Source organism: Echeneis naucrates, chromosome 24 (assembly GCF_900963305.1).
Source record: "Echeneis naucrates chromosome 24, fEcheNa1.1, whole genome shotgun sequence".
NCBI classification, from domain to species: Eukaryota; Metazoa; Chordata; class Actinopteri; order Carangiformes; family Echeneidae; genus Echeneis; species Echeneis naucrates.
In genome coordinates, this window is record NC_042534.1 from 5,577,108 (window position 1) to 6,096,788 (window position 519,681).

At 41.2% G+C, this 519,681-nt stretch overlaps 26 protein-coding genes across 57 annotated transcripts; 14 read left to right on the forward strand and 12 right to left on the reverse strand.

The window, feature by feature from the left end:
- The first annotated feature begins 3,175 nt into the window (after window positions 1-3,175).
- On the forward strand, window positions 3,176-6,491 carry dcph1 (damage control phosphatase 1). The gene is made up of 5 exons (XM_029496643.1): window positions 3,176-3,467; window positions 3,748-3,853; window positions 3,963-4,204; window positions 4,530-4,695; window positions 4,888-6,491. The coding sequence occupies exons 1-5, from the start codon at window positions 3,409-3,411 to the stop codon at window positions 5,662-5,664; spliced, it is 1,350 nt and encodes a 449-aa protein (XP_029352503.1). The 5' UTR covers window positions 3,176-3,408; the 3' UTR covers window positions 5,665-6,491.
- A 754-nt stretch (window positions 6,492-7,245) lies between these two features.
- esr1 (estrogen receptor 1) lies at window positions 7,246-16,046 on the forward strand. Of its 2 annotated transcripts, none has more exons than XM_029495798.1 (9): window positions 7,246-8,111; window positions 8,488-9,119; window positions 10,038-10,252; window positions 10,931-11,047; window positions 11,614-11,795; window positions 11,903-12,056; window positions 13,487-13,625; window positions 14,413-14,546; window positions 15,101-15,288. In XM_029495798.1, exons 2-9 carry the CDS (start codon window positions 8,683-8,685, stop codon window positions 15,286-15,288), a joined length of 1,566 nt encoding a protein of 521 aa, XP_029351658.1. In that variant the 5' UTR covers window positions 7,246-8,111; window positions 8,488-8,682. The 2 variants fall into 2 exon arrangements, with proteins under 2 accessions (XP_029351658.1, XP_029351656.1); XM_029495796.1 differs by lacking the exon at window positions 7,246-8,111 and adding an exon at window positions 15,743-16,046 and having other exon boundaries at window positions 8,683-9,119; window positions 15,101-15,284.
- A 1,292-nt stretch (window positions 16,047-17,338) lies between these two features.
- syne1a (spectrin repeat containing, nuclear envelope 1a) lies at window positions 17,339-133,086 on the reverse strand. Its single transcript, XM_029497094.1, has 143 exons — window positions 133,036-133,086; window positions 119,978-120,039; window positions 115,270-115,365; window positions 114,553-114,636; window positions 112,370-112,462; window positions 110,910-111,088; window positions 110,561-110,757; window positions 109,739-109,917; window positions 107,923-108,030; window positions 107,373-107,510; window positions 107,019-107,183; window positions 106,672-106,784; window positions 106,302-106,470; window positions 105,992-106,088; window positions 104,589-104,794; window positions 103,964-104,128; window positions 103,713-103,865; window positions 103,027-103,170; window positions 102,709-102,885; window positions 102,311-102,469; window positions 102,027-102,191; window positions 101,740-101,874; window positions 101,311-101,472; window positions 100,990-101,198; window positions 100,789-100,897; window positions 100,519-100,683; window positions 100,256-100,423; window positions 99,809-99,973; window positions 99,402-99,542; window positions 99,154-99,314; window positions 98,557-98,713; window positions 97,792-98,019; window positions 97,041-97,228; window positions 95,299-95,452; window positions 94,519-95,174; window positions 93,883-94,062; window positions 93,475-93,628; window positions 93,127-93,285; window positions 92,309-92,491; window positions 92,090-92,191; window positions 91,675-91,878; window positions 90,813-91,020; window positions 89,495-89,607; window positions 88,970-89,175; window positions 88,708-88,869; window positions 88,342-88,621; window positions 88,024-88,196; window positions 86,388-86,697; window positions 86,115-86,279; window positions 84,362-84,721; window positions 82,780-82,916; window positions 80,048-80,225; window positions 77,587-77,769; window positions 77,204-77,347; window positions 75,749-75,904; window positions 74,602-74,766; window positions 74,002-74,174; window positions 73,655-73,808; window positions 73,303-73,446; window positions 72,641-72,805; window positions 72,143-72,460; window positions 71,297-71,452; window positions 69,507-69,677; window positions 65,955-66,281; window positions 65,364-65,516; window positions 64,990-65,157; window positions 64,077-64,253; window positions 62,879-63,025; window positions 62,543-62,668; window positions 62,252-62,428; window positions 61,736-62,001; window positions 61,473-61,629; window positions 60,956-61,354; window positions 59,167-60,771; window positions 58,248-58,585; window positions 57,926-58,070; window positions 57,417-57,635; window positions 55,922-56,208; window positions 55,519-55,684; window positions 55,245-55,400; window positions 54,873-55,025; window positions 54,394-54,576; window positions 54,142-54,279; window positions 53,644-53,829; window positions 52,819-52,941; window positions 52,502-52,684; window positions 51,744-51,887; window positions 49,419-49,649; window positions 47,303-47,452; window positions 46,093-46,239; window positions 45,589-45,750; window positions 44,953-45,147; window positions 44,644-44,817; window positions 42,582-42,779; window positions 41,536-41,667; window positions 41,246-41,346; window positions 40,951-41,101; window positions 40,701-40,829; window positions 40,420-40,593; window positions 39,961-40,176; window positions 39,723-39,824; window positions 39,509-39,628; window positions 39,183-39,383; window positions 38,884-39,057; window positions 38,578-38,709; window positions 38,245-38,441; window positions 37,920-38,052; window positions 37,607-37,789; window positions 37,339-37,488; window positions 37,081-37,257; window positions 36,820-36,975; window positions 36,584-36,739; window positions 36,311-36,481; window positions 36,043-36,176; window positions 35,738-35,942; window positions 35,406-35,588; window positions 35,121-35,267; window positions 34,884-35,038; window positions 34,574-34,721; window positions 34,392-34,486; window positions 34,071-34,305; window positions 33,501-33,695; window positions 32,352-32,477; window positions 31,171-31,326; window positions 30,510-30,668; window positions 30,106-30,272; window positions 27,459-27,621; window positions 26,760-26,947; window positions 26,364-26,514; window positions 25,660-25,842; window positions 25,430-25,567; window positions 24,948-25,139; window positions 24,247-24,565; window positions 23,365-23,498; window positions 23,109-23,235; window positions 22,810-23,021; window positions 22,071-22,277; window positions 21,758-21,886; window positions 21,353-21,424; window positions 21,170-21,307; window positions 20,969-21,058; window positions 20,334-20,392; window positions 17,339-18,759 (listed from the first exon to the last, which is right to left on the reverse strand). Exons 1-143 carry the CDS (start codon window positions 133,049-133,051, stop codon window positions 18,480-18,482), a joined length of 26,088 nt encoding a protein of 8,695 aa, XP_029352954.1. The 5' UTR covers window positions 133,052-133,086; the 3' UTR covers window positions 17,339-18,479.
- Window positions 133,087-137,486: 4,400 nt separating this feature from the next.
- On the forward strand, window positions 137,487-140,298 carry myct1a (myc target 1a). The gene is made up of 2 exons (XM_029496749.1): window positions 137,487-137,782; window positions 138,782-140,298. The coding sequence occupies exons 1-2, from the start codon at window positions 137,728-137,730 to the stop codon at window positions 139,327-139,329; spliced, it is 603 nt and encodes a 200-aa protein (XP_029352609.1). The 5' UTR covers window positions 137,487-137,727; the 3' UTR covers window positions 139,330-140,298.
- A 1,162-nt stretch (window positions 140,299-141,460) lies between these two features.
- Window positions 141,461-147,953, forward strand: serac1 (serine active site containing 1). Its single transcript, XM_029496498.1, has 17 exons — window positions 141,461-141,552; window positions 141,997-142,094; window positions 142,207-142,243; window positions 142,546-142,688; window positions 143,069-143,158; window positions 143,681-143,812; window positions 143,900-144,021; window positions 144,143-144,271; window positions 144,385-144,498; window positions 144,911-145,073; window positions 145,355-145,505; window positions 145,606-145,747; window positions 145,979-146,079; window positions 146,395-146,492; window positions 146,630-146,812; window positions 146,899-147,042; window positions 147,139-147,953. The coding sequence occupies exons 2-17, from the start codon at window positions 142,004-142,006 to the stop codon at window positions 147,273-147,275; spliced, it is 1,977 nt and encodes a 658-aa protein (XP_029352358.1). The 5' UTR covers window positions 141,461-141,552; window positions 141,997-142,003; the 3' UTR covers window positions 147,276-147,953.
- A 420-nt stretch (window positions 147,954-148,373) lies between these two features.
- Window positions 148,374-149,675, forward strand: gtf2h5 (general transcription factor IIH, polypeptide 5). 2 transcript variants are annotated; one of them, XM_029496702.1, is made up of 3 exons: window positions 148,374-148,426; window positions 148,804-148,887; window positions 149,119-149,675. In XM_029496702.1, the coding sequence occupies exons 2-3, from the start codon at window positions 148,853-148,855 to the stop codon at window positions 149,297-149,299; spliced, it is 216 nt and encodes a 71-aa protein (XP_029352562.1). In that variant the 5' UTR covers window positions 148,374-148,426; window positions 148,804-148,852; the 3' UTR covers window positions 149,300-149,675. The 2 variants fall into 2 exon arrangements, with proteins under 2 accessions (XP_029352562.1, XP_029352563.1); XM_029496703.1 differs by having other exon boundaries at window positions 148,381-148,422.
- A 1,537-nt stretch (window positions 149,676-151,212) lies between these two features.
- Window positions 151,213-152,541, forward strand: dynlt1b (dynein light chain Tctex-type 1b). Of its 2 annotated transcripts, XM_029496954.1 has the most exons (5): window positions 151,213-151,265; window positions 151,425-151,466; window positions 151,766-151,889; window positions 151,991-152,068; window positions 152,338-152,541. In XM_029496954.1, exons 1-5 carry the CDS (start codon window positions 151,239-151,241, stop codon window positions 152,406-152,408), a joined length of 342 nt encoding a protein of 113 aa, XP_029352814.1. In that variant the 5' UTR covers window positions 151,213-151,238; the 3' UTR covers window positions 152,409-152,541. The 2 variants fall into 2 exon arrangements, with proteins under 2 accessions (XP_029352814.1, XP_029352815.1); XM_029496955.1 differs by lacking the exon at window positions 151,425-151,466 and having other exon boundaries at window positions 151,239-151,265.
- Window positions 152,542-152,543: 2 nt separating this feature from the next.
- On the reverse strand, window positions 152,544-158,815 carry tmem181 (transmembrane protein 181). Of its 2 annotated transcripts, none has more exons than XM_029496090.1 (17): window positions 158,650-158,815; window positions 157,169-157,272; window positions 156,812-156,879; window positions 156,591-156,681; window positions 156,368-156,486; window positions 156,047-156,163; window positions 155,839-155,919; window positions 155,604-155,703; window positions 155,291-155,421; window positions 155,100-155,191; window positions 154,955-155,012; window positions 154,705-154,807; window positions 154,574-154,625; window positions 154,388-154,470; window positions 154,178-154,267; window positions 154,013-154,079; window positions 152,544-153,831 (listed from the first exon to the last, which is right to left on the reverse strand). In XM_029496090.1, exons 1-17 carry the CDS (start codon window positions 158,781-158,783, stop codon window positions 153,750-153,752), a joined length of 1,572 nt encoding a protein of 523 aa, XP_029351950.1. In that variant the 5' UTR covers window positions 158,784-158,815; the 3' UTR covers window positions 152,544-153,749. The 2 variants fall into 2 exon arrangements, with proteins under 2 accessions (XP_029351950.1, XP_029351951.1); XM_029496091.1 differs by lacking the exon at window positions 158,650-158,815 and adding an exon at window positions 157,517-157,643.
- A 1,338-nt stretch (window positions 158,816-160,153) lies between these two features.
- Window positions 160,154-182,670, reverse strand: tulp4a (TUB like protein 4a). The gene is given in 17 exon segments (XM_029496813.1): window positions 160,154-162,381; window positions 162,501-164,669; window positions 164,672-164,716; window positions 164,748-164,961; window positions 165,550-166,015; window positions 166,127-166,220; window positions 166,504-166,648; window positions 166,933-167,077; window positions 167,501-167,735; window positions 167,938-168,162; window positions 168,298-168,464; window positions 168,545-168,652; window positions 170,962-171,142; window positions 171,583-171,744; window positions 172,469-172,597; window positions 180,398-181,327; window positions 182,613-182,670. Coding segments are annotated over 16 exon segments (4,854 nt in total). The 5' UTR covers window positions 180,650-181,327; window positions 182,613-182,670; the 3' UTR covers window positions 160,154-162,264.
- Window positions 182,671-183,637: 967 nt separating this feature from the next.
- Window positions 183,638-185,540, forward strand: mrps10 (mitochondrial ribosomal protein S10). Its single transcript, XM_029496847.1, has 7 exons — window positions 183,638-183,714; window positions 183,900-183,952; window positions 184,195-184,264; window positions 184,398-184,537; window positions 184,616-184,724; window positions 184,936-185,025; window positions 185,146-185,540. Exons 1-7 carry the CDS (start codon window positions 183,643-183,645, stop codon window positions 185,224-185,226), a joined length of 615 nt encoding a protein of 204 aa, XP_029352707.1. The 5' UTR covers window positions 183,638-183,642; the 3' UTR covers window positions 185,227-185,540.
- Window positions 185,541-185,698: 158 nt separating this feature from the next.
- LOC115038273 (cleavage and polyadenylation specificity factor subunit 6) lies at window positions 185,699-193,705 on the reverse strand. Of its 7 annotated transcripts, none has more exons than XR_003840496.1 (6): window positions 191,958-193,698; window positions 190,500-190,649; window positions 190,058-190,195; window positions 189,706-189,831; window positions 186,786-189,106; window positions 185,699-185,950 (listed from the first exon to the last, which is right to left on the reverse strand). XR_003840496.1 is itself a non-coding variant. In XM_029497137.1 (6 exons), the coding sequence occupies exons 2-6, from the start codon at window positions 192,044-192,046 to the stop codon at window positions 189,016-189,018; spliced, it is 594 nt and encodes a 197-aa protein (XP_029352997.1). In that variant the 5' UTR covers window positions 193,634-193,705; the 3' UTR covers window positions 185,699-189,015. The 7 variants fall into 7 exon arrangements, 6 of the variants coding, with proteins under 6 accessions (XP_029352997.1, XP_029352996.1, XP_029352995.1 ...); XM_029497137.1 differs by having other exon boundaries at window positions 185,699-189,106; window positions 191,958-192,046; window positions 193,634-193,705; XM_029497136.1 differs by having other exon boundaries at window positions 185,699-189,106; window positions 191,958-192,046; window positions 193,526-193,698.
- An 809-nt stretch (window positions 193,706-194,514) lies between these two features.
- On the reverse strand, window positions 194,515-194,949 carry msgn1 (mesogenin 1). The gene has a single exon (XM_029496973.1). It carries the CDS (start codon window positions 194,944-194,946, stop codon window positions 194,515-194,517), a length of 432 nt encoding a protein of 143 aa, XP_029352833.1. The 5' UTR covers window positions 194,947-194,949.
- Window positions 194,950-195,268: 319 nt separating this feature from the next.
- On the reverse strand, window positions 195,269-202,472 carry gen1 (GEN1 Holliday junction 5' flap endonuclease). The gene is made up of 16 exons (XM_029497095.1): window positions 202,232-202,472; window positions 201,938-202,136; window positions 201,686-201,862; window positions 200,931-201,041; window positions 200,771-200,844; window positions 200,599-200,684; window positions 200,075-200,225; window positions 199,613-199,649; window positions 199,430-199,510; window positions 199,222-199,352; window positions 199,073-199,134; window positions 198,088-198,225; window positions 197,392-197,549; window positions 197,059-197,292; window positions 196,677-196,947; window positions 195,269-195,408 (listed from the first exon to the last, which is right to left on the reverse strand). The coding sequence occupies exons 1-16, from the start codon at window positions 202,390-202,392 to the stop codon at window positions 195,269-195,271; spliced, it is 2,211 nt and encodes a 736-aa protein (XP_029352955.1). The 5' UTR covers window positions 202,393-202,472.
- A 403-nt stretch (window positions 202,473-202,875) lies between these two features.
- Window positions 202,876-205,649, forward strand: ppil6 (peptidylprolyl isomerase (cyclophilin)-like 6). Its single transcript, XM_029496862.1, has 8 exons — window positions 202,876-202,953; window positions 203,026-203,121; window positions 203,377-203,565; window positions 203,831-203,893; window positions 204,050-204,197; window positions 204,931-204,990; window positions 205,084-205,219; window positions 205,309-205,649. Exons 1-8 carry the CDS (start codon window positions 202,876-202,878, stop codon window positions 205,418-205,420), a joined length of 882 nt encoding a protein of 293 aa, XP_029352722.1. The 3' UTR covers window positions 205,421-205,649.
- A 429-nt stretch (window positions 205,650-206,078) lies between these two features.
- On the forward strand, window positions 206,079-216,458 carry cd164 (CD164 molecule, sialomucin). 2 transcript variants are annotated; one of them, XM_029496801.1, is made up of 6 exons: window positions 206,079-206,292; window positions 206,963-207,034; window positions 211,496-211,567; window positions 211,836-211,952; window positions 212,385-212,438; window positions 212,540-216,458. In XM_029496801.1, the coding sequence occupies exons 1-6, from the start codon at window positions 206,223-206,225 to the stop codon at window positions 212,713-212,715; spliced, it is 561 nt and encodes a 186-aa protein (XP_029352661.1). In that variant the 5' UTR covers window positions 206,079-206,222; the 3' UTR covers window positions 212,716-216,458. The 2 variants fall into 2 exon arrangements, with proteins under 2 accessions (XP_029352661.1, XP_029352662.1); XM_029496802.1 differs by lacking the exon at window positions 211,836-211,952.
- A 2,826-nt stretch (window positions 216,459-219,284) lies between these two features.
- On the reverse strand, window positions 219,285-223,285 carry cep57l1 (centrosomal protein 57, like 1). Of its 2 annotated transcripts, none has more exons than XM_029496664.1 (11): window positions 223,119-223,285; window positions 221,965-222,127; window positions 221,663-221,851; window positions 221,427-221,548; window positions 221,122-221,235; window positions 220,954-221,031; window positions 220,707-220,793; window positions 220,527-220,586; window positions 220,144-220,400; window positions 219,910-220,054; window positions 219,285-219,727 (listed from the first exon to the last, which is right to left on the reverse strand). In XM_029496664.1, the coding sequence occupies exons 1-11, from the start codon at window positions 223,137-223,139 to the stop codon at window positions 219,521-219,523; spliced, it is 1,443 nt and encodes a 480-aa protein (XP_029352524.1). In that variant the 5' UTR covers window positions 223,140-223,285; the 3' UTR covers window positions 219,285-219,520. The 2 variants fall into 2 exon arrangements, with proteins under 2 accessions (XP_029352524.1, XP_029352523.1); XM_029496663.1 differs by having other exon boundaries at window positions 220,527-220,601.
- Window positions 223,286-224,564: 1,279 nt separating this feature from the next.
- sesn1 (sestrin 1) lies at window positions 224,565-267,412 on the forward strand. 2 transcript variants are annotated; one of them, XM_029496416.1, is made up of 10 exons: window positions 224,565-224,661; window positions 225,902-226,221; window positions 265,214-265,279; window positions 265,391-265,591; window positions 265,676-265,858; window positions 266,133-266,369; window positions 266,465-266,719; window positions 266,800-266,990; window positions 267,082-267,226; window positions 267,326-267,412. In XM_029496416.1, exons 2-10 carry the CDS (start codon window positions 225,913-225,915, stop codon window positions 267,410-267,412), a joined length of 1,674 nt encoding a protein of 557 aa, XP_029352276.1. In that variant the 5' UTR covers window positions 224,565-224,661; window positions 225,902-225,912. The 2 variants fall into 2 exon arrangements, with proteins under 2 accessions (XP_029352276.1, XP_029352277.1); XM_029496417.1 differs by lacking the exons at window positions 224,565-224,661; window positions 225,902-226,221 and adding an exon at window positions 264,389-264,482 and having other exon boundaries at window positions 266,133-266,375.
- A 2,725-nt stretch (window positions 267,413-270,137) lies between these two features.
- armc2 (armadillo repeat containing 2) lies at window positions 270,138-287,474 on the reverse strand. 2 transcript variants are annotated; one of them, XM_029496414.1, is made up of 18 exons: window positions 287,417-287,474; window positions 286,021-286,324; window positions 285,852-285,924; window positions 285,418-285,583; window positions 284,685-284,811; window positions 282,005-282,066; window positions 281,209-281,316; window positions 280,073-280,257; window positions 279,843-279,945; window positions 279,517-279,731; window positions 278,810-278,955; window positions 276,773-276,872; window positions 274,521-274,851; window positions 272,849-272,971; window positions 272,636-272,749; window positions 272,145-272,277; window positions 271,452-271,606; window positions 270,138-271,144 (listed from the first exon to the last, which is right to left on the reverse strand). In XM_029496414.1, exons 2-18 carry the CDS (start codon window positions 286,236-286,238, stop codon window positions 270,996-270,998), a joined length of 2,508 nt encoding a protein of 835 aa, XP_029352274.1. In that variant the 5' UTR covers window positions 286,239-286,324; window positions 287,417-287,474; the 3' UTR covers window positions 270,138-270,995. The 2 variants fall into 2 exon arrangements, with proteins under 2 accessions (XP_029352274.1, XP_029352275.1); XM_029496415.1 differs by lacking the exon at window positions 287,417-287,474 and having other exon boundaries at window positions 286,021-286,360.
- Window positions 287,475-302,064: 14,590 nt separating this feature from the next.
- Window positions 302,065-340,282, reverse strand: foxo3b (forkhead box O3b). Of its 4 annotated transcripts, none has more exons than XM_029495778.1 (4): window positions 340,047-340,282; window positions 339,059-339,716; window positions 305,666-307,143; window positions 302,065-305,451 (listed from the first exon to the last, which is right to left on the reverse strand). In XM_029495778.1, exons 2-3 carry the CDS (start codon window positions 339,614-339,616, stop codon window positions 305,695-305,697), a joined length of 2,007 nt encoding a protein of 668 aa, XP_029351638.1. In that variant the 5' UTR covers window positions 339,617-339,716; window positions 340,047-340,282; the 3' UTR covers window positions 302,065-305,451; window positions 305,666-305,694. The 4 variants fall into 4 exon arrangements, with proteins under 4 accessions (XP_029351638.1, XP_029351636.1, XP_029351637.1 ...); XM_029495776.1 differs by having other exon boundaries at window positions 339,059-339,771; XM_029495777.1 differs by having other exon boundaries at window positions 339,059-339,771; window positions 339,927-340,282.
- Window positions 340,283-343,193: 2,911 nt separating this feature from the next.
- Window positions 343,194-366,748, reverse strand: afg1lb (AFG1 like ATPase b). The gene is made up of 13 exons (XM_029496337.1): window positions 366,655-366,748; window positions 366,212-366,504; window positions 362,896-362,947; window positions 362,691-362,792; window positions 362,311-362,438; window positions 358,612-358,711; window positions 355,711-355,769; window positions 348,512-348,594; window positions 347,593-347,663; window positions 347,263-347,363; window positions 346,192-346,332; window positions 345,492-345,599; window positions 343,194-345,102 (listed from the first exon to the last, which is right to left on the reverse strand). The coding sequence occupies exons 1-13, from the start codon at window positions 366,746-366,748 to the stop codon at window positions 344,956-344,958; spliced, it is 1,479 nt and encodes a 492-aa protein (XP_029352197.1). The 3' UTR covers window positions 343,194-344,955.
- A 677-nt stretch (window positions 366,749-367,425) lies between these two features.
- On the forward strand, window positions 367,426-378,244 carry snx3 (sorting nexin 3). 5 transcript variants are annotated; one of them, XM_029496402.1, is made up of 4 exons: window positions 367,426-367,612; window positions 374,793-374,888; window positions 375,043-375,167; window positions 377,383-378,244. In XM_029496402.1, the coding sequence occupies exons 1-4, from the start codon at window positions 367,451-367,453 to the stop codon at window positions 377,486-377,488; spliced, it is 489 nt and encodes a 162-aa protein (XP_029352262.1). In that variant the 5' UTR covers window positions 367,426-367,450; the 3' UTR covers window positions 377,489-378,244. The 5 variants fall into 5 exon arrangements, with proteins under 5 accessions (XP_029352262.1, XP_029352264.1, XP_029352263.1 ...); XM_029496404.1 differs by having other exon boundaries at window positions 374,820-374,888; XM_029496403.1 differs by having other exon boundaries at window positions 367,426-367,600.
- Window positions 378,245-380,040: 1,796 nt separating this feature from the next.
- On the reverse strand, window positions 380,041-386,993 carry nr2e1 (nuclear receptor subfamily 2, group E, member 1). Of its 2 annotated transcripts, none has more exons than XM_029496715.1 (9): window positions 386,969-386,993; window positions 384,049-384,194; window positions 383,219-383,306; window positions 382,638-382,873; window positions 382,019-382,165; window positions 381,615-381,711; window positions 381,374-381,523; window positions 381,172-381,277; window positions 380,041-380,203 (listed from the first exon to the last, which is right to left on the reverse strand). In XM_029496715.1, the coding sequence occupies exons 1-9, from the start codon at window positions 386,991-386,993 to the stop codon at window positions 380,041-380,043; spliced, it is 1,158 nt and encodes a 385-aa protein (XP_029352575.1). The 2 variants fall into 2 exon arrangements, with proteins under 2 accessions (XP_029352575.1, XP_029352574.1); XM_029496714.1 differs by having other exon boundaries at window positions 386,936-386,993.
- Window positions 386,994-400,398: 13,405 nt separating this feature from the next.
- Window positions 400,399-410,640, forward strand: ostm1 (osteoclastogenesis associated transmembrane protein 1). Of its 3 annotated transcripts, none has more exons than XM_029496694.1 (7): window positions 400,399-400,769; window positions 401,319-401,433; window positions 402,136-402,233; window positions 402,335-402,445; window positions 403,222-403,387; window positions 403,908-403,974; window positions 410,561-410,640. In XM_029496694.1, exons 1-6 carry the CDS (start codon window positions 400,464-400,466, stop codon window positions 403,961-403,963), a joined length of 852 nt encoding a protein of 283 aa, XP_029352554.1. In that variant the 5' UTR covers window positions 400,399-400,463; the 3' UTR covers window positions 403,964-403,974; window positions 410,561-410,640. The 3 variants fall into 3 exon arrangements, with proteins under 3 accessions (XP_029352554.1, XP_029352553.1, XP_029352552.1); XM_029496693.1 differs by lacking the exon at window positions 410,561-410,640 and adding an exon at window positions 404,622-404,999; XM_029496692.1 differs by lacking the exon at window positions 410,561-410,640 and having other exon boundaries at window positions 403,908-404,307.
- drc1 (dynein regulatory complex subunit 1 homolog (Chlamydomonas)) lies at window positions 404,489-416,870 on the forward strand. 2 transcript variants are annotated; one of them, XM_029496690.1, is made up of 17 exons: window positions 404,489-404,736; window positions 405,617-410,674; window positions 410,884-410,956; window positions 411,208-411,332; window positions 411,462-411,645; window positions 411,743-411,880; window positions 412,181-412,267; window positions 412,356-412,478; window positions 412,666-412,793; window positions 412,875-413,009; window positions 413,120-413,432; window positions 413,678-413,767; window positions 413,915-414,034; window positions 414,134-414,243; window positions 414,333-414,473; window positions 414,568-414,670; window positions 415,168-416,870. In XM_029496690.1, exons 2-17 carry the CDS (start codon window positions 410,298-410,300, stop codon window positions 415,195-415,197), a joined length of 2,277 nt encoding a protein of 758 aa, XP_029352550.1. In that variant the 5' UTR covers window positions 404,489-404,736; window positions 405,617-410,297; the 3' UTR covers window positions 415,198-416,870. The 2 variants fall into 2 exon arrangements, with proteins under 2 accessions (XP_029352550.1, XP_029352551.1); XM_029496691.1 differs by lacking the exon at window positions 414,568-414,670.
- Window positions 416,871-417,356: 486 nt separating this feature from the next.
- otofa (otoferlin a) lies at window positions 417,357-470,723 on the reverse strand. 7 transcript variants are annotated; one of them, XM_029496684.1, is made up of 47 exons: window positions 470,418-470,723; window positions 464,630-464,688; window positions 455,278-455,366; window positions 449,160-449,259; window positions 446,677-446,876; window positions 438,852-438,925; window positions 438,258-438,384; window positions 437,881-437,935; window positions 437,225-437,356; window positions 436,023-436,085; window positions 435,624-435,708; window positions 435,287-435,446; window positions 434,833-435,019; window positions 433,926-434,112; window positions 433,512-433,735; window positions 432,909-433,017; window positions 432,595-432,778; window positions 432,349-432,469; window positions 431,672-431,772; window positions 431,235-431,325; window positions 430,694-430,810; window positions 430,390-430,542; window positions 429,812-430,004; window positions 429,325-429,449; window positions 429,098-429,232; window positions 428,239-428,400; window positions 427,473-427,592; window positions 427,225-427,386; window positions 426,948-427,110; window positions 426,344-426,510; window positions 426,104-426,133; window positions 425,844-425,981; window positions 425,673-425,748; window positions 424,595-424,710; window positions 424,378-424,512; window positions 424,167-424,304; window positions 423,951-424,078; window positions 423,687-423,857; window positions 423,299-423,459; window positions 422,986-423,128; window positions 422,811-422,899; window positions 422,473-422,571; window positions 422,166-422,264; window positions 420,200-420,441; window positions 419,903-420,081; window positions 419,372-419,472; window positions 417,357-417,584 (listed from the first exon to the last, which is right to left on the reverse strand). In XM_029496684.1, the coding sequence occupies exons 1-47, from the start codon at window positions 470,497-470,499 to the stop codon at window positions 417,404-417,406; spliced, it is 6,153 nt and encodes a 2,050-aa protein (XP_029352544.1). In that variant the 5' UTR covers window positions 470,500-470,723; the 3' UTR covers window positions 417,357-417,403. The 7 variants fall into 7 exon arrangements, with proteins under 7 accessions (XP_029352544.1, XP_029352545.1, XP_029352543.1 ...); XM_029496685.1 differs by having other exon boundaries at window positions 417,358-417,584; window positions 424,595-424,740; window positions 426,344-426,414; XM_029496683.1 differs by having other exon boundaries at window positions 417,358-417,584; window positions 424,595-424,740.
- A 2,875-nt stretch (window positions 470,724-473,598) lies between these two features.
- fndc1 (fibronectin type III domain containing 1) lies at window positions 473,599-505,706 on the forward strand. The gene is made up of 21 exons (XM_029497009.1): window positions 473,599-473,730; window positions 479,419-479,613; window positions 480,953-481,021; window positions 484,414-484,665; window positions 484,902-485,000; window positions 485,156-485,273; window positions 485,380-485,567; window positions 486,149-486,256; window positions 486,358-486,546; window positions 486,636-489,311; window positions 489,443-489,552; window positions 490,130-490,241; window positions 490,359-490,694; window positions 492,429-492,608; window positions 495,713-495,949; window positions 498,836-498,944; window positions 501,764-501,843; window positions 502,159-502,188; window positions 503,299-503,460; window positions 503,621-503,743; window positions 504,938-505,706. The coding sequence occupies exons 1-21, from the start codon at window positions 473,658-473,660 to the stop codon at window positions 505,051-505,053; spliced, it is 5,562 nt and encodes a 1,853-aa protein (XP_029352869.1). The 5' UTR covers window positions 473,599-473,657; the 3' UTR covers window positions 505,054-505,706.
- Window positions 505,707-519,681: the final 13,975 nt, after the last annotated feature.

Here is a 519,681-nt window from a genome sequence, read left to right on the forward strand (position 1 = left end):
GGCCGAGAAATAAACAAATTGATACATTATTAATAAGCTGTTGTCCTGTTCGACGCTCACTGAGCACGTTTACGCTTTTTGTTGGTGCCTCAAAGTTTAAATGAAGATTTTAATACTAACTAGATTTAATAAAACGAGGCTCTTTAGCTGTAACAACATGGATATGTCCACCGGGAATTAAGATGAATATAGTTATAAACCGAATTGGTTTTTATTATTAATTTCTAACTTAGTAACGTTATTATGTGACACAAACACACAAAACTAAATACCCCAAAATAGGCTCATATGTGACCCCAATAAACTACTATATATTTATATATGACTGCATTTTGGTATTAAAATTAGTCTGACTTGGATGTTTTTTCCTTGCCTTTGAGACCACGTTTTCAATGATGTGATGTGAAATCCACATTAAGTGATAAAACAGGGGAAGAAATTAATGTTCTAAAGTTCACTGCACAGAGTTTTCGTGAACTTTAAATTTAAGAAGATACATGATTGTGTTTCAACTTGTTTTTAATTAAGAGGACAATTTTGATTCTTCCTTGACTTTTATCTTAAGCCTGTTTCTGGAAGCCGGATTTGAGTTATCACTGGTAAATACTTAGAGGTGGTGGTCAATGTAAATGAGATTATAATGTATTGTTTTCATGTCATCTGCTGATAGGGTACCCTTAAATGATTTGTTTGTTTGTGAAGCTTGTAGATAATTATCTTTTAAAAAGAGTTCAAATAATGGTGGACTGCTAACTGTTGACAATACCTCTATGAAAACAAACTTACTTTTCTGCTGTAAGCATGCTAACTTGGGTTCACAGTTACATACCACACCCAAGCCATGTCTGGCCTGCTTGAACCTTCTGGTGTGTTACAAACCTCCTGGAGCTTGAATAACCTTTAATAACCCAGTCACACCAAGTGCAAACACATTTTCTCTGACTCACTTCTTCTGTGTCGTTGAAGTAATTATTCCAGATTGTTGTAGGCCCTTAATTTGCTTGTAACTTAGAACTGTTATTTTTAGATCTAAATCAGCTGGGAATTGACATACTCAGATGTCTTTGGGAATTTTTTTTTATTTTTTTTTTTATTTTTTTTGATTGCACAGACACATTGCCTGTGTAGAGTTACACGAAGGACCTCTTCACAGGTGCACTTTGGAGTCATGTCAATAGTTTGTCATCAGTGAATAGGTGAATGGTGTCCAAGTTTAAACACCACATTTTCTAGACCTGTCACTGCACAGTTGCATTTCAGCCTTAGGACAGGGAATCCAAAGAAGGGCCGCACTAAACAAGTTGTCGCTTTCTGAAAATGCTTCTTCGGCAGGCAGAGAATGGGAGGAGAGTCTGTAAAAGGAGACGGAAAACATGGGAGGGGACAGAAATGTCTATGAGACAGGGCCTGGGGACTTAAAAGACTGTGTCCAGTCAACAAACAACAGAACTAGATCTGATCCTGTCCTCTACAATGCTGAAACCAATTAACTAATAAAAAAAACCCAGGGCCAGTGGGAGAACAAAATGTTTCACAAACAAAACATTGATTGGGACTAGTGGTAGAGCAACAGTGTAGTGTAATGACAGCAAAACAAAAGCATGTTTACTTTCCTGAAAGGCACACAGCAGGGGTTTATTGAAATAAGCAGATAGCGCTTGCTGTTTTTTTATCATTAAAATCAATCAATGCATTCTCGTCAATAGATTTGTGTGATAATGGCTCTACTGTTGACAAAAACGCACTCCAGTCTGCCGCCTTTGTTGATGTCTTAAATTATTGTTGTTGTTGTTGTTGTTGTTGTTGTTTTTTTAAATCTTATTACTTGTTCAGCTTATTCAACGAGATAAAGGCTGGTTCACATGATTAAACTGATTCTTCCTGTAGCGATGCATTTTATAAGAAGCAGCACAGAAGCATTAAAAAAAAAACAAAAAACCCAACAACCCCCCCCCCCCCCAAAAAAAAAAACTAAAAAAAAAAACTAAAAAAAAAAAAAATTAAATAAATAAATAAAAGATTTGTGTCTGATTTGGCCGGACCTGACGTCAGGGGATATTTTCGAGAGCAACCTCACAGACAACAAATGAAACGGTCCCTGAGCCAGCTGTTGCATGAGACACCTGTTTAAACAGGGCCTTTAACGTTAACCGCCGCCCTCCCCCACCCCGGTCAGGGCCTGTTTTGAAACCGGAGTGGTGAGTCAATCCTCTCTCGGTTTGGAAAAACAGATCCGGCCGGCAGGCTGGGGCCCGGCGGGGGGATGGGAGGCCGGCGGTGGATGAACACCGGAGGTGGACGCAGCTGGACTCCCACTCCGGAGGACTCCACATCCTGACGACGGCCCGTCGGGTTCCCATAGTGACCGGGGCTGATCCGGGGATGAGGGGGGGGGGGGGGGGGGGGGGGAGGGAAAAAACAAAACACTACCAGATTTAGCGGAACTATTAAGCGTATTTTTTCCAGCCTAGTAATAATCGGTGCTGCAGCCAATCAATTGGTCATGTTCTTCAAAGGGAGAATCAAGAGGCCGCCCCCCCCCAGCCCGGTCTGTGCTGTCCTTTTACGGGGAAGGCCTACTTGAAATGCCGGCCCGTTTTAAACTGATGTTTTCCTTTTAGGCATTCATTTATAAACTGATCAACAGAACTGCATTTAACCTCAGCTTGTGCGTTTCACACAATTTGACCGTCCTGAAGAGCATCATATTAAATTGTAATATGTGTTATATGGTATATTAAATTATTATATAACTACCCCCACACCATAAATACAAATATAGTGACTATGTTTATAATTAAATATGAGTCAACATAGAGTTAAATTTCCTCACAACACCCCCCCCCCTTTTCGCGCCAAAAAGCCTTGTGGGGATGGGGGTTGGGTTGGGTGGGGGGGGGCAAGGGTTGATAGGGCAAATCAATGTTTCCATGGCGACCGTCGCTCTAGACAACGAGGGATGCTTGGGGAGCTGTAGTCAATGCGCATGCCCGGCGCAATGCAGCAGTCTGTGGTCCACCACAGAGGACCTACTCTTTAACCCTTTCACTGTCAGAAAATTAAAGTCGGGCTAACGCGGAGAAAACGGCATTTTTCAACATAGTTCCGTAAACCAGATGCCATCGCTGCAGTATACATGCTGGCCTCTGGATGATAGCATCGTGTCCTGAATAAAATGTTCTACAGCGAACCAGGGAAGACACGAAAACCTATGAAATATTTGTCTGCAGAAACGGAGAAAGTTGCGCTTGATGCTGTCAGTTACACTGCGCCACAGTAACAGAAAAATAAAGTTTTTTTTTCCGCCACCATCATCAGGCCCCAAAACAGACCCTCCTGCACTTTGCTGCTGTTCCGGAAACTGTGTCGATAAAGTTTTAACTCGGACTGTCCGTCAGCGCTACAAACATGGCGGCCGAGCTAGCTGTGCACAGACTTCCTCCTCCGCTGTCTGCCAAAGTGGTTGGGTATGTTCACATCTCAGTCAACTGCTTTATCTCCTCGTTAACACGTTTGTTAAGATACAACGCTGTGTACATACGTGTGTGTGTGTATATAACCGTTGTCTTCAAACTAGCTGTAGCATTAGCTCGATGCTAACAGGCTCATTAAACTTAAAAGCACACATTCGTTAACGGCTGTTTGCAATTAGCATTTTATTTTCTGTTGAAATGTTTTCGGAGTAATTTAGCTGATTCACCGGTGCACGCACCTGCTCGTGTTTACATGATTACATATTCTCTGCAGGTCGTTTGCTTATTTGACTGTAAAAGACAGATTGCCGACCATCCTGACTAAAGTTATAGACACAATTCACCGCAACAAAAACAAGTTCTTTGAAGAATATGGAGAGGTAAGAATGATTTTCAATCCAGTACAACCCCCAGTTTCTTTATTCTATTACTTCTGAGGAGGCGCTTGTAGTGATTTGAATTTGATCTTGTGTCTCTCATTTCATGCAGGAGGGCATCCAGGCAGAGAAGCAAACAATATCTCTGCTGTCTAAGCTGAGGAATGAGCTGCAAACTGATAAACCAGTACTAGCCCTGACAGATGGCCTGCCAGACACAGAGTCCTGGAACCAGTACCTGCAGAGACACCAGGGATCGGAGGGAGACCAGGAGTCTGTCAGCTGGTTTAAGTCTACGTGGCTTTATGTGGAGTGCTACATGTATCGTAGGATACAGGAGGCCCTCTGGCTCAAGTGAGAGGCAGTTTATATCTTTTTAAAGGGATCTGTTGCTGCCCCAGTCCATACTTTTGACTATACTTAGTCAAAGTATAGTCTGCAAAGTCATGGTACTTTTAGATCAGGCAAATAATCAAGATCTACTTTCACTCACCTCCGTCCTGAAGTGATTATTGGAACATCTGTCATAGTAATTTCTTTATATTGTTACTTAACACTGCGAAATTAAGTGACATCATAATCCTTACCATAAGAATTCTTAAAGTGTTTGTTGCCAAGCCTTAGAATAACTTAATTTAAGCTTCCTCCAGTCATAATCTTATATCTGTTTTTGTTGCAGCCCTCCCATCAGTGACTATGATGTCTTCAGTGAAGGAAAGACTCAGAGCTTTTTTGAGTCTCAGCAGGCTGTAATTACTTTATGTACACACTTGGAGAACATAAAGGAAAGAATGCAAGAGCTGTCAAAGAATCAATTACTTGAGCATTTCAACAAACTACTGCAGGTCAGTATCTTCAATACCCTCTTTAGTGAGTTTAAATGTGTAATGCCCCAGAATTATGGTGTATTATTAAGTGAAGTATGTAGAATGTGACACTCTAAAGCACAATTTTAAGTAAAGTAAATATGTTTGACAGCTATGTCTTTCAAAATGATAATGACTGGGCACTCATGTTTAGTATTTGACTCTTCCTAGGTTTCTCTGTGGGGGAATAAATGTGACCTGTCCATCTCTGCTGGTCAGGATAACTCACAGAAGATTAGTCCAATAGATTCCCTCAGAAGCCTTCAGCCTTTCATCTTGGTGGATGACTCTAACATGGTATGGTCAACTCTTATTTCGGCCCAGACACTAGGACAGTCAGGGAAAATCACAACAGGAAGAGTGGACATTGTACTAGACAATGCTGGCTTTGAGTTGGTCACTGACTTAGTCCTAGCAGATTTCCTGATCTCATCTGGCCTCACACGTGAGATCCATTTTCACGGCAAATCCTTCCCATGGTTTGTCTCTGACGTCACAGCTAAGGATTTTCATTGGACCATCCGGCAAACAATGGCAGCCAATCATAAGTGGATGTCCAAGAGTGGTTTTGAGTGGCAGAATTACATGAAGGAGGGTGTGTGGTCCTATCATGACCATCCTTTCTGGACACAGCCCCATGAATTCTGTGACATGGCAACAGATGCTCCTGACCTGTATGCAACCCTGCAGGGAGCAGATCTTGTGCTGTTTAAAGGTGATCTGAACTACAGGAAGCTGACTGGGGACAGGGACTGGAACCACATGGTGGGTTTTGATTGTGCACTTCGAGGTTTTGGGCCTACGCCACTGTGTAGCCTGAGGACTCTAAAGGCCAACGTTCAGGTCGGTCTGCAGCCAGGCCAAGGAGAAAAGCTCACCTCCCAAGATCCAGACTGGATGACCAGTGGCAAGTATGCTATCATTCAGTTCCACAGCACAAAGTCATAGAGATGTGCATTGATAAGAAGTATCACACAGAAGATACCTTTAAGCCATAAGACCATTAAATTATAAGAATTTGTTAAATGCTTCCTCGTTCTCAGTCAGCACTTTGTCATCTTTGATACAGAAATGCACGGCAACAGAAATATAAACTTTTTTTTCATATTTCTTGTACTGTAAATGTTAGCACTTTTGAATCTAAATGTTTACTCATGATTTCATTAGATGTTTATGGTGATAAACTAATCCTCAGTGGTAACAAATCAAGGTTTCATTTTTAAATTATCAATAACTTGTGTGTTGTGCACAATGTATTAAGTCACAATGTTTACAGTCTAATGTAGATGCTGTTAACAATTATTGAGTTGAAACTGAGTAAGAATTGGGCACGAATCGCAATCTAAGAGCAGCTTCTCTTTAGGCTTTGCATGTACATGAGGAGAGTGATGAATGATGTAATTTACAGATAGTTTTGCTTTAATAGCGCTCAGGTTGTTTTGCAATTTCTCTCAATGTCATTGATATGCATGTATCAAAACATGCTGACAGCTATTGAAATTTGATAGAGCATCATGTTCAGTTAAAAAGCAAACTGTTATTGGGGTCGACTGTTATTGTGCCATTCTAACAACAACGGTGACCACATTAACTTGTTCTGCTTTAAATGGAAACCCCTACATCAGTATCTTGATTAGATAGAAATGATTCCTCTGTGCGCGTTATTTCATCTAAAACCTCTGTTTCAGTACTTATGTGGTGTTAACTGGCTTCTTCTCAGTACTGGTGGAAGTTTGAGTCATGAGTTTAATGATTTAATAAAGAACTGTACCGTGTGTGATCTTTTTTTTTTCCCTCAGTTTTATATCACAGGCATGAGAAATATAACATTGAGGCAATAATTTTCAACATTTTTTCTTAAACTCCTAAAAAGGGGCCTTTTAATCTAGGGGAAACATCCAGGAGGTTTATTCTCAGTCTACATTATATTGCAACAGTATTTTATTTATATTACATATTTAATATGTAGACAAATATAAAGATTGGCATCTGCACACACTAAGACAACCATTAGTTCCACTAAATGGAGTGGCAGTTTACGTTGATAGTAGTTACCTGTTGACCTTTCATATGCTTGGGGTCAGGTTAGACCCAGAAAAACAGCCAACAAAACAGCTGGAAATGTTCCAACATGTGTGTTATAATTCTCAATGAGCTGGTGAAATTGAATGGAATCATTCAGGCTACTGACATGCTTTGTGATCTGTTACGAAAATGAAGTCAATTACTGCAAGATGCGTCCTATTTTAGGTGATTTAGCAGTTTCATTTGTCAATCTTCATTTTCCTTTTTTCCTCATATAACTCTTCGTTTTATTCCAGGGGAAATGCAAAAAGAATATATATATATATATATATATCGTCATCATCAGGGCTACTTGTTTTCCACTTGACCTGACATGTCCTGAAAATTGTGCTGTTTACTCAAGAAAGATGTTGCGCAGAAGAGGGAAAATGAAGCTTCCATGCCAAGTTTTTTTTTTTTTTTTTTTTTTTGCGGTGGTTGTCAGTAGTTCTGTGATCATGTTAATGGAGATGGTTCTTTTTGTGTTCACTATGCACCTTAGCTCAAAGTATCAAAGACTCAATTTAATTTTTTTTGTTTGCCATGAGATACTATGAAAATTCAAGAACTTTTTAAATAGGTGTGAACATTTAGATAGATAGATTTTTATCCACATTTGTGCGAAATGGTTCCAATGTCCAATTGCTATTAATATGTGATGATAATCCCCGCATGTACTTTGTTATTCGAAGCAATTCAACTCACAAGGTTGTTTTTTTTACCTTGAAGCCTGAGCCCAAAACATACAAGGACTAAAAAGATCCCTGAAAATTACAAATGTGGAACTTGCTGGGGGAAAAAAAAAAGAGAAAGCATCGATTCCCTAAAACTTTATTTGCATAAATGCTCAGTCCCTTTGGTTGTTTGTATGTGGATGTTCTATTTCATCTTGACCTGATAAAGTAATAATTAACTGGTCCATATAGAGGTTCTCTGATCATCCTCATTTTTATGAAACACCAGCATTATTATTTGTCAATTTCTTTGTAAGCTTAAAAAAGAGAAATTTATGTTCCATAAGCTCTGTGTAAAATAAGTCCCCTTGTTTTGGATTCATTGTGAAATTATTGGCTGTCACAATGAGATTTGACCTCCTGGTCTGTTTGCTGTGTTAGGGTGACCTGGCACTTAAACACGTGATTATCGATTTGTCTGCATCTTTAATTTGTTTATCCTTTTTGAAACCTGTCCACTGTTCCCATTGTGTCCAATGAGCCCAGCCAGACGTCTTGAGTGTCAGAGACATGAGAAAAGCAAGCAGGAAAGGAGAGAGGGGACTCAAACCGTCCTAGTGTCTCACAACGGATATGAGGGTCGTCCATGTGTAACAGGTGAGTATGCAGAAAATAACTTCCTTTTTAGTCCTTCTGTTTGCAGTAATTTGATTTGGTATTGAGTTCTAGGTGTGTCCAAGAAGATGAGTGTGCAGTCTGATCAGCTCAACAAATTACAAATATTTGGAGAAGTTTATAAACAGCTTCCATTTTTTTTTCTCCACAATATCATCCATAACCAGTAACAGCTTTTCACGTTAGGACAAAGGGGAAGAAAGGAAAAAAAGAATATAGAGAGCTGTGGGAAGTTACCCCTCGTAAGGCTGTATTACAGGAAAAGAAGGGAAAGCTCTGTTGTCCCCCCCCCCCCAAAAAAAAAAAAAACAACCTGTTGGAGGCTGGGAGGAGTCTTTATTTTTTCTTCTTTTTGCAGCTTGGTGGGCGTGCGCTTGAGGCAGACGGAAAGGAGACTGGAAGAGGACTCTTGAAGTTATCTGACAGGCTTTATTGGAAAAAAGGAAAGACAGAGTGAGGAAAGAGGGGGAGCGACACTCATCTTCACTCCCCCCTCTCAGCAAATGGGAGAGCAAGTCTAAATCATGTTGCTTATCAGAGCTGTGGTGCTGTGATGTTGATCAGGCAGAGCCCAGCACAGAACAGACAGCCCTGTGGACCAGCACTCAGATCAAGGATTGGTCAAGCCTTGTCAAAGCTGGAGACCATCTCCTCTCCAAGCCTCTCGCCTCCACCGTGTGCCCCCCTCAGTGACATGTACCCTGAAGAGAGTCGCGGTTCTGAAGGGATAGCAACTGTGGACTTCCTGGAAGGAGCGTACGATTATGCCGCCCCCACCCCTGCTCCAACTCCTCTCTACTGCCACTCCACCACTGGCTTCTACTCTGCTCCTCTGGATGCTCACGGGCCACCCCCTGATGGCAGTCTTCAGTCTTTGGACAACGGGCCTACCAGTCCTCTTGTGTTTGTGCCCTCCAGTCCCCGACTCAGCCCCATAACGCACCCCCCCAGCAACCACTATTTGGAAACCACCTCAACACCCGTCTACAGGTGAGGGGATAGTTTCTTTGTCACCACAGTATGATGTGTGTCGGTTGTGTGTATCGAATCGACATGTTTGAATCATATTTTTATTTAATAGAATAATTAAATAAAATTGATTGTTTGGCTATCATCTCAACAGTGCTGCACCTGATTATTTGGTCAGTTTGTTTGGTGATAATGTAACTGATATGAGCAGTGCAGTCAAAATATCAGCTCTTAAGTTATTTTTTTAGTACAGCACAGTCTGATTTCTCTGTGCATGCACACTATGTTCAAATACAAATTAAAGTGAGATTCATTAAGGACTTTTTCTTTCTTAACAATAAATATGAAATATTTCTAAATATTTAAAATATTTGCTATTTTTTTTTATTCTATTACCTTTATTCTGTTTCCTGTGTAACTAGATTTCATATATTTAACTCATGAATTATGGTATTTATATCATTTTAGTAATCAAAATGCAAACAAATCATAATTATATAACAGCGTTGTTTTTTACACTCTTGCTTTATACAAAACATTGCCATTATCTCTATAGTAAGGATCAAGCTTTGCCCTGGTTTCTAATTCCAGAGATTAAGGACTTTGTCAAGGACCTTGAGAAAGGAACAATACGTAAGAAAAACAGAAGTACAGATTGTTTCCTGGCTCAGGTGGAAAATAGCACTCTGCTCTTGTCTCAGCCACTGTTAAATTTAAAGTCTTTGTGGTGAGAGGCAGAATTGATCTGTACTTTATGTTGACAAACTTTTTTTGAGAAGAGACATCTATAGCCTTTATTTCTGCACAAACTGTCCACCTGTATTTTAAACAAGATACCTTTTTTTTTTTAGGTCATTGTAGTGGCATGAGCTGGCTTAATTGTTATTTGTTTTTTTTAATAAGTTATTTTTCTTGGCTGATATCCATGCTGTGTTATAGGTCCAGTCAGCAGTCAGTATCCACAGAGGATCATTGTGGCAGCAGTGACAAGTCATACAGTGTGGGGGAGCCAGATGCTGGTCCTGGGCCTGCGGTGTATGAGATGGCTAAAGAGACGCGCTTCTGTGCTGTATGCAGTGACTATGCCTCTGGATATCACTATGGGGTGTGGTCCTGTGAGGGCTGCAAGGCCTTCTTCAAGAGGAGCATCCAGGGTAAAGTGTCTGCCTATGTTGTTTGTAACCAGTGGGCTTAAATCTGGTAAAGTGTTACATGTTTGTCTCACTCTGTCATGATTTAGTTTACATTTCATCATCTAATTTCATCCAAAATTTCCTAAAGCTTTAGTAATGAATTTTAGTCATCACAGCAAAGTGATCTTCAAAATGAATCATCTGGAAAATATCTGTAATAATGGGAATTAGAAATTTTGATGACCAGGCATGATGATTTAGAGTGAAACTTGTTTTGTAGGCTCTTAGTGCTGAAGTGAACTGCAGATAAGCGCAACATAGAGATAAGCCTTCAGACTGGAGTTTGGACTCTGCCATATAAAAGTGGATAGGAGGGCACTTAAATGTCATGAACTGTGATGTAAAACGTTGAGCCCTGAGAGCCATACATCTAACTGTACAACCTCCATGTTCCAGCAAAGCTTTGTCTATTGTCAGTGACTTAGTCATGTTGAAATGCTGCCTTGCAATGAAAGAGTAGTCCTGAAGAAATCAATGGGCTCCATGGCAATGACAAAGCCAAGATGCCACATAAAAATGTTCTCCATCTCAAATTCATTTAAAATGGGAATAGAGTGCTCCTGGCTAATAAATAAGCTAAATCTGAACTGAACACTGTAGAGAAAGACTTGAATTAATAGATTTTTTTTTCCATTTCAGGTCACAATGACTATATGTGCCCAGCAACCAATCAGTGCACTATTGACAGGAATCGGAGGAAGAGCTGCCAGGCCTGCCGTCTTAGGAAGTGTTATGAAGTTGGCATGATGAAAGGAGGTAGGTAGAAACACCAGCAAAGAGGTTATTTTTGTGATTTGAAGCAATTAATTAGTATATTGTGTGTTTGTGATCCACCACTAAATTTGGTTGTGTTCTTATTGGTTGTACTTGTTTCCTTTTTGAGTAAATCATGAAAGAAGTCCTTCATCTCTGGAACATTTTATTTTTGCTGATAGTTTTTTGTCAGGAAAATAAACTTCAGCTTTTATTTTTTAAACTAAGTTCTAAACTAATTACCATCCATAAATCACGACTGGTTTCAGAGAGAAATTGGCCCATGCTGGTGGAAGCAGATAAACTTGAGCCTAACTTTAACATGACCTTGAAATTATTTCCTCTTAAGGAGTATAAGTACTGATTAGCACACACCCACGTTTTTGTTTTCATACTTCTTGAATCACATAGGCATCCATACAAGCACTGCTGGTTTTATGGAAAAAACAGGATATAGAGGAGTGAGTGGTTTTGAGAGAAAAGCCAGAGGAATGAAAGTTTGGGAGGTTGTATGTGATCATGCTGTCTGTGCACGTTAGTTTGTAATAAGCCTTTGCTGTTGCAATAAGGTATGCGTAAAGATCGTGGCCGTGCTTTACGGCCTGACAAACGGCGTGGTGGGACAAGTGACAGAGAAAAGATCTCTAAGGACCTGGAGCACAGAACGGCACCTCTCCGGGAGGGCAGGAAACATGGCAACGGCAGCATGAGAGGAGGGAAATCATCAGCCAGCGGCATGCCGCCTGACCAGGTGTTGACATTATTTTTGAAATACCCTTTTGATATGAAAGTGGCCCTACACAGACCAAATTTCTCAGTGGTTGAGAATTGTTTGTTGTATATCTGCTGCTTCTCTAGGTGCTTCTCCTGCTCCAGGGTGCCGAGCCCCCGATACTGTGCTCCCGTCAGAAACTGAGCCGACCCTACACTGAGGTCACTATGATGACCCTGCTCACCAACATGGCTGACAAGGAGCTGGTCCACATGATCGCCTGGGCGAAGAAGCTTCCAGGTACTGCTTAGAGGAAAATCTTCTTGATCCTTTTTCATCCTCCTAAGGTACTTGCTAACGTAGTTTAATTTCCTGCAGTGTGTTTTTAAGATGCATTTTTATCAGATTTTAATGAAATTGCATCCGAACCAGGTGAAACTATCTAAACCCATCGCAGGATGTGCTTACTGGTTAAAATAAGACTAATCTGATCTGATCTGTGTTTTGGTGCTTTACCAAGTAACATTTGCACTACATGCAGCATGTGAGGGAAAGAAAGTACTATAAGATATTATAATAATGATGATAACTAGTCAGCAACTGAATAGAAAAATGCACAAATGAGTAAGTGTGAGGTCGAATTGTCAGCCCTCTTGAACAGTACGCAGCAGGTCCTGAACACTCTCTGCTCTGGTAGCTAATATTATATATATATCTACCCTATGAGTTACTATGAATACAGGAAAAAATGCAGTCATTCCTAATCATCATCAGCTCTGAATGGCTGTAATATCCTTCAGTATGATTTAATCTTTTGTGGTTATGGCCGATAATTGATGGGAAACTAGAGGATAGTCTGAAATGTCCAAACAGTTGGCTCCAGGCGAGCTCATGTCTGTTTTGGAGAGATATTTAGGAATGCTTTCCCTGCAAGAAGATCGATGTGGGCAGCTGCAAAATGTGAGTCAGGTCTGCTGGAGCATCATGACATTTATGACATGTCTCAACTAAATGAAGAGATGTATTCAAAGCTTAGAAACAGTGTCTTCCTTAAACATTCAGATGTTCAGATGTCATGTGTAACAAGGTGCAGGCTGTTGATTGTTGTCTGTTTGACTGCTCGGGCAACAGCAAGGTGATGGGAGACCTTTATCGTAGATGCACACATTGGCACCCACCCACACATACAAATGCAGAGCCATTATAGTGATTACAGTCATCATCTTTGAGAGGATTGTTTAGCCAATCTGCTGGCACCCCATAGAGCATAAATGCTGTATAAGACACATCGCACTTTTACACACACGTACACACACACACACACACACACTTACTTACTTACAAAAACCCTGACAGGCCTTCTAAGTGAGTAAATCCTGATTTTGAGGTATTATAACCGTGTGTGTCACTAAAAGCCTGAAGGCACACAGTTTTAATTGCGAAGGGTCCCAAACAGGGTCTGTAGGGGGACAATGGGAGCGAATTGGCTGTAATTACATATGAATTGAAACAGCTGAGTACCAATGATAAGGCTTCGTATGACAGCGGAGAGATTGCAGATGGTTTTGTTTAGCTGTATTTCTCTGTCAGAAAACAAGAGCTTGCATATTGTTGTATTTACGAGTTGGGTGAAGAGCCACAGAAATGGCTGAGCTCTGGGACCATGTTGCCTCCATACCGCGGCCCTTTCTCTGCTTTTTTTTGAACACTTCGTATGTGTCATTTTCCAGGTTTCCTGCAGCTCTCCCTTCATGACCAGGTGCAGCTGCTGGAGAGCTCGTGGTTGGAGGTGCTGATGATCGGGCTCATCTGGAGGTCCATCCACTACCCAGGAAAGCTCATCTTTGCACAGGATCTCATACTGGACAGGTAGAGAGGAATATTCCCTTACTTCTCTGTGACATGCACCTTCTTTAGTTTTGTGTCCCTCTCCTCACTTTTCCTCCTATTTCTCCATCTATCTCTCACTCTCAAACAGATGTTAAGAGTGATACATCAGCATTGTAGATTCTCCTTTTCACACCTTGCCAGCCTTTGTGCCATCCCGACACATCCTTCATACAGCGAAAGACTAATTACATGCTCCCCATGGAGAGGAGAGCAGCCTCTCCCTAGAACCCAAAATACCCCATAATCATTACGGTGCTGAGCCGCCAAGCAGGACAGATTTAATCAAAGCTTCAATGCAAGGAATGATGGAAAAAGGAGAACAACAGAGAGAGATGATGGTGAAGGAGACAGAGATGCAGGGAGACAGAGCTGTTTTCGGTTTTGCAGGCACAGCCTGTTCCCTCCAATTCCTCCCCTGGTCAAAGTAAACAAGCTTGCCATACTACACTATCTACCTCAGAGGGAGAGGGATGGGAGGCTCATGCAGACAGACAGAGCTCTTAACATCTGATATGCCTGATGGTCCCATTTGATACTGTGAAGCGTGGTCCCCATGTGAGTGTCCTCACCGATTGGACATGACTTAAATGCTGTTGGTCACGATGGAAAAATTCCATCTTGTGCTCTAACCGCTGGAAATGATCCGTCTTTCCATCACTTGTTGCTGTTTATCTGTCCATTTTAGATTTAGATTTAAATTCTTTTCATTAATGTGTGTTTTAAATACTAAAGAATTCATCATGTTTTCTCTCACTCTGGCCTCCAGGAATGAAGGCGACTGTGTTGAGGGCATGGCTGAGATCTTCGACATGCTGCTGGCCACTGCTTCCCGCTTCCGCATGCTCAAACTCAAACCTGAGGAGTTCGTCTGTCTTAAAGCTATCATCTTGCTCAACTCTGGTGAGGAAATGTGTGTCTGTATTCACAGCGTCAACCACTTTCTTGTGAAACAGTTTCTGAGGAAAATTAGATGAAACTTAGCATCCAGAAATACAGACAGTGGGCAGCATTTATCTTTTTATTTGTATGCACATCACTCCACAGATTTCTGCTTCTGTTCCGCTGAACACATTTTGCCCCGCTTTAAACTAAACCCACAGAGGTGTAGCTCTGAGTGCTGGTCAGGCTCATCAGGTTAGGAGTGCTCAGGAAAGGGTTGCAGTGTCAATATACCAATAACAGTTTCCATGACAACATGAGAAAGGTCAGAGGGCTTTATTTGTCCTAGAGATTGAGATGTACGAGAAACTGAGTCACCTGAAATACCAATGTGATGACGTTACTGGTACAGCTGCTTGAGCTGCGTGGACTTTCCATTACTGTGTGGATAATAATTTCCTGCTCGTGTGTGTGTGTGTCTGTCTGTCAGACCGTTTTTTTTCAAATAAAAGTAGCCTGTTTGTGTTTGGCAGTTTTGACAAGCATCTGTATGTGTTCACTTCTTCCTTTTTTAGGTTCCTTCTCTTTCTGCACCGGCACAATGCAGGCTCTACACAACAGCACGGCAGTACAGGACATGCTGGACACCATCACTGACACCCTCATACATCATATCAGCCGATCAGGATGCCCTGTTCAGCAGCAGTCGAGACGCCAGGCCCAGCTACTCCTCTTGCTCTCCCAAATCAGGCACATGAGGTGAAATTAAATCAGAAGAGGTCTTTTACTTTAAATCAATCATCCTGCTGTGATTTCTTAAGGAGGTAGCACCAACTATTGATTGGTTGACAGCCACAAATGAGTGGCTGTCAAGTGCTTAAAAGATAATTCTGGTGATATTCTGTGTTTCATTATTGTCAAAAAATCCTATGCAAGGGCCAAATCCAAGGTGAATTAAACTCTCCTATCTTTCTGAGTTTCATTTTGTCAGAAAGAGGCAGAACAGTGAAGGCTGAAAGGATTAGGAGTGCGTTTGCTCTCTTCTGACTGTAAAAAAATAGAATAACACTGTTTAAATTGTGCTTTAATTGGAGCTGCTAAAGCTGCTAAAGAAACTGATTAGGGATAAAACTGAGAGGTGCACAAGCAGACTGAAGCATCGCTCATTATTAAGCCACTCCAACTCCTCATCTCTCTTCTGTTAATGCTCCCTGCAGTAACAAAGGCATGGAGCACCTCTACAGCATGAAGTGCAAGAACAAAGTGCCTCTGTACGACCTGCTGCTGGAGATGCTGGATGCTCACCGCCTCCACAACCCCACAAGACCGACGCAGTCCTGGTTCCAGACTGGCGCAGAGCCCTCCATCACCAGCAACAGCAATAACACCAATGGCGGCTCCTCGTCAGCTGGGCCCAGCTCAGCACCCAGAGGCAGCCACGAGGGCCTGAGCAGAGCCCAGACAGGTCCAGCAGTCCTGCAGTATGGAGGAGCGCTGTCCGACTGCACACACGTCGTATGAGACCGAGCGGAAGTACATCTGAAGGTCATGTCGTTTGTATGAATGATGTTTGAAGTGCAGAATGAAAGTTTGGGAGCAAAAGATAGCAGCTGTATTGAAATTCACTTTATGAGATAATTATTTATAAACTTAAGTGATTTAGTGAGATGTTTTCCTTGCAAAGGTTCGATTTACTGCAGTCTGATCTTCAGTGCTGTTAATCTCGTATGCAGGTTATCTGTGATTTTGACCCCGTCTCTACCAGCTTTACTTCACCGCTTATTATTTCCAAAATGGCACTCTCTTACTGATGGTGATTTCAAATGATGAGCAGCTAATTTTTCTTTTATTTGCCTTGACCAAAGTGCACTTCCTGTTGGTTTTAATAGACTAATGGGCATTATTTTTACTTTTACATGTAAAGGAAGATCAAACCAACCCATTTTAAGAGGTTAACTGAGGTGCCATTTATTTACATCAGTGAGACTAAATATCAGTTACAGTGTCTCAGCACGTGCAATTTCAAACTTTGTATTTGGGAGAAAAAAAATCTGTAAATGTTGAAATAACATTTTTAACAGCTGTTCAACAGCAGCTGTTGACTTTTGAAATCTTACATATTTAAATTCCACAATGCTGATCATATAATGAAGGAAGACAAGTTTTTTTGGAGAGTTTTATGGGATAGTCACCTGATACAGCTTTTTGTGTACAGTGAGTTTATTATCTATGCTTACAATCTGAATGTTTTTGTTTTGTGTGTGTGCATGTGCATGTGTGTGAGATGAAGAAGTTGAAAGTATCCATTAACGGCTGCAATGTGATTTGATGCATAGGTATATGTAAAAACTGTTACCAGTTACTGTTCATCCACTAATTCAGTGATTTCATTGAGTTTGACTGGATTTAGACCCCCAGAGTCAGAGTGATGTCGTTAAACATCTTGTTTCAGGTTGGCTAACAGTCCAAAACTTAAGTATTCAACTTTCAGCTCTCGGATCTTTCTTCGGGTTTTTTCACTCCCGTCGCTCTCGCGTGCCGGTCGACTTCATCTAAACTCTTCTGATCTGTGAACACGATCACAGTTCAGATGCTACAATCAGGTTAGTGAAAGTTTAGTGAAATTAGGTGTCCGTGACTTTCTTCATTTGTCTTGTTTACTCTGTGCCACTTAATCGGTTTTGGCCACTTCAGTGTAAATCCAGTCAAACCTCATTTGTTTATTGTGCATGCAAATAATAATAATAATAAAAAGAAATAAATTGGGAAAAGATTGCTCATCACTGTTTCACCTGAGTTTATATTCCAAATGAGCACACAGAAGTCATTATTTCATGTTTTTATTATTTGCAAAGAGGGTATTCTTCATGAAGGTGGCATTAGCAAACTGTACATACATAAATAACCATTTTCATATTTCATTTTTTACAGATTCTGTTTCAACACTGCAGTGATTCTGATGGCTCATCACTGCAGAATAATTCGTGCAGTTATTACAAAGCACACTATTTATATAATGTTACAGCCATCCACTAAAACACTACCAGTGATTGTTTGGCTTTCTTAAAAGCTGGGGACTTTCAAGTGCATGCACAAACAGAAAGATAAAAAAATATCTGACGGTATTCAAAGGCATTTCAGCTATACTATACAAATCAGTTGAAGTTTTTTAAACGAGAGCTCATATCTTGGCTCCAATTGATTAAATACTTAAATTAAAGACAGGAATACAAGCCTTGGCTTTTGGGGATAGAAGTCGGCCATCGTGGCTGGACGGCTTCAGTGCAGTACCTTCGACAGTGCTCATGTTAGTGCTATATGTTCAGATTTTAGTCACTTCAAGACTTCGTTTCAAAAATCAAGCGGTTTCTTTTGAAAAACACAATGCTACATCCTCCGGTTGAGTTTTGTTTCTGTGCTTTCAGAGAGAAACTCTTCACTTCAAAGACTGAATGATTGCTACTCAAACTGCACGTCTACTCTACTTGTAACGGGTACAACATCCCACACTGGTGGTGCTTTAGCTCCAGCAATACTAAGAGTCTATGAACTGATAGAACACTAAATAAATAGTAGCAGCACTGAATGGACAAAAAGCACGGTCGACTTTGGCTCCCAACATAGAGTATATAAATAGTGCTTTGTTTTCATTGATTTCACTGGTTTCTTCAGAAACCTTAAAAAATAATATATACATTTAAGTTAAAACAATGAAACATTTGGATTGGGAGGTGGGGGCTCTCCAAATCAGGGTGCGTTCAGCCTGGAGGTTTAGGGTTTAAAGGGTTAAGGTGATTTCAAGAGAGCGGATGTGCAATGTTAGTGAGGGACGTCTTCATATCACCTCTGAATCACTTCATAATGTGTGAGTCTGTAGCTTTAGGGCACAGGGTGAAGAGGAAACATTCACAGGAGTCAGTGGAGTCCTTGGCAAAGCAGCAGATGTTCAGCTCCTCATATGGGCGGAGGTCCGTTGGTGTAGCGCAGCATTGGATGGAAGGAGCGAGCAAAGTTGTTGGCGTGGTGGCAGCTGTAGTCCTCCTCAGTCATGGGCACCAGACAGGCCAGGCCGATGAGGAGCAGGAGGAGCAGCTGGACGGGGAGTGCAGCCCTGAGGACTCGCAGCAGGAAGGATTGGCCCTTCGACGAGGAGGAGGACGTTGATGTGGAGACGATGTCCGGAAGGTCAGAACGGGAGGAAACGCAGCCAGCGGCGCCTGGTGATCTGCTCCGGCTACAGGAAGACACGGACACGAGTTAAACAGAGCCGAGGAACAACACAAGCTCGGTAGTATTTGCAAGTCATAGTTTGTTTGTGAAAACTAAAAATTGTGGTTTCTGCATTTATCAATCCTTTCCTCAGTGCTCCAACATCCCAGGCCTAAATCAGAAATGTACGATGACTAAAAACTATTTCTGCTCGATCAAAAGTTTTTTTTTTTTTGTGACATTTGGGATTTAGGGAGCCAAGATGAACATTTCACTGTTAGAATTTAGACCAAATGATTCACTGAAAAGGAGAATAAAGTAAATCCAGGAATTCTGATTAAGTAGTTCAAAACAAACATGTTTGCAAATACTATTTTACCATTGGTGAGGATAAATAATTAACAGGAAGAAAAGCAAAAACAGAAGAATGCGGCAAATAGACGGAGATCCAGCAGGAGAGACACAAAGTGGAACACAGACAAAAGGTGTACAGGAGACCTGCATAAACACAAACAGCCACAAACACACACAAAAAACTGAACAGCTAGTGTTTGTAAGTAGCCAGCTGTCTCATTTGGGGGGGGTTCCTCTGGATTTAGAGCCGAGTGTGTGAGAGTTCAATGCCACGTCTCATTCCTCACAAAAGCCAAATGCCTCTCTGGAGATTTCCACTGTTAAAGCCAAGACTGCAGCGGGGAACAGCTTGTTCTTACTGCGACTCATCCTCACACAGGATGAAAGAGGGTCAGGCGCACACGCCAACACCCTGCAGTCGCTCACTCTGCAGCCAGTTTCATTCAGTCCTGCTGCATCCTACAACAGCTGCTGTGAACGTGTATGAGCAACATGTGCACATCATGTGCGAGGAAATATTTTCTTCCGTCGCATTTCAGTTTCCACTGACCAAGAGAATGCAAAAACACTTTCTCATACAAAAGGATCCTATCGGGAAAAACAAAAACATTATTTCTGCTAAACACACTCAGGGCAAGACTACGTCAGGCCTGCATATTACTGTTGGCACTTAATGGAGATCACAGAAAGTCAGAGTGGGTGAGATTAGAGGTCTGCAAGAAGAAACAAAGGAAAGAAAGTGGGCGTTAAGGTAGAAGGAAGAGCTGCAGGAGTTTATGCATCTCATCCTGCTTTACAGCTATGAAGAGAATGAAACAGGAAGGAGGCATGAAAAGGAAAAACAGCTGAAGGAAGCAGGGGCCACTGGGACTCACAGTGCCATCTAGTGGGCGAGGAGAACATTACAAAGTCACTGAGGAAGGAGAAGCAAAATGTGTGACAAGGCAGTATTTCATGATGCCATTCAAAAAGCAGCAGGGCAAAGAGAAGCAGGGAAATCAACATTTAAAGGAGAAAGGGAGCGGCCTGAAGTAGGCGATTCCCCTCTCGTTTAAGAGAGGTAACACGGCCTCTAGAGGGAGGATCATGGAACGCAGGGTTTGAGCCTTAACACTCCATTTGATGGTCTAATGATTGTCATTCATTGATTTTTCTCATGAGTTCAATTAATAAAAATCTAATTTATTGAAGCGTGGCTTTGGTTCCATCATCATCCCATATTTCTAGAGTCCAGGAGAAAGGTACCTGTGGCGCGGGCCGCTTTCAGGGTGTCCTGGGTGGGCCTGACTACTTTTGCCTCGGGGCTGTATCACGTAATGAGCAGGGAGGGGTAAAAGAAAGAAAAGAATGTTTCAGTCAAGGGCAAATAAAGACCAAGCCTCAGATGAGAGAAAAAACTAATAACATAAAAAAGAGCCATAACATTGCTAGAGAAAGAATCATCAACAACCAAAGAGCAGCAAAATAATCAATGTGGGTGATTGATTTTCAGAACCAAGAAATCTGGCTTCTCAAGACTGAACCCTCCCAAATCACATAAAACAAAACTGCTCAACTGTAATTCACAATAAAACTTAGTGATGAACTTAGAGAAGAGTTTTATCATGTGAAACGAAAAGCCAGCTTTTCTTGTACACTTAGCAGATCAACATGGTGGGGGGGTAAGGATGGGGTGGGGGCAGCAACAAGTCTCTTCATGTACAGAGCTGTTGCGGGGGGGTTGTGTTGTTAAAATGAAGGGATAGAGTGGGATTATCAAAGAGACACCATCTCTTTGGGACTGAGGTTGGAGGTGATGCTAATTTGCTGTCTCTTATGAAGCAGAGATGTTTGCCCCCCCCCCCCCCCCAACTACTGAATATTATCAGGGAAAACATTACCAATCGCTTGCGACTTTCAGCGGTCACCTCTGACACAGGAGCAGCTAATCCACAGATTTCTGCTCTGCCGAGAGACAACGGCAGACACCCCTGCAAAATAAAACAACGGTAATGATCATATTTTGGTCTGGCTCCTAATGGAGGAGATGATTTTATCATTTCAAAATGAACTCATTCCTTTTTCATCCAGCGTTGCCTGACCTGTGTGCCCATGGCCTCCTGTCTCCTCTCCAGCTCCTCCAGGTCTGAGCTGACCTCCCTCAGGAGCAGCCTCAGTCTGTTCCAGATCACGTGCACCTTCTCCTGGGCCTCCAAACACTCGCTGCCCTGAGCTGAGATCTGCTCTGAGGTCTGTGACGGCAGAGCCTGAGCCTTCGTGTTGACCAGTAGTTGAGCTGAGAGCTCCTGAAGGGACGAAACCTTCTGCTGTGAATCCAGCAGCTCACGTTTGATTTGCTGCAAGACAATACAGAGAAAAGTTTTCAGTTTTCTTATTTATATATTTCTAACTCATTTTACTAAGATTGTTTCTTCTTCTGACTTTGTTCCACTTGTCCTATTTTAGTTCTCTTTATGGAGCGCTGAGTGTCAAATGATTAAATATTTCCCGATCATTTGACAGTTTAGGTTGTAGATGGAGAGGTAAGAATATCAGCAACAACATATTTATATTGTTCTCCTTCGCTCTTGAATCTCAGTAGTTGCCAAAGTTTTAGGTAACAGTCATCAATATGAAACTGAGATGACGAAAAATCACTCAGATACAAATCAGGCAGCAGACAGACATACAGTCAGTGTTTTGTGATGAGCTCGTAACGTTTCACGATCCACTTTGGGAGGGATGGGCACCACCTCGTTCCTCCTGCGGTCGATGTTCTCTAACCACAGCAACAGGCCGTGGCTCATCTCATGAAACTCCTGGAAACAAGCAGACTACATGTTACAGATTACAGACAAGCTATTTATTTTTGGAATCATTGAGGATGGAAGGAGATGAAAGACCAAGATAAAATACAACATAAAATCAGGTCCCTCATTTATGTTGCAATACATGTGTCCATTAATTTTTGCACTTGAGTGAAGTTGTGTGTCATTTTTGTACCTGGCACTGCATCAGCGCCCCCTGCAGCTCCTCCCTCCAGTCCTCCAGTGAGGCACCGAGCCGGTCCCAGCGTGAGTTCATCTCTTTCAGCGCGTCTCTTAACTCCCAGGCCTCCTCGGAGTCAGGCTCTGATTGGAGGAAGTCTGCGCTGCTCAGGTTAATGGACAAAACCTCTGACTTGTGGGCATCCATCCCCTTCTGCAGCTCCTGAGAGCACGAGTCAGTAGACAACAGATAAGTACAGTGAGCCAGAGCAGACCTTACGGAGCCACTACACAGTGGAGGCTGAGAATGAATGAGGATGAGAAGGGGCCAACAGATAAAATGGAGGACGATTTGGCCGAGGGGGTCTAGACACATTAGACACATTAGTCTGGGGTCTAGTGTCGGTTTCAGAAGGGTGTATTTATAGATTAATGATATCGTATTTAATGCATCGCTGGCAGCAGCAGCTGGACTACTGTTATGTTGTGTTAGTGTCTATTTGAGTGTTTAAAGTTGAGCAGAGGGACAGAAATGTTTGCTTTATGCACGTGAAGGGAATAAAAACAGGCCAGTGGTGTGAAAATACTGCAGAGAAACTGGGCTATTTATTATACAGGGAGAGATACACACAAGATAACAAAATGACTGCCAAAACAACTGAGAAGATATTCAGTTGATTAGATGCATGTCGATGGATTTTGGAGCAGGACCAGTTCTTGTCTGTCAAAAAAGTGAAGACATGCTGTGCACTGACCTTGAGCTTCTTGATTCTCTGCTGGATGGTGTGTATATCTGTGCTCAGATCAAGCCCTCGCAGCTGACTGAGTTCAGCCTCAGACTGACCCAGCCAGGCCCTCATGGTCTGCAGATCTGTGATCAGCTGCTGCCACTGCTGCAGGTTCTGTTTGTCTCTGTGTTTCTCACTCAGAGACTGAGCCTGGATCAGCTCCCAGCGCTCGATCACACCTAGAATCAGAAGCAACACATCCAGTTAACACAGTTAAAGGAAGAGGTTATCTGGTGTGTGTGTGTGTGTGTGTGTGTGTCACTGACCTGAACTCTGAGTGTCTGTGCTGGTGGGGTTGGTGAGCCCTGGCATGTCATCATCATCTTCAGTCAGCTCTCCCTCTGTTCTCTTCACAGCGTCTATGCTGCCTCGACACTCTCCCATCAGACGCATCTGAAATGAGTTATGAGTTTAGAGAGAATTGAAAAAAACAAAAAAACAAAACAACTCTTTGAGAAGATAAGCATTTCATGATGTATTTTTCGCTAAAGGCAGCAAATGCTGAAAAACAGGAGGACTCACATAGCCCATGTAGGTGGAGTCGATGTCGGGGCTGGAGCGGTTGGCACTGGCCTCTCTCTGCTGGAGGTGATATCGTCCTGCATCCAGAGCCTGATCCAGCTGCCTCAGACTGGCCTCCAGCTGACCTGGTTCACCTGCGCAGAGACCACAACAGGATCAGCAAAACTACAGGAGGAGGTTTATGATAAAGTCTTTGTTAGCAGGCAGTTGGTGGGGGCGTAGTGACATGCATTAGTTGGAAGTGCAATGTCCCAAAGAGAGAGAACACAGAAGTCAAAACGATGATATTAGCTGCGACATGAAGGACAATCCAATTTAATAAAATTAATGACAATAATAAATATGCAACAGTTAAAGTTGGCATTTAGTCAGCAAGACCTCAGCATGCAGTGGTGTCATCTTTGTAACGAGGTATACAAAGACTTTGTACGTGGTGAGACATGCAGGTTTAATGATGATGTTAAAGTCTTTAGCTGTAGTTCATGCCATGCTCTCCCTTCATCAGCACCACAGAGCTGCTGTTGCCTACCAGAGGTTGATTTCAGTGTGCTCTCAGTCAGTTTTATATAGGCCTCTGGGCTCTCTGGGATAACTACATCTGTGAAAAGAGGCATATCACATATTCTAACTGAAGGCAATGTCTCTTATCTATATAGACTCATCTCAGTCCTTTTTGGATTTTATTTATTATCTTTGTTGACTTATATGTTTTACTATTGCATAAAAAACAATTACAATTACCAGAGAACCAGTGTAACACTTTGCTCTATTTTGCCTATAATAAGTACAAAATGACAACACTTCATTTATTTTACTTCAAGTTTTACAGATGCAATCTGCATGTATACATTAGTTCAAGCACAGTCCCTAAAACTGACTAACCTGATAGTACGGTGGCATCCGTCCTCAGATACTCATCTTCCTCCTCCTGTTCCCTGCTCCTTTCCCCATGGACTCGTCCTGCAGGGCTCTCCAGACCTCTGCTGAGATCGTAGTCATGGTCCCACTCTAATGGGATGGAGTCCACACTGGCTGGAGTGTCCCGTCCTGAGCGGTCGGCACGGATGAGGGCTGCTGTACCTGATGCTTGACGGCTGGATGTCCGGGGCAGAGACGAGTTGCTCCACTGCAGCTCAGCGAGGTCGCCGCCTTCCTCCATGTCGAGCTCTCTGTCTGAGCCATCGAGCTCATCGTCAGCCAGCTGTCGGGAGGCGAGAAAGAGAAGAAATGGAAGTTCAGACACAGCAAAGATTCTCAAAACAAAATGTAAGAGGTGTGAAAGAAGTGTGTGGGTTGTAAGACAAGACGAGGTTAAGCGTGTGCTGTACTGACTGTTACCACGCTAATATAAAGAGTGTGTATTTTGTTCCTTAGCAGCTGTCAATGTGAAACTATGTCGCACATGTTTTCACAATGTCATGGGAGGTGAAGGAGGAGAGCTGCAGTGTTCATTTGTAATATGTTCCCCGAGTCAACTATCCACTCAGCTCTCACTTGCAGGGAATCACAAACAGAAGGGAATCACATGGTCAGTAAATCCACGTTACATCTTAATGCTGTGGCATCAATGAGTGTGTACTCACAGGCAGACGTGTGAGTTTCTTGTAATATCTGTCAACACGCCCAAAGACTTCCTGGTAGTATCTCTGCAGCTCCTCCAGCTCCTCCTCAATGACGGCTGCATCCAGGGGCTCACTCTTCTCAATCAGAGCTTCACCCTGCCTGAACACCAGCTCGATCTTCCCAGTGTTGAGATAGATCTCCTGCTGGAACGCCTAAAAAAACAAAACAAAACAAAAACCCCACGCAGATGTTATGGCCAACTGCTGGATAATTAAATGACAAAATTCAGCCTCCAACATGTTTTTTGTCTTCTTCAATTCACAGTGACAAGCGAATAATATCAGGGATTCTTTTTTGTTCATACGGTGGCAAATACAACATTAGAATTATCTGAGACTTTGTACTGAAACATGCAGTTTCCATTTTAAACTGTAATACAGACTGTGTCATGTATCACACTGGGATACTGTGCTGTGTAAAAACCAAACTCCACCCATCTCACCCTGAGCTGTTTAATCTTGGCCTGCACATCACACTCAGAGAAGTGCTCTATGTTGGTGAGCTGCAGGTCCATCTCGGTCAGCCACACCAGGATACTGTCTCGTGCCGTCTCAAACTCTTCTCTCTGGCTGATGAAGTGCTGGAGGCACACAGTTAGAAAAATCACCTCTGATTAGCTTTTCAGAGTTAATTCCAGCTGGTTGATCAGGCAAACATCTGATGTGACCGTACCCTGAGTCTGCGCAGGATGGCAGCCACCCTCTTTTGCAGGTTGTCCCATCGCTTGTTACCATCATGCACCATTTCTCTGAGACGGCAGGAGGAGTCAGTGCGGTTCTCACGGGCCAGGCGGCGGTACTGTTTGTTGATGAGCTCCAGCTGAGTAAGACACTCCTGCACCTGCCGCTGGAAGGCCTGCAATATAAAAAAACAAAACACAACAAAACATGTAAACTATAGCTTGTGTAAGACACTTCTCTGCCCACATGTGTTGTGAAATTCTTGTCTTCAATGTTTTCATTATTCATACATATAGAACAACACTACAGTTGATCCTTGGAAAAATTTGAGAGCTTGTGTTTATCTGAATGAACTTTTCTATCAGACACAGGCAGTCAGACAGTGAGGTGGTGGGAATGTGCACGTGCACAGTGAAGGAGTGCAGCAGCTGAGCAGGATGGTGCAGACAAGTTTCAGAAACATGACACTTCTCTCGTTCCCCTCATTTCCTCGAACCCGGCAGCGATTTCTTACATATAGAAATGTATTTTGCTCACATGGCGCAAACAGAATGTTTTTATATCTACCATGCTCACATGATGATGTTACCTCGCTGACACACTTTGCTGGCAATTTAAATATATACAGAGAAATAACACTGCATCAGCAGCGGTGTGTCACTCCACATTCTGTTGATAAAAATGAAATAAACACACCTCAAACTTTTTCAGCTCCTCTTTAGCCACAGTATAAAGAACTCCAGAGGAGTTTGGTAGAGCTGCTGTCCTTTCTGAAGTTTTCAGCCAGTCCTCAAATCTGGAATAATCATCCAGAAACTTCTGCCACAACCTCCACGTCTCCTCAATCCTGAAGAAAAAAAAAAACAAAAACGTAATGGTGTTTCCTTAAATATCCACAGTGCTGAGACAGCAACTACACCTGTATACATTAGCATCTAAAACACCAATTGAAGGCAAACCTACCCACATGTTGACTGTAAGCTCTTAGTTAGTTACAAATTAACAAAAACACAAAAAGCAGCATGCACTCACAATGTCTGAATTTTATGTGTGTACAGTATATTGGACTGAGCTTATCCATGAGACACTGACTTGAGTCGCCTCTCCATGGACATGGCACAGATGTTCCTCCAGCGTCTGTCCAGCCCTCTGGTGGCCTGTTGGATGGAGTCACACTCTGTCTCTGTAGAACAGGCATCACAGTCGTGGAGCAGGACTTCACACAGGTTCAACACAGACGCAACACCTGTGCTGTGTTTCTCTATGTCCCTCTGCAGCTCCTACAGATAAAAAAAAATAATACCTTGATCACAATAGACTCTTTATATTAAAACTGGATTTTACATAAGCCTCTGTTGTTTTAACTCACAGAGGATGAAATGTCATGCCCTCTACTACTGTGACACAAATGCCTCCCAACAATATGCAGGTGGTCTAGTATTTGCCTAGTAAACTAAATGCTTGTGTTCAGTAAAGAATGAAATCCAAACTTAGAGAAAAGTCTTGGCAGCAGGAGGTAAGCTGATACCTAATGTATGGTAACAAGCAGCAGAGATATTTGCATGAGTCATGCTATGAATTCCTCATGTGCTTCAGTGTCACTGCTTTTTCATCAACAATGGTCAATGTGCTTGTTTGTACAGCTGAGCGAGCTGCCAGGATGTTGTTTCCAAATATATCATGTGATGCAAATTTCTGATGGTCTGATGGTTATCACTGCATTTCTTGTAAGTTGCTCATTTTCTTTCTCTTTGTTGTAGCCCAGCACTGCTGGTGTGTGATTCCACTTGCCTGCTGCTGGCTGAGCTTCCTCTGAATCTCCTGGTTGTCACAGGTGTCGTAGACAATGGGCCTGGACAGCTCGGTCTCAATGTGAGCCAGCCAAGATCGCAGGCTGCTCATGTTTTTATCCAACTGCTGCACCGCTACCAGCGTCTCCCTCAGCTTCTTCACCCTGTTAGACAAACAAAGTCAGGGTCAACAGGAAACACGATCTCAGCTTCTTAAACAACTTGCACCTTACAAACTATAAAACACGATAAAACAAACAGCATAGCTGGTAAATCAAATAAAACAAAGACAAAATAAAGGCCAGCTGATATTAGTGTTAAAGTTAACGAAATGCATTACATAAATGCATGAAACATTTATTTTTTCCCCCAGAAAACTGACAAAAAACATTGCCAATCTGTGATCTGATTGGAGATTTGGTTGCACGAATACAACCTAGTTTCCATCCATTCAGTGGACAAAGTTACTCTGGGCCATACTCAGCGAAACAGAGCAGAAAAATAACACGAGCAATGGAAATTTTATTTCTGATCTCTACAGATATTTTTGTTTGGAATTGATGAAAACCTTTTTTGACCCTGAGACAACAACTGCAAGCCCCTTTGGGTCTGCAAACATTGGGCATTTTCCAACTCTGACCAGCGCAATTTATAGTATGTGAGTCATGTTTAACTTTGCCAGCATCGAGCTCTGACGACAGTTTGCCCAGCGAGCTTAACATTCAACGCCTCACCCTGCAAAACAATGCCGGCTCTCTGACTATCAGACCTGATCAGTATTAAGGCGACAGCTGTTATTGCATTAATGAATTACTGCAGACACATTTAGCAGGTTCACTTCACCGTGTCCTCAGCTATAGCATTAGAAGCTCCATCATATCAGTTGCACACCACATCTAATGTGTTTTACAAGTTACCATGTCAATTAAAAAATGATGCCATACTCTCACTAGCATTAACACTATTGTCTAAACTGGCTGAGTTGTCTGAAATTGATGGGTTAAAACAACACTGCACCAAGAAATCAATCCCCTTGGAAAAACAACTTCAGCATAAATTCCCAAGTTTGTCCTGCCTGTTGACATCGCAGTCGCAGTCTGGCAGATCCTCCTCACTCGAGCATCCTGCCATATCATCAGTCCCTAAATCCAAAACCATGGGGGTGCTGAATTTCCAAAGACAATGCTAACGTCTGGGATCTGTACGGTGTCAATCCAAACACTCCTCTCTTTCGTCTGCGAGCTCCACATGGGACTTTCTCTAGACTGACTGTCTGTTCAGAGGGGGAGGGCCAGCAGGTAGTGGTAGGGTGGCACAACTGTGACTTATCAACTGTTGCACTCCCAGGGTATAAAAAGAGAACTCCAAGCAGGCGTGGGCTTGTGTGTGTGTGTGTGTGTGTGTGTGTGTGAGAGAGAGTGTGACTGCCTGAGTGACAAGTGCCGCTGTTTCTAAAAAGAGACTTGCAGTCAGAGGCATGTGCTGCAGAGCTGGCCTGTGTTGGAATATCAGACACACACACACAGACACACACACAGACACACACACACACACACACACACACACACACACACACACACACACACACACACACACTGTGGATAGAAGCAAATGCTGCAGGCTCCATGCATCTGAGCAAAACTTGGTGGACAGTGCTGAAAGTTGAAGAAAAGTTTCCCAATAAAACATCTTTGCACAAGAAGGGAAATAGACCATAGTTTCCTCAGAAAATAAAAAGTCCCCGAGTTCTTCCACAAGATAAATATTATGAAAAAAAATGATAAATTATGAGGTTTTCCGCTTCCTGAGACAGCTGCAAAGTGTCTGTCCTTGTTATTTTAGTTATGGGTGGACATAGAGACAAAGGGAGTGCAGCTGTTTGCATGAGGTCAGACATTGTCCTCTCTCTTCCCTCCTCCAGGACATTCCCAGAGGGCACCCGCCAGAGAAAAGTCTGAAGGGGGAGGGGAGGTGAACGCAGTCGTCAAAGTTGGGGTCATGACAAAACATACAAAGAGAGTTTTCCTACATTAAATGAACATATGGGAAAATGCCTACGTTTTTAAATGGTCTACAGCAGTGTCAAAGTGAACTTTAGATTTGCCTCGGTCAGTAGAAACTGGTTTCATGTCTGGCAAGCTGAAAAGTCCAGAGAGCCAAAACACGGAAGGGCACAGAAGGGAAGTGATGAGAAATTTGATCTCTCTGTTTGGCTTTCAGCTCCACAAAGAAGAAGCCCCGCGGACAACATTAAGGAGCTGAGGAAACAAATTTAGGTCAAAACAGGCCTTGACTAATATAGAACCCTCTCCAGTAGTAGTTTGTAGGGTCAACTGTAAACTTATTACTTAATACTATTCAGTCAGTTTAAGCAATTAAAAAATAAAGGTGAAAAGCACGAGATGTTGAAGATCCTATATTTTTCTTTTAGTGTGAGCACAATTCAACAGAGACCAAACTAAAGCTTAACTACATGCTGGTCTTTAATTGTTTAGCAGAGTTTTCTTTCAAACAGCCCTTCTGTTAATCAATATTTGGGGGAAATTTCTTGTTTCCAGGTTGCCAGAAAGATTCCTTTGTCTTCACATTGAAAACACAAACGTTACCATCAAACAATGCCCCTGTTCACAAGAGTTTTGTGCACCCACCTGGCAGCAATGAGATCCAGCAGGTGTTGCCAGCGCTCGCTGACTTTGTTGAGTTTGTGCTGGATCTCGGCTGCCTTGCTGTCTTGGCTGGCCCTGGACAGGCGCTCACCCATAACCTGCAGCTGCTGCTTGTTCTCCTGAGCTACACCGATCTCTTCCTGGTAGTCCTGGCAGGGAAAGACCACGCAGGTGTCAGTGTGGTGTTTAGTGTGAGCGTGTGTTTGCTTTTTGTAGTATTGCTTGTTCAGCGTGTACACCATGTATGTAAATCAATCAGTGCATGAAAGGACCTAACAATCCGCACTTAAATCAGCTCTTTTTTACTCTACACATTTATTTTATTCATTCATTTCTACATGTGCATTTCATATACTTTGTTTTTTCTTAAGCCACTGTGAAATCACCTTGTGCAGTTTTTCAATCATCTCTTCGATGCTGATGTCTCCATTTTGTGAGACCTTGCTCTCCATCTGTGTGAGCCACTCGCACAGCTCCTTGTTCTTCTCATTGAACACAGCCCACTCGTTCAACTTCTCACTCACCTGCTGCTTGCGTAAAGAAAGCTGTGGGGAGGACGGGGCAATGAGATTGTTGGAAAGAGAACAAGTGAAAAAGCGTGAGAGTGAGAATTTAACATTTAAAATTGGCAAAAGTTTGAAGGAAAGAATATAAGAGGCAGAAGATAAAGAAATAAAAATAATTAGAAATTTTATGCAATAGCATATTGTCAAACTGACTAGGACAAACTAAAATACAAAAACCTAATTAATTACAGTTTTCAATTCCCTCTAAAATGTGCCTGATATGTTAAATATGGATGTGGAAAATTATTCATAGCTACTAGCAGCAATGTAGCTGTTAGCTTTGTCTTGCTTCAGGGGACGGGAAGTGAATGAGTATTCACACAACATAGATATTTCTTTTTATCTTAGATATCCTCTGCTCAGAGCACAGCCCAGCCAAATCCACCAGAGGCAGGAGACAAAAATACTGAGAGTGCGCTGAGTGAAATAAAATAACATTAGCACCCACAAAAATAATATGTATTGAGCACTGTGTTCAGACCTGGTGGGAAACCTCCTCCCACTGGCGCTCTAACAGCTGCAGGCGTTCCTGTAAGACAGTGATGTCATCTGCACTGACCACGCCCTCCAAGGAGTCCCTCAGTAGGAACAAGGAAGTGAGGTCATCCGTCCAGCCCTCCACACTGCTCTCCAACTCCTGCATCCAGGACAGAATGATATGATGCCATGAAAAGAAATGATGTGATGTGATAACACAATGCTGTGAATGCTAACCACTCTGTGCCTGGCCTGTCACAGCGTTTCTCCCCTCATTTACAACCACACACCACAGCTCAGACTAAAGCTCAGCTGCAGCTGCTGCAGCCACAGAAACTGTGAAAAAACAGCAAACACTGGATATTACAGAAATTCTTCTCCGACAAAGACACACAATTTCTTCTAAACGCCAGAATTACAATCAGTTGTCAGCATCAAAACAAAAGTGACAAATGACATACGTACATAAAAAGCTGCATTAAAGGATATGGCTTCAGGATTAGATAACAGAGGCAGCTAACCTTGTATGTCCTCTTCCTCCGTCACTGTGACGGTTTTGCTGCGCTGACAGGACCTGGAGAATGTCTCCATTACGCAACACACACAAAAGAAAACGCACGCATGCACACACACACATATACACCCACATACATAAACCCCCACATCAAGCAGGGATGCTGTCTCTCTCTTTCCTGCTCACTCTCATGCGCACGCAGCATATCTCCCAACCCCCTCTCTCTGCTCAGCTGATACTAACAACGTGCAGCTACTGAGGCCTTCTCCTGTCAGGAGCTGGGGACATGTCAGGCATGATGTATGACTGCATACAATGTCCGGAAGGGATCATAATGTGACTTTGAAAATAACAGTATCAATGCTCGTTCAAATCCTGGCAATCTGTCTGTCTTAGCCATGCTGGTGATTTTTACACTGCTTTAAAATAATATAGTAAATAAAAGTGGCAGGAGAGTAAAATTAATAAACATCATTGTGGCGATTTCATAAAGCTTGAAGACATATGCTTCCTCAGAGGCACAAATAAATGAAAATAAAACAAACAAGGTCACACAGCTTTTTGGTTTTTGTTGAGTGCTGCTGTGTGTCTGTTTATCTATGCATCCCCGTGGCCCAATGAAAAGGACAGAGGGAGGACAAATGTGTGTGTGTGCATTATGTTCTCTTTACCTTGCATCTGATTTGCTCTGAGTGTAGCTCATCATGGTGGTCAGGCAGCGGCACAGACAGCTTCCTCTTGAAGGCCCTCAGCTTCTCCAGCGATGCATCTATGCCCTTCTCACAACGGTCCCAGTTCTAAACACACACACACACAGTAAAAATGAGCCTGAGATCATAAAACCCAAACCTGTAAGCACTGAAACACACACTCAGACAGCAGATAATTTCAGACTCAGAGAAGTTGCGATTCATTCTTCCAGAGCCGGTGAGAATGAGCTGTAGAATTATAAACTGAATTACATATCTCTACAAACGCGCGCACACTATCAAAGGCTGCAATCAGGCCACATCAATTACCCTGTCAACCCCGAACACCTCAAACAACGCAGCACAGAGTGATGCAGCAAAAATCCAGCAACCAAAGAGGAGAATTAATACGACTCTCCTAATAACAAAGGAGAGGTTCAGCTCCAAAGGGTACGGATTACTGCTATTTTTAGAGTCTGAACAGCAGCCCACTGCAGGGCAAAACAGAGCAATATTTGGTAAGAAGTGCAGCAGCCAAGGAGCATACTTGAAGCAAGAGTCATGGTAAAAGAACACAGGACAGGAGCAGAATAGAAACTGTTCTCTGAGTAGAAATTAAGGATGAAGGTCACTAACAATGGAGGAGAACATGATTAGGAAAACAAGGAGAGAGCCATCATGGACAAAAATGTTTAATCCTTGGATGAATCTTTTGAAGTCTGTCCCTGTAAATTAGACCTCACAAGGCTGAAATCAGTATTTCACTGCATTATTATTATTGTTCATTTGAACCCTTTTGTAAATATATATATATACAGTGCAATCAGTGCAAGGAAATCCATCTCCATCTCCATTCTTGACTTCTTTTAAGGGCTTAACATGTAATGCTGCATAATTCATGTGGTAACCTGCATTCAAAGTGCAGCATGACTGGCTGCGCTCATTAAGAGCTCAGATGGGCCAATGCCCTCCAGCACGCTTCATATACACCTTAACAATGCAGCATTTTAGAGGGAGGGTTTGGCCTCCAAGAAAGACACTGCTCAAAGGTTAGAGATGTCCCATATCATTTAGTCATTTAGAAATATGAACGAAGCTTTACTATTCTTCCAGCTGTATTTGAGGTCTGACCTTGAGTAAGCTGTGCAGCTCCCTCTTTTGCTGGTCCAGGCGGTGGTGGGCGTGTCTCCACCTCTCCTGAATCTCCATCAGCTCCGTCTGCAGAGTGGACTCAGCCTTGGCGTCAGCTGACAGCAGCAGACTCCTTCCAGCCTCCACAGTGAGGATGTAGCCTCCCTGCTGCCGCTGGAGAACTCGCTCCCTTAACTGGAGGAGTACAGGCATAGACAAATGGTGGCAGAGGGGGTACAGGTTAACTAAGGGAGTCTACAGTTGGAGAGAGGGTGGGGTTCATTATTACAGGGTTAAGGTTTGTTAAAGCATACTGACGCTCTGCAGTATTGAAATGAGAATTAAATACTACGAGAAAACTTTTTTTTTCCCAGGGTGAGGAGGTGTGGACTGAAAGCACTTCGGCATTCCACCTGCCATATACAGTACATCAAACTAATTTTAATTAGAATAATATGTGGCTGATATAAGAGAATATAAATATTTTAGATCAACTAATTTCAGGAAAGATTAGAAATAAAAAATTGGAATCAGATGATGTGTGAAGTATTCTATAGCATTGCAATGCACCTGTATCTGGTCCAGCAGGTTCCTGGCCTGCTGCAGGGCCACAGGTTCTCCTTGCTGATGGATATCTGGATCATGAGTCACCTCCTGCAGCCATCGCAGCAGCTTCTCTGCCATCTCCCTGTAGTTCTGCCACTGGTGGACCAGACTATCAATAATGCCTCTTTGTTGTTGAGCCCTTCTCACTACACACTGCCACTGATTGCTCAGCAAGGCCAGCTTCAAACTGAAGTCATCTCTGTTGGTGGGACAAGAGTGAGGATCCGTGTTTTAATGAGACAGGTCAAAATATGAAACAGGTTTGTGAGTGTATTATGTGTTTACCTGTCATCCACTTGTCCCTGGTCCAACATATGGTGGCCATCACCGATGATGGAGTATAAAATCTGTTGCCTGCTAAACATCTCTGCCTGGAACAACTACAAGTACACAAACACATATTATGGCCAACACTTCACATACAAGGACTGCAATTAGGGGACATGCATGTTTAATGCCTCTCTGACCTCATGGTCTCTCTGCTGCTCCAGCAGACTCTGGTAGTTGCCAGAGATCTCAGCAGCCAACTTCTGTTCGGTCTGAGACAGGAAGTCCATCCAGGCCTCACACTTCTGGAGGAAGCTCTGCTGCTGGAGCAACACTGCCTGCAGTTTACTGGGGTGGGATAAAGGAGATCACCCAGAACACAAAGAACATGAACGTTTGGGATAAGACAAAGTGCTTATAACAACAATTGAAGTGACAAAATGTTTTAACGTCCTGTTGAACACATGGTGTTACACAGCTCCTACCAACAAACATGAAGAGTTTAGGTACCTGAATCTCTCAGTGAGGTGAGCACAGTGAGTGGCCCAGGCTCTGTTGAGACTCTGTAGCTGTTTAACATCTTTGTCACTGACTGGTAGTCTATACACCAACTCATTTACCCTCTCCAGGTCTGGAGACAGACTGCTCAACTTCAGCAGGTGAACCTGTTAATACATAATCAGACATTTTCAGAAGGACAGTGGTCAAAGTGTTGCTGAAAGCAACATGACAGAAGCATCTTTGTACCTTCAGTTTTTCCATACGTATCTGGACCGCATTGGACTCTGGTGAGCCGACCGAGTCAGACTCCTTCAGCACTTCCTCAGCCTTCTCAGCCTCACTGATTAATGTGTTTAGCTGCTCTCTGAAACTGTCACAGGCCTGGGATCCAGACTACAGACAGACAGAGATAAGATGATGAGTGATGATATTGTTGAATTATATCGCCGCTTTCTTATGTGGGGAATATGTGGAAAGCAGTAATAGTGTGATTGTTTCTCTGCCTGTGCTGAACCATCCCATCTATCTTACCTGAAATGCTTCGTGCTGCCTGTGCAAGGCGTGCTCCAGTGTTGACAGACGATGTGTAAGTGACAGGTGGTCTGACTGGAGCGCCGCAGAGGAGGAAGCGTCGACTTGGCTCCTCAGTTGTTCTCCTAAAGCCTGCAGCTGCTGGAGGGACTGCTGCACTAAAGACTGGTCACCTAGGCACGCCTGCAACAGAGAGGTGAGTTTAAAGCACAGCCACTGAATGTCGGTGCAGACATTTTAAACCACAAATATGGTATTAGGAAAAAATAACACAAAATACTGATACAACTATACACAATAAGACAAGATTAAGTTGTCCCATCTCTACTCACATTGCAGTTCTTTATCCAGATGAGGCTTTCCTCCTCTGAGATCTCTCTGTCAGTGGCACTCTTCAGCAGCCGGTCAGCATGTTCCTCCTGTTTCTGAACTTCAGTTACACACTGGGCATATGATGCCTTGTAGTGTTGCCAAAGCCCCAGCAAGGCCTTACTGTTCCTCTGCTGCTCTGAGATCTGCTCGAGTAGGCGGTTCCATCTACATCACGGTCACATTTAGAGCTCATGTTTGCATTCAGTTCTTGTTATAGATTATAGTTGCAGTTTGGGTTGAAGTGTCTAGGTTTTGTTGTTCCTACCTGATGTTGACTTCGCGGAGAGCTCTGTTGAGTGTTTCAGCAACAGAGGGGTGGCACTCTGTGAGTAGCTGGTGTGTGACTGAGCCAAATTTCCTCAGACTGCTCTCCTGTTTATCCATCTCCTCCTGCAGGTTCTTAAAAACACAGCCATCGACTAAAAATTTATTCCTGACTTTTTCAGTGTTGCTCAGTGACTTTATGCATCAGATGTTAAACATTTTTTTTCCAAATTTTAAATTGTAAAGAGTTTTGTTTTTTCTGTTCTTACCTCCAGACTCTCCACCTGCTGCTGCACTGCTTCTAAAGATCCGTTAAGGAGGCACAGCCTGGACACAGAGTACCTCCCCTCCATCAGATAACCATTGATCTCCTCTGAGGCCCGCCGATACAGCGTCCACTGCTCCAGCACTGACCGGAGGCTGACCTTCATCTGACTTATCTGAGAAAAATGTCGGGAGACAAAATGTCTAAGTGCCTTAAAACGAAATGCAAAGCAAAATTCAGGTAACAACCATGAGGATCAATGATCCAAGAAGCTCACCATGTGGTCCAAATGAGCCCAGGACTGGTTCAGGCCTTTGAGGGTCTCCTTGACGACGGAGCAAGCTGCTCCTTTCTTGTCCTGAATGAGAGCGTTTCCTCGTTCCTCTGCTTTCTCTAGGTCCTTCTCTTTTTCCTTCACTAACTCTTCCAACTCCTGTGAGAGTTTATTTTAAAAAATTATGGGACAAAAGTTTTAAAAATGTGTTACCATTCAGAGCATTGCTGTAGCCCTACCTGACAGTCTTTAAGTGCATTCTGCACTGATGCTACATCCTCTATCCTGTGTCTCTTCTTCAGTTTTTCCTCCTGTAGCGTGAGCCAAGTCTTCAGGGCCTGGACTCCATTTTCATGCTCCAACCAACCTTCCAAAAGTCCTTCCAATAGCTGAATCTAAAACACAGATGATCCGAATAATTTCACACTTCTGAAAATGGTGACAAAGAAGCAGGAGAAGGAGCAATCATTCTAAATTTTGATTTGTAACTGTTACATTACCTTTTCAGCAATGAGCCCCTGCAAAATCTGCCATCTTTTGTTCATAGCCCCCAGCTTCTCAGCAAAGTCTGTTTTGTCACTGCGCTTTCCCTCCACATCCTGACTACTGATCTGGAGCACGGACTGGTTCACAAAGTCCACCGTCAGCTGCTTACAGGTCAGGTCAATGCGGAAACCCTGTGAAACACAAATGACACATTATGAGACCGATGAGGAAGACAAAAGGCTGTTCATAACCTTCTTGATGTAGTTTTGTACCTTATACTTCTGCAAGAATGTCTGGACCACTTCAGAGCCGACAGCTCCCATGATCTTATCCTGGTCTTCATCTATGATGTTCTCCATGAGAGAGATCCAGCTCATCAGCTCTGTGATGGCGTGCCGTGATGCAAGCTTCTCCATCTGCAACTGAGGGCACAAACAACCAAAATACAGCATTGTTGTCATCAGTGAAAATTTTTACAAAAATCTCTCCAAAGAAAGAAAAAAAAAAAAAAAAAAAAGAGAGAGACTACTGTTCTCAAACCTGGTGTAGCTTCTCCTGTACAACAGGAATTCGAGTCAGCAGCTCAGCCCACTGAGTGTCAATCTGGCCCAGTGCAGTCCTCAGACCAGCTGTATCAACTCTCTTCAATCGCAGCAGCTGGTTTCCTGTGCTTAGTACAGATGAGCGCAGGGATGACTTAGCATCCACCTCCTTGGAAAACTCCTATCAAACACAGAAGTTTAAGACGTTAATTTCATTCAAACGTACATCATTTATATTTATTGGAATACTGCATAGTATGTTTATTAGCTCATTGGTGCAACTTTACTAATAATGCAACAAACAAACTTACCAGGAAAGCATGAAGGTGGTCTCTGACGGTCTCCAGCTCCTGGGGCACAGTTACTGATTGTGTGGTCCAGAACTCGAGCCGGTTCAGAGCTGACTGCAACCAGTTGCTCAGCTCTACTGACTCACTCTGGTACCTGAAATTTATGATATTTAAATTTAGTTATGTCATATTCTTAAAATGTAATCTCTAAAGTATTCAGCATTTCAGTATAACAAACAGGATCAAAGCAGTTTTGCTGCCTTAGTAATATCCACAAATCTGATTCAAGATTTGGTTCCTGACACTGAGAAATCAAATCAGACTCAGACTACTGCAAGGACCTGACCTGCTCCAGTGTTTTAGTGTGGAGTCAAGGCGGTGAAGCTCCTTGTTGACTTTGGTAGTGGAGGAGAGCCAGTGCTCTCCCAGTTGGGTCAGCTGATTCTCTAAGTCTGAACAGCCAACAGACAGAAAAAGCCTCTTGCCCTCCTCCAGAACCTGGTAGAGCTGGGGCTGATGCTCTGTCAGGCTGGCTTTCAGATGCTAAGAGGACAAAGAAAAAGAGAATCGCAAAACTGATCAATTAAAATATTGAATATGACTGCCAAGTTGCGTATTTTAGGGTAAGTCAGATGACAGCTTGATACTGCATGGATAAATTTTACATAAAGGTGTTTACCTGGTGGAGGCTGATCCTTTCAGCAAGTCTCTCTTCTGTCTCCTCTACCAGACCTACAGTTGGGATGCTACACTCCACAGCCTCCAGCTGTCTACACAGAGCCTGGTAGTCCTCCACAAGCCTGCTCCATGACTGTGAGAGAGAGGATGAAGGATAAAGTGTGTTATTTCCTCTGTTCCCACCAGGTGTTAGAGTTTACGTTCTGATTATATTAGCTATTCTTTTATGTGTTGTATTTCAGTTACACTTGATGATTTAACTAATGATAGCGCCTTCTCTCTATCCTTCTGTTAATCAGTAACTCACCTCCAGGATGCCTTCCAGCTCCACACCCCTCCTGTGGGCCTGTTTGAGCACACTGTGGGCTAAAGCCATGGTCTCCTCCATGGCCTGGCTTTCCCTCTGTCCCACCAGACCAGACACTTTGCTGTAAAATGTTTGCGTGAGGATCATATGGCATTCCAGACCCTGAAAAAATTCCTAGCAGAGTTGGACGACATGTTTGAAACAGTGTTAGAGAGGATACAGATCATTTCCCTCTGATCGAATAATAGCATTTCACTTTGGTGATTAAATATACTGCTCAATAGTGCCACCCTACTTACCTTGTGTTTGTCCAATAACATTTGGACCTCTATAACAGAGACCACTGTCATCTTCTGGTCAGCAGCCATCTTGTCCTGAGCAGTGTCCACCAGGTCTGTAAGGTCATGAAGAGCAGCTTCATACTGAGCCTTGAGAGACAAGCCGTGGTTCAGGCTGCTACGTCTAGAGCCAACCATCAGCATCAGCTCCTCGTATGCATCCTACAAAAAATGTGCCATCATGTATAATGCAGGCAGGTTTTGACTCCAGAGAAATCATGCACGCCACTGATTATGACCACATTGTCAGAGAAGAAAAAATAGCTCAGAGGTAGAAGTATTATTACTTGTAGTTTGAGTAGTTCCTGATTTGAGATTTGTTCAGTTTGGAGACCTTCTGCTCTGCTCTTCAGCTCAGCCACTCTCTGCTCAAAATCCTTCAGACTGTCTTCCACTTCTGATAATGCCTACATGGGAGCAGAAAATTCAGTAAAATACCTTGTGAGAAGACATTTCAAGCTTCATAATTACACTTTTAGTGTATTCTGTTCAGTATGATACCTCTATCTGTTTGGATGCAGGTCTGTCAGCAGTTCCAGCCATCTTCTGCAGCAACTGGTGTTTAGTTTCACCCAGAGCTATGAAGAGCATCCTCAGTTCATTCTTGTTAGGATGACAAGAGCAATGATAAGAGGTTAAAAAAATTCTGACAATGATGCAGCCCCATTATGTGCAAGCTACTCCACATCTTAAGTTTAAATAAAATCAGACTGGTGGCGCAGCAGTTTAGTCTCCACACCTGGAAAGCTGAGTGTTCCTGCAGCTTGTCCCGCATGCTGTCGCAGTGCTGCTCCAAGGTGGAGTCCAACAGGCCCATCCTTTCCTGCAGGCCCTCCAGAGTGTCCTCCATCAGACCTTGCTCTTCACCTCCACAGATTCGACCTGCTCCTCCACTCAACAGATCTCTGCACTGGTTCACCTCCCTGGTCATCTCTTTCAGTTGTTTATTTAGACCCTGAACAGAGAAGTTCATGCCAGTAAGGTAAGTATATTCTGTCTGGGACTTTTATTATATTCACTGCTTTTGAATTGTGTCTCTGTTAGTAGTGTTACTACCGTACAAGTTAAGTTCATTCAGCAAAATTGCAAGTACTGGCAACAGATATGGTTTATTATATAATCGATCACTTTCTGTTGTGATGTACATGTTTATTTATCTGTAAGAGCAAACTACACAGATGTGTTTGTGTCCTCTCACCTCAAGATTCGCCAGCTGTGTCTCTGTATCATCAGATAACAATACAGGACCAGTTAGCAGCTGATTCTCAGCAGCATCCAGCCAGGAGGAGGCTGCTGAAACTGCAGCATACAAGTCATGCTGGACTGTAACGCCTCCTAAAGGCACTGCTGGTTTACTGTCACCACATGCTGCCTGTGAAGAAGAACAAACATTCATTCAGCGCTCTGAGCTGTCAGTAAACAATGACACAGAGGTGCTATATACAATATAAACAAAGGCAGATTCAACAAATGTCTCACCTCTTGGGCAATTCTTTCCAGAGTCTGACTACAGGCCTCAAACAAAGCTCTGGGAGAGGGAGAGTCCCGACTGCCAGACTCAGCTCTAAACACCATACTGGGACTGGACAGACGGGACCGGTGGATGACCTGTGCAACATAGTTGCATAAACGTGAAAAAAATAAATAAAAATAAATAGTAAACAATATATATCAATCTTAGACAGAAAATCAGAAATTCATAAATCTATAGTGTGCATGGGATTTGTACCGGACTAAGTTGGTCCTGTTCCAGGGAGTTGAGGGAGAGCTGCAGCTTTGTGCTCTGATCTTTATTGAGGTTTTCCCAACGTTGTCTCAGCTGTTCCAGAGGAGACAATGTGTCTGTCTCCAGCAAAACACCCCCTGGGATGGACATCTCACTGTGGGATGGAGAGGGACATGTCATAACTGAACATATGCTGCCCCTGGATAATTATTTCACCACCAAGTTCCAATGTAATAAAGTACTTTATACAGCTTGTGAAAGGGACAGCAGAGTAAGGAAGAAGAGTGAAGAAATGTACCTGTCCCCATTGGGAGTGGTCTGGTGGCTGAGCAACTCTTCCCCAACACTTGCTACAGACTTGAGGAGCTTTCTCTGTTCAGCTACTTGCACCTGCAGCTCCTAGAAAATATAAGACATGTATTACACAATTGCAATTGATTTAATCATCTAGCAAAATGTTTGTTCTGCTTGGCTGTTATGTGAATTAAACTGATTTAGTTCAAATTACAGAAATATGGTACTGCAGACAATGAAAAGCAGAGCAGTTAATAATTCGAAAAAGCACATCAATTTTCAGCATGCTCTCACTCTTTGTCGAAGCAGATTGTCGTGATGCTGTTGTGTGCGTGTTGAACGGGCCTGTGAGAGCCAATCCTGGACGTTTGGACTCTGGGACAGAGATGAGTCAGGCTCGCTGTCCTCTTGTTCCAGCAATGACCCCTGAAGGAAAGACAGAGGTACATATGATGTTCAAAAGTCATTAAAGAAAGAAAAGGAAGGGATTTTTGTTTTTGTTTCTGGGGAAGGGATGATGAAGTTGTGTGTGACAGTGTGAAGAAAGGAGAAGGGAACATGGCAGCAGTTTTCTCTAAGTTTGGTGCACACATTAACTATGTCTATCTTATAGTGTACAGCTGGCAAATAAGTAACTACAGAATCAGGTTATCTTGTTCCTTTCTTACGTAGAGTTCAGCTCACATTGGGCAAGGGCGGGGGACACCCTGGACAGGTCACCAGTCCATCACAGGGCCAACACACAGAGACAAACAACCACTCGCACTCACTCAGACCTACGGACAATTTAGTCACCAATTACCCTAAACTGTCTTTGGATGGAGGGAGGAAACCGGAGTACCCGGAGGAACATGCCCCCCAGGCCTGGGAACTGAACACACAACTTTCTCGTTGTGGGGCAACAGGGCTAACCACTATGCTGCCGTGCTACCTTAATACATTTTATTTTTTTGCAAATTGGACATAAAGCACAAACCAAAAAGGACAAAATGCTGTGTCATCAGAAACACACCTGGTGCAGTACATTTACTGCTAGCATGTGATGAGGTAGCACCCTTTTGTCTGGTCTCTAAGGGCCCATTGTGAGACACACAAGCTCTTGTTGTCCTATGCTGGAAAACACTGGACTTTTATGTAGGAGCATGCCATGACCTTTAGTGTTTGCATAATGCTACCATTGATGCTGTGACCAATGCAGCAAAATGCAGAACAGCACAATAGAAATTGCAGGAGAATGGACGAAGGAAAAGCTGTGTTTGAGGGGAACAGAAGACCCAAAAGTGAAGAGGACACGAACATGGATGGTGAACAAACAAAATAAACAAGGCCCCTGGCCTCACCTGAATGTCAACCTGTTTGTCCTGCAGCATCTGCTGTAACTCCAGCAGGCTGTCTTTGAGGGAGCGCAGTTTGAGGGTGAGCTGCTCTGCCTCTCCCTTGGTCTCAGCTCGGCCTCGGCCCTCCAACAACAAACTCTCACTGTGGACGGACAGCTCTGACAGATACGACACCTTCTGCTCTATCTCAAACAGCATGTTCTGGAGAAACAGGAGCACAATTCAAGCTTTTTATTTCACAGCCGAGATTTTACAATTTATAGTTTAATTTTCAGTAAAAAAAACTGCTGGATAAAATCTCATAATCATAACTGTAAACTGCCTGACCTCATATAACAAGATAAAAATATCTACTAGAATGACTTTAAGTTTGTCTACACTGTTAGACAGCAATTATAATTGCAACTGATTCTACATACAAGACTGCTTTGTGCATTTCAGTGTTTTTTAAGTGGTTAGGATCGACCAAAGAGCTTAAACAATGCATTTTAACTGCACACAAATGTGTTATCACGCCATGTGAGGTGGAAGCAATTACCATTTCAAACTTCAGCTGGTTTCATTGTGTTTACTGTACACATGCTGCATTCTTTAGTAGTGTACTTATCCCCTCCCTGTTTCACTCCTCCAAAGACCCACTTACTATTTCATCAGTTCTCATACTCTTTTTAAAGCAAACGCTAAGCCTTTCAATCATTTCCCACAGACTTCACAGACTCTCCTTCTGCATTTCTTTAGAGTGCAAAAAAAAGGGCCTTCCCTTTCCTTGTCCAGACTGTGTGTGAAAAGTGTTTTGGTTGTATGGGCGTGGAAAAGGCTGGGATTAAGAGTGTAGCCCCTTTACTCATTCAGGGCTTCGAGAGCTCGCAGAGCAACAATACAGAGAGCCTTATAAAACTCCTCTGCTATTCAGAGTTGTCACTGTTGTCTGGTGGAAAAGTGGAAAGATTCTAACTTAAATTAAAAATGTCTCTCTTTCTGTTCGGCCCAGGATCAAAGACACAACATTAGGAAGGGTGGAGTTTACAGTACATGATTTGATTAAGTGTTGACTGACTGTGTTCATGAGCCCTTGCTTTTCTTATTCTTTACATTCTTGACTGCTTGAACAGCAACGTTTCTCTAAATCCTGTCCAATCTTTATCCTCATATCATTTCTTACATCTTGCCCTTTCCTGTGAGTGTGTACTATGATAATCTTTGCCTGCAGACACTTTTTACCCTGTGAAAATGAGGATCCAAAAGCATTGAACCCTAGACCTGAGCTCAGTCTGAGCCATATGTGAGCTATAATCGGCTTAGTGTCTCCCAGCTGCTAGAAACACAGACTTAAAACACTCTTTTTCTATACTTGAACACAAGAACTAGTATTATTTCTGGAGTCAGGCCAATTATAACGTTTCACAGGGTGAATAGGTGAACAATTTACACAGAAACCTGGTTTTAGCAGTTTTAGTCATCTGTAACAGATTGATGAATATTTCAAACTGTAGAATGCTGCATAATACATTGATCATAAACATATAAACCTTTGTCAGTGGCAGACCTGAATATTTCAGTAAACAGTAATTTGTGTCCAAATTTCTAACTTCAAAGATCTGAATAAATTATTCACATCAACAAATGATTGTAGCTCAGTGACCACTGCCTTTGAGCTCTGGGTCCTGATTTCCCCACGGATTAAGATGATATCATAGAGATATCATAGAGATGCTTTGTGTTGTGTTGTTTTTTGTTTGTGTTGTTTGAGGACTTGGATGATGACAATGAAGCAACCAGATACTTTTGTTTAGCCTGTGATAGCTCACTCTTGATAAAGAAATGGACAGGATGAACAGACCTTCATGTTGAGCCTGCTGCAATAGTGGGAACTAGAAAGTTTTCCTTCACTTATGTCAGTTGAGGCTTAGAAAAACTTTGAAAAAACAAACAAACCCCAGGTATGAAAGAAACAACAAGCACACCTATTCACCATGAGCATTTTCATCTCTTGGAATCTAAACAACTCAAGGTCTGTTTCAACCTCTCAGTCCAACCTTTGTTGAAAAAAAAAAGACAGTGTTACCTGACAGTCAATGAGCTGCTCCTCCATATCCATGTCTTCACTTTGAGGCTGAAGTGCAGAGCTAAGAGTGGCACGAGTGCTGAGCAGCCAGTGGTCGAGCTCCTCAGCTTCACTGTGGTAACGCTGCAGCGCCTGTTCCTGTCGCTGCTCCTCAAGCTGCTCACTGAGTCTCTCCTGCAAAGGTCAATGTGAAATACTGGATATCACAAGTATCACAGGCATTCTCATTAACTTTTGTTCACAAGTTATTGAGGAGAATTTTTGAGAGGTAACATTGAAAATGAGCTGTTTTAGTGGGCTGGCACCAACCTCCAGCAGCTGCCGTTTCCCTGAAGCCTTCATTCGAATGGTGGCCATCCTCTCTCCCAGGACAGTAAGAGTAGACTGGAGCGCTAATTGGTCAGCAGCCTCCCCATCACTGTCACTGTCTGCTAGCTCCTCTGAGAAACATGTCTGCAACTCACCAATCTCATCCTGCAGCATCAGGATCTCATCCATCAAAGCCTGGACAAACAAAAGGTTAGAGGTGAAATAAAGAGGGGAAAAATGGAAACTTGAAGGAGAGGACGAGGATGCTGGAAAGAAAACGGGGAATAGAGGGTTTGTCCAAACTGCCTGACAGCATTGGTACAAAAAGGAGCTGTGGTGGCCATCGCTGAGGAGTTGGCATAGCAACGGAGAACAGTGCCATGCAGTCTGTGCAACTATTGCACAGGCTGGTGCAATATTAGACCCTTCAATCATTCTCTAATCTCCCTGAGCAGGCTCATATCTTATCTTTTTTGCCTTTCAACCAGAGATGTCGCCTGTCTGCCTTACAATTTACATTTCACACGTACACAAGTTGACTTGACCAAAGACTGCCTCTCCTGTCTTTCTCACCCACGCACATAAACCCAACATAGAAACATATCCTGACTTCTGTCCGGCCTCTCCCTCTCTCACCTGGTGCGCAGCCATCTGGCTCTCTGGGCTCTTGTTGGGCTCCAGGCCCTCATTCAGTGCCCCTTCAATGGACTCCATTTTGGTGGAAATGGACTGGAGGGACTCCTGGTAGTGCTGCTGTCGTTCCAGAGCTTCATACAGACTTTTCTGCTTCTCGCTGATCTGTGACAGGAGAGGAGGGGTGGGAAGGAAAGCCAGAAAGAAAGGAGGGAGCGCTTAGATAGCCTGCTGGAGCATTGCTTGTGCTGTGGTGCCACAAATACACCCCCTGATTTTGGTACAGTCCACAATAGATCCTCAAAACACAAGATTTCCTTCAAACTGAGTTGTTACTTGTGTTTGTGAGATTTAAAACATTGACAGCAGACTTTAAAAACAGATGGATGCCTGTCTTAACGAGAAATTAAAAATATGGATCGTTTCAATAAAAAGATATACTTTTTGGAACAAGTCTTATTTTACATTCCATTCAATTAATTCATTTTAGTTGAGGATGCGATGTACCACGTTCTTAAGTGTTTCCCAGGACCTCTGCAGGTCATCCAGGTTAGCGGCGCTGCTCTCCATGGATGGGTCGTACAGCTCCTGGAGGGGCGCTCGGCTCAGGGCGCCTCGACCCTGTAAGGTGGATTTCATTAGTTTACAAATGTAGTCACAGAATTGATATTTTTCCACAGTATCTTTCATGAGGAGGTGCGTTAGTTCTGGTATATCCTAATGTCTTAAAACATACTATGAAAAATGAAATTGACCTGGAATATTTGAAGGTCAGACATACATAGAATACATCGTACACAGTACGTACTGTATCTCTGTATGTACATAGTACAAACAGACAATAAAGGATTTGTCCAAACTGTCTGACTACCTCATCTGTTTTAATTGAAATCCACATGGTTTATAGATAACGCAGTTGAAGGTAACAGTACTTGAAAGAGCACACGAGCTGAAACACTTTCACCGAACCAGTATGGACCAAAATTTTAAAGTAGGATGCCCCCCTTTGTGGATATTTTCACAGCATTGACTGGTTATAGTCCCATGAGATTAGTTCAAACAGTCCCCCAAGATATTTCCCTTCTAGCGCTTTCCAGCTGCCCCACACTCTGCCTTTGACCTTTTAGATTTTTGTCAGTAAGTCTCACTGACACATGACAAGACAGAAGAACTGTATTTAGATTTCACAGTAGCTACACAGTTGCTGTTTCTCCCAGGACAGAGCCGTGCTGTTTGACTGCTTCGTTATTCTAGGTAACAGATTAAGCAAAAGCTCCTTTGTACTCCCTTAACTGTGTTCAGATAATCAGACACTCTCATTCTGATATCAGCAAAAGCGCAAGTGGCAAACAAATTTGTCTGCAGCAAAGTAAATCTGCAAATATAATGCTGAGAAAGAGGGAAAGCAGGTGCAGCAAAGCCACTCAAATATCCAGTGTGTTGATCGGAGTGATGACTGGGAGGTCAGGCTTTAGTGGTGGGATTGGGTGGCAAAATGATCATGTCCATCTTTACAAGCGATTTAGCTACACATTCAGTCTTAAAATTTGACACTTTTTAAGTCTGAATATATGGCAGATGGTGAGTTTGGGATTTTGCTTTTTGCAGTATTTGGGACCCTTAGGAACAACATGTGCAATGGACATTAATGTGGTGGTAGGATGGGTAAGGTGACGCTGAAGGGTCTGGGGAGCTAGAAAGGTTGGGAGGGGAGCATTTGCAGTACCTGGTTAAGAGGAGCATCAGCATTAGCCCCTGGGGAGGGGGAGCGGCAGGCAGGGGGAGAGGAGACCTCGCTGTTGGTGCCCTCCTCCCCTGACTCCTCCGTCACAGGGGAGAGGAGTGTGTGGCAGCGGCCGGCTGTCATCTGACCACGCATATACATAAGCCACATCAAACATACACATCAAAGAAGCGGAGGGGAAAAAAAAGGAGGAGGGACGCCAAAAAGAAAAGAGGCAGAGAAGAGGAGGGAGGAGACAGACAGAGAAAAATGAAGAGAGCATAAAAATTAATCGGGGAGTGCAGGTTAGGCAGATTACATAGAGCACACTACTGATTGATTAGATAGTGAGTAACCAAATAATGCAGAGAGGAGACCCATTAGATCACATTACTATTGACAGAAAACACTGCAACCGCAGCCTGCACACTGCTGCCATAGCACAGCATTAAGGAGACATAATCAGCGTAGCTTTGCTCTGTGCTAGAGGACACTGAAACACTGAATGAGTGCGCCAACCTAGATTTTTTACACGATTCATCAGTGGAAAGGAATGGGTACTACCGGGAAGTTAAAAGTTAAAATCACACATACAGAAAGGACACACACACCCACAATGATTGCTCACACCACGTACAACCTAATGCATACTGTAGTCGCAGTTTCATAACCACAGTCATTTCCTTTCCATCACAGACACATTTTCTAAGTAAGGGAAGGCATTATCCATGTCACACACAACTTTTCTAAGATATGTAAGCCATGCTGTACCCAGAATATATTTCTTTAAGAAACAGTCATTAGAGATGTGCTCTGATAAGCAAAATATGTAAAAAATTACATTGCAGTATGTTCCAGGTGAAAAAGAAACACTACATCAGCAAAAGAAAGAGGAAGAGGTCTAATGGAAATCCCCAGGAGTATGAAGCTCAAGCTTATACAGAGTTTAACTAAAGCAAGGCATGGCTAACATAGAGAGGGACTCAGTTACAGCAGAGCAGCCGTCATAGTAATAGCACAGTTGTCTGTGTGCCTGCATGCTTCAGCAGAGAGGCTCAGCTGAAATGTGAGCCAAACCCTACTGGGCTCATTTTTGGCAGTTAATGCAGATCTTGGCTGACTGACTTTGGACCTTGTGACATTTGGAGGACTTTTTAGCAGACTTTATGATGCAATGCAATGCAACAAAGAGCATAAACACACCAGCATGTGTGGAAACTTTTCCATTGTAAGGTTAGAGACTGAGCAGTGACTGGGCCAGCTATGCTAGAAAAAACCCCAAACAGAACAAATCAAGGATATCAGCAATCTATTTACGCCACACTAACACAATAGTATCATGCACACACAAACATACACATGCAGTAATATCCTGTTTCCTGGCCCAACTGAACAACTGAACAACTGGGGAAGGAACAGATGACATCTGATTCAGACAGAGAACCACAAAGAGGGAGAAAAGAAACTTGTGTGCAAAACACTGAAGAAAAATGAACAATCAAGCTGATGATGGTATACTGTGGTTACAGGCAGACAGATTCAGGCTAATATGAAGCAAAATGAAGTGACATAGCACAATGTCAGCGCTGTGATGCGCAGGAGGAGAGTGCCAGAATAGTAACACTTTAGGTGAAGTGAAGATGAGGGGAAAAAGCTTGCTATTTTTCTTTGGTACAAAAGTCAGAAGGTGAAGCAGAGAAAATAAATAATTATAGACAGAAAAATCTTTTTTCACCTGGAATTTGCATCCTGTATCCCAAACTAACCACAATGCCATTCTTGCAAACCTCTTATTGGAGAATTTTGACTTAGTTTTAATTATGTAACTTTGTGCATGGCTACAGCAGGATTAAGTGCAGCTGTCATAACTGAGATCTTCACAACTCCACCACTGATTAAGAATAACTGCCAACTTCACTAATGAGCTGTACACAAGCGCCTAGAAACCAAAATATGACCAGCGGGTCCTTTGTGTTTTACTTGGAGCACTAATAGTCTGGACTGAAAAAATAGAAGCTACACATTTCACATGCACATTCAAATATGGGTAATTCCAGCACATTGCTATGCAGTGCTTGTGTTTGTGTCCAAAAAAAGTTTTTCCACTCACCATGACAACAGAAGGGTGAGCTGGGAGCTGCTTGGTGGCAGCGGTGGCGGCAGCTGCCACGGCACTGGGCAGCTCCTCATCACTCAGCTCATCCATGCCATCTGATAGGCCATCCACCTCGTTGACCGTCAGCAGCATGGTGGCGTGCTTGGCCTTGACTGTCAGCATCTTACACTTGGAGTGGAGTGAGGCAATCTGCTCCTGGTAGCCACGGATCTTCTGGGCCAGTTCCTGTCAAAACATCCCCCCCCAAACAGAAAACACCACCGCCCCCCAGGGTCAGGAGAGTGTGGTTCAGTCCACAATGGAAGATCAATAGTTCCTGGTTAAACAAGATCCTCAGAAAAGGGGGAGGCTGAGTTAGTCACGCATTGAATGTGTTGCCCGTGTGAGAGGAGTAAGTGGAGTGGACGCATTCTCTTCTCTCCCTGGTCTCTCTCGCTCTTGGCTCACAATATGTAAGCGCAGAAAGAGAATAGCACTGCCTTTCTCCCTCTCTTTTTTCTCAGTCTCTCGCTCTGAAATATCTGAGAGCCAATCAGAGTAGAACAGAGGCGGATGACTCAGATCAGTGGTGAAGCCGGCAGACGGGATGTTTGGTTGAGAGACAGAGAAACCCTTGCAGAAATAGTTCAAAATCCCTCAGACACTCCCTCTCCTACACATACACAAATGGGGAGGAATAACAGGAAGTGATCTCACTGCCTGCAACCCCCCCTTCCTCTGCTTGCAGCTTCCCTCCTCCACCAATCCTCGGACAGATTCTTCTCAACAAAAGAGAGCTGCAGGGAGAGAGGGTGTGTTTTTGGGGCAAGAATGACATAGATGGTATCAAATTACAGCTTTGGTATGAGCTGGCAGGCTGGGGGTCAGATTCTCTTTCCCTCCTCCTCCTTCTACTCACTCTGTCTCGCAGATGGCCAATGCACTGATAATCAGGTCATGTGACTAACTGGGCCAGTGGAGTTGCGGCTATCTGTTCGGCTTAGAGATCAAACTCAGACATGAAGACAACCATGCCAAGTCACTCTGCTATGAAGGAAAGATTGCAGTAACAAGGAAATTGTTTCCTGTCAAGTGCTGGAGGTAAATGCAGTCCACTACGGCCACCTTTTCCACAGATTAATGTTAAAATCTGATAAAATGTGTGATTCCTGTGGGAGGATTTGCTCTGTTTACCTGCAGGTTTTTGAGCCCGCTTCTAAATCTTTCTCTCTCCACATAGAAGATCAAACACACACTTAGTCAGCAGAATAAACGTGCAACAGAAAGCACAGATCCTAAATGACTCAGATAAAAAAACCCTCTAATCAAACTGGAATCTGTGCAGATAATGTTTACATGCATCATCAGATAAAGGAGGAATGTGCAGCAGTTGGAGTTGTTGAGTCTCACAACAATATTCTCCCTCAACTGTGCAGCAGGACTGTTTTGATAACGCAATAAGGGGAATAAATGAGAGATCTACATTGAAATAACCAAAAAAGATAAAAGTCAAAGTGAAAGTATACTGAATTTATGCTTTCAACTATTCTAACAGCTGAATGACTAAATGATTAAAGCAAAGTATGACTCAGTCATCATGACTGCCCACAGCTACTTCAATATATACTGAATGTATTTCCTAATCATCAGATTTTATGCTATTTTACACTCTTACAAGTAGAGGAAGTTACTCATGTTGTCAATTCTCACTCTCAGAACTCTGATGGTGAGTAAGATGACCTAATTTGCCAAGTCATTTAGGATGTAATAATCATATCATTTCTTATGTTTAGGGGCCTTTAAGGGAAAGGAAAATTTCAGTACTGCAATCCTGCAGAAAGTCCTAAAGAAACACTAGTCAGTTTAATATTCTGGTTTGCTCACCTACAATCTAAATTGTAGATGAGCCTTGTAGCTTTGCTTTGCTCTTATTCCATGATCTATTTTGTCATGATGAATAGAGGATTTTCTCCACACAATCCAGACCCAAGGAATAAATCCTTAAATGTTCTCCATGGGCAAAAGTGCATTTGTTTGTGCTTCAGGAAACAGTTTGGGGAGGGCATTTTCTTTCTTCTCAGTTTCCTGTTTCAACACAACAAAGCTGGATCAATATTTAAACGGTGCTCCAAATTTGAGCTTACGGGATATGATTAGTTTGTAAAGCAAACATCTTTGGGACAAACAATATTTATAGCGGGATGGCAGAAAATCCCTCGAGTCTGGTTCAGAAGTCTTGTGGAGAGTGAGGGCTGTTGTAGCAGCTTGTCAGTGCCGATAGTTTACATGTTAAAAATCACATACTGTATCACTGCAATGGTAAAGTGTCCACATACACACCTCATGGTGTTGTATTTGAGCCTGAAGTTCCTGGATGTTGTTGGTGGAGACTGGCCGGTCCTGAATGATGCGATGGGCTTCTTCTATTAATCTCTGGAGATTTTTCACTTCCTGTTCATACTGCTCATACTGCACCACTGCCTCCTGGCAAAGAGGACATATAACAAGACAAGGCTAGGCAAGGCTTTTTTGGTTTTTGTGGTTAAGATAGGAAAAAACACTAAGAGTCTATCTCAAATGTAGGCCGAAGCCAGAACACACACGCACACACATATTCATTTAAATCTTTCAGGAAAATTTTTGTGTTTGTCTTCCAGATAGCCTCTGGTCTGCTGATTCTTCCTCTAGTAGCTTATGTTCACTATAATGGGTTTAAAAGAAAATCGAGGATAATGTTGGTCTGATGGGGGCTAAAAGAAAACCAAGACATTCCTGAGGCGGCTTGTTGGGACACTCCAGCAGGATTCAGAGAGTGCACTCCAGCAAGTGACAGCGTAAAACAACTGTTCTCACAGAGGAACTAATGATAACCCTTCTCTGCACAGCTCAACTACTCAGAGGGAGCAGAGTCTTTGACAGATAATGCAGCATTATTGGACAACACCAAAAAAAATCATGTAATTCAAAGACCTATTACTTTGCTTTCATCATGTTCATTAATAGAGCCACAGGATGATAGTTCTCCACTCAGTTGTTTAAATTAAGGTTGACTTCACATATGCCAATAACTCATTTGTAACATGAGGACTGTGCTCTACCTGCAGGATATTGCACTGCTGGATGGTGGTATGCTGAAGTTGGCTGGCCTCTTGCTGCAGAGACTGAGCTGTACGACAGATTGGCAGACTGGCCACTACCTCCTCTGGTAGCCGGAGGGCGCTCTGACACTGTTGTACCGCCACCACCTGCTGCTTGAAGCCCTCCATTTCCACCAACAAACGCTTAAGAGGGAATAAAAGTGGGATGTTATGAGTGAAGCAGAATTATTGGCTAGGTGATGAAGTGGTGTTGTGATGTGATAAAGTTATTTGTTGATGTCCCAATGCAACTGAAGCCATGCACTGTGTGTGTTTACCTGTCTTTGTGTGAGCTGCTCTCTTAGGCTGAGCCTGTTCAGGTCAGGGGAAGCAAGAGTCACCTGAATCTGGTCTACAGTTGCATGAAGGCTCTTCACTTCTGCCTCCAGGCGCGACATGTCCTGAAGATAGACACAAACAGATAAAACAAATCAAAGGAAGGCACATGCAAGAGTGGCAGCAGCTTAGCCTGTATATATTATAAAAATACAATGTACAGGAAGTCATATACCTTTACAAAAACTATTAGTTCTAATATGGGCCTGCTTCCTATGATAGATATTCTTTCATTCCCTCTGAGATCTGAATAAAAGGCTATGTGCGCCTTTAAAACAAAGCTCCTCATCTTTTCATTGACAAATCATTGATATATGTCATGTGAAAGAAAATTACATAATTACTACAAATAAAATTTGAGACTGAGAAAAATAATTTAAACAGGATGCAGGAGGAAATGTAAACAGATTTACAATTTACTCTGTTACAGGCAACAGTCAGCATCAAACTGTCATCTGGGTATCAGCTGTAAGGCAATCAGTTTAGTATGATAAATGCACGAATGAAAACAGTTCACTGCACTATGATGGTGTAATGAATCATCAGTGACCATAAGGGGGCACTGTTGGTTGTGGTTACAGGGAATTTGACACTGAATGTTTGTCCACCTCCACGCACTGGGAGAGAATTCATGAAATTAATAAGAAATTGTGGGTCTTGAAATTCAAAATCAATGATAATTTGGTAACAGCGCCAAATACACTGTCGGTGAAGTGATTTTAATGTCTAATTCCTGTCGCAATCGCCTGAAGGGACGGGTGGTTTACCTTTGCTGCATCTTGCAGACTCTGGAGCCGAGTCTTGGCAGTTTGCTGCAGCTCCTCTGTAAGTCTGCTGAGGTGTTTAACCTGCTGGCTCCACCCCTCCATCTGCAACACCTCCCCCAGCTGCCCCTCCCTCTCCCCCATGGCCTCCAAATCACCATGGAGACCACGACACTCCCGCAGCAACGCCTGTCACCATAGGAACATAAATTACAAATCAAAGAGAGGAACCTTTTTTTTTTTTTTTTATATCAAACAATTATACCAATTAAGTCTGGCCAACACAGTGCACAGCACATGACATTTCGCAGGAAATCAAACAAGTGTGTAAGTTTAATTAGCTGCAAATTTGTGTGGTATCTTCATATTTAAAAGGCTAATGAGATTTTTATTTTTCCAAAAATCAAAGATAAACTGCATCTGGATCCAAGTTTTATGAAGAGGACGACAGCAGTTTTGAAGCTGGTCACGCTCCCTGTGTTCTGGCTCATTAAGACTCACCTGATGTGCTCGAATTTGCTCCTGCAGCTGGGAAGCAGAACTCCAGATGATGTTAGCAGTGACCAGAGTTTCAGCCTTTTCTGCCCAGCCCAAAATGAACGCCCTCATGCCTTGATATTCCCCCACCTGTCTTTCTGCCTGCTCACAAGTAAAACACAAAGACCAGAAGACCAAAAGAATTAGTGTCTTAAGAATATCAATGAAATAAACCATACAATATATCGACATTGGTAAACTGAATGGATATCTCACCCTCTTCAGTCTATTGGCTCTGTCCTGGACTTGCTGTGTTGTGTGCCTCTGTACCTCTGTCAGTCTGGCCACAGCATCGCCCAGTTGCTTACACAGCAGAGGGTTCTGCTCACCAAACTCCTGTACTGCTACTCCCAACTCTGCCAGAGAGCGACAGCAGGATTCACACTCTTCACAAAGAGCCTGCAGAGGAGGGTAAAATATTGAGACAATGAGAGATGAAAGGAGACGTGAAGAAAGGGGAAAAATAAGACAGCTTTGTGGTGCTAGAGATGGGCATGGGAGTGATGGGAGGGAAGGCTCCCTCTCAGACTCCCATCTGGGATACGCCTCTCTAAAGTGGGTCACTTTTCATGGTGCAATTCAGTTCATGCCATTCCGACTCTAACACACTCATTAACCTCAAAGTCTGCAAAATGGATAGCCAAATTAACGGGGGTTAATTGCTTGTTAATTAGTCAGCCTGTCTGGTTGATTACTTTGGTCTCTTCTTTGGCCTCCTCCAGGTCGGCACTCTTGTCTTCCAGTTTCAGAGCAATGGTCTTCAACTTTGTTTCAATGTCTTGGAGTCGGGCATTGAAATCCTCTTTCACGTCTCTGGTCTGCTGCACCTCCCTTTCCCTCGCCTGGACCTAAAGTAATGGACAGAAACACGCACATTTCCCTTTACAGTCCAACATAAGCCTTTAATATGACTGAATGTTGTGGAAAGAGGAGGGACCACAGCGTAGCACTACACATATGGCAAAGTGCCATTTACACATAGTGTTTGATTACAAACCTACTCAAGTCCTACTGTATGTAACAGTCCTAATTAGTTAATGACACGATCTGTAGCCAAGAGAGGTCACCTGGTCCTCAGCAGAGCCCAAAGCTAGAGCCACCTCAGCCAGCTGCATGCTGAGCTCGGATGGTAGGCCAGCCTGGAGGTCCTGGTACTTAGACTGCTGTAGCTCTGTCATGCGCTCCACACTCTGACGTCTACTGATCACCTCACCATGTGCAGTCTAAAACACAGAAAGAAACATCAGATAAAGTGCGAATCATAGTCCTTTATGTTATATGACACGATAATACAATACATTTTAGATTTTCTTGTGTTTGTGTTCATATCTCGCAACCAACCTCTAGCTCCTGAAGCAGTGAATCCAGGTCTGCAGTTGGACTCAGAAGTAAGCCCCGAGTGTCTTGGATCCACCCTTTAACCAACCCGAGCTCCTTTTCAACCTCTTCTCTTTCTCTTAACTCCTGCTGTACTTGAGCCCTGCTCGCCCGCACCCGCAGCACAAGACTAGAGAAAGTAGAGCAGCAACAATTTACATAAAAACATTTCAGTCCTTCTCCTTCATATAAGTGACTTGTTCACAGAAAAAAGACATTGTTAATCAAAGTTTAGAAAATAACAGTGCAGCAAACTAAACAAAAAACAAATAAATCTATAAAATAAAATAGAAAAACTTGTTGATATTTATGATTCTCTCATTCAGATCCAGATATGAACGTCAGGTTGCAGCGCCGGGTCACTCACCTGTCATATTGCTCCTGCATGTTTCTGATCTCTTTTAAGCACGGCGTCTCCTCATGTCCATTCTCTATCTTTTTCTCCATCACCTCCTTCTCCTCCTCTTCTCCTCTCAGGCTGCAGGTGTGTTGCCTTAGCAGGGCAAGTATGGACTGCTCCCTCTCCACCTCCTGGCTGAAGGAGTCATGGTACTCCAGGAGGCTCTGAAGTGCCGTCCGAGTGGCGGCTTTCTCAACAGTGCTGTCTGGGACACGACTGTGGAGGTCTTTGGACACTGAGCGCACCTTCTCCATCTGGGGGCAAGAGAAGTGTGTGTGCAAGGATACGGGTTCAGATATTGCAGCAGTTTTAGGTATATATGTGTTGAGTGAGTGGGTTACTTTGTGGAGTTTGAGGAGCAAAATCCATTTTGTTTGTTTTGTATGGTACATGTATAGGTGATTGATGGCATACAGATTACTGTTCCAGTATCACATTGCTTCAGTTGACAACAGCTGATGGCAGTATAAAGCAGAAAGTGTGTGTTTTATGAGGAAATTACAGCCTTTGATGTATTTTTTACGCCCCCAAAATACATTTAGTGAGACAGACCTTCTGTCAATTTGAGATAAATCCACAGAGCATTTTTACGTTTGACAGCTTCTTTTCCATTTAACTGAAAGGTGCAGTTTGAATATCATTTTCCTGTTAAAAAAACATCATGCCATGTGTTCACAGAGCCTTAGTTTCTGCGGAGAACAACGGTCACTAATCAGCTTGATGAAAGCGGTGATTCTAAAAATGGTTGCTGGGAAACAAAAGGATTAAAGGGATAATTTGCTTCTTAAGTTTTTTTTACAGCTTGTCAATTTTTATGTCATATACAGTTATCCAGAAATTCCTCAATTAAAACAATACGAAAGCAAACATTTACTTGTTCCCTTGTTTCATGTTGCTTTTTTCTAACTAAGTGATTCCCATAGTATACACTGTTCTCAGTGAGAGTCAGAGCCCAACACCATTTGAGTCCAAAGACTCAAGTGCAAAGAATGACATCATGTTCAGTTGAACAAAGGGGGCCTTAGAAAACCAGTGGACAGCAGGAATGTGCCACATATGAGGAAGTGACCATTTCTTACAGTCTGACCTCATTTCCTTTTTTGGAATAGAGCTTTGTGAGAAGTCTTGGGAACTGACGGTGTTCACAGTCGAAATAGGTCGGAAGGCGGGAAAATGTTTCACATGACACAGTGTTTTGGCAGAAGGAAACAACTGGCCTGACGCCTGGAGTTACATCACAGCACACCAACTAAAACTCAGCTGCTGCCGAGTTTGACCCAAATCTGCAGAGGCAAGAATAATTTGGTAGAATTTTGTCTTCTTTGGCTATACATGCCAATGAGGACGAACAGCTTCAGCAGAAAGTGACTGCATGAAGTGGAGTGCCGCCGACATGTTTGACCAGTTGACGACGCAGAAACGTACTGATGTGCGCACACAAATCCACATTATAATCTCTTACCTTCTCTGTGAAGTTCCTCCACTCCCTGGCAGTATCTTCCAGCGCCCTCTCCTGAGCTCGGGCCACACTGCGTAACCTGGTCCACCGTTGCCATAGTGATGACACGCAGTGGCTGGTGACTCCTTTGCTGGACTCAGAGATGATCTGCTCCAACTCTGTCACATTTTCTTTCAAAGCATTTAGAGGCAACTCTAGCAGGTCGATGTGAGCCACCAGAGACTGCAGACAAAGGATGACACAGGATGACATGATGCAGAAGTAATTTCATAAACAAATTGTTTCAAAGGAACCAAAACTCTACTCATAAAATTTCAACCTCTCACACAAGCAACAGGGAATAATGTATAATTAGCTTTTTAAATATTAATGTGCATCTGCTGCCATGACAAGAACAAATGTTTGGAATTTAGTATAACAGGGAGACGGCACATGCACATTAGACAATTTCTATAAATATCTAATAACCTTTAACTACAGTATCAATGTTCACTGAGTGTACCGTAGCCCACCTTGTATCTCTGACATTTTTCTTCTGCTTGCTGGATACTTGTAGCTTTAGCTGTGGTGAACATGGCCATTTTACTCTCTGCATCATTCATTTGTTCAACCAGTGTCTCTCTCTCATGGGAGAAGGAGCTCCATAGTGCTGTGCACCTGAGAAATACACAAATTACAAACCATAACTGAGTGAAATAATAAATAATAATAAAACATGCATAATAAACTTGTAAAAATACATATCATACATTTTGATGAAAATGTAGAACATAGACTACACAAACATTTACATACATACATTGGACATATGACTACGAATACATTACAACACACCTCTGCCAGACATCTCTATAAGCAACTAGCTGATGTTTGACTTCTGTGTTTCTCATCTCCATTGCATTAACTTTGTCTCTGAGTTTGCTCATCACTCCTGTTTCCACAAAATCCACCAACAGAGGATCCAAAGCCCTCAGCTCTTCTAAACCAGCTGTGAAGCTCTTCTCCTGGACTGAAATCTCTTCCACTTCCCGCACACAGTCCGTCTGATTCTCGAGCTCCACCCCCAAGCTGGCCTTCTGGAGCAAGACCTCAGTAGAGTCCAGCCATTTTTGCATGGACTGCAGAGATAAATTGTGCCTCTGGATGAGGGACAGAGCTTCATCCAGAGCAAGCTAGAATGTGAAGAAGGGGACTTTATTAGCTTTCATTTTTGTGACTTTTAAAATTTTGTTTCTTTCCTCAGATATGATTAAAAATGCATGCCTGAATCACAACCACAGTACGTACCTAGGATACTATACATGCTAATGTACAAAAATTTCCTGTTCCCATCTCTTACAATGTCAAAGGTCAAAATCGTCTACAGTGGGGAGTAATTTTGATATTTTTCCTCTATAAAACTTTAAAGGTTAGAAAAGGCTACATCATTCTAACTTTTACTTACTAATCTGCATAATGGAACTGTATTTAAGCACATTTAATCCTCAACAGTTATAACTTATTCAGATTTCAGGGAATCCTTAAAACTCTTAAATGCTTTAGCTTCACTAAGCCTATTAATATTGATCGCATAATATTGATGGGAATATAATATTCAGTAGGTCTGAGTCATGAATGATGGATCAGGTTCCAGATAAATTGAGTTGAGGATGTTAACTTGGCTGAGGCTGTAATTTCCATTATTTGAAAAAACAAAACAAAGCGGTATAAAATGTCCCGATGGTTATATTTTCTGAATAATCAGCACACATACCTGCTTAGTGCTAATTCCATCTCGAACTTCAGCTCCCAGCTTTGTCAGCTCCTGTAGTCTCTCTTCAATGTGGACGGGAACAGTTTCTTTTCTGCTGTCATACCTTTGATTTTCTCTGCTCCCCAAAGCATCTGCTATCCTTAATCTAGTTCTCAGTTCCTCTTCCATTATTTTCAGCTTCTGCACTTCCTCACGTACCCTCTCACCTTTGAGCTCTGAAAAGGTCAAAGGCTTCTTCAATTTGTCTGTGACAGTCCTCAGCCACTGCAACGTTTCCTCAGTCCATCTTAAGAAATCTGCATTTTTTGAGGCTTCCATTTCACTTTCATCAACAAAACATTTTACTTCAATCCGCAAAGATTGCAACGACTCTTGCTGCAATGTTGCTTCTCGAAAGGCAGCAGGCTCAAACTTCAGACCCAGACCTTCAGGTTGATGCTTACATTCTTCAGTCTGAGCGCTCACTCCATCCAGTGTTTCTAGCAATGAATAAATGCTTGTGATTTTATCTATGGCACCAATGTCTTTGTCTGACTTCAGCCTAGCTAGCTCCTCCTTGACAGACTTTAACTCTGAGTCTAAATTGGTTAATACTCTGTTGTGTTCAAGTAAAGTTTCTAAACAATTATCTAAGTGTTTAACTTTCTGGCAATTTCTTCTCTTCAGCGTGTTGTGGAGACTGACTAATTGCTGTGTCTCTTCAGCTCTGTATTGCTGACCTCTACTGAGGAATCCCTGATTTTTTCCATACAGTTCTCTCACAGCAGGGCTAATATGGAACAAACTTTCGTTAATAGTTCTGTATTCGTTAATTAGACAAACAACTTCCTCCTCCTTAATACTGATAGTCTGCTTCTCCAGATTGTCAAACTGCTCCTGAAGCTCCTCCAGTGCATTGCGAGTGATATCAAAGAAAGTGCTGAACTCTTTCCTTTCTAGGATGATTTGTTGGACTCTGTCTTTTTTCTCTTTGGCTAGAGCTAAGATGGCATTGTACTGCTGAGGCAGAGCATTAAGCCTCTCATCTAGGTAGCAATGGTCAATCTCATTCAGAGTACGGAGGATCTCCTGGCCTATTCTTTGGACAATAAGAAGGAGGTTCTCATATTCTGAAGCTTGTTCCAGGACATTTTGAAAGTTGGACAGTTGAGTTTGCATTTCTACATTTTCATCAACGGCGCTTAAATTGATTTCAGGGAAGGTGATGGCATCTGCCCGTCTCAACCATTGGCAAGTCTTGTCCAGGTCAACCTGAAAGTACTTCCTAGAGGTTAGGGCTTTCTCTAGGTCTGTGAAATGCTGAGTGGTCCTCTGGAGTGCAGTTTCAAAGACCGACTGGAGCTCCTCAAGCCTTGCCAGGGTTTCTGCTCTTTCTTTGTCAGTGGCATCTTTCTCCAGCTCACGCCCTTGTACCCAGAGAGATGCCAACTCCCTCTGGTAAGCTCGTAATCCACGCTGGACACCTTGACATGCAGCAACCTGTTTGGCTAGGTCCTCAGGAAGAAGAGCTATGTGGTCATCTATCATTGCCTTCCTCTCCTGTTGCTGTACCCAAGACAATGCTCTCCCCAATCCTTGTAAGAACTGCGTCCTCTCTGTGAAGGCCTAAAAAAGAAGAATAAAACAACTGATATTTATTTGCAAATATGTAACTGCCTGAAAAAATGATTATAAATACTTAGAAATATAAATATTTTCATTTGAAATGAATCGCTTTCAAGATTTGCTCTGGGTGACAGTGTGAGCAACGTAGTTCCTTCAGAGCTTAATTTTAGCTGCATATGTTTACCTTACTGAGGTACTTCCTCCTTTGGGCCACCCGAGCACCCAGAGCTTCCACCTCAGTCTGGGCTTGATCAACAAGCCCTTGAAGGCATCGCTTCTCACTCAGCCCCAGCCTGGAGGCCACAGCCTGAGCTTCATTCACCGCCTGACCCAACAGCTGCTGACGGGCCTCAAGTTCCACACACACACTCAGATGGTCAAACAGGAAACTCTGGGCCAGATCAGGGGGTGGGCTGGTTTTGAGCGCAGAGGTAAGTGCAGGTCGCTGCTCCTCCACCCACTCCTGGGCATCCCTCAGTTGGGTTTCTACTCGAGCCAGATCCTCCAGTGTCTGAGCAGAATCTTGGATCTTCTGCTGAATCAGGCCCTCCAGCTGAGCCCAACGCTGCTCCAGGTGACCCACCTAGTCGGAAGGAGAACATAATATAAACCTGGACAAAGTGCTTACACTCTATGTTATTATAAATTCACAATTCATGAATAGATATTAACATAGAAGAACTATGGGGATGGAGCTGCACCTGTTGCTTGACTAACTCTTTGTCCAGCAAGCTGAGGCAAGGCAGAATAGCTTGTCTTTGGTCTCTTAGGTCTTCCAGAGTTGCTCTCTGCTCCTCCAGGTCACTGAATAGCTTCCTCAGGGCCTCTAGATGCTCACTTGTGCTTTCTGTGTCAGCCCTACGTGCAGATATTGGTTAGGAACACCAGTTTCCAAAATTTATGTTCAAAACATACAAATAAAATATAAGGTATGCATCACATCCTACACAGAAAACATTAATACCTGGCAAGGTAGTCCCATTCCCTGGATACTTGGTGGAAGAGTTCCTCCACAGCAACTACGCTCTCTTGGTACTCTCCACTTCGTTGCATGTCCTCCCCCCTCTGAGCCTCGAGCTCTTCTGCCCGTTGGCCCAGGTCCATCCAACTTCTCCTAAGTCTCCTTATCTCCTCCAGAGCAGGAGACACTTGCCCATTTGTCAGTCTACCAATGGCTTCATTCAAATGGGTTACCTCAGACTGTTTCTCCTTTATCTGCTGGAGAAATTCCTGCAGGAAATAAAAAATGTATTTACAATTAATTTATTGAGTATTCTAAACTGTCTAGACAATTACATTTAGAATTTTTTTAATTATTAAATAAACAGTGTGAAACAAACAAACAAACAAAAAATAAATAAATACATTTTATATATATATATATATATATATATATATATATATACATACATATATATATATATATGTATGTATATATATATATATATATATATATATATGTGTGCACATCAACACAGACCTGTGCCTTGTCCAGCTGGTTTTGTGCAATTTTGGGCTCAAGCTCTGCAGGTCTCCTAATAAGGTTCTGAAGTTGCTGCTCTGTCTCTCTCATTTGGACCTCCAGAGCTGCCTTCTGCTCCGTGATGTCCCTCCAGCTATCTGCTACCTCTTCACAAAGCAGCATACGCTCCTCATTCTTGATACAAAATGAAAGTATTTTGTATGTGACTGTTAGGTTTTTCAAAACCAACAACTTACCACTGCAAGTGCAAACACAAACAGTGCTACTGCCTCTTATTAGTCAACTGACCTGCAGTTTGACTTGCTGTATAGCTGCGGCAGTCTCTCTGACTCTCGGCTCTGACAGGTCACAAGTTGAGCACACAAGTTGCAGATAAGTGCTGGCCTGTTCCTGGAGAGTTCGCTCCTGTTTCACCTGCCAAAAAAATGTCTGTTGTTGATCACAATATTTTCACAAAGGACAATCTGAAAAACTACACATACTTTGCCATGTTTGGTCCCAATCTGAACACATTGTCACACTGTCTGTGAAATTGTGACATGACAGCCATGTAGTTCAACACTATTGTAACGTGAAGGATGATGATACCAAACTTGTCCATGGACCTTGGTGAGGCTAACTGACCTGCTGTAGCGCCTCCTCTAGGCTTAGAGACGGATGTGCAGCAGGCTCGGGCTCTTCTGAAACGGCAGTCAGCCAGGTCTGGCACTGCTGAAGTGTATCTTGGAGACTCACATGTCTCTGTAACTCATGATCCAAACTCTGATACACCTGTAAGACACAGCGAGATACATACATGCTAGGCTATAGCATGTGTCCAAGAAATGCTACCGTAGGTAGAGATCACTGCTTCACTATGCAAATTTTCAGTCATTGTCACAACACAAAGATAAATTAAATAATAAGCCCTGAACAGCAAAGCAGTGATGCAGTGACATATTTGACAGGTGTTGAATGTGGAGGCGTCCACACCCTCCAGGGGGGAGTGAAACAGCAAGGTCTGATTGACAGTGTTAATATGAGAGCCCGAAAAAAGGGAAAAGGGGCGCATGTATTGGCAAACTGCCCAAAGTGTTTGGCAAAGGCTAGAAGGTTGGCATGGTGGCAAGTGGCAGGCAGGATATTAAAGCTGCGTTGGGCTGGGACACAGTTGGCAGCCATCGTAACACTGGAGGCACAGTTGTAGAGAAGCCAGCAGTGTATTGGTAAAGTGTGGCTGGATCACACAATGCCAGATTGGATGTGCAAGTGGTGGTGGAGGTGGTGTCTTGGGAGGTGAGCTATGATGACAGAGTAGGGGTTGCCAAAATGACAGAGTGTGGCTAGATTAGAGGGCTCGCCAGATCTACTGAATAGTGGCGTGTGACCACTTTTGGCTCAGGCATGAAAAAGTGAAGTTGACAGGGGATATGTGGAGATTAATATGGGGAGATTGAGTTAGTGATTTTGGCTGGTGGGGTTTATCTGAGTATGGCTGCTGTTGAGCTTCACTTTGGCAGCCTTAATTGGTTGTGCCCTCTACACTGGCAGTAAAGGGCTGTCTTGAGAGACGGGTTTAAGTGTCAGAATGGGTTAGGATTAAGTGGATGCCTGGGCTGTTGGAATATTAACAGCCCTAATATGTAAACCATGTGAGTCTCTGCATGCATGCACAGTTATATACAAATCCATGGACGCGTGTGCAAATATGGCGTACTGAGTGCACTAATACATCTAGGCCTTGCATTAAAAATGTGTAATAACCACTTCACTACTTCAAACACAGACTAGATGTCTTTCTTAAACCCCCATCCTTCACTCCTCTCTCCTCCTCCTCACTCACTCTCTGCGCTGTGCTACAGATGGCAGAATAGCTGTCTCTGGTGCCTTGCTGGTGAGCCTGGACCTGCTGTTTCAGCCTGCTCTGCACACGGTCACTACAGCCTTGTACCAGGTGGTCTCCACGCTCCTTTAGGGCTGCCAAACGATCCTCAAAGCCTGCTATTTCTTCCATGATGGCCTGGGGAGGACAAAGTAACCAAAAACAATCATGTTAGAGTGAGTCTCCATGGATGAAATATACTGAAATGATATGCCTTATTTCAGAAAGAGTCTGCCCACTGGTCAATGACACAGGAGGTCACAACAGTAAGGCATCACACTGGGAGGTTACCCAGGATATTAAACAGGCCTGAAGAGGTGAAAGAAGATGAAATTTGCCGTGAACAGCTGTTTTATGAGTTAGAAGTCAGCTCTTGTGGATTTATAAGCTCAAAGTCAGCCAGAGACTAATCAGAAATTACTTGGAGACACGATTTTCTTCCAAAGCTTAATTGTAATATTTTTAGAAAATAGTAAATGGATCATTATATGAAATTATTTAACAGCAAAAACCTTGCTGTTAATCAACAAGGACAATTATTTGTGTGGCTTCTGTGCCACACGTTTGTTTTGATTAATTATTTACCCTCTATGCTAACATGCCAACATAATCCTAATGAAGAAATGTACATTAGCAAGTAGTTTAAATATTCTTCAGCAGCCAAACCGTTACCACTAATTAAAAACTCCTGCCAATACTGTGCAATTTCAACTCGCCAGGATAGTGTTTTCTTTCCTTAGCAACAAATACTACAATCTCCTCCAAAAACATGCCTATGTCACTGTAATAAGGATACATTTGATTGAATTATTTTAGCACCACAATTAAATGTTTGGAGAAAAAAAAAAAAAAATCAACTAATGGGTTTTGTCACCTTGTGCCTGGCCAGCTGTTGAGTAGCTGCTTCCAGGCTGCCGCCCACAGTGGGATCAGGAGTCACCATTCTGCTGGACATCTGGAGCAGCCAGCGCTCCACCTCCTGGAGTTCATTGTGGTAAGTTTCCTGTTCCTTCACCTGGCGTTCCAGATTCTCCACATGAGTCTGGATCATTCGAGCACATACAGACAAAATGTACTGATTATTTCAGCCTTTGTGTTAATGTTGTCTAATACATGCACCTAACTGGCACAACATACTTACATAAATAAAAAATCCTTCTAGATAAATTCACCTCCAAAGTCACATGGAAAAATTCTTATTCACATATTACATGTTTTGATTACTTTCAACTGAGCACAGGTCCTCACCATGGCTCTTTTAGAGAGTTCACTGTAGTCTTTTTGAAGTCTGCTCATTTTGTCTCTGATGGAGGGGTAGTGGACAGAAGCCAGCAGAGCGTCTCCCTTTTCCACCACAGACCTGACAGATCCATCGTGGGACTGAACCACCTGGAGCAGAGCCTGAGCACACAAACAGACAACATGAATCTTTTGTCTCTAGTCTAAAATTCACCCTTGGTACATGTAAATATGTGAAGTTACTATGTTCAATGTCATCAGTATTTAAATTTTTTTATAGTGATGGATTGTACTACACTGTCAGACATTTTCCAAGAATTTATTAATGTCAAAGTAAAGGTGTAACTCTGGAAAATGGTCAGCAGTTATGTAAAGTATATTCAGCTCTAGTCTTAATGGTCTAAGCCATCTAACATCTCTCATGTGTGCCATTAAACTAATAATCCTCAGGAAGGTCATGCTTCCATTTGAACGCATCCATGTGAAAAATTACTGAATTCTGCATTAATGAAGTGCCCTGTAGGGTATAATAATTATAATTTCAATTTAAATATTGTAGTGTCGGATAAAAAAGACTGAGAAAAATACATAGTTGTGCACCTTATATTTAGCCAGCTGTGCTCTCCGTTGGTATAGTTCAGCCTTGGGCTCCACCGGGGTGCTGAGCAAAGCTCTGGTCTCCACCAACCACTGGGCCTGAGCCTTGTACCGGTCCTGGAACTCCTTAGCTAAAAGCACTGCCCGCTCTAGAAAGCTGTGCTCCTGCCTCAGTCCACCTGCAAGCTCCTCCAGCTGGGCAAGACGAGCCTCTACCTCTCCTCCCAAACTCTCAGCTCCAACTTCATCCAGGAAGCCTGCCGCCTGCTCTGCCCGCTCCCTCAGAGATTTCAGAAAACTGTGGCCATGTTGGAGCTCGGACTGGAGAGTCTTTAAAGAAAGAGTGAAAGAAAGAACACAAATTCTGTAACTATAACTCAGCATGGGTTGGGATATAGTCCTTTGATTTGTTTTTACTACCACTGCTGAATTAAATTAAAAAAAAAAAGGAAAAATGCTTTCTGTGCTGAAATTGCATCAAAATTACAATATATATAGTCTATAATAAGAAAATCATACTATCACAGTTGCCATGACTTTGAGGTTAGCGTTCAAGCACATCGGTATCAATGCTTTCTTTGTCCTTCATCTTCAATGCTGCCCCAGACACCCAGACCAGTCTGGCAGTGTGTTTGAAAGGCTTTGAAACCATCAGGTAGGCTGACACCTGCGTGGTGAGATGTGGAGAAGACTGGGAGGTCATGTTGTGGAGAAACCACACTGAATAATATGAAAGAAGAAGCCAATTATAAGGAACCTTAACAGGCGGCAGTAGCCATGGGGGTTTCCAGGGCAACCACAACACACACTGCACACACATACAGACCTCCACTCAATGGGACATCATCTAGCTTTCATCATCAGTCTATTATTGCTTGAGTAGGGAGTAGCTTCATACTACACCCAGCCCAGATCTTCAGCTAATGCTGTTTACAAGAATTGTGTCTCCCTGCACATATCCGTGTTTACTATTCAGGCTCCAGACATCTTCATGAGTCCAGTAACAACGCCAACGTTCATGCTTTATGACCTTAAAAGTAGACACTCACTGTATAACAATTCCTTACAATTGTGTGTGGTGAGTACACAAGCTAAAACAAGAAAGGCTGTGATGAGCTGTAGATTCAGCTCAATAGGACTCCTGATCTCCACTTCATATTGAAACATTGGTTCTTCACACCTCATACTTGACCCATAGGTGTTGTATTAAATTTGTAAGGTAAGTAAATAGTCCTCCAGAATCCGATTTGGCCCATCTTATGCTTATTAGGTCCAAAACTATTTTGTTATTCCAACCTTTGAAAAGTCCAGATTTCTCCATGGGCACGGGTCCAATTAGCATGAAGATAAAAATAACAACTTTGGCTAAATTTTGCAATTGATAGAGGGATTGAAACCTGCTTAATATCACATCACTAAAATTTACTAAACTGGCTGCTAGTCTAGCTGCTATTATTGCTAGACAATGCAATAATCTGTAATACATACGTTAGTGCAGCGTGGCAATTATCATATCTGAGGTCCTGAACATATTGTGCCCTTTATTGTGTGAACGGTCTTGTACCATGACAACCCCAATTATCCTTGTCAGGTGCATTGTGCACCAACTGTAAATGATGCACACTAGTGATACTATTTCTTATTCTGTATGAGTTCTCTTACTCCATTATTTACTGTAATATATCTACTGAAGAGCTGTCAGCCACGTTTAATCATTACCATTTTCTTATAACAGAGTCCATTTCTAAGGTGACCCTGCGAGCAATTTATTAACCATGCTGTCACTGGCTCTTAATCTTTAATGTACCAACTGAAAAAAAACATGAAATGACACGGAATTGTACAAGCAGTGCAGAAATAAGTCCTAACATGGACCAATTTCTCTTCACCTTTTGACACAAACACTGACTGTGTGCATTTGAAAAGTGACTTTGGGTAGAAATGTCCTTGAATGTTTATGAAAAATCTGAACAGAGGAAGGGAGGGGTTGCTTAATTAGGAGACAGCCCTTTGTTTATTTTTGCATTGTTTACAATTTTTCCTTGAGCTAATGATGTAGGAGCAATCTAGGTGAAAAAAAAAAAAAAAAAAAAAAAAAAAAAGGTGTATGAATGAATATATATAACTGATATATTTGAGAAAAAAACAATAAAACTATATTTTCTGGATAAAGACAAAATGAGAAAATGTAAATGTAGTTAATTTTTATTAGTCAAAAAAAATTATCATTATTCAGATCAAAAGGACAAATTTTCTTCTAAAAACAGTGTATCTGCTAAAAAATAATTAAATATCTAAGTAAAGTCATTATTTCTGACTTACAAGGCTAAACAGTGTTGTCCAAATTAAGTTTTTACATCTACAACTCAGTGCTAAATGAGGCGCAAGTCCAACTAATGGTCCAGGACAAAACTATTGACAACTGGACTTTTAGTCAATGTATAATCATCTCACTTTGGGGGAATGACTAAATGATGGAGCACTTGTGAGCTATCTGCAGTGCTCGATGGACACATGCAGTGCAGCATGTCTTCGGTCCCCATGCAGAGACAGAGCATCAATCCCAGAGAGGGATTACTGCAAAGCCCAGACCAGATGATCTATTGAAAACTTCTATGTGTTTGGTTGTTAATGTATTCATGAGTATGTGTGTGAGGAAGACAAAGACAAACGAGATGTAGTTATAAAAAAAATAGGGAAAAAATTGTGTGAAGTCACAGAGGATTTATTGGTTTGGGAGTTTGCTTGTTAGTTAGTACTTTGGATGGTTTTTACAGCATGAAATGAGTGTTAGAGGAGCGAAGTGTGTGTGTGTGTGTGTGTGTGTGTGAGATGTGAAGCGGTAAGGGCACTGCATCAATTACAGCGTCTGTGCCAGCGGGCTCTGACACCGGCGCTTCTTCATCCTCTGCTTCACAGTAGGAGGTCTCTCCTTGCTACTATGCTTCCTCTAAAGCAGCACTTGCTTTGTCTTCATAAAGAGCTGATCGATACACATACTCACCCAATCCTCTACACACTCAATATGAACTATTCCAAATAAACATTTACAATGATTTTTTTTTTTTTTTTTGTACTGAAGTCTGTTCCAGCACAGCTTCTTCCTGATAATGTCCATTGACACAAAAAGCACTAAGAGAGACAGTTCCTTTCTGGCATCTCAGTAGGTTTCTTCACGTTTAGAGCAGTATTTGAATATTAAAGGTAAACTGTTATTCAGATAGTTCATGCATATTTCACTGGCCAAGAATATTGTGGCTGTATAACTGACGCTACAAGCAGATACCATATGTTGCTTGGCAGAAAAATACATTGCGAATGGACACTTTTGCTAGCTTTCATATTGGCCTGAGATGGGTTTGTGTTCAACTTCTCCCTTCTAAACTGAAGGTGTGCTAACTCTGCATTTTATCATGGTAATACTTGGCACCTGCATTGAATTGTTGGAACCTGTTCAGGAATGCCTATTAAAAGCTGTATTGCACTTTGTATCCAAATGCCTGACGAGCAAATTGAATTTTTGCAGTGTGTGTAGAATGTAATGTAGAGCAATACCTCTAATTTTTTCATCTTCTTCTCCATGGCGACCCGGTCTAGAGGCTCAGAAGTATCCATTAAAGCTGCAAAGCTTTTCTGAGTCGAGCTGAGCCAGTCTGTAAATGACATGCAAAGAGTTTCTGCCTCTTCAATACTTTTCACCTCCTCCTGCAGCTGCTTGATGGTGTCCTGAAAAAAAGATCAGATAAATATTCAGAGGAGAAGTTGAATGAAATTGGGATTTTCAAGATTAATATTCATATATGGCATTTATGCTGACAAAAGATGTTTTAGTAATATTAATAAGATTTTTTTTTTCCAATTGCCTATTATATGTGGCTTCAACTGGGCAAATACATAGAGATAAAATAGTGTGGAGTAACAGAATGAAGTAATTCTTGTCCATCATATTAACATGGTATTTCCTAGTATGTAACATTAAAGTTAACAACTTCACAACTACTTCACAATAATAGCTGTTTTCGGGTTTCTGAGGTCATAGCTGTTGTTAAGTTAGGGCAACATGGTGTGTAACGTTTAGTTTTCAGGCCTGAGATGTTTCCTAGCAGTCTAACACTGGCCACTGAGGTTCAAAATCTCTCTGATCAGCCATCAACAAAGAAAATATCTGTTTTCCCCTTAGTGTTTCATCTTCTGAGTGTCAATAGCTTTACAACAAGGTGAAGAGGGGCTTTATGTTTTTCACGCATTATCCACTTGACTGAAATTTTGAGTCAGTACCACCAGAGGATGGGGAGGGATGCTTGCAGCTTTGACACATTATTCACTCAACTTGCAAATCCTGTGGTGAGAACCTCCAATTAGCTGATAGTGCTGAGTGCACACCTTTTTGACAAGACAGGGGCCATATGGCCCCCACTTCACACAGCATAATTATTGACATCCATGGTAAGTGAGGGATGTTCTTGTCTGCATGCATGTGTGTCGGAATGACTTAAGTATATGCATGCCTGAGTAAATTTTGAGAGAGGGAGGAAGAGGTTTGGGGATAACAGAGACAGAGAAACAAAGTAAGGTAGTGACAAGGAGATACACAGTCAGATGTGTTACTGAAGGTGTAAAAATCAATGCAGTGCGGGCAAACCTTTTCCACTACTGGTGCTGGGTGTGAGATTGCCTTCTGTAGCGGTTAATTACAGCCCAACACCAGACCAGAGAGGCCCCATTGATTTTCCTTTAGTCCCCCCCAGAGGAGCAGACAAATAGAGAGGCTATTTCTGAGTATATGGAGCAACACCGGCTGGGCTCACAGGCATAAGTCCAAAAGCTACTTCAATGGGGTGCTACAGAAGAAAGGTTCAAACTTGCACAGGAGTAAATTCCTTGGTGAGAGAGTATAACAATGCGTGAAAAGCCCACTGCAGGCAAAGATGCCAATGGCAATACACACCACTTCATATTACTCTTCATATACTCTTCTGTTTTGGTACAAAGTATCCACAGGCATAAGAACCAATGATTTTTGTTTTTTAGTATAAGGTGAAATACCAAGCCATTGTCTCGCTCATTGTTACCACAAATTTGCCTACTTTCTCCAATATGACTGACACAGATATTAAACTGTATGTGTTTTTAAAATGTCTTTTAAAAAGAAGGGGTCAGTTAGGTTTTATGATGCTATTATGAAACCTATGTTTCACAATGCTATTCAAGTTGACAGATCACAGAAAATCTCACAAGATGCATAAAAAAAAAAAAAAAAAAAAAAAAACGAAGTCTAAGTGACAAGATAGTGTAAATATAGAGCTATGACTCCATGAACCATTCAACATCTGACGATGTTTTACCTGAATGTTGAGCAGCAGAGAATGGTAGCGGGCAGTGAGCTGTGTGGCAGTGACACTAACACAACTACTGATGTAAGTTTCCTCCAGAACCTGCTGAGCCAGAGAAGAGAGGCCATCGACTTCCCCCTGTCGAGCAAGAACTGCCTCAAGACAGCCCTGGTCATTAAAGACATGGAGATGTGCATTAATTATCATACCTCAATTAATTACAGCGGGGGAAAAAAAAGTCTTATGAATGTCAAAAAAGGGTGGAGAAAAAAAAATAAAAATAAAATCAACATTAAATCTCGGTCACATCGTAACACTTTGGGCCAAATGTTTGTGTTTGTATGCAGGGAATGAAAATACAGAGACTGCTTGACATCCTGACACTGGCAGGAAGTCTGCTCCAGAGGGAGGAGACCTGGCAGGGAAATACTCTCTGCAATGCTGTTTTCCTTCAAGCACATGCTGTGAATGGAGTGGATACATGAGTGTGTGTTGTAGTGTTGAGCCCCAGGATACCACATAGCTTTCATTTTCAAGGAAAGAATATTATTTTCATTGGATATTGTTGTGGTTGAGTTTTGATTAATTTTACCAGTAGGTAGGCTTGTCTTGATGAGACTGTCACTTAAAAAGTACATCTAAGTCAAATATAGCACGAGAATGGTGGATAGGATTCATTTAAAGCCACTTGAATTTAGTTAAAAGTTATATAGTGGAGCCCTTTGCTGTTTGGGCCTAAAAATTTGCAACAACAAAGAGAGCGATCTGTCAGTTTTATTGAGGATAAAACATTTTTAGAGGGCCATATTTCATATGAACTTAAAGCCCTTTTGCAGAAGCCATGCCCCTCTCTCTGACCTGGAGTTTCTTCAGCTGAGTCTCCTTGTTTGCTCTGTTTGACCTCCGATGTCGTCTGATGTTTGCCACCTTCTCCATCTCCTCCAGCCACTGAGCCAAGCTCAGGAACCGCTGAACCATCTGCCTCAGTCTGGTCAGTGTGGAGCTCAGCTGGGACTGAGTCTCTTCCAGTCGACACTGGTAGGCACCCCACTCTCTCTGAGCGGTGTCCAGGGCTCGGTCCTCGATCTGTGGTATACCCCAAGGAATTACTCTCTCTCTGCTAGTGAGCACAGAGGAGAGTAAAGACTGGCCATTTGAGCAGCGATCCTGCAGAAGCTAAGGATATAAAAGAAGAAACAATTAAACTGAGGACTCTAAAGAAGTTCAGTTTCCAAAAAGACCAAGTATTAAAAATGAATACACAAGAATGCCCAATAAATTGAAAAAGCTCTACCTTACATTGTACATTCATGAAAATATGAATTAATTATATTCAAAGCTCCACAGTATTACTACCTGTAGCTTTTGCAGTGTCTTCTCTAGTGTATCCACGTTTCCCTCTGGATGAGATAAGGAAGCCAGAGTGGCCTGTTCCTGCTCGAACCAGTCCTCAAACACATGTAATCCCCTTTGATATTCCTGATGGACCAGCACTAATCCCTTGGCTTTACTGACTGCATTCTGAAAAACAACAGGTAGGATACATTTCTGGAGTGTACTCAATAATAAAAGAGCACAAGACAGCTTGTTGTCAAATGCAATGATTCTGATTAGAATATGGCACTCAAAGAAAGTCACAGAAACAGGAAAAAAAAATGATGTCTCACCTTCCAAAATTACAACATTAATTAATGCCCAGAGGTGTTTTGAAAAACATTATAATATCACAGTGGAGTTAATGTTTAATTATCAATATATAATTTTATCCAATTAGGCATTCTCTGTTAAAATTTGTCATATTTACCACAAACATTTTTGACTCTTGTAAAGACACTATGACCTTGATCTTTGACCACCGAAATGTCAGTTCATCCTTGAGTCCAAGACACGGATGGATGGAAAACCCAAAAAACATAATGCCTCTGGCCCCGGCTGTTGCAGGAGTGCAGGCATATCCCCCATTCATTATTCAAATGCCTGCAGAGGAAGAAATGAAACCGTATGTTGTGGGTAAGTACCTTGGCCTTTTCTTTGAGGGTGTTGTATCTACACTGCAGCTGCTGCACCTCCTGCTGGGTAGTGTAGTGTTCAGCCATATTGGACCCCTTTGTTGCAATGGTCTCCAGAGGACTGCTGTGACTTAATACTTCTTCATAGAGAAGCTGGAATGAAATAAGAACACATGCACACACTCATTGTAGTTTATTTCACTCCTCTTGGTGTGTGCCAAGAAAAAAAAAAAAAGAAAAGAAAAGCTGAAGAAACATGGCAACTGTGCTGTAAGATAGTGTGAGTCTTTAGGAATATAAATAATAGGAACAGTGATTAATATCAAATATACCAAAAGATATGATTTGTGAAAAATGATACCTTGGTCTTTCCTAGGTTGGCCGTCTTGTCTCTCATCTCAGAGTACTGTCTGTCTGAGCAGCTCAGTGTCTCCTCCACGCGATCCATCCACAACACAAACTGACCCACGTCCTCCTGATAGCTGGTCCATTGTGACAGAGCTCCCTCCAGTTGACTGAAAATCGAAATCATGGCATTAACATGCAGGCAACAAACAGATCTAAAGAAAGACACGTGCAGCCTACATGAGCAAACCTAAATCTAATTGTTCCTTTAGCCTTTCAACTGGGTGAAATCCATCAAGTGAAACTAGACAGCTACCATCCTCTATCAACTGTCTGACAGATGGACCGAGTAACAATCACAACCTTTTACACTGAATGGAGGCAGAGAGCAGGGAATCCCATGAGTCCTTGAGGTCCTGGATCTGTTTGCGAATCACTGGGACGCCCTCAGCCGAAGTGTTTCTCTGGACAGCTTCTCCGCGTGTCAGTAGCATCTTTAGTTGGATCTCCCTCTCCTGACGGGCAGCCAGTAAAGCCTGCAAACAAAGAAATGCCTCATGGTTCCGCTATGCTTACATCTTTACTTGATTATCAGCATCAGTCTATAGTACAGAGATCTTTTTGGGCTGACATTTGAATCGTTCGTCTGTGTTACTGCTCTGGCTCTGCCCACGTTGATGCTGCACTGGCCTGGTCACACTACACAAAGAAACAAATTTACAGATAACACACTATGCTGACCTTCACTATCCAGAACAAGAATGTGAGCTTTATAGCCAGTTATTCCTAATCATTTAAAAATGTAATAAAAATACAAGTTCCTTTAATGTGCCACCAGATTTCCCTCCTGAGGTACTAGAGCAGCACCAAGACCTGCTTTTGAATCATCGGTGTCCTTGGCTAAATAGTTGAAAATTGTGGATTATTCTCTTGAGGTTGCACACCCATCTTCTCCCTCCTTACTTCTAGCTGCAGCATCCGGTCCTCCAGCACACCCTTGTCAGTGGTCGTGGAGATGCAGGTGTTGAGGATCCTCTGAGCTTCACACACCCAGTCCTGCAGCTCTTTAAGACCCTGAGAGAAGAGGCGGTGTTCCCCTACGATACGGTCAATCCTGGAGGCTTTGTCCTTTAAAAATAAGAACAGCACTGTAAACACACTCTTCAAGTTTTACATCAGTTATGAGAAACAGATTTGAAGCATTGTAAAAATTAAGATCACAATTTCCCGTTCCTGGTATATAAAAACAATGTTGTCACATTGTCTGCTTGTATTTGAAATTGCTGAATTCTTGTTTCTCCTCACAAGTGTCCCTGGAGACTTTCCCACCCTCACAAATTACTGTCAAATCCTTTTTTTTCCTGTCATCCCTCGTACATCACCAGCATCTGTGTAACTGTTGGGTGGAGTTAGGCTGAGCTGCAATAACAATCTACAAAGAGCACTTTTAAATGATTTTATTCCTGTTTCCATGTCTGGCCGGGAAGAAGTCCTAAAAATAACGCTCCACTAGTTAACCGGCAAAGTAAATAACTCCCATTCATCATTGTTGGGACACACTCACTGTCCTGAGAGAGGAGAATGGTGCTTTGCAGGCAGTGTAATATTTTGTTCCACTCTGTGTCAAATTAATCATTAGAGTATGACTAATCTAACGGGAGCTTCAAAAAGGTCAGATTCCCATTCACACATTTCAGCTCTGGCATTTCAGAAGTGCTTCATTGCACAAAGGCACGTGCAACAAACTTGGTCCTCTTTATGTTGATGAGACTGCCGCCATGAAGACCTTTTTGAGGTGAGGGGTTGATTACTGCACTCGGGTAATTTACTCTGGATACACAGACATGCTTGGATGTCACATTTTCACCTGAAGAAAGCCGTACAGCAACTGTAGCTTATATGCAACTGGGGTATAATGCATGATACAACAGATTACAAAGAACAACATTAAGCGGTATTGGTTGAATAGAAGGATGCATGGATTTCACCTCAAACAATACACAAATCAAGCAAGGCACATATCAGCTTGCTGCAGCCTTTCTCAGACAGAGACACTGATAAGTAGACAAGGAAAGGGATGCACAGGGGGACAAAGTGGGAGCAGTTTTACCTTGGTTAGGTTGCTGAGGGCGAGGTACTGTGCTGACAGTTGGGACACACGGTGGACGAAGCCCTTGCCAGCTGCTTGTCCCTCCCATAGACGGTGAGCTCTGTCCCTCAGTCTGCCCAGCTCTGCCTCTCGACTGGCAATCTCTTCCAGTACATACTGGGCCAGTATGAAGCAGGAGGAGATGGAAAAGTAAAGATGAAAGAGCAGTAGGATGTGAGGAAGCACAGGTGGAGGCGAAGGGTTAAAAGTGAAAGATTGGAAAGGATGGTTGCGCGTGAGCGCCATGAAATTTTAAGTCAAAGTGGAGACAGAAGTCAAAGCGGAGACAGAAGAGAAAAGGGTGAAAGGCACGGAGGAGGGATATAGGATTGGGTTAACATGACAAGAACAGACACGAAAAATACATGGATAAAGACAAGGGAAAAGAACAATAAGAAAAGAGCATCAGAAGCACTTCTCTTGATGTTCATTTTTAAATAGAAATATTCAGTTAGACACGACAGCACAGCACAGTGGAGTGGAAACATGCCTGATGATAAATAAATGTGAAGGTAGGGGGTTGTAAGTGAAAAGGCAAAGAGGATTTTGCCAACACAGGTTCAGACACTGAAACCGGCATGAAGCCTGCATGTATTGTACTTCAGGTGCTCAGGGAAGAAATGTAATTGCTAGCAGGGCCAGACAAAAGGCAACCAGGAGAAGTGCTACGGCAGGCGACAAGAGTAAATACAAAAATAGAAGCAACGATAAGGACGGCGCTTTGAGATGGGCTTGATACATTTTTTTCTCTTCTGTCGTTTTTATCTTTTTAACGCTCTGTGCCTCTCTTCTTTTTTGTCCCTGCCAGACATGGCGGAGGCTGTTATCGCATCCTGAAAAGGGCCCTTTAGCCACGCAGTGTTTCAGCTGTGACAGAAGGAGAATTAATTAGATTTCTGGACTTTTCCTCTGACTATTGTGTCAAGACGCTGCTCTATTTTGATCCTGTGGTGCTCAACAAATGTAATTAGGTCCTTCTCTTTTCCCAGCTGATTTTAGATTGTACTTTAGGGATCCATATCTGATAGAGAGCTACGACTATTTAGTGTCCTTGGAAAATCTACTTAAAATTCAATTTATGGTGTAGTGCCTGGGTTTGTTTGAGTGAAGAGAGGAAATGAGAGAATGTCGACGGTAACAGCTGGGGAGAGAGCCGTAAAAAGCTCCCTCTCAGTATGATATAATATAATTAAAAGTCTTAAATATGTATGTATTGCAAAGCATATTGCTTAAGGAGGGCTATATTAAACTGTAAAATTAAGGAGATAGCCTCATGAATAACCACAATAATCAGTTGAGAATGCCATTTTATGAGAGCTGTGAGGTTTGGCTGTAAGGGATACTATGAGGAATCAGATATGTGCAGGTTATATAACCACAGACAGGGCATAATCATAACTCCCAGCTCCAACATACCTGCAGTTTGCTGAGCTCCTTTTTCTTAGCTGGAAGGTCATGCAGTCGAGCGCTGCTCTCCTGAACTCTGACCTCGGTGCTGTTGAGCCAGTCCTGGAGAGGCTCAGCACTGGCCTCAAACTCTGTCATCTGAGACTGCAGGTTCTATAAATATGATAATAACTTTTCAATACAACTGGAAAAGTTGTTTTTATGCATAACATAACCTTTAATTGCTACTAGAAAGGTGGAGAGCAGGACATCTAATACAAACTACCACATGCACTATATCCAAATACATTCATTTAAACATCCAAAGCACAGACACCTCTCTGAAATCCACATTGGAATTTTTTGGAGCAGACCTTGGGAAGCACCCTCCAAACAAAGGGAATGTTACCAACCTTGAGTGCATCTTCCCTCATCTGCAGGTTATTCATCAGGCTCTTCCAGTCCTCTCTCGCATTTGCCACCTTGGCCTTGATCCCCTCCACTCTGTCTCTGGACACCACAGCCATCAGCAGCTCCCCACTGGCTCCTACTGTACTCAGCCTGGCCTGGCCATGCTCCCTGTCACTCAAAAACTCCTATGGGGATACACAGACAAAGGCACTGAGACTATTTAGCACAAACACATACACAATGGGAGGAGGGTGGGGGGTGGACTTAATGACAACCTCAAACTTCTTTTTGTCTTCCACTTCTGATGCAATGGCTGATGGGTAACTGAAATTTGTATGGCCACAGACACAGTTTTTTTTTTTTTTTACATTATTCGAGTCTCATTTTACTCCGTCAAATGCAGTAATTAGATCCAGTCATTACTAATTCCATAAGCGTGGGCAGAAGAGGGAGGGGGCGGTGGGTTGACCCCGGGAGGCAATCACAGATAAGGAAAGGCAGCGATCTTGAAATATGTTGGTTTTTTACGTAGCTCCTCCATACCCACCCACAAAATACATACACACACCCCTCCCTCAGCGGTGAGCTGATGACAGTAGCGCAGCAGGGACTACTCCACCATCTGTGCAGTCAGCACATCACTTACACACTCACAGCTACAGCCCCCTCACTCTCTCACACAGACACACACACACACACACACACACACACACACACACACACACACACACACACACACACACACACACACACACACACACACACACACACACACACACACACTAACACACACACACACTCTTACGTGTTAGTATAGACAGTGTGTCTTTCTATGCCCATTTTCATCTCTTCTGTTTTTACTTTCTCTGTTCATTCACTGTCTTTTTCACACTTGCTACCATTTTCCCCCTGCCAGTGTAACTCTATACCACCAATTAAGTGTGACACAATGGATGCCCCCCCTGCCCCTCCTGGAGGTCAGCCATGTGGAAACATTGTTCCACATTCCTCACCAAGTCAATAATAAATAAAACATAACCCCCTCTGTATTTCTGTGTCCTTTGCTGCCATGGACTCATATTCATCCTCCAAGCTAAAGTAGAAAGCTCTGAACAATCGTCCCCAAAAACTCCCAACATCCTTTTAGCATTGTGATCTGGAGCTTTGCAGTGACCATGTGAGATTGATTAATCTAAAGTACCATCGATGAACTAAAGGTATTATCTTAAAATGAAGTTTTATCACAATAAAGTCCTCAGATTACAGATTAGCTCAAAGGAATAGTGACCAGCAAGGTGAGGTGTCTGAGAGATAATTAACTGTCTGGTGCATGGACATGGGGACGTCTACCTTAGACGACAAGCACCTGACTCTTAGCCAAAGCCCTGGGGTGCTCTAAAGAGGCTGCCAGACTTGTACACCTGCCAGATTCCCAGAGAAGGACTTCTCCAAAAGGGAGACACATGATATTTTGGAGAGAATGGCAGAGACCCTGCTGTGGACCTTTCTCTTGTCCCTTTTGGCCATGCGCCCACTTCTAGATTATCCATCCAACGACAGGTCCCATCACTTAAACATGCCCACCACAGGACACTCAACAGTGGGCATGTCAATACAGACATCCCTTTGAGCGATTTCCCACAGAAAGCAGACTTATTGAACTATCACACTGGCTCCCTTGTAGCAGTTTCTTTGGTGATATCAATCTTCAACGTTTTTGACAAACGCATATAAATAACAAAGCAAGATAGCGTGCACCCAAGCTCAGGCAGAAGAAAACAAATAGACTTTCTTGACTGTAAGATGCTTTCTGGTATAAGTCTTTCAGCAGGCTAAAAACTCTGCATTATGTAAGTGGATAAATTACACTCTTTTACTCCACTATTATCAGCTACTCACTCTGAACTGTCCTTGCTTCAGTGGAGCTGAATAATGATCACTACTAAAAGGACTGCATGGCCCAGTTGGGTGGTGGTTTTCAGACATGGAATTATGAGCAACTATTATTAGTCATCCTACAATCACTTCAGCAACAGAAAGCAAGTTATTAAAGATGGTGGTCTTTTTCAAAGAAATGATTAAATCAGCTTGCCATGACATGAAAAAAATTAAAACATATAAATAAATAAATAAATCCTACTATTTCCTATCCCTGTCTAATATCAAAAGAATCTGATTAAATCTGTATGTTTGCTGTTCTGTGCCTGGTATGTCTGTCCTGGGAACACACTGGTGCGGAGGAGGTGATGCATTTTACATCTGCAGCAATAAACAGAAACAAAACCTGTAATAGCTGAATGGGGTCAACACAGTGTAACTTTGGAGTGGCATCTGCAATGTGTAGTGCAAAAATTATCTCTGTAAAAACTGCACAGGACCAACATTTTATAGCACCAATGCATTAATAACATCCTAAGAATTTCACAGGTTTTCCATAAGAGCTAAATCATCAATATCTCTTACATGAATCCTCTGCAGAGCAGTGGAGGCCTCTGTGACACTCTGCGGCACATCAAAGCATTTGGCGGTGCTGATTTTGGCGTTAACCAACCACTGCTGGAAATCTCTCAGGGCTGTGCGGAACCTCTGCTCCAACAAGCGTTCCTTGTTTTGACACTCTCTGGATGCACGAAGACTGAGACTAACAGGACAAGAGAAAATGACAGATTTAACTTGTTGTCTACAGGTTTAAATGAACAAAGAAAATTGGAATTAAAACTAAAGGCAGCTTTCGCTGTCTACCCCTCATGTGCCAAGCAAAACAAATAGGATACATGAGCAGATGCTCACTGTACAAACCTGCCTCGCATTACAGAGGAGGAGGAGAAAGGAAAGCCTGGGAGATGACCACGAGTGAGAAACAGGCAGGTGGAGAAATGAGAGAAGTGGGTGAAGTGGAAGGAATGAGCGCTGAAGCAGGGAGGGAGGGGGGATGGTGTTAAGGGGTACTGCATAGGAGGGGGTTGAGAGGCAACATATGAGTGTGGCATGAGTTTACACGGGTGACACGATGGAGAGAATGAGGAATGACAGGGTGATGCTGTAAGAAAAAGGATGCAATCGAAGTGCTGTGGCAGAGATACAGTATGTGAGAGGGAAGCCACATTGAAGGGAGCTGATTTATTAAAGGCAAACCTTGACATTTGGAATTTAGTGGGCTGAATTCCAAATATCTTATCACATCCTGAGACAGGAGTAATATCAGTTATTTGAAACAAAAGGAGGAGATTTTCTACATAAAAGGATTTGAACATACATGTTAAATAAAATTGAAATCTTCAATGTTAAACTCTGTCTTCAACGATCAAATAAATAAAGTAAATAAAGACAGTAAAGAGGTAAAGCCATGACCCCTTCAGTACAACACGTTTGTTACAGGTCCCATTTTCAAGTCAGTGACGGGTATTGAATACAAAAATGCCACATATATCAACTGTAGTATACACACATTTTGGGAAGGTTCAAGGTTAAAGTCAGCATTGGCAAACATTAATTTCAGGTCAGAGGCAGGACTAAACTTGTGTCTCCTGTGTAAAAGTTATGCACAATAGCCATGAAAATCCTAATTCCACAAACAAAACTGGTAGTTTACAGCATGCATACTTTTAATATGCATAAAAGTAAATTTTTGGTGGAAAAAAGATGACAGAAGGGAAACAAGGTGCATAGTTTATTTAAGCAGGAGAGACCGTCCAAAAGGAGGCATGAAAAAGAAAGTAAAAGTGCAGACAACACTGTAGCACACCTCAACACCCACTTTAATAGACACAGACATGCACACAAACCCCTTTGAGTCTTAATGATGTGATGAGGGCTTTAAAAGGGTAACACAGTCGGGATAGCATGCGTGTGGAAGAAGCACTTTTTTCTGCTGTGACAGACAAAATCTGGTGTGGTCCGTGAAAGGAGGAGGGGGGCGTTATTGCCTTTTACTCCTCTATCTCCACTCCCATGGCTCTTTTTTTCACTGTCTCTTTCTTTGCTCTTCTTTCTGCAGTGCTTAATGTAGGACAGGTGCAAAGAGCAGGCAGGCCAAGTCCATTACAGAATAAACAGCCAAGAGAATGAGGAAGGGTGCTGTTTTTGCCAATCAGCAGCCAAGGACAATTACTTGCCACCAAAGCATCCCAAACAAGGTGACCTAAACCACAAAAAAACTATAAACTAAATTATTATTATCCATGCAAACTAAGCAGAAAATGTGTTTTACTGCAGAGCTCCATTCTTGTATATATGTGTTAAATTTGTATGGCTGCTTTCTTTTAGTATGTAGTTGTCCTTTTGGAAAGGCAATGTATTCACAAATAAACAACAAATGGATTCAAAAGGAGGCAGTTAGAAGTCAGTAAATAGACTAGCACATTCAGCATATGAGCATGAGGAAAAAAGAACATCCAAATGTATGTGATTTCTCTCAAACTCACACTCAGCCTTGCATAATATTAAATCCAAGATGGACACAAACCACAGTGAGGTGAAGATGGTTAAATGTCGCTTAGCAACTGGTGGCTCTGGTGCACTCTGTCACCTTTCACCTTCATCTGGCTGACATAAATCACAACATGTTGTGTAAGATGATCACTGACAAACACAAATATGCCAACACACTCTAGTGATCTTATAATAGTGAGTGCTAACCGAGTTGTGCTTTGGGAGAGCTCAACCCTCTTGCAGTGTTATGGAATGAATGAACGGGTCATGCACTGTCTAGTTTTGTCCATTAAATGTAATATTATTATATGCAAGAAGCCTTCCTCAGTGAGTTAATAACAGGACAGTGCTACATGATTAAAATCTTTATCTCAGGATTATTACAGACAAATTCAATATGATGCTAGGATACAACAAATTCTGTCAAAATCGTATTCTAATCAAATTAAAACTCAAATAAATTTTCCAGTTATGCAAAACAGCTATGTTGCACAGTTGTGCATTTCATTAAGACTAAATTCTTTTGGGTGTGAAAAAACTTTCATGTAATTTGATAGCTGATAACTACAGCTGCAGCTAATTACAGAGATGTGTACAGCAATAAGATGCCAAGATCATCCCATCATTATAAAAATCAAAACAATAAAAGATAACACCGAATTACTGCCCATCCTTAGTCAATAAATATCAGTTTAATTTTTAAACTAATGGAGAGACACAACACAAACGTACTCTGTTCGCTGAAGCAGAAAGATTCCTCTCACCTGTTGTGCTGTTTGATAACTGCTGTGACCCGGTCTGATTGTGAACCCAAGTCTCTGGAGTAGCGCACCAAGTCGTTCAGTTGGCCTTTCAACTTCTCTGCCATTGGCTCTGCGCTCTGCAAGCCCTCCAGTATATCCTAAAAAACACAAACACCAGCTGGATCAGTGAGTCTGCATGTGTCTGTGTGGGTGTCAAGAAGAGACAAACACCCAACGGATCTGCATGACACCCTCCAATAAGAGCATTCAAATTCCTATTCACACTCTGGCTCGATTCTTTTTCTCACATCCCCACACACACACGCTCCAACACATACTCACACTGCTGCTTGTACAATAGCATTTCTGTTCTTGGCGGAGTGTGGCAGGAAGGAGCTGTGGACAACGTTCTCCCGCTCTCCTGAGCATGCCTCACATTCTGCCCTCACACGGTCATGAAATCCTGTCCCATGAAATATGTACAAGCTCTCTCTCTCTATCTCGCTCTCTCTGACGTATGACCAATAAACAATCCTCCCTCCCTCCCTCCCTCTTCTCTGTCCTCCACTCTCCCTCTTCTTCTTCCCTCCCTCCTCACATCGTTTTACTACTTTCTCTTCCTCTCTCTCTCCTCTTTCTCTCCTCTTTCTCTCCACCCCCCCCCACTCCTTGCACTTATTCCCACTTACACATTTTTTCTCCTTCTCACTCTCTCACGCTCTCTCTCGGTGGAATTTAGCTGTCAGCCCTCACAGATGCAGGATTGGTTCAAACACACAGAAATGGGCGCGTAACGCAAACAAGGCTGGACACAGGAAACTGGAGACTGGAGGAGGAGAGAGAGAAGTAGAGGAAGGCGGGGGGACTCCTCCTCTGTTCTCTGACAGCCCCAAATTGAAGAAAACCAGAGAAAGGCATGGCTGAAGAAGCCTGGGAAGGCGTATGATGGTGAACATGCCAGCATAGCCATGACAATATAGAGAAAATGTCACACTGTAAGCATCCTGTGAAGGTTAGAAACAGAGCACTGGGTGGGGAGGGGGCAAGGAGCAGGAGCATCTAAGGAACTACCCCTACAGCCAAGAAAGACATCACTGTACACTTCAGTTCAAACAAGTAGGAAGGAAATGAAAAATGACAAATAAAACAAAAGGAGGAGGGGCAGGGAGAACAGAAGGGGGGGTGGGACAATGAGGGGAAATGATGGGATTGTGGCTGTCACTCCTTCGTCATCCCAGTAAAGCTGATTTACAAACTAATCTGTTTTTAGGATTTACAAATAGAATGGATAATTACTGACAGAGGAAGCATAGCTGAATGCAGAGGATATGTCTGCACAGTGTGCGTGTGTGTGTGTATGTGTACACGTGTGTATGTGCATACTGAGTTTGTGTGTCTGTGAGTCCTTTCCATTGAACAATACTAATCATCTTTTCTAAAATTAACAGTGGCCCCTGTCAGCTTTAACACATCACAATTCAACAACCCAAATCCAAGCTGAACCAAGATTTGTTTTCTTTTTTAAATGAACTATTGTCACCAGATAAATGGTGAATAATTTAGACACTATGCTGCGACTTATTGAAATCCCATTTTACTGCACCTTAGCCAACTGCCATCCCTCCACTGCTTCCTCGCCATTGCTCCGCCCTTCAGCTTTAATCAGCTCCTGGCTCCACCTCCTCAGATGTCCGTCCAGCTCCTTCAGTTCATCCTCTAGCTGAGCTGTCAGACGGTTATATTCCTCCTCAGAAGCTGCAGCCGCTGCAAGGGCCCCCTCCAGGCCATCCCTGGCCCTCAGAGCGGCCCCTTCCCACTGCTCCAGAGCCTGTGATAGCGCCCCCAGCTGTCGGTCCATGGCCTCACACCCTCCCGCCGCTGTGTGCTCCGCCGTGGTTGCTGCACTCCGACGTACCCGGCTCAAGCGCTCTCGGCCCTCCAGTAGTCGACACTCCACACGCTCCTGAAATGATAGGGAGGGCCGAGGGACAAAGTTGCTACGGTAACTGTGGCTACGGAAACTGCAACCTCCAGATGTGTAGCTCATTCTATTTAAAGCTGTCCACATATTTTTTTCTCATATGTCTCTGCTCTGTCACTTTCTATATTTATATGAAGTTTTTCATTGTACTCCAGTGATGTTCTGACATCCTGTATTTTCATTTGCTTTATCCGTTTTCTCTCAATATTACCAATATCATCCTCATCTCATCATTTCTATCCTTCTAAGCCTCCATCTCTCATTCTGTGGGTAGCACTTGGAAGAGAGAGGAAGTCAAAAGCAAACACTTATGTGATGTGATAATGGTGAGCTCATAGGGGGATTTACAATAGGAAAAAGATGGCATCTCATCTTTTAGTGTGTGTGATTTCATATGACCATTAACCTTGAAACTATAAATAGGAGATGAAAATGGTGCCTACAGCTTGTGTATACAACAAATAAAATGTCCACCTTTCCAATGCTTCACACAGCTTAACAAACGCACAATTATAATGTGACCATCAGGGCCCATGTGTGAACTTTATATGCAAATTAATATCTCCTCACATGTTTTTTCTCCTCTGTAAGAGCAGAATTACTGAACAGGGAAAAGCTTAGGCATTAATTCCACTGCTCCTCTTTCTTAATTTATTTATTTTACACAGTCTAAAACACCAATGTATTGGCAGTAAAAATGTGCCTGAGAGATTGAGATACTTGGCTCTGATGTGGAAGAGAAACTAGGAACCAATTTCGATTCCCAATATTGTTTGCCCTCCTTCATAGCAGGGGTCCATTAAGATTAGATATGTTCAGATAATTCAGCAATCAGTTACCCTAGCAACAGATAATAAGTATTAAACCTTAAGATTGGGTGTAGATTCAGATACACCACACTTCCCTGAGGCATGATGATGGCATGCACTCTTAATGGTGGTAAATCAACACATTGCTTACTGTTACAATTACAGCAAAGAAATATACATTAAAAAAAAAAATAAAAAAAAAAAATCATGCCATCTTTGAATAATAGATTTGAATTATCATTCTAATATATTCTCATATTGTCCAGTGCTCATGAATACTGTGTAGAGATAATACTATGTCAAGGTATTTAGTGGCTCCTAAAAATGTCACTATAATGACACCAGCAGGATTGGAAAATCCAGCACTGCCCTAACTACGAATATCTCTATCTTATGCCTTAGAAAAGGCACTTAAGAGCCGTCACTTGCTTGACATTATTACATATGGTCTGTCAATATGTTCATCACTAGTCCATTTTTCAGGAAGATATTGTGAATTTGAAGGATGTACTGCATTAAATAGATTAAGGCTAATAATTCAGTCTGAGATCAAGACCCTCACTTACCCTGACTTCTGACAGTTTCTTTTTGATAGAGTTTGAATCTCCTGATGTATCAGACCAGTGCTGTAGCTCCTCTCCCACAGTCATTAGCCAGTCAGTGAGCTCCCTTACAGCCTCCAGGTATACTTGGTGCTCCAACACTACAGCCTGTGCAAGACGCACTCTCTCCTGCAAAATCAACACAAGCGGCATGCTCGTTTTATAGTAACTACTGTTAAATGTTTTAGCAATCTAAAAGTTGTTTCTTTATGATATGTCCAGTAAAATCTTCTGTACCTCCACCATAGCTGTAAGGTCATCAAACTGCCCCTGCAGCTGGGTACGAGCCCCATGATTAAAGCTGGCATCACCGGTCTTTTTGAAAAGCTCTCTGGCTTTTTCTTCCAGACTGGACAGTGCCACCTGGTGGTCTTCTAGGTCAGCCAGCAGGGCTCTAAGTCTCTCCAGCTGAGAAGCCTTTTCTCTGGGCCCGGGCTGTGGGGTAAGTGGGGCACACACCTCCCGCTCCACAGCCTCCATCCAGCAGCGCAGTTGGGCAGCACTGTCCAAATATCCTCCCCACTGTGTCACAGTCCACTCCAGTCGACTTAAAGGAAGAGAATGAGCACATGGGAAATACATTTGGGATAAACACAAATAATAATAAAATACTTAATAATTTATATTTAACATAACTATAGTAGTTAGCGTATAAGAAGGTCATGGGCTCGATTCCTGGGCCTGGGGCCTCTCTGTGTGGGGTTTGCATGCTCTCCCTGTGCTTGCGGGGGTACTTCCAGGTACTTTTCCTCCCGCCGTCCAAAGACATCATGTTTGGGTTAACTGGTGACTCTACATTGTCTGTGGGTCTGAGTGTGAGTGGTTGTTTGTCTCTGTGTGTTGGCCCTGTGATGGATTGGTGACCTGTCCAGGGTGCACCCCGCCCTCACCCAATGTGAGCTGGGATGTGCTCCAGCACTACCCGGAAATGGATAAGCGGTAGAAGATGGATGAATGAATCATGTGAATTGATATGCTTTATTTCTTATAAATGTAGACTATGTGTATCTTTGAACTCAGATATTCTTAGTCTTTCTCAATACAAAGTATGTTTCAGACCCAGATATGGCCAGGAAGCATAAATGGGCAGTAATGCAGGATTATTGCCTTCATCCCCTTTTATTGGGGGGTTCAAACACACCCAGACACAGAAACACACCCATGATTTTCTTTGCCATCTGTTCGCCCCGCATGTACAAATAATGCCAGTTATACACACTCACGCACACATGCATGCATGCCTCCATTTCACCTGCTACCCCTCACCTCCTGTTATCCTTTTCTCCTTCAAATACAAACACACCCCATGTGTGACCCACTGTTTGCCATCCACTATTTAGCCTCTAATGAGATCAATTTTTTCTTGGAGTGGGCATAATTGCTCAATTATACACACACACACACACACACACACACACACACACACACACACACACACACACACACACACACACACACATACACACACACACACACAATGCTGCATGTGCATGCTGTTATGCATCCACATACACAGAGGAGGACCCACTAAATCAGATACATCAGTCAGAGTTCCAAAATGAGACAAATATATCTCATTATGTAATTAACCTAATGGTAATTTATTGCACGTAGACATCAATCTATGAAGATGAAAATGACCATCATGTTCCAAGAGAGGACTTTTTAGAACAACAGTAAATAGCGTCAATGTCAAGGGGTAAAATGTCTTCAGGCACAATTGAGAAATGTACAAATGAAATACACCAGCATATGCAATTCTTCAATTAAATACTGACAGGTAGGACCACTTCTTGAAAATGATGGTATCTATGGCTATGGGCCCGAGCTAGTAAATTATATTTTAGGTGATAATTCAAGGTGAACAGTCTACCTGTGGCAGCTCATGGCAGTCACAAGCAGCGTGGCCCATGCATCCTCCACTTCCTGAAGCTGAGAGCGGACCATGTCCTGTCCAGCAGCCCCATAGCTGCGCAGGGCCAATTCACCCTTACCCATCGCCATATTCAGTTTGACCTCCCCCTCCCCCTTCAAAAGCAGGATATCCTGTGCAAACAGAGCAGGGTCACATTGGACTGGGTTGAGACATCAGAATTGTAAACAATTAGCAATTTCACAGCTTCCGCTATAGACTGAAATAGAAGCTATACAGAATTGTATCTGCATAAAAACACACCCCCTCGCTCCTCACCTGCACAGTCTCCAGCCTCTGCTCTAGCTGCTCTTTGGTCCCCATTGTGCTGTCTACTGTCCCCAGTCTCTCCTGTATTTCCTCCAGCCATGTCCAAACACCCTGGAGCGTCTCTCCAAAGGCCTGACTTTCCTGGCAGCCTCGTAGTCTCTCCCTGGCTGCCTTCAGCAGGGCTTGGTGCTCCATCTGGAGCTGGCCTGTCACTCTGACCTCTCCTCCAGATCCCCGACCTGCTTCAGACAGAGACTGGGCCTCCTGGCAGACGCGTTCAATAGAATCCCTATAAAAAAGAGTGATAAGTTGGTCCAAAAATTTTACAGCTAAGCCATCTATGATTTAGGTTCCCACACACCCACATATAAATACCTTCTTGTTAAAAGTTCTTTATGGAGGTTTTCCATCCTTTCGAGTACTTCTGTGGTGTCAGGGGCTCCTTGCTGGCTCTCTGTGCCAAGAACAGGCTCGCTTTTGAGACTGAGCTCCATCTGCTTCAGCCAGTCTCTTATACCCTCCACAGACTCAACAAAACTGTGAGGGCAGAAAATAGGGAAGTAGAGAAATTCTCAGGTTATTGAAATTCCTTTACATAAATACCAGACATGACAAGAAAAAGTAAGTGAGCGCTTACTTTTTCAGTATGCCAATACTCTCCTCCAGGTCTTGCTGGTTCTGTGAACAGCTGTCCAGGTAGTTTGTCCACTCTCTCTGACAGGAGGAGAGATGTTCTTGGACCTGTGTTATTCCAGCTCTGGGTAGGTGGAGTTGGAGCCTCTCTGCCTCCTCACAAATCTTCGAGAGACGTTTCTCTCCCTCTGATGTCAGCTCAACTGACACCTGTGGGTGTTGGACAAAAGGAACATTATATTGAAACTTGACAAAACCCTTCATTTAAGATTTACAGCAAAATTTGCAGAAGCAAAGCATCATTAATGATGTATTAATTTATGTTTTGACAATGCCTATATTTTGAAAGAAAATATGAGACTAGGATAAATATATATACATTAATCTTAAACGTAAATGATATATAATTATATTTATCCATCAGTGTTAAACGACTGTGGTGCCACAAAGTCTGGTACTGGCTAAGGAATTATTACACACATTAATGCGGCAACTACATCCAATAAATAAGAGAATGAGATGACTTTACCTTTAACCTTTGCAACTTGGCCTCAAGAATGACAACATCTCCTGTTTGGCTTGAACACTCTTTCAGCTCCAGCTTAAGATCTGCAAGCCAGGAGTGCAAGTCTTGGACGAGCTCTGTTTTGAAGAGGAGAAAGTTGAGAAAGAAAACTTGCTTAAAAAAAAATTAAAAGATTGAAGGTGAACCAAATGTAGATGAAGTGGAAGTGTAGATGTGTGGAAGCAGATGGGAATGTGTGGGAGTGTCCATGCTGCTCAGCACCAGGTTGCCCTGGCAACAAGCCCAAAACGACTCCCTCGAGAACAGATGTGACGAGAGCCACATTACTCTCCGAGGCACAGGTGTGTGTCTGAGCAATGAGAGCGCAAAGGTGTACCAGACAGCGTGTGTCAATGGAGTGTGGGCTGTGGTGGGCGGATTGAGTGGGCTCTGGGGAATAATGTAGGATAATCAACACTAAATCTGTTGCAACACTAAAATGAACAAATGACATTGCAACATTTGGTTGTGCAGTGTTTCAATGGGTCATTACGAGATATCAAGTGTTATTAAAATTCCTGTATCTCCTCATCAGAAATCATGTTATGGTGACTACATCAGCGTTATAACTGCTACATAGATCACTGTAGATTTGAGATTGGGCGATAAAGAAAAACAAAGCCATTGGGTATCTTGAAAGCTCAACACAAGTTCTTTCAGCTACAATATAGTTTTTGGTAGATCATGGTTATTAATAGGGTTATGAATAAAAGGCCCATAAGAAAATGGTTTAAAGCCGCACGTATAATCTCGTTAAAGTTCGCACAAAACACCCAAATAGTAATCAGTCTTAGAAGATGTTAATATAAATTGATATTTGAATCACACACAGATTATTGGGGAGATGATATTTAGACAAAATAGTCCTGCATTCCAAAGAGAATTTGGCTGTTGCTGTTTTTTTTTGTCCGTACGCAAAAGAATTCTTATTCAAATCATCTTTGGGAGATCTAAGGGGAGAAATTACGTGAATCCCTGTTCTTTTGTGGCTCTATCTTGGACAAAACTGGATAGCATCCTTGAAACTCACATTTTTTTAACTTTTTGATTGAAGTACCTGAATAATCTGGATAAACAGGAGAGGAAAGAATACTATTATTAAAATGTGTACCAGTTGCTATTCCTCTTTTTTTCCTTTTTGTGCTCATCCTGCAGCTGAATGAAGGTTTTAATTTTGTTGATGTAATTTTTGGTTATTCTTGGCTTCAATGTTAAAAGAAGATAGACGTATAACAGACTATTAGGTAAAATCTTGACAAAACTGATCCATCATATTTCTTACCATTAAAGTGAAGCTGTAGCCCATCCTGCAGGTTGCCTCTGGTCTTGGCACAGCGCTGAGCAACAGCCTCTGTTCGCTTGGCAATGGAGGTGAGGTCGGTGGAAAGGCTTGACAGCTCCTGGGAGGGATGTGACCTGCACAAGGCAGTCAGGGCATCTCTAGCCGAGTCCATGTCTGCCCTCTGCTGCTGCACAACGCTCTGCAGGTCCTTTAAATGGAAAGCAGTGATAAATAACAACCTATGACTTCATCATTACGATACGATACGATCTTGCAGAAACAGGCTTGACAAATTAATCATAATATACATTTCTGCAATGATTTTGTGGCATCTGTCGAGAGAATCAGCACCAATAGCAGTTTACCTTGATGGACAACTTCTAATATTGATATAATGGTGGTAGAGGGGAGGATGCATTCATTTGCATTTTCATCAGCTGGTTTTCTTTGGCTGTAGTTAGAAATTGTGCTGCATTTTGATTGAAGTGATGGAAGAAGTTTTCCTCCAGGGATCAGCACAGTATCATCAAATAAATTCTCGTCATTGTCATCCTACTCAGGTAGAGTCTTCTATGTTATGTTTGTTATGTCATGTTTTGTTTATTCTGTTTTGGCTTTAAATATGTTCCAGTTTATTGCTTCGTTTAATGGCTCTATAAAAATAAAATTAAAAGGGCAGCAATTCCAATAATTAGAGCATTAATGGTTGAACATTGTATTGCTATGTTAATCTGTCCTTATATAGGGCACGGTTAGAAGTAATCTTAAACAGCAGGAATAACAATAGAAATATTAACAAATATCAGAAGTGGGTTATGTTTCTTAAAAAAATTGTGATAAATGATCAACAATAGTATCATACCTTGACTGTGCTAATATCTTCATGGGAAGTAGCTTCAGTGAGGTCGGACAAAGATCCCTCAACTGCCTCCAGCCGCTCAGCCATCTGGGACATAAGGTCCTCAAGTCGCTGCTTTTGGAAAGTGAAGTAGGTCATAGTATGCTTGGCCTGGTTGTATACCTCCTGAGCATGAGCCATTTTCTTCCTCAGGTCTGACTCCAGTACCTGGTTCAATAAAAACATTCATGTACGTTATACGGCTACAGCAGATATCATTTAATACAGTCAAATATAACAAACATTTGACCACTAGCCTCCAAAAATCACTGCGTTACATCACATCCTCAGTGAAACACAAGTCTTGCTCTAAGGGACATGATATAAAACATCCTGTTGCTATAACAGTTTCAGCAGATTTCTCATGTACTGTACTCACCTGCATCTGTATTGGGGTTTCCTGCAGTTTGGCTCTTTCTTTCAGCTCCATCACTCGCTCCTGAAGGTTATCCAGCCTCTGCTCCCTCGTTTCAACCTCAACCTACATAATAAAGTGCAGCACGATTTCAATTACAACACAAGTGCTATGAGCTCCCTCTAATAATTAAACCACCATTATCTGTCATTCACTCTTTTATCTAGACCAGCACACTCTGACCTGAAAGGTGGTAAGCTGGGCCTCTGTCTTCTCCTTGTCGCTGAGATTGGTGACACTATCTGTGAGGTCAGCAATAGAGGTGGCGGCCCACTGGTTGATGTCCTGCTCTGTGGACTTGAGGTCGTCCCACAGGGTCACACAGTACCCAAGTCTCTCTGTGTTGGTTTGTATTCTCTCTGAGAGCTGAAGGAAAAGAGACCAGCAGTCAGTTTAGTACAGGACAGAAATCATCTCCATTAACAGGAGACAAGGGATTTCTCGCTGTCTTTGTTTTTAGTTTTTTCTCTGTCTCCCTGTAACAAGGGATGATTTGGTGTACTGGGAGATGGGAAAAAAAATAGACTTAATTGGTTTGACAGATGTGAGGTTGAGAAGTGAGTGAGAGAGAGAGAAAGAGACAGAAAGGCAGATAACGTGTCTAGACTTGTTTATATTTCTGTCTCATTTGTGACAGCCGAGCGTCCAACTAAATCCCCTAAGAGGAGAAAATTGAAGGAAAAGGAAAAACAGACAGAAGTAAATATCATTAAAACAGCTTGGCAGAGCTATACTCTATATATCACATTTGAGTTGTTTTTATTTATAGTCATAGTAAATAACATAATAAATCCTTTCATAATTGACAAAATTCACGGAGCTCCATGTTTCAGGATGAGCACAATTCATTCATATCACAATACTTAAAAAGGATCATTTCGTAATTTCTAACCAAGAAGGGGATTGTATCAACTATGTGTCAAATGAAAACAGCTAGTGCCTTTAAGTTCTACAGTCAAGACCACGTTGCTGAAACAAGTGCATGGCTAAAAATATGTCACCTGCAGCCACTGGTAACGTAAGGCCTCCATGTCTCTATGGATGGAGCGTGTATCAGAGTTGGGAATCTTCTCCAGCTCTCTCTGTAGGTCTTCACCAGTGCTGATGAGCTGGTCCATGTCTTCCTGTTTTTCCCTCAGCTCAGTTTGGACAGTCTCATGCTGGAGGGACAGAGAAGAGGGCAGAAGGAATGACAACAGGCCACCACTGGAGGGAGAGATACTGTACAAAAACCACAAGGTTTTTCTAAGGAAGCTCTGTGTCTGAGAGTTTATATATATATTCATATGTACACACATCTGAGAAGAAAAAAAATCCATACATTTCTCAAAGAAATAAACTATCCTCACCCGTGTTAAAGTCCGTTTGGCCTCCTCAGCATTATGATTATGGTCAGGGAGATTGCGAGCAACACTGTGAGCATTCTCCAAAACAGTGCTCAGGATAGACTTCAGGTTGTGAAAGTGACGGAGAAGATCTATCACAACGCCACATTGTTCTTGCCTGCAAAGGAAAAAAAGACCAAAGCTTTTATTTGTGAACATTAGCTGATTAAAACCTGACAGGTTTTAATCGCAGCCCTGAAGAAGCAGTTACATTTTCATGTTGAAACTGTAAGAGAAACATTAAAAAAAAAAAATAAAAAAAAAATCCATCCCTCTATAAGCTCTGGTCTGCAGTACAAAAGAGAAATCCATGGAAGGATTTTGACTGAGTTGAATTAATCCAAATCCCTTTCTGTCAGCTCCCCTCCTTACCGACTGGCAAACAGAGTCCTGAGGTTCTCCCAGGCTGTCTGCACAAGGGATACCTCCCTGAGAGCCTCCCCAGCCAGCTCACTGTCTCTCTGGGCCAGCTGGCTTCCCTTCTCCTCTAACCACTGTTTAGAGTGCTGCAGGGACAAGAGCTCATCCTCCAGCTGGACGAAGAAACGCAGCCTTGGAGAAGCAGATGCAGGAAAAAACAATGGGGATCACTAGTTCAATTCCAACACAATAGAAGCTTATTTTTTCAGGACATCAGATTTAAATGGGTTTGTCAATCTACAGTTTGGCTTCATTCATTTACAGTATGTTCTTAAGGAGTTTGGCCTGCAGTGTGTTTCAGAGGATATGCCTGAACATAACTGTGTGTTTAACAATGTGGTTTGGAGAACAAAGCTGGCATTGGAGGAGAGGTTTAAAAGAGCAGGTGAAGAAAACTATAGCTTTGTGAGCATTGAAAAACGTTTTTCAGATCTGTATGTTTCTTGCTGATGTTCTTATCAAAGGACAGAAGAGTCTCATCTCAGAGAAATAACACACCTTTTAGCACAAAAAGTTTCCATTTGAATGATACTTCTGTTAATTGTGGAGGTCGTACATTATATGACTATTTATCCTGGATACTCATACCTGTTTTGAAAGGCTTGTACAGAGCTCTCTCTGGCCTCCTCTTGACTCACTTCATCCTCCAGTTTCTTCATATTCTTCATCACCTCCCCTCTCCTCTCTCTGAAAGAGCTCCACAAAGCACCTAAGGCATCTGCTTCACTCTGCCTCCATCCAATGCCCCTCTGTACTTCCTCCAAGGCCATTGTAAGGGCCACTGCCTGTCCTCTGCAAGACAGTCTTCCCTGAGGATGGTCGGGGTCTCTTGAGCCCCCCCACTCTTCTCCACACAGGTGCAGGTGTGCCTTGCTCAGCTGTCCGTCTAACCCTACTGCTTCAGCCTCGAGCCGGGCCACATCTTTTGCCACTTCCCCTATTCCATAATGTAGCTCTTCGGCTTTGGAGCGGTCCCAGCTCCCCCTTCCCTCCACAGCCTCATGAAGGCGGTGCACAGCCTTAGCTGCTGTTTGGTGCTTCTCAAGGAAAGTCTGTAACGCAGTCAGGCACTCTTTACGGAGCAGCAGGAGACGCTGAGATTCTTTGAGGGGTTGTAGGCAGTCCTCCTTCCAGCCCTGGAACTGCTGCTGGGCCTCAGAGGTGGAACAGTGAAGGAGAGAGGACTCTCTTTCATTGAGTGTCTCTTTTAATGATGCATATGTCTGTAATTGCTCCTCATGTTCCTGCAACAACACAGTTTCCTTTGAAAAATTTGTATGTGATCTACTGGCAATCAATATAGGCTGTAACTGCTCCGACATAAACAAACTATAAAGGACAACACATTTTTTTTAATTGATTACTCACTTTTAGCTTAGTAATTACAGACTCAAGATCAGCAATATCCACCTGAGAGGAGCTTCTCAACACAGACAGAAAGCTTTCACTCCTTTGCGTCAGAGTCAGCAGCACCTGATCAAACAACTCCAGCTGTGACAACTGTGACTCCAGTAACGCAAACCTAAAGGATATGACAATGATTAGTGTTTTGAAGGTAACATTTATCATACATTTAAATGACTTGGGAGAAATTAGCTGTTGGAAAATGCATACCCATGCAGATGCATGCAGATGTAAATAATTTGGATAACAATGTATAAAAGCATAATTGCCTGTTTGATATGCTGCCCTTTACAGAAGTGAATCGCTCCTGTAGCTGTGTGAGAGTATCACTGAGCTCTTGGATATGAGCATCAGGCGTTGTGGGATACAGACACAACCCAAGATTCACAAGACCCTGGAGGAGAACCTCATAGGACTGTGTCTCCTTCTGCATTTCCTGAACAGGGGAATATATATTTAAACATTTATGCAAAGGTAAAAGGAAAACATATAGAAGTGGTAAACCTAGAACTCAAACTTCTAATACACATTATTAGGGGAAAAAGAACTTTCTATGCAATACAAAACGTGAAGTAAACAAAGTAAAGTAAAGAAAAAGTAAAAGTAAAATTACTTACCTGTATATTTTGTAGTTCATTCCTAAGTTTTACTTTGTTTGCAGAGAGCAGTCCAGTGTCTGGACAGCAAACAGACTCACACCTGTCCAGCCAAGCTTTCATGGACGAAATCTCCTTTTCAAATCTGTGGAGCCAAAGATAATATATTCAAATCACAGACAAATTACGCAGCACCATCCTTAAATGCTGGTTTAACAGCAGATAGCAACCAGTAAGAAGCCTATGATCTTAAAGTACACAAGGAGCCATACTGTCTGAGAATTTATTTTTATTTTTAAATCAGACCATAGATCAGTATCAGTGACCGGGTCAAAATGGGTCAACCGTATCTCTCCAAAGCACCCAGCTACAAGTAATCCCTCTTATATACACATGCAGGGGAGGAGATGTGATCGACTACAGAGCCACACACACACAGGCACACCAACACACACAAATACAGTGGAGGTGTTGCTGCAGAAACACAATTCATCAAAAAAAAAAAAAAAAAGGGTCTTCAACGTGTTAAACAGTTACCAGTGACTATATTTTTCCCTCATAAATAGTGGAAAATAAGAAGAAATAATTGCTCCAGTGCGGGCTATTGTGTGAACAAAGAAAAAGATCATAAAAGCATATTATTAGAACTGAAATTCACAGCCTGGCAGAAGGATGAGCTGTGTTGTAGATGTCATCTTGCCGTACTGATTTAGAGTAAGATCATGGAATAATTTAGGCAATAAAAGAGGAAATTGGCTTTCAGCAGGGGGATTCAGCAGAAAAACACACATGCACAATAAAAGGATAAGCATCAGTGTTTACACAATCTAAATAAACTTTGGGACTAAAGTGGATAAGGGAAACAGTCAGCAAAAGAAACAATTAGTGCATGTTCCAAACTGCATTTCCAAATTCAATCATATTTCCTATGCTGGTTTAAAGCAGAAAATAAAAACAGCTGAAATACTCAACCACACCACCTCCAGGTGCTGAAGAGCTATATACACACCAGAACAATGTTATCCACCCACTCAAGCTCATGATGAATAAATAGATGCATAAAGAAAAAAAACAAAAAAACAACACATTTTCAGTTAGTATCTATTGTACCTTTGCCACAGTGCTAAAAGGCTCTCCAAAGTAGATTGCTTTTCTGCAGCCTTCCCCAGAAATTCGCCCTGTTGCTTCTGGAGGTTAGCCACCTCTTCCTCCAGCTGGGTGCCCTCCCCAAGCCTCCTCATGGCCGAACACAGAGCCATCAGCCTGGGCTTCAGATGCTCAACAGCCTGGCAGACCTCCTGAAAAAAAAATGGAAATGGATTTGGTCATTTTCTCAACATTGGATGTTGAACCGCAATGGCACGAGAGTAAACTCTTGTAGCAGGAGCTATGCTGGAAAGGCAACCGCTTTGTGCCACAGTGCTTCATTACAGAAAATATGGTCAAATTGTTGATTTAACAACCAATCAAAAACAAAACAATTCCATCAGACTCATTAAATTCTTCTTACATTCTATGATTAAAATTTCCAAAAAACTAAATTGCACATTGGCTTGTACTGGTGTTATTGTAGGATAAGCATTTTTTATGTCCATGTCTCACCATGTGATTCTGAAAGATTCTGTAGATCTCGGATGATGATGAACAGTATGCGATTGGACAGTCAAGCTTCTCTTTAACATCACTCATTGTTTTCTTGAGCTGACAATGACACAAACTTATTATTATGTATTAGCTATTCAAAAGACACACTTTCTACATCAAAGATTTAAAGATGGATAAAGTGTTATCCTGTTCTTAAGAATTGTTGCTTGTAATCAATTAACATTTTTTGCTTGTTTAATAGCTCATCACTGAATACCTGCTCAAGGTTTTCATTGTATCTCTGCCTGTATGAGGCGCTCTGATTGAGCTGCCCTCCCAGCTGCTCAACTCTCCCTTTCAGCTCTTCCCAGTAGCGCCTCATCTGGGTGAGTCGTGCCCGGATCCGTCCAGCCTCTCCAGGGGTCACAAGACTTGACAAGGCTTCACAGTCTGCTTCCATGTGGACCAGGGCTGCCCCTCTCTCCTGTAAACCCTTCGCCACCTCCTGTAGGGATGAAACAATAATAAAATAAATATAAGCAAGAAAAGTTGGGAGAGTGACATAAAAAAAAAAAAAAAAGAAGAAGAGAAAAACAAAAAACAGATAGAGACATTGGATGTTTCAGGATGGTGCAAACTCCCCTTACTCCAATTGTTTCCCCAAATTTTCTCCAGACTTCAGACTACAACATTAACAAGACTATGGCCTGGCTGGGCAGATTATATTTTCTTTAATGATCAATTTATTTTCTATAGCCTCATTTTCTTGCCAGCACTAACCCAATTTCCGCCTTGCGTTAGATTAAAATTTCATTTAATTCCATTTTAAGCTTAATAACCCTGAAGGCAACACTGATACTTCACACCACGGACAGAAGGCCAGAAGGCAACATTGACTCGTTTCACTTTTAGCTACAAAAAATGAGGATGATACAAATTTGTTTTTAATATCAGAGGAATTGAGAAACTGTAACTGCAGTGAGCTGTTACTGTTTGGGTGGTGACATATTACAGAATAAAATGCTGAATAGACATGACACACCTCCACTCTGATGATGTTTTTCTCCAAAGGATCTGTGGAAGAGGTGATGCTGATGGCCTCAAGCTCCTTCTCTTTCTCAGTGATCCAAGAGGAAAAGGTCTCTGATTCATGACTGAAGCGCTCCCACCATAGACACATCATCTCCAGCTGTACCACACTGAAAGACACATGATTAGAAAAGGCACATTTGTCAAGTGTATGATATATATGTTTAGGTCATACAATAAGATTGAGAACAAACAATCACATGCTGATATATGTTTGTTAACAGCAGATCAAACAGCAGAGAGACCTCATGACAGTAATATATAATCTTTCCATTTAATATTTTAAGCTTTTTTACTATCTTCTGCTACCTGAATTAAAATGGCTTCAGTCAAATAGCAGCCATACAAACTGACAGTATATTAAAATACAGTATAAAGCTTGAAATACCAACTATACAACATGACATCAATTTGAACTTAGTGGATTCTTCAGAAAAACAGTTACAAACCTTCATCTCATTTACCACATTCCTTGTGATTTCCTTAAAATTTCCATTTTATCTTATTTTTTAATCTTTCTTTTCATGAATTTCATCATTATTCTCCTTACTTCTTGTTGAGCTGGTCTTGGAATTGCGTAACCACTTCTCTGGTGGACTGAGCCTGCTGAAGAAGAAGAGTCTGATTCTTTGGACTCAGCTGAATATCAGCCGATCTCTCCAACAGGAGATCTGCTCGCACACAGCATTCCTCAAACCTTATTAGCAGTTCCTACAAACAGAAGAGAAGGCAATATTTTGTATAAGCAAATTATATTCAAAAATTATATATAGAATATGCATGAACACACACAGACACCTTATTGTGCCCCAGTTCAGTCCTCAGGCTGTCCAGGTTGTTGAAAATAGGTTCTTTGTGTAGCTCGATGTTGGTATTGCTGATAAACATCCAAACAGTTTCCCTCTCTTTTTCAAAATTCTGCCAGGAGCTCAGGGTGGCCTTGAGTTGACCAAGAAATTGCAGAAAAATACCCATGGGTTAAGTGTAGTGCAGACAACACAATCTAATGTGACTGTAACAAACCTCCATCCTTAATTTAACTGTGCTCTATCCCACTAGATTATCCAGGAAAGCTTATTTATTTGCATTCACGACATATTTTAAATAACCTAATATAAGAATTTTATGTGTTTATGTGTTTTTTGTCTTGAAAATTAACTTGACAATGACACCCACAAATGCAAGCATGAGTACACTCAGCCTACCTGTAGGTTGTGTTCCTTTGCCTCTAATTTTTGTGCAACCTCCTGGAAAGCTCCCTCTAGTTCCTGCAGACTCTGACTGAGCTCCTCCCCTTTCTGCAGCTGGCGGCAGTGAGACACCAGGAGCTCTGCCTCTTTCATTTTAGCATGCAGGCGCTTTAGGTGGTGCTATAAAACACACACACACAGACAGAAAACACAATGTATTATTTGAATTATTAATTTCCCAAATATATATATATATATATATATATATATATATATATATATATATATATACACATATATATATATATATATATATATATATATATATATATACATATATATGTGCAAAATTAAATGTTCAATACAAAGCTTAATGAGATGTAATTATCACACATTTTAATTTGCCTACTTTGAATTTTTAAAAATGTTTGCATGTGTTCACTTTCCCATGTCTACACACACCTGGTGAATTAAATAAAGTTGTTTGGCCTCCTCCAGGTCTTCAGCATCAAGGATCCTACTGATTTGCTCCTCAGCCTCACTTCGTGCTATCTGAACCTCCTCCAGAGTTGCATGCACCTCCTCCCTCAGCTCCTCATACTGGAACATGGCAGAGCCCTCTTCATCCCACTGTGAATGAAGATGGCAGAGTATCACACAGATGGATTTCATTGAGAAAATGCATCAATACATAGATGTTTAAAGCCAAGAAAATCTTGAAATACCTGACATAGTGAAGAAAAGAGTGCCCGCAAGTCAGTTGAGAGTTTGGCCAAGGCTGTTCTTTGTCTCTGGACCTCCAGATCAGAGCTAACCTCAGACAGCCTGACAAGGTGGCTTTTAAGCCACAACAAGCTCTCCTCACGGGCATCTACTGCACCCTGAAGGGCCTGAAAATAGTTGAAGCACAAAACGAGAAGAAAGGTTTAGTCAAGTTGAACTGCACTGAATCATAACTCTGTGCTCACTGCAGCAAACACAGTTCATTTTCTCACCTGAACAGCAGCATTCACTTGCTCCTGATGGCTGGAATTTCTTGCAGTCTCTCTCAAGAGCCTCAGCTGCCTCCTCTGAGATGAGACCCAATCAGAAAGTTCACAGAACCTAAAAAGAGGAACAACTACTTTAAACCCCCTTCTGTGAAAGACAAGTAAGACTTAAAGATATTGGAGATGCTGTGAGAAGTCGATCTTTACCTTTCATTCCACTCTTTCCATTTATCAGGGTTCTGCTCCAGTTTAAAGTGGGTGCTCCTAATTTGCTCTGTAACCTCCTCTACAGCCCTTTTGGTGGACTCAAGTGTTCGATAAGCCGGGTCATTGTCAGGCAACTTATTACACAGATCCTCCATGTTCCTAATTCTCTTCTCACACAAAGTCAGAGGTTTGCGTTCCCTGAAGAACATCTGCAGATAAGAAGGAGAAAAATGTTGAAACCTGAGAGGCTCCAGAACGATAATGTCTCTCTCTCTCTCTCTGATTAATCTGTTTGAAGTTTCTGCAAAATCCGTGGCTCACTCTGTGTTCTTTGATCACTCGCTCACTGGTGCAGGTGCCAGACAGGGCTCGCATTTCTCTGTCCAGCTCTGCTCTGCAGTCTTGTAGGATCACAGCCACCCGATTTTGCTCTACCTCCACCTTCAGGTGGAGCAGGTGAGGCGGTGCTTCACTCTGGATGTCCTGTGGAAAAGACAGAAAAGATACAGAACATAAGAGACATGGTAGATAAGACATGCTGCATAGTTTACAGGGGAAACTGTCAGGGATAAAGTATCCCCTGGAGAGACTATGAGTAAATACTGAGAGGGTTGCATTTTAATCTAACTAGTACAGGTTAATTGGAAACAGGGCCAAAAGTCCTTGTGGTTAAGTTAATGAAGTATTGGCTATATGCCTCAAGAGATGTGAAGTAATTAGTGAAAGTGTTAAATCATTGTGACCCCTGACCTTCCAATGTTTGTGGAGCCTGCGGACAGTTTCTTGCAGTCCTTGTTGTTCTTCTTGTGGCAGGATGTCAGTCAGCTCATCACAGGCTTTCAAGAACACACTGAGCACTCGCTGATCCAGTTGGCTGAAGAAATCCTTCATTACAGAAAGAGGGAAGTGAGAGAAGCAAGAGACCAAATGAAATATAAGAGGCTTTTATATTATGGCCCTTCCACTACTCCCTTAAAATCCTGGTTTAGGTAAATGTGTGATAGCTCTACAGCAAAAAATTACAATTTTAAACTTACAGAATGTTTCTTTAGAAGTTCCTCAGCATCTCCAGTCTCCCTCAGGCAGCCCTGAGCTTTTTTCAGCACCCTCTCCAGCTCTTGCCGTGATTCCTCAAACCTCCTCCTAAGGCAGTTGTTGGCCTCCTCCTGCCTTCTCCATTCCCCAACCTCCTTCAGCAAAGCCTGAAAGGAGGTTAAGTAGGCTGTATGATTGTATAATCACATTATTTGTTTGACTTGAAGCAATGGAATAACGAGACACATAAGCACAATTAGTGAGAGACACGTCAGTGTATAATCACCTGTGCTGAGGCCTGAATTTCAGCCACTCTCTTTTGCAGCAGTGACAAGTCAAAGTTTCGGAGCACCTTACTGACAGAGAGTGTCTTCTGCAAGGTGTGGTGGTTCCTCTCAATCACGGACAGACAGCGTTTACAGCTTTGCTGCTGGTTTAATAAATCCTGAAGACATTGTAGAAACATCACTTTGTAGATTTTCTTCTTTAAAACAAATAAGTTGTAAAGGCAAATTATTATTATTTTAATGAGCAAAAAAGGGATAGTGAAGGGGATAGAACATCCTCATTCCTTGGATTTCTACTCACAAGTCACCTTTGCTAAATGGTGGCCAAAACTACAAAAATAGTTTTCAGTGAAAGGTTTTAAGATGGGTTAAGTCCTGTGACTGATCTGTACTTTACCTGCCACTTTTGTTTGTGCTGGGTCTGCATCTGTGATTCTGGGTCTCTGGCAGCAGAAGTGATGCGACTGGCCCGCTCCAGGGCTTGGTAAAAAGCAGTGATGTGTTTCTCCATCTCCTCCAACAGTGGCAGGAGAACATGACACTCCCTCACTAGGGAAGGACATCGTTCTCTCACCTGGAGACGAATAAGACGCACTATTAAACACTGTATGAGGATATATAAAAAAAGTCTTAGTAAACAGATGAGTTGCTTTCAGTGAAAGACTGAGATGGAATTCATACGACTCCTCGTGTTCTGACCTCCAATGCTTCCTACCTTACTCAGCTGACTTTTAGCTGTTGCCACAGTTGCAATGACCCTTGCACCCTCATCTTGTGGTGCATCTTTAGCAAGGAGCTGAGCATTGCGGGCAGCCAACTTGTATTGTGTCTCCATGGCAACAACCTTTTGCTTGGTATTCTGAGATGAGACCAGAAAACAAGGGGTCAATGTCAAACTGAATTCAGTGTCATCAAAGCTGCTTTTGGTAAAAGAAACTATATGCCACAGATTAATTTGGTCTGTACTTCTGGCTTCAATGCAGATATGATATAAAGCTTGCATAAAGTTTGATTTGACTCTATTGGTCAAGGAACTTGTGTGTTCATTTGTAAGTGAAAGAAAATGGAATTATAGAATTTTAAATGTATCCTGATTACCATTGTTAATTTACATAGTTGTAAATTAATTATCTTATTGGAGCCTTAAATCCTGCTGGTGAGTCCTATCTGGTAAGCGAAGAACTAATCTGATAAATACATGGATGCATTGCTATCAAGCTTGCGTGTCAATAGTGTCAGAAATGAAATGTTTAATGGAGTTAGATTATAAAAAATAGCATCTATTCAGAAAAAAAAAATTGAGATGAGCAACTATCATGGATATTAAGTGTATATTCTCCAGTGCTTGTACCAGTCGTCATCTATTGGACTGACCTAATTAAAGTAATTTGTTTTCCTCACCTCCACATCCTGCAGAAAGCCTCTAACATTGAGAAAAGACACTTGAACAGGAGCATTGAGCTTTGCCTCAGCTGTATCCAACAGCTCTTTCAGCGCTGAAACAGCCCTCAAGTGGTCTTGTCTCCACTTCTCCAACTCATCTGCTCTGGCATACTGCAAAAAGAAAGATAATAAGGAGTCATATTTCTCAAAACAAATATAATCTGATCCATTTTTGTTTTTTGTTAAGACATTTATTTCTATGTTGTTACTTGTTTGACTTTGAGGAAAAGGTCTCTCCATCGTCCATTCAATAGAAGTAGCTGCTGCTTGAGATCAAGTGACACAGTCTCATCACATGTTTCTATAAGAAAATTCCCAGCATCGTTCATGTTTGCATGCTGATCCATCCAGTGGCTGAGATTCCTGAAAAACTCCTAGAAGACGGGTAACAGACCCATTAAACAGATTAAAAAAAAAAAAAAAAAAAGACAAAAAGAAATTAAGGGAAACAAAGAACAGACTGTCACAGAAAGAAACACAGACAGCTAATCAAAAAAGAAACAAAGGAGGAGATTGAAAGAAAGGACAATAAAAAAACTGGGGTAATTAGCTGTCTAATCCTTGGTGGGGATGTGAATCTAAGGTAACCATGGCAATGTAAGAACTGGAAAACCCTGAGTGCCTTGTTTTAAGTCAAGGAGATCATTTGATACATGAGTGGAGACTGTTAATAGAATTCCACTCAAAAATAGATGCTGATGGTTCTCAGGCATCTAAGACGTTTGAGTCTATCAAATAAAAGTTTGTACGAGGGGGCTCTTCATCTGTGTAAAGAAGAAAATCACTTTGAGCTTATTAAGGGCTTTCCTGCAGTATTAAGAGTCACACTCATACCCGTTTAGTGTTTTCAGACTGGCTTAGGGCTCCCTCTGCATCCTCCAGCCAGGCCTGTAAGGAGGCCACAGTGGAGCTATACCTCTCCCAGTTGGACAGCACTTCCTCCAGCATGCTCCTCACACTGCGCACTTCCATGGACAGACTCCTCCACTGAGTCACCACATCCCGCATAAACCTGCGCACCCCCATCTCACCTTCATCAACTGGAGGAGAGACAGTAAAACAATAACCACTGCTAGACCAATTACTGCTGCTTCTGTTATTAGTACACCAGTAACATTTGAGACACTGAGTACATTTGGAAGAAAAAACACATCATCTTACCTACAATTAAAAGAATTCATTCATAAAAAGTATATCACACTGTTGTTATTGCTTTGCAACAGTTACTATAAGCTTACAACTGGTTCTCTGCTTGTGTTACACTTTTAGTATTTACAGATACTATTATAAAATTGTCACTTGTGACCAATGCTTGACAAAAGTCCCATAGCATTGGTCTAAAGCTCTGGACAGATGGTACACATACACTATTCACAGAAAGAGCAGATGAAGAGTACATTGGGGCTGATGGGGCTGCAAGTTTCCACAGTTACATCCTTGACCCCAAACACGCATGTGTGTTTAATTCCCTTAATTTCAATTACCCAGTCTCAGAAGTAGCTTATTATAAATTGCCACATTTCAAACGGACATCGATCACCTTGTTTGATGCCTCAAATTTTTAGATATGTTACATATATCAATATTAAATATATGAATATTTCCTTTCCTCCTGCTCTTCCTCAGTTTCCTGTTACCTGAAACTGAGCCTCTAGATACACCCAAATGATATTTCACGAAGTAATTCAGAGTCCCTGGTGCTAAATAACAGCAGGGTCCAAGCATGTGTGGTTGGGGGGGGGGGGGGGTGGGACCTCACTTGTCTGTTCTGCATACCCTAAAGCAGCACAACCCTGAAACCAACAAGCTAGCTCAGTTTGTGCCCAGAGACATTCAGAAGTAGAGCAGCCCCTAACTAGCAAATGGGGTCGTATTCCCCACTGAGAGCTTGGAGTGAAGGAACCTCATTTAGCTGTAGCCTGCAGACTCTCCCCTTCTACGGGGCTGTAAAACCTGACAAGGGCAGACTGAGCAGCTGGAAGAGAAAGCCTCACTGGTTACAGAGCTGTTGATAGTGGAAAATTTTTCATTATTATGTATATTAAAGGTATAGGTAATCTTCCAGAACTATGTCCTTTCTTTTATTGATGGTACATTAAGTAATACTTATTATTTTTGGCATATCACCAACTCTTAAGTGCAATTATTGAACAGATAAGCAACAAGAATTTGTAAATGTGTTAGCTGTAATGATGGTAATTCTGTAATTGTATACTCTAAACATGAAATCTACTCACCTGAGCTGTCAGCATTCACATAGACCTCAGCAGACTGTTTCAGGGTCTGGAATAATACCTCGAAATTTTCAAAGAAATGTTGTTTCTCCACAAATGACTGGTAAAAACAGAGATGAATAGGGACACCGTTTTGAAATGTGAAGGGACAATAATGACAGCAACATCACAATACAGCAACAAACAATAACATATACTACAAGTTCAGCATCTCAGGATCTTTCCATACATTTCTAAATGTTCTACATAATTCTTAAGGGAAGATTCATATTTCAGCATGACATGTAAAGAGTGCATCAAAGCCTGAGCTTACAAAATAGTCGCAGAGCATCATTTCCACAGACTCTTGTCGACCATATTTGATGATCCATGATTTGAGCTTAGTCTCAGCAAGAGTGAGGAAGGCCTGCATGTGGTGTTTGTTCTCCAAGAACTCCATCTTAGCCAGATGTATGTTGGAGGATGTAGAAATGAAGTTCATCCTAAAAAAAAAATAAATAAATAAATAAATTATCACACCTCCAGCTTGACCACTACATAGCAATCATGCCAAGCAAGGCCATACTTTCGATAATGCATCCCTCACATTAAACACCACTGCTTTTCTAAAAAAAAAAAACATAAAAATAGAACAATAGCTAAACTACAGTTTTTCTAGACTTTTAAGTTAGTGTCTTTCCCACCTCTCAGCCATGTCTTGGAGTTGGTCTGGGGGAACAGGAACTCCATCAACACTTCTGTCTTTGTGGATCTTCTGAAATATTTGCTGGTGGCTTTCCAGGCTCTTCAACACATCCTGCACAGCGTAAAGTCACACAGCATATGAACACAAAAAAACAAACAAATACTCACGAAAAACACCTGTGTTTTCTTATTAGAAGGTACTAGAGCTACTCATGCTGGTGAACATACTTTCAATCATAATATTAACCAAACAGTCTGGTGCCTCGCTATCCAACACCTTCATGCACTTAAAGATTTGCATATCTGTTTGGTGATTTGAATCCTCACTGTACAAGTCCATGCAAACCTTGTGCTGCTCCAGAGCTCTGTGGACAGCGTTAGCTGTAATGTCATGTGCTTGCTGGATAATGATCTCTTGTCGTAGGGCTCCTTCAGCCTCATGCAGCCACGTGCCTACAATGTTCAGAGGAGTTGGAAGGGACCTGTCCAGCTGCAGATGCCAGTCCAGGAGCTGTCACACAGGAAACCATTGTGGAGACAACAGAGAAGCACTATGAGCAGATTTACGCTAATCACATGCTGACAAACTAATTGTAAACCACTGTGTGTTTTTTTTTTTTTTTTTTTTTTTTTATATGGCTAATTTGGGAGACAAGAAAGATCTAAGTCAGACAGGTATGATGCATCCTTCTTCTCTCACCCTGTTGGAGACCCTGTCCCAGGCTTGTTTGACCAGAGCTTGATCCACAGTCAGCATCCCATCTCTCTGCATGGACTGCAAAGCTCCTTCCACCTGCTTCCTTCTCATCTCCATCTGGACTTGTAGACTCTTAAACAACTGAAAACACATGTAAAATGAAAGCCGCTCACAATCGACAGACCTCAATCTCTTGTGAAATATATGCAAAATATTCAAGTTACAGTATAGCAAGTGCTCACTCAGGGGTCACATATTCTGCCCACTGGTATCTAGTCAGACGCTCATGAAAATTTGTGGCTAATTGCCTCTGAATGTTGTCTCTCCTTCTAGCTTCTTCTGAATAATGTGCAAAGAAAATTAGAATTTCCCACATGCTGTGGAATATAGAATATATCCTGAGGCTAGGTAAAATAAGCCAGATTGACTGAAAATATGATGGCTGCTGTCTGATCCCCACAGCGTACGGGCACTGATGAAGATAATAATAAGAGCGTCTGTGCCCATGTGCCCAGTTTAAACTGAACACACACCCAGACACACAGACACTGACCTGGTACTGTTGTGCGAGATTGCCCTTCGTCTCCTGAGCCTGTAATGCATCTCTCTCCAGCTGGTCCAGCCACATTTTGAGCTCCCTCAGGCTCTTTCGCTGCTCTCTCTAGGAGGTGGGGACAGAGGAGGGGTGATGGGGTGAAGGAAGCATGTGAAGATGGACATTGAATTGCAAAGAAGAAATAGAAAATAAATCCAATGCAACGGGGTCATATGGGAGAAAGGGGGGGAGGTGGGGAGAAGATGGCGAGCAACATTAACCAGAGATATGTTTGAGGGATTGATGAAAGGATGGAGAGAGAAAAGAGGTGAAAGACGGGCCAGAGCATCTACTGTTAAACATGTATTTCCCTAATCCCTTGTGTCTCCCAGCAAGACAAAATGTCAAAAACCCACGGCTGCCAAAAACACTAAACTTAAACAGGCCAGTGTGTAAGACCCCCTACTAACATTCATTGGATTTTAAGTAACCATGACGATAATACCATGCCACTCAAAAGCTTGTGTTGTAGATTCAGTTTCAGCACTGCTCAGTATGTCCAGGAAACGTAAACTTTATTCTCTCTGACAGCCCGAAAGAAAAGTTCATTTGAAAGGATTATTGTCTTGGCATATTGCAGTCACCTATTTTGCAAATAAATGTATATATATTTAATGCTTCAGTTGTAGTTTATTGGATCAAGTCAAACAATTTTTTTTTCTTTTTTTTTTATATGTGAAGTTGTCCAATTAATATGCTTTCAGTAGGACATTTACGACATACATTAGCGCATTAATAAGAACTGTCAACAAAGAACAAAGCAGCTGCAGAACACAACAACCACAAAAAGCCTAATCAGCACTTTAGAACAACAAAACACAGCAACTGGTTAGTATAGCTTTACAGCAAACCACAGCTACTGACCCTGTTAACCTTAAAAACAGGCAACCTCAATTCACAAGCTTTCCATCAAATACGCTGTATCAATGCACAGTGGCAATGCCAGAGGCTTTCATTGTCATGCTAATGGAACCAGGAGCCATAGCACTGGGTGGTATGGTTAATAAATGGTAATATCACATCTTATTATACTGGACTTCCTTTTGTTATCACGGCTCAGGAAGCCTGCAGCAGCAATATCACATCAGGTAAGATAAAGAGCCGGTATTAACATATAGGCTCTATATTGACATGAAAAAACATTGTTTAATCTCAGCCATACAGTGTACAGTAGAGAGCCATACTGTAATTCAATTTGAAGAGCCTCAAAAATAAGCAATAATCAAATTTATATGGAAACCATGAATGTGCATGGATTCCTAATTGCATTGAGTTGCGGAAAATGATGGAAAACCTGCCCCCTGGGATGTTAAGTTACTATATAACCTACCTCTAACATTTCCTCTATATCACGAGGAGCAAGGCCACGCTGTTGGACAGAGGCCAGCAAAACAACCACAGGAAAGTAGTCACGACACAAAAACACCAGAAAGAGAAAGACAAGGAGACATACCAAAAGAGAGATGTGCAAAAAGAAAAGACATAAAACAAGCAACACATTGCCAAACCGCTGTCACATGACACGTTTGTTTTAACCCGCTTTGAGTGACAGAAGGTGGAAGCTACGACTTCAGAAAACATTAAGCGAAGCTTCAATTCAGGAAATTTGCTTCCATGTAATTGCTCTGACTTTTACTATGTTGGAGGATGAAGGTCGCCTCCACATCTTGCATTTAAATAGGTTGAAACAATCAACAAACAATATTTAACACCTGGCTATTCACACATCACATCAACACTAACTATGCAGAGACAAAATACTTTCTATATGTACGAAATGAAAGAGAAAGAGAAAAGACAATGAATGGCTCAGACTCAGAAATATCTGACAGCTGGTTACCTCTTCTTCTGTCTGTCCGTCTGAGTCACACGGCTTTCGGTCAGGATGATGCTTCAGAAACTGGGCTACGTACGTCATAATGGATTTCTCATCTGGTTTGTCAACATCGACATCTGAGGAGGAAAGGAATAAAATGAACATAATGGGTCTAGTCTAAGTCAACAGTTCCTCTCGAGGAGTAACAAAAAATAAGGGACCTAACAAGATAATTACTGACCAACATCTATTGAGGAACAGAGAACTGGCACCTCAAATGAAAATAACCTCCAGCATTTCAGATGTGCAGCTAAGTTCCGTTTGAATGTTCCATGCTGAATCACCCAGCCTAAATGGACCTTAATTACACCGATGTCAAGATTGATTTGTCAGAGTTCATTCTGAAGGGCAGGCATGAAGGGGCACAGATGGTGTTTAGTAGCCACACTGAAGTGCACATCTGATGCTGTGATAGGCAGCCGTGATAGTAGCTACTGAGTTAAGTAGCATGTGGGCTCAGTTATCTCCCATTATTCGAGGAACAGAAAAGGTCAATTTGCTTTCTATTTAATGTATGTGTAGAGTCAAGTTATTTCACATTATTTTAGTGTGGAACACAAAAGTCACTTTGTGAGCTTAAATAAGAAAAAAAAAAAAGTAAAACAACTGCAAGGGATTGTGAAATTAGTTTGAGCTATGTGGTTGGTTGATATCTGATCTAAGACCTTCAATGCAGTTTCCATCAACGTGATGAAGAGATCTCTAGGAAATTTTGTTTACCTTCTGGGTCAAGAAGCTGTGGAATACCCAACTCAGTCTCAGCCAGTAAAAAGGCTTCCTGTAGATTTTCACGGTTGGGCCTTCTCCAAACACGTTCCATGTCAACTAGATTGGGCCGGAGGGAATGGATGACTGCAAAGAATGCTAAACCTGTGCGCCAACTGGGGCCGAAGTCCTTCACCTCAAGCCCTATTCGTCTAGAAAAGAGAGATGATCAAAAAGTCAGAGCAGACAAAAAGTTACCTACGATCCAGGAGCTTTCCCATCACACACTGCTGCTGGTGATACAATAAAAAACAGCGCATTTTGTTTTTGCTTAGACACTTGATGGCAAAGGTGTGCCACATACTTGGTGGCCGTCTGCTGAATCCATCTCAGTAATGCCTTTCTGGCTCCACCTTGAGGTGGGGGGGGTTTCCTTTTGACAGGTGGGCTGGTGGTCTCAGTGCTGCTGGTAGAACTGTCCAGTGAGGAGGTGCTGCTGGAAATGCCCTGAAGTGCTGGTAGGCTACTAGTTAACTCCTCAATCTGCAGGGAACAGAAGTCCAGTCAACAGTAACTTATTTACCCCCAAATTCACAACACAACGCTGCTAACAATAACAGGATGCTGAATAAGGAGAGCAAGGTGCTTTAAATTTTATTTATTTTTTTTCTAATGCTTGCATTTTATTTGATGTGCCAAAAAACAAAGAAAGTGCTTCAAATCTGCTTTGTCCACACAGCGTGTATTACGTGTATTACTTGTTTAGTCACTAAGGTCATGCAGCAGTGAACAGCTCCACAAGGGTCTGATGAATAACTGTGTTTCTGTGGCCCATCTGATTGAAACTTTCAATCTGTTGCACTGTAACAGTGGAGTCACAGTGCAGTAGTCCATGGTGGAGGACAAACCTACATCATTGTAGCGTGCTGAAGGTTCAGCGAAAAACAAGATTTTCACCAGCTTCAACTGCCAACTATTGATGAGGACTTGGCAACTAAATCTACTGTGGTCATTTTTGAGTTAGTGTATTTACATTATATATCTTTTATTTGATTGTTGTGCGCTTATAAGCAGCAAGAAACATTGCATTCTTCTGTATCTTTGATAATTTAGCATTGAAATTCAACTGACAAACAATTAAATATTAATCATCACCATGCCTCCATAATATCAGCCAAGTGTGGAGAAATAATCAAAATATGTGCATCTCTTGGGACAACAGTCGCAAAATGTATTATTAGATTTCAGCCCAGCCAGCTGGGCAGTTGTTGAAGATTTATGTGTCTGCAGCCATAATCAACCTCTCAGTTTCTTCTCTGGACTGCCAGCAAACCGCGGCTGCTCACAACTCAGAAAATCCATAAACATCAACGTGAAGTTAAATACATCAATATGTCAGGAAGTGAATACGTCTACTTTGCAGAGTTGTACATTTCCTTTATTTAATATCCTTATGTTTGCTGAAATAGCAGGCGCACATGTACTGCTTGGAAAATGTCGTAACGTGATGAAACTCTTGTTGATCCATGAATGCCTGAGGTAGCGACTGCTCATTTGCAGCGTGAATGCTTGTAAGATTGATTTCATTTTGTCTCAAAACACATTTTAGATAATATGTCTTAGCTTTTTTTGCAATCTAGAAAAATAGATCAAGATTTTTTTATGTCCAGTACAGGACTTTTAAATGTATTTTCCCTACAATCAGTAATCACCAGTTTGTTTACTGTTACAGCCCACATTTTTTTAAAACATACTATATTATGTACATGGCATTTGTTAAACTATCTCATGGTCCTGATGTAGATTATCTGGAGACAGTGTTACCTGAAAATACAGTATAATTGTCCACACCAAACCCAGTACAATCGATGGTCGTCCATCAACGATATCTGTGGAGTTGATGTTGACTAGTTTGATCTGTTAAAACACAACATCCAATTTTTTAATATTTAAATAACTGTACCAAGTCATTCCAGATTGCAGTCACTCCTAGGTTATCCGCTTATGCTTCACTGTAATCTCATACATATGGATTAAGAACACACAATTTCCCTCAATCTGGTTATTCGGGCTCGTACATATGTTTGCACAAAATGAACAATACACAGTATGGACATAATCCTCATGCAGATAATCCTGACTTTATCTATACTATGTCCTGGAGAAAAACTATGAATACTGACCGGAGATCCTCTGTAGGCAGACTGGAAGGCACGAAAAAGCGAAGAAAGTGAGAAGGAGGAGTGGAGAGAAAAAGAGAGTTTATAAGTACTGCTGATGCATTTGATTGAAGGGGTATGCCTCATTGACTGTGAGATGGCAGATAGTGTAGCATCTCTAAGGTGAGATAACTTGAGTGGTTGGCTGAGTGGAGAGATCTATCGCCACTACACAGGCAACGGGGATTATATCCAACAGAGATAGACGGACAGAGAACTTGATACCAAAAGGGAGAGAGGAGCCAGAAGAGGGAGAGGCAGAGGGCTGTATCTTGTGATATGATGGAGTATTCTACATTATCACACAGAGGGTTATATTACTGAGCACAACAGGTCATCATATGGTAATACATGGCACTTTGTATAGGTGAAAAAGCATGGCAGAAGAGATTGGGGGCAGGTGAGGGCAGCACAGGGAATGTGGAATAGAGACTGATAAGAATATATGGTGTCATATTAGAAAACACAGTATGTTTTAATGACAACTGAACACATTGATGTGAGGTAGGAAGAGCTAAAAAAATGTGTTTTGTGTTTTGACCACACAAATGTGTGCATACACATATGGAAAATGAACACAGCTAACTGTAGTGTGGAGATTGTGTTGGTACAGACAATCTGTTCAATGGGCATTAATACATATCAGTCAACTTACTTAAAACTGAAACAATTCTGATTTGCCAGTGGTTTAAATGCCTTAGCAAGGAAAAATGCTGAACATTTTCTGCTCTCAGTTTCGTGTATGCAAGGATTTATTGTGTGTCTTTGTTTCAGTGTCACATTAATATCTTTAGGATTCGGGCTGTAGAGCAAACAATCTGAAGAGATCACCTTCGGCTGTGAGAAATTATGATGATTCACTTTATCTTCTCTCTTATCTTAGCCTTGAGAAAAAAATAAAAGGATTTACATGATAGTGAAATAAGTGTTTGTTGCCCCCCGTCATGGCATTACAGCAGAGGATTTGAAACACTCAGTTATGCACATTCAATGGTACAACTCTTTACAAATATGATTCATTCAATGGTAAACATCATTATACCACCACAGACTTAACCTTTTCTATGAAACAGACTAAAGAGAGAAATATACACCAGAGACGAAAAAAATCATGCCTCCAAAGCGAAATGTAAATATGACTTTGACTTACATGACACAGAATATTTACATTTCATTTTCCAGACAGTGTTTTACACCATCACATACATGCAGACATATGCTACAGGGTGCCCAATGGCATCTCATCTCCAGACTGCAGATTACTGGTGTAGGATTTACAGTTTTAACCCTGTCACACCCGAGGAAAGGAAATCAATGTCCCTGCAGACAAGCTCATACTTATGATTTTATTTATGTATATCCACGTGATGGGTGAAGCTTTAAGTATGTTTTACTCATCACAGTGGGGCAGTAGATGTAGTTAAATGATTATTTCCAAAATCCCACTGAGCTATGAAGTTTGGCCGTATTTCTCAAGGTTGAGAGAGGAGATAAAATGAAATTATGATTTAAACGGTGGTTTGTGTGTAACATACATTTTGTGTGTGTGTAAAAATCATAAAAAAAAATTATTTACTCAAAATCTTTCAAGACTGAGTGCACTGGTATCAGGGGAATAGTGTGATATAGAAAAGTGGGGAGAGCGCAAGCAAGGAGGAAGGAGAAACAGGTCACACAAGGTCAGAACTCAATGTTTGTGCCCACAAGGCAGCAGCTGAGCAGAGAGAGCTCCAGAGGGGCAAGACACAGAGGGGAAAAAAACATGAAAAGAAGGGGCTGAACTCTTACCTTTCTACCCTCAAGGAAGTGGAGAGCTGTACCGATGTTGGCGACCCAGTGGATCCTCTTTAGCTTCTTGCTCTGCTCACACGGCTGGAAGGTAAAAAGAGAACAAGGGAGATGGAGAGACGGGACGAGGGAGAAACAGATAGTGTGGATAAAATTAAAGTGCTCTGCGGATAGTAGTATCTTAGATTACTTGCAAGCATTAAATATAGCTAATTCAAACTATAGTGAAGACACTAAAAAAATAACCATATGAGTAATGAGAAAGACAAAGGTCCAATCATGTGAGACATGTTAGACTGCAAAGAGCTAGATCAATAGGACATAGGCAACTAAGACCTTAGGCAATATTGGCCGAGTAAAATCCTGAAGCTGTGTGTGTCTTTGTCTGTGTTGTGTGTGTTTGCAAACTCTCATCTGTCTGTGTTAATCTGGGCTTTCCTATTCAATTCAAACATCCTAATACAATTCGATCGGCAAGCAAGCATTTCCATGTTAATTAAGGCTTATTTCAAAGGCCCTGTATTTGGTCTGCAGCTATTAAAAAAAAAAAATTCTGAAAATTCTGATAGTGGCATTATTGAAACAATCAAAAAAAGCACATGGTACACTTTGTTAAATCAAGTCAATGTGGGAAAGTAAACATTTAATCCAACAAAATCAGAGGATATGACATGTTTGAAGTGTGCAGCCAGCTCCCATGTTGTAGAGACGACTCACCAGTTTCTGTCCAGAGAGGACTTCCAGCAGAGCCAGCAGCATCACACCATCCTTAATGTCCTCAAACAGGTCTGTTACCACCAGAGGGGGGACACGCTAAGTGGGAAAACAAACAGACAAATAAGGACTTATTTTTCATTTCATTTTAAGATGTAAATAAAGCTCAATATAAAAGATGTCTACAGCAGGTACATTTACAAATTCATTCGGTTTTGATAAAAAAATTTGGAGAGAGACATTCCTACAAATGAACCTAGCGGTTTGCTTTAGCAAGAGCAGTTATGTAAATTTGTACATCTATTCATTCATTTTCTACTGCTTATCTGCTTCTGGGTCATCAGGTGTGCTGGAGCCAGTCCCAGTTCACACTGGGCAAGGGCGGGGTACACCCTGGACAGGTCACCAGTGCATCACAGGGCCAGCACACACACAGACAGAGACCAACAACCACTCACACTCACACTACGGACGATTCAGAGTCACAGATTAACCCAAACATATCGTCTCTGGACGGTGGGAGGAAATCGGAGTACCCAGAGGAAATCTGCACAGGGAGATCATGCAAACTCCGCGCATATATGCCCCAGGCCCAGGAACTGAACCTGCAACCTTCTTGTTATGAGACAATAACACTAACCACTATGCCGCCATTTTGCCCTGTAAATTCATATATTTACATAAATATTGCATGCCATTTACTCAGACAAAGCTTTCTCAATTTTCCGGGAATGCAAAGCTCTAGGATTTAAATCTTAATTGCTCTTGCAATGTACATGAAACTGTGACGGAATAACATTTTTTCCCCACACATTACCCTGTTCTAAGTAGGCCCATTGACTAAATAAACCCGAATACAATAAATATGTTACACCATAAGACATTAATTTAAACTTGTGAAACATGGATAAAGGAAATCCTCATAAAAATGTACTCGAGGTCCCAAAAGAGTTTGGCGGTATCGTGTATTGCTGACAGCTAGAGCCAGCCATAAGCAGAGACTCAGCAGGCTCTGAATGGGGTCCTCAAATCCTAAAATATGCTGATGATTTCAAACTGTATCCTTCTCACTGACTTCATCCATGACCTGACACAGACTTCCAGACTCAGGAAATCCACATATCTGTTTCGCGACGACGCCACATCAAGGATTTCTCTTAAAGTACAGTCACATGCTGGGGCTAAGAAGAGGTTTAGAGGGGGGGGCATTCAGACGAGCGAGCCTTTCACAGGGAGATTAGCAGAAAGTGGGGAGAGGGAGAAAGCAAGAAGAGAGGAAAGGCGCAAACTATGATGTGTGCATGCGTTGCTCTGTCTTAGTATGTGAAAGTGCACTATTTGTGTGTGTGTGTGTGTGTGTGTGTCTGGTGAGAGTGAAAAATGAACAACCCCCAACAACGTGGATGTGAGAGAGGGCTACAGTTGAGTGGCAGCAAGAAAAATGATAGAAGGCAGAGAAAGAAGGGACACTAACCTCACGTCTTTCAAAATTAATTAGTGAATATAGTAGCTCTTCTCACTAATTCCTCTTCTAATGCCATTTCATTGCTTTGAATATTCGAAGATTCAGACAGCACTTGTACTCATGAAATGACAATAAAAACACTTACAAAGACGCCATCAAAGGGATAAATTATACCCCAAGTTAATTGAAGTTAAATTTTGCAATTTGTTCATTATAATCTCAAAGCTAATGAGGAATTTTTTTACTAATTACAAAATAAGAAACTAATATCCATTTCCTCTGTTCAGTCATATGAGCTGAAAAAAATAAATAAATAAATCAAGGGCTTAATGAGCTAATTACTTATGAGTGTCTGGACCATAATTGATTGTGAGCAAAGGAGTTTTGGGATGTCCGTCTGTCTGTTCTCTCATTTTATTCTCTTGGTACACTTGACTCAGAGGATTCCAAAGGATCAACAGCAGAACAAACAGAATAAGTGGTTTCATTTTGATATACATTACATCCAGTTTGAAAGACAACAGATTCAAGATGCTTATTGTCCAAATATTTTGACATTGAAGTTATTCTTAATTATTTCAGCATCAAATCAACAATTCATGTTACTTTAACTTTTGATGACAGAAACTTATGGCACAGGATGAGTATGTCTTTAAAATACCTTTAAAGGATGTGTGAAAGAAAGACAACAAAAGATAAATGAGCTGCAACTGTCATTGACACAAATAGTGGTGAAATATGCCTTTATATTGAAACTACAACGTAAAAGGTATGTAAATATTGCTATATATGGACTATATGTCGAATATATCTAGCGTTAAAAAGAAAATGATAATGGTATCATGTTTAGCAGGTATAATGTTAAACATAAATCTTAAAAAATCTGAAAAACATCCTAACAGGCAAAGAACATGGCCAATTAAATGCTGGGTATTAATTTAGCGTTTGCTGGAGCAGATCATCTACTGAATACACCTCTTCCCCACCACAAAGATAGAGAGGAAGGAGGAGGGAGCAGGGAAATAAACACGAAAAGAGGAATCTTCACTTTACTGCTGCTGTAATCTCTAAGAACACTTGGTTCACTGATTACTGTACTAAAGCTGTTTGCCTGGAAAGCGCCTGAGAGACGATGGGGCCTCTGCTGCTCACACCATCCACTTTGTAATTAATCTTTAACCTTCTCAGAAAGGATTTGTCAAAATGGAAACTTGGGGTCCGCTCACCCGACTTGTCACACCACTGCTGGGTGCAACTTGAAAGCCTGATGTGTACTTGAAGACATAACTGTGCATTTCTAAGGAAATGACAGAGGCAAGTAATAGTGAAATAAATATGACTAATTGAAAATTTAAAGTTGCCCTCTTAAAATGAAAGAAACAACCTGCAAAAAGCATTGCCTTTCTGCTCTCTTACAGTGTATATGCTTGGTTTCTAACTGGTGACTTAATCTGGTGAACCTCTCCATGTAATGAGAGCCATTAATCTTCTGTATAAATTACCAGCTCCAATTCATTCTCTCTCATAGACAGTCTTTTTCAGAGCTCATAAGACTTCTTTTGTTATACCTGTGGAGTAGAAAAGTAAGGGGGTGGGTATTAACAGTGAAAGGAAACCTTTTGCCGTGTCTCAACTCACCTAACGATTAATCACATACCTTTAGGCACTGTATTAAGGACCTATGATAACTGGAGTGGCCTAATCATTTGCATAGCCAAGGGCATGATCCATCCCTGTGAGAGCCAACCAACTGTTAAAAGCTTATTCCCTCTCTCTGTCTGCTTCACTCACATAGTGTTTTTTCCTTGTGTGTCTTTTAAATGTTTTTTTGTAGTGAGTAAAAGTGTGAAAATGGCCCCCCAAGATGCATTTTTTAAAATCTGTATGGAGCTTCCAAAAAATGTGCCTCCTCATTACAATTGACTTTTGCCATTTTTTCATCACAAAGATCTCCACCATGACAACTCAGACATTTTTGAGGATGAATTTTGTCCAATCAGTGTCACTATGGCAACGTCAGGCATCAGGTGAAAGGGTAAGCAGTTTGATCCTCTAGGTAGGGGTAGACACATGGGGGAACAAACTTGGTTATATTTTCCAGTCAAACTGTAATGGTATCACAAAGGTATTGATTAGTAAAATTGTTTAGCTAAATAGAATTTTAATGAACTTATGAGGCTCTTTTGAAATCTGTTCGTGTTTTTGCTGCACCAAATGGTTGATAATGTGGATTGTGATGGTGAGGCTCTCTCTCCTTGGTATGCATCAGAATCATCATTCTCTTTCCCAAAACCAACAACAATGACCATAAAATAGTGAAAAGAGAAATCTATTGTGTCAGAATGACTTGATAAATAAACTATGTGCTTATCTTAGACCTTATTAAAAATTCAAGGAATTTAAATATTGGGCTGGGTGTTATTTTCTGCTGGCACAGTCCTGAGACGTGATATCTAATATTACGTCAAGGTTTAGTCCCTTCAGAGTGCTTTTCAAATGAATTTTCTGCTCCACGTCACTGTGGTTCAAGGCCTCCACAGCTGTCCTAATCAAATAGGAAACCTTGAGGAGCGTTGCAGATTGAAATAACATTTAATTGTGTTGCACCGTGTCATATTTGCCTTGTCCACCCATTCTTGACACACTATTCAAGCAGTAATGGGTTAAATTGGACAGCCTAATGTGGTATAATACAATAATTACACGCATATGATGGCTCAACAACACGCGGCTGCATCAAGTGAAATTTTTTGTTGAAATCGTAGATATATTGTTGTAAAACAACTGAAGGCAAGTCTTAAACTAAAAATTCTTATCCTGACCAATCTAAATGGGCCCACATTGAGATACAGTGCTTACAGGTTAATATGACTTAAATGACAGTAGCTTGCAGGAAAAAAAGATTCACCGCGTATCAAATTCTGTAATGTGAAAGTGATAATTAGAGTGAGAGAAAATCCCTGCTACGAGCTATATGAGATGGGTTGAATAAGAAGGAAAATGAAAGGCATGCAAGCAAGAATGAGAGCGTGTGTGTGGTCAGCTGGTGCAGCGAGTCCCATGACCAGCTCTGCAGTGTGAGCAAATATCACAGCAAGTGCATGGAGTATAGGAAGGTAAAAGGATTTGAAGTGGAAAAGCAATGAGATGGGGAAGTTTTCAATCCACAAACAGCAGCACCAGTGTTTGTCTAACGGGACAACACAATGCTGGCAGTAGCAGTGGGAATCAACCAGACTCTCTTACCTTTGCCAAGTGGGAATTGATCCATTTTGTGAATGTCCTCTTCTGCACTGCCTCCTGCTCATCTGTAAATCAGAGCCCAGAGCATCACTATCAGACACATGCAATAATAAACGAAGAGCAGATTAAAAAAAACAAGCTGCCCATTGTCTATTGTTCTGAGAGCTGATTGGGTTTCCAGAGCTGGATGAGGACACTATCTAACTTTGGTGTTTCTGAGTGCAATCACATGTACTCACACCTTACACTGATGTAGTAAGAGAAAGTATTTGACATTTAAAGATGGCATTTTCACTGGCTGGACTCCAAGTGTATACAGAAAAACCTGCTCTCAAAAATGCTCTTTAGATGACAAGAGGGCGGTGGATCTTTTCTGCCACGACATGTACCCCTTCTGTGATCTATCTAAGAGGCTTTTATTCCTTTCTGATTGCCATTCAGGCCATGAACCTGTGGCTAAAATACTGTTCGGTGCAATGATCATGCCACATAAAGCCACCCTTAGCCTAAGTGTACTGATTTACCTACATATGGAGAATGACATTGTCTGTGATGTCGACAGCAATAAAGCCCATTTAACAAACACACGATCAATTGCATCAATGTTCACCTAAAAAGCCACTCAAGTTAAATGAAAAGAATCCATAAATCAAGCCCTGTTTCTCATATGTGCTTATGCAAACATTTATACAAGTAAACACTTACACAAATATTATGGTGATATATTACAAGTGAATGTTCTGCAGGCTTTTTGGGACCAACTAATGCATCGCTGCTGTAATCGATCATTTCATTGTTGCCTCTGCAATAAAAACTGGGACTTCAGCCATATTAACAAATTCATGTGCAGCTGTCACACATATCCCATTATAATATACACAACACAGATGTATAGTCTAGCTGGGACTTTAAGGAGCCTAACATGTACAGTGATTGGCACATGTGACAACATTTTTTCTGTCCTGTCTGCATCACAGAGCAATATCCTTGAGATAAGCATGTTATCAGTGAGAGAGGACGTCTAACACAGTACTTTCCTCTGCCTTAATGAAATATGCTGACGCTTTGATTACACTCAAGTTGGTTAGTGTGTCACTGGGTACTCTGGGCAGATGAACACTCAGGGATGTGTGTGTGTGTGTGTGTATCAGAGAGGTGTGCGTGGGGAGGGGTGTGGGGGATTGATTCATACATAATGCAGATATATTCACACATAGTCATACGTGCTACTGAGCTCTTCTTCCTTCTATGAATTAATCTTTTGATTGGGTCCAGAAGTAATCAAATATTGATGGGTGGTAATATTGGATGAGAATGAGAAAGAGTTAGCTCCCTGTGTCCTACAGCAGGAATGCGTGTGACAGAGTGTCTGCATGTACGTGGTACACCAGCCTCTCAGTCTCAGGGACGAGGTGACTTTGAACTCAGCGCACACACAGTCGCACTTTGGCGCACACATGCAAGCCTCACATTCTTTCAATATCACAAAGGGATACAGATGTCCTCAGCAACCAAGCGTTGGAGCAGCATTTTAACACACTTGATTACCTGCTAGTGTTGGCCTGCATCATCATTAGTTTCATCTATAGCCCCTGAGTTCCCATTTAAGTCCCTCCCACAGTGAAGATGACCTTAATGGAATACCATTCAAATATAGTTTGTTGTCTCAGAGGCTCTTTCCCCTTACAAATTGTGAAAAGACTGCAGAAAAGAAAGGAAGGACATGCACAAACTTAATAAAAGCAAGCAGCGATGCAATTGTTCTAACCCATTCTCAGCTTTGCTCAAACATGATAGATGATTTGACAATAAAAATCCACAAAAATATCATCTGCAGTAAGGCAGCACGGGACACAGGTAGCCAGAATGCAGCAAGCAGGGTGTCAAAATACAGACAGGCACACTGCCACGGGGTCAGACAGGGAGATAAGGAATCAAACATTTTGACAGTCTGCCTGCTGACGCATGCAGGGAGCTGCTACTTCTCTGCTTGGTATGTTAGCTTCACCTGCCGTAGAGCAAAGAGCTCGGTGACCTCAACATACATACAGTCAGACAGACAGACACACACACACACACTGTTCCAAGGTGGAAACACCCCCTTTAACTGTTTCCCTTACAACACACCACACCCACAGTCCAAAAAAATCTTCCTTGCAGGGAAGTCTTGAAGGAAATTGCACCAGAAAAGGCACACTCTCACATACAGGCACGTAGAGTGCATACTGCAGTGCCATGCTAATTGACTAATTGACACACACACACATACCATCACAGTCCACACATGCAAAATGACAAACACATTGTCTACTTTCCTTCTTTTTCTCTTTCCCATTATAGCAGGGGACACACAGCCATGCAAATGCACTGTGCCACTTACCGCGGAGATAGTGGTACAACCCTGTTACCAGGTTGAGGGATGTGTTCCTTTTTGGGGAGGCTTCGCCCCCTCCTCGTTGTGCCATCTTGTACCCCTGACTACGCCTCGATTCCCGCCTGTTTTCATGGGGACGTAGAGAGGACATCCACGGCAATACCTAGTAGAGGCTACACTTGCCCTTGCTCCTGCCCTTGCTGCCTCTTCCCCTCTTTTGGGGAGCTGTCTTTAAATCGCCCCCTGGAGCTCCCGAGATGACAGTGGTGGAACTGTTGCTCTGGGGCAAAGCACGGATGAAGGTTTTACCCTCCTGTTGTCCTCTTGCCTCTTAGGTTTTGCTGTCCGCTGTTCTGTCCTGCAGTAACGGGCTGCAGAGTCAGTCAGACTCAGTGTTTTTTCCTGCCTGTTAAGCAGCTTGGGAGTGTGATGCAAAGACTGCTTGTGTGTGTGTGTGTGTGTGTGTGTGTGTGAGTGAGAGAGAGAGAGAGCAGTGCAGTGCCGACTTGCCTCAGCATCAATCTTGCTTCGTCCTTTTCTCCTGCTCTCTTTTCCTCTCACACACTCTCTCCCTCTGTCTTTCCCTCCCACGTTCTCTCTCTCTTTCTCTCTCAATTTCTCACTGTAGGCTGCGAGAACAATCCACTTCCCTCCACTGGCCAGCCAATCAGAGTGCGTGGGAATGAATGATGTCACAGCAGCGCTGTCCTGATGCGAAGAGAGAGAAGTGAGTGCTGGTGGGTGGGTTGAAGGGGACCGTTTAGCAGGTTAGGAGGGGAGGAAAGTGGTAGCTCTACTCTCCCAGCATCATGCACACACGCTCAGCCACAACATCAGGACAGACATGCAGGAATTCCCTTCGTGTCCCTGGTAGTCCAATACCCCTCCTTCCTCTGTCTCTCATCCACACAGAAACCATGCAGTGTTCTGAGGCTTGAAGCTTTCTACTCTATAGAGCCTGCAGGGGAGCAGACTATCTCTGGCAGTCATCCTGTCTGATCTGCTGCTGTATTCTTTTCAAAAAGGTTCCTCTTTCATCTCAACTGGTCTCATAAGCTACATCTGTGTGTTTGCTTTCTCCAGGGGTGGGAGCTCTGAGTATAACAGAATACATGGAGGAGAAAACTATATCTGAGCTGAGGATTGAATGTCATGCAGCATGGGACATACACGGTATCTGCAGTAAGAGCTGGCTTTAAGACTCTAGAAGAAAGACAACAGTGTTAGTTGTTTTTAACCAATCTTCATTTAGATACTGTGCTACTGCATATAAAACTTTACCGTCAAATCAGCCCCCCCCCCCCCAAAAAAAAAAAACCCCAACATATAATCATTTAACTTTTATTCATCTCAAATCTAAATAGACTCTCAGTCGCTGTTATTAAGAATCAAACCTGAATTATTTGGCCAATATTGCCCCAATCCCTTCCGCTGCTAACATTACAGAAGATACTTGTGTTCCAGCACAGCCTACTTTTCCCTTTCTGCATTATATCTGAATTTCCGTCTGAGCTATGCTCTCTTTTATTCAGTCCGTCCATTTTCCCGTATTTTTCCCGATCATTTTCTCTAACACTCACACATAAACACACAAATATCCAGGCAGTAAAGCTCTGGCAATATTAAAAGCACTAGGCTCTTCTTTGAAACCATATACAGAGAGTTTCCTGGTAGGCAATATTCATGCAGAATAGCGTGTTAGGTCTTATATCAGCCTTAAAGATGAAAGGAGCATTCATCATTTGTGTGATTTTCTCTTTTGTTCTTTGGGGTCCCCCCCATAAGTGATTTTAATTATGAAAGTCATCAATAACCAATGGCAGCTGTCATCCGCTATCTGTCTGCTGATAATGACACTGCTGCCACTCCTCCCTTTAGCAGCCCTGAAACTGGCCGTTATAGAGCCATCATTAGTCCATTTTCTGGACCCACCTTTGAAACTAGCATCTGTCAGCATCCGTTTTACATTTCTGTATATGCAGCATGGTTACTGTGAATGTGGGTGAGTGTGTGTACATGTGTGCAGTTATTGTAGCTAGACTGACTAGACTGGAGGAGTTCAAACTAATATTCATGAAATCTTCACTGAATGCACTCTAAACTAAAAAAAACATTTTTGTATGACTGATGAACGCTAAAGCCAGGGAGGCAGTCACATTGCACCAAAATTGTTTGGTCTCTTACAGCCAGACAAAAATCTATTGTTCTTTAGCATACTGCTGTTTGTGCAGCAAAAACTTAGCCCACACATGAAAATGGTAAATGGTGCAAGTAATGGAAGAAACCCTATTGACTGTTGAAGACACTTTTTTTCTGCTTTCTGCCACATAAAATGTGTCCAGTAAATTATTTCAGCAGAGCTACACTTCAAGTCAAAGGTGAACAATATTTAAGGTGCTGAACTTGTCAGTGATTATGGATTTATACTGTAAGGAAGGAAGCAATAGAAAATAAATAAATAAATAATAAAGGTGGAAATCCAAATCCAGATCATTAAACAACAACATTTTTGTGGATACATTTCAATAGTTCTTCAACTTAGCAGGAGCACATCACACAGTGAGAAAGGCTGAACCTCCCTGGAGAGCTAAACTATTTAGAAAAACAACCCCGGGACAAAATCAAAACAAGATGGTGAGGGACTTATTAGGCTTCACCATGGGAGTTGAAAGAAATGGAGGGCAAGCAGGTGCATGCATGCACTCTCTCACACACACACACACACACACACACACACACACACACACACACACACAACACAATAAGCTGAATGGAGACAACTGTTTCCACGTTTACTCTATGTGTGAGAACAGAACAACAGACTCCTTTAGGCAGCAGACTTCAGGAGTGTTCCAGTCTGTCCAAGAGAGAAAGGAGGGGGTTGGAGGGTTAAAACAGACTGAACCTCAGCTGGTCTGGATCCCTAATGGAGCTCCTGGCAGCCCCACAAACTACTCGATCCCTTTCTGAGGTTGTGGAGGTTGGACGTGGGTCAGCAGCTAACGCTCACACAGGTATGTCTGCGGGGTGCAAGGCTTCGTGAGGAGAGGAGGAACAGCCTGTTTTCTGCCATTAAAGGAAAAACAAACAGCCTCCTGGAGGGTGGAGTAACGCTGCTTCTTCTCATATCATAATTTATTCACCCTAAGGATATTTGGGTTTGCTTTCTGAGCAGCCAAGACGCCTTGTTCAGTCTTGTGAGTAGAGTGAGGAGGCACAATGCCACCTAGTGGATAAGAAACTTCAAGTATGTATGCAAATTCACTTTTTAAATGTCTGGTCTGCAGAAATACTGTACAGAGACTGGCCAAGACAAGACAGGACATGTCAGCACAGTAAAAATGTGAAAATTGGCCCTCTTCTGTACTTCACCATCTCCAATCTCCCTTAATTTATTAATGACTTCACAACTCAGCAGTGATTATAGTTGACCAGATAGAAGCTGACACTTCTCCCACCAACCAGACAAGGTTACACACTCTGCTGCTGTGTATTAATTTAGTAATGCATTAATTAAATTATGTCATCTCAACATTATTCAGGCTGGTGCCTATCTTAATTCGAAGAACAGTGTCGTACCCTGCTGGTATGAACTGCTGAAGGGAGAGTAAGAGGCAGCACTGATATCATGTTGGGATACAGGAGTGTTGTTTTTTTTTTTTAGGTTATTCAACCATAATGCATCTTCTGCAGCAGTAGGACATTAATGGAACATGCCTGTTAAAGCTATCATGCACTAAATGGATGGCTTTGTCGTGTGCGACAGAGGTACCCTGTAATTGCACCATACGCACACGCACACATACAAAAACATTTCACAAGCATGCAGCCAACGCACACACTGACACACCAAGTGATTTTGGTGGCTTTTTTTGTCCCTCTTCTCCTCCCAATGGCTTCCTTCCACTTCCTGAATCGAGATCCTCTTTCAACCCAACAATTTCTAATTTAAAAAACCCTTCTCTGCACTTCCACAGGCGTGCTTTAGCTGTAATACTCAATAACACCCTCTATCACACCCTCAGCATCTCCATTCTCCCATCACACAGCCATTCAGCCTCTCCATTCGCCATCCCACTTCATTTACACCACATTTTTACCAGTCTCAACATAAGTGCTGAGACGGAAGTCCAAATGCCAGCCCATTAGCATAGCTAATTACATTTCAGTAATAATGACACCATATTAAAGAGTGTAAGAAGGGGGAACAAGTCAAAGTGATTATCAAAACAGCCTCTTTCCTCTTTCAAGCACCATCACTCTCTTTTCAGTAGCAGATGTGCACAGAAGGTACTTTGTCGTTGACAAAAATGTCCAAATATCACAGTGTTCATTAGAGTCAGGCCACTGATACAGTAATTTCAGCACCTGCAGAATTGGCACACACGCATGTGCACATGCACGTGTGAGCGCACGCGCGCACACACACACACACACACACACACTAAGCTATGAGGCAGATGAGAATACCAATTATTTAAAAGGTTAAACATGGGTATTTATGATTTTGTAGTAAAAATAAAAAAATATTGTAAATTTTACTCATTTTATTAATTTCTGACTTAGCTACTGGACTTAGGAACTCAAACACTAACTCAAATACTCAAATAATCAAATACATTTTACTGTTCTGCATTTCAGATGGGGAAAAACAAACATTCAGCCCAGTAAAACCTGACTTTAACACCACAAACACAGAGAATGGATGTGCAGTTAATACAAAACATCGATTCCACTAGAGTGACGGTGGGTCATATCAAAACACAAGTGTTCAGTTCCACTAAGAATTAGAAAATTCAATTTGGCTTTGAAAACATTTTTTTTTTTTTGCTTGAGCTTTCTCTGCTGCTCTCTCTCTCTCGAGTGTGTGTGTATGATGATTTAGTGTGTGTGCCCACGTGATAATGGGAGTGCAGGAGTGGGTCAGACAGTCTAAGCTCCTTATCCAGGTTCAGTTGCCCACCACACATCACAGGGACGAGTAAAGTGAAAGGACTGGCGTCAGCACACTAAATAAATCACTGTGGCCAGAGCAGCAAATTCAGTTATAAGTCTCATCTTTGCTGTGAAATAAAAACAGGAGCTGGAACAGAGCCAGAATCATCCACAAAATCCTGTCACACACAACCACTTGAGTCTATTTATGCTTATCCAGCTGGGACCATTTTCTGTTTTACTGAAAATGAATATAATAACAATTCTCTTGCAGCTAGCAGATGAAAACCTTTTGTTTTATTCATCAACCACCTGTCCAGTTAGCAATGTCGCTCTGCAAAGGCATTATTAATTTCCTTGACATTTCAAAAATATCACCTGAACGCTCAGGCTTTCTTCTTTGAGCTTTCTTAAATTATTAAAGGACGGGGTTATGCTGTTTCAGGTGGCAGGTTGTGCCTGGAGCAGGAAGCCTTAGAGTGAGAAAGCACCATGGGGGACAACATAACAGGAAATAGCATTTCATAGATATGGCACATCCATTGCTTTGACTTTTATTGAGGGTAAATAAAAAGGGGTGATGGCCATCCTCCTTCAGGGATATTCATAACACAGTAATTGAATCTAGGAAGAATAAACAATGACATAAAACTGCTGTAAAAATGCCTGATTTTTTTCATTGATATGTAGAAGATGACTGAGCTTTTCTAAACAGGATAATAAAAATGAGCCAAGGAAGATTGTGTGTACTTTTAATGTTCTTTTTTTAGAGCGATGGATAATTTGAAAATATCAACTTCTGTGGTAGGCCCAGCCCATCTGGCACTGCGAGCAGATAAAAAAAATAAAAATAAAATAAACAAAAAAACGGAATTACCTATTTCACTTCTAATTTAGGTATGCTGAAATCATTATGTTATCTGTCCAGCTGACCTCTCAGAGTTTAGGGCATCACAACGTGACCTCTATTCAGGACCTACACCTAACCTTTGAGTGCTAAATGAGCTGCCAGAGGCAGAATTTTCCACCATCCAATCACACAGTGGCAGGTGAAAAAAGCAGACAGGGGAGTCTGTGGGCGAAAGATAAGCAAATGCATTCTCACTCAAACTATTATAAACAGAGTCTGAATGTGTCTTGGGGTCAAAAGCTCAGGTGTTTGTATTTTTATCTTTGGAGACATTGTTCGATACATCCATCAAAACTATCTGATACCCAATTCTGACAGAATGCACCAGAGATAGCGGAGAAAAACTGAAGGAACTGTGTCATGAAATCAGGTGTAATTGTGCCCTTTGTGAATGTAATGGTCCATACGGGGCCAATGGGACCTTGCACTGCAAAATCCTGTGAAGACACCTTTCATTATAGCTATGAATATTGTTTGTGCAGCCAGTCTCATTAAATGCTTTTTGTGTTGTGTAACATTTCAGGCAATTTTCCTGGTGAAGATCACCTATATCAACAGAATTGTCAAAAAAAGAGGGATAACTCTTTTGTACTTATCATAAATATAGACTTGTGTCTGTGTGTGACTTATACTTGCTTTTCCTGAGGTGTATTTAGATACTGTGACCTTCATGAAGGTGCGATCTTTCAAAGAGGGTTCAGATTATCTCACACCTTGCCCACAGTCCATATTGTTTGGTTGGGTTCCCCAGTGACCTAATCTTGTGATGTGTCACTCAACCCCTCACTGAATGTCAGGTGAAGAGAGATTATAATCTGATCTGCAACAGAAGCTGTCACTGACAAAGTAGCACGGACTGAACACATCTATGACTGAACTGAGCACATCTATTAGTGCCGGAACACACACACACACTATTTTATCAAACATGATGTTCTGTTAGAAGCTGACCCAGGCATGGCCAATAAACCCACAGGGTGAAAAAGGCCTGTGCTGGCTGTCATGCGACCGCCACTATGGCAACGAGTTATAATCACAATCTGGGAAAATAAGGAGAAGAAGCAGCAGAATAAAAAACAACTCACACTGCATCTCTATGACACACCGACTTCATGTTAATGGCTTGGTGGCCTTGAAGACTTGCTCTGGGTCTCTTTAACCACTCTGCTAAACTGACTCCCAGTGGCGTGATGGCAGGCAAAAAAAAGGATGCATCACAGCTATTTTTAACACTCAGTGTTTGTTTCCGTGTCTGTGTGTGAGTGTGGGCATATGCATGTGTGAAGCCGGGGTATCCAGAGCTGCAGACGATAAATGGTGGTGTCAGAACTAAACAGGAGGCTGGCATGGCTCAAGGTGACCGTCTGCTTCGGCCTTCCTTGGCTGCGGCCGAACCACAATGTCGCCCCTGGCAACAGGATGTCACCCTGGCCCTGTGCCAACCTGAGGATCTGTGCCAGTCCCACTAGCAATCAGGAGCTTAAAAACTGGTGTGTGGGCTTCCTCTGTTTCTCCGCCCGTTGCCCACTCTCATTTTCTTGCTTTTCCTGCTGCTTCTCTCCTCTCTATCTCGTCCAACCAGCGCTCTCAGTGTAGCACTCATGTCTTCCAGACATGCTGACCTTGCCCTACAGCTTCTCTTTCTCAACTTTCCTTTCTGCTCAGCATCTTCCTTAACCAAAATAACATTATCAGGGGATTATAAAATGAAATTGCACTGCATATTTCCATAAATGCAGTCACTCTGCTTTGCGCTCCATACCCAACAAAGCCTGGACCAACTGAGAGACTCAATGTGTGGCTATCTCTATCTGCATCATCTGATCAAAAACATATTTTCAGTAAAAGATTATACCCAGCCTATACACATAATACTCAAGCAGGTGTTCCCACAATGAAATTTAGCACACTTTTCCAATTGATAAGCCAGCAGATGCTAAAATATTCGGTGTAGGTGAATGCATGCATCTGCCGCCCACAATGGAGAAAACAGGTGAAAAACTGAAATAGTAAAAACAGTGCATCGATATTCTCATTAATGAGAGACAACAAACAAGCAAATTCCGCAACATATGGAGGAGTTCAGGCTGGGAGGTGTTCAAAGCGGCCTCGCTGTTCTGTGCCATATGGTGTCACTAATTGCTCTTTTTTCACTGCGACAGAGAGGTACACCAAAAGAGATGGTTGAAAGGACAAAAACACAGTCCCAAAACTGGGGCAAAACTTCTGATTGCTCTGATGTTGCATTGAGCAGCTACTAACAGCTTCCAAATTGAGCCTGAAGGGAGTGAAGTTTATTTCATGCTGTCTGGTGATTTGTGGAACGTGGCTAATTTGAGAAAGTTGTTTTCACTTGTGAGGAGTAGGAAAATATGTTAATCTAATCAGGCTTTAAAAGACATACCAATGGTAATAGATTGCATATATTTATCTAACAAGTGGCAAGAAAGTTTATTGAAACCAAATCCCCCCCCCCCAAAAAGTGAACATTAACAGATACACACCAATTTATGAACAATTACCACACTGAAGAGGGGTGATTATTGCAGTCCTCAGAAATGAAGAGGAAGTCGCCCTGATCAAATGCAACATTCGTTAAATTTAGAGCTGTTGTTTGGGACCAAGTTTGTGTCTTCCTAGACAAACACTGCTGATATCAAAGAAAAGAAACGGTTATGTTACGTTACACTTCTGCTATGAGCCATTTCATGTTCAGACCAATGAAAACAACAAATGTTCCTCTTTGATTCTTACAAAAGTGTCTTGATGATATCATCACAGGTTCAGCTCTCATCTCCCATGAGATGGACATCAACCAGGAATCAGGCATCAAGTAAAATGTCCCATTAAATTAGTTCCCATGCTCTCCTTGTCAATACACTAATGCGATCATGAACTCACAGGAGAAGATACACAGCACAAAGAGTGAGGGCTGAAAAAAAAATTTAAATAAAATTAATGTCCAACCGATTCCATTCACACCACAGCAGCATGCCAGACTTTACGTACGTTATAATGCAACTCAAGGCTAAAAGCAGAGGCCACCCCATGAAATTCAGCCTCCATAAACACTGTCCATGTGGCCATGTTGGGGCCACATGTGGCTATGCTAAAGCCACATAGTCCCCACAAATCCCCTATCCATCTGTATAGATAACCATGGCAACAAGGCAGGTTTTGTCTGAGATGCCGTGAGACAACAATACAGCAACTGTTCACAGATAAAGGTTTCAGCAGACACACCCCCAACCGCTGGCTCAGTCAGGAATATTTTTGGAAAAAGCCACATTTGGAGCAAAACTGTGGGGATACAGCTCGTTCTTTGGCCTTAGGCCATCAAATATGACTCGTGAATAAAGCTACAAGCAGCAGACATGTGGTGGCATATTCTCTCACATGGCTTTTTAGTTTGCAAAGATATCAATAAACACCAAAGTTCTCTGGTGTACATAAATATTATGCAGCTTCCCAAAACAATGGCAGAGGACGCTACAGCCTAAGATAGAATAGATTTAATTCTCCTTGAATATGTATCTGCATCAACCCGTCTTCACGGTGGAGAGACAGCTTAGGGGGCTGCTTCTAAAATTAGATCAATGACACCACAATCGGGATTCAGTGTGTGCACCCACACCTGCACAGATTGATGCAGAGGAGCCACGTGGCTGGTGATGCTGCTCTCAGCTTTCACAGGAACTGCCACCTCAGAGGCCAAACAGGGAGCAGCCATATTGGATCTTAGTTCTGGTGTCACCTGACTTTCCTGCTACTTTGCAAGTGTCATTAACCTGATCCTGTCAGTATGGACACGTAGATGGCCTGTTTTACAGTGAGGCTTTGTGAAATAGTTATAATACCAACACAAAACACTTTCATTATTTGACATCTGGGAAGGGAAAACTTTGATTAATTGCTGATATCTACTGTAAATACCATAGGAAATTGAAAGAAAAGTTATAGCAGGACTGAGATAAGATAAGAAAGCCAGAAATGCTTGTTTGTATGTACCAAAGGTAGGAAAGAATAAACATTGTGTAGCATCTGTTTAAGTTAGCTGTGTAACTTGTCCTAGTGTTTAAGCCATTAATCATATGTGCTGTGGGCTGAGAATATGATTGACCGGCAATACAGCAGAGTTAAGAGTGAGGAATAGACTTCATCCTGTCAGCTCCTCTGAGGATTAGCTTTGCTTAGCTTTGTCTCCTTCCCTGTCTCCCAGCAGACAAAAATACATACAGACATACATATTCACATATGTGTGCACATACACGCCTGTGAACACAAACACTGCAAATATGCGCACATTAGCACAGACAGTATGTGAATATGAAAACCATGCAATAATCAATCTTTCACACACTGGCTTAACTTAAATTCATTTGCTTTCGGTGTCTCAGTTGTAATGGCATCAAACTTGCCTACTGCATAATTCTATGCACGGACTACTAGCAACATCAATATCTGCTCTCTATGAAGGGGGGAAAAAAGCCACTGAAAGTAAAGCAAACTAAAGCATTGAAAGCAACTAAATGTCAGACAAAGCATAATTGATAACCTAAAAATTTCCAGTGAACTTGAGAGCTGCTTGACATTGCAAAGCCCATTCAGTTTTGTCCTTCTCATACCGTTCACAAGCTGCGCAAACTTGAACTTCAACACTACAGTCATTACACTTACAGGGTCATGAACAGAAAGGAGAACGTGCGCTTGAGGAATTTTACAGTAACAGTGAGCGTACTTAGCTCACACTGTTTTGCTGTGTCATGCAAAAGGCCAGGTCACCTCTAAAAACACTGCAAACCAAGCTGGAGCAGAGTGAGTGAGTAAGCATTCTACACCTACCTTGCAGCTTCTGCATCACATTGGTAATATCCCTTGTACAATGTCCGTATCGCTGCGGTGATGCCATGCTGTTGTCTTGAGGTCACCAAAGTCACGTCCCTACTCCTGTGCATCACCTTGGCAGAGCTCTCATGCACTGATGTGGACTCAGGATTGGACTGCAGCAGGCTGGTATCTTCACACTGACTGCAGGATATCAGGAGTGAAACATGCCCATGTTGCTCTGCTTCTCCTCTCATGTCATCCCTGTTGCAGTAGCAGTCTGCAATCCTCAGACTCAGTGTAGCTCCTCCTCCGATGATGATGTAAGTGCACAGGGTATATCTATGAGAGTGAGTGTGTGTGTGTATTGAACATCTCAGAGGTCCCCTCCCTTGCCTGAGCCTTTTACTTCTGCAGCCAGGACAGTTCACAGCTTCCTTGCCTGCATGCGCTGCCACCTGCTGTCCAATCAAAATCAATAGCTTTTCCATCTCATTGAGACATTTAGTTCAGTGGTTGGCCAGGTATCTTCTCATGCCTGCTAGAGTAAGAGGTGTGTATGTGTGTGGAGGAGGCGAGAGAAGGTGTTTGTGTGAAAGTCAGAGAGAGAGAGAGAGAGAGAGAGAGAGAGAGAGAGAGAGAGAGAGAGATCAAATGAGGGGAAAAACAGATTTAGCTGCAGAACCTGTGACAACAACAAATCATCATGCTTACTTGAAGTTAATTTTTAAAAAGGCCTCTTTCAGCCACATAAAAGGAAAAATCCACCCTAAAGCAGGATTTGCATTGCAAGTCACATGAACTGATGTTCAAGATGTGTCACTATGTAGACTCATCTTGTGAGCTACCATTTTTAATAGCATTACAATTTGTTGTTTCTCAATTTTAAGTCACTGTATCACTAGTGTATTTGAACAGCTATCTTTGTTGACCCATCAGTTAATTATCATTAAAAATGATAACAAGATTATTGTATTTTCATTCCATCTTCTGTCTTCAGGGAAAAAAACATCTAACTATTCCTCATCAAAAGATCTGTGCTCATCTGCCCTCACTGACAAGCTGTTGATTTGTATAATTGGATTAATTAGAACTAACTAAAGATAACTAAGTGTTAACATTTTCTATGTAGTCATCCTTGGTGTTCTGTGGGCCCTTGGGGGTGCCCCATTGTTCACTGCTCATAGCTGCTCCAGGATTAGTGTGCATCTCTGCTGCTAAGGTTAAAGAGGAATTTGCACTTGTTAACAAACTTCGCTCTGCACAATACCTGAAGAAATAAGTTGAAATTTTAACCATGCTCGATCGCTCCTTAAAATAACTGGAATTATTCTATTCATGAAATGCCTTCAAAATTTGGAGTTAGAAATAAAAACAGTGACATAAGCAAAAACAAACCAGTGCCAATAAGACATGTCTCTGAAACACAATTCAAGATATAGCTACTCCACAGCGGATCAATGCCACTCTTTGTAATGCAGGAGGGAGGTGTGATGAACCACTCGGCTCTGAGCACTTATCGCAATGTGTAATCCCATTAGACAAGTCCTTTCATCATCATCTCAGGAGAGCTCTTAAAGGAGCTGAAAGGGGAGCTGTGCTGCTCTGGTCACAGTGTCATTCAATAAAGTTAGAGACTGTTGAAGAATGGGAATGAAAATATAAATGTTGATAAATGATATCTGACTGCAGATCCACAGCAAAATTTTGGTATCTAATACTGAAAGTTAAGATGTTTGGTTGTCCAGATTTCTAGTTTTCTGTATCATCAAGACACCTTTTTGAAAATCTGCTGCGTACTGTGATTAAGGTAATGACTGAAATTTTAGTAATTGTTGAACTGTGAAGCCTCTCAATGGAAAACTAATGGAACGATGTTGGATATATCCTTTACCAAAGTTTCTACTTAGTAAATTCGATTGACCAAAAAAAAAAAAAAGATGTTGGCTAAAACTAAATTCCATAAACCTAGTACAACCCACTGAGTATCATGAAAATCAGTATTTCATCCCCATAAATGTACATTTAAATTGTCGCCGTTTGGCAGAGAGCTTTCACTGAAACATTGTGAGATTTACTTGGATCGGCTGGCTCCTCTGCAGCACTGACAGACTGCTGATTCCCACATTTTTATGCAGCTCTGCTCGGGGTGACCTCTACAGTTCAGAACCCCTCAGGACCAAACGCATTCAGCAACAGAGGGACGAGACATTGCTGCAACTGCAATGAGCAGAGAGCAGAGACAAAGCACATGGGTCAATAGGAGATCTTCCTATAGGAGCCAGTCCTCTCTCCACTGAAATCTGTTTGCTTATCTAATCATTGCACAGGCAGAGAGCTGGGACCAAGACCGCCGGTGCAGTAATCTCTTATGTACCTAGTCAGCAGTTTTCCAAAATCTCATTATAAAGTTTGCTGTCAACCTGCATGTCAATATCAACATAATGCCAAGGAGAAAAATAGTATGCCTGCAACACTACTTTATGCAGGCTACAGTAAAATTATACCTCTAAATGGGCTATTTAATCTTGTGCTGACTCAGAGTCTCCCTTAAACAGAGGGGACAAATCATTAAAGGTCAATAAATTATACTTGCATCTGCAGCTCCCTGTATAGCCCAATGTTATGAGACATCAGAAAAGATGTCTCCTCTTTTGAGGTTGCATTTTCACAAGTCTTGCAAACCCTAATTGTGCAAATTGAGTGCCTTCCCTCATAGCAAACAATAAACTAAATGAAGTGCACATGATAATGTGATTGTGATGTCAAAACTGTCTGTTTTATGCTGGATTATAATGTAGTCAGAATATAATGTATGAGGCAACTGCATGTTTAATGGACGGGCAGGGATTGGACCTGCACATGATGAGGTGTCATGTGAAGTTCTACAGGACTATTACTCCCTCTACTGGTAAAGGAGAGATACAACATAATGAAGACTGTTGCTCCCTGATGCTTGATATTTTCTTCTAACACACCCTCCCTACATCCAACATCCAAACATTTCTAATAAGAGAGAAAACATACCTTATTTATCTCCACGCCCCCTCCCTCGTTAACATCTTAGTATATACAAAACTGTCAAAGTGTGAAAATTTGAAACTGATCCCTGTTTTATGTTAAGATTGAGCAACAATAAAGTATATACTTTATCACTGCTTGTATTCTTGTTTTTGCCATTTCATCCACACAGCTAATGTCTTTGTTAAAGTAACGACATCTCTTCGACAAAGCCATGAACTTAAAGTATACAGCACAAAGACTTTCTCATTTTCCTATAAACAGAACTGTTGTTACCCACCACTTACACTAAAGGAGGACACAATGGCATTGCATGCTATTTTGTGATGTTAAGGGTGTTTGCTTGTTATTTTGGACGGGTTTTACAGAAGGGCCAACAATTAAAGGAAGTTCAACCTTTGGTCTGGTTTTTCTATTTCTCTTTAACAGTGAATGAGAGTAGTCAGCATCTTAATATAATACAGCCAAAAGATTTATCTGAAAATCTAATATTTTTGTCATAGGTTGACTCATTGAGGTCCCGATTAGGGTGAAGGGCGGTTTATAATAAAGTTTCTAAATGAAATGCAAAGCAAATAGTGCCAATCAGCTGGTCTACATTAAGATAAAAGCCAGTGAGACTCCTCGCATCTTTCTTTCTAACCATACTGATGACATGGCAGATTTGACTTTGAGTGTATTAAAACAATGCTGAGTGCTGGATCAAAAAAGAGCAACATAAGAGTTTAATTTTCATTCATTCTATCCTGATTTGTCATGGAGAGGGGAAAAGTTTGCCTTTCTATGCTGTGTTTCTTATCAAACTACAATGTTTTTAATGGATCTCTCCAACTAAGAAAGGACAAAATGTCCAATGAATGCACTGCTGACCTGGCAGACACTGTGGAAAGACTGAGCTTACTAACAAATATGCTGCAAATCAAGACAGGCAGTATCCACATACTCAAAAATTCTCCAGAGTTGCATATTTTTTTACATCATTACAACTGAGTATTAAAAGCACTTAAAGTGTTCCCACCATAATTTCTAGCTGTGGTTTTGCTTTCAACACCCAGTTCAAAGCCAAGACTGTGAGTGCTGGGGCAGCTATCGACAACACTGTCGTCGTGGTCTTTGTAGAGGAAGGAAAAATACGGCAGATTGAAATATTTATCATCTATGAGAGGAAACAAAAATATCAGTAAGTGTGGTAGACTTTCCTGTGGTGAAAGCTGAAGATCTGAGCCTTACAGAGCAGGGGTGTGACTTTTTTACATTAATCAACCTGAAGGAAATGATGGGAGAGGAAATTATTATAGAAACAACCCAGTCCCCCCACCTCCAGGATCTCTGTCCTGGATAGATAAGCCACTCCTGTTGCTAATTTCAAGCAGAAAAGCAGGAAACGTGACAGTGGAGTTTTCCGCTTCCATAAACAAGACGACTGCCAGAGTTAGTCGTCAGTCCTGTGTGCCTCTGGGCTGAGTCTCCCCTCTGAGGGAGGAAGATATACTGTCAGAGAAAGTGAGCGAGGGACGAAAGAGGGAGAAAGTGAGGGAACAGGAAAGAGGGGAGACTGAAAGACAGGAAAACCCATCAGAAGAAAGGAAAGACGAGTGAGACCTGACAGAGGAAGAGGAGACAGGAGAAGAAGAGTAAAATAAAGACTTAGTGGAGACACTCTTCTTCTCTAACAGCACAGATAAAGACATGGCCGAGAACAACACAAATCTCTTTTTGGAAATACTTCAGTCTTTTGATGCTGGTGAGTTGGGTTTTTTATTTTTTTTTGTTTGTTTGTTTTGTTTTTTTCCCCATTTCCCCTTTCATTTAGCTGGCCTTGGCTTCTTCATGTGGTTTCTCTGATTAGCAATGTTGTTCCCACAGGAATTTACGTTTTAATCGACCCTGGAATAGATTTAGTATGTGAGCCTGGTTCTTTTCTGAATTAAACAAATTTGAATATGCAAAGAAAACTGTTACAGCTTGTAAAAACGTTCTAAATCTCCCCCTATAAATCCAAAAGCACTGTTATATTTTTGTAGTGGGTTTTTTTTTCGTCCAGTTTTCCCAAATGTAATTTCCAGATGACTTTTGACCAGTGTCTCCTTACCCTTTCCATAAGTCTTAGCAAGAATGCTTTGGAAATATGGGCTTGTGGCAAAGTTCAGTCATTTTAACTTTTAACTATAATGAAAGGAAATTGATTTGTTTTCCCTGGCAGAGGTCCAGCTGGACTGGTCTTGGGCGCTGTATTCTCTCTCCTCTCTCAAGCGTGCTTATGTTGGCAAAACTGCTTCCAAGGCAAGAAGCAATGAGCTAAAGTCAGTGCCTTTTTGTGGGAAAGGAATCAAATTTTTAGTTGTTTGTTTTCTCCAAAGGACTCGCGTTGGTAAACATAAAAGATGAATTCCTGTTATTATTTTGTCAAGCTGCACCATCTTGGACATCCTCCATTTGTTACAAACAGATGGTTTTTGTAATCTCAGTTGTTGGTAAGGCCATAGACTGTAATTAAAATTCCTTCCATTCCAAGGGGATGACAAAAAAGACTATTAAAGATAAAGTGAATTTATATTAATTTCATGGACAAAACAATTTTTAGCTCTTGTCCCCTAGAATGTCCGTGAAGAGCAAAAAGGTTAATAATATGGAAGAGTTAAAAACAAAACATGTAATAACCAGGGCTTTGAATGATGCTTGGAAAGTTTTGATAAAAGTTACAAACTGCTGGCCATAAATGTGTGTGTTTCTCTCTTCACAGCCCCTCTGATCATAGCTTTTTGTGTGTCCGTGGCTGTGGGTCTGGTTTTAGGGGCCCTGGTTTACGTTATTTTGACTTGGATGTCCCGACGCAGAGCAGGCTCTGCCAATATCACTCGGCGCCCACCTCGGCGATCACGCACCTCTCCCCGCCATCGTCCAGGCTTTAACCGCAACAGCAGCTACGACCGTCGCAGCAACAACAGTTTGGTCAGTGCTGCTTTCAGCTTCCACCGACAGACTTCCTCCCCTGATCACATAGATCAATTGGGGCACAAACCCAGCTTCAGGGCCTCTACCTTCCACCCTCTTCTTCAGTGCAGCCAAATTGCAAGGGAGGCAGAGGAGGGAAGTCAGACCACACTGCCTCGTACACCAACTCTGAGCACAATGTCTGGATCAGCACAAACTGCAGCCCAGCCAGGTGGTACCCCATCCAGACCCGAGTCCTTTTGGGGGAACAATGGACTGAGGGGGTTTCTTGCCACACAGACTCCACCTCCAGCTTATGAGAGCATTATTAGAGCCTATCAGGAAACATGTACTTGATAGGAGAGAGCGAAGAATGGTAACACCAACTGATTGAGCCCTGACTTGTTGAAGGGTTTTCAGATGACATTGGACTTAAGCTTTACTGATATACATGACCAAGCGCTCCTGGTGGAGTGAAGAAGGAAGTCAAGGTCAATTTTGTGTCCTGCTTGACACAATAACACAAAACAACAGCCAGCGTGTCGTGGTTAGTTCATATATAAAATGGTGCTGACAAAAGCATACTTGGCTTTCATCAGTCAGTACTGAATTAAGAGAAATACTGTCATTTTACACCTCCAACAATGTGGCAAACACAAAGACTGATGACAAAAGAAAAATACTCTTCTTAAAAAAATGATTAGTCTGTATTTAATGGTGATTGACACTAATGTATGCTTGCACAGAATATTCTTTGTTTAATTTAGACAAAGAAACAATCTACAAATACACACTGCTGGCTGGGCATTGACAAAGCAAGGCAAGACTTCTGCTTTGTTTCTGCAGATCATTTAATAACTATGCAAAAGAAGAAAGGATTGTGTGCGTGTACCCCAAAGCAGACGAGTGTTTGTGTGTTAACTCATAATGAATTAATTGTAGCTGTGTCATTAATGTATCTATGCAAAACCTAGAGGAGACAGCCTAAAACTCATTTGATGTTTTAATTGCTGCCTCACACGTTTTTGTTTTGACTTTTTTTTTTTTTTTTAACAGAGCTGTGGTTTGTGGGTTTGGCATTCAAAGTAATTGAGAGTCTGTGTGTGTGTGTATACACGTGTGTGCATGTGTTTGTGTGTGTGTGTTTACATGTTCAGTATGTGTGAGCATGAGACAGAGAGAAAATAAAAGAGTATTAGGTGCAGAATGTTTTTGTACGTTATGTATGCCTGAATGTGATTTACTGGATTCTACTCATAAGTTAATGTAATAAAAAGCAAGGATCAAACACATGCCAATTAAGTTTTCCATACAAACCGTGTAGGGTGTTTGTAGTATACACAAAGTGGTGCCTTGATTTTGTATATGGCAACACAGAGACAATAATAACCTTGTGCTTCACTCTATTACTGTTTTCTGGTTACAATTAGAAAAACTACTTAAAAAAAGAAGTACCTAAATGAACGCAATTTAGGACAACACCCCCACAAGCTGAAGCTGATTTGTCATTACTGCCAGCATGAATGCCTGCTTCTACATCATAACCTTTATAATAGTCACAACAGTCACACGCATTATGCAGTTACTGCTGGAATTAATATTTATTATTTTAAGTTGCACTGACAGTTTTAATGCTGCTGCTCTTGACCTTTTCAGAGATGTCTGATATTTGTGTTTGTCATGTGCCCATTCAAATGTAAATTTTGCTACATGGGCAGAAATTCTGTCCAAATCTTCTATAAACTCAGGCTCACGTTGACGCCTTGCTGTAGGAAGGCTCTGGGGTTCTTCACACACAGAAAGGCACACACATTATACAGCCACTGCAATTAATAACTTGATTTTAAAAACATTTGGAGTTTTAAACACTGAACATACTCAATCCAGTCTTGGATGTCAATATAAAGCTCCATAACTGCACAATGCAATGGAAGCACCATGGAGTCCATCCCGACCAACATGCCTGGTTTAGTGACTCACACAATATACAATAAATTATGCCCCCGCCACAGACAGTGTCCATATATGTAGACTCAGTAAGTGAGAGCAACAACATGAGAAACTTTCTTTTCTAACCACTCCAGTGATCCTAGTAAAACTATTACATAACTACAAATATATGAGGTTGAAGTTATTTTTTTTTTTTACTATCCTTTAAAGAGGTAAATTACAGTCTAATCTATTACAAACTTCAAATCGACTGATGTTATTGAGTCCAGATGACCAATGACCCCAGTCTCCAGTTGGGGTCATTGGTCGTCTGCAGTAAAAGTTTGGGAGGTGATTAACGCCAATAAGTCCTGAGCCCTTAAGCCTCAGAGGACCAAAAGGTAGAGCCGGTCCCTTCAAAGGACACATCACAGATACTTCTATTTCTGTTATGAACTCAACACAATAATCGTCTTAATGATAATTTTAAAACACAAATTTTTTTTTTTTTTTTGCTCCTTTCGCGTGGGTTGCAATTGATGACGTATTATTTGTGAGACGGGTTTACGCCGTGTTGTTGTGGTGACCAGGCACTGCGGAGGACTAAAACATCAACACTGTCAAACTTTTACACGTCAGTCGACAAACAAGGTAAATATCACAGTTTAATATGACACTTAACCTGCACGAAAGGGTAAACTTGGTCACATCGGCAGCTTAGACTCGGTGAACTCAGGAAGTAACGCGTTAGCTGTAAGCTAATTCTTCACCGGGTTTTATGTTCAATGTTTAATTTAGCTTCGGCTGTGGTGTATATATGGTTTACCAACCCAGCAGGGCTGGGTGTCATTTAAAATGATACTGGAGGATGGGGTTAGACTCACTGTCCGTGTTGGCTGATCTGAGTTAACGGCAGCTAAATAACCTGATACCGGTCTTCAGTGATCTGTCTCTAGGTGGGCAGATGTTCGTGTTTGCTCATTGGTGTCTTGTTGGGTCGGTGCAGTTTTGTACCAAGTAACCCTGGTGTAGACACTTTGTTTTAAATTAGCTTTAGCAAACGTGCAAACATTACACTTGGGGTTTGCCCTGCAGGAGGAGGATGTCTGCTGCAGCTCTACGTCTGCTCCGCCGGAGGCTGAGCACGGCAGGGCGCCCTGGGGTGAAGAGGGTGCTCCAGTGGAAAGATCTTAGTGAGTCAATGGAGCTGAGTTCATCTACATGTCCCCTAAGACTTAACCTGTATTGATCTGTGTAAACTGCTTTCAATCCTGGGTTAACAGAGTTATTTCTGCTGACATCTAGGGAAGGTTGCTAAAGTCACAGGCGCAGTTGTCTTTGGGTAAGTTACAGCTATTACATGTGGATTCAATTTCAACCCCCCTGAGCCTGTTTCTGCCCCTTAAAGTAGGTTTTTCCTTGCCACTGTCACCAAGTGTTTGCTCATCAGGGGGATCTGTTGGTTATAAAGAATTTGGTCTAGACCTGCTCTATATGTAAAGTTCCTTGATGTAACTTTGTTATGATTTGGCGCCATATAAAAAAAAATCTGATTTGATTTAAATCCTTTACTCCCTACTGGCTAAGTCTTTTATGAGTGAAATATCAATGCTGTACCTGAGCTTATCCACTATCTTTCGACAGGGGTTGTCTTTTTATTACATACGAGGTTGTGGCCTTGGACAGGGCTGTGACTGTCGACACCAGTGCAATTTTTCAAGAGAAGTACAAGTCTTACATTTACCTTAGAGGAACACCCTCAGATGAAAAGGAGAATCTTACTGCAGGTAATGAATTTAGCTTGTGGAGACTTCAATACTTTATGAAATATAAAAATACAGGACTGAGCTGATATTTAGTTCCGAATTATTTTTGTCACATCCAGATGCCCAATGATATCTGTGATCATTACATCCTGGTGTCTCTTTCTTTCCGCCCTGTCTAACTTTCCTTCCTGTATATGTGGCTCAGTCTGCTGCCTGATCTCACTTCCACTTGTCAAAGTTCACTTATTTAATGGAACAGTCACAAAGCAACCACCTGTATACTCAGATACAAACAAGCAGACATTAAAAACTAATGGTCTGTTATCTTGGTCATGTAAATATTATTCTGATTTTGTGTAAGGTTGTGGTAGTTACACCCCCCCACTGTGTCTGTGTCCCAGGGCTTACAAACAAAGCAAGGAGGGAACTTCATAAAGCAGCACGGAGGTTGCTGGAAATATCCTCTAGGCTTTTACTGCAATCCCTGGACGGTAAGAAACTTAAAACCAGTTTATGTGGAAATCAAGCTTTGAATCTAAAAAGCAGAAGTTTCTCCTAATAAGAGCACAGAGGTTTATGCCCAGAAAACTAAAATGTCCCTGTTATTTATGTAGTGTGAAGAAGTAGAAAGGAAACACCTGACTTGTGCGTGCACATCCTGTTTTTGAATGTCACATAGTATTTCTTTCAACTGACTGAAATGTACAGGATTTTGAATGTTTTGTTCCTCCTATGTTAACTCTATCAATGATTTACTCCTAAAATAACATATCAAGGAGATTTCTAATGAATTCATTTTTGACCCTTTAAAAATGAACAGCTGCCAATCTGGTGACACAAGGTTTACAACCGCAAGGTTTGTGGCTTCAACAATCTGAAGGTGGTAGTGTAGAACCTGATAGTCATTGTAGGCAGAATTTAAGTGTAATTTCAGAGCGTCCTTGGGATATTTGCAGTGTTCTTTGGCCATTAAATGTTCAGCTAATCACTTTGCTCTATATCTGACTGTTTAGAGCACTTCAGCCATGTTGATGCAGACCCCCACGAGGTGGCATTATGGGTGCTGCTGAAGAGGACACAGTCAGCCAATAAAGCCATCAGACTCCAGGCTGTCCAGGAGCTTGCAGATAATCTACACTGGCATGGTAAAATATGCTAAAAGAGTTGCATACCATGTTAAATGAATGTACAACAAGTGAGGAGGGATTATGCCACACATGTCTATATTACAGACTACCAGTACCAGACAGCAGCCCAAGTTATAGATCAGCGAACAGCAGTAGGCATGGCCCGGACTCCTCAGGTAGACCTGCGATTCTTCCTGCCCCCACCTGTGATGCCTTATCTGGAAGATGTATGTATCTCAGTGATTTAGATTATATATTAATTCATATTTTGCCTAAACTTTACTTAATACATGTACCATATTTAAAATGCAATCTAATCACATATGGTGTTCACAACTGTTTTCAAAGGGTTTGTCAGCAGAGGATGGGCTGAGGCAGCTGTTGGCATCTCTGCCTCTGTCTGAGGTGGACAAATGTGTTCAGTACTTCACATCGCTGGCCCTCAGAGAAAGCACTCAGTCCATGGCAGCACAACGGGTAATTATGGCAAATGTTTAAATACATTAAGTTTGTCTTAAGTCATCAGGAAGCTTTATGAAGTTCAAATCTCTGAATGTTGTCACTAACACCCATGCTGTCCATTGTTGCAGGGTGGTCTTTGGTGTTTTGGTGGCAATGGGCTGCCCTACGCCCAGAGTCTCACCTCTGTCCCCTCAGAGAAGGTGGAGTCCTTCTGTCTACAAGCACTGGTACAGCACTCAAAGGTAACTATGTCTACTGTGTATTTAAATGTAGATTGGTCTCGAGAATTTTTTCAATTCCTTTTAAAACTGACCACAAGCATAAAATAAACACATAACTCATCTGCCCGCCACAATTTCAAACTAATCCACATAAAAATGAATTCAAAATGTAGAGAACTATTTGTATTTAGAGTAATTTGTATATTTAGTTTTGACACTTAGTACACCCGAAACCCAGTATCTTATGTGCAATTAAATTGATTTTTGAGTAGAATCAACTATTGCTTCATTGTCACATCATTTTAATCTGGTCCATATAGGTGAACAGTCATCTCAGTAGGTCAGATAAGCTTGTGTGGAGAATGTGGTGGATACTGACGGTAAAGTGAATGAGTGTTCTGAACTTACAGAAACGTGCATTTCTTGTCTGCAGGTTCAGAGCCACTGTGATCACATTGTTGCCAACGGTGGCCTTCAGCTCCTCCAAAGGGTTTATCAGCTCCGTAGAGACTCCCTGAAGATTCAGAGGAACATCATTCGAATCATAGGAAACCTGGCTCTCAATGAAAGTGTTCACCAGGCTATAGTACAGTCTGGTAAGTCAATAAGTCATCAATAGTTTATAAAGGATTCTGTCTGTGTGTAATTTTGACTAGGAGGATAGAGGATGTTTTTAAATGTTGTCATCAAACTTTATTTCAACCTAGACATGGTTTACAGTATTGATATTTGTTGACACCCGTTTGTATATATGAGTTTCAGGTTTACATTTTTGCTGTAATACTTTGTTCCAATTTCAACAACAGATTATAATCAATCCAATGTGTGTATGTATTCATTTATTTTCATTTCGTCCTTACCTATGTAACACCTTTAGGCTGGGTATTGGTCCTGGCTGAGATGATGCAGTCTCCTCATGTCATGCAGGCGTCTCATGCAGCTCGTGCTCTTGCTAACCTAGATAGGGAGACAGTGAAAGAGAAATACCAGGACGGTATCTACATCCTCCATCCACAAACACGTGGCAAGTAGGAGAACAATTGAATCCTCTTGCAAAATAACTTTTATTATTAGTTTGATCCTGTTTTACATTTCAACTAACATCTTTCATAATGTTTTTATTTCCAGCCAGCAAATCAAAGCAGATGTGCTTTTCATCCATGGGATTCTAGGGGCAGCATTTAAAACATGGAGGCAGAAGGACCGCAACATGTTAGAGGAAGAGAAGGAGGGAGAAAGTAGCGAGGACTACACAGAGTGCTGGCCAAAGGTAAATCCACCAAATTTCACCCAACTCCTCGTGTTTTCCTAGCAGAAATGAAATTAAATCAAATTAATAACATATGATCAACTACGGGTTGTTCTTTCTGGCTGTAGGTGACACGCAGTTCTGTTTGTTTTGCTCAATGAATGCACAAACAGAAATTTCAACTAAACACAAGGAAATGAATCATCTCTCACTGTTGTTCCTCTCTGTTCTTGTGCGCTGTTTTATTGACAGTCGTGGTTGGCTGCCGACTGTCCAAATCTGAGAGTACTATCAGTAGAGTATGACAGTCACCTCAGTGACTGGATGGCCAAGTGTCCTGCTGAGAATCAGAGGTGAAGAATCTGTCTTTTTTTGTCTACTGGTGTGAAACTATAGAATGTTGAGATACATGTATGTTGTTGTAGCTTAATAAGCTAAAACTGTTAGAATGTTGGATACAATGTGCAAAATATTACAGGTTGGTTGTGTAAAGCAAAATGTAATCTTTTCAATAACAGATTAAATTAATTCCTAATTAAATTAAATTAATTAAATTAAAGCGCTGCTGTACGATCTCAAATGTTCCAGTATTCTCCATACACTATTCCAACAAGCTATCAGTGAGCAGTGAACACTGATAGCTTAATTTGTTGCTTGTATCTCTTCAGGAAATCCTTGGCCTACAGAAGTCAAGAGCTGCTTATGAAATTAAAGCTGGCAGGGGTTGGGGAACGACCTTTGATCTTGGTAGCCCACAGTATGGGAGGTACTTTTTGACTGTTCCCCCCCCAAGTATGACAGAGCAAGTTGCTTGGTCTTATTTCACACATGTACCCCCAGGAAATTGCACTTCTGATTTAAAAAGGTCATCTTTCTACCTTTAATCTCTGATTTTTCTGCCAGGATTACTTGTAAAGAAAATGCTACTTGATGCCTCAGAGGACCCAGACATGCAAGGACTGATAAAAAACACCAAGGGCATTGTGTTCTACAGTGTTCCTCACCATGGCACTGCTATGGCTGAGTACTCAGTCAATGTCAGATATCTCCTTTTTCCATCGATAGAAGTTAGAGAACTTTGTAAAGGTAAGTGAACAAAATTAATTCTAACTATTTTTTTTATTTTTATTTCTGTGTTTGGTATATATTGAGAGTTGTCCTTTTGTTTCAAGACTCACCAGCACTGCGTAACCTGAATGAGAACTTCTTGAACATGGCCAAAGAAAAGGAATTCAAGGTCCTCAGCTTTGCAGAGAGGCTTCCCACAAATATTGGTCCCATGATTAAGATACTCGTAGTTCCATCACACTCGGCAAGTACGTAGCACTCATATACATGTATGTCTATTTGTGATATATGTGTTATATTGTTCCTGTAGCTCTTACCTTAAGGCTGCTATGATTTGGTTTCAGATCTTGGCATCGGTGAGCTCATTGAGGTGGATGTAGATCATCTCAACATCTGCAAACCAGAAAAGAAAGACTCATTCTTGTACAAACGGAGCCTCCAGTTCATCCAGGAAGCTCTGCAGAGCTACATCAGCCATTGACTGAAATATATATGTAGACAAAGACTCAAAACAATTACAACCTGCTGTAAACCTGAAATGAGTTCGAAGACTGTCACCTACCCAAGTCAAATGGAAACCTAACTGCCTCTATTTGTTGCAAACTTATATTAATGGGCACTCAATTGGAAATAGTATAATTAGGGTCATTAAATCTATTTTAACCACTATTTTTGAATAATTTTATGTTGTCATTCTCCAAGATTGATCTCAGTCAGATGGATTTAAAGATCTCTTGTATGTTGTTTACAACTAAATTTAGATAATTAATTTTAGATTTTCTGATTTTTTTATCTAAACTATAGCAGTTTAACTTGGCACATGGTGTATAATACGCATGCTGTATCTACCTAAAGATGCACTCAGAAGTTATTGTCACTTGTGCTCGATACATTTTAACCAGAGATTTTAAGATTTTATTTTTATATTTATATTTTAAACCACAGTATGACAGTCATTGCATGCCAAAAGATATTCCTACCTAAGCCTTACCTCAAGTGGACTTGTATTAGTATTAGTTCAAGTTGCTTTATTTATTATTAAGAGACTAATGAAGCATTTGGTCTGGTTTTTGGCTTCCATACTGTCCAAACTGCTGCTAGAAATGCTAACAATGAATAAATGCATACAGATGGAGGCTTTATTTGACTTTTCTCTAAACTGTCTTGCAATGCATCATTTTCACCTCAACGTTTTACACATATTATCATCTTAATGTATTTCTTTGATAATATTAATGGTATCATGTGGAGCTGTATGCACATGCATATATAGTGACAGATTATAGTATACAAATTGAATTAACTCACCGTCACGTTCAAGAAACCGGTTGGACACAACATTTGCAGACATGCACATTGGATTAATCATGTTACTGAAAGTACTAAAACTGCTTTTTTGTCGTTCTGAAGTGATGTTACGTATCTCGGAAGTATTATTTGAAGATTCTGCTGTCTTTCCACGGCAGTTTCCGACTGAAACGCTGACTGAACATAAACATTTACGTATAAACACGCAGGTGCAGAAATCTGAGGATATTTCGGTTTTTTAAGTCACGTGTGCGTGTTGGTGAAGATTGTCCCTCGACCCTCTCCGTACACTGCTCCTCCGTGAACCGATCGGCTAACAGGCCTGTCCGTCTCTCCCTTTTTTTATGAATTCAACTAAATGTGACCAGTGATGCAAATTATTACTGACACGTTGCTGTTCAGTATTTGAAAGTGATAGTTTTGAGCAAAATACGTCCAGGTTACGTATTTAAAGACGTAACGTAAGCGCTAACTAGCTAGTCATGCTAACACAACAACACAGTTCCTTAGATATTAACAAACTGTCCCTTGTTTTCTGAAGCAACATTAGTAAAATAGTCTAATCGAAAAAACGCACACGTCATTTGTTTTCCTTTTTATCCTCCTTTTATCCAGTGGAGATGCACACCGAGCAATGCAGCAAACGCTAATATTAACTGCTTAAAGCTGCTCAAATTCAAGTTTTGTTTATTTGGCTGCAGGTTTGGAGCATTTCAGTTTAGCTTCACTGTTTTTTCTGCACCTGTCAGTATGGTCAACGTACACAAAGGAGTCCTCGTTGAATGGTAAGGATTAAATCCTGTTCGCGCAGAAACGATGAGCCTCTACTGATGCTAAAGTGTTATACAGAATAATATAACCAATATGATCTAATATCATATTAGATCTCAACATATTAGTAATATGATTTCTGCAATATCTCAACATATTAGTAATATGTTGAGTCTGCAATTCCGCAAATTTGTGATTAATGTAATACTTAACGTGTCAATTTTCTTCTTGTTGCCCCGAAACAGTGATCCTGCCATGAAACAGTTCCTCCTCTACCTGGATGAAACAATGGCCTTAGGAAAGAAGTTCATCCTGAAGGACCTGGATGACACACACGTCTTCATCCTTGCAGAGGTGGTTCAAACCCTTCAGGAAAGAGTTGGCGAGTTAATGGACCAGAATTCATTCCCCATCACACAGAAATAACAAAGATTCGTCTATTGGTGGACATTGGACTGACTTATTTTACTAATGAACACTGCAGTGTTTTAAATGATGGCTGAAATTGAATATCTTTTTGTTTGTTTGGAGGTTTTTATGTGAAAAGGCTGTATGGTGTCATGGTTGCTTATTTTGTGCCACCCTTAGTATCCTTTATGATGAAAATTAAAGCGTTACAAAGGTGAGCAGAGTTTAAGAATTTGATTTGATTTTTGGTTGGTACAAGATTTCATTCGCTTTGTTCTTAGTTGTGATTTTGTTCAGGTGGCACTCCAACAAACTATCAGATGCAGGACTCTTGTTTGTCACTTGATCTAAAACTGTAGAAAAAATTTAAAAAAATAAATCTAATTTGCAGCCATGTGAGAGACTTGGACCATGTAACAGCCGTGCAATGTGCAACAAAAATAACGGAGTTCTATAGGAGAGGCTATTTTTATGCTGACATACTGTTTGAGTTAGGGGCAAATATTCATTTGCTGTAAACTGGCACCTTCCATAATCTTTCAAAACACATTTCAACTAAAAATATATACAATATGTGAAAACTTCTGGAATTCATCAAAGAACACTTTTGCACAAAGGCCGACAAATATTATTTACATTTAACCTCGAAGTTAAGGGTTAGGGTTAGCTTGTTAAGCTGAATCACACTGCAACAACTCTTTGATTGTTGTAGCTAACAGCTAATCACGTGATCTGCTATTGGCCAATTAACGAGCACGACGCAGAGGTACATTAAACTCATTAAAGCATCATGGTGGTTTGTTTCCTCTGTGACATTATGAAGTTAAAGTTCTGGATAACAACATGGGACAGTGGGGTTTCGTTTATGATGGCCCATGTTCAAAATACACGATTTACCGTCGAGAGGTTACAGGAATATTGATCATTTGAGATGGCTCTCCCTGGTGACGGAGCAGGAGTCGTTCTCAAAATAAAGGTTTTGATATGGAAAAGGTTTCATTCCCCTAAGTTGCTGTCAAAAATTTTTTTAAACATCAAAATGTGAGAAAAATCACATCCTGTTAAAACGTAACCTTAGCACAAATTAGAGAATCAGCTTTTTTACTTTAGCGTTAACGCAAATACTGAACAGCGCTTCTCGATGCAAACACACTAAATCCACATTCACCTTTGCCCTAGCTAATTAGCCTAGCTTAGCACGCGCCCTTTTATGCCGGCCAAAATAACGGTAGACCTTGAATTTAAATTGAAGTAAAAAAAAAAATAAATAAAAAATAGCAAACATGTCTAATGAATGATAAAAACACCACCAACAACAACACACACACACACAGTAGGGGAGCTAATTCATAGAAGTGTTAGCCTACCCCCACAACATGGAGGACTGACGGGAACGGTTTGGTTCACCTGAAGGTTCCGCCATTAAATTAAAATAGCCAGCACATTATCTCTGCACCATCACATACTCTATCCAGTGGAAGTAAATGATATTCAGACATGCTCACATTTTGTGCAGTCCTCTTTGAGTCTTTTCTCGTTAGCTTACCTGCCGTTTGTAGCCTGCGGTTAGTCGCAGCAGTTCACTGTGGGGAACACGCACCACTGGTTACTAACAGATTTGGGCAGAATTAGTATTTTTTTTTTGTTTGTTTGTTTGTTTTTTTTTTGCCCAGCAATTCAATATGTTGGATAATTTCGATAATTTTTTTCTCATGCTTAGACAACAAAAGTAGATATTTGCCGTCTGACGACAGTTATAGTTTTGTGGCCCAGTCAGATTTTTTTTTTTCATTATTAGTTACCTTTCTGCCAAAATATTATTTGTAAGATATAATATAAAGTAAAATAAAATTTGAGTCCAATTGGTCCATTAAGACTAGACCTTTATTCTGAAAATGTGTGAGCGGAAGTCCTCCTGCTCAGTTTCCCGGTGTTGTTTATCGTCGACGCAGTGATCATGGATGAGTACCAAATAGAAGAGGAGGTGGGTTGGATCCGTTAACTTATCTTTTATTCTCCACCAACAGCTAAGTATTTTCCTAAAATCGTAACTCGGGTAAATGGGTCGACAGAAAGCAGACGGTTAGCATCCACGTCGGATTGAATTGCACTGCTAGCTTAAACTGCTGTTTCCATTTTTCAGACTGCGTTCGTCGTTGAAGAAGTGAGCAAAATAATCAAAGAGGTAATGATCATGGCTTTTTAATTTACCCGCAAAGTTTGTGTTTTTGACGGCTGCTGACTTTGTCGTTGCTAAGGACAACTCAAACGGTTGCTGAGCAACAACCAACACGCCGTGTTTTTTTTTTTTTTTGTTTTTTTTTTTTCTTTCTGCTTCTAAAATGACGTCACGCTGTTTATTCAAATTAAGTAACCAAATTAAATAGCAAAGCAAACACCATTTAAAAATGTATTAAATGGCCTACAGTTGCCATTAGATGACGGCTTGTTCTTAATTGAACACAACTGAAACTGTCCGTGCAGTCGGTGGAGGCGGCCATCGGGGGAAGTGCCTACCAGCAGAGCAGGGTGAACCAGTGGACCGCCGGCATAGTGGAGCAGACCCTCGGCCAGCTGAGCAAGCTGGGAAAGCCTTTCAAATATATCGGTGTGTGTGCTGCTGCCTCGGCAATGACACGCTGACGGTTCTTGTGCTCTGAAGCTGGTGTTAAAAGACTTTTTTTTTTTTTTTTTTGTGCTTTCCTATAGTCACCTGCATCATCATGCAGAAAAATGGAGCAGGTCTGCAGACAGCCAGCGCCTGCTTCTGGGACAACACTACTGATGGTAAAAACAAAAAACATCACACACACAGAATTTAGAATTGGAATAAAGCGTCACAAACCAGGATCATTGTCTGTTCTCCATTAGTGAACCAAACCATGTTGCTCTTCAGTGCTTTTTCAGTCATTACTCAGATGACAGCTGCAGGGCCACACTGGTTCCAATGAACCAAGTGAACGAATGATGCGTTCCTTTTACCGAACTTCCCCTCACTATTGTCTGTGTGTGTAAATGTAGTTGTCAATTCATTCGTTTTCTGTTTCACCCAACAGACAGCTGTGCGGTGAGATGGGAGAACAAGTCCATGTACTGCATCGTGAGTGTTTTTGGGCTCGGAATCTGAACGTTCTCCAATGTATGTCATGTTTAAAGTGAACATGATTTTGTATTTTTGATAACCTATGGCCATGTTTGGCCTTTGTTGAGTGTATTTATCTGTTGTATATTTTGTGTTTAAAAACAACTGATGGAGCCAATACCATGCTTCATATATTTTGCTTTATTTACAAGTGACATGACAGTGCTACACGTACAATTTTTATCTCACAAAGCAACACAAAAAAATGCAAGAGCATTTGACCAGCAATCTACATAAGTCACATTCACACCGAAACAATCAATCATACATCTCAAGTCAAAAACATTTACAACTTTGAGACCACAGCCCATTTAGAAAACACGAATGTAAAGACAAGGCACCATCTTGATTGGGAAAAAAAAATGATATTGTTTGTAAAGAACAGAGATGTGTCTGTTTCAGTTGATTCTGTCCATAAGCTCCAGTTTCATAAAAAAAAGGAAAGGGCAGAAAGTCAATGGAGCAAAATTACAGAGAAAAAACATTGAATTGAAATTGTATGCTCTGCAAAAGGCAAAATGTATTTGGCCGATAATAACTACAGTACATGCTGGGACATTAAATGTTACAAATAATAGATCAAAAGACCATTAACATAACCTTATGTAAAATCCATGCACCCAAGTCATCAGATCATACAACATCAAATGTCACCACTTTTCAGCAAAATAAATAAAAAGTGCAATTACAAAGCTGCTTTCCAAGAAAGTGATGGGTAAGGATTTGTCCACAGAAACACTCTTATGGCACTTAAACTCTCGATTCATAAATCAATCATGTCAGTGCTGGTCAGTCACAGGATCTCTTTAAGGTTCCACTGCAGCTGCTGCAACGCAAACTTTTGTGGTACCAGTACGATGTTACTCACCAGTTCTTATTCTCAGACAGTCTGAGAGCAGAAAGGAATGGTAAAACAATTCAGTAGTATAGAGACATAAAAAAAATGATTTCACACGCGCACAAAAAAAAGATCACAATATTAGCACTTTTCCCATTCATTTGATGAAATGCTGGCTATTAGAGAAAAAAAGTTCACAAACTGGTAAAGGTTCTACTGATTTACATCAGTTTTTCTGCTATTTTCAAAGAGACTGCAAAAACAAAGGAGCAGAAAAGTCTGAGTGGCTCTATGCCCCAACTTTCAGTAAAAGGATAATACATTCAGTAGACATGGAATTCATCTTTTTAAAAATATATTTATGTACACATACAGTATCATACCATAGTATCAATCCAAATACCATTACACATTATACACATGATAGTTTGTGTTAATGTATTCTTAGTTTCCAACAGGGATGCAGAACAGGAGCAGTCAAAGATCCATCAGTCACTGTCACTCTCATCTTGGTACTTAGTGGTTGCTTTTATGGCACGTCCATTTTGTAAAGGCATATCCTCATAGTCACTTTTTTGCCAGGACAAAGAAACATCAGTGGGTTTAGTTACACTCACTCTACTTGCCAAGCCGTAAAGAGTAATAAATCACAACAGGCATTAACTAATTTATATAAAGTGTGCTGATGTTTGATTTCGACTTTTGATTCCTCACAACATATTAAAATTACACAAGTGCCCGATACACTTACCCATATATCACTTCATCGTCTGAGTCATTTAGCATTGAGAAAGCAGGATTGTCCTTTAACTGGGAGTCTGGGAAAAAACAGACAAAAACAGGTGCATTTTTTAGTTCTTTCTCACCTGCAAGAGAGAAGATGAGGAAAGAGTAGAAGCCGTGTTGTAGTACTTACCATAAAGGGCATTTTTGGAGGGGGAATACACAAATGCTAATGTGTACAAGTAAAAGTTGAGTAGCCCATAGAAAGATAAAAATTCAGCTGGTATGTCTGGAGTTAAAGAATACCAACCTTTCAATGAAGACACTTATCTATTATGTCTCTGGTATATTTGGAGTTAAATTGTGGTAAAAAATAAAAAGACAGGTTAAATATGAAGGATATAGTTTTGGTAATGAGTGGACAATTCAACTGCAAAATTGTCCTGAAGGGCCTTGGCACCAAACCTCAGGTAGAGAATGACCATGCTGGAGGACAAAAAGTACAAGAACAACCAGATTGGATTAATCATAACTTTAGAAATCTCAACGCAAAAAAAGTTGTTTGTTTTTTTCTTTTCTATTTACACACCTTATAACAAGCACCACAAGTGTCAGGGCTGTCAAAAACTTCAGCCGGAGATCTGATAATGAAAGCACACTAATGTTAGCAGAAAATGTTTAGTTGAGTTGAGGAAGACAGGTGTGATCTTAGTGTTGTACCTGAGTAAGGCATGTTCTTGAGTTCAGAGCAAGCTCTGACAATCAGGAAAATCAGATAGAGGACGTAGAGGGCAACCACAATCAGGAAGAAGACCTTCATACCCTGGAAAAATGATTTTATGGGTTTATGATTTTCCAGGTAACAACTTCAACCGTCTTGTTCTCTATGCTTTTTCCTTTCTCCAACTTTGACTCAAGATTTGTGATCATTACATTGAATGATCCAACAAATTAGAAGTAGCAGGCTCACCTGAAAGTTTACTATATCCACATTATATAGATAAGTGGGATCCTGAAGTTCATTGACCCTGCAAATTCAAAGAGGGAATCTTTTCAGTACTGATGGGGTTTACACTTTAAATCAGGCTGACTGCAGCCTGTGTGCTAAGACTTACGTTTGCCAAATGCCCAATGTAACTGCTGAGAGCCATAGAAGACCTACGATGATCATCTTTGGCAGGTAGAACGTCAGGCACTTCCTTTCACCCTGTAGAAACACAACACATATGAAATCACATAAATAATATTCATAATCAGATGAAACATGGGGAAAAAAAATCAAGTGGGAAAATAGTACTTTACTTACCTGAACCCTGATGCCATGGTAGACACAGAGCCAGAAAAGAAGCAGAGCACACAGGAACAGAGCCTGAAAGAAGGCATCCAGCGTCCCTGGAAACCAGCTGTTTACCAGGAATGACAACGGGAAGAACGGATCTGAACAGAAAAAGCAACCAAACAAACATGGGACAGGTGTAATATTTGCAGCTTAAACCCAGTTTTCTTGTTCTGTCAATTAAAATTCCACTGTACTGCTGTAGTAGTTCAAAGAACAAAAGGTGACAAAAAACTGTATGATGATTTAATTAAAGACAAAATTGAACTTTCTGAAAACTCACCGTTGTAGAGTAGCAACAAAGGCAAAAGGATAGACATCCACTTTTGCTCTATGCCCCAGTCTCTCATAGAAAATTTCCTCAAGGAATGGGCAAATATACACTAAAACATAAAGAGAAAAGGTCCTACATTCTAGAAAAGCCAGTGTCAGTTTCCTTGTCAACATTTAGTCATTACATTGGCATTTGCAAAATTATTTAGATGGAGACCTAAAGTGTCTGGTTTCAGTGCTCCTACCGTCACTATGAAGGTCAACACCACAAAGATGAAGCGGAACCAGATTTCTACTTGTGAGAAAGTGGAATTGTAGGTTTTCCACTAAGAAGAAGGGACACAAAAACAATGAACACTGAAACACTGAAAATAAAATCCAATGCAACAACAAGGTACTACAGACTTTGATTTATGAAACCAAAGAAAAATCCTGCCAGAGTTTCTCACTTACCACAAACTTGACCTTGATTTCATATGTGATATTTTCAAGGCCGTTGAACTTGACTGTAGCCTGATACTGAGTGTAGTTCAGATAGCCCAGATGGAGCACAATGATCTCGTCACATTTCTGAGAGGAAATAATGAACAATGCATTAATGTCAGTTCAGCCAAGAATCCAGATATACAGACATGTAATGACTTTGCACAGAGAGGACTTATACGTCACAGACTTACACTGCTATACTGGCTAATGCTAACCTGACTAAATGATGAAAAACAACCCAGTATGATTTGAGAGTGAAAGAAGTGGTTGGGTCGGATTGACACTTACAGTCCTGCAGTGTAGTGTTCGTGATTTCTGGTGCACTTTGTTGATGTGTGCCACACTGGCGTCCTGCATCACTCCCTTGAAATCAACATTAATCTCAAAAGGCTGCTGGAAGTCTCCCACTGACACAGACAGCAGTAAGAACGTGTCATTAACCAGCCACATACATTGACAACATATTAAACTATAAAGCTGTAGTCATCTGTAGCTCATCGTGTGGTCTCACCATTGCTGTTTTCAACTTGCATCACACAGGTGAGCCATAACTGCTGGTTGTAAGTAGTGAGCGGAGGCGAAACTAGATTGAAGGGTCCAGTCTGAAAACATGAAAAATGACATCAGCAATACCTTAATTATGATAAACGATGATTATATTAAGTTCCTTTCATTAAAAGCGTAGAAGAAGACAGACATGGCACAATCTATTGCTCCTCAGAAATGGCTTACCTTCATTGAGGCATTTTTTGCAGGTAACTGATCACCACTGTGTTCTTGCTCAGTGATAATCTGAGGACCTAATGATATTAAGAAGACAAACATTTTTCACAACTCGTGTTGAAAAAAATTGATTCTTCAAACTTCTCCTTTCTTTATTTTTCTAACATTAATTAGATATTGAAGTTTGTTTGTTTTTTTTTTAAAGGGATCCTTGAAGTGAACCAGCATGAATGTTTTTACGCCTCCATGTCTGTATATGGCAGAAAAGGTTTGGACTGCAGCAGAGTGAGGCTGAAAATCAGCTCATGTGTGTCAGCCACTCTCTAATGAGAAATGATTTCAGTCAGTGATGTTTTCTTAACTTACCTGCAATGCCAATGAAGACAGTGAGGCCGAAGCAGACCAGGAACACCACAAAGACCAAAACAAAATGTCTCTTGGACAGGGTGTAGAGCCGCATTGGGGCCAGTCTGTCACAGGAAGACACACACGAAATAAACACCAGCAGTACAATAAGTCCAACCAAATATTACAAATAAACTGGGGTGGGAATATTTGCTTTGGTTTAATGTTGTCGGCTTCCAGCCGGATATGTCAACACTGTTAGCTTCCGTGCTACTTCCACTAGCAGTAACAGGGCAGAACGGGGTTTTAACGCCTCTCCTCTCCCCTGACACATGTCCAGTGTATCCGCTGGACAAACCGCACACTCACGGCTCCATTTCAGCCGGTCTGAAGCGTCGGGGGGTGAGAAAAGCCGTGAATGTTTCTCAGGTAGTCCACATCCGTGTTCGCTCGGCGGCTGACGTGTTTTAGCTTGCGACAACTGGAGTGCAACGTCATCGAGTGGGCGGGGCCCAGTCGGCCACGTGGTGCCGGCAAGGAGGAAAGGGAACGTGATAAGGTGGCGGGAGCAGGAGGGAGGAGAGAGGACGCATCCTCCTCCCCTCCGCTTAGGCTGCGAAACTGACTCACGACCATCTGCTGTGTGCAGTCAAGATAACTTTACCACTGAGCCTGCTTTAAAATGCTGAGATCGGTTGTCTGGGGGTAATGTGGAAATTTGATCGATGTTCTTTCAATGCATAACTAAGTCTTGAAGACGTAAATCTATATATATATATATAAACATTAACATACAGTCTACGACAGCACATATAAAACACCTTTAAAGTGCAAAGCATGGCGCCAGCGCTGAAGGACACCAACTGTGTTTGTGATCATTCGTGTGTTTTTGTGCTGGTTGTGTGTCCCTGGTTATTTAAAGTGTACTCTTTGGTCATCCTTAGGGTCGTTTTGTGTTCCTGACCAAACACCTGGGCTGTGTTTTGCTTCGTAATATCTCCATCACTGACGTTAATGCGTCCCAAGGCTGAACGTCTTTTATAAGAGAAGAAGTTTGGCGCATGCGTGGTCCCCGCTGACTTAATTCCCAGTGAGCGATCTCCGACGTGTCATTCAGCACAGGGCCTAATTGTAATAGAGGAATGTGGACCCCTCCATTAGATGTAATGAAGCCCACTTGTTGCCTTTCAGAGGGATTATCAGGCCTCTGCCTTTGTTGTTTTGTTTTGTTTTTTGCTTGTTTATTTTCTCGTGTTTTGAGACTCTTTTGAAAAATGCGGGGAAAATTCTGAATAAACGTTTATATGGATTCACCGTTTTCCAGTTTTCGCTATTTTCTGCTGTTAGTCAATCGTCCTCCAGGTTGATGAATACTGTGAATCAACACAAGTATAAACCAATAAACCTGTACGGTTCCTCGCAGACCTGAGCGAAATTACAACGAAACACAAAGCTGTTACATTTTGGGAATTTATTCATGTAAAGTGTCACGGAGGACCCACCTGTAAAAGCGATCATCTCTGTAGGGAGTCAGATCCTCCTTCAGCTCGGTAACAGCCTCTTGGATCTTCCTGCAGAAATATTTCAGCTCGCTGTACAGAGGGTTTTCCAATCCGGACGTGTAGTCTGTTCCCATGATTAACACACCGAGCCGTCCGGCGGATAAAAATGGCGACGGGAGGGGAAAACAACCGCGGCCTTTAGAGAACAGCCCGCCGATGAGCCGGGATTGTCACGTCGTTAAATTGAAAGTGCAGCCGATGCTGTTTTGTTTGTGTCGGTTCAAAGGCAGAAAAAACAAAAAACAAAAGAAAACTGTAAAATAAAAGGCTGGAGCACACCGGAGCGGGAGTCACGTGATCAGCGTTCAGCACCACGGACAGAGGCAGACAGCGGCGTTAAAGACACAACACCGACGGACCCGACATTAACCACACAACATTTTCTGAGTTAATACAAGACAATAGGACAACACACATGAAACACAAGGAATTTTAATCATGAGGCAGTAAGTCGTTAATCAGTGTTTTATTTAAATTACTGGCCTGAATGAAGCCACATCGTTGGTAAACTTTTTTATACTTATGACTCCTACGTGTTAAACTACAAAGGCGATGACTTTTGAAATGTTTTCTCAGCAAACTATTTTGATCATATCACAGTAGAAAAACAGACGAGAAAAAACAGAGGAGCCACAATAAAACTGTGGCTCAACAGCTGGCATCTCTGAATTCATCAAACATAATGGATACACTCAGGAGACAATGGCCTGCTTATTTTTTTCGGAAACAATGACGTTTTATTCAAAAGATGCGTGACATATACAATTATAAAATAATTTACATGGCATGCCTTACTATCCATTCACTATAAACGTTCAGTCACCAAATCAGACTCAAGATTTTTTTCAAGTGTTTTTGTCATTTAAGTCTACATCTACAAATACAAAGCACATGTCTCTTCTAAAGAAAAGCCAAATCCTACAATATCTACAACAGGTCGTCTCATAAAATCAGTTTAACGTGAATCCTTAACTAAGTCCAGAGGCAATTCTGAACAGAAACTCAGTGACTGACACTTGTGAACTCGCGCGAATGACGTGTGTATGTGTAAGAAGCCATGACCCCCCACACACGTTTGAAGAGAATAGATTTAACACTGATGGGATTGGTAGACTGCACAGTTGAACACAGACACACCTTGACTTGACAGTTACACTCTACATAACTAGTCTACCAGCTACACTAAACTGGGCACTGACTCATTCACATCTTTTCCATCCAATGCAAACTTCACAAAACACAGATATTTCGCCCCTTCCCAACCCAACCCCACCCCACCCCACATTCTAATCCCACAATTTTAGCTACACTTGTAACAAACTTTTATCAACACAAAAAATGTTCAGAAAACTCCACAATATACAGTATGTATAGATTCTACATCTCCTGCAGGAAATAATCTCATAAATAAAATATACAGACCAGCAACTAAAGGAACGGTATCAAACTGTGGTCAAAAGTGATGACAAAGGTTTTGTTTTGTTTTTTTTTTTCCAAGAAAATATTGCACATCAAACACAAAAGGTGGATATTTTCTTTATGCCATGCTCATGTTCTTCTAATTTTTTTTTTTTTTCTTTTTTTTTTTTTTTTTATTAGGGTCAGTCTGGACTTTTTTTTTCCCCATCCTCGTCTTCACAACCTTCCTCTGACAAACATGCATCTCTGTGATTTGGACAAATCACACTAACCTATATAATAATCTCATAAAATCAGAGACCAAACCAGAGCTGGACCAAAGTTCATAGCTTAGGTATTAAGTAACACTTCCCTCTAGGACCATTTTTCCTAACCTTAGTTTTAGCAGATAGATATTTTGGCACAAATGTTTGTGGTAACCATAATTACGTAAACCTATTGTTATTAAGCCTGAACATTACTGCCCTTTTGGAGACTTTGGCTCTGATCTCATTCACATAAAACCCCTTACAGCTAGCAATGTGCCTAATCCAGCCCATACTCCTATCAGATGGCCCGGCTGTGTCCGTAGTTTAACATGAACACAAGCTTCACTGCCTGAAAGAAAAATGATAATAAACCAGCTTTTCAGTGATTTCAGTGTCAGCTTACTTAATGAACAGATTTCAATAGCTTCATCCTTCATTGGAGTTCTGACTTCAAAGATTCAGTGACAATGATTTCAGCTTAACTGTTAACTTTTTGTGGTTGTAGCTGTTGAGTTAAACAGTACTACAGCTTTGCTCCACACCTGCACACCTGAAGTAACACTTAAAACACAGTGAAAACAGGTGGAAACAGACATCTGTCAATCACCCTAGTCTCTCTTTACAACATTTACAGGACTGATACATATTTACACAACTTTTGAAGAGTATGAAATGGCATAGGTGACATATACAAAAATATTTCCTGTACCTTGCTTAACATGTTTAATGTGGTCTTTAAGAGCAGGGAACAGCCCCAACTACATACTCACTTCACAGAAGTGACAGCAGGTGACAAATCACTTCATGCCACAGGTTAAGTTGTTCAATCTAGGCCTTGGTGACGTCTTTGTGCCCATGTCACAATATGTAGATATTTACCTACGTACAGGATATGTTAGTCAAAACTGTTCTTTACATTGCTCCCACTCAATATTTAAATTCAGTCATCAGTCTCCCAAATAAAGTAAGTAAGTTGAAATCCATGTTGACAGGGTACGGAGATTGTATATGACAAACAATGATAATGTTAAAATTCATATCTGAATAGACAAACAACAAAATACACATATAAATTAATCCATGTAGCAAGGAACATTTCTTTTTCCTTCAAAGTCCCAGAAAACCATGTGGAAAAGATGCAGTTCACCTCCTATATTAACTCCTTGACCTTCCCATGTTTAACAGTGACACACCTTTCACAACAGTGAAGAGTGTGAACTCCTAGTAGTGCTCCTAATGCGTACGCCTATGCCTCAATTCCAGCTAAAATGCACTGAGCAGAAGGAATGGCAGAGAGCAAAATCAAAAAGTCCCTCCTACCCTCCACATGTCAGGTCATTTAGTAACATTCTAAAAGCAAAAGCAGTAATAATGAAGTGGTAACCGTTTCACTGAAGTTTTGTACAGCAATGGATTTTAGTGCCCAGTAGTACCTGTGCGCTCTGGGGAAAAAATATCTTTGATCTCCAGAATATGGTTTTCAAGTATTACTGCTGCCTCGGTTGAAAACTGCACTTTAACAATTCACCTCCCAGTCAACAAATCAAATATCATGTCTATAAGCTTCTTCTCATTAAAGCAGCATTTATTTGCATGATGATCACCAAAGCTCAGCTCTTTGGCCTTACATGCATTGCAAGGTGCCACTGACTTCCCGACTGAGTAATTCTGAGGGCATCCTTGGCAAACGCAGCCAATGCTTATTGCACCATTTCTAGTGGCAGCATTGAGTAGTGCAGCATGATTGTATCTCTTCCTGTGACGAGGGCTTATTTTACACTTCTTTCCAAACGTATAGTTTACTAATCTCAAATGAAACAACTGTGCCCCTTCGACAGATTGCATTTATATCCCAGCTATAACTCAGGGTAAGTAGAGATGGGACATCTCATTTGAGGCGTTGAGTAACATTGGCTAAAGCCACTGCAAAGGCCTGAACAGCAGAGAATGGATACTGGAAGTCCAGGATGTAGGCGTTGCCATCAATCCTACCAAACTGCATAACCTGTATGAAAACACAAAAAATAAATAAATAAATAAATTAGCACAGACTACAGGCAAAAAGATACTATGGGTGACATCCTGTCCTTGAGCATACTGCATTTCAAATCAATCAGTTGTTACCTGTCTGCCCTCCAGTTCAATTTGGAAGTTTTTGGCAGACTCTTGTGTGACACGTCCACCAAAATCCAGCTGGTAAACCTGCGTAGCTTCATTCCATAGTGGCTGCTTGTTGGCCATGACATACACAAAGCCCTGGCTGCCCAGCCCTCTGTCCTCCTTCTCATTGGCTTTTCGACATTTGATCTCGTCCAGTTCACTGGCGGCCCTCAGGTTCCTCTTACTTTTCCAGCCCTTTTTACCACTCTGGCACTGATTGAGAAGTTCATCCCCACTGATGAACAGCTCAGGCTCACTTTCTGAGCTGTCTTGGAACTCACTGTTGGCAGTGGTCTTACTCAGCTTCTTGGCCTTCAACTGCTGCTCTTTCTGTCCCTTCAGCTTCTTCTTGTCCCTTCCTCCGAGCCGTGGACTTGAGATGAGGGAGTTGAAATCCCCCAGAGCTCTGCCCTCCTTTTTCGACTTGTTGCCTTCAGCCAACGGTGGCACATTGGCTTCATCAGTCCGACCATCTGGCCGCTTCCGATTTTTTTTGCTGAATTTCTCTGACCTCTGTGGCACAGGGCTCTCAGTCAAAGAGAGCACTTCCTGAAAACCTTCCCCAGCCTCTGCCATGGCTTCTTGTAATCCTCCATGGCTCTGCAGTTCTGCTGGTGGTGGTGGTGGCGGGGGCGGCGGAGGAGGAGGAGGGGGAGGAGGAGAGAGGACGTTTTTGTCAATTGTCATGTGGGATACTTTGGGTGGGAGTGGCACTGCAGGACTGGGCATCGGTGGGCAAGAGTTATAGGTACCCCAAGGCGTGTGCAGGGCGATTGGAGGGATGGGAAGCCCAGAACAAGTGCTTCCTCCTGGATACATGGGTGGAAGCGGGCAGCAAGCTAGGTTTGCCAGGTTTGCAGGGTAACCTGGTGGTAAAACAAGGGTTGCATCCTGCTGTGAGAAGGGTACAGGTGCCACCACCTCCTTTGGGGAGGAGCAGGGGTGTGGTGACCCTGGGATTGGCTGGAGCTGGGCTCCAGAATATGCTGTTGCTGCAGGGTACTGGAGAGAGATTTGGTAGCCTGCAGCCGCTGCAGCAGCTTGAAATGATGCAGCACTGGGGCTGGTGGGAGACTTTGGAGAAAGAACAAAAGGCAGCCTAGAAACATCCAGGTGCTGAGCTGGGCTAAGAATAAGTGGATGTGGTTTGTGGGGTCCGGGGGGGCCAGTGGGGTTCAATGTTGCTGTCCGTTCCTGAGGAACCCACACCTCCTCTGTCGCAGCTGGGTCCCACTGATAAGGGGGAGGGCGTTTGACAACCAGCCCTGATGCATCATTTCCTCCTAGTGCCAGATGCCTCAGTGTCTGATTAAGTGTTTCATCCTCAGTAAATGCTGAATTAACATAATCAGCCCTGTCTCTGTTACTTCCTCCTCCTGCTGCAGTCCCTGATCCTTCAAGAGAGCCAAGCAGGTTGTAAGAGGACTGGGAGGCCAGAGGAGTAGCACTGTTGGAGTGAACAATAACTGTGCTGTGTGGTGCCCCGTTCCTGGGTGGAAAATCTTGCCTAATGATAGTTCCTCCTGCTATTCCATTGGCACTCCCAGGGGCAGTACCTCCAACACTGGATCCACTGCTACACTGACTGCAGGTGTATAAGGCTGTTGGCACCCTCTGCTGGATTGAGGTTGCTAGTGCACTATTTTTGGCCTTGGGAGGCAGTGGTCGAGGCGGTTCCAGCATCTGGGAAACTTTGAGAGCAGCCTCTCGGCTGTTTCTCCTGAGAGTGGCATGGATCAGACTGCTGTCAAGCCTCTGTCCAGGATTCCTGCCAACAGCACTGTTCTGGTTGGCTGTGTCAGGGTATGGGGGTGGATCTCCGCTGGGTATGGAATAACGAGGTGCTGTGAGCCTGTTGAGAGTGGCAGAGGTATAGGGCTGTTGAATCTTCTTGTCAGATGAGGATGATGAAGAGGTGACCCTGAGAGTGGCAGAACTGCCAGGTCCTTGGAGTGAGTACACATTCTGATTACAGACAAGGCGCGTTCGTGGACGACATACTTCTTCCACATTCCCACTGCTGTCAAATGTTGTTATCCTTTCATAACCCAGTGGCGTAGGGTACTGCGCTTGTTGCTGACCTGAAGGATAAAGAGGAAACTCTCCCTTCTTCAGAAAAAGGTCACTAGGGGGAGGGGTCCCACTGGTTGCCCCTCCTGTTCCAGAGGCAGCACTGGAGGCTGCAGCAGAAGCTGATCCTGAGGCAGCAGCAGCTGCTGCAGCGGCCACTGCAGCAGCCACTGTTCCTGGGTAGGGAGGCGGAGGGTTCATCTTGCTGAGCTCTAGAGGGGCACTGAACACCACCGTATCACCTTCAGCTAGCTGTGGCGTCGGCCGAGTGGTTTTGATTTTCAGCAGATGCTCATGTTCACTCCCGGCTGATCTCTCAACCACTAAGTCAGCAGGTGGATGCGGAATCTGGATCTGTAGCGCCCCTGGCTGGAGTTGGTGTATAGCTGCACCTGAAGGCTGTCCTGATGACATAGAGGGAGCAGGGATTTGAATCTGAAGTTGCTGTTGAAGTTGATGGTGGTGGTGGTGTTGTTGTTGTTGTTGCTGCTGCTGCTGCTGCTGCTGCTGCTGCTGCTGTTGTTGTTGTTGTTGTAGTATCTGGTGCTGAGGCTGTGATTGCTGTTGATGATGTATTTGTTGCTGTTGCTGTAGTTGTTGCTGAATTTGTTGATGCTGCTGTAACTGTAGTTGTTGCTGAATTTGTTGATGCTGCTGCTGCTGTAGTTGTTGCTGTTGCTGGAGCTGCTGCTGGAGCTGCAGCTGGAGCTGCTGTTGATGCTGATGCTGCTGCTGCTGCTGCTGCATGTGTTGAAGCTGTTGCTGAAGCTGCTGCTGTTGTAAGTGTTGGTGCTGGAGAATCTGCTGCTGTTGTTGAAGTTGATGTTGCTGATGAAGCTGTTGTTGGTGATGCTGAATTTGCGGTGGGTGGTGCTGCAGCTGTTGATGCTGCTGTTGCTGTTGTTGATGGTGATTTGGTTGTTGTTGCGATGGATGATGAGAAGGTGGAGGTCCCACCATTAGGCGACCCATTTCAAGCCCCCCGAATATGACCTGCCCAGGACTAGAATACCTGGTGGGAACTGTGTACTGGGCTGTCAGGATGGTGTCCTGACTTTGGTCTGACCCACTGGCTGCTGCTCCAGCTGGGGTTGTTGAGGGATTTGTTAAGACGTCCAATTGAACATTTTGATTTGCTAAGAGCGACTGGACCAGACCAATGCTTTGAGCTGGGGACATGGCCTGGGCAGGACTGTGAATCGGGGCAATAGGGATGTTGACAGTGCAGGGAGGGTTGTCATCGGCACCACCAGCAGGACCTGTGACAGGCAGGTCATCTTCATCCTCGCTGAAGACATTTGGGCTGAAGACAGGCAGATTTATGTAGTCCATGGAGATCTTGCGCACCTCTGGCAGGTAGATGGTCATCTGTCTGGGCTGCAGATGGAGGAGGCTCGTCTTATAGATGACTGAGGGCAAAGGGGCAGGGAAAAATGAGAAAATACAAGATAAATACAAATTATATTCACGAGTCACAAAATTTAATTTACCAGAAAAAAATAAAGAGTTGGCTTGGTTACCTGCACCCAAATTGGTTGGTAAAAATGTGGCCAAACCCACAATCTTGAACTTTGTTCCCCAAATATTGGATGTGACCTGAGCAAGGTAGTTTTGCTGCAAGACAAGAGTCTGATTATTTTCTATAAACATATAGAAAATGAACGCATTTTAGAGTGCATCATTAGACAATATTAGTAACGAAAGCAACTGATAAGCAACTGACACCCTGCCTCCAAGACCATTCCCATCTATCCTGGACAAACATGTACCTGAATCCATCGGTGACAGCACTAGAGCAAAAGTGGAACGGACTCTTCACTGGCATCCCACCTAACCAACACTGCCAAGGGATTCAGTTACTTGAGAAAGTAATTTGGGTCCAAGACTTGACTGTTACCTGAGTGATGTCATCTAGAGGAAATTCCCTCCGTGTTAGACTGGGTGAACCAATAGAGGGTTTCCGTATGGGTAACCTTGGTGACCTGGAGATCTCCTGTGTAGCACGGGACAGTTTGGGCGATTTTCTGGGATCAATGTTGATCCTGTTGGTAAAGGGACAAACTAAGTCTCTACAGAGAAGGTAGCAAATAAAAAAGAAAGTTTAGGCATGCAATCAAAGAAAAAACTAACGTAGATCATTCCATTAAAATACTCCATTGATTTAAAGGGTTAAAAAGGAAACTTAAGATTTAAAAATTCATCAGTAAGGGTACAACATTGTTTTGGACGGAGAGACTGCTGTTTGTAATTAGGTTAAAAAAAATCCATTAAATAATATTAGTCATTGATGACATGCTGGTCACAAACAGGGCAAATGTCTGGCTACCTGGGCAATTTGGGGGATTTGCTGCCCCTGGATATCTTTGGAGATTTCTTGCCGATCCAGTCATCACTCAGCTCAATGTCACTGGAATCTGAGCAGTTACAGCTGTCGATCATTGCAGATATCAAACTGTTGCCATATATTTCCTCTGAGTGGGAAAAAATAGGACATAAGAAGAAGAGAATGGAGTTACTTTTGAGGACATAGTTTATCAATGTGTAGTTCTCAACATAAACTTTGTTTGATTCACTAGTCGTCACATACAACACCATCACTGCTTCTGGCACTGTGATCAACAAATCACAGATCAACAAATATAAGATGCTCCTTAAAAAAACTGGCATATATTATAATAAAGCTGCCATTGTTTCAGTAGCTTTCAATTCTTTTCTATTCCCAGATTTGTAAGGAATTTTTGGACCACTCCTGCTCTCGTTTAGGTCAAGTTAATTATTTGATGGGCATTAAGGTTAGGTTCATCAAATTACCAAATTTACTAAATCAGAAAATTAGTTTTTGCTAAGTTAACACATTTTTTTAGGTTGCTAATATGAAGGAAGGTCAGTTTCACCTGTTTTCCCATCTGTCTTGGGGTCCATTATGACAAATTCTGGACGCAGTTTGCTTATTCTTCTGCCCTTGAGGATGGGCACCAGTCCTCCTAGATATTCCAGGTACAGAGTGTAGCAGGGTCCCCCGACCTCAGGGTTATCCTCTGTACGTTTCATGGTGCAGTGCAGACGTTCGTTCCCAGCTGTTGGGTAGCTAACAAAATCACGCATGTTGTTGGGATCTGGGATGGGGGGCTGGAGGAAGAAGCATGAGGTTATCGTCAGAAACAAATTTTACATTTCACTGTCAATTTGCACAGAGGATGCTCATCTTAGTCTTATCTCACATCATCTCAGTGACATTGATGACACTGGGTATAATAATTTTCCTGGAAGCTTGTTACTTCTATTTCTATAGTTTTAATGTCTCAAACAACCTCCTTCCTTGTGTGGCTACCTTGATGGTGGGGATGAATGCGGCAGTGACGTAAGAAGAGAGGCGGGAAGGCATGGTGAGCTTGGCAACATCTTTTTCCTCCTTCACTGCTGTGGCAATGCCCTGCTGGCAAAGGAGCTGCAGGCTGGCAACGCGGTGCTCCACTCGCACAACGTAAAGCGCGGGGCCACATGCCAAGAACAGTCTGGAGTCACGGTGGCCCCAGCACAGCGTGGTGATCGGACGCTACAGAATAATACATTAGAGGTATATTAGAGGGTGCACTGCATACTTTCACAAGGTTGATGTCAAGTTATCTGAATACAGCACTATAGATTAGAGGACTTGATAACCAGGTTTAGTTCTGTTAGAGATCGTCACCTGTGCTGGTGTGTCCAGTGTGTAGATGTGTTCACCCTGAACATTGTAGAATTTGACAATGGCATTCCTGGTAGAAGGAGGACAGGATGGGTCAGCGGAGAGAAGTGCCCTCTCCATCCCTGCCACTGCCAGGAGGTCACCCTGTGAGCACCACTGGACCACTACATCTACAGAGGACAAGGCAATATAATTTCTAATTGGTAGAAAAAAATAAAGAAACTAAGTATACATTAACACATCCACATACCTTTAAGACCAGTGCGAATGAGAGTGGGAGAGAGGTCGTCATAGTTGTTCATCAGGCTGATGTCACCGGAGGTGAAGCTGACTGTCAGCAGTGGCTTCTGGCTGTGCACTGAGAAGAGACATAGGACAACACAGACCGACATCTTAGGCACGAAATGTAGGAGAAACATGTACAGCACCAGCAGCACAACAGACGTCATTTGCAAATGGCTCCTCTCCATTCCTTTACGTACACATTTTTTTCAAGTAAAAATGCCAAATACTGCCGAGTTCCAGCTCGTCAGTCATGAACATTTGTTGAATTGCATTTGTTATGGGGGTGCCTCCTGACAACAATCCCTACACTTTCTATTCAAACATCAATGACTATTCATTTAGATAGTCCTGCAATGAGCCAAATACTGATCAAAATAAAATATCCACATATCTGTTTTGTTCTCATTGTAACAGTTACTACTTCCTTAGGCTAATTAGCTTACAGTGGGTGCCACATTAAATCATATAGGATGCTGCTGTAAATGTAGAGTGTTGTATTGTGCTTTACAGTAATAATAGGTCATCATCATATGTCATGACAGAGACCAGCCAGCAGAGGAAGAGGTGGTCTGGTGTTTCAGTCAGGCTGTCAATATGAGAGATAATTTCTATCATGTCCGATCTATTACTATTGACTGGTTTAATTAGTGAGTTAGAGTGCAATCAGTGTTACAGCTAAGGCAAGCACTTTTCAGCTTGAGCACTTGGCCCACAGTGATGAGAGGAAAAAAAAACAGAGAGACACAAACTCATAGCTCTCAACAACAAAAAATAAAGATTAAGAGAATAGTTTAAAACAAGGTTGTTACATGGGCTGGTGTAGACAGTGAAAACAGCAAGAGGGTGGGGAAAGCTAACCATGTGCATGTCTTCCATGGCTCCTATCTCAGTATGATAGATGCACACCAGACAATCATGCATTTGCATTATAATCCCCAGATATACTCCCAGATTCACTTTTGACTGTTCCTTCTTAATTCTGTTAGACCATTAACAAAAATATATCAATATCCAAATCCAATTCAATTCCAAAAATAAGTTAATTAGAAGGGAATGTACAGGTGACAAGCAACTTTTTTCCCCCATATTTTCTTCTTTACGTTGTGGATGTAGTCTGCAGTCTGCTGAGGCCAAACAGGTCCTAATGCCAAAGATAGTACGCAGTCCACTCTGGCATCAGGGTCAAGTACCAGCGTTATACCCTGGACATAGCAGGCAATCTTTTTTTATGAGAGTCCAGAGGGTTTTTAAAGACGGTGCGATTGAGAATAGTCAGAAGAGATTAAAACATAAATTCAACAAAAGACCCCACCCCCTCCACTCCCCAGTGCCATTGATGCACACATTATACTGTGACAGCTGCTACTGTTATGGCAACCTCTGCACTATAAAGAGCAAACACAAGATCCAGTGGCAATGTCTGGAGAGCTGTTTTTCATTGTGCTCCCCTTTCACCTCCCACCCTCCATCTTTCATCACTGCCGCCTACTCACCTTCCATTTCACACTGTAGCTCTAATGCATCTCTCGCCCTGTGCTTTCACAAGTGGTAGCAAAGGCAAAGAGACTTGAATTATCCCCTTCCCGCTTCTTAGGCTTCATCAAACAGCTTACCTTATTTGGTGTGCCTGTGAGATAGGCATCACAAATTACATACATTTCTATCTATAAGCTTCATTGAAGCTTATACAGTAGATAGATAGCTACACACACACACACACACACACACACACACACACACAGATTAAACACCCAACAAAACAGTTTTCACTGGCAAATGGCTGCAGGTATCACGATGAGAAATTCATACGGTTGAATTAGTTATTGTACTGAAGACACAGTTGAACATGCTTGATGAACTGATGATTTTCTTTTCATTACTTTTTAATTTATCATTTCTTATTTCTCCTTTCTACCTCATTCACACATTGATGTTGATCTAATGCATTGATTAAGGATTCAGGCACAGTTTATGTTATACAACTGCTCCAGAATCTTAAAAATAGATGTGTATACCAGAGGGACTAAGGATACTAATGATAATGTAATGCTGGCTATAATTTGTGTCCCCACCTGGTTCATTACTGAGAATATGTTCCCCTTCCAATTGGACAAAGAACATGGGAAAGAATTGATGGAGCAATAAAGATGGAGAAAAAGAGGGGGAGCTCACAGATGGACCCACATCTGCTATCTTGTACATCGAGACTGAAAAAGAAACGACTGGACTACCACACCCAATATGAAAAGCAACATAAACTGAGTGGGCTCAAACTAGGGATGTTGTATCATATGATAAGTGTCTCAATCTCTAAGGCACCAGGAGGCACCTGTAGAAACTGACTAATAGTCTCCTAGTAGAATCAAAACCTGAGCAGCAAACCTTGAGGTGGGGAGTAGTCATCAGTATCTGTGTCACTCTCACTGCTGTCCTCCACCAGGAAACTGGGGTAGTTCCACGACATGCTGACAATGCCGTCCGATTCATGCAGCAGTATGTGGGCCAGCATGCGTCCATGGCAGTCCATCACTATCACCTGTCCGTCTGCAGTACCAAACAACACCTGGGACAGAAAGAGTGAATGGTAATTGGGCAGGAGGAGGAAATTGTGAGAAAATGGACTCAAAGTTCAAAGACCATAAAGACAGAAAACCAAAGATGGAAATTGAGTCAAGAAAAATGCACATTGCAAGAAAAACAACTTGGAGAATGGACATAAATGGCCTGAGGGTGAAAAACCAATCTGAAAGACCAATCTGAACTGACCATGTAATAGCAAGACAAAAACCAAAACTGCAACACATTCAAGACATAGATACTTGCTGTATCTAATTTTCCTCAGGGTCTGTCTCTGTTTTCTGAATGACAAGTCAGCATACTAAAAGTGGCAAAATGCAAATCTAAAACTTCTATATTAGTGTTTAAAGGATGCCAAAGGGTGTGGGGTGAAGTCAGGGGGCACACAATAACTCTGGGGGGTATATGTATGTATATGCCTGTTACCTGTTGATCATCAGGTGTCCAGATACCACAGGTAATCTGGCTTTCCAGGTTGATCTCAGAGGACCAGTGTCTCTGTCCGCTGACTGATCCCACCAGGACAAAGCCATCACGGTAAGAGATGAGAGCCTGAGTGCCATCGTGGGACCAGGTGAAGTCGCTTACCTATAGGAAAGAAGACAATTGAAAAAAAAAAAAAATTAGATGATAGATAACTATGCTAATTAAAATTAATAGTAGTTACCAGGTACATCTGCCTTTGTATAAATCTGAGCTGCTATATACCATATAGTAGGGTCTGATGTTAATTTTAACAAAATTCCATTATTCCAATAGTGAGACAATTGTTAAAAAAATATTTTGATAGTTGATTGATTCTTTAACACATTCTTGGACAGCTAAGATGGCAACTTCTACTCTTGGGAGCGATTTTGGGAATTCATGACAAACTGGTCTGTATCCATTATAGCCCTGTGCTCTCACTTTAAGAGCTCCAAAGATGAAGACAGCAGTTTCAGAACAGAACAGCAGCTTGTAGGAGCCACTAGTGAGACATTTACGCTTTTCATGATTTTTTTTCTCTGAAATGAATAGTTTTATTCCAGTGTTGCCAAAGATCAGCAAATTGATGAAGCCTAGACATCTTACATTTCCTTTAACAACTTATTCTAAATGTTAGTAGCAAATGGCTAAGTCAGTCATCATATTTTGGGGATGTGCAAGATTACTACTTATTTGGTGCATCTGCTGCTGGTGTGTTTTGCTCCTATTACTGTTGTACAATGCATTTCTGATGACTATTTATATTCGTAAGATAATTTTGCTTTCCATAGGCTGCAAAGTAGATTACTAATGATTTAGAAGATGTGTCTGTGTAATTTTATCCCACCTGAGCACCACGATCATTGACCAGCTCAACAGACCAGCGGCCTTCATACTGGATCCAAACAAAGATCCCTCCATCTGTATCACAGGTGGCCAGTTTCTGGAAGGGCTCATTCCACCGCACCAACACCACCTTAAAGACACAAAAAAAATAAAAAATAAATAAAAGGGGGAAAATATTCTGTGCTCTGCATCCTCATTGCAGCCAATGTTTCTGCGTCTTGCAGGGTCTGCTAGTCAAATATTTTCAGATTATAATGTAAATTATATGCCAGATTGTGTTGTGTGGAGTATGGCAAAGAATATCTGCCCTCTTGTAACACACAGATAATGTTAGACATACAAATTAACACCCTTGACCAAGACACTCAACTCTCAACTGCAGACTTAGTGTAGACTGCACTAAATGAGAACATCAGATGAATGCCTAAACTGCAGGAAGCAAAATCCAACTTCCCACATTTCAGTGATCTAAATTTAGCATTAAACCAGATGAAAATATATGACAAAGTGGGTTAACCTCATTTTGAAAAAGCCACAAAGGAGCTGCTAATATCTTGAATATTAAAGACAATGAGATTCCATTATTCACTTTTTCAAACGGAAATTTTCTGTGTTTTTCCTGGTTTGTAATTTGATTTTAGTGGGTAGTTATTTGTGTGTTTGTCTTTTTTTTTGTTGAAGGCAATAGGTTTGCTCAGAAGTAAAATTTAGAGATTGCTGAAAGGGAAATCTCTACATTTACCAAGAAAATATAAGTCTCCTTATTTGCTTTCTTTGCATTTGTTTCTATGTGTAATGGTGTATCTACCATACATGAAATGTTACAATAAACTCTACAACCGCTAACTGCAGTCAGATGTACGGGTTTCTAAGTTTGCTCTGACATCTGTGGATAAAGAGACGGATCAACATTAGGGTTGGTGTTGTGTTGACCACTGGTAGAGAGCAATATAGATCAAACTTCCTTCGTCAGTGTAAGCCATCTTAAAAGGCACCCTTACAACTCCATCCATCCCCCTTTCCTCTTTGTCTTTATCTGTCTGGTCTTCGGTAGCGTGACTCAGCCTATTCCCAGAGGAATAATCCTAAGCAGGGAGCAGCTCTGCTCTCACTGAGTGAAGCACGTGGGCTGTGCACACTCAAACACACAACACAGGGCAGGTTTTAGCGGGGCTTACACTCTCTGAGTTAAAGTCCAACAGATCAGTGGTTGAGAGTTGGATAAACCAGCTAGTCTTGTCCCTTTTCCCCAAAGATCATCCTCCCCTCACCCCCTGCAGGATCTGCAAGATCCAGCAGAACAGGTGGCATAAAATGTGGGTCTATGCAACAATTTTATTTTCCTCACAAGTATACACGCACAACTGGATTCAAAATATATTTCTAGTCAGTATTAACAATTTCAGTGTTGTGTAGTTTTGGAGGTATACTGCTAGACTAGAATAATGAGTTCCTCCGCGAATGTCAGAAAAATTTATTTCCTTTTTAAATAAAATATTATACTACGCTGATTACGCGCCATGAATGAAGAGCAGTGGTGCTATATTATAATCAATCATTGTTTAAATCAACAAACTGACAGCAAATTCAGCAGGTCACTGAGTAGACACATCGTTTCAATATTACAGTAAATACTTGCAATGTTGTTTAGTTAATGATTACAATGGTGAGAGAAATTCCAGGTTTTTGTTCAAATGGGTGCATTTGCTAATGTTACATCAAGATGGTCCAAATGAAGCATAAAGGAAAAATTTTTAATTTTTTACCAAAACAACTTTCTGTGCAGTAATAATATCAATGCAGTAAGTCTAGTGACCAATGACACGCACAGTGCAATTCCCCATTGATCACTGTCTGATAGTGACAGTTTTATCCTTTGTGAGCACAAAGAGATCTGTCTCACATAAACATGTTTGTATGAAAACAGTATGTGCAGACCTGAAGTGTACCAAGAACACAGTGGTATTCTTTGCTCTCCTGTGTCTGCTCCCTCAGCAATAAGGTGTCCTGTGAGTCAGATTTACTGTGTTTTCACTCCACTCCCAGTGGTATAAATCCTAATGTAGCTGTATATGTGAGTCTCAGCTGGCGAGCTGCAGAATGAGCGACACAGTTAGGCCTGGCCTGGTATGGGTTTGCAGCTAAGGTTTCTATGTGACTGAGCTGGCCATATTCACAGACCATTAAATGCCGTGCACTGAACACAGAAGTGCACTGATAGGCTTCAGCCAAAGTACTGTCAAAGATAACAAATTTTAATCTACAAGGATCTCATTGGGGGAATCGGTGTTATTACACCATCAATGCAACGCCTACAACCTCGGGAGAAAAAAGCTGATTTTACAGGCATTATTATACAATATCATTCAGGTCCATCTGGTGTATACGCGAGGCTTAGATTACATAGACACTTCAGTCTACATTTTAACATCATTTATAGACTATGCACAGCTAACAAAGGCCGGCCAAAAAGAACAATATAAAAGATTTTGGCACAGGGTTTACACACCATGTCTTATATGTGAGCACACTTATCTGTAGCCCTATAAACGTGAGAATAATCTGCGTGAGTGTGTAAATTTAACTCGGTGTGGAGATTAGTGTGGGTCAGTGAGACATCCTGTGAGGTGGACACCTGAGATGATTGTGATCTGGGAGATCAGACATCACATGGAGACAAGCGGAAGAAGCATAAAATGCCACAAGACAGTGAGAGGCCAATGAGCTCATTGGTAAAACAGTGCCAACTCACACCTGCTAAAAGAGGAAGAGTGGACATGTTTCCAATCCCTTTAATTCTGCCCTTGGGCTACAACATGCCCATTGATAACTTTTGCTTGAAAAGTTGGCACTGTCTTCACTCCTGCGGTGCCACACTGTTGTCACTGCAGCTTTAGTTGCTTGCTGGGACACAGACACTGAGAGCTGAGCTGAACCCACCAACTCTGAGGAGAATAAATCAAATCTGGGACAGTTTCGGGTTGCACTGTAGTCAGCAGAAGTAAAAGGACAATGTGGCAATGCATTGTCACTGTGGTGCAATTGTGACCTCATAGGTCCATGGCAATGCTAGTATCTTTCATGGAAGACTTTTTTTTTTTTTTTTTTTTTTTTTTGCAATATTACTAATAAGCAGACTGCAAAGGGAGTGCCAATACTCAATTGCTGATTGTTTTTGCTCATATCATACATGCAGACTACACACTGATTGCCTGCAAGATGAAAGTGAATTGTACCTGTAGTGCCATGAGCGTTTAACAAAGAAATTATTCTTAAAAAAATAAATAAATAAATAAATAAAAAAGCAAGGTTTCCTCAGGTTCCCCTACAACTTGCATGAGAGAAAGAAGTATGGAATCCATTAATTAGATGTGTTGCATAACGAGATAAACAGTCACTCCAGTCTGCCAAGTTGAAGAGTCATTTTGCATTTCTTGGATATGTTTCTATATGCTTCATTGATCGGAACGTCAGTGCAATGATGATGAGCAGGGAAATGTGCAAGTTTGTGTAAGGTCAATACTGCATAGCATAAGGTACACAGTGCTGAAAGATAGAGAACAGAAGAGCAGAGTAAAACCAATAGAACCCAACTACGCAGATATATCTGTCTGATCCCTGCCAATAAACAATATTAACAGGAAAAAGAAACAAAGAGCAGTCTCCCTTTTGAAAAATATTTTCTGATCAGACAAGTACACCTGGATCTGAGGAGGCAGTCGCGTTCAGGTGTTATGCAACATATCCTCTCAAAGGATGGATTAGCACACTAAAGCCATTTCCACTAAGCACATTTGGTGAGACTATTTTAATGCAATGGAGGGAGTCATATGGTTCTCAGACCTGATAAGGGCCTCTGATGTCAAGAATTCAGATAAGGAGCAAGCAGAAGAAAATACACAAAAAAAGGTTGATGTGTAACAACAAGGTTTTGACACGCTAAGGCGAAAAATACAAAATTGTGATAGGGACATCGCCTTGGGAAACAGATAAGTGTCTGGATGCACTTGGTGGGATGGATGTGGAGTTGAAAACTATGAAACCAAAGTGGAGCACAGTCAATTAAGGTGATCACAAACTTTCTTTGGCTTGTAGTGCAGGAGAAATTTTGCTGTGCTTCGTCTGTCTTGCAGTCCATAATAGTCCTCCCTAGTTCTCCCTGCCAGTTTTAAAGAGATGCTCAGGTTTAAGATCTGTGCAAATTTTTGCATGTCCCCCTTACCAGAGAGATACATTTGTTTATGAGGCTTTGCCAGGAAACAAGTCACACAGCACAACTAAAATTTGAGAGGCAGAGGAGAGAGAGAGAGGAAAAAAGGAGTTATTTACTCAGTCTGATCTACTGGAATCAGTGGCATCAGTAGAAGTATTCATAAACCTCATGAAGTTTAAAAGTCAAGCATTTTCAAAATACCACAGCCAAAAACTGAAGGAAAAACCAAATAATATTATAAGTCTTGAATGCCTGAATATTACTCAAAACAGTCTTATTGCATTGTTGTTGTAATAGTATTAGGCTAAGGGATATCTGATTAGATATAATTCAGGGCTCAAATCGGAAAGCCACAGTAGCTGCACTGTGAGTTCAACATACATGATGAAATGCTAAACACAAGCTGGTTCCCTGGGGTCGCACACTCTGTTGGATTAGGGCCTTAGGTGTGTTGCTTTTATCCTTAGCAAGAGTCTGGATCTGGCCTCTTAGGGAAAACCAACAAGTATGACTATTGCCCTTGGGAAAGAATCCACCTATTAGACTTATGGGAATGGCAGCAAGGTTTGTATAAGGTAACTATAAAAACTGTTGTTTACAGACACACAAAAAAATTGTCTCATCCATCATAATAAAAGTTTTCAGTAACAGCAACTCACAAGCACAATGACATTTGACTTGAGTGTTTATTTTTACAACAACGAAACTGAAAATATCTTCCCTCTTGTCACTTAATGTTCTAATTTCTAGGTGGGGGAGGAGGGGCTTTACTGTGTGTTCTGATTGCAAGCAACTTTTACTTACTGCAGCAAACACAACCAGAGGAAATGATTTTGTCCATTTTAAGGGTTAAATAATATCCAAAATAGATTGTTACATATAGCATAAGAAAAATTAACTATTTCAGTTGAACATATGTCTACATATGCCACTATAACACATTGTCTGTATGTGCATATAATCCCACAGCGGTGGAACTTTCTCTGGAAATGAAAGTGATAAAGCATAAAGCAGATAAAGCATTTGTCTGTGGTTTTACCACAAATAGCACAGCTAGTGATGCCATACTGACAACTTTCCTGATACCTCTGCTCCAGCCAACTTGGTGGCAGTCATTGTTAAGCCTGTCTCAGATGTTCAGCTCTCATGGACTGAATGAATGGACTCTGAGTGACTAGCTGCTTACAACCACAAAGCAGTGGTTTGTCAAAAGAAGCATTGATCTATTCTGATGCACATGTCAGAGGGAGTATTTTGGCGCATCAGAAGTATAGAGACATAAAAAGACTTAAAACTCACAGCTTTTATCTATTTTTAATTTTGTTTTAAGTGTGATGCAAACTACACACCTCAGGCAAGAGGTCAGAATCTTTGTTTAAACATAAAAATAGTATCTGAACATTTCATTTTTTTCAAGTTTAAAATATTGATCAAATAATAATGATTAATAAAAACAGAAAACTTAATCACTTCTTTGAGACTAAACTAAATTAAGTTATTATTAAGTCAGTTTATATTTAGCCCAGATTAATACCAAAATTTCAGATTAATTTATGATGGACTTGACTTTATGCATACACCAATTAGTACATGAATACTATCTTTTTCAGAAATGTAGCTATATGGTAACTGTAATATGCTGACAATACACCATCGATCTGAGCATTTCTCTGAAGCAATCAAGCATCATGAAAAACACAAAGCATTGAATTCAAAGTAGAGTGACAGTCACAGTGAAAAGATGGCGGTGGGAGACAGAACAAAAGATCATGGCACCACACACATGCACTTTGTTCCCTTTGAAGCTGTTATCTTGTAATTATCTCTATCCCTGGCTGAAGAGGAATTAGACACAGAGGAGGACAAACCTTTATCAGAGATGTATCACAGGCCTTGAAAAATCTTTTCATTATCTGAATATCATGAGAGCTTTCAAAGGAGACTCGGCACAACATAACAATGTAAAATTCCAAGTACTTTATAGTGCCATCGGGGCCAACCGTTTTAGCGTGGGGTAAATGCAAATGTTTATTAAAAAAAAAAAAAAAACTCAAACCCTTCTCCCAGGTAGGGGTAGTACCACACTCTACAAGAATACCACTGTCTACTTACCCACTCTTTTCTTAACAGATGTCTGATTGCTTAAGAGCCACCCTGTACTTTATTATATTGCCTGTATTGGGTGAATTCCAAAAGACATATCCCTTCAGACACTCACTCACATTAGAATCATGGGACACTCAAGTCTATACATCAAAAGCAATAATGGCCAAAAGGATACTGGCATGAGTATTGATCTTGGCAGAAGTCGACGGCTTCAGAATAATTTTATGTTGCATTTTCTTGTGTGTGCTCATTCATGACATGACTTGTGCTCCTCATCACAACAAAGTGTTCAATGACAACACTGACATTCAAAGGACAGCACCATTAGAGGAAATGACTGCCTCTCTACTGCTGAGTAGACAGCTTTTGAAGACATGGTAAAGTTATATAAATGCCATGACATGGATAAGGTTGGCTTGATGAGAGCTTTTCCATGATTTAACCACATTACAATAACTTGACAGCACTAGAGAGTATATACCAAGCTCTTGACTTTTATTTTCCTCAGTTTTGGACCATACAACAAACAGTATTTTGCCCTCTCCTCGTCATACATACGTCACCCAGAAGCTCTTTTGAGGTCTGAGGTCATAATGATATAAAATATTAAAATGTAGGAGATGCTGAGTTAAGTTTAGCAACGTGAAAACGTGACTAAAATTAAATGCATGTGTAAAATGAGGGTATGTTAGAGTTGTGTAAGTTTTCACCTCATCTAAACTGCATGGACTAGAGCAAAAAGGTACATTTCAGCACTTGGATCATATTCAAGCGGGCAGAGTTAAATGACATTTCTGCACTTCAGTCACTCTCCGTAGGGATTCATCCACTCTCCCCTCAGCTGCCTTGTGGAATGCTGACACAGCACCTTGCTCCATCTGACCAAGAGTTACGCCCACTCAAAGAAATAGCACAACCTGTGTACAATCTTCAATTTTGCCAGCACTACTCTATACTGACTTTGGAGGATATTGTCATGTTAGCAATAAGAGTAATACCAGGGAGTGGTGCACTTCATTGTTTTGACTGATGTGCAGCGGAGCGATCTAATACAAGGATGTCAAACCATCAGCAACTGAGAGGATGCAAGTTTTACTTTCACATGAATACAAAGTAGATTTCATAGATTACTCTTGTTTTAGTAAATCACATGGAACTGTTTGTTGTAGACAAAGTCCAAACACTGAGTCTAAAATGGCACAGGGTTTGGGTTATTTCAGCTTAAGCGAAGTGTCTTTTAAGCAAGCCACATTAAACACTCATTGATAGATGCCAGCCCCTAAGCAAGTGCAGAACCTAGCAGTTTCCAGGACATCAAAGGTAAGCACCTTTTAATCTACTTCAACATATCGTAACTACATTACAGACATTCTGATTTTGCTTAATTAATGCTTCTTTAATATTAAGGGGGGATCAGAAATAGCATTTCCTCTTTTTTTAGTTCTCTCACCAATCTCAATACCTTCGCTGAAACTGGCGAATAATGGTTGGTTTGGTTATTTTTTTAATTGAAATTAATAACATGTCAAGAACAATTTGTTCTTGATATGTCCTCTACTTCACAACCGTTTTTGATTGATCTTCTGGTTAACTTCTCGTTATCCCTCTTACCTCACTGTTGTGTCCTCTGAGGTTGAAGTTTACTCTCTGCGGAGTGGGCCGGTCCCGTCTACAGTGGCTGGATGTGAATGTGACCCCGACAACTCCTCGGCCATTCCCGGTAGCAAGCCAACCCTCCTCGTAGTAGCGCTTCCTGCACACCGGCTTCTCCTTCTCACTTTTGGGCACCCGGCCCTTCCAAGACAGGCACAGGATGTTTGAGTCGCTACAGAGGACAGGGCCATGCTCCACAGCGGCAAACATCCCTGCAGCTCTCTACACCCCCGTCGATAAAAACGGTACCAGGTGAGAGGTCGGAGGTTTTTCGGAGGGGTCGGTACCGTTTTGAGTGCCTCTCCCCCACTGAGGTTACTGGTTAGGTGTTGGATGCGAGGCAACAACAACGGTGCATAGTACTTGTCTCGTCGATTTGCTATACAGATTAAAGGTGATCAGTGAAAACTTCTCCAAATGCACAAATGAAGTCTGGGGAATGGCGGATTTTAGACCCAAATGGGCTGCATACACAACAAAGGCACTCATTCAAGTCATTTTGATGTGTTTGATCAGTAAGCTGCCTCGCTGATGACGTTTCAATGACAAGGCAACAAGATTAGAGTATCGGGTAAAATATTAAGAAATGGTATGTGGGAGATTCCAGCCTCATGTCACTTCAACAAAAGCAAACAAAAACGTGTGTAAAACTCACAAAGAGGCAACGAATCCAATCTGTCCAACATGTCCCAGTGTTTCCAGTCAATGAGAGTAAATTTCCAGCCCAGTTCAGTGAGATATTTGTGGACTCCGTGTGCCCCTCATAGGACGCCGGCCTCCTGTGGATGAGCTGGGTCTCCTCTCCATCACGTCAGCGAGCCAAAGAGCCGTCTGTTCCCGGCAACGTCATCACGTCGTCTCACCCCGCCTTGGGGATCCCACGGAGGACTGCGAGATCAAACAAAAAATAAATAAATAAATAAAAGTCGGTAACAAACACAATTCATATGATAAAAATGAACGAGAATGTGCTTATATTAAAAAAAAAAAAAAAAAAAAAGACAAAAATTTTAACACAAAACGGAAAACGCTCACCTGCCCGCCTCCAGCCGTTCGTTTAAATATTAATGCGCTCGCCTCACTAACCGTTACTTATGTTTCCCCGGCAACCACTTTGGCTGGAGCTTTATCCTGCTCAGCGGAAGGATATTTAACTAATAGCTAAATTATTTAAAATCACCATGTATCATTTTAGCTCTGGCTTTATTAAGATACGCTGATATAACAAGGCGGCCTCCCGAGGCTAAACGGGGAAAACAAACTGTAAAATGGTGGAAAACAAGACGGGGAGGTAAACAACAAGGTAGCGTGATAGTGAGAGAGCGGAGAAATGAAATTTAAACGATGACAATCCGCGAAGCCCAAAGAGGTCCAGCAGCAATATGGGCACTAACTGACGGCTACTCACCGCCGTCTGACGACCAAACGACAAATAACGGACTTTTTACGATACAACAGAAATTTAGATGAAGTTGTCATTATCATAAAGGGAAATTATATCCTCTAAAATACCAGTGAGATTAAGAAGGCAAGAGTGTAAGAGCATCTAACACAGCTCCAGCAAAGGGAGACAAAATATGCCAGTCTCTTGGAGGGTTGGCATTAAAAAAAAAAAAAAAAAAAACAGTGATACAAATGATACAAAAATGATGAACACTTTAGGTGAGCTGAAGCCTGTGAGGTGATGCCCGAACACCCATCACCATGGGCTGAACGCTAGCCACGGCCAGCCGGATCCTGGATGTTGAATCCAGACAGTCAGCCCTTTGGGCTCGGCAGATTGAAATGTGTAATGCGGCGGGGCCAATCTTCTTTCTGCACTAACATAACAAGGACACCCGGGGAACAGTGCTACCACTGGCTTCCCGTGCTGTCTCCACCACTAAGAGCAATCAGTGATAGCTACCCGGGCTAATCGCCCTGCTAGCTAGCTGAACCTGAACCACCATCGGCGGGGAGACTGGCTCCGTTCGACCGCCGCTGGCAGTCATCGCTAACAGGCTACGGCTAGCTACATTAGCAGGCTGTTCATCCTAAGGTTTTTATATCATATTAGCCCCCAGCTACTCAAAATAACCGCAACCCAGTGGTGCGGAGGCCAACGTGGCAAAACAACATCAGACCTGGCGCCAACAAAGCCGAGAGAACCACGGAGGAACGGGAGAGAGCTCACCACGGCTGTGTTGTTGTCTCCTCCGCCGCCGCCGCTGCTTCCTCTGCCCGCAGCCAGCTACCGTACGCTGACTGGGCCCGACAGCCGGGCCACGTGACACGCACGTGATTAAGCCAATTAAATTGTCACCGGCTCGGATCAATAAGAGCGCTGCGGTGTCTTCGCTCCAGCCCGATCTCCTTAGAAATGGAGAGACACTAAACCATCAGCCTACACAGAGATATATCAGAGCCTGCACACACAGCCAGTTTCATAGTATGCTTTGTATGCCAGTTCCTCATGTAAAAAGTGTATTGTTATGTTTTGTTATGTTATACTGTTTTACAGCTATTGATTTCACTCAGAACTACAACATTGATTTGGCAGCTTTCTCACTAGTTATTTTGGCAGTCCAAAATATAAATAATAATAATAATAATAATGGTATATAATTAGGGCTTAACATACCAGGAAGTACATAAAGTTGTCACAATTTTCTTTTCATTTATTCATTGTTTAATTAGTCTTTTGAATTTACTGTACTGATATGATAGACTATTATTGTGAATGCAGTGCATCCAGAATTATGATGTTGTGACAGGTACAGGTTGAGCTAATTTTAACATCTATGTCACATAAATTTGGAAGAGGAAAAATGTACAATAGTTATTTATTATCAATGATTGAACAGAGACAAGGAAGATGAACACGGTGTTGAGGGAGAAATCTGTATGTATAAATAGCATGTTTAGCTGTAGCAAAAATCAAACCAATGTCCCTTTAAACTGGAGATTCCTCCACTAAATTTCAACATCACTCATACTGACATGCATCATTACATCATGAAAGTTCCCCCTGGCTTTCAGAGGAGTCACATGTCAAAATCCATTTAATACATACATATTTCCAAATTAAATTTGATTTGGTCACATTTTTAATAAACCTGCTGAGGGGATTGGACAGCAGAGCTGCCTCAGATGCACCTTTTCCTCCGGTACTGCTGAGGGCAGTACGCAGTCGGCCGTCCTTATTTATCTCCTCCTCCACAAACATGGCCGCTCCCATGGCTTTCAGGCGAGAAGCATTTTCTCTGGCAAGGATACTAACAGGAATCGCACACTTGGTACGGTAACGATCGTTTGTCTTCTTTAAACTACAGTCTACTAATTTAACTTTTTTTCCAAGGGGCAATGAAAGTAGATGGCCAGCGAATGTCTCATTTTGGTGACTGACGGCGGGAGTAGCATGGTAGACAGACAGCAAATGTCATCACTCAATGTCCACTAATGTAAATTCATTTATTTCCAGGGACCAAGAGCTTCGGGTAGCTGTTTGGGACACAGGAAATATGATGTAATCAGGTCGGTAACCGCTTTCTGCCTTTGTGTGGTAAGACAGTGCAGTTTGTTACAGCCCTTTGTCGTTTCTAATTATGTCTTTAAATTCTTAACATTTCACTCAAAGCACACACGTGCAGCAGGTTTGGATTTACAGCAGTATATATGCTCATTCATTAAAAAAAAAAAGGAAAACATAATTAGAAAAACGCATTTTGTTAATGTGTTTAATGTACCAGAAATTAAGCACTGCTCTGTGTCTGCAGGTCCAATCTCCCTCTCACGTCCAACACTTTTTTCCACACAGCAACAGTGTTTTCATCAACAACTCCAGCTGTAAGTTCACATTGAAATATCTTTATTTACCTCAGACTGCTTTAACAGGCCAGTGCGACGCATGGGATCAAATGTGATTTTTGTCTTGTGTGTGTGTATCATGTTTTCCTCTGACATTTGTGTTTCCTTGTAGATCACAGTTACAGAGGAGCCTGATGAACTGTTCCAGAGGGTGTCAGTTTTGGTAAAAGGTCACGACAGGGCCGTCTTGGACAGCTATGAGTTTTTTGCCACCATGGCAGCTAAAGAGCTGGGCATTACCATCAGCAAAGTGTGAGTTGAGGTTAAGTTGCTTCTGCTATATAAACCTGTTAATGTCATAGTTTACATTCATATTTTTCTCTGCAACAGTTATGAACCTCCCAAGAATATAGAACGGCTTACACTCCTTAAGTCAGTACACATCTTCAAGAAACACCGGGTCCAGTATGAGATGAGGACGCACTACCGGTGCATTGAGGTGAGAAGCTGCAGCAAAGTTTAATTTATTGCTTTGCATTTTAATTGAGTTTGGTATTTTTCTTGGTGACCTAGTGTATCTCTCAGCCTAATGGCATTCGTTGTCTTACTTAGACCAAATCCATTTATGGAAATGGTGGTAAGATCATTAGTCTTCAAAATGCTTCATGATGATTAGCTAACCAGTTTAATTTGGCCCTTCTGTTTTGTAGTTGTCTCATTTAACAGGCTGCACGGCTCAGACATACCTGGAATACATCCAGAGGAACCTTCCTGAAGGTGTAGCCATGGAGGTCACAAAGGTGAGCACAGAAAAGCCCTGCCCTGTCTTAATTATGCATTAGAGCCAGATTTCACTAAACCTGTGAACCACAGATGAAGAAAAGAATTTATTCCCCTCCTCTTGTTGTTGCTGTCGACAGACCGCCATGGAGAAGGTACCAGATCACATCCTTGAACCCATGTGGAAGGAAAATACCACTGATGATAAATCCAGTCAGTGAACGCAATGAGGAGCAACACATGTATACTGGATGTCCTTTCAAGATAGAAATGACATGCTCTGTATTTAGGGAAACATTAGAAATAAATGACTTTTCACTTTTTGGGGCCTCCTCAGCCTTTCTTCATGTGTAGTTTAAGAAACATCATCAAAACAGACAGAACAGGTAAAGATCATCTTCAGTTACAAAACTTGTACTCATTTCAAATCACCATGTAACATCCTCTTTAGGCACTGGAAGTTGTTTTTAATGTCCTTTCTGTGAAAAATCAATGCGGCCTCAATAATATGTTTCTTTACCCAATAAATTGATATTCTGTACATAATGAAAACTTTAATTGATTTATACTATGATGTTTTACTGTAACTATCAGCCATGATAATAGACAAGGTTCTTGCTCTATATGAACACTGTACAGGGGGACACAAGACCAGAACACACATTTATTTTCATTCATTCATTTATTTTTTCCATTTATTGACCTAATAGTATACAAACTTTTAAAATGCAAAACATAATAACAGCTGGAGTCCACGCTTAATTTCTGTACAGCATAACAGACTTATTCTGACCAATGTTTGGCTCATCCTTCCTATCATTTTTGAAGAGATTTCCTGGGAGTTCCTGTATTTATAGCAGACACTTAACTATCTCCATGGCCATATTTTATGACTGTTCAGGCTTGGTCCCTCTCTTAGGCGTCCTTGCATGATAAGGAGCTGTTCTACAGAGATGACACTTGGATATTAGTCACACTCATGTCCGCAGAGAAGAATTGGCAGTAAGCCACAATCTTTTTGCTGCAGGGACTGTCATCACTTACAGCTAAACAAAACAAACCACATGATAAGTCCTTTCCAGCTGCTGCTCATTTTTGCCTCGGCATAGTTGTGGGTGTGGTTGCAGGAATTTAGTCTTGACTCTAAATGTTGACTCATTTTACTTCTGTAATGACCACGTACCAGCCATGGTGGTTCAGGTATTTATGACCTTACCAAACTCCTAAAGCTGTGGTGATGGATTCGTTTTTTTGTTCACCAGCATTCGGTTGCTTTAAATTTTAGGCTGAGTTTCTGAACTTCCCTGTTGGATGCTTGGCCCTAACAAGTAAAACTGTTCAATGTTTTCTGGTAATATTTTAATCGAATTAAATCTCTGCTGCCAAAATATTCTCATTTACACATTTTGTCTGGCCACAGTAGGAAAAGCACAGCTGTTAGTAATAACCAATAGTATTTGACGGTGAGCCAAGCATGCACTAACAATACACTGACGTGAAAACTGAAGCAGATGAAGTGATTAGGTAACTCAGCCTTCATTTACTGTATTTGTACCTTTGCATTTCCTGCTGATGGTCTATGAAAGTAAAGTCAAAGTGAAGTCCAGATCTTCCTTTTCCTGCATACATCCCTGCATGCTCTCTGAATTGCTTTAAATTGCACTAGCTATTTTAGTGAAGATTTCACAGCGTGTAGTTATTTTACCTTCCATCCTGAAAAAGAGTCTGCCAGCATCAGAGAAAGAGCTGTTTAGGGATTAAGGCACAAGAGAAGGCTCACCTTTTTCAGAGAAGCGCTGAACCTCAGATGTCACACCGCTGTTGAAGGAGGGGAGTGTTGTGAGGGAGGGCCTGGGTTCCTGGGGCCTGCGAGGTTAACTGTACTGAGTACCCTCCTTCAGGAGACAACAACAGTCAGTGTGCTATAATCAACCAAAGGGAGAAACAAAAAGGGACTGCAGAGACTGAAGAGGCAGCAAAATGTACAGAAAGTGCTGAAGTGATGGAAAAAAGACAGAGGAGGGGGGGAATGCAACACCTGTTTGTGGCTTATTCTGACGTCTATAGCTGTATTGGACTTTCTGGAGCATCTGAACTAATGTCCTTGTTTATGCCAGTATCAGCTGCTTACATAATAATTATTGCCTCTCCTTGATGTGATCTAGTTCAGCAGGCTTTTGCTTTATCTTTAGAAATTTGATATGCCTTGGCTATCACAGTATGAAAATACAGCCACAGCTTTTGAGTAACTAAAATATTAAGATTCGTGGTGTCGGCACATTTTCAAGTCTCATTCATTGGTACCATTACATCACACAGCAAATCTGTGTAAAAACATTCATTAGACGATTGTACCTACTAGAGCCTTGAGCACAAACTATTTATATATAATGTCTGAAAGTATGGGAGAAATTATTCAGTAAAATTTTAATCAGAAGAATTTACATTTATCAAAAAAGACAATAAAGAACTTGCTCCAACCCCTTTGAAGTCAAAATAAAATTACTGACAATTTCTTATTATAGTACAAATCAGCAATAACAGTCCTTGTTAATCTCAGAGTGTGTATCCTTTAGAGACAATGTCCTCCTTTTAGACACGCTACCACTGAATTTGAACGGCAACATGACATTCAGTCATGAGCATTATCAATGCCTCAGAAGGAGAGTGGTTCTGAATCCTCCTGGGAGATTTACATTGCATAGAGTCAATGAAATTAAGATTTTGAATTCTCTGCAACTATAAGATGCAAGTCATGGATTAGTTTTTCAAGCCTAGAATAAATTTCAGCCCTCAGCAAGCCTATAGAAAAACCTATGTTCATTAAGGTCCTCCACAGTCACCAAAAATCTTTACATTAATCAAATGTTTACTGTCAAATCTGAAACACTGTTACTGTGCCACTGTGTGCAGTACTAGCTCTCACACTGCAATTCAACTTGTAATAGATATTACAGATATGTTGTAAATTGTAATGACAACTCTCAGACTTGTTTGTGAATGAACAAAAAAAGAGAAGTTGAGTTTATTTTTAATTTTATTATTTTTTTTCACGACTACGTTTTGACCGTTGTCATAAAACACATTCACAGGTTCACAAAATTTATGTTAATAACAGTGAATAAAGTATGTATAACACTTCAAAAAACTGAACACAGTAAAGAGGAATTTCTTATCCTTAACTGAAGCAAATACTGATGGAATTTGCTTCCTCTTTAAAAAGCTACTAGAAAGATTTCAATATAGTATTCATTTATAATGCCTTTTACTTTTTGTCATTACAACATAGATTGCTGGAGACAAACATGAATGTTCCATACAGCAATACTGATAACTTAAAATAGCTTCACATTTACGATTTAAAATATAATATTAAATACTCATGAATACAAGTGTAATATTGTCTGATCACTTGAAAAATGGGTAAGTGTTAAACAATATTTGCTGCACGTTTTGTAACAAAAGGAAATGTTAAGGAGGTCCAAGGTGTACTAAACTAGTAAACAGTGGTGCTTGAGGGCTGTTGCGCACTCTTTCATTAATTTCCCCTTCCCCCACTGTCAAACAAACATTGTCACCCATATTTTATTCTTTATTAAGAATTGGGAAATTGTTTTAAGGCTCACAGGGTGACTGTAACAAGAACCAGAGAACATTTAATGAACTTTGACAAAGATCTTCTTCCCAAGATTTTGACCTTGTTTATAACAGCTTTTTCTCAACAGTGTAAAATAGTTCCTTCAGGACCAACAGTATTTATAGGTAACAGAACGTAAGAATGCCTTTACATTGCTAAAGTACAAGGCATTTTGCGTGTCCTCAGTTTTAGTTAGTCATTTCACATTATTTCTTTGCTAGTAGACAATATCGATAACCAGACATTTGGTCACAGAGTATGCCATAAAGATACTCAGACTTTGTAAAACACATTATTCAAGGGCATCTCATTCACTGTACCACTTTGGCCCCCTTTAGCAAGTGCTCGGTTATTGTTTTTAGGGCAGGCTGTGTTAAAAGCGTCGGCCACCAGGGGGCCCTGGCCACCTCTGGCCTCTGCCAGGTGGGGGATGAGGCGGAGGAGAGACGGGTCCATTGTGGTAGCTGTGTAAAAGGATAAAATCACATATTGTATTCTTGGCTTTGGCCAATAGGGGAGGGAGCAAACTCTGATAAGAGCAGCCATCTGAATTAATCCAATCATGGATATCCTCCCCTCTGACTGTACACCTTCGACAGGTAAAATACAGTGAAATGTCTTTTTTACTTTCATTAATCCATGCACTATTTAAGAGGCCAGATTTAAATAGTTGAGCAGCAAGTGTGTTTTTTTATTTACAAACTATCTTTATATCCTCTAACAACTGTTGCAGTAGGACTATGAGGGCATTATTTCTATTTGGTAGATAAACTGAGAAAGAAATTTGATAGTTAGCGGGCAGGTTAAAGGAAAAAGGTTAATAATTATGAGACCTAAGAGAAAGGGACAGAATTGACTGTGCATTTGTATCACAATCCTCCATCTTTTTTCTCACACTTTGCTGTGTGTTGGAATTTAAAAAGAATATAACTGGTTTAGCACGTCTCATGTGCTTCCCAGATGCACTTCAAGTAAACCAGGCATTTTAAAAGTGTGCAAAGAAGGTGCAGAGAATTGTGACTTGTAAAACTTAAGCATGATATTGAATTCAAAGAGCGCTTACCGTCTTGGGCCACGGGGTTCGAAGTGGCGTGGAGGTCCAGGAGGTGGCATACCACGACCTCGTGGGTGAGGTGGGCACCCTCTGAAACCAGGATGACCCAGAGGAGGAGGTGGAGGGGGGCCATGCCTACAGACAGGAACAGTTTCATTCACATTTTGTCAATGAAACTGTTGTATTAAGCCTAGGGTCAGCTGAATTCTACCAAAAGTCTTTTTGCTGGAGGCTAGAGGTTGGGAAAATTAGGATGGACAAAAGAATAGCTCTCAGTATTAACTGGTATGGTGACTATGTTGACTGTAACCTGATGAATTAGCATCTAAAGTCTGCTCATGTGACTGTGTATAGTGATTACCTGGGCATTGGTGGGAAGGGGCCTCTGAGGTGCATGGGAAGCGGTGGGGGAGGAGGAGGAGGGGGGCCCATACCCATCGGTCCACCCCTACCTCGATGACCTCTAAGGTCTGGGTAAGGCCTCATTCTCCCCAATCCCCTGCAAGGTTCAGCAGTTACAGTGGGTCATCCACTAACCTTAAAAATGTTGGGGTTGGTTCCCCAGCTTCTCCAGTCCAAATGTCAAAGTGTCTTTGGATAACGCACTGAAACAAACCCAAACTGACACTAGCATCTGTTCCATCAGTGCAGTGTGGATGTGGCTTATGCTGCAGAGCACTTTATACGCAGCCATTGCTAAGACCAGAGAAGTGCTGCATAGATGCAAGTAATTTACCAAACACCATCTGCTTATATTCTGACAAAAGATAAATAAATTACTATATAATTGATTATTGGTGTACCTGATGGGTGTGAGACCATTCATGGGTCCATCTTTCATTCGACCCCTCCCATGTCCAGGAGGACCAAACCCCCTCATCATGCCTCTCCCACCACGCATGCCGCCACGACTCATCCTACCCCCTCTACCACGGCCTTTGAACCCTTGGCCCCTGAGAAATCAAAAAATATATGCATAAATATGAGCAATTATTAACAGTGAATTATCTGAAGCATTTTTGTTTCACCACAGCAGAGAGCACACCAGCATCTAAGGGTGGGTGTAAATGACTAACTTGTGAACATTGACTAGGAATGTCATATGACTGTTTTAGGATGCTGACAAAACACCATTTTGGCAAACTCCTCTACGTCTCTCTTGTGAACCCATCCAGAAAATTTTCCATGAGTGGGTGTGTGTGAAAAGAAAAGAAATTATGTGCCAAAGTGAGTTTACACATGTTCAGAAATGGCAACTGAGGATGGAGGCGGACAAAGTGGTTTTTGAAAAACAAACGGTCCTTTCAGCCGTATTCAGCTGCTGCTGCCAGCTTTTCTTCAGAGAGTTCTCCTGAACTTTTGTTTACTTTTCATCCAACAGAGACACACAGAACAAAGGAGAGAGAAACTACAGAAATTATCGATAATATGATTTTAGCCTACATTGGGTTTCTGCTATGAACATTTTGCATGTGACCAGGACTGTCTACACATGCAGTTAAATGAATGGTTAAAAGAAATGCATGTGCGTGTTATAACAAAATAAAGCCAAAGTGAATAGTGAAAGCTAAATGTAATGTTGCTGGTACAATGTCAATATGACAATGAATGTTTTCCTGCCCACATTTTGCAGGAAACTGTGACATCACACATGAAAAAAGGGTGTATGAATACCATTAACGTGGAATGATGAGCAGTATGAGTAAAAGTAGTAGTGCCTTTGAAATATTAATGATACCCCAGTCTGAATAGAACAAATTAATACACAATAATCACATGTACTGTCCAGGGCGACCCTGCCCTCGCCCAATGTGAGCTGGGACTGGCTCCAGCAACTCCCGTGACCCAGAAACAGATGAGCAGTAGAAGACGAATGAATTATTACAAATGTTGTGATGAGGAGAAATGTTACAGGCACTAGTTTAATTTTATGCATCTAAGGGTTATATTGTCCCTCTCTGAAATTCCTTAAAATTAGATTTCAAAATTATTACTAATAAATCACATGTGGAAACCATATCATTTTTCACATCAAGATCCAATAATTTCATCAGAACCCAAAAGCGGACGCATAACTTCCTTGGTGGAGAGATCTCACATGGTTGAGACAGAAAAAGAAAACAATGAAAATTGCATTTGAGAGTATATTCATTTACTGCTGTCTGGGTGATATGTCATGATAGGATCATTTGCCTGTTGTCTACATATAAGTTAAAACATTACACATCTATACATACAGCGAACTACAATACAGGACAGACCTGGATTTGCTCTCCATCACAGGTTTCTCAGAATCATGCTTGGAAGCCTTTGAGGTTTCTGTGATTTTCTCTTCTGTGTCTGCATCCATCTGAAATGATTCAGGTCAGTAATTATACACAAAACATCACCAATCTACCACTTAGTGACAACTTGAAATGTTACTAAATAAATCTTCCAACAGTAAACATACTCTACTTCCACATGGAATTGAGTCCAGGTTCTTCTTTGCGTTTCAGGTGACTCTGTTAAAGGGTATTATTTAAGATCTACATAGAAGAATATATTGAGAATTCCTTTGGGCTGAAATGTAATCATGCATGATGTGAACAAATGGCAGCATGAGCTACCAGCATTTCTTACCAAACGCCAGAAAAATTAATTCATGAATACATCAAGTAAAATAATGATAATGAAGTTGTCATAAGGTGGTTTTCTTGGATACAACAATGAATTCAGTGAACTTCAATGATGTGTGTCAAATAGAACATCTTTGAAATGTGGAAAACTAGGAGAGTTACAGGGCCAATATGATAACTCTGTAGAAATCATATGATGTAAAGCAAAGTCTCGCAAGAATGCTTCAAAAATTTTATTTCAATTTTGCATCCCTAGATAGCAGTGTATGACAAACTGGAAGCCAAACTGATAGATAAGAAATAAGCAAAAATCCCTACTGTGAATATACTAATATACTGTGAAACTGCATGCTGAGGGCACCCAAAGCTTACCGTTTAGTAGTCCCCTGCAGGAACATTATTTCTTCATGGCTCCATTAGGTATATGTATGTCTAAAAACCCTTGAATTTTTAGGATTTTTGATGTTTTGATGTTTATAAATCTATCCAGGTGTTGCTGAATTTAAATTTGCATTCTGTATGTTGTTTGTCCCACATATTGTTCAATCTGCTTGTACACTCACACTGACTTAAAAGTCATTCAATATCTAAAATAATAGGAAATTACTCATATCTTTATTATAGGAATGGTTTTCATTGGGAGGGCGGGGATGTTACTAATATTTCTTAAGTACCATTTACATCATTGAGAGCCGACTCCATCTAACTATTTATCACAATGCCTGAGTCTATTAGTGATATTGCATATTATTACAATTTATAAGGCGGTGGAGCAGTACCACTAATTTTAATGTAATGCATTTGATGCATCTGGAATTAACCTGTGTCAGACTGTGATCATGTCACATATCCACATTATTTTGAAGTCAATGAGCCTGCAAAGCAAAAGGCACGACGAGCTTCATGGAAACATGAAATACATATTATCAACTACCTCCCTACTCATCTCTGAATACACGAATATACTATTTAACACTGTCTAACAGGTTTGATTTGCAATGCCCTGCTAAAGGGGGCCGGTCTAATTCCTGGAATTAGCATGTCAGTGTGGAGGAGACTAACACCAGGCTGTGTCTAACCCGGCTGCTTTCTCCAGTCGGTGTTTAGATGGAAAATGATCGCTAAATGAGCCTAAAAGCACACAGTGGTGTGTGAGAGGGGCGTTCCTGTGGCCAGACGCTTCGGTGCATCCTAACTGCGAGATTACTTACTTCAACTGGCAGTGCAGGCGAGGCAGATTCAAACAGTCATTTGATTTCCTACCTGCTAATGAAAGTAAAATATATCTTAAAAAATAGAAAATAAAAAAATATATATACCAACAAAAAAATAAATCCAGACAGCTTCTATGCCCCCTTTGCGCTTTGAAATGGCGGCTTGGTCAGACCGGGCTCATCCCAGATTGGGATTTCTTTGTGACGGACACATTACGAGGGGGGGACGTCACCGCCCACCAGAGGAGATTCTTACACGTGATTGGCTGCGAATTACTGTCACTCAATACTTTACTGATTCTGATCGGGTGAACGCTCTGACGTACGGCCCACACACCTTCAAACCGCATATTCTTCATTAATTAGCTGGGACCACAAATTCAACGCAAACACGTATTTATTGTAGATTTTTTTTTTCATTTGAAATAATGTTTGTAAAACTAATCACACACACACATGTATGGGGATGCAGTGGATTTGTTTGACAGTTTGAAAATATTCAACAAATATGCGGAGCATTTTATATTTTACTTGAAAATCAACAGTACTGATTATTTAATAGTTTTCAGACACAAAAACACGCAGCTACTTAAAACTCTAAAATATACCAAAAGCAAAGTCTCACGTAAGCAGTGTGCTGTTTCTCTAAATTGTTCCAAGGGCATGAGAGGTTTATCTTATTTTATTTTCACTGTAATGGCTGTAGCTTATTCCACCCATATAAACACATAGCTACATCCAAACAGGAAACTCCCCCCTTCCAACACAGAATTCATAGTTTCGACAGGCAGAGAGCCTCATATACAAAAATAACTGCCAAGTGCCCACTAAAAAATATTTACATCACAAGAAGGGCAAACATAAGAAAAATGAAATTCACGTATGATGGTTAATGTGGCACTGCCTATCAGAGATATATCACTAACTCCATCAAACGTCCAGATGAGGAGGAACCTGGTGCGTAAAAGTGGTCCATTTTGCGTCCTTTACGCGCGGCTCAGGATTTCCGAGAGCTTGTTGATGTACTCAATGGTGTATTTAAGGGTTTGTATCTTGGTTAGGGGTTGGCCTCTTTTGCTGTAATCCGGCGGCAGGTAATCGCGGAGCTGGTGCAGAGCCTCAGCAAGACTCCTCATCCGCATCTTCTCCCTCTCGCTGGCCTTCATGCGTCTCTTGGTGGACATTTTGGGCTTGCTCTGTCTCTGCGCCGCTGCAGCCGTGCTGCGTCCCGAGAAGGCGAAAGAGAAATCCTTGCTCTCCTGATCCCCGCTGGAGTAACACATCTCCGGCGACGAGCACATGGAGTCCACCGAGGGCTCCGGTGATGAGGACTGAAGCGACTCCTGGTCTGTGCCAAAGCTGCGCTCACGGCATTTCCAGTCAGACAAGATGTTGGCCGTCACGACCTCCAGGTCCATGTCAGAAATATCCCCAGACTCTCAGACGTCCCTGCAGCAGAGGATGACATCCAGGGTGGATGACGGGCGGATTCTGTGAAGGTGATTTTGCCAAAGCGTTTTTATACCGAAGCAGATCTCCGGAGGTTTATGGGTTCACAGCTTAGGCGGAAAAAAAGTTCAAAGAACTCCACAAGTGCCAAAATGCGACCTTCCCGGCGGCCGCTGTTAGTTATCACTGGGGTGTGAATAAGGCTAAATAGACGGATAATGTGATAGAAAGAAAAATAATTAGATTCCTTTTGTGAGGAATTACTCTTTAAAGTCTGTAGGACGACAATTATCAGTTTGATGTGATCTGTCTAATGAAGAAAAGGGGGGATGCGGTGTCACCTGAACTCTTCACAGCTCTCTGGCAGCTCAGGTCTACGTGTGTCTTCAGTCTGGGACCGATGTGGTCGAAGCACATCGGCCCACCTAACCCTTAAACGAAAGAACTCCACACCATCAGAGCAACTGAAAGGCAAGTGTGTGCAACAATCGTCCTCCTGTCTGCAAATTACTTACTATTGCAGTAAGAAGTAATTCCTTTTAGGCCTGGATCCTAAAAGCCAACCTTAAATGTTAACAGATTTAGCCCCTTCTCAGTGTTTATTTCCAGTGTTGCTGCACCCGATTGAGGAGCTTTCTACTTAACAACAAAGGCATTCCAGGCTTCAGAGAACCACATAAAATTGCTCTGAAAAATAAAGGGAATTATCCTGACAAGCAGTTTTTCTGATTCAAGCACTTGTTCAAGGAAAATTAAGATTTAAGAGCCATCAGTAGAACCAAGTTGTTATTTGGGCAGCTGTCACCAAGCTGCTGTCAGACCTTTCATGTCTGAAAAGGTGAGTAAGGCCTCACTCCTGATCAAGGGGGCTACACCGGTGTGTTATAAAACCAATGGCTGTGTTCCCCTCAGCTGCAGTGCCTTCTCTCTGACTCTGTGAAGTGACATTTAGCCTGTCATTGAACAGTGAGAGAAAATAAGCACATGTGGTGCCATAACATGTCAGTCAATACTTAAAACCGTGCTAATCTGCAAATTACATGAACTGTAACTGGATCGTGTTTTCAAGACAGTCTGAACAAATGTATACTTTCTTTAATAAAACTGTGTGTATTAAAATAATTATGCAGTGTTCCTTATAAACAAAAATACATTTGACAAAAGACAAGATTAGTATATTTTCTGGAGCTCATACATTTCACTAAAATTGACATCTTTTACAGGAAGTAACAGGTTGTAGCAAAGCCTAGATCGACCATTATTATCTTGATTTTTGAAGAAGTCATAATCAAAGGTTTGACATATTTACTTTAAAGCTATTCAAATTATTAGTTCATGAAAAAATAGCTGATTAAATTTTTTTCAATTGAGTAAGTGGAAAAAGATAGTAGGCAGACCTTGAGTTAACATTTTTTTGTCAAACCACTGTTTCTAAAAAAAATAAAATAAAAAAAAGACCTTACTATAAAATAACATAAATATTTTGGCTCTCATGCTGTTCACTTCAGAAATTTGAGTCTCAGTCTCTCAGCCAGTGGCAGTGGACTCTCACAACAAATTAGGGAATCATCACTATCTAACACAGTGACAGGTGATGCTGGTATCTGAGAGGGCACATTAGCTTCCACAGCAGCTGGTAGGACATTCTGACATTTGTTTTTTGTCAATACAGGTGTTCTGTTTATCTCAACATCTGTACCATGTCTCTGAGATTTTGGACCAGCGAGCTGAAGGTTGTGAGTCGGTTTCATTGTTTGTTGGGGCACAAAAGCTGGAATGAGGGGGAAATCTGCAATGAGGGCCTTTATTTTGTTTGCAGGCTTGATCTGAGCCTTTCTTCGAGGTTTAAGCTGCTGGTTCTCTGTGTCACTGTCGTCGCTGGATGAACACAAGTTTGAACAGACACTCTTCTTGGTGGTCTGTGGCACATTCCTGTCCTTGTCACTCTGACTGGGGTCAAGCAGGTGCCTCTGTGTGACAGCAGATGATAAAATAGCTGCCCTGACATTGTTTTGTTTTACATCGTTAGCCGTATTTCTCATAAGTACCCTGTCCCGCAGAGAACACTCTGCATAACACACCTCTGGAGCTGACCTGGAGTCTGCCTGTTTGGCATCGCTTGAGGTTTTCTGCTTTGCCTTTTCACTGTCTGTTTCCTTGAGGTCTCTGTCGGCGAACTTATTTTGCTGGAGCTTCGTGGTGTGGTTTGTTGCCCCTTGTGGATGTGGAGAGGACGTGAAGGAGAGAGCATCCCAGTCAATATCACTCAGGTGTAGTGCATCAATAGCAGCAGAGACAGACGGTGAAGCAACAGCCTCTGAGTCTTCATGGGACTGAGGCGTGTTGGGGCAGTTACCCGGACTGGTTTGACTTGTGTTCGAGTTACTATGCCTTTTATAGTCCAAAACCACCACTTCTGGTTTCTCTGTGTTTGAAATAGTAGGGAGGAGAATTTTTGGTTGTATGGTTGCGTTCGTTGAGGAGGAATTTTGAAGACTCATCTGAGCCAAGAGGTCAGAAATGCCATCGGAGACATCAGCCAGCTTCTCCTTTTTACTCTTTGGCTTTTTTTCTGTAAAGTAAATGTAGAAAAAAAAAGTCAAATGTTGAAAATCTTTTAGTTAAAAACTATTATGAAACGTTTTTAGCCTGTATAGTTTGAAACTTAAAATCTCAGTGACTAGTTTTCCCTCGCATCATGCTACAAAATGGAGCTCTACATCAGTGATAACCAGGAGGAGCAGAGTACAACCTGACCTAAGTGACAGTGAGACCTGTGAGAAAGACACCTTTTAGCTGCATCAAAGCCTTTGGCTGGTGTGAACTAGCTGAGCTGCCAAACTCTACATTTTCAGGTGTCAGAGCGGCTGTAATAGACAGCCTTGAAAAACAAGTCAAAGCTCCCGATGCCTTTGATCAGAACACCCATGTAAGCTCACTGCGGAAAGTCTTCTAGCCTGTCATGTCTGTTTAACATTATTTATAATTATCATCAAACATTGTTGACTGTCCATGACCAAAGATACTAAATTAATTTAAGAAAAACAATCGGCGTATTTGTCTACTGGCATACTTTTCCACAAGGAGAAGATTATCAGGTGTTGTCTTACTTTTGGGCTTGGTTTCCTCAGCCAGAGCTTTGTCTCTCAGGTAGCACTCCACCAGCTCTGGGAAGGCCACACGGAACAGAGCCTCTTCTTCTACTGTTCTCACCTCGTGTTGACCCTCTGCAGGAAACACATAATGCTCTGCAGGAAAAAAACAAAACAAAACAAAGCAACAGCAAAAAGACCATCAAGTTCAGCTCAGGTTAAATTTGCTCATCATAAATGTCTGCTGTTTCTCTTTTTGCTTGTATTGATCCAGTTAAAAAACCAAAATTTCCCTAAAACATTACAAGGAGGACAAAAGGCTGAGACTCTTACACTTGCAACAACTTACTTGATACAGCACACAGATTCAATGCCACCTGTGCCATCTCTGTGATATGTTAAGGTGCTGCACATTTGTCACAACTACACCAAACGTACATTTAGACACAAGACAAGGCAGCCAGCTGACAACAGCTTACAGTGAAGTACACTTAAATCACCCGAGACCTTTGTCAATTTTTCTAAATTGTACTTCTGTAATTACAGGGTGTGGGCACACCGACTTTATAATAAGATATTATTATTATATTATTATAATAAGACACTTTGGGGTAAAAAAAAACCAAAACATATCAGTTTCTGGCTGATTGACACTTTCTCAGGCTAGTCATGCCAGACAGGCTTGTTAGTGAATTGGACTTTGATATGACAGATTTCCCAGCCTGGGGAGGAAGCCAGTTTAGCACCTAGTGGCTGTTGTGACTGATCTGTCACCTCTGAACCCCACCTCACAGCCAGGCACTAACAGACAACCCGGTGTCGAGCACTGCACACCTCGGCCTCCAGTAAAACAAGGGTATTTTTTTTTAAATATAGTATTCGCCATCATCTCATACTATCAGAAAAAGGACTGGAAGAAAACAGAGAATCACCAATTAAGTTGATAAGATAGTTTGTCAATGGAGAGGGTATATTAAAGGGTAAATTCATAATCTAAACTGACCTGGTGTGCTCCAGATGACTTCGAAGCAAGCAATAGCATTTCTCACTCTTGATTTGAGTATTCTGTTGTGGGAAAAAACAAAATAACCATTTGGTACAATAATGCTCCTATAAAGACGTTTTTTGTTAGAAATAGAAAATGAATTTTACCTGAGAGGTTTGACTTGAGAGTAGAATTCTCTTCCACATTTCCTGTTTATCAACTCTGTGTAGGTCATTAAGACCAAAACCTTTTCACTGGTGTAGTGCTTCGGCCACTCCATCTTGTCATTGGCAAATTTCTGGAAAATGCAAATTTTGATGTGAAACTCCGTCAAAAGACAACCAAATGACCAAGTAAGTTCAACAAACCAATTACCTGCATCAACAGCATATTTGGCTGTCTCCTTTTGAAATGTGATACAGGCTTATCTTTGCAAATCAAAAATTCATCAATGATCTGAAAAATGCAAGAAAAACATTAAAACCTATTTGCTATAGATTGATAGGCTGGTTTATGAAACAATAATATGGAAACCACATAAGAAGGGAACAGTCGCACCTCCGTGAAAGGAAACTGTTGACTTGCCAATGTTTTTCTGAAAAAGAAATGAGAAATTTGTAAATCTATCAGAATGGAGGTAATATGAAAACAATCATTCCTAGAAATTTTCTTTGAATTTCTTTTTTATATTTAAAGAAATGTTTCAGATTTCTGCAAATCATAGTATTGAAATTTTTGACTGATTTACTAAATGTTTGCTTTAAACATTATATGTTGTTAGAACTTATTGTGCTAACAGAAATGTTTAAAACCAAAAGGAAACAAATGAATGTTTGATATTTTAACTTCAAAATGCCTTAAAGAATTGGCAGAAAATCAACGCTGACAATTTTTATCATGAATGAATCAAATAATGAAGTAATTGTTTCAATGCTGTTCTTTTCAATATATTCTTGCTATTTTACGCTATTGACGTTTTGAATTGTAACTTGTATTGCTTATTTACAGAAAATCACATACTTCCTGATATTTGCCTCAAAAGAAAAGGCCTGGCGGGTTTGTTCATTTTGGTGCCACTCACAGGGACACTGGTAATCAAAATCTTGAGGCTGGCAGAAATGTTTACTCTCGCAAAGAATGCAGCCATGACGCTCATGTGCCTTTAATGAGCCTGAAAACAAAAGAAAACAAATCAGAATAAATACTTAAAGGAGCAGACAGAGCAGGAGAGAAGAAACTAAACTATTCTAAATTCTAAAGCACTACAACAACTTGGGTGTAAAATCTGAAGCATGTTGAGACATCCCTCACGTGTGTATGTTTTAACATGACAGGTTAAATAAGACAATAATCCTTTATCCATCCCTCAGATGGGGAAATTTGCATGTAACTGCAGCCAAGAAAATGGAAAACAAGTGAGGTAAAGTAAAAAAAATGAAGGTTCTCTATCAGCCACGTGTGAGACTTGGGGCACCCCTACTTAACTTTGCACCTCCTATCAGGTTCACAAACAGGGTCCAAGTTTAAAGCCAGGTTCCACTCACCAGGATGTAGACATACACGACAATGGGGAACTTTTTTTGCTACTTCAGCAGACACACCTGCGTTATCCTCCTTCCACTGGATGAACCTGAAGAGACCAGAAAAACTTGCAACTTCACCAACACATTACCTCCAAATGATAGGAAAGAAAATGATCTGTAGATGTTGTAATACCTCTGCAGAAGTGTTTGTCCTTTCAGTGTCTGGATAAGTTTAAGAGCTTGCTCTTTTCCAACACCTGGTACACCCTTAAGAGCGGAAGAAAATGCACAGTGACCATTTGCCATACATGTCAGTAAGAGCAATGTGACAAATTTCTAAGGGAGTTTCCCACCTTCGGTATATAATCACAGCCAAGGAGAATGGCCAGACCAACCATATCCTCTCTGGACAGATTTAACTCTGTTTGCACTCGAGATGCCTGATAACAGTCCACCTGAGGGTCCTGGAGAGAAAAGTGAGGAATAATACTATGTAGAGTTGATGGGGGGGGAGGGGGACTTTTTTTTGTGTGCGTGTTTTTGTTTTTTTCTTAAACAAGGACAAGGTATTTGCACAATAGTACAGTATATTAAACAGTTAGTGAAATATATTGGAAACTTAATTTGACATAACATAAGAAATCAGTGATCAATGATCTAAGCTCAAATTCAGTAATTAGCCATCATTTTATAAGTCAATGATTTTACCTCTATGGAAAAAAGTAACAATTATTTAGTGCAGTAATGTATGATCAAAGCCTCCTTCATGAGGCTAAATTAAAATTACAATACTTGTAGGTCATAAAATAAGAGTACTTTTAAAAATAGAGAAAATTAAAAGTATGTATTAAGCATTTTAGTGTTATTAATTGGAGCAAAAATCTAAAATTGCAATAGTTCCCTCAGAAAATCAACAGAAAATTTGTGCTTAAATACAATCCTGGAAGAATAATAGCTCCGACAAATGTGCAAATCCCTGTATATCCCTGAGGATCACTGTCAGTGCTTCAGACCAGAAGCCTCTTCACTCGAATCCCAGTTTAATATTGTGCATTCACCTTTTTAGAGACTTTTTGTGGGTGATTGAGATGAATGATTACAAACATACTTTACTATTCATGTTGAAGTTCCTATAGACAGTTTGGGCCCCATATAGAAAGGCGTCTCCATCATTAGTGATGCAGCCGTCCACCAGGCCCCATGAGTCCAGGCAGGCACACATTGCCTCAGCCTCTCCAGCAGCTGTCACCCATGGGACCCCCAGGTAGTCCAGCATCTCTGCACACTGCAGGGATGAGAGAAAACAGCATGCTTAGTAACATTATAAACACGCTATGAACACAGACCAACAGCTCCAGACCTCTTTGAGCACAGCTTTGAAGCGCCCCCTGCTGGTGTTTGAGGATGACTTGGCTTCAGATGTCTTTTTAAATCCTCCATATCTGGCCTCAGTCCTTTTGTTCATGGTTTCTGCTTTAAGTTTAGGGGCTTCTCCTTCCATGACGAACACCAGCTTTACCCCCATAAGTGTGAGCGAGGTCACCCTGAAAAACAAGTTCCTACAGCGTGCAGAAATATAAATGCATATAAATGTTAGAGTTAAAGCTGACGTACAGGGTGAGGGGTGAATTAAAGTGCAGTGTGTGGACATTACCTCAGGTGCGGCTTGCTAACTTTGCCCATCATCGCTCGCACATGCTGAGCTTCACACACCCATAAACTCAGATCGACTGCCAGCGTCTTTCCGCTTAAACTGTACAACGGCACCGACTCCCGAACCGAGTCCACGATGGACCACAAATCGTGAACACCCATAGCTACCCTGAAAATTGGTTAGCACTAATTTAACCAGGAGAAAAGCTCGGACTCACACGCAAACATAACCGCTGAACAACACAAAACAGACGACGGCCAAGGTTTTTCAAACATGAGCGCCGTTGAGCCGCGTTCCACTTCGTTGACTGTGTCTCTACTATGGTGCCTTGTTTTTGTCTTTACGCCATATTGACGTTTACAATATAATTATTCCTGCTACTGATTCGGTAAAAACAACACTATAACATTAGTATAATTAGAATAACGCAATTACATTCAGACAACGTGCTCACTGAAAGCGAAATAAAAAGAACGGGACTGCATCAACGAAATGGGACGAGGCCGGGCAAGGCAGCGAGTACGTCATATTAAAGCGCCTAAAAAGTGTTTGTTGCTATGGATACGAGGCTGTTATCAGAGAGAGAGGGCTTTTTTCTTTCTGTCTTTCTCTTTTTCCCTTTTACGGACTTTTTCTGACTAACCATGGACTCAAAGGTTCAGATAGAAATAGTCGGTTTGATTAAAGACCATAACTTCCACGTTGCCAAAAGTATTGCAGAGGTAAAATGATTTTTGTGTGACGGATGTGGTCTGAGCTGAACGTCACAACACTCATGTCTTTATGCCTTTCAGGGACTAAAGCAGAGTTTTCCAGAAGCCTTTCTGGAGCCAAAAATTCAACCTCTCCTTGAATATGACTGGTACTCTTATCTTTCCAACAAGAAAAGGGTATGTAAAATGTTTGTATTTATTTAAAATGTAACTTATTGAGAAATGTATAAAGAGAACAATTGCTTCTTATGCTATCTGAAATGAATGACAATGGTCCTAATACAGCTGACTTAGTATCTGTAGACGCTTGCTCTTGGATGTGATGCTCTGCTATACAACCAGGCACACATGCTAAATGAAACTCTGCTGTAGCCGGATGTTAAGGTTATTCTTAATAACTACATATCCATTGTTTGATACTTGTGACTCCAGGAGCTGCGTGGTGAAGTGTGGCAGTACTCTGGAAGCCTGATGTGTTTTCTAAATGGCCTTCTACTTGGTAATGAAAAGGATTTTGCCAGTTGGGCCAAGAATCAGTGGAGTTGCGCTTTCAATCGGCCACAGGCTTTCTTTTCAGCTCTCACTGAGGACTGCTATGCCAAACACCTCCAGAAAACTGGGGCAAGTTATCACCACAGTCACATCAGTAACTAACATGGGTGTGTGGAGTGTTTACTTTTTCCTACAGTGGTATCAGTAAGTGTGTCTGCATTTTTGGTCATAGTTCATTCAGGTCATTATTGGATTAACAGTTTGCAACATATGACTTTTTAGTCATAGTTATATATAACAAAGCTCCATACCTACACTATCTTTGTTGAGGTTTAAGAGCTACAAGACCTTAACAAATAAGAAAAAAAATTATATGTCTATCCTTTCATCATAGCATCAATTTGTCTTCATGGACATTGAAATAGCAGGAGAAGCAGTGGGGAAGTTGTTGTTTGAGGTGAGATAACGATGACAAATGACATACAGAAAAGTGACACCTATATTTTCACTCTGTTTACCACAAGTGTCAATGTGCCCTGTCACTTTTCAAAGTACTCTTTAGGTTTACAGATGGCCAATATTTTCTTTAGATATTGTCCTCTCTTCTTCTCAGCTGTTCTCAGATGTTTGTCCAAAGACATCAAGGAACTTTAAGGCCCTCTGCACTGGAGAACAAGGACGGTCGCAAAGCGGCTTCCCACTCTGCTACAAGGGCTCTCTGTTTCATAGAATTGTGCCTAATGGCTGGGTACAAGGTGGAGGTACTGTGTAGTCCACACATCAGATCATATTGGTTATGCAGCTCATTCCCACGTGGGACACACACACTGATCAGCCATAACATAACTGCCATTAAGACGGCATAAAGGTGAAGTGAATTATTTCTTACAATGCCACCTGTATGCCAGTGGGCTTTGTTAGGTATCATGTGAACATTTCAACTCATGATTTATTGGAATCAGGAAACAGGAGCAATCTTAAGGAAGTCAGTAAGTTACATTGATGAGGGCTGAATTTTGATGACTAGATGACTGGGTGAGAACATCTCCAAAACTGCAGTTCTTGTGGGATATTCCTGGGTTGTACCCACCAAACGTGGCCCAAGAAAATAAATCTAGTGAACTGATAACAAGGACATGGAGGGCAAAAGTACATTGGCGCACATAGGCACCAAAAGGTTGGCCTGTGTGGTCTGATCTGCCAACCATGTTATGGTTGGTCGATGATCAGTAATGTGATTGGAGAATCAAATGGTGGTGATTATGGTGATGGTTAGAATTGACCTCTGTGGTATATGGTTGTATAATATAATTTTTTTGCTCCCAAAAAGCTAAATTGCAGCTAATTGGGGTGATCTGTTCTGTACAAGTGAAATAAACTGTGATCTACAGGTTCCTGCCTAACAATGGACCAGCCCATGTTTATATTATATAAGTCTGTGTTGCGGTATTACAATTGTATTGTGAAGCAAAATAATACTTTTCAAATATGCAGATATTACTCCTGAAAGCAGAGGTAATGGAGGTGAATCAATTTATGGACCAACTTTTGAAGGTATAAAAAAATACGAACAATCAAACATATTTGCAATCATAACACACATATGAATAACTCCAAGTACATGTCACATGTCATTTCTATTTTCAGATGAGAGTTTTGCTGTTTCCCATTCAAAACGGGGCATTGTAGGAATGGCCAATAAGGGTCCCCACAGCAATGGATCCCAGTTTTACATCACCCTGCAGCCAACACCCTGGATGGACAGGACTTACGTTGCCTTCGGGTTTGTATAACTTATACAATGATATATCCACTCTTATTTAAGGCATAAAGTTTTGCTGAATCCTGGTGTCTTTATTTTTTTAATTTTAGACAACTGGTTGAAGGATCTGATGTCCTCAAGAGATTGGAAGAGGCCCCAACTTGCAATGAAAGACCCAGATATGAATGTAAAGTTACAGATTGTGGAGTGTTAAAGCTGTAACTGATGACTAGAATGAATGAATCTTAATTGATCTGTGTATGTGACACAACATGACACATTAAGGTTTAGAGGTTCTTTCTTTTATTTAATGCCTTCATTCAGCAGGTGTTGATAAACCACCCAGATGAGCTGGTTGACCTGGAGGCTAGCTAGCATGACTCGGCCCACCGTGGTTGGTGGTGGCTGGGTTGAAGGGTATGATAACCCCTTATGGTGTTTATATTTATACATCTACACATATCTATCTATCTATCTATCCATCAGAAATGCACAGTTAAGCTAAATGTGCATGTCTTTGGACTGTGGGAGGTTTGAAGCTAGTTACTGTGAGGTAAAACAACTAACCACTGTACCTCTGTTCCACCTCGATCATGTCAGTAAACATAAAAAAACATGGATACCTGCTGTGTCATGCCTTCTACATCCCCTGACTGTATATTCTGCTTATTGTTGTTAATGGTGATTGGGGGGGGGGGTGATAAGGAGGTCCGATCCGGCCACGGTGATAAGTAATTTTTGGTGTATTAACAGTCCGGGTTTTTGTTTTATTTGTATATATAACCAACTCGTGAGTACTGGTGGGAAAATGAAGCCCTGAGACGTGCTGACGTCACTCCCAGTAAAAACTGCCACATGACCCGAGAAGCAGGAAGTGAGCTAGCAGGCAGCAGCAGAGAGCCGACACCAGAGACGCACAGAGGGGGGAAAGAAACTGTGAAATCTCCGGAGTCTCACTCTCGACGTTTCCTCAGAAATACGGTTCCCCGACTCGGACACACAGGGCGATACCCGGACCGCAGTCATGGCCGTGAAGATGGTGCTTTTCGCTGTCGTTGCGGTTCTCGTTGGCGCATCAGCCGCATCCGACTCAGGTAAGTTTGCGACCTCTCGGCGCCGAGCTAGCGGTTAGCTAGAGCCGGCCGTGTCCCTCCGGAGCTCCGCGGAGACCCCTCTAAGGAAGCCGATTTTAATCTGTGCTGCCCTTTTAGATGACTCATATTTTAGTTCAACTGTTTACACCAGCCCCCCCCTCCCCATTTATATGGTTTATCTATTTAAAAAAAAGCCCCCCCTCCTCCTTTTTTGGCAACTTGTCAGTTTTATTTCCACGCTGGTTAGTAACACTCAAGTTGTGTGGACAAGCTAACGCTTTAGCTTTAGCTTTTAGCGTAATCACCTGAAATCCAACTCAGAGTGAGTAATTGCGGGTTTTTGGTGTCATGACGTGGGTTCTGCAGATTGTGACCAGTCCAGATTCAGTAGAGCAGGTACCAGAGACCGGACCAGCTGGTTATGTAACAGCCTTACATGACAAACGCCTTTTTGCTTCTCTGTCACATTGGAAAATTCATTAGCTTGAACTGCCTCCTGCCCCTTTTTTGTTGTTTTATAGATTCAATTTTGTTTTCTTTAGCTTTTTTTTTTTTGGGGGGGGGGGGGGGGGGGGGGTTACAGATACAGTTTGGTTTTCTCCCACACGAAGGAACCATTGGCTTTATAAAGGACCACAGTAACCAAAACTAATTGTTGACTTCTCTGCAGATGGATGTCTCAGCCTGTCATGTGCGACCTGTTCAACCACTGCTGGCTGTCTCTGGGCCAATTGCACAACATGTGAGTATCCGTCCAAATTGTGTGACAAATTGTGCAAATAGGAGGCACAGGTTGGTCTTTTATGTTTTGTCCCGCCAGCTGAGCTGATGGGGGCTCATTAGTCCTGTGAATGTATGGCAGAGGGTGGTGACTTCTGGATGAGGTCATCCAAATTTTATAAAAATAACCAAGTCTAAAGCCGAAATCATCTGGCAAGGCTGACCAGCCATGTGGCCTGAACAGGCCGTGTTGGGGATAAAAAAAACTGGCAAACATACGATGGTATGTTGAGTCCTAAATCTCTTGTATAACTCGTCTACCTTAAGTACAAGTTCTTACCACAAAAATACTGTGGATAATTAACTCTGCTCGGGAAGAAAAGCGAATTAATGTCTTTTAAGTATTCCCTGAGCTCTGATTGTTGTCTGATTGTTGATGGGATGTTGGAAAATATGCTGTGGTAGTATTTTTCATCATAATTTGTGAAATTTGCTTGTTGTGATCAGATATATGCTCCATTTCGTAAAAAGGTGTTTCCATCATGAAATGATGAAAATGATGAAATAGACGGTTTCTGTGGTTTTTGACTCGCTACATGCTTCTCAAAGGGCTCGTGTCTATCTTTTTGTTGGTTGTAAGATTAGCTGGATGTATTCTTTTATGTTTATATGTCCTGTTACTGCTTACTCCTTCAGGATTAATGAAGCTTTATTTTACCTTATTTTATCACATTGCTAACAGAGTAAGCTTAACAGAAAGCAGAACTGTGTCAATATAATCTTAAAATCAGGGGTTGTGTCACACAAATTCACTCAGTATATATGAAATAAAAATGAGTGATAATGGCAGTTCTGACTGTGTTTGGTTAAAATCTAAACCAAGAAGGTAGAAAAAAGACATTTGTTATATACTGGCTAACACACAGGGTCTGTTGTGATTGTGAAGATGATGAACTACAGAGGAAATGAGGGGATGTGTGGCAGGAAGCCTGCAATATTGGCATGCTTAAGAACAGAAGGAAAGGGAGGAAAGAGTGTGCAGATAGGATAGAAGATGCCTTATTTTCATAATCTATGCCCTGGGTGCAATCCAAGACAAGACTATACTGTGATGTTGTAAATGTCACATCACTAAGCACATAGAATGGAAGATAATGTGACTTGTGCAATCTTTTTAAATTGATGAAGTAAATCCAAAATAAATAGACAACACTCTGTGCCAGCTTACTTAAGCAAAACAAGTCCAGGTAAATTACCTCTCATGGGAAACTTCTCCCCCAGAACTACATCCTGTTTCTGTTTTGTTTAACGTTAGACAGCCCTGTAATAATACATTACTTACAGATTTCTGGGACAGAAAAAATCATAATTATTTACATTCAGGCAGAAAGGACAGCTGAGCTTAGATATCCAGAACTACCTGCACCTATAATCTATTCCAAAAGCCTATGTAGCTAGGTATCCAGATCTCTCCCACTCAATGTGATCAGAGGTCACTTGATAGATATTCATTTGCATAGGCACTTTTTCGCTCCAGAGGGGTTAGCAGTTATGTTTCCTCCAGTGTTTTGATGTTGATTTAAATGAGTCATCGCACTGACATTTGACTTATTGTTTTATTCTTTTACATAATGCTCTTGGTCAAAAGTGTCTCTTCTGCTCTGGCCTCTCAAAGCTAGAGTACAGTTGCACACCAGAACAAACAATTCACAGGAATCAATCAGACAGGATACAGGCAGTTGCCACAGTGCTAAACAACATAGACTTCTTACCGCACAGCATAGACACACCCACAGACACACACATACAAACTGAGCAAGCCTCGAGCTAAAGCTTTCACAAGCTCAAAATGGATCACCTATTTGATATGAACTAAACAAAAGGTCAGCTCCGGCCAGTTGCCATGGCTCTGCACAACCACACTGCTGCAACGCTCACCACATTGTCATTACCAGATTTATCTTTGGTTTAGGGATTTTGTGTAAACAAGATTGTGGCATCAGAGGCACATTTTCTAGCAGCCCCGCGTTTAGATGCTCAAAAACTTTACTTAGGAAGATGTCAGTTTTGTTCCTCTGAGTACAGGACCTCGTCTGTGACAAAGCTTGTTGAGTCCTCTTAACCCTCAAGCCCATTCTGTGGTAAAATAAAGGCTTCAGTCTTTCTCTCACACACCTAAATTGAAGCTGTGGATGCACCTTGTGGTGATGATGATGTCATGCGCTCAGAAAAGGGTGAGAACCAGTCCTACCTTTCACAGCTGCCTGCAAGATAACAGACCCCTGACCCAGTGGGGAGTGAAAAACCCCTCCTCATACATGACCCCATTTACATAGATGGCAGTGTAAGATCACACAAAAGCTGAAAATAATGCAGCCAACACTTTCAGAATGGCATGACGCTGAAGAGATTTTTCACGTTGCTGAATCACAGTTAGGGTGGCAGTGAGTATTCCAGTTTACAGCTATAAAAAGTTAGACTTTTTAAGGTTTAACATGTTTTACGCAAATGATTGATTGTCCCAGAAAGGCTTGGAGAAGATACTGTAGAAGAGGCAGTTGTTACAAGTCAGTGCTCAATACAAACCTGTCAGACAACCACAAAGCCCTGACTTCAATAGTCACTCTAACACAGCCCCGTATGTGCACTGTGGAAAATGTAACACAAGGCAGTCAGTCAATGTTGACCAATGATGTCTTCGACAATGACTGCGGTCTTTCTTACTGTTAGTTGTTGTATCTGTAATTTATGGGCAGCCACCTCATTGCAGTCATAGGTGCGGCTGCTGTTGTACAACACGGAAGAAAAATGTAGAAAATAACAGCATTTTACAGCACCAGGTGCACCACACTGACTGGATTCAGTTCCGTTTATGGGTATATACCGTTGACCTTTTTTATCTTTATGTGTGTGTGTGTGTGTGTGTGTGTATATATGTATATATATATATATATATATATATATGTATATATATATGTATATATATATATATATATATATATATATATATATATATATATATGTATATATATATAAAAGAAAAAAAAGAGGTCAAGGGTATAAAACGACCCGCCTTTTTAAAACAGTAAACCATTATCCGAGCTTTTGAGGAAATTTGTTTTGGAATTCTGTATTAAGACTTCTTACTGTGATTATGCTGACTTACAAATAAAAGCTTTGTTAAGCTGCTATTATATTATAAAACTATGCTATTTACAGCATTATTTTTGGACTAGCGTGTGTAACAGGTAACACAATCAACCTATGCAATTATCAAAAAAGTTAGCCATTTATTTTCTTTGTTAATGTTTTAATATACATTTATGAATTTCAAAAGTTCACTCATTTGGATATACAGCTTTTGTGTGTATTTATATATTTTCTTCCTTAAGTTTCCATATTTAATGTGATGTCATGACGGTCACAACCGTGTATAAAACTGGGTGAGAACACAATCCATTGTCACAAGCTGCTGACTATCATGACTCATGGGATCAAAAGTCTGAGCTGTTCCTTTTCAAGAAGCTGAGACAAATAGACAGACGTTTCATTGTGGTATTTGTATCTATGTTTTTTTTTTTTTATTACAAATGTTTTTTTTAGGGAAATTCATGTAAAAAAGCAACCATTTGCCAAGCATGTATAGTGGAGTCTTGATTATACATTTGACACAGCCATGGCAGGGCAAAGTCCCTTCCTATCATGGTTAAATAGTATTCATATTATGCAATAAAACTGAATGCACTTGTTGATCATACTGTGAGTCATAACTCAGATGACTAAGCATATATGCAAAGAAATTTTTTTTTACATTATTTAATTGCTCCTTTTTTCCATGATTTTTGAGTCATGATATTTTATTGGCAAACACTGTGATGTGAAAATGAAAAACAAATACATACAAACAAGGTTTCAGACAAGCCTGACTTCAATTAATGAAGTGCTATGATGGAGGCAGCAGGATGGATGTGGTGCACAATGCATGTACAGACCAACTGAGCAAACGATTGCTCAGTTAGAAGTGGATGCCTAGTACGAACATAAAAGATTAGACATTCTTCTGAATCTTGACAATGATTATGTTTTGGGCACGGTGATGGTGGTGATTATTTGGCTTTCTCTTTGAGAGCTGTATAATGGGAGACATTATGACATTTGAGTGTGATGGCTAACGAATGACCAGTTGTCAGCTCAGATTTAACAGGAATTAACTTAAAGGAACTTAAAAAAAAAAAAAAAAAGTCTTGCTAACATTAGACATCAACATTTGTTTCAAAGCACAAAGTGTTTCAAGAATGTTGCTTGATTTTTATTTTCTAAATATTATGCATTTACAATACATTTTGCTTTTAAAAGGTTGCACTCTCGCATTTATGATCAGACAGTTCTCTTGAATGTGAAAAGGCATAAAGTTGTTTGTACATTACTCTATCTCTGAAAGGTCCCAATCTGAGTAAATAACAAAACCTTTTTTGTGTTTTAGCAACTGTCCTTTTATGTCGCAACATGACTCTTCTGGTCACAAACGAGACTTGCACGAATGCTACCTGCTCAGGTAAGTCTAACAGAAAAGTGAATCTAAATATCAATGTGGGAAACAAACCTTTCACACTAACATGATCTTTTTGGCCCTATGAGACTCAACAATTTATATTTGTGCGCTTAACATGTACGTTTCAGGGGGAACATTGTATGTTCTAACAAAGGTGTTAATTGTCTGTTGCTCATCTGGCTTCATTGGGTGCAATTTCTATACATAACCTTGTTGTTGGGTGATTTTGGTTGCTTTCCCCCTTCTACCCCATTTTGGTGATGGCTCCCAGCTTCTGGAGCAACAACTGCCCTTGCACCTACGACTGCTCCGCTTTCTACATCTACAAAACCCGCTACTACCCCTGTTGTCACCACTGCTAACAGCAGCAGCCCTCAGCCCACCACAGGTAACAAGTCCGTAAAAAACCTCTGTCAGCCTCCTGCTCCCAGTTTTTGATACTTTCTCTTCTGTTGTTGTTGTTGTTGTTGTTTTTAATTAATAGCCATTCAATGTCCTTAGATTCTGCAGTTGCTGATGCAGCTTTTCCAATAGCTTCACTGTGCCTGGATGTTTTGTACTTGTACAATGTGCAGCATGAACTTAAGTAAAGTGGCTATTATTTTTAACATTTCTGCATTAAAACATTCAAATATGTCTGGCATCACAAAAAATAGATTTTCAGGTTTGAGACAAACTTCAATATTTGCCATCCTTGGGTGTTCCCAAAACAACCAGGAAAAAATTATTTTATTTCTAACAATTGACAATTTAAAGGAAGTCAGGTAAAGTCACTGGTGTGAAGGCTAATGTATGTGTTGTAACTGTGACCCTATTCCAGCCAACTCGACCGCCATCAGTCCCACTCAAAATATGAACAGCACCACTGCTCCGGGTAAGTAAGCAAAGTGATGGGGGCAAGAACGTTTTCACATCTCTCCTGTTATTACATAAAAAGAGTAACTTCATTCTTCTTCCCTCTGTTTTGCATCACAGCTGTAACCGGCACTACTACCGCACCAATTACCCCCACTTCTGCCCCTCGCAAGAACTCAACATTTGATGCTGCAAGCTTCATTGGTGGAATAGTGCTAGTTCTGGGTCTACAGGCTGTGATCTTCTTCCTCTACAAGTTCTGCAAGTCCAAGGACCGTAACTACCACACTCTTTGAAGCAGCATCTCAACATCTCAACTTGTCCCCACTTACTAGAACCTTCCAGAGAAGACTTCCCCACTCAGCACACACATATCGCAACAAACTCAAACAGTGTTTTCAAACTGATGTTTGTTCCACTTGTGGTTTCTGTCAGCATGAATGCTGCAGGTGTAGTCTGTATTAAAGCACCCACGCATGTATGGAGCAGATCTCTAGTGATGTGTCATTGAAGCCTTCAACATATGGATTACATCATCTGGTACCTACTCCCAACTCCATAGTGCTGTTAGTAAGAACCATTTTTGGAGAATTGAGGGGGTTGGTGTTATTTATAGCCCCTTACCTAGCCACATGACAGTGATTAATCACATATACAGAGTAGCTTTCCTGTCGAAACTGGGGTGCAATACAGCTGCAAAGTGGTTACATTTACACCTTTATTTGGAAACACTGTTTGAGTTAAGAGCTATTCTTACATGTGACAATTGTGATGATTCTCTGTTGCTTCTAGCCTGTTGGATTATGGACAGGTTCTCTTTCCCCCATGCAGCTGTATCTTGTATATGTGTTCAAAGATGATGTAAAAAAGGGGGGGAGGGAATAGAAGCAACACGCAGTCATCTCATGTAGGGCCAAAAAATAACAAGCATTCTGGGAAACATTCGTTTTGATGGGTGCCTCCCTCTGCTGTGTGTTTTCCGCTGTTGAGTTTCCCCCGGGGAAACCGATTACCCAACACACACCAAAAAAAGTCCAAAGTCCAACTGCTAGTTGAGCAGCTCAATGCAATAAATCATGCATTTAGTTCCTTTCCCAACCATCAATCTTCAACCTATTTCTGAGCTTTACTGACATCGGATCTTACCCACACAGATTACTAATGTGGACCTGTCCCTTCCTTTGTGTGGAGCAGAATAAAAGGGTGAAATGAAACGATTGTAGAATATTTGAGAAATATTAATAATTCATGTTGGTTAAATAATTTATAAAAATGGAGTGGGGAGACAGAGAATATGGCATGCACCTTTTTGTGGTTTGGACAGTGATAGCAGTGAAGTGCCTTTAATGTCCAGTATGACTTACAGAATGAAACGGAAGGAGAGGATGAGCCTTTTCCTCCTGGTCTAGGGCCCGATTATTGTCATTTGTTTATATTTGCAAGACAGAAACCGTATCGCAGTGCTGATATTGGTGAACAACGAGATCTGTCGTAATCCAGCTGGACTGAAGAGTCTTTTCTTGTTGAAATACACAGTAGATAGCAGTGACTTGAGGGCCTTGATCAGTCAGGATTGAAGTTTTTCCCTATAAGTGGAGGACTATAGTCTTCTTACTGGTGACCTTGTATAAACAGATAAGTCAAAGGTACTCTCTCTTTTGTAGCTCCCAATGTGTCTCCCAAATGTCCTCCCATCTCATTATGTATGTTTCAGTAAATTGATTTTCATTTCAAAATATGAACGGTGAGTTGGCAGGAGATTTCAGACGGTTGTTAAGTGCTACAAATATGGGAGTGTACTTTTATGACGAGATGGCAAATATATTGGGCTTAACTTCAAACTTAGTTGAGTACTGGAGAGCGCGATGAGGTTTAAATGTTTCAAGTGCTGGCTTGGTCAAATGAACATTGCACCTGTGATTTTTGCCAAGTAAGTGAGAGGATTGTGATTACAGTGCAGAATTGCAGCAATGAAGTGGTCATGCTAGAGTTGACTGTCGAGTTCTCTAATTAGCTTGCTGCTAACTGTGTGATTTATTTTATTTGTTTTTTTATAGTGTCACTCCTGTACAAAGCCGCGTCCTGTTTTTGTTCATCTTCTTGGTTTCAATTTGAGCAAAAGGCTAAATGAAGGAGTGTTTAACAGAAATGTTTTGCTTGTAGGAGCTTGTTAGTGTCAAGTTTTTGTTCAAAGGCAATTCTTTTTTCTTTTTGTCACTATTGCATGCTGGATGCTTAGAGCTGCGATTTTTCTTCCCATTGCATACGCTGTTAAGGGTTTAGACACATGTAAAACCTTGATTGTTTGTGATTAGCCCATATGCTAGATGAAAGAATGCCTTGAAATGGTGTGCATTAAGCCAAAGTTCTCAGTTTTGGCATGGAAATTGAGCATTGCACTGACAAGCTTTGTTTTGTAACGTTGTCTTTGTAAATGTTTTCATGGTTCAGCCAAAAAAAAAAACAAAAACATCTAAAAACAACAAATCTGATGCTTGTATGAACACTCAGTCCTGAATATTAAGTAGATAATGGATGAATAATCTTTCTGTTTTATTTGACCATGAGCAGTTAGAAATTATGAGTGTGGATATTTACTTTTGTTTTTTGTTTTTTTTCCTCTCTGTTTTGGCTTGTGTAATTTAGATTACACATTTTCTGCTGCTGCTTAACCTACAGTCACCTGGTGGCATTAGGCTACAGCCCAAAGACCTAAATATGGCGAGTAGGCTACAGAGTTTTGCCTTAGCTGCACCATTTCGTTCATTCTCTGCATGAGGAGTCCCTTCACCCCAAATTTAGACACGTTTGAGTTTGATTCACAGCCTTTGAGTGGTTTGCTGTGTTCCCACTGAATCCAGTCAGTGCGCTCTGCTTTTGACATGGAAGCTCTATTGCTTAACAACACAGCATCACATGTTGCTATCACAGTGTGTCAAAACACGTCTGGTATCTGCTGATACCAATAGATGTCTATTGTGTTGCCTCTGCAGCTTCACCAACAAGTTACTCAGTCCCTGCACCTCTTGAGGAAAAGTGCCTTATTCAGTTAGTATCCATATATTGTTGTAGTTTGTAAGATGATATGCCACACCTATTCAATATTAACGGGACTCAGCACTTTCAGACCCCTGTGAAGTGGTTTTCTGTGTTAAATTCTGCTTTCATGTCTGTTTTGTCACGCTCAGCCTTAACTTCCTCAGCAAATCCACACAACAGTTACTTGGACAAGTAACAAGCTATCTGGGCAAATATCAGGCTTGTTTTTTGGTTAATAAGTAGAAAATGTATGTTTTCAGCAGCGTTCACTTGCTGACATTTTGTCAAGTCACAACAGAGTTAAAGGTATTACATGTAATAGCTGGTGAAAATATATGACGAGCCGATGTTTGGCAAAAGTCCTCAACTACATCTGGCCTGGTTGTAGCTTGGACAGCTTGTCACTCTCTTAGTGATTTAAAAAACAAACAAACAAAACTCATTGGTCATGTAACCACAGACCTCCAGGCTTGAACTACACTTGACTACACTTTGGTTGTAATTTTGAAATGTTGGATTAAATGTTTTCTCTTCTGTTGTATTTTGACTACAAATTCAAGTTTGCTCGGGCGTGGAGGACTTTCCGATCATTTTCAGCCTGGCAATGTTCAGTTCCCAAGAACGAAGTGCTTTTTTCATTCCCTCCCCTGCCTTGTGGCTTTACTGCTATGTGCACACATTGTCATGCCATACTTTTACCAGTTGTGTTACAGACGGTCAGTTTTGCAGGTACGAGTTTTTGGCTTTGCTCTCACTGAACTCACTCACTCACTCACTTACACACACACACACACACACACACACACACACACACAGCCATATGTAGACATTTGCAGATGCCAAAATGCCTCCTGAGATGTTTTCTGCTAATTTTGCCTTCCTCACCTTTTTTTTTTTTCCTTTTTCCAAACCTTCAAAAAGTTTTGTTTTGTTTTTTTTTAGTGTTGCCCTTAGTTTCACAATGTTAAACCAATAAAGTTTGAAGATTGTTAAAAATGTACTTGCATTTACCTTTTTATTTGTCAGCAATAGTCTACATGACAAGTGGGACAATTTGAGACATTGTCCCATTGTGAGGCTCCATTGCCATGGTTACAATTGAAAGAATAGTTGCCTGGGCAACAGAAGGTATCAGGTTAGGGCTTTGGTTTGTCTCGCTGTGTGTATGTGCCAAATGCTGGATCAGCAAGTTTTCTTCCAGCGATGCTCTGACAAATCACCTACATTTGCTTTATAAAAAGCACCTAGCTGTTCATTTCAGCACTCACTGACATTATAAATTAGCAATAAATATATAAATACGTTTTTCTTCATCTTTTGATATCGACATATTGACAGGGCTTTATGCTTATATAAGTTATGTGCTGCTTTGAAAATGTAATGCATTACATTATAATACCTTTTTTTTTTTTTTTTTTGAGTTGACATTTTTTTACTAGGCTGAAACCAATTATTATTCCTATTGTGGAACAATTTAGTGAAAATCATCAATTTTTTTCTCAGCTTATAAATAAAGTTGTCAGATAAATGCAGTGGAGTCAAAAGTTCAATCTCGTAATGGAGTTGATGTGAAACGTGTCATTGTATTATTGGAATGACTCAACTCCAAGAACGTTACATGTGTATTATTTACTTACTTTTGCTGGTTTAATATTAACTTTAAGGTGTTGGCCAAATCCAACCATTTATGTAATTTGGCTGAAAAGCTGACATGACTGACAACTTTTTTTTTTTTTTTTTTTTAAATAAACGTCGCCCATTTCATTTAGTTTTTCCCTTTTACCTTTTACTTTTTACATCAGCATTGAATGTTGTCTTTTAGTGCCTTCAGTATGCTTAGACTCTTCTGATATAATTTACAGCATAATCTGATTCTTATTGACATTTTCTCAGAACTTTCTGGTTCCACCCCCATCAATTCCCTGATCTGCTTGAATGTCTAGTACAGTGTAGGGTTTCTATCATAAAGCTTAAGACCTTTCAATGATCCCTGAAATAAATCTAAGGGTAATCATCCATTTTATGTTTTTACTTGTTTTTTTTCCTTGTGTGAATGGAACAGATTGCAGCTCATACACACGGTCATAAAATATGGTCATGGGGTCAAATTGAAGACAGCATGTTTTATTATTAAGGAAACGGGTACAAAGTTTATTGCAGCTTTGAGCAAACACCATTGACACTGACATTTGGAAGTCCCTTTGGATAAAAACATCTGCGAAGTGAGGAAATGTAATAGACCAACAGGTCAAAACCCCCCTAAAGCCGAAGACACCAGCCCTTGTTTTTCACGCTCCAATTAACATTTTTTCTGTGTTTTGCTTTTAAGGGGACAAATGATCGGCCTTCAAGGTCACAGAATGTTTCTGCTTATATAGCAAGAACAAATAGCTCTAAAGGAAATGTTAGTGAGCATGTGTAGTGCATGTACACAGTCAAGAATCACAGTCGACTACATTCTTGAGTGAAGTGTGTGTGTGTGTGTGTGGCGCAATATGCGTTTGTGCTGAGCAGATTGTTATTCTTGCAGTGGTCCAGAGTCCTCAGCTGGCACTGTTTCCCCGAGCCGGGGAGAGTCTCGGGAGAGACTCCATGCTACAAATTCTGGCATGTCTTCATTAAAAACGATGTCTGCACACTCACACCCTAAGGATGCGTTTTTAATCAGTCTATCACCTTTAAAAAAAAAACCAAAAAAAAAACCCTGTGGCCTCATCCCTACTCATTCCTCCCACGTACAGTGTTCTTTGAACACACGGCTGCTGAATAGCAGTGGACAAAAAGAAGGGTGTGCAGTCACAAGGTATCAGCATTGCACAGACAAGAGGGGCAGGATGTTGTATTCGTGGGCACGGAAGGGTCTTGGCTCGCCTTAGCTAACCTGATTGCTGGATCCAGTCTTGGTCTGTAATCTAATATGGGAGCACAGAGAAACGATGCATTAGGTTTAGTGTCACTCTCATACGTCAGCTTAGTCCATTTAACCATCCAGCGAGCTCTGGATCATGCCAAGAATGAACCAAGCAACACTGGATAATGAACTGGAAGGCTGAGTGGACAGAGAAACAAGAACAACCAGCTGTTCTTCTCTCATGACCGGGCAGAACGACATCCAGCAGTGTTAGTTTAGGTTTTTATCTTGGCAATTAGTGATTAAACAACCCTTGTCGTCAGTTGTGCAATATTTGTGGTCTGTGGAGTGACGTCAACAGGACTTCCTTGCATTAAAAATGTGAACTGATGATACGATACAAAAAAAAGTTCACATGGGCCTGACGGTGATGATATATTATATATTATAAGGCACCTTTACGGGTGGTTATTCATACAATTAAAAACCATAACAGTGCAAATACAAACACCAGAAATACTTCCTGTAATCTGACCATTCCACAATTAAGATGACTGTTTATATAGTTAAATATAAGCAAATAGAAGTGTTTTTGTTGTGAAATTGCAAAACGCCGTAGCAAATAGCATTTCCTCCCATGTTTGGACAGTGGGTAAAACCACATCCCTTTGTCATGTGGTGAGAGCTACATTTACTCAGCTGCTCAGCCAGATGCTGCTGTGGAGTTCACACAACTTGTAGCCCATCTTTGCAGACAGAAGGAGCTTCTTTGTGCATACAGTATTATAAACATATTTCATTACTTGCAGCTGTGGGGTATATTTGTAAAAGCCATCTCGTTTGTGAAATAAACATAAGGTAAGCACTGCCATCTAGTGGTTCTCAGTATGAAATCCAGCCAATGTTTCTGAAAAACTTATGTTTACAAGTAAAGGAAAGAATACATTTTATTACACATAAAAAAAATTAAAAACACATTTGACAGATTGCGTATTTAGTAAAACACACTCAAATGACATTATTTAGGCTGATTAAAATTATAAATTGACTACATGTTTACCAATGACGCATCACATTTATGATCAACACTTCATCAGGTCCTGTATAAAACACTTTATTCCTTCTTTTCACTTGTTGCTAAAATAGACCAAAGTTCTGTTTAAAGAGAAAGGAAAAGCCAAAAGGAACCAAGGGGAGTCTTGTAGGGAAGCTCATGTTTCCCAGGAGAGGTCGTCTTGTTTCAGGCTGTTTCTGAACTTCTTGGTCTCTTGAAGAAGCTGCAGGTTACTGTGAGCGGTCATAGTTTTCTTTCCCTTCTGTTTGGCCTTAAGAAGAGAAGGGACAGGTGGTTTGGTCCCACTCAGCTTCTTGGCTGTGTGTTCCTCAGCAGATGGCTGGTTCTGAGTCAATTTATGGACCTGCACAGCAGCAGAAGACAGAACAGATCAGTTTTCTGCACCTATCAACGCAATTTGTGCAGAAATTAGTGGACACTACAACTACAACTATTTACAAAGTTACCATATGACGGAATGAACTGTACTATTCACCTTATAATCAAACCTATATGTTGGGGGGGGCAGCAAGATGATTCACTTACTGTCTGCTGGTGTTTGCGGAGCTTAGTGATCTGAACTCCTTTCTCCTCCATCCTGGCCACCAGCCTCTCCAGTTCCTGCTGTAGGTCCTCCTTCTTATGCCGATCTGTGGCTGCATCAATCTGATGCACCAGCTCCTGATGCTCACTGACAAAAGCAACAACACGGGATATGGATGCAGATTATTAAATATGAAAGGAAAACTTCAGTGAGGCACTAAAAAGACGCTTACTCACAAGCTCATCTGTCCAAGCTCGTCCTGCAGAGCCAATAGCAGGTCAGACAGCGAGCTCAGTGACTGGTCTACCTGCTCAGGCAGGCTGTCAGACTTCTTAGAAGCAGAAGAAAAAGGGGGGAACTCCTTCTGGAGGTTTTTCTTGGCTCCAGGCCTGTGTAGAGCACTCATGCGCTCACAAAGCTGGGGCTGGTGGTGCTTCATCATATGAAGGATACTTTGCACGTTAGCATGGACCGAATGACTTGGGCTTATTGACTGTGACAAATAGGGAGAAAACAAAATCAATTAGAACGCGAAAGCACTAGATGATATGGTTAATATAAACACGTAAATAGTTAATGAGGTTTTTAGGGTTACCACAAAGCATATGAGCTGACATACCGTTCCTGCAACAAAGGGCATTTTTGTGTGTCTTGGGCTGCTTGTTGATGTCAGTTGATTCTGTTTAGAAGTTTTCTGACAAACAAAAGAGCAGTTATCATGACTGTACACTGACTATAAATATATTTTTTTATAAATTAAACACAAGAATGTAATCAGCTTTGTCTTCAACGACCCCACCATGCTCATCTTTTTCCCCTTCTTCGGCTTTATTTCCTCAGTGGGTGGCATGGTAAGTTGAAGGTTGTTTTCAAACTCTCTCTGTAGCTGTCAATGTTGGAAATAATAGGTTAAAGTTGGGCTCATTTCTGTTTTTCTTTAATGAAATATATTTTGAAATAGCTTCTTTTCCACATTATTGTGAAATGTGTGTATGTTAGGATAACAATTAAATCACAATGTGGATTCTTGTGTCACTGTGACTGACCTCATCTGCCTTATCCTGCACAAGTTTACGCTCATGCTCTTCTTTCAGTAGTTTTTGCTCCAGAATGGCCAGCTTCATCTGAAACCAAAATTGCTTTGAACTAATGAGCTCATAATTCAACTTGTGGGGATTAATATTCAGATTAATTAACTGGAAAAACGAAATTACCTCTGCCAGGGCTTGAGTTCTGCTGAGCTTGTGACACTCAGATTCAAGTTTCTCCAACTTCTCCTGCTGAGTTTGGGTGTTTGAGCAGCTTGGCTGCTGGTTCTGCAGTGAAGCCTGGTGGGGACATAAACAGAGATTATATGAAAGTTTAGGAACATATATTTATACCACTAACAGTCCATCCAGAAATTCTAGGAAGTAAAGGAGCACATGATAAATAGAGCTCAGATACTTTTAGATACTCATGTACTTTTATAGATAGATTTGTTAATGAATTATTCTTTTGGTTTGCAGACTTCAACTACCTGATTCTCCATCAGAGTGTTCCTTTCCTTCTTAGCATTTTCAACCATCTTCCTCATGTAGTCCAGCTGCTTCTCAAGAACCTTACAGCGAGCTTCTGCAGACTGCAGCTTTGAGTCCAGCTCTGGTATCATAAACACAGACACAACAATTAGAAAATTTGTATAAAAAAATAATAAACTCTACACTATTCTTATAAGATCTTGGTCAAGTGCACTTTGTACCTTCCATCACTTACCTGCCCTGCCAGAGTTATATGTCTCAGGCGCACTGGCTGCTGGTTGACTGGGCGTCATGCTAGGCACTGCAACCTGCTTATGTTTCTGAACATCATGAGAGAACTGCTGGAAGCTCTTCTCTGCTTGCTTTCTTTCCAGCTCCAACCGCCTTATTTTCTCCTGGAGGGTCTTCAGTGCATCAACAACAGCTGGGAACGAGTTAGCAAGAACAGAAAAGCAGTCATGGGAAATACAACAACAGGTGGCCAAAACAAAAACATTGAATGAGCCAACAAAGCCTGCCATAACGCCTGCACCATACCTTTGCTGTCGATATTAGGTTTGGTCTGAGATTCCAGGAGGCTGGGGATCTGAGGGTTAGATCCAGCTGCAGAGAAGTCAAGTTGTCTTGGTACTTTTAGGATCCTGTCTGGAGGCTGGTAATAGCTCCCAATGTAACTGTTTTTGGAGGGCGAGTCCGAAACCTACAGACAAAAGGAGGGTGCAAAGAAAGGTTAAATTCATTATAATGCAATTTGGTAGACTACAAAATTAAAACATATTAATTAAATATGGGTTGTATAGGGAGCCGCGGCGGCATAGTGGTTAGCGCTGTTACCCCACAAAAAGAAGTGGAGTTTGTATGTCCTCCCCGTGCCTGTGTGGGTTTCCTCCCACCGTCCAAAGACATCACGTTTGGGTTAACTGGTGACTCTACATTGTCTGTAGGTCTGAGTGTGAGTAGTTGTTGTTCTCTGTCTGTTTCTGTGTGTTGGCCCTGTGATGGACTGGTGACCTGTCCAGGGTGACCCCCCCCCCCCCCCCTCACCCAATGCGAGCTGGGATTGGCTGCAGCACCCCCCGTGATCCAGAAATGGATAAGCGGTAGAAGATAGATGAATGAATGAATGAATGGATGGATGGATGGATGAATGGGTAGTACAGATCTGGAACCGAAAGATTTTAAATTTCCAACATTATGCAAAGAAAAACAAAGAATCCCAGGAAGCCTGACATCCGCGGATCTTGGGGAAGACAAGTTCTGGTTATTTCCAGGAAACTCATTTGAAATGATTGACCGATTTTGTGATGGTAAATGATCTGACGATCTTTAGACCTTAACCGGTTAATCATCAATTCCTCTCGGTTTGCCAACTTTCTGCAGCAAAGAGTCTGCTTTGAAACCAGAAGCATCGTGAAGCTGTTAAAAGCTGCAGAGAATCCAACAGCGACAACGACTCGTTACCACAAAATACAAGACGGTTTATTTACGAATGCCGTCCAACTAGCCTGCTATCTATTGTTAGCATCGATCAGAGCCGTCGACACAGTTTTTGCAACCGCCCTCACCAGGGTCAAGTCAGATAAACAACACAAAACAAACAGCACAGCTCATTGAGATAACCGAGCAGCAAGCCTCCATTTAACAAAAGTAAACAACATCTGAGCTAAAGCGTTAGCCGCAGGAAGTGTTACCTGGTCGTACAAAGTCTCCATGACGTGGCCAAACTTGTTTAGAAACCAATCGTACGGTTATATTTACTACTATTTATTACCAGACTGCTTTTATTAGCTGTGGAAGATTTAAATATAGCTGACTTCTTCGAGCGACTCAGTCATCCTGTCAACTGCAGGCAGTCCGGACTTTTTAAATTTCCCTCCTCCTCTCCGCCGGCTGACTGCAGTTCCGCCTCAGCTACACAACCAGAGACACAAACAAACATCTGTCCACCTCGAATGGCTCATATAACACAAAAAAGGGCAATATTTTACATTTCTCCTGCTCAGGCATGTGCAATAATAAGCCTGCGCTCAATCTAAACTAGATTTTGGCAAAATAAAATGTAAATTGAAGAGTAGGCTATTTCTCCACAAGACCATCACCAAAAAGTGATGTGCTTTATTTGAAATGCTCACTGTGTTTAGTAACTAAGATAAACACTTAGAGTCACAGTGTGTAAATACATTTGTATATAGTGTATTTTTTATTTAGTATTTTATTTTTAAGGAAACATAAATAAAGTACATTTAAATGAAAATGCTATATATTATGAAAGCAATTTTAATGGTTACACATTTACAATGTCAACTTTACGTCGTTGACGTGCAATGAAAAATAAAGAATAAACATTTTCCAAATCTCATTCTTTACGGCATGTAAAGCTGTAACATCATTTCTGTTTGAAAAACCTGTCGCGTCCATTACTGGACCAGTTTTCATGACGAAAATGATCAATCATGTGATCTGCAGAAACGCCAAAGAACGTCATATAACTGACCTTTGTGATGATGGTTTATTCTAATCATTTACGCTAATACAGGTAAGCACAGAGTTTACAGCTGGACAATTTATCACAAAAATGGGCCACCTGGTAAATATTTGCCAAGACAGTGTGTCTGCAGTGTGACGGCTGTGCTGCACTGAGCAACACATGCTTTGGCATTTTCTCCACATTCATACATAAAAACACGTCTTTGTCCCTGAAAGAGCACAACAAAACAACAACGTGAACGTTTTCTAGATAATTTAATATATTGACGTTGAAATATATATATATATATATATTATATGTATATTTCTTTTTTTAATTGAATTGATCACAAACACACAAAACAGTCATACAACATTCCCCCTTTCGTTTGCCCTCCGTTTGTTTTGCTGCACTGCTGTTTCACTTGTTTCTGACAAACAAGCGAAAAGGGAGGGGGCGGGGGCTGCTGCTGACGAAGTGCCTTATGGGAGGTGTAGTTCTGAAGCGCAGCGGGTCAAAACACACAGCGAGCGAACTCCAACAAAGCCCATCCCCCCCAACTCCCCTCCAACCAATGAGAAGTCAGGATCAGCTAGACCCCGCCTTAGAATGCCCACGGCCGGCGCTGATTGGCCCGCCCGGTGTGACAATCAAACGTTTTCCCCCTGAAGTTGTTGCCTCCTGTCGCTTGTAGTCCGGAGCTGGCTGCTGGTCCGGTCTGCGTCGAGTTCCTGCAGCAGAGACCTGCACCGAACAATGCGAATAAAGTGAGTATTTGACAGTGACACGTTTGGTTTGTGGTGCTCGGTGACAAGTGTTGTGTTTGGCTGCGGTTGTGTTGTCTTTGTTAACGGGCAGTGTGACGCCGAAGGAAGGCAGCGGCAGATTGAATGGAGCTCATTAACGAACCAGCTGCGTATTTTGGCGATTTCTAATCAAGGCACGTCTGATGTTTAAATCAAAGGAGTCACTTTCAAATATTGGCGTTTCATTAATGTTTGCTAAAACAACAAAACTTGAGGTGGTATATTCTGGAGGTATGTCATTTATTTATTTTTTTTTATGGAAACTGGAAATATATGAAGTATCAATATGATTTTAGAAATATAAGGCTAAATAGATTTCCAGTGTGATCTGGGTTTAAAAGCCAGCTCTGATATAGAGACCGGATGATTTTTCAGTACGACCAATAACTGAGAGTTAAAATTTGTACTGGCCAATGTTTTAGGTTATAAACGCTTTGCATTTAGACATCAAATCCAATAAATTTGTTATTGAAGACCTATGAGTGAAGTCATGCACTGAAGTGCATTGGGTTATACTATTCCACGTGACAAGGTTTGTTAGCCTTCATTTGCATGCCATTTGAATATTATACAACTGTTTTTTAGGCCATTGTAACAGCAGTGTAAATCAAGTAGTTTGATTTCTTATAAGCAGCATTGCATATTTATAAAATTTTGCGTCATAGTGAAAAGACACCATGCATTGTTTAGTAGCCAATTTAATTTCCTGCCTTTATTGATATTAAGGAAGTTTTATCTCAATGCTTATCAATGATGTTAAAAAAAAAAAGGTGCAGTAAAGGAGGACTGTATTAGAGCGACGTTAACTGCCAATATGTCAGTCTTGGTATGTTAACAGTTAAGAAATGCTTACTTTGGTTTAAAGCAATTTGGAAACAGATTATTCAAATGTGAGATTTCTCACTCATGATGTATCTTGGTTGTAGTTAGAAAAACAAATGTAAGTGATCGTTGCCAAGGTTATGTTTGTGTCCAAAGCAGTAATTTAATTTTTTGAAACACCCAAATGTCAAAATTAGTATCTCTCTCTTTCTAGACCCTGTAATGCTGTATTAGATATAGATGTAGATGTAGATACTGCCTGCCATAACATGCAGGCAACCACCCAGCATTCTCAACTACTATAATGAAAGGCTATTTGTTGAGCACACAATGCTGTTGTGACATAAAACTGGTCTGTGCTGTGTTATTTGTTGTGCAGTCTCTTGTGAGATGGCACAAACATTAATCCAACATCAAAAGATGGAAGTGCAGGACCAGGAGTCTCTGGGGAGATGGGATGGTCTTGGCAGCCGGGATGCAAGCTCCAGAACTGAGGCCATGGAGAACATATGCCAGGAGGTCATGAGGAAAGTGGAAGCTATTGGACCCATAACAGCATCGGTCCCCTCGTCCCCGGCCCTGGGAAGCCTCCCAAATAGTGATCTGAATGACATCCTCGCTCATATGCTGATGCTCTCCAAACGGTGTCCCTTCCAAGATGTCAGGGAGCAAAGCATTCAGCTTCTGCAGGCTGTTCAGGTAGGAGATTTATATTATCTAAAATAAGGCCATGATGAGTTCTTTTTTTTAAGTCCAGCAATAAGCTGCACCATGCTGTCATATAGCCCCCCATTTTGGTATTGCTCTGTTGCCATCTGCTCCTCTCCTCACCTTTTCATAAGTATTGCAAACACTGCGTGTTGAGTCAGAGCCTTGCTAAAAGCAATAAACGTTTTGTCAAGGGGATTTAAGTCAATGATGCGACGTGACACACTTAAATATAGCAAGAACAAGGATTTACCAATCTGACTGTTTGACCATAGCAGAGAAGGCCAAGAGTTTGGCTGTACCACTGATAAACAAAAACACCAACTTTCTCATTTATTATATTGTGCTGTCAAATTCTGTAAAACAAAAAACAATGTGTGGAAGTGAAAATCAAGCTTTTTTTTTTCTTTTTATTCATACAAACTCAGAATGATTTCTATCACTGCACTGTGTCTATTTTCAGAAACTTGTTGATGTTTTTATTGTACTTGGTAACACCCTCCCTCATCAACATCATGCCTCGATGACACCCAACCTTTCCAATGTGATATTTTTTTTTTTTTTTTTTTTTGTCTGTGTTCATAAACCGATTCACCAAATGATAGTAGTGATGTCTTTGAGGTCACTTATTAATCAGTGTTGGGGTGTAACATCAGGCTGGGGGCTGGATGAAGGGGAAAAATTGTACTTTAGCATTTGCTGAAATAAACAATACATTTATATCAGTCAAAATCAGTGCCAATGCTTTCAGTACACAATTTGTTGTTGTTGTTGTTGTTATTGTGGATGTTGTTGGTTAAAATTTGAATTCACATCACATCCTGTACTGCTGGCAAATCTTTTTGGATTATATTGAACTAATTTAATTTTTACCAATTACATTTGACAATATTTACTGATACAGAACCAAATGTTGGCTTTATCCTAATTTTAGTATGGTCTTAGCTGTGGACTGGTCCACGTAAATGACTCCTTTTGATAACAAATACATAAGACGACAGGCCTGACATGTTGTTGTTCTGAGGAACTGGACTGTTTACTGTGGTATTAATGCCTTTTTGTGTGGAAGTATTCTTGGATGATGGAGGAGTGGGGCAGAGGGAGATGAGAGAGCGGAAAAAGCTGTTTTGAGGGTTTAGTTGTGCACCATGGTACACGCTGTCTGGAATTTTTGAATTATGCTAAGCTGCATTTGCCGAAGACTTGCCAAAGGGTGCATTTATGAACCCAGTGTTGAAGCTCATGTTCTGGTCCCATGGTTGAAGACTGCCCCTCCACACACACACACACACATACACACCTTTCTCACGTTGGCAAGATGGAAGGGGCTTCTGTGGGGCTCAGACAGACCTCTAATTCCAGCAGATCCGCTGATTAAAGACAAAATCTTTGAAAGCACAGACAGTCCCTTCCTCATGCCGATTTTCCCCCCTCCCCTCTAGAAGAGGAAGGCCTCCTGCTCTGTGAGAATAATGTCCCTTCATGCCCCTGTGACTCAAGATTTGGCCGGGACAATGTTTTTGCTGGTATGGTGGCCCAGCCTAATTTATATTTTGAGCATTTTATCTCAAAATAAATTGAAAGAAAGTGAATCCAATAAATTTATTAAAAAGGAATACATGTTAGATAAATAAGCTCACAAGTGGACACAAGTGTTTTTTTTTTTTTTTTTTTGTTTTGTTTTGTTTTTTTTTCCCCCTCCTTCAAAAAAATTACACACTTTGGTTTTATGAGGTGTTGGGTAGAGAGGGTTAGGGTAGCTGCCCCCCCCCCCCCATTTCAAGCACATTAGCATCCATCGATTCCTTTAATACAAGTGTACAGTTTATAGATGGATAACCTTTTTATTTTTTTCAGTTTTTGCTCCTGCTGTTGTGTGGGGTTTTTTTTTTTTTTTTTATATATTTTTTTTTTATTTTATTAATCCGGTAAGCACATGGCATAATAGATTCAATAACATGCCTCATCAGACCTTCCTTTGTCCGTACAGTTACCCGCCTGCCTCTTTATGCAATCTGAGTGGTTGTTTGTTTTTCGAGACCTCCTGTGAATGTGCAGGACAAGCTGTGATCGCAGTTAGAAGAACAGGCTTGTGGCTTAGTGAATCCTAGAGGTTAAAGGTTATGGGGTCACAGTTGAAAATAGGGTTCCATGTGAGCAGGGAGGGGTCGGGTTCCCATAAGGCGTCCCTGCGTAGGGGTCTGTAAGGGTCAATGTGCAAGGTTCACAATGGATTATCCATCCAAACCTGCAAGAGTGCTCAACATAAGCAGATGCTGTTAGGAGGTAATCCTGGGGTTTGTGAAGGCTGTCTACCTTGTTGAGGTTTATCGATCTGATGCATATAGGAACATGGGATAATGATGGTGCAGATAAATGCAAATACACACAGACGTGTATGTATTTGTGTGCACAAATGAAGGAAGACAATAGTGTTTGTTCTGAGTTGATGAAAGAGGTGGGCAGAATCCGTTGGCCAGCTTGCTCTCCGTTCACCATGTTCCCTCACTGGATGAAAGAAGCCCAGTCTTGGGCAGTTGGATGGAGAGAGACAGGGGATTCTTTGTGTTATGTAATTTCTGCATTGTGCTAACTCTTTACGCTAACTTGAATTAAGCGCTCCTCTCAAAAGATCAACCTGTTCTTGTGCTGGCCAGATTCCAGAGCCCCTGCCCGTGTCTGCAGCCTACAGGGATAAAATGATATAAAGAATGCACAGCAAATACCAAGTGGATTTGATGTCTCTGGGAATTTAGCCCAGCCCAACTCAGAACATGTTATCAACTGACAGTATTTGCTTCCAAGACTCATTAGAAAATGACATAATGGAAATAATTGTCATGGCCACTATCTCAGCATCTTTCCTGTTCTTACCTTTTTTCCTAATGACCCAATATGCTTGCAATTTGCTGTCACAATGCAATCACAATTTGAATGCACTGATACTGTTTTATTTATATATAAAATAGATGTAGATGGCAGATAAAATCTTTGTCCCATGGGATTTATATGGTGTGCTCTCTTTAAATCTGCTTGTCAAGATTGAAATATGTAGGGCTGGAGAATTGCAGTCATAAATTACAGTGCTCTAGAACAATGTTTTTGCTTGGTAGCTTGCGTGGAAATTTTAATGATAATTTTGAATGAGTTTTCTGTCTCTCGGCTTGTTGTCTGTATACACTTGTGTCAGTGGTGGCATTGCAAGCTACATAAACACAACTTGTTAACCTTGACGGAAAGAAGTGTGGACAGAAGCATTACTGCTCTACTGAGAAGGAAAAGTCAAAGTCCACCTGTGAACTGTGGCCTAGTTCAAATCTATTTTTCTCACTGTCGCAGTGACAGGAAGTTCTCTCCGTGTGCTTTTTATAGTGTGTGTGTTGTGTGTGTAATTGCCTGTCTCTTTGTGATTGTATTATGTGTTTAAGTGCATGCCTTCAGTTCTCCTGGGGCTACCTCTGCTCATTGTGTAAATAAAATAAAGACCCATGGAGAGAGAACCTTGTGGTCTGGACAGATATGCTGGATTATGGGTGATCTACACTCGAACCAGGTCAGACAAATTGCATGGTGGGGGGGGGAGTGAAAGCAGCAGCAGGCAGCGACCTTTGGCACAGTAACTGTACAGTGAAAGGCTCCGTGGACATGATAGAAAAATAAAGCTGTGGATTTCCAGCTGCCAGCAAGCTGGGTACAGTGATGGGACAGTGAAGAGTGGGTGTGTGCGTACTGGAAATGCCTTTGTGCACAGTGTGCATTCTTACTAAGCTACATGAAGCTTTATGCTAGAAACATATCATTGCCACTTATGGCTTGATTTTAACTAAGGTGAAAGTGGTGATACCTGCTGTGATTTTATAACTGCATATACTGAGCTTTTTTGTTATCTTGAAGAATAAGGAGTGTGATTATTGTCCTTCCCAGCTGTTTTTCTGTTGCCATCCCAAGCCTTTTGGCATTCTCTGTAATTGGGTGTTATTAACCTTTATCTGACTATAAAGACTGATAAAACCTCAGATGGGCTGTATAACAAGGGTTTAAAACCTTAAATCATGAATGTAACTTATCAATAAATAGGTTCCCATTTAGTTATTCCCGTTTCTATTTGTGTTGTTCAATTAGTTCTATAAACAGAGGTGGGGGTTTGATTTCCAGACAAACAGCTTCCCTACCTTTCACCCCAGCATATTAAAAACCAATTCTAACATTGTAGGAAAGCATATGAACAAGCTTCCACTTTGATCCTACAACACAGAGACAGACCCCCAGCTTCTAGCCGGTGCTGCATGCTGAGGGGCGGGGGAGGTAAATGTGGGAAGTGGGCAACTAGGTCAGTGTCAATCCTGTTCTAAGCCTGAATAAATGATAAAATAATCACCATTTCCTTCTTCACTAGTACATGCAAGTGCAAAATTTGGGTTTGGGTTTTTTTTTTTGGTTTTGTTTTGTTTTAATTTGCTCAGTGTATGCATCTTTAATTTTCCTTGTGAAGGCTGTTCCACTAAAGCATGTAAAAGCTCTGAGGGAGGGATGGGATAGTGTCGGATATGGGCTTCTGCATAGTGTAAGTAGTCGTCATGGTACCAGTGGCATGAGGTGCAATGATGGGGTGGGTTGTTGGCACCGTTACTTGGGGGATGGGGATGCGGGTTCATCTGCGATTATTTCTGGCCATGCTATTCAGGGAGAGAGAGGGAGAGAGAGGGAGAGAGGGAGAGAGAGAGAGAGAGAGAGAGAGAGAGAGAGAGAGAGAGAGAGAGAGAGAGAGAGAGAGATCCTGAAAAAATTAAGAAAGGGTGCAAATGATGGAGGGTGGAACAAAAACTGTCTTTTCCTCTTCAGTCACCATCCTGCAGTGGAAAACTACTAGCACCCCACAACTACAAGCCCTGCTCTCCAGAACCCGAGCACTGAGAGGCTCAAAACCTGAATAATTTCCTTCCTGTCTAGAACCAAAGGCGGCATGGAATAGCTTTAATCGAGGCCAACCAGATGAAAGCCCCAAGTAGATGATACTGTTCAGTGTAACACGTCGATAATCCTGCTATGTTATCCTTTCAATAAGACTGTCACTCAAGCTAAGATCTGTGAGTTTCACCAAGGCCAGCAATTGTTTCTCATCTGATCAGATGTATTTTTCAAGTATTGGCTTGTTTCATCCACACGCCCTGAGACCATGGAAGGAGGAGGTGAATGTGGGGATAGTGGAAAGGGAAGATGTGAGCCAGCAGACAACAGCAACAAAGTACTGCAGCAGGAGACGGGAGCTCTTTGAAGGAAGAACAGAAAAGGCAGATGAATAAAAGAGCTGTAGACCTTGGCTATCATATCAGTGTGTGACAATAACAACAGCCATGTTCTTCTGCTCTTCATTCAACCTTCAACCTCAGTGCAGGATTTACTGAGCTGCTCTGATCAGGAGATTGAAGAAGACAGGCATATCACATGCTATTGAGTAAACAAGGCTCCCCACCTTTTCCATAATTTGATATTTATAATTTGCATATGGAATTACACTGCACAAATTATTTAAGTTTTGCCTTCTGCTGCTTCCTTGGTGCTTTTTTTTTTTTTATTATTTTTTTTTCCTTGAGTACTCTTGCCTCTCACAACTGTTTCCTCACTTGGTTTAATGTTTCCAATAAAAAATGAACCTTATGTAACTGTTGCAGCCAGAAGTCACTCTGTGTCCAAATGTCAGCGAAATCACGTTGTAGCTGCTTTTCCACAGGGATAACAGCAATGTTTTTTTCAGCGCTGTAGACACCTTTTCACATCTGTACAGCTGTTCCATTAATCTCTAAATCGCCATTGAATCAACATTGCATAGTGTGCTGTACGCTTAAAGATCCCAGAACATGCAGACAGAAGGGCCTGTCAGGCAGAGGGTTTGAAAACCACTCCTTTTTAATGCATTTCTGTTTATGTGAACTTTTCAAAACTCGCAATCTGACATTCACACTTACTTCATGTAGTGTTCAGTGCAGCCGAGCTGTCTGGAGGTGAGAAACTATGATGGGCAGAAGAACAGCTAATTACTCATTGTATTGTGGTTGTATTTCAGTCTTAGGAACTAGTTCTTTTTAAAGAATAAGAAATTTCAGAACCAGATTTATGATTTTCTTCGGCCTTTGTTTTGTATAAATCATCTCCTGCTAATGGTGAGGCTATTGACAACCTTAGATGAGAACTAGAAGTATTCGGTTACATACACATTCACACAAACCAGCAAAATATATCTTGCTGACATAAAAGTGACTGCATGTCACCCCACTTGGCCCCTGCACCCAGACACTTTCATCCATCGAGCTGAATGCCATCTGTTCAGGATTAATTTGATTGAATTCATTAATGAATGATGAAGGTAATTGTCCAGGGGAAAAAGTATTTGAACAAATCAATACGTGCCTTTTATCCTCCGCTTCTTGCTTTTTAATGCTCTGCCTTTTACTAGATGAAATAGAATGGGCCATTGAGTGGTTTTATCATTCACACACCATATTGAGGGATGGAAGTAGCTGTAGGTCACATGTATGGACAGATGGGGGCGCTCTGTACCAGGCTTTGACCTGCTTTTGCCCTCGTCTCAAGTTGCTGGATGGGAATTTTCCATGCACAAGTCTCACTGCAAGAAATACTCCGCATGATTTTAATTTTCTGCCTTTTCCCTGGTTGCCAGGCATTGTGTGTGTGTGTGTGTCAGACTTAATACATGTATATAAGTTTATCTATATGTGTCTGAATAGTCTCTCTATTTCTTTGTGTTGTATCTTGAGAGATTTATAGCCACGAGCTTGCAGGATTTAGAGACATTGGTGGATCAGGTCACAAAGCATGAATAGCCCGATGGCTGCGGTCCAGGCCTCAGTCTGAGGTAGCCCCTATTAGGATACAAACCACACAGGCTCAACACCAGGCTTAACCACCCTAAATACACAAACAAAATATTAGTGACACTTGCTTGCTAGAAAACATTGTGCAACCACTGAAATGGAGCATAAGCTCAGTTGAAAGCTTTAGATCTTTAATGATTTAACTTATTACCTATCACTTCAGAATAACAAAGATTCAAAGTTAATATTTCCTCAGACTAACATACAGGTCAATGAATGTCACTCCGTACATTTGTGTCTAGAGTTCTGTATGACTCAAAAGCCACATACTAACCTTTTTGTCTTAAAGGGAAAACATTACGCGCACACATACATGTAAATTGCTTTACAGGATCTCAGATATTCAATCCTGCAACGACCCCACACTTTGAGACATGAACTTCGCTGTGTCAGCACCTGATGGATTGTTTACCTCACGCCAACCTATGCAGGCATCGTGTGGTGCTGCTCACCAAATGGTGTTGCTGTAAGCGTTGCCTGATGGCTTAGACCTGGATCTGATGTTGTTTCTGTGTGTCTCGTATTGTTTCAGGCCCAGAGTAGAGTGGTGGAGGGTATTGTGTTCTCTTCTCGGGGGCATTGTCTGGGCTGATGTATGTGTGCTTGTTTATATTACAGGCCAGTTTGTCAGGACGGTGACAGTTTCACGCTACGGGACCTTTGCGTTCCCACAGTTGTTCACCTCTGACCTGAACTCTTTTACTCCAAAGCCAGGCCTAAAGTGTGTGGGTGTGGGTGTGGGTGTGTGGTAGAGAACTGGAGAGTGAGAGTGTGTGTGATTGACAGGTAGTGTTTGTAAAAACTTCATAAGGGGGTTTTGTTCAGTGTTTACTTAGTTTGAAAATGCGCCTAAAGGTTCAAGGTTATATCGTGTCCTCCACAAACGTACAAAGCGAGTCAAAAGAAACAGAAAATGAAGAATCTGGAATTAGCTGCACACTGCTCATCTGCTTTGGCTTGTAGAAGAAATTCTTTGTCCTTCCAAATCCATTTTGTGTCAAGCAAATCTGCAAATAACAAAAAACACACAAATAATATATTGTTCAGATTGCAGCACTTTACAGCCACTACTACAAATGTATCCATTATCCATTATCAGTGAATCAGTAAATGGTGTTAACACTGGACCCCCCATAGGATTAAATCTGCACAGTATTAGCCATCTGGATAAATCTGGAAGTCTACCGAAGTACTTGTCTGCATGTTTATGTCCAAGGTAAGTATGTGTGTGCAAGTGTGTGTGTGCAAGTGTGTGTGTGTTTTAATTTGGTCACTTCAGACACCCGTGTCTTGTGTCTTAACTAAAAGAAGACTCACATGTCAAAGAGGAAATGCTGATGTTCCCTTTTTTTTGTTTAACAGTTCAACGGTTTTAAAGTTCACAACTGAATAAAGAACGGAAATTTCAGCCCAGAGGTGTAAGACAAGAGTTATTTATCCTCCTAATGCTCGCACACTTGTACTACATGTCCCAACACAGTTGTTGGAAGAAATGCCATTAGAGCACAATGTCATCCTTCACACCTTTTGGGTTTATTAGACCCCGACTTCATCAGCCATCCACCCTGACAGGCAGGCACTAATGCCCACGCATGCACACACTCTTGAGATGCTCTGATAGCACATTACCTTCCACTGTTTTATTGCATCATCTGTCAGTGTAGTTCGTGTAAGCATTTTTGCCATACTTAGGGGACTTGTTTTTCAGTTCTCTGTATGCTGGTTGCTAAATACGTTGCGCAGCTTTTAGGCTTGTTGGCCAGGGGTCTGTAAGCTGAGTCTCTCTAACTCATAAACCTTGCAGTAAAAACCCAGTGCCTTGTTGTTTTCACCAAAAGTCAAAGTTTTTCCCTCCATTTGAATTAGTCCAGATGTTTAGGAGAATGCAATAGACTCAGTCAACGGTGAATGGATGACACATTTCTTCCGTCTGAACCTGGATTGGAAATGCAGTTTTGACACAAAACAGCTTGTTTCACAATGAACAACACTTTTTATGGATTGTCAATGTCCAGTGAAGCTGTATTTAGGTTACTATGGACTGAGCACATGTACTAAAATATCTTTACATACATTCAGCAATTCTTCAGACGTCATGTTGCGTCCCTCACTGGGGGATCCTGACAATGAACTCACCAGCCAGTTTACTGACAGCTGAGCGATGTCATTTACATTATCTTTGAAAAGGTATTTGAATCAGTGTCTTGCTTTAAATCAGTATTTCTTTTTCCCTTTTTAGATGATTGAAAATCTAACTCATTTTAGTGTTTTCATTCAGACACCTTTCTGTTGCCTGAAGAATAATTTCAGTCTTTTTTTGGCTTAAGGTTGTATCTCTTCCTAAAGTATGTTGTGTTTTTATACCTTACTGCAATCGCTTGTGTTTACAGGTTGAAACAGATGTGCATTTAGATGTTTTGTCACCTGCTTGAGATGGAGAAGCCATGAAGGCTGGTGGATGATTTATAGCCTCAGTTCTGAGACTCTCATGGGTCCTTCAGAGGACTACAGAGGGTCTGCAGCAAAATTGGAACTGTAATTCAACAGAAATGATCCCCATTACAAGATGATTAAAAATAACTGTCGAAGTAATGGGCCGACCAAGAAGAAAATTATCTCTATTTTCGGATTAATCTTTACCTTATGGGTCCTGTGGCAAATTACAAGAAAATTCAAACAAACAAAAATGTGGGTGTGTATAGAAACTTGGCTGTTAATATGGCCCTGCAGGCTCTCGTACATCAGATAATGCCCAACAGTCCACAAAGTCTTGACCAGAGCATTTCGACAAGGGCCTGTTGGCTTACTGTGAGCTTACTGTATGTCTCTGTGCTGATGGCGATTAAAAGTAATTATCAGCCCCTCAGTGGAAATACCAAGTGTAATCTCAGAGGCCAAAGAGCGCATTAGACAGAGATCTAAACAAGTAGAAATCTTTGGAAACAATGCAATCCATTGTTTAATGAGCAAGCGGAAGACGTTGGAATGAAGTAGGTGAATTAACTGGTACAGTGAGCTACAGAAAAAAAGATGCCTAAAGCTAACAGTAAATAAGGGAAAGGATTTTTTTTTTTTTTTGTTCAAATCTGTTGTGGATGTCATTTTTGTTTTTGTCTGTTTTGTTTGCAACTGAAGGTCAAGCAGGAGTGGCAAAATTGTCACATTGGACAACAATGAAAATTAGTCCATGGCTTTATAGAAATTTTTTTTTTTTTTTTAATCTATAAACTGTATACTATATATGTTTTGTATGTGTGTTTTATGTTGTGTCATTAAAAACTAATTAAGACGAGTAGATAACAAATTAGCAAACATAGCATTTGACAGACTTAATTTGGGGAGAACAAAGAAATATTCTACTTATTAAGACAGTATAAGTTTGGTAGAGGGGCATGCTGAGAATAAAAGACAAGTATTAGGCATTTTTAAAGGTCTTTCTCTGGCATTCACTGCGACTAGAAGTCCAAGAATAGCAGGGGTTGAGTTTGGATAAGCTCTTGAGAGAGCAGAAGTATCTAGGCCACAGGGAGATCGATTGGGAGAGACAAAAACAAATTCTCTAACTGGTTCCTCAATGGTCTTTTCTGGACATTTGCCATGCCCTGTCTCTCCCTCTGTAGGTTTCTTGGCATCCAGTGATGTAGCACTAAACTGTCTGAGGCCCTTTGGAAACCATCCATGTAAAGGTTGGCAACAGCCCAACGCAAAATATTCACAAACCCTCGAGCCACTCACTCACTGCCTTTTTTTTTTTTTTTTTTTTTTCTTCTTCTTAAATCCCTCCCTCTTATTTTATTTAAGTATAACGTCCTGATAAATATCTGTAAGCCCTGGATGAACATCAGCTTTCACCAGCATCAAAACTCACTCTCAAAGATGGAGAGGAGGAGTCCATATCTGCTGTGGGGCCCTAAGAGCTTATTCGGACAAGAGCTCCCCCAGGGCATCAATCAACGACATGCCTTCAGGCATTCATTGGTTTGTTTAGAGGGAGTGTCGGTGGCCCATTGGCTCGCTTCTCGTCACTTGACGTCAGGAAAGAGATGGGAAGGAAGGAACTCTATAAGGACCCCATGCATAAATTTTAAACTGTGCCCGGCTTGATGTGACGTCAGGAGAGAAAGCAAACAAGTGATGTTTGGGAACTTGTATAACATATTTCCTTTTTGCTGAAGAAATCCAGTTACAAGTCAAGTTGAGTTTGTCAGAAGCAGCTGTAGCCCTGATACCATAGTCTGTATTAAAAGGCTTCAAAAACAGATAGACTAAGCTGAGCAGGCAGAGAATTTGGTGAATAGATAAGCCATTCATTCCTATTCTTTGCATACTATATAATTAACATGTTTAGTATGTCTATATATTTTAGGCCATGAAGCATGTCAACACAAAAACGGTCAGTCAGTTGGCTGTGTTTGCTTATCTTCATCCAGACATGGCTGGTTTGAGGAATAATCCTGACCACTCTGTTTGTTGCCAATTATGTGTGTGTGCTTGCATACAAGGCCAATTGATACTAAGCCACGCAATGTTTTGTGGTCATGTGTTAAGTCAGGAGTACTTAAAACTGTATGTATTTTTAATGTCTGCTTCTAATTTGATAACTCGTGTACAGTTGGAGTATTATTGTAATGCATTTTTGACAGACAGATTTGCTAACAAGATGATGGAAACTTGTGCAGATTTTTTTTCAACAGTCTGTTAAAAAGTTAGTGCTAGAAGTGGTGAGTAGCTCTGTATTGATGAATTGATATTTTGGTTGAGACTTACTGTAATCATGGTCCAAGATGGATACATAAGATCTAATTTAACACAAATATTGATGTAGAAGACACAAACGCTGCCTTTTCCCAGTTTCTAAATGTTCCGATTATGCTGCTCTCCTGACGGTGTAAATGAAAAGGCGTTGATTTTAACACTGTTGGAAACAGCATTTAAAAGCTGTTTCCAGTTAAACAGTAAAAATGGACAGTCATAACAAATATATGGTACTACGTATAATGATATTAGAAAATATGTCTGTCAATAAAAACATGCATACTAAAGTTATGGCATTAGCAGCATTTGGCGAGTTCATTGTCTGGATTGTCTTATTGACTTATTTTAAACACTGCTCACCCTGTAAGGAAGGCATCCGGAGGAAAAGGCACAAGCAATGATATTTTAATAAAACATGAGGCTTCACAGATGTTACATTGTTTTGATGATGTACCACATTTTTGTACTTTGGTAACTACTGCCAAGGATATGTTGGTGGTTACAAAGCAGCAGATTCACAAGAGAATTAGAGGAGTCTGGAGAGTTTGTTTTCCCACACAATACTTTTCTTCTCATATTTAAGGAGGCCAAAAAAAAAAATGTTTAACTCAAAAGTAAGGTGTTAGTCAAACTTTATTAAAGAGAAAAATCTGCATGAGAATAATCATTACTGCAAATAGAAACACATCATGGACATGTTATGCGTCATTAACACCAATTATTGTGGGTCAAAGCTTGTTTTGTTTGCTTTGTTCAGGCAGTGACTTAGCTTGTCTTTCGTCACACACAAATATGGGTCAGCATACGAGTGAAGAAGGAAAAAAACTGTTTAACCAGGGCCCTGCTGTGAAATATCACAAGTGCCTGCGTGTTTCTGAATGCAGGTGTATGAAGGTGACTATTCAGCTGAGATGTTCATCCAAACATGCTGTCATCACTCCCTCCCCTGTCTCTAAAGTTAACAAAAGATGGTGATATTTGTGACATATCTTAGTCCACGCACACTTCTGATTTAAAGTACTCACAGCACAATGATACTTTTTGATAGATGGACACACCTCATTATCACCCGCCGATGTCACATGGGCTATGAAAAGTTGCACTCCTCTTGATAAAGGCTGTATTTGCTCAAGATTTCTCTTGTGAGATGTTACAGGTTGGCAGTTACTAACAGTGGCCTGACTACTGGATTGTGCAATATAGCCTCATTGAATCAATGTGGCTTTCAGAGGGAAGAGATAGGAAAAAAACAAGACTGTTCTTCTAGATTGTCTTAGATTCTCTGTCTTAAGACAGCAGTACATATGTTTAATCCACGTTTAATCTAGTTTTTGATAGACGAATATCTTTATTTAAAAGGGCAAACTGCTTTTCAGTCACAGTCAGCTTGCTTTGTGCTGATTCTGATATGGGAAGTGCAAATTCGTCCATGTTTGTGTTGTGCTGTTGACTGGTTTGACAGGTATCCTATTTATACAGAAAAGGACACCTTGACAGAGAGTTAGCCCTTTTGCCAGCTCCACACCCTCCTGATCAGGTATAGGCAGTAACTTTTGTGTGCGTGTGTGCGCGTATGTGCACACATGTAAAGGAGGAGGAGAGAGGATGTGAATGTTTATGTACAAGAAACAAAGTGTGTGTGTGTGAGTGTGAAAGAGAGGGCAGGAGAGAGAGAGATAGAGATAAGTGAGTGCTGTGTATGTTGCTGGTAAAACAAAGTGTGTGCGCGCACTGCGCTCTCACATAGACACAGACATACACTCGTGAAATCAAGATTAGCCCCCACCTAAATGTAGGGAAGCACCCGGAGCCCATTAATGCTTGACCTGACCTCCTCTTTATTTCTTCCATCCATCACTCTGAAGACTCGGAGAAAACACAGAGCAGCAAAACAACAACTGCCGTTAACAGAAGGAGACGGCTGCTCCCCACAACTGCGCTGATTGGCCCAGAGCCACAGCTTTAATGGGCTGCTATTGGCTTAGAGGAGGCACACCTCTTGAATCTGTTTATGCGCAGCCAGAAAGAAAGGGGGTGTTTGGAGGGGGGGTTGGGGTGGGGTGTGTTTGTGATAGGTTTGGCAGCGTGGTAGAGTGTGACTGTGGAGAGGGGAAGGGATTCAGGAGCAGGGAGGGTGTGGGGGAGGGGTTTCAGGAAAACTTTGGAAAACATCCATTGGAGCTTGTTCAAAAACTTCTAGGAAACTAGGATGTTTGTTTGCTCTTCTGTGTGTGCGTGTGTGTGTGTGTGTGTTGTGGAGGGGGGGTTAAAATCACAACCACACGAAACTAATTTAGTCAGCACCATTTATGTGCTGGCAGCACTTCCCGGGGAGCCAGCCCAACAAATACATGTAAGCTTTTTTTCAGGTAGAAGAAAATCGACATCTTTATCTGCTGTAATCACACATCTGTGGTCAGGCCTGCCCTCACATGTTATACCACCACCATTTTATCATCAACAACAGCTCTGTCACTCGTGCTTTACATATTTGACACACACGAGCGCCGTCTCGCTGGTGTAGCATTCATCTCACTCATCACATGTGACATACTGTACGTGATGAATAGCCAGCAGAAAGTGTATGGGTAAGGTTGGGTTTGCGACATGAGGGTGGTCTGTTTTGTGGAGAGCTGTTGTTTTCTAATCAGATACCAAAGGGGTAAAAGGACCTTGTGATGTTTGCCACAGATTAGATGGGGAGGGGAGAAGAAAAAAAAAATTAGCCGCATTTTTTTTTTTTTTTTTTTTGGAGGTTAATGGTCAGCCACACACTGTATCTAAGAAAGTATATAACATACATACTTTATGATGCAGAATAGCTTTGCACATTGCAATTTTAATAATTGTGGTTACATTTAAAATAAAAACCTTTTCTCTAAAATATCAGTCGGACATTAGATGCTCTAAGAGTATTGTTTGCCATACTGACGCTACGAAGCAAAATGGAAAGTACCAAAACTTTGCACTCAGCTCTGGAAATCACGCAGGGAAGGTGGTTGTAGTTGTAAGAATAATATATTGCATTTACTGACATTACTGAGATTTTGCTTGATTACTGAATAGTTTTGTCTAATGACTAGAAATGTTGAAAAGATGTTTCCTATTTCTGTTTTGTTTTTTGTTTGTTTTTAAGACCACACAATTTAATTTAAACTGGTGAGCACAAAAATATGTGATGTCACCCCCCTCTCATATGAATGTATTTGGGTAATGCACTAAAGGCTGTTTAGATTACTGTCTCAGGACTGGCTGAGGCCAAAGGTACTGTAGATGTCATAGTTTTTGTAATGTGTTTGAGGTGATTTGCGTTAGGCCTCTGTGTGTTTGTGCGAGAATGGAGGTGGGTGTGTGTGTGTGTTTATTAGCTGGGAAAAGGCCAGAAATTTGTCCTGGTCATGAAAGTTGAAATTATTAGTGTCATCCACTCCTTGTTTACCATCTCACAGTGTGCCTGTGTCTGAGGAACAGTGTCTTGGAGTCCTCAGAAGCATTAGTGACCCCGTGGTTGGCCTGAGGGGAAAAAAGAGGGGTTACTTCTTTTCATCCAGTATATTCTCCCGGGCGTCATGTGACAAAAGCAAGGGAGAGTCCATTAACTCGTACAGATGTAAAGCATGTTGTTACCCCACTCGACCTCCCCCTTTACTCCACCTCGACCCTCTTCTAATGCCACATCTGTTAGGCTTTTATCTGCTCTCTTGTAGATGTTCAGGGGGCAGCACAAATCAGAAGAGTGTTAGACAGAAGGTAACATGGATGGAAAGAGTTGATATTTAAAAGAGTCAACTGATTAGAGCCACAGTAATAGACACTGCTTGTCTAAGGCATGCAAGCTATTTGGCTGCCCAAGTTCATGGTGTGTCAAACGCTTTCATGAGTAGGTACAGAAGAGTTAGGCAGTACCTTTTACTGCTGTTTTATATTCAAATAGTGACAAAAGCTTTGCACACCGAATGCATTGCCGTAGGTGACTTCTTGGTTTTGAAAAGGAAAAAAGTGATTGTTGTACTGAGTATCGCCCTGAATACTGCCCCGTGTCAGCATGTTCAGCTGTTGACACGGCCTCGGAGCTCGACAGGCCTGCATTGCTTGGCATTGCTTCACATGATTGGAGAACTGCTGTGCCTTGGTTTAGGCTTTTTTAACGTTAAGGGACGTCCAATTAAAGATCAGTAACCTTATATTTTACCTTGTTCCATGGTTTTACTGTAGTTTCCTTCAGTCAGTTGCTAACTTTGACATGTTAGATGCACTGCTTTAACCCAGATTAATCAACACACAAGTAACACCATCATGTTTTTTGTGTGTGTGGTTGGCAAAAGACTGGTGGTTTACTTTTTCACTCAACCACTTGTCACCGCCTGGAGCAAACCGCTGAAGGCTGTTTTTGCTGAGAGTTACATGTTTGGGCATGCTGTGTAAAGATATTTCATGCGTCTGATTTTCACGTCACATGGCAACACAGTCACCATAAGAAAGTACTTAAGAGCTCATAGATGTATTGTTTTGCTGTGCAGGGTATTGGCCTCCAAATCAGGACTCTGGCCTTTTCACATAGCTTGTCAAATAGCCACAAAGTGCCTGTGGAGGTAAATAAATAAATCAGCTGTTGAACATACAGCCTCGGTTTTTATGGGTACAGAATGTACATGGATGTTCCTCCCCCATCTTTATGGATGTTCTCCCCATCTCCAGGTCAGTTTACTCAGAGTTGAAAGGTCACAGCACTTAACAGGCAGGTGCATGCGTTAGTCACCATTACATGCACATAAAAATGTGCGTGTAAACAGACACACAGCTTGTTTCATCTAACTGGTGAGCCATTCATGAAGCTGTCGTGCAGCAAATTTGTGTAAAATGTTCAGTCATTTGGCCAAATTGCTCCCTTATGTGTGTGAATGTGCAAGTGTCTCTGTGATGGAAAAAGCTATTTGGATCGCACAACACAACATAGGATGCATGACAGGCAGAGCATTTGTGTTATTGTTACTGCATGTCTGTGTGTGCGAATGGGACAGATTTGTTTGGACTGTATGGCTCTATGCCGTGTGTGGTGTATGTTTTGGCTGGAGCCCACAGTCCTCACTGGTTCAAACTAGTTTGTGTGTCATTGTGGGGTATGTGGCTGTGGCCTTGCCGCACAAAGCCACTTGTAATAACAGAGGGGTTTGCTCTTCACCAAAGCTGGTAGTTAATGAAGTGAGATGTCGTGATACACGCAAACCAGTTCACTTCTAAGCTCACTGTCGATGCCAAACTGCTCCTCTTTCCAGCGTCACTACTTCACAGAGCACACAGAGAGCAAGGCCGAGAGAATACAGAGCCGTGAATAAGTGTTCAACAATTACACAAATAAACAGAAAAGACAGCTGTGTGAGTGGGAGGGAAAAAGAAGACACATTGATTTAAAGAGGAAGACTGATACCAAAAAGGTTGTGAGGGAAAGTTTGTGCGTTTTTCACAGGAAGCAGGGCTGACAGTCTGCTACCCAACACAGGAAGTAGACAGAGTGGGTAAGAGGTTGTCTGAGCCCACAGGGGGAAATTTCTCCAAGGTTTCGGCAGCTGTGTGTGATAGCTACTGTAACCTGTATTTACACGTTAAACCTTAAACTGAATAGAAATGCATTTTCTAACAACTGAGAGCAGAGTTTAAGTCCTGCACTAATGTCAAAATATGGTATTATTTCCATAGATAAAACAGCTGTATAATGCCTTTGCTGTCCCCAATGACAGGTTTTTCAAGTATTCATAATTACACAACTTGGATTTGGAAATGAACTGTGAACATGAAACTTGTGCTGCAAACTGGGCATTTATCAAACACGTGATGTTTATCAGGTATGGCATGGTGTTGGTGCAGTGTTTGGCAGTGATACCTCACAGCAATCAGTGGGTTCAAACTCTGTGTGGAAATGCCACAGGAGCAGGTCAACTGGTGACATAAAGTTGTAAGTGTGAATGCTGAATGTATATCTATTTGTTACATATTATAAATCTGTATATGTGTAACTGCTCTTACCATCTGTCAGCTTGGATTGGCTTCAGTGCTGTGCAACCCTGTATGGAGAAGTGATATAGAAAATCGATGGACCGTCTGTAATATCTGAAAGATACTATCAACTCTATTCAATGCCAAATCCTAAACAATAAAAAAAGGCTCTTAACTCTTCAAATGAGTTGATATTCTTTGTGCCTCACAGCTCATATATATATAAAATCTTTATCTGCGGATGTTTCTGTGTTTCTTTCATGGCTTGGATATTTAAATATCTTATTTCACACATCAAACTGACACTCTCACTGTATTAGTTTCACTCTTGCTTCATCTTTTTCACACCAAGCTGACCGACCCGCCACCTGAGACACTTTTTTTTTTTTTTCTCTTTGTTCTTCCTCACATATACCGATGAACACTTTGGGATACACACACACACTGATAGTGAGTAAGGTCAGCTTGTTATTGTAGGCAGCCGGTGGAGAGGGCTGTCCTGTCCAAACAGGCCAAACGCTGAGGTAGCAGAGCTGTGAGGGGCAGAGAGAATAGGCGGAGTGGTGTGACCACCAGCTAATCCTCTGCCTGGGGGGGGGGGTTCTCAGGTATGGGACATGGATAAGGGCCAATGAGTTCTTCCTCATTAACCTCAAATGGTAGGCGCAGCTAGATGTATACATAGAAAGCCACGTGCAAGGATGTATGTATAAACATAAATACATGCTTGCTGGGAGTTTTGTTACAACATGAAGGCAACAGACAAACCTGACCTGCTCCACCACCTGCTGAGTTCGTCAGTATGAGCTATGATGCTGCTTACTTCTCATACTTCTACTTTCTTGTTGACAGACACCCGTAACACTGTCTAAAATCCGTTGCAGTGAATTTAATTTACTCTGAACAGGTCCTAACAAATGCAGCCTCGGTTAAAGTAAATGTCAAGTAACACTGTATTATGATTTGAGCATGAAGCAGTTCTATCAAGCCATAAATCATGACGCACCACAATTAAGCTGCATAGATGCCAAACATTTGGTTAAAGGTAATTAGAGGATGAGTCATCCTATTTAATTGTGGTATGGCACATAATATCTAAAGATTTCTTATGCTGACTGTCACATATCCCCAAAGCAATTACTATTTGTTTTATGGTTCACTTTCATTGCAAAAAATAAAACCTGCAGTTACACAATCTCATTATGAGATTTCATGTAGAAGCATATAAACTAATTTTGTCACGTTTCCTTACAATGTTCAGAAGGTTTAGAGAGAAACATACTGACCAAAAGTAATAACCAGTAAAATCAGTATATAAACTCATATATTCCAGTAATAGGAAAAGTGAAGTCAAAACCTTCCTAATGTTTGACACAGATTTCCACAAACTTGTGTTGAAAGCTTTGATATATCTTCAGGATAACATTTATAGGTGCCAGCATGCAGGATAAATTGTATTCCTGGGGTAAATGACCCAAGGTGTAACCTGCCGAGGGTCATGTGACCTCCTCTTGACCTCAGCTCTCCAGTGTTATGTAACCCAGGGGTAACGGTGATGGCTGAAGGGGGTTTATTTTGATCGTCTGACGCTCCTGTGTGGCATTCTTCACAGGCCTCATTGAAATGTCCTCCAGTTTATGTTTTTGTGCTTCCTCTTAACAAACACATTTGAGGCAGGAAAATACACACACGCACAGTGCCGCATCTCAACTACTGAAAACATACTGGATATTGATATTATAGTGGGAGCAGTCAAAATACATGGAGAAGGAAGAGGAAAAGTCCAGTAACCAAACAAAGTGGAGCCGCCTAACAGAAGCACTGGGCAGTGGGAACTGCGTGCCTGTGCAATGTTGTGTTTTTCCTTTTTCTTTTTTTTTTTTTTCTTACATTGACAGATGGGTCTCTTTTTTTTGTTTTGTTTTTTTTTTCTTTGTCAGTGTCAGCAGCTTTGCTTTCTGTAGTCTCCATAAGGAAGAGAAGAGGAAGATAGGAAGAGATTGAGTTTGAGGGAAAGAAGAATAGGCAGGTCGGGGTCGGGTCAGTTTGTGAGATGACTGAGGTGAGGTAATGGTGGGAATTGAAGGAGGAAAAAAACACGTGCACATATGGAGATGCTGAATAGACAATGAAAAGACAGAGCAAGAGAGAATAGAGTGGGAGCGGCTACTTTGGCAGATAGCCTGTGCAGCTGTTGTAGACAAGGCAGCAAAGATCAGGAAAACATTAGCCACAGAGATACACGGACACCTTCACTGTCCTATCAGTGTGTGTGCGCGCGCGCACACACACACACACACACGCACGCCTAGACATGCATGTTCATTTTAAAGACCTGCCTTGTTTGACATTAGGTGCTTGTTTTTGTCTTCTGTGCTCTCAAAGACGTTTTCATCCACACATAGTTTAGGTGTAAACAGCTCTCAGTGGAAACTTTTACAGCATGCTCCGAGTATAAATGTTCTTATTATAATTTATTATTTTTTCACTTTCTGTTTTTCCTCAAGTAGCAGTTACATCTGAGAGGTTACATGGCTTGTAATGACTTCAAAGCCGAATATGTCCTCATAGATACTCGGCTTATTTCACGTCTAAGTTAATATAATAATCCTAACACATCAGCCAACTTTCTCAGCGTCTCATGCAATTTAGTTTCACACAAATGCTTTTTTTGGACACATTGCTTTTGGTTGTTCTGTCAAAGTATGAGGAACTTAAGATGTCTGTTTTTCATGTGTATCATTCCATTTCTTTTTCTTTTTTTATTTTTTAGACAATCCACATCTCATCACTGTGAGTAGCAGACACATATATGGTGACAGTTTGAGCGTGATATTATCCATCCACAAGGCAGCCAAGCACTTTAAATTCTTATGACATAATTTGCAATCTGACATATTTTTTGAACCACCTAAGATGTCTTGTCAGTTGAAGTAAGTCTTAAAACTGTTGCATAACTCCATGTTGTGCGATCATTCACACCGTGCTCATCAGACGGCTGCTTCTAGCTTTGCTCAGCAGTACATTTACACAGTACACAGTACAGTACAGTACATTTGGCATGAAGGTGCAGAGGCCCCTGCTTATATCTACAAATAATGAGATGTTGATTTGTTTCTGAGAAGCTAACTCATTATCATTATTAATTGTTGTGCTAAGGACACCAGGTGAAAAAAGGTGACTCACACACACAAACACACATTCACACATAGTATGCACAAACGCATGTTCACACGAAGACCGTGCCCTGAGGGGACACAATGTTCTGTTGACCCCGTAGTCAGAGGACAGCAAGAGGAATATTGGGAATAGCTATGGCGACATGTCCATTAACATACCTGTGAGAAACAGCATCCTACCTAGACCCCAGACAACCATTTTCTGTGTGTGTGTGTGTGTGTGTGTGTGTGTGTGTGTGTGTGTGTGTCTGTGTGTGTGTGTGTGTGTGTGTGCTCTGTGCTCTGTGCTCTGTGCTCTGCCGACATGCATTGTATGCTGCAGGTTATTGTGGAGGATCTCCAGACAGATGTATATGTAGTGTCTGTCTGGTCAGGCTTTGAAAATGCAAATCTAAAAAACAAAACACAGGAAAATAAACACTAATTGTAATAAAGACTATCGGTTCAGAACCAGATATTAGCTAGGAGCCTAATATCGGTGTATCATTTTTAATGAAATATATTTAAATGTTTTTGCTGTCAACATACTGTGAATATTGTGAATATTGAACAAGAAACCAGGAGATTTTTTTTAAACTGTAGAGAAGAAGATATTGGATCTATTGGCTGGTTTTCTTTTCTTGGGAATTATTTTTGTCACTGTCAGGAAAAACACCTCACATGACCCAAGACAATCTGGCAGAATGTCACACCTTCATGCAAAGATCTGCTGCAGTAATTTGATAATGAAAATAATGAACTTCAAATTTCTGAACACTTTAAATATATCTAGCAGTCAGTCATGCTTTTAACCAAAGCTCATGCTGCTTTAACTCTCTGAGCATGTGTGTGTGTGTCTGTGTCCTGTCAAGTCCTCTTTTCCTGGCTGCTTCCTGTTCAGATCCAGGGGTGTGTTCCACTTCCTTCCTGTGCTGCCACAATCTTGGTCAGGCTTCCTTAATGTCTCCCAACTTTGCAAAATCTGCTGTGTATGAGCATGTTTTTTGGCTTGTATCTTTACTGTGTACCCAAGTATTCATCCAGCATGTGCTTGTGCAGGTGCGGATGAGAGTGCACATGGAAAATGAGACAGTGCAACTTTCTGCTGTGTTTTGATGATGTGATCCACAGCCCTGACACCTCTGCGGTCACAAGCCGATAAGGCACGAAGTCGTTTTCCCACACAGTGACGACAGCGCTTGTGAAAATCCAGTCACAAACCAGCCTGTCTCCATTCACTTTGAATTTTTATCTCGCTTCAGCTAGTGTTTCTTTCTGTTCAACCTCCTCCATCAGTCCCACCTGACGACACTTTGTCCTACGGCACCGATACTGGGAGAGACACGACAGGGTCAAATCTGCTGGCTCAGACACAGCAATAAAAAAAAAAAAGAAAAAAAAAAAAAGGAAAACGCAAACAAGAAGGTCATATTTTTGTGGTTAGGACTTCTCCATCACTGATGAAACATCACTTTTCTTGCAACACAGAGGAATGTTTCTGCTTTCCATCTGCTTGCTGTTGTTTTGACCCTTAAAATCTTATTATTGGCTTCTTGTTTTTCTGTTGGTTAAAAGCCTATTTTGCGCTTTCTGTAATCTATATAAAGAACACAAACTATATGTTTGTCTTGGTTTAGCTTTGCACTCGTATTGTGAAAAACATCTCTGCAGTTTGAGTATACTGATGACTGTTCAGTCATGTTTTTCCTATATCTGTCAACAAACGGTCAAAAAATGTGTTGTGATTTTGATCAATGAGAAAATGGCCAGGCAGTGAGGCATTTGTAACTGATTAGTCTGGATAAACCTTTGAAACAGTCAGTACCGTGCTGATAAATTAAGTATTTTAATCCCAAATGAAATAGACACAACAAAGTAATTTGAGCCATAGATCAAAATATAACTTCTATGACCAGTGGTCAGACTGTGAGACATAAATGAAGTCAGATTCAACACACTGAGATAAATTTTATTCTTTGACCTACTAGGGGAAAAAAAAACACAGCAGGTAGTTTGAATACTCCACTTCAATGAAAAAAATCTCATTGTCTGCCATTTGCTGGTTAGATAGAGATTTATTTTGTGTGGTTTGTCACTCAAACAAATGCAGGCTGCTGCTGAAAAGTGGGAACCAAAGCAGTAAGCTGAAAGAAGCTCTAAAGCTCTTGAGACTAACTCCTGAGCTGCAGGGCGTCCCTCCCTGATCTACAAACACTGCATTGATTATAACTGACTCTGTAGTAGAGTTTGTTTTTATTTTTGGGATAGAGGCTTTTATTTAAGGTGGATGCTGACAGTGAAGTGGAGTATCACAGGCAAAGCGCTGGTCAGGTTGCTGTATGTTGACCCTCTGGGAGCTGCTCTGGCCTGTAGCCTCTCTGACTTCCAGGGACCGTTTTCATGTATGCATGTGGCTACTGCAGTAACCCTGGGGTCATCTGATTAGAGGACATGTTGCCTTATCTTAGCCTGTGACAAAGTCTACTCCTCTCGTGAAGCTCTTTGGAAATACTGACTTCACACTCCCAACACAGACAATCGCGCAAAGATAGCTGGTAAATTTAGGGCACAACAGATGTCCTACATGTCAGAGCTGAAACAAACATCAGTCTCTTTATACGCTTCTGTGTTAAAGTCAATTGTTTGCCTGAACATGGAAAATCAAGTGCTGACCAGAGCCAAAATAAAAAACAGGAAGAATACAGAATAATTCCTAAAAACAGATGCCTTGACAGCAGTCAGGAGATAAAAACAGAAATATAGTTGTCATGCGCCATGTAACAGACAATGCATGCCATGCGTTGCTGCTGCAAATACTATTAAAACGTTCTCAAATCTGTCTAGACCCACAGACAGTCTGACTTAGGCACAGATCATGACACGATGGGCCCCAGAACACAGATAACCTCTCAAAATATCATCCAGAAGAAGTGCTGATTGCATCAACACTCCTGATCAAACACCTCTCCCCCACCTCACAGTCCAAACTTTGCTTCTGAATATCTCAACTACCGCCCGTCTCATTTACTTTCAAACAAAACAACTTGCACAACCCCACTTAAGAGCAAACGTTCTCCTACACAGGCCACAAAACGCCAAACAATCCCCCAATGAAAGGCCTCTGTCTGGCAATAAAAAGAAAACACAATCTGTCTTCAGATGGAAAAGCACTTTTGAAGCAGCCAGTGTTCTTCAGCATTCACAGAAAACAGTGTGAAAACATATTTGCCTCCTCCGTCCGCAATTGTTTCCATGCTAGACAATTGATTCTTCTGCAGGAGTGTCGCCGTGGGTACAAGCCTGGACTTCACAGGGCAGCTATTAGCTGTAGCTATTGAAGTAAGAGAAGCTGCAATGATTGTGGCGTTAAACCACAGATTCAAGAAGTAGAATGATGCAAAAAGCCGAGCAGTGGGGTCAGTGACTACAGGGCCTACTATAACTGGGCTGTCTTCGTGGCAGGGGGCTGCAGAGCTGTATAGAAGGGGCCCTGTTTTCCATCTGTGCTGTTCATACTCGCAGTTCTTCTGCAGGCAGGCTGTCAGTATGTGGAACAGCCGTGAAGGGCCTTGGCTCAGGGCTCACTTTTTTTTTTTTTTTTCTTTTCTTTTTTCACATTGCTGACGAATTTGCAGGAGCTTGAGCTGTAGCATCTGTTGCTTTGAGGGGGCCTGCTATTTATCAAACTGAAGCTGAGTCTGCTGGGAGCCCAAAGGGAAAGAAACACGACTGACTATATAGGTTAACCCCCAACCCCCCCACTTTTTTTTTTTTTTTTACTCCAGCTCTCTGTTGCTTTGCTCTCTGTCTGAAGACATGCTATTCAGAGCTGTAACTAAGAAGGGAGTATAGAGGGGATACCACACAGGGGCGGGGGGCAATAGGCTGTGGCTTAAAATATTTTCTTTCAGTCTCTACAGTGTCATTGTTAAATGTATGAAAGAAAATTGACTGCTTGATGCAAGAATTTGGCAGCTGATGTTGTTTTTCAAAACTCTGCTGAAATAGCTGAGCATTGGAGTACAGATGGGCCCTTGGCTTTTCAGGAATCCAAATGCATTTTCTTGGAAAGACCATTTAGGGCAGGAAAAAAAAAAGATTACAGTATGTGCCGGGGATAAAACCGGTCAAAAACAGTTTTGTTTTGTTTTTCTTTTGTTTTCTGTCTATTTCAGTCGACTTGCAGAAGCCCACGAGACATGACAAGTTAGGCACCAACTGCAGTAATTCCTCACCTTCTAGACAATGAGCTATGTGCTCGCGCTCAAACACACACATGGCCCGAGCTGTTTCACTGTGGGATGACTCAGGTGTGCTGTGAATCCTGCTTTGACCACATTCTTCTGAACTGTCCCGCTGACAGAAACATGGCTCAGGGAGCATTGCTTTGAGGCACTGATAAAAGGCACGAGGGAAACAAATTAACAAAGAGAGGAAGAACAAAGCGGGAGATGAATAGTGAAGGAGAATGATGGGTATTGATTGACAGAGAAGTAAACAGCTCCTCAGGCAGAGTAGTCCAGACCGAGAGACTGCGTGAAAGCAAAATGAGGTTATGTGTCCAATCAATGCATTTACAATATTTCCCCCACACCCAATGGCCAACTTACTCGACAACAGGTCAACTTTTTCTCTGCCTGTCTTTACTGTCTTCCCCTGTCTCCCTGTCCCACTTTCCCTTTTCGCTCGATCAATTTCTCTTCCCCTTGCAGTTCCTTGACCTCTCTCCCACTCTCTCACCTCCGCTCTCTCTCTCTCTCTCTCTCTCTCTCTCATACCTCCACTGTGATGTAACGCTTTCAAACAAACATGTTTTCTTGAAGGAGGCACACTCTGCTGCACACACAGAGGCTCCATTCATACAAAGCATTATATTTTTGCACAAGGACTCCAAATAGCTCACATGGCTTTCTTGCATATACCAGCCTGCTGTCCTTTATTTATATAAGATGACTCTTGTTATGGTTTTGTCTGCCCCAAAACATGCCTCCTGACACGATACAAAAATTGAAGACAGAAAAAAAAATGCAGGGTGGTTGTTTTTTGCTCCATTATAACAGGCAGGGATGAGGAAAGAACATAAACATTTCTTTAAAGGGCGCTCTCAGTTGGGTGGACACCCCCCCCCCAATTCACTCACATGCACGCTCACACATGCACACTGTCCAATCAAAACTTTCTTGCTGAGAGCCAGCAACTGGCCAACAGGATATGAAACCTTCCTCTGTTCTGTGTGTTTTTTGTTTTTTTTTTTTTTCTTCTTCACATTAGAGATGACCTTTCCCCTACTTCGCCCTTTCTACATTTAACTTCACTCTCTGTCCGTTGCCTGCACTTTTCTTCCATGTTTGTGGTTTACCCAACATGGTTTGGTTGACTTTCTGAGCCTGTGGTATTAATTTCAACCATGACTGTAGGCTGTTCCCTCTAGTGTGCCTTTCACTCATTACATCTGGGCCCGGTAAATTTTCCATTTCTGAGCTGTGACTCTGTGCCGACTTACTGATAATCAGTGTCCAGCTCATTTGCTTTATGGGTTATGGCTGATTCATTCCCTTGTACTTGGTTAAAGGTGTTCGCTTGGAGGCGGTGGCCACTCTGCTGAGCCACCCCCCCTCCGCCGTCTCTCCTGACTGGTGTTAGTGGAAGGGAAGATGACCATCTGCTGCCCCAGTTGCCCAGTGACTGGACAACAGCCTTCTCTTATGGCACAGTTCCACTGTCCATTGTCTGCTTCAGGTTGTTGAGATTGTGTGTGTGCGTGTGTTTGGGTGTGTGGAAACCATCTCGCTGTATTCAACATGTTAGAGGGCCATAGAGAACTTGCCTTTTATGTGTGAGCGTTGAAGTTTCTCTTGATGAGAGTGAGTTTGAGTCTGTGCGCACACCTTCATATATTTCATGTGTCTTTGTGTGCATGTCAGCCTCAAGGAGAGCCAAGTATTGTGCGAAGCTTTCCTGTGGGAGTCCCGGAGAGAACGCAACCTCGACCAGCAGGACAGTGTGCAGTGAGAGCTGACTCTGCCTTGCAGGCGGGTTAGTGGAGGGTCAGACATTTATAGGCAACAGGCCAAAAACTTAGCTCCTGTGCATCAAGTGAATAGATTTCCTCTCCAGACATGTTTTCATGAGCTCACAGACACTGATGGTCACTACTGCTATGGCCCAAACAAGGCCATCATCGGCCATGTCTTGTTTATAATTTTGAGAAATTTTAAGCATCAGTAGCTCCAACAGGAGACTTTTTTTCCATTACTTTAAAACAGATTATAAGAGAAGGCACTTTTTTATGTACCGTTTCTTCCTGTCTCGATTCATTATGCAAAAATGTATGGCCTCCTTGTTCTTGTGCCATATTTACCAAAAAAACATGACAGTGGTGTCTGTTCTCAGATAACTCTCATCAAGAAATCCATCAAGCATTACTCAGAATGTCAAACTATTTATTTAAAATAGTTCATTTTAGTTAATTTATTGAACTTAACTCTGGGCTAGTTAGCTTATTAATTTTGGACAAAGTTATTTTTTTTTTTTAATAATTACCACTCAACTAAAGTGAAAAGACTTTCAGGAGTAGTCAGCAGCTGATTTGCCACCATCTTCACCCATAAGCCCGTCTTGGCCGTGCTGTTGTAGCACAGCATTTGGAGTCTCAGCAGGACGTGAACTGACAGACACACGGTGCTCCAGGTGAGCACACCCTGTGGAGATGAGAGGAGGTTTTCATGTTCTACTGTTTATATTTTGTTGTTCAGAAATTAATACTGAAAGATCTGCTGTGGCTAACCAACAGTAAAAAAAAAAATACATTAAAAAAATACTTTGTGGGAATATTAAACAGAACCCACTTTGTGGAGAAAAGAAATACACACACTCAGAAAGTAAATAATCTGTTATTATCTATTTATTTATTTCTGAGTGAGTCAGATTCTGTTTCCATTTCTGTCTGTCTTGTGTTGGTCTCTTTCCTGTTTCACGCCCTGCTGCCTGCTCTCTCTGACATACAGGTGATGCAGGATTGTACGTCGCTCAGTTACTCATTATTCCTCATCCAGTGCTGTCAGTAAACTGCCTCGTCGTTCTCTGCTCACATTGGCTGGCGAACAGCAACAATCTGAGAACTTTTCCTCCCAGGCATTTAGCTGGGAGAAAGGCCTTTTTTCTTCCTTTGCTGAAAGACTGCGCTGAGCACTGTTTTTTTTTTTTTTTTTTTTTTTTTTCATTGACACTTAAAACACATGCTACATACCAGACACTTTTTATGGATGACAAAATTGAGTGATGCCAAATGCTTGTGGGGTTCAAAATGTCATTAGTCTCCACTAATTCAGTTTCATTAGCTTTAAATCCTGAATTTAGCTGTTATTGCATAATGACATAGTGTAAAAGCTGAGGGAATATAGCTTTGACAATACTCCTGAGGAAAGCAAAGGGATCTGGGAGATTTGCAAATTGGATCTGATCCATGCTGCTTTGGGTTTATAGGTGTGTGTGTGCGTGCAAGTGTATACACGTATGTGTGGGAAACCTGATGGAAATCTGATTTGGCAGAGCCATTATCCCCTTTAGACTTCCACAGTAGGCCTACGCTGTGCTGTGGCTGCCACTAATCCTGTAATGGGCTGACTCTGCACTGAAGCCGCACAAATACTGTTCCCCTTGGTGAAAACGGTGACAGTGGGTTTGTTTCTGTTAATGCTCTCTGTGTATGTGCTCTGCATTACAGTGTGTGCACTGGTTGTGTGCTGTGTGTGCTTCTCTTCAGGTGAGTGGGCACAGATAGGTAATCTAGTGTACAGAGTCATCGATTTTTCCCACCGCACAGGAAGTGGCTGGTTATTGATTCTCTGGGACAATGATGTCACTCGAGATGGTGTTGGGTGTTTACTTATCCATGATACGGAATTAGGTGCTCTCTCTCTGCGCGCTGGTCAAATAATCCTCTCCCTCGGTCCTTTTACCTTTTATCACTCTTCTCCCATCTCTCTTTCCACCCCCTTCTTTTCATTCATTGTTAATGCCCTCTTTAACCCCAATATCCATTTTGTGTGACGTAATCCCTGACAAGGGATATCATTTCACACATTTTGCAGCATTATTGGCCTGTAACACTTTTTCCAGGAGTACATCATTTGTAGTTTTTAACCAGGATTAATCCACCCTTTCTTACAATTGCACAAAAAGTATGAAATTTGGTCATGAAGAAAAATCACTTTGTTGACTTACTAATCTAGAAGAAATGTGACACGTTAAGCATCAAACTTCCTAAAAATCCAGCAGTGGACCGTTACTTTCTGATACTGAGTCAATCTCTATCAGAGGGTGTCCTGTAACCTCTTCTTTTGTAAACGCAATGATGACGTGATGAAGCTCTTGGCACGAGATATTTATGCTAAAGCAATGCAATGCACCAACACTGAAACTTCTAAGTAACCCTTTTAAAGCTCCCTGGTTACCTGAGACAATGTTCACATACTTTAATGGAGTCTCGTCCTTTTTCCTCCTCAGTCCTTGTAAATTTAAAACACAATTTACTTGGTACAGCCACAATATCAATTTAGCAGAATTAACTAAAACGCATTTTGCAGCTACTTATCAGTTTAATAGATTCATTACTTTTTATCAGGTGTGACAGCAGTAGGACTGAAGCCAGACCTCCTGCCTTATTCAGGTTGTGTAAGACCACTGATTGCACATAAGGTCCTGCTTAACAAATATCACTAACAAATGAGGATGGAGAATCAAAATCAAAATAATCATAAGAATAATGACTTTATGATTTCAAATGGAATAATTTCCAAGCTCCATGAATACTTTCAGTGTGAACTACACTGGGCAGAAGCCATCTTATCTCTTAATTATAACCAACACATGAAAGCTGGCGAGATATTTAAATCAGACTGGAGTCCACAAGAGGAATATGAACGATTTTCAGCTGCTGGTTTGTTCTTTTCTTGGTCCCACAGGCTTGTAATTGATTAACCACAGAGTAAATATGTCTAACACTACCTGTGGCATGAGACAGAGGACCGAACACACACACACAATACAGGCACACTTTTGTTCAGGGTTATGAGGTCCATGAGGAGACAAGAACCGGCATGCACATAAATCCTACACATTAACCCAGTACATTTAAATGGGGGTTAAAAAAGTTTAAGACACATGTACTGTTCAAATAAATAACACAAAAGTGCACATTTTCCTATGAGAAAAGAAAACTGCACTATTTTCAGCAATTGTGAGTTAGTTGCTTTATACATTTAAAATAGGCATAACTTATCATTTCATATGACTTTAATTTACTTTCTGCTGGTTGAATGGACACATTTTACCCTCAGGGGAAAATGTGCCTTGGTAAGCATTTTCTGCATTTTACTTTAGACAGTTCAGACATGACCTCATGTCACATGCCTGTATTTTCATATTTGAGGAAGTCACTAGATGTAGACTCAAGAAGACAACATGCATGCACATGCACCATCACAAGAGGAACAAGCACCAACATAAATAAACTCATGGCACATGTGAGTTCGCTGTACACGTTTTCTGAACTTTGAAGTTGAACTTGTGGTGCAGAGAAGACAAATGGGACATCTGAAGGGAACTGAATTGAACAGAAGGACAAAGTGAGAGCTGGGATAGGTGAACAGTCCACGGCTGTAATCTGGACACTGAAGTGTTTTAAAATGTCCATAAACTGTGTTTCAAACTTGTATCTTTCACTCTTCATCTGGGTTTCTGAATTTTGTTGCTGTATATTTTTGGAAATGGACTTTGTCTGAGAAGTGAATCATCGTGAGTGAAGAAGGGAGATTTATGCGGTTGACCATTTGCTAAACCTCCCCGCCCTCCCTGAACTATGTGAGCAGCTGTGTCCTGCTCTTCATTTGAGTTGGGACAACTGTGACAACCCCAGCCAAAATTCCTGTGAAGATACCAGTTTTACATGGTGTCAGACATATTGGTTGAAAATAAAAACAGTGAAGCATAAATCTAAGTATGAAAGTCAAGCAGCACAACGAGATTGGAACTCAATCTCCACGTCTTGTGTATGGATCATCTGGACCCTCTTTCAGCCTTTTGTGATGCATGGAGCTTACTTACAGAATTATTGTTTTTAAATAACTCAGTTGTAAACTTAAAAAGAGCACAAGACTGTTTTCAATCAGCTGATCATACAAGTTGAAAATCAACAGTTGTCGACTAAAAACCAACTGCAGCACCAGGCTGAATTTTGGTAGATTTTTCAATGGAAAAATAGAAGAGGCAGATTTTAAACATTTTGCATTTAGACACTTGAATTTAATACCTGTGTACTTGTCGTTTGAATTTCCAAATCTGCCCTTTGCCTTTTTTTTTTTTTTTGGTTCTTAAAATTACTAGAAATGTTGTCAGTGAAGAGGGCAGAGACCGAGGTGATCCAGTTTCTACCTGATCAAACGGACAATTTATAAACGATTAAACATTAATGGGACAGCTACTGTGACGTCACACTCAAATGAGGCTGTGCAAGCTACTTTGTTCTGCCATTCAGTATCAGGGCTCATTGCCTATTAATGAAGTAACAGGACCCGGCCGAAATGGTTCTGCGGGTGATGATTTGGCCATATCACCCCCACGCCTCCTAAAGCACCGCAGTATCCCATCCCCTCTCCGACTTTGTAATCGAAATACATCCTGGTGAAGGTTATAGACAGAGGAAATGGAGAAGGACAGAAGTGAAACTGGTGTCAGGGACAGACAGGAGTACAGATTGTCAGTGCATATAGTTTCTAATCTTTGCTGAAACCACTGTGATGTTAGATCAGACTTATCAGTGCCTGATTTTGTCTGCTGTCTAAGCCGATGTACCTCACACTGGATCGCTGCTCTCAGGACTATCACACATTTTTGCTCTGTTATATAAAGAGAGGTTACTGACTCTAGTTTTCTGCATGGAAATAATAAAACTGTTTGCTAGACTCAACGGTTCATTAAGTTTTTATGGTCTTTGATTTAGAGGCACACATCTGATTACTGTTGGAGTGTTCACTGCTGTAAGCTGCTGTAATGAACTTGTTTCTCTTTGTTTTTGAGTGAATCACTGTCTTTTTTTTTTTTTTTTTTTTTTTTTTAACAGAAACAGGTGAAGGGTTGGCTCCTTACTGTGGACTTTATAATGTCCCTTAAGAATTATAGGGTGATGATCAAAACCTTCTTGGCCAGGATCCCTGCAAGATGAGTCTTTTTTTTTTTTTGCTCAGTCAGCAGAACTGAGGCCTTGTCACACTCTCTCACACACATGCACACAAAGAGAGAGAGAGAGAGAGAGACAAAGAGACAAAGAAACAGCTGTACATGCCAGGAGAAACAGAGCAGCGTCAGGCCAGAGGAGCTGTTTTCTTTGGGCCTATTAGAATATTGAAGTTGATTTAAGGTCAGCTTCGTTAGGCCTCTGTTTTTGGATAACAACGCAAAACAACTGTTGTTCAGGCAAAGCTTGGAAAACTTAGCCAGAGTGTTGTCATTTGAACTTTTGGGAGCACCTCTGGACTCCCCCCCCAGTGTTATCTACACCGTTTCCCAATGGTAAACTTTTTGACAAAGTGGGAGTCAGAGGTTGTTGTTGTAGAAATGGAGAGTATGGGAACTGAAAAGAGGACAGCTGAGGCAAATGAAAGAGTTTTTCATTGATTGGTGGTGGATGTCATATTGAGCTAAAGATAGCAGGGCAGGGTTTGGTATTTTCTGCTTTTCTATGGGATCTTTTTGCTCTGAGCCTGTTGTATTGTGACAGCTGCCCTCTCCCTGTTAGAATAACATCCCCGGGAACTCACTCTTCCTCACGTGCTCACAGGGGTTGCAGGCCAACGCCTTTCCCCCTTGATTGTCATCCGCATATAGATTATTTAGGTTATTGTATGTATGCCTGTTTATGCCTGGCAGTATAAAGTCATAAAAGAGGAGTTATCTTTTGTCCCAGATACCCCTTTTCCCCCCCGATCAGCAGGTTTTTTTTTCTCCTCCTTTTCCGTGTGCTCCCTCAGGTCTCTCCAGTTCCTCTGCGTTTCATGGAATCGCGGGAACGCTGTTTCCTCCCAATGTTGGTGTGCGCTTGTCCAGGACCCGATGGTCTGGTCTGAGGGGGGGCACGCCTCTCCTCTCAGGAAAGCCGGCGCTTGGCGAGACTACTTCACTCTGATAGTTTGCCAGAATACACACGGATCACAGAAGAGGCGACTGGGAAAAAAATCAGAAGAAAAAGGGGCCAAAAGTCAGTCAAAGAAGCTCAAGAGCCTCAGTTAATTCCCACACTGATCCGAATGCAGGCCAAGCTCAACATGAAATGAAACCTACAGTTGAAATTACACCACATCAAGCTTCATGTCTGACTCTACAGCTCGTGATTGACAGGCTCTGAAAACTGAGCGCAGTCTTGGAGGCTGGTGGCTGCTCTGTAAGATGAGAAAAATGACTGCAGGATGTGGCCTGTGGGACAGTCAAGGGTTAACCCTCCAGTGTCAGCTAAATGCTCAATGGTAGATGAGCAGCCTCGAACCCAGGGCTGTGTTTGAAGGGTTTGGTGGGGGATATCCTCTGAGTCTGCACTTTTCACTGTTTGGCTTCAACGCAAGTTTAAAACTAAACTCCCATCTGTCGAGCTGAAGCATTTAAGCATGTTCATTTACTCTTCTGCAGTTACTGGAGCTTTCACAGTCATCTGTTGACATGGAAAAAGTTCTCTCGTTGTTTTCAGAGATGAGAGTTTCTGTTGTGAGCCTCTGGGCTAAGTTGAACCATGTGGTTTTTTTGTTTGCTGTAAAGTTCGGAGACTTTTTTTTTTTTTTTTTTTTTTTGACACTTTTTGCCAAAGATCAAAGAGACAAAACTAATGGCTAAACACGAGTAAAGTGCTAAATTACTGAATTGCTTTTTAAGAAAGTAACTAGACTGGGCTCTGGTGTGAACTTCATACCTTGGAAGAACTTTTTTTTTTTTTCTTGTTTTCCTTTTCTCTTTTTCTCTGAGAAACAAGAGAGGCAGAGAGAGAGAGCGCAGAAGATTGGTTCCTGTCGCTGTTGTTCTGCCCCGTGATTGGAGGAAGCCTGTTGCTATGCTTATGCCAGTGTTTGCGAGCTTTCTGCTTCCTCTCGTCTGCACACTGATAGGTCAGGTTTGCACTGGTCTGGTGGACTTCTGCCACTTGTTGAACATCCCCACAGTTTCTGTGGTTCCCTCTGTGTCTTGTTGCATGAAAAAACACAGCAGCCGCAGCACAGAGACACATATGTGCAGAATTTCCGCCTACCATGGCTTCCTCTGTTTTTTGATCTTATTAGCTTTTATTATGCTTTTTATTGGTTTAAGGCTGTTTTTAATTCTTATCCACACTCATAAAGGACAAACACCAGTTTTTGGGGCATTTGGTTAAAAGTAGTTGGTATACTTTTTTCCTTTTTTTTTTTTTTTTATCTAATGTAAAGTTTATTGAACTAACTTTTTTTTGACAGAGCTTACTCAAACTGTTGCTTTGTTTTGAAACTAATTGGTTGTTGTTGAGTATCCACTTTGGCACCACATTTTACACTTGTGTCATTTCTGCCCACATAAGTCACAACACTCCTACTGCTCGCACAGTATCTGTTATTGCTGCACTTTTGACTTGAAGAGGCAATGGTCTGCTCTGCTTCTTTGGTTTAAAGTGGACACAAATGTTTCCAAGAGTAAATAAGTTTTAATGGTAGTAACGTTCATATAAACCTCTCAAAGCTCCTTGAAGTGTTCCATCTTTGTACTCAGGGAGTTCTACTTGATTATGTTTTTCACCAAAATATGACCAAATACCACCCTTGCTCTTTCCTGAAACTTGTATATATAATGTGAATTTCCCCGCTGAGGGACGAAAAAATGATTGCTATCTTCTCTTATTTTGAACATTGATGCTTCCCTTTACAAAGTACACATTTATTTCCTATGGCCACTAGTTCATGCAAGGCAGCGAGCCCATGTAATATTTTCTGAACAACCCCCACTGAGTCCACAGTTGTCAGTTTGGGACAATAGTGAATGTTCAAATGAAGTGAAAGGCAGAAGTCAGCATCAACCAGTCCATGTAAAGCTGTACACCTTAAAGACCCGAGAGCAATAGCAAGGGCAGGTTTTTAATTTATAATCAGTTCAACTTTAGATTTTTGTGAAGTACATTGCACAATTATTTCTTCTTCTTCTTCTTCTTCTTTTTTTTTTAAAGACATCTGTTTGTTTTTGACTTCTTCTTCCTTGGTACTAACGGCCTGCTTCAGTGAGTATGCTTGGCTTTGAGTTTGATTTAATTGGTTTATTGATCATAAATCTTATTAGGTTTATTTTAGAAAAATAATTAATAATGGCCATTAAAATATATTTGTAAAACCCCTTAAATATGAATAGTTATGCAGCCCATCACTCTTAGTGGGAATGTTTTTATGACCTTCAGTTGAATACAAAGATTTGTCTATTGTTTAGGCCTTTCCTCCATCAGATCACCATCTGATGATACACACTGTTCAACAAATCTGAGATGATTCCTGTTTTCAGGACTCTTCCTCTTCGTCATAACTTATGTCATCCTGATGTTGTTCTAACCTCTGCACTCCCAACGTCCATCATAGATACAGTCACATCTTTAGGGTTCAACGATGACTTAATGGACATCCTGCCGCCAAAAGGTCACCAATTTAACCCCTAGAACTGCTGGTGAATGTCTCTGCTGCCATTTTGTCTTGTAAGCTTACACCAGTGAGTAGCCGAGCTTAAGGAGTGGTTTATTTGGTATGTAGACATTTTCTTATTTAGAAATTTAGTTCAGTATTTAGTCATTTAAGAGCAACAACATTCAAGGTGACATCAAGTAAGTGAGACACCCAAAGATGTAGGTCGTCAGACTCTCCTGAGACACCTGCAGTGTGGTTTTTTTTTTTTTTTTTTTTTTTTACGTCACACTTTGTTCTGAACAAACTTCAGAGGACACCATAGAACAGCAGTTTCCAAACTAGGCTTCACAACTCTTGTGGGGCTGTGAGATACAGCTGAAGAGCCGCGAGGTAACTATCGGAGAAAAACAAAATCATCTCTGGAGCACCAAACGTGTTCTGTTTAACCTTCTGTTGAACTTTGCCTTGTTCCTGTGAATGACTTTCAACCTCTTAATGCCTCAAATATAAAATAAAAAAAGAAAGAAAATCATCCTTAAAATAGTTACAACTAGTAAACAGCAAACAAGCGGTAACAGTGGCTCAGAAGTATTTATATTGCTTTGTTAGTAGAGACAAACAAGAGAAGAGAAACCGTTTCAGCTAAGTAAGGCCTTACGTGCGTTAAATCTAAACCAGGGATAACTATTGCAGGAAATTATGTTTCTGTTAATTTTCAGAAAATAATCATCATGGTTTCCAGCTATTTAGACATAGAATTGCATCCACGTGTTTATTTCTAAGTGCCTTGTTTCTGAGCTCTGACTAAATCTGTGTGAACCCACTACAACTGAATAAACTTTATTAGTTGGGCCAAAGAAAATGAATTGGAGATGTACAATCAACTTAAGTGAATCTGTGCCGGAGTATATCGCCTATAGCCCAGAAACCAACACACACACACACACACTCGTACAGTAAAGCCCCACAGAGTAGTCAGTGCGTGCACTCTGACAATAGTATTTGGCCCTGTCCGTGAAGCCGGACCCCCCCAGCCTAAGCGCTTTTATGTGAAAATGTTTGGTGTGTCGTAAGCCTGAACGCTGACCAGCCTCTTCTGCAGCTTTGCTGAGCCATGGGGCTCCCGGCAGCGCTGGGAGTGCTGACTCCAGCCCTGGGAACCTGTTTACTGCTGCCCTGCACCCCACCCTGTGGCATCAGGAGAGGGCGTATGGATGTGTCAGTGTCCGTCTGTGCGTTTGGGGGTTCTACACAAAGAACCTGCTGAATACTGTGCTATCTAGTTATCAGTGCTGACAACTTGCAGTTGGTTGCCAAACTGGCTGGGTGAGCCCTTGATCAGAGCGCCTTTTCTGGGTGTCCTCTCTAACTTATTTGTCAATTTAACTTAGTATTTTCTGTTCACAGTTCACCCAAAACGCTTGCGAAATCAGAGTTATTGCATTATGGATGAACTGAAACAAGGATAATAACATAAAAAGACTGAAAACTGTCGCATAGTTTTGTGCTCACAAAGTGAATCTTTGTTTTGGGAAATGTGAAATCTCACACAAAAGACATTGCAGATATGTGTGCGTGTCTGGACACAAGACAAGTGCGCTTCCTTCTGCAGTGAAAGCTAACATCCTCGTCAGACTTGCCTGAATGAAAAGAAGGTCTACGTGATATGGCACATTATGGTAACGCAACACCGTCAGTGTTTTCGAAAAGTGTGATCGGACACAAATTCGCATAATTATTGACTTTGTCGCCACAGCGCTGATAAACCAGTTATACAATGGTGCAGTGTTATTGTCAAGCTGGGATAAACAAGGCCATAAGAGCTGCCTTCCTTATCTCTGCTTCCTCTTGCCTTTTAAAGCGCTCCTTCAGCCGGGCTGATTGGTGGAGGAATGGTGTTATCTGTGGTCTGATAGGCTGCAGGGCAAAACCACTAACTGAAGGCTGTTGTTATTGCAGCAGGTCCTACAGCTTTCCATCTGTGTGTGTGCAGATGATGCCTTTACTGCTGTCCATGGAGACCTGAGGCTTAATCTTAATTTATTTATTTATTTTTTTTTTTATTTTTTTTTTTGGGGGGGGGGGCTGCCTGACTTTTGGCTGCTCTTAGCACCCTCTGCACGGCGTTAACTGATTTCATTATTGATCAGTGAGCAGATAGCAGAGGCGGACAGCAGACACCTTGAATGGATTGCTGCTGATTGTTTAGCATACAGTGAATTCATAAGAGCGAAGTGTGTCATGATCAATGGCAGCAGCGAACAATAGAAAGAGAGAGAAGTGATGATGTTTTCTCTGAGGGGGGGGGTCTGCTCGCTCTCTCTCTCTCTCTCTCTCTTCTCACACTTGGCCCCGCCCCTCCCACATGTTCCTCCGCCCCTGATTGGCCCCCCCGGAGGCTGTTTTCGGCCTCTGATTGGCCGCCGAGCGCGTCGATCACACGGGGCTCGACTTATTTACCGATTGTATGAGCGGAGGAGGTCGGTATTCTGCTGAGAGGCTGCAACAGCTGACCGCCGAGCACTTTACCCGGCAGGAACAAAGACAGGAGCCAGCAGCCATCAGGAGACCGTGCCGTCGTCGTCGTTGTTGTTGTTTTTTTTGTTTTGTTTTGTTTTGTTTTTTTTTCCTCCGTCAGTAATAATTTTTGCGCACACAAAAGGCGAAGGCACGAGATGAGGCACGCAGTTGGACCGGCAGAAAACGTGGAGAATAATAGTTTGTCGGTGACAGGCTTGTTAAAGATATGTGCCCATTGTGAACGGCTCAGCAAAAAGGTAAGAGACGGACAGCAGGGACAAATCCCACTGACACTGAATGCACCGCCTTTCTTTTCGGTAGAAGATTGTGTGCTGAAGTTATGAGGAGACATTTGTAGTTTTTTTTTTTGTATGTATTTATATCTTTGTTGGCTCTGAACAAACAAGCTGCAGTGCAGTCTTTTGTCCAGACTTGTTTACGACTGTTTGGTCACCGGCGCTATGAAACGGTCTCTATTCTGATTTTTATCTCCTGACATGGATTCGGATGTCGATGACACGTCTTATTGTCGGTTCTCAGTCCGGTGTCATTTGGGAATAATGCTCATTTCACGGTCATTCATTCATCCGCCTCACTGTGCGCAGCGGGACGGTGTCCGCTGGGGGACATGTCTGGACAAGCTGCGGAAAGTTACAGGACATCAGGAGACACGCAGACCTTTCGGTGGAGCTTTTCATTTTCCACAAGAGCAAACTGTCACTTAGTGTTTGGACGTCTTATTGATGGTGACGCATCGCTTTGGTCCTGTTGTTGACGGACAGACATGATGCAGAAATATTCCATCTTCATCGTGCTTTTTCTTTAGACATTATGAATATCATTATTATTAACACAGGTTTACTGGTGACATTCAGCTAAGAGATGCATGGGACTGCAGCAGAAATAAGAAGTGGAGTTTTTTTTTTCTGCTTCCTTCTCGAATTAAAATTCCATTTGAACATTTGTTTCCTTTTCTTCTGTCCTGCAGGACTTGGGAGTGAGGATCCCAAGACCCCTCGGTAACGGACCAAGCAGATTTATCCCTGAGAAAGAGGTATAGGACAGTCTGTCAATCTGCAACATGCTTAAAACTAAATACTAGATTAGGTTTTCGATTTAATGTTTAATGTCCATTTATGTATTTTATTTTTTTTTTTCAAATCAGATTCTTCAAGTCAGTAAAGTGGACGCCAGAACACAGTCAATATTTGAGGATGCGTTTGCAGCCCTCGGTCGTCTGGACAACATTTCAATGGTTATGGGCTTCCACCCGCAGTACCTGGAGAGTTTTCTCCGAACGCAGCACTACCTGCTGCAAATGGATGGACCCCTATCTTTGCACTACAGACACTACATCGGCATCATGGTACGGCCGCATCCATGCTTCGTGAACGCTCAAAACAGAATTCAGTTTTATGTGGTTAAACTCATCTCTCGCTGGGTTTTGCAGGCGGCAGCTAGACACCAGTGCTCCTATTTGGTCAACCTGCACGTGAACGACTTCCTTCAGGTCGGGGGAGACCTGAAGTGGCTGAACGGACTGGATGAAGCGCCACAGAAGCTGCAGCAGCTCGGGGAGCTCAACAAAATCCTGGCCCACCGACCATGGCTTCTTACCAAGGAACACATCGAGGTGAGAGGACGTGCACGGATGGATGTGGGTTTGAAGTCTTGCGTAACAGGCTGAGATCATGGGTGGAGGCATGGGTATAGCTACAGCTGCATAAAGTTGAGCAGGGAGTGAGAGAGAGTGATAGGGGGTGAGGCAGGAAACTGAAGAGTCAATAAAGTGGATGTTGAAGGATGAAAACACTTTTTTTCCCCACTTCCTAAAAGGTCAGCGATATTGAAGTCATCCTTTGGCTCCAGTTAGAATAACTCAGAAGTTTTCCCTTTATTTTTCCCAGCGCCTCCTGAAGGCAGAGGAACACAGCTGGTCCCTCGCCGAGCTAATCCACGCCGTGGTCCTCCTCACACACTACCACTCCCTCGCCTCGTTCACATTTGGCTGTGGCATCACACCCGAGATTCACTGCGATGGTGGGCACACTTTCAGACCCCCCTCCCTCAGTCAGTACTGTGTATGTGACATCGCAAATGGCAACGGGCATGCTAATCACCATGACGATCCACTTTTCAACCAGGTGAGTGCACTTCCGGTGCGTGTTGATGAGAATCTGATGAGAAAAGTGGCATGACGCTGGTTCCTAAACATGGCTCTCCACCTTTGTTTCTGTAGGAGGTGTGTGGCGAGGTGGAGGTGCTGATGGAGCGCATGAAGCAGCTGCAGGAGTGCCGTGACGACGAGGAGGCCAGCCAGGAAGAAATGGCAACTCGCTTTGAAAGAGAGAAGACTGAGAGCATGCTGGTGGTCACAGCAGAGGATGAGGAGTGTGTCCCCTCGAGGGACATCTCTCGACACTTTGAGGATCCCAGCTACGGCTACAAGGACTTCTCCAGGAGGGGGGAGCACGTGCCCACATTCAGAGTGCAGGTAAAGATTAAATACAGTATGAATGGAAAGCACCATCTGCAAAAATCTGTCATTAACTTGCTGTTTTCTCTTCTGTCCAGGATTACAGCTGGGAGGACCACGGCTTCTCGCTGGTCAATCGACTGTATCCTGATGTTGGTCAGATGCTGGACGAGAAGTTCCAGATGGCCTACAACCTAACCTACAATACCATGGCAACACACAAGGATGTGGACACCAGCATGCTGCGTAGAGCCATCTGGAACTACATCCACTGCATGTTTGGCATCAGGTCAGTTGCTGGAAACTCAGTTTTGCACTACTTGTCTGATGGAAGTTTAATTTTTCAGCTTTGCGTAACCTTGTTCTTATGTGATCTTCAGGTATGATGACTATGATTATGGGGAGATCAACCAGCTTCTGGACCGGAGCTTTAAGATCTATATTAAAACCATGGTGTGTAGTCCTGAGAAGACCACCAAACGAATGTATGAAAGTTTCTGGAGGCAGTTTCAGCACTCCGAAAAGGTGGGATTAGCTATCGAATTTTCTTGCCTGATCTCTTGATTGAAGCTTTTTGAAAATGGTTAACTATAACAGTGTCTCTCCTCTTTTTGTCTCCTGCAGGTTCACGTTAATCTGCTTCTTATGGAAGCGCGAATGCAAGCAGAACTATTATACGCTCTGAGAGCGATCACCCGCTACATGACATGAAGTGCTTTTGGCGTTTTTATCATTGTCTTTTTACTGTCACTGTTGTTGCTTGTTTTGGGACACTTCAAGGAAAAAAAAAAAAAAAAGAAAATCATGGGGGTGGGGGGAATTCAACAAAAGAGACATGTGGAAGAGAGTCCTGGGTTGTGACAGTGCTTGTTGGATGGATGTGGAGAAGAGGATCAGAACAAATGAAAAGTAAGGAGGAAAAAAAAAAAACTGCAGAAGAATAGTCATCTCAAAGTACCGGTGGATACACTCAGTTCACGTTGCCTGCAGTGCCAAATGTGACCAAAAGAGGGCTGCCTGGAACAAACTCTTGCTCAGCTGGGGAGTTTGTGCCGGGCCAGAGCACTGACACCGGAGGTATCCAGGACCATGATTCAGTATTCCAACATGCCAAACCCATTTCTGTCTTCTGGTAGAGTGAGGACCCTCAGAAAATCCCCAGAAAGATGTGCAGCAAGGAGTCTGCACTTTGAATCCGTTGTCACTGTAATGTGTTTAGTTTCTTGAATCTTTTTATTTCATTTTGTATTGAGCGAAGTGGACGTTGTCTATCTGGTTGCTGTTAGTGGAGATGGAAGCATTAACTCTTGGCGGTATTTTTTACGTGTGCCTGAAATATCCAGCACAGTGTGCATACGTGCTGATGCTGCTGCTCCCATGTTGTATTCAGTGGGGTCATATTGATCCCCAAATCCCCCCCTTACCCATCACCCCTCCACCCAAAACCCTATCCACTAGAAATCCACTGCATTAACTCCCTTCCCCCTTGTCCCCTACCCCCACCCAAAATCTTAAATGTCAATGTAAGCTAATCCAAGGAGTGCGTGAAAGCTGGAGAGGTGTGGAAAGAAACTCAAACAACACTGTCTGAGCCCTTTTTGAGTTGAAACTCTACATGTGTGTATGTGTTCTGTGTTCATGCTGACTGAGGTGTGGATGTTTGTGTGTGTTTCACAGAAATGACAGAGAAAACAAAGTACGTTTTTGGATTTCATGTGTCGAAAAAGTAAAAAAAAAAAAAAGATAAGCGAGGCACTTTGAAGGAAAAACTTCTTGCTTCTGCTGTAGCTCTGTTATAGTGAGATATGTCTATCATTTGTTGATGATGTCTTTATTATTTTTTTGGGTATTTGGAAAAAGAAAAAGCTAATCAAAAAGAAAGTTAGAAACCAGGTTTCCAGGAGGGATTTGCTTCTGGTTGCCCAAACCACACCCGATCTGTCTTCCGCTTATCCCTACTACCTGGTGGTCCTAACACTTTTGAAGCTTTGGATTGTGAATTTTACCAGTGAATGAATACCTCTTCTGTTTTTCTCTATAAAATATATAAGAAGTGCTCTTTGACGAGCAGAGACTTTTCCCGGGCTGCTGCATTCCCATTGCTTGGGGACCCGGCTCGCCCACACAGGGCCGACTGCGATCGATGACTGTTGAACGCAAAAGGTTGTAGGTGTGCTTATTTCCCTGCTGGGGAAGTCTAACCAGTGCAAAAGCAGCTTTTTTTTTTTTTTAAATTTAATTTTGAACAGAGGCCTGAAACCTCTGCTGTTTTGTTTTTTGTTTACTAAAACTAGTAAAGTACTGCATTCTCCTGAGGTGGGATTGAGAGAATCAGACAGATGAATGAGTGAAGGAGGAGGGTGATGAGGAAGATAAAAGAATGGTACATTTGGAAGTGATTTCAGAGGAAGTGGAGGTTTTTTTCAGACTTCTGACTGTCGGTTACTGACACTTTTTCTATGAAATTATATGAAAAAAGCTGAAAAAAATAAACTATAATATTGAATTGTTGTGTATCATTCGTAGTTGTCTCCTATTTGACTTAAACGCTTCATCAAAGAGATCGTATTCAATGTGGGGAGGCCAACACAATTCAGGAATCAGTCATAGCACAATCACGTGTCACCATCAGCCTACTTCCACAGCTCAGTTGCACAAATGCAGGAAATTAGATCACCTTTGGTAATAAGCACATTGGAGTGCTTGTGAGCAAAGATGACTCCTGGAGAGATATGGAGTTTCATTGTCTTCACAAAGCTGAACTCAGTGGAATAGTTTGTCATTGTTGCAGTCCAGGGAGTTTCATATGAATTTCAATTTTACTGTAAAAGTTTGAGAGTTCAGTTTTGCTTTCTTTCCTGACATTAGGTTAGAGAAAAGGGGGAGTTCTGTGTTAGACACCTTGTCTCTTTCCTGTTTGCGTCCATGTTGCATCTCGCGCGGAAAGGATTTTCCCTGTGAGGTAATTTGTCAGAACTTCAGGGTGTTTTCCATTGAGGCCTGAGAGGCCTGTCTGCCAGAACATCACCAGCAGAAACTCACTGTTATCCCCCAAACTGTCTTCACATTTTGGTGGCTTTCCCAGATCGTAGCATGGCATAGGAAGCATTTTCTTGAGCGACCTTGATGTCAGCCAGCCAACTGTCTTTCATATCAACCTGAGAATTTGTGTGTAGAGAAAGTGTGTCACTAGTTCTGGCTAATGACTTACCGTTTTTTGACACATCAGCTTGTCTTGTGGTTGTTTTAAGGTCACTATGGTGTGAGATCTGGGGGATCTGACACCAGGGTTTTTGAATTAAGTGCCGTTTCTGATTTGTTTTGATGTAATAACGATGTGATTTTGAAATGCTGTACTTAAGGCTATTTGGTGTAACTTGTAAGCACTGCCTGGCCCCATATCAGTGTAATAATAAAGGCTTTGAGGAGCAACATGTCCTGGTCTCTTCTGCTTTATTACAAACAAGGTCCAAAGTCACACATAAACATAGAATAAAGAGTTTGCTTATGAGGTAAATTCCAGCTTAGTCATTTACTTTCTAGAATACATTATCACAAACTATCCCAATGACGCACAACAGGTCAAATCTGTGAACGTGCAGAGAACTTGTACTCGTGAGTACTTAGTCAGAAATCAAGGCCTCTGTTACCATAAAGTGCATGAAACTGAAAAATGGAAAAAATCAAAAACAAAACAGACTGCTAGATATGATGAGAATGTTAAGAGAGGAAATAAGTTATACATGGATGGAAGTGCAAATATTTGTCTATTGAGGTGAACTGAGAGAAGATTTTCGATACGCCCACGTCGATTCTGCTGCTGCTTCTTGCAGATTCACTCTGCTTTCTACATTTTGCATAATAACCTTTACCAGCCACGAAAGCTCTTCAACCAAACATCTATTGCAAATTATTTGAGCATGAAACACTGACCATCTGTGGGCCTTAAAAATGACTGTGAAAAGTTGGCAGTTTCAGTAATTAGCTTGAATTATTAAGCATTTTGTGATAGTTTTACAAAATGATGCATTGGGAACATACCTGAGTGTGATTGAAACTCATCAATCTGAGTTTTGATGCATATACTACTTTTGAAAACTTTGTAATTTTTGAATAAAAAATTCAGGTTGAACATCTCTGCTTTTTAACGGATGATGGCAGCTGCCAACTTTCACAGCCATATTTCAAACTTCCATTGGATGAGTGTTTGATACTAATTGATGAAGCAAATGCTCCATCAGTCATTCTGATAAAGATTAAAAGATTTACTTCTATGGAAAAATGACTCTTAACTTCATGTCCCGGTATGCCAGGCTGCCAGGTCCACAGGTTGGAGCACCTTCATCAGTTTTTGAGCTACAGGTTTGAATTCCAGCTCCCAGCTTGCCCTGTGAAAATCCCTTGTATTTTCATTTTCTATCCACTTCAGAGCCTCCTTTTCATCTGGTGGGGGTACATGAAAAATATTAGACAGAGGATGAGAGGTTTCAGGTTCATTTTCAGTATGAAACATTGTTCAGACAGTTTCCAGATGTGACTGTTGAAGTAACACGTTTGAGCTATATGTGTCTCCTTCCCCCCTGAGGGCCACTGATCCACTGATGTACAGTACAGGCCAAAAGTTTGGACACACCTCATTCAAATGAATAGAAAAGTGTGTCCAAACTTTTGGCCTGTAATGTAAGTGAAAGTGTGTTTTCTCCCTGATGGCTCCCTCCCTTGTTATGTAAGTATTAATAATAACACCAACCTATGTATGCTGTAAGGATCTGCAGCAGTGAGCTGCTCTCCTTTGTGTCCAGCAGCTTCTCTGAACCACCACCAATCAGGTTCCACAGCGCCTGACAGATCTGTCCTGCCAGCTGCCAGTCATCTGGTCCGAAGTCTCTCAGGCTGTCCACCAGACTGTTCCCACACACACAGACATCACATGATTCAAGGGAGCAGAATTCACATGATCGGCAGGTTTGTGGGTATTAGCTCCACTTGGCTGAATAGAGAGAGATGCGTGTGTGTGTGTGTGTGAGAAAGTGTCTGTGTAGGAAATAAAAACTTAATCGTTTAAGAAAAGCTAATTTTCATAAACTTGCACTGTCTACAATAATGGATCTGAATCTGTTCCCCTTTCAATCCACATGGGTTAAAAATTTACAAATATATCAATTCAACAAATGAATAAATGACACCAAAGCTGAGATGATTAGTAGCATGATGTTCATGTTCATGAGCAGTGTTGCACAATACCTTTGCCAAAGAATCTGAAATCTGAAGCTCAGTTTGCTCTTCAAAGGTTTGTCATTTTTGGCAAGTGATCCAGACACAAAAGACTTTTTCAGATCTTTAGAATATTTAGTGCAAAACCCTGTTTCTCTTTCACTAAATGAAATATATGTACTGTGTACATACACATACACACATTCCCTCCTCCCTAAAGGGTCCTTACTTGGTAGCAGCCCCCTCTAGTGCGAGACTGACTCGGTTGGGGGGGTCCTGAGCCAGGTTGGTGAGGACGCCGCAGGCTGAAAAACACATCTCAGTGCTTTTTGAGTCGAGCAGCATCACCACAAACTGGTGCACTGAGAAAAAGAGGGACAGTGGAGGGAGATGATGGAGTGATTAAGGGGATGAGGACAAAGCAGGACAAAGATAAGAGCAATGTTATCACCAGAGTCAGCGGTCATGTTTATACTGACTGTAGCTGGCCTTGCAGATAAGTCCAGCCCAAACATGACAACCGTATGTACAGTTGTGTACTGCACCACTGCTCTGAAGTGAGCTCTAAAGTTATGGGCCTGGAAGTTTGAACATCTTAAGTGCATTTTTCAATTTATTCTGGTTTATTTATTCTGCCTGCAAGAGTAAACTAATATGGCATTCAACTGCCCATACTGGGTCTTTCGCGTATCTCCATTTATGTTTGTGTCCACCATTTACCTTTGTTTTGCATAATAAAGTCCCGCACATCCTTGGACTGTGACAAGTTTCCATATACACGAGTGGCCTCGAGCATGGCGTCCATACTGGAGCTGAGCACCAACTTCAACAGTACTGAAGTAAGAGGGCAGAGGAGGAGGGGATGAAAAAGTGAGACAAAAATAGTGTAGAATTTACACTATACACATTTCTTTCAGTGTAGGAATGTCTTACACTTTGCAATGGTGAGTTCATTGTGTCTGACAGCAGAGCTCTCTTCCTGGTAGAAGGACAGATTGTTGATGGTGGCAGCCACATTCACCAGCAGCTCCTCGCTCTCCTGCACGGACCTCAATTCTGGGTTTGCCACACACACACAAAACAAAAATTCATGAGTAAGCATCACCTTTAATCAACACTACTTTTTTTTTTTTTTAGAAAAAGCCTCTACAGGGATGTTTGTCTTTTTCCCCACGTATCTTCCTGTATAAGGTGCAGCCAACAGAGGGAGAATCCATACTGTCCAGCCAAAAGGAACAGGCCTCAATGCTGCTGAAATATCACTGCTCATGCACCTGAAGTGAGCCTCCGTCTAGTGATGAATACAGGTGACAGCATTGTTTCCCTTAGTGAAAATGTTGGTGTTTCAACTGTAATGTAGGTGTAAATAGATATACATGATAATTTACGGACAGATAAAAGCAGTTCAAATAAGAAACATGCAGAAACACTGAGTCTTTTAGCACCTACTTCACACTGATGTCACACATTATCATAAAGCAGCTGCTATCTGTGGTACATTCTGGCCTGATATATTCGGCTTGATCATGAGCTACATGCAGAGGTCATTGTGACCCAATCCGAGCAGCCATGACATTGTAAGCAGCTTGGAAACCAAGTCTGTTCCTGATATAGCAGCAGATGTCGTGTGCTTGGTCATAAATCGCGGGTTTTGCGGTTGCACTGTCAACCGGCGCCCCTGTGTCACACAGAATTTAGTTTCTGGGTCTGACTGGAAGTGCTGCTTTGTTGTGCCCACCCCGCCCCTTTCGTCCTCTTCAAAGCTGTGTAATGTAAAGCAGCACAGCTTGTCATGAATTTAATGAAAACAGTTCATCGATCAGCCGAGGCTGTGCTTTCATCCTGTGTTACAATTTTGCTGTTATATTCTCAATATTATTTTCAATGGCTCATTTTATGTTTCTGTCTATAGTTACTTAATTTGCTTCCCATCTTACTCACTGGCCTCATCTATGCAACCTATTACATTTTATTTTGCACCAGCTTAACCCCTGTTTTATTTATTTGATTCTGTCTTCCAACTGCCATGAAGCACGCGTAGGAGGCACGCAGCATAGAAATTGAAAGTTTCACAACCACCTGCGTATCAGTTCAACCTGTCCTGAAACCATCTAACCACATGGGACAATTTCACACACACACAAACCAAGTCGACTGTGAAATGTGACAGAACATCCTGCTCATGCATTGTGGTGCTTCGCTCTGTCAGATTTAAAAAAAATATATAGAAAGCCAAGCCAAAGCAAAGCAAACCATACCAAAAGAGGCTTCGAGCTGAACAGAAAACACTGAGAGGAAAACAAAGGAAGGAATGAATAGATAAATGAGAAGTCTGTTTTCAACCTCAAGTCTTATGTCTTGTTCCCAGTACACGGGAAGTGGTTGGGTACCAACAGATTCTTACTGTACTTACAAAGAACCAGCCCTCTATTTTTAAACCAGAACTACAAACTACTTCCACAATATGGACAAAAAAAGGTCAATCTCAGAGTATCACAGCTGCACAACTGCTAATGATGGTTACTTTTTCCTTGTAAAAAAAAGTAAGGTAAAAAGGGGTTGACTTAATACAAATATTGATGAGTTTCTCTTGGTTTCTGCTCACCGATTGTTTCCATCAGAAGTTCAATGCAGGTTGTGTTGGATGCCACTGCTGGACCTACAGTCGAGTGGATGCACATGTTGGCCAGCACTCTGACCAGCTTCACCAGTACATCGTCATCCTGCTGCATGCTCATGGGGGAAGCAGCAGGTTTTCTGGGGGATGAGGCATCTTTTTGCAAGGGTGTGTGCTGTGAAGTGTCTCTTCGCTGGTATGTGCCGTAAACCAGGAAGAGTGTGTCCAAGCAGCCCTCGCACTGGAAGAGCTGCTGTCGAGCCTCATCACTCTTGGCTGTGAAGTTCCCGAGGGTGAAAAGAAGGCGCACAACAAGGTCCTGTGGGAGAACAATGGGAGATTTGCATCTGTCAAATATTTTAAAGCTTCTGGATAAAAGCCAATCATCCAAAATTTAGTTTAGACGAGTCTTAATAATGCACATTTGGTTTAAAGTTAGATGGTAAGCTTAAGACACACAGAATAAAAATTAGCTGATCTTAAAATCAGCCAGTCTGCCTATTTTAAGGGTGAAAAGTAATCACTTTACTGTTTGGTATCATGGTGTGCACCACACTGAACATGAAACAGAGAAAGTTAAGGCGAGAGTTTTTTGAGGAGATTAGGAAGCAAATTATAGACAAGCATGTTACAGGTAAATGTCAGGAGATATCAGACCATCTCCAAGCCGCGTGATGTTCCTGTGACTGCAGTTGCACATATTATTCAGAAGTTTAAGGTCCACGGGGCTGTAGCCAACCTCCCTGGACGTGGTTGCAAGAGGAAAATTGATGACAAATTGAAGAGACAGATAATCTGAATGGTAGTCAAAGAGCCCAGAACAACTTCCAATTAGAGGTGAAGTCCAAGGTCAAGGTACATCAGTGTCAGATCGCAGAATCAGTTGCTGTACCTACTATGAAACATGGAGGAGGCTCAGTTATCCTCTGGGGCTGCTTTGATGCCTCTCACACAGAGTGTCTCGAATTTGTGCAGTGTACAATGAACTCTAAAGACCAGGTCATGGGTCCTCCAACAAGATAATGACCCAAAACACACAGATAAAAATACCCAAGAATGGATAAGAACAAAACACTGGACTGTTCTGAAGTGGCCTTCTATGAGCCCTGATCTAAATCCTATTGGACATCTGTGGAAAGAGCTGAAACATGCTGCCTGGAGAAGGCACCCTTCAAACCTGAAACAGCTGGAGCAGTTTTCTCATGAGGAGTGGGCCAAAACACCTGTCGGCAGGTGCAGAAGTCTCACTGAGAGTTCCAAAAATCGTTTGATTGCAGTGATTGCATCAAAAGGTTGTGTAACAAAATATTAAGTTAAGGGTATCATCAGTTTTGTCCAAGTCAGTTTAATTAGTCAGTTTCAAGTTATGTCAGTAATCATCGTGTGTTTTTCTTTCTTTAACAGAAGGAACCAACTATTTCTTCCACATCTGTACAGTATTGGGGTAAAAAGAAGCAAGTATGCTGGTTTTCTTTATTAATCAGTTAGTTGGTCTGTTTAGAATCTGTTTATATCTGGAGCAGGGAAAATATTTTTGAATCCAGGCAATTACATGGTGATCAAAATATCACAGTAATTTTGTGTTGATGGACTTGCATCAGTAGACATTTAGACTGTATAGTATGTATGGCTAAAGTCTCAGTCACTTCACACTAATTTTTTAACTTTATTAGAAATTTTACTGAGAAGAAGATTCAAAAATATTACCCCATAAGTCACACTTGTATCCTGACACTCACCAAGTAAATAAGGCAAGAGCAGCTGAGCAGCAACATATCAGGTCTCTCACAAATACACAGACATTGATATGAAGACAGGATTCAATGTCCTAGGATTCATCATGTATTACTGTCATGTGTATTTGTTTATGCCCAGTTAGATTAAGAACACGTCAGTCAGGTCTCCGCCCCTCTACCTCTGCATCATCTCTACTCCACTCAAGCTCTCCTTTATTTTTTTCTTTTTCCACCACCCCCCATTCCTTGACTTGCTCATTCCTCCCCAAGATCATGAGTGTCAACACACACACGCACACACACAGAGGACTAAAACAGGAACACTATGTGCACAACGTTGACACAGCGTCCACCAAATGTGCTTGGACTTAATGTACATAAACAGTTTGCTCTGAAGGTAAACATGCTTAAGTGGAGTTACATGATCAACACTGGAAAAAACATGTCTTCTCTCTCACACTCACACACACAGTTTGCAAATACAGATGAGACTAGTGGACTCACCTGTTTTTGGTTATGTTTGCTCAGCAGTTCTAAAAATAGCTGGTAGCAGTCAGGGGTCTGGGTGAGGGCGAGGCGGCACTCCGAGTAAGAGGAGAGTTTACTGAGGGAGAAAGGGGACAACAAATACTAGTGACCATTAAACCCACTGACTGCTCTGCCCTGCTGACTAAATATGGAGACATTAAAAACAACACAGCTTGATGGATAAGTAGGCCTGGTCTGTTTTTTTTTATTATCTTGGGCAAAAATATTGTATTTATTTTAGTATTTATTTTAACAGCAGGAAAAACCCTGTAATTGCCTTGCAATATAAACTGAAAGTAGTTCACACTAAAGTACTAAACCGTGTCTTATTCACTGATGATGTGCACACGATAGAGGAGGAGGGTGGAGACCTGGCAAGAGGATTTGAAGGTGAGAAGTCAGGACATCATTAGTGTCATTGCACTCTGCTGCTGGCAGCGAGACCAGAGGACACTGACCCTGTAGTAAGGATCACTAGGACTTGGGTAACCTTGGTGCTGAAGGCCTTTGCCAAGTTTTAGACTCAATAATGCCCCCTTCACCTCTACAGCTACTCTTGGCACAGTATTTATTTCAAAGTCCAGTGGGAGGAAAAAGTTTATTAATTTTAATTTAAGTTAAAAGTGTAGACCTACCCAGTGTGCTTCAGCTAGTAACACACAATGAATTGTAATCTTCTGAGTCTTTACTGAACTCACTGATTAAACATTCACAGCACTGCTGGAAAAAGTAAGTGAACCTTCAGGCAATCAGTCTAAAGCTGATTTTTTTTTAACATTTAGGTTTCATTGTCATGCTGCATCACCCAGCCATGAAATTATCTTGTAAATTGTTGTTGTTTTCCACATCCAGAGCCAGCAAAACTCCAAATCATTTACTTGAAGGTGTTTCATGTTGGTATGCAGTGCATTTTTACATAATAAATAATGCTGCATATTCTTCCCAAAAATCAACAATTCTTGATCTCCTTTTTTGTAAGCTGTGATTCATATCAACAGATGTTCTTTGTGAACAGCAAAAGCAAAATGTTTCAGTTTCAGCGTCTAGTCAAAGTTTCTCTGAAATCTGGTTTCACTGACTGAAGTCTAGGTTTCATAATTTCTGACTAGCTTTTGTTTATTTCATGAGTTGAATTACTCTGTTCAGCCAACACTGTTAATGCTTGAATGATACTTTCAATATGGACAAGAGCAATACACTGATACATGTGCTATGAGTTTAAAATCATTGTGTTTGTATATAATTTCAACTTTTCTTGCCATTGCATGATTTAAAGATGATTAATGGAATATGTTGTGTGATGAGGGTTACTGCAGCTGACTTTAATCAGGGATCCATCTGGCTCAGAAAAAGCACAAAATCATTCAATATGTGTGTGAAATGTAATATTTTTGACAAAATTTTCCCCAATATTAGGTATGAATTTTTTTGAAGAACCATAAATAAAATGGGGCATGAAGCTTGAGGCAAACCTTTAAAACTGGTCAGATCTTGGGAAATGCATTTAGTTGACTGTTGACTGATTAACCTAAATCACCTTACAATCCATTTTTGTCCCGGCCTCTCTGAGCGTGGTACGATTGGTGCTCAATCCAGTTGCTATCTGGTTTGCTACAATGTGTTTTTGTAATCATCATTTTAAAACATTTTGTCCATTAAATTATTAGTTTCACCACTGACCTGCCAAAAAAGGTCACAATACAAGTGGAATTGATAGCAACATCATCAATGGACGAGACATGTTTGATTGCACGTCTTCTGATGCATTGCAACTCATTTTGAGAGACACAACTTGATTAAAAAAAAACATCAAATCATCAATCATGAAATCATGAAAGAGAATGGATTTGATATAAATAGACAATAATTGCTGGAGAAAGAAGAAGCAGCATAGTGTGAGTTGTGAATGATGGTCTGTTTTGATTCATCTGAGAAAAAGCCTGAAAACATAAGGGAGACATTATTGCCCACAGATCAAATAATTATAACCATATGGAAGTGTGTGTTAGACACCTGTATATTCTTGAAATGTTGGTGCAGATGTCCTGGTCTTTATGGTGATGACGCAGCACCAGGCAAAGCTCTGGCAGTACAGAGAAGGACACAAAGAGTGGACGGGAATCAGGGTGATCAGCCAGGTTCCTCAGGGTTGCTGTCAGCTAGAGGGGTTTGAGGTCAGATGGAGAGGGACAAAAAAAGGAAAGTGAGGAGTGAGTGTGGTTTAGGGTACACATGATACCTTGAGGGTCTGTATTTAGGTCAGTATTGTGTGTCAGTGTTGCATTGTGACTTGCACACAGTGTCAGTCATATGCTCATTTAGGCTGGCTGCTGGCCCGTACAGGATGGCATTCAGCAGGGTGACCGGAAACTATTCAGTATGGACATTAATCATTCTATCACTAGAGGGAAACAGAAATTTCCAACACACGGCAGCAATGACAGTTTTGGGCAGTTGTGGTCTGCTTATTTCCATCCATTTGTGTGAAATAAAGCACTGCCTTACTTGTATGGTTTACTGCAATCATGTTCAGAAGATGTTCAGAAGTGTTTTGGACTGAAATGTCCAGGCCAGAACACAACATCATACTCTTGTAGCAGTTTATATACTAGACAGAAAGAAAATATTTTGTCTAACTGTCTAACTTTCCTTTTTATTGATTTCAAAAGCCATTTCTTTAATGCTATCCAGCATGTCCCAAATCATATCAAATGTCTCACCTGCACAAGGATGTGGCCAGCTACAGTGAAGTGGGTCTCTTCCACTGTGTGAAGCCTCTGGAGGAGTTTCTGAGCCACACCAATACAGTTCTTGTCCAGCAGGAGTCTAAGGATTGCACTGTTGCCTGAGAGAAATTTGAGAGTGCCAACACAGTACAAGAGTGCTTCTCCAGATGTAGACACATCCTCATGGCTCAGTACATCCAGCAACGAGTCTAAATTCACATATAAAAAATAGCATCAGTGGTTACAATCCATACAGGTTTGAGGAATCACAAAAATGGCTCTTAGTACATCAGCATTAATTCATAAGGACTAATCCCTACCTACAATGGAGTTGGTCTGGAAAAAGATGTCATTGTTTTCGCTGCGACTGATCTGGAAGATGAGTTTACAGATGTTCAGCAGGTTGTTGCCATGAACACACAGCTGGGGAGCAGGAGACAAGAAAAAAGGCTTTCACATAACTTGTGTTTGAAGCACTTAATGCCCTGAATGTCCTTTCTGACAAAGACTTAATGGTATAAACACACACACACACACCCAGTTGACTCACAGCAAGGCAGAGCTTTGCGATGTACAGGTTCAGCTGAGCAGAGTTGAGGTCAATGAGGTGGAACAGTGTTCGAAGAATCCCTGACCTCTTCTTACAGCGTCGACCGAGCATGTCTGCTTCTGACAAGGTCCCATGGAGACAGTCACACAAATCACACAGACGGTCCACCAAGCCCTCGGAGCTGCCTAGCGTTGCAGGAAAGTAGATATTACAAAAATAAATAAATAAATGAAGTCAAGTTCAAGGCACAGTTCAAACTTTTTCACACAGAGAGTAAGCACACAAGTGAAAACATTCTCTTGTGTGTGTTGGCAAATGTGGATCCATATAAATACTCATGTGAAAAGGGCTCTGCTGCATAGTGTACATTTACTATCTGCATGACGAACTTGAGGTTCAATTTTTCAACATTTATATTCATTGCTCAGAAGTAAAACAGTATTCAACTTCTTTTCCTGAGAGGCTGAGTTTCAATAGTTAAATACAGGGAAACAACAGGCAGCTACAATCTTGATGCAGAGGAAGACAGAGGGTGGAGTCTTTTCCTTGTTTTTTAGGTAAAATAAATGTTTTCCCTGCATAAATAACAGGGTCTGGCCATTTTTAAAAAAGGTCGGCTGCAGTCTCACACTCGACACTTCGCTGCAATTTCCACTGCAATCTGAAAGGTGTTTTATGCATGAGCCAGAAGGCACTTGGAGCAATAAATATTTAATGTTTATCTTTCAAATGAATTTTCCATTAAATTTGTAGAGCGTTGAAATATTTACAGCCATGGATTTCACTTCGCTGGTGCCAGACTGCAGTTGCAAGCTGGGACAATTCTGCGTGAAAGCCAAACATAACACCATTTGTTTTGTTTGCCTTTCTTCAGTGACTGATATGATAGTTCCTTTTCATTTTGTGAGATTTCATGCATTACCATCTGCTTGTGCTAAAAAAACAATCTATTCCTCATCCTGCTGGTTGAAAATTAAATGTATCAAGGATAAAACAGAAATGAGACAAGGACCAGAACCCAAAGGTAAAAATGTAATACTGCAATATATATTTTTTGAGTGAAATTTGGTCAAGAGTGATCTAAGTCCTCTGTCTGCACTTTGTTATTGAGGTTGCTTTTGCATATGTCAAACTACCTGCAGCCACAGTCTCCAGTTGTTGCAAAAGAGAACCAATCGCATTATTCCACCTCAGTGACTCTGCATCCTCCTCTGTGCTTGAGGTGCTGTCTCCATTCCCCAGCTCTAAAGTGTGCAGAGAAATGCAGTTAGCCACTTCTTAATGCAGACAGTGAGGATGAGTGGCAAGCATGGTTCATAAGTTCACTGTCTTAAAATAAAACAGCAGGAAGTTTGATGCCACAATGAAAGGTTACCATCCACAGATAAACTTCCTCTCACTTGTGTCTGCATTGATGTGAAATAGTCTGTATCTGAGTGCGTGCATGTGTGTTAAAAACATGGGTGCACACTAATGTCTGCAGATTCTGACACACCATGTACCTTCTCTTTTCTCTACACATTTGCATGCCCCCTTACTCGTTGCTTGGTGCGATAAAGGAAACTGTGGTTGCCCAAACTAACAGTTCTCACAGTTATTGGCTCGTTTCAACTTGTGGTGGAAGTGAGGTCCTTAGCAACAACACCCCAATCGAGGTTTGACAAAGTCTTGGTCATGTACAGAGAGACAGAGGCTGTGTGTATGTTGGTGAAATAACATTTCTAGCCTTGGGGCTATATACCATGGCAATGCATTCAGGCATATTAGCAGTGATTTGGTGATTGGCGACGTTGTTTAAATGAAATAAAATGACTTAAATGGATGAGTGGTATGTTAAACTTGCTAAATGCTGTACAAAATATGTCATTTCTTTAAATAAATAAATAAATACCAAAAACAGCAATAAAGTTCATTTATTCTGTCAGGGCAAACCTGTTCTCTGTCCTGTTGTGCAGACTGTGGGTCCCGACTTAACACCCGGCTGAGTTATTCTACTGTTGGTACAAAGAATCAGAGATCAAAAAAACAAAGAGCCTGGTTATTTTAGATTCTGAAACTGTGATGTGACTGCTCACTTGTCAAGAAATATTTCATTTTGTTTGTGAACTTTACTTGATGTGGGATCTTAAAATAATTCTGGAAACACAAATTAAATTGTACAGAAAAACATTTAAATGATGAACTCTTGTGTCAGAGAACATTGATCCATGAAAAAGTGGCTGAGTTGATACGATAAGAGACCTGTAGATGCATGTTAATCAAGTGACACTAGGTGTCCCTGTTGCAGTAGAGGTTGAGATGTGCGTGCAAGTGTGGTTATCTGTAAAGTGCGGCCAAGTAGGCAAATAGGTACTCACATAAAATTGTGTTCTGTTCATATTGGGCTGCTTGTACATTTTTGTGTGTGGGTGAATCTTCGTGTCTGGCTTTACGTGTGATGCTGAGCATCTCCAACTGCAATCACCAACAGACAGGAACTTAAGTCTTAGCCTTGTGGGCTGTCTGGTTAAAGCTGCTCATGATTTGTCAATGTGAGCTGTCTCCACAGTCTTACTGTTGTAAAGAGTGCCCGAAAAGCATGTGCTGTGTCATGCTGTGCTGTGTGTTGTGGCTTGCCCTCTGCATATGAATGTTGAATCTTAATCCATGCATGTCACTGTGAAGTCTGCATTGTTCCACTCATAAACAAAGAGCAGGCTCAGTGCTGCAATAAATTATGTGAAACATTATGTGCTTTGTGATGTATTAGTATTTGACGAATTGAAAAAGTAATAATGAATAAATACAGATAAACTAAAGCATATTGAGCTCTCCTAATCCAAGCTATTGTAAAAATATTTCTCTTCAACCCAAGCATCACTTGAGGGTGTTGGTAGATGACATCCGTATACAGTATGTGGTCATTCCAACAGTACACTTTCACTTTGAAGGAGATTTAGTGATTGGTATAAACTGGCACACAGGGCATATGCAGCAGGGAGTGCTGGCTGAGGCATGTTGCAGTGAATGTCAGTGAGGGGGCTTTGGCTCTGTCTGATAGGATTAAGAGCCTGATAATAAGGCCTCTTTGTGTGATACTGCATTCTCTGAGACATGACCTCATCCCTGTCTTAGGCCTGGCCGCTGCACTGCAGTCACAACACATGCTGCTGCCAGCCTTGCCCAGATGGGTACCCAAATCTAATAGAGAGCCATTTGGAGCTATAAAGCTCTGGCTTATTGGAGAAAAAGAAGCTAGTGGATGTCTAATCTCCCCTATCTTTATATTCCATCCAACTCATCATATTAATCTGTCATGCTGTGTCTATTTCCACTTGCATTTAGTGTACTTCTGGTTCAACTATTTCTCTGATTTACATTCTGTATATCTCATCTTTCGCATCTTTAACATTACTCATTGCCACAGTAAAGAACAGTGCTTCAAAAGCTCAGACTTAACACTAATCAAGAAGGGGAAGTCTTTAAAGTTATCCTCTTTCATCATAAACTGACCACAGTCTGATCTCTTGGGACCTCTCTGTGTCAGCAACAAGTTATACAAACATTGCGTGTTAACTTGGCTTGCAAGGGAGGTGGATATGCTGCAGGCAATAGCCCAGATTTCCTGTAAAAGTGTTTTATGGTCTGTTCCCCCTCTATAGCCCCAGCTGCCCCACCCAATCGATAGGCGGATGGATTGTAACGACGGCCCCCAACCTCACACTCAGAGTTATGCCCCTTCTGCTGACACACAGCTGATGAGGTCGGCAGAAAAAAAACAGAGCTTTTAGCCTCTCTGCACTGTGAAGGTGTAAAAGCTGACATGTGATAGTAATGAAAGATAGCTACCGTTTCATTGGGGATGAAGCTTGCCAAGAAGCTGGATTTAACTGTGACCAAGATATAGTGTCCAGTAAAGTATATGACGGTTTAAAATGGAGTTGAGTGTCCCAAGTTGAAAAATTTGTTCTGTTAGTTAGTAACACCATTACTGATCTAATTTACTTCATATATTCAGCTGTCATCAACGCTGAACATGAGCCGAACTGAACATCTCAAATATTTTGCTTCTGAATCAAGTATAACACTACTTCTAATTTAGGTGTGATTAAAGGAACAAACGTGTGTTGTCAAAGTAGCCATGACTTAAAGTGACACATTTACTTATATTCTAGGTGCAAACAATCACCTAATAGTATTATATAACTCTAATATAAATTTACTCTAACATTAGCCCTTATTTTTGTTAATATGTGGATTAGAGAGTTGGCATTTAAGAACAACAAGTAATTAAATAAATACTATCAATTATAATGATTTGGTCAGAATTTCTATTCTAAGCAACTTGGTTAAGTTGTGGATAAACAGGAACAAAAAAAAGCTACAAATTAAACATTTTGGGTCCATGAACAAGAAAAAGTCAAGAAAAAAAGGACACAGAGGAATGTCATGAATAAACAGGAGGTGCAAACTCTATCAATTACTGGTTACCAATGTACCCTTTGTGTAGCTGTAAATCTTCAACTCATTGTCCGTATGTCACCTCAGTCAAAAGAAGGCGCAGGAGAGGGTGGAGGGCCGACAAGAGAGAAGGCCAGACCTTGCAAATCAAGTGGAAGGGCAGAGAGCATACCTTTCATTTGTTGTTCTGTGTGGGCCAGGTTTGAGGTGCCCACTGTGGACATCGGTATGGTCAGCATTGAGGAGTTGTTGAGGTGAAGCCTGCTTTTGTCCTGGCCCTGGGTTTATTCTTTCTGTCACTAAATACGTAGAAAGGATGCAGCCAGGGTTAGATGGTTATATGTGTTGCAGAAACATTCTTTTGCTGGCTGAAAGTACGAATGCCCATTTAGTCGTGCACAATAACACACAGCACACATGCAACTTGTGTACAGGTAAAAGAATTCAGTCAACCTCCTTTATCTGTTTCAGCACTGCAAAGAGCAGAGCCATTTCACAGGAGAATGTCAGAGAGAGAGATCATGGTCATTTTCTACTCAAAACATCGCCAGTAAATTACGTTTTGCATCCAGCCCAACTATAGAGATTGTAAATCAGGTATGTCAGCATGAGAATGGGTCCATTCATTTCCATTTTAGAAAACTGCTTTAGCACTAGTGTTTGCAAAGAGGATTTAGAGCAATGCATTGACTGGAATGAACAGTGTGCTTTTTTTTTTTTAGCTGTTTAACAAATGTACCTTCTTTTATTGACATTGTACTGTAAGCAGTGATGAATGGATAGTGACCGCATATAATAATTACCTTTCTTTGTGCCATACATTCAGTAAACGTCTTTTATTTTCTTTCATTTACCAAGTTTTTGCCATTCATCCAGACTTGCAACAATATTTTTTCCTGACTTACCATCTGTGTGTCCCACTACAGGAGGCAAAGTGGTGAGAGATCCAACCCTGAGGAGGCGTGCCCGTGCCCCTGCCAGCCCCCTTTTCACTTCCAGTGGGTCAGCAGGGGGTTTTGGAAAAGCTTTGAATGTATCCTCTGCATCACAGGGAACTGGAAACTTTGGATTCTGGTGGTACACAAACATAACGGTAGTATGATGCTGTGAACAATGAGCCAGGGCTTTCATCCACCAATGAAAATACTTGCAAAATTTTATGTATATTTGCTCATTTATTCCATCTTTTATGTCTTTTATTTACAATGTAATCTCATTTACTAAACTAGATATGTTTTCATCTTGCTTATAAAAACCCCATTGCCAATGTTAATCTGGTGCAGTTGCTTCAGGGAGCTGTTGGCATGTTCAAACCCAGAATGTGTGTGTTGGAACTTACATGGTTTAGTGGAGAAAGACGAGTCCCTGAACCTGGCCTTGAATCAGGGGCATCAAAATTTTGAGCATGTAGACTGCAACAGGAAAAATGTTTGATTGGTTTTACAGGTTTCATGTGACTTACAGTTAATCTAAGAACCTGACAAAGTAAAAAAGCATTTGTAACTAACCTAAAGGTAGATGGAGGTCTGTTGTTGCAGTCTGCATGGACAGAACTCTTTCCAAAGAGTTGCCTGGGTCCATCTCTGGGTGTAAATGGCCGTTGGGTGGACTGAACTCGCAGGGATTGTCTTGCTTCACTGACAATTTCTGCACTTGTTTTCCTCAAAGTGCTGCTCCGTGGAATAAAGGGGCTGCGTTTCCCGTGTTTTTTCTCCATAGAGGCCATTTACGCTGATGTGACATTTGCCAAGACAGACTGCAAATGACTTCAATGGTTTGACTTCATTATGCGAGTGGTTAAAGGGTGTATCGCTGATGGGAAACATAAAAATTTGGAGAACGCCAGAATTGAAATTGAATAGCTTGTGTAAAATACTTCTGAGGTTTCTATGAAAACTATCCCATACTCAGATCTTTTAGATTGTGGTAACACCACAATGTACTATTACAAAATATAAAACATAAGAATATAGCAGAAATTATTAATTACAAATTCTAATAGTTCAATCCCCTAGTTTAGTCAAGCAAACAGTGAAAAACCAAAGGTTGTACCATATTTAGTGAGAGTGAAAAAAAAAGCATCATATTCACATTTGAACAACAAACAAAACACAAAGAAAACAAACATTTAAAGCATTTAAACACTTTACCCAATAAAGGAGTAATTTATTTTAGCTATTTTTTATATTATTGGCTGGAGAATCTTTATAATTTTTTATTTTGTAAAAACTTCTCAATGTCTACCAACCATAATTCTCAGGTAAAATGTATTGATTGTAAATCTAATGTAATAATTGGCGTTCTTGTGAAATGTAACATTCAAACTCAATATGTGAAATTGATATATTTTAAACTACAACTGAGATTTTTCATTATTTTCTGACTCTATGGACAGATGGACTAAAGATGATCGATAGCAAACAGCAAAATATAATCATTATAATACCAGATGAAGTAAGAAGGTAAGATAATAAAATTTTTCTCAACTTAAGTGTTTTAAAATTGCTCTGACGAAGTGCTATTTCCAGCAGTTTAAAAATAATTAGCATTACTTTGTTTGCATCCAGATGAAAAAATCCGAAGTATAATTTCTACACATTAAATATTGCGGTGAGAATAAACGAGAACTCCTTCTGCGCGTTCACGCTCTATCGCCATGACGACCACGTGCAGCGACGGTAGCTAGGACAACAAACGGCAGAAACTAAACTATAATCTCATAAAAAGCGAGATGGAGGGATTTTTATCAACCAACCGGAGGGAGAGTTGCTAATTTGCGTTGTGTAGTAAGTGTAACCAACTTGTACTGACCGGAAGAGAAGCTGAGACGACTGCGTCTTGAAAGACAGGTATGAATTGGACGTCTTTCCACAAGTTAGACGGCTCCTTAACTTGAAAACTTACCGTTAACCCCCAGTAAAACCCTCTTCGGTAGATAATTCAGCACACGTATCACTCCAAGGCTTGATGTAGGCTTCCCTGGACGACATGGACAAAATATTACAGGTGAAAATAGCTGAAAATAGTGAAGTTTCTCATCTTGCGACAAACTACCCTGGGAGGAACATGTGCACGAGCATCGTCAGCCTCACGTGAGCGGGGACGCGCGTTCCCCAGACAGAGGACGAAAACTTTTAGGAAAGGACCCGTCATTCATTCATTCATCCACCCACCCATTCATTCATTCATTCATTCATTCAGTCAGCCATTCATTTAACTTTTCACCTCAACTGTGTACCCTCCTAAAACATAACAACTCAAAATTGAACTTAAATGGTTTGACTGGACATTGAAAAATGTTTGAAGTACTTTTAATTGTGTTTTGTGGAGACCTCTAATGTGGTCTCTAAAGTGCCAAGCTGTAAGTCCTCATTTTGTGCAATGGCACTGTTTATTTTTGGCTGACTAAGCGGATGAAGATGATGATGATGATCACTGACCTACTATACTGAGTTCACTTTTTTTTCATGCAAACCTTTATTTTTATGACACTGCATGCATACATAATATTGTGAAGAATGTAACATGGTCCATGTAATTACTTGTTGTATGACAGAAAAAAATCTTTATTTGTTTAAGTTGGCAGCAATAAAAAAGTCATACATTTCAAAAGTCTCAGAGAGAAACAATCACAACTTACACAGACAGGACAGATTTCTGGTAAACACTGTAGCCATAATTTGAGTCACGAATCAGTATCACACTGGCAGATGAAAACAAACAGCTCCAATGAAAGAGGACAAAATGTAGCTTATTTAAAATTAATTGCTCAGTATATTCCTGTGCAAGTGGCACTAATGTCATAATGTCACTGTTGATAAGAGTTGTCAGTGTTCCCCTCTTAAAAGAATGTTACACAAACTGAAGTCTAAGGATTTCAAATGACTCCACATAGAAACAGTGACAGATATCAAGATATATTTATCTTCAGGTGCTAATGATCCTACACTTCAAGGCTTATTAAGTTCTGAGTAATCATTTTCCAATTGGGTTCTGACTGCCACTCAGCAGCCGTCAGTCAGTGTAATTGTTGTTTATATGGGTACACTGTGGATCTGGGCAGTGGTCTTAGCTGTGGTCTACTTTCACCATTTTCTAATTCATGTTAAAGACACACCATGCCATTCCCTATAATCCTGTCAGCCAGATGGCTGGTTCCCTTGTGTTACACAATTATTTATCCCAGACCAATACTGTCTCAAAATATTATTCAATAAAAAACACCAAGAAAAAGTTCATCACAAAAAATAAATTGTATTCTCTGATATTTCTAAATCCGACAGCGCATTTATCCGCCATTTTGTACATACACAAAGTATGACGTTTCAAAAAATTTGGTGACACAAAATGGCGGCACACTTACGCCGTGTTTGTCAGTGAGATGTTGTAGTCCACTGCAAGCTGGTCTTTGATGATTTCTTCTCCAAAACAGAGACCAATAGTTGGTTGCCCTTCGGACACATGCTGTAGCTGCACAGGAGAAAGGAAGACTTCCAATTTTTCCGTCCTCTGTCCATTTGATTTAACCTCCGTGATTTCTTTAAGCTTCATGTACTGCAACTCAAGCATCAGTCCAGTAAGGTAGTAAAATTTGATCAGTACTCATGGACAAACTCAGAGTTCCAAAGAAATACATGATGCAGAAGTTTAGTCATTCAACTCACGGTTTGCTCTGTGTCTCCTTAACCGTCTAGATGGGCCGACCACTTTAAACACCAATCAGGTCTGTCTGGATTTGCACATTCATCCACTCGTAAACCTTTTCCCCTGCTTTTTATTTTTTACACTATGAAATATACATCTGAACCATCTTATGAGTCTCTGGTTGGATTTAAATAGCCCTACATGCTTCAGTCTCTTGGATACAGTGAACCTGATTGGCCAGGAGTGCTTGCTGGGCATGCCCAATCACAGGGCATCACCATGGAGCTCACCATCCAATGGGAGGAGAAAGATGGTCTCTGTGATTTCATTGTCACTAAGGGAGGGGGAACTATACTGCCAGGACAGTTGACAGTTACATGTTAAGGAGTGGACTCTATAGTCATAGTGTTTATGTGTGAGATAACCTGTGGAGCCATATCAGGAGCGTTATTGGTGAAAGAAACACAAAAGACAGGACTTAAGACGAGGCACCACTCACCAGGAGCTATGCAGTCCCATTCATACGAGCTTATACTACACCCACATCACTGTTATCAGTGCTGCTCACGTCACAGGAATGAATGGGTTGATTTGTGAGAGCCATCGTCCTGTGTGAAGGTGGTGTGTCTCCTTGGCAACCAGCTTCATCTTTGGCCAGAAGCTTAGACTGACGGAGAGCACTTAACTCACAGAACAGAGGCTTCTTTAATTTCTCTTGATCGCCACTCAGTCCCGGTTTGACCCTCGCCAGAGTGGTAGCTCCTCGTATCACCCTCTGTTCTTCTGTCCTTACACCTTTAACCTATTTAAGCCCATCATAGTAAAGTCTGTCCACCATTTATGTTTTCAAACCCTTATTTGTAGCATGATGATGGGACCATGTCCTATTTAATTTACTTTATACACACACACATACACTCAAGCAACCTGCATACTTGTGCTAAAACTCATACCTTACAGCTAGGCATTATTTATTGCATTGTTGAAATTTCCTTTTAATATTTTTCAGAAACTCACATGCAAAATAAGCAACTGAGGGCTTTCAATCTGAAATGTCATATATAAAATAACACCTCTGAACGTTTTTCACTTTCCTTTTAGTACATTATTGACAAATATAATAGCAATTTACTAAATAAATGTCCAATTTTTATCTTTGGATAGATCTTCATGCCAACCAGCAAATTCTGCCCACTGCTGAAGCAAGAGATGCCACTGAAAACACCGTGGAATTTTTAGTAAGTGGATGTAATGCTGTTGTTTTTCCTTCTTTCTTTCTATCTTTCTCATTATCAATCACTAATACGTCAGAGTCGCCAGGGGCCAATCTCAGCCAACGTTGTGGGCAAGGGTGGAGTACACTCTGCACAGGTCGCTAGTCTGTTGCAAATATTCTACTATTTGAAAAATCACTGTTAAGGAATTTTCAAATGCACAGTGGAGGTATTGGTCATTGACCACAGAGCTCCTGAAAGGACAAAGGTTATTCTGTCTTCAAATGTCTTATCTTATCATTCTCTCATTATAACAACTCTTCAGTCAGCTTTTCCAGCAGTGACACAATGAACCACCAAAATAAAGTTTTTATGAGGAAGGAAAGGGTAGAACAGTACATGACAGATATCAGCAGTGAGTCGCACTTTAATTTTGCTCTTAGTCAGCAGACTGGCTGTTTCTGACAGACATGAGTGTGTGCGTTCTGACACCAAAAATCAAATTCCTAACTTTTAAGAACTGCTTCCTGTACAAGATTGCCAATGCAGCTTTTGTGCTTGGTAAGAAAACTTAAGCTGGAATAGGTAGGTGGGTTCAAAGAAAGTTTATAATAAGGAGAGTTGTCTGATACAAACAGACAAGAAAGAACATTCTGCATTCTGTAATATTTTGTGCAGTAAACAAGATTAAACCAATTTCCTGACAACATGCACTTTTTTCACTTGATCAGCGGTGGCTGTTAGTTTAATTAGTCAAACAACAACCAAAAAAGGAATACAGACTTGCTTAATATTATAGTCAGTACATTTTATCAATGTCATCACATTCTTTGGCAGGACTTTTTTTTTAACACCAGGTAGACCATATTTATGTTATGAGGTTAAAGTTTCTGCAAGTTTCAGTTAGAGGAAGAAGTGGGCATAAAGCCAAACTCTCCTGCTGTCTGTAAAACTAAGAGTTAACCGATACTGTACACAGACATTAAAATACAGTAAAGCGGACGTACCCGGCAGACAGTCGCCATCTTATCTTTTCTCTTTGTGTGCTTGGGAATGAAATCTCGCAAACACACAGAGATACAGTATATTCCGCATAGATGAGCTTTTTAACAGTTTCACTCAAGCGTTAAAACACAAACCCACATTTCCAACATACAGAAATCCTGTTGAACAATACAGCAAAAATAATAAATAATAAGTTATGATGCATTACAATTTATGGATCATCCATATTTATCCCTATTACTTCTCTCAGTCGCCTTTCCACAACTTTAATAGTGATTACCCCATTGAATTTAAATTAAATTAGAAGGCCGGTTTCTCAGAGGAAAAATTCTCAGCTTTACCCAGAATCGGTTAGTGTGTTTTATATCCTGGGTAAACCAAGTGCTTTGTTTGTAACATAGTTTAGATAGGAGAAATTAATAGGCAGAGTAATACCAGGAAAACATGAGAAAAATGGTCCAATAATCCACAATAATCCAGTCTTTGTCCTAAAGTAACTAGCTCGTACCTGTAGCTTTATCCTACAGATAATGAAGTGGTGTTTGTCTAACTTTTACAAAATAAGCAAATGGGCATATTTTCCAAATGTTGAGCTGCTTCTTTAAGAAATGCATTCAAATTTTTTATCATCTGGGATTTTGGGATTCTTAAAGAAGTACTATTATGGAGGAAAATTTGATATAGGCCCAGAGAGAGACTGGTTTTTGTTTCTCCTGAGATTACCATCACCCTGACAGATCCCAGTGAGGCTTATCCATCTTTTTTTGAATACTCATCAAAATGCAGGCGACTCAGCTCTATCTTGATGAAGCTCATGTCTATTTTTATGAATAGATATGCGGGTGTATGTCCTGACCTGTCTGTGTGTTCGCTTCAGTCTCAGTCAGCACTTTTCACCAAGGCCATCTGACCAAACTTAGATATCCTCAAACTGACTCACTCATCACAGGCATTGTATCTATCAGTGTTATTCAAACTGTGAGACACTGGCCAGATGAAATGTTAATGCTGCGTTTTCAGTACCCCTCACCTTGACCCACTCCCCTTGTTTGGCCTAAAAAACAGAAACATCCAGCCCAAATAGTGAACTTCAATGTTCAGTGCTCTCACAACAAGTACACACGGGGGCTGGTGAAGGCTATCAATGCCTGCCTGACTCTTTTCCCGACTTTGGTGTGTTTATCAGGCTCACGCTTTTGTAAGAGCCTGTGAGTGTCTTCACGCTTAAGTTCAACGACGACTGACCTCATTCTTTTACTTTTGCTCATTTCTGTTTCACAACCGAAGGTGTAATCATCATTCATTCAGTCGTTCATTCTGAACAAAAAATACACATTTGTATGCTTGCCTTAATAATTTCATGGACATTTTCAATGTTACATAACATATATTCCTGCTGTCTCCACACTTTTGTTGATTTTATTTACAGTTTTTGGTTGAGGGTTTCAGGTAAAAAAGGTAAAAAAAACTAACTAAAAAAACTACTAAACTGTTTTTTTTTTTTTTCCATAATTGAATCTGTTGATAAGCTTTGTATTTTTCTTGGATTTTGAGTTAATGGTTTTGATAGTAAAACAGATAAAGTTGACTTAATGCATACAAGAAGACAGGCAGATGAACAGATAGTTTTTATGAACCAAAACTGGCTTTTGTGATATCAAAAATTTCCATGTTTACATTAAACTAAACTCGGGTAGCAAAACTACACTGAAAATCTATGAATATGACCAGGGAATTTTTTTAAAGCACATAGTTATATTGAAAAACTTAACACGAGCTGACAACCAACGAGTCGAAACAAGAACAGCAGGATTAACTGATAACAAGCAAAACTAATTGCTATTATTGGAAGTAAAATTAGCAAAAGTGTATCATTTCAAAATAAAGCAGGAAATAATTACACAAAGCCTAGTCCAGAGATAATAGAGGGGGCAGATTGCGACAGGTTTTGTCAATAAATTGTGAATTTAGTATCTTCTTCATATTTCTTATTTAAAAGTCGAAAACCTCAGGATGCCAAAATGTCACATATCTCATTCATGCAATAAGTTTTAGAAAAAAGTTTAAACGACAACTACGCTTTTGTTCAGCAAATCGTTTTAGCACAAATATTCAGTTTGTTATTTGTTTATGCAGCAGCTGTTTTTGTCATGAAAGGCTGAAAGAAAAACTGGATTTGCTCTGCAGCTGCCATTGATTTACTTCAATCACTCCAAATATGCATAGACATTTACTTCTTCCTTTACACGCTTCTCTAAAATGATTTTGCTTCTCTTAAAAAAACATATAAAAGTTATAAAGCAATGTTGTGTAATTTAAACAAGCAGAATGTCTTTTTAATAGTAGCAGCAGCATGACAGGTTGAACTGTCACGGTTATATAATGCTCTGAAAATGTTTGTTACAGCTACGATTGTAAAATGTTAGAAAACATAATAGGTGCATGATTACATTAGTGCTTTAGGTAAACAACTGAGACAAATGCCAGAAGAGAGTTGTCCTTGAGTGTGCTGGGACATACTGACAGGGGTGTGAAACGCTTCTCATCACAGGGGAAAACATCCACTTTGACCCCTGCTGTACTCGCACACAGAAAGCCAGAGCCAAATGGAACACAGAACAGGAAAAAATACAAGTCACAGTTCCTGACTCCAATTACAACATACGCACCACTTTTTTAAACCAAAACTAAATATCAAGTTGACCCTGTCAGCAAATTTTTAAATAGTTTCAGAAACAGACTGAAGCCACATGGATGAGCTGCTGTATCCATTACATGTCTGTCTTTAGGGCATTTTGTTGGACTCTGTTGTAAGATGCACTATATCGCCATCAATGGTCAGGTCCTCTTGTCCTGCCCCTCCCCCAGACCTCATCTCCTTTGTTCCTCTTTGAGGGTCATCCATCTCTCTTCTTTGATATCTGCCAGTGAAGGAGCAGACCATCATATATGTATTTCTGCCAGCATTACAATAATACCTTGTGTCTTTTGTTCTCTTTGGCGTCTCCTGCTGTATTTCTCTCTTTGTGAAATCTTCTCATGATCTCCCCATGATTAATGGGGTTAAGCTTTAGGGTTGCGTGTGTCTACACTCACTTGGATCTTGCACACAACCCTACAAAGAAACAAACAAAAAGTTCTGTCCAAATCAAATCTTTAATCAGGTAATCTGGTAAAATGAGAGACAGCTTTAGCAACATTCATTCATAAGTATAAATATTCGTAAACATAAACAGCAAAGCACTGGAGGTGTTTCTAGCTGGATTGTTAGCATGTGTTAGTTTGTATATTTTGCTCTCATGCAAGGGGCTCTGAAGTCTTAGTAAAAAAAAGTCAGAGGCCAAATGCAGAGGTTTCAATATACTTGGATTCACACAAGCATATAGATGCACAGCTGAACACACTAGAAGAACACGCACACTCTAAAACACATATGCACTACAGATGGAAACGAGGCATTTAAAAAGAGAAGGCGGGGGAAGTTTTTTGTTGCTGCACAAGCTTAAAGATATGAGCATGCTGTTTCACGTACAGCACACAGGGACATGGAACATGACTGCAACTGGGACTATTAAACAAAACAAAAGTGCATGGTAAAAATGACAAATAATGACACAGAATGAATATGCAAGCAAGCCGAGTTTAATTGGGAGCAGGTTAAACTGATTGGGGCTTGAAAGGCAATCACAAAGTGCAGGACAAAGCTCATAATATCAAAACTAGACTGTAATTGTGACACATAAAAGCATCAAATTCTCCATAAATGTAAGGCTGGACAATTTATTGTACACAAGATGGATGGGACACACCATGAAAATTAGTAATCAAGTGGTCATCAGAAAGAATTTTTCTTATAGCATCTTGTCCTCCATTTCCACATTTGATCAGACTGATGAGAGCCAGACAGTGTCTGGTCAGTAAAGTGGTGTGCTAGCATAGTGTAGCATTAATGTCGGATTCATGCAGGCAATTGCTTCTCTTCATTGTGACGTTTATGGTTAATGTGTTCAGAAAAGATAGCATAGTACAGCTACAGTAATGATAAACAAGAATCCACAAAATCAGATTTATGTCACGCTGGGAGATTGACCCTACTGCCCCTGTCGACTCATTCTTTATGGTAGATCAGTTCCTCTTTGTCTCGACAGCCAACACAACATCACCACCATTACTTAACACATGGAGGAAACAGAGAGGGAGGGAGGGAGGGATGGCGAGAGGGAAAGATGGAGACAGGGAGTAATGAAGCTATGTATGCTCTTTCCCTGGTGGTTTTAATGGTGAGTGCGGGCTATAATTCACTCCAACGCACCCACACGGAAGTGCAAATGAATATACACACATACATGTGCACACACACACACACATACAAACAGATGCCCAAAGCCATACTTGTGACTCTCTTTGCGTCTTTGTGTGTGTTGAACCCTCCATTTAGGCCAGTGCAAAGAAGATATATGAATGTGTGGTGCAGACTGACCTTGACATTCAGGGTTTGTGTGTGTGTGTGGGATGGGGGTAGGTGATGTTTTATAGTTTGTGTGTACCAAACAGACCCATCTATGAATGTTTATAACAGACCACCACCAGTACATTTTAACAGTAACAACAAAGCATTACCATCAAATGCAGTTTCAGTGACTGCAAGTGGTGGAATGAAAAGACACTGAATTTGACAGCAGTGTGGCCTTACTGGGATAATCAATTTTTTTTTAAACATATAAATTTTGTCATATGCCATATTCACCCCCAATTTTATAAAGGGGCTTCATGAATGTATTTGCACAATATCAAAGTGACAACCACTGCCCTTGTTGTTTTATGGACCTTTGTCCAATGAAGTTTAACCCTGAATGAAATTACATATTTTCTTTGTCTTCCTACAGAGAAATGAAGCTTTTGAGTTGGTTCATAAAGTGTGACATAAATCCTGCCAATTTCAGTCAATGGAAGCAAACCAATGAGGAAGGCAAGTAATATGTTACCACACACATACGCATATGCACACACACAAACACTCTTGCTGGAACAGTGTGGGTTAGTCATTAATCTAAAGTAATGAACACACATGCTGCAAGATAACACATCTCCATATAGGTCAGTGGTTGATGATGTAAGACAGACTATAACACACCCTGCTCATACAATCTAATACAGTCCTTCCCTGATGTGATTTTTCATCAAGAGTTGTTTTGCCAATTTAAAAGACATGGTACAGTATGGTTTATCACGCCCTGTGACCCAACACACACACACACACACACACACACACACACACACACACACCAAACATTATAGTCACATGCAGCCACATGCTACAATGGGAGGTAATGCTGTCAACCCTGGAGGGTGGTAGGGGGATGGGAGTGTGATGGAGGTTAGTGGGCTTATACTGCAAATGGATAGAGAGCAAGCTGAGCATATTGCCCCTCTCACGTGGGGAAATAATACATTATCGGTATGTGTGTGAGAGTGTGGGGGAGAGATCAACTCTGTATCTACTGGCTTGATATAATGGAGGACATGAGGGTTGGACAGGCAGCTTCTATGCTTCCTGCATGATTATTCCACCTCACCTCCCTCTCCACATCCACCCCAGCATTATCCTTTCTCTGTGTGGGGATGTTATTGAAGAAAAGTGAGGCTTACAATGGAGAAATAGCAAAGAAAAAAGATAAATAAGTTATTCTAATAGGAAAAACGTTTTAAGATTTTATTTTATAGCATACATATTGTCATTTTGGATTTGGTTGCTGAATAGATCAAGGGATGCTGTAAAATAAAATGTTGGTTTTTCATATTTATATATATCTTAGATTACATCACTCTCCCGAGTACAAAACAAATCAATGTGGCAGATGAAATGCATCAATCAACACAATAACTTTCCCTAACAGTCCATGGTCTTGCACTCTTGGTATATGAGGTTATCCAGTTCAATCCCATCAATGTTCAAATCCCCATCGATTGAGAGAGAGAAAGGACAAAATCATTTTGAATCCATGCTGATGCTCCACCAAAGCTTATAACCAGAAAGCAAGGGAATATCAATCAATCTCTCTTGCTGTTTTCTTTTTTTCTCTAAACATCTTGGCTTTAGCTCCCCATCTTCATCCCCCATGATTCACACAATTTCATTCACCCTTTACTTTTCATGTTTTTTTCTCGGAACAAGTCAGTGGAATGAACCAGTAAGATTTAAGGAGAGTAGTTTGTTCACCACCATAAGATGGACAGAAACTCCTATACCGAAAATCTTACCTGTATGAAACATGAAAGTATCTATGAAAGTAAAGTTCAACTTGGAGAGCTATGGCAGTCACTTTAAGCGTTCAAAAATGGCAAAGGAAAGTGTGAATGTGTATGTATTTACATGGATTTTCTCAGAGCAGTCAACTTCAATCTCTTGCAACACGTTAGAAAACACAAAAAAGGAGGCGGGTAATGCCACAGATGAAGGCAACGCTGCTGTCCTTGTAAAAGGTACTTGTTTCCCTGATAATATATTAGGGTGGTTATCGTATTTGTTCAGTGGTATAATCAAAGACATCTGAAAATGTAGCGCAAACACAGCAGACAAACCTCAGTAGTTTCTGTAGTACAGTGTAGTACAGTACATTTGACTACAGCACTTCTTCTGTGATAGATATTATCATTTTAAATATGCCAGTTTCAACATCCTGCTGCTTCTGAGTCTCTCTCACTGTGTAATGACCCAAACTCTTCTTCTCACTTCCTCTGCCACCCCTATTTCTGTCATTTCATTACACCTAACCTCTGCCTATCATTTTTCACACCGGCACTGTGGATCACATCTTCACATACTCAACTTGTGATGTGCCCATATGGAGGCACATATTGTTAAATCTCAAAGGAAAAGGAAGAAATGGGGTGGAAAGGCCTGTGAATATGTAGTTATCAATTGTTCTGTGGTGATTTCTTTCACATTACAATAAGATGACATGCAAAGGCATGATATTGATGACTTAGTTTTCATTAATGGTTGGTACATATCAGTATTGTGTGTATGTGTGTGAATCTGTAATTACAAAAGGACTGTGCAGTGTGAAGCAATCTGTCATCCCACCACAGGCTGTGAGTCTGAGCTATAATCTGCTTTGATGACGTTCATCACAGCCTGTGAATGGAGGTGCAGCGGGACAGTGCTCAACCGCTCTGTGCCAGTGTGCCATTACAGAGATGACATCATCCCACTGCAGCACTTAGCACGCACATTACACACACACACACACACACACACACACAGAAGTATCACACTCAGTTCTCACGTCTTTCCACTTGTCTTGGATCCATCCTCATATGACCAACAGCCATTAGCATGTGTTCTTTCATGTTTGTGCAAAGCAGTTCAGATAAGATCCAGAGATCACATGAGAGACAAGCCATTGAGATTATGAGCCATCAATGGGCCGGTGTCAATGTTGGCTTGTGTATGAGAAGCCCCATTAATGGCCATATCTCAACAGATCATCATGTCTCTATCTTGTTTACACTTTGAACCTACATCACATATTGATGACTCACTTCTCATTAGAAAGCTCCCTCTGTGTGTGTGCATGGCATCGAGTTCCCCCATTTGTGTGGGCAAATGTTTCTTGTAAGAAAAGATAGAGGCTTATTGACCCGCATAGGTTGATAGATAGATGGATTGCTGTCAATAAAAAAACTAGTCACCAAACCTGTCTTTATGACTAATTGCGCTGCAAACCAGAAGCCACAGTGACTCCTCGCGCTCACCCGGGCGGCGACGCAGCAGTCATTCATTTTGCTTGTTCAGCTGCCAAAAATATTAGTGCTTAAGCCTTTTGTTATGGTTCAAGCAGAGTTTGTTGGATTTGCAGTCTTACCATAGGTTGGCCATATCTATTTTGAATGGCTTAACAGGGCAGGGCAAGAAACTGTTCATTAGCCTGTGGATTTGGATTACAATTTAGTCATGGGTCATGCAGTATGAGACGTGATTAGAGTTGGACATATCAAAATCTTACAGTGATTAATATGGCAGTGTAAAGGGCTAATTTAGGCATCTAACTTCTTTATCTTTCTTATTTTATTAGTTAAAAATCCTTACAGCAACCTTTATTCTCTTTATTTACCTCAAACATACCTTTACCAAATATTTGTGGATCTATTGAATTTAATTCTTCTTATTATTATTAAGCTAATACCCGCCAGTGCATTGCTTACTGCTGTATGTCTGTCTTTCAGGAAAACAGCCTTTATTAAAAAATTCTTCTTTAGAGGGATTATAACCTTTCTTCTTGTGCAGTGTTGTCACTGTTATAATGGACAAAACTATTAACAGTAATGGTTTTATGAAGAAAACAGGATGAATATCTGTCATTTGTTCACATGAGAGTTGCTTAGTTATATCTTTTGTGTGCTGATATCTGGGGGTGGCCTATAGTGAGTACATGGGTTAATTGCTTTCTGAAAAATAAAGATGACCTTTGCAGGAGCCCACTTACAAGGAGCAAAGCAGAGGCAAACAAAAAAACCTGAAAATGTAGGTGGAGATGAAGACATTCAGTTATGATATGACATGAAGCCATAAACAGAACAGAGTAGTAGCTTCTTATTTTTGTGGGCATTAACGCACTGCTTTGGAATGCTCTAATTTTAAATACACACTTAGCTTTCTCTTATTTAAACGTTAAATATAATAACCATCACTGTGCCTGGGTAAGGACGAAGAACCTAATTTCACTCAAAATTGCTTCCTGAATCTAAATGTTGCTACCCTGAAATAATGAGGGATGAGTTGAGAAAAAAATGGAAAAAGAGCCTGGTTCAGAGGAGTTTCTGGGCGCTCAGAAACCTCACTGGTCCTGCGCATAGTGGTGTGACTGCAGCTAGGCCCAGACATTTAGTTAGTCAGGTGACCAGCTAACTGTGAACTGCCATTGAAATGTGGGTTTGGTATTCGTAGTTGTGGTGAGCCTGCTCTTTCAGCCATGAAGCATGTTTGAATATTTTGAGTTTGCAGTCAACCCTTGACTTGGTTTTGTTCTTTCTGAGAAGCAGAGTGGACTTTTTCCCCATATTTCTTTTGATCCTTTCTGTAATGTCTTCTCTTCGTGAGAGAATGCGTGAAGATACCAAGCAAACAAAAGTTACTCTGTTTGAGTTTTTTTTTTTTTTTTTTTGTATACTTCAGTGCAAATCAAAACGCCATATTGGTAGACCAAAAGGACTTGATGCATGACCTGGCTTGGGTAACAACGGCAAACAGTGTGGTCATGAATGTACCATACTGTGTATGACAACAAAGCCTTGGTTTCATAAATCAGTCAACCTGCTTTTACTTTGTCGCACAGAAAAGATCAAGAGATTGAGGCATGTCTGAAGTGCTTTGGAGATAATTGAACTGGCACTAGCCAGGCTTTCTGCAGGCTTTGAAAAAGACAAATGTATTCTTTGTAAATATCACAATATAGACTCCAGTAACATATCATTTCTTCAGATACAGAGGCTAGGAGCCATGATTACAAAGAAAGTCATAATTAGCAGGTACAAAGCCAAAACTTTAGAAAGACTGAGATCATGTGGTGCCCCTGTGGCTTATTGGTTAAGACCATGAAAGGCAGTGTCCTTGGTTTCAGTCCATCTAAGAACCTCTGTTATATCTCTCTCTCATCACATTAACTGTCACCTTACCACTCTGTAATAAAATGCTCAAAATGCCTAAAAATATGGGTCATAAGTTTAAACTGCCTCAGCACAACCACAGAAATTAAAGAGTATTAAATCACTTAAGTGGTCTATGCCTCAGAAATTGACAATTAACTGAGCAGCCACATTCTTCTTAACACTAAATATACTATAGTTTCCCTAAGTAAAGAAAACTGATGCTATGCTTGATTAATTTTAATACTTCTGAAGTTTCTGAACACATTTTCAAAGAATGTTTCAACTCCCTTCAACCCAGACTAACCCTTAAGGTACCAAATGCACACAAACAATATCCTACAGGTTAACCTAGACTAACCTTTTCATGATGACAGGCTTGACCTCTAGTAAAGAGGGGGCCTAATAGCTGTTCTAAACAAGGGGGAGGGCAAAAAGTGACTGTTAACAGAGTGGCCTGCGCAGTCTGTGTTGATATTTGGCATTGAGGCCTGGGGGAGGTTTTAGTCATGCAAAAAACTTTGTAGAGTAATTTGACAACACCAAATTTCTTTTCCTCTTCTGTTTTTCCCTTTATATTTCGCAACAGCCAAGGAAAAGTACTCAGTCTGGTGTCAGGTATCAGGGGGTCTGCTCTCGTTTAATGCTGCCTTACACAAAACAAACATTGTGCAAGAGGACTTCCAGGAACTTGAGAAGAACATGGAGTTGTTTTGCTGTTTAGATCCCTCCAGACTCTGACATGAGAAAGAGTTATATCTTCTGGAGGAAGGGAGATGGGACATTTCATTTGTTCACGCACAGGCAATCGGATACACATACACACACTGTTCTGAAAAACAGCTGGCCTGTTAACAGCTAATGTAGGTTAGACAAAAGTTGAAACAATTTCCTTGCGTCGCTGAAAATTCCTCTTGCAGTAATATGAGCTGTTAACGGCTGCACTGTGCTTCCACAGGACTTATGAAATTTGTGTACTTCTAATACTTTCACTTTTTTAATGGCAATAAAATGAGTGAAGACAAGAACACAAACAGGGTGTGGAGCCTCACCAAGCTTTATTTACATGCGCACCACTTCTTATAGAAACTAGATTACAATTCAAAATGGAATACACAGGAAAAATACCCACTAACATCAAGTCAAGAGAAGCAAGATTAATAAAGGGCAAAGTTCAAAGGGTAAAGTTCAGAGTATGGATGGGAGCTGGCCTGGGCCTTTTAAGAAGGATGGAAAAAGTTCACGATAATGGAAAAGAATGTCCAAGAGGTGATGAAGGTATCTAGTGGTATGTTCTAAAAAACTTTTTTTGCTTTTTTAGCATCAAATTTGCACATGTTGTGCTGCAGGCGTGTGTGTTGAGCACAAGAAGAGATAATCTGTATCTGAATGAAGTAGTAGCACTGAGTGACTGCATGGAAGGCCTGTCCCACTATGACCAATTGTAAACTGTCTCCCCAAAAAGCCAAAACATTTTAAACTGAGTGTACAAAACGTTAGTATACTTTCCTGCGATTGAAATCCCCATTGCAGTTTATCAGGGATCAATAACCTATCTTAAAATAGAAAGGATTACAGTATTCCCTAGATTCACCTTGTCTGTTGTCTTTGCAGGAGGATGAAAGGAATATTTAGTACAGTCAGTGTAGATAAATTCAAATTCCTAGCATTCAGGTGACGGCTCAGGATTCTCCCTGCCAAAAGAAAAGGCAATAATGCTCTCAACATTTTCTATATGTGTAAAGATGTAAGGAATTTCAGGTCATTGTCAGATGATGCTTCAACCAAGCTTACTGAGAGCACCAGGAAGTAAGCCAGCTGTACTTCATGTGAAACAGAACAAGAGTGAAGCTGAGTGACATCCATTCCCTGTGCCTGTGTCAATGTGCGCACACTTGTAATAATAAGCCCATTAATGCAGGAGGATGGTTCAAGTGCTGCTCTGTAAACCCTGATTTTAGAAATTTAAACAGAGTGTGCATTTGTGTGCCGAAGACACAGGGTTCCTCTCTGTATTACAATTTTTGTCTAGGGACAGCACCATTGGCAGGATCAGGTGGGGTACAGCTATGTCATGCACTAAACCTCGGATAGCACAGTAGATCAATCGAGCCAACCATGCACACGCTCTCCTCTCCCTTGGCCTCAAAGTGAGATACACACATCTGTACACTATTATACATAGTGGGGTACACACTTTATATCACTACCCAGACAGAGAAGGGCTACCAGGATCACCACATGCTACAGCAATGGTGCAGGCCACCATTTACGAAACCTGGTTCAACAACTAAATGACAAATTAAATCGCTGGTAACATTTTTCCCTCTTCCTCGGTGTGTAACGTTCATAATTCCTTCAGCTGTACCTTCAGAGGTATGACAAAATCCAAGGGTCAAGTACTACATGAGTATATAAAGACATACAGCAAGTATATATGCATTTCACACAATTCATAATGCATAAATACATACATGCATACAGTCGGCTGTGCTGTATGCACCATGAGGGATAGTGAGGGATTACACATCATTGTGAGATTAATTCCACAGAAATACAAGCCACGGATAAACATATACACACGCATACACACACAGACACATACTCAGGAGATAGAGGACATTACCTGTAGGAGCACCGGCTGTGTCCATGATGGGGTGTGTGTATGTGTGTCATGAGTCTGACAGGAGGAAAAAAATTACAGCAAAACAAAAAAATAACAGACTGTGTTAAGTCTTAATCCTGATGTTGATCTTGTTTCCTCCGCTTAATCTGAACAGCCAAAAGTTCACAGGTTACAAATTCACAAACACAAAGCATTACTGTTTTATCAAGAAATGTTAAAATACCATTAGAATGTCACTTGATGTTACTTAAATGGGAAGCCTCCCTTTCCCCCCCTGAGTGGTTCAATATATGCATAACAAGCCCCAGAAGCTCATGACAAGAAAACAGCAGAGCTTAACACAGATCCCTGGTATTTTCTCTATGTGTATGTAAAGTAATGTGTGTATATAGTAATATATATGTATATATATGCTTGTGTGTGTGTGCGTGCGTCTGTATGTGTGTGTGCATGTGCGTGCTGCGATTTGGCTGCCAGCATATCCTACTGTTTGTTTCAAGTAATTTGGCAATATACAGATATAGCTTATTGTTTTACTCGAGAAACAAATGGCTTCTAGAGGAATGAGCCTAAAACCCTGCTCCCCCGCCGTCTACAGGTTCAACCTCACCGTGCTACAATTGGCTGCAGATTTACACTTCTGCAGGTCATAGGTGAAAACAAAAACAACAACAAAACCTACCAAAATGTACGGCTTTCTCTCAGGACTGGATTCAATACTGTTTACATAGCACCTGCTATGGTGTGGAAATGTTCACAACCCCAGACACAGGTATTCATTTTGGCTACATCATATGCTGTGATAAATGACCTCAACAGAAGTCAACAGAAGCTAGGAACCCAAAGAAAAGACAGTCAGTATCTTCCCCTCTGTCCTTCTTGAACTTTCCACTGCCCTGCACTGCACAAATATCCAGAAATTTGCTTCCTATATTCTTTTTCCACTTTTTCTTTTACAGCTGATATACACACACAACAACAAAAAAAAAAAAAAACACATTTTGAAGTATTCAGTTGTGATATATCCCTCAGTATGCTGCAGTTAAGTTAAATTCAAGCAATTTAGAAGAACAAAACCAGAAGTGCATGGCATTATACTGAGAAATGTATAAAATTCTATGGTACTGAAATCTTACAAACTGGGGCAAAGTGTTGATTTGTCTGTTATGTGTGTTTTCATGTATTTGGATGCATGGCCGCTCAGTGAGTAAGATATAGAAAACCCAAAAACCAAACACTGAACATTTAAAATCACTAGATGAGGACAAAGGGATTTTTTTCAACATAACACAGCCAAGGAAACCACTTGATCAAATTTACACATCACATCTTGATTTTTTTACTTTACACTTTGCGCTTTAGTTAGTTTTTTTTTTTTTTGTTTTTTTGTTTTTTTTGTCTTTAATGGGAAAAACTGCACCGTGCACTCCCTTCATTCATGCTTGATAGTTAGTCCTTGTATCCTGCCTGAAACCCCCTCTGACAAGCAGAGGTGCTTTGATATCACCAGTCTCAGTGTTGAATGGAAAATTGCATAATTCTAAGATTTGTGAGTTTGTTGTGATTGTTCTACATAGCTTTCTTGTTGTTATTGTTGTTTCACAGGAGGCTTTAAGGGGTTGCGTGCAGCTTCTTTAGAGTCTGTCAGATCATTCATGGTTCTCCAGTGTGGGAGCGAAGGTAAAGCTCTTGAGAGGAAGTCTTCTGTAAACACAGGGTTTGTATTTTATGTTGTGCTGATGGCAGGTTTGGCAAAAAGGATGTTGTGTGTCTGATCTTCTCTTGTACTACACAGTTCAGACCTGGAAAGAAAAAGAGAGGAGAGTATGACTTTCATAAGCCTAAATTTCAAGTTTGTGAATGACTGTGCGTTCTTATGGTCACTTATATTGTTATCAGTTCTCCACATTAGTTTCGTCTTTGATGGGTTTTTGTGAAGTTGGATTGATGGGTCCCAAATTCCTCCAGCTTCACCTTTTCTCCAATGCCACATCATTTATATGCATGTAAACATACCTGCTCTGCTCCCTCCTGGCCTGAACCTCTCAACCAGGTACCCAGCTTTGAGAGGTTTGCTTGGTGCTAGTGAAGTTGCCAACTCCATTCATGTTGGCCAGAGAGTCAAAGTTAAAGTCAAGGCCATCTGCATCCATCAGCTCGTTCCTGATGATGGAGTCCATGTCACACTCCAGGCTGCCGTTGAACATGTCCAAGTCCAGATCTGTGGGGAAACGGTCCTGACAGATCCCTCCATTGTTGCTTACTGTTCCATTCAAGAAGATTGATGTGTCAATCTGCATGGAGGACGATCCATTACCTCCCAAGGGTGACAGCAAGAGTTGCTGCTTGGCATTAGCCAGATTGTTAGCCTCGTTGGCGAGATTCAAGCCTCCATTTAAGGACCTCTGGGAGCTTTGGTTGTGGTTGTTACTTTGAAGCATCTCCCCTTGGCTGCCCTGAAGTCCTCCAGTGGTTCCAAAGGTCATTACAGGATCATTGCGGAGCATGAGACCACGACGGGAATTCTGGGAAATGACAGCAGCGGCACTGGCCTGCGACATCAGTGGGTCAGACTGAGTCATCATGACGTCGCTGTGGCTGTGACTATCAGAGCTGAGCAGGTCTTGTAGTGTCTGGCTGCCAAAGCGAGACATGCTGATGCTGGAGAAGGATGTCTGCTTGTTCTCCTGGATGGTTTGCATTGGGGACGGACGCAGAGAGGAACCTGTCGTGTGGGGCCCGAAGATGGAGTTACTGTAGCCATTACCTCCACCATTAGAAGAAGGGGTAGAGGATGGCGAGGAGGTTGAAGAAGGTGAGCCTAGCCCATTGGGTTTGGACCCAAAGTTGAACCCTGAGGAACCATTTGGAGCTGTTTGACTGGAAGTGGATGGCACCAGGTTGATGTTATCCAGCAACTCATCCATCAGGTCATCTGTGAGTCCATCATTCAGGTTCATTGTACCTGCCAGGTCTGCCAGACGAGGCAGTTCAGTCGGCACAGCTTTCCCATTGGTCGTGGCAGTTCCGGGAGACAGTGCTCTACCAGGACTGGAGTAAAACATAGGTGAGAGAGGGGGCTCATCATCGGGCACCTCGTCTAGCTCAGGGTTAGCTAGAATGGGTGAGAGGCGACCACTGAGAGTGCTGGCATTGGAGTTAGTGCGGGAACGGAAGTCTGTCCAGGCATCCAGCTCCTCGCTGCTGCGTGATGTTGGGCTTCCGGGCCACTTAGAGAGACCTGAGGGACTGTCACCACCACCTTCACCAGCTGCAGCTGCTGCAGCCTGCAGAGCTGCCTTCTTCTTTGCAGCACGGCCACGGGCCGACTTAGTGTACTTGTTGCTGTTGTCCATGGAGACTGCACGACGGCGAGGAGCCTTGCCACCCTTTCCTCCCTCTGGGTTGATCATCCACCAGGAACTCTTCCCTGTTCCCTCGTTCTGGACACGAATAAAACGGCTGTGCAGGGAAAGATTGTGCCGGATGGAGTTCTGTAACACAAGAAAGAAAGAGAGGATGTTGTGGTGAGCGATGTATGCAAAATCCTTTTGAAACAATTACTCAAACAATTAGTGCCTATATTGATCTGTTATATTCTTTCTTTTGTGCTGCCAGTGACACATTCAATGAACACGTTTCATTAAGTCCACACTGATCCACAAACCACCCACTGCCACTGATTTTGCAGCACTGGGAACAGTAGCTCTTGGTGATTAGACTCACAAACAAAGCAAAAAGCTGATTGTATCAGTTGTTCTTTCTCTAAATATAGACAGGAAAACATTAATGTGCAGCGGCAATTGGTACTGATGTCCGCATTGTTCCCCCTGTAGCTTTTGTCGTGATAGTATAAAAGAGAAAAGAGCAACAGTGGTCTATAATCAAGCATCTCCTTGATTATGAATGACACGAATAATGAGCTCATGTTGCATAAGGGGCTCATTCTGTGAGAGCATGTGTGTTTGTGCATGCCTGAGTGTAAGTATTGGCTTGTATGCATTGATCAACTCTGAGCTCCTTCCTTGTGTGAATTGATGACATTTCCATCAGTTTCAGCTGTAGCCCACTGTGTGTTTAATGCTAATTAGCAAGTGCTAGCATGCTTACATTAAACTATTATGCTAAACATGGTTAACAAGAGCATGTTCGCGCTGTCACTGTGAACATTGGTATACAGCTCAATGCAGTGCTGTGGCTATGTGCAGCCTCAAGAAAATCAATTTTTGCGTCTAACCTATGTGAATATGTAGAAAGTTTAGATCTGTTCGAATCTAGTGACAGTGCATGTAACTTCCACGTAAGCAAGAAGATTAAGATTTAAATTGACTACATTGGGTTGTATTTAAAACACAGAAACAGAAAAAGCTGAAGAAACCATGAAGCTACAGCACTTTTTAAACAAGACCAGATCTTGTTTTACTGTTGCGTGGCATTGAGGGTTTAGGAAGGATTGACATAATACTATAGAAATACCAATTTGACCAAGTCACAATTTTTTTCACAAATTGATTAGTTCAAGTTGAATGAAAAATTGTGTGATGGGAGCTCTGGCTTGTTAGTAACTTAAGTGTGGAAATTCCAACTTCATATTCACTCATTAAATTACACCCATGAACATGTCCATCTGGAACGACCCCCCTTCACACACAGACACCCACAAACACACACTAGCAGCCATCTGGTCACTTCGGCGGACATAATTTCATGGTTCTTATGACAGTATACTGATGCCACACAAAGGTTGAGATTAATATGCACATATGCTCAGTTATATTAAGAAATTAGAAAAAGAAAGTAACAGGACCTATCAGGATATTCAGGACATATGATTATGACCCTTTTTAATTTTATTGGTGTCTTTAACGTTCATATCACTTTCTTTTTTTTGGTTTCCTATTCTTGTGTCCCACACTCCGCTGAAGACCTTGTTGGCTTCAGTCTCCTTCTCTTTCTATACCCCCTCCCTTTTCCGCAGTTTCTGTTGTTTCACAAACACATAGCTCTTATGGGCCCTAAGGGACTCTGGGGCTATGCTATATCCTCCCATATAAACAACCCAACCGCCATCCACAACATGCTCACATTTTTCCTTCTCTGTTTTCCTGCTATGTATATTTTTACTCTCTAAAACAGAACAGATTTCAGGGTTCAAACCAGTGAGGGCCAGAATTTTTTTCGTTTTTGTGGGAATCACAATATTGTTTTCCATAAAGCAGCCCCGTCTTTCCTGGGCAGCAGTTTACAGACAATTTGGTCTGGATTGCTATTCTGGTCAAAAGCAGTTCAATCACAGAGGAGACAGAGTGGTCTTAAGTTACTGAAGGCTACATTGGCACACTACAAAAGTGTCTCTGGGGAAAAACTGAACTTCAGACCCTGTGTGTGAAATTGTGTATTCGCTTTAAGTAGCAATCTGAAAGTGAAGTTAGGATTTTTAACCTTTTGAATTTCTGCAACTATATATGCATGTTTTCTTCTGTAGGACTGTGTGCTTCTTGTGGCATCTGTTCTGTGTTAGCATCCATGAATCCATTAATAGTTGCATGGAATCATGAATGGTGTGTGTATGTGAAGGTGTACGTTTACCAATTGAATGTGTGTTAGTGTGTGTTGTGTAAAATAAGGTAAGATGAGTAGAGATCCTAGGGAGACCATTGTTTATCCTCTGCCAGCATCTATCGAGGCATGACGTAATGCTGCTTTCTTACAGAACATTTTACCACACACACACACACACACACACACACACACACATACACATACACACACACACGCATGCACACATGCACGCACACATGCACGCACACAAGTTAAATGTTTCCAGCTGCCAGGAAGATGTAAATAATGGCTGAAGATAGACTTCTGGTGAGATGAATGAAGAGCAGAATGAATGGAATGTGAGTCTCCTTCTGCTCCTGCTGTAAACACTTACCTGCCAGTACCTGACACTTCATCAGTCTTTCTCACTCACTTTTCCTGCACTCTCTTCATCCCTGCATCCTCCTGCACCTACTCCTCTGCCAGCAAAGCCACTTGTTTATCTTTCTCTTTTCTGTGCTACTGCTTGTATCCTTCAAATGTCAGTTGAGGTAATTCTAACTCGATGTGGTTGAGCAGCAATAAAAAGACATGGGACGTGCAACTGAAGCACGAGAACAGATAAAAGGAATAAAAGTGATGGTGAGAAAGACGGTATGACAGATGAATGAAAGACAATGCATTATAAAATATGCACATATATATGTATATGTAGCAGTGTCAAGTCTGATGTATAATAGAGACAGACCCTACAGTAATTATGATGGTTATTCTGAATAACATTTATTAACTGGAAAAACAAATAATTCTGATATGTATAGTTCACTTTAATAGATTTTGAGCACCACAAATGAAAATTTCCTACACCACCTCTCTGCAGAAGTGGATCTGGGGTAAAACACTGTATGTCCTGTATGGGTTTGTGTGTGGCACATCTCTGTGTTAGTAGGATACTGTATGCTTACTGCTGTAGCTCCTCTGGGGTATTCCCAAAGCCCATTAATAAAAACAGCTCACTGAGACAGCAGCTCTGATTCATAACTCCTACTATGCAACCATGAGAGCTAAATAACACACATACACTACTACAGCTTGCAGCAAAAGCCTTCCAAGGAATAATGATGCTGTTGACTGTGTCGTGCTAATTTTAGGGAGTTGTATTTAGGAGTTCTCAGTCTCTTGGCCTTATATTTCCTTCAATTTTTCTATTTTGTACCCACTACCTGCTTTTCTCTCATGCATGCTTGATTTAAAGGAAAAGTCAGAGTTGTGGGGAGAAAAAGGCTTGTTTGGTCTCCGGCTTGTAATTTAATAGGAAGACTGGTGAAAGCTTTTTTGGTTTTTGAGTGAATATATAGGTACAACCAGCAGCCAATTAGCTTAGCATAATGATTCAGTCACAGGATTTTTTCCTACTATTAGGAATGCTGTTTCCTGACCAATCAGCTCAATTTAAATATCTTATTGGAGATGAAATGATGAGGTTTTGTCTGCTGGATTTTTCTGTGGTTTGTAATTATTAACACCTCTGCTGGTCTACAAAACCAGCGATGAGGGAGGCAACTGTTCAAAAGACCTGTTATCCAGGTTTGCTGGTGTTACATTTTTGAAGCCAACTAACTGAAAGTAGCCTGACAAAGCTGAGCTTGCTTTGTGAGACAGGACCCAGCTGTGTGTGTGTGTGTGTGTGTGTGTGTGTTTGTGCACCAGCTGCAGCCAGAGTTAGGGAACACAGAGGCCTTTTTGTCCGTCAGCAACATGTGGGAACAATTAATCACTGTCAGCAACCACGCTAGGAATCTCTCTCTCCTTTCTCTCATTATTCTAATGTTTGTAGATGCATTTAAGTTGGATCTCATATGTTTATATTTTTGTACATTTTAATAATGCAGGTGTGTCTGCACAAAATTTAAGGAGGTAAATATAAGGAGATTTCAAGTCTGCTCTGAGGGAATTACAACAATTTCTCACAACAGATGCATGTGGAAAATGTGTAGAGATGAACACCCACGAGGTCATACAGAAGCAGATTCCTCTGATTTGTCCAGATGATTCGAAGAATGTGTTCTAATTGGTTGTAGCTGTGCCACTTCCAGCAGATGTGATTGGTGGATGGAAATTGGATTGCGTAGCCAGGCAGTGCAGAGAAGGGAGGGTCTACACTGTGTTGCAAGTGTATTTCATCACCCAGCTACAGTGCATATCTGAACTCAAATATATGAAATGGCTCAGTTTCACTTTGTCAGGTTCCTTTCCCTGAAAGTAAAGGAAGCATTTTACTTGTCATCACAACTTCCATGGCTTTTTGAGTTAAGATATACACAGCAAAGGTACACACACTTGAAAATAGAATTCAGCACCCACCCTCACAGCTCTGTATGAGTTGCGTTGCAGAGGAGCATTAGGTCAGAGGGTTACAGTGCCATGGAGCCAGGAGACAACACTGAGTCAAAGGTCAAAGTGCTTTGAGTTTGCAGCTCACACCTCCGACAGCCCTCCTTTAACCCTGCTTCCAATGCTGTGATTGGACAAACTCTGTGACCTGAGCCTTGCACCTCTGGTGCACTTAACCACCTACTGACACTGAGTGAATGTGTGTGGCGGGTCCTGGCCAAACATAACCACACACTATCAGCCATTATGTAAACCAGCACTAATCTAAGTCTAATGTCAACAGTGACCGCTGCTGGGTCAAGCGGACAACTTGTGCACCATTAGTTCCCATTTAAGACAAGGGACTGAAAATGAACTGTGGTTAAAATAACGCTTGTCTTTCTTTCCTGAGAAAATGCAAACAAAATTAACTTTGTGCAAACAGGTGACAGGTAGCATTCAAGAAAATGACTGACTGACAAAATAGCACGGAGGCAAAGGAGCTTCCTGTTTGGTTTTAAAAAATTTTTAAATTCAAGAAAATTAAAAAAGAAAATCCAGAATTTGCATGAAATAAGAAGCAAATATTTGAAGCCTTCTCACTAGTGTCAGTCGCAAAAATAAACAAATCAATAAACAAACAAGAAAGGGCTTAAGCTAGCTTTGGGCTGCAAATGCAATTCAATTATAATGATTTCAATTAATATAGATATTTCTTTGTATTTAGAATTTATTTTGTCTTTGAAATACTTTAGGATCAATATGTGTTGCTTCCTTAGTTGCAATGTAAAGGTGTGTAACTGTTTTGTATATGGAAATATAATCTCATAAAGCTACAAAAACTACAATAAACTATAAAACTACACTTCTGGACTTCTTAAGATGCACTCTAGTAAATTCAATATTTTGCAACAGTTTCAATGTTGCCACCAAGGATTGTGACAAAAATGTGACAATTGTGTATGTAAGTTCATGCAGAGACAAGGTGAGATCTGCAGTGAAAGTGTCACAAGGTAGCCTACTGTGGTGTGGATGTGTGTGTGACATGCATGTCTTTGACATGTATAAAGCGACTCATAAATAAACAGCCTGGCCGGTCTACACTAAGCAGGCAGAGAGGGGGATGGTTATTTATACTGCGACCCTACGCAAACACACAAACTGACACGAACTCACACATACACATTTTGTCTGGGCTCCAGGAGCCCTGAGCTCTGGACTGCAGACAGAACATTCCATTCTCTTCAATCATATGTGTGTTTCCCGTCCAGTGGCTGCGTCTCTCTCCCTGCTTGTGTGTTTAACTTGTATTTGTGTGATTTTTTTGTGTGTGGGTTTGGCCTGGACAGGGATCTAGATCTTGGCAGAAAAAAACCTGTTACACCTCATTCTGCTTCAACTTTTGCTCTCACTCCCCTTTGGCCTTTTTGTTCTGAATAGGCACACGTGCACACACACACACACATTTTTGCTCACTCACACACACTCTTTTTAAGAGAATGCTGTTGGATCAAATCTATGAAACCTTATTGACACTGACAAATTCTTCATTTTAGTATGAACAGCAATGTTAAGTTCCTTTAAGAAATAAATTGCTGTTAAAGTGAACACAATATGCACACGCACACACACACACACACACAGGCTGCTTTCCAGGAATTGTGACCTTGTTAAATCATGAAAGAGGCTGCTCCTGTCATGTCTGAGACCTCACTACTGCAGTGTCAATCTCTCTGTCGACTCTCTCTTTATGTCTGTCCCATCTGCCTTCCTCTCCCTATTGTCTGCCTTTTTTTCTGGATCTCTTGTGTGTCCCAATGCTGTGTAAGGCCACATGCTCAAACAACTCCTTGTTTACGCTTTCATTTCTTCCAATCAGTTTGTGTGAGGTGGGGGAGTTGGCCGACCCATCCCACCTCAAAGAGCCAATCGGTGCAGGCTGGTGAAGAGGCATGGGAAGTCACGTTATCCTTGTAAGGCCTCACTGGGTCAGTGTGTTTTGATCAGTACTGGACTGTCACCACGGCTCACGTAGACCATGTGACTATATGATCCGACACACACACTCACACACTCGCTCTCTAAAGAGAGGGTCAGAGATATGAAAAGCCATCAGCAGTTAGAGACAGGAAAATACATCACCAGATATTTGGGTCGAGGAAAAATAAAAACTTCAAACAGCAACAACAACAACTGAAAATTCTTCTAAGTTATAAGGCAAACACATAAGGTGTACAGCCCAGAACTCACTGTTTGTTACAGTTCTGTACTGGGCGACTATGCTTTGCTTTGGGATGACACAGGACATCCCTGCTGGGTTCTATCAACCCGAGTTCCAGGACATGGTGTCCTTAAGCTTTGGAGCGAATGTGCCTGCCAAGAACACACACACACACACACACACACACACACACACACACAGAATGCATACACTGAAAACAGAACCGTCTCTGCAAAGACAAAGACGACAAATGCTGTTTGAATTTATACAGCCTTTGTCAAATATTCTAACCCTAACCCTGTATGCCATTTGAGCACTCATTTGGATCATTTCAATCATCTGGAAATTTAATTCAGAAACTGTTCAAGGACACAGAAAACTAATTTCAAGGTCTTGTAGCTACCAAGCAAGTAATATATGTATATATTTATATATTTGCAACATTACCTCAAATTGCTTATTCTCTAAATACAGCAAAAGATAATTCTATGAAAGACCTATTACTCTAAAAAAGGTCACAATGATATACTTTACTGTATAATGTCAATATTACTACCTCAACAATAATGCACTTTCGTTTAAAAAAAACTGCATTGCACAATAGGCACAATAAGCACATTAACCAACCTTGAACATAACACATAACTCTTTAGAAAATGTAATTTTACTTTATCAAATTTTCTGATCAGTTATAAAAAAAATATAATGAGAGAATTTCTGGAACACACTATAAACCATCTGCTGGTGCGGGGAGAAACTGCTGGTGGATTTAAAATAATTCATTTGCTGTGTCAAATGAATTTTGTTTGGGTTAGTCTGTGGGGCCAGGTCAACAGATCCTGTGCCCCGGCATGATGACAGCACTGTGGTGACTTGCAGCCTGCCCTTTTTAAGAACTTAAACTATTTCACCATCTGACATCTAAAAATAAAGTGGGACCAGAGGACAAGTCTGTAAGCGACGATTATCGTATTTATCCTTGTGTATGAGCGAGCTGATGACAGACACACTCTTAATACACACACACAGAGAAAATGAAAGCCCAGTGGTGTGGTAGCACAAAGTATGTGAGTATGCAGAGACAAGGGTAAAAAAGGCAGGCAAGTCATCAAATGATACCACTGGTATGCATTATAGAGCTTTTCGATGTGACCAGGTGATTAATGAGACCTTCAAACTATGTAAGTATGTGAGAGAGCAAGAGAAAGAAATATTGAGAGGCACTGAAGGAGACTTAGATAGACAGTATACATGGAAGACAGAGAGCCAGTAAGAAAAAGGGCATACTTGGTTTTAAGATGAACAGGGTGAATGTGATTAATTACACCTCTGTGTGATGGGGGGGGGGCAGAACAATTAAATTATCAATAAGGGGAATGTTGCTATTTCGGTGGGGAGGCATTGTGAAGGTGGCAAGGAATAAGTTTGGGAAAGGAGCCTGCCATCTACACCTTAACCCTCAGACTTATGTCAAGAGCAAAAGAGGAGCAAGCTGGCAAAATTTATTTCTTACATTCAGGATTTTAAAGTAAAAGTTCATTTTCCGCATCTAGAATGCCAGATGACTGTTGGCTGGGTTCAGCATGAACATCTCCAGTTTGAACCAGTACAATGGGGAGGAGAACATGTTGTTTTTATGGGCATAGCCTGGGTGAGCAGTTGACTGAGGACTATTGTCTCCCTTAAACACCACTCTGCACTGTACGGACTCCACATACTTGTACTCCCAGTGAGAACCAGCTTTTGTTCTGCAAGGGGAAAAAGGCAGTTTGTAGGTAAACTGGGGACACTGACAAGTTTTTAGTTAAACTGAAAATCTGTAATAGTTTCATAGATTACCTGTGGTACCTTAAATCTTTCTGTAGAAATATAGGTATTAGACTAAACTACAAAATGGAGCTGAATACCTGCAACAGGGAGACGTATCTTGGCCCTTGGTAGCAGAAAATGTGGATTTTAGTACGCAATCCAAATTAATTTCTGGTGTTCACTGGCTGTAAATCTGCACACACAGGAGATCACAAATTGATTTCTTCCTAACTGCCATCTCCCTTTTTAAGTCGGATTTCTTTCTTTGCTGAGTTTTACAGTTTCTGTTAATACTCAAGCACTCTGTTGTGAAAGACCATACACTACATACCTCAAGTCAAAAGTTGGGATTCACTGCCTTAACAAGCTAAAGGGAATCAAATGTAAAGAAATTACTGGAAGATTGTTAAGATTAGCCAATGATGTCAGGGTTAACAACTTAAGTCTTAAGTGAGTTAAAGCCAGTAAAACGTCTGCAAAGTTATGTAACACAAACAGGTGTTTTTGTTGTAGTGTACACAGTGTGTCTTCCAAAACTCTCACTGCACAAACATAATTTCAGCATGGGCCAGCACACAGTATTTACTCTTTACTCTGTGCAAGTATTTATTCCCTTTTCAGAGTCTTCTGTTTGTCACAGGGTTTTTTTGTGTTCAACCACTTTTTGCTGGTACAAAATTGTTTATATATTCACCACAAAGCTGGTTACACACTTAAAACTAAATTTTGGCATTAAAATGTACAACATGCTCAACCTGCCGGCCATATGTTACATCAATGATATAACCCCAGTCATCAGTCAAAAAATGGGTATCTCTGGAAGCAAGACATCATAAATAAGGTTACAAACTTTGTGAAACTTTTCATTGTGTCTAGTGTTTTGCAAAAAAAACTGACCCCCCCCCGTGTGTTTCAGCGTGTCCACGTGCCCTTTATCATTACTTTTGTCTGCTTGATCTACTTTGTGCTCGAATTATGTAGCACTGAGGTGTGCTGCCTCTTTGATCCAGAGTTTCAACAACACATCCTGTTTAGTGCCTCAGGGATGGATCCAGAATACACCCACGGGAAACAGTTTCCTATCTATTGATGTACACTCTTTAATAAGCTGTCAAACCTTCAATTAACTCTGCTGAAGGCGAACTATGATCTCACTGCGACAGATTATGACCATAATAGTATTAAGCATAATTGCATTGGCTAACTAAACAGTAGGTGACAAATCTAGTTTGAGTTCAATTGTTTGGAAGTAGCAACATGCTGTTTCTTGTTGTATGTGTGTGTGTATGTTTTGAGTTTTTGTGCAGCACTAGATTTCATGTCTGGTTGGGATTAGTGTCGGGGCCCCGCTGATGTTCATACGGCTCTTCGCTCTAATGGTGCTAAAAACAGATACAGTACACACACACACACACACACACAGATAGAGGCCACCGATTTTTACCATATGTTATACCATGAAACACACATTTTAAAGATAATTCTGGTTTATTGTGACTAGATTTTTGATTTTCTTAGTTCAGGCTTCTCATTCCCTGAAGTCAAGGACCAAGTTAATAGCTGGGAAAGACATCTGACGTGGCTAGAAACATGAACAAGCAGTCAGATGTTCAGACAGTTTTTAAACACATCCTCAGATCAGCCAAACTTATCTTGAAGAGTAAACAAAGTGTAACAATAAAATTTGTTCCCGAAGTGTCCACTGTCAACTCAGTTTACTGACAAGACACAGGCAGACAGGAAGATAGAAAAGGGGACAGACAGTTTGGATAGTTTTAAATAGTTAAAATAATCTTGCTAATAGACTTGATACAAGAGATTTTTTTCTGACTGGCAGACTTTATGGACCAAACTAGAGGAATTAGACATGGTGTATGAGGCTACAGTTGTTTTTTTTTTTATCTTATTTAGTTTATTTTTTGTTAAATGTTATTTTCAGTAGCACTTTCAGCTAGAGTAAATTAGAAGCAAACTTTTCTTTCAGTCTGTCCATGTTTCTCTCAGGTTTTGGTCAGTTGAACTTGCCTTGCCTTACTTGATTTGCTCAGCACCTTGCCTCTAGGAAGTGTCTCTCTCTTGTGTGTGTGTGGCTGTGTGCCCCTCATTCTCTGCTGATGTAAGCACTTTTAGGCCCACCGGCTCTCCTCCTCCTACACACCAGCTGAGCAGCTGGAGAGAGGGGAGAGGGATGGGGATTGCGGTGGAGGTACACTGCACCGTGTATGTGTGTCCTGACTGTGTATTTTTATGTGTGTGAGTTTTAGCATGGGGTGAGATTCTACAACCTTTGCAAAGCAAACACCCAACAGCTGACACACACACACACACACACACAGTTAAATCACACACCAACTCTCCACATACACACATCTTTGGATAGTTTTTCCCAGCAACAGTGAGCCTCTTCCCCAGCACCCCTAGACCCTGCCCCTTTGAGAAGTCACATGATTTCCTGTCTGAGACAAAAGGAAAGAGCAGTAGTTTGCCTCCACTCTTATCTTACCATTTCTGCATATACACTTAACACAAAATTTGTCTCTGGAGGGTTGGAATTTCACAAAATTGGTTTGCCTGTGACAAGCAGTAGTAGAGCGCAGTAGCCGAGGGGCAAAACATAAAAAAAAAAAAAGGGAAGAAGTCAAGTCTCCTCCTCAGACTTGATCTCTTCTTTGCTCGACCCCTGTTTCCATCTCATGTGCTTGTCCCCTCACTTCTCTTTATTGCATCATATCCTGCAAATCTGATCTCATGCCGTGTGAGGATAAAAGACGAGTATCCTTTGAAATCCCTGTTTCTAGAGCAGAGCTATTGTTTCATGACCGCATAACCCAGTTCACCAGTCTCTGTTTGAGCGTGCTTGTGTGTCCAATATGATTATGCCTGATTACATGTGTACATCACAGCGAGGGAGCTTGTGTTTGTGTGTGTGCACGAGCAAACATAATCACCCAAGCTTTTGTTTATACAGGTCTGCTTGTGTGTGAGCATGTGTGCGTGTGGAGCTCGTTTCTGTTAAGCTTATTAATCATTGTCAAAGGAGATGACAATGACGTAGTTGTGCGAGCAAATTTGACTCTGCTGTGTCAGCTCAAACCTGCACGTCCTCCTCGTTTTAATTCAGCTGCCGTTGTACATGACCACATGTTTTGCCTCTTGTTTATTGATTCTTTCCTCAAGTTTGTATGACTTTTGATCTCCTTACCTTGCCATATTTAGAATCAATTACCTATAAATGCACTTAATTAAGTTTGCTTTTGACATGATGCAGACCAGTATATTCAAAGATTTGCCATTTTTTTCATCCCAGACACATAAAACCTTAAAAAAATTTTGTGGATTCAATAAAAAAAGTACAGGACTTAAAACTAAACCCCATTTCCATCTCTGTGTTTGTGTGTGTGTGTGTGGTTGTTTGAGACAGGACATGAACTCTAAACAGAGACTTAAAACCACAAACGTAGGAGGGTGCTCTGAGCAGCACATAACAGCAGCCCACTTTCTTATGTGCTTCTTGGCTTTTCTACTTTACTTTCGCTCTTACATCTCAATGTTTGAGAACAAAAATGATAAACACCCCGTTATTTATAGGATGTGTTTCCACATCACTGTTTTGTAGCAGTAAGGTGATTTAATGGCATTTTGTAGTTTTTTTATTTTTTATTTTTTTTAAAGAATAATAAGAGGATGGTGAAAGGAAGTCTGGGGGAGAGAGAGGGTTTGCTAGAAAAGGTTATGAGACAGACTGCAATAAATTTACAAAATATGTATCTTTGCCCAAAGGGACCTACCGCTCCTCCACTTCTCATTCGCCCACTCTTCACCTTTCTTTCTTTCTCTGCAAAAATGTGCAACCTCTGCAATCTTCACTACTTGCAAACCTAGCTGTTTCTTTTATGAAATCAGCTGTGAGGCAAATTAAACTCATTATTTATCTTCATACATTGAAAGGTATCATTATTTTTCATTGCTTGGCTAAACTCAACACCCTTCCTGTCTGCCCTCACTGCTTGAAAAGAACTTCAATGCCATGACGACTCCACTGGAATTTCATTAGCAGAGTCCAAGCAGATTGTATATTGTTATCAGGTCTCATTATTTACTTTGGGTCCATGTGCAGCATGAACCTAAATACCCCTATGCTATGGGGGGTTATTCTGGGGTATGACTATGGGCATCAGGGCCCCAGTTTGTTGAGAGGAGAGGGTTCAGTGGGGACGTTAAGGGGCCCTCTTCTGCTTTCCCTTGCCCTTCTCTTTGTCCCAACTCTCTCAAGCGCTCACAGCTTAGTCCTCTGCTTCATACATGACAATACACACGAACACACGCTCACTGACAAACACACTTACAAATTTTCACAGGTCAGGCTGGTATTTCCTTACATAAAGTTGACGTGTTGAAGACCCCCATGAGGATACGCACACAGACACACAGTCAGGTGAACAGTGGCCCCTCATGAATCCCAGTGTCCCCTCCCCACCACGTCACCTCACCCTCCCTCCAGAGGAGCTCTTTTCCCCACATGCAGCACTCTGTTATTTATATTACCCCGCTATTAATAGACCACTGGCAACCGCACAGCTACCCCTTCTGTGTGTGTAGTGTGTATTTGTGCTTGAGTGGCTACCACAAGTAAAGATTTCTTTATTCAGCCACTGCTATATTTAAATCTAGCTTTAGTGGTTGTTTTGAGATGGAGGTGCATGCATGTATGTTGGCATGATGTAGAAATGAAGGTCTCAGAGAGGCAGGTTATCACCTCATCTACACTGTGGCTGACAGCATTACAGAGCTAGTGACATGGTGACATAAGTGCACTTCCCCAGACTTCACCTGGGGCAAAACAGAAAAAGGCCTAAATGCATGTCTGCGTGTGAATGGAAGTTTCTCTGAGAGCCTTTCCACGCTAAACTAAGAGTATAGGTGTGTTAAGCAGGATGAATGGCGATACAAACAAGCAGTGCACTGGTGGTCTGATCTCTTAAATCTAATGTATAGACTCATGAATGAGTCTCTCTCAGGGTTTAGCCCTCCTCCCGTTCCTCATATTTCTCTTTTCTCATTATTTGCCTGGCCTCTCCCTTTTTACTCCCCTTTTGTGATGATTTGTCTCCTATTTTGTCCCTGCTCTTCTTGCTCTGACATTCTCTCATGGACCATTTCTGTATTTTTTATTTATTTTTTTTTGTCATCTTCCTCTCCCTTCTCTCCCTCTCTGAAAGGTCCTTTCTAAGTCAACTCCCCACACAAAAGCTGTATGGTGACACTAGCTGGCTGTGGGCCAAACCTCTGCTATCTGGCTCTTTCACCCTCTCTCTCTCTCTGTCTCTGCTGGTTAGTAGCAATCACTCAATCTGCCTCCCCTTCAACTCTCATCAAAACATATCTCCCTTAATTTTTCCTCCACTAGTTTTCTTTCTCTGTGGAGGCAGAGTGGGCAGAAAGTGTGAAATCTCAAATGCTCAGATGCTTGATTTCACACATATATGCACATTGTGAGGTGACGGCAAAGTGGTAGGGCTCAGTGCTTCTGAAAGGGTGTGTTTTATAATCGTTTGGAGCTTGTGAGTGAAGGCCTCGTAAACCAAAGAGGGAAAAAGTGAGAAGTAAGGAAGAGCGGAGAGAGAAAAAAATAAGGGTGAAAGGGTGTGCTGACAGGCTTTTCAGGTGGCCTCTCTCTGATAGCAGCTCCCACGTGCTAAAAAAACAACAACAAACAAACAAACAACAACAACAAAAAACCCCACATACAAATGCACACATACTTTCACTCATCCCAACTGGGTATGGGTGTCCAAATGTGCAATGTCAGTGCGAAACCCAACTTATGACTTTTACTCCTCTGAACTCACATGCTGACCTTGCCCAAGTCATGGCAGTGCCTGTTCAGTAAACCTCCACAGGCCTCAAGCTGACTGAAATAACCAGAGACTAAGGGAAGTTGTGGTATCGGTTGGTCTGTCGCCTGCTTGACAGATCACGAGATCAAGAGGAAAAAAGAGCTGACCTTGCCATGGCTGTTCCCTTATGTTGTAAGTTTAGATGATGTCTGTGTGCCTTGCTTTCTGTGATGTGACTTCCTGAAGCCACATGTGCCATTTCTGTTATAATTAATAGTCGTGGTTTATAATGATGAGACTTCATGATGTGTCTCATGATGTGGTCTCATTTATACCCCTTACGTGCTTCACTGGGTGTGTGCCTTCTTGGGAGTGTTGCTGAGAAGCATGAGAAGCTAGATTTTAAAGGAGCAGTTCAAAATTGAGATGAATTAAAGGAAAGCGGACAGCAGTCTCTCTCATGTTAGCTTAGCTTTGCATAAAGACTGGAAACAAAACCTAATCACCTCCTGTAAAATTCACTAATTCATATAACATCATGTTTGATCCCAAAAACAACTGCATAAGTGTGATTTTTCAGTTTAGTGGATTTTATGGACTCAGTGAAGTCACCTCAATGTTATAGTACAGTCAAGAGTTTCCTGCTGCTTTCAGTTAAGCTAACTAGTTGCTGGCTGTAGCTTCAAATTCAGTGGACAGGCATGAAAGTCATATCAGTGCCATCTAATCCAGTGCAAGCAAGTGGATAAGTGTACTTCCTGAAATGTTCGCACAATACTCCTTATGTAACTTACATTAGAAAAGCCAGAACAAACAGTCAATAGAGGTATGAAGTGATGACATTACTGGACCAACTTGTATGGGACTGTTAATGGCACCAAAGCTGACTGTATGCATCCCATCTTTAGTTGTCTTCAGTTTTCCCAGAGTGCCCTGAAGAAAAAAAGCCTGCTGTCTGTCTGCAGCACTATTCCACACTAAGTGGGTCAGTGGCTGGCTGAGTAGGAGGGTAAAGTCGGGGGTAAAGTCACCCAGGGAGAGAGAGAGAGTGTGTGTGTGTTTGAGAGAGATTGTGGAAGGGTGGGGAAAAGTTTCCTTCGTACGACATAATAAGTTCAAAGCTGGGGCAGAGCACGACGTAGGCAGAGACCAAGGAGACAAGATTTTTCAAAGGAAATCGAGAAAACCAGACAGGCAGGAATGTGCTTTACCTCGTGGGCGGGGCTGCATCTACAATGCACTCCCTGTTACTGTATGAAACGATGGGCTCCTAATAACATAAAATGCAGGCAGGTGTAAAGGGTGAAATGTGTAGATAAAGAGACAGGCAGACATGGAGAAGGAGGGCAGCAAAGAACACAAACTGCTGCAGGGTGCTTTTAATGTTAGATGTGCAGACAGACATGGGTGCAGAGGGACTAGTAAAGTGAAGTGTACAAGACTTTATTTTGTCTGCTTTTCACAGTCTGCTTGTCTGGGTTAGACTACTATGGGCAACGCCTAGGGAGCACCACTTACAAGGGGTGCTTGAGAGTGTGTGTGTGTGTGTTTGTGTGTGTGTTGCAGCGTGTGTGTATGTGGGAGCACTTAGGGGTAGAGTAAGAACGGTAGAAGAATTTGGGTTAGTGTGAATTATTCACTGGTGTAGTCGAGTACACAGCAACGTCAAACAGGCTTCTCCTCGGGCAGTGCACTCGTCTCAAAAGCTGGAATAGGACGTGGAGCTGAGGCAGGATTGCTGCGTGTATCACTGGGTTTACTGTGTCCACAAAGTCACATCCTAGCACGTTAGATAACCAAATGATTCTCTGTCTAAGTTGTTTGTGGTTGGTAACTCTGGGATGGTGCCCTGTGATCAGTGTCTCTCTGAAGAGCCAGCAGCTTGGAAACGCAACACACACGCACACGCAGGGTCAGAGACAGAAGAATCAATCTCTTTCCCTTGTTCCCTTTTCTATACCACCTTTATTCATGGTACACTCCCTTTTTCAGCCTTCTCCTTCTCTCCATATTTAAATAGAGATAAAATAAATAACCTCCTCTGCTATGTTTGCCATCAGCTGTCTGTTTGTACAGTGTGTGTGTGTGACGAGCACACTGTACTATTGCAGCGTTGAGTGCAACAGGGCATTCTCCATGTTAAATCAGTCCCTTCCCCCACATACACTCTCCCCGCTTCCTTCTCCTCCCCCTTGCATCCTCCATCCTCCAACTTCCCTTCCTCTTTTAACCTCCCTGCTTTATTCCCTCTTTTCGTTCTTGTCTCAAGTGTCTCTGGGTTTGAAAGTTGGAACATGGCCAATTAACACAACAGCCGGTTCACCAAACCGTGGTAGTGGAGGAGGGGAACAGAAAGAGAGAAGGCTCACATCGCTACACACTGACCTACATAGACTTCCACCCAGCTGATTGAATCCTACGTTGAGGCCTGGGGCCAATCACGAGTGGGGGTGGAGAGCCAGCCAGCCAATGGCATCGGCTGCTCTCTGCGGAGCTCTTGCACTGTCTCCATACAGTTTTCAGTAATCACACAGGGTCAGAGAGAATGAGAGAGACAGAGAGAGAAAGGCTGAGCTTGACAGATGAGAGTCACAGAAAATGAGCAAAAGAAAGAGACAGATGCGGGAGAGTTTGAGGCTGAGAGACAAAAAATAGAAAGGCAATGTGCGGTGGCAAAATGTGGCTCAGACAGACAAAAATAAACGGCTACTGCTTCCTTGTTTCTTCTCACACTGTCTTATGGTGCTACAAATGTACACAGATGAGTGGCTAATACTGGCTAATGTTAAAGAGTGGATTAGTGGCCCATATTTGTCCTTTCTCCTTTCCAGGCCCGAAATACAGTCTAGCCTATTCTGAGTTTGGGAAGTCACCGCTTGATTGACACTGTCCTGACATCACTTCATTAAGAAAGACTTTAGTGGCTTTCATTTGAACTTGAAGTTGGTTTAATGGTTTGTACAAAAAAATGCTGAAATCCTTAACTGTCAACTTTTTTTATGTTTTATAGTTTCCTTTGAACGCAGCTGTTGCAACCTTACTTGTTTAACCGAGTGCTTATTCAGCACTAAACCTCATAATCCCCTTATGAAGCAGGGAGCTGAAATTGACTTTTCTATCTGTTGTCTATATTGTTATTCTCCTAAAAGTAAGACACAAAATGCACATATATTTAGCTTACCTTGTGCCAGATAAAGTAATCAATAAAAGTATACAGGATACTGTATAATGTCTGACACTGACAGGAGAAACACTGAGCTCATCAAAACACAGCCTGAAGCTTAGTGAGATAGCTTTCACCTGCAAAAATGCTCAACAGACACAGACACACACTCACACACACACACTTCTGACAGTGTGATGCCACCACAAAGAGGATGAGGGCATCCCTGGAAACAAGCGAAATGGAAAGTTAAACCTGCAGCCAACTAACCCCAGGCTCTAAGAGAGAGAGCTTGTGTAAGCACTGTAGTATATCTCTATTGTATTGTATTCTATTCAGTTCTGTTCCTATTGCACGCCATGCCATCGTTTTGCTGTGATGGCAAAAAACAGGAAAGGAAGGAAAGACGCACAATATAAAAGTCTAGAAAAGCAGAGCAAAGGAAAAAGTATGGGTGAGGGGAGGGGGGGCAGGCAGTGTGAGGCACACTAACCCATATTTAAAGAGATTGAGGCTTATACAGCTCCAACTACAGAGCCAACACTCTGGAAATGATGGATTATGGAAAGGAGAGAGAAGGCAAAAAGGCACAATATGGTGCCCAGCGACAACATATTGTCTGAATCAATAGATGTGCAGAGACACATTTAAACACGTGTACATGTGCATGCACAGAGTCACACCACGTATAGCAGTTAATATACAGTCACATGCAAATCCCCTCCTCTGCACCAGATTTGTATCAGGCTCACACATCATAGTGCACACACACATTCAAATATGCGCTGTACACTAATCAGACTGAAAGCTTTTTAACCACACGGTGATGTCACGGCACAGCAATAATCAACAATCTACCCCCTGAGGATATAGTGATCAGCACAGGTCTGCTGCATTCTGGTGGTCCATACATGCCCACCGCCACCTGACGCCCCCACAACTGCCCTCATTTTTCAGCGGTCAGCTCAGCCAATCAGGAGTGATGAGTCTTCATGAATAATTCACACAGTGACTCAAGTGCTCATATGAAAATGGATTCCTGACCAATATTGACCCGTCTACTTGAAACAAAAAACACGAGCAGCACTCAACTTGCTAAGCTCTCTCCAGAGTGAGGGGTCTGGGATAATTATACTGCATTGTGAAAGTGAGAGGAGTGGAGGGGCTGGTGTGACCCTCCTGCTGAACGTCCTATTATCGCAGAGCACTCTCATGGTAAAACAAGTGCTGGGGCCACACCAGAGTATGTTCAGGTTGAGTCTAAGGTTGTAAAGGAGCTACGAGCGAGACGTTATACCTGTTAGAAATGCCCTTGATCCCCCCCATTGGAATTGAAAGGGACACATCTGTGACTTTTTGCGACTTTCAAAAACCTGACAATCTGTCAACACCACCATTTCACACTGTGTAAGACCAAGTGGGTGGAGGTGAGAAAATAAGCGAGATTTGACCTTTCTGTCCATCTTTCTTTTTCCATTTGTCACATAACACATAACACAACTTCTGTGAGATAAGCATCGTCATGGATGAAAACAATTTCCATCCTTCCAGTGTCAAGAACATCAGCTGTTCACCTATTGAAGTCGACAGCACAGTAGAATAATTGTTTCACAGTAAATTTTAATCTCTCTGGCCACTTGATGACTTGCTTTTTTGTGTTCAATCTGCCTTTCCAATTAGAGTTGCTTTATTTCATCCTTTGCCACTATGTCTTTTGACAATCAACAAAGAAGTAGTCTTAACATGTCTTTTTGAGCTGTAGCAGTTGCTGGTGCTGTAATGACTGTTATAAAGAAAAAAAGAGACTGATGTTTTAATTCAAATTCTTTTTCCTGCATATTTTTAGATTAAGCTTGCTCCAATATCTCAGGACTGGGATGCAAAAAAACTGCACGGAAGGGCAAAGGAGATTGAAAATATATCAACAGATGTTTGTAAATAACCAAGGTTTCAGCGTTTAAAGTTGGATTTCATATTTGTCATTAACTCTCTGGTATAGCTGTCCATGGTGTGTAGTCTTTTACATAGGTGACTAAGTAGTAGTAATTGTGTAACTGGGTGGGACAGCACATAGCATCTGCTCACTTGATTCTGTAGCCAGATCACATGAGCTCCAACACTGTACTCACCCTTCCCCCCGCCACACCAATAAGTCAAAAGGATGACAGAAGAAAAGGAGGGAAAACTGAGTAGGTGGAGACAATCACGGGGAGACAGGGCAAGGGGGGCTACTTCATTCCACTCAACTCTTGCTCTCACTTGCTTTAAGTCTTCATATGTCATGGTGACCCAAAGCCCCCTAGAAGCAAAAGTGTGTGTGTGTGTGTGTGTGTGTGTGTGTGTGTGTGTGTGTGCAGGGAAAGTGAGGCTCTCTCTGGGGGAGGACAACAACAGCTGAGGCCAGGGCTTTCCCCAGCATTATTAGCCCAGCCCACTGTGTGTACAGTACTGCACATGTACAAGCCTATATATTCACAGCAAGCACAAAGCCCTCATTTTATCAGGGCTCCTCAACATTCCCATGCCTAGGGCAGAGTATGGAAGAATTATGTACTAGAGAATGTCTCCCTGGCTGTGTGCTGCTTCAGTGCGTATTAGTCCAAACCGTGCTTACTATGTACTCTGCGTGTGCATACTCCCTCTCAGTGTGCAGGCATGTTTATCTGTGCACTTGTTTTGTCCTTGCCATGGAGCCATTTTGTGACCCTCCAGGTCTTGAGGTCAGTATCTCTGGATATCGGTTACTCTCCCCAGCAGCACTGAGGGACTAAATGATTGATGGACAGATGCCTCCTTGGTCAGGATGAAGGTCACCGTGGGAACAGAGGGATTAGCTACAAGTAGAGAGGAATCACACATGCATTCACCTATAACGATTACAAACACCACCACAAAGGTTACAGATAAAAGAAAAACTGATGGAGAGGGAAACAGTGTTTGTGTGTAAAACTGAGAGGAAAGCTCTGTGTCTGAGTAGAGCGGTGCCCAGTGGGCCTTGGGGCTTTGGAGCGATTTCATGCCCCCATAAACAATGAAATGCACAGACTCATACTCAGACACACACACAGACACACTCAGAGTATTCTATCTGCCCAGCTACTCTAATCAGATAAAAAAAACATGGCATGTGGTGAGAGACGGACAACCAGAGAGGAACAAAAAGTAATGGATTATATATATTAATAATAAGAAAGACAATAGGTCCCAGATCAAATGCAAGTTTTAAAGAAGACAAGGACGAAACTTTTGGTACAGGCTGGCCTTTTGATTTTCCCTTTCATACATGTCCACTTGCTCCAAGGATATGACATGGTAACCTTGGTCTCATATCCTCAGTGTAGCATCTATGTTTTAGACCTTCCCTTCAAATGCAACACACTCATTTTGAATTTCAGCACAGCAGAATATGTAAAAGAAGATGGAAGAGGAATAATCTATTGGTTTGTGGGTGAAAGATCATACAGAAATCTTCCTCTCTGGGTTACTGGGTCAGCAGTCAAGTTTTAAACTTTCTCTTTGTCATCTTAAGGTAAATGTGCCCAAGCCCTCAACTCTGGAGTCAGATTTCACCAACTCCACACTCTCAATCTCAGCCTCAAAAGACCTGAATTCATTTGAAAGGTTCTTCTGTCAGCTCAATGGCTGTTAAGGTTCTCCCAGTCAAAATTGTCTGGGGAAAAAACTGGCTAAAGGTTGAGTCAGTTTGTGCATAGTCAGCAAAGACATAGGGACTTATTATGATCGACCAGTATCTACTGCTGCTGTGCCCTGTAGGGATATTTTCAGACCCTTATCGTTCCCTCCCACTCCCCCACTCTCCCTTATAAAATCCAGGTGTGCAAACACAAAGGTTTGTCTACGTCTCATAAATGATAACAGATAAGGTCAGAGGAAGGTAAAAATGAAGAGGCCCAGCTCCTGAAATCCGCAGAAACCTCCTGACCTGGGTTGCAACTTGGCCTAGTTTTTGACCCAAAATGACAAGAGACAGAAAATATGGAAGCTCTTGTACAGATAAAAGGTCATTTATTACTTAATTCTCTCATACGTTTTAGATACGGTGATACTACCCAAATGAGGACTCCTGACATCTATAGTGCTTTATTACAAGCTGGAAAACTGCTATAAGACATCATAAAAAGCAGCTAATGGTATCAGTAACTTCTCTGAGAATCTTGTACAGAAAGCTGGAACAACATATCCAGTAGCTGTTAAAAATATTAACATGATAAACGAAATGGCAAGATCTGACCAAAATATGTTGAGTGGCTGCAATAGATTATGGATCCAGTGCCCGAAAACAGATGGAGTCTAACTTTTAAGGAGGGACCCTAACCCTAACCCTGTAACATGGTTGTTGTCTCTCATGCAAGCAGACAAAGAAAACCCTAAAACCTTTCCACATTTTCACATCTGATCAGCCTACATTTGAAAAGTGTAAATTACACAATACACACAAAGCTTTTTCCCTTTTGCAGTTATATAAAAGAGAAAGGATTGTGATCAGCTGTACACATACACAGAAATTAACACATCACCCCACACACACACACACACACACACAAACACACACATGCACGTGCTAACGCACACACTCTTTGATGTAACTTCAGCTGTTGCCATCAGCCTTGTCTTTCTGTTTCTGTGTTCAGTGGCTCAACCAGGCTCAACAATGGTTTGCTTCATCCCACAATAACCCACCTCCGCACACACACACACACACACACACACACACACAAACGATGTTTGAGTCCAGGCCCACATTTGTGACTTCACGAAGAGTGGGATTAGTACTAAGAGGCTGCTGTGTGAGGGACCTCGAGACTGAGAAATGCAATAGACTCTGAACCAGCAGCTACACAAAACATCTGAGGAGGAGTTGTGTGCAGGCAGAAACATACAAACGGACACACGCACGTGAACACACACACACACACACACACATACACATACACATACACAATGTTTTCTGCCAAACTTTGCTGTGTGGATATAATGGGAACTATTATCAGATGTCCAGAAAGAGCTGAAAACATAATTCCCTTGTTCTAATGATGCATGGAGGAGCCAAGCATTTGTACAACAACATGTCTCGAGCTGTGCAAGTCACACGAGAAACTGACACACTTTGCCCATGTGAGTCTCACCTATAGTACTTCAAAGAGTCAAGGTAGACTTGTGTCCACATAGGAAGCCTGTGGGTTGAACAGGTGGCTGGCAGGTTGGCTGCTGGATGGCACTCTCAATCTTTGCTTATCAAATCTGGGAGTGCCGCCTCTGTGGTTGGAGTGCTTCCACCTGCATAACCTTGAGCTCACACAGCATGCGAAAGTGCACATCAGAAAAGTTTAACTTTTTATCACCGCAGACTGTGGGAATCCACTTGACTTTCTTTTTTTTTTTCCATGCGAAACTAAATCCGATTGGATTTAATAAATTAAAAAAATTTTAAATCACCATTTAAAACTTTTTTTACGCTGAATAATGAATTCATCGTTCAGCATCTTTGATGGTGCTGAAGTTAGTTTTTAAACAAAATTTCGAGTGCTCAATGGAGCATGCCGTGCCTTTTTTCCTCCATTTTGGCCATTACTGCTCATGCTCACTCTACAGGTCTGAGTTAATTTCTCACAGAAGCAAAAATGCAATAATTTTCCTGTGTGCTGCAGGATTTTTCCTTAGAAAGACCTATCTAAATCCAAAATGTAAAAAAGCCACACTGAAGCAGCTGTTAAGGTGCAAACCGTGTGACTGCAGTGACTCTGTTCAGTTAGGCGGGGGAACCAACTTCTGCTTGCCTGTTTCTTCTCTGCATCACTGGCTTAAAAAAAAAATACTTTCTGATTGAGGAAGTTGAATTATTTTGTGTTATATTGGGAAAGACAGGATGGCAAATTTATATTTGAATCAAGCTAATTTCATATATTATTGGTCCTACTTATTTTAAAAGTGCTAAATTGAATATCTTGAAGAATCTAAATTACATCTTATTTATTCTTTCGTAAAGAAAGGGCGCAACACTTTGCAAACAAGGTAAGAAATAATGGTAGAAATAAATATTTTGGAGCTTGCTGTTGTTCACTATATACACAAGCAATTAAATTCTGCAGCTTTTGAAAGGAAAGGAGTGTGTGATTCCTTGTTGCTAACACACACAAAGTTAGCTCAATTTTCTGTAGTTCTGTTTCCAAAATTCTTAATCTAATGAATCCTTTTTTAGACGCATTCCAACCCTGAGACTGAGAAGGAAGGATATGTGTGGATCAAGGGTGAGAGATGGGGAGGGGGGGGCATAGAAACACTTGTGAGTGTGATTTTTACTCCATGACATATCAGCAGCCATTCACTTTGTCACCCCCCCCCAGTCTTCATTCCCTATCTCTCCTCTTCCTCTGTCTCAATCTCCATCACAAAGCTTTATTGGAGTAAATGAAATGTTAATCAGGAGCAGTAGCTCAGCCTGGCCTTTGCAGACTCAGTGATGCCAGATGGAGAGAGTGGTGTAATTGGAAGAGACAGGCTCAGAACAAAACAAATTAAAGTTTAAAAGCCAGGAGTCACACTGGCGATCCAAATTCTGAAATGATCATTTCAAATCAGTGACGAGCAAAATGAATGTTGACCGAGTTTAGATGATGGGGGGGCATGGGTGATACTCAGACTAGCACCTGCTTCTCCATCACTCAAGAAAAATCAGAACAGCCACAGTTAATCAAGTATGAAAGCTAGGCTGGACAGCTCACACAACATATACAACAGTGTGTTGTATAGGACAAACACACTGACACATATGTTGGTGTGTGTGTGTGTGTGTGTGGTAGCTGGAGTCGATTACAGAGGCGGAGGAGGCAGAGAGGCAAGGGGCCCACTCTAGCAATGTGGTTATCGGAGAAACTGAGAAGCAAGGCCAGAATGATTGATATGTCTGACTGTGTGTGTGTGTGTGTGTGTGCACAAGGACGGGGGGAGGGTAGATGCGTTCAGTGGGTCACTCTGTTATCAGCTGTCAGCCAAACTGCGAGTCATTCCCCCACCTGCTTGACAACTTATCAATTGCTATGGAGACAAACAAGTCACAACACTTCCCCTCCTTCTTCCTGCCTGCACAAGTATGGATGCCTTTAAGCATACACACATATTAAACACACACACCCACATGCATACAATAGCTGAGGGCATTTAAGTCACCTGTCATTAACTGTATTCTACACTCCCAAAGGCGCCTTCTCTGCTGTCTGAACATAACGTTTGCCAGCCCCTATAAAGTTCACTAATTGACATCTTAACTGTTGGCTCAGTAGGCCACATAATTGGCCTAAAACAGCGCAGGATTTTCACATTGTTTGTATGGATGACTTAAGGAGATGTTACATGTGAATTTGTGAACTTTTTGTTTCATGAACCAATAGAATTCTTTCTAGTCTTTATGCTTAACTAAGTTTTAGGCTGCTATAATTATTACACAGAACAAATAAACCTATTTCCCCAAATTTCAACCTATTCCTACATATTTATTGTGTAATGAGTGCACAGAAAAGACTCATTAGAGCTCTGTGAGGACCGACTATTCAAATATTTGAAATATCTCTGTATGTTTGAGGAAAGCGGTTTGAGATGCGTGTTTAATTAACACAGGAGCTTTGGGGATACAACTAACTGTAGTTGCTCAGACAAAATTGAGAATTTGTGCAAACACTATGAGTGTGTTTTTAACCTATAAACATGCTTGTTTCACATGTGTATATTTGTTGAGATATGTTATTTAGACAAAGCAAACCTGACTGCGGAAAGTGTGTAATTACTGGTTTCTGAATGTATTATTTATTTTTCCAATGAGGAAAGATAGAATGTCTTGGAAAACCAGCCAGACTGGTGTTTCTGTATTCTTGCTCACAAACGACAGCTGTTCCACTCTGGATAATTTATTGATTCTATTGGAAAAAGGTGCTCTTTGCTTAACTTTTCACCAGAGAGGTCAAAGGTCATGGTCAACAACAAATCATAATCACAATGAGTCAGTTTGACGAGTGTCTGTTCTTGGTGTCTAGAACAGAAATCCCTGAACACCGTTTTGTATTTTGAGGGTATTTCTATTATGATAGAGGCTTTGTGATCAGTGTAATCTCATGTTGTATAAACTACTGAGCATCTGTTTCACAGTAAGAAGATGTTTAGGAAGCAGCATTAGAAATATGAGTAATTCCACAGGTTCTGCAAAGATACTGAAACATTATAGCTCATGAAGCTTGCTGAAGATAAATTAATCCGCTGGGAAAATTCCACTTGAGATTTTTTATGACAGCATCAGCATAGCCAGAGCTGCTCATTGTTGCGAGTAAATTTATTAATTGAAATGTGACATTTTTTCTGAGAGCTTTTACTTTTCTTTTTTTTTTTTTGGTTACTGCCACATTTTTAATAAAAGCGGATAACGCACTAGCTATTCACCACTGCTGCCTAAAAACACGCAAAGAGAACAAATATAATGTGTTAAAGGGAAGAGTAAATAAAGAGATTGATAAAACATTTTATGGTTAACATAAAGCTGTTTCCCAAGTTAGCTTAGCCTGACATAAAGAGATGATACAGTACATGGAGAAACAGCCAGGCTGGCTCTATCCAAATAATGAAACAAAATCTTACTTCAAGTATCAAGGAAAGTTATAAATTACTATGCTATAAGTGAAGTGAAGTGTAAAGGGAGTTGGAGAGCACCAGGCTGGCTGTAATCTATCTTGTGCTGAGAAAAGCTAAGATTTTGTTGGTTGGAGCCTCATATTCAGGCATATCATTCTACTCAACTAACTCCAGCAATTCCAGAAACATGGCAGCAGAACAAAGTACTTGAACAAATTATACCCTGCAAGGACACAATGTACAGGAGCTGGGCTAAAGAGTTGACAGTCGCAGCACACATGCCAGTCTAAATCCAGCCCACATCTTCAGCACATAATCAGCGTGTGAGACACAAGTGTTTGTATTTTAGATGATATCAAGGGCAGGGCATGTAAAGGCAGCTGGTTTCGGGTTTAGCTGTGTGTGTGTGTGTGTGCGCGCGCGTGTTTCTGTTTAACAAACGCAGACACACAAAAGACATATAAGTGTGGTGACCTGTCAGCCTTCAACTATCATCACCATGTTGAGCAATTCAGAAGCGTCTTTGAAATCTGCTTTCAACTATGTGGCGCGGCTGGATCGCATCAAGGTTTTACGACTGTTCATTTAATTAACAATGTGCATGTTTTCAATGCAGCAACAATGACTGTGGCCATAGAGTCACAAAAAAGTGCTGCAGTGTTACCATGATGGCCCCAAAAAGACATGAAGGCATCCAGGGAGTATGGTGTGAAACGAGAGGAGAGGCCCAAGATTTATCTCCATTCATTAGAGCTCACTAAAGATTTCAGAAGTTCTGGAGCTGTGGCAAGCTACATAGAGGCGACTTTTTTTCGCTTGTGTTTTACATGCAGACAAATGAGGGAGATGGCAGAAAAATAATGAGGGAGAGGATGAGGGAGTGCAAAGACACCAGAGTGAAAAAGAGGCATTTGAGTGATGAAAGAGAGCCTGAAACTGTAAAAAAGGGTTAGCCTTTAGCCAAGAACATGTTTCTTAAAAATTAATACAGTGATCTGAATTCATCCTGAGCACATTTAATAATTCAGAATTGTCTTTGAGGAGGCAAGATCATGCAGAGTGTGGCATGGCCGGGGTGGTAAGGATGCAGGAAGTGATGGGAAACCTATAAAAGAAAAACAAAAACCTGCTTTTCTTTCTTTTTCTCTTGTTTTTTAAGACTTGCACAAAGGAGGAGAATACAGATTGTTTATACAAGCACATAGGAGACAACAACATTTTGCTAGATTGCTTTATGTTTGTATGTTTCAAAGATCAGGCTAATTATGATAAAAGGTGTTTCCAATTCCACAGAAAGATGGACACATAGTGAGGGGCAGAGAAAAAAGAAAAAGGAAGGGCCTGCTGTATTTATTGGGTGGCCAAAAGTGGTTGGACACATCAGTTGAAATAATTTTTTGCCTAAAGTGAATCTGTGGTAAATATAATTTTATTAATTGCTCATTTGCTTCCTTGGGAAGTGTGAGAGGAAAGAAATGATTCCAGATGCACAAGCTTAGCTTAGCTCATGGACTCCAAACAAGGGCAGAGAGCTGATCAAACTAAGTGCTCATACTAGATTCTCATTTACCGTACAAAGACGAGAGTAAAGTGACTCTTTTCATCTGACTCTCTGCAAGAATGCAGATAGGTGTAGCTATATATCTATATAGGTTATACAATATTGAAGTATATTTAAGGAAGACTATGCTTCCAAATTTGTGGTAACAGTTTGGAGCATATTATTTCCTGCTTCAAGTTTTCACAGAAGGGTGACGCAACGCGTTAATACTCATGATTTGTAAATTAGATGTTTACAAACCACATATGGGTGTAATATTCCACTGTTCACATACTTTTGTCCAACAATTCTTTATGGCACTGAAAGCAAAAAATGAATGTGAATGGAAATTGAACCAGAGTGGAGCCTGGGGGTTTTCCGCCACACAGAGGTCAACTGCTCTGACACGGATCAGACTTGGAGGGGTGCCTAGAGCTGGTGGCTTCCCATAACCCATCACCCCTTTACCCTCACACACCCTCAAACCCCTCTGTTGGGAGTCACAGCCAGAGGGCAGTTGTAATACACCAATTTGGAGTAAAGCTTGTTAATTTACTCCCTATGCCCCCCCCCCCCCCCCCCCCCCCCCCCCACCCCCCCACCCCCCCCAACCTCCACTGTCTTCAGGCCCCTTCACACATCCCCACCCCCCATACTCGCCCCTTTTTATTGCCTTTTTGCTTCAGCTCCTTCAGTTTGGCACAGTGCCCACTCATTCTGAGAGGCCTCCTGATTGCGTTCTGAGTACCTGAAGGCACACACACACATTTACAGAAAGCCCCTCATTCCCACCTATAATATTTTACACTGTATTATAAGAATTTTCTTCATAGCCATTCATCTCATATAGACTTAAACCTGACTGAGGGATTGCAAATTTGCATTCCAGCTCCCACCAGCATAACCCTGTAATAACATCTACGGCTGACACTGGGCTCTAACTGCCCCCAGAAAGCTAATATCACTATGCATTGATGGACAGCGAATGAAAGGACTAATGTTGTGTTCTTTTTTTTTTTCTTTTCAACCCCTTCCCTTTTGTGAACTGTGTCCCGCTCTGATTGGAACGATGAATAATTTCAGTCCCACAGTATCAACACTTTCAGCTTGCAAGGCCATTAAAATGGTAATGATCATGGCCAGTGGGCTGACGAGGGACTGTTTTCCATACGCCTGCAGACAAAATCAGATTGGGGAATGTGCGGTGTTTTGGGTGGTGGCCTCTGAGTGACTGTGTCAGTGTTCGTGGATGTTGCGCTGGGGTGAAGCTCTATTTTTTGGACTCTGTGATGAGTGGAAAGGTGTCTCTAACTCTTGTGGTCATTACTCGCTGACTTGTGGTTTTAGATGAACATAAAGTACCTGCAAACAGCCTGCAATTATAAGAGGGCATTAAGACTGATGTAAGTGTTAAACAACAACCTCAAATTGACAATAAACACTGCTCACTGCAACCCCATGGGTCTTAAAGATTAAATAATTGAATTATTCTAATAAGTCAAACTAATTTAAGACTGCAGTATAAATAAAGCGCTGCAGCAGGGACTCAGTCAGGAACCCTGGTGATAAGCCCAGACATGACCGGGCGCATGTCGCCTATGTCTGGGCAAGTCTGTGTGGGAATGTATGGCAGGTTTAAAACATTAATGGACACTAAAGCGGCAAAATTCTTTTGAGGCAGAGAGAACTGTATGTCCCATGAATGTGAGTGTGTGAGAATATCATATACAGCATGTGTGTATGTGTGTGTGTGTGTGTGCTTGGAGAGTCGCTGTGACATAACTAGGTCTTGGCCTATGATGGGCAGCTGCTGGGAAAAGAGGGCCTGTTAGAGCAGGGTTAAGTAACACTAGAGCACAAGGTTCAGTGCAGCCAGAAATACACACACACACAGACACACACACACACACAGGTACACCTAATCTTTCCTTCAATTATGCGAAGACACACAAATGATAGACGCACACACTCAGAGTTAACAGACGTGTTTACAGGTGCTATTTTGAGATGCTGTCCATCACTCCCCCGCCATACCAGAGCTTTGCTTGGCACACATTTCAGCAGCTCCAGGACGGAACTTCAGCTGGAAAACTCCCCGCACATACTGGTATGATTCAGGACACCAAAAAAGACTGAGCAATCCAACCCAGCAGTTTACACTCACACAACCAGAGTGATTTTAATTTGATTTTTTTTTCTTTTCTATGACTAATTTATTTCAGAATGTGGCTTACTACATGAAACTCACAAGAATATTTCATTCAGTACAAAAAAGATTGGAACCCAGCCCTTACGCAGACTGTATATAAAGTAATATTTAATATTGTATGCACCCTTCTGCATGCAGAGTTCAGTATGTTACTGTTTCAAGTATATCCAGTGGCTTTACCCGATTAAAGACAATCTAAGGTAATAAAAGATCTCCTAGTGTTATGCTTGGCTGCTCCAACCCACTTTTACCAAGGCTAATGGTTAACTGACAAAGATATGAAGCAGAATGACGTAAGTGGGAACCTGGGAGAGAAACCCAGTGGGATTACTCGGATTTGCACAGCAAATCTCCTCAACAAAGGTGCCCTGGCTGCATGAAACTGTAGGTGTTCAAACCCGGCTCTGTGTGGAGGTGAAACCTAAGAGTCTCTGGGAGTGAAATGGAGAGCAATGGGACTGTGCGTAGAGGTAGCCTTCAGAACACCTGGCTCTGAAAAGCAGCTTTGGTTTCATGGGCTAAAACCTGACTGTGGCCTGTGACACATAAAGGCCTTAAATGCAGAGGAACCTGCTTGTCCAGAGATGTATCACCGGAGAAAAATGTGAGTTCGTTCCACTAGTTAACTTCATTTCAATTTTGTGATGTGTCAATTGTGTTTTTCAGAAAAAGTCAAACAAACAGAGTTGATTCGGCAATAGAAAGTTTCTTCTTCTTCTTCAAAAAAAAAAAAAAAAAAAAGCATTAGCTGTCAGCTACAGTCCACTTTTATTGACAGACCACGCGTAACACTAAACCCCCAACAGCCTGATCCTCATGCTCGAAATTCCAGGAGTAACAGCCCTGCATGGTGATGGTGAACCTGGCCTTGACTTGGTGGGGTTACACCCACAACCTCCTCATTCCCCTTCACTGGACCATATCACATAACAATACTTGAGAAGCCCAGACAAAATATGGCTTATAGGCTCCACACCCTGTGGGACAGGTCCTTTGATTTCTGATTGGTTATTAAGCTCTGATCTCTGACCTTCTGCCACTCCCTATCAGTCTTCTTTCGTGGTCCCCATATGTCTTTTGGGCGACTGTAAAATAAGCTTTACCTTAAACACCTCACCTAAACTCATGGCAACACAGCAGTTATGTAATTCCCCCATGGCAGGATCAGCAACCTTGGCAGTCGCCTACCTGACCCAAGAGGCTGACACAAGCCTGGCAAGGTTTACATAACAAAAAGCAAACAAGCCAATGCCTCTGTGGTTACAGTAGCCGGGCGGAAATTTGGTTTCTTAATAAAAACAGAGGAAAGAAGATATGAATCATTCAAAGTAGCGTATCACTATTCAAAAACACAAGACCTGTAAGTGCACTGGATTCATTGTGTGAGGAGGTGCATGAAGGAATGAGGCCTGGTCAGCACTCACATGTTCCCATGTGGTATTACATTGCTTTGTTTACATTCAGCTCTTTCTCCTATTAATGGATTAGCTGCTGCTCAGAAAACTGTCTTATGTAATTGTAAAATTCTCTGAGAGTCTTAAACAGAATTGCATCACCCAAAATAGGCCACCCTGTTTTCCAGACAAACCGGTTGCAGCGTTCCTGTTTGTTGTAAGTCCACGCATGTGACTTTGGCTTTAGCCTTGGAAGCAGATTATGCACCATCAGAAATGCTATGAGAAAAGAAAAGGAAAGACTGGAGATATGCATCTGATGCAAATTCGCATTCGTCTGTTAAATGTCAGGGAATAACGGCAGGATATCAGACTTTGGTCATGGATTATGTGTGGATCACCAGCCCTCACGGATTTTAACGCGATTAATAATCGTAAATAACCCCCTTAATGTGACCCCCCCCCCCCCTCCCCCTCATGATTTTCATGGCATTTTCTGTCTGATCTGTAATTCCCATTAGAATGATAATGGGAGCCGTAATGAGGGCCAGACTTTAAAAATAGTCGCTCGTAAAAAATAGGATCGCTTTGGCGTAAATGGGTGCGTGTGAGTGTCTGTGTACGTCAGTGGGTTTACAAGCCACATGCTTTTTGTTTTTGTTTTGATGGGGGGGGCATTGCTTACCTTCCATCCTGCAGAGCTGTTGCTGTCGCCTTTGTCTTTGAAGTAGGGGATGGATCTGACCATCCAGTCATAAATCTGAGACAGGGTCAGTCTCTTGTCCGGCGCGCTTTCAATGGCTTTGGTTATAAGGTCGGCGTAGGACAGGTTCCCCCAGGCGTTCCGACGGGAGGACGCTTTCCTCGGGGTCTGCTGAGCAGCCAGGCTGCTGGGGGTAAGCGCTCCGGAGGTGGCCGTCGGAGAGTGCGTGGAGAGCGGGGAGCCTCCGCTCTCCTGGCCGGGCGAGGAGAGCGCACAGTCGGCGATAGGGCTGTTGCTGCTCTGGTCCTCTGCGGCCACGCCGGAGCCATTGACACTTACGGCCGTCGGAGTGGCATTGTCCTCTTCATCATCCTCCTCCTCGGGGATAATATCAGTGTCATTGCTCTCGGGCTTCACAGCGTTGGAGTCCGGCCGTGGCAGTGGCCAGGTGCAAGATCTGGGCCGCTTCTGGGGCTCAAAGTCCGGGTCGATGACCACGTCCAGGTCCGGGAGTGGATCGGCCAGCGGAGCCTCAGCCATTGTCTCCTGCTCCAGTCCAGCCAGGTGATAAAGTTAAAAGGCCAGAGACGAAGAGCTGTCAAAATCGCGTCCCATGAATGCGCGTTCCCGTCCTTTGTTGCTATTTCACACCAGCGAAGTCCCAACAGAGAAAACAGCAACTTAGTTATTCACGCCTGTTGATGACATAAAGAATAAATGCAGCCACACGTAGAGCTGTGTTAAACACAACAGATCAATGGGCAGTCTAGCACAGAGCCCTCAGTGAAGCACTCTTTCTTAAATACCAAAGACGGTTAAATGAAGCTGCTGGCTGTGTGAGCTTCCCTACATTCATAATAACGCACACAGTCCCGTCAGTGCTGCAGAGCTCTGATCCACCTTGTGGAGACCGCTGCTGGAGAAAGTGCTCAAACCTCTCATCCCCCTCTGAACACTTTAAATCAAATACCTTGCACGGCCAGTCACTTGCGCTTCGTGGTGCAAAGCAACGAAACAAACAAACAAAAAGAAAGAAAAAACGGATAGAACTAGATCCCGGATTGTCCACAGCCACTTCCCGATGCCATCTTGACTCTTTTCTTCTTTCGCTCCTCAAGTGCGCTCAGCCGATGTGGAGGCAGATAAGATGCATGGACGGCAAGTCAGTGTCGATGTGGAATAAGACTGCCACCTCACTCTGGGTTACTACTGTATCTCTCCACACACACACACACACACACACACACACACACACACACACACACACACACATACACGCGCGCGCGCATACACACAAACGCATGCAAGTCGATCAAGGGCCGGCCCCCTGGATTCTGTGCATGGGATCGCCTTTTAAAGAGACACTACAGTCCTACAGGCCCGCTGCCTGAGCTCATGTGGAGGCTTGGACACGTCTTGACATGTCACTGATGGCTCAGAATCAGCAGGAAAACAAAACAAAATTAAAAAACTATGACACGTTAATTTTAGAAAGGTGCAGCAAAAGTATTATAGTGTCGAAAACTTAAGTTTACAGGATGGTTGGTATCAATAAAATACTGATATGGGACTCCAGGTGTACAATAGATTTATACAATTCACTGCATTCAGTTTATGGCCGACAGTTAGCCAGCCTACAATGAATACATCATTGATTGGCTGATTATGATTGGGGCCATGAAATTTCATAGAAAAATTATCATGGTTAAATCAGTGATCAAAAATCACCCATAAAGTAGTTATTAAAAGTCAACTAAGGTGTTGGAATAGAAATTTATAAATATTGATTAGCCTCTAGCCACCTTCCAGAGAATACTATGGAAGCTGTAAGAATTAGTCTCTGCAGAAATATTCTGATGAAGCAGCCTTAACGTATCAAACACAATATCAATGAACTCAAAGGCACCATTTTCTTGTGGAATATTACAAGAATGTTGCAAATCTTTAGGAAATGGTTAAATATAAATACCTCTCTTCAACATCCTGATATCTTCTATGATCAGCAGGATTAAACTGTGAGATGATTTATCACATGTGACTTGATTATCTTTGTATTTTAGTGGTACTGTGTTTGTGCTTTTGTCATGCATTTTGTTACTAATCGTTCTTTGCAATAACAGCACTTGAAAAATGATATCATAGATTTCAGGTTTCGCTCTCTCAAATTTATTCCCAGCATCCTCTTGTTGCACCCATGTGCCTTTAATCACTGAGCCAGGCTGTCAATCATGGCTGTCACTGTGTTCAGACCACGCCCCCTTTGCAGCCCAGGGTGACGTCATTGCATTTAGTAGCCAGAAATAAGAGGAGAGAAATCCTAGATGGTCCTCCATCCTGTAAGTGATGCTCTGGACCTCCTCCACCCTCCGCCCACCCTCCTCCACCTTGGATCAAAACAGCCTCGTCCACGTCTTCTTTGTTCCGACGAGGACTGAGGAACAGTGCGCGCCTGATGTCGTTTCTGTGCAGGAATGCACGTTCATGACTGACCATAACAAGGTTTAGCTTTAATATCAGGTTACTACAGGGATTTAGGTTTCAGTGCTCCTGTGTTTTGTGTGTTGATCACATTATAGGCCCTCTGTGATTAGTCTGTGTCCTTCTAACATGTCTTCAAGACATTGCTCAAACTGAAGTTTATGCTTTGGTTAAATCAGAATTTTGAATATATAGTGGAGCCTATATTATTTTTTTGTACCTGAGTTTGTGGGGAAACCAAAACGGATGAACACCATGGCTCTGATTTCACTGCTTCCCATTTAATCAGGCAGATTGGTGCAGCACACACAAACTCATTTACAGCTACAGTCTGGAGTCTGTACTGTGCAGAATTACAGGAGTTAGTCAGTCTGCACATGCATGCATTGTGTGATGGTTTTGTTTCCTTCATATAAAAGAGAATACCTGATACAGCAGTTTTGCTCCTGTAGAGAACTGTAGAGTCAAGTGCCCACTATATAACGAGCAGGATGTGTGTGTGTGGGAGAGAGAGTAATAATGCAGGAACACTGTCAGAGGAAAAGTTTTCTTTTATTAAAGATCTTTGTAGAAAAAAAAAATCCTAGTATAACTATTCTGTGATTGGGGATGATTCAGTAAAGTGGCATTTCTTCTTTTTATCATATGATGAACCCTGCCAAGATTTAAATAAGCCATTTATTTAATGTCTCAACACAATGCCACTGAACAAATAAAATACTTTTAATATGTCCCTCTTTTGTGCCTCTGTGCTCAAAAATTGTTTTGCTTTCTTTTCTTTCCCGTCATTTTAACCATTTTCCTTCAATAGTACCAGCTTTTGCTCACCGAATGCATCTGCAGGACTACTTGAAGTGAAGTAGTGAAGTGCATCATTATTCTTTTTCTGAACCAAACACACTGTTTGGATGTTTTCATGTTTCTTTGTATATTACACAGAATAGTTAGTTAGTTTTTTTAAACCAAGGCATAAAATTGCATCTGCAGTGTGAAAAATTATTGCTTTAATAACTGTACATATTTGCCAATTATACAACTGTACTATATATCACATATAATTAGACATGAGTTGATGTGCACGGCAAATGAAGTGTTGCATGTGTCCTGTAATTATCTGACTGCTGCATCTTGGACATTTAGTTAGGTCACTGTACATACATGTCCCTGTCAAAGACCATGATAAATGTTTCACACACACGCACACACACAGCTAATATGCTATTCACCAGTGGCCTGATTGATTAACTGTATGAGGAACATGAAATCCATTCAAGCGCTCGACATACTGCCACTACTTAAAGTTAGTTTCCATCATATTCCTGCTTATCTTCTAACATTGAAGCCTTAACCCTGTAGATCTAAACTGAAAGCAAATTTTAGAGGGTCCTGAATTTTATCCAAACATTTATGTCAAGAAAAAAAAAAAAGAGTCAAGACTCGTCACAAGTACATGATATTCCCACGTTCATGATTCAACTGATGCTACAAAGACAAAAAATGTATTATTTTTATACTTGTCAGCATGGGGTGAAGACTGTGGTCCAGAGAGGATGGAGAATATGACCACCTTTCTAAGCCACTGTGAATCATCCCGTAAAGACAATCACAAAGCATGGTGGCCATCTCTGTTGGTGTCTGATGTTTCCTGCAAACAGCTTAATGCTCTGATTGGATTAGGGGCCTCGACGTAGGGCGTGATTGATTTTTCTTTAATTGAAAGATATTGTGGATACACTTTGGGCCTTTCCTCCAACTGAAGCACTTTTTAATGATACATATCATGTGCATGTAGCAGTACACACATACACAAATTGGCCACGGAGCCCTGAACTGAATGAAATTGCACATTTACTCTGGGGATTTTGCACCTAATATCGTGTACTTGGACAGATAGTGCAGGCAGTGTATCTTGTATAATGATCCTGGTTGGATTTGTAGATGCTGCTGTCTGTCCTTCTCAGGGTGGTTTGCTCCAGGCTGGAGTGCTGCACTAGGATGACCTCATCCTTAGATGGACGCAATAACAAACCTTGTGACAATTGGTTGCCCTCTGCTGCCACCTACAGGCACACATCTTGGCGTTGCACCACAAACTAAAAATCTAGCCTTTTGAATACAAACGAAATACAGCTGGAAGAATTTATTTATATTTTCACCACCAAAAATCGGATCCTCCTTTGTCCTTATGTACAGATTACAGCTTTGATTTTAGGATCATTTTGGAAGCCTATACACTCATTTTTTATATCAATTTGGTGCGGCAGTCATAAAAACATAATATAAAGGACCGGTGCATGTGTTACAGCAAAGTAACTAAATATGTTGGATATACCTGTGAAATGTACTGAAACAAAAAACTGTAGAATTGACAGAGTCTAGGCTGTAACATCAAACATTTTAATTATTTAAAAAAATGCATTGTTTCAATAAAGTAGAAAATATTCTTCAGATGAAAACTAAAATTCTGTACGTAACAATAAAGTCAGTGGTGGGAGGACCACTGTCCGTTTTACTTCAAGGAGTTGAGAGTATTTGAAGAGCTACTTTATTATTGTGCATTTTTTCAATGGCATTGGACCCAAGCTTCTTTAGAAGTCTGGATAGAGGAATGCAAATCTTCCTTCACACGTTTCTCTTGACAATTTTATTATAATTTATTTTTATTTATGTTATTTTATGGGGCTGTATTTCCAAAAGAGACAAAGTGCTAGAACTAGCAACGGTGGCCAAAACATCCTCATGAATATAAAGACGAGCTCTACTTGATCAATAATTCTTACTTGGAATACTATTGATACCAAAAGCAGCTCAGTATTTCCCTGAATTTAAAATGATAGGCCCCTTCATTAAGACATGAATTAATATTATGCATGACATTTTACATTTACAGTGGGCTGCATTAAAACTGGATGAGCTTGAAAATAGTTTATCCTTTTCACTGTCACCACTAGAGGGTGATAGCCAACTACTGTGAAGGACACTTGGCCCGCTTTCTCTCCCTGAAAGAAACACCTGCTATGGCGTCACATGTTTGAGAGCTGTCTGTATTATTTAAAACAAATAGTCCTCAAGGAAGAAAGACTATGTCTGACCAAACAGGACAAAGAACCAAAAGGATGTAACGCATATGCATGGGATGAAGTGAAGTCAAATCCAAAGGAAAAAACATTTTTAAGTTTAAGTAGCTACATATTTACTGAGGATATCAGGCATGTCCATGACATATTGGATTCTTTCATATTGTTTCTTATTCCCAAAAGAATGAAGCTTTTGTTACCCAAAATAGTCTTGACCTTTTTTGTTTCTGCGAAATAGGAGTTTTTGCTTATGCAGCGTCAGTAGCTTGTGAGAGGCTGAGTTGTCTGGAGGTATATAATTATCTTGGCAGTCAGAAGTGGATGTTAGCTGTTCATGTTTTTCTTGCTGCGGCTGCGGTCTCCCTCCATCCAGTATGACTCAGTCTGCATTTCCATCAGTCTGGAGATGGTTCTCTGGAAGGCAAAGATCTCCTCCTCGGTTGTGAACAGAGTCAGATGCTCTGCTGCCTCCTGAAGAAAGGAGACAACACCAGGGTCAGCAGCTAATGCACCTGCACCCAGTCTAAAGTGAAATGAAAACATTTAGAGCACCAGGCTTGTGGTTAAAAAATCAGAGCAACAGGTATGTTATAGTGAGCACAAACTTTACTGAAACTATTAAAAATGTGAGATTAGACCAGACTTCAAACTCAGCAATTAAGATAATGAAAAGTCTGAAATAGACTGAAGTAGACTGGTACTATGCCATATATGTAATCTTACTGTGGCGCTGTGAGCTGATGTGATCTGTCTTTGAAGGATAATTTGTTGATGCCAATCTTCCATCTATTTCTGGTTCAACACACTGGCTGGTTCTGATTGGTTCACCTGCTGTTTTACCAGATGTGATCTTATCTTACCCCGCTGAGGCCCAGATCGTCCAGCAGCTGCCGGTCCCTCTCATCTTCCCCTCCAGAAGTGACAAACAGCCGGTCTAAAGGAGCTGCCGCCAGCAGCACCACCCTCACCTGGGGCACCAACGATGGCAGTGGGGGGAATCAGAAACAGGAATGTCAACGCTGTCTATGGAGGTAACTTACTAGATCATTAATGACAGTTTATCATTTAGTTTACCACAGAGAAGTTTACCATTCCTTAATTGCCTCGTTACAATCAATAGTCCCACTGATCAGCAATAACATAATGACCATTTAGAGTTGAGAGAATAAAAAGGCTGCTGTCAGTGGGTGGGCTGTATCAGCCAACAGGGGAATATTTTGCCCTCTAAGTTGATGTGATGGAAGCAGGAAAAATGGGCAAGTGTGAATTCTAGATGACTGAGTCAGAGCAAAACCTTACGGCTGAAAAATGAATACTGGGGTCGGTTCATTGACACAGTATTAGGCGGGTGGTCATAGTGTTGTTACACATACACATAACCTAATATATGTTTATTATACATTTACTGGATGTGATGGTCATATATCATATAGTCAGAAACCACCTTCTGGAATCAAGAGCTAACAAGTGAATTGACATATGCCTTTTTGTAAATCTTTTTTTTTTTTTTAATATATATATATATATATGAAGCCCGTCCCCGTTTTGGCAGTGGGATACCTTCTTGTCATAGAAGTTGTCTATGAGGGTGGTGAAACGCCTGGCCTGGTCCTTCAGTGTCAATGTCAGCACTGGAACATGGCGGATAAAAACTGTGTCAAAAAGCCGTGCCATCTCCAAGTAGTCACTGGCACCCAAAGGCTGAAAAACAACAAATGAGCAGTTACAGACCTGAACATCTTACCTATAAGCACTGAAAACACATCACAATATCGAGGTCACATCACAATGCACACATACTATCGTTCCAGTGTAGTGTTTAAGAACACATGCACTCTGAGTACAGAAGTCTGTATGGTTAGCCTGAAAATATGCAAACTTTACAATGACCGCACTGTGTGCAAAAGGTTCCGGCTGATGCTGCTCAAGTCCCCGTCCTTGGTTATTTGCCAGTCAGGATGATTGCTCCCAAAACTGAGGTGGATGGGCCAAAATATGACAAAAGAAGCCTTGAAGCTCAGATGCCTGCTAAAGCTCATGGTTGTACATCAAACATTAGACTTTACACACAGTGCAGATTACTGTACCACACCGCTTTATTTGAAGCACACAGTGCTCAACTATTCACGAAATCCTCAATAGACTTGCTTTTTGACATTGAGAAGAAAATAGGACCGAGATGGAGGGAAGGTTAAGGTTATTCAGTTTAAGAGCAAAGGTTCAGATAATAAATACGCAGGGGAGGGAAGAAGCAGAATGCAGAGGCAATAATAAGGCTGGAGAAGTGCTTTGAATTTGAGCAGTTTTGATTAGTGGTGAGTGGATGCTGCGTGTGCAAGTGTACTCTGTGTGCATGTGTGTGAGATTTCAAAGAGGGTAAGGGCACCCAGGCAGCTCTAAATTCATACCCTCGACCTGTGCTATAAGTTCAGCCAAAGACCATTCCCATGTTTCATGTCACTCTATAACATCAAGCTGTTTATAAAGGCAAAATACCAAAAGAAATAGTGATAAAAAAAGGCAAATTTAAACATTTAAAAGACACAAAATATGGCAAGAAATATAATCTCCAGTGATGATATAGTCATTTGTGATATGATTTAACTTGTCATGGTTCAGATAAAAACTCACTCTGCCACACAGCTCGTCAAAAGTACAGTCAGCAACAGAGCCACAGGTCTTTTCCAGAGTCACATCTCGGCCCAGCACTGTGAGCACCTGAGGGCCTGTTACTATGGAAACACATACACCCAACAATATTAGTGATCCCAGTCACATTATACCACTATGTTATTTACAATTGAACCACTGGATTAAAACAAATCTTTCAAGGGTGGAAAGTTGAAATGCATATATAAATATAACGGATGATGTCATTTATTGGGGCACATAAACAGCTGAAGTCTTGTTATGTAACAGAGTAAGTAGACACATTTCCCTACAAGTTGGTAATTTCCTTACTGCTATTCTGTCTTATAGCCAGCTCCTCAAACAGTGCATCCAAGAAGGCCTCCGCACCAGGCTCCCCTGTGCTGCACCCCACACACACAGACACACACACACACAAAAACAGTAATAATAGGATATGAAATTAATAATACTGAAGTGGCCACATCAAACGGTGGCAGCAAGAAGAGCATTGGGGGTGGGGGGTGGGGGGGTACTTAGCTTTTCACTCCATCAGTAAGAGAGAGAGAGATGGATGTTAGGCTCTAAACACAAGCATTAGTCTGTGAATGCACATCAAAATGAGATTTTAGAGCGCGTGTGTTTATGTCTGTATGTGTGCTTATGTTTTAACTCCAGGTAAAAAGGGTGTGACGCGCTCTATTTACATACAGTGAAAAGACGAAAGCACTTGAAAGCTCCAAAACAGCAATGAGCAGCAGCGGTGTCATTCATGCTGCGTTTGCCTGCATGTTTGTCCTCTTACAGCGTATATGTAATGAGGAAAATAGAAAACTAGCTTTTAAGCTCCACCATTTTCTCATGTTCTATTGATTCCTCTTTCATTCTTTTCATGGATCTCTCAAGGTAATGTAGGTCTTTATCCATCTGCCAGGCTGCTTCTGCCTCTGAATACATCTGTTTGCCTTTTCTTTCTGCTCTAAGAAAAATAAATAAAAAAAATCAAACTAGATGATGTACACAAGCATTTCCGAGCTGTGTGTGTGTATGCAAATGCTTGTGCATATGTTTTGGATGCAGGTTTATGTAGAGTCTTTAGCATACGCACAACCTTTGAGCTGAGTAATTGGTAGCTCAGCGGAATAAATGACATTTTGTAATTAGTATGTAGAACATCATGTTAACATTTACAGCTGTGTTTGTTTGGATGAACCATTGTGTGTGTGTGTGTGTGTGTGTGTCTTTCTCTTACAGGTAGTAGAGTTTCCCTGGTTCAGCTGTGTGCAGCCTCCTGTAGTCAATCCCTGCATTGAGGCAGATGACATGACAGTACTCCTGTATGTGACACATGCAAAAACACAAATACATAAAACGTGGTGTTAGAAGGAATGTCCTAAGGGCAAATTCATAAAGTTTCAGAGCATGCTAAATATGCTGAAGAGACTTTTAGTTCTTCATTTCATCCACTCTTGAAATCGAGTGAACATGGCATTCATAGATTTTCCCATTTTAATTCAAAGGAATTTGAAAATTACTGATCAACAGAAAATTTGATGAGACAACAAATGAAATTTCTCGAACTTATTCTTTCTGTGTGTGATAATACAGCTGAATCTCATCTAATGTAATGATCTAATATCAAAAAACCTTTTTTTTTTTAATCCAGCTTCAGATCCAGAGTTGAGAAGTTTTTGAGAGTTGTTCATTTAATTTTTCACTTTTCTCAGCATTCTCATCTGTCCTTTACAAACATAAATAGAGGGAATGATATAAGGGGACTTTTGACCTGCTCTCTGCTTTCTTATTTTTTCTGCCAAATCTGCGTGACATTGGAGGTGGCTCACAGAAGCGAATTATAGATTCAGATTCAGAGTGTAGACATAGAGCTTGCAGGTATGAAATAGAAAAACTGGATACCAATGAGATAAGGATAAAGACAGTTTCAGATTAGATCTTTGATGGTTAGATCCATCTGTACTGAAGTGTCTGATTATTTAACTAGGATGTGAGTTCTTAAATTTATATATGACTTCTGTTTTGTACTGTGACGTGCTGACATTTGGAACTTGTTTCTACTGCTGCTGGTCCTTCATGTGAAATGTGGATGATAAGGACATCCTCTCACCGGTTACTCTCAGCATGAATAATGAAAAAGGACAAAGAGCAACCACAGAGGGCAGCCGACGTCTCAGTCTTCTCTGACAGGCTCTGGGATTTTTGGCACTTTTTCAGGGTTTATTGAGCTGATCTATTGTTCCTGCAGCTATTCAAGGTTCAAACTTTTCCAGATAGTGTAAAACGTCAACAGGATTCATGTCAGGGAGTACAGCACAAACTATAATCATCTCCACCATTCTATCAAAGAAAAGAAAGGAATGGCATATCATCCCATCCAAGCCATCGCCTGGCTGACTGAGTATTCAACGACAGCTCCAGTAAATTATGAAATCAGTGAATTTCTGCCACTGGCCCTCTTAAGCTGCAGGATAATTAGTAATCATCACAAAGCAAGGGGACGGAAATACTCTATTCTTCTCTGCTGTCAACTTTTTATCTCCGTGTCCGCTCACACAAATGGGGTTCCCACTCTGAGCCAATTGGCTGAATCAGGCTTAATAACAACCTGACAAACTCGCCCTCCCCCACTCACAAAAGGGAGGTGTCATTTCATCAACCTACTGTGACCCCACCAACGGGTAAATAGTCCTTCCAGAAAGAAAAAAAAGAAAAAGAGGAAAAAAAAAAACTTGTCACTATTGCCGCCACATCATTAGAATCTCAGTTTGTCTTTCCTCCTGCCATCTCCTGCTCCCTCCCTTTGTGAAGTGTCTCTGCGGACGCTGAAGACTGCTGATGCGTTTCTTGACGGAGAAGTGAGGTACAAATAAGAGAGATGATGGAAGGAGGAATGGAGATACAATCAATGATGATGATTTCATTGGTTATTTATAATCAGATGAGGCTGAGGCCTTGCAGGTCATTACTTGATTATCCATCTTAAGCGGATTGTCAAGTTCTCACTCCTCCAAGATTTAATCCGCCCACACATTGTGGTCTTGTGCCCCCCCACCCACCATCATCACCACCACCCCCCACCAACACAGTCCTCTCACAGACTTCAGACTAGTCAGTGTACTTCCAACGTCAAGTCTTATCTCCCGTCACTGTCCCTTGTGCTCACGGTATATAAAGGAGAGTTAAAACATTACTTTTGTCTGATTCTAATGCTGAACAGATGTATTAATTCACTGATTAGTCGACTAATTAAAAGTTTTATCTTTTTATCAACTGTTTAATCACTCTGCAATTTTTTTTTAAATAATTGTAAAATGAGAAATTCAAACATATTTGAGTTTCTGCCTTTTGCTTGGGCCGCAAGGGGCATCTTTATACGATGAGAATAAAAAATCATGAATTGATGCGACTATAGTCAATGGATGATAAAATAATCAACAACTGCTGTGATTTTTCTCTTGTTTGAACTCTTGTTTCAAACTTGTTGCTTTTAATATAACTGGACAGATTTTTCTGTTTTTTATGACATTTTCTATAAAATAAATAATATTAATGCTATTGCCTAATCAAGATAATGATTACCTGCAGTCAGAGACATCTGATCAAAGACAGATTGCTGTGGCCCAAAGTTTAATATGATCCCAAGTCGTTCCTTAAGATAAGCTATTCGCAATGAGTGTGAAAAGTAGTCCTAATTGTTGGTGACTCACAAGAGAAGTGACAGACATGAGAATCAGAGTCTCTATAGAAGAAAGTCATCCAAACACATGTAGCTCCAATCATTTAATTGTCCGAGCTGTCCACTACTCTCTCTGGACAGCCACTTAGCATAAAAACAGAGTGGCTTTTTTTTTTTTTTTTGATCACTCCCTCTACGACATATCTTTCTCTATCCTTTACTCCTCAAAAAGTTGCTTTTGAGTTTTTCAAAGAGCGCGGTGCCATTGAGCTGCAACAAAAGCCAAGGATAGCTGACTATTGGGGCCTGATGAGGTCCACTCCCTCATTACCCAGCAGCAGAAAACATTTGATGCTTTTTTTGTTTGGCCTGGAGAATTGACCAGGCCTCAAAGAAATGTGGGGTGGGAAGGCTGAAAAAGAGACGAAGCGGGGAGAGACTGGGGGAGAGGGGAGGAGGGGGAAAGGTTGTCGTTCATTCAACCATGTGTGTCTTACAGCCTTGTGTGGAGGAACTGAAGAAAAGAGGGAGGGAGGTCGAGTGAGAGAGACAGGGTAGAAAAGAGAGAAAGCTTAAAACACTGCCTTTATGCAGGCAAGTTCTGGACGACTCTTCTGACATCAAAGTGTTTTCACTAACTGGGAAGCTGCTGTGTGTGTGTGTAGGAGAGAGAGAGTGTGTGTGTGAGTGGGTGGGGGTGTATCTGGAGATTTTATTCATTCCTGGGCAGTCGGGGGGGTATGTGACAATGTGAACACCCTAATTACACCTAATGATCTATTCCCTTAAAGTGTGACCGCCTTGGGCCAGCGATGGTTTGTTCTGCGGGGTCGTTCTCACAACCTCCCCCTGCCTCGGCTGCTCCTCTTGGGGAAACATCTTTTGAGTCTGAGGCCCCACCTTTCGTGATCCAGGACCCCACTGGACCCCCCACCCTCAACCCCTCTCGAGTTTCGTTGAGGCCTGAAACCCTAACTGCTGCTAGACTGAGCTCAGACTGCACTTCCTGCACCTGGCCAATAGAGGCTGCACATGCTGGTGGTGCCACAGTAAAGAAATCAATGATACATAATTCAGCACAACTTTTTTTTTTTTTTTTGGTTTGGTATTCCATTAAATTTAAGTCTTTACCATTAAAGTTCATAACATCTAAGACCTGACGGTCTTTTCAGATTCATAATTTTATAGTGCTTCAAGAGGCAGAGCAGAACAGGCACGGAAAAATAAAAAGGCTTTTAAAGATATATGGAAACTGGTAAAAACAAGAGTAATGTTTGCAGGTTTGACTAGCTGCAGCACATGTAAACACTTATAATAAAACAGGAGGAAAAAATATGTTAGACTGCAGGAAATTACAAGCCAAGGTAACCAGTTCAATCAAAAACTCAACAACAAATAAGACTGGAACGAGTCCCTGATGTTGAAAAGGAGAAAAATCAATTTGGCCTTTATCAATCATTCATTTTTTATTTATTTATTTATTTATTTTTTCAAATGAAGAAAGAGACACAGATATGAAAGAAGTGAGGTACGTCCTCGAGGCACACAGTGAGTGGCACTGCCCTGCCATTAAATGCTCTGAAAGACAATGACAGTCATCGAATATAAGCATCTGTTTGATTTGATCGGGCAGACAGCCAGCTCTTCACAGGCAGTCCTTCTGACCAAGGTCTCTACTGGAGGACCATGTCCCTCTCATTCCTCAATTTTTCCATCACTCTGTTTTTATTTATATATTTTCCTTTTCGCTAATCACCATTTGCAGCACACACAGCAATTATTAACAGTGACACAAAAAATTAAGAGAAGATCAGATTAAGAGAAAGGTTGAAAACAGCAGGAAACCCGGAGATACTCAAAGTTGCCTCAGGGTTGTTGCTGTTGTGATCCCCCTCCCACCTCCATTCCCCACCCCTGCAGCACTGTGCGCAACTGCAATCGAACAAGTGGGGGGAAAATAAAGTCACTATTCTGCTACTACAATGCAGAGACCTGACCTTGGGTGAGTAAAGCCAGTGAGCAGAACAGGATAGTGATAGAATAAAAAGCGGGAATAGAGGGGTAAAGAGAGGATGGCCGATGAAAAGTGAAGTGGAGAGGGAGGACAGTTTGTGAGAGGAAGAGCGTCTTAGTTACAATACTGGCAGTGTCCATTAAAAAAGCCCTTAAACCCTGTATTTTACAGAATGTGCAGCTTTGCTATGGCTGCAACAGAAAAGAGGCTGAAATAAGTGAATAGATTCCTTGATGGAGTTTATAGAGATGCCAAAAAGACCAAAAAATTGCAGATCAGGGAGTGAGTCAGTGGAAAAACTAGTAAACAAACTAAAAATAGTGAAAAATAGTCACTTTAAGATTCAGTGACGTATGATTTCCATGACAACTGGATCCTTAACTTAATGCTTATTTTGAAAAATGGGAAAATCTTGCTGGGGAAAACCGACTAATGAGAAGTCAATAGTTAAATAAAGACCTTAACTCAGGCGGACGGAGGTGGTGGATTAACCTCTCCCATTCTGGCTCAGGTGATAGGGAGAAGAGGTCAGAGGCTATTTTTACTTTTTAACACCATCATTCACTCACTATAGAAACACACTCAGGCCTGCATATATGTGAGTGTGAGCTGCTGCAGTGAGAAGCACCCATATCGCTCATCCCTGCAAGCGTTAATTCAATCTATCAAGGGTCAGCTAGTTAGTAGTGTGACCCCGCTAAAACACACTTTAACTTTACAGAACAGGCTGCTAAAGAGAAGGCATGGTACCCCCCCACCCATCCCTGCTAAAAAAAAAAAAAAAAAAAAAAAACTTCACAAAAGGGGAACATGGGACCCTGAAAGAAAGGCGGTAGCGCAGGGCACAGAGGGACAACAGGCATTCAGGACCTTGATGAGGGTGGATTAGAGAGGGCAAGGGTGCTGTTCGGAGAGTGGATGGGGAACAGGGTGACTCCAAGGACTCCCCAGTTGTGTAGCATTCATTGTGTGCTTGGCTGTGTCTGTGTGCATGCGTGTGCGCACTCTGATGACCCTGAAAATGTCTGTGGCCTGGGCCTTGCAGATCAACCATATTGTTCCTGTTCAAGCACTTGTGCTGGAATTTCCTATTATTTTTTATTTTTTTGCATTGTTCTGTGCATCATCACACTAAAAGGTTTATGATGCAGCATGAAATGAAGATGCAATGACATCATGATAATCTTCCCAGATCATACTAAGTATATGATGTTGCAACCTTTGTGGGAAACAGCTTATTAATAAGGTTATGGAGGAAATAATAAACCACATCAGTATAATCTGAGCTAATATTCAAAAAGACTTGTCTTGTTTGTTAAAAAAAAACAAAAAACAAAAACAAACCAAGATGAACTTCATAACACCTCAAATGAATGTATGTATGATACCTGAAAAGTCTTTTGGGAAATCTTTGTTAAATGAGCAGAATAAGTGCTTCTTATAGCTATTGGAATATCAAAACTAAGCAAGTATCTCAAAATATATGCGAGTCTTTAAAAAAATGTGCTTATATGATGTTAATACAGGTGATTAATAAACGTTAAAGAGAGCTTTGATCATTTCAAAACTCAAACGATATCACGAAAGGCAATTTTCAGTGGAGAATATTTATCTGCTACTTCAGCTGGCTGAAAGCATGACTGAGCGAAACCTTTTTTTTTTTTTTTTTAAACACACCTGTGTTTAATGTCTACATAGCTATTAATCATGTCTTTAAGATATTTCACCAGAGGAGTCAGGTTAAAATTCTTTACTTTCAGTATCAGCCTGAATTTCACTCAAATCAAACCAATAGGCAGAAAATCACTAATACGATAGCCTCAGAAAATATTTACAATTGCCTTTAAAACATATCAACAAATGAAACACATCTTCTCACCCTTTAACCATACAATGTTTTTTAACCAGCAAACCAACAAACTATGTAATTATATGAAGTTAACACTTTGCACAGTCAATAGTGGAGTATTTTGCTTGAGGTGCACTGCTTTTAGTATTTAATGAGGATGAGTGAGGATGGTTAGTGATTTATCTTCAATGTTTTCTCATATACTTGTTTCCCCAGTACCAACAATCCTTTTTCCCCTATGAATGGTGAAAAAGAAACATATTTGGTATGGCACAGTAGGGTATTTGTTATTACAATTTAGACTGAATACCAATAAAAGGTGTAAGAATGCCACCCTCCTCTGTTGCAAAATGCATGACAAGAAATTATTATGCAATTATTTATGATCATGATCACTCCAAACACATCAATGATCATCTGAGATGCAAGCAGGATAATGGTGTTACCTGCTTAAATTGCAAAGTAGATTTTTTGCTGGAAATGGTAACTGATGCAACGCTCCTCTCTCCCCCCCCACCCGCCTTTTACTTTTGAAATGCAAGCAGTCTGGGTCAGTCACTCTGCCCATCCGCCCACCTCCCATTCACATTACCTGTGCTCACTCACGCTCTTTCCATCTCTCTCGCTACCTTTCTCTCGCTTTCTCTCTGTATGAGTCTTTCAGCGTGCCCTGGTATGATCAAAGACAGCTTTGTGACACTGTGTGAGGCATCCAGGAAGCTGAAAACATCAAACCACTAAAGAGCAACTTGCAAAAAGACAGACACAGAGGGACAGACGGACAGAGGAGCACGTGCAAGTGTGTGTGTGTGTGTGTGTGTGTGTGTGTGTGTGTGTGAGAGAGAGATAAACAAATGAATAAATTAACAAGACAAGAGAGAGGGATGACTCTACCTTCAGTATGTCGATGAAAGGTAGGAAGGTGTCCCTCTGAAGTCCGTTTTTGTACAGATCTGAAAGAGGAGGGGAGGGCCTGTATTAGAGCTGCTGTTTAGCCTCCTAATAATGTCAGTCCCCCGCCACAGATTGGCAGATAAAGTGGCTATTGATGAACTGAAGGATGGGTGGGGAGGCACGACAAAAGGACTGGGACCAGGGGAGAAAAATGGATTTCTCTACCGGCAGCGGCAGCAACATAAAATTCATTACATTCCCAAACAATGGTAGTGAGAGAAAGGACTGTCGCCTTTTCAGTGTGGACAATGTCCACGGCAGCTCGCTGAATAGAGGTTTCAATTAGCTCGGCTGGAACAAATTACATCTGAAGTAGCATGCCTGATAGACAGATAAAACAGATAGGGATTCACACACAAACACAGACAAAGACACACATACAGATACAGACGGACACACACACACAGCAATGTTTAAGCTCTCTCCAGCTGCGAATGCAAACAAGTGGTCGGTGGTTATTGTTGATGTTTGGGCTCAAGCTTCCTCCAGTAAGACCTGACACACAAATAATGCTTGAAAACTCTTACATTGTAATGAAGAGCAATGTGTGGGAGACGTGTCTATCGCCTGTGTTAAAGAAAGAGTCCAAACATTGGTGGCCAATGAGAAGATTTGCTTGAGTTAGATGAGATGTCAATCAATTCAATTTGACTCTTGTGTCTAATACGGAGCAGCAATGAATAGCTGGTTAGCTTAGCTTAGCATAAAAATTGGAAACAGTTGGAAAGACAACAAATCTATACCAGCACATTTATATCTTGGTTGGCATTGTTGTGGCATGTTGCCTTGTGTATTTTTTTTTAGCTGAGAGCATTAATATCCCAAAATTGTGAGTTGTTTTATTGGTGAGTAAGAGACTTTGCAGCACCAGGATTCGGTTATACTTGCATAGAGTTAACTAGTTGCTACCTGTGTTTACAATAAGCTAAGATGAAGGAAAATATACAGTGGCTAACAACAGTTTATTTTGTTTTTACACAGGAGTGGCTTCATTTTTTTATTTTTATTTTTTTTGGCTTAGCTCAGCAAAAAGGAGAATGTGGGTATTTACCAAAATCCCCTCAATGCAGCCATTTGTAAATTTAGCTACTGCTACATCGCCGACATTAACACTGACAGATGTTGGTTGCCATTATGTTGTTAGTAAACTTGATACCTCAGTGACTTGGTAAACAGCTGCTAATGCTCATGTTGGGCAAACTAACATAACACATCTGTCAATGAAAATGATTATTAATTTCAGGGGATCAAAATAAGCTTGGGCCATTAATATTAAGTGCTGTTGAGATCCCGTGTACTCAAAATGTTCCACTCCATAAAAACTACTAGAAACCACTTTTCCTGCTCATTAAACCTCAAGTTCATTAAACTATCACTATGTAAAGACAATAAAATGCTGCTTTAGCTGTTCTATAAAAACCAATCCCTAAAAGAAATCTAGGGCTTTTTGATACCAGCATCAGCACATCAAAAAAGATGGAAAATGTATGCCTTTCATGTCCAGTTGTCTCTTATGGCTTTCACTGTTCCATTAACCATGTAATTAATACCAAGTAGGCGCTCTATCAAGTTTGCATGGTTTGGCGCTTTGTTCTTAATAGCTAGTAAATATCAGAGATGCGCGTCTTTGTCTTTGCTGCTATCCACTTCGTACCCACTCAAGGTTTTGACACATCAACATCTTCAAGCGCAACAAGCATTTATTTCAACCCTGATCACCATCTTGCTCATTCTTCTTCCACCCTTACTCTGAAGGCAGTAAATGCAACATCAAAGCCCGTTTAAAGATTGTGTCATGTCTCTGTGAAGGTGGGAGCTGTATCAAACGTTCCTTGCCTCTTTCCTCTGCTTAATTGCAGTAAATAGGGAGTAGTTGGTGGGGCCCTGTTAAGCTCAATTGATTCTTGCTCAGCCGTGTACTTTTGGACAGAAGTAGTATAATGTTGCTTCTGCATAAGTCTGGGAGAATTACATGTCATTTCTGCTGCTGCAGTATGTGCTGTATGCTGGTGGGATAAGTGGATCTGCAGAGTAAGACATTCTTTCACACCATTTTACTGCTGAGTTTTCACCCCCTTTCTATAACCCTACAGTTCCCTGAATTCTCACGTTTGCAATAAATAATAAAAACTCACAGGTTAGCAGATACTCTGACAAGAAGTGGAAGACTGTTGGAATACTCCACTTCAAAGCATATTTTATACTCCCAATATCTCCATAACTGCTATGGTTGCGATTAAAGCAAGAAAGACAAAGAATACAGCACTGGCTGTTGGAGAGGTGTTAAGCCTGTCCAAATGTTCTTAGTGTGATTTACATCAAGTTGGTGCTGGTTTGCAGTTAAAATAATTTTCTACTTTCAGTAGGTCTGGCATTTCTATATAATTGTAGCATTGAGAAAACGTTGTTAGAATTAAAACTCCATCTTAAAAAAAAAAAAAAAAGAATTAGCAGCATACTTGTGCAAGGCATTTGAGTGCCTGATCTTTGGTTTTGATTATTAACTTCCCTGTTGGTATAGAAGATAGTGTGCCTGTGCATGTGCCTTTGGCTGAGGAAGTGGAGCAGGTTGTGGTTCAATTCCTGAATTATGTAAGATCATTATACATTTCTAGAGTATTGGTGAATATTTGAACTGAGTGAACTGAATATTTGTTTTTTCAACCGTTTCATGTTTCTGAGACGCTTCTTCTACTTTTACCTCTGAATTACTGATTAACTGAGACAAAACCATGAAAATGAAATATTTCTAAGTAGCAATTTTTGAATCCAGCTATAGATTAATGGATACAAATAAATAAGAAGTACAATACTTCTGTCCTCAGACACTGGCCATCGTACCATCGGGAGGTCTGTTGGAAGTGGCCACCACCACCACACCAGTCTGGAACAGCGTCTCGAACAGCTGCTTCAGGATCATGGCATCAGCAATGTCAGTCACCTGACAGAAGAGAACAGCATTCATGTAATGTATAATTTACCTCTTCTTGCCACACTGCATGGCCATGTGTGTGCGTGTGTGTGTGTCTGTCTGTCTGTCTGTCTGTCTGTCTGAGGTCAAACCATGTTATTAACACTCCATGCTGATTAGTATCATTCAGGTGTGCTTATTCATTTTGTCTCTGGTCATGACCATTCAAGTCTAGAACACATCCACACACACCTAAACCACTTGAACTGACTGCAAATGGTCACGAAGCGGCTTTCTGCTGAGGGCAAGTAGCTGAAGCAAAGCGTTGGACCCAAGCTAATCAACTGAGCCGACGTGAGAATGTCCTGAACGCAAGCGAGAAAACAAGAAAAGAATAATGAAAACTGAGCGATGTGAATCCAAACTGGCATTGCATAGGCATACAAAGCTTCTTTCCAAGAACGCCATATAAAGGCAAAGAAAAGTGTATTTGTGCATTTTGCACATGATTCCAATTCAACTGTCCATTGCTTTTTCTTTTTTTTTTTTTTCATCTACATAATTTCCATGAGTCTACAATAAACAACGGTCAATGACTGCACTGAAGCAAGGACATTTATGAGTCGTTGGCTGTTACATGAAGAGCTATGACCTTTCTATTAGTAATCTAGTGCTCTCACTTTTGTTCTTATTCTCTCATCTCTCCCTCTTTCACCTCCGTTGTTCTTTTGAGCATCTATGAAGGGAGAAATCATGTTACCATGTGACTCACACTAGTCAAAGCAGCATGTATATAACAAGCCCGATGAAGGATGATGATGAAAATGAATTAATTTCCAGCTGTCTTTGTTGTGCAAAGTCTTCCCTTTCATACCATTTCTCATTTAAGTTAATGTTACGGTTCCTTCAAACATGAAATGTACAAAATCAACTAAAAATAAAAGGCCACCTTTGCAAAATGATTCTAATAAACGCAGTGAGGTGGAGAAACATTGCATCCCACGACCATTGCTAAAAGATTTGGGGAGAAAAATGTAAGTTTCTTTTCTACCATTTAAAGAGAGGACAGTAAGAAACCTCAGTGACTTCAGTCACGTATCTGTCCCGCCCTCTCCTCTTACTCCCTCTTACCTACTTCTCTGTGTATAACAGGCACTTCTAATGGCCATACCCACAGCATATGCCTCCTTTCATATTCTGGAGAGTCTTCTGCTTTTGCATATTAGCCCCACTGCCCTTGCCAATACTTGATTAACATTTGTGTTAAAGCCTTGATTTTACTAAGGCGAGGTGGCTAAGGGCATCAAATTAGCGTGTGTGTATGTGAGAGACTGTGTGTGAATGTAATGAGAATCAACAAAAAGCCAAGGCTCTGTGTCTCTCTGAAGGGGCCCCCATTTCCTCCAACCGCAGGATTTTATTTTCATTTCAAAAGAATCATTTAAAAATGACCTTTTATACAACCTGGATTTGTTTATTCATACGCCCTCAACATGGGCATAGTATGAGGGGCAATATTGATTGCTGAATGAGTAGGGGGAGAGGGAAAGAGAATGGGTACCCACAGAATGAGAAAGGTGGAGGGGACTGATGTAGCACTTGTGGAACACAAAAATAATGGTGCAATCTCTGTCAGCCAATGCTGATATTTAAATGAGCATCCAATTACTCAAGCTGCTGTCAGTTTACAGCAAGGCACACGGGTGCCAAATTAACCCTCTTTTGATGTTACACTTCTTTATGTACACAACCTATGAGCAATTTCGCAGAGGCTGCACAGTGACTGAGGCCCTGAGACAATGATGCTCAAGCACTTTCTTCTCACTCTTCTTCCTCCTTTCTCACTCTCTTCCAATCTTTCCATCTCAGACCTCTCAATGGCGAGTATTCATTAGGGGAGCCGGGTGGGGGCTGTAAAAGGAGGGAGGGGGGCTACAAATTACTGATAATGGCGCAGCGCTAATGAAGAGAATGGAGAAATGTCATTAGCATTTAAGAGGATAAGATCCATCTGACCCACCACCGCCAGTCGCTTTCTAGCTCCACTCACTTAAGGAAGCAGAAGAGTGCGACTGATACCCAGAGCCTCATTTGCATGGCTGAGTGGAGGAGGATGCTGATTGGTACAGCCACCCCACCCAACCACCAACCCCCAACTCTCCCAACCTTGCAACCTCTTGTTTATGCATTACAAACAACGCGCACATGTCTGCTTGTTTCCCCCCTCCATTCATCAGTACCAACAGTCGACAAGTGAAAACAGCAAAGCTGGCAACAGCAAAGAAAACAAATCAATGAGAATGCACAAACAGCGCCGCAGTTTAAAATGTGAAAGACAAGTGGATGAAAGGAGATGCTCTTGATCCTCACAGATACAGAGATTGATTAAAGAGAGCCACTGCCCCTTCTGTGACCCTGTGACCTAACTGTAATGATACCAGTAAGGGGGACAACACTGTGCTGCTAACAGATGTCTTCAGCACCAAAAGATACAAGCACACGTCTTCCTCCATGGCCGTGAGTGGATGACAACCTTGCAGAGAACGCAGAGCAGTGGCTCTGGTCAAATAATGAGAAATCTGCCACGCTAATTGCCAACAGTGCCTTTTAGTTGTGTACATGTGGTGTGCAAAACTTAAAACCGACTTAGCTGCTAATGTTTGTTAACCATGCAGGTGCTGAAATAAGCGACAGGAAATGACTGCTGTGGGTTTAAAGTATTCATAGTGAAAATGAAGCACATCGATACTTGTGGGATTATACAATTTTTCACAACTGTAGCAGTGAATTACTTCTTTAATCTGTTCCAATGAGAGAGAATCTTGAGGAAATTGTTGCACAATTGTACTATATTAAAGAAGGCCACTAGGTGTCCCCAGTACTGTTTTTGTGGGGACATAATGATCAGAAGCAGAAGTATCCAGTAGTCCACACAGGAAAGACACCAGCTGGGACAACACACTTTACACAGTAATATCACCAGAGCCACTTTTCAAAAATACTAACTGCGTACCTGCCTTAGATACAAAAACAGGTCACAAAATAAAGTTTAGTACTACTGAAGTAAGGTTTTGTTTCATCACTAGGTCAGTTTGTATGCATGTTGAAGTCTCGTCACTATGAGCTTACATCTGATAATGTATGTATAATGTTGCCATATAATTTTAAACGGATTAAGTTTGCACTGAAAGATATTATGAATATGGTATAACATGCTCATATTTTAAGCCTGGTCATTTAAGACATTGTTTTCAGTGTGCCATCTAATTTAAACTTTAAAATTTCTAATTTACGAGGACATCATTGATATTTTTGAATGCAATATGCCTCAAAACATTTTATTCGGATTAGCTCTTTAGTTTGATTATAAAGACCGTATTGTTATTTATCCAATTCTCCCACCTGTTTCTTTACAAATAATTAAATACCTAAACATCTGCATGCCTTTGTTACCCGTGTAGCCTGTAATTCAGGATTAGTTACTGAGAGCCACTGTGTCACCAAAATGTAAGAAGTTGAAATACGTAAAATCAAAAATGCATAACTGAGAATTGGTATTGTCTTGTTGCAGCGGATTTTAAGAACTGACAAACATACAGACTAACAGTGCCTGTAGCACACTTGCTCACCTGAAACTCATCAAAACACAAGAGGCAGGTTTCATTGCTGATCTCCATGGCAACCGGTGATATGGGGTCATAGGTGAACATATTCCCTAGCCTTCGTTTTGGCAGGCTTTGTTTCCTCCGATGGATCCCTTTAAGCGGCACACAAACGTCAGGCACATCTTAAAGCACACCTGCATCTGCAACCCAAACCCACTGACAATAGTGACTAAAGCAGTAATTTCACCTGTAAGCATAATGGTAGACAATTAGCAGGAGGGCTTCAGGACACAGAGATATAAATATACGATATTTCACGAGTGGGGAGTCAGAGAACTTCCATGAAGTCATGATAACTAAGCTTCAATAGTTAGTGTAGTGGAGCGGGGAAAAAAAATACTAACTTTTATGGATGTCCAACATAAAGCCATTGAAGTGGACCCTTTTTTTACTGGTCTTCTCCACATGAGAGTAAAACAAATCCATAAGCATTGTCTTCCCTCCGCCTGAAAGGAAGGGACACAGAGGAAAGGACATTTTTCCAACGTATACACCATAGAATACACTGCGCTGATAGGTGTTTCTGATGAAAACAGTTGTGATATTTACCAACATTTCCATAGATGTAGAAGCCTTTGGGTGGCCGTGGAGAAGACTCTTCCTTCAGGGGGGAACATAAGAAAAATGAGGAAATGACTGTGGCATGCTTGTTTTACATTAAGTCTTTTAGCAGGTGCTTGTCAACTAAAGCAGTAACACAACCACCGCTAAAGTTATCCAAGTTTAATACATAGATTAATTCCTCATTAAAACTGCAAAACACTAGAGTTGGTGACCTACATTTTCTTTGTTATATTCATTAGCATAAAACACTGAATCATCGTTTAATAAACAAAGTATGCTGAGGCATTAAGCCACCACTACAGTGTGAGGTTTCACATTCTCCAGACTAGCCCACTGCAGGGGAGGAAGACAAAGGGGATCTAATCAACAAGACAAGCCAGGGTTCCCACGAAAGAAAAGCATCATCAGAGGAACAATAGGGGGATTTGTCAGACAAAACGGAGAGGACTGGATGAGGCTCCATACAAGATGGAGTGGACTTGTCTGTGCAGCCTGTTTAGCGCTGCTAATTGTGATACGGTACTGTTGCATTGAGGTGCTGCTGGAAGTCATTGTGCTGCCTGCCTCCTATCATCAAAAGATCCCTGCTTCAAAAAAAAAAAGAAAAAAGAAAAAAGAAGAAAGTCTTCTGTGTGACTGAGCTGAGAATATTGAGTAAAGCCAAATGTCTCTAAAGAGGGACCAAGCTATGTGAACTCATGTGTCCTTGGTTTAATAATGAGATGTGATGATCACATCTACAGGCATATTTGTATTTAGCTGGACGTTACAGATGTGTTACATACACAGCGGTTTAATAATAATTAGTGAAGCTGATGATGTCTGTAACTGAGCAATGCCAAATAGCTTTGGAATTAATTCAGCAATAAAGAGAAAGAATTGCCCTCTCAAAATTTAATTTGGTAACTATTTCATGGGGACGGCACTCAGTGTCCACTGCACTTGGTGTCCACAGCACAAGGAGCACTTGACTCTGAGTAAATGCAGACAATAGCCGATTGAAAACTAAATGAAAAAACAAACTTGTTACCCATCCTCTCTCTCCCTGCTCCTCCCTTCCTCACCCCCCCCCCCCACCCCCACCCCTGCCCCTCAATCCCTCCATCCACAGCCTGTTCTGTGTTGGAGGGAAATGGTGGAAGAGCAACAAGCCTTCCCTGTCTGCTCTGGCTTAACAGTATGTGACTTCTCCCTGACTTCCCAAGCTGCCTTCCAGCTTGGTGGGGTAATTGTCAGTGATGGCTGGTAGCAATTGTACCTCGGCAGAGTGGAGAAGAACAAGGCAGCTCCTCAGCTGCTCTGTCTAGCTGAGCTGTGGCCTTGTCTCACCTCCTGCTAGAGGATGTAGACTGGCACACCTAGTAGAAAGTTCACATGCAGGATATGCAATTTTTGGCTTTATATGATTTCAGGTAGCCTGCATTTCAACATGTTCGCAGCCAAGAAGCGTCTCTCAGCAGGAAGGTTAAACCTCTGCAACTGCCCCGACCCTTTGGAGGACTACCGTGTACAGGACGACTCTATGATGCACGTCTGACTTGAAGAGTGCAGCTCACACTGAACAATGGCCCATTGTTAGCCGACCATCCGCAAAACCGCGCCACATTGGGTCAATATTAAGTCAAGTGTACTCTCCTCACAGACTTGGTCAGTTAGTGAGGACAATGGCGGCACTTTCACAGGGAGAACAGACACCGAAAGGACAGTGGTATGACCTGATTCAAACTAGAATAATTACATAAGTACTCCAGTCAGTGTGTATGTGTGCGAGAGGCAGAGCAAGAAATAAGGTGCAAAAGAAGGGGGGGGGGGGGGGGGGGGGGGGCGGTGTTGATATTCTAACACCAAAGTATTTGTCAGAGTCCCAAATCAAAAGCAAAAAGGACAAGAATGGACCAGACAATAGGGATCCCCTCATTACTGGATGGGGATGGTGAGAGACTGAGAGGGTTGCTGGGACAGGCCCAGCAGGAGGTCTGCCCTGCTGCCTTCCAAAATCTCTGCCTAACCCCATGTGTTTGTGCCAGCCAACCAACAAAAAAATATCACACTCCCACCACCAAATACTAGACAGTCAGCTCCCCTGACCTAAAAAAAAACAACAGCCCCCTGCATTAGGCTGTCCCAAAACTCACATGCACAATACACTTCCCAGACCCCTACCCTCCCTTTGACTTGAGCCCAATGGCCACCATCAGTGATATGACTGGAGTACAGTGCAGTGGACTCTATGAAGTCCCTCCATATGTTAGACGTCAATGGGGCTTTATAACAGAATGAACGTCCAGATGCCACACCGTCAAAGGCTTTACACATATCCATGCTGTCATTAAGTCCCAAACCACCGTTGTTATTTATCAATTTAAAAAATGTTCTTAAAAATTGCCAAATTATTAATGAGAGAAATTTGTTTACGTTAAGCTAAAAGGTACCATTTAATTAACTTTAGCCATAAGCTTGAAACAGTATGCCATTAACTTCATCAGTGGATAGTTTGCTAAGTTGTTAATGAGATGGAGTTGTTTGGCACCCAGAATCAGCATCTGTTACAGTAATTTTGTTTTTATAATGACAACCATCGATAGTTGTACGTCAGAACTGACCCCAGAGCAATAAAGCAAACCCCATCTGGTGGCGGACACTGTGAGACTGAATGAAAGCTTTTGAAAAAAGCTGATATGTGGACCTTGGATTTGGAGATCAGCATGGCCTTGATTCTTAGATACTGATAGGTGATATGAGAGAGAAATAAATGGGTGGTTTTGTTCACTGCTCGACATGCTGACCTGGAATATTCTCCCTCTTTTGAAGACTTGTTGCTTGGTACTCACAAGAGGGACAAAAAAAAAAAAAAAAACTTAAACGAATGTGAATCACTGAACATATTTAATATTCTTGACCACTATGGTGCAGTACATTATGTTGTCTTATGAAGGCCGCTGGGTTGGTTTGTTGTTCCTGTCCTTTGCTCAGTATAGACAAAAAAAAAAAAAAAAAGATTACAGTCTGTAATTAAATTATTTAATTCTCCCTCTCTTTTACGTTAACCATGACCATAACAGTTAAAGTATAGAAGTCTGTTTTGTAAGGAGATGGGTAGTCAGAAAAGTCTTCAAAAGTTTTGTTTATGTAAATTTCATTCTACTCCAGTGACATAATCCAAGTTATGAGGATAGTCCTAATTATTATATAAATAATTGAAATAGCTCAATACATTGGGATAGTTCATCAATGACTACAGGGCATTACAGAGATGAGCATTGTTGCATAATGGCACATGCCAGCACAATATCCGTGTTACCTTCTCGGGCATTTTGTTTTCAGCTGTAGTGATGTGATGGTTTTGGGCTTTCTGGGGTTGATCGCTGTCATCTTTTGAGTTTAGCTTTGGAGGAGGTGCGTTCAGGTACACGCTGTTGCTGTACTTCCTCAGGGCGTGTTGCAGCTGAGCCAGCTGCTGGAGGACAAGTCTCTGCTGAGCATCCTCCCTCAGAGAGCCAGACCGGACCAGGCGGTCATAGCGTCCTACTGCCTCAGCAGAGGTCGACACCGAGGAGCAGGAGGACGAGCTGCATGTCCTCCACCCCGGGTAACCTTCAGGAAAACCAAAATCGGAAAAGCGTGTGCACTACAGTTGTGTATGATCCAGATGTCACACAGCAAAGTTACGGCACACGATGCAACACCGCAAATCCCAACACAACCGGACCGACAATAGGTGTAACATGACGGGGATAGTCTCACCTTTCCCGCAGATCTGTCTGAAAGGCAGGGCCGTATCTTTGAGTAAAAACATAACCGAGCCCCTGAAGGCTGCAGCCTTCGTGAAAGCCGCCATGACGGTTCAAAACTGCAAAGCTTTATTGAAATTGGCGCACACGTTCCAGTTTCACATAACAGGAAGCATGGAGGGAGGTCTAAACGTGAAAGGTCATTAAAACTGTTTATGTTTCGTGTATCACTGTCTGGGTTAATTTTTTTTTTTTTAGCAATAATCGAAATGATTTGAACATCAAACCGTGGACACAACGCAGGATTTCTTTAGTTTTAGCAGCGAATATTAGACACAATGGACCGTGGCTGGTCCAGGTCCCACAGATAAAACACATATATTTGTGTCTATCATCTGATAAATGATAATAAATGAGATAATGTGCCTGCTGATGGTTGTAAACAAACCGGACAGCAGGTGTCCTGGTCTCGTCAGCTGAGCCTCAGCTGATCGGAAATCTGTAACCAGCCGCTGTGACAGACAGATCAACACAGGAAGCTGGGTGGCTGGCTTTCAATATAAAATTTACCATTAAGTTTTCAAACGCGTGAAAGACAAAGCGATGTGAAATCTCTACATATAAATATGAATTATACTTTTATATGCACTTTAATAAAAAACAAAACGAGCCTTTCTCAGCACGCTTACTTAATGAGCAATCATAATATTAGGCAAATGTTTTATTTTGAAGGTGAGCGGCGGAAAACACACACTCGTATTCAGGCTAATTTAACATCCTCGGTAGCTGCTGGAAGGACAGGGGGAGAAATGGCTGATACCATAGCCGACACAAGAAGGCTCTTTACCAAGCCTCAGAACTTAAATGACGCTTATGGACCCCCCAGTAATTTTCTAGAGATTGATGTGAGCAACCCTGAAACCATCGGCGTTGGCAGGGGCCGACACACCACGTATGAAGTCAGACTGAAGGTGAGCCTGCAGTTAACAAGTGCTAATGACGTTAGCTTGCAAGCTAGTTACCTGAGCTAGCGACCGTTTCTCTTCGGGTCAACGTAAGAAGTGACCTCTTGTCACCAGGACTGTCACAGTTAGATACACTCACTAAATGCCAAAGTCGACATTTAACACCGTGAGTGACTATAAAGAATAAAGTGCAACTATCGAAACGAGCTAGCCAACGCTAGCAGGCTAGTGCGGTGTTAATATTAACCACCAGTGATTAGCTGTCGTTAGAAACTGCCGTTTAGTTGGCCTGAAGCTGTTTGTTTATATGTAAGTTAATAAGTTAGAAAATACTGTAATCCCACTCATATTTGCTTGTGTTTGCTGTCGCTCTGCCAGAGGAGGAAATTTGTTTACATTAGCCTTTCTTTCCAGTAGTGATGTAACAGTGCAGTCAACTCCAGAGCCATCTCTCCAAACACAGCGGAGTTGTGTAACCTGTACGGTGTGGTGAATACATTTGTGGTAAATCACCCATCCATCATGATAAAGTCTTCCCAAACAGTTGAGTTAAAGTCGGGCCACACCCCATTTTCTGAGTGCAAATGGAAGATAACAGCATTGTTCACACAGAATGACAAACTTCACAGTAAAGTAACACTCAGCTCCCAAATCCATGTGCACATCATACTAGTACAACTTTATAGAAGGACGTTGGTCGGTGTATGAATACTTTTGGTTCACTTCGAGTCACCCAAAGTAGTGACTGTACTTTCAGGTTAAATGAGGAACACAGCTCAGCAAATCAGCGTCTCTGGGCCCGTAGACAGGATGCTCCATGATCCTCTCCTGCCCTGCCTTCCCCCCTCACAACACATTTCCTTCCTCCTACTCTACTGAGGAACTTTCAAGGGGGACCAAATGCTTTTCTACTTTGAAGTTTCAGCCATCCATCGATGAGCAATTTGGCAGCTGCTTTCAATGCTTATGTAAAGAATCACTTCTCTATAAATGCCTTTCAAAAGTGGCATTTCACATTATTAGTTCTACTGTCCAAAAAAGTGGCACTACTCAGAAATCGGTGACAACAGTTTTGCAGTTGGACAGAGGCAGCTGTTGCGAAACACTGATCCTGTATTTTGTATGTATCGTGTGCTTTTCTCAGTCAGACACACAACTTCTAACCCCTTTTGACCAGTACTGATTGAATTAACAGATTTTGGCTTGGATTAAATGATCATACAAAAATGGCAATTCTGTCTTCCAGCTAAAAGCTGTATATTTACTTGTCCTGCAGCACCTGGCCATATCATATGTTCTTCATTAAAAGATAGCGTTTGCTCACTCTTCGGTAAACTCTTTGAAGCTTCACTGTGGGTGGAATGAAACATCCCGGAGGAACAATGGAAATCAATTGAACATGTGCAGTTCAAACAAGATATTGCTGCTGATAAAGACCATGTAATATGGTTAGAAACTTCAGAAAAGAACTTTGGACTGAGCCTTTTCCCCTCAGGTTCTTAATGTCAACATTTAATTGTCAATGTAAACTCAGTCATTGTTTAAATACACAGTCAACTGCAAAAGACAAGTGAGTTAAATTTACAGTGAAGAGGAAGGCAACACAGGTGAAGTTAGTTTTGTTCCGTCCACAGCTGCAGATTTTTACATTGATACTCAGTTTTTCTTCTTCTTAAGAATTTCCCATTTATTTTTGCGCACGTCTGTCTCAACATACAATTTTCATTAAATTATCTGTTCTATTGTATGCATTTTTAATGTGCAAGCGCCACAAAGAGTCTGAAATTGTCAGGCAGTCACTGGGCTCGTCTGATTGCCTCATCTCTTATCTCTTAATTGTCATTTCAATTGACTGACACCCCTGTAGTTAGTGGCCTGGGGTATTTAGAATGGCGAGCAGTCTCCAAGTATTTATAGTTTCCCTTTACCTTAAAGAAATGTGTTGCGAGAAGAGAAGCCGTCTTCAGGCATTAGCGTTGAATATAAGGCTACTGTACTTGATTAGCGTGTAATAATTAGCATACGCGTGTAATCAGCATTATTGTGCACCTCATAGCCCTGTGTGACCCTGCTTTGCATAAGACCACAGAAGAAGCGGCGCATCCCTCACTTCTCACCAAAAATGGTGTCAACTTTGCTTTGCTTCTCTCCTTCTCCTTTCTTCAGTTTTCTTTAGAAGCATTTTACTCCACCTCCAGCATGTTAAGAGTGTTAATCATGCCTTTGCCTGGAATGCATAGCATCTGCATTGCTCTTTTTTGTTTTCATAGCATTCATGATATTCACAAATACTATGATTTTATCTAATTTTATTACATAATTTCAGTTTAGAACTTGCCTCTGTCCCCTGTTCTCACTGCTGTTCCGCTATACATCTGAAATCGAGAAAGCCCTTGTGGTCGCACTGAGACAGTCGGCCTAATCCCCTCATTGAGAGAAGAGAAGAATGAAACAGGCCAGGGTGTGGGGGAGCTGGAGTGTTTATTCCCTAGCCTTACCCCCACACCCCCCATCCATGGGAGGGCAGAAAGCCACCCCCTCGCCAGCCTTATCCCATTTCACTCCCAGCTGTGTGCAGTCAGTTGTGTGGTTCACAGTGTGATAATGATAGTGTTACCTTAGTCCCAATGATAACTAAATGTGATTCACACTGCAGTGTAAGCGCCAGGTCAGAGTGTCATTCTTTCTGTGATATTGTTAAGTTTCCCTTGAGCCTGTATAAGGAATTGTATAAGGATTGAAGTAGCATGTGAGAAGCATATGCTTAGAGGAGCATCACATGGTCACTTGTTGAGAGCAAAGCTTACAGATGCTGTATAAAATCAATAGCATCAGTCCACTTTTTTAGTTAGGCTTTTAAAGGCGTGGAAGCTAAGTTCAAAGTGAAATATCTCATTTTGTCTGAAGGGACTTGTAATGTCCAGGGTCCTGCTCAAACAGTGTTTTTGTTCACATCTAAATCCCCTCATTTTAAGTATAGCTTCTAAAAATTGAAAACAAGTGACATTTTCCTAATGGTTCCTGAAGTTATACAGTAGAGTCCATCACTTTAATGGATTTTGGTTGTCACTGGTTTCAGAGGCACCCTTAAAGCAGGTCCAAGTGTCCTTGGATGCTTGGCAAACAGGGTTTGAGTTAGGGTGTGTGTGTGCTGCTGTTTTTTTGTTTTTTTTTTGAGGGGGGGAGTATGATCAAAATTTCTTGTCTTTAGTTCGCTCCCACCTCATCCAGAGAGCACATTCAGAGGAGTGAATTGAAGGATCTCACTTTGTTTATGGATAGGAGTACATAAAAGGTCTCTTATAGCTCTGTCTCTCACTCAGTCTTCTACCCCTCCTCTTCTCTACTCCCATAGCTTCTCCTTCTCTTTCTTTCTCTTTTCCATTTGGGCATTGGGGTGGGGGCTTTGGTCATTAATAAAATGGGGAGAGATGGGGAGTGGGTGCGTGTGTGGGAGGGCGCTTGTCAGGCACAGTCAAGTGTAATCCAAAGTCTACAGCATCCTCTTCGACAACTATTTTAATGGAAATAGGGAACATATTGTATCAAGGCTACCATATCCTACTTGAAATGACAGTATCAAAAGTGGGAGTTGATACTATGGCAACAAAGCAGCTTTTTGCCAGCTAGGCGAGTCTAGGCTGTCAGGCCACAGGGGCCGGCAAGCACGGGAACGAGTGAGAGAGTACATGGAGAGGCGAGAGCAAAAGACCCATAGCCTTAATGCTTTTGTTCCCTGCCGTGCCCCCCCCCTTCACCACCACCACCACCACCACCCCATTTTGGAATATGATGCAATGAGATGGTATTATGTTGCCCATTTTTAATGCTATTATTCTGAAAAGGGAGTATGTGGGAGGGGTAAGAAGGGGGCATGGGGGAGGTTTAGGATGCGCACTTCCAAACTTGACTTGATCCATCCTGCTAAAAGCTAATGCATGGTGGCCTTGAACTGTTCTCTCAGGAGATGAGTGATCTTTGTCCCCTCTCTCCCTCTTTCTCTGTCTCGATGTTTTTAAGGATTCTCGCTCTTTTCAACCCATTTTCAATGAGCCGAAGGTATTGTGTCCCACTGATTATGAAATACATGCTCTTCTTATAGAGCATACGATTGCATTTTATACACTCCAAATGGAAAGTGAAGCTTGGAGGTCTACTCTGAAAGCGATAGATCTAGCTTTATGCTCCTTTTTTTTTTTTTTTTTTTTAAGATGTAGCATTATCTTTTAGGCTTTCTTTGAATATTATGGTTTATTTTTCATTTGTGCTTATTTGTGATTTGCTATTTTGGGTTTCATTTTTACCCCTCTTTTGACACACATTTTGACACATCTTTTTAAACTCATCCTAAAGATACTGATAGAGGCAAAGTGTGCCTATTTAGCCTAACTAATGAAATGCTAAGACCAGGCTTGGTTTGGGCTGGTCCCATGTCCCAATCACTGCAGGGGCCAGTAAGTTGAGACACCCGGGCCTTAACCTCTAACCAGCCATGAAGAGAACAGAAGCCAGGGAAACCTGATCTTTGACTTGTAGAGCTCTCACGCACCGCCTCTTTCTGTGTGTGTGAATGAGACAGGGAGAGAGAGAGGGTGAGTGAGACCTCTCACTTTTCAGTTGTCGTTTTCGTTCCTCCCCCTGTCCTGCAAGGCCAATCTCTTAATCACAGGGTTTGAGCGGGCAAGATGATTGAAAGACCAGGTGACTTTCTTCTCCTTACGTTCTCACCACTCACCTCATTGTCTGGAGATTGTTCCACTGTATGTGTACAAACAAGCTTGAAAGAATTGGGGCTATTATGTTTACTTTGTTATTGGTATGACACCTGCACGGCCATAAGATGTGCACATCGGTGTGTGGTTGTGCGCAGTTGAGTGTTTTTTTTTTTGTGTGTGTGTGTGTGCGCACACATGATGGGATTAGAGTCACGGCGGTGGCAGATTACCTGTAACTGTGATCTGTTGTGGTGGGGATTAACTTTGCTGTACTCCATGCTGTGAGGTAACATGACGCAGCAGGGACAGACCATGGTGAGAGGAGAGTGGAGTTAATGCTAGAGCACTGGGGCGATAAAGCTAAGATAATCCACTTCTCTTGTGACCTGAGAAAGAGGAGGACTGAGGGGCTCATTGACAACTTCACCTGAAGAGAGCTTTAAGTGGAAGAGGGAAGCTTTCAGAGGTTAAACATTTTCTGGGAGGAGGGAGTGGCAGAGACTTACTGAGTTTACAGGCAGGGTGAGGACGGACTTTTATTGTAACTGTCATCTTAACCAGGTAATTGCACTAGTCTTCAAGATTTAATCTCAGTAAATGTGACCTGGCTGGAAAGAACTGTGGTAATCTGCAGATTACAAATTATGCTTTGCAAATGTCATAGTTACCAGCACTTAAGTCACAAAGTGCAATAAAACAGAATCGTAAACAAGAAGATTACCCTACAATATAGGCACTATTTAAGTTCATCCTGTGTAACAAAAGTTTCTCTCAGATACATAAAAAAAGAAGTCTGCAGCAGCCCCTTTCAAGCATCTATACAGTCTGAAGCAGTCCAGTACAATGCAGCCCCGTTCAACAACCCTTCGACTTCAATAATAATTAAATCTCTTCAGGTTAAAAAGGAGCATTCATTAATTTATGTAGTTTTTTATAGGATTACATTTTTGAAGTATTCCTTCTATAGTTGCTCCTGCCTATCCGTCATTGTTGGCTTTGTGCAACCATCCTCATCATTATATATATATAAATTAGTTTTTTCTCAAATCAAACAGGTTTGTTCATTTCCATCAAATCTGTTTGTGATCCAAATTATGAAGGTTGAGGAGAGAATTGAGCTGAGGTGAAAGAAAACAAATGTCTGAGTTTTCCCCACTGAGGGAAAAAAACAAGTGGAGTCTCAAGGTCATAAAATCTGACTTATTATCACAGAGAAAAGGGAAATAAAGAGGGGAGAACTGAAAGGGAGAGACCATGAGCAGAAAGACCACTCCTGCTCTATCTCCTCTGCAATTAGTCCAGCTCAGACCAGATGAAGCTCCCAGCCTCTCCAGGTCCCCATCTCCTTTTCTTTTTGTTCAGTCATTTACTCAGCCTTCCTGTTAACTCTCCATCCTCTCTACAGCTCAGCCGCACAGCCAGTCATCTGCTGATCGATCAGTCTGATGCTTACACTGTATTCATGCAAGTTCTCTGCTCTTGTGACTCCTCCTCCTCCCATGAATTCTGACCTTCTCTGAATGTGGCCTGCCAATGAAATGCTCATTCAGGCTCTCTTTGTTTGTACATTGTCGTGGGATGGCCATGTGCTGCCAGGACTAGGAAAGAGCTTGGGCATTGTGCTGTAATGTGCCGTTTGCTTCAGTGTTTTCTGTCAATGTCGAAACATCTCTTTTTTTTAATATGAAATTCACTCTTGAGTGCCTGTCAACAGCAGCTTGGAATTGTTGCCACATCTGTGCATTGTCACACACAAACATAAAAAAATGGCAAAACATTGTCAATGTGAGAGACCTTGGTGAGCAAAACACTGTAACGCTTTTTCTTTTTTTTTTATAGTATGGAGGCCAGTTTGAAATTTTCTCTTCAGTTTCATTCAATTTGAATAAGTATTTTTCTTAATTTTTTTGTTTCCTTTTATTTTGATAAAGTCAGAGTAGATTGTACAAGGCTCTACCCTGAAGCAGTGCAATAAGGCCTTTAATTTTACATTGCCTTGTTCTCTTCTCCCAGCTTGCTGTTACTTTCAGCTATTATCACAAGCGGCACTGGAAGTACAACCTATGAGTTAGTTTGCAGTTGTTCAAATTGTATTTCAGGTCTATAAAGGTGAGGGGACATAACATACATGTGTAGAGAGGGATTAGAGCCTGCTACCACCACTATAAAGATGCCGTCATTGTTAGGAGAAAAGTATGTGTGACAATTGGTTGATGGGGGGAAAAAATACTTCAAAATTGGTTTGGTTAAGAACAAATATGTCAACAGATTCAGTATCACTACTCTTCATCAGTTGAAGATATTTGGTTATCAGGCTTTGGGAAGTAGAGACCTACAGTTTTATTTTTCACTATTTACTGATATTTTCTGGATAAAACAGGATGATAGCCATACTAATCAATGCTATAAAGTGACTCTTAAAGGTGACAGCTGTAACTGTGTCTGTTTCTCTCTCCCCTGTCTCTCCACAGACCAACCTACCTATCTTCAAGCTGAAGGAGTCTTGTGTTCGTAGGCGGTACAGTGACTTTGAGTGGCTCAGAGCAGAGCTGGAGAGGGAAAGCAAGGTGAGGCATTGAGGTGAACTTGACACAAAGCCTCTCGAGTGCTTGGTTTATCACCAAGAATCGTTCTACTGTTTGTGTCTTAATTGCAAGTACTGAAACCCTATTTAATAAATGATATGTCTGTTTATCTGCTGCCCTGTGATTATTGACCTAGGTGGTCGTTCCTCCTCTCCCTGGAAAAGCTCTCATCCGGCAGCTTCCGTTTCGAGGGGATGATGGGATATTTGATGACTCTTTCATTGAGGAGCGGAGGCAGGGCCTGGAGCAGTTTCTTAACAAGTAAGTGTCTCTGCATTCTTCATCTTCCTCCACTTTGCCATGAGGTTAAAACAATTTATTCTTTTGAATTTATTTTTTTTTTTAACCTTTTTTAGTCGCAGCTCTGTGCTGCTTCTGCTTATTCTAACTTTCAGTAACAATGAAACATAAGTAGATTCAACTTTTTCACTTCTCTTCATATTGTTAACAAACTGAACCCACGGAGACAGACAGGTCTTTTTCACTTCTCTTCATATTGTTAACAAACTGAACCCACAGAGACAGGCAGCTCTTTTTCTCACTATCCTCCTTAATTCACTTTTATAATTACCTTGCAAAAGACAAGAATAACCAAAGACGACTCAAGTGTGCACCCCACAACATAATTTTTCCCACATTTGTTTTATTGTTGATGTGTAATTTATGATAATTGCAGCTCAAATTACAGCGCCTGGTCACATGGGCTGGTGTGTGCACCTCTGCTTATTTTTGATCCAGCATGTCCTCGTTTTCAGCTGCAGAACAATAAAAGTTACAATGTGATTGTAATTATTTGCTTTGATTGCAGACTTGGCCATTATCTTTGTTTCATGTGCAAATGCATAAATGTTTCCTTTTGGAATATTAAGTGTGCGAAGACAGTCGAGAAAATTAAAATTCATAAATGTTTTTTGTTTTTTTTTTTTTCCTTCTTTTAAGACGAAAATGTGTTGGTAATTAAGATTTTCTTCAACCCCCCCTGCTTCCAATGAATAAAAACACTGCTGTTGATCATATCATTGTTCAGACTTAATACTGGCCACTGGGGCTGCAGCATTAAGTGTGTGATTGAGAGCATTGTGAAGAACAAATCTTTTGGAATGGTAAACATGATTGTCAATGTTAAAGTGAGAAGGGTGAGAGGAATAGATAAGCATCAGTTTTTAATTAGCCTAGCCAAACAGAATTCATGCTTTTAGTTAAAAAAAAATCAGAAGGGCATACCTCCCTACTTCATAAAGAAAGATGGGCTTTGAGGGTTTAGCATTCTTCTGCTGCACCCCGTCCTCAATGTCAACATTTCCCAAACCTATTGAACAGGGTTCATTTCAAGCAATCTTGATCTTCACAAAGATTTCGCCTGCCCTATTGGGTGGCTCAATTTGTCGAAAATAGTTCCCTCAAGAGGTTGTGCATTCATACGTGCAATGTCATCACATTGATCTGTTCTGATAAATTCACCGTTAGAAAAATTGGATGTTTTAGGGTCTCAGGTGCACAGGCTCGCTCTCATTAAGCTGCTTTGCGTCATCTAAAGGGATATTAAGGGAAGCCTGATGTCAAAGTGACTTTAGCAGAAGAAATACATAGCATTTTCTGGATATATAATAACATAAAACTGAAATGAAGAGATCAAGGTAGCTTATGGAGAATAAAATATATATACACACCAGCTGCCGCTCCAAACAGTCATATTATTAGTTGGGTCAGAGGGTTGGAAGTTGAATATCTCACAGGAAAAGCTCTGAGCCTTCATTCTGGTTTTCAGAATCCTTTCCCTCCATTAGTTTTAACAGACTCTTCTCTTTCATGGATTAAAGGTGAGACAAAATCATTACCACTGTTATTACAAGTAGAAAAGCTTGTGAACACAGTCACACACTCATTGATTAAAAGTGTCCATTCAAGTTTTCTGTAACGTGCAGTAATGATGCTAGTTCTCCAAGTACTTTCCTAAAGTCAGATTAAACTTAGCAGAGAGTGCAACAATTTGTGCATTCAGAATATCTTTGTGTTCTTGTGGTTAGGATGGTCTTCAAGTACTATCAAGACTAATGTACAGACCATTGCAAATTATACAAACAAATTGAATTAAATAAGTTGGGATACTGCATAACTGCACTCACATCTGCTGACTAAAGGCAATAATGCTCCCCAAAATTTGAGAGCATGAGGGTGAATTTAGGTGTAGTCTATTGGCATAGTGAAGTGTTTGAGATGTGTAGCCTTTGATAAGCAAATCAGCAAAACCTTTGATTGTAATGAATGTGTCACTATAAACCTGTACAACCTGTACTTGTGTTTTTGCTGCTTTCTTTCCCCGGCGTGTGGAGATGCACAGTACTCTTACATGTTTTAAAATGGGACTTGCTACCTTAAGTCAGTCCGCGTGTGTGTGTCTTTGTGCCACACACGGACGGACAGGTGCTGTGTGATAAAAGGCTAAGCACCTGCCTTTTGCTCTTGTGTGTTTCAGAGTGGCCGGTCACCCCCTAGCCCAGAATGAACGGTGCCTGCACATGTTTCTACAGGAGGAGTCTGTGGACAAGAACTACACCCCATCCAAAGTTAGACAAGCCTGAAAGAAAAAATATGGCTCTGCTTGGCCTGGTCTGGCTCAACCCTGCTCAGCCCAGCTGGGCCTGACAACCCAAAGCTCTCTTCACTGCTCCAGGTTTCTCTCTGACAGTAAACATTTCAATGAAAACTTTTCCTCCTCACCCCTCCCCGTCCCCAAAAATAATATCATTCACTGCCTCTTTTAGTTTAATTAGTGACCCTGATTGGTGTTTGTTTTTCACCTTCTAATTGGAGTCAAGAATGTTCAACACATAACTGTGGTTCAAAGTAATTTATCGTAATTTCTGTTTATGTCTGGAAATGCCACTAACATATTATATATTTATCGTTTAGCTGTGTCTTGAATATATTCATTTATATAGTGACATTGAATGAGCGTTCTATGTATACAGAGCTCTTGTAAAGACCCACGGCATTTCCCACCATATAAATCCAATACTGGTATGTTGCTCACCATAACTACCAACTGAACACACGCACACAAACACACACACACACACATATATATATATATACATGTTTGATGGGCCTTGACTTTCAAATTACACTTAGTTGACCTTCTCTTCAAAAGGAAGCACGTATGTGTGTATATCAACCAGCACCTTCCCAGTTATCACAATGATTTTCTAGCAAGAAAGAAGTAATTTACACAGAGGGAACTGCAGTATTTCTACAGGCTTTATGCATTTTGAGATTTGTATACTGCTGTGCCATTTTTGTTTATTTTCAAGATTTTCCAATAAAATAGGTGAAATGTCTCCACGCACAAGTACATTTGTTGATCTGGACTGTCGACCCAGCTAACACGCCACACTGGATAGTTAAGTTTATACTGAAAACCGTCATTACAGCTATTCTAACTTTATTATTACATTTATCATTTAATAAATATATCATCTACCAACTCATTACAAAGATGCGTTAGGCATATAGTTACTTAGAATTTATATAAACTGTCCTGAGCTTTGATTTTTAGATTTACTGTTAAAGGAAAACTGGCAACACTTAATGAAATGAGTATAAAACACACTTAAATAATTCATAACTGATGCATGACATGATGTTTTATGCCTATGAAATCATTTATTTGGTAGGTTTTTGGCTTTCTTGGTGTTTAAAGCTAAAACATCTGTGCATTACGATGTTTTAAACTCATGTGCCACTTCATAACTTAATATTTTCCATGAGAATGTGTGCTGTTGTGCGTTAAGAGAGCCTGGTCAAACATGGCAGTTTTTATGTAATTGCATAACGGCTCATTTATGTATAAATGCAATTCTACATGAATGGCCATTAACTGATGATCCAGTAAGCATTGAACTCCTCTTAATTTACAATACATCATGCATTAAATAACACATTATATATTATGTATTCATTATTAAGCATGTGTTTTATACCCTCATAAGTGTTATTTAAAAAAAAAATCTTTTGAAATTTAAAGACAACAAAATTAAGTCTGAGAAGTGTAACACTATAATTTGCAATAAGGTGAAGTACAAACATTATTCTTTTTAACTGCAGCTGGTAGTTTTATATCTTGTTTATATGAAAACTGTTGAATCCAGTGTAATTTATTCTCTTGGTTACAACCCTAAATAGTTATAACTATACATATTTACAACAGAATGAAAAGATCACGGGTCACAAAAAAAGGAAAAAAAAAACATTCCCAAGTGCTGTATATTCTTTTATCCGTTGTTAGTGTCTAACTTCACAAAGTCGACCTAAACATTTTAATGCTGCGCGTCAAACAGGACACACCAACACAAACAAGACAGTAACCACTTAAATACAAACACCGTCTTTAGATGAATGTAGTTGTACAGTAAGGAGGCATATGCAGGCATATGTCAAAGTCTTTGCCCACCCCACCCATCCCATATTTCTCACAGAGTGGCCACCTCCTCATCGTTGCCCCCGTGCGTTTGGTTTCAGCACCGGATCAACTGAACAGCGACTGATCCCCTATTGTGCGTGCGCCATCTTTTCTTGTTGTTGTTGTTTTTTATTTGTTTTTGTTTTGTTTGTTATTTTTTTCTTTTTCTTACTTTTTTCTTTTTTTTTTTTTTTTGGTTTCCTCCGTTGGGATTGAACACAGCAATAAAAGATTTAATTGGTCTTTAAGCTCATTGGTCTCACAGACACTCGAAAAACTTCTTAATATACAACATCATTTCTTTGTCTGACACACATGGCAGGAGCATTCCAAAGTCTTAAAGGCGGGATCTAAACACGGTGGGCTCTGTGATCGTGCCACAGGTTGCACTTTTCAGTATCATACAGGCAATTCTATAATAAAAATTACAGACTAGTCCTTAACTAGAGATACTGTTAACAGGCTACTTGGTGAATGTTTGCTGTGTGGCAGTCTTTGTTTCAATCGACCCTATGCCCAAACAGGCTTTTTTCATTAGCCAGAGATTTTGTGTCTGGCAAAAACAAAACAAAAAAAAAAAAAAAACAGTCCATGGTTACATCTGCTATGATTTGACATTCTGTGGACTGCTGGGTGGGCCTGCAGCTCAAGTCTTTTCCAGGCACACTGAGAATTTCATATATCGCTGGACTTGTACATGTCTGAGAGGAGCCTGGTGATGGGCACGTTTCCGATGGTCTTCTTGAAGAACACCTCCTCTATGGTGGACGGGCTGACGGAGCGGAGGGCCGGGAGGAGCAGGAGCAGCTTCCCGAAGCGGCACGGCTGAGTCGGGTACCTGAAACGCATGGCTGAGGTGAGAAACTGTCTGACTCAGCCGCTCCAATTAACGCACACCTGTGGCAAAACTGCTGCCAATTTTAAAAAAAAAAAAAAAAGCTTTAACTGTTTCCTCCTGTGTAGAGTGACTGAGGCTTGTTGTCTCATTAACTTCACAATAACATGGCTGCAGGAGACGGTCTGCGCAGAGAATCACTGAATATACCAGGTGTGTATGAATGTACCTGTTGGTGTGTACCTGGTGGTGTGTACGATTGTACCTGGTGGTGTGTGCGATTGTACCTGGTGGTGTGTATGTGTGTACCTGGTGGTGTGTTGGTGTGTGTGATTGTACCTGGTGGTGTGTGTGATTGTATCTGGTGGTGTGTATGTGTGTACCTGGTGGTGTGTATGTGTGTACCTGGTGGTGTATGTGTGTACCTGGTGGTGTGTATGTGTGTACCTGTTGGTGTGTGTGAATGTACCTGTTGGTGTGTACCTGGTGGTGTGTGTGATTGTACCTGGTGGTGTGTTGGTGTGTACCTGGTGGTGTGTTGGTGTGTACCTGGTGGTGTGTGTGATTGTACCTGGTGGTGTGTTGGTGTGTACCTGGTGGTGTGTGTGATTGTACCTGGTGGTGTGTATGAATACACCTGGTGGTGTGTGTGATTGTACCTGGTGGTGTGTGTGATTGTACCTGGTGGTGTGTATGTGTGTGTGTACCTGGTGGTGTGCGATTGTACCTGGTGGTGTGTATGATTGTACCTGGTGGTGTTTATGATTGCACCTGGTGGTGTGTATGAATACACCTGGTGGTGTGTATGTGTGTACCTGGTGGTGTGTATGAATACACCTGGTGGTGTGTATGAATACACCTGGTGGTGTGTATGTGTGTGTGTACCTGGTGGTGTGCGATTGTACCTGGTGGTGTGTATGATTGTACCTGGTGGTGTGTATGAATACACCTGGTGGTGTGTATGTGTGTACCTGGTGTGTATGTAACTGTTGAGGGTGAGCTGCGCCTCGTCCTGTAATGCAGCGATGGCGCTGGCGTTGCGGAAACTTCTTATCTCAGTGCTGCCATGTGTCGGAACTGCAAGACAGAGGCAGGGTTTTAATTTTCTTTTAAAAGTGATGATGCAATTCATGCATGGCGGCATTAATAATGAAGAGGTACCTTTTTACTTACCGGCTTTGAATGTCACAATACATTTTAAACAGGCGAACTCAGTTGCATCCAGGCGCATCTGTCTGAACCGAGTTACCACCTCTTGAAGTGCTTGAATTTCAGACAAGATCTTGTTCATCCGCTGAGACTCTGTGTTTTCAGTGTTCATTCCTGCGGGGAAACACGGGCAGCGTGTCAACATGCGTGCAGCTCCTGAGGCCTGGAGTGACCTGTGCTCAGTGAAGAGCTCCGCAGGACCTACCGGACACAGCCAGCAGAGTGGAGGAGTCCACAGGTATGGCCCACTGCGCGATCCCCAGGACGAACAACTCCCTCCAGGAATCCTCTAACAGAATCAGCTGCGAAGGAGGAGACGTGTCTGTGTTAAAGACGCCCGGGCCTTTGAAGGTGCCATTAAATGCGTGAACTCTAAATATTTTCTTCCCGCACAATGCACTTCGCTGTTAGAGCCTGTTAAAGTTGCAGCTTCTAACATCATTTGATATCCAACGTTACAAATTCAAATCATATATCGTATAATATCACAAAAGCGCCTGCTGCGTCAATGCCGGTGCTGATGCTGTTCGCATTAAAAGGGAGTAGACCCCCCCCCCCCCCCCCCCCCCCCCTCACACACACACACACACACACACACACCAGACTGACCTGATCAGATAAAGGCAGCGTGGAGAATGCAGGAACACTTTTGGCCCACTTGATGCTCATGAACAGGAGGCGCGCCGCCGACTCGCACACAGACTCTGTGGCCACCTCGTAGAGATACATGGGGGTGCCGCTGACTTCATGGGGATACTGGGGAGAAGTATCATCATCATCACACAACAGTTTGTGTGATAAAGCTGGATTCAGAGAGTGGCGCACATGAGGAAGGTCAAATTCCAAACCCCGGCACCTGGTTTTATGATGATTAGCGCTTGTGGTGGATTTACTGTGAGAAATCTAATTGGCGGATTTGTGGCTCTTACAGGCTGTTAAATCTGGACAAGAATTTCAACTTCTAACCCCGACAGAAAAAAAAAACTAAACTGTAATCCTGTAATAACATTTGGGAAAGGCTATAATACAAACATCATCAACTATTAAGGATTTGTATATTCTGATAAACAAATCAAAAAGACAACAAATAAGCCTAAATAAAACTAATATTCAGATTGATCAGTGACTTCTTCTAATAAGCAGAACTTACAGCCATTAAATGAAGGGAGATGAGAAATGATAATAATAATAATAATAATAATAAGATAGATCCTGAAATCTAAGCTACCTTCGGTGTTGGCTGAGCCAGACCTACGATGGCCTGCCTCTCTGGCGTGGTGGCCACTGTGCTCATCTCCAGGTTGTGAGGCTCCAGTTGCGTGACGGTGGTGAAGAATGGAGGGCCGGGCAGAGAGGATCCCGGGAAATGGGCCGATGATCCGTTCACCTCTTTGTGGCCCCGGAAATATAGGGCGACCTGTTTGCGGATCGTGGACGTCCGGGGCCCCCTCTCGTGCTGAACGGCTGTGAGGGGAACAACAGAGTGAGGTGTGTGTGTGTGTGTGTGGTGGGGGGGGGGGAACCTCTGCAGGGAGAAATGGCTCGTTTATCTGATTTCTTTCTCGCATTTTTCATCACGGATTATCCTGATCCCAGCTGTTCCCAAATGTAATCAAATGTTGTTTGTGTAAAGGAAAAAATAATGGGCCGTACTGGGCAGTAATCTACCATACAAGAATAAATAATATCCAGTTTGAACCAAGTGATTATAAACTTCTTTTAAGCCTCAGTAATGGCCTTAATGCACTTAATTGTGCCACTGCATGGACCGTGTATGGCCAAAGGGATAATTCAATTATGCCCATTTACCGTCTTTATTCATGTTCACTTCCAGGCACTTCTTCAGGCGGCACGCTCGGCACTGGTTTCGGTGAGTTTTGTCTACGGGACATCCACCCTTTACAGGAGAGAGAATGCGGGGGAAAGGAGAGGGGTTACAGCTGAAATCTTTGCTGCCATTATCTTCCCGGGAGGCCGATCTCCAGGTGAAAGATCGCGCTATTATGTTTGCAGGCCCGGTTATGGACCAGCTCCCCCCGCGGCTCCAGCGCCTCCTCATCCCGGAGGATAAGCACTCCATCCCGCCCTCTGCTGCCTAAATCCTCGCCTTCAAGCCATCACATTAGATTGGATTACACCTGATACGTTACAGCAGCGAGGTGTTTAGCTCCGGTACTTAATGGCCCGGCCATGACACAATAAGGCTCATCAAGAGAGACTTAACACCGCGCGCACACAAGAGCAAAGCAAACACACATCTCCATGTAAAAATCCAATTTCCCGCGTAAAGCCTAATAGCCTGTAATGGCTTTGGATGGAAATCAGAGGCATTAATAAAAACCAGAATAAATATCTCCCCAGAGATAAATACAGTGTAGGTTCATCATTAGAAGCATATCAGTAGGTCTGGATACTGAATGCTGCCTCGGTTTAATTTTCAGTGTGCTTCCATCTTGAGTTTCCCATAATTGGTTTTACTCCCAACCTGCTCCATCCTCCTTATAATGATCCAAAATAGACTTCTTTATAGGACATCACCACAAACAAATTAAGCAAGTGTAATAGTAATAATAATAATAATAATAATAATAATAACAACAACAACAAAGAAGCATACATTAGCAGGCATGAGGCCTCACCTGGGAGCCGGATTTACAGACGTAAGTCCTGTTTCTGCGGATGCTCCTCTTGAAGAAGCCGGAGCAGCCGTCACAGGCGTAAACACCGTAGTGTTTCCCTGAGCTGCGGTCGCCGCACACTTTGCACGGGATGTCCAGAATCCGACCTGGGAAAGACCCAAATTTCAATTACTGATGGATAAACGAATGTCATGTGTCAAATTGTGAGAAATATGTCACAAGAAGAGTTTTTGTTGACACGAATTTTGGGGGGAAAAAAAAAAAATGTGACTCGTCCACAGTTTGGCAGTTCATTTGGGGTGGGCTGTTTGAATTGGCGCTGCGCAGATTCAGCAGCTCCACATGCCAAAAATGAACTTGTTTTGACACTCAGAGGAGCTTTGGACCAACCGTCCTGCAAATGACTTGTTTACGTCCGACAACTCCACAAAACACACACACACACACACACACACGCACACACACAGGACATCGCCCTGCGCCTCGTCCGACCATGGGAATTCACCGCGCACATTTCAAGAATAAAGTCCGGTGGGAAGCGTCATATCTGAGCTCTCTAAGACAATGGCCCGAGGGCGCACAATGGAGACATTAGGGGAAAGTGTTAACTTAATGATTTTCCCCCATTGAACCTCGTCTGACTGCCTGGATCTCGACAAGCTGCCAACTCCCCTTCATAATGGGACTCGACAGCTGCTTTATCCCGCAGGTCTATAGGCCCCAGGATTAGGGAGTGACACTGCACCATGAGAATAATGCGCACCAACTCGTTTCACCAACTCAAATGAAGTGTATGTAAATCGACCCCGGTGTAGATGAAAAAATGTGATTTTTTTTTTTTTTTTTTTTTTTGGTGAGGGGTGGTGAAGATTTTGTATGAAAAAAAAAAGAAGTATATTTGTATGCATATGAGGGAGTCTTTTTGTATTATCCCGGACGGAAAAGCCGTCTATGTAATTACACTGACGTTTTGCCACCTGCTCATTGATTCATCAGTGACCCGTCAAAAAGGGTAGCATGGGAATAACCACTCAGCAGCAAAAACAATGACTTCAGGGGAGAGTTACAGGCCTTCAGTTGGCAGATTATTAAGAATCACAAGGCCATGTTGGTTATTTCAGTGTAGGCCGTGTAATTGCCCGAAGATAGTGAGAGAGGGACAATTTAGTGTTTCGTTATAAACCGGAGTCGGCCTGTTAAGGCTCAATTCACATTTCAGCTGCTATAATATGATATACAATATGATATCCTGATTAGTAGTTCTCTATAAACCAGATAAATATAGTACATTATTAAACATTTGATGGAAACCACAGAAAGTGGCTGTTTTTTGTGTAGTTAATTAAAAGAAAAAGCAAAAAAAAAAAAAAAAGTTAAGTACGCAGTTATTTGCGCGCTTCCAGAATAAAAGTTTCAAGGGTGATTAAATCAAACTAACGAAACGACGAAGAAGTTCAGCGAAAAAGTCAGACAAATGTAAAACTGTGTTCGCCGTGAGTCAGTTAAATGTGTTATGTTGTGTAGGAGGGGAAATGCATTTAACTTTCCGCTGCAGGGGTCCAATTCATCTCTATTGTGTGCAGTAACTTCCTTCAGATTTATGGCATTTTCTATTAACGTAATCACCATCAAGGCAAGAAGCTGCTAAAGGAACTGGAAATGAAGTTTGAGTGAGGAAAAAAAAAAAAAAAAACAAAACACGTTTCACGTTTCTGACCACCCATAATGTGTCCAGCTATGGCCTCGGTTGACAGGAGCTGTGTTTTATTCTGATGTCATGATGTGACATAAATATGACTATTGGGAAGAAAACGTGAGAGAAGCAGAGCACTTTGACACGTCTGGCACGTGTTTGGATTTGGTGAAAGTTAATGAAAGAAAAGCACAGACTAATTGAAAAGAAAATATTTCGTCTTTTGAAACAAAACAAGAACAAACTTTGTTCCTGTGTTATAAGTCTGATTTCACTTCGATTCATTATGAGGCTTGTTCGAGGGATAATTACAAAGGTTAAAAATAAGACTCCCACTGCAGTTCACTTGAGTCTGTAAACCACAAGAGATTATTTAATTATTCTCGCAAGAATTTATCCAGAAATTTTATGTAGAAACTTTAAATACATCAAGAATGATTAAATAAATGACTTTTTTTTTTTGCTGTGGAAATAAAGACGCCTGTAAACAGACAGAAATGACAGATAAACGTATCTAATAATAGAAGAATCTGCTCCAGATATGTTAAAGACAAATTCAAACTAAACTGATAGTTTCTTTACTGGAAATAAAATTACAGGCAACAGGTGGCATGAAGTTGGACGCAGTTGAAAATGAGTATTCAGAGCACATTTCCTTCCTGTGACCAGCTTTACTCAAACTCTGTTGGGTTTTGTTTTTTGTTTGCCTTCTTTTTAAAAAAGTATTCACCAATCAGCCTGAACCCGCTTTAATTGTAAACACGGGTTGAAGCAGTCACCTGTGTGTGTGAGTGTGTGTGTGTGTGTGTGTGTGTGTGTGTGTGTGTGTGTGTGTGTGTGTGTGTCTGTGTGTCTGCGTGCGTTTGTGCGCTTTGTGGGCCAAAAAACAAACTGACGACAACTATTCCCAACGGACCACAACTCACATTTCTTTTAAAAGTGTCGACCAAGAGGAGAGACATGGCTTCATCGGTACAGAGGCGCTTTGGTGAGGCTGGGAGATGCAGCTGACGCACACCAGCTTTTTGTTGCCAACAGATTTCTTTTTGCTGTTGTTGTTGTTGTTGTTTAGCTTTTTTTGTTTGTTTTGCTCTGCTCTGCAGAGGACGGTCTGTTACAGAGCTCTTATTCTGACACACCGGGCTACTCAGTATTCTCCAGGAGCGTCAGGGCGAAGAGAAAAGGGACACTTACTTGATTTTACATTCAGAATATCCAAACAGCCACTTGTTGAGCCGGCGGGTTTGCTCATCATTGATGCTTGACTTTATAATAAAGTTCAGAATAAAAGAAAAAAAAAAGTCCTCCTTCTCTTTTTACTCTTGTCGGTGATAATAACAAACAGTTAAGTGAAATCGCTGCACTTTTCCTTGAATTCGACGAGACCAGCAAGTCAAAAGTCCTTCGAGTTGCTGAGCTTGACAGAGTAGATCTCCGACCGACCACCGCAAATTCTCAGGAGGCTTCTCCGGTCATCGTACCGGACAGGGTTCACCGCCGTCGGGAGCGGAGGAGCGGGATGCAGCCCCGGGGCAGAGACCGGTTAACGGCGGCGGCAGCCGGTGCATAAAGTTAAGAGTTGGAGAGACGCTGCGTGATGCGCGTCCGACAGCGCCAAAGCTGTGATTTCAGAACAAACAAACAAAAAAAAAATAATAATATCTGACAGTTTACCGACACTCTGACAGATGTTAAAAGCGGGAGGCGTTGTGACTTTGTGCTGCGAGATCCCCAAAATACGCCTCAGTAATATTTATGAGAAGTGTCAGGGGGAGGCTGGAGGGTGGAGATCTCCACTTCCTTCATCCACTTGGGTTTCTACTCAGGCCAGCTTGACGTCACTGGTGTGTGTGTGTGTGAGAGAGAGAGAGAGAGAGAGAGAGAGAGAGAGAGCCCGATCGGATGTGAAGTGCCTTGCTCGTGGTTTGGCAAACAAAAAGCATGTGCTGCTGCAGAGGTTACTGCAAGCTTTCTGCGAGATTTAGACGCGATGCAGCTTTATTGGAGGTTTATTCATTTGAATTTGTCACAAAGTGGCTCCGACAGGAAACAGTGGTCGTCTTTTCCTGCAAACAGCAGAGAAACGGAAACTATTGTGTCTGATCGACTCCTTAAGATTTAAGGAGAAGTGCCTGGGGCCCACTACAGACACCGATCAGTCAGACAGCAGCTGAAAGAAACTGAATATTTTTTATATTACCACAGATAGATACGAAACCACGACAAAGGATTGACTGTGTTTATTTAATTAGTAATTTTTAATTTATAATGAGGCTCATTCCCTCTTTTTTCATTAGGGGCAAAAAGGAAGTTCGTCCTTTCTTTATTTTAAAGCTTTTTTGACCTTTATTGTTTACTGTGTTTTTAACCTGTTACTGAGGATTTTTACAGTTATTTGTCTCAGTTAAAATGGATATGCAATTAATTAATTAATGCCAATCTGAAGTTGGAGCTCAACGGTGAAAGTAATACACAGAGAAACCTAATGATAAAAAAAGTGAATTCGTCATTTTGGACAAAAGGCCAAAGTCGTATTTTAGCTAACAAAACAGTGTATAGAGTGCAAATGTACAAAAGTTTAAAATAAGTAAATAAATAAAAGCATTGACTTCCCTTCATTGGAATGTCCTTATATGACTTTAAGTCACAATGAACTAAACAATGAAGCACAATTAAAAAATAAACGAATTAAATCTGCTAAGCTCTACTAGTTGCGGTAACAATCACAAGTCTTAACTTTTAACTTAATTTATTGCAGTTTCGTTATTTTGTACTGAACATATGCGGACCAGCAGGAGAGCAGTTTCCTTTCAAACGCAGGATTTTTTTATGCTCATTTTAAAAATATTCAGACAGTTCTGTTTCTCTGCAGCTCTCCACAACAGGATTGCCTCCCCTGCTATTTTTCACATTTGACTTCTTCAATGTTATTTTCCACCAAAGTCAAAAAATTCTCCTGCATTTACATTAAAGCTCATCCAAAACATGCACATAATAATATAATTACCGATACTACTACTACTGCTAATAATAATAATAATAATAATAATAATAATGATAACGGATTGTAATTGGGGGTTACCACCCACCCTGCTGCACACGTCCCGGCAGCCCCTGCAGTCACTGGCTGGATCTCGGACCCCGGGGTGCAGACAGTGCGGAGGGTCGCTGCTCGGGCTGCCGGGCCGCACACTGACACTCTGACCTTGACAGCTTGCTTTGCTTTCACCGGCTAACTCCAGAAATCCATATTCTGTTTTTAATTGTGTTCATTCCCACGGTGCACTGAAGGCCATATGGAGGCACAAAGTGTCGATTTAAGCGGACAGGGGCGAGGCGGAGAGGCAGTTAATTGCAATTAGCCATTGTTGTGTCTTTCAACCTGCCCTTTAGCTGAACAGCTACGGCTGGAGACTAACAAGCCTGAAGAGAAACCTCTGATATTCCTTTGATTTTCCTGCAGAGAGCCATAGAAAGCTTTTGGTCCCCAACAGGACATTATAGCCACATATTGTTGTTGTTTTTGTTTGTTTTGGGGTTTTTTGTTGTTGTTGTTGATTTAGTTTTTGTTTGTTTTGCTTCTCCGAGCAAGAAAAAAATGTCATTTTCTGTTTGACTGGCCAGCTGTTTGTTAGGTTGGTGATTCATTTAAAAACTGATAACGTCTCTAAACTAGAAAGAAAAAAGACAGGAAATCAACTTTCCACTCTCACAGATCAATAACATTTTGCACTTATTTCTAAGTGCGGGCGTGTGAATGCGGTGTGTGTGCGGGTGTGCATGAGTGTGGGTGGCTGCTGGGGTGGGTGAATGGTGAATGTGTGACATAATCTCCTTAACTCGTCCTAATCCTCGTCATTCACTGATAGCCTTTACACAAATATAACCAACATCATGGTTGCCCGGGTTGCCTTCTTTTACTTTTTTTGTATTAGTAACTCTGTTCTCCTTCAGCAGTCAATGAAATGACCGTAACAAAGGGGGCAGTGGATTGTGCATCTGTATCTGTTCCTTCTTCTTCTTTTTTTTTTTTTTTTTTTTTTTGGTTTTGGTTTGGGGTAGTTGTATATGATCTGGCAAATATATATATATATAAATATATAATCTTACTAAGAAAAGCATTTGTTAGTTAGTTTTTGCCAAGTCTGACGTTTACAGTGGGCTTTTTATTCTGATTGCCGTTGCCGAAGCCCCACCTGCATAGTTCAGCCATCCCTTTATGTGCTGCTATCACTTGGGCAGGCCCCTAACCAGCCAGGCGGAAACCAATTGGCTTTGGGAGAAGTCACTAAGCTCCAGAGAGCAAATAATGGGGAGAATTTACTGACAGCCCACGCGGACATGCAGCCTTTAAGATGACAGAGGAGATCTTAGTCAGTCATCTTATGACCCTCAGACACTGCTGCCTGGTGTTCAGCTGAGAACACTGTAGGTGTTTGGAATAACGGAGAAAGTCGCTGATGTGTGATGAACCTGAAGGCTTTGACAAAATGTCTACACACCTGTTCAGGATTATATTCATTGGTTGGATTAAATATGCTTAAAGCTTTCAAGTAAGAGGTTTCAGCACCACGGACAGTTCTGCTCCAGGAGGTTACCTGTCCACGTTCCTTCAGATTTTAAAGACGACTGAAATCCTAAATAAAAACTGATCAACACAGTTTGATTATCCATCCATTGTAATCTCACTATCTAATCTCTTCCTTGTCGGTGCTTTCAAACTGTGATTGACTCCCCTTTGACTTCTCATTCCCTCTGATCCTGACACTCACACCACCAGCCAATCAGCATCCAGCATTGTGTTGTTTGCGAGGCCTCCCAGGTCTTTAGCTTCATACAGAAACATTAGGACCGTTTAAAAAAAATCACTTAATGCTAAATGCTTTGTTAGTCTTCAATGGTTCAAAGCTAATAATCAGAACATTTTCTGAATTGTAAAAATAAAACAAAAAAATAGATAAATAAATACTTTTAAAATGTATCCTTCAGCAGGATCCCCCACTGATTACCTTCTGGGAAACCTGAAGAAAATTGTATTTATTTTAAAATAATGACCATCTGTAATTTAAGTCTGCGTGGTTTTTCAGGAATTATATTTCTTGAACGATTATTACCAAAGAGACAGAGTTCAAAAGAGAGACTTTTTGCAGCCCACAGGTTGATCCAATAACTTGTCCACAAAACATTTGTAAATGCTTCATGATTTATGATTAATGTCAACGATTGAAGCTTCTTATTGAAGATGATCATAGATAAAAACATCAAACACACAGAAAAAGATGAATGAGTCTCTGAGTAAGAGCAGCCTTTTGACAGGTGAATCATTTGGGGGCAAAGTAAAGTAAGTAAAGTTTTCCTTTACTTATATGCTATGAGATCTGTTTTGATTTGAGTAACTCCACCCTGCAGGTGTAGTATCGTGTAAGTGTAGCTACATGTTGATGTAGCAGTATATTTCTGGAGATTTAATGTGTGACGTTTTTCTTTATTTCACCAAACGTGATGACAAAGATATTTTAAGACAGAGAGCCAAAGGCATTGTGGTGAGGTTGGCCCAAGTGTAAAGACTGCAGCTGTGTCAGCTGTACGTACACAGTTGGTGTTTATGGGTTCAATCAGCTCTACACTATCCATATCCCAATATTACTATCCATTTCAGTCAACAAGGGGGCGTTTTCTGTTGTTGTTTTTTTTTTGTCTACACTGAAAACTTCATTTGATTTATCAGGAAACACTTACAGAGTATCAGGATGTTCTGATTCCAACCGGCTGGATTTTAAAAAGTCAAAGTCCCTCGGGAGCGTCACTTCTATAACTTTGCTGCTGGCTGCATACAGTGTCATGCAGTGTATTCTACATCTGGACACACCTCTGTGTGCACCCATGCCAAATCACCCCCCCCCCCACCACCACCACCACACACGCACACACACACTAAGACATCAGGATATTCTAGTTCCCCACGAAAAAACAAACAAACAGCAAAAAAAAAAAAAAAAAGACCAGGACCAAACCCAGAAACCCACAAGTCGGTGCGGTGCAGTTGGACGCTCTGACAAATCTATTTGGGGCAAATTGTCAGTGAGAAACTTCCGCTCGAACTGCCGTGGACAAAACTGGCTGTTGGGGAGAGCAAATCCCGCTGCATGAGGGTGGGGGACAATGGGGGGCGAATGTGTTGATGTGCGGCCGGTGGCTGGGGAGGGACAATAGACGGATTAGTCAGTCCCCTGGCTGACTGATTTGAGATGGCTCCTCTCAGCCTCTCACCGTGGGGAGTCCCATTGTCCCGCTTCTGATTCCCACTTCTCACAAACTCCAAACAAAAGTCAATCTCTTTCTCAAGGGGGGGAAAATATCGACCGGTGTTTCAGCTGGGGAAAGTGACTCACAAACTTATTTGCAAGAGATGTCTGACTCTCTAACTCTTCTTCCACTTTTTTTTTTTTTTATGTCCTTTCCCCCCTTTCTCTCTGCCTTCATCCTCTTCATTTGCTGTCTTTATTGGTGTGGTGCTGGTGGATAGTGGGATGTTGAATGATCCTGGGTTTTCAGGCTGGAGTGGGGCTGGGGCACCTGTTGGAGGCTTAGAGGCGGCTTTGCGGCCGAGGTCATTAATATTAAAATATACAGAGATGCCATCACGGGCTGGTCTGAAATCGGTCTGATGTCGCCCCTGGGTTCCCTCTCTGGATAGACCTCTGCTTTCAGTCACTCTTGAAGAGCTTTCTTTTCTTTTTTTTTCCTGTCTTCTCTTTTTCTTTTTTCCCTCCCTGAAAAGACTCGTTAACAAATTATGACAGCTGAGTAGAGGGGCTTAGCCAGTTCACACTGCAAAGACAAACATGTGAGAGCCAAGGAGTCTGCAATGTGATCAATGTATCTACAGTTCATTTAATATTCTGCTGTAGTGTCCAGCATTTACTGAAAAACGTGTTATTACAGGCAGGGTGAGGTGACTGTAATAATTTAGTGGCCAAATATACGTAAAACATGCAGTGAGAATCTAATACCATGTCATTAAATGTGAAAGTTGACCAAAAGAAGAGAAAGATTTACTTATCAGGAGTCAGGTGGGATCTCTTTAATCTAAAATCAAACCAAATCAAATCCAAAGGACAAACATACAAATAAATCCACCTCGGTCCTCTCATTCACGAGTGATTATGATAATATTTTACCACACACAGAAACAGGAGTCAGAGTCAGTTGAGTTAAGACTATTATTCAGTGAAATAATGTAGCACACAATATCTTAACATCTCTTTTTATATGTTTAACAATTCTTCTTTTTGTTTATTCAGACTTTTCAATGCCTTTATGTATTTGCATGCATATCATAACGCATGATGCATTAATTATTAAGAGTTCCAAAAAATTGAGACACCAATCTGAATAGTTGTTCACTCAGAGTAGTAATATTTATGCATTAATTTATATAATTAAAGCTTTGTCTCCATCTTCTAAAAAAAGGCAAGTCATCAATCCACACTAATCACGGTTTTGAAGACATATCTTGTTTTTAGCATGATGAGAAGTTAAAGTTTTTATTATCAAGTTTCCTTTCCCTTGACTGGTTTCCAATTTTGCTGTGATTTAAAAATGTCCCATTCATCCATTCACATACATTCCAGGTGAACGCAGAAGAGCAGAAGTGATGTATTCTGTTGATGGACGCATACACACACATTAACACATTGTGTAAATGGCTGTTTGGCAGCAGCAGTGTGAACAGTGGCCGCGGCCGTCGGACAGATTAATCACAGAATGTCTGTCATCAGGTCCCTCCACCTCTGAGGTCCACCTGGAGTCACGCTGACAGTTATCCTGCCGTTGATCCAGCTCTCTTCACCAGCCCCGCTCCTCCTGATGTTATCCTGCTGGCTCCACAGGTCAGGATCAACGGTCACAGTCTGGGGGTCACACTTTCCACTCATCATTAACCCTTGGGGACCCCGGTGCATGGGAGCTGTCATCAGGACCTTCACACTCACCTCATGGGTCTTAATACACCCACACAGACACTTAGAAAAATGGTGATTCATTGATAGAATCAGGGCATTATGTGGCCTTGTCTGTATTCACCTTCTGGTATAGTGTCAAGGATGATGATTTTGGAGAGACGAGAACCAGGTCAGCATTTATGTGTGTCATACTGAGGAGTATGCATCATTTGTGGGTGAGAGCACTCAGCACACAGTTCATTATCTGTTTTGAACTGACTGATATTAATTTTTGCATTTCTGTTGTGAAACTGACACCAATGAATCAAGTTTAGTTGTCTGAAGTTCTCAGGTAATGTGAAGTTAACTTTATTCTGAAACAACTGAGGGAGTACCACATGGATATTTACAAATGGAAAATTTTTCAGGTGAACTGAAGAATGGCACATCTTTTTTTGGGTTGAAAAACCTCTCATCCTTCTGTTGCTAAACAAAAAAAAAGAAGATAAGAACTGGTTGTACGGTTATCTGACAGGCGTTTTGTCACAAAGATGAAAGCTGGGCGCTTCCTTTGACCATGAAAACCTGCCATTTTGAGGATATCTACCATTACCTTTGACACAGCATTCGTTCAGTGTTTTGTTCTTGCACTTATTCTCTCATCTGTCTGTGCTGGGTTTTTCCTACCTTTATTTTCAGTTCATAACATTATCCACCGCCGACCAAGTGAAGCTGTAGCAGCAAAGCAACTGAGAATTTGACCTTTGCCGGTTGCGATTATACTCGCATCTGCATGTGGACAGTCCTGTCATTGAATTTATCTTTCCTCAGTAAAATAAATGACAATTTGGGTTATTAGTTATGAGTTAAAAAAAAAAAAAAGGGGGACATCTCAGGAGCAGATTGTGCTATCTTGCTATATGAAGGCTTTTCAAGTAGCTGTGCTTCTGTGGGACTTTTTGGTGCAAGATAAAGATGAGGAGTGATGAAAGCAGCTGGGAGACATGGGGTCTTTTAGAAACACCCAAACAATGATGAGGGCAAAGAGGCACTTATTTTTTTTTCTCATATTCACCACATTTTCTCAATTGTCCACCCCAACCACCCAGCAGCTCAGTGCTTTCCCATCCTCAAATTCCCCCAAAGTTTCAGATGCTCACAATTCCACAATGCCCAGATGCTGTCCTTTGGCCCTTTACCCCCCCTCAACCCAGAGCTATCATTCATAACCTTTCTGTGGAGCTGGGAGTGAAAGAGGTGGGATAAGGGAGAAAGGGGGGAGCGGAGAGCAACATAGCAGCTTATTTAGAAGACTTCCTTTATTGGAACATGTGCAAGCAGTTCACTCACAAAGGACTTAAATAGGATATTTTCTGTTCCCTATAGTTGCTTTCCCCTTTTAAGTGCCGAGGCAAAAAAAGTAAGTTTACAACTCCCTCCTCAATGGGGGCTCTTCACTCTCAGGTTGCGGGGACCTGAGTGACCTAGGAAAGTTAATTAGGAGGCGAACAAAGAGCGAGCTGGAGCAGAATACCTCGCCTCTCCACCAGCCAAAGATGTCATCCATTAATTAGGAAAATCTTTAAGGTGGCCTTATTGAATTTACAGAAAGCCCTGTGGTTGGCGGGCAACAGTTTTTTGATCAAGCCCTGACTCAAACAATGTCTTTCTGGGGGTTAAAAAAGAAGAAGAAGGGAGGAGATTGGTGGTAGAAGAAGAGAGGGAGAAAGGGAAAAGGGGGTGGGTGGGGAAAAAGAAACGTATGGGTTTGCAGCACAGTACAGTTTAATGGAGTTGGGGAGGTGGGGGGGGCTCTGATTGTGACAGCTCAGATTCACATGGGTATGGGGGGCATAGTTTGGGGATGATGTCATGCAAAGGCAACCTGGGGGCTTGGGAAGTAAGAAGGAGGAGGGGGGGGGGGGGGCGATGCTGAGTTTGAGCCGCAGGGGCCACTCAAAGTTAACATCGCTGCTTGCATCTGGGCCAAATCCTTTTCTTCTGGCCCAGGAGAGGCTTTCCTTAACACCGAGCCCTCCACCACTCCTCTTACTCCCTCGTTCACAAATCAGGGCTAGCTTGTTTTAAAGCTAAACCCTCGCTAACTGACTAGCTAACTGCCTTTTCTTCCCGGTCTAACTGCACATTCACCCCTGGACCACTATGAATAATACAGCTGGATAACACAGAATGGTAATGTTGCGCTTCCCTTTTTTGAAGGGTATTTGCCAAATACACCCCCTCCACCACCACACGCAAATGTCTTCTGTGGTTAAACCAGGGTTTACATATTTGGGACAGAGTAAAATTAAGATAAATTTTGTCTTTGTTTTTGAGTGTTTTTTGCTAAATTCCACAGGATTGTTAAAGAGCTCCAGTTAGGGTTCTGCTTTAAAAACTGAATGATCTATTATCTACACTGCATCTCAGGTTTGTGTGAGTACTTGAGTGCACGCTTCTTTAATGACAGCTGGGGCCATGAAGGAGTTTATTTGTGCGGTGTTGATGACTAAGCACGAAACATGAGTATTTAAAAGAAAGCATTTCTTACTGATGGGAATTACACTGATAGTCTCAAAATAATTATTTACTAAATCACGGCGAACCGCAAAGAAAAAGCACCCATGTATGAGCTGCTGAAAGTCATGTGCATGCTCATGCTCTCCGCTGTCAAGCAGGCCTGTCCATGCGTCTCCTGGGGCATGAACCCCTCACCCTACCCCCTCCTGGGGGACTAATTTGAGGGGAGGGACGACGTGTTTTGTTGCTTGTCAGAAACAATCACTCCAGGCCCATTACATTTACAGCACGTTGTGCTTTCATTGCTGTAATACACTGAGCTCTGAGAGGGGGAAGGCGGCCCTGAAAGGACCAAAGGGAGGAATCATTGATTTACTCATCAGGGAGATAAAAAGTTGATAATTATCTGTGAAAGAGGTTCACACCAGTCAGATGCAAATGTAGGATTCCACATATGACCCCTCTGGAATTAGGCAAGTCAGGTTTTAAGTAAAGTTCCTTCGGTATTTTTTCCCTAAGATGTAAGATTAAAGTGAATAACAACTTTATTTAGTGCGCCCTGCACCCCCCACCCCTCTCTTGTCCTCTGTCCTGGCCCACCCGTCCTCTCTCTGTTCTGTTTGGGCACTGGAGGTTGTCAGACTGGGTTTATGTCCAGTTCACTGGAGCTGAAAGAAGTCAGTTTCATGTCTTGTTATGGAACAAGACGTCTGTGCCTCTCAGGAGTGATGAGAAGTAGTCAGGGTGAGCAGGGCGAGCAGGGAGCAGGACCATCCCTCGGAGGAGACCAGCAGTGAGGAAGTCAAAGCTGCTTTTGTGTCGCTGCAGTCGGCTGCGTGTTTGGTAATTATCCCCCCACTACAAGAGCACAGACCAGGCTTTACGGGAGAGATCCAAACCCAACCGGCCCACGGAAGGGAACACAACACACCGTCAACAAAGATTAACTTCTCACAGTGCTGCAGAGATGCCTGATTAGGGGAGACATAGCAAATAGATGAAACTTTCTATTCTGTGACATGTTAGTGACTTGGACTTGGACATTCAGGCTGTTTCAAACTGTTGCACTGCTGCTTAGACAGTGACACCTGTTGAGCTAATTCACAGCAAAACCTGAAAACTGTCAGGCATCTCCAACTTTTTCCTTCTTTAGATTTGCTTAACATGATAAATATTTGAAGGCTCTTCCACCACGATCCTGTGGCATAAGATCCTTAATTAAAAGTAAAAATCTGCATTTTCTTCTTGGAACCTGAAACAATAACTATACAATCTATGAAGCCAAACCATGAGACCCGAGCAGACTGTTTAATTATTTTGCTCAAGCCAAAGAAGCTGGAAACTACAAATTAAATCATTAGCATTTTTTTTAATACATGTCCATTAAAACATAATGAAGTACAAAATACATAATGGCAATTTAAAATCTTCATTTTCCCATTTTTTCACAATAATCTATGTACATATTCCAATTATTTTGTACTTTTTATATCACTCTCATCTGAAATCTTCATTTCATATCAAATTAGGGTCTATGTATGTAGGGTCTATGTTTTTACATTGTTATGTTAATATGGAGACCTGTAGTCATGACGGGGCTCCATTTCTCATTTTTTGTAGTCCTGTATTTGGCTTTGCATGTTGAGAAAAGGTCTTTAGTGTCCTACATCTCCTCCACAAGCTCTATTTCTTTTATCCTACTTGTTGTTTCGCTTATGTCTTGAAACTACTCGAACCAGATTAGCTTCTCCTACACTTATCATTTCCATGATCTTCCTCATCCTCATCATCAGCACAATAGGCAGTGATATCCTCATACATACCAACGTCATCATCAGCTTCTATCATTTCATCATTTCCCTCATCATCACTGAACACCACTTTCCACTCACCATCACCATCTACTCTATATGCTTATTATGGCCTTCATCATCATCAGCCACTATATTACTCAAAACCCCAAGAGCTATGATCTGAAAACTTGTATTTCACACGTGGGAAGCAATCTGAGGAGCATCCGCTTCTTCCATGAAACCGCCTTCATTTAAACCCGGCTCAGATCTGTCCCTTTCAGGGGCCCAGAATGGGTCCGCCTTGATCTGCATCAATTGTCATCCCGGAGCTCAGGGGCACTTCGGCGGCCAGTATAGCGGGCGAAGTCAGGGCTAATCCCTGGAAAAGGGGAGAATCACGGGAGAGGAGAAAAGCAACAATAACCAAGTCAAGCGTATAAAATGAAAGCGAAATCTCTATTATCGCTCCCTGCAATTCCCAGCAAAGTGGTGAAAATCAGGGTTAGTTTGTGATTCGAGTCAGACGCGGAGGGAAGAATATGGGGGTCCCAGCGGGTTGGGAGACTCACACGACGAAAAGGGCAATATTCTGCAGAAAGGGGGAAGAAGAAAGCCCCTCTCCCATCCCGACATAACCATTAAATGCAGTCTGACTTTATGTTGTATAGAGAGGGGGGGACAAGAAAGGAGGCACAGTTCTCCGATGAAAGAATGAGGTTTTTGGCGGATTAGGGACGGCCCGAAGGATGAAGAATAACTTCTGCATAACTTTACAGCTATTTTCTCTCCCCACGCCAAGAGCCAAGTTTAAGGCTGAACCGGTTTGAGTTAACCCCTGTGTGATTGTCCACTTTAAGGAAATAGACTCATATCCCAAATTGGGCATAGGACAAAAATGGTGCCTAACAAGTTTAACAAGTGCAGAGCTGATACAATCTTTTGCTGGTGTGCTTTCAAGTGAAGACAGTATATTCTTACACATTACGGAGCCTCCATTATCCGTTTGTGGTCTTATCGACCAAATCTTTAAAATGTATAAAACACATTCATTAATCCGATTCCAATTCAGGCCAGCTTCTTGGACTTGTCATCAGTCCAAAGTGGGCTCCAATCATCACTATCATTTCATTTATGGACCCAATTAGTGATTTTTGTCCTCTGGGTTTCTGTGTCTATCACATGCTAATGAAGGCATCTTCTGCCATCTGACAATAATGGTGTTCTCATAACAGCGATTAAATGTTTATTTTACTTCACTTTTACACTTTTACTTGGTCAAAAAGGCATTTGGCAATAATAATAATTGCAATCATCAAAATTTAAATAAAATTAGAAGACTTTTTTTTAAAGGTGTAACAAAGGGGACATCTATATAGCAGCACACAGAGCTAAAAAAAAAAAAAAAAACTAATAGGATATAGGTTGTAGTGAATCACTCTTTCTTCCTAGCAGTAAAAATATTGAAAGAATGGAGAACATCTGAACAATTAGGTGAACTCTGGTCATGAGAAGAAGAGTTAATGAGCTGCCAGTGCCATGTGCAGTGAGAGGAGCATCAGGGGCCAGAATCCATATTTACCACTGGAGTTGTGTGCAGGCATCAGAATAGGCTGCTAATGCTGCAAGCCTTTCCCACCCCCGACCCCCCTCATTTTCATTAGACTCTGATGACTGCAGAATTGACGCAGCCTGCAAGTTATCAAGAGCCACTAATTTCACATTAACGGCCATTGACTGCAGTTGCTTGATTCAAGGGGGTTTTTGACAATATTCACAATCAGGATTGGAGCCCAGATCATTTACCTTGACTCTGTGATTATTTTCCCTGAGCCAAGCCCACACTGCAAAATTGTATGGTGTCAGAACCCTGTAAATAATGAGGCAACTATGAGGAGCAACCAGCCTGTCTGTCAAACACAATCCACATTCTTTGGGGACTGCACAACAATGTAAAGGGCTCAGATATATGGATAGATAGACTAGTCCATTAAAAGATTAAAGATTGAGGTTTACATTCAAAGTGATTGGATTAAAAAAAGTGTAAAAGTGACTAAGAAGAACAAATTGTGTAATTCGAGAGGGGGAGAAAAAACAAGGCAACAGACAAGTTGGCTTACAGTAAATCAGAACAGAAGTCATAATGAAAGTAAACCAGGAAAGAGGAAGACAGAAACAAGAGGCAGATGTAAATAGCTTCTTGTTTTTGTTTTTTATTTATTTATTTAGAATAATATTTAAATGACACACCCACAGAAAAGCGGGTTATTAATACAGTTGCAATAAATTCATGGATGAAAACAGGCCTAATTTTCACGCCGCTGTGCTCTCATCTCACAGCGCTGATTCTGATGCTGAAATCTCGCGAGATCGTCGCCTGTCACATGATCGCGTTCGGGAGGCAACCAGGAACTCGAGTGTTGTTTGTGGAGGAAGCGGAGGGCCAGATGCTCTGATCCCCCTCCAGCCATGTCTCCCCGTAAAGACGGCTCGTTTTTAGTTTTACTGACGCTAAACGTTTTCTCTCTCGGCTCTGGTGACGTTGGCGCTGCAGATTCGGCTCTCAGCCCCGTCGGGGTCGACTCTCCGTCCTCCCTCCCAGAAAGCCCGGAGCTCACCGAGTACTGCAGCGAGCTGCTTCACACGTTCAGCCAGCGCTACGAGGCCTATGTGGGCTGTCTGATACCGGCTGCCCGGCCCGTCCAGGTGTGTCGGAACTGCTCCTCGGGTTATGGTGACCTTGTGAAGGTCTACGCCAACATCTCCTCAGACCAGGTAGGTGTCAGACGCAGGCCTCACTAATGCGCCGTGGTCTCATGAGTCACGGGTCTTGTGATGTGACTGACGGCTGCTGACACACATGAGGAAACAGCCACTCATCCCATAACTTTTACATCTGCAAGTCAAGGGAGAACTTCACCCTCCACCCCTGTAGATGCAGCTGAACGCAAAAGTTTGGCCACCGCTGGCTGTAAATTTACCCCCCAAGTGAAGTTAATCCACAGACAGACATGAAGGTCAATCTTTCTTAAAGTTTTGATACTTCACTGTTGGGGCTGTTTGTGTTTTGTGGTCAGTTTTGACTTCTGTAACTTCTGTCCTGTTGCAAACGTCAGCGAATTTCGCTTACATGACTGAATGTCTGTGCCACACAATCCTAAAGCTGAATATTTCTGCCCCCATTCTGAACTGATAGCAACGTATGACTTTATTTGCTGTTTAGGCGCTGTTTCTGTCTAAGTTTATTAGACATGAAGAAAAAGTGCAACAGTTGCATTTCAAGAAAATACAGAATGAGTGCGTGCTGTGTTCCTGTGTCCTCAGACGGGTCCTAGTAACGTGAGCTGCAAGGACAGTCTCCTGGGCAGTGATCGACTCATGGTAGTTTCTGCCCTGTACAGCAATGTGGAAGGCCTGTGGAAAAGCTCAAAATGTGAAAGTAAGTCCTCTTTTGTGGGTGGGAATGTGTTACTTTGTGGCCATGTTTGCACCTCTGACACACACACACACACACACACACACACACGAGGTGAGAGTGTGGGGTCAAATGGATGCAGCATTCAGTGAGGCCTTAATGAGAGGAGGCATGCTGACTGTTGCATAAATAAAACATGTGACTTTCATTTTAACAAACACCAACAGCCATGATAACAAATAATATCTTGTGACACAAGTGTATAATTGTATCAAACGAGTTAACTCTTCCCAGTGTTTTCTGTATTGAATAACAATTTCTATCACTGTTCACGCAGTGATTGCTTTTTTGACTAACTGTTTTTAGTTATTTACCAGTGCATAGCTATTCTCTGTTAATCAATACTCCAGAATCCCCAAATATTCATTTTACTGTCAGATTAAAGCACAAAAAAGCAGAGAATCTGCATAACTGAGGAACAGGACCACGGAAATTTGGGATTTTTTCTTGGACAATGACAAAAACAATAATATTAAATACTAAGTGGTTTAGCTCTAGTTTGATAGATTTTTTTTTTAAACTTGAAATTTGGTTGAACTCTTGGGTAATGGTGTAAATTAATTCATAACTAAAGGTGAAACCCTCAAAAAGTGCAATAATGGATCCAATGTAATTAGTCAATTTATTGATCCTATGGACGATTATTTTCATTTTCCTGTTGTGCAGAGTGCATCACTAAAGAACTTCAAGGCCCGACTAATAGCACGCTGTACTTCATGTCGACTGTCAGCCAAACTCTCAGCTGCTTTGTGAAGTATCAACAGGTACCTTCCACATTAGGTGTCAATCTCTCTGTATCTGTAATATGAAGCCATGTTCAGAAGTTAACCAACAGGGTTGTCCTCTTCTCCATTTTTCTTCACAGGGGAATCATACGGAGCTGTGCAAAAACTGTAAAAGCACATACAGAGGCCTGAATGAGCTGTATAGCGGGATGGAGAACAATGACACCCTGTGTATCGACCTTGAGGATATGGTATGTAGCAGGGTCCAACTTCTTAATAAGGGAAGAGAAAGAGCTGCACCCCCTGGAGGAAAGGAAAAATTACACACAGGGGTCCTCATGCACCTTCAGCTGCTGACAGGATGATGTGTTCATGGCAAATAGTTGAACAAAGTAATACTAACCATGAAATGTTAGTTCAGCCTTGACCTGGGAACAACACACGTGCAACTTACTTGTTTCAGAAACTTGCTCAGCAGCTGAATTTGATATTCTTTGTAACTCTTATACTGCATGGTGCAATAGTATATAAGTATGGAAGTAATGCACAGATATAGAAGAGAATATAAGAATTATAATAGAATGTGGCATTTAAATATTCTTTTCATGTTCAATCACAAACTGAAGGAAAACATATTTGAAAAGGGGAATCTTGCCAGCTAGTGGAGCTTTGTAGAAACAGGAAGTGTAACTCTCCAGATGCCCTTTTTGCTGTCAGGGTTTCTTTTCTATGCTTAAGCTTGTTTTGAGTGATTCAGTGGCTGCTCTTTTATATTAGTAGTTACTGACATGAACATAATCACTCTGGTTTAAAAGAAAAAAAGAAAATGGGAATGAATTCTTTAATTCAGAAATTTTATCCCTGATTGAAGAGCTGCAAGTTATAACATTCCGAAAGCAAAAAGGTCCCTGGATTTTGAGCAGGAATCTTAGTGTGTTGTGTGTTAAATCAGTACTAACACTGCCGTGTTATTGCAGTCATCTGAGTGTAAGTTTTGTGTTGCATTGGATACTTTGTCTCATTTCAGATGAATATGACACGCATACTGTGGAGTAAGGATTTTGGTTGTTCCCTCCCCCGTGAGGAGATGGTGCCTGTCATCGCTGTGTCCAGCTTCATGCTCTTTCTGCCCATCATCTTCTACTTGAGCAGCTTCCTTCACTCTGAACAAAAGAAACGCAAGCTCATACACCGTGAGTAACCAGCTTAATTCGCCCATTGTCACACACACACAGATTTTTGACAGGATTTTGAAGAGTTTGTGGTCTTTGTGGAGGGTGGAGGGGCAGTCGACTGGCTGTGATAGTGGAGTTTTTGCTGAGATGGAGGATGGGGCTGGTCTAGGTTAGAATAGTCTGGCAAACCTCCGGATTATATACAAGGTAGCAGGATTATTATAACCTTGGGTGTCTTGAAGGATCAGAGAACTTTGTTAGGAAGTGAGCAGAATGTACAACAGATGGCTTGTGATGGGTAAGTACACACTGAGCCTTATTATGTTCACCAGTCATTAAAATGGTTTGCCAGTTTACAGCCACTCCCAGCTTTTTTTCTATTTGACAAACATTAAAATACTGCACACAAATAAGTAAAATAGTAAAGTAGTAAATATTGCAAATAGTAAAATATTCCAAAATAAGACCAGAAGAATTGAACTGCACTTTTGCACTTCCACAGACGACTGAATTATTAATGTAAACTCTCTTGTTGCAGCGAAGCGAGCAAAGTCTTATGCCAGCTTGATGAACATTCAGGACAAAATGAGCTGAAGAGGAGAGAGGTGAAACATTTCTGTTTTTATGGAAAGTTTGGTTTGAAGGTTTGATCTGTCACTGTTTCGTGCCTGAGGTTGGACTGATCTCCTGCTTATGAATGAATGCCCTCCTTTACCAGTTGTTTTCTGGGCAGGGGGTGGTGGTGATACCAGTCAGTATTCAATGGACTTCAAGGTTCAAAACAAATGACACTCGATGTGAAATGCACTGGAATTTTTATTGCACAAAACGAACCTTGGCACATTGCACATTGTTTTTCATATCCTTACAACTAAAATTTAGAGAAATTAAAATGAAATTCAGATTTCTAGTTAAAAAAAAAAAAAAAAAAAAAAAAAGACCAAAAACAAATAATAATAATAATAATAATTTAAAATTTTCACAGACCCCTTGGGTTTACTCCTTACTGTCAAACATCATCTTTGTCTTGTGAAATTTGTCAGATTTTAGACGTTTTTATTTCGAAGACAGGATCTGTGTTAGAATCAATGTCTGGCACATCCTGCAGTCTGAGACAACTGTCACAGGAAAGACTGAGTGGCTTGATTGCTGTGTGTGAGTGTGTGATTGTGTGCACAGGTGAGCTTTGTGTATGTGCTCCATTTATGGGATGAGTTGAGAAATGGGTTTTCTGTCTCTAATATATGTCCAGAAGAGAGCTGCGGAAAGGAGGCACTTGATGTCCATTAGTGCTGACATGTATCTGCTGTAAGAGGAGGGGGTGCACATCTCCAGGGTGGGGGCCAAATAAAGACATAACACATAATGTAAGAGCTCGGAAGTAACTCGCTGTGATGTTACCTGTTTTCCAGTAGTTTTTGGTGGTTGCATAAAGCTTTTAAGCTGCTTTGTTGTAATTTTCCGCTGATGTTTAACTTAATTTGTTAACAGGTTTCGAACTACTCATGACAATGCAGTCTCCTTTATGAGCTATTTAGTTGATGAATTTGTGTATTGAAAATTCATTTGCTGTGAAGTAATATAAACTTTGGCTTTGAATGCATAAACCCAAATAAATATTTTGCTGTCAGTCGCACTCTGTTGAAGTGAAACCCCAACCACTTTTCTAATGATGATAATTGGATTTTTAGAATAATTTAAGATTAATAAGAGGAACAAAGTATGTTTACTCAAGGACTGAAAACAGGTATGGTGGTGCTTGAGTATTTACATTTTATATCATGTTATACTTAAACTTCACTTTATTTCAGAAGGAATTGTTGCACTTCATTCATAAGATATTGATGCGATATCTCGTGGAATTGAAATGGACATAAAAAAAATGAAAATATAAGATAAGTTGTGATTTGATTGCTCCCCGTATACAGTTTTAAAATGCTGCTTAAGTGCTAATGCAGCTGTAATGATGATTTTTATTTTTTTTTAAGTATGCTTTGCTGACAGCAGCCAATATTAAAGTGGCTGTGAAGAGGCCAATTTCTCTTCTTTCACCCCCCCCCCCCCCCCCCCCCCCCAATTTTTCAAGCATTTTACGTCAGCTTTTCTGTTTTCTGTTACTACTTTATGCTTCTAGTGATATCAAATGAAAATTTCATTTTCGCTCGAACAACAACAGCTTGAAATGAAAAGTTTCATTCAAAGCCACTATGATCATGAACCCATTCAAGTCTCCTGCATCTGCCGCAGATGTTCTTGCACCAGTGAAAATGTGACACTGCAGAGCTGTTTGGCTCCTCGGATGGTCCTGAGACTTCTTCCATCGGTGTGCTCTGCAGAAGCAGCAGGACCGGGGCTGTGCTTCATGACTAATGAGCCCATGTGGTCCTGCAGTGACTCGCACAGGCCCGCTCCTTGTTCTCGGGTTACGTGGCCTTGTGTTTTCTTGCAACGCGGCTTCTCCTCCATCATTAGGAGCTAATCTAAATGTGGGATAAAGATACTTGGCCGAATAATCGCTGCAACACATCCGTTAAACTCCTTTTGGCTTTTTGGTCTTATGGAGCGCAGCCACTGCTGGACCTCCGCGGCTCCAAGAGCTTTACGGATAGACCGAGTCATATGACCGGAGCGCGGCCGGCAGCGCGCCTCGACACGCGGGCTCCGGTGAGGGAGCGACAGCTTTGACTGCAGATAAGCCTCGATGCTTTTTCCGAGGCCGACCCGAAAGTCAACACACACCCGTGGCAAAGGGTGCCGGAGAGGGCCGGTGGGGAAAGACGCTCCTCTGCTTAGGCTTCACTTCATCAGATCTATTCAGACATTTCACTATGTACTGCTGAAAGTACTGATTTAAAAAAATATATATATCCATATGATGTGTGTGATATTATTGGATAATTAATACAATTATGCATAGCCTTTAAAAGCAGAACTAACAATTTGTTAGTCCTAATCCTGGTGGGGCTGATTTTAAAGCTCCCCTCCATTAAAAGTGACTTGTTTGTTTTGAAAAAGGTTGCACAGTTTGGAAGCTTTCTTTCTTTCTGTCTTTCTCACCTGTCATTGGACTGTCTCAAGACTGTGGGCAGCGATGATTTTGAGACATCACAGCTGTCTCATGTATGAACATGTGAAGTCAAAAATAGTGAACAGCTTGATTTATTTATTTTTATTTTTATTCTTCCCATGAACAGTGTTCATATGCTCATTTATTAAGAAATTCTCAGATAGAGATTTAGGGTAGACATATTACAGCATTTTTAGTTTGTTTTTATAAATTGCTACATTGCTGTTAAAGTTATCATCAGCTTGTATAAATGTTTGGGGCTATTTTTAAAGGTTATTCAGTATAAAATATGAAGTAGCAACCTACCCAAGAACAGTAACAGAGTTTCCACTAGTGTTTACGAACAAGGTTACATCTTTTAATCTCATGGCATGCAGGGGGAGCTTCTGGGTGTAAAGTGCCTTCCACAGTCACTGTGGTTTGGGGAGGGAAACACGAGTCTGTGTGTTTAAGTTCTTTGCCTCACAACTGAAAAAAAAAAAGATTTTTTTTGAGCATCAACAGGCTGAATTTAGTGCTCTGTGGTCTCTCATACTTCACCTTGAGAGACAGAGGTGGTTTCGATTATTGACCCACATTGTGTATAGTCTTTGTTGTCCCAGTGGAAAAGAAGATATTAAGAATTTTTTGTTAGATTCTGAAAGAGAAGTTTACTTTTTAATTATGTGTGCAGTGTACAAAGTTGACACACAAAAACTTAACTGAATTGTACATGGCTACATTATGCAGTTAGTATGTGTTTCGTCACATATGATAAACTTCAGTGAAGCAAAAAACACAATCCACCAGTAACCATGGCCTGACGCCATGCAAAATTACTGTAGACCTAATCCATTCACAAAGAGCTTGGATAAAAAAAAAGAAAAAAAAAAAGACAGAATAATTCTTCAGAAAGTACATTTACTGTAGAATTATTCTGCCAGTCAGTTATTTGCAAGAAATTAATATGATTTTGTAAACAGAATCATATCCTTAGCTTGACTGCTTGCTCCAGTTCTTTGCAGGATTAAAATGGGTGCAGATTTAAGTAAAAGTTTGTGAACCCAATGAAGGTGCCATTACCCCACAGAAAAGTACTGAGTGAATTTTAGTTAAAAGATTTCCTGTGAATATTGTAGTTTCGTTTATTTATTTTTGGAAAAGAAACTAAATAGCTTAAAAAACAACAACAACAAAAAACTCTTCAGGGAAAGCAGGTATTTGACAAATTCACTGATACTAAATATTTTTTGCAACTTTTTTTCTTATCTAAATTAAAAAAAATATCTCAGTTGAATGCACATTGATGGACGCCAGCGTTGATACATCCAGACCTTCAGATGGTGCAAACATCTACTCCCTTTTTCTTGAGCTCTCTGGGCTCATAATGTGTGAACTTGCTGGTTGACTTTTGTAAAGCCCAGGAGGGAGTGTGGCAGGAATGTGACAGGGTAATGGCTGAGGCTGAATTGGCCATAGTTGATGTTTGAGTGTCTAAATGATGACCCAAACCTTTGCTTGGACCTTGGCTGATAAGAAATGATTATTGAAAGAGACTGAAAAGTGGCCTCCGCTGCAAAGACCTTGAGATCATTTTGCTTGCAACTATTAGTAAACCTTGAGGAGAATTATATTTATTTTTTCCTTGCAAACTGTTTGTGTTTTGGTATATTTGCATCATTTGCAGTGTTCCACATTCTCTCTCAAGATTAAAGGTTAAAATTTAGAGGTAATAAGGTTATGTTGAGAATTACATGCTTGTTTGCAATAAACACTCCAGTCAATACTTTTTATATTCTATAGAAGAATAAGGGGATGCTTGTCATGTTATTTGAAACTTTGGCCTTCCATTTGTGTTTATTAAAAATAATTCTTATTAAATATCTGCTCAGTTGTTCATTGACAAGGACAAAACCTCTCCTGGGCTAAATAGCTTTGGATTTCTTGCTGCCCTCGGATATTTTTCTCCGCACACCTACATTATTTATAACACATCCCATGTTACAAAGCAGCAAACATCTCCTTTGTTATGGCAATATTAAGAAACTGTTAGTCAGGACTTAAGTTGTTATGCAACCCCCCCCCCAAAAAACACTTTAAGCTGTCAGTTAGTTAACTGGCTGAAGGTCAGGCTTAGATTATGCACCTCTCAACCCCTGAGCAATGAATATGATGCTTTGTTGAACAAGGAGTAAACATATGCCCCTGGGGGTAGGAATTAGCAGACACACACACATGCACCCTCCCCTCAAAGAGCATATGCAGAGTGAATGGGGCTTATTATACACCTGCGAGTAGGGTCAAAGTCTGTCAATCCCTAGCTTATGGTATTATGATAGATTATAGAATCACTCTCTAATGGCAGTCATTCAGTTTGTAATCTCAGCATCTTGATGCAAAAGCTCTCAATGTTCCAACTAAGGGTCTGTTGAAAACCTTCTTCTCATTCATCGCTTGTTTCCCCCCTTTCACAAAGGTCTTATGACATGTCAGCTGTTGGTGACATCACAGATGCTGGATCATATGTCAGAAACCTTTGCTGCCTGACTTGCATCGCTTTCAGCTCAGCAGCAACTGAGGCCACTTGAGGCCAAAAGAGCTGCATGATGCCTCGGGGAGTAAGGTCCAGTGTTAGGGCTGCCAACAGGCAGGAAAGGTGGGGGGCACACTTTAGGGCAGGAACATCTGACCCATGTGTGGGTTTGTTTGTGCGGGCAACCAGACACTGCCCATCTTGCCATCAGCTTGAGAGGACAGTTATCATTTGTGTGGAGAGTGTGCAGAAATTATGAAGTCCAGAGTTTGTGCATGTGAGTCACTGCATCTCTGTTTTTATCAGCATAATTTATTTTTTTTCAATGGTAGATAATTCTGCTTTTGATATTCAATCATGCCACATGTCAGAAACTGCACATTTCAGGTATGCTATGTCAGGGGAATATTTTAATCACAAGACTGTAGTGCCACCTAAAGTCAGCTTCTGAACATGGCGTTAAGGACACGAAATGTCAAAGTAAGAATGCCTAATAGTTTTAAATGAATACTGTTGCCATGTGCATGCCACAAGATTTATTCTTCATCAATTTTTTGTATGATTAAAAACAGTGCCACGTCACTGACATGTCAATCAACCAATACTGAAAGTAGCCTTTATGATTGTGTTCGTTTGCACCTTTGATTCCTGTTTGTGTTCATCACTCAAGTTTGTCTGTGTTGGGAAATGTTGCTGGGATTTTTAGAGAGCACAAGTTCCACTTGAAATAGAAGTTTGAAGTGGAACCTGAAAAATCTGTTTTCTTGCTCCCCCCATTTTTGAGGGATGGAAATTGATTAGGATGGAACTGTATTTTCTGTTGTCGATTTCACATAAAATCACAGAAGGCCATTGGAAAGCACATAGATGTAAACAGTGACTACAAATAGCTGTCGGCCTAATACGAAACTTTAATGTTGTGTATAAAATGTGTGATAAAGTTTTTTTTTTTTTGGTTTATTTTATTTTTTTTTATTTGATCATGTCATAAAATTTGCTAAGGAAAGAAATTTGGAGGCATTATTTTTTATCCCACTAGATGGCAGCAACAAGCCACGTATAATATCCCAGACCCTCTGCTTTGCATCGGGAGTTCTGCTCTAATAATAATAATAATAATAATAACTTCCAACCTTGTATGAACATGTTTTTATAATAACCTACATTGTAAAACTGTATCTGTCCAAGATGTGGTGAACTGATGATTTCCTCTAAGGTCAGCCAACCATTTGATAATACTTAAATATATACAAAGATTGTACAACAAAACAACAACAATAAAACCCTTGTGCTTCTTCAAACTGCAGAATTTAAACTATACAATTTTTTGTTATATTTCTTTAAATACAATGAGCCAAAATATTTTTTATAGAAGAGTAGTCAATGTGGGCCCAAATAGTACATTTAAAAATGCAAGTGTAACCCTGATATCTAAAACGCTAAAACGCACCGACAGATTAAGGACAAGCGGCCGGTGCACACGGTGGCACTTGAACGCAACACTGCCCAGTTTCCATAGCAACGTCAGCCATAACAAACCGGCGCAGCGCCGGCAGATTTCTGAGATCTTTATCACCACATTTAACAGTTTCTGTGTCACATTTTCTGTCAGTATCTTCTCCAAAATAAGAATTGAAAATAACCCGAACATGGAAAAAGCCGAGAAAGATCCGGAGGAGGCGCCAAGACCGCCTGAGCTGCCCGAAGACAAGAGGGCGAAGGACGGGTAACTTAAGCTAGCTTAACGTTACTGCCGCTAAATACTGTTACTTATATATACTATATACTTTAACTCTTTTAAAAATGATGTTAAAAGGCTTAAAGTTATGTTTTTTTATGCGGCCTGCGCATCAAGGACGCATTTTATTAAAAATAAGTGCTCTGTTTTATTTTTGCTGGAAAATAAGCCTGATCATTAAACGGTGGTGCCTTCAGGGTCTTCACACAAGAAGCTGGGGAGAAGTCCGGAGAGCTCACTGAGGATGTCTGGGAGAGTCTGCCTCAACAGGTCTGTATTTGATTCATCAAATGAACTGTCAATCATGCTAAGTCCCACTAATTTAGGGTACAAGGTGCTTGTTATGGGTGTGCACAAGAAAAAGACAAGAGCGACAATCTGTATTTGTCTTCTCATGATGATTATCATGTTGATTTTTCACAATGAAATTAGAAAGACCAGCCAAAGACAACTTCAGTGAAATGTAAATGAACAGAAATGTGACCGTGTTGAATAGAAACTGTCTTCTTGTCTGTCTTCAGATCTCTCTTCAGAGGATTACCAACCTGCAGAGGGATTTGACGATGTTTGTGACCAACATCCAAACTGCTGCTGATGCCAGAGAGTCAGCTCGAAGGAAGGAGGTGGAGGAAGCTCACAGAATTAGGTAAAATGTTCATCCCTACAATGTAAAATATATACTTTTCAATTTCCAAAGCAAATTTTACCCTCATTGTCCCCTATCTCTATCTCTTCACCCCATCCTGTTTGTCATTGTGTTTCCTTGTTCGCCCAGAATGGAGCGAGTGGAAAGTCATGAGAAGTCTAGCCAGGAAAAATTTGAAGAGATTACTAGAGGGTGGATGATAGTCAAGGAGAAGGCAACCCTTCAGGAGCTCCGGGAAGCTCAGAGTAGCCAACAGGAGCAGTGTGCCCTTCTATTAGAAGACAAAAGAAAGTTTATAAATGACCTGCAACAGGTAACTCTATCTCATTGATCCTCATTCCCTCTCTCATTCAGTCTAGTCTGATTTTAAGTCTAAGAATACGGTAACTGTTTCAACGTTTTGTGAGCAGGAGCTAAAATGTGGGGATGATCGTTATGTGAAAGACTTAAGGAAAGAGGCAGAGGAGCTGAATGTGATGATTGAGAGGATGGATGACCACATGAAAACCCTTAAAAAAGCCTATAGGGAGGAGATGAGCCAGATTAAGGTAGGACTACATTTGGGTCAAAAAGGTCCTTTATTGCAAACAGTTGGTTACATAGATTTGGATAAATGGGGAGTTTTGCATGTAATTGTAGTTCTTTTGTTTGAAATGTCGCAGCAACTATTTGACAGATTGCATTAAATTTGATTCTTTTAGTTTGTGATTTGGTTTACAATCAAATTCCTGCTGAACCAAACAGAGTGATGAAATTACTCTCAAAACTCCATCTGTGGACTGTAGTTTCTGTATCCTGTTCATGTCCTTTTTACTTCTTATTCATGGTTGTTCTTGTGTCATTGGTAGAGAGTTTATCACGAGCAAGGTGAAGTCATTCTTAAAAGGGATGTGGCCGAATGGGAACAACTCTTGAAGAAACTCTGGGACAAAGAGGTGAAGTGTACTCAACATACACACCTTTCATTTGCATTCTTATCTGGTGTCTCTCTTCTGTTTCTGATGAGATCTACTGTGGTTATAGCAACAATCGTTGGAGCAGAGGAGGAAGAAAGTGGAGGAGTATGAAGAAAAATTTAACCAAGTGATAATAGATGCCATAGATATTGAAAACATGGAGCAGCTTGAAAGCAATACAAAGTTACAGGTTTGAACCAATCAAGACACACCCAGCTGGCTAATCATTTGAGATCAAACCCATTATCTTTTTATGTTAATTTAAATTAAAAAATCCGATTAAACTGCTTCAGAAAATATTAAATTGCGATATTTGATAATTTTACAAAGACAAACTCAGTTTTGAGAGGCCCCTTGTATTATTCTCGGCTTGACAGGTAAGGCAGCGAGAGTACCAACGGTTAAAGGGCACTAACTTGATAATGAAGATAATAGGATCCCGGCAAACTGATGAGCAAGAACACGCCAAAATCAGCTTGACCCTTATGAGGAGCAGAGCTTCAAGGTAGTCCAGATTTTCTAACCACTATGGATTGATTTTTAAAATTCAAATTTGATTGCTTCTAACAACTGCTTTGTAATTCAGTCTTCAGCTAGAGCTGCAAAATCTACAGTCCCAGTACGCTAGCCATGTGAAATGGATAAGAGACACCAGACAGTGTTTGTCCAAACAAATCAAAAGCAGCATCAAGCAGTATGAATGCACACAGAAGACAGTCAAGTGAGTCTTCCTATTAGATTGAAGTAACACTGACTGCTGTACTATACAGTATCATGCTTTGTTTCTTACAGTTAAGTCCTTTCCTTCTCCGCCTTCTCCACTTCCCACAGGCCCATTGCTGTCGCTAGTGCTCGTAAGTTTGAGGAGATGTGGCTCGCAGTTGAGGCGGAGGTGAAGCAACTAGTTGAGAGAGCTTTGCTAACTGATTCGCTCATATGTGAGCAGTACCTCGGCATAGCCTGGGAGCGACCTCAGATGGCCTTCATGGAGCTCTCTGGGCCCATCCACCCTCAAAAACAGGGACCTGAGACAGAATCCAAGCTGCTGACAGCAGGCCGGGGTGAGAGCGATGTAAAGGCGGAGGACAAGAAACCGTCGATGGCTACACTGAAGAAAGTGATGGAACTGTTGTGTGAGGAAGGGGTGAGAAACTAGTGCAAGATCTTTATGATAGCAAGAGTCAATAAGGAGCTCCAATATTTGTACAGGACTTTAAAGAATCGCCAATACTGTATATTTATCAAATCCAACATTGGCAACATGAGAGTCCAGTCTGCTAAGCACAGCTAATGATCTGGCTATGAACTCACACATAATTTATATACACGTGAGTCGTATAGATATATTGTTGGCATGACAACCAAAGGTCTGCTTTCCTACTCTGCCAGAGTTTTCTAATGGAGGACAGAGTCCTGAAGCTGCTGGCTCCCCTGGAGAAGGAAGAGCAGATTGTTGTGAAGATGGGCTTTCTCCTGTGTGTGAGTATATTTCATTTTGCTGGTGCTAAATGCTGCAGTATGTAGCACCGGCTTCGCCTGGTCCACAACTTCAAATTGCTCCATATCGCCTCAGTTTACTATTAGAAAGCAAAGGGAAAACTTAACCACAATACAATTCTCCTCCAGGCTTTTGGTGTTGAAGAAGAGGATGTGCCCAAGTTGGCTAATTTCTTCATGAACTACAAAGAGCAGCACCAAGAGCAAACAGAGGTGGGGAGGGGAAGAGAGGAGGAGCACAGTGGACAGGTGTGTCATCGATTTGTACAAAAACTGGCCTCAAGTCTTTCATGAACAAGATACATTTATTTAGACTGCATCTTACCTCACTGTTCTGTCTGCCTGCAGGATGTTTGTGGTGAGCTGGGGGAATCCAGTGACCAGGCAGAGACCTCTGACCTCATCCATCCAAATCATGTCCTACCTGCTCTGAAAGCTTTCCTCGAGCAGCAAATAAGGTGGAGGTTTGATTCATGGCAGCTAAATGTGCTTCAGTGGTTGAGATAAGTCTCTCAGTGAATGTGTTTGTTTTTTTTTTTTTGCAAAGGGAGAACTCCAACAGTGGTCCACAAGTAGAAGCCCGTGACAGTTCAGAGGACGAAGCCTACTGGGAAAGATTGGGCAGCATCATCTCTGATGACAGAATCAAAGTCTGGGAAGTGGCAGAGAACAGATTAAACCAGTACTTGTGAGTAATATCTACACACACACACACACACACACACACACACACAGGGAAAACAAAAAGCATCAGCAGTCAGAATGTCTTTTTGTTCGTACAGAGAGGTCCTCACTGAGATCTCCGAGTTGATCCCAGAGATCGAGGGTCTTAGGCAGCAGAACCCAGAGCTGCAGATGCTGCTGCAACAGTCTCTCATGTTAGGGGTATGTGGGTTTATGTTCCATTTATCCCAATATTCAGTGAGGGGAAAGTCGAAGCCCTTCCTTAACACCGGTACAGAAAAACTAGATCGACCGTAAAGTCAGAATGTTTTATCATCACAGGTTGTTTTTCAGGCTGAAAGGATTATGAGTTATCGATTAATCAAAAGAAAATGAAACAGCTTCAATGGTCAATGCCCAATGTTACAGTGAATTTGATCTCTTTCTGTTTTAGATTAATGACCAAACAAAACAAGCTATTTCTGAAAGCGTTTCTTGCAAAAAGAATTGGCCAACAAGAGAAAATAGCTGGTGATGTTAGATTCCACTGGCTTTAATGGACTTGATAGACAAACAAGCATTTTTTTCTTTGGTCTTTGTAAAACATACATGGAAAATAATACACTTTAGGATATTCAGCATGAAACCTAATAAGTTAGGAATTAATGCACTTCCTTTTACACAACATCCAACTGACATATTTTTTTCTCTCGTCTTAGATGAAATGCCATAAATCACAAACAATGTAGGATCGGCAGGAAAGGAAGACTGAACATGTACTCAACGTCATGGAAAAGAATAGAGCTTCTGTTAAATCACGTTGTGAATGCAGATTTTTATTTTTATTTTTTTGTAGCTGTAGAGGAAACAGTTAAAACATTACAGGTGATCAAAGACATAAGATTTAGTGAGTGGGCTTCACCCAGCAGGATTAAATAGCTTGTGGCTGAGGGCAGGGAGAAGAAGAGCAGGCCCAGGGCAGCAGCCAGCAGCACCACACAGTGCAGCCTGTAGTGTCTCCAGACCAGGATGCACATCGTCCTCACCGGGCTCAGCAGCCATGACATGCTGCCGCTGGGACGACTAAACAGAAAGATTCACATATGAAACCGCAGCTTTAAAAAACCTTAGTTTGAATTTGAAATCGACACAAAAGTGCTGAGTGAGGCCTCGATGTAATCTCTGAGCAGAGTTGGAGTGAAAAGAGCTGAAACATCAGTGGAAGTGTAGCTGATCAACTGAGACAAACCAATAGCTTTTTGTAGGGTGGAAAAAGAAACATCCACTTCTTCACACATGCTGGGGAGCCAGCAACTTCAAGCATATCATCTATGGAACTCAGTTTATTTTAAATTCCCCAAAAGAGAGCAAAATATAAATATTGCACACATTTCAAGAGATATATAAATACACAAGTTCATCGTAAAAACAGGCAAGTTTAGTGCAAACAATAAATCTGTAAATCACAAACAAAGACTGCAACACAAATGAAGTCAAGCACAGGCAAAATTTGAAACAGGGGCTCATGGACACTGCAAACAATGCCATCAGATATGGAGACAGGGCCAGAGTTTTCAGAACAAACTGGGACAGCCACACCGCTCAAGTGCACTTTAATCGTACTTCAGTTTTTACATAATCTGTAACAGAGCAGAGTTGGTGATTTGGTTTGTGTTAAACTGGAAAGACGAGTCATGCCAACACACAAGACGACCTCTGTGGTCAGGTATCACAATGATGCATGCATTTTGACATATCATTCTACATTTAGGTAGAAAATGGTAATCTGCAGACATTTTAATCAGTCTAATTATATTTGCAATTACTTTGGTGCGCCTGTTATTTTATTGTTGTGACAGATTAAGCACAGAGAATCCTGACAGAGCAGGCTGTCCGGTCCATATGTTATAGCTAATTAAAAAAGAAATAGTTAAAAGGTTTTCAGATTGCTTGCAAATACTGTTTGACCCATGTATGATCTGTTTTCTTAACTGTGACCCTGTAGAGAGCTTCTTCATTGTTTGACTGTTTGTTACATTTTGAAGTTGTCTCGTTGAATTTTATTAGGAAAATAGACATCTTTTTTTTTATTTCTTCATTATTATTCTTGAATTGTGCAAAGACTGCAAGAGCTATAGTCCAATGGTAACACTTTGCATTAACCACCCATTATTTGGCCTTCAGGAGCAGAATGTAAACATGAACTATTTTAGAACTGTGTAATGAGCAAAGTGCAAAAGTAGAAGCTGGTGAATAAACAGATGTGACTGAATAACAGACTTAGCAACGAAACAGGTCAAATATTTCTTAACATGAAAAGTTATGTGTTGACAAATACTGTACATTCTTAAACAGTTCAAATGTCTCTGTGTGCTTACAGCTACATTACAGTGTGTTATTTACAGTAAACTATTTTTTTCAATCTTTGTATATCGTTATATTTCTAAATGCGAAATAAGGGGGTTGAGCCAAGTGTTACCAAAAGTAATGTTCATTTGTTCCCTATGAACCCGAATCATCAGCGGAGATTGTAGCAGAAATGGGAGCTCTTCCTCCATCACTTGAAATGAATGACTGCGCAATCACCCGACCACAAACCCGACGCATCGATAACGATGAATAAATATCTAAGTTAGGAGCCGCACAAACGGATAAAGAAGCATTCACCGTCATGTGACACTGCTTGATAAAGAAGATCGGGGTTTTGCTGTGGGATGTGATTGCTGTTCACTCAGTTCAAGGATGGAGAGTAGACAGTGAACATCAGATCTGTTAGACTTACTGCAGGTCGGATAGATTAGTGTCTCTGAGCTGAGGTGGAAGGAGGAGAAAAGATGCTGTGGGACGCCTTGAGAACAATGGAGATGGACTCCATCAATCTGTCGTGCTCCCTCTGTGTCCCCCCCCCCCCCCTCCCTCATCCACCCATCCCCGCCCAGTCTTCCCTTATGCCTTTTAGGCCCCCAGCAGTTTCTTGACCAGGTAGCCCGGCATGCTGTAGAGGAAGAGACCCAGCATGATGAGCAGCAGCAGGGCCAGCACGATCTTGATGATCAGCCACTTGTAGCGGTTGCACACCAGGTAGCGGATTGCTTTCAGAGGGCTCAGGAACCACAGGAAGGTGGTGTCTGGGCGACTGTAGGGGAACGGGGAGGAAGGGGAGGTAGAAATGGGACGGGAGAACACGGGAGAAAAGAAGCTGGCATTAGTGGTTAGTACGCCATGTTGGATTTTTAATACAGCATGCTCACAGCTCACATATTGTAGGCTCACACCACAGACTAAAAGCGTTACATTTAAAACATATGCATGATGGAAATGTGGATAAAATGGGTGGATGACTGAGCAACAGCTGTCCTGAGTCCAGGATGTTTTCATTATTTACGATATTTTGGCAACCTTTAATATTACAGGCCCGCAGACTTCCTGGCTGAGGGTATGAATTGGTACTAACTCTAACCGGAACAGTTCCTGTTATTTCAATTTCTTTCATGGAAATAAAACTATAGTTAACACGTTCACCTAAAGCATACCTATGATAAAACTACATAGTTATCTGGAGGAGAATTAAAAAAAATGATTGGGAAATATTATCGATCATTTAATTCAATAGAACTTTGTTTGACTTCTGTTTGAGCAGAACTTCTGAACTGACGATGTTTAGATTTCTTGACCTTAAAAACTTAGAGTAGACGTTAATGAAATAATGTGGAGATATTTTACTTCAATGTCCTGCATTAAGAAAACATCCAGTTTGTCTCCTCCTGTAACATTTGTATTCTGTCACAGAATTTTAATGCTCTCTGGATATCAGTCAGCAGCGGTTGTGGGAAGAAGTCTGGAGAAAATTTAGATGGACTCTCACCTCATTATAAACAAAATCCTTAAAGTCACATCTAAAGGTATATTACACATGCAAAAAGTTACAGAAACCTTCTTTTCCTTTCCTGGTGCGATCTTATCTGTTTGTTTGCTTTTTACTGTACATGTAATTTTTCAAAACGGGCTTTGGATTAGAAATAAAGATAACTGATGTGAATAAAAACAGTTGACTCCATACTGCAGTTTGTCACACCATCAGATGTGTGATGGCACTTTGTGGCGAGACAAGACACAAAGGACATTAATCTACTGGGAAGAGAGCGTGGGAGAGACAGCAGAAGAGTCAAGGACAGAATACAAAGAGACGCAGCTTGGCGGCACATAAGAGAAGGCACTACAGGGAGGGCAGGAAAAACAAGGAAGTGAGGGGCTTAATAGAGAAGCAGAGACAGTGAGGAGGGGACGGAAGCTACCATCGCGTCAGGCCCCCAGCATCTTCTTGACCAGGTAGCCAGGGATTGAGTAGAGGAAGAGGCCCAGCATGAGCAGCAGCAGTACCAGCCCCAGGGCCTTGAGGATCAGCCAGCGGTAGTTGTGCCAGATGAAGTAACGAATGGACTTCAGGGGGCTCAGAAACCACATTAGACTTGTGTCCGGGCGACTTTTCGCAAGGAGATAGGACAGAAAGGGAAGGAATGCAGATGGAGGCAAAAACAGGGAGAAGGGCAAGGAGGAGGGGAGTTACACAGAAAGAAGGGCAAAGGACGAGGAGAGGGGAGAGACAGAGGGAGACAGTTGAAGGGATGGTAGGAGGAGAAACGAGTGTGAAAGTGTAACAGTGACCTTCTGACAGTGCAGAAAGCAGCCGTGGTCAAACACCACCAGGTCTCTGTTTGATGACGCCAACGCTGGTCTGGTTCACATTTTTGACAAACTGCTTTTTGTGCTGTAAGAATGATTTACACAGAGAGAAGAATCAAGGGACACTATGCCTGATTCTGATCCACTCAACCATCACAAACTTTTAACTTCATGATGGTTGAGTGTCTGTTACAGACTGATCCTACTTATATTTTCAGTGAATACATGTCAGTGTCTTACTTCGGTTTCTCCAGAGGATCCGGCTCATTTCGTCCGAGCCCTACAGGACTTTTCTCTGCCTCTTCTGCTGTCACCAGGTGAAGCTCGGCCTCGACTTTACCCTGTAATGACACAGAACGTATTCAGGGAAAGGCAAAACGCGGATCCTTTATCGCAAGCTCCCTCCACAAGCGAGTATTACAAGACAATGGCCTTCTTTTAGTCTCAGATATCATCTCAACACCCCACAGCAGTGGCTAGGAGCTAGTCTTACACCCAAGGAGCTTCCTCTTACACAGTACCTGTTGTTGGGTGACTCTGTGCTGTAAAACGTTACACACTTGCATAAAGTCGTTTTAAAGTCTCAGTGTGGAAATGAATTATGAGCCATCAGTTTGTTTTAATTTCATTTTTTAGTGAATCTTGAATGCCCATAAATTTATGCTCTTATGTCCGAGTTGTTATGGTTCCTTCTTTACTTGCTGCTACATTTACTTCCTCCCCGAAGTGGCTCTCTAATTGGCTTCCCAGCATTCTGTGGCTGTGTCTTACCGTGAGCTCCATCTCATCATTCTCATCACGAGCAACAAATGGCCACCAGCCCTTCACTCTCTTTTGTTTGAAGATGGAAATGGTGGGAAGCTCCTGCTCATTTCGGATCATGTCAAGGGAGCACTGCTTTGCTGTCTTGGCGCCACGGGGGAACCGGTTCAGGTCCAGCTCAATTGCCCCTGAGGACAGTTATAGTTTAACGGTCAGATAACGAGGGCAGCAATGTTCTTTTTACATCTCTAATTCAAACGGATGGACGGTTCTGCTGAAAACAAGCAACAACTCTTCAGTCCTCACCCAGGAAGTCATCAGCAGAGAAGTGATCGGCATCCCAGACCTGCAGCGTGAGGCGAGGAGGGATCTTGTATTCAGTCTCATCCCAGGAGAACATGGACTCCTTCTTAGAGATGACGATCTTCTCTTCGGCCAAGAGGTAATCAAAAGGGAAGACAAAGCGCCAGTTGAAGTTGCCCTCACCGGTCAGAGAGTGATAGTGCACATCTGTGTCCTGCTTGTCCTCCTGCTGCCCTTTCAGCCACCTGCAGGAAGGTCACAGACAGCTTGGGGTCACAGAGGTCAGAGTTGACCTTTTCAGGATCATGGTTCGATGAGATGCGTGAGTAGATTTGCTTCATCATGCATTCACAATGGCTAATATCTACAAAATTGGAATTGTCAGTTGCTGTGTATTAATTTGGACTGTTTTAACAAAGGAATATTAGTCTGTTAACAAGAGAGATGATGCTAATAGGTCAAAATCAAAACACGTCATGTGATCCCCCAATGGCAAATCAGAAGTTGTTCTTCAGTAATATATAAAAATCTGATTTGATGTTGGAGCGTCGCACCTTTTTAAAGCCATGCACACAGAAAATTTTCAAAAATAGGTTAGTGTCTGGATGCAGAGGATCAGTGCCTGTGGGGTTAGTCTGTGCTTGTTAGAGCTCTTTCATTGAGTTACCGAGCGAGGCTGTACAATGCGTTATTAAAACGCAACACTAAAGAACACAAAAAAAGAAGCTAACAAAAAAAAATAAAAAATCAGTGTCAGGCTGAAACATCTCTGTAAATGCTGATGCCTATAATGGGCCTGGTGTCACTAAACCATGCTTAATCTCATGTGATCCAACGACTCAATCATCACTGTAAAATCCTAACAGATGACACCACATCAGCCGAGGAATTGAATTTGTTAAGAGATAGACGAGTGAAGACACTCAATCAATAGCCTATAATAAATATAATGGTAATCACATATCCAGCGATGATGTTAAACACATTGGAGCTCTGTCATACAGGCATGCATGTATGCTTCCATGCAATAAGGTTTTGCATTATTAAAAATATATATTTCATCTTATTTTAACTTCCAGCAGCAACTGCAGTACAGGACCAAACCACAAGAATGATCTGAGGTCATTTTTCACCGGTTCTCTGATGTTTTCCACCTTCCCCGAGGAGCTTATGTTTTCACTCATGCCTGGCATGGCAGGATGAAGCAAAAAAGGGCTGAACTGATTCGCTCCTACCTTGGAGGGATGTGTCATGGCCATGAAAGAGGCAGACCTGGATCGTTTCCAATGAATTACAGTATTTTTTTCTCTCAAGTCTGCTAACTGTTGATTGACGTTGGCCTTCTCCGACAGCTGTGGCCTCTAAGACACCTTCTGTTTTTTTGTCATTTGATTTAATGACAAAGTGAGGCTTGTTATGATGAAACTCCTGAACCATATTCCCTGAGCTCTTTACAGCTGTGTAGCTTCTTTTAACTCCCCACTTTGGTTTTACAGTCCACAACTCCACTGGTCTGATCAACTCATTGCTGTCATCTGTGTTAGTAACAGTGACCTTCTGTATGCCGGTTCAACAACAACGAACTGACAAAGTTAGCAACTAGCTTCTGAATACAGAGGAGTATGTTGCCAAGACATCATGGCTCTTTATTAGTAAGAACTGAAGGCGCATCATCTGGCCTAAACGCTAATGTTGCTCCATGCTGTTGTATTAAAACTTTGGCTTCAACCTCCAACTGTACAGTGTGATTCGAGGCTGTTTCAGTTGTATGATGCCATTCGATTGTTTTTATGTGCTTTGGTCCTTACTGTCCAAACTCTTCCTTTGGCATTAGTTTACAGCGTGCTGGAGGGACACAAGCATGGCTGCGTGCTAAGGGGAAAGACGACAGAGAAATGTGTGGAGGGCTTCACGAGGGGGGAAGAAGGGAAATTGTTGTACAAGCCATGCGATGTAATCGTGTGTTTACCCCCTGACATAGATGTCAGACATCTTCTCTCCTGTCATGAAAGCATCGTCCTCTAGAATTACGTCATCAGTGTTCCAAATAACAACACGAAGCTCAAAGCTAGACACCAGCAGATCATTGACCAGAGAAGAGAGAGAGGACGACAGACAGGAGACACACCACAAACACAAAGACAGACACAAACACGCACACAGAAGAATGAAAACAAAACAAAAAAATGGTTAACTGCCAAAAAAAAAAAAAAAAACTCCACACACAGCTCACACCCACGGGACAAGGCTTTGGTGCCACGTCCCGCTGTACCTACCCCCTGACAAATATGTCACTGGACTTTTCCCCAGTGAAGTAATCATCGTCCTCCAGTATTACTTCGTCTGTATTCCAAATAATCACCCTGAGCTCATATCTGGTAAGGGGGGGAGGAAGGAACACATACACACAGTTGGACTTATATTTGACAGTGAACGGAGCGCCAACTACTCAATCACTAACTACTCACCATGCTTTAACGTGGGGATAGACCAGAACTAGAGATTTAGACACTTTGCAATGGAATGAACACAGCTCCCATTGGATTCATGTTTTCCCATTTATCAAAATCCATTTGAATGTATATTTTTCTGATTAGCTCCTGCCCAATCGTACCTCTTTGGTTTCCGTGGCGCTATGTCGATCGCAGGTCCAGGAGCAGGCATGTCCATAGGAAACATATCCACCCACATCTCAATACGGCCCTTTGGACACAAGTAGGAAGAAAAACAGTCAAATAATGGCTGTGTACTGTGTCGTGACTCCCGATGAGTGCAGCTCTCTGTATTACTTGTTCGATGCCGGGCTTGTCAGGGTTCAGCAGGGGTCTGGTCTCCACATGCTCAGGGACAAGCTTGCAGCCCAATCTTGGGATCTCCTCCCAGTGGTTCAGTACTGTCAGAGCCAAATGCTCCTCAGTCTGCTTCTTCAAACCTGGGAGAGCAACACACGAAAGAAGAGGAGGACAGAAATAAAGAAAATAAAAAAAATCAGGCATTCACTGCCTGTCTTAAATAGTACAATGAAAGTGAGAGTGAAATTATTGCCTTGGCCTTATATGTAGGATCTTTATATGACCTAAGAGTAGAAAATTGCTGATGTACCATTTTCATCTTCAATCTCTGTTGGCCCCTGGAAGATTCGACCCGCCACCTTGACTTTTCCACCAGGCCCATAATGAGGTCCATCGATTTTGCCGTCCTTACAGAGCTTGGCCAGGATCTGGCAGGGCTTCATAGGGTCCCGCCACACGTTGTACCCATGGCTGGTGTCAAATCGACAAATGGAACAAAAGGAGCAGAGAGGCTACTGAGGTTCTGAGGTCAGAAAATGACCATAATATTAATATGTATATTCACACAGCCTCTCAGCACCGCAAAAACTGCTTTTCAACTCTTAATGACTTTACAAAGTTAGTCAGACAATACTAAATACAGTTGATGTTTTTTCATGTTAACTTTAGATATTGTCTGAAGAGGCACTGATGCTCACAGAGAATAGTTCGATGAGATGCCACAGGTGGCTCTGTATTTGCTGTAGAAGCGATTCTCCAGGTCAATTTTTGTCTCTCCGATCAGGTCATCAGTGCCAACCAGGTCCCAGTCATACACAGACACCGTTAGCATGGACTCCATAGGGAATGTCGCCTCAATGTCAAACGATCTGATCACAAGGAAGGAGAGGATAATCAGAACTTTCTATTTGAGTGTTGGACCATGCAAAAGACTCAGAACCAGCAAGCTGAAAAAAACTCACTTGCCAAACACAGGATTGAGCTGTTTGGAGATATAATTTTCTTTGTCTTTGACCTCTGACTTGCCCAACTTGATGACGACGTACGGATCAGCCTTCCCGTTGATATCAGCAGGATGCAGATCTGTAGCCTGAGCAAGGTGAAACAACAGAATGAAATAGAGAAAAGATTTATTTAACATTTCCTAAATATTTTAACTAGATGGCGAGGCCACTCACCCTGACCACATAGACACGGACAAGGACGTTGATTGGATCGTTATGAGGAATGCTCTGGAACATGCCCATGTTAGGATCAAATCCTGCCTCTCTGGTGATCTCCTCAGACAGCGGCAGCTTGTACATGCACAGGGAGCCCTGCATCAGAGCAAAACAAGAGGGTGCATTGTAACTTAAAGTCTTAAGATTGTCTGTGAAAGTTTTTTCTCACCTTGAATCTGCCAACAATCCTGTCGTCATCTAGAGCATGCTCATCATCGTCTCCAGCTTTTCCTCTGTACAGGTTGAAGGTGTGAAGCCAGTCTTCAAAGTTACCGTACTCGCTCTCTAGCTCCTTGTTATACACCTGCACAGAACATCAAACAGACAGAGTGTGAGTATTTGCCTGCATGTGTGAAATATTTTCTCCAAGTATGAATGACACTCACCATCAGTTCATCCACTTTTGGTTTAATTGGTCGTTTTTCAGCCGCCTCTGCAGCCTGACTCTTCTTTTTGTCCTTGGCGTTCTTCTTCTCTCTGCTCTTTTCTTTTGTCTTCAAGCCTTTCAGAAGAAGGTCATCTGGTTTGATATCTGATTGGGCGGGTGAGTGGAGGTGGATAGAGTAGCGTTGGAGTCATGAAGAGGGACGCACTGGGTTGCACACGGTACTACACGTCATTGAACATGAAAGCTGATGGATTTGTTCATCGGAGGAAAATTTTGTTTCACTTAATCAATACTGTTGAATCATTTTTTTAAAGGAGAAAAAAGGGATAAATTGCTGTTAAAATTATGTACCATATGAAAATATGTTCTTACAGCCATTACCCAATTTTGTTTCTGAAACTGATTCATTGTTATAATACAAGAAGCATCTTGTATTAAAAGAGGTTTATTCTTCAGTTTTTTGCAGTCTGGCAGTATATAATCAACATTTAAATTCAGAATTAGATTAATTTAGTGATTCTCCATCACCCAACTTTCATGTGCACTGCAGAGCTGGAAGATGACTCTAATATGGGAGATGGTCCTGAAATATGATAATGTTGCAATCTGCCCAAAACATGGATAAAGGATGAATCCATGAGAAGCATATACGGCACACAGTCTACACAGAAACAGTGTCTGAAACCAGCATGTCCATCACTTTCACCTCTCCCTTTAGAGTAGATGCAGTAAAAATGGTAGTGAGCTTTAAATGTTGAATTTGCGGTTTTTTAAATAAAGTTTACAAAAAGATACTATGTGGGAGATGCTAATTTGTATCAGACCGAAAAAAAAAAAAAAAAAACATACATACAAAGTAAATAAAAAATTATTTGAGTCCTGAAGGGCATAATCATTAAACCCATGCAAGTTTAACTACAACTAGAACAACTAGAAATCATCTTTTGAACAACCCTATAAAACTGAATCTCAACCTAAACTCCAATATTGGCAACAAATGGCTGCAGTAAAAACCAGAGCGGCAGACAGAGAGGCGAACTAGCTGGCAGCCTGTCTGATCTGGTGGAGCTGAGTACCTGCAGATTCTGCTGCTATCTCCAGGTCCTCTCTCTCCTCAGCCTCTGCCTGAGCTGCCTCCTGGGCTCTGAGGGTCTGCAATACCAGGAGGAAGAAAATCATGCCACTGGTCTGAGACAATAGGCTGAGACCCACCGAAACATTTATAGATTAGACTGGAAGAGACAAACCTCTTTCAAAGTCTCGATTGAAGCAAAATATTTGGACCACCAGTCCAGCACACTCTCATCTGTTTCTTCTTCTTCCTCAACTCCTCCCTTCTTTTTTTTCTTCTTCTTCTTCTTCTCTTTGTCACTCTCCTCCTCCATCTGTTCAAGAAGTCCAGACACTGTAAAGATTCTGGATAGCTTCAGTTCTTACTTATAAGGAGCTACTCGTTAACTGAAGCGTATAATTTCATTGCCAAATTTCTATAGGACCGATTACTCACCATGTCAACTTTTACAACAGCATCAGACATCTATGACAGGGGGCATTACATAGAACAACACAAGGGTTAATACATACGATGGATGAAGCAGGAAGAAGTGACACATATAAAGAGGCAGGTAAAAAGGACTGGGCATCAAGCAGTGCTACTACTCCCACCATCCACATATATAAACACATAGTATACTATAGAAATGAATAGGCAATGCTCTACTATGAAAGATTTCATGGACAAGCTTACGGCGTCTAACTTGACAACTGTGTCCATCTTTCGGACCAGAGGCTCTGTGTCCATGTTGACGGAGATGTCACCTGCGGGACGAGAGAAGGTGCGGGAGGAGAAGCTGGGTGAGGAGCGAGGCTGGGAGCCGCCACTGGCAAGGACCATGTAGCCATTCATTAGCTTAGCTGGAGTGAGGCCGGAAGATTTAAGACAGCAGCAGGTTGAAGACAGGAGAAGACAGGACAGCCGAGGACATGCAAGAGAGGAAAACCGATAGATGGAGTAAGGACAGAGGCAGGAAGCAATCAGAGAAACCAACAGATTTAATAAAGAATGCAAATTCATTCTTTGGTGACCAAAGAGCATTTAAGTGTAATTACTAAAGTTTGTTTTAACTTTCCTTGACATACAATATTCTGTGATAGCCTAAACTTCTCTGTATGGTTGTTGCTATTTATTCATTCGCATGTATGCAATTACATGTGAATGAGAGTAGTAGTTTTCTTTTTAAAGGACACATTCAGGCAAATTTACAACTCGCCACAAAACCACTCACACACATGCAATACCACAGCTCCTTGATAACTGACAGATATACAAATATTTAGTTGAGTTTCAGCACCTGCAGTGGCCCAGTTGTTTGAGTTCTTGTCTGGGGCGCTGTAGATGAAACGTCTGAGGCTGGAGACGGCATGGGACCCCACCAGGATGTAGCGGCCAAATGCTCTGCAGTCAACCACTCGGATGTTGAGAGGCGGGTGCAAGAGCTCATTTTCTGGAAGGTCCTGAGGGCAACACAGACAGTATCTTAACATGTTATATCTTCCTGAAAATTTAAGTAAACAAGACAGAGATTACCAAGATTACCGAATCGATGTAATGTTTGAGGTACAACTCACCACCTCAAACCATTTGACCAGGGTGCTGAAGTTGGGATTTTTCTTGTAGTTCTGGATGAGCGCAGATTGAACACCTCTACCTGCACACTCTATATCCACACGTGGCCGATCCACCTGAGCTAAATTAATCCTCTTCAGGTCCCTTAGGCCCCAGAACAAAACCTGAACCACAGAGAAATAGCAGCCTGGCAGTGAGGAAAAAGGATGTTTTTAGATGAAAGCACAGAGCCACTGGTCAAAAATTTCACCTCAATGCGGTAGCGGCTCAAGACAGGTCGGATGCCCAACGGCACGGGAAGAATTGGCCCACGCTCAGAGTCTGTTGGCCCTTCAAGAGGAGGAAGATCAGCCCTGCCTCCTTGACCAATCTATTGAAAGAGATTGAGGGTAAGCACCAGAGCATACTAGGCAGGAAGACTTCTTGCAGAGAAAGTAAAGGTTTATATCATTGCAGAAGAGAATAAAGACGGTTACTGCAGATTGAACACTGATGGCAAAGTAGCCAAAGAGTAAGACGCAGTGGAATGAAAAGATAGAATGAAATAAGCACCTTTATTTGAGGAACAGCAAAGTTATGGACAGCAATCAGAGCGCGCCTAATCTCCTCCGTATCGAAAGGAATCTGTGGGCAGCAGGAGGACGCACGAGACAGAAGGCAAGAGAACATTACAGTGGATGGAAAAGAGCAAGGGAGAGGGTGACACAGGGAAATGTAAATAGTAATATAAAAGGGCAAGTGAAAATGTGCAGTGAGAGTAAATAAGTGGAAAAGGGGATGGTATAATGGAGGAAGAAAGAAATTTGGAAAAGAAGTTGTGCAAAGAGCAAGAAGAAGAGCATTATTTAAATAATTGGAAAGAAAAAGTTGCATCACATCTTTATTTAAAGCTAATTTCTATGTGATGTAGTCTATTCAGGTTTACATCCAACCAGTAGAGCGGTGAGTGTGAGGCATTTGTGCAGCCATTCATGTTTTCGTGGTAGTTTTATGTTTTGTGCTCTTGCATATTTTACCTGCAGCAGTTCGAAAGCAGCCAACAGCTCCCCGGCAGTGCAGTTCCCTCTGTAGATCTGGTAGTATTCCAGCTGTGGGGGGAACCTTGGGGGACCGTAGTGCTCGTTACACATCTTGATGGTGGGCCTCGCAAACGTCCGACCTATGAACTCTGCTTTCCCCTGAACACCACATTGTGACGGTGGGCAGTCAAAAGGGGCCGAGCGAGGGACAAGGGAAGGGAGTTAGACACAAGTGTGGGAGGTGTAGTTTCTATGGTGGCCACTTGATGCCAGTGTTGGTCAAATCACAGCGGCTGAAGGTTACAAATAATGTGAAATTTACAAAAGAAAAGCATGTGGAAGAGAAACATCCAGTCTCACTTGCGAAAACGGTTAATATCACACTTTGATATCAACAAAACAGAGCTTGACTGGTCAAACACAGATATGAGTTAGCATTTTCTGATGAATGTTTGATTCAAGTGTCGGGGGGGAGGATTTTCTCCACTGCACCACTTTAACTGTCACAGCTTTCACTTTTACTGCAGCAGCCATTGTTACAAAGGAAAGAGGTCAACTTTTTCAGACCTCACCACCAGCTACATGAGCCAAACAATTCATGTAAAAAACAGCCACCCTTAGCTACTGGGACTTCTAATCATACAGGCTATAAGTCATACTCTATGGAATCAACACAACAGCATGAGCAGGGTTATATGTAATGTGAGGGACATAGTGGAAGAGAAGGGAGGACAGACAGTTGGAGCATAAGGGATGGAGAGGCAAAGCACTTTTAGTTTGATAAGCGCATAAAAGCTTCTTTAATAAATAGTTTCTCTGTAAAGCATTTGTTCCTTGACTTGGAATAAGATCCTACCACAGTGTCCTGGTCATAGATTTCAACCACAATGATTGGCGGGTCGTCTCTCAGCTCAGTGGCCTCCCCGAACAGCTCCACATCATCAAACACCAGGAGCTGGTCCCATGTAGGGCACAGTGTCTCACTCAGGACCTGAACAACGTGCACATGGACTCAGTTCGGACACAGTACACAGCCCTCATTCAGTTGCTTTTCAATGTCGGCAAAAGATCCTAATTTCTTACCTCGGTAACCTGGCTGTGTGTGGAGAAAAAGACTCGAGCAAAAGGGTCTGAAAGGCCACTGCTGTCAGCAGCAAACAGACTGCGTGCCTGGTACATGTGTGCTCTCAGCTGAAACACCTGCTTCACTGTTGGATACACACAATACAAACATGTCAAATTAACTGACAATCAATCCCCCTCTTAGATCGACATTAGAAGTCGACTGCTAAGTACACATGATCAATAGATGTAAAATGTTTAACTGCTAAGCGAGTTTCTTTGTTTCTCCACTAATTGATGTCATAGTTTAAGTGAAGTGGTTAATGGTAATGGAGGATCTCTAATGGAAAGCTTGATGGTGCAATAATAACATCAGTGAATGCTAATGTTGCAGAGACAGTTATGATGACTTGAGATGTGTCATTTACAGAACAGATGCGACTGTAGAGCACCTGCCAGATGGCTTGAACTCTCTCATTAAGACCTTTCTAGTGATTTCAGTACTCACTGTTGTACACGAGGCTGACAGGGGGGACAGAGTGAAGACCTGGGGCCATTTTAGCAGCTTTAATCTCTTCAAAACCATTCGGCAGCCCAGTGAGGAATTCCTTTCTGTGCTTATTGAGGCCAAGCCACAGATACAACTCCAGTTTAGCCTGAACAGTCCAGCCTGCAGGACCAAATCCCTTCTTGCCCGGCAGCTGTGGACACAGAACGGAAATGGGACTCAATAAACATGAAGAATTCCTTGCAAAGTGAGCAGTCCATCATTGGCTAAAAATACTTTCTGTGGATCCTCTTGCACTCTCTCTTTGGTTTTATCATCACAAGTCAATCACTGACCGCAAAAGAAAAAGTTACAAGTTCCCAAGCCATGAATATTAATATTATTACCATTGATTTTTAGCCTCTCTCTGGACAGCTGTAACGCCATAATACTTGTCAATATTCATCTGGCAACTTGATTATTCATCAATTCTGATCATCTTATGTAATGGCGTGTCTCTTTCAGCCGATTTAAAGTTTCTTGTGATGAAGAAGCGACCAAAGATTGAGAAAGAGAGAATCACGAAGAGTGAATCATACCTTGAGGAAAACAGCTTTGACTTTACCACAGTCTTTACCAGTTTCCTCATCCACTGTAGAGTATAGGATGTCTTTGGAGGGAATGCGGGCATAAGCGATGCGCTTGTTGTTGCTCATCATCCAGACAAAAACATCTGGGATGCTGTGCTGGGGCTGGACAAGATATACACACAGAGGGATTCTCATTAATCCCTGTTTGTTTTCACAATTAAAAACTGCCGTACTGTAATACGCTGATTAATACAGGCCACAGTTTATATCCCGTTTCTAAAAACAGTGCATTTGCTAAATATTTAATATGTACCTCGTCAGCAAGAAAACGAAGCCTCTGCAAGAAGAGCTGTGCTAGTTTGAGTTTCTCTCTGACTGTGTTCTTCTTCACTTGAGTTCGGATCTGCTTTGCCTGCTGGCCCATGCTGTCCTGCGGGACGATCAGAAGAGAATCAGTGATGATGAAGCTAACACAAAAGTATTTCAAATCATACACATGCTGCACATGTTCAATCTAAACACCTGACTTTCCTTCAAATTTGAAAATGCAGCTCTTTAAAGACCTACAAAGGCTCTTCAACGTTTTTCTAATTCCAAATTAACTACTCAGTCAATGCTCTCAGTGTGCTTGTTTTCCTGGATGACGCTGCTGCATTTCACCTTGAACCAAATTGTAGACAAACACAAATCAGAGGGAATGTGGGGTTTGAGAATGAGATTGCATTTCAAATTAAATGCATCAATTTATTTAGGGAAGAGAAAAAAGGTGCTGGAATTTGTGACTAAACTGCAGCAGAATCAATGCCATTAATTAATGCCAGCTTAATCTTTACTTGAAATAAATAAAGACATACCATCTCTCTCATGCAGGACTTGAGCCGTTCTCGATCCAACTTGGTTCTGCCAGCCAGGTTCACATCTTTGTTAGCCAGAGACACGAATCGACTAGAAACAATAAAAAAAATAGCATGACACACCAGCAGAACATGGCTTAACCTATAAAATCTACTTTTTTGTTCAAATTTCTATAATTCCTATGTAATCGGAAAAGCAGCAGAGACTGCCATTATACGCATTAAGCAGTGAACAACTGAAAAGAGTTTCACAAAATAACTAAAACCACAAGGTAGAGAAAGAGAGTTTTTAGTCTTTAGTGCTACTAGGATTTTATGTTGAAATTCATTAAATGCATTTCTATGAGGAAAATTTGTCCGTATAAGTACTGACCGCTGAGTCTCAATGCAACTTCTAAGAAACGACTATTACAAAGGAACATCATTATGTAGCTTGCCTGCAGCCAACGGTGAGCTCCTCCAGCACACCCCGGAGTCGGCGCTCTGGAAAGGCCTTCTCTGTCTTAATGACCTCCTGTACATCATTTAAACCCTCCTCCTGTAAGAGCACAGAAATAACTGGAATTTAGCACAAATCGAGTTATTAGCACTCAAACATTTCTATCAAAAGAAGCCAAATACTCCTTATCTACACATTCCAGTGCTGCCCTATAACAAAGTTTATTTAGTCATACATTGAATATTTAATTTATATATTGTACCTTGTGTGCTTGAGTATTTAAACTTAATTCAAGTGACACCTATAGTTAGCAGCTGCTTGAGAATTCATGTTTATGTAAGAATGAATTCGTAAATACAGGCCTTTTTATGAAGTATTACCACTTAAACTCAAGCCTAAATTTGAGCATTTTCCAAACACTACCACATATAAATACCTACAATAACAATGAGTAAATTCAGAGATACAAATTTGGCCAGCAACCACTGTAACAAGACCAGAATCTACTGTAAATATATATAAAGTAGGTAATAATATTTTTGACTACTGTAATGATTTTGGTTTTCTTGTTCAATATTTTTCATATTCTCCTGTTTATCATATTTAGTTGATTATTATGAATGATTTGCATTAATCAGATCAGATCAGATCAGATGAAGAAAGGTGTGCACTGACCAGCTTGTCTGCAATCTTGTCCATCATATTGGAGTTGTATAGTCGTCTTCTTTGGTCCTGCCACCAGCTCTTGATGTAGACACATGGCTTCTTTTCAAAGTACGGAAGATGGAAGTAGTTTCTGTATATTCCAAACAAAATTACTAAGCCAACAATCTGAAATGCTAGCTTTAATTATTGTGCCTAATGTTCAGTTTATAACCTAAACGTGAAGCTGTATGTCCTTTGCAACCTTTGACCGCTGACCTGTCGGTGATGACGGGCTTCATGAGCGGAGTGGAAGAGACTGAGACCAGGTCTGCATCCTCGTCCGCCTCATCATCACTAGAGTTTTGGATGAGCTCACTCTCCTCCTCCTCATTCTCCACATCTTTCTTCTTCTTCGCTGACGAGGGCTTGCTTACGCCATCTATCTGGTTTCCATAGTTACCTGTTATAGTGCAGAGGCCGTTATGGCGGGTGCATAGTTACAGAAACCACAGATTGTTTGTCTGCCGCCACATTTCTCAGTTTTACTTATAGAGTGGAAGTCGTTGAGATTTGCTGAAAGGTTTATTCACCTATTGTGACTTCAAAACTTATTGTTTTGTCACCAATCTTCCTGTCAATCATGGTGGCCTCCAGGAAGGAACCAAAGAGGAAGAACTCTTCTATTTTCCCTGTGGCGCTCTGATGGGAAGAATAGAAGAGCAGAAAATAGTAATTAAAAGGGCAAGTGAAAATGTGCAGTGAGACTAAATAACTAGTGAAAAAGGGGATGGCATTACTTCTCAATACTTACTTCGATGATTAATGAGAAAATGTTAATAATTTCTCTGGTTGGTACTACTTTGTCAAATAAGGATCGGTGACTGGCAGAGATATTATTGACTGATAATCCCAGGGGAGACATTAAAACCCCAACAGTTTAAAGGCTGAATAGCTGTCAAGGTTGTCCTTGAGCATCTCATTTAACGTTTGTGATTTCCCTGGTGAGCAGTAACAAGTATGTGGTAATAAAATGGGGGATTGTACTGCCACATTGTTTATAGTAGGGTCAGGAGGTCAGAAGAGGTCAAATAGCTTGGTGTTGTATTGGATCATACATCAAAATAATGGCTTTTCTTCAATTTTGCTATCTGTAATTCTGTCATGTCACAACCCCAAATCTTGCCACTTCTCACCTCTGAAATGTTGGACACATTCTCCACCTGGACCTCAGTGGAGCTGATGATCTCAGGCAAAGTGGTGTCCAGAATCTCAACAGCGACGGAGAGCAGAAGACGGGCTCTGAAGGACACACCCTCTCCCAGCCCATCATTCAGGTCCTGGTGCTCATCCATCAGAGTGTACTGACGAGTGGAGCCATACATGTTGACCCAGGCAGGGCCCAGGGTGGGCAGAAACCCTGGAGATGGTAAATGGAAAACAAAGCTGTATCACGTATCATGTAGCTTGGTTTAATATGTGCTAACGTAATGGATGTCATCAATTAGACTCCTACAGCTATAAACAGTGAATGAAGCACTAATTAATGCACCCAATAGCTAATCGATACTCATAACTACTTGCATGCTGCCCTTCACGCTCTGACCTACCTCTGTCACCATCATTCGATATCTTGCGCAAGTCAATAAAATGGGTTCCTATTGCAACATCGTTGACTTTGTCTGAGTCTCGTATTTGGACTTTCAGGCGTTTACAGAGCGGAGGGAACAGTTCAGTGAAGATGATCTGCTCATTCCAGATTGGTTCATAACTGCTCTTCTGGACTGAAGTCTTCCCCTGGACACACAAGAAGGAGACACACTAAACTCACAAAGCTGGAAAAGAACAAATGCATTTGTGGTTGTTAGCTGGTGAATTTCTAGACTTTGGCTTTTTCTCAATAAAACTATTTCTTGTGCTCAGAGAGAGAGACATCCATTCTGAAAGAATCCCGAGACAAGGCACCAAAGCCGCCCTAGCTTTATAAAGAAATGCATTTTGAGTTTGGAAAAATCTAGCAGAAATCCTCCACACTGGCAGTCATTTTTTTTTTTTTCAGCAAGATGTTCCACTCTGTCATTGTTTAGCAATAAACCCTGTGTGCTGAAGCTTAGAGATTGAATTCAATACTAAAAGTATTGTAAAATTGTAGACAGTCCGACTCAGACTGCAGAAAACTTTTAATACTATGGATTTTGTCCTGGATATTTACAAAGAAATCACTGTAAGGAGGGATCTATAATGAGGGGATGACTATACCAATTAATAACCGTCTTCATGTACAGATGGACATGCACGCAATGTGTTAAGAATAATGTGTAGCATTACCCAAGTAACAACAGACATCATCAGGCAATTACATCTGAGAAGCTAGTTTGACAGCTGGTTTATATCAATCAACATTTTAAATCAAATGAGATTATCTAAAATTTGGTCCACCTGATGCGCTTCATTTAAAATATTAAAATGTTAGCATGAACAAAAAAATTGCACAGAACGAGATGCGGAGGAAGTTACTTTCTGCCCAGCAAACTGCACTTGAACGTAAGGGTCCACCAGGTCTCGGTTCTCTCCTATAAAGGCCTTTTTCACATTGGCCATGATGGTGGTGTTCATTTTAGGAAGTCCCTCAGCACGGTAGATCTTCACATAAAACCTGGCCCACTGCCTCTCTGCTGGGATTCCCTCTGGTAGCAGGAGGTTCCTGAAAGGCAAACGACAGCACAACCACTCACTGCCAGGCTGGACTGCAACTGAGTTATTGATGTTCCATTAAGAAGAGTAAACCTTGTGGAAAACAGCTCATAAATGATAGTGTGTAATAGGGAATTATTGTAAGATTTACAGTGAAAATTATTTAAATGAAATGAAGAGTAAAATCCTACAATCTACCAACACACACTAAGCCATAAATTGCACTACAGTTTAACGAAAAAATAAAATTAGTTAATGTTTGTTAACAGATGATCACCCTTCTATTTCGTCTTCATCGGTCTCGTTGGCCTTGTGTGGAGTCTTGATGTTGTCGCCTTTTCCGACTACAGCAATGTCACATTTAATATATCCTTTGCATCCAGCTGTGATATCGTCAGGGTCGGACAGGATGGCCCACTTATGGTAGAACTGGTGTTCTGAGAGAGACATCAATTAGTCAATGAAACAACCAAATGTCAGTTTTTATTTAGACTGTTTTCACTTTACACCAAAGTAAAACCTTGAACTTCAGTGAGAAACATCGAATCATATGCACTCATCAGTTGTTGTAACTGTTTGTATTGTTCTTATCACAGTCATAGCTTCGAGTTTACCAGGCTGAGAGTAAACAGTCCCAACATCCATCTTGAAGGTTCCCACCAATGTCCCACTCCGAAGAAGGTTTTTCGAGTGAATCACCTGATGAGACAGTTTAATTAATAAAAATTATGATGTGGACTAAATGTAGAAACTTATAGATGCTACAGTAACACTGGCAGCTTTTCATTTAATGTTAAAAACAGGCTGCATAATTTCTTAAACCTTTTCCACAAAAAATAACCAGCAACTCTATCAGATTATCCCCCCCCCCAAATCTTACCTAAAGCTTAAGTAAAAAATTTTAAATAAATAATGTTCACAATAAACGTACCAAACGAAAAAAAGGATTGAAAAAATGTGGTAGCAGTTTGTTTATCTGGAGTGCAGTGTTTTTTAAGTTCCACAATACTTACTGAGAGCTTGATGATCTTGTCAAACATCACATGGGGAGGGACATGGAAGTCAAAGACGAAATACTGCAGAGGGTTCAGAAAATGTTTTTCCATTAAAATGTATTCACTTTTTTCACCATGAGAACATATCTTTTCAATGTCATAACATTTTTTCAAGCTAACTCTGAAATTCAAAAATGATCAAGAGTTCCACGAGGAAATTAGGGCAATGAACAGAAATGTGATCTGAAATGGGAACACTGATGTGTGTATATGATGCATATGGTGCCTTCAGGATGCCGCTCCTGTTAAAATTTTTGAAGTGAGAGACTTGAAAGAAATAGTTCATGTTGACGTCTGCATCAGTGATGTTTCACGCCTCTGCCAAAATCTGACTACAGATCGCTGGTGAGGTTTTGGGTTGTGAATGCCACAGCATCTCTTCGCTGTTTCTCTTTTGTAGATAAATAATGCAACATTAACAAAAGTAAAACAAAAAAATTAAAACCAAAATTTATTCAGGATCTGTTTTTGAATATCATAAATATCAAAAGATCGGGATTAAAATCAGGAAATCTCCTTGGGTGGTAGTCACTCGTGTAGAACTTTGATGCTTTAAAATTAGACCACATAATTTATGAGCTAGGTGCACATGAGTTGCATGTTAACACCGGAGAAATGTTAATGTAAATTCTATTTCTCAGACACTGAACAAAGTGGAACCACTGCACACAAGGGCAGAGAGGTTTCCAATTTGTCTACAGGGGATTTTCAGACAAACAAATCGATAGTAGACAAACTCATTCTTCCGGTCTCTGGAGGGCAAATTCCACAGTGATCTTCACCATGACCAACAAACACTTCCTAAAGGGGATGTCTCTGCTGGCTAAAGACACTTCTGGAGCTTCTCTCCAATTAAGGGAGATATTTGTCTTTTTATGAATTCAGTAAATCATATTACATTCAACTATTCAGACATTCATGGGGGGCATTTGTCTTGCTTTTTTTTTTTTTTTTTTTTCCAAGACAGAAAGAACTGACTGATCATTCTGAGAAACATCCCATCTTTAAATGCATCGCTAGCACAAGATATATCTACTGCATCATCATCAGTAACACCAAACAGCAAGATACTAAAATATGTAAGTGGAAAGTAGTAATGCAAAATATTGTCATGAAAGTAGATTAAATGATACAGTTTTCCAATCGTAAAAAAGTCTCACCTCGTTGTAGTACGGGCAGTTGGTGGACTCCTTCATAGATGTGTACTTCTTGTCATCTCCAATCTCCACACACACCACAGGGTCCATATTGAGCCCTATCAACTGCCGGGCCTCGATCACTGTGATGCTGATCTGATTGGAGATATTAAGATATTAAATGGGAATGTTACAATGAGCTGGATGTCTTTCAGCAGCAATAGTATCAACGTTAATCAAGCACAGCGATTACCCTGGGGACATTTAAAAAGCAAACAATCTAAATTAATCTCAGAATCGCTAATTATGCTGATTCGAGGCATTAAGGGCTTTAAGCAGATTTCACTATTTCAGCCTGTGATTTTACTCCGACTCTGCAAAAGGTTTCAGGAGTCAGGCAACATCCCTCTGGTTTAATTAGCGCTTACATGAAGAAGTGGAGCAAAGGGAAAAAAGAAGGAAAGAACGAGTCTGCAACTCATACTAAGACTTCACTTGACTTGAATTGACTGGTGTTCGAGGTGCTGGTAAGCCACTTTTGTTGTCTTTAAGTGCAAAGTTGGCTGTTTCTCCCTGTTTTTAGCCTTTGTGCTAAACTAACTGGCAGCTGACAGGAGATTTATATTATGGAAATATATAAGAGTGGTATCAACCTCTCATTACATTCAGCGCACACACACCTGATAATCCACTGGTCGTCCTGAACTTGGTTCCATCTTGATGTCTGGCTTTGACCTGAAGAAATACAGATATTACACACAGTCATTTTCATTTTCCTACATTGGGCTGAACCAATTATCTGAAAATTGAGAGCGCCCAGGGCCATGAGCTCCATATCAGGTTGACCTCTGATATTTTGAGCACTTATTTTTACTATCCCCAGGAATGTTTCCTGAAAAATATTGCTATTAAATGGTAGAACTGTGTAATTTCCCTGAACTTTTTCAGCGGCATCAGCAGTTTGAAGTGTACAACAGAGACAGACAACAGAGAAAGGCCATTAAGTTTCAGTGCTTTATTCTGCAATGTTTGTGCATGTATGTGCCAAGAAGCCTACCTCTTATTTGAGACGTTAGTGGTGACGGCGGTAACGGAGGCCAGAGAGATGGTGTCTGGGTCCAGAGTTCCAGCAAGACGTATCGCCTTCTTGTCCAGATCCTCCATGTCTAGGACTGCTGGCTCATCTGGACAATTAGAAATCAGCAAACTATTGAAACTCATTCAATCATCTATTAAACCCTTAGATGTCGGAGAAGATTTTGGTACTTGTTACACTTCATACATACAAATTCAAATACATTTCGGCCCGTCAATGAATGTATCATTCAGTAGTTCTGCATTAAAATTGTGAAAAAAGATTGAACAGTTACTTAGACCTTCCTGTTGGAATCACTTAGAGGCAATATAGTTGAACAGTTTAGTATTAGAAATTATCAGAAATCTAAGCAATTCAAAATCTGAGAGACTTTATTTTGGTGTCCAAATTTTCTTAGTGGAGAGGAGACTCAAATTCAGCCTATAGACCTGGATAGGAGTTTCCATTTTTATTGTTGCTTGTTTGAATGAAAACTTGAGAAATATGTGCCAATGTATTAACTTGCAAGATTTTGATAAAAATCTGTGAATGAAAAGATGATGTTTTTTGTTTTACCTCCTTTCTTGTGATCATCTCTAGAACTCTTGATCTTTCCAAGCTTCATGGCTGAGAAAACTCCCTTCCCTGCTCTGGTGGGGGAGAAATGGACGGGAGACGGAAGGAGAGAGGAAGGTAAACTGATGTCATAAAAGCCAACTAGTGTCTGATTCACTGCTTTGTTATCATCAGATCAACTGTTTCTATGTGGGTCAAGTTTAGCTCCAGCCATCGGAGAACAGTGATTAACATCAAATGCTGAAATTCGCATCGGTGAAACCACCACCACACGTAATCGAAATGCAACACAACACCATACATAAGGTCCATATATCAGGACCATCTTGGTAACCTGGCTAGACATTTAATTCCAGTGGATTTAACCGCCCCTTCTCACATATTCTCCAGACCCTCAATCACAAAACAAGAGTATCCAGTGTCTCCACATTAATATTATCTGGATCACATATCACCACAACAACAAAGAGCTTGTGATGTCAGCAGTGGGACAACAAATGCGAGGCCTTAATAATTAAAAATGAGAGTGACCGTCCAATTTGCGGCAGATATGGATACATGTCGGAGTCTTAATGAATAAGGAGGTTTCCTTTTTGTTTCTTTTTGTTTGAGTCAAGTGCATCAAAGTCCAGGTTCTGTTTTGATCCCTCCCACATTCAAGAGGTAACCCTCAACACAACTTAATTTAATATGGAGAAATTGATGGTATGTACAGAAATCTGTCATCTGTCAACTCTTTTGATATGTTGAGTGCAAAGTGTGATTGAAAAGTGAAAGCCCGGGGACCAACGGGAATAAAAGTTAAGGACTCCTAAAGAGTCACTCATGAACCATCATTAAGCTGAATTAAATCAAAGCCATTCTTCACTTAACCTGTGCAACAATTTAAGAAAGCCAATCAATTGAGCACTACAGGTCAAAGGAAAGGAAACATCATCTTCGACTCTTGTGCTGAATTATTATTATTTTGAATCAATACTGACAGAAATTGTAAAGTTACCAGGCCATCTCCTTCTTACGTTTCATCAACAGGATAGCAGAAGAAACATGCACACACAGAATGTGTCAAGGTTATTTTTCCATACGTACCACATGAAAGACCAACTCAATCCCACCGAGGTCTGATCACCATTAACCTTTTCCTAGCTCCTTCTTATTTGGAACAGTATTTCCACATTCTTCCACTCACAGGTGCAGATAGAGGTAAACCAGGCAGAAAAGGTGATGAGTGGATAGGAGAGGAAGTGAGAGGGGGGAAGGTTGGAGTGGGCGGGGCTCTCTGCAGCACCACCAAAGAGGGGAGAGTACGGTCGAGCCTTAAGCATTCAAAACAAACTGATAGGAACTTCATGTCATGTTGCTCATTTTGAATTACAGAAGGGAAATGTTAAAAAGTTACAACGGTGCAGCCACGCACAAACATAAATTTGAAATAATTGAGTGAGGACATTCTAGTGTACATTGTACATCTGCATAACAGAAATGCTGAACCCTGTGGGAGTTTATTTTTCAACTTTAACAACGTGCCCACTGTTCTTCACAGCAAATTCAAGTTTGATTCGAGGTATAAAGCTCAATCGACGCACAATCTGCAGCCTTGACTAGAACAGAGAAACTCACTCATCTTCTTGTTAGAGCTACATATTCTTCCAAAATTGGAACGTGATTACACATTAATGGTTTCTGATGTGATTTTGTTATGGAAAACAACACTGAATGAGTTTGTATGAGTATCACAACCTTGCACTTGTAGCACAGCAATATCATGTTTCATGCTACTTTTGAATCGGCATCTGGGAGAGCGGTTGTCAGGAAGGCATGACTGATACTGAGATTATTTTGGCAGGGACAGCCAGCAGCAATGAAATAAATCAGTATATCAGCAGTTGTGGACCCATCAATTATATAAGATAAAGACACAAATCTACTGCAGGTCTACAAGCAGAGAGACTTACTGCTCAGGTAAAATCACAAAAATTTTATAAAACAAGCAGAACTAACAACTTTGTGTTGTCTTTCGTTCTTTTCACAATTTTTTCCTTCCCTTCTCTGAGCTAGTTTAAGGATGAACACAAGGAAAAAGATCAGAGAAAAATACTTTCACCAGAAGGCTGTGTCTGAGTTGAATATAAGATGATCTCGAACAAGCCATCCCTCTAAGATGATTTAATGATGAAACCTTCAAAGATGTCAGTGAAGCGGCAAAGAAAGTTCATGTGGGGTTTCCAATTACAGAGATGGAAAAATGCAAAATCACACCGTGGGTTAGGCAAAAACTAACAAAATGTGAAATTTTACAATAAAATCGAGAGAAGATGCGATTTGTTGAGGACTTGAGGTTCAACATTCAAGACGACATTCTACCTATTATTTCTCTATCCTATTCCTTTGTCAGAAATAAAAGGCTCTAGTGTGCATGCCATGTCCAGCAACATCCACGCAGTGCACATTAACGAAACACACAGTAAAACCTTCACTGGCAGATAAAGCTTATTCAAGCTTCGAAGATGAAGAAACAACAAGTTCATAATGTAAGCAGAGCACAGCTATCAAATATCTAAAAAGAGGAGAACATATGCACATGCTCGAAGAGGTCAGGGCTGGAAGTGGGCGAATCAATAATAAATGAAAGGATGGACAAATTGCCTCGTTTGCGTAAATTGCAGCAGAAATGAATGATCATACTGAGGCACTCTTATTCTCAAGGTTTAATGGGGGTACCTGGCAACTCAATTTTCATCTCCTTCCTGTAGCAGGGTTTTCAAACTGTGCGTAAAACAACATTATGGATTCAACTCTAATGTACATGTTGGGCAGTGGGACGAGCAGCAGCAGGAAAGAAGTCACCAATAGGCTCTGAATTTAGATAGCGGTAGGTGGTTCAACAAGAATGTAGGCATGACAAACTGGAACGTGTACAATGTTATCAATGAGCAGAACTTGATTTGGTTGGGCTTTCTGATTTCCCCTGGCTCATTTCTAGGTATGACGGACAGTTTCTAGAAATGCTGAAATCTCTCAACTACTGCACCAAACCCCGATTCTGATGAAAACAAATAAATAAAGGGAGGATAAAAAATGGCCTGTCTGCAATCAATAATTCATTGAACTAGGCTGTTCTGTATGTTCTGCTCTGGGGGCTCTGCTGAATGGAGCTCAATGAGATACTCCACACACACACCTGTTCTGTCTCTCTCTCAGTGATGTGGATTGGATGCACATATTTCAGTGCTTCCAGGATCCTCTGCACTGGAGCCAAACAGAGATCCACTCTACAGATGAAAACGCTCTGTTCTGAAACTTTATTGGATGTTCCGCACTCTTCTCTCTCTAGTTCTCAGTATTCGATTTCATCTTTGGTCTGCAGGCCTCTTACAGCGATAAGGGCATCTAGTAGTATATTTCCAGTGTTCCACTTTGACTGTAGCGAGAGCCCTACTTTTACATGGCATTGAGAGATAAACAAGGATATCAAGTGCTTTAACTGTGTTGCTCATTGATATTCTTTGCCAAGATCCTTTGATTGTTTTCTCTTAACTTTACCTCATTAATGCCACAGTTAGAAGCTTACGCAAGCTTAATGCCCTCAAATAGAAACCTTTGAGCTTCCATGACCTACATACAAAAACAAAGCATCAGAAAAATCTTTATATTGTCAAACAAGGACTTTAGACATAAGCCAGACAGAAGAAGGGAGGGAAAAAAATGAGGAAGGAAGGAGCGTGAGAATATGTATTACACAATAGTCAGTTTTTCAGTGAGCATGCATCACTTTTAAAATTTTAATATTAACTCCAAAATAGCACTCTTGCATGTTCAGGATTGCTATTGCATCAACTGGGTTAAAACAGAAATGTCTCTGGACGATACGATGACTCAGACTGCTTCAAAAGACAAAATGGCTGTGTTTTCTTGACATCCCCAACGGCACCTCAGCGATTCCAAGGACCTTTCCTTTCATGCGGTCTTATAATCATCTCAAATGAAGAAAATAGCTCCATTAAGCCCTAGGATTTAACTATTCCTATCTAGGATTTACAGCAACACTATGTTGTAGTCAATTTTCGTCACTATCAAACAAGCTGAGATAAAACATAACACCAGAGGTGGAAAAAAAGAGCAGTCCCTTGAGAGAATATCGCTACACAAGAAGAATCAAGTACTCTCAAAGATTCAAAAGGCAACTACCTCAAACCAGAATCTGCCTCAGCAGAAGGAACAAGCATCAGAAGAATTACAAACTGTGGATTATTTTAATCCGAGTATCAAGGATTAAAAAAATAAACTCAGACAAAATGACTCACATTTTTTATGACTGCATATATGAAAAATTATCCCATGAAAATATATTTATTTTGGCACTTATTTCTGGGTCTGAGAAGGAAGGGACTCTGAAGTCTTATCTGTGACTGCCTATGTCAGCAATGTTTCAATTCACTAATCTGAAGGTTTTTAATTTGCTGACAAGGATTTACAGTACTTCCAATTTGAAGGCTGAAAGCTTGCCACAGTAACTGTGTATCACAATTTCCATCAAGAGGCATCAATCATAACACAGAGCAACATGTATGGTTCATCTCGTTTTCCTGGTCATAGAAAGGCTCTTAAAAGGCCTGCACACCGCTGACGTGAAATTACAGATTAGCTGTTACAGAGTTTAGGCATCTTATTGATAAGATACCTGATAATAAATACCTCATAATAAAATCTCTGGTGACCAAATTTTGAATGGAAGGCAAAAAAATCTATACTTTTAAATCAATATTTCGGTACTGTAAATGAATGTCACGACTTCTTTAGCTGACATATCTGTTGTTACGATCATTTCCGCAGGGAGTCTGTGCTGCCGTGAGCAGCCCCACTGAGACCCTCATCCTAAAACAAGTGAGACAAAAGAGCACACAACACCAGCACTGTGGTACACTATCAGCCTGTGATGCCAAAACTGCCTTTGAAAACGCAGCAGTTTACACCGATGGACAAAGGAATGACACACTTGGAGAACAAAAAAAAAACAAAACATTAATCCTCACTTTTAATTCTCATCTTCAATAGAGGCTTTGCTCACTCGGAATTATATCCTTTGAATGACTTGCCGTTTTGCAGATAAGTCATGCATATGTAAATTCTTTGAATAAACACAAAGCAATATGTTACAGTGGAGCAATGGCAGTTAATTTATGGAGTAGATAAAGTCCCGCCTTTTCACCATTGCAAAAATGGGATCAAACTCCAACGTCTATCCCCATTTCACCTCATTATTCCTTCTTCAACATTTCATGTCCACAGATATAATGGCAACTGGAGCCTTAAATCCATTCTTTTCATTGCTGGCACATGTGCCCTGCTGCATGCACTATTCAGGAGAGCTGCTTCCCTGGCAGTAACAGCACTCAGGAAGTGATTTATTCATTAGGAATAACAAAACCCCAGAAAAGCCCACTCATTGTGGCATTGCAGAAAGCACAATATATGTTATGGCTCCACAATAAATTGTCCTGCAAGATTGGCTAAAATGTGGAGCGAGTCAGATGAGAGCTTGGTACCAGTGGGATGGTCAAGTTTGACTGCAATTTCTATCAGTTGAAGATAAGGCACACCTCAACAAACTGCCTAGTCATTATTTCAGCCATATTGCACAATAGCAATGATTTGATGCCCAATGAAAACTGCAATGAGTACAAACTCCTCTGCAAGCAGCACACATAACCTTCCGTCTGCAGGTGAGACAACAAAAGACAGCAGTGGGTGGAGCTCCATGTAGCAAACAGACTCAGCTTTTCTGTTTGTCGTTCCTCTCAGAACAGTGTGTGTGTAGTAAATGCAGGAGTCCGAACTTGCACTTCTGCCTCCAAAGAGTGTTAGAAGTACGATATAACTCCCATTTTAACTAAGTTTAAAAAAAAACTTGATGGCAACCCTATAGAAGTTCTGAATTTATAATCAAAACCTGGGAAGTCAGATACCTTCATGACATGATGATTATTAAAGTGAAATATTACACAAGGACGTAGAGCAGAGGCACAAACAGACACACAAAGAGGTAAAACCTGAGAGATGGCTGTGGAAAACATACCTTGAGGCTAAGCTTGTGACATTCTCCTCAACATCATTGTGCGTAGAGCATAAAAAAAAAAAATAATAATAATTCTAGGTTCTCATTACTAGTAAGGTTATCTTCATTGCCAGAAGATGGCCAATTAACACTGGCTGAATGCGTCAGATTTCATTATACAATGAAACATCTTTGGAAAGTTTAATTTAGGAACCTCTCAACCAGAGATATATTGGGCAGCTGGTAATTAATGATAATAAAGGTTTGAATGAGAAGTGTTGAGGCTATTAAAAAACTTCCTTCTGGCCAAGATGGTCACGAGGCAGATTAGAGCTGGATTTTAATGGCTAGGTGGGGAGTTATTGGCATTTCCCTGCACCTAATTCGCTTGTTTTCCACAAAGACAAAAACCTTACAGCAGCCCTCGCAAAGTCTGACTGACAGCTCCGCACTATCACAGCCACTACAATTGGCACCCTCATCATTCAGCAAGGACAGAAGCTTATTCAGCTGAAAAACAGCATAATAATAATGTGACACACTTGTACTGGGGTATGCTGAATATAAGCATGTGTTACATGACTTTGTCATCACTTTGACCGCAAATTTACACAACCTTTTCACAGTATTTCCTTGTCAACCAAATCTGAATGCTGCATCTCTTACAAAACATCCATGAAATGCTCCAAATCTTAGATAAATCAGATTTTCGCATTTTCCCTCGAGCTGCTTCAATTTTATGATCTGACAACCTTGAACAATTTATTTTTTTCTTTTTATTTTATGCTAAAAAACAGCCCAACCTGGCTTTCCATTATCAACAAAAACATGCAAGAAATGCATTCAGCCACACACACAATTTTTCACTCTCCCATTCAGCATGCAGTACAATGATGGATTTAGGGCTCTGCAAGTGCAGATGGTCTCAGTGGAGATCGATGCAACCCACAGATTATTTCATGTACTCTTCAGCAAAATCAAGATAAGTTAACCACAAGCATGAAGCCTGCAGGGTAAATGCTGTTTAGGCATTTAATACAAGGTCTATATAACGGTACAACCTGGAACTAGTTGTCCATTTTAAACCCCCCATACACAATACACACTTAACTGAATAAATCACACCATGCAGCTTTCGCCACAGTGTTTTCCCTTTTTTCCCATTTAGAATTTGACAAAGTTGAATTTAAAGCCACGATTTTCATCCACATGCTGGTGATGAAAATAGTCAAATATTATTAAAATTAAAATGTATTATTTAACAAGGGGAGAGCTGAGTGAGACAGGTTTCCACCAGTGTGTCTTCTCTCTGAAGGATCCCAACAGACGACATGACATTTATCACAAAACTAACAATGACATTGTTAAGAAATCTGTTTTATTAAATAATTATGGCAACAAATATAGAAGGTACATTTTAAGTCTCAGAAATGCTGACCATTGCTAATAATATAGAGTAGGAATTCTGTGTATTTCCCTCCATAATAGGGACAGTTGTTACATCAGCTGGATGGCATGATGTATAAATGTTGAATCCATCTGTCCAACTCAGCTAATTTAGATTATTTCTTTTCCCATGTCTATCTCAGTAGGATGGTTACTGTTAATGATCTCTTCAAAACTGAAATTACAATTAAAATAACAACATGTTGTGTGCTATCGTGGAGTTAAATTAGTATTCAGAGGCAAATCAACTGCCTGCCACAGCTTGATTCACAGTCTTGCAAAGTAAGAATATCATGATGAAGATTATTTGAACGTGTGACTCACTTTCTGAAAGTGGGGATGGACCCCTGTAAGGACCGACCAGCTGACATCCCCGACCCGTGGCTTTGTCCAGATAGCAAGCTATCAGTTTCAAAGGCAAACAACCCGTCACGGTCGTCTGGAACATCGAGAAAGTCCCCATTACTCCACCCTCCAACTGTGCCATCCATCGGCTGGTATTTTATCTCAATGGTAACGCTGGTCTGAAAATGATGGAGAAGTTAATGAAAATAAGTTTCAGACATTAAACCTTCACTTTAATATATTTCACAGTGCAGATAGCTTTAAAATTTTTGAAAGCAGGGTTTAATTCTATTAAAAAGGTCAAAACTAAATAGTAAAAATTATTTAATTATCCACTTCCACCTGCTTTTTTGCTGCTTGACTGCTTTTGATGTGTGATGTGTAAAAAATGTCAAAATCAGAACACAATTAATGTCCCTAACACTTTGTCATTTGTTTGTTGGATTAGTGCTATTCTGTCATATTTATGTTCCTTCAGCTGTCAACATCAGTTTTTATGGATTTAATATAGGTTTTAGGGGCTTATCAGGAGCAACTCTCACACATTTTTCATTTCTCAATTGAATTTCCTTTAACGCTGCCGCAATGGCCAAACTGAATCTGTACTGACACCAACATCTGGAGTATTAGTCTTGACATAGCTATTTGAGTTCATTTAATTCTGTTTAATAAAACCTCTCAATAAAAGCAATAGACTTTGACAAGATTGTAAATCATCATTGTAATCATCTCTGTTTGGTATTTGCTTAAGGAATTCAGACTGACAGCAATTGTTAGTTGAATGTGGCCCCGAAATACAATTGACACCCTAGTTTGTCTTTGGTGTCCTCTGGGGAGCGGCTCTTGGATAAATATCATGCTTGTGACAATAACCTGCTGTTTATGAGCAAGTGACCAATTTATTCTACTGACAAAGACGGATGAGCAGAAAATATACACAAGACTCCCTCTTCTCCTCCCTACATTTCTTTCTATGCCACTCTCTCTCCTTTATATCCTCACAGGGCAATCTCTGGAGCCCATGAGGAATTAAATTTGTTTCTATGGTAACCGCACCAGTTCAGTCTCGCTCTTGTGTTAGGGTGGGTTTAGTTTTACCAGTTTTGTGCCACAGGGGTTGTACAGTACTGAATATTTCTCAAGTGTGTGTGTGTGTGTGTGTGTGTGTGTGTGTGTGTGTGTGTGTGTGTGTGTGTGTGTGTGTGTAAGCCCTAAGCCCTGCTCTGTTATGTTATGTTATGTTATGTTGTGTGGTATCATCTCAGAAACATCATATCAGTGTTCCCAGTTCCACTGACACGATTTGGCACCTCGGGGTGCTTTAAAGCCTCACATGGTTAAGTTCTCACTCACACATCCCACTGTGCTGTTTTAATTTTCACATACATATTCATTCACATTATCAAGTCAGCAGCAGAACAATGCTTGCACTGATCTTCACCATTGAGCTGCTACATGGATTAATGTGAATGGCAAATATTGTTTGTGTCTATGTAGTAAACAGCAACGGCTGTTTTTCCTTTTTTTTGCTTTTGATTTCTTTATTTAATGCCCTCTAATTTGCTTGTGAATGCATTTTGCTGGTTAATGAGCTCCCACTTTACTCTAATGCTGTAAGCTAATTCATATACAAACTTTTCAATTTTAAACTTATGTTAACACTTCTTCAGGCTCTTTTATGTCCTGTACTAAATGCCCCTTTAATTGAAGTTAAGGTTGGGGAAAAAAATGTACTTTTAATACTGCATCAGCTTGTCCCAGCTTTTTGCTGAAGCTACATGATATTTACATTAAGTTAAATATTCCAACTGCAAATGCTTTGTGCACTATTCCATCTGTAAACACACTTGATTAACCCTAACCCTAACCCACACATTTTATACATCGCTCCATCAAAGACAAGCTTGGTGTTTTAATTGTAATCTGTTTTATCATCACCTATATTTAAAACTGTTATTTCAAAATCCTGACATGTAGAATTCGTTTTACAGGTGGATTCATTGAAAGCTAAACCTGGACAGAGAGCATCTCAGAATCTAAACTCAGGGTTTATCAGTGTTTTCACTCAACACGACTTACTTGCTGGCAGTAATGTGAGAGGAAAGCAAGGTAATAAACTGGAACTGAAGAATTGTGCCGTATTCAGCGTAAATGCAAAGACAATATGAGATTGATGATCATAACTAGTAGCAGCTGGAAACATATGTGCTGTTCCTACACTAATGGTTGGTTTGTGATTAGAGATATTAGTAAGGTTTTAGTAGTGAAGCTCATCACAAGCAGGCAAACAACTCCTGTAGGACTAAGATACAGTTTCAACTCTATTTAGATCTTTGAAATAATTGTTTCCTTATTTTACACGACTTTATTTCCAAAGAAATTACTCTCTATGTGTCATCTACTGAGTGCTGAAGCGACATGAATACACTCTCCAAAAACATTTACTCTCTCCTTAGCCATACCTTTATTGACGTATTGTTATCATCGATGAGTGTGTCAGTCAGCTCTAGGTGTCCTTCTTCAGCCACCTTCTGAAGTACCATGCAGAAAGTCCCCACCAGTCTGCAGGAAAACATCAACAGGAAGCAAGACATCATTAACTGAAACCAAGACATCAACACATTGGATTACGTGTTTCTGCCCTTTGTTCCTCCTTTGTTTCTGATCCGTTCACTCCTGTGTAACTCTCATGCCCTTTAAGCAAGTTACATAAGCTTTGCTGGATACACAACTAAATGCTGACAAATTGTTCTTTTAACTGCCCAAAGCATCTGTTCTCCACCGCTTTGTCTTATAGTGTGGCAATAGTGTGTATGTCAGAGACAGAGTTATGAATAGACTGCCAAACTTCCTCTGTCACAATCTCACAAAAAACCTCCAAAGCAATTTTAAGAAAGTAGATATCTACTCAAATGCAGAAACACGCTGTCAATCAATCCCCCTCTACACCTCGATTCTCTTCTTGGTAAGTCGTACTTTGTGCACAGCAGCTAAAAGTGTTTACATTTACTGTCATTTTGTTCAAATATGTGAATTCAGTTGTTTCATTGACATTATGCAAAAACCGAATACAAACTGAATTTGATTTATTTTAACAAACAGCATAAATTTTGGTCTGTCATCCAACTGTACGTGTATCTGTCTACAAGTTTTGCTCGTTCTGATGAATTTCTGGCAGACCCTGCACTGGATGGTAAAGAATGTCTCTGTTTTCCATATTAGAAAAACTTAAGCCTCTTTATAGAGAGGAGAATAATATAAGACTTAGAGCAAATATAACTGTAATACGTTTAAATGTCTAATCTCAAGAGCAGCACCAGATTTTGGTCCTTGATCACTTTGTGAGTCTTGATCCATGATACATCATATCCCCAACATCTTGACCAGCAGAAACCTTTAACATTTCAATAAACTGGACATATGGAGAGAAATATGAAAAGCATGTTCATCTTTACTATTTCATCAATGGACAATGACACTGACATAAAACATTGATTTGTTGTTGTTTTTTAGACTGTTTACAGTCATTAAATATAAGTTTGATCCTTGTGCTGCCCAGAGATCAATCGTAGAGCCTAACAGTGGGAAGAAACCCAGTACAGTCCTCTTTCAGCCAGCCAATTAGAGCTGATGAATAATTTAAAGAGTTTCCCCCAAAACATTGTGTTGTTCTCAGACCAATCTGTTCTACACAAAGAACATGGGGGCCAGCCCATACTGAGCCACAACCATATGCCATTTCTGCTATAGTGTTCAGACAAATGTGCAAGCACACTGTAAATACATAAAAGTACATAGAGTATGTGGCATCCAGCAGCAGATAATGCATGTGGAGCAACAAGAGAATCATTAGGAAGAGACACACAGCCACCAGCCGGGATACGAGTCCACAGGGAGCATTAATGCAATAAAACAAGGGCATACAAACAACATTCAATGGCTTTAGCACATGCGCACACACAAACACACACGCAGACACGGGTTATGGCTAATGATGAGAGCACCTCAACAGGACTATAGAAAGTGACAGACAAATGTGAATGAAAGCAGTACACACAAACACGCATTGTGCACAAGCAAACCTGCTGCTCAGTATGAAAGACCATGTTGTCATTAAATTCAGAACCAAAGAATAACCAGAGACGCAGGCGAACACAGCAACTTATCAGAGAACAAATATAGACAGGGTGCTGTTTGTCACCTGCTATTATTCCTCTTCTACTCAGTCTAATGTACCCACCTCCATCTTTTATTTCCATCTCTGTCCTCACCTATACTTTTTCTTTCCTCCGGAGCCACTGGTAATGAATTCAACCTACAGTGGTAAGTGCTGCTACATTTGTCAGCAGAACTCCAAAATGTAATAATAAGGTGGATTTAGGCTTGACTTCACTTTAAATTCCAGTGATAGAGGTAAAAAAAAGGACTTTAGCAGATGCTTTCTCTATAAGGGTGCCTATCTGCCAGATTCCCCAGATAAATAACTCCACTCTAAAGTTTACAGGCATGCCGTGACTCAAAAAGAAAGCTTGCAAGGTTATTAATGTTTCTGGAGGGAACTTTTTCTTAGAAGCTGAATAGAAACTTATGCCCTGAAAACATAATACACCTCACAGTATAATACGTTGTTTTAGGGGTGATCGATACATCCAGGGTTACATAGAAAGGCAACTGATCAGTCATTTCCTTTCAACCATTGTAACGTGTGTACAAATGTTGAATAATTGAACTGAGCAGGGCCTATCATGTTCTGACTCACTTCTTAGCACTTCAAAAGGTGGCATTCATTATTGATTGTAGTTCTGCAAACAATTTACTTTCATCTGCTCCATAATTCAAAGCTCTCTTCCCTTTCAATTTGCATTATTTTTCTTTGTATGCCTCAAGTTTCTTTTACAAATTGAGAAAGTACTGTGAGAAAATTGCAGGCTAAAATCAACTGGAGCATGACTTTGAAGTGTAAAACATTTTTTCCAAGTCAAACACGGTTGCCGTCAAGGTTGCACTAATCCACCACAGCTGTCTGAAGCCAGTGTGAAATGGAAATGTTACAGCTGGCAGGTGTGTGTGCGATATTGCCTCGGATGAGCTGGGGAAAAACCTCTGCCGAGCAGTGCCCCCCATGGGAGAGAATACACCGAGAGAAAGAAACATATTCAGAGAACATGATTCACATTGACACACAATACTGATTTCTTCCCACCTGTTGCACACATACAAACGACACAAAGACATGCAAAATTGGATTTTTTAAAACCACAAAGAAAAGGACAAGCTATTACGCTCCATTTCTCACTGTCATTGTTCAGAGCACTGTTCTAGTTTCATAGAAGCGGCATAAGTAGCAACATAACAAAATCTTGTGGACAGTAGCATGACCCAGATCAGATTAATTAAAATGTCAGATTGTAAGACAAAGGGGAAAAGGAGGAGGGATATAATGGTGTTGTTGCTTTCTTTATGGCAGTCTCAGATGACTGTCTTGGGTTTTGAAGAAAGAAGGACTGCATCATGTAAATAAATCCTCCAATTATAGTTTATGCAATTTTAATATAGCTATATTGTAACATGTATGTACTTCATAAATAGGAAGCAGTTCAGGAATTTAATAACTGCCAGTCAGTGTTTGCACGCCGTTCAGCGCTCTCTTGCTAAGTTTATCTTGTGTTTACTTATCCCTTTGCCTCTTTTATTAATAATGGCACATGAAAGCAAAGTAGTTTATTTGGTGTTATGAAGGCAAGGTTAAGTGTAACAGCACTCTTCTGCCTCTGCAGCTCTCAAGGAGCCAGGGCAACAGAGCGGTTGGTCACCTTTTTATAAAAAGAGTAGCCTTTAGCTGCAAGTTCACATTTTGGAAAGAAAAAGTCTCTAAAGTGGTCTTTAAATGTATCAACATTGCACCAAGTTGTAATACTGCGGGCTGTAAACCCTCCTGAGAGAGCATGCCATCCAGCCAGCCACCCAGTAAGGTTTATAATTATAGGATGCAGTCCAGCCAAAATGACATAACACTGCAATAGGAAAACAAAATTATGGAGCAAAATGGAAAATGAGATGCTGTGATGAAATTATTGCAATCATTCTTTTGCAAGACAACATAACAGTTTAACTATGCAAGAATATGCAATCTAAACTTTGAATTTGGTGGCTTTCTTCCACTCTCTCACTGATTTTCTTTTAAAATGGGTCTTCATGGTCTCATATTTCATTTCACTTAGTTATGATATATTTAAGACAGAATTGTGGACTTCAGGATTCCTCCTCTGGATTGGGACACGGCGAAAACAAGCCCAAAGACCCCTGATATCCCTCTACAGACCTTGAATATACAATCATATAAACACTTATTCTGCTTCACTGCTCAGTACCTCACATGCAGAGTACTCCACTGAGTGCAACCAGAGATAATAAAAACAGTCTATATGGCGCTGAGGCACAAAGACCATCATGCAACACTGCCTTTTCTTTGTGCCATGGTAATGTGATTGCACTTGTGGTTGCGGGGTGTGACACACCGGCCTTACAGTGTGTTGGTGCCTACAGTGATGAAGCAGATCAGTTATCCTGGTAATGATGCAGCCTGTGGACATATGGAGCAGGTGTGAGAACAACACAAGCTGAGACTCAGCTTGAATTATTTACCCAGTTAAGTTTATATGGGGTTGTGTTAACATTCGTGTTTAAGTGTCTCTGCATGCAAGAGTATGTGTGTGTGTGTGTGCACGCGTTAGCCTGAGTGTATATTATATTATAAATGTTAAAGCATCTTCAGCTGAGCTTGTGGTGTAAAAAAGCAGCATATGGATAAAATAGCATTGCATTTGATTTAAAGAAAACAACACTGCCTCAAAATGTTCTTCTTGAATGACAGTTTTTTTGGGGCCACTTACCATGGTTGGAAAAACAACCAGGTCAGTCAGAGATTTGTGGGCTAGATTAGGAATGGGGTCACTATCTTCCTATGCCAGAAGACACCAAGAAAGAAATTTAAAAAGGCAACAAACATGGAGATGTTTGGAGAGTTTGTAGTCATTCGCTTATAGGAAAACCAACTGCTAAATGCATGCGCTGGGTACTGCAGCTATGTTATGCTGCCTTGAGCTGATTAATCTGTTAGAAATTGAAATGAATGGATATGTAAAATCATTGGTAGTGTTAAATAAAAAGTAAGAAAATTTGAATTGAGTAAATTTTGGATGCATCTTCTAGGCCTAATAAAAATCTATAGCACATTAAATATTACAAATTATAATCCATCTTTAAATTTTTCAGATACCAGGGATCATCAGTCTTTATCCCTAGGGACCACAAATGTCTGTAAGCAATCACATGGGTGTATTGAGTGTCCATCCTGAGAGCTGGGCTAGCTGCAACAGAAAACAGAAATAAAAAAGAAGAAGAGATCTACATATATCTGTGATCACCTCTTAAAACTCACCTTTGATTGAATGTTCCATTTTGTGGCTGAGAAATTTTTGTGTGGTTTCCATTTCCAGACAATAGCACCAGAAAATCACAATGACTGTTGCGAGGTGTTGTGATATCGAACTTTTACATCCGTCTGTACACCTGCCAGCTACTTTTCATTCAGATTCAGTCCTTGCATGTTTTGCAATTACGGTCACAACCACATTTATATTCGGTAGACCTGATATGGCGACACTTATAAAAGATAAAAAAGACAGCTGCATCCACACACGTTACCACCTACGCGCACAGACAAAGCACGTTCGAATGGCTGCGTGGGTGATGTCGTTTGTCCTTCATGTGGACATATTAACGATCTGATTGGATTTGTACGGACAGACTTCCTGGCACAACCCTCACGTCTTTTCAAATCTAGGAACATAAACCAGAGAAGTTATGCTACTGGATACACCTCAAAGGAAAAATGCATGAAGAAAATGAAGATGCCAAGGAGAAAGAGGAGAAAAAATTTCTTAACCAGCCAGCTTTCCCAATGTCCCAAAGTCCCAATGTTGTCTTACAGGTAAGTGGAGACAAGTGCAGAAACCTGGAAGCAGGTCAATGTGATGCTCAAGAGCACTCTGGTCATAAATATAAAAATAAATTCTATGTACAAAAAAATAGATAAATTAGTATTTTTGTCTGAACTGTGTCAATTCTCATCAATAAAAATATCAAGGCAGAATTGTATGTGCAGTTCAATCACACACATTACAAATAAACTGAGTCCAAGACATGCTCGACAAGAGATCCCACTGGGCTCATCCACTACAACATCCCATGTTAAGTGACAAATGTGCCCATTACTGAAGACCTAATGTCATTTCATTACCTTCACCATCCTCCTGACGTGAATCCTATTTATGTCCAGCTTTGGGCTTTGCAGTCTGCTACACACGCAATTGACTCAATTTAAAAACACTGCTCTCTGGTAATACGGGGCCTACTCTGCTGGAGCTGAGGAACAGATGCTGTGTGTCAGTCTGAAATGGTCACAGGTTGTGACAGGAAGGGAGAAAAGGCCGCTGACACCACTAACATTTCACTTTGCAACACTGTTGTGGCAAAGGTGTTTTAAGAGGACAAGGTGGGAGCAGCAGGACAACTTACCTGTTGGAGAACACTTTGCTGTAATTGTACACTTGGATCTCCAACATCTCGTTGCTGTCCAGCGTACTTGCAATGGGCCATCGAAATGTCTGGGGAATAAGAAAAAAAAAACAAAAAAATTAACAACAGGGCTGCAACGGACAATGAGATGAACTGTTTTTTCCAGTCAGACACAATACAGTTAAATAGAAAAACTGACTATCACCTAAACTTGTTTGGTAAATATGAAGCAAATTGTATATGACAGGCTGGACACGCATCATTGGAGAGCTTTATCAGTGCTGGTACGTGGATTTTTTGGATACAGCCTAGCAGTGTTGCTTGAAAAACTCAATACTAATCAATACAGTGCACATCACTGAAAAATCTACAGCCAAAGTAATAAGTTACAACCAAAGACTGTGAGACCTCTTCATCTGGACACGGCTTAGGGCTTATAGTTTACTGCTTCTGCACCAAGCAATCAGGCCACTCAACTGAAAGTGAGCTACGTTAATTCCAAAAAGTAGCATTATGCCTTTAAGTCAATCGCAGTCTGGGCCCACATTCAAGGCTTCATGTCAGCTTACAGTTCTAAAGTATCCTTCAATTTCATAAAATGCTTTCTAGCTACAAAAGTCCCAACGCATAAACATCTGTAGGTCGTATAGCCATGGCAGAGAATATGTTAATATTTAGGAGCTGATTCACAATGAGGTAAAAATGAGAAAGGCAGCAGCAGCACAAAATGCTACTGAATTCTTGAAAATGTCTAGGAAACATCTGAGACAAAAACTCAGGTTGTGAGGAATGCGGAAGAAGTTTGGAGAAATACCCGTCCTTTGCCATTTCTGCTTTATTTAGCTCCGAAATAACAGTTTGAAAATGGTTCAAACTGCCTGACAGGAAAAGGAAAAGTGACAAAGATTAAAAGGGGCAGTTTTTAATTATGGTCAATAATTTCCAAAAGAAATCTCCTCAGTGTCCTCAGCCTTTACTAATTGGCTGTATGAGAATAATCATCATGCGACTTTGCTGTTTCTACATCATTATTTTGAGGACATCCTGTATCCTGAATCTCTGCCACCTAAAAAATATGAATATATGAGGGCTTATTTTCAGAGAGTTAGTCTGGCAGCAACACTGTCAAATCGTTTCATGACTCTTGTCAGCTAACTCACTTTAAAACATTAGAAACACTTAAAGTCAGTAGGAAACAATGAAAGATAGCTAATAGAGTCAAACACATCCTGGCGGCATCACACAGGCTGTTCCAAAGACTCTTTTATCTAAAAATAATTCTTTGTTCATGTAAAATTTATATTCACAGAGTGGTGGATTTTAAATCTGTATGAATAATGTGGCTGAAAAGGGGCTATAAGGATAAAACGCAATTCATGAAAAAGTGTTTGTATTGCTGTTAAAGAAGTGAATTTAACATAAATTTTAAATAAACCGTCATCAAATTGCATGTTGTCAATTCATGTTTCTTGTTTAGATTAAAAAAAAAAAAAGGTGCAATAAACTGTAGATTCATCTTGCAATTTTTCAGTCTACAAGAAGATCTCATCTTGATTTATATTGCGTTGTATCCCTCTTGGTTTTTTGTTTGTCTAATTTTCTACTTGTAGTTTGTTGAGTAATATATAGATCAAGTTAAACTGATTCCAGTTTAGCATTTACAGGAATATAATGACGCTAGAAAATTAAAACACTGATGAACAAACCTTTAAACCATCTTAAAACATCATCATCATCATCATTAAACATCAAATTTAACAAGGATATATATAAAGAACTCCCTTGGAGTTTTGTGATGCTTTGAGGCTTTGCCATGGGAGACATAATTGTTCATCACACATACAAATTAGTATAATTAAGATGCATATATATTTTATAAAATATTTTGATATTTCAAGTAGCTAACATCTGGGAGAAAAGTATGATTTGATAGATGTGCCAAAAGCAACTCAGTAGTTTGTATCACCAGTCTCATTACAACACGCATTAGTAAAACCTGACACCAACATGTGATGTATTATTCAGGTCTCTTGAGTTGAGTTATGATAGAGCCGTGAAATGAAGTGAGGAAATTAAAACTGTAATTGTAAAGCTTGGAAACTTGATAGATTCATGTGCTAATTTCTAGAGTATGTCACCTCAGAACCTTGTCCTTTGTGCTGTAGTACAATATGAGGACGGAGGGATAAAGGTTGTGCATGTGATTTAAAACGCATTCACCCCCAGCTGATATCAGCTACTAAGTCAGGAAAACACTGCAGGCTGTCAGGCACATGATCCATCATGAGTGTCCCATTATCGGATCCTGGGGTTCACACCTGCTACTTTGTGTGTGTGTGCATGTGTTTGTGTTGCATTAAGGCATCTGTCTGTTCTCCCTGTCTCCGCAGCCCTTCTGTGGTTTCTGCTCCACAAAAGAGTGCCCTCAGACTGACGGTCGTCAGCTGAGATCACGGCTAATACAGCTGTAGCACATCTCATTTATTATTCTCTTCCAGTGTGTTGAGAGCAGACAAGTGTGTCCAAAGAAGGAGACCCCGGCATGGTGTTAATGTTGCCCGGAAGACTGCACTCACAGCTAATGGGGGAAATGAAAACTAATATGCACATACCAGAGAGTGACACACACCTCAAATGATATAAACCCACAACTGGAAACATGATTATGGTTTGTTTATCCCCCACTAGGGGCACTGGGCAACCACGTTAATTTCCCTGGTGTAAGGAGTCCCTGCATTTCAATCTGTATCTGCAAAACACAAATGAAAGCCTTTTGTGATGCAGGTACCACCCCCACCCACCCTTTTCAAATATACAAATATAGATTTTCCAAATTTACAGCATTATGTGTCTCAGTCCTTTGTTATCCTGTTCAAGGCTACTTATCTCTGGAGTAAAATACATTTAGGAATCCACAGCACGAGGGAGCAAGCTGTTTATGTTGCATGGTGCTTTCACAGTCACTGCGACGCACCAAAGTACAGTGATTTAAATACCCGCACAGTCCAGACAAATAAAATGGGAGCAGAAAATCCATTACGGTAAGAAAGTCGAACGTTTTTTGTGCTTCAACTGTGAACAAGTTGTAAAAGTCAATAAGACAATACATTTGCAATTATAATCGGTTTCAAAAAGGTGCCATATTTTTTTTTTTTTCAGGAGAAAGCAATTTCATTGTTATGCAGCATTAAGCTACTAAATTTTCCCCATTTGTCAAGTTAAGCAACTCTCCAATATGCTTATGAACTTGCATTTCTTATCTTTTGAAGAAAAAAATTATAATTTGTATGCAAAAGCTCATACTCTTCTGTTATTCACAGGACAGAGATCCTTAACCTTTTTATTCTAGTCTGTCCAGATTTCTTTTATTCAGCTCCATTTATTTATTTTACAGGTACTGCAGACATGAGTAAATAACATGATTATTTAATGATGTCTATTTTTAATCTGCTGCCTCTGAGCAGCCTGAGATTAAAATTTAAAACTGTTCAGAAGAACAGTGCCATGCTACTGAATGAATGCGTAAAGCTGGATTATCATCATTTATTGTGTTTGTGATCACCACGGATCAACAAACACATTTTCCAACATGGCTTCCTTTGGCTTTTTGGAAGTGTAGAAACCATGGCTGACTTAGATTCCTCTTAATATCCTTTCAGCTTTGTTTAGTCACAGAGGATGTAAATTAATTCACCTGTATCACACATTTTTACACAGAAGATAAAAATACAGATGTAATAATAAATTGAATAATGGCTGAATTCCTTTTCACTGCATCTCCATTTCTCTCCATTTTGGTTTAGTGCAACAAGAGAACCAAGGAGAGCTATGTGATTTATCTACTTAGACAAGTCCAAATGCCTCATGAAAAACGCCTGTTCTCTTTAGTACACTTGGTTTGATGACATCTACAACAGATTGCAGTCTGAAGTCCAGTGAGATAGAGTTAGCGAAAAACACCTTTGAGATTGTGCAGGGACTTAAAATGCAACAAAATGAAACGAAACACTAACAAACATCGATACGAGTTTGCCCCCTGTTTTGTTGAACATCAGGCTCTGCACAGCCGGACTTAAAGCTGTCCAGTAGTCACTCTGCCTCGAACACTGACTGATGCAAACCTGCTGCAATGCGCCCACTCAACATTGAGTCCAACTGTGTATCACAGATTATGTGTATAAAGATTTGCACAATAGAAATTCAAAAAGCAAAAACCACTGCACTGACAAATTCATATAGTGATCTCATTTTAGTTCCTCCTCTCCGTTTTCTGAGAAATTACTCGCAGAGCTAACATTCTGTACCAAACGATACACTCTAATTGGTTGAGAAAAGGGCACTCATTAAAAGTGGCAGGTATGATCTTGCTAACCGGACGCCTTGAGGCCACAGTAACTAGTCCAAGTGGCTAAATGCTCAACTGAAGAGCAGCTATTAGCGCTGTGAACCCACGCTGTAGCATTGTGGAGAGCAGACGAGTGACCAAACATTCCTCCCTCTCTCTCTCCATGCACCGTGCTTTGATATATTTTAGCTGTTGCCATGGACGGGGGATGAAAACATCTCTGTGATTAATTATGAAAATGCATCTATTGTTCTCACACACACACACACACACACACTACAAAGGCTGAAAGCAACATGCTATATTTACACTAACTGTGTTTTCTATGGAGTCTGTCTTTGCTCTTGTCTGAGCCTGTTCTGCTTGTGATTTTATAATGAAGCAGCCCTTTATACGTAGGCATAGGTGTACTCTGAGAGGATAAAAGAAATAAGGGTAGACAGCAGAAAGATGCTGTACAAGCAACCCTCTTATTATAGCTGGCTTTCCCACTCAGCTCTGTATGCGTTTCAGTGTAATATTTAGGATTATGACTCAGGACTGTCTCCATCTCGGATCTTGTAGTCCAACTCTCCAATAGTAAATTATTAAATGCTGGAACTTCACTCTCTCGCATAGAAAAACCTGACATAACCTTCCATTGCTGATTTTTTTTTTTTTTTTTTAGTCATAATCTCCTTCATCCATTTTTATGAATGTGGATTTAATCATGTGCCAATCATTTATCTTCATATGTCTAATGCTTAAGAAGCAAATTCCATTTCCATTTTATTTATACATTAATAGTAATATGAAATTTGGCACTGACATCATCATGAAGGCGTGAATTGTAAACAGTTTGGGGATTGCACAGATTTTTGATCTGGTGCTATCACCAGATCAAAAATCAGCTCAATTGGTCATGTACTCACACATCCATCCATGTGTAATCGTGTTTGATGGCCTGGAGGAAAGAGTGTCTCAAATAAGAAACTCGATATTATCCAATTCACTGACATCGCTGCCTACACGCCCACTGCACCATCACTGACACAATCTCAATTTACTCTTTCCATTTGGACTGTCCATCCCTGTTTTCACTTCCATCGCTGCTGTTTCTCATATGTCTCGTATATCTCTGCATGCTCCAATGTATCCCCATTCATCTCAATCTAATTTATAGGACGTGCCAAATCAAGAGTCGCAGGCATCAACATACTGATGCTGATCCAATTAGAATATTTCATACACTCACTATGTAAGTGATAGTGGCTGCGGACCATGCTGTGATAGTTTTGAGTTGCTTCGCTCTATTTTCATAATTATTGCATTAATGTTACATAAATTCGACTATGAGTGGCATTGAACTTGAGTGGCAGTGGGGACAGATATGATAAGTTACCCATTCAATTCAGAAAAATTCTAATTTAATTTAGTTTCACGATCCACTCGAACAAACCTGTAATTATTTCCCCAGTTTCCGCTGTGGAAGACCAGATGGTGCTGAGATAATGAACAATGTCACTCGTCAAGTAAGCTGCTCCTTGTCCTTGAAAACATAAAGGCCACAGAGTTCGGAATACAATTATAAACTTTTCTGCTGAGATTGGTTCTTCTTTTTCTTTAAAGCAACACAAGGTCAATCTTGTCTACTTCTAAAATCTGAAACAAACATGCATTGCGTCCTCCTATCACAGCGTTACAAGGCATAACCACAAAAGGGCTCACAGCCAAATACTTTTCACCTGCTGCTTCTTTAATAGGCCTCTTCTTTCACAATACAAGCTGGGATATCTTTTTGGCTTCTTCTGTTTCGTTGAAATTGGATGCTCTGAGACAGAAAATCTATTCTGTCTATATCTATTATATAGCTAAAAAGTTCAACTAGAAATTCCTGCACAATTCTTTACATCCCCTACTTGATTTTTGTGCCAGTGTTCTATGAGGCTGTTGTCACTCCTGAGAGAGAGTATTTAAAGATGAGTTACAAGCTGATTCACATGAGCACACACAGACAGCCAAAGAGAAATGAGCTCTTGTGTTTTTTTCCTTTTCTCCAAAGGGTGCACAATAATGAGGTAAAAATAAAGCAGCAGCACAGATATTTTGTTTTGTCATCTGTGCCTCCGCACATCAGCCTGCTTGTTAAAATTCTGCTGTTTTCCATATACATATTCTGCTTTCAGTTTCCCTCCAAGTCAAAGTGGGCTGAGAAAATATGCTCAGATCATCATTTATTCAGTGCACTCAGAGATGGGAAAGCACCTCCCTCAAGCAGCCCTGAATCATAAAAACTGGTGAAGTTTTTAGCATCAAAATTGTTCCAGTTAGCTTCTCACACATAGACCATTTTATGTTGTCTAGCACTTGACCAATAGAGCTGCACCTGAAATATAACCTGGACAAGTGGATTGCTTTAATACAGCAGTTTATGTTGTGCAAGTCTTATTATTCTCCAGTTGCACCCCGGATATGAATCCTGCTGCAGGGGAAAATGTAAATTAGTTTAAAAACCTCTCCCTGATAGTGATATGCTCACGTATAAGACATACGCCTTTCTAAAGCCTGCTAACTTCCCTAACCTGATTACCAAGGGAAGTTCTGAGGAAGCAATTTCACTGCCGTCTCTTCATACTCTCAGCCGCAACATGCTGTCAAGTTCAGACTTGGGATTAGTCTGGCGTGATTTTCAGCGGTGAAAACTCTACTAGAGCAAAAATTGAAGAGCAGAGGCTGAACATGTCGGTAAAATGTTCAGTGGTGCTGAAGCAGCTGGAGAAGGAAAATACTTGTCCTTGTTATGTTTGAAAAATATTCCTCTTTGCTTCAGTGGCATATCTCGAGCTTCTTGTCAACTTGTGTGTAATGCAAACACACAGTCTAATTCAAACTCATGTATGTGCTCTCTCCATCTTAGAACACATTTTGACATGGACACATACACATGCACAGCAGCTTGGATGTATGCACAGTGAACCCACTGGCTACATCCAGTCCTTGTAGGGCTTTCTATTCTTTGCACCAGTTATGTCTAACTAGTGAGGGGGAAGCCCAAGTGTACTGCAGCTAAAAGCCAAGTCCCTCCATGGAATGAATAATGAATACAGATTCTCTGTCCCGTCTATCTCCATACGAGTTCAAAGGCATCGTGCTAATCCATGCATAACGACACAACTCTATGCTAATGGCTCTCAATTCCAGGGGCTAGTCTGAGTTTACTGAGCCATGCGAGTGTCCCGGCAGCGCCAAAGATGAAGATGTCAGATGAGGAGGGTGTGGGGATGAAATGCTCCAGTGTTTGGAGTTGTTGGGGGATTGGGGCAGCTAGGCAAACAACGCCTGTGCACTTGGGCACCAGCAGCATGCAACACAACCACCCACGTCATAAACACAGTCTCAGGAACTACTGGAAGCACAAATCATCCCAAGGGAAGCCTGGACATTTCATTGATTCTGAATGATGCTAACGACCTCCCCGGCATTGCAGGAGCATCGAATAGGCTTGTCACAAGAGATCACGTATCAGTGCCAGCCACTCAATTGTGTACCAGTTATTAGACCAGGCCTCAGGAATAATATAACACATCATCATAAACATTTCTGACAAATTTCTCCCTCTGGTCTACTTTTCTGTTTTATATTTCACTAACAGCTCTTGAAAAAACAACATTTCAATATTTCTGCGAGAGACCGTGTGTATGTGCGTGTCCTTGTCGCTGTGTGCGCATGACTATGCAAGTGGGCCAAAGTGTACAGTTAACCATTTTCCTGATTGCACTGAAAACAAAAGCTGTGGTTATCAACAAAGGAAGCAGCTCTCTGCTTGTGAGTTGGTTAAAGGAAAAATTACCCTGCTTCTTAAAAGCAAGCAGCTTTGAGAACAAAAAGGGAAAAAACTTTAGTTAAGCCTCCCCTAGGAGGGTGGGAAGGTGTTTTAGGTGCTTTCTCTTTTGCGTTTACTATTTCATTATCTGACTTTATCCCCTACCTCTGTTGTGTCTATTTTGCGTCTGTTCTGTGAGTACCACTTCCGGTACTCTTGCCTTGATTCCTTGGCCCTTGTCACCTTCTCAAGTCTCCGCTCCCTCATATGACTCATTGCATTTGAATCCATCATAAAGCTGAGCATTCAGTGTGACAGAAGCCTGTGGGAATCGTGCTTGGAGGATTTCCCAGAATTTCACAGCAGCCACAGCAAAAAGAGACTGGCCAACCAGCACCGGAGGGGCTTCAGTGGCATCTGCTTTGGTTTTAAAAGTCTACTAAGGCCTGTGCTGACTTCTGGAACAGTGTAATTTACTGAAACAAATCTGGAATAGTAAAAACTCAACAACCATTCAACTTTCTTTCTCAAGTTTAAAGGAGCTCCAGCACATTTCAGTGGCAAGCTCTTTTTAATTCCAGCAGTAGAGAGTTGAGTGTCTGGTTTAATTACAACAGAGCAAGTGTTAAGTGTCATGCATGGTTAGAGCCCGCTTTCTCTGATAGCACATCATCAAACACCAGAGGGTCATTGCAAGACACTCAGCAGAAAATCAGCCATTTACAAGTGAGAACTAGTAACCAACTTTTGGATCAAAACAGCAGCAGGGTGTTTGGTAGAGTATATACCATTAAGACTAGTTGCTCATCTGCACAGGCCGGGATTTGAGCCTTGTCTCTCTCTATATCCAGCTACACTGCCACAACACATGTAAAAATTTGATCTGAATGTGCTGCCATTTCTCAGAAAGTTGATGTGAATGTGGGTGTGATTTGGAATCTGAAATGAGATGGCAAATCTGAAAACGCTTGATCCCCATATACACACATGCTGTAGAATACAAATAAAACCTATATTAGATCTTTTAATTACTGGCGTTCCACTTCATTTCACCAACCAAATCTGCAGCCTGTGAAATTAGAGTTTTGTTGTCTGTAGTCAAGATGGTTGGAGAGGGTTGTGGTTTCTATTCAGTCAAGAGATAATTGGTAATATGTCATTATCCATGTGGGTTAGTATGTGAGACAGGAAACAGAAATACTGACCTCATTAAAGTGGGCCACCTCCTCACAGTTCTCTGCCACACGGCTGAAGAAGGGCAAACCTGGAAGATAAAGGGGAACCCAGGGGTTAAAAATAATTAAATGGTACAATTTTAGCATCAGGATCGAGTGTGGAAACAGCATGTGGCATGTGTACACTCCCAGCTACTGAAAGCAAGCACATTTACTCATGTGAAGTACTAAAGTGTTCCAGTTCCAGCATCGAAGGGAAATAGTTTGTACTTTTTCTCACTTATTTATTCGTTTTTGAAGCTATAGTTATTTTCCGGTTTCACCAAAAAGGAAAAAAAATATTATGAGCATCCTGGAGCCTGGATGTTCCCAGCCCAAAGATTGGAACTGCTGTATAAAAAAATGCAAACATGAATAAGACATAATTGTACAATATTACAATATATAATAATAGTTTAATGATAGGAGCCTGTTTATTTTTGCATAATTGTGATTATACTTGAGCAAAGGATGTGAATGCTCACCTCTGTTAGACACTGAATATACAGATATATCAATTGTTTATTACTGTCCCCACTCTGTCTACATTTGTCACCCTACAGACCAGTAGAAAGACAAAATAATGACTTAAGCACTTGAAAAACACACAAATTAAACAGGCTTTGTGGAGCCACAAAAAAGAAATGCAGACAATTAACTGTCTACAACGTGACTCACTATGCGACAGATGAGAAGCAGGAGGTTGAGGAAGGAGAGAAAGCCTTCAGCAGAATAAAAACAGCATGTGATTTTTGACATTACAGACAACAGAACCTACAGATTTCCACATGGACTGCCATTAATGTGTGTGAAAGTACCTTTGTGTTGTTTCAGTGTGTGATCAAAGTCTTAGATGGTGCAGAGAGATGTTTGCTCTACACTAACCTGACTCACTCTTGCATGCTGAAGTCAGTGTTCACCTGGCTGCTTTGTGATGCTCATGAACAGAACCCCTTTGGAACGGCTTTGTTGTGCTAGTTTGCTTTGTGTGGGTGTTGATGTTGGCTTGGGTGCAGGTGAACAGCTGATATCTAATCATATATATGCAAACACATGCACAAAAACACTACAAAGTTAATTACAGCTCTTTCAGTTCAGATTTAAAAATAAGCTTGATTGGAGAGAAATACGATACATTAAATACATTAGACTTCATTCAACTATATTAGTATGGGAGTCGATTTTGGCTCTAGCTCAAAATCATTCTCACACTTTTGTCCCATTCTCTTCAACCTTAGCAAGCCACAACCTTTAAAATGGGTTTTCATAAAATAAACACCACTTAAAGGTCAGAGTAAGAGAGACAATATCCCTCCTCCAGTATTCAAAACAGAGGCATTGCTGTCATACTCGCGTTTTTTCATCTAACTAGAGACGTGGGTTTGGGAAAGTAGATCATGTGAAGCTTACGTAAGGCGCTCCTACACAAAACTAAAACAACATTGTGTTAATCAGGTGGGCTTCTGGTCTTGGTTGAAATCAGTGAGGAATAAAGAGAAAGATGCCAGGATAAAGAGAGAGAACCATCGTGTGGCAGAGGAAAGCAACGGTGCATTTTTTTTTTTACAAGCACATGCACTGAAAAGAGAATGCTGGGAAAGATATAGCAAGCTCATTTTATCAAAATTCCTAAACTGAGCAATAACTGGTTTTACATCCAAAATAGATAGCAGGATTTAAAGTAAATGCACGGTAAACGTCTGTTCCAGTAGACAACACAGCTGAGTGCTTCAGTGAGGAGGATGACTTTACAGGATGTTTACAGAATATGGTAGATTGCACAAAGCTCAATGTCAAACAAAGAAGCAGGGAAGATTCAAGGTTAAAAGATATCAAACAAGCTTTCCATCTAGCAGTGTGAACATGTCTAACTGTGAGGAAGAGTGCTGATATAAGCGGCAAAAAGGTTGGACAGGGAAGGAATGGTTAATCTGGCAAACTATAATTGAATCTCTAAAGTGATTCTGACACACTCTCTCCAAAGTGGAAATAATTCCATAATTTCTGATTTAATTTGACACACAGCGTATCACAATAAATTGTGCTTGTCATGCTCCAGGCTACAGTGTATTGGCCCAGCTCATTAACATCAAGCGCTACAGCAGACTACAGATAACAAAGCGGATTCATCAAAGACTTTTTGACATCTCTCCTTTTGAAGACTGTTTGCTTTATCCAGAGCGCATATCAGAAAAGGATTTTATTTTCTCAAAAACAGGGGATTTTTGATTCTGGATTATGCGCATTGTTGAGCACCATTAGGTCTCCTGTGAGACATGCACGTTACAATTTCCAACAAATCTTTCAAGGAGTCTTCTATTGTTCGACGTGCTCTGGGGAGGGGATGAGGCTTCCTGGCGGAGCCCTTCCTCTATAGACAGGAAATTCGTTTTTTGTATTTTGTTTTAAGTTGAAAGCACTCAGGAAGCTCTACTGACAGCCTTCAAGAAAAAGAATGACTCAAAAACCTACACCAGTGGCAGTGGTTGAGACTGGGGACGTATGATCCCCTAGTTCCACACAATATGCATTAGCTTAGGAACAATTCATTAAATTAAAATACAGAGCCTTAGAGCCACAATAAATAGCATATTGTAAACAGAACTGAGGCTATGATGTACAAGAAAGCGATGGCAATGGAGAAGGGATTGGAAAAGAATAAATTGTTTCTTTTCAGGATATGATGATGGGATTGAAATTTCCCCCCTTTACCATCTGGGCCAAAGTGATTGCTTATTGTAATAATTGAAGTCATGATTCTTGTCTAGACACTTCGATGGGAACTTTTCAGGATATTTTTAAATGACACTTATCTGGTGGATGTCCTTGTGAATCAGTGTACAAAAGGTTTGATCCCTCCTCAAATTTCACTCTTGCTTGCTCTCTTTCCTGTGCTCCCTGTTTTCCAATGATCCAACACACACTTTACATCTGACCTCCCACATCAAGTGATGGATCTTAATTCAATCTTATGCCCTTCACCTCTTGGTTAAGCACAATACCCTATGAGGCTCTTTCATTATGATTTCTTCTTTTAAATCACAGTGAAGGAAAGTGATTTGGATGTAGAGGTGCCATGGAGAGTTTTCACCTGAACACTATAATAACCCGTCAGGTGAGGGAAGTGCAGGTAAAAATGTTATTCCAGTTTAAATAAATTAGTCCACATGAATGAACAACAGTGAATTCAAAATGAAGCTGTGGATGTGTGAACATGTTACGTGTATGAATGTGAACAAATGCCTCTGACGATGATCTTCATATTAAATGACAATGAAAACAACGAGAGCCTTCAAGCGGTTCTGACTTTATTGGGCTTTTTTTTTTTTACGGCGATGATAATCTTAGGAGGTCGTCTAAAGCCACTTACCATTCTCCTGCAGTATTTCTACGATCCCCAAAGACTCATCTAACCATCTGGTTAGCTGGTGGTTTCTTTTCTTTTTCTCCAAAATTTCGCCCAACAATTTTAGTTCCTCGCTTTCGCTGCCGTTTGCTAATCAAAACAAAGATGGCGGCCGCCGGTGTTACGGAAATTGTCACTCTGTCTTAATAGAAAAAAAAAAAAAAATATATATATATATATATATATGTATATATTTTTATTTATTTATTTTTTATACAAAGCTATTAAAATAAAGTCTGTGACACTTTGTTTTGTTCGCTTTTTAAAACGAGATGAGGGAAATAAAATTTAAACGCCAACATGGCCGGAAGTCGTTTAAGGTGAATAAAGTAATACCCGGAAGTCTGAAACCGGCAAATAAATAAATAAATAATCAAAAAACGTAAAAGCTGTTTTTAACCAGATGCTTTGCAGAAATACGCCTCATGAAAATCGTTGTTTTTCCATTTAGGTTTTTCAAGCATAATAAGTAATTAAATGGTCAATAGAAGCAGCACTTTAACAGCAGACAGACTCAGATATAATTAGGAAACATTTCTCAGAGAAAAAGGCAAGTGGACATATTTCACTTAGGAAGGACAAACAGAACATAAAAATAAATAAGTGTTAGGCTTACTCGGACAAAATAAATGATAATGTTGCTCCATAATGGCTGAATGTGTAAATTGGCAGCTGTTTGCTAACATGGTTGCCTCATTAAGTCAGAGATCAACATTGCACCATCGTTTCACTGTTTGGGGATAAATGATCAAAATGCCTCATTTGGTTTAAATATTACAGGAGAGGAGGTGTCAGTGTTAAAATGATAAAATATGTGGCTAAATATGACGATGAATCTCAAATTCATGTTCACGTCGATCACAGATTTGAACAGAACAGCAATTTAACTAGGTGGCTCTGCACTGTTTTGAAAAGGTTTATTTTCACAAACCCTCATTTATTTTATTTTTATAGTATGCATCAGATGTGCACTTGAAAAGAAAGTCATCACACGGTACACATGACCTGTAAGTGAATATCAGTGCAAGTCACTTGTGTGCCATGAAGGAGCACTTTGTTTCAATCAGCTACTGCGGGGAGGAAAATTGATGCTATAAAAAGCACCCCAAAAAAAAAAAAAAAAAAAAAAAGCACACAGCATTATTTAAGCAACTTGAAATTTCAAGCAGATGAATTGCTGTAACTGTGCTTAGCAGTTGGACCAGAAGAGGGAAGAGGAGGCAATCTAGTCTGTGACATGGAGGGCACGCTTCATGTCATATCACAACCCTGGTGAGTTCACTGCAGCACTGAACACAACTGAAGCACAACCACAACCCAGCGCACACCAGAAGAACACTCAGAAAGAGGGAGGAGTGGTGGTCTCATAAAACCCTGACACTAAAAAAGGTCTGATCGAATCAACAAACATTTGTCTTCTGTCATCATGTGGACTGCTGATCTCTGTCCAGGGTGCTGAAACACATTCACACACGCCTTCCTCCGCCTTCCTCTTCCTCTCCCTCGCTCTCTTTTTCTCTCTCTTCTTCTCTTTCTTGCGCTCTCACAGAGGAAGATATGATGTTGATGAATGAACGCACTGAACTCATTCCAACCGCCGGCCCCCAGCCCCCATCACCACCACAGTGATTCCTGTTTCCTCTGGAGACCAGGCTGTGATAATGACCCTGTAAAACCCTGTCTGAGCACACAGCAATTACCCTGAAGGTATGACACAGAAGCACCTATGCACAACCTAACCCCTGTTCAGATAATCGGTGCCATCAGCTCACTGAGTGGTATCCAATCGGCCTCTTGTCCTTTTTGTTTTATGACTAGAAACTACACAGCGATTGGAAATATCAAGTAAGAACAGTCATTATAAATCACTGTGATGGCCTGATATTCCCAGATATACTCATAATTACTTCCCTATCTTTTTCTCTTGTGTGGTTGCTTTAAATAGCCAATAACGTTCATACAATTCTTGGAGTTAAACTATGCTTCCTGTGTATGTAACGTCTATATTTCCAGCATTTTACACGTGTTTTGTGTGTGAGTGGGTATTCGTGTGCACATCTGTTAATATCCAGATGAAAGTCTCCCCCATGTTTATGGATTTATGTAATATCATGTAATTTCAAGGATAGATGAATGCCTGACTTTTATCTCTGTTATTATAGATATATGTTTTGTACATCAGCAGCACTGATCCAACAGAGGTTTCCCAAACTTTCTTTCTTTTCTTTTTTTTTTCAGAGAAGCAGTCTCATGATGATGAGTCTATCTCTCATCATCATGTCAAACATGAATCAAACCGATTGCTCCACTTTCCAGACATCCGGACAACAAACCTACAGAGGAATCCTGCTGGTAGAGATGTAAATGTCCTACCTCTGAACGTAACTTTGGCGATCCTGTCACCTTTTCCCCGAAGGTGAGCGACCGTTTTCAGGTGAACCATTAGAGCCATCATTGGTCCACACTGACGGCGGAGTATTTCTACTCCACGCAGACGAAACTTGAACCGCTCAATCTGTGTTTGGTGCTCTCTGGGTGAGACTCTCCTGGCGTCTGGATTCGCTGGACGCCAAGATCGTTTTCCATACGGGCAGCAAGCAGGCAAGTACTTTACATTTGTTAGCTAACAGCAATTAAAGAGAAAATCAGTGGTGAACATCCCCCCCCCCGCTCCGTGCTCCGTGGCTGACGAGTCTGCCGCGCATATCTGGGCTGACACTTGGTTTTTACTCTGCTCTGTGTGCAGGGAGGGCGGGGTGAGGGTGGGGGGCTTCAGCTCAGCAAGGGGATGGTGGAGGCTCTAATTGCCACCAGGGGGATTTAAGGGAAATTCATTGTCTTCCTTCTTTTTTTTTTACCTGTGCAATACACTTACAGTGAATATCCTTTAATGGAATCACAGTATTTATCTTCATTATATTCAGTTTCAGATTACAATAGCTTTCGTCAGGTCCAATTTTAAGCATCATTTGACTATAATTAGTCAGAGCAGATCATCTTTGCCAGCAGACCCCCCCCCCCTTTTTAATCTCTTCTAGTAACAATAAAAGAGAAACAGCATTATGTTTTACCTGGCTGTCTCATACACTGTAATCCATGAATCTATTCTAAGGAAGGATCAGCAGAGGGGTGGGGGGGGGGCAGTTAGAAAGACATGCTGCCCGTCACCTCCCGAGGGGTTAATGAGAAGGAAAAAGTGAAGAATAATTGATTGAGCTGATGTTACATTCCTTCTGATGGGGGCAGGACTCCCTCTGACTCCCTCTGACAGCACTGTGATGTGACACACTCGGCTCACAGTATGAGCCCGCTGAAAAATGTGCACAGACTGTCAGGGAATAGTCAGATCATCCGCTCAGAATTACTTCCACACATATACTTTCTAACTGTGCCACCAGTTTAGATGCAGTGGGTTACATTTTATCAGAGGCTTAAAATTCAGGAGGTACAGTTGTTCCTTACATCTTAGTTTTCCTTTTTTATTGGACACAATTGTAATTCCAAACAGTAAAATGTATTAGTACCCCCTCCAACTCTCCGAGAGTATTAATGAGCAATGCAAATGTGGACCAGAACTGGTTCAATAATTTATCATCCCCGTACATAGGAACTCCCTTTACCCAAAAGAATAGGCCTGAGGGACAAAAAAGGGTAATATAAATAGCCTAACAGTGTACTGTAATACCTTTAGTTTACCAGTATGAGTAAGACGGATGATAGAACTGGAGCACGCTGCTGCTTTTAATACCACTCACATAAACTCAGCAGGACAGTCAGTCTAACCTCATACAGTAAAACACCAGAGACTGCCCCGTTTCATCACAAGCCTGTATCTTCAGCTCGATGGAATTAAAGCAGAGTCTGACATAAATGACCTCAGGCGTGTGTATAACAAGACAGGACATCTTTTACACACTGACTTAGCTGAGGTGCTACAACACTCTGCCTTGCTCCGTGCACACGTGCGTGAATGAGTGACAGAGACAGCGACAGTGAGTCAAAGAAACGATCCGCTTTGACAGGATTTTCTTTTTTCTCCATTGTGAAAAAAGTGGGACGGTTTTTTTTTTTTTTGCTGACTCATACACTCTTGGAGGAGGCTGCAGTAGTGTGCTTTGTGTGTGTGTGTGTGTGTGTGTGAATGAAAGAAAGGGGGAGGAGGACAGAGATGAAGGGAAAGCGTCCACCGGAGACTCAATCAGCACCAGTAATAACTTTATGGAGTTGAGGTTTTAAGAGCCGGGGCCATATAAAAACCAAATACTTCACTAACTTTATTGGCCCCTGGGGGACAAATGACCGGAGACACTTATTGATTTTGTGGCTGATTTTTATGAGTATGCCACAAAGCACCGGCAATGTTTCAGCGATAATGAAGGATTACTAAGAAATGTATCCAGAAATTTGAATTTGTATTCGTGGTATGTTATGTTTATTTTCTGCTTGAATATAATTTTTATATTATCCCTTTAAATGACTATATCTGCTTTCTCCTCTTTTTTTTTCCCAGAGTCAGGGTCATTCTTGAATTCAGTGGTTGAAAAAGTGCAGTGCAAGTAAAGAGCCAAGCCAACAGAGGGAGATGTTGGTCTGCAGTATGAACCCCAGCAAGCAAACAAATACAGAAGTCCATCTGTCATTTTGTTTTACGGGACGTTTGCTATTATAGAAAAGGTCAAAAAGAAGGAAACCCAGTGAAAACTTTTGGAGAGAAAATTAATAAACTCAATTGTCTCCATGGGAAAAGGCGCTGGGATACAGAGGAAGCAACCATCTTCATTTACATTTCTGCAGCCAGTCCACAGCTCACACTGGGTTCATTCTGGACACGTCTCCAGTCCATCACAGGGCCAGCACACAGAGACAGACAACCACGGAGAGTTCAGTTCGTGATGTTTTTGGAGGAATCGCACGCAGGCACGGAAAAGCCCCAGTCCGGGAATCGAACCCACAACTTTCTTGTTGTGAGTCCGGCTCCTTACGCCGCCTAGCTTCTCGACTGCGAACGTCCATCTTTGATTGTATTTCAAATTGTGGCTTGTTCTGCCATCTAGTGGTTAAATAACTAATTTGTGTCAACATGATTACATCATAAATTTTCGTCTGTGGGTGGCATTAACAAAATAAAAACAATCAGATGTTTTCAAAAGACAAAATGCAGAAAACGCCATGACACAATCACAGAAATTAACAAAAAGGAGAGGACAACATGTTTCAAACTTCACATATGAAATAATATGAGCCTGGCACAGTGTTTTCTTTCAGTCTCCACCTGCTACCAGGCCTTTGTAGCTTTATGGGATGAAGTCACTGCTGCTCCCTGAAGAGGGAGACATTTTGTCAGGATTTCTTTCCCCCTTTTTTTCCATTTCAAAATCCAAAAACAACACCGCAGGTATGTCTTCAGGTCCAAGAACTAAAACGTTGTTAAGGAAGTGGGAATATTTGAGCAATGCAATGACACGAACTACCTGCACTAACTTAAATACACAACACTTTACAGCCAGTTGTCCCATCGGAGGAGGGGGGGGGGGGGGGGCAGGGCTGCTGTGTCCCAGCCCTCTGCATCCAGGCTGGTGCGTCGCTCCTCTGCAGCAGTGCGCCACTCTCACTATGACTTTAGCCGCAAGCAGGACGCTCTTGGCGCTATTCGTTACGTTTGGCGCACCAGGATGCGGATGGACAGGTAAAGGAGTTATTTCACTTTTTTTTTTTTTCCTTTTTTCTTCCCACCAGCAGGTGGTTTTTCCACTGACGCCTTAACCTTAGTTTCCCCTCTGGATCCAGTTTGATTGAGGAGACAGTCGCAGACGACGAGCACATTGCAGCAGTATGTGCATTTGTTTTGCATTAAAATTGGATATTTTTGGTGGGAAAATGTCACGTTGTTTTGTTAGAGGTGGTGTCTCTTTGCGTGCCTGTCATCTCTGTGGGTGATACTGTAAAAGTTTCCCAATCCCCAGTTGCATGTAAATGATCTCAAAAACAAAATAAAGTAAATGCAGCTATTTAATAGGCGGTAAAGTATTTAATTCAGAGTGTGCAGTTTGATTCATGTTTCGCAGATGTGACAGAGTTGAGTAATTACAGAAAATATGGGCTTGGACTGTATTTTCACTGTTCGAACTTTATGGGGGGAAACTATGATGCTGGACTCTCAGCAGCAGTCATGGAACAAGTCCTTACCTCATATAGGGGACAGATTCTGTAACTGGAGGTCAGCAACCAGGAGATGATGATGATAAGCATTGTGCTGCATCAGATATGGTCTGAAAAGAAAAGCCTGGCGACTAATCAGGCTCATAGTGTTGATAAATGACCTTTTTCTAAAATTCACTTTCGTGGGAGAACAGACCTGTCTGTCTGGTAGACTTCCTCTGGTCTTTTTTTTTTTTTTGCTCTGTGCTGTGAATGTCAGATCAGCCAGTAGTCATTAATGGTTGAAACTGATGGGTCAAACCCGCAGGAAAGTTCAACCTGCTTCAAAGTTTTAATGGTGCAGAGACAGACAGGAATTTACTGCACATCAGGACAGCAATAAATCAAATACACATAGCAAATCTTTTCACGAGCAGTGGCTGTGCAAACCACAGTAGCACATATGTTTTTAAAGTTCAAATACTGTTTGTGAAATCAATTTTGAAGGAAAGAAGCCTACAGTCTCCAGACAGTAAAAATAGCCAAAATATATATTTTTAAAAAGTGCCATAAAGCCTGAGGAGTCTTGGAGGAGGCTAAGCTATCCATTTTGGCAAAGCCTTTAATTGGATCAGTACATTTATTGTGTCAGTTGATAAGTTAGTTTCTGTATGTCCCCATCTCGACTGTAAGCACTTAGTGAATGAGGTCATGGCTTTCTGAGAATATAAACAGCTGCTATTTGTTGTGTTTTTGTTTTTTTTTCCCCCCTCTGGATTGTTTTCTTTTCCGCCCGTCTTTCAGGAAATGTATTTAGAGCGGCCATACACTTTTTCTGCAACACCCAGCTACACATCCATTTACTTCTACACATTTCACACCTGGGAGCGACTAAGTGCAACAGTTCACTGCTGCCAATGAGCAGCGCCAGTGTTGGGAGTTAAATGCTGCCCTCTTGGGCATTTTGACAGTAGTTGTTAAGAGAGAGGAGAGTGTTACTCCTTAACTTTCTCCACTCATGTGTCACCAGCTTGTCAGTTTAAAATTCCTCGGAGCAATGGATGAAATTGGGCTTGTGGGAGTATCTGGATACCAAGGCAAGAGCAGTGTGCATAGAAAGAACAGAAGTGTAATCTATTTCGGGTCATAAATAATGCCAACTTCGTCTATGTAGCCACGACTCATCAACTTCTGGAAAATGAGGAGTGTGGAGAGTAACTGGGAGAGAAAGTGAGGGGAAAGCAGGAATCATGTCCTTGCAGGCCAGTGGAATCTAATTTCTCTGCCCCAGTTAACAAGCTGGAATTCTGCAGGGAGAACACACACAACAGGGCTCGCTGAAAGCTCTCGGAATCAGGAATTTCATCATTTCATCTTTGGGGAAACATGACAGTTGTAGGAATTCACAGGCAGAATTTATCCGTCTAATGTTTTCCACAAAACATGATCCAGTTCACCTGATCACCTGACGTATCTTGACCCAGAACCTCCGCCCACCTGCAGCTTGACGGCCTGTCAGACCTGCCAACAACGGCATGTCTTGTGTCATGATGTCATTTCTAAAGGTTGTATGAGCTGTTTAAACAAATACCACCTGGGCTATGAACACACTTGTCATAGAGGCGTATGCGTCAGCATACTAAATGTGTTGCAAGAAGATGGAGCGTAAACTAATACTGTTACATGTCAGTCTTCATGAGAGACATATCAGACTCATGTGGAACGTTTATTGGTTCAAGAAATGAGTTTGTGACCACCAACATTCAGATGCCACATGTCATAAATGTCATGCATGTAACCGCCCCCTCCCTCCCACCCTCACCACAAGCTAAACAGTTACACACTTCAGGGTTCTTGCTGTAAATAAATTGCATTGTCAGTGATATTTCTCTGTTAATTCAAGCTTAATAACCAAAATTAGGGCTGAGGTTCAAGAGGTAGTGCAGATCGTCCCCTAATTTGAAGGTTTGTGGTTAAATCCCTGGCTCATCCAGTGCACATGTGGAAGCGTTGTTTGGAAAGATATTTAACCCCAAATTGCCTCGAGTGTGCATTTGGGTTAATGTGTGGTTGATAAGACTATAAAAGCCTGTAGTCCTTTTACCACAGTACTACTCTGACAGTCTGGTGATTGATGTGTCAGTGTGAGAAGGGCAACTGCCGTGCTCATGATGTTTGTGCTGTGCATCGACTTTATGACAGAGCTGATTACTGGAGAGCGTTTACTGAAGGTCGGAGGGGAAATGAGTTTAAGACCGAAAGAGGCACTAACAGCTCCAAGCGAGTTCTGGTACAAACCTCCCACCTCGATGAGTCTGAGTTCACAGAGGAAGTTCTTTTCTTAAACATGTCCAAGTTCCATATGTTCAATTTGGTTTTCAATCAGAAGAAAAAACTCATGTGCCCTTTTACAGAAAAGTACAGTTTGCTTAACTTGACATAAAACAGGGTGAAACAGCAAGGAAGCTCCTTTAAGGAGAAGTAGCACAGAAAAAAAAAAAAAAAAAGAATCCGTACATTTAATTCCAGAATAAGTACTATTCTGCACCACCACAGAAGACAGTCTTAACAGTTTTTTAGACTTTTTCCTACTGCCAATAAAAATAGTTGATGGTGTCTTCTGTGGAGTATGCACACTAAGCGGAACATTGATTCTGGGCAGATACACTTCTGCTGTTGTTTTATGAAACTTTCACTATTGTTAGTACCACTGAAAAGCTCTCTATTCTACATTTTGTTTTGGTTTTTGGGGCAGTAGGAATTTCACTGAACACTGAAAACCTGGAAAAGTAAAATCCAAACAATCTCCATCTTGTGGCGAATCGGAGAATGTGTTTATTGAACATTTTTACGGGTTCTTATAATTGCTCGAATCTAAAAGTGCAGCCACTGATCACTTCAAGATTTTATTTTTCTCCCTGTGAAATAGCCACATTAGAGTCCATTAGAGTTGCAGTCTGTGCATACATCAATAATAGAAAAGTGAAAACATGGAAATGACTGGGGAGGAAATGTCACTGGATGCTGTGCTTTGTTTTCACCATTCATGTAGTCATTATTTGATTATTTGAAACAGAGCTACGAATGCGGTGAGCCTCCACTCAAACGTTAATTCCTTCTCACTCATACGCACCCACACACTCATTGGTGCTCATGTGAACTGGTGGGAGTTTAAGGAAGATGACAGTTAGAAGATTTAGAGGCAAATTGATCGGGGGTGAGCGGAGGGTCAGGAGGTGTCTGTCCGTGTTCGTGGCACGGTGAGAGGGTGTGTTTGTAAAAGTGGAGCGAACTGCAGGTGCATGAGTGCAAGAACTTTTTGGAATAGTTTTACAGGAGTCCTTTGACCTCAGGGCTTCCCTGCATGTGCTCCCTACACCAAACAGCACATGCACGTACAAGTGACTGTGTGCTTGTCTGTAATGCTTCGATAGTGCATGTGTGCCATATAGACTTCATTGCATTGCTCAATAGTGGTGTTATTGTGCCACTTTTTTCTTTAAATCAAAAGACAGTGACATAATGACCCTCAGGCTTTGCCCTCATTCTTCACATACTTAATATTTTCCACAGTCTGACTCAATGATGCTTTGTCTGTCTGTCTGTCATTCAACTTCACAAACCCAGCACAGAAAATGTTTTATTATTGCTCCAGTTTCCCTTAGTAACGCACTGAAACCAAGCCTACCTCTGTAAGATTATGATGTTACAACCACTGAGTTGCTTAACTGCTTCCCAGACTGTTTATTCTTGGAGGCCAATCATGCATCTGTTGTGCTCGAGAGAATCTCGACTTAATCAAAAATATCTGGTTTGTTCTTGGATCATAAATTTCCAAAGAGGCCAAATCATAGAATGAAGTCTGGACAGATGAGCAGATCCCTTCCTACGTAATGCACGGCCCTTATTAGAAACAGGGTGCAAGTGATTGAAGTGTGTCCAGGCTTGTGTCAGTGGAGTCTGCCACAGACAGCTGATAAAGCTGACTCCACTGTAACCCCGCATTAAAGAGCGAATAATGAGGAGAGATTTTATTTTGCTTTTTTAACTGGGAAAACATTTTCACACCCTCTCAGGCACCCAGGCACATTGTGATCTGTATCTTCAGGCTGGCTGCCAGAGCGGTGCGATCTGCAGTCAGCAGAGGCAGCGATGAAATGAGCTTTCGGCTAATACCCAAACTTCAATGTGAGCAGAGGCAGTATTGTAGGCCTTGGAGGCCTGTGATCCAGCAGGGAGCACACCTGGAGATGACAAGAATTTAAAGCGATGACGTGATTTGGTTGTTTTTGCTGCTGTGAACCTCTGGCGAGCACCGCGGCCATTAGGAGCAGCTGTTAATGAGTGAGACAGACATTGATGACGATTAAATGTGACAGCGATGGATGGTCAACATCCTAATAAAGATCTCACTACCTTCCATTCAGTCAATGCCTAAATTCCTGCAGAGGTGTTGGATTCAGTGAAACACAAATACACTATTTGACTCTCGGGATTTAAATCTCAATTCACGTAATTAGTGCTGAGGTTGCACTGAATCTGATCAACAATTTTATGTATTGTTTATAAGGTTTATACAAGGTTGTAAACTTGTATGCAGCATTACTCCTTTTGGTTGCAGACCAAACATTTTTTGTGCTGCTTTCATAGTGCTACTATAAACACCCATGCTCGCTTCAAATATAGATGAACTGCCCCTTTTTTCTGGGGGAACAAGAGCTATTTGGAAAGAACTGAAAACTTTATTCTGTATCATCTGGGTGTAATGAAGTCCTGGTGTATAATTTTGCTCTTACTGCTATATTGCATTATGCTAGATAAGCAAAAGGACGGTTGCTATCCAAAAGTTGTTGTTATTTTATTCTTTTCTTTGTTTTGTTGTTTTGGAGTATATCTAGCCAGGAGAGAAAATGAGGATGGCTTATTGTCCGAGATTTTAGCATCCAACCAAATCCTCGTTTATTTATTTTCCCATCAAATTAATTTGTATTTTCCAGGCCATCTTGCACATAAGTTTATACTTCATCAGAACGTAATGTGCTTTAAATGCCAAGTATAATAAATACAGATGACTTCTCCTGGTGGTATTGAAGTAGAGGTGTACTGACATCTTCAGATCTTAAACAGTCGGACTACAACAAGCCCTTGCATTCAGTTTAAGCGACAAAGCAAAATGAAGGCTGTTTAGATAAACTTTATTCAAGCAAAATTTATCCAGATGTTATTTGTTTTGCAGCGGAGAAGCCCCTACGGCCACACAATGGGAAACAGACCTCTGTGGACAGGGGCCTGAGGGAGAGCTGGGAGCCTTCTATCCATCTGGATGGAAGACCTGTGGACCGCTTCGTAATCAGCTCCAACAAACCCACAAGGTCTCACCGCTTGCCTAAAGCAGGCAAGGACAGTCGCTCTCATCTACTGGAGGATGTAGGTAAGACATAAACGGAGAAAAGGCTCTGAAGGAAGGGTGGGAGCTCGATGGGGATGTGAGGTGCTCATATCAAAGGGTTGCAAGTCTTTTAGGAGATGAATGCATCAAGAGGGAACTAATGAGCAAGCGTGTCTGGAGGACCAGGATGAGTGCTGGTAGCACTGCTGTTAAAAAAGAAAAAAGAGGGTTGGCTTACATTTCGGGGTGAGATTTCAAATCCCAGAGGTCTGTACTTTCTCAAGACAAGAGGAGGGGAAGAGCAAAGCATAGAAGGCAACGATGCCAGAAGTTGAGGTGCATGCACAAACATGTGCATGCCTGCGTGGTGGATTTTCATCAGTGGACTAATTCATCATTCAATAGTTTTTCGTTAGTTTGGATTTGCACAGTGTGGCAGTGTGACCAGGGATCCTAGCAGACAGAGGTTATTTTAGGCTTTCAGGAAGGACAGTATTTTTAGAAGTTAAGAGCTGCCTTGTCAGTTCTTAATGTCACCTTGTAAAACACAAGACAGGTCCTTATGTTTCTATACACACAGTTTGCTGTGTTGACGCAGTCTGGGCTGCTTTTGTCATTATTCCATTTTCCCCTGTCCTTGGCATATTAGAGCCATACTTCACCAGCGACTTCAAGTCTGCAGCCAACCGTTCTTTTCCATGTCCAAACCCAGCCCAACACTTATAACCCAATCCCTTGTGTTGTGGTCACTTGACATTGTGTGCATGTGTGTAAAACATATGTGTGTGTGGTGGCGGCCGTGGCTGAGGGAAAGAGTGGTGCCAAGTGATGAAGTCATGCATTGTCTTGTGTCGCCTATGCATCCATAGATGTGTTTGTGTTTATGTGAGCCAGAGTGCGTTCGTGCTGCCCAGTTGTGTGCGTTTGTGGCAGCCTTGTGGTCTCCCCAGCTTCAGTTCAGTTTGCCATAAATCTCTGCAACTGAGCTGCGTCTCAGTGTTGCCTGTCCAGAAATTCCTCGCAGATCGTGTGCTGTTCCCTCAGCAGCATGAGAGCAGCATCAGTCATCATAAATAAGTCCATGCTGTTTGCCTCCACATCATTAATGTGTCTGGCCGGCCCGTGTTAGAGCATCAAAAGTGAAGAGATGACTTATTAACAGCAACAGGGAGGAAGACAGAGAGCTGAGGAAATAGAGACTGAAAAACTTTCTCACTGATAGTAAGCGATGCAGTTTACCTGCTCCGTAAATAAAGGATACACAAATATCCATTTCCACTAATTAGCAATTCCCTAGGAGTCTTTTTAAAGTTGCATCATATGCTGCTTGGTTATCTTTCCATTGTCACCATAATTTAACAGAGATCCTGTCTTCTTTTAGACCCAGAATGGGTAAACCTGGATGGCTTTGCTGTGTTGGGCGGCGCACCTGTCACCAACTCATCAGCAGGTAAAATGATCTTGTGGCATCTTTACCAACAGTTCATGAAAATGGTGTGTAACACTAATGTATGTGGTTAAACGCAGTGATTAAACCATCTGCTGTCACTGCGGATGTGAAACTGCCAAATCTAATGTTGATTGTTGTCTTGGGGCAGCAGACATTCTTTTGCTTCTTTCACTTGTGTCTGACTCATAGTTTCCCTCTTAGCCAGGTATGTTGTTCTTGTTACTGATACAAAATGAACTTCTATTTTCAAGTGGTTTTTTTTTTTGTTTTTTTTTTGCCCTTAATGGCGTCCACCACACCAATTAACAATTATTTTCCCATCACTGCCTTCAACACATAAAAGAAAATAGTATTAGATAGAAGAGCAGAGCTGTTTATAGGTTGATTGCCGGATCATACATATGCTGACTGATTATAGTGTACTCTGTGGATATAATTGTTATATTGCCAGCAAATTGAATAGTAAAAAATTTGCCATTAGTAGTGACTCATTTATCACACAAAATGCAAAACACATGTTTTAAATTAAATATGCAGATTCTTTTATTTTTAGTGAAGATTAAATACATGTATTTTAATCTGCTGTGTAGTTTGCACTGTTGCAATGAAACAAAAACAAATAACAGATAGATTAATTGAGTGTAATCAAAAATTGTGTGTATTTAATATTTATCTCATCTGCATTTATGAATTTTAAAGAAAACATGAGATGTTTTCTCATATGTTCCTCTTCAAAGTCAATCACAATAGACCCCCTGACCACATTTCTGGCAAATGACATCATCTTGATGTGTATTTGGACATCAAAGTGTATGTCATGCAAACACACAACCGTTTATTACATAGCTAACACAAATAGACACTCTCATACTTGCACTGTTCCTGTGGACACTTGAGCCTCCCCAAACCACTTGGTTCGTCTTTGTGCCGTGGCAGGGAACATGGAGACAGTCCATTCAAACTGATCTTTGAAAAGATCAGGACCTTCTTGTTGTGAGTCGACAGTGCTAACCACTGAACCACCACGCTGCTCTGGAGTTTCAGTTTTATTTGTTTGGGGCACATCTGCTCTGGAGACACATCTAATCATATTTGTTGAGTTAAACCTCAGTGAATGAGACAAACAACCCACTGTGTGTCTCCATGTAGTGAGCTAAAACGCAAGGAAGAAAAAGAACACGTCGTCTGAGAAAATGTGAATTTTTCATTCATATTTAGGATGTAATTAATCCTATTAAGCCATAATGCAAAACATTAATGGCTGTTAAAATGCCTAGTAACACCTAGTGCCAAAATTTGTCAGCATTTGCTAATTAAACATTTATACAAGTTATGTGATTCTACTGTTCTAGCTGATAGTCCAGTAAGCTTGTGGCATGATGTGACAAATGTGATGCAAGCTGTCTTCTTATTTTTTGGTTCTCTTTCTGCCACTAGTTGTCTTTAGATCCGCCAGCTGAGGTTTGTTTCATTATTTGGATCTCCAGGAAAGCTCAGCCACAGAGGATTGTTTGTATAGCTGTTAAATGAAACTGTGGCTGAACTGAGCAAAGGGCTCCACGGAGAAGCCCATCACCAAATTATGTTTGCAAAGTTTTGATTTGCTTTTGAAGGCGATGACAGTCAAAGACGGAGCATAAATGCCTGGTTTCCTTTAGCGCGGAATAAGACGGCGACAGCGACATTCTTCAGCATCTCTGTCAGAATACACTGAGGTGGTCTCTGCTGCAGCAGTGGTATGTCTGTCTGTCTGGAGACCAGCCTCACAGCACCTCGGACCATTGAGCTTCCAGGAAAAGACAGAAAGGATCTGGCGTTGAGGAGATTGTAGAGTCAAATGGTTTAGTGGTCCGCGGCATCATGACCTGGGCCAAAGTATGCACTGTGGCAGTTTTCCAGAGAGAAACAGGGAAAGCAAAATGGAAAAGGAGAAGACTGCTAATTAAAACCAAATGGAGCGATTTCTGTTGTAACATGGAGCTACTATAAGGAGAGGAACCAGAGCAGGTATCAGGGGATGAAACAGTAAATAAACACCTTCCCTTCTGAGGGTTATCTGTGCTTGTTCAGCAATTACAGAAATGTGCACAAAGACAATCGGTAAGAAAGTAGCATTGCATAATAGAACGTAACAAAGACAGAATACTGGGAGCTTTGGTTTTTGTTTTTTTTCTTTTTCATTTTAGCATTGAATGATGTTTTGTGTAACGTAATAAATATGGTTTACTTAAGGACATTTTTTTTTGCTAATTAATATTCAGGTAATTGTACGATCGTCCACAGCCTAGGGGGAACAAAAATTAACCCAAAATTTGAATCAAATAGACTAAATCACAGTACACTAGCTCCAGTGTTCATTTATTTTATCTTTTTAAGAGCAATTACACTAAGTAAGGTGCCATTACCAAATAAATGGTCGATGCTCGCTCTATCCAAAGGAAAGGAAATTTGCTCAGCTGTGCCAGAAGGAGAGAAGAGGGAGATAGTGACAGAGATACAGATGCAAATGGAGCGCTCCAAGTTTGAAACAAACCAGGTCTGTCTTTTCCTGATCCCTTCTTGTGTGTTTTCATACTCCCCTTCACTCCCTCTTGCCTTATCTTTGTAACACAGTGTGCTGATTGAAAACTCGTCAGGACTGAAAATATCCTTCTCTCCCTTTTTCAGATAAAGAGAATATTTTGGTATTGTGGCACCTAATGAACATTTCTTCTCAGTTTGCCTCCCCTACATGTCAGATGGGGAAATCCTATATCAGTCTTTTTTGATATTATAACCACCTTGAAATTTGTCACATCCACTTTGTGACATCTGCTGAGTTGTTAATACTCACCCAGCTGTTCATGCAGCTGGCTGTGTCTCGTGATGGAAGACAGGATAGAACTTTTTCATCTGACATTGATTATGGGTAACGAATAATGGAGGGATCCAGTGAGAAAACAAAGGAAGGCAGACCAAAGAGTGTAGGAGGGAGTGACAGAGGAGTTTGTTGTTATATTGACACACACTATCAGTACTGCAGCCAGATGAGGTTTTGTTTCTGGCTGTCTGAGTCAGTGTCTGCGACTTTATCCAAGATGGAGTCACCACTTGGGTGGGATGTAAGCAGAAGACACCAGGAGTTGGATCAGATGGCCCATTATTTCCCTTTTTCTAACAAATGGACCTGTTTGCTATCACTGTTGAATGAAATTGGCATGTAATAATGTGTTTAGCACTGAGGTGATCTGTCTTCAGTGGAGCAATTATGTTCTTTCTTTTTCCTAGGAGGTTTACAGGTTCAACTTGGCCCAAAAAAGAAAATCCAGCCCAGAAATTAATGACCTGTGGGTCATGAGAGCAAAATTAACTCCATTGCACTCTGATTTTGGCTCCTGATCATTTTCATCCAGTAACAGGTCCAGTCAGGCCTTCCCAAACTGCAACCAAAAATCATCCCACTGTCCATCGGGCCACCAGAGTCAACAGGAGAGCTTATCCACTGGATGTCTCTAATACCCGCTCACACAGAAGGGCACCTCAGTCCTCCTCAGGTCCCAGGCAGCCTGAGAGAGCTTTTGGAGCAGCCTCTCTGTTTGAAAGGAGACATCAGCACCACACCAAGCCTCAGTCAGACCAGAGGAATCGGAAACCCGCCAAACTAAGTAAGAAGACCCACATCATACACTGATAATCACTCAATTAACAAGACAAAGCTTTAGTTTCAAATGACATATGATTGTGAAAAGATTCACAGCATTCAAGCTATGTTTTGTTAATCCTACTACCCAAAATATATACATTTATATTTTTCGTTTTAAGATTCTAAAATTTGTCTGTACTATCTTTAGTGTCCATAGTGTAAACCCTGCCCGTGCCTGGTATCCCTTTTTATTCATAGCGTCTGAGTCCGTTCATGTGGTGTCACTGCAGGCACACAAAGCCCCAGGCCAGAGCGTACCGGTCAACCGAGCAGTCACAACCAAAACAACCACGCCAGGTACCTCCGTGTTGATTTGTGTTTTTGTCTTCTCACCTGTCTGTCTTAATTTATACTGTAAAAAACACAAAAATCGTCAATATTAATCATGTAGGCTAAGACTTTTTTGTGTCTGTGTCTTTGCGTACGTTTGTGTGTGTGTGTGTGTTAACCAGAGCCACCAGAGTATGAGGCTAAGGACATCAGCGTCAGGGTCATGTCACCTCAGTCAGTGCTCATCTCTTGGGTTGACCCTCTTGTGGAAATGGGGAAAGTGTCTTCTGCGGAATCCAGGTGGGATCTGTTCAAGTGTGTGAGTGTGACAGAGAGAGGAAGAAAAGTCATTTGAATCCCAACTGTTCACAATGAAATGAAACTTTTTCATTTACTCTTATCTCAGATCGTACACAGTTAGGTTCAGGGAGAAGGGTGAGTCAGCACGCTGGGAGTACAAGGACAGCACACAGAGGAGAATGATGATTGACACTCTGTCTGCTGATGGCATGTATGAGTTCTCCGTCAGAATCTCCCAGGGAGAGAATCAAGGCAAGTGGAGTGTCTCCGTCTTTCAGAGGACTCCTGAGTCAGGTATGTACTGCCAGTTGGAAATTGCTTACAGAATATCATTTTGTAGGTTGTCGCAGCTGAAGGCTAGTGCTGGAAAGTGATTTCCTTTTTAGAGAAGTAGCTACAGAGAGCCAAAGCCCCAGGATGAAAAGACCTATTATTCCTGCAGAAAATTTCTTCTTGCATAACCGTGTCTGTTAATTCTTTTGAACTTATTTTGTCACGTGACCCTTCATCACATTCGATGACTATTACTCACATTTGATATTTGATTCTCGTTTTGGCTTCAGGTCTGTCATGATAGCAGCTTTCATGCAAAATCATAGAAGCTCTGAGCTGCAGTTCATTGGAATGTCAGCATTTACTGCCTGGCTCAAAGCTCACATTTCCATCTGCACTTTCACACATGATCTCAGGTTGACAATGTGTGGCAGCAGTATTTTCCTCAGCTCCAGCCCCCCTGGCAAAAATGTCCTTGCTGTTTTTACGTACTTTAAGCAGCCATTTCCTCGCCCTGCTCCCTCTGTGCTGCTTCTGGATTCTGCCCTCCTATTCCTCCTTTAACTGCTGCCTTTACATTTTGTGTTCTCCTCACGCACCAGCACCATCTGGACCACCAGAGAACTTTGAGGTCAAACCACTAAGAGGGAAAGGAACTGCTGTTGTAGCAACATGGGATCCACCTGAGGAGCCCAATGGGAGGATAAGAGGTCAGACCTGAAGAATTTGCCAAGTTTTGCTAAAAAGTCTGTATATTTATGTTAGTATACATTATCTTAACTACAAATGTACATAATCTACCTCCAAACAGAGTACATCCTGTCCTATGCTCCTGCTATGAAGCCATTTGGAATGAAAAGCGTCACCTATCGTGGAAGCACCACCACAGCCAACATAGACGGCCTTACACCAGGAGACCGGTACATCTTCAAGATTAGAGCCACCAACAGGAGGGGACAGGGACCACAGAGCAAAGCCTTCAGTGTGGCCATGCCAGGATGTAAGCATTTCTATTCTGTATTTTCAGGCATGTGCACTTAAAAATTTGTCAATTAACTGTCAATTCAAATCATTTTTGTCCATTCCCAGCCAGCAGCACTTCCTCATCATTCTCAAAAAACAAGGACACCCGCAGGACCAGCCACACTCCTTCCAAACAGCATACTGAAGATGATGAATCGGATAACCTGTCGACAGAGGTGCCAACAGAGCCTGATGCACGCCCCCAGGCCCGCTCTGCTGCACCCGTCAGCAGGCGGCACCGTCCACTTTCCCAGACACGCTCCTATCACAGCATCTTCTCCTCTGTAAGAGGTTCGGTCAGGAATACAGCGACCAGAAGTTCATCAAGAGGAAGAGCTCACAATAGAGAAGATGAAGAGGAAGACGAAGAAGAAATAACCACAACACCACCTCCAGTAGAAGAAACAACAACTATGGAGGTGTTAGTGGAGACAAAAGAGCCAGACAATGATGTTTCCCCTGGATCTGAGGATGGAGAGGGGTATGATGAAGCCCCACTGACCAGTGAGACGCCCAGCCTCAAAGTTCTGACACCCTCACCAACTAAACCACCTTCTGCTCATCCCAACCAAAAACCGAAGAGGCCAATTAAGATCAGGGTCCATCAAAAACCAGGATCCAAGGCTGCATCATCTTCCTCTGCCTCTTCATCCACCTCCTCCTTTTCTGATTCCTCATCATCTTCTTTACCTTCTACTTCATCGTCATCTTCATCTTCATCCTCCTCATCCGCATCATCTTCTTCCCAAATTCAAGAGTCAGCTGTTAGTGAAAAGGACTATGGACCCTCTACATACCCAGAGGGGAAAGATGCCTACAATAAAGCCGGTGTGACACACAGCAAACCCTCCACCCCAGTTGTAATAAAGACTAGTTCACAGCAGTCAGGAGCTACACCCATTGGTAGGGGCTCAGCTTTAGGAGGACGCACCACTGGGTCTAGATATGGTTTCAGCCGAAGATACCCAGGAATTTTGGTTAGAGGGAATTCAACCCGAATGCTGAATGGGAACAAACCTGCTGTCACCTCACAGTCAAATTTACCAAGCAGAACGCCAAACCAAGCTGCAACAAACACTGACACTTCAGGAACATCACAATCCACTGTACCAGATAGGACTCAACGCCACGGGACCTCTCATACTTTCAATCCAACAACATCAAAGTCAACTTCAGAAGGTGCTTCCTCCAGCCAAGCAGCATCTGATGCACACAGTTTAGACAAGTCAAACACCGGGTCACAGACCAAGTCACAGACCGAGTCACAGACCGGGTCACAGACCGAGTCACAGACCGGGTCACAGACCGAGTCACAGACCGGGTCACAGACCAGGTCACAGTCCAGGTCACGTGGTTCAACAACATCAGATGCACATCGCCTAAACAGTAATCCTTCCACTTCACAAAGCAGCTCACATCGCCCATCCGCGGCAGGATCGGGCTCCTCTCAGTCAACGGCACACCAAGGCTCTCACAGATCTGCAGCCTCACAAAACACACACAATACAGAGAGTTCACATGCATCTCCTGAGCAAGACACAGCTTATACTGACGCAAGTGATACCAATAAAAATAAAAACTCAGATGCAGACATTGAAGAGCCTACTTCAAGCACTAAAACACAACCTGTAGAAGAGGAGAGGAAGGATGATGAAAGACGGGGCGATAGGGCAAGTGAAAATCCTGTGGGTTCTCGTACCAGAATCAGCCAATCGTTTGCTGAAAGATTTCCTTGGCTAGCTAATCGTTATCCAGGCAGATTCAGTTCAGGCACGAGGCTGCCAACCACTAGACAGGATGGAAGGACCCCCTTGACTAGGACTTCTTCATCTGTGGGGGCAGGCAGGCCTATCATGAGGGGGACTCGGGTCTCGGGGGCCACAGGTGCTGCTGGAGTGTCCTCAATCCAGGAGACCAGTGAAGATGTGAGGACTCCTTCCACTCATGATTCACTAAAGAATGGGGATTCTGTGAGCTCAGTTAAACCCACTTTAACTGATAAAAATACAGCATCCATTGACAGTAGGAACCCAACTACCTCCTCCACATCTTCACCTTCCTCCTCTGTACCAACTTCAAATTCCCGTCATTCCTCACTTGGACACAGAGATTCAAGTGAGTCCAGCCACAGGGGAACATCTAATGATAGTCATGATAAGGACGATGTTGAGGAAGGCAGTAGAGAAATTAGTGGGAGAAATGATAAAATTGCAGACCCTGAAGTTGCCCAAAAGAATTTAGCTATAACACCAGCTGACCCTGACAGAAACAAAGGTGACAATGAGAGTGTGGACACAAAGGCAACATCTTCCAGGACCAGGACTGGCACGTCTTCAGGAATCACACCAACTCACCGTCGTCCTGGTTTAGGGGCAAATGGGAGGGTACGCTCTCCTGTACCAGGCAGCAGGCAGTTTGCTGGATCAAGGCTTCCCGTCAGACCACAACCACCACAGAACTCAAGGCTGGGTTCTTCAACATCTGGATCATCCTCATCCCTGTCTGACTCATCTTCTTCATCAAATTCAGCCCAGACATTGTTGGCCTCCAATCGTAATGCTGGAACAGGTACTTCTCTGACAAAGGCAGGGGGGGTAAATGGAGGAAACTCTCAGTCCACATCGTCATCTTCATCATCTTCACTTAGAGACAGTTTAAGGGGACAAGGTGGAAGGCTTCGCTATCCTATGTCCAGAGGAAAACCAGTCAATGGAGGAGCACTCAAACCTGCCAATGGAAATGGTAAAGTCATTTGTTTAAGTGCATGACATTAAAAGTTGCTACTGGCATACTGCCAAAAATGATGAATAATGTGGCGATGAAATTACTGATGTTGTGCCATAATATTGTGATTTAAACATTCATTTGTTTAGGTAAAAATGGACGTCCCAACCTGACAGACGATAAGGATACCGCTTCCTCTCATGGAATCAGTAAGGCCGTTGGCCAAAGGTTTATCACAGGACCTGACGGAACCAAATGGGTAAAAATTTTCCTTTTAACTTTATTTCATTATTTGTATGCTCTAGTATTGATTACCACAGACTGTACTGTAATGCATTTAAGGAATAGTCTATCAAATGTTCCTTTTGTTGTTGAGGGTTAGATGAGAAGCATATGGTATATGTGGAGCCACAGCCAGGAAAAGAAAACACAGTTTATCGTAAGGACTTGAAACAGCCAGCCTGCCTCTGTCTAATGGGAGTCTCCTCTGGCAGACTGGCAACATCAATACCAAAAGAATTTACCTGCCCAAGAAATAATCTGGAACATAACACCCAATAAAACTAAAGATGTTGTTGTTAAGCTTTGATTAAGCAATAAATCACATTTTAATTAGGTTTTCGCAAGTTTAATTTTCACCTTTGGACAGATGATACACATGATACTGGTATCACTTCATCATTAAACTATCATTAAATTTAGACCAATTAAAATCCATTCTTGTAAAATATCTTTCCAATACAATCTGTTCATATTAAAATAGTTGATTGAATTCATGACTACATTTCCTTTTATACATGACTGTATGTGTTTGGTAAACCTTTCTATATATGTAGGTGGTGGACCTGGAGCAAGGGATTCTCATGAACCAGGATGGACAAGTTCTCCAGGACTCCAATGGCAAACCAAAGAGAGTGGTGGTTGGTGAGGATGGACGCACAATTTTCGGTGAGACTGATAGTAGTCAATATTTAAAATTTATGTCAAAAGCTTCTCATTATCAGCTAAACAAAGAATGAATATTGTTTTTCCTCATCCTCACTTGACCCTTCCACCTCCCAACAGACCACATGGGCAGTCCCCTGCTAAACCAGGAGGGCATGCCTCTGTTTGGCCACGGCAGAGATAGCCGGCCTGTGGTCAATCCCAAAGACAAGGTTCTCATGGTTGGGGGGAAACCTGTACTTGGGTTGGACCTGCCTCACCTCAGACCTTCCACCACCACAACCACCACCACAGCCCCTACTACCACACCCGAACCCACCACCACTGAGTGGACCACGGAGGAGATGACTACCGCACCCCCATTCCCAACCTGCCCACCTGGGACCTTCTCCAAAACAGATGATTATGGGTATCCAGTGCTGGACCCAGAGGGAATATTGGACTGCTATCCTGAAGGTGAGTCTTTATTTCGAAAACCCTAAAAAAACAGCAGAATGCGTCAAATTACATGAATCTGAATGCAGATTTGCAGCTCACCGCTGCCAATTCTTTGTAAATATTTTTTTTTCACAGAAGTGATGTCAGGTTTTTCCAGCCTGAAGATAAATAGTTAGGACTTCACAGAATTTTTCACTTGTATTGTTTGTCACATCTACGGAGGCCAAGGACAGGGTTGTTTCCTGTCTGTACCCACAACTCCGTAACTGTTTGTGTGTCGCTGTGTGTATGTGTGTATGAGTCAGAGCATGTTGAACATTTCCAGCAGTTACCCTGAGTGACAAAACTTGCATTTAAATCTAAATGAAGCTGGAATTGAAAATAAATACATTAAACTCGGTCTGTGATTTGTAGATTCTCTGCAGATCTATTGGAATTGGAATCACAGTGATCTTGATCCATATCCTGAGTATCGTTTTCAAGATCCTGTTCTTAGACAGTCAATAATATTCCAGCAAACATATCTCAATATTCTTCTAATTAATAAAGCTTTCTTGTTTCTTAGTTAAAACAACCAAACTTTAACACTGAAAGAAGATGCTTTGGCAATGATTTTCTTTCCAGCCACTGAGGTAGCTATTGCTAGTGCAGTAGATTTTTCACTCAGACGCACTGATGTGGACTGTGTTGTTGTCAAAATATGAATCAATGCCATTAGATAGGTTTGTGAATATAGTTACATGGGTGTATATGCGTGTTTACTCCGTGCCATAAAAGCCTTGAAAGACTGATACTACAGCTTGTTCTACTCCTCTGACAGAAGAATCCTCAGGAATGGAAATGGACCACATGGTTACAGTGACCATGATGCCTGATGCTTTTACTCTTAAGAAAGGTATTGGCTGAGTTTGGCTTCGGACTGACCTACCACCACTTGGCTGGATGGACTAAACCGCACTGTATGCTAATTGTTGACTGTTTACTGTGCTGTTTGGTCACTGTCTTTTTTTATCTGTCAGTGGATCTGTTGACAAGCTCTTCCTGTCTCTTCTTCTTTGCCTTGCCTGTGGTCTTCGCTTTATTTCTCTTCTGGTACGTTTGTTTGGCTTGGTCTTAGTTCATTGCAGGGATTTTGGATATTTTCCATTGTAGGCTGTTTTTAATCAAATTTATTCCAGAAAACTGGACCCAGTCTGCATGTGAACTGCATTACTAAGTCGAAGAGAATGCCCTGGCTTATGATAAATGCAATCTATTTGCTGTTCATAAGTTTGCTTTGTACTGCATTAGATAAAACCCAGTTTCAGCCAAATGTAGGCTTAATGGATTTGCACCTTGTAAGTTTATTGCGCGGGGGGTGGGGGGTGCTGGAATGGTCACTGTAAGCATTACAGTATTTTCTTTGCATTTATTTGCCATGGCTTAAAGCTGGCTCCATGTGTGGACCATGATGTAAGTTCAAATGGTGCAGCGCTGGGAAAAAACAGTGATGAAGGAGGAAGGAACTAATTGAATTTCACACACTGAATGATTCACATTTGGAAAACATGGGTGGCATAACATTACATAAGAACATAACTTTGGGTCGCACATATCTGCTTGTAATGGAATATATGTTTTAACACTCTTATTACACAGATTATGGTGACAACTTCAAAAGGATTAATGAAATACTGCAGCATGTTATTCCTGACATGACATGATGAACATTATTTTTGATCTAAAGTTCACTGACTCGTGTGTTCCTGCTAGATGACTTTTTTGTCCAGACCACCCTGCCGCCAACCACCACCACCACCCCGACAACAACCAGCACCACCACCACCACTACAACCACAACTGAGGAGATCACAACATCAGCACCGCCCACCAGACCGCACAACCAAGGTCCGTCATCTGAGTATGACCTTAGTGGAAAGAAGCGATTCACAGGTACATTAACTTTACTTTACTACTGCATCATAATGCGATCTTTTAAAAAATACAGCCCTGTTTCCTGCGGAATTTTGGTGTTAGATTTAATATCTTACTGCAGTTCTATATGACAAATATCTTTTTAAAAGTAACTTAAGCCCATCTGTCAAGTAGACAGTAAATTATGATTAAAACCACGCTCTTTTTTTCCAAGGAGTAAGAAATTATACTTTTCTCTCTCTTCCAAAATTAATAAAAAATGGATCTGCTGTGCAGCTATAAACTTTGATTTTAGATTTAACATCACATTTGCATATCACATTATGGCTCTCTTTTAAAATGAGAGTAAATAATACTTTTATCTAAAATTAAAAATTAAAAAGCATCCTTTACCAAATAGACTGTATCGTTTTACTTTTTATCAGTCTCTGTGAAATTGCTTTATTGCAAATGCCAGAGAGACTAACAGGAATAACACGTGCTGTCTTTACCTGATGAAATACAATATGTCTTAGCTAAGAAGGTAAAGAAGTATGATTGATCATGCACACTTGGCTTATGAGTATCATATATATTACTCTGTCACCGTTCATGAGTGTGCCTGAGGGTCTGTCTGTGCGGTAAATCACGACAGACTGATGGGAGTACTGCTTTGTTTCATGGAAGAGTAATAAATTTGGACATCTATCTTGGCTTTCTCAGGAGTATCACATAAATATATGACCCAGTCAGAGTTTACAGAACCAATCAGCCAAGAAAAAAAAGGAAAAATCTCTGAACATTTGCCTTCACTGGAAGTCATTTTTTTCCACCTCGTCCACATCAAAATGCTTGCCACAGTTTGGTGGCCATGCAAAGTGTTCAAGGGTCAAAAACCAGCACATTCAACTATAGATTTTAAACTACCCTGCTTACGCACGACAGTACAATACTCTGAATTCAGGATTACCGACCCATTCAAATTGGTTCCATCTACCCTAAATTGGCTCTTAATAACAAAGTTCATTGAGGACACATTGTTGAAGGTCTCTAGACTTGATCATAGTAAACTTTTCCCCCCTGCTTTCTTTTTATTGTTCCTGCGTGCCTACTTTGGTCTCTCATACTTTAGCCTGTGATCTGGCTGCACAAACAGGCCAAAATATTACCTTGGAAGAAATAAAACCAAATCTACGACTCCTAGGTTCTTAATACCTACTTACGTCCCATGTATATTACTTCATTTAATGACAGTTCTTTCAGCCTTTTAAATCACTGTAGCAGTAACTTGTTGCATTTGTAGGACTTGATCAGTAAGAGTATTCAGCTTTGGAAGTTTGTATTGTTAATAGATAGAGCAGACATTTCAGAAAGTAAGGGACAGACCAATAACAGTATTGTAGAAACAGCTGAAGTGGGCCGACTTTCATAAATGAATGTTAAAGGGGTGTCAATGCACAGAATTGGACTTTTTGTCCTTTAGCAAGCTTCAAAACCACATGGTCCTACACTTCTGATGACGCAAATCGTAAACTTTGTTGATTAGAACAGCCTCCCTTGCCTGTGAATGAGCTCAGAGTGCCATTAGCTTCCACGGGTCCCTGCTTCCAGCCTGCAAATGGAGATAAACGATGGAGTAGCAGCTCCACTGTCACTTAACAGGTTAAATGCAACGTGTCACCGCCGTTTATAATGATCTCTGCTTGAAAAGTTTTTGAACAGGCTATGTCTTTATAGCTACAGTGTCTGAGCTATCAGGTTCTTCTCCAGAAGCAACAGCTGAACAATAGAATGGCTTATTCTGGACTCTCATCTATCTGGATAAACAACATCTTATGATCACACACCTCTCATAGAACCATCTGAAAGCTATTACTCTCTAAAGTTCTGAGAGAAAAACAGATGAGAGCAGAATAGCAGTGGAAATCATAAAAGTTTGGAGGCTGACCTCAGCACAGACAGAAGAGACTTTTGGCTTTCTGTGGAGACATCCTCTTTCCTATTTATTGGTTTAATATATTTTAGTTTGCATGCATGGCCTGATAGACATGGAATATTTGTCCCTTTATCTGTCCAGATTTTGTTTGATTTGAATGAATCTAGCCCAGAGCAGTACAAAAAGCATCAACTATTAATTCTAAGCAGTTGTGTGAATCGTCTTTACAGTAATCTCCAGGTGGATGGGGTCTGCCCCATTGAACAAAAAATAAATAAATAAAAGCAGGATGTTTGAAATATTAAAATGCTAATTTATGCCTTCCCATACAAATATTAGGGATCGCCTTATGTGAACTGTCCCAATGCTGTTTCCAAGTCACATTTGATCCACAGCAAGGTCTCACGTGCCAATTTTCAATCCATGTTCAGGATTTACTTTTTCAGCAAGCAGAGGAGGACGGTGGTGTCCCTGTAGGGAGATTCTTTCAGCATTTAAAAATGAACACACGAAGAAAGCGAAACATCTGGACCTGGGTCTTCCCCCTGCATCATCCACATGATGCTATGCAGAAATGCAGCCTTACAAGCAGCCTGATTAGAGACAGACAAATAAATCTGTGCACCTTCATGACAGATTGTGTATTTCAGTATATGCATATGTAATTCATAAGCCATAAGACTGTATTTATACAAATAATAATAGAAGACTGTAAAAGCCTAAAGCGGCATAGCCTCACTACATGTTGATGTGTGGCTAGTGACACGTGTTGGACCCTGGGCCAATCATTTGGGAAGGTGGGAGTGACTGCAGCCTAAACTGATTCCCTCCAAATTCCAGCCAGTCTAGGAATTGTGTGATATCTGAACTCTGAAATTTTAACAGCTGTAGATCCAGCTGGTATTTCCAAAAGTCAAAAGACAAATGGGAGGAAATGGAGAAATGACTCGATTTAAAGAAATGGTCATGTGTGCTGCTGGGTAGAAAAATCTCTTTACCAACCAAAGATTTATTTTTCTTTTTAATGACTAACAGCTCTTACAAATTAAAATATATGAGTTGGGAAATGGTTTGCCCTATACAATCAAGGATTTTATAGATAATATAAGACAAATGTTTGAATTGATACTAAAAAGGCACACATTAGGACATTATGTAGTTTAAATAAATGAATAAATTATTTACCACAACTTTTCCCTCCTTTCAGCTCCCTATGTGAACTACATTCGGAAGGACCCGGGTGCTCCTTGCTCCTTGACAGAGGCTCTGGAATACCTACAAGTTGATGTCTTGGAAGACCTTATGAAGAAGGACAGTGAGGCAGCAAGTCAGAAACAGCCTCCGAAAAACAAGCCCCATAACTTCACTGTGGTCGCCATGGAAGGCTGCCATTCATTTATCATCCTGGACTGGGCCCGTCCACTAAAAGGGGATTTGGTGTCAGGTAAGAAATGTTTTTTCATAAAATTAACTTAAAAAAAAAAACAAACACTTTTCAATTAAACACTATCTATATCTTTGGTGTGGTTTTAAACTTTCAAAACAATATCAGAACATCATTGTCTTCTAATGTGAACCAGCTTCGGCCCATCCTTTCCCTGGTTTTAATCATCTATTCCTTTTGTTTTGGAGCGGAGGAAACCTCTGCAAACAATTCAGCTTCATTTAGAAACCTCCTGAATGTCTGGATGATCCTGACTCAAAAACTCAATCCAGCAGTTAATTGTTGATCAAAATTCATGGAAAAGCAGACTGTGTTGAACACGTGGAATATTGGACTTCTCAGAGTTTCTCAGAGAAATTTTCTCTGACCCAGAAACTTGGAAAATAGAGAGTGGAGAGAAAGGGAAAGGAGGCTGAAGATAACAGCCTGCTGCATGAGACACAATGGGGGTAGCGGGGGTAGCAGTCTGGCCAGCTAGAGAGGCAGTGTGTTTTCTTTGGCAGGGAAACACAAGCTTCTGGTCATGCTGTAGGCTAGTGCGCACTCTGATGTGTAAAACAGAGAGATGGCTTGTACTGTCACAGTTTCTTTCCACCCATCCTTCTTGGTGTTTCCTCTTTGATACACAGTATCCTGGCACTTTCCTAATTATGTCCCGAATTTTTAGCATATTTTGATTATATAAAAATTACTTTTACGTGTTTTACGTGATGCTAATGTGGACTTTACAAGACATAGCTTTTTATGTCATGAACGATAATAGATTATATTACTTATATAATCTGACACATGTTGTTGAAATAATGAGAAAGGAGTGATGAAGAAGAACACAGATCTTGACTTGACTCGTCTGTAATGAGTGAATTATATACAGCACAAACAAATTTCTACATTTCCATATCAATACACTCAGTCTCAGGCCCACAGTTATCCTTGCAAGTCTGTTCCAATAATGTAAATTGTTTGTTTATTCACTCTTTTAACTTATGTATTTTAGTTGACACGTGAACAGACTTCTTTTAGTGAATGAAATACATTTTTAAGTACCTTACAAGTCTCGCGGTATCTTATCTTAAGTGCATATAATGGCGGGACAACAGTCGGACGTCACAGTAAGACAATAGCGGTGGCTATCTTAGCTTAGCTTAGCTTAGCTTAGCTCATGGCGACGGAGTTAACGAGAAATCGTTTTCCCTCATAAAAGTCACACAGTTCACGTACAACAAACCATGGTGGCAAAGGCAGCAACTATCAACAACACATGCCGTTACGTGTATAGTGTTTTGTGTGCAGGAATTACCTTAAAGACAGGGCAGAATAACGAGAAAAGAGTGATGACGAAGAACGACGCACAGCTCGCACGTCACCGTGCCAGTGACGTGTCGTTCGTGGACGATTCGCTCATTTTGAACTAATCTATTGTATGACTCGGCGGTAACAAGTCATCTCAGGGGTGGCTCGTTCTTTTTAACCCTAATCCAGAAAACTGCTGGATCAGTAAATCTCCAGGCAAACAATAAGAAGTACTATACAACTCCCATCAGACCTATGGACAGTTTAGAGTCTCCAGTTAACCTAGACATGCAAACTTTGGCTACATATTCTTCACAATATTAACCTTAGCAACGCAAATGAAATAACAATGACATTATATATCATGAAAACGAAACAGAGAATCCTATTGTGTGTGTTATGCAATTGCAAATGAATAAAATGATGTTTTCTGAGAAATTAAGTCTTATGTCACATACACATCTGTCACACACACACAAAGACAGTTCACACATGCAGATCCAATCATTAGGTACTGTTTTAGTTATTAGGGAGTGTTTGCACAACCATAAGTTATGAGTTATGGGGTCACGGCTTTCAAAACAAATGAATGGAAACAGCTGGCAGCATGTTGGTTATTTTGGGAAGTTTTTACATTAAACCAACTTCTGGTTCCTTTTACTGTCATACATCAAATCTTGCTCGCCTAAAGGTTTTGGGGAAACACCCACATTTTCTCAGTATTCTCAGTGCTGGATTTTCCTCCAACGATCAATTGTAAAGGAAGTAGTTTAATGAATTTTTACTTAAACTAGGGAAAGATAGAGCACAGATGCAGAGCGAAACGACAATGCTACTCTATCAAACCTCAGTGTAACAAAGTAAAATGGAGTGGGAATAAAAAACCAAGAGAGGGAAAACAAAGTAGCTAGTATTTCCCTTCCTGCCTGTCAGCAGCCAGCTGTGCTGATTTGGCTCCAGCAGAAATAGAAACTCGGCCTCCAAAATCCAATAGAAACAGTTGGTAGTTTGATGTGCTGGCCTGTAAAGTTTTAAGGTGAATGATAGTGGACCTTAGTTTACTCATAGGACTCAGAGAATACTGTAGCTCTGCATGAACGAGGAAAGGAAGAAAACAGACAAGCATGCAGACGGTCCTCATGAGCTACAGAAAATACCAGAACCTCACATTTCCTTCAGGGTCCATGTTTATGGAAGACCAGCTACAGAATAATTGAAACCATAAAATAAACCTTGTAAATAAATGTTCGAAGGGCATGTGAGTTCAAGTCTGACAGAGTAGAAGACATTCTCAGGTTGTAGAGCTCCGTTGTTTTTGAAGGGATAGCTCAGTCAAAATAAAGTTACCACAAGAAACTCGAGGAAGTAACTGTGCCCAGCCAAGAAACCACAACATGCTGCTTTTACACTTTGTTTTGTTTGGGGGTGGGGGGGTTCCAAATAAGATGTAAGAGTCTGTTTCTTGTTGAGGTTCTTTTCATTTTGAATCTCAGGATTCGGTTTAAGTCCAATTAAGACATCATCAGTAATCCTGCTAATTTTAGTTTTTCTTTTTTCAAACAGCTAATGAGCTATTTTCTTTATGTAATGTAGGTTACATGGTTCACAGTGCTTCCTATGATGATGTCCTCAACAATAGATGGTCCTCTAGAGCCTCCAGTGGGACACACCTGCCTGTGGAGAACCTCAAGCCCAATTCCAGGTAACATCCATGCAAGCAGCGCAAGCACTTGGAGAGAAGCGTCAGTGTGCAGACGCGCAGTGCCTTCAGGTTCAGGGATTCCCAGTATCATCTCACATGTGGGAATCCCAGAAAACTAGAACATCATTTTGCAAACAAAGACTCGATCCTTTACCCTGAACTGGATGTAATGTATACGATCACATTGCTGACTCTGTGCAAGTGCTTGGCCGTGACTTTGGCGTATTTATTTCAGCTGGAGAGTGTTTATATCACTATCCCATCAGCACATAATGAACACAATATACATCTTGTCTGCATGGAATTGTGTGAGTTATGTCGTATTATGTCGTAATGTTGTGTTTATGCATGAGTCTGTTTACATGAAACTGGACTGATACTAATCAGATATGGCTAATGACACTAGCATTGGTGTTTCGGCTTTCTGAAATTTCTCTGAGTCAGAGACATTTGAATTTGTACCAAAAATCCAGAAATTTTTTTCAAACTCTGTTGAGATCCTGGAAAACTCAGTGAAAAGCAAACACACCACAGAGACAAGGTCACTTTAGGCCGTTCCACTTATCGGACAAACATCTCTTATCAGACGTCATGTTTTTCAGAATAAATGCATGGAAACGGCTCTTATCTCTTGGGCCCTGGAGAGGAGAGGAGGCGTTCTTAAAGCCAGTTACATTTTTCTTCCCTTTCGTCCTACCCACAGTGAAACAAAACAAACACTGTCTGAAATGTCCAGATGTGCTCATTTAGCAAATAATAAGCCTTACTTGGTTGTTTACACAGTGAGAAGCAGTTAACAAAGATAAAATGTGTGTGTTCAGCAGCAGCAGATGTATGCAGGTGGAGGCATGTCGAGGTGTTACCTGTTTCATTTGCGGTGATTTGACCAAGCACCTGCTGCTGAGCACCAACAGAGCTGCGTGCATGAGCCAGGTTTTCCAGGAGGCTGCAAAGGGGATTTCCCTCCCTGGCAACCAGCTTGTATTGATGATAGTGTGTCTCTCATGGTTACGGTTGATCTTGGGATGGTTTATGGGATATGGTTGGCACTTCCCATGCTGCAGGCACCTTCTGGTTGCCAGAAATACTGAGCTGGGATGACACTAATGACATACATGTGGAGATATTGCGGATAAATCCTCTCGGACTCAAATGTTTCCTTGCTTTTGATTTTGAATCAATCGTGTAATGCATATTTTACTAAAGCAGCTTGATTATGACACATTTTCCGTGAAATGGAAACCTACTGTTCATTAGACAGATCTGACAACAGGATACCTCACCAGTCAACACTGAACGGGGGAAGACTGGCTTCTTCCAACCCACTGGATAAGTTTGAATGGTTAACTTCATGAACATCTTGATTGTTGAATCCGCAACTACTTTGATACAGACATTTTTCTTGGAAAAAGCACCAAATTGATTGTTCCATCTTCTCAAATGCGATTAACCAAGTAATCAAGAAAACTGTTTAATTCACAGATACGCTGTGAATTTGAAACCTCCATGCTTGCTTTTCCACATTGAACATTTTCCAATTGACTTCTAGGTTTCGTGGCGGCGTGTAGGCTGAGGAGCATGTAATGATGCCAAGCTGACCGTGTCTTACGTTATGTGCATTTGCCACATATCTTTTGATCTGATGAGGAGCACCAAGAGCGATGCTCTGAATGACGCTGAACGATCTCTACATTGAAAGTTTCAAATGGCTCGTTTGGCTTGGTGCAATGTTTTGTGGTTGATTCCCTGTTTTTATTCATTGGCTCACATTTGCGCTCTCTCTTTTTTTCTAAACGTCTCTGATTTCTTCTCCAACTACTTTACATCATCTCTCCGCAGCTGCCACGCTCACTCCTCTCTTCTCTCTGTCTCGCTCTCATGATGATATCTGTTTTGGTCCGTGTTGTCACGTGGCTGTGAAAAACAGAGATTGGATCCAGACCTCATGGCTGTACAGGGTGAAAGTTTTTTGGCCAGGAATGGACAGACAATGAACTTACAGTGTGCGACCTTGCAGAGTAAAAGAAAACATATATGCACGCAAAGCAGCATGAATGGACACAAACATGTGTCCACTGAAAATGTGTAAAACCTTGGAAGCTCTCATGGGTTGTGTTATTTAATTGGAATTTAGAATTCCTCCCCCACCAAAGTGAGATCAGCATACAACATATAGTAAAATGCCGAAGGAGATCTACGCAGCTCCAGTGGACATCTGCCTTTTTCCGCATCCCTTTGTTTTTCTGACTCTTATTCTATCTGTTATCCTCCGGGTACTCCGGTTTCCTCCCCCTGTCCGAAGACATGCATGTCTAGGTTAACTGGTGATTCTAAATTGTCTGTAGGTCTGAATGCGAGCGCGAGTGGTTGTTTGTCTCTGTTTGTCTGTGTGTGTTGGCCCTGTGATGGGCTGGCGACCTGTCCAGAGTGTACCCCGCCCCTCGCCCAGAACGTTGGCTGGGATTGGCTCCAGCAGTAGAGTAGCGGTAGAAGTTGGGTGGATGGATATTCTATTTGTTAATCTCCCCTCATCTATATGCCTCTTTTTCCACGCACTGCCCTTTCCTTCACTCTCTTTCACTACTTCTTCCTTCAACATGAGCCAGATTGCCATTTTATTCTGCTGTGCTCACTTAGGATTTGTGTGTATATAAAACAGTCTGCTCTCGAATGAGCCCAACAGAAGCATGCCAACTCATCTGTTAAGGTCATTGACATTTTCCTCACCTTCACACAGTCACAACAAAACAACAAAAAAGTGATTCCTCAACTCCTAAATGTCTCGTGAAATCCTTGTGTTGTGGTTTGTTTCCATTCAGGTACTACTTCAAAGTGCAGGCGAAGAATGTGTTCGGTTTGGGACCGTTCAGTGAAACGCTCACCTATGTCACTGAATCAGGTGTGTGTCCTGTCAATACCTGCAAAAATAACTTAGAGATGCCCCATTGAGAGTTTCGGCTTCACTCTGGCCAACTTAAGATGTACATTCTTTAATGTTCAAAAGTGTGCACAGTGGGCAAACTGAACTGTCGCTGTGATGTTGATATTCACATAGAAAAAACATCCAGAGGTAGGAGCAGACTCCCAGATGTGCACAACATTTGTTATGTGTATTAAAGCTTTTGCATTCCCATAATCAGGTGAATACATTAGGCCTGATGTGCTGTGTCTGTGCTTTTCATCCCTGGTGATATGTCCACATTCTTTCTTTCAGACGATCCTCTTCTCATCGAAAGGCCACCTGGTAAGTCAATATGCAGACTGGACGTCTCAAATTTTAAGGTCAACGACCCCAGATGTGTCCGACCGAAGCCGCAAGAGCCATCATTCTCTCAAACAATCTGTCTGGATCTGATTCTACAACACGGCTTCAAATGGATTTGAACATCACTCTGAATGCCTTGATATATCAGCGTATTGCAGTCATTCATCCAGTGTGTATTTTGGCCTCTCAGTAAGAAATCGCAGCAGAGAAATGCCGAATTTATGTTTTAGCTTGTTCATTGTGAAGCTCTGAAGACAGTGAGCTTTTTGCCAAAATGTCAACTTGTGAAATAAAGTCTTACATATTTTGTTTAGCAGAGAGCTGTCATAGGACATATCTTGGTTATAATTCTTTAACAACCAAATTAAGGACATCTTAATAAAAATGTTTTCTAAAAATTGGCTATTAAATAATAAATGCTAAAAAGTTTTGTGTGACACATAATCTTTTTAATTTTTTAGTAATAATGATAACACAAGCTGCTTACAAATCTCAAACCAGACAAACCAGTAATGCATTTAACCTCAAATTCTCTAAATTGTCAGTACAAAGTTCATGTTACCTTTACAATGTAAAAAGATGCATAAAATTAGGTTTAAAACAGAACAATTGAAGAGAAGATAAATATATTTTAAAAAAACTAACCATTCATTATAATTAAACTGGATGGTTAAAAAATAAGTCTGAGACTTCAGGTTCTCTGAATTTGTTGCAGATATGGGAGACAAAAACTAAATGTTCCCTCTTGAGGTTTTGCTTTCACGTTGGCAACAGTAAACACACCCGTTCCAGATGATCCCCGTCTGGATGAGCCTTAAGTATCCGCAGATCAAAACTGCATTTTGGCAGTAGAAGACTCAGCGTTCTGTAAACCTGAGGCAGCACAAATCATGAAGGTTATGAGATATGAACTGAATCTGGCTGCTCGTGTGAAACGCTTGTCTTCTTCTTTTAGACCGTTTCATATCTATCCACAAAGGTTCAACTTTTCTGTCCTCTACAGGTTTATGTGGTAGTTCTATGTTGGCAAATCAGATTGTACCACCACAGCATGATACATCTGCCTCTCTGCTGCTTCGTTCTCTGCAGGTGGCGAACCGATCTGGATCCCCTTCACCTTCAAATATAACTCTTTCCACAGCAGCTGTAAGGGCAGCCAGTTTGTCAAACGGACCTGGTACAGGAAGTTTGTGGGTGTGGTTCTTTGTAACTCGCTCCGATACAAGATCTTCATGGGAGACGGTCTTAGAGGTAATCTGTCACACCACTGCTGCGTTTAATCATAAGAAATAAACACTGCTTCCAACACATCTGTCAGTATATGTTTGTCAGCCACCCCGCCTCCTCCATTCCCCCTTTTAGTGGAGATAATCAACCTTAAATAAGCTGAAATTGCCCTTTTTCTCTGCAGAGCCGTTTTACAGTATAGGAGATACATTTGGACAGGGAGAGGACCATTGCCAGTTTGTTGACTCCTACAGGGATGGAAGGACGGGCCCGGCCTATCTCTCTAATAACCTGCCCACAGCACAAGGTAAACAGGAACAGACTGCGACATTTAGACCTAACCTATTATCATATTTTGCCTATGATGTGGCTCTCTGGATTGTGAAGCAGCTGCATCGATCTTATCGTTTGCAAAATAATAACCCGTTAAAGGACCCACTGGGAATTTTCATGTTTAATTCTCAAGCTCTCATGCTTTTCATTAATGCAAACTGTTTTCTTGAATTACGCCATAACGTCTCAGACTAAAACAGTAACTTCCTGGCAATTGTTGTTTTTAGGTCATGTCAGTACATAAGGAAAATATTTTAAACTTGTAAATGATTGCTGGATTTCTTGACTTTGACATATTGGCTGTTTGTAGCTAAATTGTTGACAATTGTTCAAGAAATGTCCTGCTAATGTCTTGAAAAAACTTGGGCTTTGTAGTTTTTATGAAATCTTACTTGAATGTATTTATTTGGAACAGTCAAGCTTTTTATCAATGCACAGTTGGCTATTAGAAAATTTTCACAGCAGCATGAGGGTTTTCATGGGTTTGATTCAAAAGGCAGTAGACGTGTCATAAATTCAAGAACATAAAAAAAGCTAATAATTTCCAACAAATGTTAGTTATGGCTGCATGTCGCCATTTCTACATATCAGTGAGTACTTGTGCATTTCTGTGAATGAGTTTATTACTATTCACCAGTTTTGATGTGCATAACTGGAAACGTTAGAGTAGATGCCAAAATCTCTGTGGGGCTGTGACTCAAAATATCATAAAACTCTTTTTTACAGTTCCTTAAGTGGAAAAGTTGGGAATAACATAACATAATTGAAATGCAGTGCAAGCTCATACGTGCAGCAATTGACTCCATGTCCAGCTGAAACCTCTGCTCCACTGGAAAACCTTAAAATAGATCTCTGTTGTTAATAATGATCCTCTATTTATAACAGGACACAAGTATACATGTCGTAATGCTATCATGTTCCCCGCCGAATCTTTGTGTGCTGGAAGTTTCACCAGAGTTAATTATGGCTTCTTTTTGCACCATCTTCTGCAACAATTTATGGCCCACTACAGATTTAGGCATTGTCGACCTCGAGGCAATGAACTCCATTAACTGGCATACCAGTAAAAGCAGTCGCTGGAAACACTTTCTTTAACCCAGTTTTCTGGGTATCCATTTACAATGGAAACCTTTCATAAGGATATAAACAGCATTTGTTTCTGTTATAGGTTTTTATCGTGCATACAGACAGGAGCCCGTCACGTTTGGCGTTATTGGCAGACGCACGTCCCATCCGTTCGTGGGCTGGTATGAATGTGGGGTGCCCATCCCCGGAAAGTGGTAACACACGAGGAGGAGGAGGAGGAGGAGGAGGAGGAAACGTTACCAAGGGCAACTGCATCTGCATCCTGCTGCAGGCTCACAGCTTCTCTGGTCCTGCCCTTGAACACAGACTTTTGCCTGCCAGAAGAAAGACAGACACCACTACAAATTTATTACAGCTTCACAGAGAGAGAATATAGTACTTTTAAACAACTCAGTGTATATCATTATGATGCACTTTTTATATAAAGCAGTCTGTATATGAGGGAAAAAGAGGCATGTGTGCTCTTGCTTAGATTAACTCTTGTCTGAAAGTGTCCTTGTACTATTCTAAACTGTCCCCATGACAGATCTTTACTAAGTTTTATTTATCTCATCAATGATGCACACACGCAGTCAAACACAGTGACATTGGACCAAAGCACAAACTGCAAAGAAAACTGTAAGAATAGGCACGTAGAGTGTACAGGTCTGTTAATTTTCAGTCGTGAGATTTGTATTTCATTATGTAATAGCTTGTGACAGCTACTTTTCGTTTGTTTATTTGTGTTTTTAAATCAACATACAGTTTTTTTTACGCCCTCTTTGATAATCACCAGAATTCATTAAGAGTTACTGTGTACGTTTTTTATTGTGTATGGACAAAGAATAAAAGACCTAATATTTGCTCAGGAACTGTGGGAGATTGAATAAAAGTGCTATGGAAACCACAGCAATCCAAAAACATGAATCATATCATATTCTCATGCTGCCTCGTTATTTTATAACAGAGGCTTCCACACATGATCCAGATCTACTTAATCAAGCTAATGGAAGACTTGAGTAACAGAGAAAATTTGGCAGAGACCAGCTGGAACAGAAAAGCGTTAGAATCTGTTAAAATCTGATAAAATATCCACAAGCAGAATATTGTTGACAAAAGCAGGTGAGAGGGGAGAAAATATCAGTTCATGGCCATCAGACATGCCAGCGAGTGTAGTCAGAGCCCTCAGCCATGTGTCGAGTATTAACACACTGCCCCATAAATACCAAGCAGGATTTGTAGTGCATACCTTTTATACCAGATTTGATTTGAAATGTGTTCTTCATTAGCTCAAGTAATGTTCATACAGTGCATTCAGAAAGCGTACAGACCCTCTCAATGTAATTTTGCAACTTTAGGCTAAAATTATTTAAAACAAGTTCTTCCTTCATCAATCCACACAGCGTCACAAACTCCAGAGAGTGACCGCTGGTTCCTTACCAAGGCTCTTCGTCCTGAGTGTTGGACGGCTTGAGGAAGAAGCTGGGTGGTTGTCTTGGGAATCACGGAGGCCACTGTGCCGTTGAGTTTCTTGAATGCGGCACTAAATCTATTGCGGCCTTCCTTATTTTCACAGTAATATTTGAACTTGTAAACAAGAAAGGGCTGAAAGCACTTCCTCCACCATGGCATGGAACAGGAACCAAGTTCTGCTGTGTTCAATTTGGAAAGTTGTAGGATCAGTTGGAATTGGTACGTTCCAGATCGTTTGAACCTAAATATTAATCCAATTACCTGCTCGACTTCTTGGAATTTGCTGAGCATTTTGCAAAATTCTGCTCCAATCTTTAACAAATTTGACTTTCGTTTTCATGTTCACAGCCAGTTGCGGCGCTCAGATTCCACTGTGTTGTTTGAATATGAATTATAAGTCATATTAGTCACATTTCATGAAATATTAATGATCAAAAAGGAAAAGGTATCACGATAAGAGGGTCAGCACCACAATGGACGAGGTTGAATGTCTTTCCCTGATAAAACTAATTGAACAGAAAGGCTCATTTTGCATCTGTCCCCCATTAATCATGACTACATAAATGGGATTGATCAAGCTTTGCTGGAAGCCCATCAGGAGAAGCAGCATCCTAGTTCTTTTCACTACATTCAACAAGTCAAATTAATGATGCCCAGTAGCATCCTGGATGTTCCATTTCATACATACTGCAAAATCCTGCAAGATGTATATCCCCCAGAGAATGAGACCGAAACCTTCCAGCGATCTGTCAATGGAACACCTAATACTCCCATCCAATTAGCAAATGAAAAAGCAATGGATATAATTCAAATTGCAGTCGGAAGAAGTGTAGAATTCACTAAAAACTTTACTTTTATTCCAGCACAGTACGCAGTCCCCCCTTCTCTTACTTGACTCTGCTCATTATCAAAGGTCTGACCTCCACTCCCTTATCTAAGAAGGACAGTTTGCACAGTTTGTTGAGGTTGGCTCTGCTGAGCTATGGCAGTCAGATGAATGCAAAGGGAGCACTGGGAGGGCATAAAATATTTCCCCCGGGCACCAATGGAGAGATAATGGTTGTTTTTCAATTGACAGCAGAACAATTTGTCATCACTCTGGTGAACAAATGTTAAACACATTTTCCAGGTATACTTTGTGTGGATGAAAGCTTCTGCAGCTGTGTGTTCGGTGAGTGATGAGATTCTCTTTGCCCCAAAATATTTTCTTTGGCTGTTGGCTGGTTTGCCGTTGAACCTCAGCTGAGAACAAACAGCGTTTAATTCTTAGCACTATGTCCTTCTCTTACAAAGCAACAAAGGGAGGAGGCAAAAACACGTGTTCATGAGGAATAGAACATCTGTTACAGATGTTAAAGAATAAAGTCACTGTGTGCAAGTGTGTCCCGGTCAGAAATGATGAGGACTGTCAAGGGGAAGAAGAGGAGCAGATAAACCACGGCCGCTACAGTAAGACGGTGCAGGACTACTAATAGGAATGTAAGAGTTAAACCCAACACCGCTGCTTCCCCCAAGGCATCGGACTGGCCTGAAACATTAACATTTAGAGCATATAATGCCAAAGCCCGTAATTGAGGCATTTTAACAGCATTTTCATCACAGTATTTCAACCATTTTTACAAACCATTACTTCAAACGAGCATTTTGACCTTTTAAAGCAAAAATCAGCCCTCACGTTGCTGTTTTTTTATGTTAAATCTAATTAACGGAGCACTTTTTGATTTTAAGGTTTTCATGTTGCTTTAGTCAGACTACACAAGAATGATTCCAAAACAAACTTCAAGTAAAGCAGCTTGATATATATATATATATACATATATGCTGGGTTTAGCATGCTATATGTTGGGTTTTTTTCACATTACATTTGTTTATTCCTTTGTAAGTTCAGTTCATTGTATTATCCTCAGCTTGGTCTGCTAAAATTGATCTTTTGGCTTGCAAGCTTTCTCCACCGGTTTGCTACTTTTGTGTTTTCGTAAGTATTAAATAACTGTAGTCTTTGTCTTGCTTTTATCTACAGCTGACTGTTCTATCTCAAGACTAAAACCAGTTTCCACAGCAGACAGTTTTATCTTTAATGCTGTTTGTGAACTACGCTGACACTATTGGGAAACAAAGTTCTTGGGATATTTATTTGGTTAGGTCAGACCGGACCGGGACAGTCAATGGAGCGTACTAATAAAATCATTATGTGCATATTAGAATATGTTCCTTTGCATACAGTTTGGAGAACAGTAGAGTAGCTCAGCTCCCCAGGGAAACCAGTAATGATACAGCCTACATTCAATAACATTTACATCACGGCTTTAAGTTTTTGGGTGGAGTTTGTGTTGATCTATGCAGGGTGGTCCAGTCTGTCCAGGAGAAATGCCTATAGACGGCAGAATCACTGATGCAGTGATTTCCTTCTCCCATTATTTCATCATTCTTTAGTATTAGGTCTGAATGCAGAGCTGAATTGTAATTTCTTGCATCTGCTTTGATCAGAAAGTTCAACCAAAAGCTGGCATCAGGCAAGACAGGAGGACGAAACTATGGGTGAAATATCAACTAAATATGCCCTTGTGAAAAACACACACATTCACAGATGCACCCCTTTGAATCTTTCCGAAGATGGTGACAATTAGATCATCATCAGACAAATTGACACTTTCACATGAATCCTCAATGACACAGCAGTCAAACATCATATGTCAGCAATTTTCCATTGTGTGTGAGATCCTCAGAACATTTCAGCCCTGGCCTGCACGGAGCAAACTGCAGATCCTCCATATAAAAGAGGGCAGAGGGCCACGCTTACTTGATTGAGAACAGGCCCAGCTGACTTTCCACACGTGGATCTTCCATTATAAATTCAGCTACTTTTAAACCAGCTTTATAGCGCCAGTAAGCTACTCTTTCCACTATGGTATTGATTCTTTAAAAAAAAGGACATCTTCCCATGAATTTGAATATCACCCAAAATGATTTAATTACTGGAACATTAAAATACAATTAAGAAAAAAATGTGCATGAGAAAGAATGCAAGTCTTGTGTTACTGTTTTCCACATGCTTTTTTGTTTCTTTCTGATAGAAGTGGGTCACATGCCATTTGGGCTGGAAAAAGTTAGACTAAATTCTAAAGAGCTGAAATCATCACAAGAATAAGTTTAAAGTTGAAAGGAAACCAGCAAGAGAGAGGAAAAATGGTGCGAATCAGACACACTCTGGACGAAAGAATATTATATGAAATTGTTTATCTGTTATTTGTGTATGGAAATATTTATATAGGCATGATATGTCATGCTGTTTTGTGGAATAGATCCTGCTGTGATTCTTCAAAAATGCAGAAATGCAGACAATTGAGGCTGTGGCGGCTTTGCATGCGTGGCTGCTTGTTTTGCCTGAATGATGCCGAACATCACTGCGAAGGAGAAGCATCTCATCCTCAGCCTGACAAATACATCTGAACTTCACCACTCAAACCTGCATTGGCGTGATTAATGCACAACACATACATAATGTCAACGTGTGCTCACTTTCATCCAGCAGACACAGACTGAAACTGCTCTACTGATGAGTGGAAGTTCAATGTTAACTCTACTTTGACTTCTGTTTTTCTCTCCACTAAGTCCTTAGGGAGCTTTTAGCTGCTAAATACTCCTCTATGGTCGCTTTTTTTTTTTTTTTTTGAGGCTGAAAATGGTTGCAGCTGGAAAAAAGTGTAGACAAACACATTCATAAAAAAATAAATAAGGAGTGGAGCCATGAAACTTGTGAAGTGAGTTGATGGAAACTTACAATTAGGATCGATCATTCATGTTACACATTCTTATTTTATCAGCTGTTAATATGAACATAGCAATTAAAGTCATTTTCCCCTCTATGTCAATTGAAATAAGGCTTTTTGGTTTTTCGTGCCGTCTCGTTTGACTGCATCATTTGGTCACTGGACCCAGGCATGCAGAAGCCAGCAGCAGCAGCAGAAAAATCATCCATGGCCTGTTTTTCCAATTCTAACAATAATATGCCCCTGAGTTCCAACATCTCAATAAGTATTTAAAATAACCCTAACTAACCCTCATGTTTAATTATTTTATCATAACAGTGTCAAAAGCATTTATATTACATGAGCTTTTTCAAAAATTTCCAACATAGAAACCAAAAAACAGCAATCCTGTTATAGGGTTCGACGTCTGTAAGAATAATTCTATGGCAAATCTACACTTACACTGTCTTAGTTATTATAAAACACACAATGGATTATGAAACACATTATGGCATCTATTAAGCATCTACTAATGGTGGACAAGGAAGTTGTCAAGCAGTTTCAACTCTGTAAGGGTGAGCAAAAATTGTTACATGAGGAAGAGAAGTTGTTTTGACAGAAGAGAGGGGATCGCCGGAGAAGCTTGGGGAATATCATGTATCCTTGGCGGTATCAGCTGGAGTGACTGCACTCAACTGCACAAACAGGAGTTATAAACAACCAAATGAGAAAATGGCCTATCCCTCTGAACAAGATATTTTTTAAAAACATCCATGGAAATAAAAGATCTGGGAATTCTCAAGTGCTCAGAGACATAATATTTATCAAACTCCAGAATGATAAAACGGCCAGGCTGCAGTGATACACTTGCAGTTCTTTTAATGGCGTTTGGATGAGGGGCGCTCTTTTTCGTTCACCTATCTGAGCTCATTGTAAAAGTCACTTATGAATCCAGCCTACAGAGCCTCACATTATATCATTCCTCTGGCACAAGGATGACTCATGTATAAACCTAAGAGAGCACTGCAGGGAGAAACTGAGCTATCAGCCTAAAAGAATCAAAAATAATCATTGTCTTCTCAAATTATTAGACGTAAGACAGCTAAACTCCATCTAAAGGCTTGAGTTACACACAAGACGTGAGAGTCTGAAATATGAAATATGAAGCACAGTGTTTCATTTCCCATTGCGACAGAAGCAGGAGGAAAAAAGGACAGTGACAGGGGCTTTATAAATTAGAGACATACTGTTGATGTCATGCAATCCTGTGGAAGTCTTTAAGCGCCTGTTGTCTGGGAAACCTATTGCCAAGGTTCATTCATCTTGCAAAGTAAACAAGACTAGTTGCTGTCAGCATCCACCCACAACCTAAGGCGAGTAAAATAAAATAAGGTTATATGGTGGAGGCAAAACTAATTTCCAGGTAATCAGGTCAGGCTGGGGGAAAGTGCTGCCCCATATCCCGTTTCTGTCAACAGCTAAACCTATTTAATGACATCACTGTCTAAAATTACTCCATGTGACGGAAAACAAACCTGGAAAAACAGACGTTTTAAGCATAGTTAACATGTGAAGAGGACTATTTTCTTTCACTCAGGCATTAACTTTGATTGCTACTGGCCGTCCCCTTTAGTTGTGTGTGAGGTTTGAGGTGCATTTAACACCTCCTGTGAGTCATTAAACGCACCACCGAGTGGCAACGACACATCGATGCACGCTGATCATAAACAACACATCTTTGTAACACTTCAGCCTCAGCAAAACAAATCCCCCCTCACCCAGCAGTTTCTAGATGATATTCTCTTTCATTGGCCAGTAAAACTTAAAGATAGGGTTCAGGATTATGGGTAATAGCTCCCATGGATTTGGTTTGCTGGCACTTTAGACCACTATGTCATCCTATTTTACACAGTTGGCTTATATCGGTCTGATAAAGGGTTTGACTGAGATGTGGTGTTTTTACAGCTCTAATGAAGTCAGTTTTAGACACTGCGATTGATTCAGTGTCTTCAGCTGCTGCGCTCCCTCTGCCATGGCGTCTTCGGAATAAGGCTTAGGCTACAGAAGCATGAAGACCCAGAGGATTTCTTCCTTTCCTTTGAGCAGATGATGAGTGTTAGCAGGGTGAGTTGATGTATCGAGGGTCTGTCTGCCTGTCTGCCTGTCTGCCTGTCGGATTTTCAGGACTGAGAAGACAAGTAATTCAAAGGCTGGGGGGGGGGGGGGGGGGGGGGGGGGGGGACAAAAATGAAGGTGGAAGTATGGGAAGGCTCCAAGTCTTGGAGAAAGACCAAAGATATTGCATCTGAAACGCATAATTCATTGACACAAACAAATCCCAAAAGATACTGAATAATAAATAAAGGAAAGATTTTCCATCAGGACGAATAGCATTGATGACTCAAATAATTGCTGAGCTCTGGGATCATGGCACCAACACAAAAAGCTTGATGAGGCAACAAACATGAGCAATCAGAAGATTAGACAAACTCTTAGCTTAGCTGAACTTGGAGAAGAAAACAAAGAGCGAGGTAACAACCTTACCCAAACATCCATCACAATTTACAGGCAAGTTTATTGGCAATAATAGTTTTATTGTTCAATAAGTCATTATTATCTGCATTTCTGGTGCGCTTACTTTTCAGCCGTTCAGTGTTGAGCACTTTTCAAGATGATCTAAGTCTCATGTCAGTGCTGGACTTTTGTTTGCAAGGTTGCGTTGCAACTCAAGCAGTTAATGAAAATTACTGCAATGCTATCAAAAAGGGTAAAAGCGTGTCAGCGAAATTTGTCTTAAATGACTGTTACTAATGACTCTTATTTTATGTGCAAGCACAAAATGTACCTCATTTCAATTTAAATTTAATGACTGAGACCTGATTTATTTACTTTCACTTCTTGTGCCTGGCTTCATTTTTGGTATAATGTGCCTTCAAATTGATTGAAAAGGACCTTTTGTAAACAATTAGAGGAGGACATTGATATCACTCAGTTTGTTGAATGCGTGCAATAAACAGGACAAAGTCAATTCTGTGGAACAGCTAGTTGCTAATAGCTAATAGCAGACTTGAACCAACTTGCCCCCAAGACTATATAAGCAGCTCTAAGGCTCAACTGCTGACATTTTGTATCCTGTTGGTTTGAGTAAAGATTAAAAATAAAATATAAAAATATAAATAAATAAATAAATAGAAATCTGGCCAATGGCAAAGCCACAACACTAAACGAATCCTTCATAATCTGACAGATATGAAAGTAAAATTTCAATCTGATGTCACTGTTGGCAAAAAAGTGAAGAAGGTATTTCCTGAGGTATCCTTTTGTAAACCAAATGGACAGAACTCACTACCAACATGCCAGCCGAAAGGTGGAGCCTGGAAACATGAATTCATGTTGGCTTATCTTCATGAGCGACGGCTGAGCTAATACGAGAATATGCCTACCTACCTGATAGTGAGCTCATCAAACAGATTTTTCTCAACCTCAGGCATAGTCACAAACCTTTGGATTAAGGCTCATTAAATCACCTCCACTGCTCTTTGTCAAATGCCAAGTTGCTCAAATTTTCTATTACTTCATTATTATCCTCGGCCTCTGCAGCAGATACAAATACGTCATTGGAAAAGTCCGTGCCAGTAGAAGCCAAGGCCAGGAGCACTTTTTCTTGATAATCAAAACACAAGGTTGGCAAGGGGATCTACCTTTGACAAATTTATTGTTTTGGAAGACTTTTTTTCCCTCCATGTTAACTTTCCAATGTTGTCACCCCCCCCTTCAATTGTTTAGCTCAAAGATATGATTTAATCATAATCAGGAAAGGTAGTGTAATATTTACATTGCTCTAATATGACTTTATTGTTCCAAAACGCTTGCCATAATATCCCATAACATCACCTCCTAATTGTGTACAAAGTACTGTAGAGACAAGTGCAAATATTCCAGAAAAATCAAGTGCAGCTGAATTGAATTTGTTATCCTTAATGTGCCACAATTTCTTAGCAATTGTCCACATTTGCACAGTCACATTCAACAATATAAGAGGAGATTTACACAGATTGAAAAATATGTACAAGAATATCTTATTTTCCACCATCTAACTCAAGAAACCAAAAACCATATTTCACAAAATGTAAAACTAACCCTTAATAAAATCTTCCGCCTTTGTTCCCAATCATGAAATATGTTCATATGTTTATTCTACAATGTCGGATCTAGCGAGTATATTGTCAAAACTATGGACTGAACCATATGTTGCTTGTTTGCCTGTTCCAATGTGTACCAGTGAGAAAATAAAACACACACCAGAAAATTTGTTTTGAAGGCTCAGCTGACGCCAGCACACTTTAAATCTATATATTCCCTTTGAAACTGGATTTTTGATGTGGTGGATAGTTAACACAGTGCCAATATATTCCCCTCCACCTCCGTCTGGAGACGATAGAATTAAGGTGCTAGTGTTGCCCAACAAAACTGACTGTGACGGGTCAAACAGGGATCTGTTATATAATCACATCTCTCTGATGTCAGAGGCTGTGAAAACCAACAATCCAACATCCGGACCGATTTCATGCAGTTTTTGGCCGGGCCAGAGGATTTGAACGCCTCTTATGGGGGATCTTTTTTCATTCTTTATCCATTTAGTTTTTCAATTATTCAGCTAAGTGAAACACTATAAATGTGTTCCAGGAAAAACATCACGAAAGACTGCACGTAAACGTGTTGTCATATCCCCATTCAAGTTTTCATGTAGCTGTTCTGAAATGTTTTAGGAACCTTTGCCTTGTAACATGATTACACAACACATATAATTTTTGTTTGGGCTAAAGCACTGTAAAGGCCAAATAGGCTAAACAAGAACTGGGCCATGCTATGCTTTTTTGGCTAAGCAGCCTGCTCTTCAGCATGTGGTACACCGAAACCCTGTGCACCAACACAGTGGTTTCGCTGAAATGAGTAAAGGGGATGCCTTACTTTCATGCAGTTGTAAAGACTCCCATCTATGCCAGAGCATAATAATGGATTTTACCTAAATTGGTGCTAAAACATTTTTCCTACTTCAGTATTTTGGCGGCTGTCACACAAAATAATTAGTTTACAGTGAGAAAGTGTGAAGTCACTTTAATAGGTTTGCAAATGATAAACCAAAGCATGGCTTGCTGCTGCATTACATTAAGCAGACATGCCTATGCATGAAAGTGCACGATGGAAACATTATGGACCTGAGAAAATCTGTCAAGTTGACTTATTTCTCTCTGCCATATGTTAGATGAAGGGGGAATATGTGCGTTACTCGGTTGGAATTTATCCCCATATGTGTCTGGGCTGTTGAGTAGTGCTTCTCATCTGCTGTGGTCCTTCAAAATCAATCAACCTTGGCCCAGACATGGGCAAAAAATAGTTCCTGCAAATAATTATTAGCATTTGTTCAAACATGCTAGAGTGCAACACAGGTAGGTGACTCAGACGGTGTCAGGAGAGATGTGCCAAGCTGATTTCCTCGCACCACATTCTTTTGTTTCCTTATTCAATTCTTATCTTGTGTGTTGCACGCAAGTTAAAACCAATGTGAAGGATTGTTTCTGGCCAACACTTCCGCTGGCCTCGAAGAATTTTGTATTTTGCTGTCGTTTTTCACTGACACTTGCTTCCATTTCCTTCTATGTCTTTTATAGTCACTCCCACCCTGTCTGACTTTTTGGGGTTGTAAATGTCACACCCTTTTGCTAGTGGCTGAGGAAACAGACAAAAAGCACAACAACACATAGAAGCAATCTGGATTTATAGCCAGCAGTTTTGCTTAAATACGTAATCAGCCTAGACCTTGTGCTCATGGTCGACATTGTTACTTACCATGAAACTGTAATTGGAAAACATTTAAGGGATAAGATTTATTTATACACACAGGGACACTAACAGATGTGGCATCAACTGAGACACAAGTACTTCCGTGTGTGGAGGAATACATTGTCCATAAGCCTGCAGAGAGATCACACAAAAACAGTAAAAACAAGACAAAGAAGTAATACATTAGCACACACAAACATGACGACAGTCATTGATCCCATGAAAGTGATGCTTGATCCAGGCATCATAGTCATCCATGCCTTGTTTTCCTCCTTACTTGGCAAACTGTATCACAGCACTAAATCTGGATTTTAAAAAGAGAAAAAACATCAAATCTTGAAAAGCCATTCTACCACAAGGACTTTATACATGGAAAATTCATGGAAAAACTGAAAACACCAAGGAAGAGTCCAAAGTAATACTTGACTTAAAGTCTTAGTAATCAGCATTAAAGAAACATTTAATGTGGCTGGAAAAAAACACATGACAACAGGAGCAGTCTAAGCTGAGGGAAAGATGGCAGCCAATAAACACAAGCATGTGGGAGTGACAAAAGGTGCACAACAGGATGCATTTATCCATGTTTTGGTTGGTGGAAGCGTCACATTATCAACTCCTGTTGTCTTAAATAAATACATTAAAAGGGGCTTAGGCAACCTGGACAACGTTATTTCTAATTCATTTTAAAGCAGTGTTTTGTTTTGTTTTGTTTTTTTGTGTAGGATCAGATTATGCGTAATGTGACAGGGATTGCTTATAATGAAGAAAGAACCAAAAGAAAAAAAAATCACCTTTGCCCTCAGTTAGCCTCAGAATTTATGTTTTCAGCATGTAGATCATAGCTCAATCAACAAATGTAATCTTTACCACACTTACATACACACACACGGTCGAGTCGAGTCTATCATCACAAGATTTATCTTATGCTACTAATAAAGCATCAGAAAGTTGATGTAATGTTGACAACAAGCACTTCTTCCCTAGTTACATATGTCTCTATTGTCTGAATGTTTACACAAAGCCTCATTGAGAATCCAGCGCAAATATGAAAGTAATTACTTTCGAGTAATTACTTTTGTGTGTGTGAGAGATGGTCTCCGTGCACATGTCCAATCATTTTCCAAAGTGCTGTGTTCATGTGTGTCAGTGGGTGAACTCTGTATGTGTGCAGTGTGTTAATACAGTCATCCCAGCCCTGATCGTAACCCTCGCAGAGCACTGAGGCCCTTCATGGTGCCCTGGTTGGTAAAACACTGGCAGATGTGTGAGGATGAGGTCACTTGTGTGCTGCTTAAAGACTTCCACTGATGCAGAATCACCTCACATGCACAGAGAGCATCAGGAGGAGGAGGAGGAAGCAAAAAATAAGTAGAAAAAAATAGAAGCATTTATTTCTTATAAACGAAATCTTCTTCTCCCCTCAAAAGAGCGAGAGATGCAGCAAGTGAATAATGTGCACGAGTGCAATCAAGCTTTTTTGGAGAAAAGAAAGGGGCCCACAAAAAGGAGAAAAATAGTGTGGTGAGACTGAAATGAACAAAAAGTGGAAGCCATACAAGAGGTTGGATTCAAAAGAGGGAATGGCAGTGAAAAAGTGGGTGAGTGTGAAATTAGCCGGGGTAGTAGGAGGAATGCTTTGAGCCCCTATTTTTTCTTGGTCGCTCTACTCGACTGGTCCGACTGCCAATATTGCATCTGGTTTTGAACACAGCAGTGACTATGGAAAGTCCCCTGGCAGGGAGAATCTCTATCACACACACAAAACATGGACATTAAACCTGCTGCCCCCTCCATATCTGCATTTTGATCTCTTACATAACTGACTCTGACTCTGACCTTAGTCCAGCCAGCCTTTTTCTTTTTTCCCCCAAATGGAACTAAATCTTAAAAGACCAGCTCCTGTTACAGAGATGCAGCCTAAACTTTCTTCATAAATTCTTTGCTATGTAGTCTCCATTTCAAACGTGGGGGCTTTCAGCAGGTGAAACAAGACAGGGAGAACTAAAATTGGTTAAAGTTTCCCCAAAAGAGACTGAAAACTGACGTTGATGCCTTTATGGGTAATTAATCATTTCTCTTCCTTTTTTAAACTCTGTGGTGAAAAATCTACCATTGTGGCATTTGACCCAAATTCCCCCCCGCCCCTGATTCTCTTTTCAAAACACCTTCTGTTGTGACCGAGTAGTTTTTTCCATGCCAGTTTCAGCTCCTGGTTTTTCCATATGGAGATGTGTTTAGACAGACGAAGAAATACAACAGAGCGGAATGATGAATGGATTCTGATGGAGACTTGCAAAAATACAGAAAATCGTCTCTTCGGTCCAGCAGGATCTCATTATGAGGTATGAAGTCAGAGAAGCTTTTCAGATTAAAATAGTTTGCTGTGATTATACAGTAGAACCCCCCCCCCATACAGCAGTGATGCAGACATTGAGTTTACAGTTAGTCTCAGTAGCTGTCCATGTCAAAAAGTGAAAGCATTGTTGTTTTTAGCATCTTAGCTCAAAGACCCATTATAGTTGCATGCTTCAAATTGTGCACACACCCAGTAAGCTTTAATTCATGTTGTATTGTCTCCTGTGCACACATCTGTCAGCAGCCCTGTTCTCTTCGCCCATGTATTATAGGAGACTCCTCATTCCACCTGACCCGGAGAAAGGTTTCTGCTGCTGCTAACACAGCCAGCTTTCCATGGTGAGTTGGTAAAGGTTAAAAGGGAAAAACCGCAGACACAGCTCAGTATGTTGGCATCTACGGGATTTATGATTTTGATTTGGCGTTTATGTCTTGTTCCACCTCGTATGCGCTGAACATGCAACTTTGATCACGATACCCCATGGTCAGGTTCAAAGCTGAAACCTTTTAACTCACAAGTCCAAAGCAATTCTGTGTTAACAGATGTTGCAGTGCTCCGGGAATCCCAGAATCCCTTTCACAGTAACAATCACGAGACCTAGGTCTTGTAATCAAAGTAGAATTTGTCATGGTTGTGCACAGACAGAGTCCAATACAGACCAAAACGCACACTGGGCCTGCAAAGTTTTACTCTTCACTCTTTTTACTTCCAAAATTAAAAGTAATATTTCATCTCCCTTCATACCAGTCCACACATTACACAATCACCCAGGTTGTTGTCTGTTCCAGAGAGCTTCTACAGTTTTATTTATTTCTCAATTACCTCAGAGTTATTTATAAGATAAGGTTCTTTGCTCTTTTATCTTTGCAGTCTTCTTTCCTTCCTGCTTTACTTCTTTGATAAATTCATACAAAGAAATATCAGATAAATTATTCAGAGGTCGACTTGCATATGAAATGAATTCTGTACTGATTGAGACGAAACAACATCCAGAGTGCAACACATATAGCTACTCAAAGACAGATGCACTCTAAAATTTTGCATAGAGCAAAAGAAAAGGTACACGAGTGAAAAGACTGAAATCTATCCTTAATTGGAGTCTTTTTCAAAGCTTATTGGCTTAGTTGACATAAATAGAAAATAGATTTTTAACTTGTCCTTCCAAAAACTTTCTGTGTTGTTCAAAACTTGTGGAATTCCACACAACCACCATTTAAAAACAATCTCTACTTCAATGTATGTTTATATTTGAGGAAATCAGCAGTAAATCCTTTAATAACACACCAACAAAATAGCAATTTTGCACTTGAGAGGACACTTGACTCATGGAGAGGCGAAGGCACATGGTTGTTTCATGTGTTTATGGAAGGTCTTTGTTTAGAGGCCGCCTGGAGAGACTGATGATTTCAAATTTGATCTTTTTCC

What these genes read in the sequence shown, in the direction of transcription:
- dcph1 (XM_029496643.1), top strand. Translation starts at nt 3,409, where the DNA reads ATGGCGGCCGAGCTAGCTGTGCACAGACTTCCTCCTCCGCTGTCTGCC. An exon ending in CTGTCTGCCAAAGTGGTTGG is followed by an intron (nt 3,468 to 3,747) that starts GTATGTTCACAT and finishes TATTCTCTGCAG; the next exon opens with GTCGTTTGCTTATTTGACTG. An exon ending in ATTTCAACAAACTACTGCAG is followed by an intron (nt 4,696 to 4,887) that starts GTCAGTATCTTC and finishes GACTCTTCCTAG; the next exon opens with GTTTCTCTGTGGGGGAATAA.
- esr1 (XM_029495796.1), top strand. Translation starts at nt 8,683, where the DNA reads ATGTTGATCAGGCAGAGCCCAGCACAGAACAGACAGCCCTGTGGACCA. An exon ending in ACCTCAACACCCGTCTACAG is followed by an intron (nt 9,120 to 10,037) that starts GTGAGGGGATAG and finishes GCTGTGTTATAG; the next exon opens with GTCCAGTCAGCAGTCAGTAT. An exon ending in TCCCAAATCAGGCACATGAG is followed by an intron (nt 15,285 to 15,742) that starts GTGAAATTAAAT and finishes TGCTCCCTGCAG; the next exon opens with TAACAAAGGCATGGAGCACC.
- syne1a (XM_029497094.1), bottom strand. An exon ending in AAGATATTAGCACAGTCAAG is followed by an intron (nt 91,021 to 91,674) that starts GTATGATACTAT and finishes TTCCATTTAAAG; the next exon opens with GACCTGCAGAGCGTTGTGCA. An exon ending in AGCTGCACAGCTTACTCAAG is followed by an intron (nt 32,478 to 33,500) that starts GTCAGACCTCAA and finishes GTGTGTGTTTAG; the next exon opens with AACTGGGACCGTTGTGAGAA.
- myct1a (XM_029496749.1), top strand. Translation starts at nt 137,728, where the DNA reads ATGGCCGAGAACAACACAAATCTCTTTTTGGAAATACTTCAGTCTTTT. An exon ending in ACTTCAGTCTTTTGATGCTG is followed by an intron (nt 137,783 to 138,781) that starts GTGAGTTGGGTT and finishes CTCTCTTCACAG; the next exon opens with CCCCTCTGATCATAGCTTTT.
- serac1 (XM_029496498.1), top strand. Translation starts at nt 142,004, where the DNA reads ATGTCTGCTGCAGCTCTACGTCTGCTCCGCCGGAGGCTGAGCACGGCA. An exon ending in GCTCCAGTGGAAAGATCTTA is followed by an intron (nt 142,095 to 142,206) that starts GTGAGTCAATGG and finishes GCTGACATCTAG; the next exon opens with GGAAGGTTGCTAAAGTCACA. An exon ending in AGTTAGAGAACTTTGTAAAG is followed by an intron (nt 146,813 to 146,898) that starts GTAAGTGAACAA and finishes TTTTGTTTCAAG; the next exon opens with ACTCACCAGCACTGCGTAAC.
- gtf2h5 (XM_029496702.1), top strand. Translation starts at nt 148,853, where the DNA reads ATGGTCAACGTACACAAAGGAGTCCTCGTTGAATG. An exon ending in AAAGGAGTCCTCGTTGAATG is followed by an intron (nt 148,888 to 149,118) that starts GTAAGGATTAAA and finishes GCCCCGAAACAG; the next exon opens with TGATCCTGCCATGAAACAGT.
- dynlt1b (XM_029496954.1), top strand. Translation starts at nt 151,239, where the DNA reads ATGGATGAGTACCAAATAGAAGAGGAG. An exon ending in TGAGCAAAATAATCAAAGAG is followed by an intron (nt 151,467 to 151,765) that starts GTAATGATCATG and finishes CTGTCCGTGCAG; the next exon opens with TCGGTGGAGGCGGCCATCGG. An exon ending in CTGGGACAACACTACTGATG is followed by an intron (nt 152,069 to 152,337) that starts GTAAAAACAAAA and finishes TTCACCCAACAG; the next exon opens with ACAGCTGTGCGGTGAGATGG.
- tmem181 (XM_029496090.1), bottom strand. Translation starts at nt 158,783, where the DNA reads ATGGGAACAGACTACACGTCCGGATTGGAAAACCCTCTGTACAGCGAG. An exon ending in GAACACTACACTGCAGGACT is followed by an intron (nt 156,164 to 156,367) that starts GTAAGTGTCAAT and finishes ATTTCCTCTCAG; the next exon opens with AAATGTGACGAGATCATTGT. An exon ending in AAATCAAGGTCAAGTTTGTG is followed by an intron (nt 155,920 to 156,046) that starts GTAAGTGAGAAA and finishes CCTTCTTCTTAG; the next exon opens with TGGAAAACCTACAATTCCAC.
- mrps10 (XM_029496847.1), top strand. Translation starts at nt 183,643, where the DNA reads ATGGCCGCTCCCATGGCTTTCAGGCGAGAAGCATTTTCTCTGGCAAGG. An exon ending in TTTCATCAACAACTCCAGCT is followed by an intron (nt 184,265 to 184,397) that starts GTAAGTTCACAT and finishes GTTTCCTTGTAG; the next exon opens with ATCACAGTTACAGAGGAGCC. An exon ending in TAGCCATGGAGGTCACAAAG is followed by an intron (nt 185,026 to 185,145) that starts GTGAGCACAGAA and finishes TGCTGTCGACAG; the next exon opens with ACCGCCATGGAGAAGGTACC.
- LOC115038273 (XM_029497137.1), bottom strand. Translation starts at nt 192,046, where the DNA reads ATGGATGCAGACACAGAAGAGAAAATCACAGAAACCTCAAAGGCTTCC. An exon ending in GTGATGGAGAGCAAATCCAG is followed by an intron (nt 190,650 to 191,957) that starts GTCTGTCCTGTA and finishes TTGATTTCTCAG; the next exon opens with GGGCCAAGGGTTCAAAGGCC. An exon ending in AATGGTCTCACACCCATCAG is followed by an intron (nt 190,196 to 190,499) that starts GTACACCAATAA and finishes TGAACCTTGCAG; the next exon opens with GGGATTGGGGAGAATGAGGC.
- msgn1 (XM_029496973.1), bottom strand. Translation starts at nt 194,946, where the DNA reads ATGGACCTGGAGGTCGTGACGGCCAACATCTTGTCTGACTGGAAATGC.
- gen1 (XM_029497095.1), bottom strand. Translation starts at nt 202,392, where the DNA reads ATGGGTGTTCACGATTTGTGGTCCATCGTGGACTCGGTTCGGGAGTCG. An exon ending in ACTTCAACATGAATAGTAAA is followed by an intron (nt 201,042 to 201,685) that starts GTATGTTTGTAA and finishes TTTTCTCTCCAG; the next exon opens with GACCCTCAGGTGGACTGTTA. An exon ending in AACAGTTTCCTTTCACGGAG is followed by an intron (nt 199,511 to 199,612) that starts GTGCGACTGTTC and finishes TGCATTTTTCAG; the next exon opens with ATCATTGATGAATTTTTGAT.
- ppil6 (XM_029496862.1), top strand. Translation starts at nt 202,876, where the DNA reads ATGGACTCAAAGGTTCAGATAGAAATAGTCGGTTTGATTAAAGACCAT. An exon ending in TTGCCAAAAGTATTGCAGAG is followed by an intron (nt 202,954 to 203,025) that starts GTAAAATGATTT and finishes TATGCCTTTCAG; the next exon opens with GGACTAAAGCAGAGTTTTCC. An exon ending in AACACCTCCAGAAAACTGGG is followed by an intron (nt 203,566 to 203,830) that starts GCAAGTTATCAC and finishes CTTTCATCATAG; the next exon opens with CATCAATTTGTCTTCATGGA.
- cd164 (XM_029496801.1), top strand. Translation starts at nt 206,223, where the DNA reads ATGGCCGTGAAGATGGTGCTTTTCGCTGTCGTTGCGGTTCTCGTTGGC. An exon ending in ATCAGCCGCATCCGACTCAG is followed by an intron (nt 206,293 to 206,962) that starts GTAAGTTTGCGA and finishes ACTTCTCTGCAG; the next exon opens with ATGGATGTCTCAGCCTGTCA. An exon ending in CAGCCCTCAGCCCACCACAG is followed by an intron (nt 211,953 to 212,384) that starts GTAACAAGTCCG and finishes ACCCTATTCCAG; the next exon opens with CCAACTCGACCGCCATCAGT.
- cep57l1 (XM_029496663.1), bottom strand. Translation starts at nt 223,139, where the DNA reads ATGGAGACTTTGTACGACCAG. An exon ending in ACCTAATATCGACAGCAAAG is followed by an intron (nt 221,852 to 221,964) that starts GTATGGTGCAGG and finishes ACTCGTTCCCAG; the next exon opens with CTGTTGTTGATGCACTGAAG. An exon ending in TCCGCAAACACCAGCAGACA is followed by an intron (nt 219,728 to 219,909) that starts GTAAGTGAATCA and finishes GCTGCTGTGCAG; the next exon opens with GTCCATAAATTGACTCAGAA.
- sesn1 (XM_029496416.1), top strand. Translation starts at nt 225,913, where the DNA reads ATGGCACAAACATTAATCCAACATCAAAAGATGGAAGTGCAGGACCAG. An exon ending in TGCCCACATTCAGAGTGCAG is followed by an intron (nt 266,720 to 266,799) that starts GTAAAGATTAAA and finishes TCTTCTGTCCAG; the next exon opens with GATTACAGCTGGGAGGACCA. An exon ending in CACTGCATGTTTGGCATCAG is followed by an intron (nt 266,991 to 267,081) that starts GTCAGTTGCTGG and finishes TGTGATCTTCAG; the next exon opens with GTATGATGACTATGATTATG.
- armc2 (XM_029496414.1), bottom strand. Translation starts at nt 286,238, where the DNA reads ATGGCCTCTATGGAGAAAAAACACGGGAAACGCAGCCCCTTTATTCCA. An exon ending in CACAGAACAACAAATGAAAG is followed by an intron (nt 282,067 to 284,684) that starts GTATGCTCTCTG and finishes TTGTACCAACAG; the next exon opens with TAGAATAACTCAGCCGGGTG. An exon ending in CACAACAGGACAGAGAACAG is followed by an intron (nt 281,317 to 282,004) that starts GTTTGCCCTGAC and finishes TGCACACTTTAG; the next exon opens with AGCTGGGGAATGGAGACAGC.
- foxo3b (XM_029495778.1), bottom strand. Translation starts at nt 339,616, where the DNA reads ATGGCTGAGGCTCCGCTGGCCGATCCACTCCCGGACCTGGACGTGGTC. An exon ending in ACAGCTCTGCAGGATGGAAG is followed by an intron (nt 307,144 to 339,058) that starts GTAAGCAATGCC and finishes CTTGTGTTACAG; the next exon opens with AACTCCATCCGGCACAATCT.
- afg1lb (XM_029496337.1), bottom strand. Translation starts at nt 366,748, where the DNA reads ATGGCGGCTTTCACGAAGGCTGCAGCCTTCAGGGGCTCGGTTATGTTT. An exon ending in CAGACAGATCTGCGGGAAAG is followed by an intron (nt 366,505 to 366,654) that starts GTGAGACTATCC and finishes GTTTTCCTGAAG; the next exon opens with GTTACCCGGGGTGGAGGACA. An exon ending in AAAACAAAATGCCCGAGAAG is followed by an intron (nt 362,948 to 366,211) that starts GTAACACGGATA and finishes TCCCCCCTGAAG; the next exon opens with GAAGAGTCTTCTCCACGGCC.
- snx3 (XM_029496402.1), top strand. Translation starts at nt 367,451, where the DNA reads ATGGCTGATACCATAGCCGACACAAGAAGGCTCTTTACCAAGCCTCAG. An exon ending in CGTATGAAGTCAGACTGAAG is followed by an intron (nt 367,613 to 374,792) that starts GTGAGCCTGCAG and finishes GTCTCTCCACAG; the next exon opens with ACCAACCTACCTATCTTCAA. An exon ending in AGCTGGAGAGGGAAAGCAAG is followed by an intron (nt 374,889 to 375,042) that starts GTGAGGCATTGA and finishes TTATTGACCTAG; the next exon opens with GTGGTCGTTCCTCCTCTCCC.
- nr2e1 (XM_029496714.1), bottom strand. Translation starts at nt 386,993, where the DNA reads ATGAGCAAACCCGCCGGCTCAACAAGTGGCTGTTTGGATATTCTGAAT. An exon ending in CACTCTGCTGGCTGTGTCCG is followed by an intron (nt 381,524 to 381,614) that starts GTAGGTCCTGCG and finishes GTTTCCCCGCAG; the next exon opens with GAATGAACACTGAAAACACA. An exon ending in AACAGTTACATACACACCAG is followed by an intron (nt 380,204 to 381,171) that starts GTACACACATAC and finishes CATGCGTTTCAG; the next exon opens with GTACCCGACTCAGCCGTGCC.
- ostm1 (XM_029496694.1), top strand. Translation starts at nt 400,464, where the DNA reads ATGTCTCCCCGTAAAGACGGCTCGTTTTTAGTTTTACTGACGCTAAAC. An exon ending in GTATCGACCTTGAGGATATG is followed by an intron (nt 402,446 to 403,221) that starts GTATGTAGCAGG and finishes GTCTCATTTCAG; the next exon opens with ATGAATATGACACGCATACT. An exon ending in GAAACGCAAGCTCATACACC is followed by an intron (nt 403,388 to 403,907) that starts GTGAGTAACCAG and finishes CTCTTGTTGCAG; the next exon opens with CGAAGCGAGCAAAGTCTTAT.
- drc1 (XM_029496690.1), top strand. Translation starts at nt 410,298, where the DNA reads ATGAGCCAAAATATTTTTTATAGAAGAGTAGTCAATGTGGGCCCAAAT. An exon ending in AAAGCAATACAAAGTTACAG is followed by an intron (nt 412,479 to 412,665) that starts GTTTGAACCAAT and finishes TCGGCTTGACAG; the next exon opens with GTAAGGCAGCGAGAGTACCA. An exon ending in AGGAGGAGCACAGTGGACAG is followed by an intron (nt 414,035 to 414,133) that starts GTGTGTCATCGA and finishes GTCTGCCTGCAG; the next exon opens with GATGTTTGTGGTGAGCTGGG.
- otofa (XM_029496683.1), bottom strand. Translation starts at nt 470,499, where the DNA reads ATGATGGCTCTAATGGTTCACCTGAAAACGGTCGCTCACCTTCGGGGA. An exon ending in CAATCGAGACTTTGAAAGAG is followed by an intron (nt 425,749 to 425,843) that starts GTTTGTCTCTTC and finishes CTGGTATTGCAG; the next exon opens with ACCCTCAGAGCCCAGGAGGC. An exon ending in GCGCCACGGAAACCAAAGAG is followed by an intron (nt 422,572 to 422,810) that starts GTACGATTGGGC and finishes CCCCCTTACCAG; the next exon opens with ATATGAGCTCAGGGTGATTA.
- fndc1 (XM_029497009.1), top strand. Translation starts at nt 473,658, where the DNA reads ATGACTTTAGCCGCAAGCAGGACGCTCTTGGCGCTATTCGTTACGTTT. An exon ending in TGTCACCAACTCATCAGCAG is followed by an intron (nt 481,022 to 484,413) that starts GTAAAATGATCT and finishes ATTTTCATCCAG; the next exon opens with TAACAGGTCCAGTCAGGCCT. An exon ending in TAACCTGCCCACAGCACAAG is followed by an intron (nt 503,744 to 504,937) that starts GTAAACAGGAAC and finishes TTTCTGTTATAG; the next exon opens with GTTTTTATCGTGCATACAGA.